Source organism: Agelaius phoeniceus, chromosome Z, assembly GCF_051311805.1.
Source record: "Agelaius phoeniceus isolate bAgePho1 chromosome Z, bAgePho1.hap1, whole genome shotgun sequence".
In the NCBI taxonomy this organism is placed as follows: Eukaryota; Metazoa; Chordata; class Aves; order Passeriformes; family Icteridae; genus Agelaius; species Agelaius phoeniceus.
The window spans coordinates 85,598,577-86,086,163 of record NC_135303.1 but is presented as its reverse complement, the minus strand read 5'-3'; the positions used below and the strand labels follow the sequence as shown (position 1 = coordinate 86,086,163).

Below are 487,587 nucleotides of genomic sequence, written 5' to 3'. Positions count from 1 at the left end.
AGATAGAGGTAGGGACGGGGACAGGAATAGAGATAGGGATAGGGACAGGGATGGGGACAGGAGCAGCAACAGGGGCAGGGAGAGGACAGGACAGGGGCGGGGATGGAACAGGCACGGACAGGGAAAAGTGCAGCGACAGGGGCTGGGACAGCGATGGAACTGGGCAGAGTGAGGGATGCAACACGGACAGCGGCTGGTAAGGGGATGGAACAGGGGCAGGGATGGGACAGGGACAGGGTCACGGCTGGCAAAAGCAGGCGACAGCGACAGGAACGGGGATACGGACACGGACACGGACACGGACGACGCACGGACACTCCCACCCCCGCCTCCGCCCCCAGGGGAGGCGTGGCTCTGACTTCGCCCCGCCCCTCCCTGTTGCGGTGACGTCACCGCCCACCGCTCCCGATTGGCCCGGCGGGCGCAGGTGACGCCACAGCGTGACGCCATCCCGCCGGCGGGGCCCAGACAAAATGGCGTCGCCCGGGTCCGGCGGTGCCGAGCGGGGCCCGTAGGGACGACGGGCGGTGACCGCGGCACGGCGGGACAGCGGGGCCGAGGGCCGCAGGTACCGAGCTAGAGTGGGGGCGCGCAGGTACTGGGTGGGGCAGCGAGTCTGGAGCGCCGCAGGTACGGGCGGGAACCGCGGGGGCCGCAGGTACCGGGCGGGGGTAGCTGGGGACGGACCGCGCCCCTTCTTCCTCTCCGGGGACAGGGCCCCTCCGCTCTCGCTCGGTAAAGCCGCCCTGGGGTGCCGGCACTCGGCCCAGGGCTGGGCTCGCGGAGCAAGGCGGGGTGACGCTCCTGCCCCACAGGCTTCTGCTTTCCAGCAGTTTCCGGGACCGCCGGAGTTCAGGCAATGTCTTTCTGCCGAGTAACCCCTGATGAGTTTGCCCTTGATGAGTTTGCTCAGTGGCTGTTAAAATCCGAGTAAGCTGCTGGTGTCCGTGATGTTCGGAAGTGCTTCCTCGCAGTAACTAAATCGGTGAAGAGCCAAAACAAACATCTGATTTTCTTTGGGGGTGTGGTGTGTGTCGAGTCTGCCTTCAGGTAACTTGTTAATTTCTGCGTCTTGTGCTGTGCAAATCACGGTGCTCATCTTTCCTATACTGCTTGTGACTTTAGAGTTCTGCTAAATCACGGGGCATTCACTCTTTGGCTGCGTCTCCTTGTAGGCTAAAGATCTTTATTTCGTGGGTTGTAGCCCTACACTTCTCTTTTTATGCTGATCACCAGTTTCTGGATCTTTTCCAGTTAGCTATTCTGCTTTTGACTACATCTTTCTCAGAGTATGAGACATCCCATGGCTGTATACTTTGGTGTAAGAATATTTCAGTTTAGTTGATTCAACTTCCTGATAATGCTTTGTGATTCCTTTAGTTCGGTGCTTACTAGAAATAAGAGATTCAGTGCATTTATTTATGTTTAGTATAATTCAAGGGCTGTCTTTCTGGGTTTTGACAGCTCAAAATTTATCCTACTAAAGGGATACATTTGTTCTGTTGTTTTTTTTTTAAATTAGTAAAATAAATGACAATAGATGGAAATGAATAGCTGCCCTGTTCACTGTTTTTATTCCCCACATCATTAAAAAATCCAAAGAAGTGAAAAACATATAGAAATGTTACGACACTGATGTTGTCTCATTAGAGTGGAGATAAGCAGATGGACTCTGGCACTTGGCTGTGGAACTATTATAGCTGCCATCCCAGACCCAGTAAAATGAATTTGTGTTGGATTTAAGCACTTTGAGGTCGATATTCCTACGTGACTCACTTTGGCAATTGAGTGTTGCCAAACTCAGGGGCAACTGGGTTGTGCTTGATGGTGTAACTTCAGTGGCTGTGCTGCTGATGCAAGGCTTGCTGCATCCCACAGCCTGTTAAGGGGCTAAGAGGTTTTTGTGGGAGCTTGGTGAGAGGGATCTTGTTCCTGCTCCAGCTGGGATCCAGGGTGTTGAGGAAAAAGAGGAGGTGCTGCAGCTAGCCAGATCTCTTCATCACCTTCCCTTATCAGCCTTGGAGCATGGGACCATCTGCTCCTGTGCCGGCACTCCTGGTTTTCTGGCATTTTTCAGGCAAGAGTGGGGAAAGCCTGTTTTGGCCTCCTTCCCTTTTCTGCACAGGAAGATCTGTGTAGCTGTCAGCAGGCACGGGCAGTAGGGTGGGTTGAGGTGCTGCCCGTGGCAGCAGCACGAGGAGCGTTTTGAGGCGTGTGCGGGGTGGTGTTGGGTTACAGCACCACGCAGAACTGCTGCTCAATGACTTCAGTTTCCTGTACACACAGAGCTACAATTCAGAAGTGTCAGTGGTTCTTAAGGTTACTGTTTCCACTGCGTAGCTTAAACCTTTTAGGGAAAAACCTTAATTCTAAGGGCAGGGAAACAAAAAAGTGTGTAATTTTTAAACAGCTTTTGCAAGTTTATGGGTTTAGTCTCAGAAAAAAAACTGAAAGTGATGGTCCTTTCCTTGCCTCACCATCTGTACTTGACCTGATATCTCCTTTTTTTTTTTTTAAATTTTTTTTTTCCTGTGCATGCCCTGTGACACAAAGGAGTCAGGGAAGAAGTTGCTGCTACTAAAGTGCTAATCAAGTGTGAGCTGAAAGAAACAGACATGAAACTCTAAAAGGGAAAACCAAAAATCTCTCATATTTAACATATGTGAATCAATAGGTGTTAGTTTCTCTTTAATGAAGAGAATTTAAAATTTCAGAATATTGAAGGAATGAGTATACTGGTCAGGTGTGAGATTTACTGTATAGTTTATGTTGATGGATAGAAAAATCGCAATGGCGAAAGATCATCAAAAACACGTGGAAGAGCTCCATCTCCATTATTCCATTATGATGTTTTGTTATCCTGGAGACAGAAACCTGTAACTGACAGAATGGAGTCAGGTTTCTGGACCAATCCAGCCTCATCTGTCACACTGTGACAGCTGGAGCTGCTTTGGCTGGTGCTGGGGGCAGAAGTGCTGTAATGACACAGAAGGTGTCACCTTACTCATCCTCCTTTTTAATTTGTGTAAGCTTATGGTTTCTTGTTGCTTTCATAAACTCTAGGGATTGATAATTTTGTTGTCCAGTTTAGTTAATTGATAATTGTTGTCCATATCCAGTCTCTGCATCATGAGTTTTTAACAGCAGTCCGTTCCTGCATTTTACAGTTGATGCTGGGTTGAATATTTTGATAAATTATCTGTGAGAAATTTAGTTTTCCTTATTACTTCTTTCCAACCTTCTCTGGTATTTTGTCTAGCATAATCACTCCCAGTCTCTTCAATCATGAATTCCAGAGTTTCAGCTGTCATTTTACAGGGATGTCTTCCTAAAGGCATGATTCTCTATTTAAAATTGATCAGTGCAATTCAGATCAATGTCAGCATAAGGAAGATCTAGTGGAGCCATAATTGGAAAGCTCTGAAGCTGTTTGTGAAAACAGTTCTTTGAAGGAAAGGCAAAGAAGGGTTGTTTACAATTTATAAATAGTTTTCTTGTTTGAAAAAGTAGGTCTTGTAGGATGCATCAAAGGTTGGTTTCTCATCCCTGCATTGTGTGTGCTGACGCTGCTAACTGGGAAGGCAAGGCTATTGATCTCGCAGCACACACCACTCTGCAATCGACTCTTGGGATTAGTGCACTGATCGATACAAGCCTGAGCTCACAGTTGTTGTGTGTTAACTACTTAGGTAGGTAATCTTCTCTGGTATGCAAGTGCGTTGCTTAATGCTTTGACCCTCTGACTTGGTTTGAATAAGCTCATGTTCTGTGTCCCTAATGACCTTTTGCAGTCAATGTAGTCTTGTGCTGAGGTCTCCATCAGAACCTGAGCACTGGGGGCTTTCCCTCTCTCAAGTCTTAGATTTATTTAAAATCCTTTCGTGCAAAGGCTTTTTTTCTTAACTGTTAAGAAATGCTGTCTTTCCTGTGGATGGGGAACTTTTAAAGGACTGATTGTATGCCCAGTCTCGGTTTGGTTTGTATTTTTTTTTGAAAGCTACAAGATCTTTCCAGAATCTCTTAAGCTTGTAATGTACTTGGTTCAGAATATACAGAATTATATCAGAAAGGGAACACAGTGGTTCAGAATATACAGAATTATATCAGAAAGGGAACACAGTATCATTGCTCTAATTTAGACTTAAATCTTCCCTTCTAGAAGGAAAGCAGATTGGTTCAAAATTCCATGCTGCAATAGTAGTATTACAGTTTATAACTGACTGAGCTTATTTATTCTCAGCTGCATTTTGTGTCAGAAACTCTTACGCAAGAGTAACGTTTTAAATCAGAAGAAGGTGAGTTCTATCCAAGATGTAGTCAGCTCTTCATCTGGAGGACTATCTGCATATGAGTACAATTAATGTATTTTGCTGGTGGGTATAGGGGAAATTAGTAGTAAAGAGTTGTGAGCTCTTGTCTGGTCTCTGTTACTGGAACTCGGTGTTTTTGGTAACTATATACTAGATTATGTGAAAGATTTTATTTTTAAGCCCCTTCCTTATGCATACGTTTGTGCTTGCACCATTTGTCATCTCTAGGCTAGCAGCAGAGGAAGCTATGACTGAAATGACTGATGAGATTTATTCCCTGAATTTCAGGAAGGTGTGTTTCAAAGGTGTGCCTGTTACCAGTTGTGCTGTGTCATGTTTTAGCCCTGTGCCTAATTCAGACACAGGGAAGTGCTTGTGTATTCAGTTTAGTACACTTCATCAACTGTGAGCACTAAAATAAAACTAGATTCCTAGTTTATTAACACTCTCCAAAGTACTTGCTTAAACTTTTAAGTGTTTCCTTCTGTGATACAGCAAAGCCACTCTGGGTTCCACCCTAATGACTAATACCCTCATGTGGTGTCCTTGCATAGTACTGTGTCATAATTTGACGTAGAAATATAGGCACATGTAGCACGGAAGGGACTCTTGAATTAAGTCACTATTCATCATCTGGAATAAAACTGTGTTTGGTGAAAAAGGCCGGAAAAGCTTTATGCTGCATAGCCTCCGAGAAAAGAATGTGTTCTTAATCTTTTAATTAAGTATTATGTCACCACAAGCAGTTTGTTGACAGTCTGACTTCTTGGTAGAAAACAGGTGAAGGATTATTGAGTTTCATTTTGCTTGCTGTGTTTGTAACAATATACAAAATAACTGTTTCCAGCAAGTACCTTGATATTCCTTACTAAGAAGAGGTGGGGAAAAAAAAGTACCTGTAGTTAGAGGTATTTTTATTCTTGCTTGTGGGAGGGAGCCTAAAACAGCCTGCTGTTTTCTGTTTACTTACCTGGAAGTGAGTGCTTAGTAATTTAATGTCTCTTTTGCAAAGAAAACCCAAGAAAAGACAGTAAGATGGCTTGTTGCTTTTAACTAACACTGTTGAATATTTCTGAATTTGTATGCAAAGAGAGAGCTATCGAATTCAAGTGTGAATATGAAAGTAATACTGTTACAGTCTGTAATCTCATCTGTATGAAGGTCTTCAACTGGAAAAGCCTTAATAAATGTACCTTAAAGAATCCACAGTTGTATTATAAGATGAAAAATAAGTGAAGGAAGGCAAAGGTGAAGAAGTTGGTTTTGGAACGAATGGTGAGGTGGTCTGAGCTGCTTTTGAAGTTGGAGGTGGACTCTGGGAACTCTGTTGGCAAAATGGCTGTGATGGCTGTTTTTGTGACACAGTAATGTCACCCTGTTCATACTGAGCTCCCATATTGCATACAAGGTTATTGTACAGTTCTGAAAGCCTGTCTCTGGGGATGTTCTGTATGTGTTCCGATATTGGAGATGAACACTTGAAATGTGACCTTGTTTAGTGCAGAGAATCTGGCTGTACTCTGGGTAAATCAGTTATACCAAGTAATGGAAAGGATTTCTCACTTTCCATTCATGCTGGGAGAGAAGCTGTGTATCCATTTTATGCTGGTCTTCACTGAAAGCAAATTTCTCCTGTAATTTGATGTTCTTGCAGGAATCTGAATATGATACTCATGTTCTGTTGTTAGGCAGCACTGGATTAATTTCCTAAAGTAAGCTGGATTGAACCAGACATATGGGTTATGAGAAGAGCAGGCTGGGACTGATTCTCAGGTGACAGTAGAAAATCTGATAGCTCAGAGGAGGAATGGTCCGCCCACAGTATTGCCACTTCTTAAAAAAAAAATCATCTTACTGCTCTGTCATGGTTATTATGGTGGTCCACTGAGAGAGGTCTCTGTGCTGTCAGCAGTCCTGTGTTCTTGCCAGCCTTAAATGTTTGGAGAGGAGAATCTGTGGGATGACTTTGGTGGTCATGGGGCAGCTTCATCCAGCAACCTAGTCTGGTCTAGTTATAAAATAAAGTAAGGCTAGATTGCTGAAACTGAGTCAGATCTGTCAAAATGTCCTGAGAAAATTAAGCTAATGCATCTCTGAAGGTTTCTTTTTGCACATAAAATGAGCCATTTCTGTTTAGTTATTCATTGCTTTAAGTGTTCTGAGACTTGCATTCATTACTGTATCTGCTGAAGAACTTTGTGATGTGCAGGGGAAAAGTTTGTACTACTGAGACAGGCTATATAGTATATAACAAAATTACAGACTTAAATTAATTGGAAATGGTAACTTAAAAATAAAGTTTGGACTACACCAAACTTCATATGCAAATCTGAAGCGTATCCTTGGGGCTTTTATAGTGAGATGAAAAAGACTGAATAGGAGCAATTTGGTAGGGAATAGATACTGTTCCAAACTTGAGAGACTGCAGTGAGATTCCTGGGGTAGCTGTGGGTTTGGGATTTGGGAAATGCAGTTGTGTTCTGACTTTGCTGCGGGCTGAGCTGGATGACTGTGAGGAAACTGCTTCAGCTTTGTGCATTATTCCTCAAACCTGCAAAGCAGGGACAGTTTGTCTGCTGGTTAAGTGCCTTGACAGGTATTCTGGAGTCTCCTGTAAGAGCTATGTGGTGCAGAGGGTGTAAGGGAATGTCAGCAAAACTACTTTGCCCTCAGGGGAAAAAAAAAAGAATGAGAAGTGTGTACTTCCTGGCATTATAAATATCCTGTAGGTATCTAGATTTCATCTGAAAGCAGTGTCTTTCCTTGTCTTTGGTTTCTTTTCTCTTTTCTATTCCACTTGAGCACTGGAAGTTCAGTATCCATATGCCCTGTTGGGAGGCTTGTAATTGTGTGTCTGTCCGTCTCTCCTACTGCCTTACAAGTCTATGGATTTTGTTCTGTGCTTTTGTGATAGAAAGTTCACTCTATAAGTGCAGACTTTTACACTACTCCTTAAACTTACCTGCTGAAACATTGGCAGGGTTTGCAAGTAGGGTTGCAGTGCTGGGAGGGCAGACTTGTTGTCTTAAACAGGAGGAAAGCACACCCCTTCAGTTTCTTTTAAGTGAGGAAATTTAAATCTTAAAGCTCATTTTAAGTGGAAACAGTAGGAATTAAGATAGGTGGGCAAGGAGATTATTTTATGAAGCTTGGGGATCTACCAAGTACCTTGTGTGAATGTGGCAGGGAGGGCGGAATGACACCTGTGGTACAGAAAGGCTTTCTGAAGCATTATGTGAAGGTGACTATAGCAGCTGGAGCATCCTTGAAAAGTACATCTCAAGGATTGAGTAGTTGCTTTGCTTTCCCTCTTGGAGGGTGGGCGTTGTTGGTCTGCATGTTTGTGTATCTTCACTGCTGGTAACCTCAGCTGTAGCAGTTGCACACACAGAGTAAACCATGTTTAACAGATCTGCAGTCTCTTTGGTTTTTCCTTGCTTCTGGCTTCCATTCCTGAATTTTTCAATCTGTAGTTGGTTTACAGGCTGAACCATATTTCAATTTAAGCAGCCCCTAATAGAGGGGCATTTGCTATTCAAGAAGTACAAAAGGAAGAGATTGCAAGGAATATGTTTGTGCTCAGGACTGAGTATGTTGCCCTCAGGTAGTGTAGGCCCATGAAGTTTTCTGATATAAAACACAGCAAGCAGTTTCTTTACTTATGATGCTCTTGTTTTGTAATAGATCCTCTATAGCTGAGGGCAATCTCAGTTTCACTTCACTATTCAGAGGCAAATTTTTATTTTTCTACACTAGACAAGCTTGCTCAAGGCAACTTAACTTCCTGTGTTCCAAATTAATTGTTTCAGAAGTATACTCAGTGTGGGTACCGCCAGTTTGCTGAGCTGTTCAAGTGTTCTGCTGCTGTTTTCATATACCGAGCATTTATATTTTTGATAGCTGGTAGTGATACTTCTGTTGCTGTGTGTTTTTAAAGGGCAGAACATCATCTTTATACCAGTTCCAGACGCTCCAGAGTTTACAAGCCATTGCAAGAAATAATGAAGAAATTACTCTTGATTTTAAATCAGTTTCCTGCTCTTAATGCTATTGTGCACCAGTTCCTTGTTAATTAAAACAAGTGAATTTTTTTTTCATTTGAAAACATGACTTCTGGTAGTGAAATTTAATTTGGTGCTATCTACCCATAGTATTTCCCATCTAGCTCATCTTTTTAATGCAGTCATTCAGTCCTGTTTGGACTGAGTAGGAAAACTTGAAAGCAGCATTGACTGATAGTATGCCTGGAGATGAAAAAAGATTGGTTTTAGGCATTACTGCAATGGGACCATCTTTTGACTTGCTTGATAAATTTTTTTGAATTTCAGTTTGACTCCTTTGTTCTTTTGAGTTGGTTAGGTAAGGAGTATGTCCCTGATGAGGCCTCAGCTCAGCAAACACATGCCAGTAGCTGAAGTGAGTATTCATGAACAGTGAGTGATAAGGGTTTGTTTTCTTCCTGGTCTTTTAATTTCATCCTTCAGTGCCACAAAACCTGGCATGTGATACGTGCTTCTGTCTATGCTTGTTTTCTTGCCTCAGTCTTGGTAAGATGGGTTAGATGAAGACAGATGCCTGTTGGCTAAACAGGAGTGACACATGAATTAAGGGCAAAATGAGTTTGCATTGAAAGCTAAGCCAGTACTAGTGATGATGTGTTGGAGAAATGCATAAACCCCAGAAAATGTCAAATAAGCTTATGAGGAATGTCACACCTGTGGCACCTAGGATGCAATTCAGGTTTCTCACAACAGCACTGTCATGGCAAAGGCAAACCAAGTCTCATGAGGCATGTTTTGAAAATCAGTGAGATTTAAGATGCTATGAGCTTATATTGTCACTTCACAAATGAGTGTTTTGGAAACCACACTTTTCCAGGTGTCCTATGACCAGCTCTTAGTTCCTTCAGGAGTATGAAGTGTTTAGGACTTTTCCTTCCATGTATCTCAAAGTGTGTATTTGGAGAAAGATTAATCTATGGTGAATTGGGATGTTTCCTGGAAAATGGCAACACTGAAATATGAAACTGAAAAGAGGGAAGATTGAGATTGAACATAAGGAAGAAATGAAGGTGGTGAGGAACTTAACAGGTTGCCCTGAGGAGCTGCGGATAACTCATCCCTGGAGCTGTTCCAGGACAGGTTGGATGGGGCTTTGAGCAGTCTGATTCAAGAAGAGGTACCCTTGCCTGTACAGAGTGTGTGGACTAGGTGATCTTTGAACATCCATTCCAAACTGAAATGTTCCATGATTGAATCAAGTGAGTTTGCAGGGAATTTATATTCTTAGAATGTGCCTCTTTTAGTTGAGAGAAATAAGATGTGTCAGTGTGAAACAGGGACATCAGATGGCAGAAATAGTTTAACAGTTTTAACCACGTGATGGGAGAGATCCTTTCAGGAATGGGAAAAGGCTGTTGTTGGCCTGATGTTTGTTGAAATTGCTTGGGCCGAGTGTGCAATCAGGGTCTGAAACAGTGGCTCCCATGCTGAGTATCAGTGTTTCAGCCTGCTTGCTGCAGGACGGGCAGGGTTGTTTGGAGGTGGAATAGTTAATGTTACAGGTTATTTTTTCCCTCAGTACCATGCCGAATTTTGCTGGGAAAATGTTAAATGTGTGGTAAGAGTGGGTAGTGCATGTGACCCAAGTATAAAAGGAAAAATTAATGCATCTATAGTAGTATAACACTGTTCTCATTATTCTTGTACTGTACAAGAGGCACATATTTTGGCTGAGATCCAATACATGAAATTGCAAGTGATGTTTGACCTGCTGGCAGATTTTATTTTTCCATTTAAAAACTTTGGCCAACTGCATTTCTTGATAGATTTTTGTCTGCTTCGTTAAATCAATTCCATAAGTGTTAATATTTCACCAAATTTATAACCAATACCATAATTATGAACAAATGTTAAAATTTCTCTTCTGAGCTTTTACAGGGAGAAGATGACAACCTTATGGCTTTCTTTGGAATGGACTTTTTACATAGCAGTTTAATTGTTGTAATGAATTGTTTAAATGAATTAAGTTATGGTTAATAAATAAATATTGAAAATGAATGACTACAAATTGCCTTATGTACCAAAATAGTTTGAGTTTTTGTGTTGGTATTGGTATTTGAGTTTTTGATTAGGTCCTGGTATGGTCAACAGAGTTGAATTTATTTCTAAGTATTACCAGGCCAGCTACCTGTTACCTCCCTTGGTTACAGAGTATAAGAACAAAAAGCTTGAAACTGCAGAGATTGTTATTTTTGAATTAAAAATAGTATATGTTGTGATTAATGGATTAAAAGCTGTTTTACTCTGTTGTGCATTTTGAGAGTGTCTGTCTAGCTCTCATTCATAAGTGGGACAAGTCTGAAATATTAATAATACTCAAGTACTTCAGAATCAGCTTGTTACATATTGAAGTACCACTGCAACAAACAGAGCAGCATTTTAATTAGTTTAGGATATTCTGGGTTGCAGGCATGCATTCTAAATGTTCAGGATATTCCATGCTTTTCCATGCATCGTTACCAAAAGAACAGTAAGTTGGCTATTTTGTTGTTGAAACTAGTAATCAGCAGTTTCCCTCAAGAAGGGTTATATTGAAATATTAACTTTCTTCTAAAGTGCTGTGATTAACGAGGGAAGTTAATGCACATTCTTGGCTCTAGCTAGTGCTAAGATGGCTTAGAAAAAATTGACTCTTTTGTAGTAGTATGAAATCTTATGATAATTAAGCTGAAGTAGCTACATTTGTTGATAGTTACCAGATGCTTACCATCTGACAGTTTCAAACTCTCAAAACTGGTAGGTATTTGCTATCCAAACTTTAGATATAGGAAAATAGCAGTTAAAAACAGTTGCTCTGCTCATCAAATTTGGGACTTGTTTCATTACTGTGTTGAGATTATTGCAGCCCTCATTGCTGGTATGAGTCCTGGGTCATCTTTTTCAACATGGCCAAATTTCTGTCTTGCTTCTTTTGTGCCTCAAGGAGGGGAAGTTAGTCCTCTATTTCTAGTTTACCATTCTTTTCCTCAGTGATATTGTAGTTTGTAGATTAGTGAAGCTGACCTTGTAAAAAAAAAGACCTATCTTTTCTCTCAGCTGTTCTGTTTATGTGATCTTTAAATGATTTGGGTAAAAATCACTAAATTGCATTCTGAAGTCCATATCTGTTCTTGGATGAACAGAACCTCCGCTACTGCCCAATTTTCTGGAGTCTGGAAATCAGTCCAGCCTTAGATGGTTGTTACAGATGGTTTTCTCTTGTGACAGGATTGAGTTTTCTGGAAAGAGTCCTTTTTAAAAAGGTAACTCATTTGCTGCCACAGTTAAATATGATAGGTGCATTTATAATAGGTGCATTTTCCATGCTGTTGTTTGGCATGTCACTGTCTGGCCAAAGGAAAAGCTTACCTTGATCTGCTTTGACCTCAGGGCTGCCTGTAATTACTTTTCTGTTTCCTTGTGCTGTTGCCTGTGAAACTTGTATTTGTAGAGGTTTGTGTGGTGTATAAACTTCAACTGTGTTGGGAACCTGTATGGCTGATAAGTCACAAAGTGACTAAAAAATTGGTATATTAGTGTGCTTCATTTGCACAGCCATTGTAGGGTTGTCCCTGATTTCTGGGTGAAGTGTATGGCAAATTACCTTATGTTTCAAACACATAGTCGGGATCTTACAGGAATGGAGCTGTCTGTTACCAGTTATGAACCTTAAATCCTTAACCAGCCAACCACTATGTGCTTGTAACAGGTCCAGTGTCTTTAATGAACAAAGTGGGACGTGATACGAGGTAACTGGAACTGCAGGTGTCTGATGTCAGTGCCATGAATCCATATGGAATGACAGAGAGCTGCCATGCCTCTCTGAGAGCGTGTGGAAGCTCCCAGCAGAGAGGTCCTGGAGCAAAAGGCTGATTACCCACTTTGTGACTTCAAATTGTGTCACATTAAGCAGTGGCATAATTTGAAGAATCAATGTCTCCTGATGTTTATCACTGCTAGGAAGATGCAATCAAACATCCCCATGAAAGACTCCATAATGGATGTTGTGACCATCGCTAGTGTTGTCTTGTAATCCAGTACTGTGATCTGCACAGTCCTGTTTGCCAGGGTCTTTTCTCCCTTTCTTTCCTACTCATGTATTTGAAAAATGAAAAATGCTTTAGAAAGTGCCATTTTATTTGTTCCTGTCCCTCTGCCCCTCAATCATTGCACTAGTTAATAGCAAGCTGCATTAGTTTGATGTAGGCTGCTCTTCAGATTTAGGTCTCTCATCACAGCTGCTTGGACTGTTGATCCATGGGATATGTATGCAGCAGGGACACCTCACACTTTCCTCCCTCAAGCCCCCTTTTGTCTGTGTGAGCCCTACTCTGAATGGTTAAATGTAGGATGATGGTCACTTGTATTTGTATCCCATAAGGTAAAGATATCATTAGATTTGTTTTAACTAGTGTCCCTTGAAAGTTGGATAGCAACTTTATGAGTGTTGTCTTCAAGGAGGGTTTGGTTTGTTTATGTCCATCTTAAAATTGACCAAGAAATTTAATTTCTTTTCTTTTTATTTCTTTATTTCTTCCTGTGGTAGCACTTAAGAGGAATTACTGTAGATCAAGTTAGAAGTTACTTTTCTGTTAAGACTAGTGAAAGAGATGGTTTTTCTTCTCTCTTTTTGTGGGTTCTTGGTTTGGGGGTCTTGGGGTTTTTTGGCTGTAGTTTTTGGTTTGTTTTTTATTGTTGTTTTGCTTGATTTGGGTTATTTTTTTGGTGGGGGAGCTGGGAGGGAGTGTTTTGGCCATGTTGCAGTACATGACATGTAGTTTTACAGCTTTATCCAGAGAGCTGTTACCAGTGGTTTAACATCATTTAACATCCCCTTGCAAAAACATCCGTTTTTGCAAGGGGAGTGCCTCCATGTGCTCTTGTTTGCAGAACTCTTAGAGGTACAAAGCAGAAGTGATTGCTGCAGGTTTTGGGGTGATGCCATCTCTTGGGATACTGCAGTAAAAGCATGGAATCTGTTTTGTACTGAAGTGAGCTTAGCAGCTTTTTGCTGAGAGAGGTCATAAGAGATCTGAGCTGTGTAGCAGTGGTTGAACACTTACATAGACAGGAAGCTTTGATGAGAACTTTTGTTTTGTCTTAGCAACATGCACTGTTGACTTCTGTTTTTGCTGTTTGAAGCTATAGATACAGAAGCCTGATGTTGGTTTTAGCCCTACACTTGCACTGAAACAAGTAGGTACAGTGAAAACTGAACAGTGTCTAAATTTTGAACACCTGTGATCATTAGAAATCAATCTCTTGAAACAAAGTGATTTTTGCTTTTTTTCTTTACTGTAAACCCAGTAGTTCGTTAAAGTAACATAGGCAGGAAATTTCTTTTTACATTTTCAGCCTTGTGTTTGTAGTTTTCAGACTGAATGGTGCATCCTTTGAAGTGTGTAGGCTACGCAATATCTATTAGCACGTGAAATGGGAGTTGCAAGATCAGGTCTCTTTCTCTGAAAATCATAGATGTGCTGATTTGATTATGGTTGATAACTTGAAGCATTTTCAAGTTTTCTATCACCCATAAGTTATTAATTTTTCATTTATCAAATTTTAGGTGGAAATTACTTCAGAGAATACACATGCCTGGAATGTAGACATGTTTGCACCCTATACTCAGAAATATAGCAGCAGGAGTCCAGTTCTTATTGTCAAATAGTTAAATTGGTTTAAGCTGTCATGAATAAAGTAAGTACAGGTATTATTAGTGGTAGGATACTTCCAACTTGCCTAGTCAGAACTCCTTCAGAAGAAAAGGAATGAAGAAACATTGAAATAATAGCAATAAACCACCCCTACTTCCCAGAAGCTCTTAATGAGTCGCTCTTCGTAATAATTTTTTTGTTCTCTTCTGTTGATGAGTCTCTCCCTTTGGCATTGCCTCTTGCACCAAGTCATGCTTTTCTCTGTTCTCCTTGTCTGGCAGCACACCTAAATGCCATTCAGGTTTAAGTGATGATGTGCCCAGTGAATTGCCTTGGTCACCTCTGTCTCTTCAAGCCATTCCAACTCATCACCTCTCTGTGCCAGTTGTCGCTGGCATCAGTTTTGCCTTGCCATTTCTGTTTCTGCATCTTTGTGTTGTTGGTTGTTGTTGTGGTTGTTTCCCTGTCCCCTCTCCCCTTCTGTTATGATCACTCTGAGGTCCTCTGCCCTCATCCTTGCTCTTGCTATGCTTTGGTACTCTCACTGGCTGGTTTTATGAATCCTGACCTGCTGCCTCAGTGTTACTAAGTAAAAAATTTTACAGATGAGTAGGGAAGAGTTCCCATGAGGTTGCTTCAGTTCCTTATAACTTTTAGGTTCTTGCAGCCCTGATCCTCTCCATGGAGAGTTGTCCAAAGCCAAGAATGTGGGAGTGAAGCTGGGGAGGTCTACATTTATAAAAGAGAGCTTGTAGGTGGCTGTAAGAGCACCCTGTAGTACTATGCAACTCACTGGTTCTTCTAGAGCAGGAAAAGTGGTGAAAAAGTTTTTTCTGTCCTCTGTCAGTTTACAATGTGCAGTAAGGTATCAGGCCAAATCTGTGCCACCATGTGCTGTTGTGGCAGTGCCCTTCAGCATCTTGTTCTGGAGTCTGGAGACCAAAGGAAACCGTGGTAGAGCTGCACTTGTCCATCATCTGATTTGGAATGAAGCTTTGGAAGCAGTCCAAATTTCAAATTAAAGTTCAAAATTAGTGGAAACAAAAATCAGCAAACCTTTACTGCACTGTGTAATTAATGTTAAGAGAGAGCCCAGAATCATAGTAACAAATGAGTCACTGCTAAGTGCATGCAGATACTATTTTCCCAGCTTGGACAACAGAGCAACAGCAATATGCTTGTAACAGTGGTCCCTGACTAGCCTGTCAAATCCAATCAGTCATAAGACACTATTTTAATTAAACCTCCTTTGGGAAGGGGGTGATGAAATGTGGCTGGCAGCCTGTTCTTGTGTTACAGTGTATAGTGCTTAACGGTTTTGTTTGCTGGCGAGTGCCTTCTGAAGTAACGTTGTCTTAATAAGTGCACACTCACAGTGCATCAGCAAGACCTGTGTGATATGAACTCAAATGCTGTGTGAATCTAAAGTGACTGGCTCTTGAAATGATCAATTTCATGACTAGCTTGCTGCTGATGTGCCTTAGCTAGTTCTGTGGTTAATTAAGGCGTTGCATATGGCAGAGGGATTATTTTTCTGTTGCATCTTGAAGGTAATGCAGACACTAGGTCGGTGTTAAGATACTACAGGCTCAGCAAAAGCAAGATACATGCATGTTATGTGGGATGACACTGAGACTTTATGCCTATCCAGAGTGATAGGCTACTGCAGAACTCCTTGGAAGCTGGATGTGCAGTTTTGGCTTGTTGGGGTTTATACGCATTGCCAGTTGTGTCCCTGGGGCAGTAACCTGTAGTAACTGGTGCTGCTTTGAGCAAACACCCTTATTAACTGAAGCTGGCAAAGTGAGGAAGTTACTTTCTCTAATCAGAATTTTTTGGAATCCTCTGAAAAAGTCTGAGGTAGTAACTAGAAAAAAAAGAGAGAAATCAAAAGAAGTGTTGGAGGTCCCAAGTTAAGTGGAGAGTAGGCAGTGTTTGCACACAGTCTCCAGTGACAAACAAGGGACTGGTGAGGATGTGAAAGCTGTATGATTCTACATGTCACCTGGCTTTTTCACTAAAAACAATGCCTAATTGCTACTCTCACACAGAGGAACTACCAAACTCAACAGCTTGTCTGGCAGCAAAACCTGGGTCTGAAAATGTTACTATTTTTTGTGGTGGTGTCTGCAGTCTGGGCACTTGGACCTGTAAGGCTTGTTCAGCTCCAGTGGTTGACATGCAGCTTTTCTGGGTAGTCTGGTGGCTTTGCCCTTGACATCCTTCCTTGGATGGCAGGCTTGGCACTGTTTCACCTTCTTTTCTTTCTGTCTTGGAAGCCTTAATGTTTTGTTTGTTTCTGAGAACAAGGTGCCAGAACCAGTTTCTGGCTTAGTGGAATAGTTTCAGACGTAATAGCACTGCTGACAGAGGTTGTTGAGTTCCTAAAAGAACCTGACAAACATTAAGCAGGATGACACACAGTTTTTATGTGCATCATGCACCTGGACTTGCCCAGCATGACTCACTTCCCCATGGCCCAGCATCTGCCCACTGTGTTTCACAAAGTCTGGTTGCACGTGGGTGATGTTCGTACAGCTTTGGCTTCAGCTTTGTGTAGGTTTCCCATTAGCCAGGGCTGCTTCACTTGTTGATTTCAATATAATGTTGGAAGGGATCTTTGCACTGCAAAAGGTATTTTCCTAAAGTACTTGAAACTGGCTCTTCTTGTCCCCAGTCCTGTCAGCAGCAGCAATAGCTAAGCTGTGTAATCCTCACCTTCCTTTAATATGTAATGTTGGCAGTTGGAATCTGCAATGGGAACAGTGCTCACAAGAGTCCTTGACAAGAGGAATGATGGGCATGAATGTTAGATCTGTCCCATGTTGTTGTGCTCTGCTGCCTGTGGGGATGTACCAGAGGTCTCCATGGTTTTGAAGAACAGCTATTGGGCATTTCAGTCAGAGATGGAGAACTTCAGAGACAAAGGGCAACTCTGTCTTTGTCATGCTACAAGGAACACTTAAAGATAAATTGAGTTATTCTAGAAATTATGCTGCAGTACTTTGTGATGTACTTCTAATCTAGCAAAAAACCCCATGTTATTTAGTATACCTTAAGCATCCTGGAGCAGAGTTTTAGCTGACAGCTAATTCTGTCTTGATCAAGTCTTTTGGTGAGCCAGGCCTAGTCTCCGTTAAAAGCTGGCTAGCCACTTCTGTATTTAACATCTTGGCCATGAATGATTCACATCCACATTTTTAAAGTTGTTGCGAACTGCTGTAGGCAGTGAATGGGGCCTGTTCTCATTGGTTTCTTGTGTGTATCCAAGGTGTCTTTCTCATGGTACCATTTATTTTACACCTGTTTTATGCATTTCCCAGTGTGTCTAGATGAGTGCCATGCTGCTAACTGGCTGCATACCCAGTGCAGTAGTATGCCTTTTTTAGAGCAGCAGGGATTAAACTGAAGAGGATCAGCGTGGTATTTCCAGTAGGAAGAGCTATTCTTAATGCCAAGGGAGGCAGGGTGTACTTCATGAGGCTGGGACAGAGTGGCCTCTGTGTGCTGTGATCTGTAACTCTGTCTTCCTGTTCACCCTGGTTGTGTCTTGCCTGTTTGGCCATTTTGGTTTTCTGGTTGAGGATTTTTTTTTCTTTATTTTGCTGTTTCAATTGGCAGACCCTGGTCTAAGTTATTTCTCTGCTCAATTCGTTTCAAGGCTAAAAAATGTTTGCTTATCTGTCTTAGGAGCAGGCACATGAGGTGTCTACTATGTATTCCATAACCTAGAGATAAGACTCTGGAACTGCATAGACACAATCTGTGCTACATATACAAAATTGTTCAAGCTGTTTTAAAATGTTTTTCAGGTTCTAGATGGCTTCTAAGAAGTTGGGATCCGACTCTCATGGTAAGTGAGATTTAGCATCCTTGTCTTTTCAATAGGATGAATCCTGCTATTGCTGCTGACTAATGTCCTAGCCTAGACAGTCCATAGAGACTAATCTGTTCAGCCTCTGAGTAGTTTTTTGTTAGGAATGAAGTGCCTTGGCTTTCTTGATGCATAGTTGCTTGCTGATGCTGTGTTTGCCTGTTCTCTGATTAAACTGAAAATCAGTCTCTGGCTGTTCCCTGTTCCTTCATGGTAGAATAACACGTTCTCCTTCCCCAACAAATTCCCCTTCAAAATTAAAGCTGAACTGCTCTGGTGCTTGCTTAAGTGGGCTCTAGATCTGGAGCATCTTCCTATGGAAGTCACATGAGAAGTTGAATTGAAAGTGAAGCTTTTAATACAACATTGAATTATGCTTCATTTTTGCTCAACCATGAATTTCTCTCCTAAATTGGACAAACTTGATTCAGAAGACAGATGAAGAAAAGACTATTTTTCTGTCTTCTGCATATGAGATGCATAAAGTCATGCAGGTGATTGGTATCATGAAAGTGATTTGCCTGTAATGTCCTTATTTTTAAGAAAACGGGGTGTAATTTCAGTGTAATTAATGTTGCTGTGGAACATTAAAGTTCAGTTTGTTGTATGCAATATGGATTCCTCAAATCAGTAATCATGACTTTTCAGGCTATCAGAACTAATGCTTTTAGAAATTCAACCTTGTCCTTCTGGATAATTTTTGCAATAAAGGGGTCCTGGGGAATTCAGTTTTTCCTGGAGCTTTTTATTTAGTCTTGCAAGTGTGAAGTTGAAGTAAAAATAGTACAAAATAAGAAATGTCTCACTTAAATACTGGGTTAAGGATAAATAGAAATGGTGTATCAAAACTTCTTTTTTTGATGGTCTCCTTCTTTGTTGTGGCCCAGTGACTTTGCTGCAAGACAACTGATTCTTTCATTTGGTACTTGACAGCAGTTGCTCCTGTGTCTGAAAACAGTTTCTATGAACACTCTGATCTGCTGGTCTTTTATGTCTGTTTTGATTTTTCTCCTCACCTAACCAGACTAATAAAGGCTGCTCAGGGCCAGAATTCAACATGTCTTAAATATTTCCCAGAAAAGTATGGTGTGGTGGAAGATGCTGCTGGCTTCAAAATAACAAGGTCCAAACAAATGGTGCTATGAGCTGCCTGGTTGACTTGTGTGCTCCTTTGTGTACCCTCTGTTCCTAATCACACTGTCACAGTCCTGTTTCTGAGGAGCAGTGGACCAACTTCCTTGTCTTAATTATGTCTTAAGAGATCAGCAGGGCAGTTGTTTAAGTCTACTCCAGGGTTATCTCACTGAGTGAATTCTGGTTTACTGTAGAGCATCCATCCCCATGGCTGCCTTCAGCTCAGTGTCTCTGGCAGGCTGATGAAATCAGTCAATATTGTTGATGTATCTCTTGTGATTATTGTTGAACTGCTTATTAGAGGTCAGAGGGCTGTCACTGAATCACAGAATGCTTGAGGCTGGCAGGGACATCTGCAGATTGTCATGTCCAAACCCTTGGCAGGGTCACCTAAAGCAGGTTGTTCAGGACCATGTTCAAATGGAGATGAAGATGGGAACACAAGGTATGAGTGGAGGGAAAGGAATCCCTTTTCCTACGTGGATTATGCCAAGTGTGATGCTTCAATATTTCAGTTGTATTTTTGCTGTTGCTATACAATTTCAAAGCTTTTAAACTCTGATTTCCAACAATTAAGTAAGTGGTTCATGTGACCACAGCAACTAAGTTCCTTTCACATGGTTTCAAAACTGTTCCTCATTCAGGCTGTTTTGGTTGTTTTGTTGTTGTTGGTTGTTTTTTTTCTGAAGTGTTTCCACTTTAGTGCCAAACTGGACACTTCTATGAGTTACACTGAAGTGGAGAGAAATCCTACTCCTACAGTAGTTTGTTGTGCCAGGAATGTAGTACAGAGGTCAGGCTGACAAGTACACTTTGGCCAGGCCTATTCTCAGAAATTACTCAGTATGTTTTTAACTGATACAAGGATGAAGTGGCTAACAGACTTACTAAATAACAGTTTGGTAAAGACTTGTTTCACTTAAACCTGTGACTGTGGTAACAATGTCTTTCATAATACCTTTTTTATATAGGTTTTTCTTACTGCTCTAAAATGTGGAATTTAAAACAATTTGCACCCTTTACTCCTCGGTGTGTGTACTTGATCTGCTTACAGAAAGAAAAGGATTCTTGGCTCTCTGGATAAGAGTTTAGCTTCACGAAGCTAGTACTGTTCTGATTGGGCTGAATTTTATGTGCATAGGTATTTTGCCTCAGACTTTTTGCCATCAAATGTCCTAAACCATTTGAAGTGTTTTTAATATGTGCTTATTGGCTTTTTCTCATATTCAGGATGAGGTTGTTAGCAAGGGTTGTTATTAAAAAAATCAGTATACTGGGGAAGAAAGTAGGAAGTTTTTATTCCTTAGTCAAGCTTCTGGGGTTAAGCTGGCAGCTTAATAATGCTAGTTGAATGTGCTTAGTATTTTTTATTTGCTGTGCAAAACAGTATTACTGGTATTAAAACAGCAAAGTTTGTGCCTGTACCCTCTGTGGCTGGTATTTGCTTCAGGCGTAGTTGTGTAAGGGGAAGTGCCTACTACATATTGTCAATGGGTCTAATAAGACAAGGATTTGCATGCTGAACAATTTGAGCTGGGAAATCCATATGGAGAAGTAATCTTGCTGCACTTGGATCATCTGGTATAGAGCAGGACTTGTGCCAGTGGGACTAACAGGCTGTGGTAGCAGCAGTTGGCAGATCTGATTGTCTCTGACCTGGCTGCAGAGGCTGCCACAGTTATTTCTGTATAAGCAAATGCTTTGGCATATCAGGCTCTCAAGTTGGCAGCCCAAGCACAACTTGAATCCAGTGTTGCAAAGAGTGGTAGTGTTGGCCAGGTGAGGTGCTGTCTGGATGCCATGCTGTGCAATGCTTGAATATGTGATTCTCAGTAAGGATCGCTGAAAACACTGTCATGTTCTACCTGGAGTATTTTTTTTCATCCTGGAGGTGCAGGAGGGATGTAGGTCGTTCATCTTGATAATTTCAAAGTGTCCTACCAGAACTCTGTGACCACCCAGTGTGTGCATAGTATGAGAGCTCAAGTAATGAGAGCATATAAGCCTTTAACTGCAAATTGACAGGATGTTCTTGTTTATGAAAGCTGCTCAGCCTCTGGGAGTCTGTGGCTGCCTTGTAGATGAATCAACATGAGGGAACACAAACAGTACTTATACTGCCATCTGAGTATGAAAATGGGTCAGATAAAAGCAGCAAGTCACAGTTCACTGAGTGAGGAGGGCTTGGTCACTGAACACCATCTTAGATGTTGCCTTTAATGTCTTTCTGTATCTGTGTCACTCAGGGAGAAGCTACAAGTGAGGCCTAGAGTCACTCTTCAGATTGTTATACGTGCCAGAAACCTTGCCTGTGATTCCAAAGTGATTAGATGAGTGATCCAAGAGACCACTTTCAGTTAATGGAAAAGCTGTTTTGTTTATATTTTGGGCTTTCTCATACTTTTTCACAGTTGCTCAAGTAAAGCACACAAATACTCTGGCTGTTTGGAGGTGGTAGAGCTCTAAGTGCTTTTTCCTTGGGAATTTGCTGGAGAAATGTCATCCTAGAAAAAAACAACAGATGTAGGGCCTGATAAAGTTAGATTGCCTTATTTCAAAAATTAGAGTTGCTGTGTTAATAGCCTTAGTATTTCACTGTGTTTTGTTTAAAGTGGAATGGCTTTGCTTCATTGCTTTGCATTTGTGACCACTTTCTGTCCAAATGCTACATACTATTTGTATGTCAAAACCTGGATTGTAGTTTGTCTTAGTTGTTCTAAAGCTGAGTAATTTTAAAATCTGCTTTGAATATGACAAAAAAATGATAGATCTTTTTATAGAGATAGAATACAGTGTTTGGGAGACGTTCAGCATCCAGTTGTGGAGGGATAGTGTTGTCACAAAGGAAACTAAGATACTGATTGCATTGATGTCAAAATCTGGTGGATTGTGGTTGTGAGGGGGTTTGCCTTTATTTTTTTTCTTTTTATTTTCTTAACAGTTATGGGCTAGAATTTAGGAATTAAACAAACTCTGACCCAGCTCCCTAAACTAAGAGACACTGAGGTCCAAACAGCTTCAAACTCCAATTGTGTTATATATCATATCTACATATATCATACATATATCTACATATATCATATCTGGTGTAGATGCTGCAGTGGAGATAAAATAGCTCCCAAACACAGCAATGTGAGCCTGAACTGAAAGCGTGAAATTCGTGAGTTGTGAGGGTTTTTCTTAATACAATTCCTGCTTCTGATTTCAGGGCCTTTCAGTTACCTTGATGATGTCCCATTTAAGATAGGAGACAAGTTCAAAACCCCAGCAAAGGTTGGATTACCCATTGGTTTCTGTCTGTCTGATTCTTCTCAGCTTGTCAGAGAAGCCCAGGTAAGTGATATTTTGCCTTCCTGCTCTCTCTCCCCTCATCCTGGCCTCAACCTGTGGCGCTGTACATTCCAAGCTGTCACAGTTTGCACACAGACAGTCTTGTATTTCTAGAAGATCTGTTGGGCTACACAGAAAAGTAAAATATGATGGGTCATGCAGAAAGCTTCTAATTTTTATTGCCTTGAAAACCATTAGGCCTTTATTTTTAAGCATTTGTTTTAGTCTATCTGTTTCAAAGAAGCACAGTGGTTTTGTGTGCTTTTAGTTAGTTCTGAATGTTACCTTGACAAAATATGAATATAGTTTTTAATAGGATAAATCCTAAGAACTGATACACCCAGACAATGACATAATTTTCCATTCTTATTTTCTGGATAGTTCTGAGTGAGAGTTCTTTCCAAGCTGTGGGGCACACAGGTTACAGCTGGGTACATGGATGGCTTTCCTGTCCTGAGGAGCATGTTTCTGCTAGTATTCTGCTAAAATAAATTGCTAGTAGCATAAAATCAATTCCTTTAGTGCAGCTGTTTGAAATCTAATCTGCAAATGCAGATTGTGATACAGGAGATCTGATTGAATTATACTTTCTCATTTGGATCCATGATTTTCCTTGACCAATCCCAATTGACGATTCTTTTTACCTTGTCTGTGACATATTGCCATAGATGGTTCTGCTTTTTGCTTGCTGTTTTTGTTCTCTCCCTGCCCTACATATTACCCTGTTATTCTACTTCATGGCTTCTCCCTCGTAACCATTGAACAATTACCTGATTTTCCTAGTACCCATATTTCCACTCAGTTAAGCTGGTGTGGGAGAGCCAAAGGAGATACTGATGTCCTGTTGCTGGCTTGATTGTGCTGTGTCTCCATTTTTCTGCCAAGCTGGGGCTCATCCAGCGTAGTGTGCCTGTTCACCCTGCACAGTGTGGACTGTGCATCTCACAGTGGAATTTTACTCTTGTTATAGCTGTTAAGAGCACTGTTTAAAAAAAAAAATGCAGGAAACTTAGCTTCCCACCCATATTTTTAGTATAAAAAAAAATATGTGGATATTTTAAGATGGAGTTAGGCTCCTCAGAATTATGCCCTTTACAGCTAAGCCACTCTGTGGTCAGTACAGTGGTAGTCAGTAGATGCCTCCCTGTGCTGATCTGGCCTTAAAAGACCTGATGTTCAATGGGAAAAGCTTTTGAGATCCTGTCACATCAGTAACTGCAGCAAAATCTGCTGCTGGCTGTATGTGTTGTCATTGGTGCAGCCACTGTATCCCCTTTGGCTGGTGAGGCACTGCACTGGAGTGAGAATGAAAATACTGCCTTAAACCAATGGGTGTAACACTCTAATATTAAATCCCTTAGGAATCTTTTAGGGGAAACTGAGTAATACTGTATTGGCCTTTGGATGCACAAATACTCTGCTGAATGACTTGTAGAACTTGTGGACTGGGGATAGTTCAGTGGTGCCAGATCAGAGTTTCATTGTTCATCTAATAACTCATTAGATTTCCCCTTGCTACCTCCCTTGTCCTGGGGGAAGAAGGTGGGAGGGCTGTGAAACTGATCTTGGGATGATGAGTAGTTCTAAAGCAAAGCTAAATGTAGGAAGGAGGCAAAATACAGTTCTCTAATCCAGGTTGCAGCCAAATTTTACTGTTAGAGGTAAAATTAAGTACTTCTGGTGTCTGCCAGCTTTGTCAATCTGCAGGCTGTTTAAAAATGTTGCTGTTCCTAGTAATTCATGTAGCTCTTATTCTCTTTGCATTAATTTATATTGCTGTTAGAAGTAGCAGCTATGATCCTTATAACTTTTTTTTGTTTTTTACTTCCCCTTCTCTCCTTTCCCCTCCACGTCCATTCAGTATGACTTCTCGCTGGAAAAGAAAACAATCGAGTGGGCTGAAGACATCAAAAAAATTCAGGCTGCCCAGAGAGAAGCTGAACGCAAGGCAGAAGAAGCTCTAGCAAACCCAAAAGCAGCTCCAGAGGACAGCACCAAGATGGGGTTCTCAGAGGGACCTTGCCCTGAAGCCATGCCTCCTCCTATTAACCCCATCCTTGCTAGCCTGCAGCACAATAATATTCTGACTCCTACTCCAGCCAACACCAGCTCTGTGAAGCAAAAGGTCCTCAGTCCACCTCGTCCAAAGGCAGATTTCAACCCAGCTGATTTTGAATGTGAAGAAGACCCGTTTGACAAACTGGAATTAAAAACTATCAATGATAAGGAGGAATTAAAAAATATCCTTGAAATTCATGTTGGTACTACTGGGCCGATTGTTGCCCAGCTGTTAGATAATACCTTGCCTAAAGGAGGGTCTGAGTCTGTGTTGCAAGATGAGGAAGTTTTGGCATCCATAGAAAAGGCCACGTTGGACTTCAAACCCCTTCACAAACCCAATGGCTTTATCACTTTGCCACAGTTGGGAAACTGTGAAAAGATGTCCTTGTCTTCCAAAGTGTCCCTTTCCCCCATCACTTCAGTGAGCAATATCAAATCCCTGTCATTCCCTAAGCTTGACTCCGATGAGGGGGATCAGAAATCATCAAAGCTCACGAGCACTTTCCACAGCACTACCTGTCTCCGCAACGGCACTTTGCTTAGCTCCTTGCAGACCTGTGCTCAGAGCAAAGCCAGTGAACTGAATGGACACCATATGCTTGGTCTTTCCGCTCTAAATGAGGACAGTGGCAGGGAGACATTATCCTCTTCATCCAGGCTGTCATCCCTGGCTGTTTCGACTGTTTGTACAGAAGAAGAATCATCTCAAAGCCCATCGACTACGGTAAACACAGAGTGGAGTGGAACTGGGGTGAGAGGTGGAGATGCAGAGGCAGCTCTTGCCTCTAAATTGCCCTGTTACTTCAGTTATAATTTCATTTGCTAGGAGTGAATTGTAGATCCTCTTAATGTACGTGGTAAATTGATCAGTCCAACAGGTCTCTGTGGCGGTAGTTCTAAACCTGAGATTATTACCCTGCATTTTGCCTCATATTTGACAGTTTTAGACCAAATCCAGTGATTGTTTTTTTTTAGCTATTCAGCTTTCATTTGTTGTTGATAATTGCACACATTTGAGCTAAGCATAAAAGGCATCTTCTGTGTACAGTCCTGCATTCTGTCCTATCCAGATGAGCTATATCAGATTCTGAAGTGTTGTTAGGCTTTGAATCAAATCTCTTCTGGTTTTCTTCCTTAGTTTGCTTATTTGCTGGAAACAATGGGAAATGCAGGCTTCTCAAGGAATAGAAGTAGTAGTAGGTTAAAACACCCAGATATGCTGCATCATTCAGGGAAGAAAAAAGTGCTTGCAGTTGACCTGCAGTGAAGTAAGCCTATTTTTTTTTTTTTTTTAGCTTCAAGCTTCAATTTTCTTCCTGACTTCCTTTAAAAATGTAATCTTTCAGAGGAAAAAAAAGATTATAGTGATGTGAAACCTTGTATTTGCCCTTTCTTGTGAAGGAGGGTAGTCATTGCTTGGTGGAGACCAAAACCAGTGTGAAGATAATCTTGTATTTTTAATGTTACAGTTATTCACCATACAGCTCTGAGATGCGAGATTAAGGAAATGAAGAGTCAATCTTGTTGCAAGCTCTAAAATTTGAGGACAGTAACTTCACATCAGGTGTTGTTTCTGTCTCTTTGTGACTAAGAACAGAGATTAGATTAAGCTTGTGGGGGTTTTTACGAAGAACTGCAGATCTGGACACCAGTACTCATGAAGCCTAGTGAAAGCTGTGTAGTCAAATCCTCTTGCTTGTTCTAAAATAATCTGGGTTTTTTCTCTGTCCAATAGAGGCAGTGTTTCAGTGATTCCGTGGTTTTAGTGTCGTGCTGTAGGTTTTTGTGTGACACCATGTGCTGTGAAACAAGTGATGCTGCTTCTCCCTTTTGTCCTCCCAGCTGTTTTTGGGGTTAGATAAATGCACTCATAATTGTGAAGTACAGTATTCTGGGAAGCAGTGTACCTGAGAGAGCAGAGCAGAACAGCTGATTGTTGATGACTGGAACAAATTCAATGCTGTTAACTTTGGCAGGAGCAGCAGTGTGCTGAGCACCTGCTCACTGCTGGAGGTCACAGGTGTGAGAGGGGCCTGTATGCCTCAGTTATGGAACACATGGCATCTCTGGGGATGAAAGATCACTTACAACTGGATACACTGGCGTTAAGATGCCTGAATTTACACTCAAACAATTAAAATCTCTCTGCTGAATTAAATTTTTTTAAAGACCAAGAGGGAGGGAGAGTGTATTCTTGACAGTGTTTTAAGGGAAGATGCAAAATGGGAAGAGAAAATACACTTATTAGGAGAACTAATAAGATTAATTCATTAATTTGAAACTATTTATGCTTTGGAAGTAGTGAACCAAGAAATAATTATGGTGACAGAATTTAGTTCTTCATGTTTAAATTCCAAGACTTCAGATTATACTTGTTTTATGTTTCCACAGTATAATTCCTCTGAAAAATGATGGCTGATATGCAAGAAATTTAAGTAAATGCAACAAAAGAATTGAAATAAATGTAACAAAAATCCTCAGAGTATGAAAACAGTACAACAAAATCACAGTCATCTCTGTGACTGGGAGCAGAAGGCTTATATCTAAATGTATTCCATAGTGATTTTTTTTTTCCCCTCACAAGATTAGAAATTTTAACTTTTTGAATTTGCAGTTACCATGGGAGTTTTTGCTTTACCACTGAATTGGATCTAGGAATCTTTGGATGGAAATAAATCTGGGGCTGCATAGGTCCTGTGGTGGTCCCCTCACTTTCACTTTTTCTTGAATCTCAGCATGTTGATTTTTGCAGCTTTAGCAGAGGTAGAAATGACTAATGAAGACAGGCGATTGCAATTAAGAAGATTGTGTAGGAGGAGTTGGCTTTCCCAGACTGTTGGATCTCTGGTGTCAGAAACAGTTTTGGTTTTCCTGGCTGCAGTGTCAATAACAAAGCATCATCCTTCCATTGATGATCCCTCCATCCTGGCTGACTTCAGGGCTCTTTTCCCTATTTCAGTGTAACCTATATTCCAGTACTGCCCTTGAAAAAGTGTCTGGAGAGAGGATGTGTCTGAAGAACACACCATGAGAATAGGTTCTTGGATACCCTAATGCATCAGAATGAATATGATGTCTCAGGGTTGGTTTTCTAGAAGAGAAATCCTTACCCTGGAAGATGTTTAGGAATGCAGAGCAAAACCTCCTTGGTGGTGCTTTGGGGTCTTTTGGAATAAATAAATGGAAATTGTCAAAATCCTAGTGGATCTTTTCAGAATTGGTCTTCTGCAGAGAGTTTTTTGTTGTTCAGTTTGGGCACTAAGAAGGCCTTTCTGAAGGATGTGGACAACCTTTCAAGCAATCTGTGCTGGCATAATAAGTATTAAGAAATGCTAAAAGCTGCATTTCTTGGCCCACAGTGATTTCTTGCAGTCTGTTCTAACTCTGTTTAAAACGCAGGAGTTCTGAATGTATTGAACTGAAATGTGTAGCTTTGGTGGGGCCAAGGCCTGGCTTTGCACTGCTGTTAACTTGGGCAAGGCTGTACAAAGTGGTGGGGTGGTTCTGCAGAAGCAGAGCAGGTGCACAGCAGGGAACATGACCCAGCCCTGCTGGTGTGCTGGGAATGGGACAAGTGCTAGGCAGAAAACTCACATGTTTTTTTGAGCCAGTGTGGCTTGTTGCTCCTGTGTGGTGTATAGAGTTCTGTGCTTTGGGAATAGAAAAGAGGTGTATTTTTCTCTGACCCCTTCACATAGTCAAAAAGTCCAGAGAAATTTTTAGGCAATGACTTCTAAATTATCACTGTTATGCAGGCAATGCAGACTTGGTGAGGAGCTGAACTGGGGCTGTGTGAACAAGCAGCTGTTACAGTGACAGAATAAACAGTTTTGTAATTATTGTGGGGGTGCACACATCCTTCTTGGAGTATAATCCAAGTATAGAGTGCTGAGAGGAGGAATGATCATTATGATGAGGATGATTCTATAGTTGCAGGCAATGGGTAATGCCAGCATCTTGTATGTGGAAGCCTTATCAGACCCTAAAATCTCCCATCCTGTGGTAGAATCGTCTATAAAACCTTCCTTGCCCAGCTCTGGCAAATTCTGCTGACCGGTACATGATGTTTATACTTGTTTCATTTGTGTGTTGTCCAGCAGGTACACCCAGACTACCAGGAAACAGAAAACCCTGTGGTAAGTTTCCAAATACACCTGTGTGCTTGCTTGCATTGGATCATGTTTATGGTAATCTTGGTAAGTGGTGTTCCTTTGAGTACAGAAAACCATAGGTCATGAGTAAACCTGAGGAGAAGGAAGCAATCTGTGCTTCCTTTGAGGTGCAGGGGTTGGCTATATCCCAGCCTTCACTGTTGCAGGGCTTGGGTGTTCAAAGGCTTTGGTCACACCAGTAGGAGGGGGTTCATTGTGGAGAATCTGGGTTGTTGATTGTTGCTTTGAGGGTTAAAAGAGTATGGTGGGAATCAGGCTACTTGTTTTCATCCTCACAGTGTGTAACTTCCTAAGGGCACTCTAGAAAACCTTTTGAATTAATTACATGGGGTATCCTGGTTCCAGCATTAGGCAGAAACAGGATGTGGGGATGCAGGAGATGACCATCACCTCAGCCTCTGGGTTTTCTCCCTTAGGTAACACACCAAAACTTTGCAGTGTCTCAAGTGCCCAATAATAGCAGCTGCACGAAGTGGCCGGGCGGTCTCGCGGCTGAGCTGCAGCAGGGCCTCTCCCCCAGCGAGAGGCACTGTGTGGAGACTGTGGTCAACATGGGCTACTCGCCTGAGAACGTCCTGAAAGCCATGAAGAAGAAGGGACAGAACATAGATCAGGTAAGAGCTCGTGCAGTGCAAAGAAATGCTTGATTGCATGCTGGTTCTCCTGGGAAGCTGTCTTGGGTTTGCAGAATGGGTGGGGTAAATACTGTTACCCCAATAGGGGGTTGCAACCTAGAGCTTGTGCTTATTTCTGGTGAGAGATTGCTAGAGTCAGCTCCACCTCTGTGTGCTGGGTTGGAGCCATGCTGAGTTTGGGATGGGCCCTTTGCTCTATGTGAAACTGGGGGGGAGTTTCTGTGTCTCCCCAAGAGCCACAAACACATCCAAAGGAAGCTTAGCATGGCTCTGTACTATGTTAAGAGCCACGTGACAGAAGTCCAGCCACCTTCTGTGTTCTGAGCATGAGGGTTTACAATGCTGACATCTCTCCTTGTGAAGAGATTGGCCCCTGCAGACCTAAGACAGCTCTGACAGGCTCCTGCAGGGCCCCACTGACCGACTTGTGTGTCCTGGTGCTGCTCCTTCCTGCTCGAGCGCTGCCTCCAATGCCTGCTCGAACCAGGTCACTGGGCACAAAGCGCTGCTGGGCAAAGCGTGGCTCTTGGATCTGCTTCAAATAAACACTTCAAAGTGGGAGAACATGGCCCAGCCTCCTGTGCTGGCCCTCAGCAGGCTGTGTGCTGCACAGAGCATGTCCCAGGGACTCCTACTTGTGGGACTGATCTGCTGGCCCTTTCCCTACACACAGAGAGTGGCTTAAGCTGTGCGCTGGAGTGAACTGAGCTATCAAGTGGAAAAATAAGGTCCCTTAGGAGGGTGATTTTAAATCCTGCTCTGCTTGCAAGCACTGGTTCTTTCACATACCTAGCATTGCCTACCTGACCCTTCCCCTTAAAGCTGACGATGCATAAGAAATTTGGCAGCAGTTTCTGTGTGCATGACCTGGGATTTGCAGCTCGCTTGCTGATATGCTGAGCTGATCTTCAAAGGCTGACTGCTCTCAGATTGCATCAGCTTTTGTGGCTGTCTGAGAGGAAGCTAAAAGTAGACATGTCCTGGCTGCTGGACCTACAGTTTCAGTTTTAAAACTTGTAGTATAAAAAACACAATGAAACTTCTGCTCTGCCATCGGAGGGCTAAAGATACACTTCTGAGGCTGCTCTGACTAGAACTGAGGGGATGGTCAGAGAGCACAGTAGGACAGAAGGGTTTGTCTTGCTTTCTCTGCACAAGCTCTTCTCTAAGGAGTGTCTCAACTCTGCTAGGAAGGACTGTATCTCTGTCCCTGGTGAAGTGCTGGGTAGAATCATGCTCAACCCCTCCGCATGTACCAAGGTGACATTCAGCTGCCTGCTGCAAGTGCCTCTCTGCAAACACAGTTTGTTTTCTTCATTCCCTACAGGTTTTAGATTACCTGTTTGCACATGGACAGCTTTGTGAGAAGGGCTTTGATCCACTTCTTGTTGAAGCAGCTTTGGAAATGCACCAGTGTTCAGAGGAGAAGGTGAGGGTGCGACGTGTGCAGGAATAGAAAAATATGCTGTGACAGGGAATTCCAGCAGCAGTTCCTCTGGCTGATTAATTCTGGTTTTCATGGTAATGCTGCCTTGTTTCCAAAACTGACTGTCAAAGGACATCTTTGTGTTGATAAGCTAAAAATTGTTAAAGCATTAGAATTTGTCTGTGCCATTCTATTAGTCTCATTTGCATCCATTTTTATGGGGACAGGATTTTTTTAAGACCCTGCTTATTGTGGTCGTATTGTTTTGAATACCCAGAGTTATCTTGTGGGCTAGGTGCTTGGTACAGATACAGTTAACTTCAGCAGCAGCAAATTGTCTTTCAAACCTTGCCAGCCTGCCCTGGCCATAAATTTTCTCTGTTGTGCAACTGCATCTGCCCAGCTGCTTAGCAAATTGGGGTAGGGCTTGCTCTGGAAGAAGCTAGAAAATGCATGTGTTGGGGTCTGGTTCATTGTCTGACTGCTTTACCAGCACCAAAGGTACAGCAGGAGCAAGTAGCAAGGGCAGAGGACAGGAGGATCTTTTAAAGTCTGCCATCCTATTGTGTGACAAGTTATTACATGAAGTCTTTTGAGGGGGTTGGGTTGCACCTCTAACCTAGATATATGCCTTCCTGCCTTCCTTGGACAAGTGATAATCTTATAAACAGAGCAATAGCAGTGCAAGGATGGAAAGTAACTGAGTTTGAGAAACCCATTTGCTATTGGCTCAGCCCCAGAATTGGAAATTGCTAATCTTCTGATTGCCCATTTCAAACTGCTTGCTTGTTTGGGATATTTCCTTCTCATGGAGTGGCTCAGATGCACTGTAAATGGCAGAGGGTTCATAAAAGTGATCAGCTGACTCACTTCTTGCCATCTTATTCTTCAAAGCTCAGGGAGGATTCACAGTTAGTGTTGTAAATATTGTATGCACACAGTAGAGTGTGCTAATCCCCCAGCTTTGCCCTAGATCTTAGAAGCCAATTGATGGCGAGGGCTACGGCGCTGTTCCTGAAGTCCAAGTGACTCTAAAAAAAATCAGGTGCAGCAGGAGCTGCTGGATGGGGCAGCTGGGTGCCATTAATCAGCATTTTTGGGATCCCACATTGGGCCAGGTTGATAAGTTAACTTCTAAGAGAGACAGAGACACACCATGGCAGGCTGAGCTTTGGCGCCCTGGTTGAAGAGGGGTTTGGAAGTTAAGGACAGCAAACAGGGGACTGAAGGTCCCTGTGGGCTGCTGTGCCTGGATCTCTGGTGGCTCAGGTGTGAGCAGACTTTCTCCCAACAGAGCTGGAATGGGCTGTGCTTGGGGAGGAGGAATCCACAATCATGGCATGCTCAGCTGCTGAAGACAGGCTCTGTGCTACACCTCCACCAAGCACTGAGCCATCTGCTTTTCTCTTGCAAATAACAGGCTGTCTGTCTTTCAGATCACAGAACTTCTCCAATTAATGAGTCAATTCAAAGAAATGGGCTTTGAACTCAAAGACATTAAGGAGGTCTTATTATTACACAACAACGACCAACACAATGCTTTGGAAGATCTAATGGCCCGTGCAGGAGCCAGCTGAAGACACATTCCTGGATTCTTGGCGTGCAACGGAGCAGGACGAGCCCCGCCACCTTCACATCCAGTGTGACTTGCTCTCAGCGGAAGGAGTCCAGCTTTTTGCATACAAGGGAGAGTGTCTGAGCAAGCCTGCCTGCGTGCATCACTCCAGCATTTCTCTTTCCACTGAGGGCCAACTTTCATTCTTAAATTAAATTTTAAAGTGTCCTTTCCTAAGTTTCCTTTTTCCAGCTTGGCCACGGAAAGTTGAGACTGCCCAGCCTCGACTGGAATTGTACATAGGTAGAGATGGAGTGGTTCCCCCCTCATTGTTGCACTGGAGTTGGACAGAAGAATATTAAGTTGGTTCTGAAATTAGGATGCTTTGGTTCTTTGAAGCTGCTTTCATGGTGTCTTGTCTGCTTGTACTGAATTACTTGACTGTGTCACAGTCCAGATTACCTGGTTAAATTTGACCTTTAGTGCAATGGAATTTTATTTTTTGGTTGAAAGTTAGTCTGTAACTTAGTAAAACACTGGTTCAGAAACTGTCACTATGCATAAAGAGAGAACCTTGGTTTTTTTTTGTCCTTTTGGTTTTTACCCATGCATCCAACACTTTTGCCAGACATGAGTGTCCAGTGCTGAGTGGTAGGTTCCCTTGAAGCAGGTAAGCTGTGAACTCAACCCAGACCTGCAACTTGTGTTGGTTCTTGAACCTGAAGGCAGAGAGCTGGGGCTCAGTATTGTAAATCCCCCAGGCTTGTAGGATATTTAAGACAATGCCCTCCTAGAAAGTCAGTTAATCTTTTTGTTTTAAATAATACACAGTGTGATGCAGGAGATTTCTTTCAAGCACTTTCTTTAAAACAAATATACTCACTGCATTAGTTCCATTTTTCACACTGCTATAGAATTACATAATAATATCTAGTACTACAAATCAGGTTTGGGGTTGTTTTTGTTAGTTCAAAGTATTACGTTGTACATTGATCAAGTCCTAAATACATGAAATATCAGCAGTCTTGAGGAATCTCTAATTTGCTAAATATTTTGATTCTGCAGAAGAATAACTAATAAAACCCTGAAATATAACTGCCAGTGTCATGGTTCCCATCTCTCATGCTCTTTGGCTTCAGCAAACGGGGACCTTGCTGAATCCTGCCCACCCAGGTGCTGCCAGCTCCTGTGGGCATGTGTGAACATTGTTGAGTGAACAACCAGAGGTCTCTGGGCTGCAGCTGCAGTGGTAGAAGGTGCTTTGCTTCTCTGTGGCTTATTTCTGTTTTGTGGCAAAACCCCAGCCTAGGGATCCAAACTCACGTTAGAGCCTGGAACTGGAGCATCAGCCTGCTGGAGGGCAAAATGTCTCAGCCCATTGCACCAGTGTAGGTTTTTCAGTAGGAGGTTTCACCTCACCAGGACTCCAAAGGGGATGGCATTTGTCTCCATTATGTTGTTAACTCTCTATGACCAAAACATCCAATTTAGGCCCAGTGTGCACTCATGGAATTCTCTGTGGGGTGCGCAACTGTGTGAATTAAATGTTTACTTAAAATGATGCAAGAGGGGGATCTGCTGGCAAGTATCTAGGAGATGTGGAGAGGGATGATGAGGAGGAGCAGGGCAGGTTGCCTTGCACATACCCCGTAGTGTTGACCTTCACCATTTTCTGGTGGTGGAGCTGAAATAAAGATTGTCTAAGAAGGACATTGAGCAGCTGGTGGGACAGCAGCTGCTGCCTCTGTGAGTGCAGGTAATGCACAGCTTTTCTTCTTTCCCAGGCGAGAAATGCAACAGTGAAGTGAGGAAATGGGGTTCCTGATTATTTGAAAAACCTTGAAAACAAAATTCAAACTGCTTTGCCATCACTGCTGAGAGCATTTGGTTGTGTTGCTCGTTCTGGTTTTCTCAGAATTGCTACCCCAGCGATCCCCATCTGGTACCAGACAGTCTGGAAGGGGCAAGAAGTCTTTGCCAGCAAAGAAACAGCTATTTAGACCAAACCTCTGAATAAAATTATCTCTGATTGTATTAGTGTGTGGGTTTGTTTTTTTTTTTCACAGTTCCCCTCCAAGGTCTGGCTCTTAACCCCACAGAATAATCACTCAGCTGTTTGAGCTCTTGGGGAGGTGAATACAGGAAGTGGCAGCTGTGAAGATGCAAGGTCTTATTTCAGAGACCCATGCCCACCCAAGTCTACCCTGGTCATGCTACTCTTGCTTTGGCAGTGATGTTTCTGCGTTTAAATCCTTGGGTGGCTGAAGGCATGAAGGGTATTGCTATGTTGGCATCTCAGAGAAGAAAATACCAGAGTGAGGGGTTAAGGGGGTGGCTTAGACAAGAGGAACTGCTGGATGAATGTGTAACAAGAGCCCCTGTGTGACCAGAGTTGAATGTTCAGGGTGCTGTGCAGCACTTGTTAATCTGGTACTGTCCAGGCACAGTTCATTGTGGCTGGGGGAGGTCCTGCTGGCTGGAGCAAGGCTGGGCTCTGCCCTGCTGCTGGCTGCTGAGAAGGTTGGCTGCATCCCCGGTCACACGACTTTGGAGCTTTTCCTTAGGCTGTCAGGTCACACTGATTTATGTCCCTGCTGTGCCTTTGTCAGAGTTCCGTCTGAGATCTGTGTGCCTGGGCGGGAAGGCTGGTAAGAAGTGTAGAGACAGTGCCTAAGCTGGTGGTTGTGCTTTCAAGGAGAGCATCTTTGAGCTGCCTCCTCCTGGTTCTGGACAGCAGCAGCCTAGAGATGGCTCTGGTACTGCAGAGCCACCCTTCACCCCCATGGCAGCCGAGGGCTCCTGATCCTGCAGTCGGGCTGCCCCAGTGCCCCAGGGCTTTTCTTGCCCGGCGTCGTGGCTCCTGCCGCGGATCTGCTGGAGCACAGAGCCCGTGTCAGCAGCGTTCTGTGGCTGCTCTCCAGGCCAGGAATGGTCAGTCCAGCTGTGGGTCAGGGCACCCGAAACTTTCCACACCAACAGGCCCTTTGAAAATCCCTGTACAGATTTCCAGCCCCACTTAATCTTTTGCAGTTGATCGAATGGACATTTTGATGATGTTTACCTAAAATGATTTTCACCAGAGTTCTGTAGCAAACTGAATTTTATTTTCAATTCTGTCAATTATTGAAATAAAGTATCAAGCGTTTGCTAATAAGCATTAATAGTCATTGTTGCATCTGAATACAAAAGTGAATCCATTTTAGTTCTGTGTTTATTTGATGGTACATGGCCAAGCTCTCTAAATCTCTTAGATTGCTTTTATGACACTTGAATGCATGTTCAAGTTGAAGTGAAAACCTTTTGTAGCAGTTGTCAGTGAAATATCAAACAGTAGGAAGGGGATGACACTTAAAATGTTCATTTAGCACATTTTCACACAAGAATTAAAGCAGCAACTAGGTAATAAACCTCAAAGGGGAGAGAAAAATGTTACCATTTCTGACAACAGCTGGATAGTTTCTGTTGCACATGAGGAACCCATTGTTGGTATCTTTGGGGCGTGCAGCAATGTCCCTGTTATTGCCAAGGATGGGCTGCTTTTCACAGCCAGATGCTTTATTTTATTTTTATCAAATCTCACCTTCAGTAGAGAAAATAAAATTTGGAGAACAGACATAATAAAATATTTAAGAAGGTATAGTCATGTGGATTGGCTGGATAACACATTTAAGAAAAAAAGATTGTATCAGACATTAGAAAATTGTGTGTGGTTGTTGTTTTGATTATTTGTTGTTTCTCAGTGTCCCTGGCTGTTCCTCGAGGGAGCAGATAGTTCCTGCTCTGGGAATTGCTGCTGGGGCTCAGATCTGCCAGATTTGCTTTTTTCACAGTAGATTAGATGGGATTCACAGGTGGCTCCAATCTGGCCGCTGACTTAACTCACATCTCCTCTGCTCACAGAAATTTTTGGCCACTCATCTGTCTTGTCACAACTGTGCCTGCAGATTCCGAGGTTAGGACATGGCACTGTGGGTTGTGCAAATGATTCTTGTGTGTTGCTTAGGAATAGCCAGCTTCTGTAAGACACACTAAATGCCTGTGAATATACTTTGCTCAGCTGCTTTTTAAAAACCTGAAAGAGTGATCAACCAACACTCATTTCCCAAATGTCAGATTACGTGGAGGGAAAATTTTCCTCCCTTGCACTGTTTCTGACTGGGCATCACATTTGCCTGTGACCTGTGCACACATCCTACAGTCTGACCTCTTCTTTGGTTTCAAATAGACTTGCCAAACTCCTCAGCTGCTCCCTGACAGCAGTGTTTGCTGCATGCTTGCTGAGAACATGCTGGGGAAACTAAGTGCCCACATTTATTTTATGCTATCAGGAGGACTGCCCAGCTGCCCTGTATTCCCCTCACCTTACTCACAGGAAAGCTCTCCCTGACCCCATGAAGTGGAGGGAATCGGTGGTTTTAAACACTTGTTCCTCCCTGAGTGGTTTTAGCAGAGTGCTGATCTCCCACTGCTCTACAGCTCTCTGGTGGCTGTCAGGCACCACTGCTCTGTGCCATGCAGAAATACCAAGAGTTTTGCTCCTGGATGCCTCACAGCCCTGGGTGAGTGAGGGAGGCTTCTGACCCAGGTTCAGGTGCCTTGCTGCTGTCTGTGACCAGGACACAGGAACCGTTTTGAGAGGCATAACCTCAGACCTCAGAGAAACTCTGCTCTCTTCTCCACAGAGGAATCCAGTCTCAGCTGCAAGATGGAGACTAACCAGGGCTAAAAACAACTCAACAGCTAGGGCAGTGACGAGGGATTTGCTTCTGCTCCCCAGGCCTACGCTGGGTGACATTCCTGGGAGTGTTTGCACCAAATATGCATCCCAGAGTGTCCCTGTGATTACTGTCCTGCTGCTCAGCCCAACCCGGGCTCCTCAGGGAGGCTGTGCAGGCAGGCAGCAAAACCCACAGCTGGTCAAACAGCAGTGTTCCATTCCCCTTGGCATTTCTGGCTACTGAGCAGGCTTTGAATGAGCTACCACAGGCGTTACTGAGGAGACACAGAGATGGATGAATGTGCTGCGACAGCCCTAATTTTGGAGTGGGAGTGCACACACAGCAAGTATGTCTCAAGGTCACTTGTGCCTTCAAAGCAAGTGGACTGGCTTTGTGGTTCAGATGCAATGCTTGCAGCACCAGGACTTCTGCAGGGCTCCAGCTGATGGCTCCATAGCCCTTGATTCAAATACCAGTTTCACATGACAGTGCTGTCAGCAGCTTCTGGAAGCCCAGTGCCTCCAAGCAGACCCTGTTTTCATGTAAGAAATCTGTTCAGCTCTGCTCAGAGCAGGCACTGGATGTGGTGTGCTGCAGGTACAGCTGCTGGCGTCTTCCTCTGGGCAGCAGCATGAAACCCATGTGCTTATTAACATGCCAGATGGAATCTTTGGTAGGAAGTCCCTGCTAAACCACTCGTTACCCATAAGTTAAAGCCACCTCTTTCAGGAGCTCTGGAGGGTTCATCCCAAGCATTAATTCAACTATAGGTTTCCTTCTTCTGAAACTGACAGCACTTCACATCCTGCCTTGACTTCCAAATACTTAAGGTCTAGACACCTTAGTGTAACAACCCCTGGCTCCTCTGTCTTTCCTGGCTTTTGTTTGCAAAGACTTTTCTGGGTAGCTTTTGAGCATTTCTGTTCTGACCTGTTTCTGGCTTCAAAGTTGTTTCCCTTACTTGGCATCACAGGATTGCCTTTAAGATGTGAGACGCTGCTATGATACATTAACACGACTTGACTGCTACTTGGTGAGATATTTAAAGGCTGCTGAATTGTTACTGTTTAGAATGTGGCTTACTGGTATTAATGAAATACAAAGCTTATGGTGCCAATTAGTCATCTCTCATTTACTCAGAATTCGCTCCACTCTTATATAAAACACATGCTAGTCGCAAACATCAAACCAAAAACTATCCCCTACCACCCACGCTCTGCAGCACCAGGTGTAGCAAAGTGCTGGCTGGCGTTTCCTGTAGCTGCTCCAGTGCATGTGCAGGCAAAGAAGGTCTAAACGGGTGGACGTGTTTGCAGTGATTTGTCAGTGCCAGGGGAGGCTGAACAGAGCTGAAGCTGGGCTCGCATTGTTTGGACACACTTTGACTTCAGCACCAAGATTTCATCCAGCATGGCCATGAAATTCTGAAAATCCTGGCAAGGAAGGCACAAGGAAACAGTAGGGAACAGTATCAGTAGGTTGAAAAAATCAGAGTATTTTTTACACCGCAGCAGAACATAAAAGCGTTCTGCATATTAGTAGATTAAATCAGCATTTCCTTATTAAGTCACAGCCTTCACAGACAAAGGTCAGTGCCTCTAAATACCAAGGTTCACTGACTCTGGTAGTTTTATCTGTTAGTGAAATTACAGCTCATGTGTTGCTTAAAAATAAAAATAAAGCAGCTGCTGTCTGTCTTCTACTCTGGTTAGCTTTTCAAAGGTTTGGTACCAGGACTGGTCATCTGGTTTTACCATGTACTGAACTCTGTTCCTGACACCTCTTATGTTGGATTTGTCAATTATGAAAATAAATGGTGAGTTAGGCCACTATGGATCAGACATTATAGCCCAATATTGAGAGATGCAAGGGATTTATGTCCCATCAGGTCATGGGGCCATGGCTGCAGGTCTGCCAGAGCAATACTAGCACCACACCCAGCCTCAGCCCAGGGAACTCTACCTTTCATAGCCACATGGATAAAAACCATTATGGGACCATGACAAAAACTGTAGTTTTCATCCTTTTTTAAGTAGGGCTTGTATTAGTAAGGGGGCACTTGGACATACTCTGCTCTCCAGCTGAGAGTAGTTTGGTGCCTTTGTTCGTAGGTCTGTGCCTGAGAAGCTGGGAGGTGTCAGCTTCCCCAGGGCTGGGAAATTCAGCTGCTGTGTATGAAAATCAATCACGCAAAAGCTTATTTGGCAGTACTCCAGCTGTATCTCCTGCACTGCATCTCTGTCCTGCAGGGAAATCAGGACAGCGATGAAGACTAGCCCAGCTGCTGTGGCATATTTTTCTTAAGCACTTTAAATATTGCTTTGTTCAGTGTGTGTCTGATCTTGGCAGGAGTTTCTCCTGCAGCCAAAGTTTCATGGCTGGAGAAGTTGAAACCATCTGCAAATGGAAGAAGAGAAGCTGATGCATGAAGCCCAAGCACATTTCATTACCCAAAAAAGGTCATGCTGTGAAATAAAACTACAGGGTATGTTATTCACACACTGCTGGGAAGGCCTGGCAAGCTTGTAAAAATTCTGCTAGCCAGAAAATTACTGCTTGCTGCAAGGGGCAAATAAATGCAGGGGGAGAGCTGGTGTCCAGTGACTAACAGATTTAAGAAGAACAATCTCAGAAGATTAAAAAAAATTAAGAAGATGAAAGATAGCTTTGTTTCACTGCATTGTCTGCCACAAAACTAATACAGTTTATGTCTCCTGTGCTGCTTGGTGAACTGTATGTTATCTGTAAAACAGCATATGCAGTTTGAAATCACAGTGAATAAGCCACATGGTGGCCTCACTCCAAAGTCCCTGAGGGAAGAGTCCCTGTACTTCAGATCTGAACTGTGACAGGAATTGAAATGGTTTGATAATGCAATGCACCAATGGAGCTTGGCTTTACTGAGAAGCTGAGGGAACTGGGAAGGCAGGAGTTCTCACTGGAAAATGTTCATAGTCTGGATTTTCACATAGGTGTGACAGGCATCTGTTGGGATACGGGAGAAACAGAGAACTGGGATTGCCTAGCTAGCAGTGGGGCCATGCAGGTGCCAGTTTTTATGTCTAGAGTACACCACTGTCATCTGAGGCAAAGACAAGCCAAGAAACACTTGAGTAATCAAAGCCAAGAGCATGTGAGGCACAAGCCACAGTGGTCAGAACACTGGAGTAAGCGAGGCCCAGGCTGTTGGCACACCTGCAGTGTGAGAGGCAAAGAGGCTCCCAGAGGGAAGAGCCAAATCCCACCAATGTCCTGCCCTAGGGGTGTGCTCTGTTCTGTGGGATTGCTTACTTGTCCCAGCCTGTAAGAACTAAAACATCACAGGGACAGATGGCCTGTCTGGTACAGTCTGCCCCTTGATGTGAGATAAGGGAAGGCTCTCTTATCAGAGACAAGGGCTTCAGGGTTGGCCATCCATCTCCTGCTCCCCAAGGTCCTCTGAGAGTGGAGACTGGCAAACACAGCAGGCACTGAAAATGAGAGGCTCTCCCAGGACTAAGACAGGCCTTGGAGAAGGGCTTGAACTGAAAAGTAACAGCCCATCACCAATTCAAGTCAATCATGTCTAAGATTAATTTATGCAGGCTCAACAGCCACCAAAACCATCATTTCAAACACTTACCATTGCTGACATCTGATTTATCAAGCACTCCTCTTTGAAGCACAGGTGTGCCAGTTCATCCAGCTGCTGCTGATGAGCACGAATTAGAGTCTTTCTGTTTAACAAAAAACACAGCCTGTTACTGGTTACACAGCCTGTAGTGTAATCATTGCTTGTAATCACAGCTGGCCTCAAGAAAGAGGAATACCCCAGAGGAAGCCTTGCTGTCCTGTGTCCCTGGCACTCAGGAAGGGCACACCAGTGCTCCATGAAGTGCAGTGGACTGCACTGGTGTGGGCTTCAGGATGAGCTGGGTGACTGAGGGCTGCTCACAGAGGAGTGACCACAGCCCTTCTTTAGCACAGGCAGCACACAACTGCTTTTCACTGTAGGAGAATCAAGGAGCACAACAATTGTCTAATCAATAGGTGAAATGGCTTATGGCCATGAGTCTGTAATTCCAGTGAGAAACAGGCTGAGCAGGAAGACAGTGCTGCTGTTGATTCCTCTGAGCAAGTTTCACTGACCAACAAGGTATTTTCAGTCAAGGGAATGCAGCCCAGTCCCTGGGAGCTGAAAATGGCAGCTCAGAGTACTCAGAAGCTTTGCATCTACATCTTCAGTGACTGTTTAGCTGCCCTAGCAGCTTTTCTTTTCATTGATGGAACAGCTATAACCTGATTCTTGATGGAAGGTTTTGATATGTTTTAGGTACTTTACAGCTTACAGTAAGCCATTTAATTACTGAGAACTGCAGTTTGTATTATAATATTTATTTGTCTAGCATTATCCTAGAACAATATAATAATTGGCTTCCTGTGAGATTTTAAAATATCACTAAATAAAAGCAACCATATATTTTAAAGATAATTACTATAAATTATGATGAATCTTATAATTATTTAATAGAATGATTAACCATTGTTTTTTTAAGTACATAGAAGTATGACATACAAAAAAAAGGCCAATGTATCACATGTCCAGATTTTCTAAGCTTCACTACAAATGATGAGCAAGACTTACTGTGCCTTTTCTAGGGCTTCCTTCTGCCACTTCCCCATCTCTGATGCAGCACTTGGAGAACAGCTGCTTGACACCTGTGAGGGGCATTTTGCATTTGCCATTGGCTTATTATCTTTGGTTGCAAATCCTGCATCTGCAGCAAAAGTCTCCTGTGTAAAAATACTCTGCTTTGGCTTGTTTTTTAGCAACCCTGTCTCCTCATTGCCGAACGATGACTTGGCAGGGTCTTCAAAATGGGTGAGATCCTCATTCCTCAGTCCTGGCTTGGGCTGCTGCAGCCGGCTGCTCTCCCGAGACGGGGTCTCTGGCCCGGGAACGGCAGATCCAGCTGTGGATCCAGCTGTGGATGTTTCTGCCAGGTCACGTTCAACAAACAAACTGCGCCGGACTCCCTGCTTGGATAAAACTGATCGCAGGTGGCAGCAGCACGGCTTCACACGACCACAGGTGGGTGGGAGCTTCTTGTTTGTGGCTTGAGAGGAGCCCAGCAGGGCACAGAGCCTTTCCCCATGGCCAGGCTGCTCTGCCAGCTCCAGCATGCTGTCGGTCATGGATCTGCTCCTGGTGCACTGCCAGTCCTCCTCCTCAAACCTGCTCTGGGCGTCACTGTCCGGCACCTGCTTCTCGCCGTGGGGCTGCTCTTGGTTGGAAGTCGCTTTCTCTGTTTCAGTTGTGTCCTCACCATCAAGAGGTGACACCCGGAGTGGGGTCATGAGCTCGGAGGTGAAGTCTGAGGAACTGGATGAAACGGAGTGGCTGACTCCATTTTTTTGAGCTTTCCAATTTACGCCTCCTCCTACAAGGGTAGCCTTTTTAGCCAAAGTGGATTCTTCCTTCTCCTCATGCTGAGGATCAAATTCTTTGCACTCCGGAGTTCCTGATTTCAATACAGGAGATACACACGGAGTTGAAGCATCCGTTTCTGGAGTTAAGGTGGCTTCACTGGAATAAACAATACGTCTGTGTTTGGACTTGAACTCTTTGTGATCAGCTAGGAAGTCCTTGCTATTTCTCCAGCTGCAAGCAGGATCTTCCTGCAGGCAGTAGGGTTTTTCTGCAGTATTGCTTGGAGGGAATTCAGCTAAGTCATAGTTCCAGTCTGCAGGAGTTTTGCTGCAGCCTGCATTTTTAAGGGGTTCCTCTACTGCTGAGCGACCCTCACTACAATCCCAGCTGTCATCTAATCCACGCTCTTCTGTGGGTATTGAATATTTAAAAAATAAATCCTGCCGCTTTTGGCCTTTTTGCTCTTCTTCGGTTCCTTGCTCTCTTTCATGAAGGAAAAATGAATGTTGACTGGATTTGCTGCTATTTCCTCTTTTCACACTCTTTTGACTACAGACAGGTGAGAAAGAATCTTCACTGAAATCACTGTCATCCAGATCTTCCTGCTGTATCCACTCTTTGCTCTGCCCTTCAGTTGGAGGTAGGCTCAGCTCCTGCTTCAATTGAATCTCCTCGGGCTTGTACTGTATTAAAAACCTCTCAAGGGGTTGATAGTTCAACTTTTGCTTTAGAATAGGGGGTTGCTGAAACTGCTGATGATAAAGACGTAAATGCTCTTCCCTTTCCTTCTGATAGGGAGGCAGATATGTCCACGCTTCAACAGACTGTTTAGGAAAAGTATTTCCCCATTCCTGTTCACTTTGGAGATTGCCATCTCCAGAGGAATTATTGTCATTAGGAACAAATTGTTTCTGAAGAGGTTGCACTGTCTGAACTTTCAGGCACTGGACAGGTGTTCTGTTTTGCATATACTTGTCTTGCTGGCCACTCTCTTCTGTGGAAATGAAATCCTCCACCGAGGAGCTCTTTTCAGGGAGGGGAGATAGATAACTTTTCTTCAGGGGATGTGTTATTTCTAGGACTCCCTTAACTGGGGTGGTGTGGTGGAAGCAGGGAGTGCTGGTTTCTTCTATGTAGGCATGTCCTTTGCCAGTTCCCTTGGGGGTAGAGGTAAGAGGGACACCAGGTGGCTGGAGTGTTGCAGGATATGCCTTTGGTTTTGCAGCACTTGAGGGATGCTGTAGGCCTAGCTTCACTTTCTTTGGAGAGCTCTTTTCCCCAGGTGGCAAAAAGGGAGAGCCTGGGATATGCCTTGGAGATACAGTTCCAGCTTTGCGACGCCTTTTTGTGACAGGGGCAGGGTATCTAATCCCTTTCTTCAGCTCTTTGACCCTGTAAAAAAGAGGCTGGATTTAGAAGATGTCATGCTTTCAGATAAATAACAGCATCTTCAAAACAAATTAATGCTTTCACATACTAAGACTAAATATTGAATTCAACATCGTGGTTTGTTTTCTGTCTGTGATCTTCACAGGTATCAAAACTCTTCTGCTAAAAGTCCTGGACTTTTCAAAAAATCTATAGCAGTCTTTTTAAGCTGTTCCTTGAGCAGTGCATAACAGGTCAAGTGAATGGAAATGGCCTCAGTTTCAGTGCAAGTGCATTTCCACACATTATAATGCAGCAGAACCAGCTGGTGTTCTCCACAGCACATCACAGAGTCCCACAAGGCTCAAAGCAGGACTTTTGAAGTAGTTGCAGTGGCTCAGGTGATGTGCACAGGGCTGCACTGCTCCTGGATCAGACTCAGCAGTACAGCTGGAAGAGATGATTGACTGGTATCACCCTTCCCCCTGACCCTCAGCTGCTCCCTCTGCTCCTCTTGCCCCTCAAGTTGTCCCTTGTCCTTTTAAGACCAGCACTGCACAGCTTGTAATTTACTTCCTGCTCTGTAGGAGGGAGGGCGAAGGCCTTGCACACATTCTAAGTAGAATCAAAATACAAAACTAAACTAAAACTTTTGATTGCTAAGGTCAGTAATCCTGCAGTTACAGGGCACACAGTGATGTTTTCATCACTGAAAGTGGCCATCAGAAAGTACTTACAAGACCCAAAAGAATTTAAGACAAAATATAAGAGTTGGAATAAGTAATGATTTTATTAGCTTTTTAAAGATTCTGTTTCTTGCCTAAATCGACATTTTCAATTCAACTATAACAAAATGCAATGGCAGACATCACACATTGCTTTTTACTTTGTGATTTTCACCCTGGCAAGAACTGAGTTTCACCTCCTACCTGTCAGCATATCTCAGAGTGTTCAGGGTGTGCTCTGCAGCTAGGTTGCTCGGTGAAACATTGGCTATCATACATGTCTTGGAATTGCCAATGAAAGAGTCTTTCAGCACCTAAGGTTTGAAGGAAAAAGAAATTGGGTTCTTAGCAGTTCATGCCTCCTGCACATCCTGTAAATTAACATCTACAGAAGAAATTCAACATGAGTTGAATTTTTGTAGTGGCTTTTTAATTTTTTTGATAAATGTAGTCCTCTTGTCTCAGTTTTTCTTGCCTTTATTTGTTTATAGTTTAAAATGAATGCAAGTATTAATTAGGGCTCTAAACAAGCCCTTGTTCCAGATGCTGCAAGGGTGCCAATATGGTTTGAGGAATAAAGCAAAAGTTACAGCTGAAGTAAAGAACTGTTGATGAAAGCTCCCAGGACAGTAACTGAATAGAAGATGCAAAATTGTTTTCAGACTATGGGGAGATGGATGGTGGTGAGTCTGAATGGTATGAGTCTGGATGGTGGTGTATGGGGTTTTGTTTGGTTTCAGCTCTTGGCTTGTTTCTTTTTTTCCCATGCCAGTCCCCATTGTTGGCTGAAGGAAATTTGCAGTTAACTTTAATTCTGTGATTACCTTTAAATTTAAAATTTACAAAAGCTATGCATTTCCTCTCTTCCTCAAGAGAGGAAGTAGTTACTGAACTATGCCATCTATTTATTCATTTATTTATTTGATTTTTTGTTTATTTTTGTCCTCAGCAGGGAAACCTCTCCTCTTGCCTTTCTGCTCATCTTACCAGAGTTAACTTGCTTTGCCGGAAAGGAGTATGCACTTGTTCCTGATCCAACGCCCGAATGCATTCCTTTAGCTACCAAAAGAAAGAAAAAGCAGAAGGGGAAAACAGATCAGTCGTGCACTGGCAAGGATCTGAACAACATCAAACCAAGCATACCCAGGTCCTGTGTCACTTTGTCTCTTACTATGTGTTGTCCCTTGCAAGGTCAATTTGTGCCCTGCCTGATGGCTCCATGGGCAGCACCAGATGCAAGGAGCAAGCACACACATTGAGCACACATGGAGCTACACAGAGCTGCTGCCTGCACTACATCTAGCTAGTCTGAAGCCAGACTGGGAGTAGCCTAGACTATGCTGCAGCTTGCAGAGCAGGTGTACCCAAAGGACAGAGCTTTTTGAGCTACCTCTCTTATTTTCTTTCTTCTCAAGATAGCAGATTACAGTATTGTCATGGTGATACTGCCATCAAGCATTTACAGCCTTTCTACATTTTACAAACTCCCACTGAAAATGACACTTATTCTCACTTTCCCCGTATTTTATTAAAAACTGCACCTGCAACAAGAAAGAGATTAAACTATTGTAATTCGTTATAGTGCTCTCATAGTTGCAGTGTCTGAAAGTTTTCCACTTGAAAACAACATGAATATTCAAACCAGCAGCAGGCTTGAGATTTCATGGGTTAAAAGGTCTGAAGAGAGTGTTATGATCATTGAGGCCAGAGCTAGGTTTTACAGGCTGCAGGTTACGAAGATTTACCCAAAGCTGCTTTTTATTTTTAATTCAGTCACAACTTGTAGATTTCCAGGTATCTTCTTAGTTTCACACAATACCAAAAATGTACAGACTCTGATTTTACTGTTTCTTTTAAAAGAATTTCATGGGCTTAGGATTCTTGGGAATCACAGAATTGTTTAGGCTGGAGCAGACCTTCAAGATCAGACTTCTTTCTATAGAGGTACCAACTCCCCATGACACTCAGCTATTCACCAGCAAATACTCAAGAAAGCATGAAGTACAGAAACACATTCACTTCACAGGCTACCTCCTCAACACAAATACTGATATTCCAGTACAGGAAGAGCCTCTGTGCAAAAGAGCATCTACATTCCCAAAGCAGAGCAAGCTACCTCCTATTTACAACATACTAAGAGGTACAAACTTCTGCACTGCTGGCTCCTACCCTGGAACCTGAATCACCTTCAGCCTGGCTCAGAGAAGCCCCCAGTCACCACTGAGCCCTGCTGGTTTGCATTAAAGGAGGTGCAAACCTTTCTGCAGCATTTACACTTACAGGCACTTCTGCTTTATCTTAGATGGCATTTTTCTGCTCCTTTGTCCCTCTTTGCCTGACTAAGGACACTTAAAAAGACAGTTTGCCTCAGGAGTGCATTTCTTCCCATTCCTTTCTCCCCACACATAAATTGATCGTTTTTATGCTCTTAAGTCCTTTATTCTTGATTTGAAAGAGAAGCCTAAGTGGCAAAAATAACTGGCAGGAACAGATGTGCTTTCATGAAACAAACATCACAATTCCAAGCCAGTATTCTTTAGAAGGGACAAAACATTCTATATTAAATGTGGGACACTTATACTACACCTAACATTGTCCATGCTATCTTTACCAGTCTGGCAGTAAGAATGGATTAAAAATACTTAATTTTTATAGGGATATCTGTTCCTTCTTAAATTGTTTTTTGGTCATGCAACATATTAAACTGAACACACTTAGTACCTTGGTTATTTTTTCCTCTCCGTGGAATACATGCATACATTATTCTGTAGTTCATTTTTATTCTAAAACACATGCTAGTAATTAAATACAAAACTTTCCCCAGACATAACAGTAGCTTACTGCCAAAAGACTTTGGTTTATTTCTGCTCCTTCCATTTTTGTTTGTCGATCCTTTTCTTTGGCATCAGCTGCTCTTTCACTGCCAGCCAAGTCAATGAATGATATCCTAGAAAAAACAAAGTTGCATTTATCTTAGGGGCTCTTGTCCCCTCTTCTTTTTTTCTTTATTAAACCAGCAGGCTGCAACACATGGCATTAGAAGAGTGATTAGAAATAACTACTTTTGAACAACAAGAAGCATCCATTGGAAATATCTGAGATACCAAAGTAAGCATAGGAGCAGGAACCGTGTCAGAGCATCTTAACATTAAATAATATAAAGTGTAGTTACATGTGATGACAGTGCTCCACAGTTTAATGGATAAGCTGTGTAAAGTACAACACATTCATCTTTCCAGGTAATCACTGTGTTTTTAGTTTCCTAAGAAGAGGGCTAAAAGAAATTGTAAATGTTTTGATTTCTCCTTCCAGGTAAAACAGACAACTGCCATGTCAAATGGAAAATCAGGACAACAGGAACAGAAATTTCCAGTGTAGCAAGTAATACACTGAGCTTTCAGTGATCCCTGCTGTTTCTTTCCACAGAACTCCAGTACTCCCTTTCACATTCCCTAGCTCTGGGTGCCAGCTGCTGTACTGACTGTGGCACTGTATCTTTGTCTTTGTCCTTCCTCTTTTTCTGCAACACCCCTGACTTTTTTTATTGGCACATCTTGGCACCCTTCCATCAGTTCAGCTCCACCTCCCTTTCAGACACACAAAACCCCCCCAGTTCAAATGCCACACCTACATAAACCTCTATACTTTTATTTCTAAGCCTGCCTGTTCTGTCTTTTGCTCTCTTTAGTGTTTGTGGCCCTCCCATTTTGCCTTGTGTTCAAAATTGGATCCTGGGAAAGAAGACAGTGTGGTAGCTAATGGAAGGAGGCGTTAGCAGGATTTTGTGATACTTGGCAGTAATGCAGATGCACAGACATTCTTCCTCAGACCTATTTCTTGAGGTTGTTTACTCTGGAGAAAAGATGACTGAAAGAGATACAATTCATTTTTGAATACATAAAGTGGATGCCACAAGCGTAAGTAAACTGCTCTTTCTGTCTGCTGCAGATAGCATCAGAGTCACACACTCAAATTATCATGGAGGTTTATGTGAGGTACTCTGATTCTTCTGGCCAAAGGCAAACATTTGTTGTGGAATCATCTCCACCTGGGCTGGTCAACCCACACTCCTTTTGTAGTTAATTACAGGACAGAAATGCTTTGAGGGGCAAATGCACCTGACATAATTTACTGCAAGGATCCCAGAAGTGGCAATTTCATTCTATTACTTCAAAGGTGGTTAGGTCACATGTGGATAAGTACACTGAAGGTGTCTATCTTTAGCCAAATTAAACACTGAAGATGAGGGGATGGATTTGATTGTCAAACTCCTTCACTGGAAATTTGTATGAACAATTTTGACAAAGCTCTTGCAGATGTGCCTAAAACATTCTCCTTGGAAACAGAGAAAGGACTGTGGAACTTTTCGTAGTCCCTTTTAACCCTGTCTTCTAATTTAACTGACACCTATGCACTAACACCTCCTCTTTGTCTCTTGGATGTCCCTGGGCTTGACATCAGCACTGAGCACTTCTGCTTCTGGTCTTACCTCCCAAATGCCCTGTTGCTTGTGTCTTTAATTTGAATTTGGATGATAGCATGAGACCGAGAGGAATCGGAGTTGACAGCAGTAACTCCTGTGCTACGTTCTTTTCCCCCCTTCAAAATCACCTGCAAAATAAGGGGACAAAATCCAAATGAATTGCAAATAAAACTACAATTTCACAGAAAGATATCTTGTCCTCACAAGGTGAGGAAACATTGTGAGGAAAGGTGCATTACAGCCTTAAGATTTGGTGCAAGGCAGTAGAGGTAGACTGGATCCCTTCCAATATTTCTTTCAGAGCTTTCTGCATGGACTTGCTCGTAGTGACACTACAGAGCTTAAAGAGCTACACTGCTTAAAGAGTTACACTGCTAGTAACAATCTGTTGCATCACACACTCACTCATATTTGCAAAATATTCAACTTATAAAATTAAATTCTTTCTTATATTGCTGGCATACTTTTCTAGTACTACAGATACAATCTAAGAGCCTTAAGAGATTGACCATTTTTTGTGTTCTTTTAAAATTTTACTTTCTCTTGTAGTAGATGAGTACAGTTATCCAGAAAGTCACACACAAATTCATGAACTGCCAAAACCTTTCTAAATTTCCAAAACTAAAAAAAAAAAAAAATTATGCCAGAGTAAGGAACAAATTTAAAAGATTAATTATACTCAATAAAACATTAAAATAAGAAAACAAGGAAGGAAGGCAAGGCAGAAGGATAAAGGCTCCTTCAAGATAAAAATCTGGATAATTCTTTTTTGAAAACTTTAAAGGACTGTTGCAGAAAGTCTAACTTGACTGCAGCAGGACATTCATAGAAAAGCCATTAATTTTGCTTCTGGCTGCAAGAACAAATCAAAATACTGCCTAGCAAAATCAATACATTCTCAGCTGATAGATGTGAATTATTCATGCTTTTCAGTGGCCAGTTCTCAACGAGTAACATAACCACCCACTGCAGCTTCTGAGCTTTATATCAGTGCTAAGTGAAGACAATTTCTGAATCAAAGCCAACATCAATGAGTAGTAACTAACCAGGGATGTGTTCAAAGCACCATAGAATATATTTCCATATAGCTGTTGCAGAATACTCAGAAGTTCTGAGTCAAGCCAGTGACATTTCTGTTTTCAAAAGGCACTGTGAACAATGTATTTTTTCCCCCCAGGATAGCAGTAAAAATTAAGTAATTTAATAGCTCTTCTGTGTGTGGAATGTGATAATACCAAGGAATTGCAAATCAACCATGTAACAAATTTGCACTCTAACTCACAGAGGCATCATCAGCTTGTCCTGAAGCTTGCAGTTAATGGGAAGATAAACAACTAAATTAAGTGCAATATCAGTGGACAACATTATGACAATTTTAATGAGCCAGTTACAGTATCAGGCACTTGTAATGACACTTCCTTACAAAAAAAAAAAAATTAAACTGTGCAAAGTCAGACTAAATAGAAAGTTGATTTAATCAGCTTGCTTGCTGCAGGACAATAAAGAAAATTTGCCAGTGTCCTTTTAGGGCTCAGCCAGGTAGGGAAGAAAACTGAAGCCTTGTTCTTGGTGAATGTTAGCTACTGTTTAAAGATCTTCATTTTACTTGGCTGTTATCATGCACACACATAAGCAGTATTTTAATCCTAATTCAGACAAAATATGTCAATCTTAAGTATTTTCTAATGTCTGTTTCTAATAATTTTCAAATTTATATATTCTGTGCAAAAACCACATATCTTTTATATACAAAAATCTAAGTTCATAGACCCACAAGACACCACACTGAGAGAAAATACATATCCAGCTTTCAAGGTCCCTTACTGGGATAATATTTAACTTCTGGAATCTTTCCCTATGGAATGGCAGCAGAAGTGACAGCTGTTAGCGTGTGGCTAACACAAGAAACAGCAATAAAGGCACTTTTAATAGAGCCCCTTGGTGCCTTGCTGGGGTTGTCAATTTCAGGGCCTTAAACAGGAACATACACTTGTGCTACACAGTAAATAATCTCTGTAAGTGACACACCTCACAAATAAGCAAATTGGGCTGCAGAAGACAAAGAACAAATCCCAAACATTACCTCCAACAGCTCATCTACAGAATCCACCTGAACCTCCCGCAGTCCAACGATCTGAACGACATGCTTGCCGTCTTCTCTTGCAAAAAGTCTGACAAGAGAACAGTGTAAAAAAGAAGATCTCTGAAATCTTAGAAAGCAGCAATGAAAACACACGTCCGTGCTGTGACACTGAGAAAAAGCAATCAAGGCTACTGACAAGGGAGAGGCCCTGCTGTCATTAATTTATTTTCAGAGCTGAAGAGATACTTAATTTATAACAAGTACCACTGACATTTCACTGCTCAAGAGACATTACTAGTGCACTTCTGCTAGTTCAAGAATATAATAAAGCAGGGAAGTAAATTACCACATTTACATGTTAAGAGTTCCTGTCTCCCTTTAAACTACATCTCAGGCTCCTCTAAGTCCTCATCAATCTGTAAATTTTGTTCTATTCATATTCCAATGTTTTTTGCACAGGATTTTAAAGCAGCTCCTACAGCCTTAGAGTCCTATTTCAGCATCACCTCCAGAGGCTTGCTGGGCTGAGTCACTGGGCTGCCAGGCAAAGGTGCCCAGGGAGAAGGTGAGCAGGCTCTGCAGAGTCCAGCACTTAGGAGATCAACAGGATCTTCAGAGACTGGACTGGCAAGAGCCAAATCCCCACTGGCACAGCAGGAGGGACAGCCAGAGTTACTCCCCAATGGCTGACACACAACAGGCTGTCCAAACAAGTTGTGGATGTCCCATGCCCAAAAATGTTCAAGGCCAGGCTGGATGGGGCTTGGAGCAACCTGGTCTAGTGGAAGTTGTCCCTGACCAGGGCAGCAGAAGTGGAACAAGATGATCTTTAAGGTTCCTTCTCAAAATGTTCTATGATTTTAAGACAGGAACTTCTGGCCACAAGAAGCTTGTTTCTCTTCCTATGGATGTCCAGCTATTATCTTATTACAGTGTAAGCAAGAGCCTGAGCTTGTATCTCAAACCAGTCCTTATTTTTGTCCCAAACAACAAACCAGGAGTCCCTATCAATGTCACAGTATCTACTGTCAGATCTTGCTATCCTCCTAAAGTATCTCCAGTGAACAACCCTAATTAAATATATAACATTTACTATAAATGCTAGTATGTTAAATGTAATCACATGAAAACAGTAATTGATTTCCAAACAGTAACCAACTGATTCACAACCACAGGCTTGTAGGAAATCATACCTTTGCCTTCCATTTAGCAGGTCATAAAGGTGTCCACAGTAGATCTCATAAAAACTGATCAGAACCACTAGCTCTTTCCTGGATGGTGATGCTTCCAGGTACCTAAAGATGTCCTGGGCAGCCAGGGCATAGAGTCCTGGGTTCCGGTGATTCCCTATCATGGTGTAAGTCTTGCCAGCACCAGTCTGCCCGTATGCAAAGCAAGTTGCATTGCCTCTGTGAAGACAGCATATGTGTTTAGTGACATATCTGATTCATTCATATCTATTAAATAATATTCTGTAATGCTGGTATCTATCTATAGCGGCCCCTTAGCAATGAGGTTTGGTCTGCTACCCTCTCTGGGAAAATGCAGGATGCTTAACAATGATTTCCAGGTATACCCTATGGAGATCTGACGTGGCACAAGGTACTGGCTCTCTTCCTTTCTTTCCTTTCCCTGCCCCTTTTAAAGAAAAGACTTTGTACCTGGCTCAGTACTCCTGGCAGAGGAATGGGTAAAAATGTAGGGCTGCAATAATCACAGTGAACAATTTCTTGCCAGTTTAGATTGCAGACTGGCCTCACCATGGTGTCAGATTAAATGAATGCTGGCAGGAGGAATGGAAAAGTAAGGGGAAGCTGGGAAAAAAATAGCATAATTTCTTCTGGTGGCATTACTGGACTAGCAGAATTGTGGCTTTAGTGATTATTACACAGCAAGGTACAAGCCTCATTCTCTGTTCTCACTTTCCTTTTCTCAAGAGCATGATACTCTGTCTCTGTTGATGACACTTGGAGATTTTCAGTAACAGAATGCTCCATTTTGTTAATTTTCAGTATGGCTATGTCATATTTTCCTTCAAAGACTCAAAGTAATTATATTCAAGTATATATTCCATATATATATATATATATATAAAACCTTGCATAGCAATAAGATGCCTCATGTAAAACCACCATAAATGTCCTATTAATCAGGAAGTATGTAATTACAATTAAAACTCTAAGCAAATATAAATCAATAGAAATAAATCACAAGGTTATTCATAATTTCTATTACCTTGTGAACTGTACAAATACATATAAAAATATCTCTCAGTAGTCTCAGGAAAGAGACTACTCTTTCCTGAGACATTATTATCTGTAGAGAAACATTATTTCTCTACAGATGAGTGTGCTCTTCCACACAGGAGCCTTTGTTAGAGTGAAGATGAGAGCTCAGAAATCCTGGGACACATGTTTTTATTCTAGGCTGACCATGCTGTCACTTTGTTGCAACTGAGTTCAATTTAACCTTCTTCTGTAATTGAGATTTGTCACTTAGCGTGAAGAAAGTTTTCCTTGATTTACTTTTGTCAAAATTGCAATCAAAGATATTCTGAAAGGGGGAAGGCATGTGGCAAACGTGAAATCAAGGTACGTGTCAAAAGATGAAAAGCATAAAGCAAAATTCAGGCATACACATAAAACTGGAAAACAAGAAAACATAAAATAACCAATGTAAGCACTGATGCCCTACCCGTTAAAAATATGCTGAATGAGAGGATAAGCTGTCTTCATGTACACATCCTGATTGGTACATGACTCCTCGAAGACTTCATCAAAACAAAAAACATGCTAAAAAACAAAGATAATCTTTACATGAGCATGAATATGTTTCACATCCCCTCCAACTCCATTCAAAGGTAAAATGAAATAATGAAAGTCTTTCGAGTGACTTCATATGGCTTTGGATTAGGTAGAGAGCGATCTAGCACACTTAATATGCAGCACAACTCATGTAGGAACACACCAGTCAAGAGATTCAGGGTAGGGGAAAAAAAAGAAAACAAAAATGCCTCAATTTCCCATCACTCTGAAGCATAACATGCCAGAGCCTTTTAACAAGAAACAAAAAAAAGCTAATTAAAGAAAACCTATTCATGAAATTAATCAGTCTACAGAAGTACTGTCAGACTGTAACAGAAAAAGAACTGAGAGTCAACTCTTGACTCTCTCAAAATTAGTTCTCACTTGTGACTTAGTTGTGATTAATTGCCTCTGTTCTTAAAAAGTTTTGTGCCAGAGAAGAAAGAAGCTGCTCCTAAGCAAAGCTACATTGTCTGAACTCAAAAGGGGGCAAGAAAATCAAAACTTCCCACACTCCAGATCAGACTCAAAGAAGCAGGGTCTGTGGAAATGATTCAGCATGTGTCCCACTGTAAAAGGTGGCACAAGAACAGGGCCTGAGAGAGATCTGAAATTTTACCAGATACTTTAAACAGTTGTTACCAGGGCCCAGATTGTAAAAATAACAGTCAGGAGAGCAAGAATAGCTTGCTGCCTCTACAAATCAGTTCTGTTCCTGGTGTTGTCAGTCACAAGTGAGAATTTGAACTATGACAGCACAAAATATTTGGGATTAAGAGACAAAGACAAACGGGAACTTAATTTTCAAAAGCATTTGAGAAAAATGGAAGGGACAGGACGAGGGTATGTATGATTCATTGAAACAGACCTCCTACAATGCTTAAACAGTGGAGAGGGAACTCACTGAAGTACCCTGAAAAGCCATCAGCAGGCACTTCTCCTGCAGCAATGGCATGTAGCAGAGGGCTTATTTTGCCACGTACAAAGTTCCAAGAGACATACTTCTAGACCTTAAAATTCAGGGCTCAGGTTTGCTGGTACAGTCTGGCATAAATCAGAAGCAACTCAAATACAGACAACTCTGAGCTAAATCAAAAGCCCACCACCTATTTCAGTATAAGAAATACTAATAGTCCTTTTCTGTTTTTCCTCATGGAAACTCCAGCTTTACCCTTCCACGCAAGTGACTGGCCCATAAACACAACCTTCAATGCAGGACGTTACCTGTAAAATGTATTGTGTAAGATCAACTGCCTCCTTCTTCTCGTGGAGAAGTAGGGTTTCCTGATCTTTCACTGTGATTATGTTTGCCTCCCCACGTCTCTCCTCCCTCACGCAGAGAGGACGTTTTCGGACACACACTCTGATTTTTTCACTCTCTGTCCATGGAGTCTCTTTGTCGAAAGTATTGGATCTACAATAATAATGGAGGTCCACATTTTAAAATTAAGTTACAACAGAATCTAGAATACGCCTGAATTTGTTACATTTACCACAGAATATTTCTGCTCTTAATGCCTATCAAAAAACTCCATAACACACCTCATTTTTACATGATGCAGTATCTAATGATTTTTCCTAAACAGACTGATGCTTCCTGTATGCTTCTGATAAAGGAATAGTTATGTTTGTACAGCTACACTCCTGAACTTGCTGCTGGACTGACATATTTTCAGTTGTACACAAACATGAGATGGAAGCTGACATAATATCCAAGATAATGTAATGAAATTTATTCTTGTGCAATTATTTGCACTCACAATTAGTCACTTAATCATGTACAATGAAAATATGAATAGATCTTGAAAAGGAAAATATACAATACTTAGCTGCTTTTCCTCTCACGCTGGACTTTTTTCTTCCCATTATAGATTGTTCCAACTGGTTACAAATAAATGATTCAAACTGGCAAACCAGATAGTATCACCATGTTCCTATTCAGCTCAAAAAAAAAAAACAACTGATCTCATCCTTGTCTCCCCTTTGGTCTTTTTTCATAAAAGGGTTATGTGGTTTTAGACCATAAACAAAGTTGTGCTCTTATGTTTCAGCAATTTTACTTCAGTCCCCTTCCAGACATCTCAGAAACAGGAGGTAATTTCATGTTTCATTGATTAACCTGCTGTGTACAGCATTTTGTGAATAGAATAGGCTTGAATTAACCAAAGTGTATTCAATATATCTCCCCCTTCTCCAAGCTGTCTTCAGCCAAATCGGTAACAATTTTCAGCCTGGATTTGCATTTCAAATAATCAAGCCCCAACTTGCCCAAAAGCAGTGTTTCTGCCACACTGTCCAGGTGCCAAAATCTCTTAGCATAGCAACTGAAAACTCATATATACCAGTTGTCTAACAAATTGTAACCACACAAGTAACTCAACATCTCATTAACATCCATATGCTTGTGGTATCATTGCTGTTGTGGTCCATGATTCCCCAGAAGCACATGAGATGAACATTTAAATCTCAAGATATGTCTTTGAAGACCACACATGAGCAATCTTCATTTGTCACTAGACTCCCTTTAATTTTAGTACAGCTTTCCCGTGCAGTCCAGGATCAGGCTGTGCATTTAGATGGAAAATTCTTTTGTTGGGAAAGAAAGGCAATGACACTTGAAATAAGATGCTTCGTAAGCTGGTGTGAGCTTATGCATATCACTAGGCACCAAATGTTGTCCAACAAATGATCAGAAGCTCTGAAGTTTAATTCTTGTGCCAGAGGGTGTAATTGGTGACCTGCAGCAAGAGCCTGTTGTGCTCTAAGAGCTTGAAGCAGAAAGGATTGCAGTATTTGGAGGAAAAAAAACCCTGAAAATTTAGAGACTGTTAATGAGAAAAAAGGAATATTTTTTTCTAGTACAGAGGAACAATTTTGTTGAGTATATTTTGTATGGGAACAGAATGCACATTAATTCTATATGCTGAACCCAAAGTTTGTATTTCTTACTAACTCTTTTAAAATATAAATTGTATTTTACAATAAAATATTTTTTCATTACTAGGCAAAAAAGTCAAACAACAGTCATGACACAGATCATCAGAAATCTAACTGAATAATAGGTCAGAAGGACAATTATGTCTTTGCATAATGAAGTTATTTGCTGTGGGCAAGTTCAAAATAAATTTGAACACATTAAAAGAGCTCTTTGTCCTTCTCCTATCTGAAATTGTATCTGTTTTCCAATATTTCTCATAGATGAGACTAGGTGAGCCTTCACAATGGTCAAATCACAAGGTGCCACGGGAATGGATGGATTCAGCAAAGCAGTTAAGCACTTGCAAAACAGGAATCAAACCTGAGTGTAAGCATGCTGCTCCAAGCCTGCCTGAAATGCACAACTCTCCAAACACGAGAAAATTAAGTGGAGGCATTTCAGGAGGAGGATGCAGAAAGCCCATGAGATGAGCCATTAATACTTAGTACAGAAGAATGTGCTTGCAAAAGAAGAGAACAAGGAAAGAGAGAACAATGAAGAACATGTCTCTATTGCAGGATTAAAAATCTTTAACTCCTTTACTTAAGGCATTAGGTTTAATAATGTATCATTTTTTAATTTGCCAACATTATAAATCCTGTCCTTTTAGCTGCACATTGGCTCATCTTCCTGAAGAGACAGAGAATACACCCAGATATCAATATATATTGGAAGTTAGTACACTTCTCCAGAAGGTGGGAATGATTTTTTTTCCAGCCAAGGAGAGTTATAAACCTGTCTTGCCTTTCACAGTTCAAGTGCTCTACTTATTATGTCACCTTAGTACTTTTCCACCGTGGCAGCAGCATCTATCCCTCCAGGCTACATGCACTCCAGGGGGGAGCTGTAACTGACACCTCAACTCCATGGATCTTTCCCTGTACCAAATCTTTCTCCACAACCTTCCCAGACCACACCTAACTTCATAAAGCTACCTCTTTTCATTGCATATTAACTACCATGACTGCATTGCAAAAGCTAGATACTGGTATTACATGGGCAGAGGCGTACATGATCTGCTGGTGAATCAGGAAAAAATATTTAGTGCTTTAAAAATGTTGCCAGGGTAGATTTACCAGTGGTTCATGATAACCCCAGCCCCTCCAGTACCAAACACTGGGAAAAGTATGGAAGTTACACATCACATGCCTAGGGAGCAGCTGCAAGGCATCCCTCTCACCACCAGGTCTGTAACCCTTCCCAGCTGCATTCATTTTGCTTCCTTTTAAAGCTTTAGTTCACAGATTTCTTTATAAACAAATATAGCCATCACAGCTTGTATCCTTTTTACCAAGAAAAGCTTGACAAATTTAACAATAGGCAATGCTATATTTTGGAAAAGTAATGTTTTAAAAAATAGTCCCATGGAAGGACAAAGATTGGCTCAAATACCAAGAAAAGAAAGCCTTAAATCCTGAAAGACAATAAAGACTATTCTTAGACAACCTTGGTGAGTAGCAGCTGGTCAAATTCAGATGATTCCTTCTATAAGACTCGGAGAGTTGGAAATGCCTATTAATATCTCTCTTGTCTGTAAGACTGCATTGCTCTGTAGTGCTTGGATTGCTTATTTGGAGGTGAGGAATACAGATTCTGCTCCACAATTAAGAAAGAATCAATTATGACTAACCTGAAGTATTAGCAAAATAAAGGTGAGTGATTTTTACCTGATACAGGAATGAGGTAGTCCATAATTATACCCTGAAATATGAGTTACTCTTTGTACAGGAGGAACTTCAGAATCACCCAGGAGAGGAGCAATATCATCAGAAACTGTTGGACAGCTCAGGTCATTTTTTGAACCTATTCCAGCAATATTTAGGTCTCTTCTAGTTAATCTGATCGGTTCTGGATTGTGTGGTGGGATGTGTCCCAGCATTTCCCCTACATTGTCCTTCTCTTCATCGGCACTGAAATCAGATGACTGATACAACTCCGGTTCAGAGTCTTTAACTGTTCCATCATTTTCTCCACAAAAGGACTCGAAACGCAGCTGTCTACGGGGTCCTGACTTGGTCACCTGAGGCTGAATGAAAAGGCCATGTGGTTGAAAATCCTGCTTGCTTAGGTTTGCAGTGCCTTCTTGTTGTGTAAATTTGATTATTCTAATGAGGTGGAAAAGATGTTTGCGGTCATTTATGTCATGGACCCCCAGTTTGGAAAAATCTTCCATGGAAACCTCGGCAAGCTCATCAATTGTCTGAACACCAAAGGCAGCAAAGTGGGGATAGTATTTTTCAAGTCCTGCTTCACAAAGGCATTCGTAAAGGCATGATGCCATCTTCAACCTAGAGCCTGCAAGAAATCAAACAAAATAAACATTAGAATAATATGAAACACCACATCTGACAAAGTTACTAATGAAGAAACTGCACGTTTACTGATGCCATTACTTGCAGTTAGGCTAGAAGCTTGTTTAACTCCAAGTTTACCATACACTAGACTGACAAACACAAAAAAAAAATAGCCATAACAACAATAAAGTAAAACATGAAACACATCTTTTATCCATGAAACTGTATTTTAAAATTATATACAATGTACAACATGTAAGAAATGCACAAGGCAATATTACTCACTGCCACAGAGTTCCTACACGCCTGATGTCTACTTGATGAATGCCACAGCTACTGAAACCCTGTCCTCAAGCTATAGAATGTAAAATGCCTAATTTTAGACAGTCAATTTAATATCAAGGCACATGGTCTAACATGGTTCAGCTACCCCTGGTTAACTAACCAGAGAAGAAAAAAATTGCATTTGTCCTCACCTCAAGCTGCCTAATTACGACCATTCATCTTACAGATGAACTATAGCAAAGCTGCAGTTTTGTTGTGTACCTTTCTCTTTTATGCCATGAATCCTCTGAGCATTTCTGAGTCTCATTGACAGAAAAACCAAAAAAACAATTCTGCAAAATCTGAAAGACAGCAATTCTCTAAATCTATATATGCCACTGGAATGCCATACTTGCATTCCTTGGAAACCCAAAAAAGAAACATGAATCACTGAAAAGTATACCCCAAATCCCCCAACTTCTTCACTTATGTCTTACTGGCAATGCATGGTGCAGCTGTCTGTATCCCGACGGACTAATATCTGCAGATATTTTTACTTCTTCCATAAAACACAAAAATGATAGCACTTCAAGTGTTTGCTGCCCACTGCCTTCTCATATCTTTGTTCAGTCTAGGACCTTAGCAAATACTGCTCTGACTCATGTTTGGAGGTCACAGTAAGACTCAACAAAAACAAGTCATTTAAGTTTTCCTCCCTGTAGTTCAGGGTAGAGTCTTTGTGAGGATTTTCAAGGCTCTCTACAATGACATTAGAGAAGAAAATAAGGTCATCCCCAAATTTGAGTCCATGTCATTAATTAATACATTATGTTGTAGTAATAATAACAATAAAATCATATGGATTAATATATAAAGTGCTGACTGTGTAAGATACTACAGAGGTCAAAATATACAGTAGAGAACATTTAAAATTACTTACAGTCCATGCTTTAGGTAAAATGATGAGATTCAACAACAATGAACTACATGACCAAAAAATTCACAAGTAAGTGAATTTATTTAATCTGTAGATAACGTGATTCTGAATCCTGAGGTAAAATTAGAGTCACTGCTGAGGCTGATAGATCCTGGAAGGTGGAAATCAAAACTGACAGAGGACAGCAAACACAGAGATCAGGGAGACTAAATACCACATGTGTGCAAGGGTTTCACAAGTATTCTCCACTTGCCAACTTCTCTAACGTATAAAAACACACAGGAACCTGAGACTTAAATTAAATACATTTTGGAAAAATTCCCTTTCTTACATAAGGTAGCTTTAGATGTAAAATCAGTGCAGGTGGTTTTACATACAGAGGTGCAACTCTCTGTATGCACTGCCATGAGAAGCTTCTGTTTGATGAAAGGAGCAACTAGAACTCAAGGCCAAGATACTAATCTCAAAAATGTTGAAAATCTGTTAAAGGCAAAAATAATCAAATAAATTTACTTTGTCTGCTCTCTATCTGTATCCTAGATTACACCTACATCTTCATATATCCTTATATTAAATACAGAGTGTCCAAAGACACTAATTCAGTCACAACCTCTGTTCAAATTATAATGGTGAACACAGGAAAGAGAAAAAAGAATAGAAAGGGAAACAATGGAGACACTTTCTAAAAAAAGAACAGCAGACAAGGGAAGAGAATTACAAATTTGAAGGTCAAGGTTCTAATTAAAAATGAAACAAAATATACTTAAACAGCTAGAAATAACAGGTTGTCATTATATGGAATGACAAGTCAGAAGAATTCTTGGCATTAGGAAAATCCAAGTAATGTAGGTACTGCAGAACCTAAAGAGCAATGTAAGCAGCTTCTGTGGCTAATTAGCTAAAGCTCTGTGCCATGTGAAAGCAACTAAATGGTTTCTTAATGAGACCTGGCCTCTTAATGAGACTTGAGATCTGCCTTTCCAGATAGAATAAATCTTACTGGATCTAAGTGGTTTCAGGGATAACTCCACCAACTCCTTTTTGACAGGACAGGAATTTCACAAGCTAGGGGAAAAAAAAAACCCATTCACTAATAAAGAAGGAATAAAATAATTAACCATAGGAAAAAAATTAGGCATTGGCATAATGAGAAAATCAGCATTTTTGATCACATTGAAACTCAAGAGTAGACAATTGCTAAAAGATTTTGTGTGGTTCAAACATGACAGAACTCAGGGAAAACTGCAATTGCCAGTGAAACTCTTCTCACCTTTCAATCACTGATGCTCAAAAAAAAGGATATCTTTCTCCTTATTGAGAGAACACTTTAATTCATCCAACCCTAGATGAGAGATCTTTGTGTCTGAGGATGCTTTTTGTAACAGATAAACAATTCATCAAAATAAACCGGCTTTGTGAAAACTAAGAGGAGGTTTTCAAGAATCCTAAATTGTTAATGCCATCTTCTGGCAAAAAAAAGGCAGAAGACTTTCACTCTTGCAACAGCCAGCATTTCCTCAGTTATTTGTTTGCTCACCCATAACATATCATGGGGCAGAAAAACGTACCATTCTTCAGGGTGGTATCTTCATATCAAAACCTAGGCCTTGTTCCCCACAAAGATATGGGTAGCTTCACTGAAAACAGGGTTGAGATGAAAGACTGGGACTTCTTGAAATAGTTGAATATAATATATTTTGAGAAAGAGGTGAGTGTGGAGGTATAATTCTCCACATGCACCCAGCCTGACACCTCTACGTGGCAAACATGAGTTCTCTATAACTTGTTTCATATACCAAGATGTTTTAAAAAGATCTTAAAAGGCTTCCAGATGCTGATAATGTGTGAGTGCTTATTGTAAAAAAGCATTAGAATTATATATAAAAGGGACCAGCTTAGCTACAGAATTAGATTGCAGTCTGTCATAAGAGAACTCTTCCTCAGCTTCAGTATTAGAGGATTTTCAATGGTCATAAAGCTGATGAAAAACAGAAAAGTCAGGTGTAAATAATAAAAAGGAGTGGTTACATTTTTCTGTCCTGTAGGAAATTAACTTACAACAAAATTATGCTCTAGGAGCTGACTCTCCATTTTAAAATGCTATTAATTATTAATTACCTCTTTCACAAGATCTTTTCCTTCTCAATGCACTTTTCAAGGTGGAGGAAAGGTCTTCAATGGTGCTTGGTGAGTGTCAATCACTGTGTATAAAATAAATGATGTTAAAGCCCCATAGAAATTATTTTAAGAATAAAGCAGCCTAGAACCACTATACCTTGATCATTATTAACTTCTGATTTATTAAAGATCTCAGCACCCCATTCATTTGAGTAACCCTCACATGTCCTGTAATCCCATTCATATTGACCTGACAATTTTAGATGATTTAGAGTGACAAGTTTAGATTGAGATGATTTCCTGAGTGTCACCACTGAGAGAGAGCACAAACGTCATTATATCTGTTCTTTAAATTAGGGAAATAAAGTGAAGAAATCTTACGTTACACCCCTTCAAATGCAAATTACATATTTTGTCCTGCATATAGGCTAAGGTAATCACTCTGAATCATAAAACCTGGCCTGATTATGAAATAATTTTATTAGTCAAGATTTTCAAGGGTATTTGATAGACATAGAAATTGTTAATAAGCATACAAACCATAAAAACCACCTTGTTTTCTGTGTAAACCATTGTCCTCCACAAGTACCTTATAAAAATAGAACTTAAGAGCTTTAAAAGTTTGTAAATGTGTATAGCAGGTGGGTGTTTTCCCCTGATAGCAGCTACAGCAGCACACTGTACTCACTACTTGCAACCATTTTACCCCAAAAAAGACTTCAGCACTTCATCACAGGTTCTGCTCATGCCAAAGAATTTGCAGGTTTCTTGAAATACAGAAGCAAAGAATAAATAGGGAAAAGGGAAAGGTATTAATTCTTGTCACTACCTATCCATCTTAATTCCTTATTCATTTGAACATTAAGCTCTTTTTTTTAAGGTGATCCAAAGCCAAATCTGATTTAACCCTCCAGAAGTGAATGGCTAATTTGCTTTCCCAGAGCACCACACAAAATGCTTTACCATTAATCATTCTGACCCCTTTCCCTGGGAATTAGGGCATTCCTGCGAAGAACAGGGAGCTGCACTTTTTTAAGACAAGCTCAACAACAAGAGATAATCTGTTTTGTAAAATGAGCCAAAAATTTTAGTTTAATGCAAAAGGTGGGGATCTGTGAAGCCGTGGTTGACATTGCAGCAGATCTCTTTGGAAGATCATAGGATTACTCCACCCTGCACGTAAACAACAGGGCATTAAACACTCCACTGCTCCTTGGAACAAGCGTTCAGCTGTTTTGAAGCTGGACACTGACAATAGATGACCACTTACAGCTTCAATACAGCAAAAATAACTGGAGAGGAGGGAATGGTTTTAATGCTAAATTTTTTAAAAGCTATTTTACAGCTGGAGCTTGACACAGGTCTGCTGCTTGCAGGAACAAGTAAGAAACAGGGGTTTCCTTTGCCACTGACATACCTTGAGGAAGTTAATAAAACAATGTCATTAAAACACCCTTACAAACAACTAAATACTGGGGATTCTTTTGTTTCTGCAGAAAGCACTTCAGAGTATTGTGGTGCTCTATCCATACTAATTAATGTCAATAGAACTGGCTGACAAAAAACCAAATATTGGAGATTTTTTTGCTTCCCCACAAAGCATGTCAGAGTATTTTATTCCCCTCTCCATACTATTTATAGCCCGGTGACCTCAGCAGAAGAGGCCCCATCCTGCAGCTAATCCCAACAGCTGCCAGGAACAGCTGCATGGGGAAGGGGAAGCGTCCAATATTGGGATACTGACTATTGGAAGCGTCCAATATTCAACCACGTGCCGAGAAAATAACCCACGAGTTATGGCAGGGTGCCAATTATTTGAAAACCGTGCCTGAGCTCATCCTCCCAGCAGGGTCCGCCAAATGCCCCTCACGGTTTCTTTTATAATTCCAAAGTTTAAAACATACAAACATAAAAAATATATTTCATAGATCTTATACAAAATATATTAAAATATATTTTAGGTAGTAATTAAGTATTTTACATATTTTACATAATGTATAAAAATATGTAATTTTAATTGCACTTACATATTTTTACGTGGTATATAAACCATGTGCTATCTGTAAAATATATAAAATACATAAATGAAAAATATTTTGTAATTATAAAAATGTAGCTAAACAAACCGCCACGCGTCCCGACTTGCACCGCGTGTCTGAAGGGGGGACATGTCTCAACCTTCCAGGAGCTGTCCCACCACAGCTTTTCCCCTGTCTAGAGCCCGGTGAGGCCGGTCAGAGTGATGTTCCTAGAGCCCTCCCTGACCCAGCTGTCCCCGTCCCCTCAGGGCTGGGGTCTCCCCTCACTCACCGGCCGCGGCGCCGCTCGGCGGCGGCCATTAAGCCGCGTCTCCATGGCAACAACGCTTTTCCCGCTTCAAACGCCCGCGCGCAGCCTCGCGCGCACAGCCAGCCAATAGCGAGAGGGGAGAGAGGCGGGTAGGGCACCTCCCGGCCGCGAGAGGCCAATCCGAGGCCTTCTCGGGTATGGGGGTGGGATCTAAGTGAAGGCTGGAGGGCGGGACGAGAAGGGAGTGGCTACCGGCTGAGGCGCTGCCGCTGCGATTGGCTAATGCTGACGCCAATCAGGCGCTGGTTCCCGCCCACTGCCGGACCCAGAAGCAGAGGTGAGGGCGGGGTCCATGGTGGCCGCTGTGGGGGTGACACGTGTCCCCGGTCCCGGTGTCCCCATCCCCGGCGTCCCGGTGTCCCCATCCCTGGGCACGGGGGGGACCCTCTGCGGGCGGCGAGGAGGGGGCAGGGCAGCGGGGCCAGGCGCCGGCGGAGGGGCCCCGCGGGGATTTGTCCTTGTCCTTCCAGGAGCGCACGGGAGGTGGTGCTGGTGCCGCGGGGGCCGCAGAGGGGTGTTGTCCTTGTGGTGGCTGAACCGAAGGAAGTAGGCAGGAGCTAAAGGAAGCGGTTGAAGTGGCTGACCAAAGGAGATGAGCGTCGTGCCGGGGCGGGGCTGGTGGTGGAGGGCTCCGTGCTCTGGTTTCCCGTGTTGGGAGCTGGAGGTCTCACAATGCCGCTCTTGGCGTCCCAGGAAAATCCAGTGCTCTGTAAAATTATTTACTGATCTATGCTTCTCTGTCGGAATGTAAAGCTTTTCCCGGAACTGGGAATCGGCCAGATTTGTAGCATGGCTTACTCATCTCCGTTGCTTCTTTTTCTCTATAGGACCACTCATGCTGGCTGCGTAGCTTATTGCTGACAATATTTATCACTTAAGAGGTGTGTTCCTTATTGTTTACATCAAACCAGTGCTTAACAGGCATGCTAAGAAACTTTTAGTTTTGTATGACAGCCTTCTGTCTAGGTGGGACAGCAGAGAGCCTGTCCTTTATCACTCATTTTCTCAGCTTTGCCCCGATATCCTGAGGAGTCCTGTGCTCCAGGAAACTGTCCAGAGCAATTATTTCCATATGCCAGTTCCAGTAATGGTGAGGTATTACCTCTGTGCAGGGCCTTTGCAGTTTTGCAGTGGAAAAGTTTCAGAGTGTTAATCTGTGGCTTTCCTTTTGCTTTGTAATTTTTTTCCCCTCCCTGCAATGTGGTTTGTAATTTATCAGCTGCAAAGACATGACATGCAGGTCATTTTTCATGTTTCTCAATAACAAAGGAAATTTTTTTACAATTCAAAGGTAGCTAATAATATACAATTTAATTCTGTAGTAACTTCGAAGGGGTGGACAACTTTTTTGCTGTGCTGAGATCTGCTTGCTGGCTAAATAGAGCTGGTCTGTTCAAGCCCCATGTTTTGTGCTGTTCCGCAGCTCCTGGTGCAGCTGGCAGAGGGGAATGGCTGTGAGAGCTTGTGGCTTGATCATCTTCAGGAGGCTGCAGCCAGCACCGTCCTCTAAGGTCACTGACAGCATTGAGTACCTCCTGCTGCAGACATCCTACGGGAGCCACCACTGGACCCCGCCCAAAGGTGATTTCTGTTCTGGTGACACTCCTGGCAGTCACTGGTGTCAGGCTGCTGAGAGGATTTTGGCTGAGGTCAGTTTAGAGGGGCAGTCACCACCTGGGAGAAGCTGCTGGCTGTGCTGTTTGTGTGATGGTGCCCCTGGCACAGCTGAGGGGGCAGTTCTGAGGCTGAAACCTCCTGATAGTTGTGGCTGTACCAAGTGTTGGGCATGACTGATTTGGGTTGGGGCAGGGATGTCACCCAGCCCAGCTCCTCAGGTGTCTGATGTTTCTGGCAAGGTGTGCACACGACTGAAGTGAGGCAATGAGGGGATGTTCTGCCTTCCTGTCTTGGGTCTCACCCTTTGTCAGGCACCTGCAGTGTGGCCAGTGAAGGATTGTTTGACCCATGTGTGGTCAGAGTCTGCAGGGCTGTGGTCACAGTCAGCAGGAAGGCAAACTGAAATCTGTAATTGAACACTTCAATACACCTTTCTTAGGAGATGTAGGAGATCATTAATAAAGATCACTTGCCTAATGCAATAGAGATGAGAGGGACAGATATGAGAATTAACCTTACCAGCCATTCTTGGTCATCAGTGAGGCCTCAGAGGAGAAAACAAGCCCTGTGTCCCAGGACAGAGCAGCACCTCCTCCATAAAGGCATGTCACAGAGTCAGTGTTTGGTAGTACACAGTCACAGCCCTGGTACCAGGAAAAGTGCAGCACAAAGGTACTTCAGGTTCCCTGGAGATCTTCTTGCTGTTTTTTCCCACCTGAGATTTTTTTCCCCAATAGTTTTTGCTTCTATTTTGTAAAATGTGTCACCTTCAAAGCATGGTGCAGCAGTTTATAAACAAGAACTTGCAGATTGGAGGGAAAAAATCTTTTTACAGTGTCAGTTAGGCTCTCCTATAGAGGGAAAGAACAAAACTTTCCAAACCTCCCCCTTTGTCTACTCCACCAAGAGCCTAAGGGAATTGAGTTTGCAGCCTAGTGGAAAGCTAAAAAAACATCTGCTGGGACATGATTGATTGTTGTGAGAAGAAATCCTTGTGGAAGGCTCCCTGGGAACACAGTAATTCTGGACAAGTGATTTAAATTACTTGTAGGAGTTTTGGTAGGGAGCTAATTGTCTCATAAGCATACATCTCACACACCTAATAGTGTAGGTTGGGAGGGACTCTTAAAGGTTGTCTAGTCCAAGCCCCCACCAGTGGGCAGGAGCATCCTCAACTAGAGCAAGTTGCTTGGAGTCCCATCCAACCTGGATGTTTCCAGGGATGAAGCACTCACTGCTTCTCTGGGAAACTTGTGCCAGTATTTCACCACCCTCATAGTGAAAACAAGTCTTCCTTGTCTGTAGTCTGCATCTGCCCTCTCCTAGATAAAAAGCAGGAGCCCTTCTCTTGTCATTCCAGGCCCTTTCCAAAAGTCTGTCCCAAATTTTCTCATAAACCACCACCCTTTAGGCACTGGAAGGGGCTCTGAGGTCTCCCCAGAGCCTTCTCTTCTCCAGACTGAGCAGCCCCAACTCTCTCATCCAGAGGTGCTCCACTCCCTGATCGTATTCATGGCTCCCTCTGAACTCAATCCAGCAGGTGAATGTCCTTCCCTTGCTGAGGACTCCAGATTGATGCAGCTTTGCAGGTGGGGTCACACCAGAGCAGAGGGGGAGAATCACCTCCCTCAACACACCACTTCAGATTTTAGAGATCAAAAACCACAATCTGATGGTGGCCTGTAATTGAAGCTTGGTATTGATTTGGGGGAATTTATTGAGGAGAAGCTATTCCATTTTATAATATCTGTGATAGGAGGGGTCTTCCAAGGTAACCCTGGGAGGTGCAGTGTGGTAACGTGTATGTGATGTTTACACAGATTCCATGGGGCTGGAGCCAGAAGGAGAAGTTGTAATAGTGTCTCAAACTCACACAAAAGGCAGTTTACTGCTACAGCTGTACTTTGTTATTTTAAAAGTTCTCTAAGCTGCTGCAACTCTTACGGGATTAAACTGGACTTGCTTGGATCCCCTCACATGAACCTCATCAGCCTTATCTCTGCCCCTAGGACTGTGACTTTGCACTAGCTGAGGCTGATGGGAAGGGGATGTAGAGTTCTTTTTCCTTCTCAGTCTATTAGAACTGCACCAGTGAGAACAGGTGGGAGGATCTGAAAGGATCTGAAAGCTGTGTTGTATGAGGTGCTGCCTGCAGTCCTTTTTCCTGCTCTGCAGGTAGGCTGTACTGCACAAATGTGGCAACTTACTGAGCTTAGACCTGAGGTTATCAACAGGTGTTGACATCAGATGCTATTTTCTGCACAGTGACTGCTTGAAAGAAAAGTGCATTTTATATCTGAGGTGATGTCTTGTTGTAAGAGGTGTTCACACTTTTGATGCACAGGCAGGGAAGTGAGTAGGACCTGTTGCAAAGGCAAAACAAACTTCCCATATACCCCAGTTGTGGTACTAAAAGGGCACTTTGAGTATCTCAGACCTGAGGAACAATTCATATCTACAATTAAATTATAGCTATTTGGAGCCAACTACATAGAAAATAGAGTGACACCAGGGACAAACAGAGCTTAAACTTTTTTACCTCCCAAAATGTTCCAGCTCCTGCTATGTTGCTTTTTTGAGGTCTTGCTTCGCTTGTTCTATTTATATTCTGTAGCTTTCATGAGAAAACCAAATCTGACATTTCTCAACAAAAGTACAAATGGCTGGGGATGTGTTATATTTATCCTTTGTTTGTAGTGGCACCTCTCATTCTGAGCAATGTGAAATAAATGGTGTGTCCTAGGAGAACTACCCAGCTGTTGAAAGGACTGGCTCTTAGACTTGTTGCTTGTTTCAGAGGGGAGTATAGAAGAGAAAAAAATCCCTGTCTGCCTAAAAATGAAATGCATCTTTTAAATGGTACACATCTGTACCTGGTCCCATTGTTTCTGGACTGTTGGCCCAAGTAAGAGTTTTGCAGAATTGAGCCTTAAGCTTATGTGAGAGAACATGTTTGAGAGAGGATTGAGACTCTCAGATGACCTGTCTCTGCTCTAACTGGATGAAGGAAAAATGAGGGACTCAGTCCTCAGTATAATCCAAGGTGGAGCTTTATGGGTGTAGGGTACTCCAGAAGTGGAAGGGAGGAGTGGGAAGAAAAGACTTCTGATGCTGAGAGGCTGATGGAAGTTTCAGGAGGTGAGGGATAAACAGTGATCCTAAAAGCCACAAGACAAAGACAAATCAAGACATAAGATCTGGAAAAGCAATCTCTCTTCTCCAATTTCCATTTCATCCCGTGTCAGCTACCATGTGCTCTCATCTCTGCCTCCCAGTGTTTTCCGATTAAAGCAGAACGTGAGTTTCCTTCCCAGAGATTTACTTTTCCACCCTCTTGGCAGGCCACGTGGACCCTGGGGAGGATGACCTGCAGACAGCCTTCCGGGAAACACAGGAGGAGGCAGGTCTGCAGGCCAGCCAGCTCACCCTCATCGAGGGCTACAAGAAGGAGCTGCACTACCCTGTCCATGGCAAGCCCAAGACCGTCGTGTACTGGCTGGCAGAAATGAAGGACTGCAACACAGAAATCAAGCTGTCAGAGGAGCACCAAGCTTTCCAGTGGCTGAAGCTGGAGGATGCCTGCAAATTTGCAGAATATGAGGACATGCAAGCAATGCTGAAAGAAGTGCATCAGTTTCTGTGCTCCAGAGAATAAGTGGTTTTGTGAAGCATAAGGGGATTTCTTGAGGAGACAGGTGTGCTTCTTATGTTTTAAACTGGAGGAAGAATTATATGGCTGCAGAAATGTAGATTTCCTTTTTTGTTTTTAATCTGTAGAAATTTAGTGAAGATACAAGGAGCTTTTAAAGAGAATGTGCTTTTGTCTCTCCTAGCTAGCACAAAAAAGCATAGTCTGATTGAACCCTAAGCCAGAGATGTCTGAATTGAACCCAGAGCTAACAAAAGACTTCCTCTGTCTCTGTCTCCTTTTCTTTTTCTTTTTTTTTTCCCTTTTTTTTTCTTCCTTGAAGTGCTGAACAACCACAGGTCTTTTTGAAAAATCAAACACTTGATACATCTTGACTTGCTGATGTAAAGCCAGAGAGTTGAGAAAATGAGCATATGGGTATTTTTAATAACAAAACGCTTACTGCAGAAGTCATACCTTGAATTTCAAATGAGGAAGCAGTAGTTCTATTCCCAATTCTTCCAGTGATATGCAGTGATAACTTGTCAGATCATTTCAGGTCTTTTTTTTTGTATCATGAATTTATGTACATCCATAATGTACTGTTGTGAGAATATTTTCCACCCAGACAGTCTTAGTAAATGGTTGAGGTACAGTATTTAAGTGGTAAATTGAAGTTCTTTTGCCTCTTTCTTTTAGTTTTTGATCTTTAACAGACACCTTAGCCATAGATTTTCCAGGGGGCTGGGAAAGGGTATTTAATCCACTTTTTGCACAGGATATCCAAGCTTGTGTGCAATCTATGTCTGTTTCATACTATCAGTACTTCTATAGCTGCACCCACTCATCTTTTGGGGTAGCAGACATTACTAATGTTGGTACTGGTGTGACAAGAATCTCTTGCATGTCACCCCATTATCTTCCAGTGGAGTTATTTAAAATAGCATATATTTATATTTTCAAAAAAGGGGATGCACTATAAGGAGGCTTTTATATGTAAATATGTATGTATCTATACACATAAAAAACTTCAGTGCTCGTCCACATTACATCAGGCTTTATTTTGATTATGAACACTTCCTCAGAAGTGTTCCACTCAGGAGGTGGCAGAGAGTGTAACAACCAGTGAAAGTGGGAGAGAAGAGTTAAAAGCCTGTGCAGCCTCAGTCTTGGTTTTTCATTATTGTTTGAGGTACCATTTAATCAGTGCTGTGTAAACAATGGTGTTGCTGCCTTCCTGTTTTGAGCAAGATTAGCATATTAAGCTGGAGTTAGAGAGTCATTAACAAGTCATCGGTTCTGCCCGTTCAGCAATAATGGACGCGGGCACTTGATGCTTTGGAAAACACATTAGCTCAGCTCCAAGCCAGTATTTCCTTTTTAATGGCACTGCTCACATAGTGCTCCCAAAGCCTGTCAAGGTTTCAGAGAGTGACCAGTGTTGTGGACTGTCGGGTGATGTGCTCCTTGGAAAAATTCCAAGGGGTGTAACTGTGATAATGGGTAAGGCACTGTGTGTGCATTTTAAGTGATTTACGTACAGAATGTATTCCCACAAATTTTGTGAGTAAAATGATTCTTAAACATATTTTGATCCCAGAGTCTTTGAGTTTCATTTAAAGTAGAAATGTTGGAAAGTCAGAATTTAACTGTGATTCTTGCTGCTCACTGGTGAAGAAAGAGTTCTTCCTCTGCCTATGTCTAATAGTAAAATATTTTCCCAAGGAGCATCTGGGAAACCCTCCAGTAAATAAATATGGAATAATCTGCCTGGCAAAGATATTTATTTCCAACCTCTATGATATTTATGCCCTAAACCAATAGGGCTTGGTTGTTTTGGGTTTTTTTTAAGACCATTAAAGTTTTTTGTTATAATAATATCTTATGACAGTGAACTTTTTACCATTTAAAAAGAAAAATAATAAAAAAAAACCCTCAAAAACAAACAACCAGAGATTTTAAGATGATTAAAAAACCCCAGAGATTTTAAATTCCCTGGAGAGACCTTACTTCTGCTGTAGGTTAAATAAAACCAAACTCAAGAGAAATCTAACCTACACTGAAATAGCAGAACAGCTTAATTTAGGTCAAGTGAAAGGCGTTGCTCAAGTAAGAGATGTGAGGATACTGTTTCCCTTGCTCTACTGAACAAATGCACTGACACAGCTCATACTTGTAATTTCCTGGTGTTATTGTTTCTTTCTCCACATAACTCTTGACTTATAGCCATGCTTACATCATCTCAGAATCAGAGAGAAAGAAAGCATACATTCATGAATATTAGGAAAGCACTAAGACATTACAGATTTCACTGAGAAAAGATCAGGATTGAGTGTGATAGTTGCAGGTAATTTTGCTTAAACAAGAAGTGTAAAGGCTGAAAACAATGTCTTACTCCTATCTAAAAGAAAAAGAACTGCATTACTGCTCTGGTGGAGCAGTGTATCTATTCATTGTCTATTCTATATGATTATAGGAAATCAGAGACTGAAGCTGGAACAAAGTGGCTCTATATGCAATATCCCCAACAAGCATGACCGACATTTCTTGCCAGTCTATATAATAAAAGAGGATGTGTGTTATAATAAGGTTTAGTACATCTTAAATATGGAAGAGTTCTGAGAGACACATGCTCTCTCAGCAGGGCTCTTGCAGTGATGCAGAAAGGACAGTGGAGTGCTACCTTTTAATGCTGTTACTTAACTGACAACTTAGTGGGAATGAATATTTTGGCAGATACATGGAAGAGATTTTATAGAAGGCAGTGCTTATTAATTACATTCTCACACTGACAATGTAACTGATGGCCTTCTGTGTCTCTTGGCAGCTAGTTTTATCTTAAAAAGAATTTAAGGATCATCAGGACTTTTGCTTTTTACCTTTTGCATTGTCTTCAAAGATTCACTTTTTCATATGCTCAGCAACTCTAATTTTGATTCAATGGGCAGTTGCATCTGGCAGAAGTCCCAGCTTCTTTAGGGAAACCTGGGGTTTCTTGTGGGTTAAGGCAGTTCTGAAATCGCTAAGCAGCATGTGCCTATACAAACCAAACAATCTACTCTGCTTACTTCAGCCCTTGTCCTGTGCAAGAGGATTGTACTCAAGTGTTTAGAAAAAAACCCCAAACTGTGCTTCCTGTCAAAACAGCAAGGGCAGGGAGGAGATAGCTGTGGTGGCAGCTTTCCTGGTGGGAGCAGTGACACGGGAGGGAACAAAAGACCTGTCATTCTGGAGCTAGTCCACTTGGTAATTGACGTTGTCAAAAAGAGGAGTGACAGTCCCATCTTTCCACTCGATGAGGATCTCTCCCCGCCTCAGGGAAGGGGAGCGGGATGGTGGCAGGTACGGCTGGGGGTGGACCCCTCTTCGCAGCGGGGTCGGCTCCCGTAAATCAACTCTGCTGCTGTGGGCTGGAGAGCTCTTCAGAGCAGAGAGGATTTTCTTCTTCCTAAGTGAAGAGAGAAGAGAGTAACTGCACCTGTCTGTCACTTGGTTGCTTCTCCATGTCAGCAACTGTAATGGCACTTCCTTCAGGGATGGCACGAGACGTGTAGGGGAGGAGGAGCCAACAGTAGTGGCTGCATTTGGGTGGGTCAGTGAGTGGAATGGATAAACTGGGTGGCAGAGAGGAGAAATCCCCAAGGGTGACACATTGGTGACCAGAGCCATCTGCTGAGAGCCAGTGACATCAGTTGTGGAATGGGGAAGGGTGCCAAGACCAAGACTTTTGTTTTGAGACGTTGGAGATTTTCTTTAAGATGCTATTCATGGCAAAGCCAATGAACCTGACTCTCACTTACTTGTTGTAGTGAACATTGAGTGTCAGTATTATTAATCCCAGTATGAAAGCCAGGGGGCTGAGGACCAGCATGGCTGTCTTCCAGTTCGTGCCTGAAAGGGTATCAGAGAAAGCATCACTAGTTTGCTGTACTTATGCAAACTGTTCCTAGCAATAGCTACAACTACCACAAAGAATTGCCTGTAATGTCCCTGGAAAATGCCAGATAACAGGAAAAGTGCACTGTCTACAAGATCAATGTCTTAGAGCTGTTTTTACACTGCATAGCATCCTTCTATTGAAAGTGGCCACAAAAGTTTTTCTTTCTTGCTATGAAGACAGGAATATCTCATCCTTCTCCACTCTGCATCTTTCTGATACAAAAGAAGAAGGGCTGGGATAAAGCAGTAGTGCTAGCAGCTGTCTGACTTTCATGTTTTTACTATTTTTTTTTTTATCGCAGGCCTGTGGAGATTTAAAAAGAGTCTTTCTGACAGGTAATTTTGTGCCCTCATTCCCTACTGAGCATCCTCAGCAGTACCCCAGGGAAATGTATCTCTGTCACAATGGGAAGGAGAGAGGCACTGACGAACCTTCATCTGCCTGGTCCCTTCCTCCTCTGGCTGATCCCTGAACCTACCTGCAAGCCTGGCCCCAGTGTTTTTCCCCCGATTTCCATGTTTCTTGGAGTGGTTGTGGGATGGGTCTAGTGGAAGAAGCAGAAAGACTCTGATTAGCAGCTTCCAGTTGGATCAGGGGTCCAGATTTCTCACGAGGCTTCACTGTAACCACAAAATCACTTTTGTATGGGACCCAGAAAGGAAAAGGAAACTTTACTGTCACTCGGTGTTCCCCAACGACAGATAATTTTTGCTCCTAAAACAGTGGGTGGCTGTGCCTCCAGGTTAAGCCTGTATCACTGCTTTGCTTTCCAAGGGAAACTCCTCAGCATGTTGGGTGAAAGCATTCAGTAGTACACATGGAAGTTCTTCAGAAATCCTCAGGTACTCTTCCACCACCGAAAATAGCTGAGTAACCTCAAAGTCTGCCCACACTTTCCTTCCTGCTGTTCTTATGTATGCATTCAGAAACGTGCTCACCCTCATTTGCTGGGAGCTGTGCCTGTTTGGTCTTTGCTGGAGACACTGTGCTGTTGAACTTGTTAGCCAGAGGGGGGTCAGTCAAGCTCACAGAAGACTCTCTGTCCACAGCATCGATCTTCGATGAATCAATGGTTTTAGCTTGGAAGGAAATAAAGCAAAGATCTGTGTGATTATCATTTACTTTTTGTACAGGAACCTGGATATGCTCATTGCCCAGCAAGGAAAAGGAGCCCAACCCTGCTGGTTTGGTTCTCTGGCCTGCAGGGTGAGAAGGATGTGGTGCAGTAGCAATCACCCCCTCCTGTGCATCAGGGGCTTTCAGCTGTCACAGATTTTAAAGGTGAAATGAACCTCTCAAGATGGAATCAACAATCAAAGCAGAGCCTGTTTTCTGGTGGTAGATGTGGTCATGGGTTTTAACAGTATGAGTGCAACACCAGCTGTTAAAGGATGATGTGTGAGGAAGAGGCAAGTGGAAGACTCATAGCTGTTAACAACACTGCAGATGTAAAATTGGGATCCAAAGGGTTTTAAGTAGGCCATACCTCCTGCAAGGCTCGATACCTTCCTTTGCAGAGTAGGGTGTGTGGGCAAGCACCTACTGCTAGAGGGGAGGCTGTGTGAAGTTTGGTGTCAGCAATTCACCCCTCTGCTGCAATGATGCACATGCCAAGACCAAGAACACTGTGACTTCAGGGCTCCCTGCTGCCTATCTAGACCCCATCCCATCCTGTGGAATAAGCATCCACAGCACAGCTACACAGGTGTAATTTACTGAGCAGATAATCCACCAAAGTATAAGTTGTCTGTTGAGCTCAGGTGGAAGTTAGATAAGAAATGCCTGAACAAATATATAGAATTTTGGTGGTGTTAGTGAGTAGTCAGAAGTTCCCTACAGTAGACTGAACCATGGGATTGATAGGAAAATTTTGACTTTGTGTGAGACACGCTGAGTGGCACAGCCTGATTCAAAAGCTGCTCTGTGTTTACCCTCACAGCCTTATTTAGGGATCCTGGCTCCAAGGCAGCCCTGGGCTGCCAGGAGCATTGCCTTGGGGAATGAAAACGCTCTTTTCACATGCCTTTTTCCCATATCTTAAATGTTCCACGCATTTCCTAGCCTATATTTAACTAGCCTATTATGGTATCTAATTTGTGTGGTCCATATTTAACTTAATGTTAAACAAACAGTACACTTGTAACTGTTGTGATAATTACATGATGACCTTCTAGTTGGCTAATTAAAAACCTTGAGGGGGAAAAAGGCCACCTTCTCTACACATGACAGCCAAAGCAGCTGATGTATCTCTTTTTATTTCAAATTAGATACAGTGTCTCTGTGTCAAAAGGTTATATTTATAATCCATCTGCTTACACCAAGCAGATACATCACATTTTCTCTTTACTCATTTCTACAGAGCTCAAAATCTCATTGGGTCCATCAACCTTAAGGTAAGGAATAGCCTCCTCTCAGGGAAATAATTTTCCCTGAGGAATGTTGGGAACTTCATCACCTACAGAGTGGACAAATACATAAAAAATCATTACAAACACCAGGTGGTTTTGGGTCTCTGGAGTGGGAGAAAGGAGGGGAGGGGAGGAGGAGAGGAGGAATGGAATGTGATTTTCAGGTCTCAGTTCTGTGCACAACTTTACAAGAAAAGTACCAAAAACCACATTTATTATTAAACCCGCAGAAAGGACTTAAATGAAAGTGGGAAACAGACTGGACCATGAACTATCAGTGATTAGCAGTGGGCTTCACTGGGCACACAACAAATGATCACAGCCACATCTTGGTAAAATGATCATGCCTGGAGTTTGGTAGCCTTATGTCAAACTCCTAAAATTGTGACAAGACCAGGGTTTTTGCCCTTTCTGTGTCCAGTCTAAGACAAAGGCCAGTGAATACTGGTGAAAGCAGTTTGGAATCTCTTCAGCAAAGGCCAAGGCCATAATTGGTCCCTATAAACCCCATTTCTAATGATTTTTGATGTCATCTGGAATTTCCTAATGCAAAGGGAGGGCAACACTTAAGCTCCCTCCCACTACTTACTATGTCCACCAGTGTCTTTATGGCTTCACTGGGCACCAGCAGCAAGGTTCACTGAGGCTAATGAGAACATTGAATGAAGGTTACAACTAGATTTCATTAATGAAAGGTGCACTGTTGGGGTGTGACAGAAGAGAACTTTAATTTCAGAAACTGAAGCAAGAATTTCTGATACAACTGCTTCTCAATAATATGTATAAGTTTAAAAGAAGTTTTCAGCTGCCTCCAGTTGTTTTACCAAAAAGAGACATTCCAAAATACCAAAAGCTCTTTCGAAGTCTAAAGTGCCTGACTTTGGGAGACTTCCTTGGGTGTTTTGTGCTTGGGAAAGCAATTTCCACTATTCTTAGCTGTGGGCACCAATTCAGAAATATTTTACCAAAATATTTGCCTGTCCTCAGAAATGCACCTGGGCTTTGGAGACCTGATCATGTAAGGTTTTGCATGCTCCTGGAAAACACTGTACAGCCACCACTGGAAACCAGTGGGACCAGTGGAGCCATTTGGTGTTTCTCCAGGTGGGGCCGAAGTGAACATGAGTTAGAATGACATGTGCAAGCCTGGTGTTAGATGGCTTGGATGACATGAAAGTTAGATGTTATCTCACACTAAATCTACCTCCTCTTACTTTCATAGATCCACACTTGTGTGTCTAGAGCTTGTTGTGTTGGTTTGCTGGGCCTCCCAGCTGCTGTCCGGGCAGCAGCACAGACGGTTTCATCCGCCAGCGTCTTCCACCTGCTGAACTTGTCCTTCTCCCTCGAGACAAAGACCTTGTGGCCTCCCTCCTTGGTGCCAAGGTGGAAGCCCAAGCTCTGCAGAGTCAAGTGTCCCTTCCTGCTGCAGAGCCATGCCTGGCGTTCCCAGTCCCCGCAGGGCTCCAGCTTGACCAGGGCGTTCTGACGCATCCTGTGTGCCGACAGGCAGCCCCCCGTGTGCAGGCTGACGATGGTGCCCGTGTCAGGGTCCCAGCCCCACCTCTGCTGCTGGGACTGCTCCTTGCAGCTGGCCAGGCTGATGCTGTTGGTCTCCTGGGAGGCACGGATGCACTTTTCCAGCCGGGTGTTCCTTATGAGGAAGCCTTGTCCCTCTGCTACTGCGGTACAATCAGAGCAGGGTTCAGTACTGTGCACTAACACATCCCTTTGTAAATACCCTGGGGGAGGCAAAAGGTAACCCACCAGTCCTTTCCTGGAAGGGCATGCCCAGATAAACTGTTCCCACAGCTTCCTAATTTCCTGGAATGACATTTCTTTGAAAAGCAGGAGCGTGCATATAGCCATGAGCAGCACTAGAGGAAAATAGCAGTTATGTAACTAATGAGGAAAAACATCCTTCCAACTTGAATGATTATATCAAATATCTGCCTGTATATATATATATATATGTATTTAATTCAGTACTTCAATTGTTTTAACTAGGTAGCCATCCTTCCCTCCCTCCAAACAAATTAGTTTGAGGGATCTTTTGCCCCTATCCAGGTAAAATCTTTCTCATAAAAGAGCAGTTTAAATCCCCCTTGTGCTGTTCATCTGGGGCCAATGAGGCTACCTTGGGCTACACTTTCTATTAAGTGGCTTCTGGAGGTATTAAAACAGTGCAGGGATAAAACCATATCCCACCAGAAATGTGTAAGTATTTGGCTGAGGCAGCTCATGTAAGTATTGAAATTATCTTGGATTTAGCACACCTGACATTGGTCTGTGCACCTTAGGAACAAAAGTACCACTTGTAAGAATCCTTTAGTAAGAGGGAGACTTTGCAGGTCCCACAACAAACACACAATTTGAAGCAATTTCTGTAATTGCTTGTTGCTTTTAAGAGCAACAGGTCCCAACATCTCAGAGGATTTAGGATGAATATCACATTAGCTGAAGGATTGCCACTGTTTTCAGTATAACTTCATCAGGTGTGGCCTGTGAATATCCTGAGCAAAATGTTAAGTGCTAAACCATCCACCAGTGTTTCAGGTGAACTTTCTGCTGTATATTTTATGCCTAAGATGGAGAGAAATAGAAGTTTCAAATTTCTGGACATTCTGAGAAATCTTTTAATAACAACACCTTGCAACTCCCAGATTTTACAGTGACTTTTTTTTCTCTCTTTTCCCCAGGAGACAGAATTATAAAAGCCCCATGGGCATATAGTACTGAGCAAGCATAAAGAGGACACAGAAAAGTGATGTTAGGCAAGAACACTGATTTTTATCTAAACTATTTCTGCAGAGTTTCCCCTCCCAAATGAAAAAACCACCACAGCAAACCAAAACAATACTGAGCCAATATAAGTATTTGGCTCAGTACCTGAAGAGATTTGTGACAGTATAAACAGAAGCTGGTACACAATAACAATGGTATAAACAATAGTTTAAAGGAGCTCTCATGTTTTTGTCTCAGGAAATTCTAGGGTTCTGCTAGATTAATAATGCCTTGGGGCTGTGTAAAGCAGAAACAGCTCAGGGCTTTTTGCTCAGCCTGAATGCCTGAGGAGAGGAGCCAGAAACCACAGTGCTTCTCCACCAGCTCTGGGATTGTCTGATCAATGTGTCTCTGCTGGGATATTGACTTGCATGGACCTGTGATAGCCACCAATCCAGACAATTCCTGCCAAGCCAATGTGCCTAAATGGAAATTAAATTCCTGGGCTATTTGTGGGCAACTTGTGAGTCCTGTTCTCTTTAACCCTTACTGAGGGCTGGGTGGAGGTAAGACATTCAATGCATTTTGGACTTGAGTTTCTGCCAGCCTCTAAAGGCAGGAGAAATGTCTCATAAGTAATTTCCCTTAAACTTTGGGAAATTGAAATTGATTAATACAGTCCCCCCAGCCCCACCCCACCCTCGCCACTTTTCCCTAGGATGTGGAATTCAAGATTCTCACATCTTTGCTTCAGGTTAACTGTGATAAACCCACTTCCAAAGTAATAATTTGAGACGAGCATTAGAATGTAACAGGGGAATATGACAACTGTGCTGGGTCAGATAAAACTGCTGAGCCCAGGATCCTGTCTGCAGCGCTGGGCCATTAACATCTGCCAATAGAGGAAGAGGGTAAGAATCAGACAAGTAAATAGCTCACTCAAGACAACAAGATGCCAGTACCTCCTTCCAAAAATCACAGAATCACAGATTTGTTGGGGTTGGAAGGGACCACTGAGATCAAACAGTCAAATCCAGCCAACACAGGATCACATGGAGCAGGTGACACAGAATCACATCCACGTGGGGTTTGAACATCTCCAGACAGGGAGATTCCACAGCCTCTCTGGGCAGCCATTCCAGTGCTCTGTATGAACTAACTCAGAGAGTATCAATGGGTATTTATGGGTAAAATGGTTTTGCCCACTACATTTTTCAGCTCTGAAGTTCAAAGCAAAATATCATTTTGTTGCTCCATCAGTATCAGAGCTCCTTCTCCAGTTTCACAATGTCAGCTTAAGTTTTGATTATTCTTAATTACTTTGTGGCATCAGGAAGCTGCCACAGGAAGCTGCAAGATCAGATCCCTTCTGATCTTTCTGAGCACCTTCTGATACTATCACTGCTGTGATCATGTCAACTTATTCCAGTCTTTGTTCCAGCCTGTGGGCTACGTCTGTCTCCTACTCCATGAGAATGTAGTTTCTTAAGGGCCTTGGTGGAAGATTCTTATCAAAAGCCTTTTGCAAACACTGGCACAAGACCTTGATCTGCTCAGCACATTTATGTTCTTACTGATACCATCATGGATGTCAGGCATTCCCATTACAAAAGCTGCATTGACTTTGCTCATGTTTATCTGTCTGTAAATACTCTTCTTTTCTTCCACTGACTTGCCCATGCTGAAATGGAGCCTAAGGACCTGTCTCCCTAGGCTATGCAAAGATCCCTCTTAAGAAGGGCATTATTTCAATGCAGCCCTTTGGTGTCAAGATTGCATTAAATAAGAATTTAATACACTCCTTAAACATTTTTTAATGTCATCTTTAGTTTTCTGTAACTCAAAAGATATTTGGGCTGGTCCTTTGCCATAGTTTATTTATCCTTTTTTTTTTCCCCTCCTTAAACTTCCTCTGTTCCCAATTCTGTTTGATAACCCTTCAAACTGCAGAGGGAGTGACTGCCACGTCCTCCCTGACCATGTCTGAAGGGAGCACTACAGCCAGTAATCCATTCAGCCTTTCTACACTGCCCTACTTTTGGTCACCCTTCTTGCATTTGTGCCAGTCATTTACTGACCTCCTGACCCCCACCAACTTCCTGCTTCAGATAATGTTTGAAAATTTCTGCTGGCAGTTTTTTGTATTCTCTCTCTAGGCTGCTCATCCAGGTATTTTTCTCATATGTTTTATTACAGGTTTTATTATTAAGCATGCCACAATCTTTGCTGTATTTTCTTTTCCTTTCTTGGCAATGACTCTCCATTTGAAAATTTTGGGTATTTTCACTACTTCACTTTGAAGAGTGCTGCTGTTTGACCCAGCAGGAAATACGTGTTTTGCTCTCTGTGGAGTGCCTGATGTTTTATGTTCCCCTCTAAACAATCACCATGTTTGTTACCTGCAAACATTGCAGTTACATGTGGCTGCCAGCAGCCATTGCTCGTGCCCCACAACTAAACCTGGAGGATGTTTACTTTGAGACACACATCAGGCATCAAGAATCTTTACTCAGGAGACAAAATGACATCCCAAGTCCTGCTGCCCAGTAGTCCTACAAATAAGGCCATGAGCTCTAGCATTTTAAAGAATGTTAACCTGGAGGAACCAGAGCATCCAGTGTACTCCCTGAGGATGGGATTTAGCGTTTCTGGAAAATGCCAGCCTTACCCACAGAGTTCAAGTAGATGCCTGCTTTGGGCTGCTCATACTTGAACACTTTGGCCTCTTCATATTTTTAGGAACAAAATAAACAATTTCTAGCAAGGCTTCTTGATGCCAGCTCATTTGTCCTATGATACTGACACTCTGTCTGGTTACAAGATAGAAAAGCAAGCAAATACAGGCCCCTGCTTTTCTGCAGCATGACCACCCTGGGGACATGCTGTTCCATGGAGGATTAGGGGCAAAATCCATGCAACGTTCCTAATTAAGGTAATGCCACTGAGAAAGCCTTGGTTACCAGTAATCCCAGTGTGACTGGGAAAGTTTCTGCTGTTTCTAAGCATTGCCTGTGATGTCTTGATCAAAGATATTTGCAAATAGTTTGGGATGGCTTGGCCCATATTTTTTTCCCAAACACTGCTGTTTTCTTAAGAATATCTTGATTTTGGTTTACCAACAGGGTTTCATATCTTTCCACATCACTGCAAGGTCCACTTTTGACCAAGTAGCTCAGCAAAGGTCTCCAAAGGACCAGAGCAGCCATAGGAAAAGGAGGAAGGTTTTGAATGAAAAAAAAAAATCTATAAATTATAGGAAGCAGGGGAGGTTGGTGAAGTCACCACAAAGCTGATGCAAGTGGGGAAAACCAGTCCCTGGGGTGGGGATATGATGGGTGTCTACAAAATCCAGAGAGGTCTGGAGGAGATGGAGAGGGGCTGACTGGCCAAGGACTGATCCTGGTTGGGACTAGGGGTGCCAAGGGAAGGCTTGCAGTGGGCAGGACGTACTTCTCCACCCAGGCATTGTTTGCTGCTGCTGGGGAGAACCTGCACAAGCCAAGGGAGAAGGTCTGGTAGCTACTGAAGAGTTAAATGCATCACAGACAGGAAATCCCCCAAGTGAAAAATAGTTGGAGGCTGAAAAGTCAATGTGGGAGCAGAAGAATTGTACAAGCTTGGCCTTTCTGCCTCCTCAGTGCAAAATGCTTAGGGCTGCCTTTTGAGGTCAGGGCATCAGGGATCAGGGCAAGCATTACCATGGATCTGAGGGAGAGGAGAGTGGCTCCCAAGATATGGGATCAGGCCAAGATGCCAAACACAGACACCACAGCCTAACACCCAGTGCATGGGGGTCCAGAGTCAGTGTTAAATGCAGTTTTATTTCAGCAGTTTTCTTTCTGTACATGTAGGCACAGATCCTGCTGGTGCCTGACTTCCCACTGCCCAGTGCACCTCATGGGGTCATCATTAGGTCTGGCTTTTTAACAAAACTTTTTACAGAATCACAGGGTGAACCAGGTTGGAAAAGACCTTTGAGACCATCAAGTCCAACCTGTGACCTAACCTAACACTTCCTTATCAACTAAACCATGGCACTGGGTGCCACATCCAGTCTTTTTCTAAACACCTCCAGGGATGGTGGCTCCACCACCTTCCTGGGCAGCCCATTCCATTGCCCAATCACTCTTTCCGTGAAGAATTTTTTTCTGACATCTAACTAATTTTTGCCTCCTCTCTGTTTGCAGGTACTTTCCAAAGGAACAACTGTCAGGACCAGCTTAGGAAATTCCAGGATTTCCAGTTTTCAGCAGGAAACCAAGCCCTCAGAGGTCTGTTAAGAGCAAGCATCTCTGTCCTGCCAGCAGCCTTAAAACTCAGGAGCTCCAGGCAGGAGGAGATGGGGAAAATCTGCCACAGGGGAATTTCAGCCCCAAGCATGAACATGTTTGTGCTCTGTGCTTTGAGCTTCATTGGGCATTGCCAGGCATTGGGAAGATGAATTCCTTTCTGCAAAACAGTGGTGGTTTTATTGTTTTATTACTGGTCTGGCTGAAATGCAGTGGCTGATCATGTTTGCACCAAAAGCATTACACTAGAAAGGAAATTAAATACCCTGTGATCCTCCATACTTTACTAATAAAACAAAACCATGTGGATTGTGTTGTATGGCAGCAGTAAAAAATCACTTTATTCTAACACTAGACAAAATCCTACCTTAGAGGCAAAGGAAGAGCAGCAACCTGAAGGCTGTTCTGCTCTCTTTGCATGCCATCGTGGTATAATCTCCAGATCCTAACCAAATCTCCTCTAACTTAAAAGATGCATGTGCATCAACACCCCTTACCACTACAGGGACATAGCCTCAGCCTGGGGCTTAACAAAGTGAGAGATTCAGTTCACTTTAATTGGCAACTTTTGAGGTGCAGAAAACAGCAGTAGATGGAGCAGAAGTCAAACCTGTAGGAGCACAAACCTCTCCTATTACCCAGCAGCAGAGCAAATTGAGAAGGTAACTTCTCAAAGCATCCCAGGGAACACTCACTTGTGCAGCAAGGAATGGAAAGTAGCTGGTCAGAGGTGCCAGTCTGAGGTTTGTCTTTAAAGAGTAAACATCCCTGCCGGGCAGCCCAAATAGTTGTGGTCCTCTGGTTGAGGGATTTTGAACAGCTCTGAGCATGTAACCTGTAAAACTGCAGGGCTGTTCTCCTTGCTGCTTTAGGGACTGAAGGAGCCTTGAAGAACTTCAGTGATTTATATCAATGAGTTGCTTTCAACCTGACGTCTCAGTCATAGCAGCAAAATAAAAAGGCTTATTAGCTCAGGGAGTTTTCCCATTTTTAAAGAAAATTGGTTCCTCCTGATGTCCATGATGAGATTAGTGAGACCACGGTAGCACCACTCCTGGGAAACTGTTCCTGGGTAGCACTGCCCCAGATCTCTGGGATCATGCTCAGCAGGGACTTCTGCTTTTTGCATCTACCCATGCACATCAAACCAGGGCTGCTTGGATTCAGAATACTTCTGTGCATGGGCAGGATACAGGACTGGAGCAACCCCAGAAAGCAGCTGAGTATCAACATGAGCTGCTACCAAGTTTGCTCCGTGGAGGTGAGCAATGCAGATTCTGCAGCTCCCCAGCACATCCCGCTCCCAGCCAACCACCACAGGAGCGGGACTAATACTTCTGCACTTCCCACTACCCTCTCCCATGCTGCTAGCATGCTCTGAGCTCATTCACTTCTTCTGGGAAGGAGCAGCTGGGACCGGGAGGAATATTAGTGCTTAGGAGGTCACTTAGTGGTTGTCTCCCTCCCTGAGCAGATTTATTCATCCACTACTCTCAGCAGCTTAAAAGCACTTTATAAAAGCTGCTGGCATGATGCCACAGTGTCCCTGGCCCAGCCATCCCAGCACCTTGCCAGTCTGTCCCTCACTCTTCTGTACCCCTGTGTTTAATCCCATTTAAATGCTGCCCTGAAATGTGCCTGTTGGCACTTGTTCTACAGCTGGTGGGTTCTTGAGCTTTGCAGCCCAAGCAACAGTTCAGCAGGAAAGCAGGTTAAAACCCAGGAGGCTGTTATCTTCCCGGTTTACAGCTACCCCAAAAGAGGAGAAACTTACCCTCAAGCCAGGGAAGGAGGCAAATGCAGCCCAGGCTCAGCCTGAAAAGCTCCATGATCTGCCGGCACAGCAGGGGACAAGGAGCCCCCAAAGCCTCTTGCCCACGAGAAGTGCCAGGCAGCTCACTTTTACCCCTTTCTCTGTCATTCACAGCAGAAAAGCCCTGCTGGGAAGAGAAAAACTCTTTTGTCTCAGCAGTGGAGGCTTGGCAGCTGGCTTATCAGCAAAGGATCAGCTCGGAGACACAGTCCTGCTCAGCGGTTGTCCCTTGGGAGAAATCATATGACGGCGAGCCAGGATGGGGGGGACGCTGGACCGGGATGCTCGCGGCTGCCAGGCTCGGCTGCCTAGCAGCAGGGATTGCTCCCAGCAGTGACAGATGCGTGCCAAGCAGGCTGGCCCTGCCTTTGCCAGGGCTGGGAGCAGAGGGGGATGCAGGGCTGGCCTGGCAAAAAAAAGCAAAGTTCAGCAGGAGTGCTCGGAGGGGCGTGGGATGTGTCTGCTGAAACCCTGCACTTGGCCCTGCTGTCACAGGGTGGTTCTCTCTTTAGAGAGAATGGTTCCTGCCAAGAGGATTTTAGGCAGAGTTATAGCTCATGGCAGAGATAAAGCCTCACAAACCAGCTGTGGCTGTCCTGGAGCCAGAGAGTGATGGAAGGGGGAGTTGAGCTCCTGGATGGGGGAGCAGGCTCCTGCTCTGGGTTTACCCCCGATCATCATCCTGAGGGTTGCTTGGGTTGAATTTGACTTTTCATGCATCACTTTGGGCTCTGCATAGGGAAGAAACCTCACATCCCTTCCAAAGGAGAAGCAGCAAAGGCTGACAGGTGAACAGTGGCAGGGCAAGTGAGAGTTACAATTTTGCTAGCAAGATGTTCCCATTCAGCCACATCCTCTCAGCTATTGTCTGTCTCATATGTGTGCTGAGGTCATTCTCACTTTAATAAACCATTAAGCCTTTTGCACAAAGACACTTAAAAAATGGTGGCTTCACTTTCACTTTTGGGGTCCAGTCCTAAATGGTGTCAATGTCACACCTCCCAGCTATGACCATGAGACCAGGAGTCAGCTGGAGGGCTGGGAGTTGCTTCCTTTAGTGGCCAAGCTGTCAAATGAAAGCAGTGCAGTACTGGGGTCCATGCAAGGGCATGGTCTCAGGTCAGGGCCTTGCAATGGTGCAGCTCCCTCTTTGTGCAGCCCTGGGAGGATGGCTCCCAGCTTTCCCACTATCAGAGGGGTAACCTGGCTTCAAATAAGATGTGGATATAGTAAAGGATATTCTACAACCAAACAAAGGGGAAGGCTGGGGTAAATTCTTGCTGTGGTGAGGTTGGTCTTGTCTGACTGTAGCACTGTGCATAAGAAAAATACCAGCTGGTTTCTTTGTGATTACTGTGGGTTTTTCCCCCACGGGAACAGGTGAAATTGTGATAAATTATAGGCAATTTAATTTAAAAAATGCAGATGTAAATTCTCCTCTACTTGACTGGGACTGAAAATGCAAACACTCTTCACTGCATTTCCTTGGCACCAGACTGAGGAGAGCCCACACCAGAAACCAGTGCCATATTTAGGCCCTGGAGAAGAGTGGTCAGTCCAAGAGCAACCTATCAGCACAAACCAAAAAAGAATCAGTTGAACATTAGCCACTGAGATTTTTAGGGTTTCAAGACACCACTTTGGCCTGGATTCTTATATGTGCAAGAAAGTACTTGCATATAAAATTGCTCTGTAGCCTTAGAGTCCATTCTTCCCCCCTACATTGGCTTTCTTAGGGAATGGCCTAGCCTCACACATGCAGAGGCTTTCTTCAAATTGTTTTCACGGCTTTTCCTGGGATGTCCCTAGGAGAGAGCAAGCTATTTTCCAGCTGTGGCCTCTCCCATGTGGAGCAGGAGAGTCCTGTAATCGCTGACCTTCGGTCACGTAATTCCCACATCAGTTAGTCCTTGCCAGCCCAAGTCCCATGGAGGAGCCTTGTTCTTGTCTCCATGGTCAGTTTGATGGGTGCATTGTTTTTTCTCATCATGTTGCAGCTCATGGTGAATTTAATCAGAGTGAAGTAATGATCAAGTGAAACTTAATCTCCAGATTGTGGTGTGGTGCTGGCCACCACACCTTCATGCACAGGGGTCACTCACTCACCACACACCAACTGCAGCCTTGTCTGGAGTGGGACAGGCATTGCTTTCCAGCACACAACAGCTGGCAGAGGTAGTGGAGACAAATATTTTTGCTAGCTCTGAACCTGTGGGGTGCTCAGGGACTGCCCAGCCTGTTACACTTTCACCCCAGCCTTGTAGCCTGAACAGTGTTTTTTGACACTGGAGACATCAGGAAGAGGCTTAAAATCTCAGCTCAATTCTTTACCTGTAGGGTTATCCCAGGAAAGAGATGGCAAAATTCACTCTGTATCTGTGTGAATACGGAGTGAGGAGCACTGGGGTTCTGGGGAGTTTTTTCAGTATTTTAGAGGTGAAATCTTCCACTCTTCAAAGGTAACATACTTTGGGCAAGGTGGAGATGCTCATTGGCTTTCTTTTCAGCTCTCTGGCCTTTGGCAGGTTTTCCCTGCATTGGAACCTTTGATCATAGAGATCAAATGGCATCAGATGTTTAGGAAAATAACTAGAGTAAAGATCCTGTATCTCCAAGAAGGAATGCAGGAGAAAAAAGAAATTTTTACATGCCAAAATACTCCCATGGCTGGGAAGTGGAGCTGGTCTGGGATAAAGTAAAACCGACTGTGAGCAGCAGACTGAGTCTGTGGGGAGCCCAGAGCAGATGCACTCAGCCTGTCTGAGAGCCTCATCTCCCACTGTGGGTGCATAAGTGCCACAAGAAGTCCCACAGGTGCAGGCAGGAGCTGCATTGCCCAGGACCCCTCACCCTGGCAGGCACTTGGCTTAACCCATGCAGAACCTGAAGCATCCCTCAAGGACCCACGTTGTCCTGCCCTCATGGCAGGTCTGACTCATTGTCACAAGAAAATAGCAAGCAAGATTAGTTCCCCTCCAAGAAAAACCTTCAAGAATTGAGCCTCTTTATCTCTTTTCTATTGCAGGCAGCTCCCAGGAGCTTTGTCTCTCAGAGGAGCTGCCAGCTGAGCCTGGGTGGGAGCCTTTGTCCCTAAGTGGGAGAAAGCCCATCTGGGCCCCAGGTGAGTACCTGGCTCATTCCTTCACCTGGCATGAGCTCAGCCTTCTGACTTCATTCAAAGAAGACTGAGATGACAGCACCCTTTTTTTCCCCCATTTTCCTGTATTTCCAGTGTCCCCCAGACTGCTCACATGGTTGCAGCTGTGGCACACAAGGACCTTTTCTGCCCTCACCTGTGCTTTGCTAACCCCTCCTTCTCTGGTTTGTTTGAGGGGAAAGCACCTCAAAATCCCCTTGGAGCTCCTCACAAGCATTGATCCTGGTAAATAGGGTCTGACGAGCTCGGTGTACCCAGGGGATGCCTGATGACCAGTCACCCCACAGCCTGGGACAGGTCTGGCAATGGTCCCTGGGTTTCAGCCTGGGTCACTGGCTCGGCAGATGGAGCTCCTTCCCAAGGATATGGGCAGAGCAGCTCCCAGGCTGCAGTGGGATGCTGTGGCCACTACCGGCAGCTTGGAGCAGTGCAAGGACACTGTGTGCATCTTGAGGAGTCAGAGAGAGACCTGAAACAGGGAAAAAAGTTGATTTTGCAAGGCTTTTTTTCTGCCAGCTCCAGAGGAGGAGTTTGAACAAGAAGACAGGAATGGATCTTCCAGATCCTGTTCCTATAGCAATTAGGAATGAAAGACCTGTGCAGTAAACTCTACCTTTTTTTCCCAGTACTGAGGGACTGGAATCCTCTGGATTAGGAAAAACCTCAGGTAATATTACTGCTCCAGATCTGAGCTGGCTTTGCGAGGTTCCAGGGGGTTTATGACACTGTCAGGCTTGCACAGGGTAATCAGCTTTGCAGCAGCACTCTGTACAGGCAGAAACCAGCAATGTCTGTGCAGCCACCTTCATGCTGAGGTGAGACAAAAACCCCCCAGGCATCAGGAACCATGGGGAGCAGGGCAGAGACCCCAAAATCAGGATGGCTTCCAGAAATAGGCCTGCTCAGAGTTGTCTGGTGGTGTGAGCTGGTGAAGGTCTCTCCATGTGCAGGGTACAGCCAAAGGCCTCCCAGCTGGTTGGGCTCTGTGGCTGGCATGGGGTTAATATGAACCAAACTGCTGCTCCAGCCCAAGGTGCTGGGTGAGATCCTCAGAGGCCAAGGGTTGAAGCAGTGAGGACAGTCATCCCATCCATCCCTGGAGCTATTGGGCACTTCTAAAAGCCCAGACCTAGGGTGAGGGGTGCACTCAGCATTAGGGCTGGTATCCTCCCTGCTCCAGGACACAAATGAGTGTATTTGCAGGTGGAGCAGGATCCTGCACCACTCTGAGGGACAGGCTCTGACTGTGTCCTTTCTCTCCACCTGCTCCTGCTGCTGCAGGTGTTCTGTAAGCACCGTGTGCTGCTGGCAGAGATTTTGTTGTCCCTACCTGCACCACATGGACTGCAGAGCAATGTCACTTTACCCTATGCAGCCACCCCCCAGCCACTTCCACCTTGTGTTAAGCCTTGTCGGGCTTGCAGCTAATCTGTGGCAGCTCATGCAATAACCTTGGCTCTCCCTCCTCAGCTGCAGAGGCAGCAGATGCCTCTTTCCTCACACCATCTATATGCACAGGAAAAAATGGTGAGCAAACCTCCCCTGAGTCCCTTTATTGTCAATAAATCCCCCATACACCACCCATATTTGTCAAGCTGCTGCAGGAAATGAGAGCTAATGGGAACTGCTTTCCACTTTGCATGACTTTTCTGCTAAAAAGGTCCATTTTAAACAGTCTAAAAGGGCTTGGTAAATGATTAATCAGTTCTTGCAGCATTTGACAGGGCAGTAGTTTGTTTATGGCTTATTATGTTTAGCTACCTATGGGTCTTTCTGCTAGGACATGTTGTATAATCTCGCTAAAAGCACCTGATAGTGACTAAGTGTTTGATAACCTATAAAGGGAACTTCAATATAGAAAACTGCCATTCTGTTTAAAGGAAGAATTGTTTCCTGATGGGTTCTTTAAAGATTGATGCTCTCCCTGAACCACCAGGAAGGTAAACATATGCAGAATCACAGAATATTCTGAGTTGGAGGTGACTCTCAGGGATCATCCTTTAGTCCAATTCTTAAGTGAGTGGCCCATCCAGGGATCAAAATCTTGACCTTGGTGCTCTTAGCAGCAACTGAGGCAGCCTCAGAGTTTTAGAATGCTGATAATCTGAGGATTCAGGAATCACATAGCTGTGATTCCTGAATAGAGGCCTGACAAACTTCGTGACACAAGTACCAGGAGACTGGGGGAGGTTCTAGGGATAAATTTGGTCTGGGGGAAGGAGACTCTGAGGGTAGGTGCATAAGGGGTTTAGGGGTGTAGTTGCCCTTTGAGCTGGCTGATTTGTGTTTCGTCACTTGAAACCCTTGAAGCTCCCGTTCAGCTATAAGAGGGTCTAAAGTCCTGGCTCATTTTTGGCTTATCACAGCTATGTCAATGTTTAATCTGTGCATGCTAAGTGCTGCTAAGATCCTTGGGGTGAGGAATCCTGGCTTCTTTCAGCCTGGGCGACAGACAGGCCCAGATCCATACCTGATTAGCACCTGATAAAGCAGCCCAAATATAACACAGCAGTGCTGGTGTCCAGGGTACATCTGGCTTCCAGGGCACTGTGGGAGAATTCAGCACAACCTGCCTTGGGTTGCACTCTTGGGGGGGGTTAACAAAGCACTCACCAGAGCACAGAGGCTCTGCAAGGACCAGTTAAGTATTCCCAGACAAGGGTCTCTGTGATGCCATAAACCCATGGATGGAGCAAGGATAGGGCTGGGTCTGGGCTCCGGATCACTTCTGTGCATCCCTTAGCAAAAGTCCTTCTCATCACCCCTGGGCATCACTCAGGCTGACAGCTAGGCCAGCAGATGTTTAATGCTTTCTGGAGACATAAGCTTTAAAGGATGGGAGTGCAGCTTCAGAAGCTCTTCTACCCTGGTGGAATCTATGCTAGGAATCCCAATTTCATCCTCTGCTGCCTCCAGAAGTACCAGTGCCTGCTGTCTCCACGGACCACTCACATCTCTCCTCTTCTCTGTGAGGGGAAGGGCTGGGGTATATATATGGCATCCCACAACATCATAGGAGTGAGGAAAACCCAAAAATCCCTGGAGACAGGACGGCTTGGCTCAGGAATTCCAGCTTGCTTGTATATGATTTTTCTGCCCCTGATCTTCTGCTCCTGGGGAAATCAAGGGATTTAAAGCAACTCTCTGGGAGTCAAATCACTGCATAGAAAGCTTGCAAACTTCCCTCACATCCTTTATTCTTCGACAGATTTTTGAGTCATGATGTCCATGTGTTCTGGGGTTTTTAATGTGTTGCTTAATATATAAGGAAAAAAAAAAAAAAAGAAAGAAGAAAAAACGAAAGAAGAAAACCTTCTCTTTCCATTTCTTAATTTTTCACCCTGGAAAATGGTGCAACTTGTCTTAAAGGGAAGTCCTGTCCCCAGGCTGCTGGGACGGTGAAAGGAGGAAGGAAGAAGAGGAAGAAAGCTCCTCAGTCAGCAACTGAGGACTGACCCAGCACACAATAACACCTTCAAAATGAAAATGTTGTTTTGCAAAAACACGAGGGTTTCGCTGGAAACCACCCGGGCCGGAGCTGCAAAGCCGTGTCAGGAGCCAGGCCAGCACTGGGAGGCTGCCAGCTCTGAGCCCTTTGGGGCTGGCAGAGTGCCCTGAGCATGTGTAATCCAACCTGCTCCCCAAAACCACCCATGTCCTGGATCACCATCTCTTTGGGGCAGCAATAACCTTCCTTTTCTTACCCTCCTGCCCTGGCCAGGGTTTGCCTGAGAAGACTTTTATCCACTCCAGCTCTTTTTCTCAGCTAAGTCTCTCTCATCCCAAGAATGCACTTCAAAAACTAACCAGGCAGTTAATTTGGGTGGTTTGGGATCTGCTGTGATCGATCCAAAATGTGTTGACCTCTGGCATTTTTAATGGCTCCCTGGGTGCCTTATCATCTCTGTATATTTAGACGCCGATGTCATAGTGACACGGGTAAATACACCCAGCCATTTATTGCTGGGCACAGATCAGATGAGCAAGCTGGCTCCTTTTCCCTCTCTCCATATAGGCTGCTCCTGCAAGTTTTCATCCTGTCAGATCATACAGACCCCAGGAAGGGGCCAGGGGAGCCACAAACATGGTTGCACAGAATGCATTGCCTCAAGCCTCCAGCCTCAGTTTCTCCTGCCTGTGTTTTTGTTGGCAGTAGATACTCAGCTGTGCTGCATTAGCTGGCTTGGTGATGCTTGATGCAGCTGGAACACGTCACCTTCTGTGCATTTCTCAGCAAAACAAGGTTTTGATGTAGTCCTGGTCTTGCAACAACTTCAATTTAATACACCTATCCTTATACTGTGAACCAAAACATCTTCCAGCTCCACTGCAGTGTAGCATCTTGCCTGGCATATGCCCAGCAGCTAACGAGTGGTAATAAATTAGGAGAACTGAATGATAATAAAAATACAGAGACAGAGATGTAGTGGAAGATTCCCTTTTCCCCCTGCAAGGGCCAGAGGGGCTTTCCTGGGGTGATGGCTTTGGAATAGGTAGCAGGGCAGGCAGTTGAAAGGAAAGAAAAACACATCCCCACAAACACACCCCCACATCCCCATGCAGTTCAGGAAGGAGCAAAGTGCATAGGGAGATAAAACATCTGTTGCCAGCTGCATCCCTGGGAGTGTGGTGGGGAGCAGCAGGTGGGGGCTGGAAACTTCAGCGCAGCATTTCTCTGCCTTTGTTTAATGCAGGGAGGTTGTGGGCAGGAGAGGAAATCCAGCAGGGCTCATAATTAATGTAAACACAGATCAGCCTGTGATGTCCAGTTTGTATGCTCAGGCAGCAGCCCCTTGCCCGGGCCCCATTCTCCTCCAGGCTCTAGTCTGACTTTTATCCCTTCATCCTTGCTCTGTGGGACAGAGCAAGGCTGCAGCCAAGAGAGGGTCATAGGAATCCTGGCACAGACATGCTCCAAAAAAGCTCAACACAGCTGCCAGTGAGCAGGCTGCCACTGCAGAGCGAAGTGAGCCAGAGACAGAGGGCAGGGAGGCTGGGCTGCGGATGGAGCAGAGGAGCTGCAGCCTTCAGCAAGATTTAATTGGCTTGTTTTGGTGTTTATGACTCTTGGTTTTATGAAAAACCATTGCAGGTGTGAGCAGACAAGCTTTGAAAAGGACATTGTGACAAAGCTTCATGCAGCATCTTGGATTTTCTCTTCACCAGCTGGAGTAAAAGAATTCAGCAGCAAAGTTGCTAACCAGGTGTTGAGGCTGCAAAGGGATAATGGACACTCGGATTACCCACCGCTCGGGAAAACATGGAAACTTTCCAAAGGAGGGTGCCAAAGAAGGGCACTTGACTGACATTGTAGCACCAGTGAAGCCCTCCAAGGAGCTGAGGCCGATGCTGGGTGCCATCCTGCTGGGCCTCATCCTGTTCATTGCAGCGGTGGTGGCCTGGTGCTACTACACGGTGTCCCTGAGGAAGGCGGAGCGGCTCAAGACGGAGCTGATGGACCTGCGGGCGGACGGCTTTGTCATCCGCAACCAGCACGGCGAGGTGGTGTTCCGGCTGGCCTTCCGCTCGGGCAGCCTGGACCTGGAGTCGTGCTCCAAGGAGGGCGAGATCCTGAGCTGCTCGCGCTCGAGCCGGGGCCCGCTCAACTTCTTCATCCAGACGGTGAAGCCCAAGGACACGGTGATGTGCTACCGCGTGCGCTGGGAGGAGCTGGCGGCCGGCCCGGCCGTGGAGCACACCATGTTCTGGGAGGACGCCCACTGGTACGGGGGCTCGGAGATGAGCATCCAGCACTGGCCCATCCGCCTGGCCGGCTACCAGGAGCCCGTGCCCTACGTGACCAGCGACGTCTACTCCTTCCGCGACAGCTTTGGCGGCATCCTCGAGCGCTACTGGCTCTCCTCCAAGGCGGCGGCCATCAAGATCAACGACTCCGTGCCCTTCCACCTGGGCTTCAACGCCACCGAGCGCGCCCTCTTCTTCCAGGCCCGCTACAAGGACTCGCCCTACAAGCCCCCACCAGGCCAGCAGCCCTTCCCCGAGCTCAGCTACCGCGTCTGCGTGGGCTCCGACATCACCTCCATCCACAAGTACATGGTGCGCAGGTACTTCAACAAGCCCTCCAAGATCCCTGCTGAGAACGCCTTCCGGTACCCCATATGGTCCACATGGGCCCTCTACAAGAATGATATCGACCAGGATAAACTCTTGCGGTTTGCTGAAAAGATCAAGAAATACCATTTTAACTGCAGCCACATAGAAATTGATGACATGTACACCCAGGCCTATGGAGATTTTGACTTTGACCCTGTCAAGTTCCCCAACGTAACAGAGATGTTTGCAAAGCTGAGAGAAGATGGCTTTAAGGTCACTCTGTGGACTCATCCTTTCATAAACTACAATTCCTCCAATTTTGGTGTGGGGATTGAGCGTCAGCTGTTCATCAAGGAGCCCTCGGGGCGGCTGCCGGCCATGGTGGAGTGGTGGAACGGCATTGGGGCCATCCTGGACTTCACCAACCCAGCAGCCCGTGACTGGTTCCAGAGCCACCTGCGCCAGCTGCGGCACAAGTACGGCATCTCGTCCTTCAAGTTTGACGCGGGCGAGACCAGCTACCTGCCCAAGCAGTTCAGCACCTTCCGCCCGCTGTCCGACCCCAGCATCTGGTCCCGGCGCTACACGGAGATGGCCATCCCCTTCTATGAGCTGGCCGAGGTGCGCGTGGGCTACCAGTCACAGAACATCTCCTGCTTCTTCCGCATCATTGACCGCGACTCTGTCTGGGGCTACGAGCTCGGCCTCAAGTCCCTCATCCCCACTGTCCTCACCATCAGCATGCTGGGCTACCCCTTTGTACTGCCAGATATGATTGGAGGAAACTTCCTCCCCAACAAGACGGAGGGGGCGGCTGAGATCCCCAACCGGGAGCTGTACGTGCGCTGGCTGGAGCTGTCGGCCTTCATGCCCTCCATGCAGTTCTCCATCCCACCCTGGCTCTATGACAAGGAGGTGGTGGAGATCGCCCAGAAGTTCACGCAGCTCCACGAGTCCCTGGTGGCCCCGCTGCTGCTGGAGCTGGCGGGGGAGGTCACCGACACGGGCGACCCCATCATCCGTCCCATCTGGTGGATCTCGCCCCGCGACGAGGCCACTCACCGCATCGACTCCCAGTTCCTCATTGGGGACACCCTGATGGTGGCTCCTGTGCTGGAGATGGGCAAGCAGGAGCGCGATGTCTACCTGCCAGCGGGCAAGTGGCGCAGCTACAAGGGGGAGCTGTTTGAGAAGACCCCGGTGCTGCTCACCGACTATCCCGTTGATCTGGACGAAGTTGCCTATTTCCTCTGGGTTTCCTAACATGCTCCTCTTCAGCTGTGCAACTGGTGATTAGTTTACTAGTGGCTTTAATAACCTGGGAATTTTCCTTATTTTTAATGCAGCAATATTTCAGAGTGCAATTTGAAGGAAACACTGAGGCTTCTCTTCTGTGTGGCAATTGTTCTACAAATAATTTATTAAAATGTATTGGATGGGTGTCTTTGTTACTGCATTGAGACAAGTGTAATGGACAGAAACACAGTCTCTGCTCATAATCTTTTCCCACCCAGAATTGCCATGCACGCTTCTTCTGTCTAAAGGCAATTACATGCTCTCCTTTGTTACCCAGTTTCACAGATGATCCCCATGGACATTGAAAATTTCATGTGCTTAGTGAAAGAGGCAGCTGCAGCAAAGTACTTTTTTTTTACAGATAGCAGTCTGTAGTTATCTTGAAGAGGAAAGCACCAAATTTGCAGCCTGCATATGAGATGGGAGCTGATGCAGGAGTTAGGAGTTTGCATTTCCCATGGCCTGAGCTATCCGAGCAGCAAGAAAGCTACAGCACTTGCTAGTGCTGTGGCAGCTGTTTTCTCCCTTTTATAAATTACTGAGAACCATGTCCATGGTCTGCATTCAGGTAAGCCTATAAAATGTGGTGATATCTCATGGCAGTCAATATTAAATCCTAGTAGCAAGTCATGCAGAAGTTTATACTTAGTAGGCTCCATGTGTGTTTTAGGACCATGTTTAGGACAAAGGACAAAGGTGTAATCTGTCAGGTGTCAGGAGAGAATATGGCCTCCTCAGAGAGTTCAGACAATTAACAAACCAGCCTGAGTACCAGGCTGCCTCAATTTCCCCACTGAGTATGTTTTCCCAGCCTGTGTTAATGGAGATCCTGTCCATGACAGGTGGATCCTTCTGTATCCTTTGGCCCACAGAGGTGATCTCTCCAGAATGGTGTCCCAGCAGCTCCTGAAGGCTTGGGGTGACCAGGCTGGCTGTGAACCACTTTCCACTCTTGGTCTAATGTTTCCTGCTCTTTTTAAGCAAAAAGAAATTTTAGGTTGACATGACTAAGCAGTTTAAGAGAGTCTAAGGATCTCTGGGCTGCAATGTGCCTTCCCAAAGTGGGAGACAGATCACTTTGCTGGCTCCAGCACACTTCCAGTGGGCACTTGGGAGGTAAAGCTGTTTGTAGCCCCGGGGCAAGAAAAAGCTTTGGTTTTTAGGGGTTTGCCCATGGGCTGCTCCATACAAAAAGTAAACAAAATGGGTCTGGGGAACATTGTACTCAGTCGAGAGCTTGTCTGGTGCCCAGAGGAAGCAGATCCAAAACTGGCTCAGACCTGTTATCCATCAGTAGGTCCATTGTTCCATGAGGACCCTGCATGGACACAACAGCAGTGCCAAGTGGGATGAGCCAGAACATCTTCTAGATGCCCCTGAAAGCAGCTGGAATTGCAGTAATGCTATCGCTGGTGTGGCAGTGGAGAGGGAAAACCAGCCTTAATGCAGGGATGTGAAAGGGAAAGCAATGTTCAGTCTGGCAGTTCAGCTCAGGGTTAACAGGACAGCACTGAATCCTTACCACGGGCTTTCTCCCATGCTAGGATGGTAGTTTCCAATGAGGCCTCTCCCTCAAGTCTGAGAAAGTGTTTCTACATTTGCTGCTTCGAAGCTCCAAATTGTTCCCCATATTGGTCTTGGGGAACCAGAGGATCCCAGGGCGTCCCAGCAAAATTCCTCTGGATGTTGTTCCTGCACTTAAAAAAACTTTTCTGCAAAGCTCATGCCCACAGTGCTGAGAGAGGAGAGAGCCAGACTCTATCACCCTCATACAGTACCTCTGCCCCTGTGATCCACGTGCTCTGCATGCACACAGCTCTGCCACCCACCTGCACCCCAGGCTGATGGGGAGAAAAATAGGCAACACTGAGCCTTCCTGCAAACCCTGGGGGTGATACGGGATGCCTGGTCCCATGGCTGCAAAAATCCCCCCATCCCCTTCCAATCTGTCCCTCAGTGCCTTTCCCTGCTGCCCAGCTGAACCACAGGAAGCCACAGGGGACAGGTGCTGGAGGCATCCTGTGAGCAGGTGGCTCCACAGACACCTCTCCACACCCCTGCCACACAGGGGCTGCGTCCTGTTGGAGGGACATCTTGTTTGCCTTGCTAAGCTTCAGTCCTGGTTGATTTTTTACACTCCCAGTGCTGTGCACGTGCTCTTTGCTGGAGGTGCTGGTGACATGAGACTCTCCTACAGAACCTGGCTCACCACAGGCTGCCTGTTTTTTGGCAGGGGAAGTTTACTGCCTTCTTTGATGACTGCTGAGCTGAAAAACACCCAGCCCTACAGGCAAAATAAAAAACCCAAACAAATAAAAATCTGTTTTTCTCTACTTGGCCTCTGGGGTTTTGTGTCAGCACAAACCATATTCATGGCTCTCCTGGCACAAGTGATCTGCAGGCTGGCAGCTCCTGCCTGGATTGAGGAGGCTGTGCTTTTTCCTGAGGCTACCAGCCTGGCCATGTGCCCAAAGGAGCTCTGCTGCTGTCAGTTTGTCCTTTCACCACAGTCACCCCCAGCCTTGGGCTCTGCCTGCCTCTTGGCTTTTTCTTACTTTTAATCAAAGCTGTGATTTCAGGCAGGCGTGGACACGCTCACAGCTCGGGTCTCCTGGGCCAGCAGCCACTGCTCTGCTATCACCCATAGGCACCTCCTTGAAATCCAGTTTGCAACAAATTGGGCTTCTGGTGTAGCTCCTCTGGGGTTTGGATTTTGCCATTAACACTCCTCCCTGTGCAATGCACAGCTGTGGATGTGTTTTCAAGCACTGCCATGTAGCTGAGACCCAGCATGGAGCTGATCCCACTCACTGCCCCCATGTCCATGGTGAGCCTCAGACACGCTGTCTACACACTGCACCAGGTTTTGTGAGGATGTAAACCAAACTCAAACCCAAAGCACCAATTCTAGGAGGACCTCTGTATCACTGAGGATCTCCTGCAAGGCTGTGAGGGCCCTAAGTTGTCAACTTACCCAAAGGTCTTCAGCAGCTCCAGCTTCATCCCCCATGTGATCATCAGCCAAGTGTATGGATGGCACTTACACCCAAGGAAGAAGTCAAAGGAACAGCATTGGGAAAATGTTTTTTATTGCAAAAGGAGTGAAGTGAAGTCTCTCTCAACCCTCAAGCCATGCTGTATGGTTTGGCCACTGCTAGTGATGCCCAATGGCATAAGGCAGCTATGGTTTGTGCGGTGACAATGGAAAGGGAAGGAAAACACTGTTTGGGGCAAAGGGGCTGATGTGGGGCAAGGCAGGCTCCTAAATGAGTCTCACATGCTCCATTCCTGGCCCTCCCATAGCCACAACATCTACTCCATCCACGTCTTTGCTGTCAATGCCATCTGGAAAAGGGAACCATGGGGACAGTGGGAACAGTGAGAAGGACCTTCTGGAGAGCCAAAGGGAAGCTAAGAAGAGGCTCCTCTTGCTCATCCCCTACAGTCTTGGTGTGTGTCCTTTGAGAGCAGCATGGACCAGCAAATCCCCAGACTCAGTGTTGATAAATCTTTTTTGCGGTGAATGTCAGTAGAAATAGGGCCACGACCCTAAAGGTGGGTGTGGTCCCCACTCCTGGGGGCTGACACAACATTGGGGTCCACCTGGACATGGCCAGCCCTAAGGCACAGCTAGTCTCTGCTGCCAGGACCTAGGGGAGGACAATCCTCAATCCAGTGGGATTGTCTGCCACCGCTGCAGACACAAGAGTGAGGTTACTGCCAATTTTTTCTTTTAAAACATACATAAAAGCTGCAAGCTTTAAATAAAACAACAATCTTCACCCTGATTTCAGTGAAGACTAGGGTAAGAAAAGCCCTAGATCTCCCTGAACCAGCCGACCCACCAACTTGGTACAGATGGACATAGTTAAACTTCTTTTTGTTTTCCAAAATTTTATCTCAATCAAGGTGATTCATGTTACAGTTCATACCAATTAGCAGTTAGAAAAGTGGTTAAAAACAGACCCACCAGCATTACAGTCTGACAGAGGACAGCATGTACAAACACAAGCATCCAGAAAACCTGATTCACAACAGTGCAAGCTTCAAAATTCAATCACATAAGCATCATGTGTGAAAAGGCTGAATCCAACTCCCAAACCTTGCCTGGGGCTTTTTCTTGGCTGAGACAAGCTAAACCCAGCTTTGGCCTGTGACCCATGGCATAAATAAGAGGAATACCCCTAGCAGCAGTTCCCAAGGTATCCATGCAGAGCTTCTGGTCTGCAAGGTCCGAAAGATCCTCAAATGCTACAGCATAGTGTTAGAAATAGTGGTTTTGGTAAAAAGTTGGAAAGGCCATCTAGAAGCCTGTGAGACAGCTTAAGGCAGCACTGCTGAGACTGTCCCCAACATCAGCTCATAGTCCTCTCAGCAGCTTTACCTTTTTCCTTGCTGGACCACTGAACAGCCATGTCCACTTGTGCCCTAATTACAGCATTTAGAAAAATAAGGATATTCTGTAATCTTACCCATTCATTGATATAGTTAAATAAAAGAAAATGATAACTTTGTTAATAAAATCCTTTCTTTTTCAGGGGAGGGGAAAGAAGACAGTGTGTCTAATGGAGAATTTCCTCCATGACCTTCCGGACAGTGCCTGAAACCACTGCAAGGAGATTGAAGGCACTCATCTGGCTACAACCATCATCTTAACAGTAGGAGGATACTAACAGAGATGCTGTGTTTCTCTTCACACAGCCTCATCCCTCATGAGTGATGCACACGGTGAGTGGCACAGAACCAGGGAAAGAGAAGACAGTGTCTCATGGTCATGCCAGGATCCTTCCCATGAAGTCCTGTGCCAAGAATTCCAATTCTGCACTGGCAGCTGAGCTGTGCAACATCTCCTCCACCTAACTGACGCCTTAAGTTTCATCTTTCATATTTTCCAGATTCTGTACTGCATTAGTATATAACTCTGAACTCCATATAAAGTGTTAGCAAGTTCTCCTCACAGTTTAGGCAGACAAAACAATCCTTTTCCAGCCTGAGAACCAAGGACACCGTTGCAGCTTCAGGCTCAAAAAGTACAAACAGCGAATTGAGGAGAACAAACTGGGAGGATGGGACTTCACAACCTGAAGCTGTAATGGGACAATTAACCCCAATATGGAAATGGATCAAAACTTATAAAAGTGTGAAAACTCGTGACCTGTCGTCCATCTTGGCTGGAGCCACAGACAGGCCCTTGTACTGCCCAAAGTGTATCCTTTGAAGGCCTTTCTAATAAATAACTATTCCTTTAATACTGTCTAGCCTCTGTTCTAGGTAGTCTCTTAAGGCATCATAATGACTCCCATGCCAAGGGATGACAAGTATTTATTTAATGAGCAAAGGTTGAAAGGGAAGAGCTGTAGCCCCTCAAAGCTTGGTCTTCATGCATTTCTAGGGCTGCAGAAGCTCCCTCCACACTTGGCCGTTCTTAAAGGCTTTGGCCAGACTCATCTCACCTGCAAGCCAGGGCCAAGTCCTGCCAGTGCCCTGATGAGTGACACTGAGGTTCCAGGATTAATTCCTTGCCAGAGGGTGTCTGTAACTTGTAACATCACCATTTTCTGCACCAGTAGCAGAGAAGAAACTTGAGTCCTTCAGAATTAAAAGCCTGAGAAACAAACAGGCTTCAGGAAATGCTTGTGCTCCAGCTGGCCAGGGACCTGTAAGGATTCCCTACATCTCACTTTGGGATTAAATTATACAGAGGAGATTCAGGTCTTCAGGGAGTCCATGAAACCAGACTTTCTCACTTCCTAGCTACAAAAGCACTTCAGATTTTACCCCTAACACTGAAATTTCTCCTCCTGCACCCCATCACAACCCTCAAGCTTAGTGCATCTCCTTTTCTGCCTCCTGAAAAGCTCTGTGGCTGGAGATGGGCTTTGAGAAAGACCCTCTTGGTACCCAACCCTACCAAAACATGCACCATCTCCCTGCATGGCCGACTCCTGCCAGACCCATGCCCAGCCCAGACACAATTCCAGGAGAAGCCCCACAGATGCTGAGCTGTCCTTGGCTGGCTGTAGCCTGGGCAAGGTGCCCAACCCTTCCCAGCCATCACAATTCAATTCTGCAGAAGCTCATTAAAAATTCAGGGGTTGACACATGTTCCAACTGGGACAGAGCTGGGAATTCTTGCCGTCGGGAAGACTTCAAACCTGTTGGCCCTGCCTCGGGTCTCTGTAAATGCGTTTTCCCATACAAAACCAAATGGGAAATCTGCTGAAGATGCAGATGCTGGGGACTTGGGGTACAGGATGACATCATCCCACATGCACCCCAGGAGCCTCTGACAGCAATCTCACCTCCAGCAACACCAACACTGCCTGAGAAAGCTCCCCAGGACTCTCCCAGGGAGAGACGAGGGCTGACTGAGGAAAAGCCTCAACAAAATCATCACCTCTAACGGCGACCTGAGATGGGTATTAGCTTAACTTTGCGTTAGATGAGAACATTTCCGTGGGTGCAGTGAGAACAGGCGCTGGCACGGACCCATCAGTTAGCAGAGCTGGTGTTTTCCACCCACAGGCTATCGGCAAACGGTGCTGTCAGTCCACGACACGTGCTGCTTGTGGGAACCAGCTGCTCCCACGCAGTGTCTGGGGACAGCTTTGCTCCAGGCAGCCCTTCTGCCAGCAACAAACCTCATCTGTCCTTAAAAACCAAAAAGGATGGAATCAGCGGGATAATCATGTAACCAAGTGGGGTCATAAGTGCTTTAAAAAATGGGACATGCTGGTAGAGGCGGTGCTGCTCCAGGAAAGGCAATGTTGATGCCCCGGGCAAAACACACGGGCAAGAGCCTTGTAGAGGAAGTCAAATGGGTGAGCAGGTGGGATGCAGCTGTCCCAGCAGGAAATAAGCGACCCATTCAGTTAAAACACATGGACATCACTTGAGTGACCTGGCCTGCCTGGCACCCAGGAAAGCAGGAGCATGGGCAACTGTTAGTCCAGTGCCATGCCAGGCAAAAAGGGGAAAAAATAGGTGTGTATATATATATATATTTTTATATATGTAACTCTATTTCCTTTATGCTCTTAAAAATATCCATTTGAATATATTTTCCATATTAAAAAACTTATGGCAGGCTGTGCTGTAGCAATCCTCCCACAGCACACACCCCCATACCCAGTGCCAGGTGCTCCCACAAGACTAGGAATGCTCCCCACTGGCACTAAGCAACTTCCAACACTTGAAATCCTTGAGAATTGAAAAGGTACTGGTTTACCATGTGTCTGCAGACAAACTGACAACTCCTTTCTGACCTATACAGATAAATTGCTGCCTACTGTAATCCAATCAGAGACTACCACCAGACCCAAATTTAAAAAATGAAGACCAATCCCCAAATAAAAAAAAAAAATTATCCCCAAGAACAGTGAAGTTGATTTAGTTCCCTTCCTCCAACCCAGTCTCAAATGACATGTGCAATTAGAGTTATTATTTGTTAGAAAGTCCTAGGTAAGGCATGGTTATTCCAAAGCTGATTAAGAAGCCTGTTAGGAAACCCAGAGGAAATAGGCAACTTCGTCCAGATCAACGGGATAGTCGGTGAGCAGCACCGGGGTCTTCTCAAACAGCTCCCCCTTGTAGCTGCGCCACTTGCCCGCTGGCAGGTAGACATCGCGCTCCTGCTTGCCCATCTCCAGCACAGGAGCCACCATCAGGGTGTCCCCAATGAGGAACTGGGAGTCGATGCGGTGCGTGGCTTCGTCGCGGGGCGAGATCCACCAGATGGGACGGATGATGGGGTCGCCCGTGTCGGTGACCTCCCCCGCCAGCTCCAGCAGCAGCGGGGCCACCAGGGACTCGTGGAGCTGTGTGAACTTCTGGGCGATCTCCACCACCTCCTTGTCATAGAGCCACGGCGGGATGGAGAACTGCATGGAGGGCATGAAGGCCGACAGCTCCAGCCAGCGCACGTACAGCTCCCGGTTGGGGATCTCCACTGCCCCATTAGTTTTATTGGGGAAGAAATTGCCTCCTATCATGTCTGCAGATATGAAGGGGTAGCCCAGCATGCTGATGGTGAGGACAGTGGGGATGAGGGACTTGAGGCCGAGCTCGTAGCCCCAGACAGAGTCGCGGTCAATGATGCGGAAGAAGCAGGAGATGTTCTGTGACTGGTAGCCCACGCGCACCTCGGCCAGCTCGTAGAAGGGGATGGCCATCTCCGTGTAGCGCCGGGACCAGATGCTGGGGTCGGACAGTGGGCGGAAGGTGCTGAACTGCTTGGGCAGGTAGCTGGTCTCGCCCGCGTCAAACTTGAAGGACGAGATGCCGTACTTGTGCCGCAGCTGGCGCAGGTGGCTCTGGAACCAGTCACGGGCTGCTGGGTTGGTGAAGTCCAGGATGGCCCCGATGCCGTTCCACCACTCCACCATGGCCGGCAGCCGCCCCGAGGGCTCCTTGATGAACAGCTGACGCTCAATCCCCACACCAAAATTGGAGGAATTGTAGTTTATGAAAGGATGAGTCCACAGAGTGACCTTAAAGCCATCTTCTCTCAGCTTTGCAAACATCTCTGTTACGTTGGGGAACTTGACAGGGTCAAAGTCAAAATCTCCATAGGCCTGGGTGTACATGTCATCAATTTCTATGTGGCTGCAGTTAAAATGGTATTTCTTGATCTTTTCAGCAAACCGCAAGAGTTTATCCTGGTCGATATCATTCTTGTAGAGGGCCCATGTGGACCATATGGGGTACCGGAAGGCGTTCTCAGCAGGGATCTTGGAGGGCTTGTTGAAGTACCTGCGCACCATGTACTTGTGGATGGAGGTGATGTCGGAGCCCACGCAGACGCGGTAGCTGAGCTCGGGGAAGGGCTGCTGGCCTGGTGGGGGCTTGTAGGGCGAGTCCTTGTAGCGGGCCTGGAAGAAGAGGGCGCGCTCGGTGGCGTTGAAGCCCAGGTGGAAGGGCACGGAGTCGTTGATCTTGATGGCCGCCGCCTTGGAGGAGAGCCAGTAGCGCTCGAGGATGCCGCCAAAGCTGTCGCGGAAGGAGTAGACGTCGCTGGTCACGTAGGGCACGGGCTCCTGGTAGCCGGCCAGGCGGATGGGCCAGTGCTGGATGCTCATCTCCGAGCCCCCGTACCAGTGGGCGTCCTCCCAGAACATGGTGTGCTCCACGGCCGGGCCGGCCGCCAGCTCCTCCCAGCGCACGCGGTAGCACATCACCGTGTCCTTGGGCTTCACCGTCTGGATGAAGAAGTTGAGTGGGCCCCGGCTCGAGCGCGAGCAGCTCAGGATCTCGCCCTCCTTGGAGCACGACTCCAGGTCCAGGCTGCCCGAGCGGAAGGCCAGCCGGAACACCACCTCGCCGTGCTGGTTGCGGATGACAAAGCCGTCCGCCCGCAGGTCCATCAGCTCCGTCTTGAGCCGCTCCGCCTTCCTCAGGGACACCGTGTAGTAGCACCAGGCCACCACCGCTGCAATGAACAGGATGAGGCCCAGCAGGATGGCACCCAGCATCGGCCTCAGCTCCTTGGAGGGCTTCTGCTTCACTGGCGTGAAGTTCTCTGGCAGGAAGGTGTACATGGTGCTGCGCTTTCCCTAGAGCTTTCTTCAGCAGAGTGGGAAGGAAGAACGCCTGGGGTTACCAGGAGAAGACCCCGGATTGTTAGGAGAGCTCCCACCTCCACCGCGTCCCAGAACACCCATCTCTGAAAAAGGAGAGGATATAATTAGTCTGAGAGAACCTCTGAATCAAGGGACAGCGTGTCATGCACTTGCTCCCCCCGGCCTCCTCTGCCCATCTGTGACTTGCCAGGAGCTGTGTTCCAAGTACCAGGCATCATCTCCAATTACTCCGGGCAAGACAACACATGCAGGGAACAGCCTGAGCCCGACATGGGGAACAACCCTAGGGCAACAAGGACCAAATCATTCCCATATTTAATGCTTTTTGTTGTTGGGAACACCTTCAGTGAGTCAGGAGTGGAGACTGAGTGGCAGTAGGAGGCTGAACAGGAGCCAGATCAGGAGCCCACTGAGAGTGTCTTTAAGAGAAAGGCATAACTGAGAGCTATAAAAGACACCACGTAATGAATTCCATGCAGCCAATCCTAATTTTAATCATGTTGCCTCCCTGGCAGATTTAATTCATCTGCAGCAACATCCCTTTCTTGTCCCAAGCATGTCCCAACTGCTTCACTTGGGTGATGCTTTGCACTGAAGGTGAGTAAATCCCTGCTTCTCCACAGCTCACAGAGAGCCAAATGGGGTTGGGGTACAAGTGGCTCATGTCTGGCTTTGGGGGGCACGTAGGGGATGCAGTAAGTAGCACAGAATGGCTGGCTCCTGCCATGTGCTCAGAGCTTTACAGCAGATCTGGGTGGAAAAGAACTTCCAGCTTTTCTGGAAGAAAAACTAACCTTGTAGGAAGTGAGCAGTGGGCCCAGAGGGCCCTCCCTCCACCCAGCAAGGCTCCAGGTCCAGTGTTTCAGCTCCATCCCACTCCCCCCTGCCCGGCCCCCGGGAAGTGGGCTGTGCCAAGAGCCTAATGGCTTTTCCTTGGCCAGGGCCTGGCTGGGCTCCGCCAAGCATAACGCCGGGATCCAGGGGGGAAAAGTAAAGTAAGGACATGGGAGAGCGAGAAACAAACACAGCTGCAGGAGGAGCAGGGGAGGGAGAGGAGCTGCAAAGCTGGAGAGCAGATGCCTGGTATCTGCCTGGTGCCAGCAAACACAGCCACCTCCTCCCCAAGCTCTGGGGCTGTAAACCTGCTGGCTGTGGGCAAACCAGAGGGGAAAAAACTCTTTTGGGGCACAAATGAAACCAGTTGCAGAGACTCCCTCTAATAAGGTTGTTTTTTTTCCTTAACAAAAAGGAAGAAAAAGATCCAAAATTAATTACAAAATCATCTCCCTGCCACAGGCATGGCAATCCAGAACAAGTGGATCCTGTGCCTCAATAGATCTTTCTCCCCAAGAAAGGAAAAGTAAAGCAGAAAGAGGTCCTGAATGCCACCTAAGCTTTGTTGCTCCACTACAGTGATGGCTACGTGTAAACCCACAGCAGCATCTGTGCACACGCTCAACAAAACATTCTGTGTTTATATCCATTTTGAAGCACGGATTGGACAAGACCTTGCAGTTGGGGGAACTTTTTGTGTGGCCAGATGGGTCATTCTAACCTTCCCCGGGGAGCCAGTAACTTTCTAGACAGCCAGTTGCTTTAAATGGGATTATAGAGGCATTAGGAAGTGATTAGCCTGAACAGGCGATAGGTTTAGTTAAACAACTTGTCCCACAGCCAACTCCCACAGAGCCCTCACTTGCCAGCAGGGAGCTCAGTCACGGGATGGGGACAGCTCCAGCCACTCCAACTGTGTCACCCAGCGCTGGATCCTGCCTCCCACGAGGGCAATGGGGCTCTCACCCACACAGTATTTGTGATGCAAGGCCAGCTGAGCCCAGCCAAAATTGGGCAATAAAGGCAGGGAGGAGGTGATGGTGGAATGAGGCTGTGTTTGGGATAAACCTTCATCCCTGCCTCAATTCTTCCTTGGCTTTAAGGTGAAGCAGAAGGACCTTGGCCAAAACTAGCAAAACTGAGTGAAGCCACAAAGCAGCAGGATGCTTCCGGAAATACAGACAGGTATGCTGAGCCCAAACAAGGCCTCACCCTCAACATTGGCAGGTTTGGGGATGCCAGAGAGAGAGAGAGAGATGGAAACAAATACCTGTGACTCTGGAGGCACGCCTGTGTCTCACTTGTGCCTTATCTAGGGACTGCAGAGCTCAAGGTGGGAAAAAATAAAATGCATCCTCCACCAAGCAGGACTTGCAAATTATTTTGGAAAATATATTTTTTGAAGTTTTCACATCTTCTTTACAAAAAAAGAGGGTTAAATAGTGTTTTCTTTGCCAATTCTCATTCAGGGTTTTAAGCCCAAGAAATATCTGATACTGCTGCTGTGGCTCCATCTAAAATTGACAGCAGCTCTGAGGGCTTCAAGGAGTTTCTGGATTTTTATCTCCCTTTCAGGAAGCTGGTTTATTATTTATGAACTTCTTCGAAGCTGCTCTATTTTTGGCTGTTTCTTTCTTTCCTTCCCCCCTCCCATGGACTGGAGCTCATGGCACACAGGAGGGAGCCATCACTGCCACTGTCAGTAGAGAAATAGTGTTTTTTAAGAAAGGTTTTGCAGCCTCTTGAGTCCCTTGGACACCGACCTGCCTCAGAGAGATGTGGAAGCTGGATGATTGAGCTGGTGGATTTAATTCTGCTCTGACTGCTGTGGCTGGGCCAGGGTCAAACCCTGTGGCTGCTGATGGACACTGCCCACTTGGACACCACTTCAACAAAGATGCTGAGACCAGTGTTTGCAGGCATCACTCAGCACAGTGATGGGCCAAGGAGGTCTCCAAAAACAATCTTGGTCTCTGCCCTGTGTTTTTTTTGCCTCGTTAACAGAGTGTACATCCTCCAGTGGGAGATTTGCTCCGTCCCAGGTGAGAGCTAAGTCTCCCAGGATCCCCGGAGATGCCTTCTGCCTTTCACTCACAAGCTGCAGCCTGCAGAGGTGCCTGCTCATGCACTGCCTGTTTCAACAAATATTTTTTCTTTTTGTGTAATGCTAACTTGTTATTTTGCTCCAAGATGACATTGTGGCGACCTTTAACTCCTCAAAAAAAAAAACAAACAAAAAAAAGAAAGCGAGAAGGGAGAGTGTCAAAGTCAAACAGCATGTTTGCAGCTTGCTGCGCCGCAGCTTCCCAGCTGACCCAAAACAAAGCTTTTTCTCTGTGTTCTGTGGAAGCAGTGAGTCGCCTTGCCTCAACTCGAGATGAAAGCAAAACATCTGAGCAGGACACACTTTATGGAGTAAAAATAAAAATCCATTTTTTGACCGCTTCTATTTTTACCAACACCACTGCTAACCGCAGGCTGCGAGACCCACAGCACCACTAACCCCAGCCACTTTGCAATTAGGACATTCATTTAAAGAGGGTCAATAACATATAACTGGTCTCTATTGCCCTGGCAGGGTCAGGTCTGAACCATGCTAGGGGCCAAGCTCCTGCTGGGGACACACACCCACTTCCCACGCTGGGATGCCAGGAAACCCTCCCTCTTCCACTGCAAGGTGCTGCCGCCTCCTCCCCAAACATCTTGGCAAGAGTTGAGCTCAGGAAATAGTACAGAAACACTGCAGATTTTACCAGGAGGCATCTCCAACCCCACACAAGTGCAGGGAATGAGGACAGCGAGTTAAGGGAGAAACGCCTTCTCTGCAAAAAAGCTGTGGGAGCAAAAAGAGCCTCCACGTGCCCCGTCTGGAACTGCCTGCAGGGAACCTGCCCTGACAAAGGGACTTTGCACACCCGACACAGGGGACAAACAAGCCCGTCCTGGAGGTTTAATTTCCCTTGGAGGGCTCTGCAGCAGAGCACTAGAGTTCTCTGGAGGGCTTTTTGGAGCCAAATAGGGTGAAATCACTGCTCCTCCTGCTTGGTGCTGATGGGAGCAGGTGGGACGAGTGGGGCACCTTGGTGACAACACTGGCACAGGGCACAGGGCTGCTCCTCACACACCCCAATTCCGCATGGATCAGAGGCACTGATTCCCCCTTAATCCTGTGGATTCACCCAAATACTAAGCTGGATCCCTCTGGGGGTCTGGGTTTACCCCTGCAGTACTCAAGCCACCTCGGGGGGCATGTGTGTGACACAGACACCCAGCCCATGAGCCAGGGCAGCAGCTCTGCCTTTGCAGGGACAGCCAGGAGAACACGGTGCCCCAGAGGACCCCTCACCTTCACTGTCCTTGCTGTGGGCAGAGCAGGGATGGACACACTGCCTGGCCTGAGGGGCTCCTGCACATGCGGCGTTGGGGGGACTCTCTGCACCTCCTGCAAAGTGACAGACCCTTGCTGCCAAGGGCTGCTGCAAATTTCCCCCCTGACTCAGCTGCTGGACACAGCCAGGCCCATGCAGGAGGCACCTCATCCCTCCGGGGCACGGTGCCCCAGTGCTTACCTGGCCATGGCTTCCTGGGGATCCCCGCCTGCCGCCTGGCTCCACCACAGATGTCTTTTTAAGCACATAAGAAAGGAGCAGCGCTACCTCTCCGCGTCCCCGGCAGCTCCATCCTCTCCATGGCGCGGGGCGTTCCGGTGCTCGGAGCCGGGCGCTCCGGGAGCAGTGGGTGCCCGCGGGCAGGAGGAGGGGACCAGCACGTCACCGTCACCGCCGTGTTTTCTCAGCTCCGTGACGGATGCGTGACCAGCCAACCCTCCGGCCGGGGTGTGCCAAGGCGAGCGGAGCCCGGCCGGGAGGGGCGGCCGCACACGGGCGCTGCTTCCACCAGCTCCGGCTCCCGGAGCGCCGGGACCAGGCTGGCATCTCACCTCCCTGCCAGGTGAGCGGGAAGGGCCGGCAAAGGCCATCCCCTCCCTGCACTCACAGGAGCGCCACAGTCAGAAAGCAAAACGAAAAAAAACCACCAAAAAACAAAAAACAAATCCAATAGAGGGTTTGGGGTGGTTTTTGCTTTCTCACCCAAATCTTGCGATTTTAAGCAGAGTCATGATCCAGAGGAGAGTAATGAGGCTGACTTGTGAAAAGAAACAAGCTGTGCCCCACTGCTACTGGCTGGTTTGTAAGATAGGATTAAACAGCACTGGGCACTTGGAGGATAAACCCCAAATCCAAGGTGGCCATGTGAATGAATAAAGAGCTCATCTGCAAAGTGCAGACAGGCTGCCAGCACCTTGCTCTGTCTGCAAGAAGAGTTGAAGCTGTGGCATCAGCCCTGCCCAGCCTTTAATACATTCACCTTTATTACAGGAATCGTGACTTTGCAGCCCAGTTTTGTCCTTTAAAGTTTCAGCGTCAAGTGATGCTCCAAACCCATTTAGTCACCTCATCCAGTGTTCAACCATGAATACAAAGCAGTCACTGGGATCCAATTCTGGCAGCGACAACTTAATATTTAACACCCCTGACAATTCCCCGTTTAAAAAATCCTCTTTCTTTGTTCTTCACCCCGTGCTAATTACCAAGATGAAGTTTAAGAGGATGGGTTTTCACTTTAACCCTGCACACAGCTCATGGTGATTTTGTCTCATGACTAAATCATGACCAGAGGCTTTTGCTTTTCCCTGCCTGGAGGCACATCAGGGAGCCTGAATTTATCTGAGCCACAAAAATAAGTGGAGACTTTAAAATAAAATTAGTCCTTCTGGCCCACTTGTATCAAAGAACATTGGGCACGAGAGAGAGAAAGCTCCAGGGCTCTCCCTTTAAGAACATGTCCTTGTCCACTTTGGAGAAGTCCCACAGGCTCTGGGGGAGCTGGAGGGAGGGAGCCTGGCTCTGAAATTGTGGCCTATGGAGTAACCCTGAGCCCAGCAATCAGCTCCTCGGCACCTGCAGGGCCATCAGATCTTGTGTCCAACAGTGGCAAAAGCAGAACACCAAATACTGGTGCTATTAGCTTATTTCATTTGCCACTTTTGTCATGTGAGATACACTGCCACAAAGATTTTGGTGTCTTTGCCACTCTCTGTTGCCCCCAGCCCATCTCTGGCTGGTACCGGATGTGTGCCATCTACCACACCATCACTCCAACAGCCTCTCCCCAAAATGCATGTCAATCTCACTGCTCATCTCTGTCCTCCCACCCCACAAGTGGGACTTAGTGCCCCATTTGGTCACACAGATTCTTTCTTCAAAGAGCTGACTCAGCCCTTTGGGAGCACTCAGCGTTTCGGATGCTGATGCAGGCTGAAACCTGAGCCCACCCAACATCCAATCGCTACAACACGATATGGGGGAGAAATGGAAACCTAAGTACATCCCTCTGGCACAGCCCTGCCGATTTTCCAGCCATCGAGCCACCATCAAACTCCAGGCACTGGCAGCGCCAGAGAGCTGTGGATGGCTCACGATGATGGGCTGTTTACGCAAGTCCCGGAATTTGCATCCGTATCCAACAGTTGGTGACGCTGGACAACCTTGGCCCAAACACAGTCACCAATCTCTTTAAGTGCTCCCTCGCAGCTCTTCCATGTGCAGATCCAGCCACGCAGACACAACCCCACAAGCGTCATTCTCCACTGGGATGTAGGTGTCTGCTTGCCAGGCATTTGCCCCTTGGACATCAAGAGTATCCCAAGGTGGTAAGGGAGGAAAAGGAGAAGAAGCTTTTGTGCTTTCTGACAGCTTTGGCTGCTCCTTGCCATGGCCAGTGACAGTGGAGCTGTCCCAAAACCCACTCCAAACCCAACCCAGCATAGAGCACAATGAGCTGCCTATACCCATCTGCAAAGTTTTCACTGCCAACATCTTACCAAGCGGCAAAAGTTGAAGCTACACTTTGTAAGTGGTGCCGGGGACGCGTCTCCCGGCTCCGCTCATCTTCTCTGGCTCCCACCCATCACGGAGCCCGCTCGGTCCCGGCACGGCGAGCTGCGCAGGGCTCGCTCCCCCGGTCCGGGCAAAGCTCAGCACCTGCACCCCGCTCCCCGCGGGCCTTCCCGAGCCATCGCCCATGCCGCAGCCCGGGGTCTGCGCTCGGGGGACCCCTCGCCCGCCTCCGCCCGCACCCCCCGAGCCGCGCTTGTGCCCCCCGCCCCGAGCGCAGCCCCGGGAGCCGCTCACTCACCGGCACCGCCGGGCCATGGCCGGGTCTGCCGGTCCGGGGGCTCCGGGCTCGGGGCTGAGCGCGGTTCCGGGGTTGGGCGCTGCCCGCCCCGCCCCGGCTCCCGCCCCGGACCGGCCCACGGGCCGGCGCTCCCCGATGGGAGATGTAGTTCGGCCCGGGAAGGGCAGCTCCGGGGCGGCGGGGCTGGACCTGCTGGGGGTGTCCGGGGCTGCGTGGGAATGGGGGTGCCCCCGGGACTGGGATGGATCGGGGTTGGGAGCTGGCAGGGCTGTGCCGGGATGCTTTCGGGTCGGGATGGGCTTTTCATGAGATGCTTTGGGACTGGGATGTGCTTTTCATGGAATGATTTGGGGCCGGGCCAGGTTTTTCAATGGGATGCTTTTAGGCCGGGGCGTGCTTTTCACGGGATGGTTTTAGTCTGGGATGGGGTTTCAGGGGGTTTCCCTGCTCCCAGGAGGATTGGGGTACTGCTTGGTGTGGGCACAGCACGGCAGGCTGCTGCCACACTGGAGTGGGGGTCCCCAGAGAGCTCTGTGCTGAAGGATCCCCCACTGTGAGTACCACAGTGCCATGGATTTATGATCAGCAGCACACATGGAGGGGCCCGGGTGGCGTTGCCCCTGGCACTGTGCTCTCAGATCGTAGTCAGACAAGGGCATTTCACACCCTCATTAATGATGTGCTGCTTTCAAAGTACCCCTCCTTATTTAGCCTGTGTCAGTGCTCAGCATCCCAGATGGATGGCAGCTCTTCCTGGACAACTTGCCAAAAGCAAGCACGTCCTCAGCAGCCCAGCATGAAGCTGACAAACACGGGTGTCAATGACAGCTTCTATTTTTGGCTGTGTTACTATGCTCCAAGAGCTTTCCCTTGCACGCTTTCTTGGTCTCCAGCTTGTGTGTGGTGGGAGAGCAGCAGCCTGCAAGGACTGTTAAAGTGCCCACCAAGCCAGCAGTCAGTGAAGGTTCTCCACCCTTCCCAGGAACTTCCCCAGACTGTGGCAGGGGGTCTGAGGGGAACAATTGCCCAAGCCAGTTTTGATGGAAGACCACCTTTGCCCTTCACCGGTGCCATGGGGCAAGGTAAGCCTCTGAGATAAATTAATGTACCCTGGCATTGCCATCTCAGTAGGCCATTTCCAGTGGGTCTTCCTGCTGACAAACACCACTCTCTCTTGCATGGTCAATTCCCTAAAATTCTCATTACCGGACCCATGCCAATTGAGGAAAATATTCCTGTTTCTCAGTGGAGAAGACCTTGAGAAAATTCTCTCTGAGGCTCAGGCATAGGGACATATATGGGGAATCCAGTGTTCACTGTTTATTCTTGTTGCTTGGTTTTTGTTTCTAAACTCAGTAATTTAAAGCAAATCACATGTTTTCTGCAAAGTCTCACACCTAATTTTGGCCCATGGGGATTTGATGCAGTAGCAGAATGATGACTGTGCTGGTTGAACAGCATCTTTTCTGCCCTCTGCCCAGGGATGAAAAAAGCTGCTTCAGCAACAGGGACATCCTAAAGGTAAACATGTGGGGATTAAAAATGTGCTGCCAGATCTGCAGTGGGTGAAGGACAGGGCTGATTACTGCATAACACACAGTGTGGCCAGGGAACATGTTCTTGGTAAGTAGAGCACACAATGATAACAGAAAATACAAGCAGCACAAGAAACACTGATGTGGCCCCAAAATCTGGGAGATGCTAAGGTATGTGCAGTCAGGCTCAGGGATGCCAGCAGGATTTTAGTTGTTGTACAGTCCCAAGCATGGCTGGAGGAGACCATGCATACAAACAATTGTCCAGGGTGTAAATCTGGCTTCCTTAAGGATCTCTCATAGAGGTCCCTCGGGACTATGGGGCACCAGGAGAGTACTCCCCAGGTAGCACTTACTACCAGGGGAAGTCAGAACCCTCAGGATGTGCAGACATCCCTGGGATAGGGATGGTCTCAGTCCAGGGAAAGAGATGGATGGCCATGGCAAAGCCACAAGCACATATACTGAGAGAGCATCCCTTTGGCACTGTCAGGAGGACACAAGATGCAAAGAGGGGCTGAACAGACCCAGTGGCAGCACCATCAGACCCCAGACCCCATGGACACGTGCTCTCTGTGACACAGAAGGACAGCTAGCACCCTGGCAGAACTTTTGGAGCTGGACAACCAGTTCATCTCAGGCCAATAGGCAGCGGGATTGATGGCTGATGGTGTTCCTGTAGTTCCCCTGCATTGCCAGGGAAACTACAGGGAATCCCCATCTCCTCAGTCAGCTGCTTGGGCTGACCTTGGCCCAATGGATTTTGTAATGGGGGCATTGTTAATCCCTACAGATAGTAGGGAGTGGGAAGAGACACCCATTCCCTGTGGCAGCATCTGCCTTCACAGCTGCTGGGACACACGGTGAAACGGGCTACTAGGCAGGATCTAGTGCTGGAAATGCAGCTGGAGATCTGAGCATCAAGCCTCCCTTGGGAGTTGTAGCAGCACTGTGATTCTCTCCCCAAGTTCCTCCCTCACCCAGAACCATGGGAGAGAGGATGGAATCACTGGCTCCTCTGCCCCTGCATCCAGGGTGTCCACAGACATTTGAGCACTTTGCCTAATGGGAGATGGGGTGAGTGCACTGGGGCTGCCAGGAATGGGGCAAGCAGAGGCTGGGAAGGGAGTTACAGGACTGTACCAATGTCCTACAGCTGGCAAGCCTGAGAGGGCTGTGTTTCATGGAGGAGAGGGGTGCCCTGGTCGGTAGCATGCACTATTTCTGTCCTGCACAGTGGTGACGTCCCTGTCCATGCCCTCTGCTTGCTCCCTCATTACAATGCACATGGTAACGAGGCTGCAGGAGATGAGCTGGTTTGTAGTGAGCTTTGCCTCAGTGCTGCTGACCTTCTTAGCCTGTGAGGGGAAAGCTGTGTCCCACAGATGCCCCCTTGAGTGGGGCCTCAGCTCAGGGATCGCTCCTCCTGCAGGACCAGGGCTGGAAGGGATTTTTCAGTGCTCAGAACTCTCCCCAGCCCTTCACATGGTCCCCTGGGATGGAAGACCCACCAGCTGGAACTCATTTGAGTCTGGGAATTGTGTTACAGCAGCTCTCAAAGCAACCCCATCATCACCAGGTCACCCCATCATCACCAGGTCACACTCATGCAGCCTGGCATGAGCCCTGTCACTGCCTCAGTTTCCCTAATTCAGCAGATCCTGTGCCTGGCGCTCTCTGAAACCTCCCCATGGACAGGGCTGACATGTCAGACCTTCTGCTCTGCCAGCTCTAAAAGACCAAAGCCACTGCAGGATGCAGCTCCAGCGGACAAGTCAGCAAGCACATGCCATGAGGTGTCAAACACTCTCTCCTGATCAGGGAGCATATGACAATGCCTCGCTACAGAGACACAGCAGGGCGGCCTCTGAGTGCCACCCTCCTGCATCTGCAACTGACGTGTGGGGCATCTACAACTGGGTAGGTGTAGAAACCCCAAAGTTTCCTCCTCCTGCAGCACTTACCTGTGTTATAAACTTTTTCTGCTTCCAGAGCTCCTGTGGAACCCACTCTTGGATGGTCTTTGACAGAGCAGAGCAAGCAGTAGGAGTTGGCGCAAGTGCTGTTGAGGGTCCTGTGTTTTTTAAAGAGGAACATGCAGCCTGCTGGGACTGGTGTGGATTGGCACTTGCAGCCCAGGGTGATGTTCATGGGATCAGTGACGCCATAGAATGGGAGCATTGGGATTTGGTGGCTTTCTCTCAGTCCCATAGCCATGCTCCCTGACTGCAATTCCTGCCTACATCCCTCTCGGGCCATACTCTCCTTGTTTTGTCTTGGCTCCCAGCTCCCTCCCCTCCTGCCAGCAGCTACCTTACAATGGTAGGAAATAGTTTCAGCTGGTCCTAGTCAAGATAATTTTATTTTGGGAGCTGCAAGAGCAGTGATTGTGGCTTTTCAAGCCCCTTTCTCCTGTATTGCCTAGGAAATCCTACAGCAATCCAGCTGCAGACAGAGACCCCCCACACCACTGCCACCAATGACTGTGTCACAGCACCAGCACAGCTGCCCCAGCCTGATGCCGTAGCCAGGGAAATTATTGGGTGATCCTGTGTTGAGCCTTGTTTGCTGTTCCATCCAAGAAATGGTCTCTGCAATCAGAGTGAGCAATCCTCACCCATCTCAGTGCAGAGGCAGCTGGGTCATGCCAGGGTGGGAGTGGCATGAACTAAGTTTGCTTTCTCCAGAGCTGGGGAGTTGAGCAGAGATGCCCCTGCAGGGATGGGGACAAGGCAAGCCTTGCTCTGCTCTAGCCTATGACACTGTGCCTACTCAGAGCCCTGCTGTGCTCTGTTCCAGCCCCTCTGCTGCTTCAGTTTGGCAGATTCATGGGAGCAGACCCACACCCATCTTGGCAGGGGAGATGCCAACCTGTGCCCCTGAAGGGCTGCAGAGCCCTGCCTAGTTTGCTGCTGGACAACCTGGAACACCTGAGTGGGTTCCAGCAAAAGTGAATTTTGTGTCCTTAGAGAAGAAGAAAACAAGCTGCCCTTGATTTTCACACTCTACTGGTCTCTGTTGAGCCAGGTTTAGGCTCTCCATCAGCCCCATTCCCTGCAGGGAGTCAGTGGGAGGCTGGGAGGGGAAGGTGGACACTGCAGTGCCTACCCCTGCCTCAGCTCCCTGGTCTTGGAGCAACCCAGGTCACAGGTCTGGGGAGCACCACTGTGCAGAGGTGGAATCCAAGCCTCTCAGCTGTGGGGGTACTAATCCTGCACCAGATTTGTTGCCAGCATGATCCACTGGCCTCCATGGCTGTCCTCTATTCCTGGTGGTCCACAGGTTTTCCAGCTGCTGGTATTGGACTTTAAAATCAGGGCTTGGCTCCTGTGCCAACAGCTTAGAAGGGCAGAACAGCTGCAGGGCTGGAGAAAAGGTTACTTCACCCATTGATGTCATACAGATGCAGCAGTTCTTTCTGCTTCTTGCTGACCAGATGCAGGAGCTGGGTCCAGCCTTGTGTGCCTTCCTGCTGCCCTGGAGACTCATTTTCCCAAACGTTGGTGGCCAGTCCTGGAATATTTACCTCTGCCATTCACACAGGTCACAGCAGCTGCTGTTTCTGGGACCAAGCAGGCCATGGAGTGAAGGCTGCACCCCTGGTTTCAGTATCTGCAACTGCTGGGGGCTCAGAGGAGCTGGTGCAGTCCACACTCCCTTGCCCTGGTTTGCTCCAATGAAATAAAAGGCTGTGAGGCTGGTTTTCATATGTATGCTTTTTAATATCATTAATTCCGTTACACTACACACAACCAGTAACAATGATAAATACTGCAATGGAAATGTTAAAAAAAAATACTATACACGTTTTTCATGTTTTTGAAAAAAACCCCCACATTTTAAAATAAATTAATGCATAAAACTGATGGTAGAAAAGAGAAAACCCAAAACAAACCATAACACAACTGATCTGTTTAAGGCAATACTCTACACAGACGGGAACAAAAGTACAACAGTGTGCTACATGATCTGAATGGGAAAAAAGGGAACAAAAGAAAACCCCTACAGGATGCAGACTGATGCTTTGGAAGTGAGAAAACTCCCAAAACCAGATAAAAAAAACAATGGCCAAGTTAAGTGCAGCATTAATACACTCTGCATGTCAAATGATTAGCAGGTTCCTAACAAGGACTAAGGTCAAGCTACAACAAATTTATCTTCCTAATTAAAAGGTTATTCAGGTCAAACCCTACATTTAACTCTATTTGTGATTAGCTGTTTCAGCTATATTTCACTATATGCAAGGACAGCCAGAAATTCATCTGCTCTTGAGATTAACACAAAGGTCGGGAGGTCTCCCGTCCTGAAATGTATTTCCATTAAATAAATCCAAAAAGGATCTTGCTTTTGGTGACCTTGAAATACCTCCCACCACCCCTTCCCCTGGGGCACCAGGCACCACACAGGGAATGGAGACCAGGAAGGCATTTGCTTAGGCTGATTTTTTTTCCCATGCTGAGGACACAAAATGGAAGTGCAGATTTGATCTGGACTTGGAAGAGTGCTGTTTTTCTGTCTGCCAGAAGTGTCCATCTGGAGCCTGCTGAAAGTACTTTGCCAGCATGGAAGAAACCCATCCTGTACACAGGCTCTGGCTACAGCCATGACATTTGCTATTAAGGTTGGTGCAGAGCTCCACACCTGCCTGGACAGCCACTGAACCCCAATTATTAATGCAGCCCAGAACTTGGCCACTGGAAGATGGACAATAATTGTAATGCCAAAAAAATCCCTCTTTCCCTCAAAAAAGAAAAGAAAAGGGACAGTAGCCACTTTCTGCCAACTTCCTTGGGTGGATCCCCATCAGCTGCCACCCATTCAAGATCGGCAGTGCCAGATCTCACCAGCATTGACCCAGTACATTCCCAGTAAGGTGCATGTCTGCAAGGTGCTGCTGGGGGCAAAGAAACTTCCTGGGACATGGTCAGAGCCTCCTGTACTGCCCTGCTAGAGTGCATGGGAAGGAAGCCATGAAACACAAGGAAAGAAACCCAACTGGAATTACTAGACTCGTGAAGGCCAACAACAGTCCGGGTTGCCTTGGGTTCGGGTGAGAAGGGGGGGATGCAGAACTGGGCTGAGAATCACTTTGGTGCAACTGCCTCTGATGCTCATCATTAGTGCATGGGGCAGGGGGAAGAAAGGCGACGGCTGCTTTGAGAAAAGGGGAGTGGAAGGAGGACGTGTGTGCAATATAACAAGGCTTGCAATTCTAGGACTAACCACTGGACACGGATACCGAAGATTACTTGTGACAACTAGCTATCCTTCTACTGCGGTTGCTCCTTCCCCCATTTTCTGGTCTGATTCTTCTTCAGTTTGGGAAGCCATGGCTGTTTGGCATGATGGCCAGTGCTGACCCTACCACCCCAGTCCTTGCCCAGCTCATGGGGTGACTCTGCTACAGGTTGGACAATGAGGCCTGGAAATCATGTCAGGCACAGACTGGCTCTGCAAGCCAGCCAGCACCTGCTTTCAGACCCTTCAGAAACTTATTTAATGGCAGCTCATCTCCCTTATTAAACTGAAGGTTCAATAACCTCTGTGGAAGGAGTAAAAAGGGTTTAAAAAGTGCAAAAAGGGGAGGGGAAAAACCCAACTTTCTGAATTGTCTCCCCTGCAAAGACTTCATCCTCCACCAGAGTCTCTCTCCTGGCGGAACTACAGCCCCACCAGTATCTCACAGCACCCTGCCCCAGTGCAGCAAAAGCAGAGCCAACAGGCTCCCCACTAAGGCCTCTGCTGCAGGACTCCAGCCCACACCAGGAGCACGTGGGCTGGCAGGTCTGGGACCTGGTCTGCAGACCTGGACCCACAGCACTAAGGCCAGGAGGGCGAAGGCATCCGGCTTGGGGGGCTGCATCTCACCAGGTTTTGCACGAACCTGGTGAATCCTCAGCCCCACAGCCTTCATGTGGGTGAAGAGAAATCCCAGCCTCCTGTCTGATTCGCACCCCATCTGTTCACTGACCTACAGCTGGCCTGACTTTTGCCTGGGGTTTGTCTTGGGACAGAGGCAGCCACAAGTTGAACACAGCTGCTACTGCAGCTTCTCCATGCAAAGAAATGGAACAAACAAATCTGTGAACTGGGGGTGGATATGAAGGTCTGTCATGAAGAGTGCTTGCCAAAGTTTTTCAGCTCTTTCCATTTGTCTATATTATATCTCTCAACAAACTGTGTCTCCCAGATCATGGAGGCTTGAGGAAGGTGGGTACCAAATGGAGTTGCAGCTTATTTAGATTGCAAAAGCAGAAAGGCAGCCTGGGTGAAGAGCAGTGCTTCCCAGGGAGCTCACCTGGGACAGCTGCATGGGCAGCTAGGGGAGAAATGCTGCTCTGGGAGGGTAAATATCTTAGCAGCTATGAGACTTAGGATGGCCTTTCAGTGGCCTTTTCCTGGTGCCTACTGCTTTCAAGTAGGCACCAGGGAAAGCTGCAACCTGTCCTGCTGCTGTCTGTGCTGCTCTGTGACATGGTTTGCTGCATGCTTGTGTGGGCCATGGGGCTGTGCTTTGTGTGATCTCAGTCAGTCCCAGCCTCTGCCTCCCCAGCAAGCTGTCAAAGATGTGCTCAGACAGGCAGTGTTCAGCTGCTGTCGTTCTGGGACTGCCAGCAATGTCAAGTGGGGCAAAGGAAGGGATGTAGCTGTAATTTTTGGGAAGCAATGCAGCAGCTCAGCTGCATAATACAGGAAGTTAAAATATGGACCACAACCCCTATTAGAAACCTCCACTGACCTCCTGCAGATAATCCCAGCCACAAAATCTCTCTTTATGCTAAATTCCTGGCCCTTCTGCTTCAAGTCTTGTGTGGTTCTGTAACAAAAGGTGGGTTTGTCTGATGAGGTGCAGTTTGGAGCAATCCCTCTCACAGCTGAGCCTTGAAAGGAATAGACAAGTATGCCTAGAGGTGAAAAGCAGCTTAAAATGAGGACCTTTCCACGCCTTCCCAGCTAGCCCTGTGGCACTGCTCCTCTATGCAAATGTTGCTTTTGATCATGCAGCCCAAGCTTGCTGAGCCAAGCAGCAGCCAGGTGCCAAAGCCTATGGCATTCTAGGTAAGAGTGGCAGTACCCCAGGTGGGTGTGAAGTGAGAATGGAACAGCAAAGGAGGAGCCCAGGCAGAACCACCAGCCTAAAGGCTAAGATGATCATATGGTTGCTAAAAGCAAGAGCATGAAACTGCCATGGGAATATCCCAAAAACGAGCCTTTCAATCCTCTGTTCCCCTTCGTGCCATCCCAAGCTTCACTCCTAAATTCCTTAATTCTGCTATCAGTGGATGGTGCTGTTGGGTCATCAAATCTTTGTACATGTTCCCTCTGGGAGCAGGCAAACTCAGAAGCCAGCTGTGAAGAGTCAGCTGCCAAGTAACTGGTTTACACATCCTTGACAAACATCTTTCTCCAAAGATGCTTAACCTCTGTACTAACCTCCACCCTGCTGCATTCTGGCATGCGTGAGGAACATCAGGAGATGGTAAAGAGAGGGAAAGCAGAATAGTACTTTGAAAATAGGAATTAAACTTCTAAAGCATTATATTTACATCCTTCTTGCAGAACTGTCCTATCAATGGTGCCTCTCACTTGACAGTATCCATGCAGGATGGTGGCAGCACTTTGGGAAGGCAGGTTTCTCCCATGTGCCCCAGAAGGGAATTGACATCAAGACCTGATGTGACTTGCCTGAGGTTAGAGCAAATACCTACAGCAGCAAGGACTCCATATCTCATTTTTCTGTGCTCTAACAGTCCAGCAGACACACCAGGGCTGTAGCTGGCTGCAGTGCCAGCTCAGGGACAGGATGTTTCTGGTGTGTACATCTGAAAGCAAGCTTTGCTCCCTGCTGGCATCAGCACTGCACTGAGACAGATCAACTCGGACAACTGGGATCTGCCTGAGGCCACGACAGCACTTGGCAATCTTTCCAGTTATTGCTTGTTTTCCTTTTCCTGTTTTCCATCTGTTGCCCAGCTGGGTCCTTCCTTTCTTCAAAAGCATCTTCATGTTTCTGTTGAATCACACACAGGGCGCTGCATTTTTCAAGCCTCCTGCATTCTCCTGCACAGCCTGCAGGCCAGCCCAGGATCAGACTGTGCATGGAAAGGGAAGGATCCTGCTCAGGATTGCAGACCTGTGTGTCAGCCAGTGAACCACTGAACATAGTGGGTGCCTCCTTTTGGGACAAGAGCTGATGAAACAAACCAGAAGGAGCTGAGTCCCTCTTGTCTGTGGGGGAAGTTGTCCTAAGTTCCTCTCTAAGTCCATGCAGCAGGAATGGTCACCCGGTTTTGCAGTTGCAAGGCACCTGCAGGCAGGACAGCCAGGAGAGCACAGCAGATCCAATGGCCAAGCACACATGTTAGGGACAGACATGCAGCAATGTCAGATATCCCCCAGTGGCTCTTCCAAGGGTACACTTCAAGATGTGTCTGGTAAGATATCAAATGAGCCTTCAGAATGGGCATCAGCCTCCTTTCAGCTGAGGTTTATATACAAACACATGAACACACTATCTATAGACCTTCCTCAAGACTAGGAGGATGTTCCTCCTCCCAAAGACATCTGGAAATGTGGCTTTTGCTGACAAGAGAGATGGAACAGAGTGCTGAGACCCTAGAGTTCAAATCCAGCTCACATTCAAGGATACTAGCTGATATTTTATCAGATTAACATCTGATAAAAGGATTTGCTGAAACTCACATAATTTGGTGACTGACATTACATAAAATCCTAACAAAAACCCAGTCTGGCTTTAGGAGACACCAAATGCAAATTCCTTTTTGGAGGAACCAGCATCAATATCCTTATATCCTGTTTGCATGGTAATTTAGGTATAGACAGCAGCGCAGCATTTCATACTCCATGGTGTTCCTCCCCTTGGTTTTCTGTACAACTTTGGATTGAAAATGTGGCCTGAGAGGGCCATCTTGTTTGGTGCAAAGACTGGAGGAAGGAACAATTTTCTTTCTTGCATGCCATCTGCATTTAGAGAGCACCCAGCAGCTCTGCAGATTTGTAGAAATGTTGTGACAGAGTCAGAGTCTGTGCTCTTGCCTTCTGCTTTTCTGGCTCTGGTGGCAGAGACAGGTCTAAGGAGAGCAGTGACAGGATAACCATCTATCTTCACACCTTCCCAGGAAATCACCTCAGCATAAACTCCAACAAGGTTTGCTTGAGCAGAGAGGCTGGATCAGATGACCCCACTGTGGCCCCTTCCAGCCTTACCCATTCTCTGACTCTGAGGGAATACAGAAAACCTGCTGGCTAAAGCAAAGGTCTGAACATGAGACCAGACAGGGGGAACCAGCCTCATCTGTCATTGATACATACCAATGGGCAGTCCTCAATATTCCACAATGAGCCAACAAACATGCTGCATGGTCATAATCTGCTGAAGGGGCTGCAGTTCAGAAGGGTTAGTGTTCAGTTTTCTATGACAGCCACATGTGCATTGCCTTAAGCCACTCAGCCTTTCTGGTAACGACCCTACACAGGTAACTACTTTTCCCCACCCTTTCTACATTATTCCCCTAATAAAATATATGAACACAAAGCATAGAGAGGAGAAGCCAAAAAATTGCCATTTTATGGTCCAGTACTGTCATGCCAAACCAACTATTTCTGCCACCAACTCCTTCTGTGCACAGGCAAAAATGCTTGAGTTGTGCTTCGGTTTGTATTTGGAGGAAGCACCAAGTGGAAGAACATCTGAATTAATCTCCCTCCCTCCCTAAAGGGCTGTGCTAGAAGCAGATGCACATCACAAAATGCAAAGTGCTGAAGGCAGTTGCAGGGTTGGGGAATGTCTCAGGGCACATGGCAGGCAAAAACTAGCAACAGGGGCAATAAAAGGACTTGGTAATGGTGCCATGGGACAGTGGGTGTCACAGAACCCCTCAGGTTGGAAAAAACCTTTAAGATCATAGAATCCAACTGTTAATCCAGCACTGCCAAGGCCACTAAGTCTGTCCCTCAGAGGAGAGGTGTTAACCCTGAGAGATAAGAGTAACAGCAAGCCTCATTCTATCCTAGACTGAACAGGACAGTGCTTGGCTATAGCTGGACTCAGTGATCTTAAGGGTGTTTTTGAACCTAGATGATGGCATGATTCTATGATGGCAGCATGATGGAGACCTGTGGGGCGTTCAGCCCTCAGTGGCTGGCCCAGGTGAAGAGATGGCTTGTTGCTCTAGCAGAAACTCTGAGATGCTCCAAGCTCCTGAGCAAGGGCTGTGGGAAAGGCTGAGGTGTGCAGCCTGGCTGGAAGGCACAGAGACTGACCCAGGAGGATGAATGTGATGAAGACGTTCCATGATACCAGTGCTGAACTGCAAAGTCCCTCTCCAGAAGAGTAAAGATTTAAAGAGCGTTGGTCATGTCCTATAGGATTTGGTTTGACCATGGTATTTCTATTAGGTTTTGACTACATTCCCCATTAAAAAAGACTCCTTAAGGAATGTTTTTCCCTTGAATCATTTCTGTACTCTCTACTGCCCTCACCTCTGGACAACCTCATACCTGAGTTGTATTTTGGAAATATTCCCCCTCAGCACTACCAGGTAGTGAGAAAAGGAGATGAATTCACTTGAGGAACACCATCCCCACAAGAGTTGGCAAGTTAACCATCACTTCTGTATGAAGAGGCAGGGATGCTCAGTAAACAGCACCATTCAAGTTCTCTTTCTATGGCCTAGAACCAGAGTGGCAGCATGTTTTTTAGGCAGAGGGGACAAGCACAGCTTTAAAAGTTGTCAACACCATCAAGTAAATAAGCCTGGGAATCTTGTGTGCCTGCTCTTTCACTCACACTGTGGCTGGTATCAAGTTTTGCACTGCACAAAGTAAATCTCCAGGATGTTAAAGAAATCTCCTGCTAATTAAGACTTCTTAAAGACTCCGCTCGCTTCACATAGATTTCAGATAGGGGATCCGTCTGTTGTGGTGCAGCTCAGGCTCTGCTTTGTGACTCAGGAATTCTCACGGGAAGCTCAGAACTGCCCTCATTTTTTCCTTTCCTAGGCTACAAAGCGGGTGATGACCCCAAGCAGGTGGTCCTTCCTCCTGAAAGGCCAGGAAAACACAAGAATTGTGCCTGTGGCAAAAGATTTCAACACCAAGAAAAATGCCAGCCCATCCCTTGCATATGCTGCAGTGAGTGAGAGGACATGTTTCCTAATTCCAGAAGTGATTCTGCATTCGAAAAAATAACAAAACAATCTGCTGGTGAGCTGGGAGCTCAGACCATCAACCTAATGTAACAGGTTTCCTAACTTTTGCAGCACCATCTGCTCCTGACCTGGGACCATGTCTGGCTCAAACTGGGCAGATAGGGGGTGAACAGTAGTTTCCTCTCATGGGCATCTTTCAGCTGAAGCTGTTCATAACTCTGCTGTTGCTGAAAATTCCTCTCAAGTCTGACCCTACCACACTGATGACTTCAGCATTAATGAGTTTCTCCCACAAGCACCCAGAGACACAGTGTCAAGAGAATATCAAGAGTCAAGCACTCTTAAAATGTGCTGTCTTCAACTAGCTTTTCCAGCACTGTTGTTCAGTATGTCTCTAGTCCTAACTCATGCAGGATTCATTTCTTCTCAGCTGAACAAAGTTTAAGATTTTTGGAAAGAGATGGTTTGCACAGGGATTAAATACAGGCTGAAGTCAGAATACGTGACTGAACTGAAGTCACAAGTATGGTTGGTATTCCTGGGCAATGAGCAAGTCCTTGAAGTGCATGAGTGGATTGCAGATCGAACCTGATGTGTTTGGTGGTAATTTAATGTGGCGCTAAGGGTAGATTGCATTGGCTATGTGACACAACAGCTCTAGCTAGTACTGACTCACAGTGAGATGTCAGCTACTTGTCCCTTTTGCAAGTGAATGAATTGTGTCATGCTAGTCCTGGCTAGCCTTGCCATAAGAAAGGATGCCCTGGTCCGTCCCCATTCCTGTGCCCCAGTTATAATATTGTTTTGGTTATGCAAATGAAACAGGTTTAGTGAATGAATTAAGAACTGACTTCCTCTCATTGGTAAAACACTTTGATACCTCCACCTTGCCCTAATCTTTCAAATGGATTGGTTTCAGTGGGCAGGATTACCTGAAGTCCCATCTGACCTTTCCCATTCTGGAAAAAGACACTTTACAAAATATCCCCAGTGCCTAAACAAACCAAGGAGGTATCTCTGGACCCCTCTGCATTCGCTCTCCAGACCAGTCAGCTCTGCCAGGCACTGCCTGGCACATTGAGCAACTTCTCTTTTGTTTTACCATAGTTTAAAATAAGTTATCAACCAATCATAAAATGAATTTTTTGGTTTCTCCTGGCTCCATGAACACAAAGAGGTGCACGTCCTACCATAGGAGGAAGCAATGGCTGTTAAGTTTTACAGTTATAGTGGAAAGCACTGATCACAGCCTGCCGGCCTCACTACTGGATGTGACAGGCAGTGGAGGAGGTGGCTTGGCAACACATGCAGGTGGGGTTGACAGATTTAGGGGGGATTAGGTCGAGGTCCTCATCATCCGGGATCTCATCTAACCGGTACCCATCCTTTAGCAGCTGGATGTTCAAGTCTTGGTTGATCTGCTACAGACAAAGAGACAAACAGTCAAACACTTGGGAGTTCTTACTTCTGGTGGTCAGAAGATGAAGGATTCATCCATCATTCCCTTATTTGGGAATGTATTTCTTCATCATTAACAACTGCCCTACAGTCCTAGATTTGACCTCAGTGAGGGGAGGGTACTAGCTTCTCCAGAGTAGGAATATCTAGAGTGAGATACGTTATTTTGTAATGGAATAATTTTTCCCTAAGGACAAGCCCTCAGTTAAATTAATACAATAATATTATTTACTAGCAGATGGGCAGTCCCCCCTCTCAGTCTGGGGCACACTATAGCAGTGAAAAGATGGTAAAATTTGGCTCTGTGATATCAGGTTCAAGTGCTGTCTAACTGGATCTATATAAACAACACTTAGGGCACAGAAAGAGCTCAGATCATCTGACATGGTCACTGCTCTTGGCTGTTTCCCAGGATTTCAGAGGTATTTTATCCAAGGAAGAGACACAAGGGGCAAGAGTTCTGAGCAGTTTGTGGGCAGAATGGCTGCTCAGCCCTTGGATACAAAATCCTGCAGAAGCAGTAGCCAGAGGCTTCTTACAAGAGGCTGAGCAACAAATTAATGAGAGAGTACAAGAATTTACTCAGAAACAATGCAGAGGGACTAACAAGCCTGAGCTTCCTGCCTTTTTTCTTTGAAAGGGCAAGAGTTCATATCTGCAAGTCCTCCCTGGAATTTCTGCTTGCTCCAAGTAAACACACACTGGGTGACCCTGACTACTCCAGTAACTGGAAATCACAGCACACCCTCAGATCCTGTATTTGTGTCCTTGGCATGCATACAGTTGCTGAGCTGCCATGGCAGTCAAGATGATGCTTTTGCACCTCATGGGTCACTGCAGGACTAGGCAGAATGAAGGAAAGTTTGAGTGAAACCAAAGGTAGCTGTGAAAACTGCTGATGGGCAGATCTCTGTGTCATCACCAGGGAAGAAAGCAACGTGACAGTTTCTGCCATGGCCCCTTCCAGACTCACGGAGTCTATACCACTACTAAATTTGTTGTGTGGCCATTTCTGCCTGTGCAAGGACTCTATAAGCCATTTCTGGCTGCTCTGTTACTTGTATTCATGGCAAGGATGGCAGGAGAGAGTATAACTCACCTCAGCTGATGAGTATCCCGAGGAGGAATATCTGGACATATCGAAGTCATCATCACTGCAGGGAAGTACAAGTACAGTGAAGAAGGAATTAGTTAGATGAGACCTGTATTCCCCACTTAGTTCTATCTTTCTTGTGCCATGAAACTGTTCTTGAGGCACAGAGAAGTTACATCAAGGGAGCCTGTAGAGCAGCTTTCATCTGTGACCCTCAGATCTCTCCATCACAGTGCTCTTTTCTCACAGCTCTTCTCCCTTGTTCTTACACAGAGACCCACCATGGCACAGGTCAGAGGGAACAGTGGAGGGAAGAATGTGAGTGCTGCCCTCTGGCATGAAAACCCACTTAAGCTGTCATGTATATCATGTTTTTAACCTCTTGCATACCTGTCTGTATCCAGGGCTACCAGGGGCTTTTCATCTGGACTCTGGTCTAGCGACGAGTAGCCCTTGTTGGGAACGACGAGCCTGAAATAATTAAATGTTGTCCATTAACCACACAGTAAACCTCAGAACCACACACTGCCTAGGGTAAAGCTGTATGATAGCTGCCTTTCCCCATTCCACTTCTTTGCAAGCCCCCACTCATTGGTGAAGATGTTTAAATGGGTGCAATTCAGAGGGAGCAAGATGTGTCTCTGGGGAGCCTACAGTGGTTTCACAGGGATTAACACTGGGCATGCCCTAGGAACATACCCTTTCCTGGAAGGAAAAAAAAAACATTGGGACATTCTGTACTTCATTCTGGTAAACCTGTTTGGCTAGCACTGCCTGTCATATCAGATTGCTCATTTTTTTGTTGCTTGTTTTTTTCCTGGCAAGGGTACCTGACACCAGCAGTAAGTACATAGGAGAAGGAGGCTAGGGGAAGCCAGAGGCCAGAGTGATCCCACTATTCTGCTGTTGGACATCAGGGATATTATGTGGTGCCTCTTTCTGAATCCCTATCCAGGCCTCTGGCAACACAACACTTCTGAGGTCTCAGTACTAAATTTAGTAATATTAGAAACCCAAGCTGGTGTGCCCAGCATAAGAAACCAGTCAGACCAGCACTTTTTAAATTCCATTTTTTTGCAATGACTTTCAGTTAATCAGAAATTTTACGAAGGCTGAGGATGACTCTGCACCTTTAACTGTCTGGGAGAGTTTGTGAAATGGAGTGCAGGCTTCAGAACTTCTAAGATAAGGAAAATGTGTTAATACAATGATATCTTATTCACAATGGAGTCCTTTCATCCAAAAAAATGCAAAAATAATTTGGTTCACAATTAAAAGATTAACTAAACCCAGCAAATGGAGTAGAATTCTTTGTTCAGCAAGTAAGAACCATAGGAGTGACAAAAATATTTTTTGATAAGTTAAGTCAGGTTTTCTCCAAAGTGGTCATTAACAACATGATACACAATGATGCTCCACTAAGAGTTTAAGAAATATAAATCTAAATATGATAATCCATCTCATCCATGCTCCAGCTACTCTCTAACTACCTGAAATGTTTTTCTGCTTCTGCACAGATAATTGCAGCAAGTCATTAACAATTTTAGAAATAAGAAGTCCTGGCAAGCACAGTCAGTGCTCAGGCTCAGGAAGAGTAAGAATAAGTAATATATCAAATCCTATAACAAAGCAGATATATAGGTTCACAATTAGTTATATTTTCTTACTGTGTTCACTGACACATAAATTAAATAAATTAATTTAAAACCTGACACAGAATTTCCAAACTGCTGCATCAGGGGGACTGGAGAAAATGGGATCCACTTGCAAAATTCAGTAGCCCTTCTCACAGAAGTAGGACTGTCCTGCTCCTGAGGTATGAAGACAGGAAGTCAAGAAACAAAGATGTCTGGAACTGAAGCTGAGATTTGGCAGCACAAGTTTGCCCATACAGATATCAGAAGTACTGACTCCCACTTTCACTCTCCAGTTTTCCAGTCCCTGCTCCATATATACCCACTGACAGTTGTTATTAAATCATCAGTGAACAAAGCACTCTCAGGTGATCTAGGAGGAGAACACTGTGGTGATATTTACTTGATGAAAAAACCCCCACTACATCTTCTTCTTGAGAAGTGTCTTTTTTTCTTAATAATAAAAAACTTTAATTTAACTGCCCAGACAAAAATTGTTATAGTGTCTCTGCCCCTGATTTAAGTATTTCCCTCACATCCGGATTGTCCTTATCTTCACTTCCCACTGTCCTTGGAATAAAGTCAGGTAGTGGTGGTAGCTGCTTTTGTCTGCAGCTGCCCTGGTATAAGCTTCTTTGTCTTTGTGTTTTTGCTCACTTGAAGCCACACAGGTTGGACCATAATGTCCAAGTTTAGGTTACCCTGAGTGGACTGTAGCACCCAGCTGTATTCAAGTGGTGTGGATGGTGTTGTGGGCTCTGTCTAAACTCATAGGAAGAGCATCACCCCTACCTCGTTTCACATTTAATTTGATTTTAGGGAGACTGAGGGTGTTATGGATCCAATTACTCTCATCTGTAAGGCTGGCTGCAACCTTGTCCCAGAAGAGGACTGAATGGTGAAGGCAACCTTGTACTAGAGGCTGGATGTCAGAAATCCACAGGGATAATACAAAATAACAGAGGCTTTGGGGAAGAAAAGAGAAGGTGGAGTAGAGAGTAGGAGAGGCAAAGCACAAAGGAAAACATATTTGATGAGAAGAGCAGAACTGTCAAAAAGGGGGAAATGGTTTTAGCTTAATTCTCCTGCAGAGACCTGAGGAAGCCAACAGTTCAGATTTTAAAAATAATCTGGAAATTTTGCAGTGTGTCCTCCTGGAATATATCCACTATACTGTTACCCTGTGAAAACCTGCTTGAACAAGCTTGTGGCATTTCTGCCTTGCTGGTGTTGCCCTGTCAGTGGCAAGACAGACTGAAGCATTCAGAGGTGCCCAGATGTCTTAAGTGAAATAAAACTGAGCCGGCAGTTTGAAATCTTTTGTCAATAGGTGTCACTGCTCCTCTCCTTCCATTGGCAGCTTGGAAACAACAATCTCTCCCTGGAAAATTTGCTCATGTTACAGGTAGATACCTCTATTTATCCCACCTTCTCTGTTTTATTATCTTCCTCCACTAATTTCAGTGTTTCTAAACCTTTCAAGCGGCAAATCTGCTACCATTCCTCTCAAAATGCTAGCTTGCAGCCTACTGCCAAAAGAAAACAAGTTTTTCCAGAATGTATTTGGAAGATAAGGAGGACCAGTGGGCATGGAAAACCCAGCTGAGCACAGTTCTTGAATTTTTTGCTGCCATGAAGGATCTGGCTCTTTTATATGACTTCAACACCTGAACACAGAGAGGAAGCAATGCAGCATATTCCCCATATGTATTTCAGGGGCTTACAACTAAAAGTTGGCAAGGTCCTTGTCAGGATTTATGACTAATATTTTGGGTCTGGGGAATTAGTGTGAACAAGAAATCTCATGTTTCAGATGCATTTCATATAGAGAGGCTCTGACCTGCAGATCCTATTCTACTTAATATGTGGTAATCCAGGCAACTTTCCCATTCACCAGTAAACATCCAGCATTCCCCAGATTCCTCCATCATTTCAAGTGAGGTCCTCCACTAAAACCTGCCACCTTTCTAGCAGCATGCAAAGCATGCAATCCTGTGGGCTCGTGGGGTTTCCTCCCTTCTGAACATAGGTAAGTAATACATTGGTGTACTGAAGTCTGCATGGACAAAAAATAAAAATACTCTAAAAGAAAATATTGAGCTCATAAGTATAAATGTCTTTGTTTACAGCACATTGTAGTACTGCCTAATGCTCTCTTACAGAGCTCTTCCAAAGCATCTCCAGCAAAGTGTGACTGTGCTGTTCCAAGGGTGGAGAAGCTGTATAGAAAATCACAGAGAGACTGATTATTTACAAGCCTTCATTATCTGTCAGTAGCAGAACAGGTCACCATCAAAAAGCAGCAGTGGAACTTACAGTGACAAAGGCAACCAAGGCAGAATTAAGCACTAAACTAGTCTGTGTTTCATGAAGGAACACAGCTCCTCTCCCACTGGCAGGATTAGGTGTTACCTGAGACTACTCAGATCCTGCAGGATGGCTCTATCAACCCCCTGATTTTAACCTGGCTGGGCTGCCTTTGCCTTCTACAGGCTGCACTACCCCTGGTCCTGGGCTCAAGTGTCCTTGCATCTTCCCAGGGGCTGGGATGCAACACAGCACAGAGCATTTGGGCCTGCCAGCTCCAGGAAGGGCCATCACTGCTCTTGGAGTGTGGCTGGCAGCAGGCAAATGCAATGAACACTGTCCCTGACCACTCCAGGACCATTAGGGACTGCAGCTCAGAGCACAACTGTGAGTACTCTTCCAGTCCTTTACCTTGTTCGTGCCATCACATTGTTCTTCTTGGGCTGCTGATTAACTGGGCTTCCCATGTTGCCATTCTTCAGGGACCCCTTCCGAGCCAGCTCCCTCTGCTTCTCTGCACAGGAGATAGGAATGGGAAAAGCAAAATTAGAGTAGCAGCCTAGCTGGCCAGCATAAGAAGAAACCCAGATCTGGTAGTGGCAAAAGGCACAGCAGAATTAACAGCAAAGGACATGAGCTCGCCACCTCTTATGAAGGGATGCTGCAAAGGCCAGATGAACCGTGTCCCACTTTCTCCAAGGTCACCAGGGACTAAAACTAATCTACCTTCAATCACAGCAGCCTTTTGACAGGAACACACTAAAATCTGGGTCTCCAAGACCCATAAGGTCTTGGAGCTTCTGGATGAAACCCAGCTGAGGCAGACAACAGGCACAGATCTTTTGCCTGTCTGCAGCTAGTTGCTGCATGGACCCCAATACCATGCTGTACTAATAAGATTCTGCTTCTAGCAGGGATGGGAACCCAGGCATGTATATAAACTGATATTAAATTTTCTGATTGAAAGTCCTTCCTTGTTTCTTGTGGAAGATCAGTTGTGTTGTGTTGTGTGACAGTATTCACAGGGGTTTTCAGATGAGGGAAGAGATGAGGATTTGACTCCATGTTTCTGAAGGCTTGATTTAATATTTTATTATATATACTACATTAAAACTATACTGAAAGAATAGAAGAAAAAGTTCTCATCAGAAGGCTAGGCTAAGAATAGAAAAGCAAGAATGATAACAAAGGTTTGTGGCTTGGACACCGTGTCCAAGCCAGCTGGGCTGTGATTGGCCATCAACTCCAAACATCCACATGAGACCAATCACAGACCCGCCTGTTGCATTCCACAGCAGCAGATAATCATTGTTTACATTCTGTCCCTGAGGCCTGCCAGCTTCTCAGGAAGAAAAAATCCCAAGAAAAGGATTTTCATAAAAGGATGTCTGCGACAGTGTTGAGTTACCAGCTAGTCACAAAAGTTGAGCTAACTGCCCCAGCCTCATTGTGCAACAGCAGGCAAGGCTTGTAGGAAAAGCTGAGCATGGGGCCAGTAAGGCAGGAATGAGAACAGCTAAAAAAAATTCTCCAGTGTGTGAGAAAATGCTGGAAACTACTTTTGTGGCATGCCTGAATAACAGGTGTACCAGACTGCTTGCTGAAGAATCTGAATAGTGAATTTGTTTTGCTTCGACGTCTCCTGCAATGTGAATTCTGTTGTTGGGTTGTGTTTTTTTCTGCAGATTTTATTTCCACTTGGAGAGAAGAGCAGCTTTTCTCACTTGTTGTGGAAAAACAGCATGCTTCTATAGTGTGCAAGTTCAAGGTGAGCCAACACTTTCCCTTCCTCACAAGTCAGAGCAGGGGGACACACATCCAAGGCTCTCTTTCTTGAGGGAGAAATAAACAGCAGGGATAGAGGTTGTTATGATGGGGAACATGGAGACAAGAATACATACACTTGCAAACCATACCCAGCTTGCTCCTGCTGACAGCAGAGGTGAATAAATGCACTTGGAACTTGGCAGGAAAAGGATTGGATTAATAACTCACTCTGGCTTGAGCAACTTGAGAGTCTGGTTCAGGATTGAAATCAAAACCTTAAATCAGAGTAATTTCTCAGTATGGAACTTGGAAATGCATTGTTTACCTCTGTCTCCAGAATAAAAGGCTGATATTTTGCACATGAATTTTGCTGTTCAGAGAGAGAAAAAGCAAGACTATGAAGGCAAATACCTACAACACGAAATAGAACCTGATTTCCACTCATCTCCATCAGAAGCTCCAGTGCTGACCACAAAGACACAGCACTGAGACAAGCTGCCAATGCTTTATGATGCTGATGAAATGGTTACAGGGGGCTGAATACACTGTGAGTGCAGGTGTGATGGCTCAGGGGCAATCATCAGCAGGGCTGAAACCTTCTGGCATTTCACTAATTTTCCAGACAGAAGGCTCCTTCAAGAAGCAGGATAGAGCAGAGAAGGTTGGGAAGGCATGAAGCAGTTTGTGTTTGCCTTTGACATTACAAAATATTTTCAATTAAGAGTCTGAAGATCCTGTCTGATGATTAGCAGGATCACTGTGTTGGGTGATGTATTTAGTTGATGTGCAAATTTTTGGTAATGGAGAGTTGAACAGGTGACCTAGTTCTGTGAGAAGCTTCTAGATGTTTCCCTGTGTCTAACAGAGCCAATGCTACCAGGCTCCAAGACAGACCTGCTGCTGGGCATGGCTGGGCTCATTAGCAACAGTGGTAGAGAGTCTGGGATAACACAATTAGGAAAGGGGGGAAAATCCTGCAAACTGCAGCCAGACAGAAGAGTGAGGGTGTGTCAGAAATAACCCTGCAGATACCCAGGTCAGTACAGAAGCAGGAAGAGGAGCTGCTCCAGGTACCAGAACAGATTCCCCTGCAGCCCATGGTGAGGAACCCCTGGAGCCCATAGAGGTCCATAAGGGAGCAGGTGGGTGCCTGAAAGAGGCTGTGACCCTGTGGAAAGACCATGTTGTTTCTGTGTTTTCACTCCTCTGTCCAGATGAGTAATATAAAAGCTTTGATTGGCTCCTGCTGTCCAGCCAGGATCACCCAACCACAGATAATCTACTCATCTCCATGCTTGAGTGAAGCAAAGCAGCAGTTTTCTGTTTCAGTGGAGAACTTGGAGAATACAGACAGCTGTGCTGTCAGTCTGACTCACGGGGGAATTTGGCTGCACTGGTTCCACTTCAGCTAATCCTGGATGTTGTGTCAGAAGAACACATGGAGCACGTGAGTGTGTGTGTGAGTGTGTGTGTGTGTGTGTATGTGAGGAGGGGGTCCAGGATCCTTCTGACACCCCTATACTGCTCTGAACAGCATGAGGAACAGCCTTTTGTCTGAATCTGCCAACCACATCACATCTTGCTCCTCCTTTATTGTTCACCTTGTCACTTCATCTTTGAGACACTCTGTCCCTTAAGACATAAAAATCATTTAAGAGAAGATGCATCTGCTTAAAGAATAAACCATTGCTTTCCTGCTAGCCCCACACTAGCCTGTGCTGCTCGTTGACTCCATCTGTGTCATTCAGCATCTGCTCCAAGTGCTGCTTCAAAGTAAGCTCTGCTGGTGACAAGACAACAGCCAAGCAGACTATGGAGCATTCAGTGAGGCAGGGATAACACCTAAGTAAAAAGTAGCAAAGGAAATGCATGCTGCAGACACAATCAGCACCACAAGTGGCCCAGCCTTGGTGTCCTGCCTGGCAGTGGTCTCCTATTATAGTTGCCTGCAAAATTAGTAAGAAGGTGCCCCAGCATGTCAAACACTCAGCAAACTGTCCCTGTCCCAGTATTCACTCACCTGATCCAGGATATGTCAGAGGGTGGATGGACAGACACCTGCATGCTCACAAGTGACATACATCCACACAGAGAGCCTCTTTAGGGAGAGTCAAGAGGGGGCTGAATTCTCCCCTTATCATGGGAACACCTACTTCCTTAATGAATGATTTCAAGCACTGCTTGAGATGATTTAGTGCAATCTAAAATGGTTACCTGTTCAACTGGCAGGGTGTGTCTAGCTGGTTTATGACGAGAGAAAATAGTAATGGAGCATGGGAAGCAGAACGAACTTAACATGAATGTGTCTAAACTAAAAATCAGACTTGAATGAATCCTTAAAATTATTTCTCTGGTTTCAGCATTTAAACAAAATCATAATCAGTTTTAATAATACTTCCAAGGTTTTTTAATAAATTAAATGCTGAACAGTTTGTTTGGAGCATGTTGCTATGTAGGGGTGGCGTTGGTTTTGCCTACTGTCTTCCCCAAACGAGAAATGCCAAAAGTAGTCATATGCTTGAGTCTCCTGCAGAACTGCTCCTTTTGTGACATGAGGCAAAGCAGACAATGCAGGAATCTGGTGAACATCACGCTGTACTATGCTGAGGAGATATTTGAAGAATCAGACACCCCAAATCCGCATTTTCCATTTGTCCCAAGATAGTGGGTGAGTCTGGCTATGATCAGACATGGTGGGTGGAGAGTGGTTTAGGATGCCATTGTCACACTGTCACTGTGCTTGACTACCTGCAGCCCCCTCAGCTGAGGCAGCCTGACTGGCACAAACACTCTTTTATGGCAGATGAGTCTGATTTGCCTCTTTTGCACTGCGGGGTGGAACAAGCAGATGCTGACTGCTCCAGTCTCTTTGCTGAGAGCTGCTGGCTGGACGTCAGTAACTCAACTGCTTGTGGACCTGCCTGACTAGGAGAAGTTGGAGCTATGGGGACAGTGCAGTGTGGACCCATGGGATTTGCTGAAGTGGCAAGACAAAGAGAAATTAATCCAGTGTGACAGAACTGTATTTTTTCATTTTCAAGGTTGATGAGATGGGATTTTGCGATGTATTTCTTTCTCTGTCCCCCACAGTCAGCTAAATTGTTTCTGAGGCTGAGGACTCTGATTCCCTGATGAATTCTAATTTCTCAAGTAAGCTGAGAATTTAAATTACACACTAAATGAAATTAATACGTCTGCTCAAATTCTGCTGAATGATGAACAGATTCATGAGCAAATTAAAGGAGAAAGAATGAAATGCTGTCTACAGCTTCTTCAAGCCCAAGTCTTGATTTCAGTTCACTTGCATCGCTTAGCTGAGGGACATTAGCATGAATCTAGGTAACACAGAAATCTTCTCTGTCTTTCACCTCTGACAGACAGTATTTGTCAGTGAAGACTGTGTCACTGCATGGAGAGGATTTCAGGGCACATACATAAATTTGGGCTTTGCCTGCAGGCTGCACGGAAAGGAAGGTGTAAGGAAGTTGTGTGCTAAGACCATGCTGATCCCAGTGCTCCCTGGTGTGTAAGTATGACCATGTGGCCATAACCATCAGCGTTAGTGCAGCTGATGGCTGTGCCTACCTGCACTGAAAAAAAAAGGCAAAAGAAAAGTGATTTTTACTAAACAGGTGTAGCAGAAACAAAAAGGACCTATCTGTGGCCAGCCCCCTATGGTGAACATGGGGACTAAAGTTTCAAGCTGATACAGGCCAGGCATCAGCACTGATTACTCAGGACAGGGCATCTAAATAAGGATATTGTTTCACTGGTTTCAGAAAAGACTGTTCAGATAGCAAGGGTCAGACAGCTATGTCACCCAACTTCCAACCTGGGTCAGACATGGTATTCTTAGCTGAAGCATATTATTTTTCTGACCCAGACAAACTTGGGGAAAATAGTGAACTATTTTCTAGTTTCTAACTTCAGCTGTGTAAACTGGTTAGAAAGAACCAGTGTATCAATCTGTCTTCCAAGGTCCCTCTAGGACCAGGTTTTAAAGATCAAATAGCAGCATTTCCATACGTTCTGTTTATCTGGCTGCTGCTGTGTGCCTTTGGCATGGCTGAGAACTGGCACAAACAGCAGTGGGATGGGAGTGGTTCTAAGCTCCCTTCAGCTCCCAAGAAGGCCTGATCTAGAACTGGTAAAGGACCTAGGGACTACAAAGCTAATGTCTGTATCTGCTGTTGAAGGATGCAGCCCTTAACTTCCTGCATGGGAGCTACTATCAGCAGCAGCCAGTGCACTGCATGCACAGCAGGGCAGAGCTCATTCTGAGGTAATGCTCAGGAGAATGCTCCCTGTGCAAGTTACTGAGAGGTTTCCGAGGGCCTGGGTGATGTTATTTTGTGCTTCCCTTCAGAAAACATGCACCAAAACATCACACTATTCTTTAGCACAGAGGACAACATATAAAGGAATGCTCCAGTCCCAGCCAAAGCTATCATCTGTGTAAACCACACATCTCCAAAAGTGGCTTTATGTTCCCAGCAGCATGTCCTCATTCCCTAGCCATGCTATCCCAGCCCCACATCTCATGTTTCTGACTCTGATTATGGGAAGGAATGGCTTCTCTGCTTCTACCCACCTGCTTTCTTCTGGCTTAGCCCCAGAAGAGAGCAGGTAATTTCCTGCAAGGAAAACCTCATGGCTGTACACTTTGTAAAAACAAAACAAAACAAACCAACGCTATTTTGAACACACAGAGCATTTTACCTCTTCATGGCTTAATACAATAGTGAATAATCTTTGTAAAATAGTAAATTGTGTTTTACTGCTGGTAGAAACGACATAACTGGTTTAGCTTAAAGCCATGTAGAGGATCTGTGGCAGCAGGGGAGCACAGAACCAGGATTCCTGCTCCCAGCCCTCTGCTCGTGCTGTCTCTGCAGCCATTTTATGCAGACAGGTTGCGAGTGCGTAGCAGCAGGCAGCAATTAATATCTCTTCATCTTTCAACACCTTTCTGTACTGATTTCTAAGGCATCTATTGTTGCAACTCCTACCTCACAAGGGCATTTATTTTCTCATTCAGCATGTGCCTTTTCACTTAATTTTAAAGGATTGAGATTTTTATTCTTAATGGCTGCAAAATATTGGATAGAAGGATTTCATTTATCACTGTCAAAACTGGAATATATGAACAGCACTGGCGATATTAAAATGTATTTTTTCCCCATTTTCCCCATTTACCTTCAGAGAGGGACTTATATGGTATTTTCATTTACTTTTCAAAGAATATTTTACCTGCCAGCCAGAAGAACAAAGTTAGACATCTGGGGAAGCATTTGCATCCTGACAAGCACAGCTAAAAATTTTCTGTTTACAAACTGATCTCTAAAAGACCTAATCCATAAAACTGAGCTATGCTCTCTTTTGAGGTATTTCAAAGGGACAAAGAGAATTAATTTACTTCACCTGGGGAGAACTTCTACAAATGCCCCCTCATTATTTTTACTCAACTGAACACATGTTTAAGTCAAAGCCATTTGCTTGACCTTGCTAAATGGCATGACAGACAAAAACAAAGGGGGAAAAAAACCAAAAAAGGGACACTTTTAAGAGCAATTTAGCACTCTTCATTTAAATAATTCAATTCATTTAAAACATCACTTATGCTATAGGCACAATCTACAGACACACAGAGGTAATATTAGTGCCTACATCACATTTATTATGAGTTCTGATGTTCTGTGAAGAAGCATTAAGGTTACTGGTGCATGTACTAAATGTGATGTGTATTCAGAAGAGTAGTAGTATAAACTTGCTTAGCTGAATATTCACAGCATTTGGTTACACAGGATGTCATCACACAGTGTCTGTTTGTATTAAAAAACACTTTTAATAGAGTCTGACATCAGTAGGCTTGAACTGCATAGATACTTAGTCAAATGTCCACCCTTTCATGCCAAAGATTGGTCTATGGGAGAGCACATGTGTTATACTGCCTACATAAACCACAGATTTAAAATAATAATTTAAAAAAATAATTAAAATTTTTAATATGTTGTCACTGTGAAAGCTTTCACTGACTGGCAGATAGCCCTGCTTGGAATGACTTATTGAATTCCATCAGTAGGCAAAACAAATAAAGCCCTAAGTGACAATGCCACAGGTAGCACAGGAGCTTAGAAGGGACTCACAGCCTGCTGATTCCAGCATTGTGCTTGGAAAGGACTCTTGGTCTTTTCTTTTACCAGGACTGAACTGCAGCTGACAGTACAAGCCATGTTTCTGGCTTTATTTAGCAGCAAAAATGTTGTGTATTTGATCCATTCTGCTTTATCGTCTGCGGCTTTTGGTTTCCATGAACCTATGTACTTCAAACAAAATTCTGTATTTTCTGTCTAGTAAGATGAAAGCAGATGGAGACAGGTAGCTAGGCTGGTTAACATAACTGTTTTCTTCCCTGGAAAAGGTAAAGAAAGAGAGTCAATAGTGAGCAGAGTATTGGCAGGGCATGTCACCCTCCAATTACTCTGCTCCCCAGAAGGGACTTTGAGGCATTGTTTCACTGGAAGAATTGTCTGTTTACTATGAAACTCTACAGGATAACAGGATATGCACAGCTCAGGGTGCCTCTTCCTGCTATTCAATTAGTGAACTGCAGTCCTGGGTACTTGGCTCAGCTGGAGCTGTCCCACACAGCAGCCTGCTCCCCTAACAGGATTACTGACCTGATCCCTCCTCCGAGGGACTGCCACAGTCTGGAAATTTGACACACGGCCTCAGAGCTCAATTAGTTATTTAATAAGTTTATGATTAACCAATCTGCTGATTAAGCTTTCATTAATTAGGCTGGTGGGAATTCTGTTTCAGAGGGATGGTGGACTCTATTGTCTCGGAGCAGGGTTGGAGAGCCCTTGTGTTTTTCATGCCCTGACATATCTCTTTACTGCTCCAGAAATAACTGCAAAAGCAGATGGAGACAGGTAACTAGGCTGGTTAACACGACTGTTTTCTTCCCTGGAAAAAGGTAAAGAGAGTCAATAGTCAGCAGAATATTGGCAGGGCATGTCACCTCCAATTACTCTGCTGCCCAGAGGGGGACTTGGGTGGCACCTGGGCCTGCTGCCAGATCACTGGGGCATGGTGACCCTTGGGGACAGCTCAGTATTGTGGCCTGGTTGTTACACCTGGAGCGGTTCAAAGGCTCCTGCTCCTCTCTTCTCCTCTCTTCTGAAGTCTTGCAGATGTAAGGAGGCAGGCAGGGTTTATGTAGGGCAGCTGGAGACCTTACAAGTACAGTTTCAAAGGGCCTGGTCTGTCATTTTGGTATTTTGATTGGGGTGGGTGGTTCACTTCAGAGAGGAGCCGGAACCCTTTCCTCTTTCTCTTTCTTTAGAGAGAGTTTAGAGAAAGCTCATGGCTTCATCTCTGGCTTTGTTCTGTGGTCTATACTGTGATGGATGGGGCTCAGTAGATGCTGCAACCTGCTCCCTGTAGGGTGCCTTGGCTGAGAGGGCAGGGTGCTGCCACCTTCCTTCTTCAGGCTGACCCCTGCTTTGGTACAGAAAACAGGACTGGGCTCAGGGATTATCCCAAACTATGATAAATTATTACATCTTTTCCCATCCGCAAGGGATGCTCTGTCTTCTTTCTTAGGCAGAGCTGGTATCTGTTGGTGTTAGACAGCAGAGGATGGCAAACGGGATGGCAATCAACTGTTTCATGTTCCTTAATGTCCTCATGTTACAGGTGCAAGGCTGAGGGTTTGGCAGCTGCTTTCTCCTTACACCACTCAAAAGGATTGGTGACAAAATACAGCCATGCTTCTAAGTGGCAGAGGGAAACAGGACTGGCCAGAGAAAACTCATGTCCCTGCTGAAATCCCTGAGAAAGAGTCTTGAAAGACAAGATGAAAGACAAAATTCTGGCTGTAGCAGCTTTAAGAGCTGCAGGAGAGGAAGCAGAGCAGGGGTGGGGGATGACAGATGCCACCCCTACTGCAGAGCCCTGCAGCTGGAAATCAGACATGTGCACTGCTGAGCTGCAGCCTCAGTCAAAGTGGCTTGGAGAGCTCAAAGGGGCTCAGGGAAAGCCTGACTCACGCTGAAGAAAGCAATAATGTGCTGGGAAAGATGATGACAATTTTTAACACAGATCTGCAACACGACAGAACAAACATTATGTCATGGTTTAGTATTTTAATGCTGATGTATTTCATGCTTTTGTTGCCCTTTTTTGGTGGGGCAGTAGTGCTCAGAAGAGGTTTGTTACCACAGGCTTCCAGCTGCTGGCATGTCCCTTCAGGCCTGAGGTTATGGCACTGCTACCCCAGCCCTGCTCACCACAGGCAGCCTCAAAGCAGAAAGGATGGGTGCTAAAGCACTGCTGGCTTGAGCAAGGTTTAACATTGCTTTTGGGGGCCTGTAAGTGGGAATTTAGGCAAAGGGGAGGCAGGTGTTAGCAAGACTGAATGTGAGCCCCCTTCTGTCATGCCACACACTACTGATCTTGCAAAGACTCATGCCTTTTGATTGGCAAATGGGCCCACCTCCTTCAAACAGCTGGCAGGGGAGGTTCCTGATTCTGCCTCCCAGCTGCCTGCTCTCAACACTGTGGCACTAAATGAGACTGCTGGCAAGGCTGCAGCTGCCACGTCCCTGCTATCTGACCCTCTCTCCTAAATGAACCACTGAGGCAGAAATTCTGGACATTTTTACCTGCCTCTTGAAAGGCCAGCTGTATGCACTGAAGGAAGGAAAAAAATCCCAGCTTGGATTTGCTTATCAAAAGACCATTAGCTAAGGACTTTCTAAAGCATTTCTAAAAGAAAAGGAAGGAGACATGCAAAAGCAATACAAGAATTATCATAATTTTTGTACTCCTTGCATGCCTGGGTCAGGTATATGTTGGGCCACAGCGAGCACATGTTCAGCTTCACTTGGCACACAAACATAAGGTTTATTGTTGTACAGCTATCTGTTTGGCTGCCTGACTGGAGCTGTGGTAAGATGAAAGGAACAACAGAGTTGTGAGAGTAGAAGAAAAGAGTAGAGAAACAGCCTGAGGGTGTCAGCAAGCAAGGCTTTATTGCAGTAGAGCTAAGGGACTAAGGAGTGTGCATAGAAGACACAGTTGCTTGCCCGAGGAAATTAAGACAAAAGAGATACTGTGCATAAGGACTACAGGCACCTAGAATGGTGGGTATTTCAGTGATGCAGAGTTCCTTTTAATTACAATTTCAGTTTGAATTATCTTTCAATAATTAAGATATACAACAGGCTTTAAACTTTTGTATATACAGAGACCTAAGCACAGTGAAAGTGGATTTAATTTAATGATGAAAAAGGGAAGTGAAGAGGGTCAAGATATAAAAAGGACATTTTAAGGGTCAGGGACCTTATTAGGGGCTTTATAAGAAATGACTTGCCTTCTCTTCAGTCAGATTGTGCCCCTGGGTGGACAGACAGATGAAGAAGAGATGATGGTGGGAAGATGCTGGCTGGTTGCTGATGGAGCAGCCAGAATGTGCAAGGAACAAAATCCTGCAGACTCCAATGTAAAGCAAAAGACATGACAGCAGGTGGTATAACCTCAAGGCCTCCTGAGATTTTAGAGAGTCTTTGCAAAGATACAAGCTTGCTCTGTGTTTCTTTTTGCTACTCACTCTCATAAAAGAATCTAATTTTCCATTCATAATCTGATTTGAATCAAGAACACAGGTTTCCATTGCCAATCAACTGTATGCAGGTTAACACCATCAACTGTTGTATTTTTTTGCCTCATTATTTCTCTCCACACAAGCATCAGGAACTTTTAGGTCATACTGTATCTCAAATTACCCTGGGGACAGAAAACAAAGGTGTCAGGTTTATCTGTCCTTAAGACAACTTCACTTGTGAAGTGACATCAGAAACTCTGAATTGGAATGTCTGCAGGAGAGATGTCTGCAGAGAGTGGGACTGAGACACTGGGTCCCCTGAGGGAAGAAGTTCAAGTGCAGGGAGGATGGAGGAGCTGTGGTCTCTACACACAGACACATGCATGTTCAGTGACTCAAGTTTGGAATCTCTTTCTCTCACACTGTGCTGGAAGGAGCCTGGTTTATGCCAAGACCCAGACAGAAACAGCATTAACACTCAGCTTTCCGGACAGCCTCCCCACCCCACTGATGCTGGCACAGTCAGTGCTGAAAAAGGAAAAGCTGTGAGCAGAGAGAAAGCAGGGCAGAAAATATTCTCTGCTTTCTTTGAGGCTTCTAACAGCTGCTTTTGTGAGGTGAATGGAGGGGTAATACCAGGCTTCAGGGAATAAAAAACCTTTAACTCCTCTTCAGCAGAGGTATGGAGGAAGCCCAGGGACTGACAGCCTTATCCTTTCCAGGGAAGGCACTTAAGCCAAAATCTGAGGGCACTGGGATCTGAGGAACTGGCTTAAACAGAGCTTCTCCTTGGGCAGTACGTGCACTGGGAGAAGGAGAGTAAGGATCATAATTTTCTGATCACTCAATAAACAATCCAGCAAAGCCATCTGATTGAGGAGACACGTCCTGACTTGGAACTCATAGGGATAAAAATGAGAACAAACAGAAAAGGAACTCAAAGTAGCAATTTTCTATCTCCTGCATCTGTTCCCTGGGCGCCTGAAGTCATATTGACTCAGCCTGATGACAGAAACAAGGTTTCTTCCTGCCAGGTCTCCAGGGTCCACTAAAATATAAAGGAAAGCAAGCTGCATCTCCTCCCCTGACCACACTATGACAAAGCTGTCAGAACAGCTCTGACAGTATCACGCCTGCAGCAATGTCTGGTGAAAAAGCCACAGAGAGCCATTGCTCTTCTACAGTCCTCTGGAGAGAACTGTACTGGAAACCGGAGCCAGAAAGTATTTTCTTCTGTGAATTTAATTTCTTTCATGCTTAAAAGCAGTGAATTGGAATAAACAAGACCTCCAACAAAGTGTCCCTGCTTTGTCTGTTCTGGAGAGGGTGCTTTGTAGTGGCAAATTCCAGTAACATGGAGAGGTAAATTTGGGGGTTAAATCTAACACACTTTGCTCACTGGAAAGGCCTCAGTGGTAAGGAAAGTGACTGTGGTTTTTGTACTTAACTTGCAGTGTTAAGTGCACTCTGCTAACTTTGGCTGACCTTGAGAAAAATAGTACTTAGGATTTACTGCTGACTTCATAACCTGATCATATGGAACAGACCTCATGAAGATCAACCAACATCTAACAACAGTGCAAGGATCTGGGGATGTGAGGGAAAAGTCAAAGAAAATAGCACACGTCAGTGGTAGATAGTGCCCAGGGGGCACTTTCTGGAAGTCTCTGGGGACTACTTGAAAACAATTGGGTAACTTCAACACTGCTGGACTGGCAGAGGGACCTGTATGTAGCAGACCTCAGAGGCTTTGAAGGACTGTCCTGAATAACCTTTTTTTTTTTAGTAATATTAGTTTACAAATCATGTACTCCAGAGTTTTAGTTTTTAGGACCTCAAATATTCTCTGTTTAATTTTTCACAATTCTGTGATCCTGCCTCTGAATTATAGAGCTGGTCTGTGAGGTCTGGCAAGTTCTTTTGTAGCATCCTGCCTTTGAAAAGTTTTAGTATTGTTCTGTAACCTTGGTAATGTTTTGTTTGAACAATCAACTTTGTTCTGAACTCTTGGACCATGAGGGAGTATTTATTTTTTCTGGACATCAGTTTGCTGCAGACCAACATCCACTTTTTCCCAAGGCAACCTCCATACATTTAACAGTCTTGAACACCTGCCCACTGCCTCCACTCCTGCCCTAAAATCTTCTCAAGAAGATCAAAATAGTGCTTTTCACATTAAAATAGTCAACCTCGCCCTCCAGGATGGATTTTAATCTTCTTTGATTCAAATCCATTCCCTCATTCTACAGGGAAAAAAACATGGAATTCATAAAGGAAGAAATGTGGGATGGGATGACTAATTTGCTTTTGTTTTATTCTGTGTCTTACATTATTTGTGGCATGCAGCAGGTAGGGATCTGTGTGTGACAACCAGCCTCTGGGTCATGATCTCTTTCTGCAAATCCTCTTAAAAACCCAAACTACAGATAAAAAGAATCCTTCTGACAATCTAAGATAAAAGTGTCTTTCCCAAAGGCTAGTTGAGACATGACCAACACCAAGAAGAGCTCAAATTGGTCTAAAAAATGGAGATGTTGCACAGCCACCTTGCTAGCTGCTTGACTGTCACCTCACACAAACACATGCACAAACACTTTAATTTGGTTCTGCTTTGTACACTCTGTTAGTGCCCTGTGCTAATGCCCCAATGTTTTGCTAGGACACAGTAGGTAGAAGAAATCAGCTGCTTGCTCATATTACAAAATCATTCAGCACTAAGGAATGCAAGTTAGGAAACATATCTGTAAAAGAACCAATCTCCTTGTCTCTGCACTGGAATTAGTAAGAGATACAAGCAAAAGAGAAAATTAGTTTTAACATCTTTTTAAAATCAATCAAGAAAGTTTGGTGAATTAAAGAGAAAGAAAAAGCAGTAATTAAAACTTAAAAAGAACATTCATAATGAAGTGAAAATCAAGCAGCAATTGTGTTTTGCTTGTTTACCAGGGGACATATCAGAGGACTGCTTTATGCCAGTTCATGCAAGTCACCTAAATCTACCTCTGCAAATCCAGCCGTGGTTATGCTAGGAATCCAAAGGTCTAACTAGACAAAATGTTTTTGGTTTTTTTTGTTTGTTGTTTGTTTTGTTTGTTCATTTTGGTAATGAACAGAAAGTATATGACATCTTAAAAAAACAACCTGGAGTCCTAACCAGAAGCAGGATCACCATTTTCTAGTCCTGCTCAAAGCAGCATCAGCCATGGGATCAGACTGGGCTGCTCAGAGCTTTATTCAGTCAGATTTTCAAAACCTTCAGGGTTGAAGATGGCACGATCTCCCCAGGACACATTTTTCATGCTTGACTGTCCTCATGGTGAAAAAGGATTTCTGTAAGGTGAGAAAAGTAACAGGCTGGGAATGAAGTACCCACTGATGCTCCAGACAATTTACTGCCAGCTCAGGCACGATGCTATCATTCCTCAATAGCACAGAGGACGTTTCACATGGAGCTTTTCCTCAGAACTCTGAAGTCCTGGTCATGTCCCATTGGATGGTCATAACCAGGTAAATGCAGACAACTGGCACAGTGCTTTGCTCTCTTTAGCCCTCCCCTTTTCCTGTTCTCTATCTGCCCTGCTTTGAAGCAGAGATTACAGCCTAGTTCTAGGTCAGATGAATGTGCTGTAGAGGGTTCAATTCATTTGGTCAAGACTCAGAGCAGTCACAGCCTTCTCTAATCATGACCCCAATTTCCAGGGAGATGGAACTCCCCAGTACCCAGGACTGTTTAACTGCAGATGGAAAAAAGCACAGTGCCAACAAAGGAGCTAAGATCATCTCCTTCGTTGATCTACCCGTTCCAATGAAGCACAGGAAACCCAAAGGACCCAAAGTCAAATTCAAGGACTGTGGTGTATTGTAGCTTTTCTGCACACAGGTAAATGTGAGTCAGCTATGTGAGCTTGGAGGAAACACGACATCTGCCTGCACAGAAATAACTATGTCAAAGTTTTGCTTTCACATTTTCCTTCAACCCCTGCCCTACAGATCAGAGGCTGCATAAAGCCACTCTTCAACCTGGGAGCTGAAGCATTCAGGCAGAAAAAGAAACTGAACTTGAGTCTTTCCTGTTCTGGCTGAAAATCAGTAGCTAAAAAAGGCATAGGTGCTTTGTGACATGAGTCTCCCAGACTTTTTACAGTCAAAACCACCTTGTGACTTAGACATGAATTTGTGAAGAATTCTGGAGTCATCAGTTATAAGTTCTTTTAGTCAACTTAAAAAAAAAAAGCGCTATGATTTACTAGGGAGTCTTAAGTCCAGGATATTTTTCTTCTAAAAAATGAAAGCAAACCTGAAAATCCAAATTTTAAAGGCAGCCTCCATCACGGACTCAAACTACCCATGCTTGACAGCATCACTTTAAATATTTAGTATGCTTGCCCTGTTCAAGACACACTTTTAGCAGTGTAATTTATTATGTCAAACATGGTTTCTCGGATGAACTTATACAAAGTACAATTGTCTCACTTGTACTTTTCATCTGTTCTCTCAATTTTCTAGTTCCAGAACCAGTATTTAAATTAATTAATAGAAAATATTTCCCTTTTTTTGAAAAACAGCTCTTACTTTCAGGCAGGGTAAGTGACTGGGAACAGAGAGGGGCTGTTTTCTGGCACCTGTGAGACTTGGGAGCTGAGTTGCAGCCAAGGGGCTGCCAGCAGCCCACAGCTCTGAAACACCTGGTGTGATTAAACCTTCTTCTCACAGCCAGCTCACAGTTTACTCATGGCAGAAAGCAGTTTAAAACTCATGAGCTTCAGACTAGTGAGCTAGACAGAACTGCATCATTCCTCCAGAACACATTAGCAACTGCTGACTTGATTGTACCGATTTTGCAGCTGTGATCAAGAAAAGACGGTATGTGGGTTCTGTGGAAAAAGCAGGGATTGCCTTCCATTTAGTGCAGAATGCAGAAAAGAAATCAAAGTTATATCAAAAAACGAGATGGTTTTGGGCTTACAGTAGAGTTGTCTTAAAGCCCTGTAAAGGATTTATTTTATTGTGCTATAAACAGTGTTACTTTATGAGACAAAGGGTTGGAACACTCACAAAGACTTAGGCTGAATCAATTCAAGTTCCTGTCATGGTAAGCAGCAAGAGGGATAAAAAAGGCAGAGAGCTAAGGAAAATAAAATTTGGTCAGAGTTCATAGATGAAAGGGACATGAAGAGGAAGGCAGGCAGGAGTCACTGAGAAAAATGGCTCAGCTGTGCAGTCTCTAAAAGTGAGATGTATGATTTCACTGATGCAGAAAGTGGGAGGAAGCCTGGGAGAGGAACAGTTTGCAAAGCAGTGTGGAGACAACAGGAGTCTACTACTAGTAGGAGGTAGACACAAACAGATCACAATTATTACACAGGTTGGAGACGATTATTTGACAAAGACTTGGATCCATCTGCCAAGAATGTATGTATTACCCCTCCTTTCCACTTGTAACTGGACCTGGAAAAAGCATTTTGTCTATGGGGCATGTTTTCCTAAAAGTCAGTTTAGAAAGAGGGTTTGGACAACGCTCAAACATTTTAAAATTTGATCAACAATTCCTGCTTTTCCTTCTGGAAGATGTTTCAAAAAGGATACCACAGCTATTTTGCACAGTACCAGGTTGCAAAGTCTCATTTCCATGAGTGATGCAGAAAAGCATACCCTCAGCACAAGCTACTCAGCCATGATGCAGGCACCACTTAAAGCTTTTTGAATGATAGTTGTGTTTAACAACTAGAGAAATGGGATCAGACTGTCCAATTACTGCTGTGACTTTTTTCTTAAATAAAATTTTATCATAGTAAATATATGGCATCTGTAAAAATAGGTTTATTTTTCTTCAGTGGTCCTGCTTTATAGAGCATGACTGCCAAGCGGAACAAGGAAAGAGCTGTGCGAAAAGACTGAGGTCTGAAAGAAACAGACAGATGCCAAATGACTTTCTACACATGGCAGAGCAGGAAGGCTGTGGTCATTCCTGGAGAGGTCACTGCCCTATTCCTGTCAGGAGTGAAGTGATTGTCAGGACTCTGAAGGTTCAGAGGCCTTTCTGCACAATTAGTCCTGCTATCCTCAGTACAGCTTAATTATCACTCCTAAAGATTCTCCATAAAGCAGTGGTGTTGGTTGGTGTAAGAGGCTGAGACACTGACAACAGCTGAAGCTGTTGAGTTGCTTCTACCAATCTAACCTAGAAAACATGTGTCCAGCACAGGCCCCTACTGCTCCATGTCTTCAACCAGCTCTCCTTCCATGAAGAAATACAGAGTGGTTTCTTCTGTGCTGCCTCCTGCCTTTGGGAATTACTCCTCCCTAGACCTCTAGACCAAAACTGATGGACATAATGAAATGTGGCTGTTGCTGACTGCCCAACAACTGTCCTTCGTTGCTGCTGCAACAAACATTTCTTGTGGCACATCTCCCTGCCTGCCACGTTAGAGCTGGGCCTTTCAGGTGGTGCTTTTGCTGCACCACGGCTGGGTCTGGAAAAATGGGGCTCTGCTGTGCACTGCTGGATGTAACACTGTCTGCTCTGCCTGGAACAAAGCCTGGGGTCAGAAGAAGGGTTCCTTGGGTGTACCTCTGCTCATGCTCAGGTGAGGTCTGCATCCAGGACCACCAGGGTACCCTCACCTAACAAGGATTCTACTACTGACAGGACACATGATATGGATGACATCCTTGTCTTTTCTGCTCTCCTGCTGTGGCACACCAAGGTTTCTGTGTTTTTATGATCTCCAAAGAATCCTTTAATATCTCAGAGAAGCAACATGAAGTTTTCAGGTTGCTATGAACATATCCTCTGTCCATAAGGATAGCAGCTAAAAACCAAGAATTGCAGTGAACTTACTGTACCAGGACATGCTCCTCTCCTTTGAGAAGTGTATGTTATCTCTGTTTCGTAGAGCTTGATCTGCTGATGGAGCATTTTAGTCCCCACATTCAATAAGCAGACAGTAACCTTTCCCTGTTAAGAGCTGAGAGTGCAGCACAGAGAAGACAAAATGGGAGCCCACATCACATGAAAATCAGAACAAATTCAATTAACCATCAAGCACAGTTTAAGGCTCATCATTAATCAATCAAACACATTAAATAAATGCATCACCCGACACTGTCTGTAGATGCTGTGGTCTCTTCTGGAGCCAATTTACATTAATTACACTGGGCTATACTTGCTTCTCTCAACTGCTAGGCAGGAACTCATCTACTTTTGGAGACATCAGAAGGAACTACAGAAATAGTAACACCTGTGTAATTCAGAACTGGGGAAATGTTACACTGTGGTGGAACAGGTGGAACCTACATTTAAGGACACAGGACTTTGAGGAGCCAGAATATAGTATTACTGCCCTTTTCTGAGTTGATTTTTTTGAAGATACCAACATCTGAGCAGGCAGCCTTATCATCTCAACTGCTGTTCATCTTTTTAATGTCAGGAACAAGCTGTAAATCACCTCTGGGGACCTCTTTCTTTTAAACCAGTTCTCTACATGCTTCACAGGAAACAGTGATGAGAGTAACATGTACTTGTGTAATGAGACCTCTGAACAGACCACTGTGTGGTGCTGCCTGCTGGGGTTAGGCTTTGCTAGACCAGGTACTTTTTACTGTCATCACTACTTACTTCTTTAACGGATTTTTTTTCTCATGTCCATCAGAGAATCTCAATAATTTGCTCAGTTTGGTTTTCTTCACAACCTTCTGAGCTGCTTCTCATATGAGATGATTTGACTGTGGTGGGTCAGACATGGAAGAGAACCTGTAATTTGCAGTTCTGGGTTTCCCCTTCAGGCATAAAACCCCCATTCAGACTTTGGATGTTTTGGCCCATTCTCAATACAAAATAAAATAATATCTTCAGGATTAGCTCTCCTTCCTATACGATCAGACTGCAGGTAGCATAAAAATATGGATTGGCTAAAGAATAGCCAGGTAACACCCCAAAATTATCCACTTACATTACAGCTTCCTTCTTCACGACTTTCTACCTGAAGGAGTATTAGCCAAGCATGGTCTGTGCAACACAAGATGTGAGTGGGTGTGAGTCTCTTGGCTCGTGATGTGTGTTGGTACCCAGGAATGTGTCATGGGAGAAGTGCACATACTGTGGAGGGCTAGGCAAGGCCAGCCAAGCCCTGGTGCAGTGGCATAACAAATCAAGCAAAATTACAGTGATACAAAAAGCCAGGTCATTTGGTGAATCTCATGCCACATCATTCCCATATGCATATGCTTGTGCTCTGCTCCTGGGGTTTGCTGTCTGGAACCTCTCTTCCCTCTGTCTCACTCTCTCACACATTCCCTCCTGCCTGGATGTCTCAGCTGAAATCCAGTGATTGCTTTGTTACAGTTTGTCAGAATGGCTTTACGACTTACCCAAGCTCGTCTCAGGCACCTCTTCCTTTCTGCCCCTCTACTTCTTTTCTAACTAATCTGCAATAATATGCCTGTCAGAATGGGTTTTCTGCCCTCATCTTTGCAGCTCTGTCAGTAGACAGCCCTACTAGCCTTAATGTGATGCAGCTGCTCACTCTCTCATCCTTTCCAGAAAGAGCCTGGAAATATCCTACAGGAAGGATGCTACCATAAATCTGTGTATTTCTCTTATAAATGGAAAGAGTAATAAGAGATGAAAAAATGTTTATTTAAATTCCTCCCAAGCTCCATGAGACTTCTGAGTAGTGGGCTGCACTACTGTCCTCATGGAGAAAATCAATAGCAGTGCTGCATTGCTCCTGCTTCTCTGGCTTCCACCTCGCCCTTCCCCCTGCACACTGCACAGACTGTGTTCAAGGAAATGGGTGCTCCCAGGGGAGCAAAATGGCTTTTTGCACTTAAGGTAATGATGTCACTTGAGGTCGCCATGCAAACAGTTATGGATATGAAAATCTGCAGTTCTGTCAACAGAGCTGGAACCTAGGGACCTAGCTTTACAGTTGGAGCCTTTTTATGAAATGTTTCCCTAATTTACCTACAGAGCATCTTCCCAGAAACAACAGCTGCTGTACCTAATTAGCATTAATCACCTTGTTACAGAAGAGCAACTGGGAATAGTACAGTACTTGAAATACTGACAAAATGATACACTAATGGCATTGATCTGTCCAGTCTACTTCAACTTCCCCTTTATTATTCTATTTTCTGTATGAAAAGCTTCAGAAGTCACAAGTTTTGGAGCAGACTGGGAAGTGATGATGCAGAAAAGGAGCCACAGATGGAGGCAGATACAGAGCCTTTTAGCCTACAGAAGATGCTCACTGCTGGCTCTGTCTGTGACTGCACTTCACAGCTCTGCATCTTGACCTGAGGCAAAAGTAGTCCTAGAAGGGGATCTCTGAGCACTGCATCCTTTTGGGCAGCACTAGGAGAGGTTGCTCTGCTGTGTGCTTTGTGGCTCTTCGATGGAGAGTTTTAAGACAAGCTCTGAACACACACCCCACCCCAGGGGAAGGGGTAAAACACCTACACCAATTGAAAGATTAATCTCAAAAGCCACATGGGGCAGTCTGTTGTTTACTAGGATCAGAGACCTTCTGTAAAATTTCAGCCGGAAATGCACCAATTTTGTTAAGTTGAACCCTGAGGGCTTTGTAGTTCTGACTGATACTCCTGGTACTATTCCTCTCTGACCACAGAGCAATTCAATATCTGTCATGAATACACTGCAGCAGGCTGGAAGGCAGGAGCTAACAATACAGACATGCCATCAGCCTCTGTCCCCTGATAGATTATATCCTCTGTTCACTTAAATCTCCACCAAGATGGGGCTCAGTCACAAATTAGTTTTGTCCAAGTCAGACACACCAGGGAACACCATTTTCTATGTCCTTGTGACAGTGTTTCTGCTGCTTTTTAACCCTATCAGTTCTGCTTGGTCTAAGTGAACAGCATTCCAGTAACATCCTTGAGGTGTGACTCAGTTTCTTTAGCATAGACATTCAATTTTCACAAACTTTTATGGGCCCTTTGAGGAACCTTCCAAAAACGGTGCCTTATTCCCTATCTAATCCAAGGAGGGGAGGTGCTTACACCTAAGGCCATAGGCACCTTGGAGGGCTGAAGGCTGCTGTCAGTGTCTCTGCCTCTCTCCTACATGTTCATCTGCAGACAGGCATGCAGGACATTTACTGCCAGGCTCCCAGCGTGGTGGATGTGCTGGTGAAGATGCCTCTGCCACAATCCCTCATCCACCTGTTGCCTGTTTTACAGCACTCCAACCAATTTCCACACTGCCCATTCTGTTTTAACACAAACTAATGCCATGACTGCTAGGAAAGACAGACACAGACTGTCTGGGTAGGGATTTCAGACCAGAAAAGGGAAATTAAAAATGCAAAATAGAAAAGCAGATGGCATAAGCTTCATTAAAATAATATCTCATCTCCTGGGAATGCTAGGAGGATCTGTTGCCTTCCAGTGGATGTGGTGCCCTGAGATTTACACTTGGGAATTATTCTATTCCTCTCTCTCTCCTTATCATAACTCTCCTCTGCTTTCAAAAGGCTTGTGGTATGTGCTCCATCTGGATATGGCTCCTAATAAGGATGTGCTGGAGACATCTCCTAAGCACTAATGTACACCCAGCCCCCAACCCTTGCTGTCAGGAGTCTCCTTATCAATGATCTGAAACAAAGAAAGAAGCAAGGCTGAGCATAGCAGCTCCGGATAGAAAGACACAGTGGGAGTGCTAGAAAAGTGACAAATACATAATTAATATGGATACAGTATCAATAAAGGTTGCAAATGATGACCTGTGTGAACTCAGAGATCTTATTTCCCCTTGCTGTGAGGTTCTTTCCTTGATGGCCCTAGCATCAAGCACTATTCCATTTATGAAGCAGGTGCAACCTTTAGGAAGTCACCAGAAATACAAGACACCCGTGAAGTTTTTCCTGTATCTAACTGACCCCCATCAATCAAACATGTAGCCAAACATATTTATTTAGAGGGGAAGAAACAACCAAGGAAAAGACCACTCAAGCAGCAGGTTAAATCTGCGTGCAGTATGTGCAGTTTTCATGCTCTTTCTGTCACACTTCAATCACTGCAGCGTCTGGAAGCAAAAGTTGTATTCATGCTGGGTTGGTATTTAATTGAGCTCACTTGAGCCAAGCTTCCAGCAAGCACATACGACAGATTTACACACGAATCTTTGCAAACTGAAAAATGACATTTATCAACCTTCCATCAGAACATTTGACATTTGAACAATTGATTCTGATTTAACAGTGAAAAATGCCACCATCCATATGGAAAACCTGCAATAGGATTAAGCCCCTAGTTGCTACCATCCCCAACAATGGCTTTGCCAGATAAGCTATTAAAAATTTATGTACTACCTTAACTTTTTCTAGCCTTAAAGAGATTAAAAACAACTCTGACAAGTTCAATCCAGAAGGAACAAAAAAATCTAGTCAGAGGAATGGGGGCCAGAGCTGGGAGATGCACTGATTAAGCTTCTAAAAAATCGAAGAGGCTGGGCAGATTTTTAGAATAAGAGCAGCAGGAGCTGATGTGGATTAAAGGCATGTTACACTGGCCATAGACAATACTGTTAGTCTCATTTTGCCTCAGATAACCTAGAGCTCATCTGAGTATGGCTAAGAGTAGAGAGCTGGTCCAAGTGCCACTAGGTATGTGTTCACTTCATTAAAGAGGAACACTGTTTTCACAGAGATGTGTTGGGACAGACTTCTCTCTGGAGAAAAGGCAGGAAGATGCTTGTCAGCCTTCAGGGCAATTTCTCTTCAGCAGGTACGTTTCACCCCATTATCTTCATGAGCGTACTGTGGTCAGCACTGAGTTCACTTGGCAGAAGCACCAAGGGGAAAGGAGGTCCTGGCAACAGTGTGCCTCTACTACAAAAACTGCTCAAACACTTCCAGTACCTCCCTTTGACTCTTCTTGCCACTCAGCACTGGCTAAATGAAAAAGAATACTTCCTATGTGGGAAAGCAGAAGTTCTGGCAGAAAGAGCTAATAATTCTCCTCTATCTGACTCCTGGAAAAAAGCTGGTAAGTTCTGCAGAAGTGTGACTGTGGCCTGTTTTCATGTATTAGTCCATTTCAATAATAGTAACCTTACAATCAACTGATGTAGTCATCCCCAGTTAATAAATGTCAGCTTACAGGACAGTGAGTTTCTCCTGTCCTATTCTTCTCATTTCTATTATTCCAGTTTTCATGTTTTTTTCCTCTATGCTATTTCAGAGTCTTTATCATACTTATTCCTCCCAAATATGCTCCACTAAATTTTCTCTGCTGACTCCTGCTTTTTATGTAAAAGTCATTAATGAACATATACACAAAATTACTGTTGGAGAACTTCATTAGTAATGTCCTTTCTTCTGATACTTTCTCCTTCAACACTACCTGATGTGTATTGACTTCTCAAGTTTCTCATTCTAACAGCTTTATTTATAATACCGAGATTGGTTAAAGATCTACCTCAAATTACTCTTCCATTTAATTTGTATGAATTGAACTTTACCTTGAATCCAAATCTATTTTCGATGATCCTAGAATGGTGTCATGACTTACCAAAGCCAAGTCTAAAAAAGCACCATTTCCTGTCAGATTAGTGAACCTCAGGAGGATATTTCATTGCGTAGAAAGTCAAAAATATTGCAGACTTACCAATAATAGCATCAATTGCTCTCTAACCTGTTCCCTGGTGTTAAATTATCCAAAACAACTACTGCAGTAGTAATTATCTGTCTAGTAACATTAAAGAACTATCTTGGCAGCAAAAAAGGATCCTGGTGGCATATGGCATGCTGGCAGTAATAATCTTTTACCAAACTATGAATTGCGCTGTCATTAACACACACTGCTGCTCCCTGCCTTTTCCTGAAAAGCAGCCACTGTTTCAGAGTATTCATAACTTGCATAACCACCCTCAATCAGCAGCATCCTCTCAACGTTACTTGCTCTGATGTGAAGGACAGCCAGGGGACTCCTTCCTGCTCCTACTGGGAAATTTTCCACATTTAGCTTTCCATTTTTTTTAGCAAAAAGCACACTGTTCCTTTGGCTTGTCTGTCATCAGGTTCTTGAAGCTGTGTGGCTAAATAGCTGCTCAGGTTTTGGAGGCAGACAGGCATGTGTGGATTGCTCTTGTAAGCATTAGCCTTGAAAGGAAGCAGGGTCTTGTAGTAACAGGACGATTCTGCTTCCAGAATTAAAAAATATTGCTCAGAAATAGGTGAGTATTTGCGTGGGAACCTTTATGGACTTAAAGGCCTTCATCTCGCAGTAAAGCAGCTCTTTTTCTGGTAGTGTCTCAACTCCCTGATCCTTTCCCTTTTGTTGCAACTATTCTGTCTTCTCTTCTTCTTACAGTCCCTCCATATTATCTTCATTCTTTATTTGGCCAAGCCTTGATCTCAGCTTAATAGAAAACCTGTAGGTTTAAAAGAACCATCCCTTGCTTTTAAGGCATTGCTTCCTTTCTTTACCACATCCACGGATACAGGGGCTTTACATGTTTGTAGGTCAGTTCCCTGAATCACAGCAGCAGAATTACAATGATAAAACTGCTCTGTGAACTGCTTGAGCCTTGATGGCCTGCTCAGCCACATGCACAGAGATCTGCATATGATCATGTCTTTCAGGCCTTGGATTCAGCCTTTTCACTCTCCATCAGCACAGACTCACCTAATTTCACTTGAAGTGGAGATGGCTTATAGTTCATGGCTACAGTCTCCCCCTCTCTCGTATCACAATCTCTGTCCGAAATAGCTGCAGCTGTTGGATCCTGTTAAGAAAGAACAGAAACAAAACAGAAAGGTTTAGCTGATAGTTCTGCAGCTTCTTCTGTGAGTGGCTATTAGGTGACTCCACTCCCTTCACATTCAGAGCGAGCAAAGAACATGCCAGTGTTTTGAACACTGATACCCAGGGGCAAAACACAGAACTTTGGAAGCACATTTATTATGTTAAAAGTAGGAAATGCCAAATTTCAACATCAGGCTTATATGATGGATGATACCAAGAATATAATGTGGATGGTGGGTCACTAGTTCAAATTCAGCCTGGGCTGGCAGTTGTCCCAAATAATTTTCACATGATGACTCCTTGGGGTGTTGTATGAAACATGTTTACAGTTTCAGATGAATTCCAAGTAGACCACTCAACTTCAAATGTCATGGCTGACAGGAAAGATCTGTCAGCACAGTACCTTTCACTGTCACTAAAATTTCCCCCCTGGAAAACCAATCTCCCCAAACACTTTCTGCTCCAGCCTACTGGCAGACAACATGTATTGAACTCTATGGTACAGCACATCAAAGAACTTGAGAGAAAAACAAACTACCAACTCAGACAGTTCTACTACTGATAAAAATAACAGAAGTCCTTTCACAGCAAACTGCAAACCTGTTGGAACTCTCTCACTTAGCACCATAGTGCAAATTAAAACTAGTTTTCAAACATGTTCTTACTTCCACCTAGAAGATAGAAATCAAACTGAACATGCAGATAGATAGATGTGTATTAAATTTTGGCATATCACAGTTAGAGATGCACAGGCAAAGCAAACATTCAGCATTAGGTCCAATACATGAACAAACCATCACTTGTGAGAAATCATACAAGGCATCATAAATTAAATACTAGAATACTATTTCAAACTATTGAATTGATATTGTCTCTCTCTCAGTTTCTGGAGTTTTTATTTGTACACAATTACATGTAAAATGCAACTCATCATTTGGCACTGACACCTGTACGCAAAGCAGAGTCACTGAGTTTCAAAGCAAGGTTACATCACTCTTCACTCTCAGTAAAAAAAACAATCACTTGTTGAGCTACTCAGTGCACATTAGCTCTTTTAATACACTGTGCTTAGGAGATAAAATGTAATTTTTGAATTAGGCTCTAGCTTGGTGGAACCTAGTTAAATATCATATGTAATGCTATAACATTTTATGAAAATCCTGCTCCTTTGCAGTACCTAGTAGACTTTGACAGTACTTAAAATGGATGGTGGGTACAAGATCTCACATTCAAGGACAATGCTGAACAAAGGACAATTTCTTCTGCTTTCCTCTAACGCAGACACTGCTGCAGTTTTCCTCTAATGTAGCAGTTTAGTGATTGGGTAAAAAGGTAAGAGCAGGTTGCAAACCAAAAAACCAGCCTCCAGGAGAACATTTAGGCATAAATCATAGACCAGTTCATGGTATCCTTGGAACATGAATCTGGTCTCAAACATGCCCAGAAGGGAATAGATCAGAATCCAAGCTGCAAGAAAGAATCTCAGAGCCTCTCACCCTCCAGGGGAAGGGAACACCCAAGATTTGTAGATGCTTGTGGACAAAAGGAATGTTGAAAGTTAGAGGGTCTACAAAATCTTATAAACTTCTGTTACTAAATGACACACTTGTCATGAAAATTGGTACATTAGTTCTTAGCCTCCTATTAAACACCCACCAGTGGCTTTAGGATAAAGGAGGGAGGTGAAAGGAAAGGGAGAAAGAGATAAATTAAAGAGGGGTAGAAAGAAAGAAAGGAAGAAAAAGAGAGAGAGAGAGAGAGATCAGCAGTCCTGGCTCCATTGCTGATGCAGATGATGGGGTGTTCAGGGTGCTGGGGTGCACACACAGGGCTTTGTGGGGGTATCTTTTTATAGATAAGTTTCCCTGCACTGGAGCTAAGTTTCTCCCTTTCTGTGTAATTTAGTTACTGTGGAAATGGGTTGGAGGCTTCAGGGTATTTGGTGGTCTCCATATCCTCCTACATGTCTGCAACTTGACCTCATTCCTACACCAGTGCTGTGTTGTGTTGTGCTAATCTCCAGGAGCCAGGATAAGGATGTTTGTCCCAGAAAAGTGCTGCTCTACCTCCATGTGGCCCCTTCTCCACCCTATTCTATTCAGTGTTCTATTACTAACAATCCTTAGCTGTTACTACCAACAATCCTTGGTCGGCTTCAAAGCCATCCAGCTATCAGTGTTTGAGACATTCACATGAGCTCCCTTATCTTTGAGCTTCTACACATGGGAACATCTAGATAGCACAAAGGACACGTCTGTCTGTCAGACATGCTAGAATCTCTCCAAGAGGGATGTCCAAATGGTGCTAAGTGGCACCATTTGAGTCCAGGCTTCCTGGATGAATACCTTTTCTCTGCCAATCTGGGAAAAGGCAGGACACAGCAATTTCTAAGGAACATGACTCCAAGACCTGCATGCTTCCTAGTTGCTACTGAACACAATAAGGAAGTCCTGTGAGCCCCAGTCTGCTGGCTGCAGGAAGGCACAGGAGTAGACATATTTATTATGGGAACTGACATAGTGTGATGACACTGTCTCCTGTGCTGGTGCAGTCCAGCAGAGAGTACACTGAGTTTAAAGCCAGAAGTCCACATAGCAGAGAAGGGGTCTGGCCATTCCTAGACTAGCCCAGGTTCACATTGTTAAAATCATGCTAAAACTCTAAATCCAAACCAGCCCTTCCCTTCTGTGGCAAACTGATGTGCCCACAGTAACATTACCTTTGTAGTCAACTTGACCATGACATGAGACATCCATTTGCATCAACAGAGGGAGGGAAGAAATGTTCTGAGGTGCCTTTGAAGATTTGAACTCTAAGCCTGGACCAGTGAACTCAGCTGGAGAAATCTCAAAAATGGGCTTTAGCCCAAACACACAGTAAAGGCTTCCTAGGCCTCCAGAGGAAACCAAGATGATTTTCAAAGAGTGATTATTCCCATTCTGTCGAAGACACTCATCTTAAAAGGACACAAATCTGTCCTTGGAGAAGTGTTTCCCTCTCCCCCCAGTCTAGAGAGAAGGCCTGGCAGCTGGTAGAGCTTCTGACACTGGAGGTGGAAATGATGCAGAACATGGTAGCAGAGTCAGCCCTAGGAATTCTTCCCAAAGGTTTGGCATGACAGTTTTCAGCCCCAGCAGCACATTACAGCTGCACAAGAGATCCACAGCTTGAGCAGAGGGATCACAAACACCATTACTGTGGGTGACCACCACTGCATGCATGGGCCAGGCCCACTCCCCCCAGAGAGTAAAACTGATTTGAGAGGAAACCCAGCTGGGCCAGGGACAGTGTCCCTAGCTCCAGTAGCTATCTATCCCTGGCCCAGGAGTGGCAAGACACTATCATATTTCCCATCCATCACTTCACAGACATTCTGCAGCAGCTCACAGGACTCCATAGTAACAATGCCCACTGTGAAAACAGCAGCATTCCCACGCCAGCTCGGCTGGAGCTGTCTCTGCACAAACACACTCTGCTTCTGTGCATACTGAATGGATGCAGTTCTCTCTCTACAGCTCAACTGTCCAGAGAAACGTTTACTTGACTGATTAGCCTTTTGCTAGTGAATGCCTAAGAGCACACTGAGATTCAACACAGGCTTTTGCTATTGGAATTCACTTGGCAATTTTTTTCTTTTTCACAAGCCTCCCTACAGCAATACAAACAGCTCCGTCCTCAACATCAAAATCTCAGTTACATGGTGTGACTGGTCCCAGGACAGATGATGTTACTTCTTTTTGCTCACTGAGGACAACACAATGCTCCCAAACAAAAAGCAAGTGCTGAGAAGTGCCTGCAGGGACTGTAGATGGCTAAAGATATTTAATATATTTAAGGATTTTTTTTTTTTTGTTCCTGAGGCTTCTGTATGTCTTCATTCCTAAGGAAAATATATATTTAATCAGGGCACTGCATGAACATTCGGCTGGGGCCAGAGTTTAATCAAAGTTTTCTCCCCACATGCTCACAGCTTAATTGGGCATGCACAAACACAGCATTTGAATGGTGGGGAGTTTTCTTACTAGATTGTTTGTTTCTATAGGCTCGACGCAAAGGATCTTGAAAACTGCCCTCCTGCTAAGAGCAGCCATGTCCCACAGTGTGTGTACCATGTGCCATTTCTGAACATCAGAAATTAGTTCCAGTGAACCTTTGTGGAGCAGGAGTGCTGTGAATCATCAGTATGCAGGAGCACAGAGAGAAGGTGAAAACACTTTAAACTGAAATCTGGGGTTTAAGGAAGATGGCATGCTTAGCAGGCTTTTTTATTTTTTCTCTTTTAAATAACTTTCCATTTTGCAGTACTTAAGAAAGCATCAGCTCAATAGCCTTTTACTCTTATTACCTACCCCTCCCAATAACCCACACCAACTGTGGGAGAGGGAATAGCCCCAAATGATGGAGTTGGGTGCTTGGTACAAACTCACCCTGGTAGCACCTGGGAAAACAGAGCTTTCTATGTCTTCCTTCACAGTCAACACTTCCAACCCCTTGCAAGCTTAACAAGGCCCCAGTGCATGTGGAAGGGAATGGGGACACACAATTTCTTTGGTCTTCAGCTGCACCTCAAAAACATATGTGTAACTTGAGAAGTCTTTATCTGCCCCTCCTTCTCAAAATCAGTCATATTTACACCTCTTATGAAAATGTTCTCCGCTTTGCTGTCTGTGGGAAATTGATCACCAATGCAGCTCTGCTGATTTTTTTCAATAAAAGCAGAGGGGCAGAACTGCCCTCATCCTCTAATCTCAAGGAAAGACCCAGTATAAAGGGCCTGACCATCACTTCTGTCCATAGTACACAGGCTTCTATCTGACCACCATTAGTTGTATCAGTATGAGCCAACTGATCAAGAATATCATCCAGCTAACTTTTCTCTCTGCAGTACCCATCAATGATGTCCTTGTCTTCTGTCCTACTTAAAAGATGCTGGAAGTCTCAGTACCAACACATGTGTGACAGCTTACAGTGAGGGCTTGCGGCTCAGCAGACATCTGTTTTCTGGAGCTGCCCATGTGGATTGCATACTGCACACAAATGCTAACAGGAAAGGACAAGTCCAAATGTTTTGTTTCTTTCCTACATCAAACATTGAGTCTGAAAAATGGATAGATGTTCTGTGCATGGGGGACTGACTTAGTGAGCAGAAAAACAAGTGAGAAACCACACACCCTGAATACAGGTGTTACATTTGGGTCAACGAGAAGTTTCTGTAATTCCAGTGCTGTCATTCAGACTCTTGGGCTAGAACATTGTGCTGCCAATAAATATTTATACCTTCAGTCTATGCCCTGGGGAACAGAAAGTGCTGTGCTGTTGGCAGATTCCCTCTGCCTCAAGCTCTACCATGCCAGGTACCCCTGAGAAATCTGGCTATAGAATGCTTCTGGGAAGGGGACTCTGATGTGCACAGGTAGGTATGTAAAATATCACACTGTGTTGGACAGCAGACCTCTGTAGCCTCTACATATCACTACAATATAGGCATAAAGTATCTATGAACGTAAAGTGCCAAAAAATCCTACCAGGAACAAAAAGATTGAAAACCAAGACGTGCAGAGTTTGGTATCTACGCAACAAACAGCATAAAGGAAAGGCTCAAATTTACAGGGGGTCAGATTTATATAGAGGATGAATCAAACCCAATGTATAGACAAACAATGGTCAGTAATAATGGCATGTTTGGCAAGAGAAAGGAAAGAGTCACAGGGCAATGTGCAGCAGGAATGTAACCAGAAAGCCTCACAAAAAACTCTCATGATTTCTTCCTCAGGCCTCAGCTTAACTGATTTCTTCAGTGGGCTTCAGCTCACTTAATGTGCTTCAGTTTTGGAGCCCATTTTTTCAAGGGAGATGTAATCCCCCCATCAGTCCTATGGAAAAAAACTAGAAGCTACAACCACCCCGGAACACTAGAAGAATAGGATTGCTCAGAGAAGAAAGGGGAAGACTAAGGAAGGATATTATAGCTGTCTTCAGTTACAGAAAGGGCCACCTGGGTGAAAAAGAGGAGTATTTTTTTTCATGTTTCATAATGAGAATAAGAAATTATTATCTTAAATTGCAGCAGGATTGCAAGGAAGTATCATAAAAAACTACAGAGTTAGGGCTAAGGAGATGTACATTTGCTAGATGAAGTTGTGGCATGTTGCTGCAAACCCAGGTTAGAAACTGATGTCACACAGAAATTCAACAGAGCTGATCTGGTTTTCAGGCTGACTGATCCTGATCTGGTGCAAACTGTGAAGATCCCTGGTCTTTTTAGGTCCCTTTCCCCATCTGTCTTAACAGAAGAAGAACTTCCTTCTACACCAGACTTAGAACACCACTTAACCCTGGAAGAGACGTTCTCCAAGTTCCCCTACCCACTGCCAAGGACCATGGCTGACCTCCACCTTCTCTCTGGGAGAGCTGAAGAAAACAGTCTTTTCCCTAAGTCTCACATGTTGAAGGATCTCCAGAATCACAAGGGGTCCAGAGCAGAAGGCTCTTGGGAAGACATGATTGTCACTCTTCATCAACATGTGCACTCTGCCAGATCCAGAGCAGTAACTGTTCATCTCAGCATCCCCACCCTCTCTGTACCAAAGTCAAAATAAATGACATTTTGGCAACACAGTGACTGATGTACTGAAAAACATTCTGATAGCTACTGACTCCATTTCAACAAAGCAATAAACAACAACTGTTTATTGACTTTCTACTAGCTCTGCCAATGCACCACTTACAACATTGCTGTTTTTCTTTTCTGAGCAACTACTGAACAGATCTTGTTTAACAAATTAGGCCTGCAATATCCACTACAAGATCCAGATTTTGAACCTGATTAGTTTATAATTGTAAGACAAGCTGGTGTTTGAAACCATTTTATATCAGCAGCTGAGAAGCCAGCAGTATTAATATTGCTGCAAGATTAAAACCTTTAGTCTTATTAATTACACTGAACCAGCATGTCACTAAAATGACTTTTTGCTGTGTACACCTGCAGTCGGGGTAGTTCAACTCATTGACAGGTAGCCAGGAGTTCAGACCATTGCTTCGCTTCAAATGGGGTCAGAAGAGAAGTGCCAGTCTCCCTGTGGGTGCTGCAGTGCCGGTGCTGAAATGCTGCCCTGGAACCCTGGCCACAATGGGTCTGCCTGACTGCCACATTCAGGCTGAACAAAATGCAGCAAACAGAAAGGCATAAGCTGTGGAAAGGGAACAAGATGTTTCAGTGATCTATTTTCCTAATCAAAAATGACATTTGCAGCACAGGGAAGAAACTTTTTTTTAGATGATGGTGTATGACTAATCCTGGGAGTCTACAGTAGGAGAGGAAGCACCAATGCAGTAACTAGACTAAATACTTTGGGAAAGCATTTGAGGGACAAACAAGAAAAATGGGAGTAATTACATGATTTCTGTTAGATTTCCCTCTGAGAAACCAGCAGCACAAGCAGCCCCCAGCCCTTTCCCTTCAATCATGATAGAATATATTTAACACCGTATTTCCCTCCAGGCTCTTTCACACACATAAGCCATCTCTATTATCACATGCGTTTATAAGTTTGGTATCTTGTGCTAGCTTTACATGACTTAAATTGGATCATTAACATTGCAAATTAGAGAAATGCCACACTGCACTCCACACTGCCTGCAGCACTTACCAAGTGGCATGCAATAGCTATTTAAAACCAGCTATTAATTGAGGTATATTTTCAGGGTGATTCAGTATCAAAATAATTCCTTCCTTGTAAAGAATATATACATGAAGATATAACACCTTTCCTTTTGTGCCTCTGATTATACAGCCACAGCTCTGAGGTGCAACATGAGTATTCAAGGCGCAAAAGTTTCACAGATTCCTTGGTAGCTATTGTAAGAGTCAGTTTAGCACTGGCATCTGGCCAAACCAGGATCATAAAAAACCCCATACAACTTTACAACTACTTTTTAAACCTCAACTCTTGAGGGGAGATACCCTTAAAATTATTAAAAAAATTGAGCCATGTGTCAGAGCCAAGGTCACAGTGTGTTTGGAGAACAGACACAGGAACAGGAGCCCAGGTCCTTGGCTGTATGTTGCAGTTGAATGCTATGGAAAACTGCACAGTCCCAGTGCAGTCTGCAAGGGACCATGGCAGGTTCTTGTAGTGACTGAATTTGTGCCCATCAGTTATTGTCAAGAGCTTATTTCAGGTCTGTGTCCCATCTTTACTTCTTCAAGTCTTTAACAGAGCCTCACCAAGAGGAACAGCCTGTTTTCAAAGGGAGAGCTGTTTTCCACCTCAAATGAAAAGTTTTAGAGACTCTCCTGCATAGTGAAGGGGAACTGTGTTTCCTTCCCATGGACAGCTCCAGGGAACTATGCTTCCTTCCCATGGACAAGTCTAACACCTAGAGAAACTGGCTGAGGAAGTGCAGGACAAGTGGAGCCTAGTACTGAAATACCATTATTGTCAGCATATACAGAGTGGTTTATGGATCCCCTCCATGCACAGGTAGGCTGCCCCAGCTGTACACGAAACATAAAATCTAAGTTTGGCTGAAAACACTAGAAATTTGGGTTGGTTCTAGCAGATACTGCAGAAGTGACATATTCTGACAAAAAAGACCTGGTGCAATACAAATGACACCAGGAGAGCCCTGTTGCAGTGACGTTAGTTCCCACCAATGTCCTGGAGACCGGATAATTGCTGCCACAGGCCATTGATTGGATCCAGCATGGCAAACACGATGTTATTAAGCTTTTACAGTCTCTGGCTGTAAGAACAATAGCTGGAAAAGCTGGGACGGCTCCACATCCACCCCTTTCAACAGACCAAGGGCTCTAATCAGTGGTTCAATGTCACAGCTATTACAAGCATAAATCTGGGCTCACCTGTTCTTTTCCAGTTGGTTTGGCTTTTGTATTTGAAAGGCAGCTGATTTTTACATGTTCAACTTCTGTACAAGTGTGATGAATGAGGTCTTGCTTTTCACTTCTGGAATACCCCTGGCACCTTTAATCCCTCAGATCCCCTTCTGAGCTATTTGATTGCTTCTTCTGTTCACTCCTTCTCCAAGAATTATTTTTCATCTGCCTGTTTCCTGCACTTAGTAAACCTCCCATCTTCCAGACAGCAAGGGTGTCTGGTTTTCCAGGCTCTCTGACTGTGGTCTCAACCCAGGAAAGGAGATAGGGTGTAACAGGACACAAACAAATCCCTGAAGAAGCACTGTGGGGCCGCACCACTCTGGAATGGAGGCTCTGCATGGAAGCAAGTACAGCGCCAAGCCTTTGAGAGTTCAAGAAGGATGTGGACAATGCTCTCAGGCACATGGTGTAACTTCTGGGGTTGTTTTGAGCAAATCCAGGAGTTGCGACTTCATGGTCCCTGTGGGTCCCTACCAACTCAGAATATTCTATGATTCAAGAGATTTATCAGGAACCATAATGGATACCCACTGGCATTTAAAGCCTGTAATAAATATAAAAATCACACACTCTTCCAACACAGCTCCAAAGATGTGCAGCTGCCCAGGGCTCCTGCCCCAAGCATATCTGCCACACTGAAGAAAGGTGAGGGTCTCAGTGGTGGACACCAGCTTAGCCTGGACAGAGCAGAGACTCTGACACAGCCCATGCTGTTGCTGGGCTCAGAGCTTTCCCAGGACAAAGTCCTGAGAGTTCACTTGTCCATACTGCAAAGGTGGATCCCAGCCATAAAAAATTGCCAGTTTCTCTCCACTAGTAGAGAAAACAAAGCCACTAAGCTCAGAGTTCAGCAGCCCTTTTCTCTTTAGCACCACGCTTTCAACTTGTCTCCAGAGACAGAAAGCTCAACCATCAGATTTCCATATTTATAAGGAGAGAGCTTCTGTTTAGCCAAGCTTGCGACAGAAATAACCTTGCAAACAGCAGCAGGAGCAGCAGCATGGCAAACAAATCTGAGGGGCAGGGATGTGAAAGCCAGGGGAGATCTCACGGCACTCCCTACCTTGGCATGGCTTTTCAGCCCTGCCTGAGAAATTCTGAGGGCACAAATCATTTTGGCTTCTAAAATAAGAGCTTGCCTCGCCCCCGCCCCACACTCCTGTATCTCCGTGACTAATTAGCATCCGGAGGGATACAGATTCTCTTCTGATAAAGCAATGTTTTGCTCCCTTCTCCCCTGACACATTTGTATTAGAAATATCCTCATTATGTGACTAATCAGGGAAGCTGAGACAAAGGCACAGAAGATGACTTAAAGGGAAATCACTGATTTTTATAGAAGCTGCTTATAAATTATTCTGTCTCCAAAGGGCAGGTAGATTTCCTCCCCTCCCAGTGCTGAAAAAAATGGAAAATTGAGGTTCCTGAAGAAAAAAATACATTTTTATTACCAGAAGTGGCTTTTATGATTCCCACTATTTACTGAGCTTGCTCCCATTTCCCTTGGTTACTGCAGGGTTGCAGTCAGTGCACTGCAAAGGTTCTGGAGAGCCTGCCAGCCCTGTGCTGCACACGGGCTGGGCTCAGCAAGGTGTCCGACAGCTGCAGTGCTGCCTGACACTGTGGACAGCAAGTGACAAGGCTGGTTAGCAGTTTACCACGCTGAGTTTAAAAGTCAGCAGCACATGAAAAGTCAGCCACATCACCAGCCATCCCTTGAGATGGTCTGAAGATATTTTAGCTACATCTTTCATGTAGCACAGCGGGCTGAGTGAAAACCAGAGCGTATTGAGGTAATCTGCGCTTGGCAGAAGGTCTCTGAAATAAAGACAAGCAGACACCATTTGGCAATAGCAGAAGAGCTTTTTAAAGGAATTTGTTTCCCTTCCATGCTCCCTGGAATGGAGCTGGTGTCCATCCAGCTCCAGCTTGTCTCCTTCACCTCCCGTTGACAGCACCAGAAAGAGATACCAGGCCAGACAGCTTCCGCCTCGCCTCTTTCAAGGCAGCCCCTTTATCAGCTGAAATCACGCCATCTGTCCCCGGCACCCTTTGAGGAGCCGCAGCAGATTGTGGAGCATGGGAGGATGCACTGCATGATGTGGGAACAGGAGGTCGAGGGAGCTCATGGCATGCACAAAAATCCCAACCAGATCCCTGTTTGAGCTGGGAATGGAGATGAAAAGGTGAGCACACCATCAGTGCTCCCTGGGACAGGCTCAGGCATGTGCACAGACTCCTGGTCTTTATTCAGGTCCCTCTGGGCTGCTGCTCCTTCTGCTGCTGATACATGGACCAGCCCCAAGGCCTTGTGCTGGTCCTCCCAAAGGCTTTGCTGGAAGGCAGACTGCTGTGAACAGTGACAGGGGTTTGCCTTCTTTGCTTTTTAAGTGTGACTGCCCAAATATTTGGATTTTGAGAGGTTTTTTTCAGATGCCAAATGTCTACTCTTTGGGGTGAAATTTTGCACTTTGGACATTTCTCTTAGTCTAATTTGAAATATATTCCATATTTGTATATAATTCTTAAAAAAAAACCCAACATTTTTCTTTTTCTTTTTATTTTGTTGAGGTGGGGTACTGGGAGCACATTTGGTCACCTGAGCCCCCCCCTCCAAGTGATATCCCTCTCTGCAGGTACAGCCTGAGGCTGAGGCTGATGAGGGCAGGAGGTAAGCAGGAAGGAAAAGCAGGATCTGGCAGTAGGACTAGAGCTGTCTGGAGAAGGTGATGGAAGAAAGAGACTGGATGGATAGCCAGATAGCCAGGAGGGGATAGCCAGTTGAGTTATGTTCCTAGAAGAACAGGTCCAAGAAGAGAAGGAAGACACACAACAGGGACAGCATAAGGTACCCATGGTTAAAAGCACTGGAGGACACAGCTGTCAGACATCAGTGATATGATGTACCCTCCCAGGCAGTGCTCTGCCAAGGCTCACAGACCTGAAGCACAACATCTGACCATTGCTGTTACTTCTCTAGGTGATCGTAGGCTACGTTTGAGTGAAGCTCCAGAAGCCTTCTGGCAATGAACAGATTTAGGAATCTGACTGTGACCTGAATACAGCTAAGGCTGGTGGCATGTAGCAATGTGTTCAGCCCAGAGACATGCTGGTGCCCAGAGACATGCTGATGATGCTGTGACAGGCCACGTTGGGGTTTCCTTATAGTACATTCTTCTGTTCTAAAACTGCAGGGAACTGACATTCAAAGAAAATAGCAGGGATAATTTTCCAAGCACTCAAATACAGCTACTGCAGCCTAATTTGAGGCCCTGCAGCCTATGTGCTACAACACAGCCTGTAATGACATATCCATGTAAACCCTTTCCCTTGGTAGTGCATCATGGACCTGTGCTGGAGATAAAACAGGGTTACACAACAAAAGAACAAAAGCCCAAGTCTGTGGTTTCTTGTAGATGCTGCAAGTGATGTAGGGAAAAGGGGAGAGACGATTTTGTGATTACACCTTGCGGAGCTCTCCTAGAGAATTGGGACTTGTGTGCTCTTACAAGAAATGTGCCAAGTCTCTAAAACAGATTTCCCAATGGGTCACCAATAAGGTCTCCCTTCTTTGCTGGAACACTGGATCAGAGCTCTGCAGTGTGATATGATGGGTGCTTACAAACGCTACCAAAATTGAGTGGGAGTTGTACTTGCTGCAGGTGAAAATATGTGAATTAGAAGCGAGGGAGTGGGAAAGACTCAGGCAATAGGTATCCTACACTGAAAACCCCAAATGAATTTCTGGCCTTACTCTGTCCGTCTCAAGCCCCTACCTGTGCAGTCACAAGACAGGGAAGGTATTTTGAAAAATCTAGGGGCATTTGGTAATTTCTGGAATTTCTAATACATCCCTTCACCTAGCAGTAGGGCTGCAGAGATAAACAAGGACCCTGTGAAGTGCTCAGATGTCTTCTGTCATGCTAAATGCCACAGAGCAGTCCATAAAATGTCTTTCTAGGCCATTAGGGGAGTTTTGCTCTTCTGCCCTTTCTTCACCTTGTGTGTGTGTGGCTCTAACACATCATTCTGTACCTGAACTGTTTTTCCAGAATTAGCTGTTAACGTCTTCATGCTCTTCGCTCAGTTAATTTTCTCACGAACTTACTCTTTTCCCATTATCATTCAAACTACTGCAATTCAGGGAAAGAGACAGTATTCAATTATGTCACACATCCCTGGTCAGTGTAAAGAGTCATATCTCTACCAATCTGTCCTTTCCTCTGTCTTGAAAGCCTATTTGCAAGCTTCCCTGCTGGCATCACCCTGCTGCCTGGTGCAGCCATCCTCCACCAAAACCTAGGAGAGTGGAAAACCTCAGTGAAGTAAGAGCTATTGAAGTAAGGAACTACTATAAGAAATGAGAGCAGCAGCCCCAACCCTTACCTTGATCTTACCAAAGACTTGCCCTCATCCCAAACAAGGGTGCATGCCCTGGGATGACCTGGCACTTGGGGAAGTTCCCTTTCCAGACCCAGTATTTAGAGGCCGGCCAGAGGTGATGAAAAAAGAATGCCCATTCATTCTCACACTGTTTATTTCTACTTCATTATAGATCCCTGCATCCAGTAAGGTGAGTCTTGTACCAGTGGGTCCACAAGCTGTAGGGATGGATTTGCAACTCAGCCTCTTGCCCCTCACCCCACTGACTCAGCTTTGGGATCAGTGTCATTCAGACTCACTAACTCCTTAATACTTTGTGTTTTGAAGCAGGAGTTCAAGTATCTATTAATCATTTACCTTTTTCTCTCACCTCTTTGATTGCTTTCTTCCTCACAGCATGCCACCAATGTGCTGCTTCAAGAAGAAACAATCTCAGTATTTTCACCATTTCTTTCTTCCTTGTTAGAGATACTCAAACTCTTTATGATTCTAAAATACTGTTTTTAGGATGGCTGAGCAGAAACACACACCATGTTCCAGGCAATGTACTACTGATTTAGGATGACTTTATAGTTTTTTGCCTGCATTTTAATCTCCCTGACTTTTGTTTGCCTTTATGTTGCTATCACCACACTGCACAGCTGGCTTCATTCCTGTTCCCTGCAGTGGTGCTGAGTTTTTTTCCCTGTGTCTCAGCTTTTCTACCTTCCTTTTAATCTTCCATAGTATTTTTGCAGGAGAAGTCTGAATCATTTTCCCCTCTTTGTATTTGGGAAAACTGAGATTCAGATAAGTGAAGCTGCTAAAGATAAGAGCAGGAGAATTGGGTCCTTCTCCAGAGTTCTGTCCCCTGCAAGAAAAGCATCTTCATATAGGCAGTTCTACCAAACACATTACAGAGGATGCACCAGAAAGCAGTGAGGACCAATATTACACCCCAAAGTACACTGCAGGAGGAAAAAAAGTGGTCAGGGGTTGCAGTTCCAGCACTATATTACAGTCTTGAAGCATTTTAAATGAAGAAGAGAGTTACATAAATCACCAGTCTCACACGTCAGACTGTTCATCAGAATTTTTAAATGTTGGTGTCAGTATACAGGCTTGCATGTTCATCCCATTATCTCCCTTTTCCAGCAAATTGTTTTTCCAGATTAGCTTGTGAATGTCTTCATACTCTTTGCTTAGTAATTTTCTCAGGAACTTACCCTCTCCTATTATCATCCAAACCACTGTAACTCACAGAGAGAGCTGATGTTCCAATTATGTCACATGTCCCTGATCAATGTGAAGAGCCACCTTGCTACCAATCTGTCACTTCTGACAATTTCTTCTCCTGATGAGTCTCACTCATATAAGGAGCTTGGAACTAAAAAGGGGAAGAGCAACAAGTGATCCTAAAAAGCAAATTAAAAATGTGCATCTTTTCTCTTGAGGTATGCTCTCAGTTTTAAGTTTTGAGCTGCGCACAGCATGTATAGTGTCCTGTCTATATGCTCCCCCAGGACATACAGAAAAACAGAGATTAGAGAAAGAAACAATGAAACATAAGAATGGGAACTTCTGGGGCTTCAATTCGGTTTCTAAGCTGCCAGTAGAATTAATAGAAGTGAAAGCATTAGGAAGACCTTTCACTATCAATGAAGCCTTTTAGCTTAATAAGGACAGCTTAGACAACACATTCAGATACAGGAAAGATGGTTCACATAAAATTTCTATAAGAAAGGTCCCCTGAGCCTGGTTCTATCTGCGTGTCATTGCAGTTTTCAATTAACACTGCAGGTAGGCATAGAAACACTTTCAGCTCATTATCCTCTTTTCAAATAGTGGTGGACATAAGATATTTAGCTGAAACAGCCCTTTGTAGATCTTTTAAATTCCATTATCATTAGGAAGACAGGCATCCAAAAGAGATATTGTTTTCCTTACTAATAGTTTTATCTTCTGCAGGGTAGAAGCAGCTTTGTGCATTAATTTAAGGTTTGCAATATCTGTGCGGCTGGAAAAATCTATCTGAAATGTAAATCTTCAGAGCAATGATGGATTGAAGCTGAACTCAGGCACTTGACTTATGGGGCATAAATAGGAACATTACTGGATCAAATATTCATCAGCCTCCCAGTGAAATGAAAAATGGTAAATAAATAGAAGTATCTCTGGATGATCATTCTCATTATCTGGCTATACAACACAACCAGAGAATCACTAAAGAAAGTTTGTCATTAGCTGTTAATTGAAGGCACTTTTAGAAAGTGCTGCTTAAGCCTTGAAAGATTGACTGTCTTTCCAACCACTACCTAATGTGTATGTTAGAGCTGTATTATAAAGCAGTCTCATTAGGACCCCGCCTCCAGCGCCACAGCTCAGAGAGAGCTTCTGATGCTTTAGATGAAATTCACATTTGAAACAGCTCATCTACATACAGCCTAACCCCTGGGCACATCTTCAGCATACTTAACTGCATACAGACCTATCTAAGCTGCTGCTCATGTTGTAGAAACACAACATACCTAAGTGCATTGTAATGACACTCAGAAGAGCAGCAGAGTCCTGGCCCATGGTGATGTACAATCACACAATGTGCCAACACTACACATCGTAATGATCAGCCTGTAAATGCTGAGAGCAGTTACCTCAGGGCATGATTTTAGGTTTGCTTGCTCTTTACTGCTCTTCCACATACCTTCTTTTGCTCTTACCATCTTTCTCTCCTTATTTCCAAACCTTTTATTTTCACTCACTAATGGGAGCCTGTTAGTGTTGAAGAGGATCTCCTGTCAAGATAATAATTCCTAAATGAGACACCATACTTCCCATGAAGCAGCCAGCTTCTACCTCTAACATGCTCTAACCTGATAAAATGTGAGGGCTTTCAATTTACTTTAAAGTGGATACACTTCCACTTAAACTTTTCTCTGCCTCTACAATTGTTGAAGTAAAAATCCATCTTGTATCTACTTTACCTCCAAAGCAGTGTTTTCAATCTAAGTTATAGGACCATCTATGGTAACTCAAAATTGGGCATCATCACAAGACCTGGTGCAAACTGCCTACAGAACCACTGCTTTTAATTGAGTGGTGTGATATGGGGTGATCCTGAGACAGCACACAGGGAGCCAGAGCCCAACAGAACAGGGTCACAGAAAATGAAACAGGGTCATGGCCAGGAAACACCAAAAACAACTCAACTGGCTCAGCTATACCAGAGAGATCAACAGTTTAATTGTAATATGTGCTCCATATAGGAAAGGCATTTAACTATCAGAAAGCACCCAAAGGAGGGCCATGAGGATGGTGAAAGTCTGGAGGGGAAAGCTTTATAAGCAGTGGCTGAGGTCACTTGGTCTGTTCAGCCTGGAGGAGATTGAAGGAGAAGAACTCATTGTAGTCTACAACTTCCTCATGAGGGGAAGCAGAGGGCAGACACTGGTCTCTTCTCTGTTGTGCTCAGGGACAAGACCTGAGCGAATGGCCTGAAGCTGTGTCATGGGAGGTTTAGGTTGGATATCAGGAAAAAAATTTTCACCCAGAGGGTGGCTGAGCACTGGAAAAGGCTCCCCAGGGAAGTGGTCATGGCCCCAAGCCTGAGTTCAAGAAGTGTTTGGACAGTGTTCTAAGGCACATGGGTGACTTTTGGGATGTCCTGTGAATGGCAGGAGTTGGATTCAATGATGCTTCTGGTTCTCTTCCAACTCAGCTTATTCTATGATTCAGTTTGTACAGCCACTAGAATAAATAACAGATGAGAAGAATGACACTGAGATTGTGTTATGTTTAATCACAGGGTAGCGGTGTGCATCTACCCTTTCTCTGTTTTTTATGCTTCCACTTCTGCAGGAGTTGCAAAAATTTGGAAGCAGAGCAATAGGCAGCACTGAGCAGACACCTGTGTTTACACAGAGACATGTAATTCACTCACATTTCCCACTTCACTAATTTTAGAGTTGTACAACTCCCACAGTATGTAAAATCCCAGCAGAATTTATTTGATCAGAAATTAATATTAAATAGCACAAACAGTACAGTTTAGAGCCATTTGCCTCAACTCCTTCAAGGGCTTTTCAGATACTACTCCCCCAACATTATTTAACGGGGCAGGGTTCAGGGAATTTGTGACTGACAGCTTTTGAAGCTTCCAAAACCACCTGTATGGCTGAACTCTAGTTTGAGCTGCTAGTTCTCAGGTCCAGCTTTTACATAAGACAAATTACAAGGCTGTGTCCATGCCTATAATAACCCTGAGCTGCTGACAGTGCTTCTGCACAAAGAAACGATGTGTGGCATCTTAATTACACATTAATTAATGCCAAACATCTTCATTTACAACCATGCCCAGCACCTTGTAACCCAGCACTCACATAAACCTTTTGGTTATCATTCTGTATTACCATTGCATAGGTAGCCAGTTGCATTACCACACCATGTTTTAACTCCAGACACAAAAAGTACACCAAGTAGAACAGGACCCTGTATTGTGGTTTGTGCAGAGCCAAGATGTATCTCACAAAAGCACGGCTGTGTGGAGAGCACAGATGCTGAAGTTGCATCCTTCCTTCACTTTAGTTTAACTCCTCACTGTCTCTACTCCCTGATATATCCAGCAACTGCTTCACAGCTTTTCCTGAGGCTGTACATTTCTTCGGAAATTAATATCATTTCCCAAAGGCTTCCAGAACTAGCCTTAGGTCTTACACCAGCAATACAGTTTTCAGGAGGCAATTATCACAGTGAAGGGAGAAGAATGCAGCCCACTAACAACCAACAATCAGGGCTTCTTACTGAGCCCCTGTCAGGAGGAACCCCTGCTCCTTCTGTCAGTGTGACCCCTTGAGACTCCAAACTGCAGGTGATGGACAAAAAGAAGAGTTTGGAAAATAATTTTTCAGTCACATCCCCACAGAGAGTATGAACTAATAGAGGCAGGTGAACATAGTCTACAACAGTGACTTGAGTCAAGACCTCAGCTATTCAGGTGAGACTACTGCTGCTAATACAAAGCATTCCCCCTTCCACCACAACCAACTGCCAGGCTGACAAATCTGACATTCACCCACAAATTGTGACATTTGCTTGCATAATGTTTTTGCATTTCTTCCATCAACAGCGTAGTTCAGCTGGCACGCTGATTTTTTCTTGAAATAGGAGGGATATGGCTTTTCTGGAAGCATAGGCTGCTTTACCATCTGATTACCTTCTCAAAGCCATGGTGCTCACCTGGCCAGAGAGTCTGAGCAGCAGCTGCACTCCCTGGAAGGAAAGAATAAAGTTGAGATCACACTACTCCTTGCACACACAAGCATCTCAATGCTTGCTGCTGTGACCACAACTGCATTGACCACCCAGCACCCAGCTTTGTGAAACTGCAGCTGGGCTGTGCTGATTCACAGATGCTGCTGGGCACAGCAAAGGGAGGGAGCTGGAGAATCTCACGTCATATTCAAGATGACTGTCACAAAAACACCACTGGTGAAAAAAATAGACATTGTAAGCACAAGACTCCTACATCTGTTTAAGTCTGTGAGGTAAGAGGCTACATGGCTCTGCCATGTGCAGATTCATCCCTGCTTCAGAAGCAGGAGTTTCAATGTTATCTGAGCAAGCTTTGTATTTTATATGCAAACAATTACATGGTCCAAACATCTGCTCTTCTTTCTGATAAACCCTCCTCACTTGGGGAAATGGAGGGAAGAAAATTTCAAAGTCTAGACAAAGTGTTTTTCACACAAATGCACTCAGTAGGTCCCTTGTACAATTGTTTCTAGATGGAGGAACTTAATATTTCAATTCAGATCTTTCTAGCTGAGAGTGTTGCACCAGCACTGAAAATTAGGAAATGCAAGTCATTACTACTGTTCTCCTTGTTTTCAGAAGAAAAAATTTTAAGAGGGGAGGGGCAACACTACACTTCACTGCAGAATTACTGGAGTGACACTATACTTACATGGGAATGAAAACAGCAGTCTTATTTAAACCCTCTCAAGATACCAGGATCTAATAACAGCAAAAAAGCCCCACCAGGATGGAGGAAGCGGCTTTCATCCCAGCCAGTGTGAGAACCATCTGTTAAGAGATTCACTTACGTTGTTGGAGTAACAATGCCACAGCTGTTCTCCATGAATTAAAAAGAAAGCCAAATCTAAAAGAATTGTGTCTTTCAGAAGACAGTTAAAGAGACTCTCTTCCTTTTTATTGCATTTCAAAATGATACAAGGAGGGAGATGCCACTGGCAAACTCCTGCTTTTTTTCTGGAGAAAAAAAGAAAGCACATGACTTTAACCCAAACCTCACCATTGGTTTTCTAAATTTCATAACCCAAGGAATTTCAGTTCATACACATTCTATCCAGTAACAGATAATTTGAGACCTGTATTAGGGCATTGGTCCCTGTGTGCTAAGTATACCTCCCAAACAAACTACAAATCCATTTGGTACTAAGCACCCTGCCAACAGAGATGGACATAAGCAAAACAAAGCATAAGGTCATAAGGTTCTTCAATCTCCTCTCAGTAAAAGAAGTGCTGACCTAGAGATCTTCTTTTAGCCAAGTGAAAGTTCCTCTACTGTCTTTGTTTATTTTAATGACTAGGACAAGCCTCATGCAAACTTGCATCCATTCAAATCTTGTATGAGGACAAGATGTCAGTTTTAAAATTGTCCTGTGCTCAAGCCAACTAATGTAATGTCCTGAAGACCCCACTCAAACCATCTCCACTGGCATCTGAAATGCCCCTGGCTCCCAGTGCAGCGAGCAGATGAAGAGTTTGCATTCAGACTGCTGGCACCAGATGTCAACCTCAGCCAGTGTGATGACTTCTTTACAGCAGCCATGACATGACAGATTTAGACAGTGAATCTAAAGAGACTCTAAGAGACATTTTCTGCTCTCTTTGCCTGGATGCACGTGGCCCTGACTCCTACCTGCTCCTTTTCTCCTGTGTCAGCCATGACTTTGCCACTCTTGTTTCTGCATGAACATTGTGATGAACCACTGATGGCTGCAGGTGTGCCCCACAGTCTTTAACTGGCACAGTCGGCAAAGAATTTTCATAAAGCAGCAAACCTGGACCATAAGGATGCTGCTCTGCATAAGGAAAGGCCTTAAAATGCAAGAATTCTAAATTATAATAACTATTTTCCTATCCTGTACAGAAATCTAATGCCTTTTTTTTTTTTTTTTTTGCCTTGAAGATATCAAAAGCATGGCCAAGACTAATTAAACCCTTTCAAGAATACTGCCTAATAGATATTGTAGATATTGGTAAAGCATAGATAAATTACTTTCCCTCGAAACCAGACTAATGTGGAAAAGTCTAGAAATGTTAAAAAATAATAAACATGAAAGCATGTAATAATTACTTTAATTAAAAAAAACCTCCTGAACTGTTCTGCTTTTAAGAAATTGTGCTCTCAACTTCATGGACTCACAGAAAGTTACTGGATGTACTGGCTGTGCAGCACCATAAACTGGAAAGATCAGGGTTACTGCTCCAGGCTAATGGTGTAATTTTCCACAGGGTGGTTTTCATTTACAATTCACTTATTGTATCTGGAAGTCTAATTGTAGCCAAGTACATTTTCGGGTTGTTCAAGGTATAATAAAGAACCAAATAGCTTAGAAAGGCAGCTTTAACTTTATAATTAGAAACATTTGCTATTTCAGGTGGCTTCTCCCTAGCATGTTTATAAGTTTCCCGATATACCTTTCAGCATGTTGTAAAAATAAATTATGACAACCACAGAGTGACTCATAGATACAATAAGAAAAAGGGGAGAGGGTTCTGGAGAAATCTGAGTGTTCATAAGCAAATCTGAATGTTCATAAGCAAAGCGCCTTCTAGTAGAAATAAAGATAGACAAGGGATATCTGCACTTGATTCCCAGAAGGCCCATTAAACACAAGGCAACAATGGCAATTGGTCCCCATTTCCCCACACATGAGATGAGAATAGTTTATCTGTCCATATCAGAGAAATGCTGTGCCTTGGCAGCCACCCTCCCAGTGTAAACTGGTAGCTACTACCCACTGGAACAGCTAGAGATGCTTCTCCAACCCTCCATGACCCCAGTTAACACTGACACTCCAGACCCTCCACTGCTGCTGGCAGCAACCCAACCTCCTCTGGCAGTCACTGGGAGCAGTCTGCAGCGATGGGGACAAGGCAGGCCATCCTGCAGACCCTCCAAGTTACACCAGCAAGTGGAACAAGAATTTCACCATGATGGGGGACAGCCAACACTGTTCCTTTCCAGCTAGTTTGGTGAGATAAAGAGCAAAATTAGTAGAAGGCATGTTTCATAACCTAATTTTTTATATGAGCTCTGGTATGGCAGAATTCAGTCTTTATGAAAATCTGTGGTTTTCTGTCCAAAAAGTATTCTAATGACTCTTGTCTATTATCTTCACTGAACCAGAAACAAACGTTTTCTACTGTCTCACAAGTTCTTCAACTCCCTAATTTGTCACTGTGTAAGAGAAATATGAAAATGATGTTAGACACAGAAAACAGCACCTTAAATTTAAAAGGCCCAGAGTCAGTTGTTCCAAGGTTAGTGGAATGGTTGTAAATAAATAGTTGACTAAAAAGATGAATTTTCTCTTCCTTCCAGGAATTTAAGAGTTAACCCTTTCCTACTGTTATCCCTAAAGTGGATATTAAGGAGCAATGCTGAGCAGCAAATATTTCTGATTGCTTTATTTTCTGCCCTGTATCATTGCAAGCTATTTTTTCTGTAAAACATACAAGGTTATAACTGCCATTGCAGAATATACAAGTAAACACCAAATATCAAGTGTTCTAAAGACTCTCCCTCTTTCCCTCTTTCTAGCATGTCTGGATGTTACTTCAATCATCCTAATGACATGGATGATACAGATAAACTCTCTTTAAGGACATTGGTCACAAATACCCTGTGAACAGTCAAAAAAAGGAGGTCAGGAGTCTACTTAAAAAAAGAAAGCAGAGCTGGATATAAGCACAGGACCAGACATCACCTCTTCCAAGTAGTTCTGTGTGTGGTTGCTGAATCCTCCTGTCCACCACAAATGCAGCTCTGCATGCCAGCACTGACTGCATGGGACATCCTGGTAATGCTGTATACAGGCTCAGTCAGCATGAAGACAGGGCTTGGGGAAGGGGAGACTTTCCTTCCCTTTTCATGCTATTTTTTGGCATTCTGTACAAGTAGATACATTGCTGATGGCTGTTTTTTCTATATTGTGATTTTATCAGTGCAGAGCTTCCACGCTTAAGAACAAGAATGCAAACCATTCTCTGCTTGCAGAGCACTAGAGAAACCTGAAGGAAAACCTTTTCTTTCAGTGGTATTGCTCAAACTTTACATTTAATGCACTTCTGCAGCCCACATAGCCTTGTTGAGGGCTCTCACCCTGCCAAAACATCGAGTAAGAAGAGAATGTAATACCTAAGTTTAAGCTCTTCTCCTTCCATAAATAACAATATGAACAACTCTATACTATCAACATTTAAAATATATGTTTGCATTTAACATCTTTTGTATTATTCCCATTAGGTTGCCTGTTTAAACCAACAGAATATTGCAGAGATCATGGAAACCAGCTATCTTGACTCTAACACTAAAAAAGTGAGAAATTCTGAACCCTAAAACTGTACTGAAAACATTTACTAAAAAGAAGAAAGAAAAATTCTGACTTTGCAACCTGATAAAATACTGGCTATAGCCTAATAAATCAAGCTAGGAGTTGAACAATTTCATAAATTCTGTCACTGTTAACGAGGAAAATTTTACAAGAGATTAAAATTCTTACACGCTTCACCATAAGCAAGGGAATTAAGAGAAGCTATCAAACATATTAGTGCCTGCCCCACTAAACAGGCCACAGCAGATGGAGAGACTGGAGAAAAAGCAAAGATGGCCAGATATTCTGCATGGAGCAGTGCTGCCAGCTCTCCCTCCTGTGGTGTCCATGTCCACAGTGCTCCCTGGATGCAGGGCATTCCAGAACACACTCACCACGGCTTTTAGAAATTAGTCTTTTATCTGTGATAAAATACTCACTTGTTATAACATGAACTGGCTGTGTGATGAAATGATGCCTTGCTGTTCTCATACCTGCTGTAGCTTAGCTTTGCTCTGCTCACTACTCAGCAGAGCACTGAAATCCACCTGCAGAACAGAGGAGCCTAAAGCTCACCTTAGGCTATCACTACACGACAGTCATACACAGAACAGCAACTGAGTGAGTATTCATCCGTCATCTGTGGCATATAAATGACTAATTAGCATCTCCCCAGTAATATTTTGCAGAGAAGACTTGGTTTATTGCAACCAGACAGCACAATGCTGGCTCTCAGTGCTTAAACTCACTTGAACCTAACATGTTTCTTCTGTGTAATTTCCTAGCTATGACATTTCTAAGGATCACCATCTCTGCCACACAAATTACCTCTGCAGGCAAAGAATCAGCCACATGGCCTAGGATAGGTACGTCTGCTCTGAAGTTGTTTATTTTATATAGCTGTTAGGTCAGCATGTCAGGAAACACTGCGTCCTCCTTTTCATCCAAGGCTCCATCCAGACTGGCCGTGGTGCTGCATCCTAACACCACTGGCTTCCAGCTAATCAGCAAAAAGAAAGTGAGGCTTTTATGAGGCCATTATTCTGGTTCTTCCTGAATTATCTTTGAGCCTGAATTTTTAGTCACTGTAAAATACTTGCAGATAACATTGTTGCTAGCAGACTCCAGCAGATAACTTTGAACAGCAAAGATCGGGTAACTGAACCTCTGGAAAGTTTTAGGGACATAATAATACCCTGGCCATAATGATAGGCAACAGACAGCTAGTTATCTCAACTGCAGCAGTTAACAGAAGTTTACAGAGAACAAATAAAAAAAAATATTTCTTTCAAGCTTCCAGTATCTTTAATTGGATTCCCAGGCTTAAGGTAGAGAACCAGAAATGCAGGGAAAAGAGATGGAAATGCTAGAGATTAACTAATTTTAGAACGAACCACATGCTGTTTGCTTGCAGCTGGTGAGTGACCTTTGCATTATTCTCAGCTAGCAGGAAATTCCAATCTACATTAATAAGCAGAATATTGTTCACTCTTAGAAGAGTGTTTACTTTAAAGGCTTTCTTGCACATATAGACCTCAGTCATTTTCTGTGCACTTCTTCACACTGTCTGCTCATCTCAGTGCATTTGAATCGGTGAAGTGGTTTGCAACAGTGGTAACAACCATGTGGCTGTTCTCTCAAAAAAACCACTCAGAAAGTTTTAAATGGGAATGGAGGAGGGATCCTTCACCCTTCACAGCTATTCTGCAACAGGCATTTCCAGATGGTCACTGCTAAGAGCCAGTTACTTTTAATCAGGGATTCACCCCAAATTTTCTGAGATTATTTCAGCAATGAAGGATTTAATGTACGATTAGATGAAGACAAATGGGGTGCCATTCGTTGCAGACATACAGTTCTCATTAAACTCAGTAATGCCTGTACACAGACGTGACTGGATTTCCAGATTTTGACTGCAACTTGCTAAAATATGCTTTCAGCTACAACCAAGCATTTAAAAAGGAAGCCGCAGCACAGTGACAAATCAGTGTCTTTAATATATAACTGGAAGGAGGTCTTAAATTAATTTTATAGAAATATTCTTCTGGTTGTTTTCTGTACTGCAGAAAGCCTGTCTGTGTGAGGTAGCAAAGTGTTCTCCGCTTGACTAGAAAAGTCCAATCCCATCTAACTGGAAGTGATGGCAATGATCCTGCCCACGCAGCGCCTTCTCCCTGCTTTGCCCCCACACCCACGTCATGCTGCTGTCTCCAAGAGTGGCTGCATTTCTGCAGCAGGGAAAGCAGGTGTCACTGTAAGAAGTGCTGAATGAGTTCTGTATGTACTTAACTACAAAGAAACAAGTGAAATTTAGCACAGCATCCATCACTTGGATGCCGGAATGCCAGTCCAAGTCACATGAAAACATTTCTGCTTGACAATGGACCCAAGCCCATGTTTTGGTTGCAAGCACAAACTCTTCATCTCATTTGGGAACATCAAGTGTCATCTTCCATACCTTGGGTACACCTCCTCCAAGAACAGGCTGGTGGTTGCAAATGGCTCATTCCTCTCTGTCCTGCTACACCTCTGCCAGCTCCTGACTCACAGAGAGGGGAGCATCCCTTCCCTCCTTTTGCTGGCTAAGAAGGATCACCAGCTGGCTCAGGTTTGCAGAGACCTCATGAGGTCACCTGGTCCAATTTCCCCTGCTGAAAAAAGACCACCTAGAGCTGGATGCCCAGGACAATGATGAGATGGTTTTTGAATATCCTCAGGTATGGATAATGCCTGTGTGGGAAATCTGGACCATGCTCCACCACTACCTGTATTCATCTCCAAGGGCAATTTGAGGCAGGCAAGCAATGCTCTGCTGCCCTAAAATGTACAGGCTTTCCTTAAAGAGGTCACCAGTGAAAATTCCTGCAGCAGTGTTGAACACAGGAACTTTGGCTTATGCTAGGTCTGAGGCATTCAAGTCCCATAAGTATACACCCTTCCTTCTTTCTAATAAGAAGACACTGAACCAGCTAGGGAAAACAGCCAATTAAACATTTCCCTGCAGGTCATAACCATAGCTAGAAATTCTTAATTAACAAGTTAAAATTCATTTACAAAAGGCTTCTTAACATTTTTAGGACTGGTATACTCAGCTTGCCAACCAGAAAATAGCCTGAAACACCATATGGGAGCCAACAGATTTTCCTTTTGTATTTGTCTCAGTTCATATACAGCAAGTTTCAGAAGGAAGCATCTAACCTGCTGAAAGTTTATTTATCTGAAGGTTTTAAAAAAAAAATACTGAAAAGATCTTTTAAAGCTGTAGTTTATAATTGGTTTTGGAAACTATGACAAGGTACTTACTGTCCAAGACAATGATTTGAAGGTTTTGACTCATTTAAGGATCAGTGGCTTTATTTGATCATCAAAAAGAAAGAGCAACTGGATTAAAAAAATGGACTTGTCAATCTGTCAATTGTAAGGCATGGATGAAGTACAATGCATCTTTTTACCTTGGTGTCCTGTGGTTTAAATTGTAGATTTTATGAGCTGTTGCTTATGTAAGCCAACACAAACAGAAAGAACAGGCCAGAACTCAGTCCCTAACAGAGAGATGACCACATCTACCAGAAAAGCAAATTTTTCATGTGAAAGCAATGAAGTGCTGACCCCTTTGCTTCCACACGTGAGGTAATGCAGTGCTGTCCTCCCTCTGCAGACAGACAGGACTTTCATAGCATCTTGAGCTCTGCCCACCAGCAAGCACAGTGAGAACAGATGTTCTGGGTACTTCTGTTAGAGTGAAGACAAGAACTGTGGGCAGTAAAAATAAATAACACCAGCTCTGCTTTACTCTGCTGATTTTGGAACAGTCTGAATAGCAGCTATCAGCTCTTGAAAAAGACACATCTAAAAGATGGTCAGCGAAAAAGACAATGGAAATTCTCTCTTGTTCACAACCCAGACAGCATGGCTTCAAAGACACAATGCTCCTTCTGTCAGGAATAAAACCAGCTAGAAGATCCAACTCAGATGTCTTATTTTCTGTAGACACTGACTAAATGGAGTTCCAGCATACTAAAGAGCAAGATCACTTTAGCAGGAATTGTGACATATTTTAATTCCAGCATGACCCATAGCAGACAATGAAACATCTCTCCCCTACTCTTTAGTATCAGAGCTCCAACTCTGAGATATCAGATGCATAAGTATGTTTCATGAGCTTTATATGAACTCCAAAATTCCTTTGCTGCTCCACCTCTCCATAACTCTGCCACACACAAAGCCTGTGTCTGAGTCGTCTTGTGCTTTTTTCCCAAAGTCAGACAGGTGTGCAATATTGGAGAAAGGGAAGAAATAGACTTCAGAGAGAATGAACATGCTCTGTTGGCCTCAAGCGCTGTACCTCCTCTCCTCTCCACTTCCCACCATCCTCAGCCAGCTCAGAAAATGCTGCTTCATCCTGGCTATGAACAGTCAGTAAAAAGGACCTCAGGAGGATGAAGGTTTACAGATTACAATGACTTACATTTCATAGCTCCATCTGACCAGAATGAGATGAGCTTCCCCTGCACTGCAGTGTTACAGAGGGTAGCTCTGAAATTAAAGATAATGGAATAAAAGCCACATCCACCAAGACCCTTCCTTCCCTGTTTGAATGAAACAAGCAATTAGTGGTTAGCACAACCACCCCCAGAACTGCAGGCTGGTGACAGAAATAGGAGAGGTGCCCTGGGCTGTGCAGAGAGAACAGCTTGTCTCCACAGGGATAAGCAGAGCGCAGTGAACTGCCTTCCCTGAGGTGGCCAAGCCAACAAAGCTCAGCGTGCCAGGGCTCAATCTGTAAGTGCTGTGTGGTGGAATGACCCTTTTTAGTCCACAGCATCGCCCTCTCTGCTGACTGTCAGCATCTGTCCCACCCCTGATTTGGCTCCTGCTTTCAGAGTCTCTCCACAGGCTGGAAATGTTTAGGACTTCCTTGTCATCCACCATACGAGAACATGTTTGCACCAAGTTCCCAGGGCGTGAAACACGCTGAGATCATTACCCAGCCCTGCTGTGAGAGGCAGATGGTTTGCACTGAATCTGGCTGGTAGGCTGCTAGTCACACCCTTCCCTGCTCATGCCAGGTGAGGGGCCTGAGGAGGGACTGCTCACAAAGCCAGACTGCCATGGCACTGCTCTTCCATGGAAGGGACAGACACAAGCAAGGACAGGTGACAGATCTGTGGGCACGGGCACAGTCACTGACCTTTGTAACAGAACATCAGAGCTGCAGAGGTGAATGAACTTTTATTTTGATTTAGATTTTGAAATTAATTCATACAATGAAAAGAAGGAACTCTGCTAATGACAATGGAGCACAGCAGGCCCCAAGGGGCTGTATTCTGTTATGATGTAGTGGTAGCTGACTCATTTAAAGGGTCTGAAACACTAGTGCAGGCTTCTCCAATACTGTTCTTCTCCTAAACAGATTTTCCATTCCATCCAAGTCTGTGTGAGAGAGGGAAGAGCCAGCACTATTGTAACTGGGCAATTTACTCTGTTGCTTAGATTTTTTTTTGACTCACCTTCCACCTGAAAGAAATTACAACCTATAATTAAAAAAAGAAACAAACCAACCCCCAAAGAGACACACTAGAAGAACCTTGACAACCATTATAGGGAGGAACATTGGGCTACAGGGGACAACAGGAGATGCATCAGAGCCGGGGACAAAGGAACTGAACCACAGGGTGAAAGGGATAAGCTTACAGCCTCAAAAACAAGATGAAAGTTAACAACACGTGATGCTCTCACAGAGGCCTTTTCTGAACCATTTCATACCATTCTGACTCCAAGTGCTGAGCTACCCTGTGGTCAAACTTCCCCCTTTGTTAACACGCTTTGTGCCTTGCAAGTTGTTATCTGGTGGTTGTTTAATGACACCAATTCATAGCCTGATTTTTTCTCTTAAGATCAACATCTCCTTATTTCCTTCTAAAATGTAACAGGCTGTTACATTTTAGGAACAGGAAAACTGTTCCTAGGAAAACTAGGAAAACTAAAGAAAACTTGGTTACATAACGATTTGTTTACTTGCCCCTCAATACTCCTCCTAGGACACCACTGTCCGGAAGGAGAAAGCATTGCTCAGACCCAGAGTGCATGGTCCAGTTTTTGCAAGCAGCTGCCATGCAAACCCCAGCTTGCCTGAATTCTGCTCATCCTTTCTACAGTGGGACACACATTTGGGCTTTTTCTACTTTAATGCTGTGTTTTTTAGTGAACCCTAAAATATGGCATCCTAGTTATCTTTCAAAAAGAGCTCTAAAATTGGCTTGTATCAGAAAACAAAAACTTATGTCAAGGGGAAATGGAGAGATTCACTGTCACACAACCCTCCTGTCCCTCTGCAACCAAACTGTGTCATGGAGGGAGGATCTGCACTCCAATCATTACCTCATGACACACTTCCATGTTTCCACACACTGCTGAAAAGATGCTGTCATTTTCCTGACACACAGGAAAATGAGGTGCTTCAAAGCAGTACTTACCCCACAGCTAAGTGGGACAAACCAGTGGCATTCTGGGCATTTACCTGCATTCCAATCAAGATGAGGAAAGACTGTAAGAGCATTTATCTGTAGAAATCTGAACAATACTAAACAATTGAAATTTCATGGGTTTTTGCGCACATGCCTAAAAAACTGGAAGATGTTAGTGAGAGGTTTCCCAGGGCCACGTTTTCTCTCTCCTTCCCCACCACATATACATCAAGACACAGCCTCTGTATTAAAGTCCTCTTCTACTCACCCAAAGCTATTAAAATGCAGGTTTTTAATTTCTAATTAGACTCATTAGATACAGATGTGCTCCTTTCAAGCCCAATCATGCATTTACAAGGGTCATCTGACCAGTACTCCATAGAAATTAAAGCATGGCTCTACATTTGGAAATTGGTTCTAAAAATATTATTGCAGAATCCACAATTCTTAATGGCCTAGATCAAACACACTCCACTTAAGTCCTTTAGGAACATCTTCCTGGTGAGCAGTGTGCAATGTAGCCCTGTGGCAGAATCCTTTCCCACACCCAGAACTGAACTGTTGAGTGCTTTTAAAGACCTGCAGCCACATTGTGGCAAACAGGGAACTGGCAGTGTCAGAGACTGCGTGATTTGACCTGCACCACTTCAACTAAAAGTCATGCTATATGAAGCAGGACGATGACCATCCAGGCCTGGGCTGAGCTGCTCTTTTTATCTCTTCCCACCACAGCAGGTGAAAGCTAATCCAGTCAGAAAACTGCAAGAATACCACTACCATGAGTCAGGACCATTCTCTGCTTGGAATTTTGGGAAGGCAAACTCACTCTTGGCAGTTTGGAATTCCAGCTCTTTACACCCAGCTCTCTTCCTTATTTCCTCTGTACTACCCACTCAAAGTATTTAATTCTTACAGAGAAAATCCAGAAAGGCTTCACTTCCTCAGATCAGTTGGCCTTTGAATCATAGATGTGTTACTGGTAGAAATTTGCTGACTCCACAAGAGAGGCTCCTTGGAAAAACATGCCTGCCCTATGCACAACTGTGACCCTTTCCCCCCAGTTTCACGCAGGACACTGTACTGTGTCTATGGTGATGCTAAGGGAAGGATTTTCAGGCCTCAGATTCCCCCCAAATTTCAGCCTCTCCTACTAGCACTGCATAAGCCAGGACTGAAAAATTTGATGGCTCAAGATTAGGATCGAAACTATTGAATGAAGACACTAGAATACAATGTAGACACTACTACAACAATACAATGATTGTTGGTCCATGGGCAGCTAATTCTAGAAGGAAAATTTATTCTCCTTTTTATAGTGATTTCATGAACAGACATTATTTTATGGTGAGAAAAAACACAGCCATGTTGGAACAGTTGAGTCTTTAGCAAAGAGCTTTATGAAACAGCAAGTAGTGCAAATACACATTTATTAATGAGAACAACACAAACTCAATCAAGAGAACATGATGAAATAGAATGCTCCATAAGCTTTACAGAACAATAGACTGGAGACTAACTGTACTGTACTGATCAGAAGAGCATGAAGGCACAAGGCTTCACCAGGGTAAATGACCTGTTACACAGAAATGGTAAGGGAAAACACATCTCTGCTCCCTCTAGTATATTCTTTGCAGCACTAGTTTTCATTGCTTTGAATTGCAAGGTAAAGATAGAAGGATGAGTTTAAGTGATTTATATCCCTATTAACATCAGTGGCTTAAAAATAAAATCAGAAAGCATAGAACATAAATTTAAGTCATTAATGTTCCATTTATGCATTAGTTTTTACTCTGATGACTGGCCTTTCATCATTTTTCAGACAAGGTTAACTTTCAGTTTTCCACTGAATCTAGACTTATAGTTACTATTTCTGCTACTGGTACCAGTCTGCAAAGGAAAGTAATCATCCATTGTTATGTTTTTCAGACTCTGGTGTCACAATAACATGAATATGATATCCTGCCCCCATAATTCCTACTCTGCTACTGAAACTGTGGAACAGAAATTGGAGGTATAGTGCAACAAATACAGCTTTTAAAAAGCAATAAAAAACAAGCCTTAAAAATCCTGCACATGTAAGATTATAAATCCATTTTGAAGCAATGTGTTGCAAAATTGATCCAATTTCTGACCACAAATCAACAAGATGTCAGAAACAGGTCTCTGTCTCAGTCCTCTTTCATGGGTTGATCTAAAAAAAAAAGCTTTCTTCCCTTCTCTCAACTTCCCAACTGTGAAATTATCATTAATAAACTGAAAATCTTTCTCATGCCCCTGAAGTGAATTACCAAAAAAGCTGGGGTTTTGCATGTCCAATCTAGGCACCATGCATTCAGCTAGTGATTTATGCAGTTTGCTAGTTGGACCATGAAGTGTGGATATCCCTGGTTCTCTGGACTCTTTTTTTATACAACAGAAAGTTTCTTTCACACAGGTTGAAATATTTGTCTCAAATCTTTAAAGTAGCTGATCACATATTTAAAATGGAATTCAATTATGTTAGCCAGCAAATTGGCTGTTGTTCCATGTGATTTTCCTGGCAAGTTCCATGTAATTACCTGTTACCTGACAGACATCACTGGGCAGAGACTGCAGCAATGAGCAACAATATCATAATCCAAATTTCAAATTCAAGCATCTCTCTCTCTCTCTTAAAAAGCGTGTGCAGAAACCACTACATTCCCCAATTTTGTAGCAGTATTCCCAGAAACCTTCTCTGCACTTTGATATCAAAGTGTTTCTCTGCTCAACTGTCTTTCACACAAGAACTCCAGAAGTGGCTGGTTTAACAAAAAAGAAAAGTCGGAAACTGTCAAGAAAACAGGCTAACAACTAATCAGACACTTTTGAAGCCTCTCTCTTTGTTTCCAGGGAGCAGAAGTGTGTGTTCAGACTGGTAGAGGACACTTCTATATACAACTAACCAGATCCTGCTTTTCTCAAGAAGCAGAAGTAATACTGTTTATTCAAAGAAGAGGGAAAAACAATTTGCAGTCTTCAGTGTTTGTACAAAAACCAACACTTTCTGCTTTTGAATTCTGTTTTGCTGACAACCAGGTGTTTGGAAATGCACTGCAGAACAGGCAAGACTCAGGAAACCAGAGTCTTTAATGCTTTAAGTGATTGAATGAGAGACTTTTCTCCCCATGAATGTGTCAACAAGAATTTCTCAAAGTGTAATTTAAAATAAGGTAGCCAATAAAGCTGGAAGTTGCTCAAATTTGAAGGCATTTTTTTATGGTGCAATGGCTTTTGGTTTCTAACGTGTTGATTTCTATACCTGTACTGTGAAGGGGCCAGCCTGGACTGTGTAACCCAGCTTACAGGGACAGGAAAATCACAGCAGAATGCAGAGGCCTCTCTCTGAAAATTCTGAAAAGGGAGGTGAATTTATGTTAATTTGTATAGAAAAAGAATTTCGTGCTGAGAGGACCATCTGAAGTGTTGTATTTATTATTCCCTAAAATGCTCACTCCATTTCACCAGATTTTAGTGGCAGATTTATGTCTACCAAGGTTTCAGAAACTCTGACCTTGGAAAGGTTTGACTTTTATGGGCTGTGGCTTTCTATCAGAAGCCTTGTTAGAAGTCAATGGCCTCTGGCACTTCTTTATCAGTGCTACTGCTGCCTAATTACAGCCTAATTGCTGTTTCCCATCCCACTGAACACCCAAGAAGCCTGTGGCTCCCTCTTCTGTGTGTGCCTGATGGATGGGTTGTTGATTCGCAGTTCTCCAGGGTCCCTTTCCCTCTGCTCTGCTGCACAAGTAGCCTGTGTCACATCTCAGGTAGTCCCATGGCCTGTGTGCCAGGACCTGCTGTCACCAGGTACACCCTGTCTCACAAAAACACCCTCACAAGCCTCTGCTGGGAAACTGCAATCTTGCCTGAGCTGCTTCATCTCCAGTCTCTTGCAGACACACACAAGGCCTGGTGGCTCTCACACCAAGGACAAAAGCCTAGAATTGCACACAAGCACACCTGGATTTATCCCAGTATTTGAAGTAAGATCAGGCCCCATGGCAACCTGAAGTAAAGTAGGGGAACAGCAGCAGAAGGACTGGAAAGCAAGAAGGCAGCTTAGGACAGGCATCTTTGGTGATACACTTGAAAGCAAACTAGCTGATCTGCAGAACCATCATGCAAAATAGTGGCATCTTAATCAATCTTAATCTCAACCAAACCCACTCCCAGGGCAGGAAAATCTCAACTGCTGAGCACAGTTGCATGGATGTCCAGGAATAAAAAGGCTGCGTCATGGAGAAGAGCCTTACAGACTGGCCAGGAAATGACACTGCATGTTCAGTCCTTTGGGGCTACTTGTCCTGAGAAACAAAACCCTGCATTGCAGCTCTAAACCAGCACTAAGGCACATCTACACTACAATGAATTGGCACCAACTTTTCAGATACTTTTTTTCCATATAACATTTTTTCCCATATAACCATACAGCAATGGTCTGGTAGAGACTTGTATTTTAGCTCACATATTTACTACATTTGATATTTCTGTCCTGAAACAAATACTTATTAGAAAAAAGGACCCATGTAGTTTCTCCTGTGAACATAGTCCTCCACAATCATCTGGCAAAATCTTAGATCACTGTTTGCCTTCCCACCGACTTACTTATTTTATAGGCACAGTCAAGGCATATAGGTAATGCTTTCATGGGGGCCTTGCTGAACTCTTCCATGGTTTTCAGTTTTTTTCAGAGCCCAAAGCACCATGGCTGCACAGGAGCCACAGAAAACACCAAAGTTATCTGAAAAATGTTTATTGAGTAAAATTATTTCAAGAAAAAACAGGACAAATACCAGAGGCCAATCCACATAGCTCATTTTCCCTACAGCTGCAGGATGCAAAAAATCCTCCTCCAAAAACACCTTTCAGATAGTTTTTAAGAGGAAACATGGCAGCATAGCTAGCAATCCTGTTAATCTGCAAAAAATCTACAGACTGCCCCCTGTAATCACTGCCATAAACAAGTAAGAAAGATGCACAACTCTATACAATATGCAGTAGCACTTAGAATTTGCTTGAAAATTTAATTACACTTTAGTTCAGCAAGTAACTGTAAAGGGAAATCACTTTTTCTCCCCTATTTCTTAAGCAAAGCCACTTGTAGTCAGGTTTCCATGCTGCAACCCCCATAGTTACCTACAAAACACATCCTTTAGGACACATAAAACTGCAGCCAGATAAGTGAACATCAAGTAATCTCCCTCCTGGCTCTCTCTCCACAAGTAACCTGTACAGAAGCAGCTGGAATTTGTTAGAAAATGAAGACACAAGTCCAAGAGGCAATACAACCTCTTCATGACCAGCATGCAACTCTTGCATAGCTTAGAGGCAAATCTCTTTCAAGTGGTTAAAACATTTTCAGTGCTCTGAAGGTACTATCTGAGTTAGTGTAGTGCAACTGAAAGACAAGTCCACTTAGCTTTAAACAAGTTACCTGAGGTATATTTTCATCAAAAAAAGCACAAAGCTCACCGAAAGCTAAATGACCCAACTTTTGGGGTGGTAAATGCAGTTCTGGAAGGCTTCATGCTGGCATGTCTGGACTGAGATGCTCAGCCTAACATTAATTCAGGCATCTCTACTTGATGCTGGAGTCTTCTTGTGGTGACAGGACGGATGCACTCAGATATTCCTGGAAGTGGAGAAGAGCATCATATCCCCATTCACTTTCTCATGTGGTTGTAACAGCCACCACCAGAAACCAACAGATCACATCATACTGCATACTGGGTAGGAGGTTTCTTCTAGGAAGGAAATTCACTACAATAAAATGATACATAGCTCATAATGAAAGAAGTTGTTCCATCCTAGCTAGCTAAAGGACATGGACAAATAATTCAATTTTAAGAGAGAAATTGTTATAGAAATAATTTTCGTTTCTGATGAAGGCATATTAATTTACTTCTTGCCTATATAAAGGTTAAAGAATTTCAGAACTGTAGGTCCTGTAACAAGCTAGCTTGTAACAACACCCCGTCAGGAGGAACAAGAGGACTGCTGCTCAGGGAGAACAGAGGATGTGGACCTCACACTTGCAAAGGGATCTTTCTAGCCCATGCTGGCGGCTGCCCACCATGATTTCAGCAAGAACAACCAGAGGCTAGAAAGACAAAAATCAATACTGCATGATTACATTAGAGATCACCTCTGGAACACAAGTGTCTACCTCTCGAGAGCTGTAAGGCTGCCTACACTGTTTCATTGTCAGGATAGAAATAATTTTTCTTTGAGTTGTTTTCATTGGAGAATTCCCACTGCTTCTAGGAGAGTCATCAGCTGCCCAGCTCCAGTGGCAAGTTCACATGAACAGTTTATTAATTTAGTCTTGTTTTGCCCTCATCTGCATTAATTTCTTAGGAGATGACCAATACCTCCACAAGGAGACCTGCCAGAACCTCAGAGAAGCTGCTGAAATGTGAAACCCAAATCCATGTTTCACCCTTAAAAACAGAAGATGGGCATTTTGTGATTCCAATGTGTTTGTCCCTGACCACCCCAGGAAGCAAAGAAAAGACAGACTTAAACAGAAAACTTCTTCCACAATGGAAAGACATTTAAAAAATAATCAATTGAGAACAGACATCAAAATCCCTGATCTTGTTAGCATTGCTTCAGTGTCCTCAAAGGGCTGTCAGAACTCTCTTCATCTATGGGAAGAAACCTTGTTTGTACCAGAAAGACAATGGATACATTAAATATAAATCTAATATTCAGTGAGTTTATAACAGGTTGGTTGCCCATAGCAATAAAAGGGCAGTATTGCCAGACTCTGCTTAAATGAGACTGCAATTTTAATAAATATTAACCAAGTGCACATCCAAGCAGATGTTTATTCTTGATACAGAGCTGACATTTATGTACAACTATCAGGTTCAAAAGCTATTTTCTAACATCCAAACCTGAGAATACTTAAAGATACAGTGGTACAGCACCACAAAATTATTCTGTTCTTAATCCACACTGCATATAGAAAGTTTAAACCTTACAAAGAACAATCTAGAGGAGCAGAAGACTCTTTCCTGTAAGTCTGGGCAAAAAGTCTCTTGTCTTGACCAGAATTTTTACTGATTTTGGCTCATCAGGATGTTTCTGTGACTCTTACCCACATTCCGCACATTTTGAGACAGAACTGAACCCCTTCAGCACCAGTTGTCCAGGTTGATGCTTTTTTCAGTAGCTCTTTAGTAGAGACAGGTTCACAGATAGAACAGACTCAAACAATTTGGAGAATAAGGATTTTTGCACTGATTTTATAACTCATCCCTTCAGCAGACCATAGTGGATGGAGCTTTGGCAAAATTTTTAGCTTAAGTAGGGAACCACAGAATATTCTGCGTTGGAAGGAACCTGTAGGGATCATTTAGTCCGACTCTAACTGCTACGTGTGTACCTGCTATGCCAAAAGAGCAGAACAACAGCTTGCAGGAAGGCTCTGCCTTGCATGCCCTCAAGTACTTGAAGTACTCCAGCGTACCCAAACTTGTCAGAGGCCTGCAGGCAGCAAAGGAACCACCACACAGGCCTCCCACCATCCGCTGGATAATGAGCCAGATGGCAAGCCTGCAACAAAGCCACCATGAGGCAGTCCATGTTCCTGTTCACTGAACCTTGTAATGCAGCTTAATTTCTCCAATCTAAATACCAAGCCCTGAAAGCTGCTGTATCTCTAGCCCATTTTCTAGTTAACATTAGGTATCCAGAAGGGAGCTGTTTGCATTAAAAATAGGATGTGTCACATTAAGCCACTGGCACATTCTATAAAATCCAGGGAAAGTATTTTTAAGAAAGCACGCTAAACAAGACTGGTGTTGTTCTTGCTACTTCTGTAATTCAAGGGGCATTCAGCACAGTAAAGGCTGCCCTGTGGCTGAGTTCTAGTGAGAAAAGTCCAAGCTCAGCACCATAAACATTGCTAAATCTATAGAAATCCTTGTCCAGATTATGAGATGGAGATAAGGACTTTTAAGAGCAACTCCCCTGGCAAATAGAAGGACTCCTTGCCAGTTGCTTCACCAGCAACTTTTAACCCAGCTTTAAACAGGTTTGTTATCAAAAGCTTTAGCTCAAGAGTCCCACAATGTGCAGTATTAATTCAGCTGATGCTGGGGCTGGTTGGTGCCCTGTCCTGTGATGTCTCCTGGCATGTATGTTCACAAAGTCACCTCTAACTGTAACATTCAAGACTGTGACCATACAACTTGGTGTGGAACAAGTGACAGAAGCACACAGCAATGCTGCAACAGGGGCAAGGCAGCTAAGTTTACATATTTGTGTAAACTGAGCTTAAACACATGCTGAAGATGTTACAAACCAGCCACTGTAGTGTACACATACAAACTGGTTTTCCTTAAATTGAAATGTCTGGGTGTAATTACTGCCAGCCAATGCACTGTGAAACCCTTTCTGTTTCACCAGAGCAATGTCATACAGCATTACTTTTAGATACTTTCATTAACACTTGGAGCTCTAATATTTCACTCGCTACAAGTACTTGTGGAAGAGAAACATCTAGTAGCCAACAAAAGCTTGTTGCAGTACCAAAGCCACCATCTGAGGAAAAACCAGAGCGATGACCAGCATCTCAAGTAGGACTAGGTATATCCTTCTAACCAGAAGAAGTTATTGCAATAACTCAAAGCAACATAAAAGATTAATTTTCTCTGCACTGGCAACTGTAAGAATCTCAATCATTCCATCATACCAACCTGATAATAATAAGAAGGCAGATTTCAAGGAAAGGTATTGCTTTTCTCATAAACCTAACTCCAAACCAGCTGAGGTTTGGAACAAAACAAAAAGGTAAAGGCTTCTCATTTATTTTTTATTTCTTGGCTTCAGATGCATGAGGGAAAGAAAACCAGAGAGAAAAGTTGAAAGAAAAACATCTATTCAACATCAAAACATTCTAGCTGGTGGTAGAATTCTATCAACACCATAGAGGAGAGACCTCTGTTAAAAAATAGTGATAAAGGCAGGAGTTACTCAGAGTAACATAAAACAATACCAAGACCAGGAGAGTTGGTTAATCATATTTTTTACCCCTTCACAGAGCACAACTTAGTGATGCAAGACAGGACAGAGACCAATCTCAATAACAAGTAAAATGCCTTCCACCTCCTTATTCAAAGGTATGAAATGGCTTGGGATTTAGGCTGTTTGGTTTGGGTTTTTCAAGGTATATAGAGAGTGATACAGATCTTCAGTGTACTGGGGGATGTGCAGGTTTATCAGCAGCTCACTAGCTTTGTGAAACTGAAATCATGCTGTATTTCTGCCAGGTCTGAAGAAAGATCTGCACCTGTGGCTGAGTAAAGCAACACCGAGACATCCACTGACCTGGAGGTACCAGCTCGTTAAGAATCCTTAAGATGTTTTTCTCTCTCCTCCCCTCCATCACTGATCCTGAGATTTCAGGCACCAATCCTTCTATCCCAGATGATACCTCTATTCTCAATTTAGAGCTTTTTGATGTGCATTCATCGCTTAGCACACGTCTCTGCCCTAAATAAAGTTTTTGCTCTTTTTTGATACAAATCCAGTTGAGCTTCAGAGCAGAAACTCTAATCAGAAAACATTAATTAGGCTGAAATAGCTAGACATAGCTGGTGGTTTTCCAGGTGATCTGCCAAACTGAAGGAGGGCCAGGTTTACAGAGCCACTTATTTCACTCCAGCAAGCAGTAGAAGAATTTTTAAATAAGCCTCACTGGCTTTTAAATCCTTTCCCCATCCTAATTTAGAGGAATTACCAAGATATGTGTAAATATTAACAAGTAGAAACTGGACATACTCAGGAACTGCTAAATCACAGAGTCATCATAGGATCATAGAATGGCCTAGGTTGGAAGGGACCTTAAAGATCATCTTGTTCCATCTTGTTCCCCCTGCCCTGGGCAGGGAAACCTTCCATAAGACCAGGCTGCTCAGAGCCCCATCCAGCCTGGTCTTGAACACTTCAGGGATGGGACATTCACAATTTCTCCAGACAACCTGTTCTAGTATCTCACCACCTTCACAGCAAAGAATTTCTTCTTAGTATCTAATCCAAACCTACTCTTTCAGTTTGAAGCCATTCATCCTTGTCCTGTCACCACATGCCCCTTGTAAGAAGTTCCTCTCCATCCTCCTTGACAGTTCCTTTTACGTACTGGAAGGCTACAATTAGGTCACCTCAAAGCCTTCTCCTCTCCAGGCTGAACAATACCAATCCTCATAGTCTGTTTTTGTATGAGAGATGCAACAATTCCTCTTTTTAAACTTTTATACTTCCAGGTTTATTTTTAAAAAAGTTTCTGCAAGACAAAAGCAAGTAGTTTTAAAATAACTTCAGGAGATATCCATCTTGTCCTTCCAGCCTTTAAGAAGTGTCTAACGTCAACTGTTGACACCATTTAGGAGAGGTCCAACCCACACACAGTTTCTACCCCATCAAGTCTATGTCTGTTAGGTGGCCCCTGCCCTCTGAAGGTCATTATACATTCCACCACGACTCTAGTGACCATGGCACAGTCCCATCTTTCAGACAGGAACCTTCCAAAATTAACCAAGCAGCTCTGGTTTAGTGCTGTGTGTGCTCCCCATCCAAGCACTGCCTGCACCATCTGATGCACAGTGAGACTCTAGTTCAGGCAGTGTTTGCTTACAATAGATTTTGGCTGTGGGCAAACACTTGAGGTCATGCTGACAAATACAGCAAAACTTGGAAACTCAGGGAAGGATGACAATAGATTTTGAAAAATCTGACCCAGCAATACAAAATGGCAACTGACAGAACTAATGGAGGATGGATTGAGTAAAGGATAGTATTTTCACATGCGTAAAAATATTTTGAAGTTGATTCTGGTGACAGTGACAGATCCATAAGGACATTCACTATGCACTGCAATACACGATGGGCAGCACTACAATGTGCCAGGAATCAGCCCCGTCTTTGAAGAACAGGCACAGATCCATCTAAAAACTGATTAGACACATCATGTTTTTTAACCCAGAAAATAAAAGGCTGAATGAGGACTGCTGAAATTTCCAAGGTACTCATTTGGAAGTGACCACCATTAAATTTTATACGATTTACCAGTTAAGCTGAATGTTATGCTTTTATTATCACTGGCAATCAGCAGAATTAAATCCCATGCCCTAGTAATGTCCCAGGAAGAGTGCTTCTACTTTTGCATAATAAAAAGAACGAACTGACTTCAGCCCTGAAAAATTAAAGGATTTGTCATGTTTATCAATTAAGACGACAGCCTGAAGTACACCTTCAGACTACTAAGAGAAAGTTCTTCAGTCCTGCTATACCAAAAGAACAAGTTTGCAATATCAAGGGGATAAAAACTCAGCAAGGGTCTAATACACTTCAGAATGTCAAGCTTGGAGTGGTATTTAGCAGACCTGCTTCATCCACACCTCCTGGCTCTCTGTTTGTCAGCATGAACACGTTATCACTGTTGCAACTGACTGCTGGCAATTCCCTGTGATGTTAATGAGTTCTGAATTTATGCAAAGTCTCCCAGTTGGTGCTTCCGCAAAATCTAGCAATAGAGAGATGCCAAGGCAGGATACCTGTGGTAGAAGCATCTAGCTTTCTCCCAATTATTAATTAATATAGCAAACCAGACTTCAGTGGCCATTTGAAAATCTTTCAAAACACGTAATTGACTGGCCTAGGAAAAAAGAGTTGACAAAGATGCATCACAACCCTGTTTTGAGGTCCTACATATCTATTGAAAAAATTATGACATATTCCTATAATCTGATGAATCTTTCACAAAAGACAAATCAGAAGCCAGAAATAAAATGTTTGATCCTCAAAGCAATTAGGATTTGCAAAAAGCTGTTAGGACCTTGTGCAATCAAGTAAATCTGCAATGACAGAAGAACGTCACAGCTTTTTTACAGAATTATCCACGGTCATTCAGAATCACAGCCACTGTCAAATATCCATGGCTTAATAAGAAGGAGGAAATTAAGTGAGCCAGCATCAAACACACACCTCTTATGCCAGTAAAAGAACCTTGTGCTCCCTCAGCAAGGTCCTTGGACATTAGCTACCGTGCTTCCCGAAAACCAGCACTGCTGTGCACATTCCACTAAATATGGATTCAAGGGTAAATCATTTGGATAAGCAAGGGGAAACTTTGGGACTACTGGAGTTGATATCATGAAATACTGGTTTCCAGATCATCGTTGAAGAGAGAGATGGCAAATGCATTCTCCATCTCATGTGCGGATCCAACAACCAGGGTCCCACTCACTGAAAAGAGTCGAAGTGTGCACCTAATTCACCCATTTGTTGAATCGAGCACTACTTATGGTCACAAACTAAGCAGAAAGCACTGCTCCTCTAAAAGTCAGTACAGAAGCACCTCTAATCTTGTAAGTGCTAGCGGTTAACCTTGTGGGACAAAGGTTCTTCTCTTACTGGGTTGGACTCTATGTGAAATAATTTTTTCCCAAAATTCAGTGATTAATCTTTAGAATTCAGTGTTGCAAATACAGAACCTTAGAGTTAATAAAAGCTCATATCTGACATTTCCCATTGCAGCACAGGGGAACTTCTTTTCTGCAGAAAGCATGAATTATAAATTCTATGTAGCTACATAATCCAAATAAAACATTCCTCCATAACCAGATAATCGCTTTATAATAATTCTTACATGCACAGCATGGATCATCTCAGCTATTTTCACAATCACTTTGCCCTAATTTTTGCAAGAAGTACAAGAAATTCTTTTCACAGAACTGCTTTTGTGATATGCTTTCTAAGGTACATCCACCAAAGGGTTTGGCTCTGCTGGAAATGATGAAAACGAGGAGCAGTATGACATTCTATTTCATCAGAGCAGCAGAGGAATGGCTAATGTTTTGCAGAATTCTAGACTATTTCTTCAGGTTTTATATTAGCATCCTGAATGCTGTAAGTGGCAACTCCTGCTGCTTAAATCTCAGTACAGATGTGTCACAACATATTTTCAAGAAGAGCTGGACATGCTCTAACTCCTTTAACAACACCCATTTCCCCCTAATTGCAGTGATCAAAACTGGAAGCTGATCTGACTTTTGACACACACATTAACAGAAATGGAATCACAACCCAGCAGTTTCTCCTTGGCTTATCAACTGCCAAGAAGCCAACGTGAAGTGCAGCTTTTACACGCTCCAGTGGGCTGGGTGACCTCCATCCTCAGAGCCTGAGAACATGCTGCTCCTGTTACTATTCTCAGAACTGCAATTCCCTTTTTTCCCCCTTAAATAAAGGGAAATTAAGATTAGAGATCTAGAAAGACCCACAGGCCCAAAAGAGATTGGTAGGAGCAGAGAGGAATGGTTAAGTCTTTCCCTGGCCTACAACACAATTTTCCTGCAAGATCTTTTGAAGTTTTAGAATTCTAGGCTTAGAAAAGAAAGCTTTTTCTGCTGTTTTCATATCACATGGATCCTGTGAAAGACCTATTACACACTTTCATTCCCATCTTATCCACATATATTCCATTCCCATATATATCCACATATAGGGGATCCTAGCTTTTCTCAAGGGATACCATGCTAGGCTTTCTCTTGTTCCACATATATTCCAGAGACAGATGCTGTGAGAAACAAGGTTCAGGTATGGTGCATTGCCTTGTGCTTTCAAAATAATTCCACATTCACTACCACTAGGGCTCAATGCCACAACTAGAAGGCACCAGATAATTTTGATGATGCAGGCTGTACTTATGCTAATCTATTTTGCCTCTGGAACAAAGATGTCCCACAGCAGCATTAGTGGAAGTGCTGCTGCAGAGGGGAGGCTGTGCAGTAAGAGCTGGTTCCTGCACTGACACTGGAGCACTGCACATTCCTCTGCACACCTCAGGCCCTTGGTCCAAACTAGTGAAGTCTGGAAGGTTGAACCTTCACTAGTTCTGTTCCATCACCATGAGTGCCCCTTTCCATGCACTGACTGACAAAGCAGCGACTGCACAATCTGTATGTGGTGTTCAGCTGGAGAGTCTGCTCCGGCCATCACAGACAGTGTATTTTTCATTTGCATCACATGCATGTTGCTGGGAAAAAAGTAATGTTTTCATACAAAGAAGTATATTGTTTTTAGACATGCCAATCACAAGATTCTGCCAGGCAAAAGCTTTGCAATGCCATCTCTGGTTAGGAACATTCCTATTCATTTTTTCGTTTCAATTAACAACATGCACCCCAAGCAATGCATACCTCCTTGCCTCCCTCTCTCATTTTTCAGGTCAGTCTGCTCAAACAGCTCCTTGCATGTTTAGGTTCTGCAAACTTCAGAAATTTTAAAATTTGTCTTTTATTACACATCAAGCTACTTACAACAAATGACAACAAAACAAGTTTGATATTAGAAATTAGGCCCTACAATTGAGTCACTACCAATGAGGATAAGATCCATAAGTATTAAAATTATAAGTACTTTCCTCTACTATATTAAACACCACAAGTAAAAGCCTTTTAAATCAGAGATTTCTAACCAAGTCCCCCCAGGCACTTTCCTGAAGTTCAACCCTTAACTTGTATTGGTGCATATTCCTCACTAGGTGCAAGACTCTACACTTAGCTTTGTTGAACTTCGTTATTTGATTTGAATCCCCTTACCTTCTCTTCTCTAACAGATATTAGACCTTCTGCTTCAACCCCAAGAAACTGCTTTCCTAGAACTAGCTGGCTCAGAACATGGGAAGTCCCATCTGCCTCCCTTGCCCTATCATTAATCTGCTGTAAGGCTGGTACATCAGCCAAAGAGTGAAACGTGAACAGTTCACTGTCTGGGGACATGGCCTAAGCCAGAAGAGCTTAGGCAAGTGTAAACAAATTTACTCTTCTGAATTTACAAATGTGGGTTTAACCAACAGGTCCTTTTCAATACTGCAATACACTGCCAGTGTGCCCTTCTGCAGGGACTACAGTTACTTCCTCGCTTAAAGGGAAAAAGCAACAGTTTCTTAAGTCTGAGACACCATCACAGAGGTGAGCACAGAAACTCAAAAAATGTCAAATCACCATAGTTAATAATGCAAAAAAAGTGAAATGATGAACTGATAAAGACACAGATTTAATTGCATTTAAGGGAGCTAAAAATGCTTGGTCAACCAGGTAAAAAAGATCTACTGGCCAGCTGTAAGACATCTGTTTGAAAGAAAGGAGCATGAGGGTCCACCACCAAAGCAGGCTATCTCATGCCAGCTAAAAAGCACCTCCAATGCCTCTGGCAAACTTGCTGAAAAAACAGAAACCACCATGCCCCAAATTCAGTAGGGAATAGGGAAGGAAACAATAATTAGATCAGCATAAGCAACTCTGACATTGATGCAAGAGCCAAGATTGGTTTTCACCCAGGGCCACATACAAACAAAAAAATGAAACAAGAAATAACCTAGGTAAACATTTTGCTTGGGTATGGGTGTAGTCAATCACTAACTGACATTCCCATGCGATCAGTAAAGCACGCAAGAGAGAAATGATCATTAGAATATTGCTGCTCTGCCTGGCTTAGGAGAAGGATTATTAGACTGAACGCTGCAGAGCCCAAAAGACAGGTGCTTGTACAAATAGGACTTGGCTCAGAAAGGAAACTGAAAAGAAACTAAGAAAAAGCCGTGTCAGACAAGCATGAGTCAAGACACCATACCATGTCCAAAGAGGAACAATCCATGTCTGATGGTTCTGGATCTGAACAAAATAGCAGCTCCTCAGATAAGCTCTAACACAGACTATTCTGGAAATGTGCTGAGGAGAGAGCTGAGGTATGTTTGTTCTACCTGCTTCAGCACTGCACACAGAGTCTAAACAATGTACTCTGGTAGGCAGATGGTGCTGGGTTACAGGAGTCACTTGGTGGCCAGTTATTTGATAGCCAAAGACTTTGTTCTATGCAGTAGAAATTAGCTGGCTCAGGAAGAATTTAAATATGTTCTAACAATGTAACTTATTCACAGCAGAGGCTGCATCCCCAGTAGAGAGCTTGCCACTACAGCTGGAATACCTTTTTAAGATTAAACAAACAGTACCCTCCCTTTTCCCTTCTGTACAGGAAATAAGGTCTTATCCATCTTTAGAGAGCCAGGGCTCTTCTCAACAAAATCAATATGTGCTACCTTGAACTTTACTAAAACTACACTTTTCTCAGTCCCCAACTAAGATGACTGCGACTCGCCCAGTAAAAGCAGTTGGGATGCAGCCTGAATACTCTGCACATATTTAGGAGAGCACTTCTTTGTAAAGAAATTTCCTGCTGTGATAAAACCTTGCTATCCTGTGAATTGGTGATGGATGTGTCCAAAAGTTCAGCAGATTTGCTAGCAGTTACTCTTCAAAATCAAGCAAATTTCCACCTACAATTTCACTCACTCTTGACTCAGTAATACTCAGAGACAAACCAATGAAACAAATGTTTGCTTCTGACTGCTTACCACAAAATGGACACTAATCCATTGCACAAGATGGCACTAAAATTCAAAGAATAATGGTTCAGACTACAAAGGCTTTGAGCTGAACTGATGGATTTAGAAGTGGCAACTGGCTGCATCACTACAATGTCAATTTTATAGTGCCAGATACAGAATAACCTTGGAGGAACCTTATACTCAAAACCGCACAAGACCTCACTGAAGATGTATGGCATATGTGAGTGTGAGGGGAAACACATTTCTACAGACTGCCTATGGAAAGTGACAAATAACTGATCTACGTAGAAGCTGAAAGGCAACTACTCCAGCCAAGATCTTAAAATGTCTAAAAAAACAGGTACACCATTGTCACTGACTGACTAGAAGTCCTGCTGTTAGCCAACTTTTAATCATCTAGCCCACAGACCAAACTGGTACTGGGTCTCCTTCTCTATCCTTACTAAGTTCAGGCTTCAATTTCACCAAAAGTAAAATGTACCTCCAGACAGGTCACAGCCCTGTTGGTAAGCTGAGGGCTTTCCTGGAATGAAGTCCTGCAGAAATTAAGGCATGCCTTGTTCTTCTCTCTCACCCTGGAATTTTCCTCATCTTGTCTCTTTACAGACCTGCCACTACCTACTGGCAGAGAAAGGACACAGCTATATCAGGAGCAGAAATTGCTGTCTGAGTAGGTATTAACATCACGCTACAGATAAAAAGCTCTTGGGAATGATGGTAGAATCCCAAGAGTGGACTGTGCAGATTTAATTGTTCATAGAGTTCACTGCCCCCTATTAAATACCTTTCTTCACTCAGAAGAAGATTTCCAAATATGACTGACAGAACAACTGTAGTCAGAACTTATACAAAGAAGTAGAGAAGAAGGAGCAATGTTCCTGCAGAGACAGTGCCAGCCAGAACACACTCCCATATCCTGACAGGCCATCCTCCAGACACAACAGCACATCCCTCACTGCCTTCCTTTGGGAGCATGTGCTGGATTACTGCTGGAGTTTTAGCCTGGCCTGGGATGGTAACAAAAATGTTCCTGTACCTCTGCACCTCAGGCCTGACATAGGACAGAATCCCAACTAACTGCAGTATTCAGGGAGGCCATCTTTAGGCCACTGTTACAGATGACATGACAGCACATCAAAAAAAGCTGTATAACTAAAAGCAGCATTATCTGAAATCAATTTTTTCAGGACCCATAGTCCTGCAACATTACAAATCTCATGTACTGTAAGCATTTACAAAATAGTAGCTGTGTAAGCCCTGGGCTACATTATAATGAATATATATAAGAATGACATTTTCATTTTAGAGCTTTTTCCTTCTAGAAAAGTGAGGGATTTCTGTACCTGCACGATAGAACTAATGTTATATTAACATGCTATTTATAAGCCCTACAGGTAGAGCATTTCATTTTGCTTTAGTTACTTTTGGTTTTCTGTTCTTCATTTTCCTCATTTTACAGAGAGATCTTAGTATGCAGCACAACTTTCTTAAGGTGACATAGGCAGTATTTTGCAGAAATAAAGAATGCAGATTTTATAAGCATGCCAAGCACTCATACACTCTGCTGACTAAAATTACAGTTTTTTAAAAAAAACGAAGTATCTGGTAGATAATATAATTTATTTTTATTCTCTTTTGATGTTAAAAAACAAAGCTGTACATAAATGCATCTTCTGTACCTTCAAAATTTCTGAAAATTTTACACTTTCAGAACTGGTGCAGATTTGGCATCTCAGCTGAAGAGCCAGCAGTATCACTGTAGGATTTGGCTGAACAAAACCCTTACTTTGGCTGTCATCATCATAACTAGAGCTACAAGCCTGAGGCCCCTGCTGGCAAGGAACCAGGCCAGGCACAATGATTCAGATTGAGATATAGGAACCACCAGCCCAATTTCTCTGGAAAGAGCTCCCATTTTTCATGTGGGCTGAAAACCAGGAAACTGAAATACTGCATTCCTGCTGTTTTCAGAAAGTGAGCCAAAGTCTTAGAAGTTTGTGTCAAAGCTCCACTGAAGCTGCTGCACTTCGACAGATGCGTTCTTGCGAAAAGTGGTACTGATGCCATGTAAGCAAAAGCTCTTTTACTCTGCTTTCATTTTAGTGCTAAGAACAGAAACTGCCTGTGTTGATCTATAGGAGCAACGTGTGATCCAACACTGTCACCTGTCACTCTGCCATCACATGCCATCCAGGGCTTGGTGCATGCAAGAGACACAGGCTTGGGAGGCATCCATGTTCCAACAGACTCAAGATACAACCCCACTGCACTGTGCTCAGTATGTTTCATTTTAACAAAAATTCTAAGGGTTTGGCAAGAGTTTAGGTAACAGTCCAAAACACAGATTTAAAAATCACAGGGAGAGTGTGCAGTGAGACACCAGTGCTGAAGAAAAGATGTCTCTACACACAACTACAGGGCCAGCCATTCTTATTTCAAAGGAAATTTTACTTCTTTTTTGTCTGCAGAATCCTCACTGTGCAAGTTTCCCTTCATCTATCTCTCCCTTTAATATCCACCACTGTAATAAGAATTTTAAGTTAGGAAACATTCCCAGCAAAAAACTTGCTAGAAAACAAATTATCATAACAAATGCATCACCACCAACAGACCAGGAAAAATGGACTAGTTGGAAGTTAAGACATCAAATACCAACTCCATCAGCCAAGAAAGCTATCTACCAAGTGTAAGTGTCCCAGAAATAATGAATTTCAGGCCTCATCACATCCCTGCAAACCCTGAATTGATTTTATCTGGAAATAACCGTCTACCCAGCAGCTACAGCAGAGAGATCTTTCTGTGAGTGCAGAAGGATCACAACAGGTCGAGTTGGAAATGAACAGAATCTTAGCAAAACAGAATTCCTGCAGTTGAGCTTGTATGATGTTTATAAGGATGACGTGACACAAAACATTAGGAGTAAACAGAACACCCTGTAAATTAGTTGATTTTTAATTTGATTTTGATTAATTAATTTGAAAAGGCAGACATTTTTAGAATAGAAGCCAAATGTGACCAATATACAAGAACAGAAATGTGGATCAGAACAAATAGTTCAATTTTCATGGACAGGCATGACATGAATGTGACCAAGTGCCAGTTACCAGTCTGTCTTCTTTTCCAGAATGAAAATGTACAGAATTGTACCACAACATCAAAATATGCAGTGTAACGTGTCTCTCCAAGATTTGAAACACTGGGCCTCATCCCATCTGACAACTGGATGATATTTAACCAGGTTTATCCAGGTTACCAGGTACTGTATGCCATCTTCTCCATCTGCACATAGCAACTCTGTCTCATTAAGTCTTGTGCTGAACCTCCCCTTTGGGTGCACATTGGTTACCCAGCAGTTCTCAAAACACATTTGCAGAGGTCACACAGAGTCAAGCCAGCTTGCCTGACTTCACAATGCTTATCCAAACAAGCTGAAAAGAGGAAGAAAATGACTACCCACCTCATTAATTTCACATCACTGCATCCAATGTGAAGTGTTGGAGGGCACATATGACAGACCTGGCCAACATGCAACCTGCAGGCCAAATGCCTCTCAGCCCTGCAACAAGCCCTACCTGACTTGTTATCAGCAGAGAGAAACTTGCAGCAACCAGAGATCTTGGTAGGCTTTGTCCAGCCTGTACTAGTTGGGTGCTGCCCTTAGCCTTGCAATGGGAAGCCAATACAGACCTTGGTGGGACAAGGCTGTCAAAGAGACAATGTTCCCCAACCAGACATATTTTAGCTTTAAAGAACTTAGTTTTGCAAAAAGCCATGTCAGGTTCTCTGTCCCTGCTCTGTAAATAAAGCACTGGTTACTGTCAGGATGTGCTGCCAGCAGACACCAGACATTAGTGTACTATCACCCCTGACAGACAGCTGATCAATAAATAGTGCAAGTGGCAGTGGCAGGTCTGGAGGGCGGAAGGGTTCAGAAAGGTTTCAGACTGTGTTCTAAGAAAGATATAGCTGCTAAATGCCAAAGAGAAGCCAATCTTTTAATTTTGAAGATGGGCAGACCAGGAGGCCTGTCAGACGGTTTCCAGGCAGACCAGCAGCAGCTGTCCTGGAGTTCAGTATAAGGACATCAAAGGCTAAGATGACACTTTATCCATGCAGATGAACAGACATTCAAAAGCATGCATGCAGGTCAACAACACAAAGTTCAGGATTTTGAGCAAACCCTACCTTCACAAACCTCATTTCAGAACCTGTCACACACTGGCCAGCACTCAGAGGGAACAGTGCTTTCCTGGGACACCCTGTTCCCGTTGGAACAGGATGAAAAAATATTTCATCTAGTGTTTACTCTATAAATCAAGCAAGGGACCTTCTTTGTTTGCTTTTAGCAGGGAATAACGTTTAAAAACATTTATTTTTATACACAGATTCAGTGGCAAGTCATGGTGACTTTTAGGTAGCACGTGAAAAACAAACTTTTACTTCAGCTTTCTGGATGTGGAAAAGAGTGACAGATGCATCTCTCCCTGAGACCATTGGAAATGAAATCTTTTAACTGGGAAGCAGACAGTAAGTCCAGAGATTATAAGGTTATTCTGTACTTTTGTACTGATTTTGACAGGGATAAAGTTCATTTTCTTCACAGTGGCTACTGTGGGGCTGTGTTTTGGGTTTGTGCTGAAAACAGAATTGATAACACAGGGATGTTTTGGTTATTGCTGGGCAGCACTTTCAGAATCAAGGCCTTTTCTGTTTCTCACCCCACCCCACCAGCCAAGAGTCTGGGGGTGCACAAGAGGTTGGGCAGGTACACAGATGGGACAGCTGACCCCAACTGACCACAGGGATACTCCATACCGTATGCTCAGCATACAAAGCTAGGAAGAAGGACAAGGGGGGGTGTTTTGGGGATGATATTTTGGAGGCATTTGTTCTCCCAAGTATTCATCAGGTGTAATGGAGCCCTCCCTTCTTCTCTGCGCATGGCTGAACACCTGCCTGCCCAAAGGAAATGGTGGATAGATTCCTTGTTTTGCTTTGCTTGTGTGCATGGCTTTAGCTTTACTTATTAAACTGTCTTCATCTCAACCCACAAGTTTTCTCACTTTTACTTGTCTGATTCTCTCCCCCATCCTGATGTGGGAGGGAAGTGAGCAAGTGGCTGTGAGTGATTTATTTATTTTTATTTGTTAACTGCGTTTAAACCGCAACCTTAAAAGTACAGAATGGGAGGGAGAGTGACAGACACACAGTAATTGTAATGGCACAAAGCAGTAGCATTGGCCAGAACTGCATCACCCAAACAAGCTAATATGAGAAATCCCAGACTGGCAAGGATTCTTGCAAGTATCCAGTCCCTATCTGCAAAGTACAGACCAGGAACTACAAAGCAGAGGAAACCACCAGAAATGCTGTACCAGACTTGCTACATCCCACTTCTGAGACCATTTTCAACATTTCCATGCCTGTGGAAAATGCCTATACACCCAATCACAACAACTGTGTGTGTAGACACCTGAACACTCAAGACCCCCAAAACCACAAGGTTTCACTATGAGCTCCAGTAGTTAAGAACTGAAGACCTGAAGCACAGATTCAGAGTATTTTTAATGCAAGTGTTAAAGCTCTTTGTGAATTTTTTCTAATTTTAAAGTTGAAGGAAACTGTCTCCTAAGCTTACTATCACTGCTGCCCAATCCACCATCATATTCTGGGACAAATGGGTTGGAACAGAGAAGCTGTTTGGATTCTGCCTGGTTCATGTCCATGCAAACATACATGTATCTGCAAATTCCACTCTTCCACTATTATCACAGACTTTCTAGAAAACACTTATTGTTTTGTCTGGCAACAGCTTTTTCAAACTTGCTACTTTGACTACTATGCCTTCAATTAAACAAATAAAGATGGTCACTCCTGTCACATTTGTTGAGTCTCCTATATAAAAACACCAACAATAAGTAGGGAAGGCAACAAGCCTGTATCAGCTTGTACGGACAGTTCTTTGTCCACCACAAGGTTTGAAGCCAAAGAAACAAGCAACAAAAAACAAAACAAAACAAAAACAACCAAACCCAGAATGCAACCCAAACTAAGCATATTTTCAGAATTTATCAACACTCCCACAATAAGAGAAATGTATTTCTTGCCACTGAGAGATAATTTGAGTCTGTAGACCTTGAAGAGCTTTTCTGTTCACAAGACACTTATGGTGCTCTCAAGTTCTTACAAACACTAACTGCAACAAGGAACCGAGGTTGTGTTTACACCAACTCTAAATAACATATGGTTTGATATATTAGAAATCTCAAAAGTGCTTCAGTGCTGGCACAAACCTAGCAACAACCTATCCTCACCTGCTGCCAAAAGGAACAGTGCAAGTATTTCATTGAACTACTTTCCACCTTCCCAACAATTCATATGGCAGAGACTGAGGAAGATGGGAGAGTAAGGGGAGGGGAACACACAAGAGAACCTTTTCCAGGTAGAAAACAGAAATGGGCAAACATATTCAAGAGTTCTGTGGCAGGCAGATGGGGCACAACACATACACAAACAAGCCCGTGGCATTGGAGCAATGCAGCTACAAGCTCATAGAAGTCTTGCATTACTTGATGATGGTCTAGCATCTCCCCTGGCTGCCAGCCAGCTGGCCCTCCTTTATAACCCATTTCAAAAGCTATCAAAAGCCCAGGACCACTCTACCTGCCCACTTACACATCTGCAAAGTCCTCTGAGCCTGCAGACTTCCTTCTCTGAAAGATTCCCCAGGGTCCCATGTAGTATTGTAACCATTATGTCAGGCTCTTCAGAGCTCATTAATTGAATATAATTGTGTCTATGACGTGAAAAAAACATCCTGGTATGAAAAACACATGCGGTGGCACGGCATCAAACCCTCACAGATTGCTTTCCTTATACAAATCATTTAATGTGAGCAAAGCTAATTTGACGGCGATGTTTCTTTCTAATTGTTTCATGTTGAAGGAAACTGTTTCCTAAGCTTACTATCACTGCTGCCCAATCCACCATCATATCCCGAAACAACTGGGTTGGCCCAGAGAAGCTGATGTTTCTTTGCAGAACACCTGGACTTTACACAAGATGAGCATCTCCTCGCTGCAGCTTGGTGTCGAGAGCAGGCTGTAAAACCATCCTCGGAGAAGGTCCTGCGGCTTCACAGCGCGTGTAACTTCAGACCGACCCCGTACAGCTCCGCTATCCCCGGGGAGCATCGCTCCGCGCAGCTCCCAGCCCGGGCTGGGCACAAACACCGCCCGATTCCTACACAGACCTCACCTAGCTTGTAAAAGTGAATTAAAAGCCCAACCGTCCTCAGCGCCTACAACCGGGCTCCCCGGTCCTTCTCCCTCGTCCCCGGGCCATTCCCGTGCCCGGCGGCGGGAGAACACCCCGGGATGCCCCGGGAGGAGCGGCGTTTCCATCGCGGTAGGAGCGGAGCCGCCCGCCTGCCCCCGCCCGCTTCTGCTACCGGCGGCGCTCGGGGACACACCGGGGGAGGAGGAGGAGGACGAGGAGGAGGAGGACGAGAAGAGGACGGGGCGGGGGGCAGGATAAGAGGATGGCCCGGGATGACACAGCAGCGGCCCCGGGCCGGCGAGGATGGCGGCAGCGCCCAGGACACCCCGTTATATAACGGCGGCACGGCCGCGCCCGCAGCGCCGACACCCGGGGGCGTGTGCGCGACCCCCTCGGCACCGGGGTCATTTCAACCCGGGCACAGCGCGGCCCCGCCCGCCCGCCCCTCACCAGCGGCTGCATCTCGGCGCGCACGGCGGGCACCTGGAACCGGTCTATCTCCTCCATCATCTTGGCGGCGGCGCCGAGCGCGGCGGGCGGAGCACGGGGAGCAGGGCGGGCGGGCGCGGTCGGCTCCTCAGGCGCCGAGAGGGGACAGCGACAGCGACAATGACAACGACACCGCCCGCGGCTGCGGCTGCCTCATCCCCGCCGCCGCCGCCGTGACTCAGCCGCGCCGCTTCCGGGTCCGGCCGCCGCCCCGCCCCTTCTGAATATTCATAAAGGGCGGGGCCACTGTCCCGCGCTCGGGGCCCGGATGCTGGGCTTCAGTGCCCCGCCATATATGAATATTCATGACGGGCGGGAGCGCTGTCATTGGTGACCGAATGGTGGTCTCCTTGCGGCCCCGCCTTCTTTTGAATAGTCATTCGAGGGCGCGACCACTATAACCAGTTTTGTGCCCGGTCACTCCGTTCCCCAAGGCCTGCCCCCCTCATTGAATATTCATAAAGCGGGAGGGGCTCGGTCACCAGGTCGTGGCCCAGCAACTCCGTTTCCCGTGGCACCGCCCTTATTTGAATATTCATCAAGGGGCGGGGCCTGCTGTCAGTCTCTCTGGGCCGCGGCGCTGTTTGCAGCGACAGCTGGGATGTACCATTTCCTCCCTCGAGGGGAGAGAGGGGGGAGTTGAGGGAATGGCCGGGTCCAGCCACCGCTTCCGGCGCGTTGCCATGGCTGCCGCCATCAACTTCCGGCGTGCCCGGCGGGCGCGGGATTGCGGCGACGGCTGTCCGCTGCACTGAGGGACAGCCATGCCTCCCAAGGCGGCCGACAAGCGCCGGCAGGTAAGGGCTTGCCGCACTCATGTGGTGGCAGCGCCGTAGTGGCGTCACCACATGCGCCGTGACGTCACACCCACATGGCGTCACCGCGGCGCCTCGCGGGAGGCGGCAGCCCAGCAGCGGGAAGGTCGATGTGTAGCCCCGGTGTGACCCTGTTGCCCTCGGTTCCTCCTCTGAGCTCTATCAGTGGTGTGACACTAGCAGTGACGTCACCGTTCTCCAAACCGCCACCCGTGACGTCACTGCGTGCAGCACAGATCTTTCCCTCCGGGTTCACAGAACCATCAGGGCTGGAAGGGACCCCCGGAGATCACCCAGTCCAACCCCCGTGCCAAGGCAGGGCCACCTGGAGCTGGTGACACAGGAACACATCCAGGTGGGGTTTGGATGTCTCCAGAGAGGAGACTCCATGACCTCCCTGTACAGCTGTTCCAGTGCTCTGCCACCCTCAGCATAAAGAAGTTCTTCCTCAGGTTGAGGTAGAGCTTCTTGTGTTTTAGTTTATGGACACTGTTCCTTGTCCTGTCACTGGGTACCACTGAAAAGAGTCTGGCACCATCCCTTTGTCATCCACCTTTAATATATTTATATGCATTAATAAAATCCCCTCTCAGTCTTCTCCAGACTGAACAGGGCCAGCAGTGCATGAGGACATGCAGTCTCTCCTTGTAAAAGAGATGTTTCAGACGCCGGATCATCTTTGTGGCCTCTGCTGGATCCTCTCCAGTAGCTCCTTGTGCTGAGGAGCCCAGAAGGGGACAGAGCACGCCCGATGTGCCCTCACCAGGGCTGAGTAGGGGGCCAGGGTCACCTCCCTTGACCTGCTGCCCACCTGAGGTACCACAGGATATCACGGGCAGCAGGAGCACATTGTGGGCTCATGGTCACCTCATCATCTGCCAATGCACCCAGGTGCTACTAAGCAGAGCTGAGGGGCTGAAGTGACAGCTTAGGTTGCCCCACAGAGCTGTGGCAGTGGAATCAGCACAGCCTCTCTTGGCCTTCTTGAGTCCTGGCTGCATCATATTGTGTCATGCTGTGTCATGCTGTCCCTTCAGCTGCCCGTGACACCCTGAGAGTTCTGTGGCATTACACAGCTCTTCAGACCAGCCTGTCCCAAAGCTGCAGCCCTCCTCACTCTGTCACCTTGCTGTTCAGCCCTGTGAGACTACAAAGTCCTCAGAGATTGTCAGGCCATTTCATCACACTTCCAGTATGCAGCACCCCTTCCAAGGCAGGTCCTAATGCGCTCAAGGTGTCTCCAGCCTGCCCACGGATCTCCCAGAGACACTGAGCAGGCAAGATAAAATCCTTTTTCTTACAAAATTTTTAAAAATTATTTTAGTTATACCCAGCTGTGAGTTTTGTCTCTTTCCTTTTGCTTTGCTATTTGGTCTTTGCTCAGCTCCAACAATGAAGAGGAGTCATTTGCTACCCTTCCTGGCCCTAAACCTAGACTGCTGTGGGGTCCCTGTTTGTGAGAACTCACTGTAATCCTTTGGTCTCTGTGCAGACATGTCTGCATGCATCCTCTTTTAGGATAAAAATCTCAGGTTAATTTGAGTAATTCCTGGGTCTTGTCTGCTACTGGAGTATTAAAGTGTTCAATTTAAAAGTGGATGGTGGCCTGGCTGATAAAACCCTTTTGTTAACATTTTTAGATCAATCCCAACACACTTGATGTTCGGGTTGGTGGGAGGAAGGTTAGCAGGCATGGAAGCAAGAGTGAGAGGATCACTCTGACATTCCTAGTCCCCTAGTAAGTACTAATGAGTATCAAGATACAAAGGGCTTTATAAAGTTTTCAAAGGGCACAAACTCAGAATCAAAACCACATCCAGTCCTAGACAACAAAGATGTTTATGCTAAAATTGCAAAAAACCCATTAATCATGATGTGAACTAAACTGGGAATGAAATTCTTGCTCTGAATTTCAGTTTCTTTTATTGTCAGAATTTCCACATAAATATTTTCAATAATTTTCAGTAGCCATTATCACAATACTCTGAAATGGAGAGGCTTTGATTGGCATGTTTGAAAAACTTAATATGCTGTAAAGGCATTGCTTTTATTTTAAAGCTCTTGAAACATCATAAACTGTTTAAACTCTGAGGATGTTTGGCTTTTCACATAATTTTCATCACAATAACCTAAAAGGCATTAATTTTAACTTGTCCTATATTACATTTCCTATATTTGCCTTAAGCTTGTTAAATTTGATTGCTGTTTCACATCCTTTTATCTGCTAGAATATTCTTGCAGTGGAGGAATTGTGTGGTTGACTACCTCTGAGTCCAGAGGTAACCAACCACACAATTTTCCCTCATTTTCCCTGACTCAGAGTACAGATGACATCTCAGTGGCTTTGGGAGTGTGGGGAGTGAATGCCTTTGTGCTTGAGGGCCTGATGTTTGGTATCTACTTGGCCATAGTGGCCACTGTAAAACTAATTGGTGGGTCAAGGTTTAGATTCCAATTCTTGACAAGAATTCTTCTGTAGTATTATGCTCTTTCCCCCTGTCCCTCTGCTTTTTTTTCCTCTCTTTTTTGTAATTGCTTTATTCTTTATTAGGTTTTTCACTGCTGACTGCTTTCACTTTGAAAATTTTCTTCCTAAGATTGTTCTCAAAGCTGGGATACTTACCTGTACACCTGTTTCCTTTTACCATATATCACTTCCAGCTCCTTCTCTGCTTTCATGACTCTATGTTCTTCACATACTTAGTGATAAATTCTTGTTTTGTTTCTTCTTCTCCGTATGTGGGGGTTGTCTGCTCTTCTTCTGTGCCTGTCTTGTATCTGCATTCTCCTCTAACATCAGTTTCTTGCTTTGTTTCACTCTTTTTTTTTCTTTATCCAGATGATTTCTACCTCCAGCTCAGTCTCCATCCCCCTGATGGGTGAAAATATGTCAAAGCTGGGCTGATCATAAGAATTAACGTCCGTGGTGTTCTGGATGAATTATTTGAGTTGACCAAGCCTTATTTATAAATGCCTGTAGGCTTTCATGTATTTCTGTACATTATTGAGAAACTTTAGTTTTCAATGTTCAAAGTCTTAAAATAGTGCTGTATGTCTGGATCTTTGTGCTTCCAATGCACAGCTTTGGAAATAAGATATATGTATGTTCTGTACTTCAATAACACCATTCCTTTCATATGAAATATGTTATGCAAAATTGAGCTCAACAATTTTTGTATGGATGTGGAATTATGGAAAGGCATAAGCCAACTTTCCTGCATCAGACTGAAGGGAATGAGTGCATCAGATTCTCAGCTTTCCTGAAAAATTAGGTCTTGAGCATGGCAAGCAGGACACTCAGAGGTGTGGTACTAACAGCAGAGATGTGTGGCATGTGCATGGGCTTGCCAAAAGTGTTAGGGCATGGAACAGCACCCTGTTGGTCTTGTGTCAGTCCTGTGTGTGGTCCTGGGTGAGGAGAGAAAGTGGGCAGTGATTTTGAGAATGTTATTTTGAACATGTTTGACAGGTTGGAAGTGTTTGTTTCAGATTTCCATGCCTTTGCCGTGCAGCTCAAGGAAAATCCTTGAGCCAGCTGTGTTGAGCACCCTGTGCTAGTGTGTACCTCAGTGCCTGCACCCACCTCAAGGAGAAGCAAGATCTTGTTATGGCTCCATAGCAGATCTTGCATACATTTAGCATTTAAAATACAAAATCAGACTGTTCAATCTTACCAGTTAGGGTTAACCCCACTGCAGGAACAGATCACTTAAGCAGTGCTAAGAAAGGGTCTGAATTAGGACAGAGAGGCATTTCTTTTTACCCTTGTGGTCTTCCACCCACTGACATTGAAATAGCTTCTTTGCTGTTCAGCAAGTCACAAAAGAAACAAATAGACCTCTTCCCCAAATACAGAAAACAATGAGGCACAGTTTACTTTTTTTGTATTTTCTTATTTTCTATATTTTTTTCTTCCCCTGAGAAGGCTTTTAAAGGTGCTTACTTGTTCTTACACATGCATTAAAATATCCATGGAGTATAAAGCAAACATTCCATTTAGTGTTGCTCAGAAAGCATTAGAGAATGTATTGGCAAATAGCTCTTAAATTGGCATCCCTAGTGTGTGCAAATAAATATCTGGTACAGGGCAGGCTTCAAGTGACTTTGTTTCCATGCTGTGATTTCTTGCTCCTTGTGCCAGCTGGTGGTTTACTAAGGAGTTTGTTAATATTCAAAACAGGAATAAAAAGCTAAAACTAATAGCTAATATTTATTAACTAAAGCTAATAAATAAAACTTACAAAATTGTTTTACAGAAGTGCGAGGCTTAGCTCTCATAATGTCTCTACCTCTTTCTTTTAGAATCCAACAAGTGCATTACATTTTACCTTACAAGTACATTACATTTTCCCCACAATTCTAGTTAATCTCTGTGCTGTGCTGTAGAGGAAGTGGAAATTACTGTCTCTGCTCAGGAAGATGAACTAAACTTAACAGGAGTGTTCTGTGATTGCTCAGCCTTGTAGCCTGATTGTATTATGGTGACAGTAGCATGGGGAGCAGAAGGGCTGCAGGAATGTCTCTTTAATTATATTTAAAAAATATAGTCTAAGTTTGTCATTTGCCCTAATAAGTGTTTCATTAATATGTAATCAATTTTCAGCTCTTGGAAAATTACCTTAATATGAACTGACACTTTAGCTTGTCAGAGTGACCAACATGCATCATCACTGCTACTGAGCTCTCTGGTATTTTAGGCTGGATCTGTGAGTCCAGGTCTGCTTGTCCACCCTTATGTTTTAAGCATAAGGACAAATTTTACATTCCTCAAGGAGTCACTGAATAGTGGTGTCTGGCTCCTCACCATACAGTGACCCATTACAAGATCTAGTCTGAAAGGGGCAGTTCAATCTGGCAGTATGGGAGAAAGATGTACTGTGGGAATCCTTAAAATCAGAGGGTTTTGGGAAAGCTGCAAAAGGCAGGCCTCAGAGACAGCAGAACTGTGATTAGAGCTAAGCAGTAGCCATAAGATAAGTCAGCAGAAAAGTTATGTAAGAAGTAGAAAAGTAAGGACAAGTAGAACAATGGTCTGTGTGTTAATGCTTGTCTAGAATAACTCCCTAAGCTGCAGAAAAGTATATCTAGTGAGACATTAGGAAGTTCTAAGCTTAATAATGGAGCTCTGTGCATTGTGTTTTAAAGCTTACAAGCAGGTATTGTATTCAAAATAAGCAAGCTTTGTTTTAACCAAAGGTATGTGTACTTATGGTGGGTGGATAGAACTACTGTCAATGTGCTTTTGCTTTGTGTGATTGGTCAAAAAACTTTTAAAGTAGTAACGTAAAGTTCTTGGTCTGCTGCCTGGGATGTGAGCTGATGGCATCTTCCCATTGTCATAACCATGTAATGAGACTGATGCTGGAAACCAAAACAGCTCAAGATGTGTTCCTAGCAGTCCTGTCCTGTTTGTGATTTGTACATAGACCCCTGGCCAGCGATATGTACCAGTCAGCAAAGGCTGCAGTGACAACCCTTATCCTGGATGGCAGCACAGCACATGTGGGAACGATCATTGCATCTCCTGTTTGGATAGACAGGGCTGGCCTTGGGACTGAACCTGAGGAATAGACACATTTTTCCAGGAGGATTTCTATGCTCACCAATTCAGGATTCAATCTGGTTTTAAATGAACACTGGCTCTTGAGAGTGAATCTCTGCTTCCTAGGTCACCAGGATGATTTAGTTACCACCAGAATTGCCACTGCCAAGTCAGAGGATTTGTGCAGCAAATGATAAAACATTTGAAAAGCAAGGCTCTAGGAAAAGCAGTCAGAAGGAAACAGACTTGAAAAAACTTCAGAGCTTTTGATATTCAGTCAAGAATAGCAATAGGTACTGGTAGTCCTGTCTCTTTTGTATAAATTCGGTTAATGATTCTCAGATCAGCAATTAGTGATTGTCATGTCACCAGCAAAACAGAGAGCAATGTGAAAAAAATGTAGATACAGTAAACAAGAAGAACAAGACCTGAATGTATGGTTGAGTGTGATTTTTTTATTTTCTTCATTGCAGGGTAATCAGGTAATATTACTAGGGAGTTGAGGGCAAAACTTCTATTAAACATTGCAACCATCTTTGATGGTTCCTCTCACTATCTTTTTCTTTTAGGATGCAGAAATATGATACCTCTTATGAAATGCCAGCCTGGTAGGGCTTTCTTTTAAAACTTCTTTCTCATTTACAGCAATGGTCTTTAGAAAGTCACCAGTAGTTTCTTCTCATTTTTGTTTTCCTGTTTTATGACTACAGAAAAATTAAATATATATTATCCAGACATCCTACCCAAAATACAATTGGAAGTTCTTGTTGAATAGCTGAACAGCAGAAAGACTCCCTGCTGAAGGACTGGATTTTGCAGCTATTTGTACCTCTTGGTGGCTTCTCTGTGATCGAGGGAACTGTGAGAAGGGAAAGGAATATTAAATAGCATTTAAAACATCACTTGTCATCTGTTTCCTCTTTTCACTTTTATTATCCTGCTGGATTATGGTATCTTTGCTGTATTCTATAGTCAATTCGTCTTGTAGCAGTAGACATCTGGCCGAGGGAAGAATTCCTATGTGCTGATATCATATACGCCCTGGAAGAAAGATCCAGAAAGAAACAGTAACTTGGGTCTTCTGCAGTCTTTATCTAAGTACGGTGACTGTCGCAGGCTTCTAATATCTTTTTGCTGTTGGAAGTGTGGCAATCTGTTAATTTATTTAATGTAAGATAGTCGTCAGAGTAAACATTATTAGCCTCCATTAATTCTGACTCTGGCATTTTTCTCTGGAGCGCTTGAGCATCTCCTGGAGTGGTCAGAGTCACAATGGTGACCTGGAGGTGAGAAACTCCTTAATGCCTCCTGCCTGTTCCTTAGTTCCCTAGCAACCATATCTGTTCTTTTTTCCCTAATATAAATTCCTCATGATTATTCACACTCCTCTTATTCTCGTTAATTAATATTATTATTAAAGGCAGGGATAGGAGCACATTTATTAGGAAGATTTAGGAAGACAGTTGATTTTTTTTTCTGTAGCAAAACCATCTTTAGTTTATCTAGAATTTGCTAAAATGTAACTATTTGGATTGATTAGTTCTTTTTTGGATGTCTGATTTAGGCTTTGGATTGCAAAACCCCCCCACCACTCTAGATGCTGAACCAATAATCTATAGCAACATAACCTGGGAGGACTGAAGTGAGGCAGGAAACCTACAAAAAACAAAGTGTGTGACTGTGGAATTAAGCTGTGTATCATAATGCCTGTGCCCAATGGAATGAAATGAATGTTTCCCCAGCAACCTTAATTCTCACATTTTCTAAGTTCTGAATGCTTCTCTTTGAGATGTTAATAATAGCTAACTTTTTTTTTTCCCCTATAGCTAATGTGAGACGCAAAAATGTGGTTGAATTTTAAACATGCATATGAAGGGAAGTAAACATCTTACTAGTGAATATTGAATATACAATCATTATGTTGATTCATAGTTATAATTTATTTTTTATTTGTATTGTAGATGTGGTTGTGAATTCTTCCCCATTGTATGAACACTGTGTGATATATTTAGGTAGCTGTCAGAGCAAAAGGATTACATTTTTAATCATAGTTTATGGGTAATACATTGTTACAGTAAAAAGAAAAATGGGGAAGCCATGGTTACAGGACACAAACTACCTAGATGATATTAAGGATTCTTTATAACCAATGTGGCAGAGAGAACTTTTAAGAAAAGGTATTAAAAAGGAAAGTGTTCTGGCTTTGGAAAGATTTACAGAGAGCAGGAGCTTGCAAAAAAAGCCAGCAAAAGAACAAAGCACAGATACACAAATAACCAATAAAAAGGAATGTCAGGACTGCCCTTTTCATCAAGCAGCACAGCAGTATTGTCTGTGCTATTATCAGAATTAGGAAACAGTAAAAGATTGTGTATTTTTGACTGACTTGTGTTTGCTTGCCAGCTTCTTGTAATAGTTTTAAACAGATCTACTAGTTTTGATGACCTTCACGTACTGCTAATATTGCCAAAATACTAGGAACTCATCTTTCCTCGTCTTATTTTTTCATCTTTGTGCCACCTTCCAGCTGGGTTCCAAAAGTCTGAGATACTTTGGGATGAACCTTCTGCAGCATAGCTTTCAGGAACAGGAATGATGCTTGCAGAGCAAAGTATGTCTTTGCTTTTTATACTGACTTCAATAGAGTACTGAGTCAAGTGGAGCTAGAGTCTGTGCCTTCACTTGTGAGAGTACAGAATATCCAACAAAAAAGTCATTCAACTTTTGTTGTTGAAGTAGGCCTCTGCATTGTGAGGGATGTTTTATCTGGGCAGGAGACAAGAGTTTTGCTGAACAACCCCAGAATAAGCTAAGGACCAACTCCTTCTTAGACAGCTCCAGGTATGGCTCTCCTACCTTTGTGGAGCACACAGGGAAGAAAGCCCCAGACCCACACTGATCTCTGTCTTCTGGCTCCCATCCTCCCACTTCAGGTTTATCGTGTCTTTGGCATGGGCTATGTCCATACAGTGCAGCATTTGACCAAGGATCTGTGTCATAACAAAGTAGTTCTAAAGCATAACTGTTCAGGTTGGATGGAGTGGTTGGAGTTTCTTCAGTTCAAAATACCAGACATAATAATTTTATGTCTTGTCAGTCATGTGTTTGGTCCCTGCTGTAGGGAACTACTTGGCTTAGTTCCAGGGAGCCCCAAAGCAAGCTGTCACAGTCAGCAAGTAGAGGCTGGTAGGAAAGCAGGCATGAAGCATGGAGAAGGATGGTATATCTCACTGACAGACGCACTGAAACCTCCTCCTAGAGTACCCTCTCCCAGTCATACACAAACAGCCATCCTTTGATAAAGGTTAAAAACATTCATAGGGTCAAAGCTAAGACTTTCAGAGCCTGGTTCTGTATTTTGCAATTGTTTGTAAACTTTGTTGCACTCGAAATCTTCTTTATGGGCAAAGAGAAGCCACAAATTATAAAACTAAAAATTTCATGTCAGTGTGACTGAAATTTTAGTCTAAACATTATTGTCTGTCCAGATGTATTCATTAAGGAAAATAAGAAATACTTCTGTGCAAAAAAAAAAAAAAATCATTAATTGTGATACTGCTGTTGAAGTTGTTGAGGAAAAAAAACCAGCTTCCCAGTTTCTACCTCTTTTCTTGTATTTGCTCTTCCAGTGCTCTGATTCCTAAAGTTCAGTTTGATTTTTTTGATTTTGCTGTTGGTGGTGGTGTTGTTGGGGATGTTATGATAAATTGTCAGCAGCTGGAGACCTTCTTTGGGGAGGATTGAGATGTCCATTTTGATAGTTTCTTCTTTACCTGGAGTTTCTTTTATATGCTAACTAATATATTTCCCTTTTTCCATTGGTCTGGTGCTCCACATTACACCTGATATTACTACATATGGTGCTTTTTCAGTGTGCTAGATACTATTTTTTTTCCTTCTTTGCTACACCTAAACCAGATTTTCTTCAGTTCCCCTGTTTGCAGACCTGCAATTCTCTAACTGGCCAGTGGTTAGATGCTTGCAGCTGTGGGGTCTGTCATGCCAAGTACGTGCTCCATGTCTTATTATGCCCTGCCTGTACTCCTCTGTGCCGTATCCTGAGTCTCCTCAGAGTCTCTCTATCATACCAGGCCTGTACTGCATCATTAAATTCCAGTTGTAAAACCATAGTAGTTGTGTACAAAGACGAGGGAAATAGAGTCAATTAGCCACCGGTCCCTGGTTGATTAGAAAAACTGTTCATGTTCTACTCTACAAACTCTTTATGGTAGGGGAAGCAGGGCAGGGTTTGTGTTGCTTCCTTAGAATGCACTCATAGCTGTAGCTTTTTTTTAGTCTCACTTTGAGATTTCAATACTGCTGCAGATATTTATACACAGGTGGCTCTTTGAGTTATGTTAATTGAAATCTGTGCAACTGCTAAAACCAATTATCCAGAGATCGCCTTGGCAATGCCTTTGCTAATGGATAAATGTTTTTGTAGACCCACTTACAAAGGATAATAGTAAGTGGACTTCGTTTCATGTTTAAAATTAAGAATCTGATTTTGATTTGGATCTGAATAAAACTCTGCTCTGAAAATCTGTTTAAGTCACATCAATTCACACATAACAAGGTCCTTGTTAGAGAGAGCTCTTTTTTGGCCATTGCCAAGCAATCACATGGGGGAGACAGGCCAGCTGCATGATCCAGTCATCTCAGTAGTGGTTGTGACACAGGACCTCTTAGCCTCTGCTCTGCAGTCATGGGGGGACTATAAGGAAATGTTATAACTTTTATCTTCTCCACCTGCATCACAAAAATTTGTATTTTGAAGTGAGGCATATTTTCTAAGCATAGAAATGTGTTGTTGTGCTCTTTTTTCATGGCTTTTAATATGTATCTTCTGGAATAAAGATAATCCCTAATGCCTCATTAGTAACAGCAGTTTTATGTGTCTTAGCTTGTACAAAGAGAAATAACACAGAGACACTGTCTCACATTTTTGTTGAACTTTGTTCTCCTCTGAAAATATTTCTTTTCTGAGTTCTTATTGTCAAGACTTAACAAGTGATGGGGCTTGATGAGCAATGCTTTGGGATTCTGGGTCAAAGTCTTTCTGGCTTCTTAATTGTTTAATACCTAGAAAGTAGGTGGTGGAAATGAATATTCAGTTTTCATAATGAGGAGGAATCATGAGGGGAGTGTACGAATCTCTGTGGAGGCTTGTGTTCCTGAAAATGTTCTTAAGACGTATGGAAGACAAGAGGAAGAATAGATGTTGTGATAAAGTGGGGCTTTCCAGAAGAAGAAGGAGGAAAACCAGGTGAGAGAAACAATGGCAGACTTAAAAAGCAAGCTGTGGTTCTTTGCATTACCATGTAGTTGTACTGTGGGAGTCCTTGCTGTGGAACTTGTGCATGCTAAAAATGTGCATGGATTCCAAAATCAGAGAATAAATTTGTGGAGAAAAAGATTCACTGATATGGAATAAAAAGGATAGCATTTCTGGTTCAAGTCCCTGTGGCAAGCTAAGAGGTCATCCTGGAGAGAACAGAATAGATACTTTCTTTTGAACAGTGTTGGTGAGAGATACTTGGCTAGGTGGACCTTTGATCTGAGTTGAAAGGAACACTCTGATGTTCTTCTGAAGAAAATCAATCAGCCCTTGGGAGCTTGCTCTCCCACCCCTTCGTTTTCCTTCCCTCTTGTCTCATACCCCCTTCTTTTCTGTCACAAAGTCAAACATTTTTTTTCTGAGTAACTCCTCTGCTTTTTTCATCCATACCATCAAATGTTGTGATCCTACCTGAAACTGTTCTTGCCAAGGTTTCTAATGTTGTTTCCTTTGCTCGATTTACCAGTGCTCTCTCTTCCTTCACGGTTCAAGGTCCTGTCTGTTGCTCAGCATCTCCTCAGAAGGATCCTCTTCATTTCCCCTCCTACTTTCTGTTAAATTTTCACAAATCTTGGTCAGTGGTGCCCTTCTGTTTTCCCTTGACTCTGGGTAGGGTAGTGTCCCTCTGTAAGGCACCCTATAAACAACTGTTTAATTGTTTTCCTTAAAGCCTATCATAATAATTTTTCTGTGCTTTCATGTGTGCAGGGGGGTTGACCGTGGTTCATTTCCCAGCTGTTCATCAGTATTTTCCATATTTTCTCAATGCTCATGATTTTGTGGGTGTGGATCTATTGTCTTTGGGCTCCCTGTGCCATGCAAGCACTTAAAACAGGGGCAGCCTTTTAGTGTGTTTGACCAAGGCACTAAAATGTGTGTATGACATTTGGAGTGCATCACAGACTAGGACAGACTGGTAGTGTTGTACTAGGACAGAGCCTGGCATTTTTTCATGCTGAAAAATCACTGTCTTGTGTTGTGAAAGTGACTGTTTTTCCTTCAAATGATTTATACACAGACTGCTGGCATACTCAACTTTTAAAACATACCATTGGAGCAAGCATCAAACTTTTATTCTGATTTTGTTAAATCCAGAAAGAAAGTTCTTTGAAAGTTTACATTGGATGTGTTCTTACTTTAGGGCCAAGGTGGACCTTCAGGAGGAAAGGCAGGAAAAGCTGGTAAAGGTAAAAAAAGGGTAAGATTCTCAAGTCTTAAAAAATGTTTTTTCCTTTTTTCAGCTATGACATGCAAACAAGATTTAGTCTGAACAGTGGGGTGTTTTTTTATGAAGTTGGTAAAATATCAATTGATTTAGCAGTAAGAGGTTGCTGTAGGTTTCCACTGAGAAGGGAAATACACCAGCAAGTTAGGACAAAAGTATCACCTGGAACAAAGGTGATACTTTTGGTGTTAAGTGATAATTTGGGTAAAATGCAATATGAAAAGGTTTATTTAAATTAAGATGTTTGGGATATGAATTCCAAAACACTAGCTGACTCAGACAGTGAGAAATCTGCCTGCTCAGTTTAGAAAATTCAAAGTATAGTCCATATTCACTTAACAAAGAAGTACAAGCTGATAATAACTCATGATAATGTTTTTACTATTGGGAAAATAAATTATTTGAATACCTTGATTTAATCTGCCTTCCTCTTACTTAGCTCCACTGGAAGGGTGGAGGATCCACGACAGGGATGGAAGAACAGTCTACATGCCTTTAAATAGACATATTGATAAACAGCTTTTCACTTTCTTGGGACAAATCACAGTCTCATTGAATGTTCCTCTTTTCACCATTTAAAAATGGAAAGTTATTTGCTGTTAAAATTAAAATTACATATAAATATGTTAAAACCATAATACTTCTTATCTGAATCACTTGGGAAAACAGCCACTGAACTAACTGGCATCAGTTGTGTATGATAAATGTCCTACAAGCAGGTGTTCATGTGGGGAGCATTAAATCACAAACAACTGTTCTGCAGCCAGTCTCCTGTGCATCAGAGCGCCTGACCTTCCTTACAGCTTGCCTCATTTCAGCTCCCTTTGGGGAAAGAAATAAGGCTGCAGACTGTGACTTTCCCTGGGCTCTTGAAATATGCAAAATTCTCAGTTACTTTCAGCCAGTGCACATTTTAACACAGCGTTGTGCTTTTTACCTTTGTGGTACTCTGCAGGTAGCAAAGCATTGCTGGGTCCAGCCTCTATAGCTTCAGCCATAAGCTGTACTTACACCTTGGACTCATCCTCAGCTTTGTATGGCTGTAAAGTCAGCAGGCCTGAGAGAACTTTATTTACAAGAATGATTGATTTATTTTAAATCAGCTCATTACACAATTTGAACTGAGGGAGAAATTTTGCCTGGAGCAGTTAAGCACTTTAATCAGCAGTTTTGTGTTCTGACAGTTTTTTCTGTAAGGACAATTAATTGAAATTCATTCCTGCAGTGATTCATTTTCTTTTTAATGACCTTATATCATGACATGAGTCCAGTGCTAGCCCAGGGAGAGCAGCAGTCTGTTGTTTGGAGAATGGAGACATGCTGGCCTTTGCAAGAAATTGGTTAACATTCCTTCAGGAGCCACATCCCTGCAGCTTTGTATTTCAAACTAAATTCTAAGAGTAGCCTATAGAATAATAAGTCAGGAGTAATTGCAGGTTCTTGTCTTGTGCCCTTGAGTAGTCCTCAAGTCCTATAATACCAATGGGTATTATGTGGCAAGGGAAACAGAATTGCCAACTTTTAAACTGAGATTGAAGTGGAATCACTTGAGTTTTGTTATTGGAGTTAATCCAGTTTTGTGCCAGGGCAGGAATTATCTTCAGAGTGCAGCTCCTCCAACTCACTGAACTCCTGCTGGCAAGTGTAGCCATATGAAAATCTTCAGATTTTGGCCTGCCATTTGTGTTCTTCTGCTCTGCTCAAAGCAAAGATGGGTGTGAGAATATTCTTTTTATCTCTCTGCTCTGTGCTTCAAGAGGTGCTGCTTTGGCAAGAAGCAAAACTGTCAGAGTCTTGTTGCATTTCTGAGCTTGTCATTCCTGTTCTAGGATGAAGATGACTTTCCTGAAACGGGAGAGGACGGGTCGACAGCAAGGGCTACAGTCAGATCCCCGGATCAGCTGGAGCTGACTGAAGCTGTGAGTAAAGCAGTGCCTGTCTTGTCATGAAGTGTGTATGAAACTCCATAAGCAGAAGCCTACCCATCAGTTTTGGAGGAAATTCTGCAAGAGTGAAACTTCAGTACTTGGTGAAGTACAGTGTCTGCAGTAACATATGAAATGGCTTCAACAAGAAAACAGGGAGAATGTGCTGTGAAACCCAGTTCTGGGCTTAAAGCACTGTAACTGCCTGGAGGTAATCCAAAAACAAAAAGGGGGCTGGGGCTTTGCTCAGTTAAGGAGGACCCAGAGCCAGCCCTGAGCTTTTCAGGTGCCTGTGTGCAATACACAGGACAGGGAAGTGTCCTACAATTTTATTGCTATTTCTTCTGTTGGTTCAGTAGCATTGCAATTGGTCACCCTTCCAACTGCAGTTGTTTCTCTCTGCTCACTGCCTTATAAAACTCTAGCATTGTTCCCTGTCCTTAAACTACCACTGTGACAGGGAAGCTTTATGTATGTCCTCCAACTCAGGCACTAAAAATAGTTAGCAATATTTTTTTTTGTTTGTTCAGAGTGGTCAATCCTAAAAGTACTGCTACTGAGCTTATTGTTTATTTTTGGACAATGTAAATTTTAAAGACATGAGTTGTCTGTCTCACCCTATAGAATGCAGTTAGCATTTTTCAAGTGATACCGTATCTTAGATAAGAATTAAAATCAAGAAAGCCCATTGAAATACTGTAGTAGGAAGCAGGATGACTGTTCTGGATTCCACTGTGAGCCAGGTTGTCCCCAAGCACTGTTCTTTTGGTGGCATTAGCTGTATATGCGTTATCTGCAGTGAACTGAGCATAAACATGGTGATTTTATTGCTGTACATTGTATTAGTAGTGAAGTTTTATTTACAGTACTATTTTGTTTCATTCCAAAGGAATTAAAACAGGAAATTATACGTACCTTGACAGCTGATAATCCCCATGTTCCACGTGATATTGTCAGATTCAACTTTAAAGTAAGTGTGACATGACGTATAAAACCGGAATTTTTCACAATTAATTGGTTTTGTGTTTTCCTTTGGTTTATAACCAGGTAAATTTTCTTTTAATGCAGTTACATCTTATTACATATTTACTGCCAATGGTTCTTAAAGGGTTTTTGTAGAGCGTAAAAGTCTAAAAACATTGATTCATTTATTTAGAAGTAGGATTTCATAATTATGGTACAAGATCTGTCAGTAAAGGTAATAATTGTACCTAATCTCATGTAGTTACTTTTCCCATTCTTTGGTGGTTAAAGGACAAAAGGCAAAGTTTTTCTCAGTCTGTACAAATTATGTCTCAGTATCCACACTTGAAGATTGAATTGTAGGAGAGCTCAGAAATTTGTTTTGTGAAATCAATGACCAGCTTTATTCATGATGAGTAGGAGTGAGCAACAGACAGCCAGAAAATATCCAAGAGTCTCACCTTCACTTTTATAGGTGCAGGGCACACACTGTGTTACTATGTAGCAGCCTTCTGCCGGACCATATACAGCCACCAACACAGTAGGGACATAGGGAGGGTGGGTGATGGCTTTGCCCTGAATGAAAGGGCATGGAGACAGCTCCTCTAACTCTGGCATTGAATTATTCCCAGATTTAGAGGGGTGTCGTGGTTTAATCCCAGCTGGCTACTAAGCCCCACCATTCACTCAGTCTCCCATGGTAGGACAGAGAAGAGAATCAGAGGAGTAGAAGTGAGAAAACTCATGGGTTGAGTTGGAGACAGTTTAATAGGGAAAGCAAAAGCTGTACAAAGCTAAACAAGGAATTAGTTCACCACTTGAAGCAGATGTTCAGCAATCTCTAGGAAAGCAGGGCTCCATGTCACTTAATGGTTACTTGGTAAGATACACACCGTCATTCCAAACATTCCCTCCCCTCATTCTTATTCTTCCACCCAGCATTCTTTTTCCCCCAGATTTATATGCTAAGCATTCCATATGGTATGGAATATCCTTGGAGTCAGATGGGTGAGTTAATGATGAGATGGGTTGGGGAACAGAACTGTGCAAATGCTGCTTAGCAATAACCAAAACATCCCTGTGATATCAGCACTGTTTTCAGCACAAATCCAAAATACAGTCCCAAAGTACAGTAGCTACTGTAAAGAATATTATCCCTGTCAAAACCAACACCTAAGAGAAGAGAAAACCAAGTAAAATATTCCCATGTCTGTCTCACTTCTGTGCTACTGTACTTGTTCGACCAACCATCGCAAGATTCCAGAGAAAGGAAATCAGTCTTGTGGAATAATAAAAAAAAGCCCTTCTCTTCCATTTGGAGCTGAAGCTTTCCTTATTTATGGTATATAGACAGGTGATCAGTAATCCGTATCTTCAAATTCTCCACAATGACTGAAGTGAGCTCAGTGGTATGCTGTGATTGACATGGTAAGCAAATCAAAGTAATTGAACTGTTGAAACATCTGTGTTCTTTGGTGGCTTGTGTTTGCTTTTAGGTGCAGCTAAAAACTAAATTATACAGATTAAGCTGTTCTTTACTGTGAAGATAGTGAGGCACTGGAACAGGTTGTCCAGAAAAATTATGGATTCTGCAACCCTGAGAGTGTTCAAAGCCAGGTTGGATGGGGCTTTAAGCAACCTGGGCTAGGGGAAGGTGTCCTTGCCCAAGGCAGGGAGGTTTCAACAAGATGTTCTTTAAGATTCCTTCCAGCCTAAACCATTCCATTCCATTCCAGGATTCTATGATTCTATGATTTTGTTGGGTTTTACTTTTGTAGGAACGAGCATACAAGCTAGTGGACGATATGGATCATACAGCCGTTCACTTCACTTTGAATGGATATTTGATACACAAAGATTCAGATGAAGGCAGACGCCAGAGTATCAGATCATGCACTGAAGCAGGTAGCTTTATTGTCTGATACCACGATAATTTTCAGATAGGCACTAGTTCCTCTTATTCAACACGATGGAATGATCATGCTGCATTACCACAGAATTAAACTGCTCCTACTTGGGCTTGCCTGCCTGTTGGCAATCAAAATTAGAAAAATAAGCAGCCAGATGTTTGCTGCAGTCTAGAAAATAGCGTGTGTTTTTTGAGCCATTTGAATGCTAACACTGAAATTTTCCAAGTTATTTAGTGCCTTTTAAACATCTTTAACTACCACTAGTTGGACATACATGTCTAAACTACCTAGCCTATTTTGAAAGTTTCAGACATGATTTAAAGTATTAAAGCAGAAATGTTTGGAATCTGGGTGATTTTTCAGGAAACTATCACATGCATGACCAATTCTTCAATTCTCACCAAGACATATACTTTCAGACAATGTGATATACAAAACCCTGAACTACTTGGACCTTTGATCTGAGCTACTATCAACACACTTAGTGTTCAGACAAAAAGATGCGTTAACCAGATACTGAAAGCTCTGTTGTTAGTAAAGAGTTCTAGGTTTGAATTTTCAGCAGGGAATGATGTACTGTCTAGTGATTTTGTTGTATTTCTGCTGTTTGTGATGGGAGAATTTCTGTCACAATGAGTGTTCTGTCAAAATGGTAACTGCAGGCACAATGATAACACTGGGTAAACTCCTGAGAATAGTTTTTGCTTGGAGTTTCTGAGGGTCTGTGCCTCCTTTATTTTACAATTAACAAACTATGTATGATGATTTGAAGTAGGGCAAAGTGTTTAATGGGATCTTCAATGCCATGAAATCATGGATTTTTGGCAGTGCTTTTCATAGATTCCAAACCAATTAGTTTCAAGTGGCTCTATGCTAGCATGGCTACACAGTCAAGGCTAAGATTGGAATGTAGATATCCATCATTGTCAAACAAGACTAGTATATTAATTTTTATCCATATAAATAAGAACAACCACGTTATAACTTCTGTGTGCTTTGAAAACATTCTTAGTAGTTGTACAAACTGCAGAAAATTCTGGAGGATAGAAAGGTCTGGAGCTGAAGTGATACCCAGAAACAGAGTTACTCAGATCAGAAGGGTTACAGAAATTTGCTCTGAGTTAAAACATTTATTTTTTTATTCCAGTTAATCCAGGAGTACTGCAGATGAATTCTAGAAATACCCTTGTGACCTTTTGGGGCTTTGAGCAAACAATTGATCTCCAAAGTGGGGATTTGTTACTGTGTTGTCTAGTGATACAGAATTACAAAAGGGTACATACGTACATCTATGCTCCAGAAGACAGAGGATCTGTAGAATATTGGATATGATGTCCTGTTATTCTGGGCTCATTCATTTATCCTTTCTGTCATCAGAAGAGACTCCTGCTGAGGAGGAAAAGGCTCCTGTGGAGGCTGCTGCTGAGCCAACTGAAGAGGCAGAGACTAAAGATGAGGAACCCACAGAAGAAGCTGAGGTAATTCTCTATAGCCAGCTAAGAGCTGTCCATTTTATTTTTAGCATTAGCTTTTAAATTACATTACTATAAAATGGGTTTGCTTCTGTGATTGATTATTTTATGTCTGAGATGTCAGTACTGTAGGTGAGAACTTCCATGTTCTCCTGGGCCGCTGTGGTCCTGCTGCCATTTTTCAGATATAGAAGGTAAACAAGGAGATGATACCAGATATCTGTCCTTATCCAGATATTATATAAAAATAAAGTATAATGTGCTGGGATCTAGAATCTTCCTGGACAGTATGTCCATTGGTGAAAAACAAAAATCTGGAGAGGTGATTAAGACTTAACTGAATGAATGAAGTAGTGGCTCGATTTAAAGGCTGATAGGAAAGGAGTAGCCTGTGAATGTCTGTTCTTATCCACATGGTGTCAGAACCCACAGTGTCAGAGTTTCAGGTGAAACTCGTTGTCTTGCAAGGAAATGAAAACACAGGGTAATGGGACTCTAACAAAATCTTGGGGTCCCTGAGTCCATTTTACCAAAGGCAACTGTGCTATATTATCTCTCTCATGTCAGGTATCTCTCTTATGTCAGGTTTTAAAGTAATTTCAGTCCCTGAATGTATATTTTCCCATTCAGATATAATTTCAGAATCTCATTGATCTGAGTGCTGGAAGTCTCCTAATTTGCATCTTAAATATTTAATCTTCAGTTACAGTCTCCTTCACTAGGCAGCAGAAACCAGCAGTCTGAGAAGAAGGAAGGAGATGACTGATTCTCTCAGGGTGAAGTCACTGCTGTTTTTTCTTGCAGGCTAAAGGAGAGGGAGAGGGAGAGGGAGGAGGAGAAGGAGGGGGAGAAGGGGAACAAGAAGCTGAAACAGCTGAGGCAGCAGAGGAAGAGCCTCCTCCCCAAAAACCACCAGAAAGGAAGCTTGCAAACCAGTTCAACTTCATTGAGAGAGGTTCAACTACATACCACTATCCTCTGCGGGTATGTTGCTGTTTCCTTCAGTGACTTGGAGGATCTTTCCTTTGAGAGGGCATGTAGATCACCTGTGTTTGTATCATATCCTGTGATCTATCGATACTATTAGGAAAAAAGGTATAGTGGTTGTACTGTTGTAAAACGTTTGGTCTAGTGACAATGGTGACAGAAAATTTCTTGCCTCATGAACTCTTGAACAGCCTACAAAAAGTTTTGATGCTACTGTAAAACCTTAAGCCTCTACTTGGATATATTTCTCAAGTCTATTTTCTCATCTGAAAATGTACGGAGCAACGTTAGGGTAGCAGCTGAGTACTTGGAATGTGTGAAAGCAATTTCTGTTTGTCACTGTATATTGTATAGTTTTGTACTTCAATTCTTGTTAATGGAGCAGAGATATAATAGATAAGATATAATCTCAAGGACAAATGTGTTTGGGCTTGTATTAAGCATGGGTACTAGAGTAACAAACTTATGTAAGTGTGACAAATCTGTACTTTTTGTACATGGTACATCTCCCTCCCACTCTGCATGCACTTTCCAATAAGTAGAGACCCAAATCCTTATGTTCCTTCCCTAAGCTTTTTGCTGAACCTACAGCCATTCCCTGTGAGCATGTTTTCATGGGGCCTTCTGACTGGGCAATCCTGGTGATGTTGGCTCCTGACAGAGTGCTCAAAAAGGAGTTTCCTACACCAGGTATACAAGTTTCAGAGATAAAATTATTTTGTTTTCCTTGCTACAATTGGAGTGTATATTTCCCCAAAGAGCCTGTCTGTTGTCTTACAGCCATTACACCTAGGGTTAGATGTCTTTACATATGAAGGACTCAGAGAGATATATGAGTTACTGTGCTGCTGGAGACAGATCTCAGGAGAGCTTGTCCAGCAGTGGGGTGCTTGCTATGAAGTTTGAGCTTAGATTCTGCATCTTTCAAAAATCTCAGTGGAAGCTGTGGAATTTCTTATTTCTTTTTCCCAGATCTGAATATTCTCTTCTTCCCAATGATTTTATTGGAAGAAGCTTGTGTGTCTCTGTAGGATTCTGCTTTGAGAGCAGAATATAGACCTTAAATAGCTGCATAATACTTTTATGTGCTGTACTAGATGTGCAGTTTCCACCTCTGAGATGTCTTAATTTCGGAGGTCAGTGAAATGCTACAGGCAGCTTCTTAAAATTTTTCTGATACAACAGTTTTTTGAAAGAAGATGCGGTTCTTTTAATGGAACGTTTCATAGAAATATATTGATTTATTTCAGAATGTTGATGTAAGAATGGTAAAAATATTATTTCAGTAGCATCAGAAGGATTGACTGTGTTCAATTCTTTTGTTCTGATTGTTGTATCCAACTGGCTTTTTAATATATAGAACAAAACTTCTCAAATTTGGTAGGATGTCATAACTGATACCAGAATTGGTACCAGAACATTTCAAATTATAGAGGTGAAAAAAGCCCATTTGAATTCCTTCAAAATTAACTGCTGAAATATTTGAAGTATGTGGGAAAAAATCAAAAGCTCTTGTGAACATTCTTTTGGCTCACAACAAAATCTTTTTATAGTTGCACAATCACCAACAATGTTGTACATTGCCCTAGGAGTCATTTGGATATCAAGTTATTCATACAGATTGTTTCCACAACTAGACTGTGGTACTGCAGAGAGCTTCAATGCTGAGATTATGCTTCTTCAAGCTTTTTCTTTTTTCAGGAAAAAGGATTGCAAACTGACCCTGCACCTTTTGAAACTTTCTCAGAAAATGTTAACCAGGTAAATGTATATCTATATCTATCTCCTTTTTATCTTTAAAGTTATTTTAGACTATATTTTGGAAATTGAGGTGTGAGACAGTTAAAACCGAATTATTGTGTTTACATTCCTTGCAGTGGAATGAATTCCTTTACTGTGGCTTTGGTCTCCCATTTGACTTTGACAGCAAACTAGTATGACGCTCTCTTCTGCCTTAATGGGTGAACTTGCTCATGGTTTATATTTCTAAGGTTCAGTGTCTCAGTTTAGATGCTTTTCACTGGTTTATTTTTTGCCAGCCACCCTGACCTGTCTGCTTTAGACAGTCTTAAGTGAGTGGGAATGAGGAAACCACAGGGTGAGAAGAGTTTTGGATTCAAGAAGAGGTGGGCTGCAGCCTGCAGGGTACTGGCTCCTCTAGGGATATAGCTCTCTCTTGGAGTATTGTTAGGAATTTGGCATATGCAGCACTTGGGTTTTTACTCTAAGTTTAGCAGTATGCAAAAGCAGGTTTCTAAAGCCTGAAGCTGAACCAAGTGAGAACTACAGCAAAAGGGACTGTTGCAAGAGTCTTAACTCTGCTTTATGTAGCAGAAATGTGCCTATCTATTCATGATGAAAGGCTCTGTAGCTTTTTCTGCATCCCTTAAAAATGTAAAATAAACTATTTTGGATGAAATTTCACACAAGAAATATGTTGTGTCTTTCAGTGGAAAGGGAATCAGCCAAGTCTTCTGATTAATTCTCAGATATTTGTGAAATGTAATTGTGCTTGTCACAGATATAAACATTGTTTCAAACTAGTGTATCAAACTGGTATTGAAAACACCGTTTGAGTACCAGTGAGTAGAGGAACGGGAGAAGACACTGTAACATAATGGCAGCAATTTAAAAAATGCTGGTATAGGAAAATGATAGGAAGGGAATGGAAGTATCTCTGTCAGGTTAAAAACTGTAATCTATTCTATTCCTGAGCCTGAAATTACAGAGTAATTGGCTTGAGATCTTCCTTCCCTCCAGCTGGAGTTTTCTTCCAATTTTTTCCTTATAGTGAGATGCCCCGAGACTTAGAACACAGATCTTTAAGATAATTAGCCCCTGACTAAGATTTTGCATTAAATGTTTGAAAGCTTAGAGGAAAGGTTTTCCTTTGATTTCTTTTTGTATTGTTGAAATTTTCAGTGGGTCTAAAATAGTGTTTTTATAGAAACTCTTTTTTCCCCTCAGCTCTTTTTCCTTTATGTTCTTCCTTATGTTCACAATCTCATATTCCAAACTTTTCTGTTCTACCCCTTCTCATACTTGTCTCATCTTCTTTGTCCTTTCCCCGATGTTTGGAACATCTTTCCATTTTATTTCTGCAAATTTACAACACAATACAGTTTGGGTTTTTTTTTTTTTCCTAAAGAGTTCTGCTATCTTTATTTCAATGTTCTAGTCTATAGTCTATATTTGAATCATACTCCCTATCCTAAGCTAATATGTCAGATTGCCTTTTGTTTTGTCCTGAAAGAAAAATACTGGCCTCAGATACAATACTAGGATTTCAATACTAATGAATAATCCTTAAGAGAAGTTACTTTTGGATTACTCAAGTAAGACATGTGTGGCATGTGGCATAGCAGAAGATGTAAAACTGCTCTCAGTTTCCATTTGATCATATGCTGCAGAGTTGGAGTCCAAATTTAAATTGTGTTAAGCTTCTACAATTTAATTTTCCAACACCACATGAGAAATGTCATAAAGCAAATGTTTAATGCATGTTTCCTGTTAAACACTGGTGAATTAGCCAAACACAAAGTCCTGCAAAAATAAAGGTACAGACAGAGTCAAATAAGCAAGTAGAGTGTTGGAGGAAAAAAATTATTAAGAATGATGTAATGTTCTTAAAATAAGACATGCTCCATCATTCTTGAAAAATCCTGGACCTTCAGTCTTCACTTTTTGTGTAAGAAGACAGATGTTCAGCTAATTCCAGGAGCAGTTGAACTGTTGTGATGACTCTCATATTTTTTGTGTTGGTGTAGTTGGCTGTTCTCAGGAATATGATCAGGTCTTGGTAAATCCTGCCTCTGTCTGTCCCTCAGTGGTTTATCTATGATTCCTATATGGAGGAACTTGAGAGAATGGAAAAGGCAAAAGAGAAAGAAAAAGCAAAACCTGCGGCAGTAAAGAAAGAAGATCAGAAAACTGGAAGAAAGTTATCCGTTGTGGAGCCACCGGTATGTTTCACAATGTGGGGAAAAGGTTGTTCAAAGTGCTGGTGGGTGCATCTGTAGAGCAAGTCAGGTCAAAGTAAATCATGTTGGCTGTGTAGCTTGTTGTCTTAGGAGGCAAAAAACACCTTTAGGAAATGCAAAAGTTAGTTTTTGCTAGAAATTGAATTCCCAAAACAGGATTTCTGTTGTGCTGTATAAAACAGGATTTTGATTTTGCATAATCTTATTTTCAAACCAGATTTCCAAGTGAGATATATAGCTCTTGGGTTTTGTGCACTGTGTTTGTTTCACATTTTTGATTATTATGTGAGAGATAAAAGAATGAACTAGGTAGAAACAGCCTGTGATTTTTCAAAGAGTTGTAAGGGATGATGGTTTTACATACAATGTTTCAATCTGAAAAGCACTGAAATTTATGAATATTTCAAAATACAGCACTGTAGTAAAACACTTCTCACTATTTTTTAATTTTAATTTTGAATAATTTTATTGAATTACAATTTATACATTTTCTAATTATAGATACCTAAGTGGCATGCTTCTCAGAATATCAGGTGTACTAACACATGCCATGCCCTGACCTGATGCTGTGACCTTGCTGTGAGAGTGATACTGACTCCTAATCCAGATTCAGGAGTAACCTAGGAGTACCTTGTGTGAACGACAGTTCATTCTATCAAAGTGACAGTATCCCTGTCTTAAAAATATTATCCCACTTCAAACACCAAGTGTACAATGTATAGGACAATATGGCAACCCTGAAAGATCTTCTTCATGTTCCAAAATGTTTTCAAGGGGTTCAGGAAGTTTCTATTATGGTTTAATTGGCTGGTTCTTTCTTCCCCAGTCTAAGGTAAACAATTTAGAAGGCAAACTGAAATAATTTCTTTAATGACTGGAGCAAGATACCCTGAGAATTATAATACAGAATCATGGAAATCAGTTCATAACTTTCTCCTAGAATAGGTGTAGACATATCAACATAAGATAAAGATATAGATAGATAGATAGATAGATAGATAGATAGATAGATAGATAGATAGATAGATAGATAGATAGATAGATAATGTGTGTGTGTGTGTGTGTGTGTTTAATAAGAGCTGACTCCTGAAACTGGCTTTAGCTCTTTCCTACCATATGGCCAATACAACTGCAGAGGATTTGGCTGGTTTAGCCACAAGGCAGCACTGTGCCAGCATAAACCTTACAGTATAAACAGACCAGGAACATGTTCTGATAGGCTTCTTCCTGTGAATTGTGCCTTGGAAATTCACTGTCCTTTTGAAAACCAGTAAACCTTTCACCTGTGTATGTTTTGGAGAATTAAGCCTCAAGTCAACATTGCAATTACAGGCTTAAAGGGTGGACTGCTAAAAGCTAAATGAAAATAAAGTGAAACCATATTGTAAAGCACCTGCTGCCCACTCTGCTGACAACAGTGGGAAATTGAAATCCAGTCACTCATGCTATCTGTCCCTTTGGTGTTTTGTTTTTCACACTTAACACATTCCAGGGGACTTGAAGGGAAACCAAAAAGTTGATGCACTGAATAAGTGAAAGGAAATGCTTCTTTATGCAGAGCTAAAGGGACCTCAGACCCAAACTGAGGTCCTCTGTAAGGCTGATCAATCAACCTGAAGTGTATGAAAAACCTGATGAATTCTTCTCTCATTAACTGGGAAAAATGCAACTTGAAGAACTCCAAGGCTCAAATCAGACTTAAAACAGTTAATATATCTGTTCAGATATAGATGTATGGAAATTAAAGGCTGATGGCATCAGAATCTGTATTTCTGGCCTCAAGTCAGCAAATGGAGAAGTAAGATTTGTAGAGCTGCTAACTCACACATTACATATGTTACACTATGCTAATTAAAGCAGAGCTTTTCCAGCTGAGTGCTTTTTAAGGCCAAACTGTGCTTGGTCATTGCTGAAGGGAACTGTGGAACATCAAGCAGGAGACATGGCTGATCTGGATCAAGCTGCAATGGCTAGAAGCCACAATTAATTTCTAACATTGTTTTGGTCAGGCTAAGTATTAGCAAGAAAAAACTATGATAGCTACTGAGATAGCACCAGATTTAACCCAAGGGAAAGAAGAAGATGAAATTGGCTATTACCACAGGTGGGTCTCTCATGGAAGCTGTTGCTATGGTAGGAGGCCATGAAAGAGAAGATCCAAGAACTAGAGCCACAGCTGGAGATGATGGTAGGAGTTAAATGAGGATTTAAAAATGTAGTGAATGAAAAGAGAGAGAAAACAGTACTGGTACTGAATAAGAGGTCAAAGGAGTGCATGACTGGAAAAGCAGAGAAGAAAAGAGGGGAGGGGAAGGAAAGAGAGGAGAACCTTGGCAGTTCTTGACAGAAGTTTCTTGCTGGGGGAAGAGAAGTAAAATGAAGCTAAGCATTGCAGCTTTCTTGCTAGGAAAAGCAAGAAAGACATGGTTTAGCAAAACAGACAATAGAGGCAGCCAACAGGAAAGGAAGGGAGATAACCAAGAATTTCAACAGAAGGGAGGGTGAGAATTTTATAAAGATGTGTGGGGGAATAGAAGTTGGAATAATAGAAAATATTTGACTGGAGGCTGTAATGGGGAACTCCTAGAAATCTCTCCATGTGCCTCTCACTCAAATGGAACTAGAGGGGAAAGGGTGTGCTACATCTAATAGCAGTGATACAACTTTTGGAACTTTTCCTCAGTATTTAATCAAGGCAGTACACATTCCATGGATAACACAGAATACCAAAGTGGAATGATATTAAATTTTCTGAGCTGAAAATATCTGGAAGCAGAGATAACTAGACAGAAGTGTTGTATCTGCCTGTCCTGCTCTTTCTGTTCCTGTACCATCTGTTTATGACTCTGATTACAGGGAGGATACTCGATCTTAAAAGTCTTTTTCAACCCAAATGATTCTGTGATTCCACAGTTCTGACCCAGAGATGCTTGGTCAGATCCATAACCCTCCTTATGTTCTTGAATGAACTTAGAAATGACAGTATTTGAGGGAGAAGCAAAATGCAAAGAGCTTGATGCAATTGGTGCAGGCTTGCTCCTCTCACCCTTAAATGGCAAGGTATGAAAACACAAGTCTGGCATTAAGGATTTTGAATGTATCTATGCAAAGAGTGGTGGAGCAATGTGATTAGACCATAACAAAGACATGTATGCAAGAGAGGTAAAAACAATACCATCAGTCTGACCTTTACCAGCACACAAGGCAACAGAGTTAATGAGGAGGAAAAAAATACAGAACAGGGATTAAATATGAAATGGAATAAAATAGCACATATTTACTAAAGGCAGGCTGTGTCCAAATAATCTCATCTCTTTCTTTAATGAAAAGCAAGTTGTGTTTTCCTTGAACAAGCAAAGTAGAGGAAAGGTAATCTAGCTGGAATTCTGTTTAGCAATAGCAAAACTATTGCTATAGTGCCATTAGGCAATTATTAGATAGACCAGAAAGGTTGTGAGAGGGACTGGTGGAGTGGAAGACTTCATATTGGAGTATCAAAACAATCTTTGGTAAGGAGCAGGTTTATAGTCTGTAATGAGAGAGACAAACATGAGTGTGTTTCTCCAGCAACTCCATGTTGGTTGGGGAGCTGTAATGAGAGACAAGTCCACTGTTGGAATTTACCCTGTGATGAATAGTAGAGAAGATATTTATGTTATGTAAGGTGAGCTGATACCTTTTCAGGCAGGGATATGTGATTTTGATCATCACTTTTCAATGATTGCAAAACTACATAGATATGTAAAATATCATAAGAAATCGAAAGCTTGAATTCACAACACTAGAAAATTTTAGTATATTTATCTGTTATTGCAAAGGTAGGTAGGGACTCTGATTTGGATAACAGAGAGAGAAAGAGGGTTACTAAGGAAGAGGAGAGTGTCAACAGAAATACTGATGATGTCAACCAATTAGAAAAATAAAAATTAAAATAGAAATTAAATTAATTAAAATAGGAAATCAAAGCAGGAATTTTCTGCAGTGAGAGGTGGTTGATCATTGTCATAAGAAGTCCAAACAAAATTTATATTTAACGGAGAAACGTGCATTTCTGAATCATGTGAGGTTCTGTCTCACTTGTTTATCTCATAATAGCATTATACCTGTCTGAGATGTGCCTGGTGAGACAGGCCACAGGGTCACAAATATCACTTGGAAGCTCTTGGATGATGGCTACTATAATTTTTCATGTAACAGGTGAATTTAGAATGCAATTAACTTTCACATTATTGTTCACCTGTTCCTGGTCATCCTAAAGAGTGCAAGAATTGTTATCGACTCCCCGGTCTTCAATTTTCTGTTTGCAGTTTATCAGAATTAAAAGCAAAGAGTGAAAATGAAGAGATGAGTACACTTATGGAATTAATAATTGCTTGACATGATTTGAGCTGGGGGCCTTTATTTGGAATTTACAGTTGGTGTTTGTATTCAGGTGTTGGCTGGGCAACAATGACAGTAGCCCCGTACTGTGCTTCTTTCTTTGCAAACAAGGGGCTCTTCTAGTCATAGCACATACATTGCTAGAGGTATGAGTGGATATTGCACTGATTTCAGGGTGGGGTTTGCCTCCTGGATATGCAGTTACACACCAGTAGAAGCTTTTTTTCATGCTTCAGTTTATGGGAGCCACACGTTGCAACTGGCCAGCGGCTGAGAGGCAAGTATGAGGCAGCTAGTGATAAGGAATTACAGAGCAAGACCCAGACATTTTTTTCTGAAGTATTAGCCCATTATCCATTTTACATATGATTCAACTAACATTATTGCTGTTCTAAAAATAAGTTATGCACAGAAATAAAAAAAGCAAACCTGGTATCCTATGAGCTCTCCTTGCATTTGGCTAGCTAGCTCAGAATTGGCCTAAGGTGGAAAAGTGTGTTTCAAAAAGAATTTTTTTTAAAGAAGGAGAAATTAGGCCTAGCACTTCCTCTGAAGATTTATTTCAGCAGCATACAGAATAAATAAAATCTGAAACAGGACAGGATACAAAGAGAAAATAACTTACTCTTATCCACTTATAATGTCAAAAATGTAGTCATAGATGTGTTGTTAACAGGATAGCTACCTGACAGAAAAGCTGACTTAAAACTTTTTGGATTCATGAGTTTCCTGAGATTTTCATGAGAGTTTCCTGCTTTGCAGAAAAAAAACCCAGTTGAATAATATATTGTTTCTGCATTTACAAGGTTGTTTTGTTTTTTGTTTTATTTCTTTTTAATTTTTAGTCTGCTTTCCGCTGACACTCCCCAAAAATAAAATTTGTGGAATCATATAATAAATTAATAGAATGATTTGGGGTTGGAAGGGACCTTAAAGATCATCTCATTCTGAGCACTGTACCACTGTCAGGAACACCTTCCTCTAGACCAGGTTGCACAAAGCCCTGTCCAATCTGGCCTTGAACACTTCCAGGGCTGGGACATCCACAGCTTCTCTGGACAACCTGTGCCAGTGCCTCAACACACTCACAGTAGAGAATTTTTTCCTAATATTTGATCCAAATCTACCCTCTTTCATTTTAAAACAGGTGTTCCTCACCCTGTCACTATACTTCCTGATGAATAGTCCTTCCCGGTATTTTGTGTAGGTTCTTTTTAGGGACTGGAAGGTGCTTTAGGGTCTCCTCAGAGCCTTCTCTTCTCCAGGCTGAACAACCCCAATTCTCTCAGCCCGTCTCCATAGAAGAGGGGCTCCAGGCCCTGATCAAATTCATGGCCTCTTCTGGACTCACTCCAGCAGTTCCATGTCATTCCTGTGCTGGGAACCCAGAGCTGGATGCTCCAGGTGGGTCTCACCAGAGTGGAGCTGAGGGGAAGAATCTCCTGCCTTGATCTGCTGCCTTTCTCTGAACTTGGTTTCAAGTTCTACTTAATTTTTTTCTAGGAAAAGAGGACTGCACACATTACTGGAGGTGTAAGCAAACCATGGATTTATAAAAAATGTAACAGTTTATAGAATTCTTTTTTCTCTTTTGTCCTCTCATCTCTGTGTATCCCTATTAATTTTGTGCTGTTTGAATGAGACTCAATCTCCCTTGAGTCTCTGCAGAGCCCAGGAAAGAAGCAGAGGGACAGGCAAAATCTGAAGTCACGTTCCTGGTTCTGACTGTGACTGTGTGGTGTAGTTTGGTCAACCCATTTCACTTTTTCTTTCCATATTCAGGGCACTCTCTGAGCTGTGTCAAGGATGGCATGTTTCTTCCCAATGTTGTCACTATGAAGGGAATCTTACTGTGCTGGCTGCCATCAGTTCATAGCTGGGGCTTGAAGATTAAAGGCTTTGAAACACTGGTGGGGCTTTGGGGCAGCAGTAGTGGATGGGGATTCAGGTACTTGGAGCAGCAAGCTCTCAGAGCACTTTGTATATGCCTTGGCATTGCACAGAGCTGTGATGACTTACTTATATAGTTCAGCACTGTGGACTTCCAAGCTTTGTCCTTCCCACTGCTAGCACCCAGGCTTCTTGTCCTTCTTTTTAGTTAGTCCAGTTTGGATTTCACTAGTGGTCACACATACACACAGAGTATAGAGAGCACACTCACAAAAAATAGTTGAGAATGGAGTTCAGTAAGGTATGCTGATCATCCAGAGGGCTCTATGAGATAAGCATATGAACCACCCACCTGCTGACAGACAAACAGCCCCTGCTGGGCTCTCTTTTCTCTACTTGTCCATGGATGTGTGAATGGATCAGGTTGGAATCACCCAGTGATTGACTGAAGGACTCCTAAATCCTGTGACATTTCCTTAATGCATGAGACCTTAGAGCTCTCCAGGTAGAGATGAGAGAGTGCTCATGCATGACCAAACCCCTCTGATTTCATCACCAAATCTGATGAACTGTTACACAGTGAGATGGGGTAGGAATCATCTGTGTCCTTTTAGGTCATCCTGTCAGGAGTTACATTGAAAGACAAGACTCTTATCTACCTTTAGAGGTAATTACCTGTATTGAGCTAAATCAGGAACAAACACTGAAGTTACTGCAGCTCAGCTGTGGATGGTATCTTGCTAAATTTATAATAAAGCCATTACATTTTTTCAAGTGCTTGTATCATTAGGTTATTGTATGACATATTTAAAATTAATCTGTATTCAAGATCAAAGGATTCAGGTTTTTCAGTCACATGAGGTCTGAGGCACCTGTAAACAGACAGGAAATATGTTTTCCTTTCTTTTCTCTTCAGCACGTCGATTCTCTAAGCATGGTTGCAAAGGCTGCTAAAATAGCGGAACGGATGGTGAACCTGAACACATATGATGACATTGCACAAGGTATGGCCCACTGAGAGGTGCTTCTAACTCAAGTCTCAAGTGTCAGTCCTGCAGACAAGTACCTACAGCCACAGCAAGGACAGGACAGGACAGAACAGAGTAGAAAAACAGAAGTAAAACGAGCAGGTCTAGGAACCTGCTGACTCACACAAGGCAAATAGCACATCAGACCATGGGCAAGCAAAGACCATGGCACATTAGCCCTGCTCTGAGCTGGCTGGGGACAGCAGGTCTGGTGAGCACTGCCCCCCCTGCAGCACTTCCCTCCCTCAGCAGGTACTTCACTCCTGGATGCAGGTGCTATGACAGCAGCCACAGCAGAGCTGATCCCTGCTCACATACCAGCCATGGCAATGTGCTCAGTCTTGATGTCATTTTACAAAAGTAATTTTGCTGCATCCGCTCAGCTTCCTCCTGAAGAGCCATGTCCAGCTCTGGGAGTGGCCTGAGGTCACACCTTGCTCAGAGCTTCTATTTTCTTGTTAATTTTTGTCTGCTGATTATCAGTTTGATTTTTATTTTTCCTATGTGTGAGAGGGCTTGTTAAAATGCATTTAAAGGGCTGAGTTGCTGGTTTGGAGTCAGGACTTAAGAATTGAGACAGATTTTACACTGACAATTTGGTTGTGCAGAGGCTGTGAGGATAACAGATTGTCTTTTAAAGCTTCCCTGACATTGAACTGTGCTGATTTATTTCTGATTTATGTACTGGGACCTTTCCTTGATTTTTTTTTTGTTTAGATTTTAAATATTTTGAGGATGCATCAGATGAATACAGAGGCCAGAAAGGAACCCTCCTCCCACTCTGGAAGTTCCAGTATCAAAAAACCAAGAAACTTGCAGTTACTGCCCTCTCCTGGTAAGTCTCTTCATTCCAAACTTAATCTCGACTGTTGCACTGGGGAGTGGACTGGAATGGAATGTAAAGGGATCTTATGAGGCAGGGCTGATTTCTCTGGGAACACGGGTTTGATTTGTTACAGTCAGCTGCTTGGGCAGCACTGAAACGTGCCCGGTGCTTTTGGTTGCAGAGAAGATTGTGTAAGGCTGAATGTGACTGGCTTGTGCCCTTCAGCAGAAACTGAAGGCAGAGGAGACTCTGTGCATCATTGGGGAAAAGTGAGCATGGTTGACAGGGCAAAGAAAAGTCCTTTCTTGGAAAAGCTGGGATAGATGTGTCATATCTCTGAACAGTATGCTGTAGGAATCAGCCCTGCATAGGACAGCCCCAAAATTCCAGCTATGTACTTGAGTGCTGACCAAACACTTCTTGAGCTCTGTCAGACTTGGTGCTGTGACCACTTCCCTGGGGAGCCTGTTCTTGTGCCCATCCACCCTCTGGGTGAAGAACCTTTTTATAAGATTGAATGTAGCTCTCTCCTGATGCAGTTTTTGATGCCATTCCCTTGGCTTCTGTCACTGCTCATCATGGAGAAGAGATCAGTGTCTGCCCCTCCTCCTCACAATGACATTTTGAGTGCAGTGAGGTCTCCCCTCAGTCTCGGGTTCTCCAGGCTGAGCAGACCAAGTGACCTGAGCCACACCCCACGCAAGGGCTTCCCCTCCAGACAAGACAGGTATTTTTGTACTGGGATCTTGCACAGTTCACTGCAGTAGGCATTTGCCCTGCAGTCCACTTTCACATATTTTGATCAATCCAGAAATGATCACTGATACTTGCAAATCTACTCTCTTTTGTTCTGTGATATTATTGCTATGGTTATTACTGTGAAAAAAACCCCACTTATCACCAGCACAAATGAGTCCTTTCACTTTTTAACACGCTTGATGCTCCTCAGAACTGGCTTGGTTCATGCACTGAGCATGAGACATACCTAGTCAGACCCTGCCCTGTGCTCCCCCGCAGTTAGGCCTCTTCTTACTTGTTTGTGTGAGCATGTTTGTGCCTTGATAAGGAGAATCTGTGGAGAGACAGAGCAGGATTGCCATCTTCTGCCTTTCAAGCCACTGTGGTATTATGTAAGAGAGTATCACGCATGCAGTTGTGTGAGAATTACAGATAACAGTAAAAATGGGAAGCAAAATTGGGAGAAAAGGCATCTTTAATAGGTAGTTTATACTGCTATTAAATTTGCCTCCAGAAAATGATAAGAGAAAGATGACTCTGAAATTGGAAGAATTACTCCAAATTGCTTTATGGAATAAGCTTTTCTAATTCAATTTTTATTCTCTCATTTTTAGCCGTGATGATGCATTTAGTGAAAAGAACAAGAGCGTTAGGATGCCTAGGTACTAGCCCAAATGAAAAAGGAGAAATTAAAAGAGAAGTGGGTTTATTTTATCAATTCACAGTAGCAATTCAGAGAAAATACTCATAGATAATTTCCACATATGTTCATTTCATGGAATTGTTCCCCACTGGTTGTGCTGTGTGAGCTCAGGGATAAACAACAGTACTGATCTTTGTCCCATGGAAATCCTACCTGCAGCAATCTACCACCCACAGCAGAGGTTGTAGAGAGAGTTGATGTTTTTCAAGTAAAGGGACTTTTGAAGACATAGTAGATGGCTAATTGCTCATTGCCAGTATTTACCACAGGAAATACAATGTTCACCAGCTGGGTCAGAAGGGAATTTCCCTTCCTGATTTGTGGTTGTGATCATGAATTTATGAACTGATAGCTGTCTCTGGAAGCATCTTTCATAATTTAATAACAGGTAGGGAAAGTGAGTTTATTGATTTAGAAATCCTTTAATTCTTTCCACTGAAAGATGGAAACCTATATATTCCTGCCTTTTTGCTTTCCTCAAAGATCTAATTTTTAAAAGTAAACTTCCTGAAATTATGAAATGGATAGCCAAGAAATGCTGGAGATTGACACGTCTGTCTTTTTATCCTTTTCATCTACTGTTTTGGTCTTCTAATGTTCTGCTTTTTTGTGCATCATGAGTTTGGATGAGTTACTCACAAACTTTATTAGTGCATATGGTCAAAGGGCAGAACCCTCAGACTGAGTGGAGTCCTGTGAGAATGAACTCTGAAGTTAATGTGTGAAACACTGTGTATTGCTGTGGAACTACATGGTTAATAATAAATGCCATTTTATATATGTTTTCTCATTACAGGAATCCAAAGTACAAGGACCTATTTGCAGTGGGGTATGGTTCTTGTAAGTATTAAATGCAAAAGAATCACTGAAAGATTTAAAATATTTAACAAGTGCTCTGAGATCAATTCAGACAATCCTCTGAGGCATGGATTGCATCTCATAGCAAGAACTCAATTTCATAGCAATAAATTGAGATTTGACTCAATACAGGGATTAGGCCTTTCCATTCCATGACATGAACATTCAGAAATACATAGGCATAGACAGCAATTACTGTAGGACTATACCAAATTTAAAACAGGATAACGTGATACATAATGGAATTGCTAAACTATTCTTTTTTCCTTTGTGGTCTGCAGAACAGAAATATACATGATTTCAAAAGAGTTTAGATAGATTCATGGAGGACCAGTTTGATGTTGGAGGGATAAATCACCTGATTCAGTAAGTTGATAGCTGTGAGTTGCAGGGAGCTGAGTACATACAACGGGACAGACCTGTATTTGCTGACCTTCTCAATTTAAACAATTGCTACATGTTGGTGTAAGATACTTGACTAGATTAGCAACAGGAACCGTTGGTATCATCCCAAATATGTCTTTATTCTTATGTCTTTTTCTGTTCTCTGACAATGGAACCAGGTGGGTTGTCTTCATTTATACTGGTAAGGACTGTGCTCTGCTTGCAATATTGTAAAATTTCATTTTCCTTTTAAATTTACATTTTTCTTTTGACTTTCACTCCATCTGAGTCTGGAAATGTTCTTGTTAGTTTGCCAAGATGCTTAAATTGGCCTGACACTCTTTTTAATTCAGCAGGCAGCAGCTATTCTGAAAAGCAGATTAAAATCAGCTTTTGGAAAAAAAAAGCATGGTGTGAAGTGCTCAGGATGTCCTTGCCTTGTACAGCACAGCAAAATCTTATTGTTCTTAAATCTCTTTGCTGAGAGAGTGCAGGAATTTAGCAATGCCTCCCACTGCCCTGCCAGCCAGGTGGCAGAGGAGGGATACAAGCTCAAAGAAGGTCATCTCCCTGTTTAACCTCTTCCATAACCTGTTCATTTAATTGGTTTAATTTCATACACTTTGTACACTAGGCAAGACCAGTATGCTTTCTGGGTTGTGCAAAAGTGTTAGTTGGTTCTACCAGGGCCCACTGTGCCAAAGGCAATACAGAGATGCGAAGGGAGGGAGACTCTTAACTCAGTGGTTTGCCGTGTAGGTGACAAGAGAGCCAGAAATCTTCTTACCTCATTTTTATAGAGGACAGAGGGCATAGCTTGTCTCTACCTGCTGAAGGCAACTAACAGCTGAGTTTCTGCTCTCGACTCCCCCTTTAGTCAGCATGGAGAGGTCAGCACATCCAGAGGCCCTCCATCCTTATGCTCAAGGGAGGAGCTAAGTGGCTCTCTGGAAGGAGTGATCCCTCCTGACGAGTGAGCTGAGGCAGAGCACCTAGCTGGATTCATCTCACCACTTTAGTTGTCTCTTAAATGACTAAAGTGAGGTGAGATAAATCCAGCCCAGAGGAAATGATCCTATAGTCACACAATGACTGGGATATCTTTGGGTCTGCTGTGGCCATAATTACATCAACAGTCTTCTGAGCAGCAGGCATTTGGGAGTGCTGCCAAAATACAAGTAACACATTTGTCCTGCTGCCTAAAATGTACTTTTTGAAACTAAAGATCCCTTGTTTACTATGGGATCTTTAGTTTCAAAAAGTACTCCAGAGTGGTGGGTGCTTTCTTTACAGAGAGGGCCCTAGCCTCTCCCTTGCTTTTGTACTCTATTTCTGCAGTCTTCTCCAGTGATTTATTTGGATGGGGTTTCTGATGCTAACGGTGTTTCTTTGGCATGAGACAGGCTCTTCTGAACAAAAATATTGTCATCATAATTTGCAATTCAGGGTTTATGCTGCCTGGCTAGAACTAATTTTTATTCCCGTGAGGAGGAGCTGTCTTTCTGTTTTTATTTTTGCATAAATGAGATTGCTGGGTTTCTGGGTACCCTGACAGCTTGCAGTGCAGGGTTCAGAGCCACTAGTGGGTGTTGGGCTTGTGTTCTGCCTTTCTGATGGGAACACTATGAATACAAGCTCAGGTCTTTGCCATCACCTCAGTTCATGTTCCAAAAGCAATTGTGCCTCTGACAGGCTTCAGAGGTGGCTTTTTATGTGCAGCTCCAACTGTCAGCACATGAACTGAGTAGGGAAAAACATTTTCTCCATGGCCAATGTATTTTATCCCACAGTTTCTTTGGATTTAAGGGATGTAACTTTCCACTCAAGGATGTTTGAAGAGTACAGACTCAAATACCACTGGCAACCTGAGGTACTTGGCAAAGATGTCTACTCAGTTCTTCTCAGTCTGAAGTAGGGCTTTATGTAGGCAGAAGAAAAGCACATAAAGATACGTATACTGTTCTAACTTTCTAGTGTAAAATCAGCATAAGCAGTGCTGGCACAAGGTCCCTGCACTGATGTGACTGCATCCAAAGTAAGAGTTGCTGCAACTTTGTGATCAAACTAAATTGGTGTCAAATCCAGACCAGAGCTTTCATGGAGGTGAGCTGTCTCTTAGTAGATGTCCTGAGGCTCCCCAAAGCTGAAGAGGGATCGTGGAACACAGAAGATGGAGCAGCTCTGGTTGCACTCTCCTAAAACATAGAAACAGGTAAATACAGGGAGATAGGGCATACTTGCTGGGCAGTCTTGTATTTTCCCATTTCTCAAATGAACTGCCCAATGACCATGGATATTATTTTATTTACTGCCTTGCACTGAGTGAGGCTGATGGATGGTTGGTCACTGCAATAAGGGTATTCCCAAAAAGGACATGCTTAGGATGCTTCAGAAGAAATAGCGAGAGGAGAAAATGAATCAAGTGGCTTTTACAGCGAGGTACTGCCTCTTCCTGTTTGCCTCTCTACTTTATAGCCATTTTCAGAATCAGGCACTTTAATTAGAGATTAGAATCAAGGAAATGAAAAGTAAAACTGGTGCACTCACAGAGGGAAAAGTCATTCTGCAGGGACTGAGAGGAGATATGCATAGAGATATGCTATTTGCCTCCTCCTTTTCTTCACGATGCCTTATTTCCCTCTATCTAGAAAACAAATAGTGGAAAAAAAAATTAGGAGTGAATTCCCAATCCACTACTCACTCAAAAGATTGAATAAAAACAAAGATGAGCTTCATGTTACACCACTTAGGTTTGTACACAGCCTGTTTCAAGCCCCAGAGATTTATTCTAGGCCAAATACTTTGTTCTCTAGCAAAATATCTTTCAGCCAAATACAAATTTGAGGGACACAAGTAAGGTGTCATAGAATCATAGTGTGGTTTGGATTGGAAGGAACATTAAAGATTGTTCAATTCAAATCCCCCTGCCACTGGCAGGAATCCCACTCACTAGATCATGTTGCTTAGGATATCAAACCAGTCCTTGAACACTTCCAGGGATGGGACATCCACAACTTCCCTGGACAACCTGTTCCAGCCTGTCCCTGTCTCACCTTCTTCATAGTAAAGAATTTATTCCCAATATCAAATCTAAACTCTCAGTTTAAGGAGGTTATCCCTTGTTCTGTCACTATCTGCCTATGTAAAAAGGTATCTCCATCTCTTTTATAAGCCTGCTTTAAGTACTGGAGGGCCACAGTGAGATTTTCCCAGAGCCTTCTTTTCTCCAGGTTGAGCAACCCCAACTCTCTCAGCCTGTCTTCATAGTGGGGGTGCTCCAGCCCTCCGATCATGCCTGTGATCTCCTCTGAACTCACTCCAACAGGTCCATGTCTTCCTTGGCCTCCAGAGCTGATCATCAGGCAGTGTAAAATGGGATGGAAAGTGCTAAACATTGAGGAGACAAGGGCTGAAGAGATTATTGTGATGATGATGGCTAAGCCTTGGCTCCCTTACCCAAATTCTTGAGTATCAGGATTGAGAGCTCTTGCACCCTAAGAAAAATGTATCTAAATGTCTCCCAGCTCTTATTCACTCCTTGATCTCTGAGAGTCTTTTCCCAAAGGGTGGCACATGCTAATGCTTTAAACAGCCAAGATTTAGGCTCTGGCAGTGAGATACTTTTTAATCCAGTTAGTGTATGCTCTGCTGATTCAATGCCATATAAGTTAAAATCGAATCTTATTATATACTTAACTGGATGCTGACTGATTGCATTCATACTTTTGCTAGTACGGTTATCCTGTCAGTCATCCTGACAAGAGGGATGGTAGTTTTGACAAGACATTTACCCTCTCCTTAGGTCTAGGGATCCAGATAATAGGTGAGATAATTCAGCAGGATTGGAGTCCTACACTGAAAGAAGCCCACTGCATACAAATAAGGTCTGTGATCATTAATAAATGTTAACTACTTGTTAGCTGTTCCTGAAATATAGATAAATCCTTCAAGTTTTCAATGAGATCTCAGTCAAATTATGGAAATAAAAATTGAGAACCATAGAATCATAAAATGTCCTGAAACAGAAGGGACCCACAAGGATCATGGAAGTCCAACTCATGTCTACACAGGATGATCCCCAAGAACACCACCATGTGCTTGTGAGTGTTTCCAAATGCTTCTTGAACTCTGTCAGGCTTGGTGCTGTGACCTATTCCAGTGCCCAGCCACTCTCTGGGGGAAGAACCTTTTGCTGATATCCAACCTAAACCTCCCTGGCACAACTTCAAGCCATTCTCTCAGGTCCTGTCACTGGTCACAGAGCAGAGATCAGTGCCTGTCCCTCCTCTTCCCCCATGAGGAAGTTGTAACTACAATGAGGTCTGCCCTCAGTCTCCTCCAGGCTGAGCAGACCAGGTGACCTCAGCCCCTCCTCACTTGGCTTCCTCTCAAGGCCCTTCATCATCCTTGTTGCCCTCCTTTGGATGCTCTCTGGTAGCTTTATGTCCTTCTTTTATTGTGGCACCCAAAACTGCACCCAGAGCAGAGCAGGACAATTTGCTTCCTTGCCCAGCTGGCCCGATGTCCCCAGGACAGGGATGTCCCTTCTGGCTGCCAGGGCACTGCTGACTCATGTTCAGCTTCTCATCAACCAGGATCCCCAGGGTCCCTTTCCCTGGCACTGCTTTCCACCTCTCATTCCCCTGTCTGTCTGTACAACCAGGGTTGCCCCATCCCAGAAACAGAATCCATCACTTGTCTCTGTTAAACTTCATGCAGTTGCTGATTGCACATTTCTCTAATATGTCAAGGTCTCTCAGCACAGCCTCTCTGCCTTTGAGGGAAACATCAGCTCCTTCCAATTTAGTATCATGGACAAACTTGCTTAACAGTCCTTTGAGACCTATGTATAAGTTGTTTGTGCAGATGCTGAAGAGCACTGGGCCCAAGATGAAGAACCCCACCACAGACCAGCTGTCAGCCTGAGGTAATCCCATTTACCATAACCCTTTGTGTTCTATGCATCACCCAGTGTTTACCTACTGCATGATGTAATTATCTATCTGCAGACTGGACATTTTGTCCAAAAAGGATATTTAGGGAGTCCAGCTCTTTGATACATTAGAAAATCATAAAAAAATAGAACTGAAAATAATTTTAGAAAGTTATTAGATATATTATCTCCATGCAAGATAATACTTTATTTAAAACATGGTTTGAGGTCTCAACTTAGTCCACCTAATGATGGTTGTATGCCCTATAATTCCTGTCATCATTGACAGCATACCCCTGTAGATGACAGGCAAGCTTTGTGACAAGGACAGAAATGTATGTTTGAGAAGCAGAACATTAGAAAGCCTGAAAACTTTGATTTAACAGTGTGGGCTGTGGGCTTAAGAAGGTTCAGTGTTACAAAATGTGCCAGATGTTTGCTTGTGTTTTCTTCTCTACAGTGGTAGATTTAAAGGTTGTGATGCAAAATGTGGAGCAGAATCTGGAATGGATTTACATAACAAGCTGCAGTTAAATTTGGTATTTTCTGATGAATGACCGAAGAGCTTCAACTAAAAGCACCAAGTGGATTGAATACTGCCTAAAAAATTCACATCTTTGAAGCAGCTCTCAGAAAGTCTCTTCCAATATGTTTATGTATTTAAATTATGTTCCCAGAACAGGCAGAGAAGACTCCTGGGAGCAGAAATCCCTACTAATCTTTCTCTAAGCTACATAGTTTGTTTTCATATTGGGAATAGAGATTTAAGACCTTGCCAGACAGAGAAAAAACATTTTATATTGCTGTGATGAAGTTCTTTGCCTAGTATGAGGCTGTGTGTACATGCAATTCATGTGAGGGGAGTGCTCTGGAGAGGAGGGGCTGGCATGTCCCCAGTCACATAATGGCCTGTGTGCTGGACCAGGTACAGCACTGACTGTCAGACTTTTAGACCCCACAGTGAAGCTATTGAAGTTTTCTGAGTCAAATGCTACAAGAGGCTGATAGAGATTCATGTGGCCCACACATCTCACTCAGAGAGAAGTTCATGTTGCAGTCTGGATTCTCTTTGCTCTTTGGCATACGTTTGTATGCTGTAACAGATTCCAGCCTTTGGAAAAACTGGAATTTTTTTCATTCAGTCACATTCCCAGCATGCAAGTTGATAAATGCATCTTCAGTGGTAAAAGATCCATGAGGCTCACTCTCTGTTTTGGTTACAGGATTGAGAACTGCATTGTACCACCATAGAGTCTGAGTTTCCTTTTAGTTATGAATGTATTTTTTATTGATATTTTGGTATTTGTACTGTAAATTGAAAGAGTGTCCCCTTTTTCAAATGCTTGTGATGCCAGTTATTAATGGTAGTTGGTACAAGAGTTAGTGGTATCAAAATATCAGCAGTGAAATTACGTTGAGGAAAAAAAGAATACAATCACAGAAATAAAACATAGTGATTGTATAGTCACCAGTGATTTTAACTGACTATATTTAAGTTGCTACTGTAGGGGTATATTACAATACAGAAAAAAAGCATCAGAAGAATAAGGAGAGAGAAGAATTAAGAGAGAATTTGTAAGTTTTATTTGTGAATTGCTGTAGAACATTTGTATGGGCACTGAGTATACCCACAATCAAACAGGAACACCCTGGAGGACTTGGGCTTGCTATGTACTAATTTAAGAGTGCTGTTTGTACTATGTGATTTTTAAAAGCTGAAAGGAATTTTCCATTAATACATTGTATTAATTAGAAGAGGCTGCTGGGGAATGAAATAGGAAATAAAATGTAGCAATCAGGTGCCTCTTAGGCAAGCATATCAAAAGCCATTAGTAACTAGGTCTAATGCTAATCTATTATTTTATCCATGAAATCACTGCTGACAAAAAGTTTTGATGAGACTAATATCTGTGAGGTGTCAAGAAATGGAACAACCATTCAAGGAGCAATATACATCCCATTTGTAGCAGAATACAAGGCATCACTCTGTGTTACGGTGTTCAAAAAAATTCAAGCTGTGTACACATACAGAGAGAAGCTGTATTTTCAGGAGCAATCATTTTTAAAAAGTTTTGTGTAGAAACTCCATGCTGAACTTCATCAGAGTTCCTTGGATCTATTGAGAGGAAGAGTTGCAAAGGAATTGAGGAGCTGAGAGAAATTTTAAATGCAGTCTTTAATTTAATGCTGAAATGACTACCCTGGAAAGGCATGCTCATCACTGGTGACATGCCAAGGAGAAGGGTGACAAATTGGGAAGGGTTCAAAAAAGAAAGAATGATCTAAGAGCAGGGCAACTGACCTGGGAAACAAATTTAAGGAATTGGGTTTGTTCAGCTTGTCAGAGAAAAGCTTATTAAGTCATTGGATTGTGGACTGTTAACTCCCTGTATTGGGAAAGGAGATCATGTAACAAAGGGATCTTTAATCTGGCAGACAAATGATGTAACAAGATCAAAGAAAAGCTGGAGCTGCATGAATCAGGCCAGACAATGTGTGGCTCTTAATAGCAGATGAGCAATTGAGAACAATTAATTTTGGCACGTGGTAAATTACCATCTTCTGGAAAATGTAAAATTTGGAAATTTTAAAGATTTGATATTTGTTCTCTGAAGTTTTGGTCTGTTGAAGATACGATTTCTTCATTTAAAGATTTAAAGTAGTGAAATCTTGTGTCCCTGATATCTTATATTTTTCGGGAGTCTGATTTATTCACTCTTCTAACCTTTTATGGGCTTCTTTCTGTACTGTCTGCCGTTTGAAACTTCAAAGTTCATTTGCAAAACATCTATACCCTCCCCCGTGGTCTGACAGTCTTTGAAAAATCTCCCTAGTGGAATCAGTGTTAGAAATTTAAGCCATCATACATCCGGTTTATTGAGATAACCAATTGTGGTCAATTAAACATAATTGCACTGAAAATAACACTTTAGAATCTGTTTTCCAAATACTGAATATCGTTTACCACATATTTAGGGAGAGAAAGGACCTATTAAACTATCAACTCTGTTAATAAATATAACCATAATACATCAAGTGTATCATATGAAAGATGAATTTAATTTGGAGACTTAATTACTGATTTGTAATATAACTTCTGTGAGCTTTGCCTGGTTTTCCTGAGCCTTAACCTTTTAATACATGTAATTTTCAATTAACTCACAATATTAACTTTTGGTGTAGCATTTTGTTATGCTAGAGATGGTAAAGAGCTCCATTGGCATGTTTGGGAAAAAATATATTAACAAATTTTCTAGAGCCTGGGGATCAAAGGAGCTGCTGAGACATCCTGTTGTGTCTCCAGTGCATTGCAGGCCATTAAATTCCACCCACCTACCTCTCTGTGTAGACTAGTTAGTTTGATAAGTGCATTTTTATCCACAGGATAAAAATGCACTAATTTGTGTACTGTAGAGTCTTAATCTGTTCAATAAAACTAGTCTGACCCCTTTCCTTTCTTAGCTTTGTCTCTGGAAATGGCTCCACTTAAGCTATTGTGGGAATTCTTTTCTTAGCATTTGGACAGCAGAATTCAAGGACAGACAGGTTAGCTCTCTTTGTCGTCAATGTCAAGGGGAGGGTCTTGTAATGAAAATCTGCCAAAAGATTTTCTAACCATCCATATTGAGACAACTCTTGACTCACTAGGAGAAGACAATCTGCAGGTATTGAGGACAGGCAAAACAGTTCTAAACACTCTTTCTTAAAAGGATCACTGTTTTCTTTATTTTAAATATTAGTTTCCCCACACACAGGTGGTGTTATGCCTGTGTTCTATCACATAAAACTATATACTTTTATTTTGCATTCCCTCCAAATACTAAGGTTACATTTTCACCACGGCTTGACTTTTCTGTAGCAAAAGTTCTTGAATCAATTCTATTTCTCACACTCTAGTCTAAGTAGCAAAAAATTTGCCAGGCCCTGATGCTATAGTGGTCCTGACCATCTTCACCATCATATCTTCTCAAGGACAGTGGGATGAATCCTGACTTCCCACAGAGCCCCTCTACTGCTGGCTGTGTTATTGTGCTTGGGTATCAGCTCCCTATCTCTTACCTGCATAGAACCCTGACACATGACCTGTTTTCCTGATAGTCCAATGCTTAGGTCAATAAATAGCAAAGCAAAATCTGGATAAAACACAAGCCAGTGTTACTTAACTGTAATGTATTTACTCCTGCCAGATATTTAACTATTCTTCCATTTCACTTTGTATTTTAAAGGGCTTGGTTTCCTTCTGTTTGCTCTATATTTCATAGTTGAAACCTTGATAGAGGTACAAAGTAGATTTCTTAATCTGAGTGCTTTGACTTGTATCTGAGAGATAACAGTAGTAAGACCAAAGGTTCAGCCTTCATTTTACTCTTTGCATTAGAACTTTGAGGATGAGGTTTGGTAACTTGGGTAGATTCACAAAAAATAATAATTAAAAATTTTTTTTTCCTTACAATAGTTCAGATTTGTATGTCACTTTCTTCAGAAGAATTTCAGAGAGTCCATGTAAGGGAAAACAAAATTAATTGATTCGTTTGGCCTCCATAGTGCTCCGTAAGTGAACCAGGGCTGATGAATGCCAGGAGGCATAAGATCTATTTAGGGCTTGTGTAGGCAGATGCATTAGTTTAAGGGAGAATTTGGTACACTACGGATTTGTTCTGGTTGCCTCCCAAGAAAAGGCTCTGAATCCAGTGACCTTGAGAGGTTTCTCCATTTTCTCTGTTTGTCAGATGCAACCATGCTTGTGAAATCAGCCACACAGATAAGAAATGCCGTTGGCTCTGTAAGGTTTATTTATCAGTGAATGCATACTTTCTTGTGATTAATCAGCTATTAAAGCTCAAAAGTTTTTAAATCCTTGTTAAGAAGATAGAACTATTGTTAATCTGTCATGACTACAGGAGTGCAGCCTCTGCAGTGAAGCATTGCTGTTGAAAAACTCGATCATATAAATAATTTGTACAGAATTCTGTTATGATTTTTTAAAAGGTTATTGTTGCAGGCTTAGATACGACTGGGTGATCTGCATTGTTCAGTTGCATTCAGAGTCTTTCAAGCTAAGGATGTACTTCAGTGGTGAATCCCTGTGTGGTGGCTGCAATTTGGCAAGTGGTTCCCTGGGAGTAAGATGGGGATTTCAGGAGTCTTCTTGGAAGAATTACATGGAAACAGGTCCTGCAGGCAAGATGAGTCTGAGAGAGTTGGTTAATATTCAAAGATCACTTCTTCTCAGGCTTAGGAACAGTGCGTCCCGATGAGCAAGAAATCAGGCAAAGCAGATGAGAGGCCCTGTGTGGATCATTAAAGAGCTCCATTAATCAGGCATAAGAAGGAAACACACAGGAGATGGAAGTGGGGATGGGCCACTTGGACTGAATATAGAAATGTTAACAGAACAAGTAGAAATGAGACAAGGAGGGTCAAAGCCAATCTGGAATTAATTTTAGCCAAGGATGTCAAGAACAAGAAGGTCTTCTTCAAATACACCAATAACAACACGAAAACAAAGGATAATGTGGGCCTATTATTTAATTGAGGGGGAAGTTGGTAAGAGAGAATTCAGGCAAGGCAAAGTTACTGAACACCTTCTCGCATTGGTCTTCATTGGCTAGAAGAACCCTCAGGGATTTCTGACCCAAAAAATCAGTGTAAAGGAATGCTGGAAGCAAGACTTTCCTTTGATCATGTTAGAGAACACTTAGGTGACCTTGACATGCACAAGTCCCTGGGCCCTGATGGAATGCATCAGCACTGAGGGAAATGAGGGACACTGTGGTGAGGCTGCTCATCCTCATCTTTGGCAGGTCATGGCAATCATGAAAGGTGCCTGGGGATTGGAATGTCACCTCAGTTTTCAGGAGGGGCAAGAAGGAGGACCCAGGGAACTACCAGCCACTCAGTCTCACCTCAATCCTTGGAAAGATGGTGGAGCTCCTTGTTCTGGAGGCCATCTCTTACCACATGGGTCACAAGACGGTGGTCACGAGTGCTCAGCATGGATTGACAAAGGATAAATAATGCTTGATCAACCTGATTGCCTTCTGTGATGAAATAGCTACCTGAATAGATGAGGGAAGAGTAGTGAATATTGTCTACCTCGACTTCAGCAAGACTTTTGCCAGTAACACTCCAGTGTCATGCTATAGTGCAGAAAATAATCAATAAGGACGCATATAATAAAGCATGCAAAATATCCCCTGTGCATCTTCTCTATATGCCTTGATCTGCCCCTTGTTAAACGGGACACATTAGCTACCCTTAAAAGCAAGACTGTGTATGTAAATAGACATACACAGTCTTGTGTTACAAACCACTATAGGCAAAATATCTCTATATTTTTATGTAGTAACTTTACAAGTAATTAACTACTAGTTGTTTCTTTTCATAGATGCCCTTAAAACAGTCACTGGGACAGAAATTAAAGACACGGGGAGTGATGGAATGCTATCTTCTTGTCTATGATAAAAATAATATATTTAAGATTGTTTTGCAAATGACATAAGGATTTATGATGTCTTCAGCAGAGTTATTTAACATATGAAAGTGAGAAAACAGGAAGAACTACAAGTGGAAAAGGTAATACTGAAAAGCATTGGGAGTTTGTCTCTCAGGGAGTAGATAAATTTTGTTTGGTAGCTAGGAAATTTTTCCCTGAGTGTGGCATGATATTGCCAGGTCTGATCATTCAGAGATGACATGGCATTATGAGATTAGTGATTAATTGAAAGACGTGGAATCTGTTTGTTTTAAGGCCTTCCTTTATTGCCATGAGGGCTAGCAGTGCTTTGGTCTGAAACAAAGCAGAAGCAGAACTTTGTTTAAATAATAAAGCTGAGACTTCAAAAGAAAACTTCCTGCTATTGCGGCATGCTGGATTTCAGGAAATTGGCAGCCCTGTTGCAACTTTTGTGTCTCTCCTCGTGTGACCCTCTAAGCAGTGTTGCTTCATGAAGGTAGAGGCAGTGATTCTCAAAAAAATGGGGTTCTGTGACCTTAGTAAAATCCCAGTGGGCTTGGGTCTTTGCAAGTCCCAGTGGGCTGGGAACTTGCAACTTTTATATTTCATGTATCTTGAGAGACCAGCTCACAGCTCCCCTTTGATCCCTAGAGTACAAAAGGAAATCCCCCGTAAGTCATGGGTCTGGTCTACCTTTGCTAGTTTGTTGCTCCTTGCTTTTCATTTGCTTCTTTTAAAGCACCTCAGTTTGTCTGTAATGAGATTAAATTGCTCTTGTGGCTGAATTATTTATGGCTTTTAATGTAATTTTCCAAATTTGTATTCCCACTGAGAAAAGTTAATTAAGTTTTGCAAAGGCAAGTTTGAAATACATTTCAGATTTGCAGAAGAGTTTTCAAGATTTCCACTGAAACCCCAAGCCCCAGTGAGATCTTCCATATTTTAAAGGCATCAGAGTTTAGCTTCTTCCTAAACACCCCTTGTACTGCAGGATCTCTGACAGCCTCTAATCCTTCCAGGCTTCACAGCATGCTCTGAAAATTGCAATTTCCTTTTCTTCTTCGAAACAAATTCTTATCATTTCTTGCATATGGTGTTACAGCTGACAGCATGAAGTCTCAGCCTGAATATTAAGACTGTAATTCTATTTCTTGAGTTGTGGTGCAGTGTATAAATTCATTCAACTGGACTTCCAAGGTGGGTGCCACTAAAATGAAATCTCAATTAATTTACTAATGACAGTCAGTTGGGACCTTGTTCTATGTTGAGCAGCAGCTGATTCATATTTTAACAAGCTATTGTTTTCCCAATTTAAATTCTATAATTTCTTGAATCATCAGCTTTTCTCCAAGATGCACTGGGTGGTATTTGCATGATTAATCATGCAGTTTGACTTTTACTTAGCACACATATTTACATAACTGCAAGATTAAGAGAAAAGGCAGAATGTGTCTTCCAGATGAAGTGGAAAAAAGTTTGGCAGTGGAAAGAAGTTTCAGCAAACAGCTGCAGGTCAGGAATTCTGAAAACCACATGTCTGAGACAACTGGGCAGTGAAAGCTTTCTGCCAGAGGGGATGATGAGGGTAATACCACTTCTTACTGGCATTTTCTGTGTTGGAGTAGGAGCGGTCATTTGGACAATGTTTATAAAATACTGCCGGATTGTATTCTGATTTCATGCCTAGGTTTACTAGAATGTCTGGCTATGAAATTGTATCTAATTTCTGTTCATTTGGAAGGTGTTTGATGGTGTCTGTCTTCTGCATTACATGATAAAATTTCTCCTTGTTTGTTGAAAATAACTTTTTATTAGAATGTTGGTTTGATTTTAGCCTTTGGCTATTGCAGTGTTGGTTTCATACAGTAAATGTGAATTTTAAGAATTATATAAGGTCAGGCTGATATGGGGCTCTAATTATATCTGGAGAGGCTTAATTCTGCTTAATGGCTTCTGATAAATGTGTGACACTTTTAAAATCGGTGTCTTAAAGCTTAAGAGGATAGGGCCTCATCTCCTCTTAAGCAACTTGTCTCAGCATTCTCAGACTCACTTGCTGGAGCAAAAACCTGCACAAGTGCACCTGGCACACCTTCCCTGAGGGCTTGTTACAGCTCCAAAGCTGAAATTCAGAAGTACAGGGACAGACACTGGACTGGGAATTGGATGAGGGATTTCCCACTCCAGCCAGGAAGGCAAGTAAGGATGCATTTTCCTAGAGAACAACCTCCTTCCCCGTGGCTCTTCTGCAGAGTTATTTTAATTCCTTGTGTGGATGTGCATGTACAGCAGCTTGAAGCTCATCACAGCCCTACTGATGCCTCTCTATTAGGAGAGAGAGTCCTGGAAGGGAACACCTCTTCAAAATAGGGTTCTGTTGCATTAAAATAACCACAGAGGAGCATGCGTGGGATAATGACCCATCGAGTATTTTGCTACCCCTTGGGAAAATTTCAAAGGACACTGAGTATCGAGAAAGGAGGATTCTTTCTGACCTTGAGAACTATCCCCTGTTTTCACTGGAAAAATTAGGGCTGAGGGTTTACATAAAGACTCTGAAGATGCTTCAGCACTCTCCCTTTTGTGTGCTGTGCAGAGATGGAATAGAGGAAAGGATACACCCAGTGTATCCTTTGAAAACTGTGGTAGCTGCTGTCGATCAGCTGTCTACAGATTGGATCTGTCTGAATCCTGATATTGTATGAGCAGAGTCACTCATGAGGTGTTTGGTGTAGTACTACCTGTGTTAATGGTTGCTGGCATCACCTCTGTACTGTAAATATCCCACTGGATAGTCACACAGTGTTAATTCTTGCATGTGTTCATACCATTTTTACTTGCTTTTTCTAACCAAATATTTACAAACAATTCCATTGTACTCTCTGGCATCGTGAGGCAGCTCCCTAAAGGAAACCATTAATTTTCTGCTGTACAGCATTGGTTGATTAGATGCTTTGTGGAGGAGGAACAGATATGAAAGCGTAGAAATGAAAACAGCAACACTCCTGCCAAGCACTGTAGCCTGTTGCTTTCATTCATCAGCCGGTTTTATTCATTCATCTGAAGGAATGCTAGTGAATGAATCTCATTGGAGAGCTACACAGACTGAGGCAGCGCTCAGGAGCACAGCAGCCTCCCTTCCTTGCTGTCTTCTATCAGTATCCCTGTTCCCAACACCAGGGGTCAGCTTTCTACTGTTAATATGAAGCCCTTTCTGCTCTAGCTATGGCATCTAGCTGTTACACGATATAAGGAAAGCAACGAGAAGCTCCAGCCCTCCTCTAGAGCAAGCATACTTTACAGGAATGGTTAAGCTAGAAATACTTATGTGTTGGGTAACTTGTATCGCACTTCTCCCAGCAGAGCTATTTTCTAATTGGCTTTCTCTTCCATCCAGGAGATGCAGTTGTCTGTTTGCTGTTTAGACTGACTTTGGAGCCAATGGATGTGACAGCTCCTTCACGGTGACCTGGGATTGCAGAGTGGGCAGGATCTCTGCCTGTCTGTTTTAGTTACTTACATGGTCTTCATTGCTGTCATGTCTGAGGTTCCTGTCTGCCTTGAGAGTTTGTGTCTTTCCAGATGAGGTCATGCAATGCTGCTTTACTTCTTAATTATGAAAAAACTATGCCAAGGGGCTCACAGCAAAGAGCAAATACCCAGATCAGCATTCATCTCACATCCTGTAGAGCAGTCCTAGAGCAGCAGGCTCTATTCCAGCAATTCCCATAGAAGGGAAGTGACTCTAGAGGCACTTTTTTTCAAATATGTTATTCAACCCTGATTGCCACTTCCCCGGGCCTGTGCCATCACACTGTGATTCTGTTCTGGACAGCCCCTAACTTTTCCCAACCATCCCATGTGAAGAGCAGGAAGCTTTCCAACTCAGCTGTCTTTGCTGGCTAGCATTCAATCTGACAGCTGGGTCACCAGGCAGCTTTAAAGACCTAGTACTTCTTAGATGTATTTTAGGAATTGCTAGTTATATAGATTGAGTGTTACATAAGTGTAATGTCGCTATCAGTACCCGAAGATGGCAGTGTCATTTAAAATTATTATTTTTCAATCATGTCAACAACCACAGGGCCACTGGGGTGAGAACAGAGGAGGGAAATCAAAAATGGCAGAGGGAAAGAGAGATCAGCATTTTTAGCAGCTGCCCATAGTTAGATTGGTTTGTGTCAGTCATGAAACTGGACTTAAAAATATTTTCCTATCTTGATGTCCACTCTGAGAAAGAAAACTCCCAGCTAAACCTGGAAAAGCAGTTGCAGAAACATGTGTAAGGGCGTCTGACATGGAATATCCTATGCATTCTCTTACTTGAGAGTAGCAGGGAGAAGAGGTGCTACTTCTGTGTATGATGCTGATGAGATCTTCCCTGGAAGGTTGTATCCAGCTATTATTAGTTCAGTCTTCAAAATGGGTGTTAAAATTGAAAAAGGTTCAGAGATGAAGCACATTATGACTTACGTTTGAAAACTCTGCCTTACAGTTAAATTCTTAAACAATTCAACTTGGCTTGTTAAGGAGAAGATTAAGTAGTGATTTGATTGCTGTCCATTAATTACTTGAAGGGAAAGGAAGGAGATATCTTATAGAAAAGAACTCTTTCATCTTACTTTTTCATCTAGGACAGAATCTAGCAACTGGAAGTAGAATTCAGAGATCTCAGAAAGCTGGAAATGAATTTTTAATGGTGGAAGTGATTAAGCATAGGAACAAATAAAGGATTTATTCATCACAACTATCTTCTTTAGTCTTGGAATTTACAAATCTGCATTGAACACATTCCATCATTAATTCTAGCAATATGTAAGTTACTTTGCAAGCTCCTGAAGTTAGATGGCTTGTCATTATTCCTAGGGCAGAATGGTACAAAGAAAATGTAAAAGGCCCCATTAAAGACTTTTTCTCCAAAGACTTTTCTGTCTTTTGTCCTGAGGATGAGTGTGGATCATTTTTCAGCAGAATGCATTAGTAAAAACCTGAAGGAAATCTATCTAATTTAATGTTTTCACTAGTTGAAACTTGTAAGATGTTCAGACTCTTCTTAGCTTGCCTTTGGTTTCTTGCTGCTGTAAAGCAAAACCACATTTTTTGCAATGTAAAATCTTCCTCTGTTTGTCCATGCTTAGGGAACTCAATGATACTTTTTCAGTTCTTCTCTTCATGCTTGGTAATACTTATGAGGCTGCCAAAGTGTAGAATATAACCAGAAATATTTGGATGCTAACCTCCACTGATTCGTGCAATAGGCCACTTTAGGATAAGATTCTATCAGGAATACTTTGAAAATTCTGGCCATTGAAAAATAAGGGCAGATCAAATTTGCATTTTTTTGAAATCTCTTACCATCAGAACAATGTGAAAAACAACTAATTTTGTGTGTGTGTGTTTTTTTTTTAAAAATTATTTTGCATTGTGTGTTCTCATGGGTATCACTTTGCTGTAGTGTATGTGAGAAATGATAAAACTGAATATTTTTTAGGGTAAAATGAAGTCAACTAGGGAAGGTAGAAAGAAAAGGTATTCACAGATGCTTAACTGTATCGGTGAGGGATCAAAGTGGTGAATCATGTAAGTAGATTTGAGTTGTTTGATCCTTACACTTCTGTTTTTCTGGCTATGAGACAAGCAGAACACAACTTTGCTATGTGAAGAACTTGAGGCTTACTCTGTTAGTATGACTGTACAATCTATGCATCCTTAATTTTTCAACATTATAATGCTGGATTTAAATAATTGATGATATTTAGCAAGTGGCATCCCTTGGGAAAAAGGTTCACCTGCAAAAAAAGAAAGGCGACAGCAGGTATTGCTCCAAGAGCTATTGCAAAATCTTTCAGTTCTGAGTTATTCTTATCAGATTCCTCCAGGTATGAGAGAACTGGCTGGGATTCACTGGCATTCTCCAGCTTCTCCCATCAAATAGTGTGTGATGAAGTGGTTTCCACTACTGTATAAGAGATCTTCGTAGAGAGACAGTTGCATTGGCTCTTGTATTGTTTGGTGAGTCCTCAAAAGAGTAGCTGGCACAGCAGATTCTCAAGATGCTCATACTGGTCCCCACCTTGGCTCCTGCTGAACAGGAGAGGAATTTCATGGAGCAGAACATGCTTTCTAGATGCTATGGAGTCCCAGGCTTCTTCCTGTGCTGCAGAGATGCTGATTGTCCAACAGCAGCCTGGCTGGTGGAGATGGGAGATAATGGGGACATAACTTCCCCTTTAACTTCCACAGCAGATCCATGTGTTGGCCAGAGCCTGGTTTAGGTAGTGGTTGACTTCTCACAGCTACAGCTCTACCAAGTTGGCTGTCCCTAGAGAAAAGTGGAAGTTTCTAATGTGGATAAACACCTGGTGGAGGGAAATGACAAAGACAGAGACGGACTCTTCTCAGTGGTATCAAATGAAAGGCCAAAGTCAATTGAAGTGAAATGAGATAGAAATAAAGTCCTTTAAAATGTAAAATAGAACTTTTTTACTGTGGGGGTGGTTGAGCAGAAGAGCAGTATTTCCACATTCTAGAGAGGCTGATTTAAAAAATCTGACAGCATAGTCCTGGACACTGTGCTCTGACTGAGACTGCTTTAAAAAGGCAGAATTGGACTAGAGGTACCTTAAAATCTCAGCTATCTTGTGGTTCTGTGGTTTTTTTTCTTTCTTTTTCATCCTTTATCCATCATATATAAGCGTAAGCCAAAATTTGTCCTGTGTTTTGCATAGATACTTGATGCTTTATATGAAATTTTTGGATCTGTTCCATTCCCTAGTAGCAGCTTGTTGTTCTTTGGAAATTTCACTCTGAAGGACCCTCTGTCCTTTTACCTCAACTATATTTTTCCCCCAGCCTTCATACTTGGTCAAAGGATTGAAAGCTATTGGTTTGTTGCAGTATACAGTGCAAACTGATGTTATTTAGGCAATTGGGGATGAGGAAGGACAAGGTAAAGCTGGAACTAAACCTGGCAAGGGACACAAAAAAGCTTCTATAGATACATTATCAGAAAAGGAAGGTCAAATGAGGTGCAAACCCCCCCCCCCCCCCCCATAAAAAATAAATTATGGAAAAGTGGTAACAACAAATGAGGAAAAGGCTGAGGTACTCAATAACTTTTTTCCCTCCGTCTTCAATGGCAACCTCTCTTCCTACACCTCTCAAGTGGACAAACATCAGGATAGGGACTAGGGGAGCAAAGTCCCTTCCACTTAAAGAGAAGGTCAGATTCCCCACCTGAGGGATCTTAATGTACATAAGTCTTGGGAGCCAATGAAATTATGTGGTTGCCAAGCCACTCTCCATGATATTTGAAAAGTCATCGTAGTTAGATGAAGTCCCAGGTGACTGAAAAAGGGAAACCATTGTATTGGTCTCGAGAAGTGGTAGAAAGGAGGACTCCAGGAACTACTGACCTGCCAGCCTCCCTTCTGTGCCTGAGAAGATCATGGGATCTAGTTTCCTCCTAGAAACTCTGCTAAGGCACGTGGAGGACAGGGGGTGAATTGAGGCAATCAGCATGGCTTTACCAAGGGTAAATCCTACCTGACAAACCAGAGGCCTTCTGTGATGCAGTGATGGCAGGAGTGGACAAGGAAAGGGTTACAGATGTCATTTATCTGGACTTTTGTACAGCCTTTGACATGGTCCCCCACAACATCCTTCTGTCTAAATTGGAGGGAGATGGATTTGATGGACGGACTGTTGGGTGGTGAGGCGTTGGTTGGATAATCACATCCAGAGGTGGTTGGTTGGTGGGACAAGTGGAGTCCTTCATGGATCCGTACTGGGCCCAGTTCTTTAATATCTTCATTAAGGGCATAGAAGAGGGATCCAGTGCACTCTCAGCAAGTTTGATGGCAGCACCAAGCTGAGTGGTGCTTTGACACACCTGAAGGATGGGATGCCATCCAGAGACAAGCTTGAGGAGTGGGTCCATGGGAACATCATAAAGTTCAAGGCCAAGTGCTGGTGCTGCACCTGGGCTGGGACAAGCCCTGGTACCAGCACAGGCTGGGCATGAACAGCCCCAGAGCAGCCCTGCCCAGAAGGGCTTGGGGGTGCTGTGGGTGAGAGGCTGCACATGGCCCAGCCATGGCACTCACAGCCCAGAGAGCCAAACGTGTCCTGGGCTGCATCCAGAGCCCCGTGGGCAGCAGGGCAGGGAGGGGATTCTGCCCCTCTGCTCTGCTCTGCTGAGACCCACCTGGAGCACTGCATCCAGCCCTGGGCTCCCAGCACAGGAGGGACAGGGACCTGCTGGAGCCAGCCCAGAGGAGCCACCAAGGTGATCAGAGGAGATGGAAGATCTCTCCTATGAAAAAAGGCTGAGATAACTTAGGTTGTTCAGCCTAGAAAGGAGAGAGCTTCAGAGTTTTTTCTGGCCTTCCAGTATCTGAAGGGAGCCTACAAGGACTATTTACAAGAACATACTGTGACAGGACAAGGGTGGATGATTTTAAACTGAAAGAGCGTAGATGTAGAATAAATATTGGGAAGAGATTCTTTACTCTGAAGGTGCTGAGGCACTGACACAGGTTGACCAGAGAGGCTGTGGATGCCCTGTCCTTGTAAGTGTTCTAGGCCAGGTTGGATGGGGCTTGAAGGAAGCTGGTCTAGTGGAAGGTGCTCCTGCCTGTGTCAGGGGAGTTGGAACAAGATGATCTTTAAGGTCCCTTCCAACTCAGGCCATTTCATGATTCTGTGATTTTGTCTGAGACTAACAAATGTTTAGGTATTTCTGTTTTCTTTCTTTTTTCTTTTTTTTTTTTTTTACTATTTTTTTCCTCTGGAATCTACTTTTAGTAGCTCTTTTGTACTAAACCCCAATTATACACTTAACATACCTGCTAAGATACATAATATTTCATGTACTAAAAAGAAAAGCAAGCAAAACCCCCCACAATTTCTGTCAAAGAAGTGAATATCTGGTTAATATCTCAGCCTTATACAAAGAGGAATGCTGAAAAATATTGTCCAAATTTAATGTTCAGTAGCTGGCTGCACTGAAAAATGGGAAGAGATCCATTAGGGACCTGGGAGATGCTTAACTACAAATTAGTAGGGGCTTAGGCAGTCCTCTAGAAGAAATATTACTGGTTTTATGTCCTGTTTTTATACTTTTCCCTAAACATTTGATGTTAACCACTGCTGAAAATGGGTTAGGGGCAGGTGTTGGATTTGTAATGACTACTCTTAATTTTCATGGTGCATGCTAGTGCAAAATTGACTGCATGCCCATATGTATGACTCTGCTTCTTCCTTGTTCCTCTATCAAATCTGGGTCTTCCGCCAAATGTCTTCAAAAATGTTCTCAGAGCTGCTCTATCATTTCTCATTGTCTCCTCAATGGCCTGAGCTGCACATGTCCATCTCATCAGGCATCATCTGTCTGCTTCCAAGAGACCACAGCACTGCCATAAAACAGTAACTTTCCTGTCTCTTAATTATGGAATACATAAGCATCTCCTGCAGTGTATGCATCCCCCTCAGAGCTGTTCTGGTCAGGAATACTAAAGTGCTGTCAGCCTAGCTTGTTTGCAGGCTGATGTGATTATCCAGAGGCAGCACATTTGTAGATATCCATTTGTGGCACGATCCTGGGGATTTCTAATCATTGCGTGCCACCTGGAAGCCCCTCTCTTGGCCACTTGATGGCACTCTTAAATATTTAATTGGTTGCAAATGTTCTCAAATGTGCCGGTTTCGTAGGACAGGGATAGAGGAAACAGAGCCTGAGGTATTAAAGAGTTAAATACAATAAAAATTGGAGCTTATATCAATGAAAACAGGAGAGGCAGGAGCAAAAGTTGAGGTGATGGTGGCAAATTCTGCCTGGTGTGTAAGGAGAGGATTAGCACCCATGTGGCTTCCCAGCTCCAGGGTGCTCTGCAGAGACAAGAGCTGCCTCAGCCTTTCCTCATAGGAGAGGTGCTCCCTGCTTTTGATCATCTTGGTGGCTTTCTCTGGACTTGCTCCAAGAGGCTGAGGTCTGATGTGCTGAGGACAGCAGTGCTAGATGCAGCACTCCAGGTGGGGTCTCATGGCAGCAGAGCAGAGGGCCAGAATCCGCAACCTGATGTTAGCTTTCATAACATACAGGCAGCTGCACCATTATTGTTTCCATTGTAAAATCATGCCCTTATGAGCATTTATTTAAAAAAGAAAATTTAAGGAAGAATTATAGGGTGTGCTAGACCCATGATGAAAAAGCCTGTCTGATCAGAATGAGAAAACTCTGGTTTTATATAGAGCATTGCAAACTCAGCCAAGTTACATATTCCTCTTTTTGCACTGCTCACCTGCTCACCTCACTCTCAGGGGAGCTCAGATGAAAGCCAGATCTGCTTTTTTCAGGAAAACTGTTACATCTTTTCATCCCCTTCTCCCCTGTTTTTGTTTGCTTTTGAGCCTGTGCTTTCACAGGCTCTGACAAACAGTGCATGGTTCCAGTAGTTCCTAAGTACTCATTTTTGTTGGCCTGGCTGACTGTGTTTTCTCTTGTATTACTCTGCCAGACTGTATTTTAGAGTAAGAAAGGCTATCTCTATCTATCCATCTCTGCTTCTGAGGTGTGTCTTGCCTCTGACATGTGCAGAGCCCACAGCACATATTAGGACTGCAACAAGGCCTTGGGCCACATATAAATTACAACTTGCTTCGTCATCTGTCAATTTTGTCTTCTCTAAAATATCCAGAAGACTTTGAAATTCTGGTTTTGTACCTCTCTTATCCAAACTGCAAGTTCCTAGGAGCCCCAGCTAAAAATGTTAACTGGATCAGGAGTAATAGGGATTAGTCAAGCAGCTGGTGAAAGATGTCAAGCAGAATGTTAAATTTGACATTGAAGCATCTAAATCAGCATAAGCCAAAATGATCTATCACTTGCCTCCTCTGCTCTGGTGGACTTGCTCAGCATTTGCAGATCTTGCAGTACCAACACTGCTAATTGGAAGGTACATATTTCCCTGTGATAGGAAATGCAGTGCTCACAGAGTTCAGGCCAATGCAGGTGGTCTCAACAGGAGTGTCCAACTTCCACTGATGAATCTCAGAAAATAAATGCTGGTGGAATTATCATCTGAGGTAGTGTCTCAGAGGGGGTGCTGTAGTAGCCCTGGATCTAGGCATTGTTTTCATTGGTCCTGTGGGTGGGAATATAAACTCACAGCAGATGAAATGTGTGACTGTTGAGAAAGCAGGTGAAGTTGTAAATCATGCTGGGAACCGAGCTGTCACACAGTGATTAACGTTGTGGTAAACCAGAATTATTCAAAGCAAATGCATTTTAGTGCAATCAAATATAATATAATACCTCTCTAGACAAAAAGGAGTGTTGTATTTTGGAAGGCAGCAACTCTTATAAAAAAAAAGGAGGAAAACCCCACTTCTGTGTACAAGTGAGAAATTTGAGTCCCCAGTGTGGTAGCTTGGCAAGGAGGCTGAACATGATTCTAGTGTGCAAACAGGGAATCCTGAGTAGCAGTAGAGATATTATTTAAACATTAGTGAGACTAATACTGGAATATTATGTTTGATTCCAGAGCCAACATTTTTCAAAGCATGCAGAAAAATTGTAGGTAGTTCAGAAGGAGCCCCAGGTTGATTCAAGAGTTGGAGAGCATGCCCCAAATATGGAGAGAGAACAATATCCAGTTGAAATTTGGACTCAAAATGAATTATGTCTGGCCCTTGCACAAATCCTAGCCATGTGATATCCTCCACTTGTCTCTAGAAAATTTCTTAATATTCTACTGCTCTCCATGTCTGCTGAGAAGTGGCTCTCTTTGCAGCTGTGGAGGCAGTGCCATTCACTGGAGGTGGCAAAGTTAATGTTGGTTCCTGGCTTTTTGCTAAGCACCACTGTGCAAATAAATAAATGGGATTTTTTGAGTTCAGGCTGTGATGGTTATCAGAAGTATGCTAAAATGTGACTAGTGTTCAGTTTTTAAAGTATCTTAATTAAGAGAAGCACCAGATATGAAAGAAGTCCTTTATCCAGTCAAGGTAGGCATAATAAGAATTAGCAGTGGCAAGCCAGGTAAGTCAAGTAAGGAATTAGATGCAGCTTTTTAATCACTCAAAGTGATTAAATGTTGAAGCAAACTGCAAAAGGAAACAGTGGTTTCTCTGTTTTTTGAGATCTTAATATGAAGTATGCATTTACTTGCCAAAACCAAGTTATCAGGCTCAAAACAGGATATGCCAGTAACATTTTTGGATCTGTGAAAAAGAGGAGGCCAGGCTTTCTGGCCTTGAGTTACAAAGTAATGAGTTCTCAAAACATTTTCTTTTCTGGGAAGGGACTGTTTTGAAAGTCCAATACTCATATTTTCATTGCCCGCAATATGGTTCACAGCCTGATGCATAGTGATGTGGGATATATCAACACAGCATTGTGTTGTACACAAGTACAGTGTACCCAAGTGCTCTGAGCATTTGAAGGAATAGGAACAGATTGAGCACCAGTGATCCTAGTTTAAATTTCTCAGGGATCCTGGGATGATCAGCTGCTTGAGCAGAGCCCTCTGAAGTCCCAGCTCTGTTCCCTGTTCTAGCTTGCTGTAGTGTCTTTGGCAGTCCCCTCTGCTGCCCTTTCTCATTCTGTAAAAAGGAATGCTGCATATACAAGCTTAAAGCACTCTCAAGTGCTATAAAACTTTGAGATGTTATTGTTATTCCTGAAGAGCTTTGAAAACACATTCGGCCCATGCCCAAACTCTCTGAGCTCTTGGAAAGATTTGTTCTTTCCCGATTTTTTGGAACTACTGGCATACAGTTTAGCCTGAAGTGCCAGCTGTTTCCTTTCTTACAGCACACCAGTTCTGCGACTGCAGCAAAGTGTGGAATTGGCACAGCTTTTTAAAATAAGCCAGGAGAGAGTCTTGCTGGAGCAGTGCAAGGTCATTCAACTTGTTTCACAGCGGGTTAGATTAGCCTGTGCTCAGTGCTCTGCTGCACAGGATTTGCTCAGTGATAAAAAATAAATTGTATTGAAAATTCAGTAATTTGTGACTTGCTCAGTCATCATGTCTATGCCATGCAGATGGAAGCACAGGAATATTCTTAGATTGTGCTCGGGGTTTTGAAGATTTCCAGTTTCCTAGGGAAAATGTGCTGGTTTATTTTTTTTGTCCTCTACACTTTAAATATTGGAAAGACAAATAAATAGCTGAGATATATCTTTGGCTACCAACAATTTTGTGAAACCAATATCTCCTCCAAAGAGGAGATTACCTCACCAAGTGCAGAGCACAGCCAGCCCCTTCCCTTGGCTTCTTAGTAAACCAGCCCTAAAGGATAGAGCCCTAGCTAGCCAGCTCAAAGCATGAGTGTATCTGGGAGAGTAGAAGTGCTTGGGTAGCTGTGATGCTCAGAAACAATCGTCTATTCACAAATGTACTTAATTTTGCTTTTTTTTTTTTTTTCCCAGATGGGTTCTTAGAGGACACAAGACAGATTTTAGGTACCAGTAGTTCTTTTTAGCATGATGATATCTTGGCCCAAGCCATGTCAGTGAGACAGCTTGCAGATTTGATTTTTAGAAAACCATCACAGGATCACAGGATCTAAGACATAAGGCTACATTTTTTTGGGTTTCAAATCCTTTAAAGAGAAAGTAATTTGCCAGTTTATCACACAAGAAGCTGTAGCACTGGGTCCTTCTGTAGTAAAAATACCAGCTTTAATTCATGCCTGTGGAGGGTCCCCACATTGATGTTTATTATGTGGATGCAGGATTTACCTGAAGCATTGTGCTTTCTACCTTGAGGATGATGTTGCTTTGAGCATAGTTGTTCAGCCCTAAGCATTTTGGAGGAAATGGAAGAAAACCATGTATGTCTCATGGCTTTGTTCATGAATAAAGAGGGAGAGATACCAATAATATTTTCTTTTTTAATCTGTCCAGCAAACAAAAGACTTTGACCTGACATTGGACATTTGCTGATTCTTTTAAATTCAGCTAAGGAATAATATAAGTGAAAAATCTGTTGAACCAGATACTTAGTAAGCATCAGAATAAAAGATGCAGATGCTTTTAAGATTATTACTTTGCATAAGCTATTTGGTGATATCACAATGATATTCTGGGTTACTTTTCTACCACTACAGTATTTTTCTGAAAAGGATTTGGGGTGAATCTGTTCAGCTTTAAAGGCATATTCAGAGGCATATTTTAGACAGTGGTCATAGTTGGTTTGAAACATATTTCTGTTTGCATGTGATGTTTACAGGCTCAGTTCTCCATGTTGAGACCAGTAATCATGCTATCTGCATCTTTCCTTAGCAAAACTTGTCTTCCTACATACACTTGTTACATGTCAGGGTCTAAAATTTAGCCTCTGCTCAGGTGAACACTGAGGGCTCCTCATGGCAGCAAGAATCTGTTCATTCTCTGCTTCTTGTGTGCTGCCTTGTGTCTTCCTGTAAAGAACAAGTTCTGCTGGCACTGATTATCAGAAAAACTGTCCAATATCTCTAATATCTCCAGCCCTTGTATCTCAGGAAAAAAAAAAACAAAAACCACCATGTTGCACTTAGTGGATCCACATGGGGCAGATATTCTTTATTCTTCCAGTCCATACTGCTGCATCCATGAGGTGCAGAGCATCTGTCTCAGGTCTGAAGCTGCTGCCTTCACTTCCAACAATAGTTCACCATTGCCAGATCTTGGTCTGTGCCTTTTGCACCTTTTGGCTGTGCTCTGTGATCTTCTAGCATTGATTCACCCTGCATCCTGAGAGCCTGTTTCCCCAGTGTTTTGGAGCAAAGTGCAGTACTCTGCTCGTTTTTACTGAAAACCTAAAAACCTTTTCCTTGAAAATGCTGCTCTTCAGAGCTATAGCACAGATGCGTTGCTGTGGGTATGTGCTGTGCTTGCCATTCTGGAACACTGAATATCACTAATGAAATAAGCCCTTTTTAAAAACTATTCATTAAAGAATATGTTGGTATGTCCCAGGTTAGTCCTCTGAATGAGAATTCACCGTACATTAAAATGGATTGATATGCCTATGCTCAGCAGGTTAATGTTTTGCTGAGGTTTATGTGTCATGCTTCAGTGTTAATTGTGGGTTATTCTCATCATATTACCTTTCATCAAGAATAGGCTGTACTTTAGCAATCATATTATTCAGCCTTACGTGTAGTATTCACACATCTGTGATTTAACCCACATTCCTGGTATTTGATAACATAAAGGAGACAATATGAGTAGGATTCAGCTCTTAGATTAAGCTGGGTTTAACATTCTGTAGCAGCCACTGCAGTCAGTGGAGCCTAGAGACTAAAGCAACACTCACAGAAAACTCCCCTTTAAGGTGCTGCTGGTACTGATGGTAGCAGAGCTTGGACTCTAAGAGCACAGCCAGCATTCACAGACCTACATTTCGGTGTCATGAGCTGGAAACTGGACTCTGCATTTCACTCTGCCAGAGCTTCTTCCCAAGGCTTTGCTTTCCTCCTGCCAGACTAACCCTCAGGTGGAATTGCTGAGGCTGCTGAGCCATTTCACCTGATGAAGGCCTGCTCTATCACCTCTCACTGGGGAATGTGGGTGGACTGTTCCTGTTGGGTCACTGGGAAGAGAACCACCTCTAAAACCCCACTTAGATCTCTGGCTGAATCACCCCATGTAGAGGTGTCTCATGTGCTGTCTGTGCAAGGAGCATGGGGGCAGCTCTCTGAGGCTCCTCAGCACAGTGCTAACACATAGAAAATTAATGTACCCCATAGACCTTTTGGGAATATGCCTGGCTGGTCAGCCCACTCCAAGAGAAATAAGAGCATGAAATAGGTTAAATTCAAAGGCTATCCAACCAATTTGACTTCATTCTGCTCTGAGTCACTCCTGGTGGTCGTTTCCACAGCCTTCCCAAGTGTTTTTGCTTCTGAGGAGAGCACAGATGCATCCTTATCATGCATGGACCTCAACTAAATATCAGTTCAATGACATTATTTAGCCAAGAACAAAGACAATTCTGTGAATTAAAAGAACTGGAAAATCTCGACTGGAGAAAATAAGTTCACTTCCTTTTCAGCAAGAATTCTAAGAATAAGGTTCGCCTTCATAAAAAAAAAAAAGAAAAAGTTAGAAATATTATTTGGGGTCAGATATGTTTCATGCTAGTTTTGGAATCTCGCCTTTCTGCAAAATAAAGAAGCCATTTTCCTCTTCTACCCCCAGTACAGAGAGACCTGTGAAAATATTCTATTTTGATAATCTAGTACAAAGCAGCAGTAATAGTTTTGTTAATGTGTGTTTCTTTACTGGTTCTTTGAATGCTTTTATGTGGCCCTGCTAAACATGGAGTACACAATGTCTGTACCTGCATGCTGACTTGGAATCAGTTTGCTACAAACTCTCTAAAGTTAGTGTTATCACTGGAGTACACATTTACCAAGACCTGATCCTGCAGGTTGGACAAAATGTTAAGAAAGGTAGGTGGCAGTTTTGAAAGGAGAAGACTGTTCTAGAAACAGAATGTGTAGTGAGTACTTGAAGCACAGAAAGCAGTAAATTTATTTCCCATATACTGTGTGCCTGAAGGCATTGGCAGTAATAAAAAGCACTGGATGGCTAGAAAGCTCTCAGAGGCAGCATTGTCTTCATAGATTAGCAAAGTTCCTTCTTTGTTTCTGGAGAGCTTATCTACATCAACAGCTTTTCTTTCCCTTTCAGAGAATTTGGAAATTGTTTTTTTACATGATCGAAATACCCTAAGAATTGCAGAGACAGTCAGGGCATGATAACAAAAAAACACAAAAGAAAGATGATTCTACTGAGAAAAGGGAGAACTAATTTCAGGCAGCACAAAGAAAAGGTGAAAGTAAATAGAAAAAAAGATTGGAAAGTCTAGGCAAAAAAAGAGCTTCTGTGCCAAGCAGGGAGATGTTGAACATAAATAGAAAATAAAGCTGTAGTGACTTTTACATTCATGAGTAATGGCAATTGATAAAATGCTTTACAGATACATTAATGAATTGGTTTTTTTGGAAAAAGTAGTGGAGACTGAAATATCAAATATTGCCAATACAGAAATTGAAATGGTGCTATCCTTGGTTCAGCCTTTATGTCTGCAGTGTAGTGAAGTCTTAGCCCACAGAAAGAAGTGTAATCCTAGCCCAAGGAAAGAAGTGTCCACAAAATTCTTCCTTTCCTCCACACTTCTCCTCCAAGGCTTCACAGCTCTCTCTCCTAGGAGAAAAAGCACACTAAAATAGTAGCTCTTCTGTATAAATACATTGTGCCTATGTCCTGGAGGTGGCAAGGATGTTCAGATGTGGGCATACCAAAATGACCATTTGGTCCTGTGGCTGGTAACTTTGCATTCAGGTAGGTGTCAGGCACAGGTGAGAGATGTCTGTTTCTACATTTCTGAGGGTCCTGGAAGCTGATCTGGCATCTCCTTATTTAGATGACTTCATGAAGCAGGGCCACGGGATGCTCGTGCTCTACACGCTGAAGAACCCCTCCTTCCCAGAGTACTCCTTCAGCAGTGAGAGCGGTGTCATGTGCCTGGACTTCCACGGTGACCACCCCCACCTCCTGGCAGTGGGCTTCTACAACGGCAACGTGGCCATCTACAACCTGAAGAGGGCAAGCCCCCAGCCCAGCTACAAGAGCAGTGCTAAGTCAGGAAAGCACACAGAGCCAGTGTGGCAGGTAAGGGTGCTTTTCCTGTCCTGTGACTGGGCTTTGAGTTGCGTGGAGCTTGGGCACAGCAGGAAAAGTCCTGCATGGGGAAAGGTGCTGTTTTAGTACCTGTGATTGATTAAGTTGTATTTCAAGCTTGTATTTCAATATTCAAGTTGTATTTCAATTTTTAAATATGCACAAAGGCATAGCGACTGCATGAGTCCTTGGTCCTCCCACTGAACGTGTGAGCAGAAGTTTGCTGTAAACAATTATTTCTCCTTAGTTTTCATTATAATAATTGACTTCTCTTTGGAGAAGAACTGGTATCTTCTGTATGTACCAGCATGTAACACTATTTATGTTCCAAACAGAACATCACAGGATGAGCAGTGCATAAAAACAAGTAAAACAAGTAAAACAAGTATTTCAGCCTAAAAGAGAGCTCTGTTGGATGCAGTAGGTTCAGGGGCAGCTGCCTGTGGAACTGGCTGCCACCAGGATTCAAGACATGCTACCTTGTAGCTGATTTTTAGTTGACCTTGAAGTACTCTAGTGAATTCAGAACTGTGATGTGCAGGTAATGTTCTTAAACTACTGCCACTCTGGCATCTGTCACAAAGAGCCACCAGATGGGTGGTGCTGTGAAGGGTAAATAGGTTGCTACATCCAGCTAACCATCTGTGTCTGCAAGGTAAGCTGAGCTCAGATTGAAGTGCTGGCACATGTGCTTTTGATCTTGTCCTTAGCAGTAGAAGTGTGGCAGCACAAATTTCAGCATGGTCTGTTTGAGACAGAGGAATGTCTGTGGTTTGCTGGCCTGGGCTAAAGATGCTGCTGCAGTCACTATGGCTGGCACCTGACTTAGTCTCACGCCAGTGTTCCTTGAACTTTGGCACATGCCTTGCATGGATTGTCCCCCAGCCGTGGCTCCATCTTCCAGTAAATTCCAGGAGATCAAGGGAACCCAATGGGACTACAGATGAATGTGGAATATGCCAAAGAGCAAGACCTCTGCTTGCTAGAAACAGAGAGTTTGTGCAAATGTAACATTTCAGAGAAGACATTAATTTTATATTTCCTGCCTCTCTGCCCAAAGCTTTTCCTCTAGCAGATATTTATAGCTCTTCTATAAGAGGTTAACAGAGTAGCCTGGGCGTGCACACACACACCCACACACACCCACACCCACACTCATACACAGCCATACCCACACACACAAAGAAAACTTCTGAGCTTTTCCCATTGCCATTTAGGCTTCTAGTAAAAAAGCCTGGAAAAATAATAAGTCCTATGTGAAGTTTCTTTATGGTCTTGCTGCAGCATGCTATGGGAAGTTGCAGCTGTTACATTAGAGACACAAAAATCCCAGATCCCTTGTGCCCCAGATGATGTTGGGAAGGACTGTGTGCTGAAGGGGTGTTATTAGCAGCCTGTTCCCAGACCAGGAGCAGGTACATACAGCAGTGGAGGCATTTGGTATGGGGTTTGTAGGGGTAGTTTTACGTGTACCACTTGGCAGCAGTGGTAACAATCATTAGACACTCTAGGAAGATAGCTCTGAAAAGGAAAGAAACTACTCCATGGATATGAATAGATGTATAAAGAAGTATCTGCTTCTTTATTTCCACAGGTTGAGTGCTGAGAATCATAATGGTTACTTTTCTTTGGCAATAAGAAAATTTCTCTGAGCAACCTGTTCTAGTGGAAGGTGTCCCTGTCCATGGCAAAGAGGCTGGAACACAATGTTCCAACTTTTCATCCCAAACCATTCTGTGCTTCTGTGATTAAAGTAACAATATTTTTACTAAACTTTAGAATTTTTAACTTCTACAAAACTAGCAAGCAAAGTTAGTAGTTAAGTGGTTGTATAGCAATCCAAAGAGCTTGTGCCTCTGTTGGAAAGATCTGAAGTGTAAGAATTTGTCAATATCAGCCAAAAGGTTTAGAAAAGATTTGTACTCCATTCAGTGTGATGAAAAGCAGCATGGACTATCTGTTAGGTTGAGACATTGGATTGTTATTCCTCATTCAGCATTAAATGATTCTAGAAAGTGATGCCTTTTTTCTCATATTTTGCTCAAAGATTCCCTATTCTACCCCACCACCACCCCACTAATCTGAGGGCCAGTCTTTGTCTAGATACTAGACCTCAAAAAAATCCCCCTTTTTTTGTAGGAAAAGTGAACAAAGCAGAAAAGTAACAATGTTATCCTGAACAATTAAGAGCCTTTGTTCTCTGGACTGCCTGGCTTTTTTCTTTTAAAACAATGCAGCCCTTTCACAATGGAAACAAAATGGGAAGTGGGTAAAGCAGACTGACAGATCTTTTCTTGTGCTGTTTCATTTTCCGTGACTTAGTAATGTCTCAGTACGTTTGCATAAAACAAAGCTGATGTAATGTTCCCATTGTTAAGAGCAAAATAAAATAATACAAATTTTCTACTTCTGTTACCTAAGAAAGAGTTTGTCTACCTTATACCACTCCCTATTTTTTAAAAGAGCATAGCCATTGTTTCTTATAGATCTGGCAATTATCTCCCATGTATTAAGTGCTACTGCATTGTAAAAATGGAAAATTCTAGCCTGTTTTAAATTACACATTTCTGATTGCTTATTACTAATTGGTGAGAATCCAAATCCTCAGAGGGGAATAAGCAGAGAGGAATAAACATGTACATAGACATACGAATGGATATGCATGCAGTGCATTGTAGCTACTACCATCAAAACTCAGGTGTCACAGGATCATAGAACTAGAAATTATCTCCCATGTCAGTGAATTCAGGCCTCTAGCTTTGAATGTAAACACCAGCTTAAAAGGAGTCACCTCCTAAAAAACTGTGTCAAACCTGTCATGTTCTGCTGGGGAAAAAAACCTGTGTGGCATTAACCTGAACTCCTCTTTAATAAAAACAATTCTCAGTCAGTCAGCAAAATCCTCACACTCCCATCATCTCTGAGTAGGCCTACAAAGCAAGTCCCTGAGCAGTGTGTATGTTTTTGAACCAATGGCTCAGTCCCAGGGCTTGTTTCTGGAGGTTAATGAGGTTGGCCCATGTGGAACTACTGGGCTAGACTTTGGCAGCCACAGGAGCTGTGCTCTCTGGGAAGAAGGGACACCTGGCTGGGAAGGGGGGCTCAGTATAGAGCCTCTCCTTTTTCTAGCTTTAATTTTTTTCCTTTCTCCTTTCTTTTAAAAAGTTTATGCTTAGGGTTTATTTACAGCTGAGAAGAGTGATTTTTCTCTTACCTTTTTCACTGGGATAGACCAAATATTTTAGGTTTCAACTATTTGGAAGCTCGAGTAGTTCAGAATCAGGAATTGAAAACTGAAACTATGTGTCAGGGTTTGTTTCTGTTGTTCAATCTCCTTCCTAAAACACATCTTATTTGACAGATTTGTTTTCACTGTGAGCTTCTATTTTACTTTCACAAAAAGCCAAAAGGATGTTATTTCTGCTGGGATTAGTGCAGAGCCAATCCTGCTGCAGAGGGTTGAAAATAATTTTTTATTTTCCTTGCTCACTATCAGAGTTACTGATGAAATTCCCGTTGCAGAGTGTTGACCCTAGGATCTGCAAATGGAACATTTCTTTTAGTTGTGCTTCAAGCAAATCTTGTCTGTCACAAGCATACCCGTGTGGACAATGTGGTTTGGAATTGCTGTGGAGACCTCACTGGTTAGAAACACAGCTTTGTTCAGTGTTGATTTACTGAAGCTGATCTGGCCTCCCTGAGGAGCTGATACCATGGAGCTTCAGATGGCATCCTGAGGGAATTATTATCTGCCCTGTATTTGTACATGGGAAGAGAAAGGGCTGGTTATTGCAGGCTAATTCTTCACCAAATCCCAGTCAGGTTAGATGTGGTGCTCATGGTTTGGACAAAGAAGTCAAGGCAAGATGGTAATAGCCTGCAAACTGCCAAAGGAAACTAAAAGGAGTGTCAGCTTGCAGAATAGTTTTCCAGGAGAACTTGTGGAAGTCCCATCTCAAGTGTCAACCTGACAAAACACACCTGAAATTGCTCACTGGAGTTTGTCACATAATTGTGTGATCCCTTCTATTTGTCTATTTTCTGTGTTCCAATCTAAGTTCTTAAATAAATCTACGCTGAACTTTTGCAGTTTGTGAAGCCATCGCTGAATTCTTGTTTTGTTGATAGAAGTAAATGAAAATCCCTTTAAAGTAAGCATAGCCTGCTGTTCTTTATCCCATTCAGTGCTTCCAAACACAGCTCCACAAAGAAAGGTCTTTATGAGAAGCTGACCATACTTTCTGCACTTAGGAGGAAAAAAAAAGAAAGGATTTTGTTCATAATCCACTGTCACACCAGCACATTGTTTCATTCTGATGGTGAGCATTCTCCTAAATCTGTCATCGGCAGTCAGACAAACAGATTTTGCTGCTCGCATTGCCTCTGAGATGTTACTGCTTCACATAATATTTTGTTCCTTTGGCTTCAGGCACACAAATTTTTTAATGCAAAGGAAATACAAGAAAAATATAAGACAGAGGGTTGCTATCAAGGCTAGAATAAAGATCAGCTGTATCAGAACAGCCTCAACACCCCTCCTGTTGCCTTCACTAAGAAGCAAAAAATAGATGTTTGCTGAGGAGAGTTCAGTGAAAAAAAATCTCATTCAATTCTGTGATGATAGTGCTAGGGGATAACTCTAGAGGAGAAGCAGAAATCTGAAGAAAGGAAAGCAACAGAGACCTGAAGCCAAGGAATCTGAAACCAAGAGAGGGTGAAGAATGTAGCCTGAAAGCAAAATGGAGCACAAACCTAATTGTGAGGGTCATTTAGCATCAAACCTCTTCAGTAATGCAAGACAACTGTGTTTCTCATATTGGGTCAGTTCAGTGTTTGCACTGAGGACCTTCCTCCTCACCTCCAGCTTCCTACTACGTTTTTTGTGCCACCAGCTGTTCCTTGCATACCTGGCCCAGTGCAAACATGACAGAAAGTTGAATTAACTTCTGACATCCCAGAAGTAAAAGAGACCAGAGAAGTCACTCATTCTGCACTTGCACAGAAGTAGGAGGCAGTAGGAGGAACATCCATGGACCAGAGAGCATGCATTTGGGGTCCAGAGATCTCAGTCTGTCCGAGGCTTCCTTGCTGAAAGTCATTTTCACTCCCTGCAGTCCTTAGCTGCAGTCCTGCTGCCTACACGGAATTCTGTGTCCAGTAACAGGCTGTTGCAGCAGCAGCTGTCCTGTCTGCTGAGTACCTGACACTGGGCTCCTCACTGCAGCACCTGAGGCATTTAGTGACTGACTAGCATCAGTTGTGTCCCTGTCCTCTCCTGGAGGGAGCTGGAGGGGAAGGGCTGTGCTTGTTGCCATATGCTTGCTGTAGAAATCAGGGTCAAGATCAGCAGCTTTCTGGTTGTCCTCAGTTGCTGTGAGAGCTCACTATAGGCGCAGCCCTAATGGAGGAAATCCTGTCTCCCACAGAGTTAACTTCTACCACTTTTTGGAAAGGCTGTGCTGAGCCACAGAAATTCATCTGGAAGCTTTGGGGTCATTTATGTGTGGTAGAAGTGGTGGAAATTGCAAGATAGTCCTGTGGGAGAAATGCTGGATAAAATTTTTGCTGTGTGCTTATACCTTGTCCAAAACTGTTGGACATTTTTTAAGTCACTATAGGTTAGGAGAGGTAAACATCCAAATGCTTATTCCTACATGTCTTTGACAATAAGGAACAAAATCTCTGATAGTTTAACTTAGCATTGTACTTTTTGAGATGGTATCTGTGTCTTCTGGAGATTCAGAAATTATTCATGGTTATTTTTAAATTGCGCCTTGGGCATGGATTCTTTTGGGTTAGAAATTGTCTAGCAAAGTGTCCATTGCAGATCATGTAATGTTTGGCTAAAAATGAGCTCTTTTTGCTTTGATGCTGCATTTCCCTCTGTACTTCATTCAGATGCTGAACTTATTTTCTACCTTCTACTCTCATTGTTTCTTGCTAAATAGATTCTTACTCTTACCCTCTTCCCTTTACTTAAGATCCAAAACCATCCTTCTGTAGGTTTTCAGGCTGATTATTTCTTTTCTGGTCTCTCCAAGCAACATACAAGAAACTTTCTTTGCCTGTTAGTTGCACTGGGGCTAATTTGTAGATAAAATTTCACTTATAAAATTTAGAGGTCCCTTTAAGCCTTGGGATGTTGGAAGATGTTAGCCTGAGGTTTAAAATACCAGAGAGGTAGTAATGCATTTGTTTGGTTCCTTGGGTCTTTGCATTCTGCTCTGCTGCTTTATAGTGTAGATATAAATACACTGATGGGTCTTAATGGCTCTTATACAGCCTGTGAAACAACAGAATGCTGCTCTGAAAAGGATAAAATAAAAGCAAGGGAATGATAATGGCAGAGTTAGAGGCAAGTTGGGCAGGGATGCTGCAGGCAAGGTCACATTGATACAGAGTGAGATACAGGGAGCTGGGGCTGGCCATGAATCCCACCCTGCTCTCACCTTGATAGCCACAGCTTGATGTCGTGTCAGGGCTCTCAGCATCCAGCGGGCCCCAGGAGGGTCTCTCCCCATCCCTGCTGCAATCCACTTGATCCTGTGGTGATGGGAACCGTCTGTCAGGCATATTGCAGTCACTCTCTCTGATGTAGCAACATCAGGCAGCTTGGGGGTTTGAGTGTGAATCTGCCAGCCCTGTGTGTCTGCTTTTCCTGCACACGGAGTGGGAAACCTTGTATTTTGTCTTTTGTAAACTGGGAATCTTGCACCATTAGCACAGTCAGAATTGAAACCAAGAGCTGTGAACTGCAGCTGGTGAAATGCCCTGGAGCTTTGTTGGCCTCTGGCATGCATTGCTCAGCTGCATGCTGTGTCTGACATGGGAACACAGCCACTGACAGGACAAACAGGTGACAGTCTAATGTCTGGTTCCTCCCTCCTCTGTTAACATACCAGCCTAATAAATTCACTGGGCGGTGCTGTGAGGGGAACAAGCACATAGATTCCTGGTGAAACACTGTACAAAACACAGCATCCAAATCCCAGCAGGAAGAAAACAAACTGAAAGTAGGGCCAGCCTTATCCAGTGCTATTTATAACTGAGCTCTGCTTCCTTCAGATAAATCTGAGTCTCTGAAGCATGAGTAATGCTCAGCCTCGGGCTGGGCCTTTGCCCTGCTTCAGTGGCACTCCTATGTCCGTGCTCTCTGCTTACTGCTGAGTCCCTTCCACCACCACCACCACCACATATGCTCTTTAGTAGGAAAGGTTTTGCTACCCTTTTTCTGTACCCCAGATTTGTGGATGGTCTGATGCAGTAGGCCTAATTCCATGCTCCTCTTGGCTGACCTTGCACCCTTGAGTTCATTTGTGCTGAAGAGATGGAGCCTGGTCCTCTGAACCCCAGGGAGATCTCATCAAGGTGGAGGGCACTTGATCTAGGTGTAGGAGAGGAGTGTTTTTCTAAAGAGCAGTTTTTATGGGACAAAATGTGATATGAGAGTTTATCTTAGACTGTTTCCTCATTGCTGTTGAGCTCATCTAGTTGTTTTCCCTCAGCTATTAGGGATCTTTCAAGGACTTTGGAGGAGAAAACGCTGAGAATGCTTGTAGTAAAACTTGTAAGTAGCCATATGCTGGTAGAAGGAGAGAAATAATTTGCAAAATTATTAGATGGGAAGTTCCTGGTATTGCCTGTAGCCAGAACAGCTATATTCCACCAGATTGGCCCAGTATTTGGTGGTACCCATAAATAAAGTCATCATCCAGCCTCATGCCCATGACAAGGGGGCCTGACAGCTGGAGCAGCTCCATGGCTGCTCCTGGAGCATCCAGGCAGTGCTGGGCTGTGTCTTCTATTCCAGGGGGTTTTGAGATGCTTTTCATTATCATAGGCATTCTGAAAGAATTCTTCCTCCTGCATCTTTGCTTGGTGACATATGGTCCTGCCAAGCTGGCTGCCTTGGTTGCTGCCTGATTTCTTTGTAGATGAAGCACCTGACTTTGTTTCAATACCTATTTACTGTTACCAAGCCTGTTACTGTCAGCCACCCTGACTCTCCTAACTGCTGTGTTCATCATCACAAACGTACAGTGGGTAAAGGAGACATCTGAGTAAATCCCTGCCTCTGCTGCAGATAGGATGGCAGGGAGTCCTGTAGGTCAGAGCTGCTCATTAAAGATGTAAGAGAAATGCAGAAAGCCCAAACTGACTGAGAGACACTGGAATCTTTGAACACTTTGATATTCATCAGATGTCTAAACCATTTCCTCTCTAAGGCAAACACTATAGCCAAATATTTAAATATTACTGACTCACCTCAGAAGGAGTTATTCCTTATAGACCTTACCTCTTCAATGGTTTCTGTCATGGAGGCACGTTTACTTCCTCAGCAAATTGAACTGATCCATTTTGTCTTGTTGCATGATTTAATGGTAAAATGTCAACAAATTTTTCTACAAATGACTAAACAGCACTGAAAACCCTTCTTTGCTTAGCAGCTCCCTTATCTGCAGATTCCTGTCATAGCTGAAACATTTGCATTTAAAAGAAAATCCAGATTTTAAGATAGAAACATTTTTCAATGGATTTATTTTTAAGTAACAAGTAATTTTCATTTATCTCTCCCCATCAGCTTTTACTCACACTGGAAAGACTTGTTTGCTATACAAAGCAGTCTCATCTTTTGCAGGGAACAAAACAGTCACAATGTGATTGAACATGACACACAGTAAACATGTGAGAGGTGAGTCTGAATTTAAAATAAAACTGAACTTTCTGGAACTGGGAAACTGTGAACGACAGAAATGAGAAGTGGCAGAGGCCTTGAGTGTCCTCTTCCCGTCATGGCTTCACAGACATTGTGTTATCATTCTTGAAGTATTTTCTTCAAAATGACACAGGGCAGTCTACTGTCTTCACCAGTACTAACAGACTGGAGTCATTGCCTCCTGTGTCTTACATGGTACACACTTCTTAATACAAGTGAAAATATTTCTGTGCCACTCCAGCAATATCACTTTGCTGATTCCCTCACCAGCCACTAATGCTTTCCTGCACTACAGTTGCTTATCCAGAAATTCTCTAATTTCTACAATTTTTAATGCTTTCTTATTCCTGTCAGCGTCCCTCTGCCCTTGTCTTTATCACATCACCTTATTATATTCAGATTACGTCTCCAGCTTTTCAAGATAACTTAGAGTCCTTATCCTAATGAAATTCATTGTCTTTCAACTGCATCATCTGTAAATGTTCTGTGTATTTTGCAATTCAGTATGTAACTTACTAATGAAAATATTGTATAAAACTGAGCCTGATGCCTTGGAGAGGTTTTCTAGAACAGAGTCTAGACAAAGTTTAAAGAATAAAGCTAAAAAAGTTAAAAGGAACAAGGATAGTCCCTCATGGGAACCATCTAGAGATGTTCTCCCATCTGGTCAAGACATTGCTGTCTAAATTCTTGGGAATTCATTTTCAAGCACTCAGCCACTTTGCAGTAATTTCTTATCTTTCTTCCCTGTGAAGACATCACAGGGAGTATGCCAAAAGCCTTATAAAATTAAAGATAACAAATCTACTCTTTCTTTTAGACTTGTTACCCTGATAAAGAAGGAAATAAATTCTCTTTGACAAGGTCTTTTTTTGAGGAGACCATATTCACTGATTCTCATTTTCTTATCCTGTACATATGTACAGATGACTTAATAATTGTTCCAGGTCTCAAAGTTCAGCATTAGGCTGACTCATCCACTGTCCTTTAACCTATCTTTCAAGACAGGTTTGTTTTGTGTTTCCTGGGGGCATTTTTCTCTGTTCCTGTCCCCCAGGACTTCTCTCTTCTAGTTTTTGTAGCTAATTGCTATGAAATTCAGAGATTGCTTCAGCTGCTCCCTTAAGTACCCTAGATGGAATTTCATCAGGCCTTACAGAGTCAGATATACCTGCCTGTGCTCCTTAGAGTTAGTTTTGTTAAATATCTAGTTACAGTTTATTTTTTTATATGTCACTGAAAGAAAGGCAGCCTCAATACAGCCTTCTGTTTTACTTGTAGTTTGATGTGGAACCTACCTTCCTTTAAACAATGAATGGATTCTAGGAGGGAGAGGCTCAGATGAGCCTTTCTGGGATATCTGATTTTGTTCTCATGCAGGCGTTAGCCTCCTGGCCTAAAAAGTCATTTTTGCCACAAAACAGTCTGCAGCATCTTCCCCATGGAGATATCTCAGGCAGTGGCAGAGGGGTGACCCCAACTCAGGGACTCTTTTTACCGTGAAGTTCCTGGATGTGCAAAGACTCCTGGGTGTGACAGTGACAGCCCAGCTCTCACCATATGGCAGGCCTGATTCTTCACCTCTGGGATGGTTTCTCCTCTTTTGTTGTGGCTTGATTCACTGTGTTTATACCAGTATTTTTCTAGAGCCCAGGGATGCAGGTGTGGACAGGGACTGTGCTTTCACAGCAGGGTTTCTGAGGAAAAAAAAAAATCAAGCGGTAATACCTTCTATGACATTGTTGACCAAAGCACACCTTTTTAAAAAATTTTTGAGATCTTTCATTCTTTCTAGAAATTCCACAGCAGAAATGCTGTCTGTTTCCCAGGTAATACACAGGAATGCAAGAAGTGCAGATAGAGACCAGCAATCTCTTTTGCTCAGGGTGCATCACAGGACAGGAGCCCTTTATGCTGCACACTGCCATGCTGGCTCCAGCATGGGCATGCTGGTGATTCCATGGTGCCCCTCACTGAAAGACCAGCTGGAACCATACTAAGGTTCCTGCCTGCCTGCCCACATTTACCTTTGGCAGGAACTCCACACCTACAGATAACCAGAGCACAGCTGAATCTTCTCCACAGTCATATTATATGCTCCAAATGCAAGCAGGACCCAGGAGCTCTTTCTTCACCAAATATAGGCTTAGCCAAAGAGTCTGACTGGGCTGCTTTGACCTTTGACCAGGCTGCACTCAGTTATCCCAGCCCTTTAAAATCTTCATTACTGCCTTGAGTCAAAATGAGTCATCTGGACTAAGCTCAGTTTTTGCTTTTACCTCAAATAACCATGGTGAGGAATGAAGTTTTCTGTCTTCCTTCCTCCCACCTCTACATAGGATAACTTATACTGCTGTCTAAGTTGGCACTAGGGAAGGACTCTGGACACTGCACTGTTCCTCACCTCTAAGCCTTGATATGTAGAAACTGATGATGGAGTTACTTTGCTTGTGAGTTAAGTACTCTACTTTCTAGATGGCCAAGTGATTAATTTTGGGGTGTCTCTTGTGACTGATTGCAGGAGAGCAGCCTTGCATTTTGCTTACACTCCTCAGGGTGCCTGCCCTTGGCTTGTGGTTACTGGAAGAGGATCCTCTTGGACGTGTTAAGGTCCACTTATTGTGTCAGACATGATAAGCGACAAATGCAGAATAGCTGGCAATGTCCTTGATGGAGGACATTTGGGAACTTTGTTGTAGATGCACTGCTTTGTCTCAGCAGCAAGGAAGGACAAATTATTTGCTTTAGCAAAACAAAAAGTCGGTGGACTCTGGATAAGCTGAGTGTAGAAGCAGACTTTCACACCAGCAGATCCCTTGGCAAACAGCACAGATAAGTGACCCAGAGAGGAGAATAAACAAAAAAATTGTGATTTGTCATTGGCAGGAAAAGAAAGTGAAAGATTTCTTCTCTGCTGGTAATGACTTGATGTTTCTGGATGCTGTTTTGCTGAAAGTTGCTGTCAGGAACCAACAAGAAACACATTTGAGGGTGACAGCATGAAGAAACAGAACTGCTTCTAAGTTCAAATCAAAAACTCCTGTAAGGTAGTCCAGGAGAATATTTGCACTAGAGCACAGGGCAAATGAAACTGGCTTCAGAAGATGTGATCTGTGGAGCAATTTATTGTAGATCCTCACTTCAGCATGAGCCCTCAGCATGATGCTGAGGCAGAATAAAAGGCAGGCTAGCTGCAAAATGGAGAAAGTGTCCACTACACAGATCAAAGGTGCCCACTGGACTAGCGTGCCCAGGTTCAGATGGGTATTCCCAGTTGGAGTTTGGTCTGTCTGACTCTCTCTGCAAGAATCCATCAGGTTTTCATCTGCCAGCTGGTGAGCTGGGCCATTGTGCAATAGATGCAGCCAAACTGCATCCATGAGAGTTTGTGCTCTTGCTAAATCCCAGCACATGTTCAGCTTGTCCACCTCGAGAGAGCCCCAGAGCTCTTTTGGCACTTTGCTTTGGCCCAGGCTTGTGCATTCTGACACAGGAAATGTGGTTTGGACAGCGGGTTTGTGTTTGTGCTTGGCTGCCAGGTCAGGCACAGCAAGAGAGAACTGAGGCTGGTTCCCTTGCTCAAGGAGCAGATGTTTCCCAGTGAGAAGCCTGGAGTAAAAGTCTTTAGCCTGTGTGAATATAAGGAGAAGTGTCCTATCCCGCTGCTTACCTTGTGTGACCAAGGTGTGGGCAAAAGAGGGTGGCTGGAAGAGCACAGCAGGGCTGGGAAGCACTTGTGCTTCTCTGGTGCTCACATGGACTTCTGCAAGTCTGTGTCTCTCTTCAGCTAAGGAGGCAGATGAGTGAAATCCCTGAGCTACTGGGCTGGGCAGAATGAGAGGGGCCTTTACATCTGCATCTACAACACAACAGTGACTTACAAAGAAATGCTCGAGGCACAGAAACAAAGACATGTCTAAAGCTGAGTATTAGGGAAAAGCACAAACATGAATTAATAAAAATAAGTGAATGTGTTAAGTTAGCTGTTGTTATCCTGGGTCATAAAAGGGAAAGGGAAGCATTTGGAAAGCATCTAAGTAGTTAAAGGAATGAAGAAATAGACTTATTACTAATGCAGGCTTTCAGCTGCTACTGAGTGTTATGAATAAGGATGAAATATTTGATGCCGTATTGTTTAATCTTACAGTGAGTGTCTGAGATTGTCTGCTTAATGTAACAAGAGGATAAAAGCACAGGTCAGAATAAAGAAAGAGCATATTAAAGAGTATTTAGATAAGTTCTTGCTCATCAGCAAAATCAGATTAAACATACCCTGGAGCACTTAAAGAAATAACCAGACCAATTTCTTGCCATTATATGCATTTCAGAGAGTTTTTGGGCTACATCTGTCCTGCGTTTTAGGCAGAGACTGGAGTTTATGTGCAAGCCCACTTACAGCATGTGAGCTGAGTGAGTACCTTGACTCAGAGGCAGGGTTGGCATGTGCTCTGCAGCATGGATGAGGGGAAGCATGTCTCTGCTGTCCCATATGGACTCACACTCATTTGTGTACCTGTGACATGGGCAGACTGAAGTACGATAGCCTACTGTCATCAGTCCCCACACACTTTTCAGTGATGCTCTAGAACCAATATTTGGCTGAAAGGTATCTGCAGGTTCTTTCTTCAAAGGACCTGTCCTTAAATGCAGGAGGGGAAGTGGCACAGACAGAGTACCAGAGCCCAGAAAACAGTGTCTGGACAATTCACCCAGCTAGAGGCATCCATGGGCAGCCACAGGGGGTTGAAAAGTGCGGGTAATAGCACAGCAGTGCATCAGGCTGCATGCTGGTGCCCTGTAGCACCAGCATGGCCAGGGAAAGGAGGAAAGTGCTCAAAGGGCCGGAAGGAGTGGAAAAATGTCTGGAGGAAAATGATAGGATTGGACCCAGGGAATTACTGGCCAGTCAGACCAATTTCAAAGACTGGAAAAGCACTTGAATAAATGGCAACACTACTGTTAAATGTCTGGCTAATAAGGTGATTTAGAGAAGCTGACATGGATTTGTCCAGAATAGATTATCAAGCCAATTTCTTTTCCTTTTTTTCCACAGAAACGGGCCTCATAAATAAGGCAGAGGCAATCAAGGTTATCATCTCAATCCATCTTGACCTGACTAAAGCTTTTGATCCAGGCTTACACAGTGACATACATATAACCAAAGCAAAGAAATGTGAATTAGGTAAAATGGCCATAAAGAGGCTGCTCAGGTGGCTCAGGCAGTGTGCTCAAAGAGCAGTTATACAGAGCTCACTGTCAGACTCTGAAAGTGCTACAAGTGAGACTCTCCAGCTGTCACTTCTGGTCTTTTTTTGATCAATACTTTCATTAACAACTCAAATTACAGAATAGGGAAGCCCCCCTGGGAGGACAAGGTACTTTGCAGGACATGATTATGTTCAAAATGATCTTGATAAATTGGAAGAAAGGCCCAAAATCAATGTGATGAAATTCAATAAAGACAAGAGCAAATGCTGCATTTAGAGAGGGGAAATTAAATGCACAGATACGAAATAGGAGATGGCTGGTTAGGCAGCAGGCTGCCCAAGGGGAAGCATGGCAGATCACCACCAGTGATCAGCAATGGAATACTCTTGTATAAAGATATGTGTCATTCTAATTAATTAGCAAGAATGTAAGAGAGGGGGGTTTGTAACTCAGGGTAGTCCTGTGCTATGTGTTTGCAGCAGCAGAGCCAGGCTGAAGAGGAAGAACAAGAATGGTGAAAGCTTGGGTCCTGAAGACAGGACCTGGAAGCAACAGTTGAGGCAGTTGCTTTGATTTGGAGAGAGGCTAAAAGGGAAGGGAACAGTGGCACAAACTTTTCTTGCCCTTTTGAAGACTGTTACAGAAAGGGGAATAAGCTGTTGTTCTTTGCATCCACTGGGGAGATGGTAAGGGGTAATTGGCTTGACTCATGGTGAAGGGAATCTTCTGTATAAGGGCAATTAAGCACAGTTGTATATGCAGGGAGGTTGTTGAGTTTCTGTTGTTGAAGACTTGTGAGAGCAACCTATGTGAATTGTTACCAGTGTCAGGGGATTGCCTGATTTCACCTCAGAAGAGAATAAATATGTTTTTTGGGTCCCTCCAAACCCTGCATTGCCATGATGGCTTTGCCTAGGAGTCTACTGATAGCCAGGTTGGCACTGGAATGAATTTGTCCTTAGGTCAAAATAGCCTGAACTTTCCTCAGCAGCCCAAGGAGATGTTTGCATGCCAAAGTCATTTGAGTGTCTTACTTGGCCAGTTCATGTAAGGGTGAATTGGGGGACAGGAGGGACTGATAATGCCCTTGTCTTTCCTCTTCTCTAGCTGAGGCAGATTTTATTAGTTTTTTTCAGGCCCTAAATGACAAAAAATCTGCCTTATTTCACTTAAGGCAGGTATCAGCAGGGCTGTGGTACTGCATGCTGACAAAGGCCTCCTTGAAGGATAATTATAGGGAAGGAAAGGGAAGGAATTGCTCATCAGTTAATGTGCATGTGTTGGATGTGGCACCCCATTCTTGAGTTTTGGCAAGCCAAGAGCTAGCCAGATCTGTGTTTGTAGTAGCTGGTGCCTGCACCACACTCCAGACTCCGGGACAGGGTGGTTTTGACCAATTGTATTGTGTCAGTGCAAGTGACTTACAGCCTGTGTCCCATGAAAACGGATAAAGCATTATTTATTTCATAGGAATGACATCAGAAACATGAGCGTTTTCAAATCAGATTGGATAAATGGTCTAATCTCCTGCTGGACAGGAGCCATTACCAGCTGCCACAGATAAAAATGATAGTATTCTCTTGCTAGAATTAATGGATTATCACCCTCCTAACCTGCTGTACATAGTAATGAACATGAGTTCTTAATATTTATATTTCTGTGTATTAAATAAGGTTTTGAATTGTCTCAACTTCTTTATAAATAAACGAACTTGAAGAAATCAAAAGAAAAAGTGGTAAGCTGTTCTTACAGCAATGAGTTTCACACACTAATTTTGCACTGCAATAATAGTCAGGTTAAAGATCACTGAAAAAATTGCTTGTTTTTGTTACAGTTCTCATCATGATCAGGGACAGAAAATGCTTGCTGCTTTTTGCTTGCTTGTCTCCTCTTTGCTGTTTACACACGCTTTTCTTTCTCATGTGCTTCTTTACTCTGACTGTATCATAGTTGAACTTTTGATCTAAATAGTTTCACACAGCCAAAATCCTTGGCTGATTATCACATGCTTCAGGGGAAAAATTAACTTCAAGCCACCGTGCAGACAGTTGCTTGGTTTTCTCCTCAAATGCTCCACCCCTCACAGCACGGATACTGCTAATGGTGGGAGGTTGTGCCATGTTGACAAGCCTCTGGGAGCAAGGAAAAGGCCAGTTCTGAGCAGATGCCTGATTTGATTGCAGTATCATGAGGGCTAATTACTCTAATAAGCATTTGTGGGATTCAGAGATCAGGAGGAAAAGGATCACAAACACGATTAAGGTGTCAGAGGTGTTGAATGAAAATTGAAAGGATTAAGTGCCAATTTCTGTTTTCTGAAATTCAAGCTACCATCACTGAAAGCAGCTAATAGTCATCTGAGGGCAGAGCCTGGTGTCCCTGAGAGGCTGTTTTTCAAGCTGCCTACAAAGAGAACCAACTCAAGTACTGTTGACTGCTTTGAATAGAGAAGCAAGAGTACCCCAAGCAATTCAGCCTACTTGATTTTTGGGGCTGGTGGTCCCACCTACCCATGTAATGGATTAAGAGCTGTGGCACCTAACTAATAGGAGAAAACTTGAATAGATGTCCATCAGAGAGAGGTTATTTGGAGCAGGCAAACCCTGGGGTAAAAACTCTTTGCTTTGGGAATGCTGAAAGGAATTAGCTTGGGAAAATCCCCCATGAGCTCATGACAGCTCTTATGCTGTTTGGTCACCTCTGGACAAGATTCTTGCAACACTCTGTGTTAGTGTAGACATCAGGACTCAGAAGTTGTGTCTGCACAGAATGGTGGGGATGGACTACAGCCGCTGAACCTTCATCCACGCATTTACCAGTGGTCTGGTGGTCTGCAAAGTTTTCCCCAAATATTTGGGACAGCAAGCTGGACAGAAAGAACATGAGTTAGAGGAGAACTATGTTGGACATACACATAAAACATCTTACTGTCAGACCATTTTAGAGTGACATTTAAAAAACTTTTGATTCAAAATATGACCTTTTTTCTGTGCTCAGTGTGAGGCAGATTGGACGTCTTTGTAACCAATGTCCCTGAGTTCTGCATTTCTCACCTTGAATTAAAACTTCTCACTACACCAGCTCCTTCATCTGAAGCAGCTGCTGGTGACTATCACTGTCAGCAGTAGCTCAAGCTCACAGGGAGATGTTCTTGGAATAGATATACCCAGCACATTTTGTCCACAATGGGTCAACCTTAGCAATCATTGTCCTGTTGAACCTGCTTTTTAATCATTAATCATTTTATTCTGGGTCATACTGAATTATGGTATTCCTTTAATACCATATAACAGAAGTAGTTCCACACAGAGACTTACAATTTCACCTGTGCAGGGATACTCAAAAGTGTATGCCACTCAAAGCTCTTCAGTTGTGTCTTATAGGTATGAAACTGGCTTTTTGAGGTATTCTCAGATGGATTCCTTTTACATTCTATTTTTCTTTCCTCAGAAAAGGAAGAAAGCGTTCAGTGGAGGGTTAACTACTCTCTGCCGAGTCTCTTGCTTAATTTTCATGCTCCACAGAACTTCACAGTATAAACAATTTTACAAAAGAGAATTAACAGTTTTTCGCAAGGACCTGTCACAGGAATACCCAATCTGTGTAATTAAAGTATTGAGAAGGCTGTTTGTTTTCTGAGCTAGGTATGAGTTACATAAGTGGTCATGGATAGAGTATTTGTTAAGTTCTGAGATGATCAAACTCATTTATCATGTTTATGGGATGATGTTTAGGGAACATTATCTGCTCCACTGCTTGGACAGGAACAGATACACCTTTGAAAAGCTTCTCAGAACCTTCTAAAGTGCTTGTCCCCATCCTGATCTGACAGATGCCAACAGGAGTGTGTGCTGACAGACCCAGTGACAAGTCATTCTTTTCCCTTCAGTCTGATTGAATTCCCAGATCTGAAAATCGAGTGTTCTTAATGCTTTTGGTCTAACTGAAATGTCTCTTCTAAACTGTAAGCCATTTATCTGAGTTCTAATCTCTCCTGCTGAGCTGTCACAGTCGAAAGGCAAATCTCCTTACGAGGCAGACAGATGCTCTGAAGGTGTAGGGAGGATTTCAGATTTAATGGAGAAGTTTTCATCTCCCTGAAACAGAAGTGCCCCAAGGACCTTTGTCACATGTTGCTTGCAAGGTCTTGCCTGCACCCCACACAGGGGCAAAAAGCTAGTTTGAGGTTGTCTGGCTAAAGGGCAGCCATATGGCTCTGCAGTAATGTAATGAGTAATGTAATTAGTCAAATGTGAAAGGCAAGGCTAGTGCTTGGGGACCTTGGTGTGGCACCAGTGGTGGTGTTTGGAGATATCTCAGGGGTCTCTGGGATGGTGCTGTGCCAGGGTGTAGAGGTCTGCTGCACAGCTCAGACACCTCATAAGGCCTGTCCTTGATGTCAATGCTCCAGTGGCTGTGGGTGGGTGCAGAGCTTACAAGCAAGGGGCTTTAGTCCTGTGCAGGAGCATCCTGCAGGAAAGGGACTGACCAGAGTGCTCAGGACAGTTCTAAACCTGCTGGTGGAGATAAGTGTTCACACCAGCAAGCCTCCAGGGTGCAAAGCAGCTGCTCTTTAGGAAGGATTTCAGAAGACTTTGCTGAGGCCATGGGACTCTGTCCTGCTAATGCTGAATGCCTTGTGCTGACTGGGACTGTCTTCTTTCTTCTTGTTTTAAGGTCAAGTGGCAGAAGGATGACATGGACAGCAATCGCAACTTCTTCTCTGTCTCCTCGGATGGGCGGATTGTTTCATGGACTTTAGTTAAGGTAAACAGTAGGTGGCAATTTCTTTTCCCAGTGAAATTATAACAAATTGCCTCAAAAGTTCAGTGATTCATTAGTGTTATTTTTATTTCTAATGAGCTTGAAAAGAAATGTTCGCAATAGCAGCTGGTGCAGTCACAGCTGGACCTGGGGCTGCACATTAAACTGAAATGAAGCAGGGTCAGCCTACTCATTGTCAGGACCTAACCTTCATCCTGCCTGCACCTGTAGCACCCCATGGGCCTGAAAATGAGAGCTCATTTTCCTGCTTGGCAGCAGCAGGGATTCAACCCTGGTCTTTGTTCTCACACTATCTTTGTCCCAGAAGGGTCAACTAGACACAGAACAGAATAATCTGCTTTTTTTCACAGCTTCCAGATTCTCATCCCCCAAATGCTCCCCTACAGATTGCAATTTGAATTGGGAGACAGTCAATTTAAATTTCTCCCCATGTGGGACAGAGTCAGTAGTACAAAGTTTGCGTTTGCAGTGGGATGGCAGCATGGTATCAGACAGGCAGAGGGCTTCTCCCTGCCATGACATTGCCTACTCCAATACACATCCAATAAAACTTTTTAAAACTAGTTTGCATGCCCTGCCTTTGTTGGCTTTTCCTTTTGGAGTATGTTGAAATATGTTGATAGAAACCTAGAATTAATGTCCCCAAATGACCCTTAGATTCATGTCTCTGAATCCCAATGTGTGGGTATTTCTGTTGGCTATTTCATTTTACATTTAAAGATTTCAAATCTCTTGCTAAAAAATAATTGCATTGCCCTAAATATGAGTTTGAAGCAGCTGTCCCATTATTCCCCAACAAAACAAGAAATTTCTTTACATCATAGGATGCTCATTTTTCAATCTGTTTTACCAAAGCTTTCCAGTTTTGAAGTTTTTAGGCCTTGCTGCCATGGCAGGGATTAATTTCTAGTATTACTTGTAAATCTTAACCTCATGTCCAGTTCAGAAACAGGACCATCTCCTAATGAACAGCGTAAGCACAGGCAGATGGCGCAGGTTATGAAGTTATTTTTTATAGACTTTTCCATGTTCATACATGCAGCTTCAGAATCAAAAATCCCTTCTGCAAATGTATCCCAAGTCCTTCTCCCAAAAGAGCTCCCTAGACAGGGACATACTAAGAGTGTCTCAGCACTCAGCTCCTGTGTTATCCCCTGAATAGGAATGCCCAAAAGATTTGCGTTGAAGTGGGCAATACAGGCACATCCAGATGAGGTGATCTGGCAGGATACACTTAGCAACTGAGCCCCAGTAACTGAGTGTGCTCAGCATGGCCCCCTTAGGAGGCACAGAACACTGGCTGAAGTCTCTTACTTAATAGAAATGCCACAACTGGGACAACCTAAGTGTTTGCAGACGGACTCTGATAGCAGCTCACCCAGCAGAAGGTCTTTTGCACCAGTGCATAACTGTTTCCACATAATAATCTGTGGTTTTGCTGTCCCTTGAGCACATAGATATTTCCTTCTATGTATCCTTAGTATGACTTCTAAGATATGCATCCACTTAGCCCACTGTAATTTCTACTTATTCCTTACATTACTGTAATGAACTTTGCCTTACTCATGTGAAAAGTCTTGGGGTTTTGGGTTTTTTTAGATGAAATTACTTCTGAAATTGCCAGAACTAGTATTTACTTAGTAGGCAGGGGTGGAAAACAGCAATGTTTTAGGTGCTGTCTGCTTTGGACATTTTTGGGGGGACAGATATTCAACAGAGAAAACAAAAACCAGGATGAAAATAATGGTTTTTTATAATTTGTGGGGTTTTTATACAGAAAAGAGAAATGGAAAATCTGCTTGAATTCCAGTTTCATAAGAGCTTTTTCTGGGTTTCATTTGGAGTAAAACTGAAAATACTCCAGAGGTTTTCTATTCTACAAAACCATGGTGCAAACAGGGAATAAATGAAAGAGTGCTTCGTTAATCTTTTTGAGAGGGCAGTCCAGAAATAAAGCTCCTTCAAACACTGTTAGCTGTTTGAACACTTCCAAAGCTGAGAGCACAAAGTGAATAATTTCTTTATTTCTTCCAGACAAATATTTGGCAAACCACACTCAAGATTTGGATAGAAGAGTTGTCAAACGTTAGCCAGGGACAGTTGATCTGCCTTGACCATAGTGGTTGTCTCTGTTAGAAATGGGCACAATCACTTTGGACAAATTTCATTATAAAACACATGAGTTCTGTCGGCTTAGACTGTCTTGACTTTGGGTCCTCATAAAGGTGTAAAACATCAAGGAAGGATGCTGCTGGATGATTCTCTGCCCCCCTTGGGGTGTACACATTGCCTGTCAAAAGGGAGAAATGTCTCAGCCATTTCAAAGAATTGTTTGGGATGCAGCATGGTACTGCTTCTCAGTCTGATGCTCAGCAATCCCATGTTTGATTAGTGGTTGTAGTTCACCCCCTCCTGTGTGACCTACAGCTAAATTACTGAACAGCTCTGGGCCTGCTTCATCACTTAAGGCTAATAAGAAGTAAGGGGAAAGCAGCAGCTGTAAGGCCTGATTCACTAATGCTTACAAAGTACTCTGCAATTATTAGGCAGAAGCAACGTATTATTGCTTGGTATTCCTGGAAGGCCAAATTGTCAGCAGGCTGTTTACCCAGAGGTATATGTGAATGGCTCTGGTGACAAAAAGCCCCAGGAACAGAAATGTTTTTTATGCTGTGAAACTGGCTGCAAGATAAAACCAGCACAGCAGGGAAGTCTGCACAAGCAGGGTCCTTTGTGAAGGAGAGGGGCTGCAGAAATTGTCCACAGGGGCCTCTGCCAGGTGAAGGTACTGGGAGAAACCTTCAGAGGAAGGCTGCAGAAAATTGTGTGATTAGAAAGAAGGTCTCTTGAGGTTTGCCCTTCTACCAGAACACAGAGATAGTGTGCTAGCACATCTCTGGGCCTGCACAAATCACACAGCTGTTGCACTGGGTGTATCAACGTGACCTGCTGCAGGCAGCTCCAAAGCTGCACTTCAGACCAGGCTCGTGTCTAGGACAGGACACATGCTTTCTGGAGAACAGGCAGACCTGGGAGCCTGAGCAGAGGCAAGTGCCTGCTTAGCTTGTCCTATCTGCACTCCCAACAACCCACCAGCACTCCTATTTGGGTGTGCAGTGGAACATGCTCTGCTCCTGATCCCTCTGGGCACTGCTCTTTCCAGTTCATGCACATGTACACCAGCACGTGTGGCCTCTCTCTCAGCATCTCTCCTGCCTTTACCCATTGAATCAGACTTGTAACCCAACGTGCTGTAGGAGCTGCTAAGGTGGAACTCCGCAGGAGTCTGTCCTGCTTCTTGCTGCTTTCTTGGAGGAAAACTTACTGCCATCAATAGGCCAGCGCATGTGGGTGTGCAGCAGTGAGAATTAGTGAGAAGGAAGAACATTTTGGAGTTTTGACCTTTGCTGAATCTTCTGTAACTTTGTACCCCCAGAGTATGATAGAAATGCGCTCTAGAACATGGTCCTCTCTCAACTGCAGTACTGAACAAGATCTTCTGCCACATTCCCCAACATGCAAATTCCTGGGGTTGACTCTGCCAGGCAGAATTCTTTTTCCACCTGAGCTCTGCTCTGGGCTAAGAGAAGCTTCAACTACAGTTTAATTCACTGAGCTTAGTAGTGGTGCTTCAGTGGGATATTTGCATATTATACCATCCAGTCCACAGCCCATACTGCTCACTAATCATTAGTAGTTTGTTCTTTTTATCACATAATCAGAGAATCACAGAATGGTTGGGGTTTGCAGAGACCTCTGGGGCCCCAGGGTGTTCTTACAGTCACAACTAACTCCATTCTGCAGTGGTATTCCAACTCCCAAAGCCAGTCTGAGAATGTAACTTTCCCTCCGGTAGTTTCTTTATATTTACCTACATTATGTCTATTTACATCTGTCTTTGTCTCCCACCTTGACTGTAAACTCTTTGGGACCCAACCTTTTGGCCCTGTGTTCACCACCTTGCACAGCAGTGTCATGATAGTTCTTTAAAACTCTGCTGAGAACAGAAACATGGGGCAGTTTTCTCTTGGAGCAAACTGCTTGCTAGATGTTGCTGGCATCTCAGAGCTCATGAAATTGAGAGTATTTTGAACTGAGGCTGCTCTGGGGATAACAAGATGTTAAGAAGCCAGAACTGGAAAGATGAGAAGTTACTATTAATTAATGTGGGGCTTTAGTTAGCTCCCTGAGAATATGAAATATCCATCTTAAATCACACAGGGTGATTTAACTAAACACTATCATTTAAGCTGACTGTGCCAACTTTCACTAAAAAACACTGGCCCTGAAACCCAAAATTTTCCAGGTCAAGTGCAAATGTCAAGGTAATGTACCAGTGGCTCTCAGTTCCAGCGCACCAAAGCATCAGTTTCCTGATGGTTTTGTGGAAAACACCATGTTAGCAAGCTGCCAAATGTGAAACATTAAGCAACTTCTGGGCAGCTTTTTAAAATTCCTCCATAAAATTTGCCATTTCAAAGTACTGAATGTCTCTGTATTGTTGCTGCAAAGCATGCTATTCATGTGGAATATCCTCTGCCTGCAGAATGAGCTGGTTCACATGGATGTCATCAAGCTGTCAGCAGATGAAACAACGATGCAGGGGCCAGAGGGGCTGCAGCTGCAAACGCTTGGTAAGAGCCCAAGTCCTTGCCATGCTGATTAATTACTGACACAAAGCCTCTAATCAGTCATTCTGGGAAATTAAATTTGGAACAGGGTGTTGAGATGGAAAGGAGCTAAAGGAGGGTTACGCCTCCTTGCTTTCATCATGCAGTAGGGCAAAGTCTGTCTGGAGCAATGGCCACTGAGTCAAGTTTTGCTGGTTACATTTTGCCTTTACTTACATAAAAAGATGAATTGAACATTAATTCAAGAAATGTCCATTTTACTGGGCTATCTCTTTGTGGATAAAGCACATATCTGTTTATGTCAAAACTCAGTTTTGTTCTTATTGTCAGACATTGATCTGGACTGGCAAAATCAAGGTGAAAAGCAACCTCTGCCCTTTCCTGGGTGCACAGTTCACCCAGCCAGCTTTGGGATGTGCCTCATTGTGTTTGGGCTCTGTAAAAACACAGTGTCTATTCTGAGCTACTATGTTAGGCTCCCTCCATACAAAGTGGAGTCAGTGCAGTCCTTCTAGGCTGAATCCTCTCATCCTGATCATCCTGCGCTTGAGACAGGATGGGATGAGTCAGCTCTGGAGGTCCTAAGCCCAAGTCCTTGAGGAATCCTCTTATCATCCTTCTACACCTGCTTTTGGCTGAGAAGATGAGACCTCTGTTTGGAGGAGAGCCTTGCTCTGCTTTTAAGGATTGCTGTGTTTCTAGGCTAGTAACTGCTGAACAGGCTGTGGGAAGCTTTGTGGTGCCACAATAGGTTGCAAGAAACCAGCTAAAGCAGCACACTGCAGAACTCTCAGGGCTTTGGGATTATTTGTTACTCTTACTGGGAAATGGATTTTCAAAGACTTGTCTTGAATATTAAACAATCTATTTGAATGTTAAAAATGCAGATGGTATTAGAGAGTTGAAATTACCCTAACAATTCCTTTGAGAACTACATTTTGTTAATGTTAAAGACATAATGCTTGAGACAACTGCCTGTGCAGAAAGTTTCTGTAACTGTGTGCCTCTGAGCCTTGTCTGCTCGTTCCTGTTTCTCATCTGATGGTTGCTGTGGGTATCCGTGCTGGTAGGGACAGCCTCAACAGACATCCCATCTTCTATTCAAGAACCCTGCTGAAATTTTCTTTCACCAGCATGTGAAATGGCTTTCTTGGATGGTGATGCATCTGCCTCAGGAGCAGAAGCCACAAAATCTCAATGAGTCACATCCTGTTTGTGGTTGACACCTGTTTTAAACATAGTTCACAATGTTGCACAATTCAGGGCTTTTGACATTAACAGGATCCTTCTGTCCCTAGCAAAGAATTTCTTCCCAAATCACATTCTTTGTTATTGGCTCTGCTGAAGTGAGCCTGCTAAATGGATTCTGAATTAAGGGAAAAAAGAGCACTGGAAGGTATGGTTGGGTATTTTCTCACTGGGCTCTTTTATGCATAGGAAACCACTTACATTTTTGTGGATACTAAACAAACAGAAAAGATCTGTTCTTCCCCAAGAGGAGGTGCCAGATCCTTACAATATTTATGTTTGCACCAGGTATTTTTGACTCTTAGTAAAATGAATCCTAGGCTAAAGTGGTTTCTGGTTACCTTTTGGTTCTTTCAGTACCCTTTTACATGTCTCTGGGGTGGCTGTTCAAATTGCAGGTCTTGGGGACATGGACAGCTTGGAAAGTTTAGCAGAGGGGGTGTCTGATTTATTTTGGGAGCTTCTGGCTAAGAAATCACTTCTGAAAACACAGGCAGTGTGTGTTTACCATAGGCAGGAAGCATGTTTTGGCCGGCTGAACCAATTCTCTATGTGACAGACCTTTTTTTTTTTTTTGCTAACAGGCAGTGGGATATCCTTTGATTTTCACAAAAAGATAGACTATTTGTTTCTCGTTGGTACTGAAGAGGGCAAGATCTATAAGGTAAAAAATATTTCTTTATCCTTTGTTTTACATCCCCTGACCCATGTGTGTCTTTCAGGCTCATCATCTGAACTGTTTGCTCAGGTGGCAGCAAAGTACAGCTTCAGAGCCTGGTCCTGCCCTGGGATGCCTGTGGTGAGCCTGAGACCAGAGCAGCACTGCAGAGGGTCACAGGGAGCTCTCTGCACAGACCCAATTAAGACCCTATTTTTTTCATGCAAACTGCATCCCAGAAAATGCTTGGCAGACTGCAGCTGTGCAAGTGAAGTGCTAAGTAGGATCAGAGCAGAAGTTAAAAGGCGTTGATCCTCTGTCCCCATGACTGTGGGGAAATGGCAGGAAAAATATCATCTCTTTTCCTTTTTAGACTTGTTATCCTGTGAGCAGTCAGGCTAATGAAGCTGTATTTCCTACGGAGTAGCATCCTGCAGCCCTTCCCTTCCACAATCACATAGAGTCATAGAATCATTTAGGATGGAAAAGACATCTAAGATCTTTCTAGATCCTTTCCCAGTCCCACTTTCTTCTTGCTTTCTTCCTGGTAGGAACCTCCGGTCCATCGCTACGTACCCAAACCTTCCTCCAGATCACCCCACGCTGTTCCCAGCTCAGTGATCCCACCTCCAGCTATAACCCTTGTTTCCTGCAGGCAGTGCTGGCCACCTCCCCTGCAGTGCCCTCCTGGTGCCTTGGTTCCCAGTGCCAGGCAGGAGCTGTCAGCCAGCCAGCTCCAGCCGTGTGCTGAGTGCAGCAGCCACACTGGGCTTGCCCTTCCCACTCTGGGGACGCTGCCCAGATGTTTTGTCCTCTCTGGCCATTGCTTTTCACAGAATGTGTTAGACCTTAATGTTACCACATCCCACATGCTGCCAGCTTTGGCTGAAAATGCCAGTGAGGGCAAAAGTTGTTTGTGAAGAGAGATGAGCACACAGAAGGACACAGGCATCATGTTTTCTTGAGAAATTGAATTAAAAATAGGAAGTTTTGATTTCTGCTGTATTTAGCCTCGAAAATAAAGCCAGTAGTGCCTTCCTAATACAAGTGTTATTTGTACAGCATTCCTCTGAACTGGCTCTGGGGCTCTGTTAAGCCTGTAGCCCCAGCCCTCATCATGGGGGATGGACAGTCAGGAGGCTGACCTGCAGAGCAGATGCATCCAGCCATCCCTAGAGGATGATCTGAACTCCTTCCCACATATCCCACCTGCATAATGAACCTGAAACAGAATAATGACCCAAAGGAAATCATATCCTGAAATCAGTATCGATCATTTAGGCAAGATATGCTAACAAATATGTATCCCTTGCAGAGGGAGATTGAAATCTCTCCCTCTGCCAGGCAGTATCTAGGGAGGATTTCTGAGTAGTGCTCACTTGCTTTGGACAAGATAGGTACAGAAGGGAGGTGGGAGGAGTGGGCAGCTGAGCTGTTGGCAGTGGGCAGTGGGTAGGTGCACTGTTTTTTTGTTGGTTTCATAGCACAAAATGTCCATACAGTCATGGGCAGATGTTCTGGCTTGTCTGGTCACCCACAAGAGTTGGTACCCTGGGTATTGAACTCTAAATTGATGGGTACTGTTGTGTTTAGTCTGATCAAAAGGCAGTAAGGAACCACAGGTTTTAAATTCATCTGTGTTTGGGTGAGTGATGGATGTAGGTCAGTGTGGCAGTGGGTGTCAGTGTGAGAGCCATCAGGAGAAATATTCAGAATTGTGTCCTGGCTGAGTTACACAGGAAAGGAAACTCTTCATGGAGGAGCACTGGTCAGGGGACAGTTTGGCATTGAAAAAGCTGTAGGTGTTTCTGCCTTAGATAATTTTCAGTGAAACTAGAACTAGCATGGGGTTTTAACATAAGAAGTGATCTCAGCCATGAAGCCATGCAGATATTTTAGCATTCTTGTGTGGACAAATGTGGAGAGATACTGATACGTAGCATCTCCCTTTCATTGTCAGGGTTATTGCTAAGCAACATTCTTGCATTGATGAACCTCAGTGAAAAGTGACCATTCTCACATCGTGCAACCCATCCCTATAAAACCTTGCTGTTCCCACAGGCAGGAAGAGCCTATGAGCCTACCTTCAATCTGACAGTCAGGGTCAACACAGGGAAGAGAAATCTTGTGTGTAGCATGAACAGGCTTTCACAGTATCTACAAAAAACATGGGGAAAGTTCACCCTTAGCATCCCCCAAGAGCTTGCTACAAGCAGTTTCAAAAGCTTTGGGGTCAGCTGCTGCTCCAGACATTTTTCAAGGAATACCACACACCTTCATCACATACTTTACTGAAATACTGCACATCTGAACCCCTTACTGGAGCTGCCCATGGACTGTCTCCTGCAGCCTTGCTCCACCTGGATACTGGGAACAGGGACAGTCCCACAGCAGCCTGAGCAGCTCTCAGGTCCTGTGGCTGCACTGAGCAGGAGTGAGCTGCTCAGATCTCTGTGCTGCTCTTGCATCTTGAGTGAGATGGACAGACTGCTCACGTGCTGTCTGAGTCAGGGATCAAACACGGGCTGCTCTCCCCACGGGCTAAATTTTAGATTATTTATTAAATAAATTGGAAAGTGAATTCCAGAGAAACTTTTTTTTTATTTCCCCAGAAAGCAGGCATGCCCACAAATAGTGTGATAATATGTTAATTCTTTAGCTGCAGAACAATTATGATCAAGTTCTGAAAAAGGCTTCGTTAATAGTGTTTCTGAAGCCAAGAAATCATTATCTAAATTACACACAGACTAATCTATTGCCCTTTTTTGTAGAGGAGAAACTGTTTCTGAATTAATATGATTCTGTAACGCAATTCTGAATGCTTTTTTGCATATCTTTCTTGCTGTTTAGGAATTGTTCGGCTTGACATCAAAAAGTATGGTCTCTGAGATTCATGTTGAAACATTGTGACTCTAAGTCTCTGGTCAGAATAACTTCCAATAAACAGACCTTCAATAGAAAAATTGTGAAAAAATTTGAATACACTCATGTAAGAAAGGCTTTGGGTTTTTTTCAGTGTTAGGCAGTTTTCTTGAGAGTAACAAATGAATATAATAAAACCTAGTGCAAGACTGACTAGAAGAAAAGGTTATTCTAATTTTAAAGAAAACTAATTTCACTCATACTCATTCTCTTATACTGTGTACCAGAACATTTGTATCTTTCTGTTTGGGACAGGATTATTATTATTATTATTATTATTATTATTATTATTATTATTATTATTATTATTATTATTATTATTATTATTATTATTATTATTATTACAGATGACAAAGGATGGTGGTTGTTGAATCCTTATCACATCACTTGAGATTTCCCTAAAACAGGATGACAAACTGTTTTCTGGACAGGCTCTGACTTCCAGTGACCCTTTAGTAATAGAGAGATCATTTGCCTCAGTGTTCAGCCTTGCTTTGTATTAGGCAAAGTTGTTTTCATTGTCTGAATATTTTATGGTTTGAGTTCTGTTCTTTCTATTCTTCATCTTCTCACCACCTTATCTTTGGGGCTTCTGTCTGTGTTTTGTCTGGTTGTCTAGTCCCTGGACTGACTGAATTTTTCATCAATTACCAGAGGTTATTTCTCTTATCATTTCCTACTGTTCTTCCCTCTGTTCATGTGCCTTGGTTTCTACTTGTGAGCCTTTCTGCAAATCTCAGCATTTCTGTTACAGATCTGTACAAGCAGTCACTGAGCTAAAACCAGGAGAGCATCTGGTGTAGCTTGTGACAGCTTGTCCACCACAACATGGGACACGTTTGTGTCTGGTTTCTAACGAGCATCTGGGTGTCCTGAGAAAGTGCCAGTGTTGGGCAGTACTGCCTTTCTCTTGCCATCTACAAACCTTCTCTGAAAAAACATTGCTCTTGGATTTCTGCATTGCGTAGATTCTCTGTGTTCCTGTTAGTGAACTGAAGAAACTCTCTGCCTTATAAGGACAGTAATAACCACCAATTCACCAGGTATGTGGGAGAGTTTTGTGTCAGACTAACGTCTAGCGTAAACTGAAGTGCTGTTGATGAAGATTATTCATAAGTTTTGTGTCCTCAGAGTTCTCCTTTTCTCACAGTATTCCTCCCCCATGTTTTGTAGCCTTGTCAAGAGTCATCTTTGACTGGTTTCCTGTATTCCCATAGACGTATTTTTGCATTTCTGTCTCATCATAAAAATACTGTTTACCATTCAAACACATCTACCATCATTTAAGTAGGAGAAAAACACTCCCAGCAAATTTGAACAGTGCTCTAGAAGATCAGAGAGGCTGCACAAATTCCTTCTCTCTGAATCTAGTCATCCTCTTTAGAGCTCTCCTGTCAGGACTGAGGTGTCACATATTCCAATGGCTCTGTTTTCATACTGACATATCTAATAATTGTAGGTTCTTTAACTGAATAGTAGGGAAAGACTTCCCCAGCAGTTCTAGTTAGCTCAGAAACTGTTTTTATTTGTTAAAGTCATATTTCTTTTCTGAGCTTTTTCTCGAGTTTGTGGTGTTTCTTCAAAATGCATCTTGGGAAGAAAGCAACCCTGTCTTGCACTCAGAGAAGGGTTGTGGTTAATGTGGTGTGGGGCTAGCAGGCACTGCCAGAGCACAGTGGATGCCTTTAGGCTAAAGCACACATGCAAGGTTCATTTCTCACAAGGGACACAGGTGGGAGTCTGCCCTACACAAATCTTTTTGCTGCTGATTTCATAGAAAAAAATTCAGATCCCTTTCATATCATGGAGATTGCAAAGGCAGTTCTGTAGATCAGCACATCCCAGAGCATGATGGATCTCCTGCACCAGTGCCCAGAGAGCTACACTGATCAAGGGCTTAGCCCCCACAAGCCTTTGAAAACAGGGCACTGAGCATTACAGTTCTGTTGGAGGCAGACAAATCTGGTTAACATCTCACTCTTCAAAGTTCTCAGGTATTAGGGACATTCAATCCACACACTTGAAAGGACAGATGGACAAAGCAGCTTCTCTCTTGTGTTAATTACTTGTGACCCATCCTGTCTGTTTCCAGCAAAGTGACTTTCAAAACAAGCCAAGTACCGATTTTCCTGGTGGCTGAACATTAGGAATTTTGAAGTAATGTTATGAAACATGGCATTAAAGGAGATTTCTGCCCCACGATTAAATGCAGGGGAAGCAACACAGTGCAATAAACTATTAGCAAGCTATAGATACTGTCAGTAAATCTCAATGGGACAGGAGCCACTTTCTTGTTTCCATTTCCTTTCACAACAAGCCTCTCAGGGATGTAGGAGCTGCTACTGTGGAACGGTTTAGCAGCCTTATTCCAGTGCCTGCATCAGTGAACAGTACCCAGACAGTAAGTGTCACTTGTGATAAACAGTTAAGCCTTAAGATTAGTTAGATCTTTGCTTTGCAAGGGTTAAAGTCATGTAACACTTCAGCAATCCTGCTGCTTGTGCAGATGATGTGGTGCTGCATTCAGTAGGGAGTAAAGAAAAGTCATTGCTGTGACAGTAGTGAGGGAAACCAACAGAAAATCCTGAAACTAACTCCAAGCTGCTTTATGAATACAGCTTGTGTGAGAACACAAGCAAAAGGACATTTCATTTGAGATGGAGTCTCTGTTGCTAGTAAAGGAAGCCTCTAACGTGCTTGGAGGGAAGGAGGTTTGGGGAGGATAACCTAAAATTTCCATGTACACAGAACTGACAGGATCTGGATCAAGTCCCCTTGCAGCCAATTAGATTGTAACTTCTCCCTGCTTCATAAGCTCACACGCAAAGTGACTTTTCCAAGGGTCCCAAATGTTTTCCTTTTCCATCTCTTAAAGACATCCTTCATTTTGCAGTTCAGCAGCACCCACAGCTGTGATGCTGCTGGTCTGACCCTTGCATGTCTGTGTAGGCATTGTCCAGCTCACAGGCTGCTGTTGGCTGCTATTCAGTGGGGCCCCCTGGCCTGTCAGGGACATGCCTGAGTCCTGGACAGCCTCTGTGGTTCTCACACTGCTCTGGGAAGTCTCAAGTGGCACAACAGAAAGAGCTGCAGAGTCGTACAATGGGGCAGGTTCTCTGAGCAGGCTGTCCAGGGTGGTGACAGGAGAGGACTTGGAGCATCTTTCCAAAGTATTTAGAGTCAAAGGGACTGGTAAGACATTCTTGTGCTGAGAGCATTGTTCCTGGAGGCTTTAACTGTGACACTTCAGATGCACACAACGCTGTGGGCATTTGTGCTTCTGAGCAGAACACAGTGCTGTGAGCACACAGTGCTCCTGAGCAGCACAGGGACATTCTCCCCTGCCTTTCTTGTGAACCTTCTATGCAGGAGAAGCACAGCAGGAGCCCAGGCTGGCAGGAAGGCAATATAGCTCCCACAGTGGAGAATGGTCTCGGGGGCCTGGCTGTTTAAATCCAAACAGACAACTTCAGTGCCTATCTCTGTGTGTTGCAGGGGGGAGCAGGATGTTGCCTGCAAGTGGGGTGAAACAGCATGTGCTAAATTATTGATTTTCTGTAGCACCTCTGGGCACCAGCTGCCTCTTCCCAGCCAGCCCAGAAGATCCTGAGAGGCCATACAAATAATCAGAGGCATCTTCCTACATGAATTTAAGCTTCAGGAGGTCTAGCTCTGATTACTGAGTAGTTCTTTCCATTGCAGTGTTCAAAAAGTTATTCAAGCCAGTTTCTGGATGTGTTTGAAGCCCATCACATGGCTGTGGACACAGTCAGCTGGAATCCCTTCCATCTGAAAGTCTTCATTTCCTGCAGCTCTGACTGGACAGTCAAGATCTGGGATCACACCATCAAGTAAGTCCTGCTGGGTCCTGGTGTGGGTGAGGAGGTCCAGCCTGACATGCCGGCAGCACACGTTGACTCTGTCCATACTTTAGTCTCAGTTTCCTTCCCAGGTGTTGATAACGCTAATTGCTTTTTTATTTTTTGTACTCAGATTTGTACCCCCCAGGTGTGAGATATAAGATACAGCATTGGCTGCTCCAGTAACTTGCCAAGCAGCATGGTCAACCCAGAGCCTGACTGCTTTACTTCAGATCTGGCTTCCTTCAGGCAGGACCTACTGTGGCAGAAAAATGCTACAGAGAAATGTCAGGGAGTGGTTTCTAGCTTCAGGGACCAGAAACCTCCTAAGAGCCAGAGAAGAAAAAAACCAAATTTGGAACATTTTGAAATATGGAATGAAGTTCAGGGTTAGTGGTTAAGGAATGTCTGGTTTCAATCAGGAAATTGATTTTGTTGTAAATCAGTCAGAGTCACATACTTCTGTTGCCAATACTCCTCTAATATTCAATGTTGTTGTCAGAAGTCCAGATAATTTTTTCCCATATGATTATTAATATTAACCAGACAGACTCCATCTTGCTGTGTGTGTTGGGAAGAAATTTTCAAAATGCTTTCAAAAAGAGAGAAAGAGAGAAAGGAAGAGAGAAAGAGAGAGAGAGAGAGAGAGAGAGAAAGAAAGAAAGAAAGAAAGAAAGAAAGAAAGAAAGAAAGAAAGAAAGAAAGAAAGAAAGAAAGAAAGAAAGAAAGAAAGAAAGAAAGAAAGAAAGAAAGAAAGAAAGAAAGAAAGAAAGAAAGAAAGAAAGAAAGAAAGAAAGAAAGAAAGAAAGAAAGAAAGAAAGAAAGAAAGAAAGAAAGAAAGAAAGAAAGAAAGAAAGAAAGAAAGAAAGAAAGAAAGCTACAGATGCTACCTCTCTTCTCATTGCAGCAGGTCAAATCCTGACCCATTTGTATTGGTGCTCAGCTTTGCCTTTGGCTCACACCCTGGCTCTTATCTGACATAGAGAAATACCCCATCTCCCGCTTCTGCAACAGCCGGGTGTTCATGGCTCAGTGTTACACTTCCAGAGTAGCATGTATTTATATTAATTCTTCTCTCTGTGTCTTTTTTTATAGGACTCCACTGTTTGTTTATGACTTGGCTACTGCTGTAGGGGATGTTGCGTGGTCTCCTTACTCCTCCACGGTGTTTGCTGCAGTCACCATTGATGGCCAGGTGAGAGGCTGGGAGCAACACTGCTCTGATTCGAGCTGAGAGGAAGTCAAAGGAGATTAGGGCTGAGCATGGGATGGGGCCAGCCCAGTCCTGGCCAGGCGTATCAGGGAGCCACCAGCAGAAACCCACCCTTTCCTATGCTTTCCTGCCTTTGGCACAAACATCCCTGGGCATTAATCTCTCAGTCCTTCTCAAAGTGGGTGTTGCAAATTCTTTCAAATACAAGTCTTTCCCTGCTCTCCTGTTAACCATGTGAGTGCAGGTGTGCAGCTTGCACATGGTTATGCATGACTAAAACACTGAATTTCCTCAATATTAAATCCCCAGTACATCCCTGGGGATGGAGAGATAATGTTCCAGATCAGAGCTCCCCTATACAGGCTGACATCAGGGAATTGATTCTGAGCTTTAAAGGTGTAGAGCAACAATAGAATAAAGTGGTTATATACTTACACTGATATTTAAAAATCATTTATAGTAATATGCCCAGGGTCAGCCCATAGAACTTTGTTCCAGTTAGATAAAATCAGCATTTTTCCACCATGTGAGGCTGTCTCTAAGAGTAATAGTTTGGTAATGAACTCTGTAGATCAGTCCTAATACTGGCATGATGGCAGTTATATTTTTGCCTCTAGCCATGTCTTGCAGTAGCTCAGATGGTTAATTTGGGCTTGGCAAGTAGCCAGGACATGTAGCTATCCATCAATACTTGTTGAATACTGTAAGAGTGCATTGCTCTAATACCATGAGCTTTATGTTTAGCTGCTATAAATTAGAAAGACTGTGCAGTTTGGCCAGAATTGCTCTAGCAAAAGGATAGCCTTTATGAATCCCTATCATTGAATTGATGCCTTGGCTACTTTATTGTAGTTTAACCTTTATAGCAAGAAAATAATTTCACTGATACGCTGGCTCAGGCTGTGAATTTGTCTTTCCTAAGCAATAGAAATCTCTTCACTGGGTCACCTGTTCTCCCTGGAAAGCTCAGGATGCCACAGCCTAGGGAATGTTGATGCTCTTCCTTCCCAGTCAGGGTCAGGATTGGGTCCTTCTTTTGTGAGTCTGTCTGTCCCCAGTCTCCCATACACCAAATGAAGGGCCTGCATGAGGGCAATGAGTGTGTTCAGTGCATCAGTCACATCCTCAGACTTGTTTTCCACAAGTGACATGTGTGTGCAGGGGTTCTGCTGGCAGTCACAGCTTTAGTTGAGTGCTAGGGTAAGCAGAGCTGAGAGCTGTGGGTACCCCAGCTGAGTCCTGGTGCCTGTGGGGAAAAGGATGGAGATGTCTGCAGGCAGAGATATGTGCTGGGCAGCATGAACAGATGGAGGGTAAACACTGTGTGTACTTGGATCTCATAGTTACGTGGTCAAGTTTTGGCAGTGAGTTCATCTCTAGAGATGCCTCATGCCACTTGTGCTCTTTCTCAGAGCTTTACCTACTGCAGAGAAACTGTTGTGGTCCTGGCAAGAGTTGGCACTGTGGGGTCCTCCCATCCCACTCTCAGCTTGTCTTAGCCACATTAGCCACAGCTTCCATGGACCTGGAGTCTCTATGAGGCTGCTGATAAGGCAAAAGCCTGTTTGAGTTGGCAGCACTGCACTATGGCATCTCACTTGGCTATCCTTGGATCTAATTCAGTAATCCTAAACAGAACCTAATTTAACAGGATCTAATTCTGCTTCATGCCTTCTATCCCAAACTCTGAGGAGAGTGGCCAGCAACCAGGATCAGCCCAAAACTGGGCTGGGTAGCAGGACAGGTCCAGGCAGGAGCTGCTTTCCTACTGCAGTAGGCTTGCCAGGGCTGATGCTGTCAGGAATCTTGGGTCTCTGTAATAGCTGCCAACCATGCTGACTGCAGGAGGGTGTGTCTGAGACATAGCTTAGTTGCTATGATTGAACAGAACCTTCTAGATCTGCAGTGGAAGTGGAATAAATAGTTGTTTACAGCCTTTTCTATTCTGGACATATTCCACTTTGTAGCAGAGTGCACTTGTGAATAACTCAGTGCTTTGCAAAGGGCAGGCTCCATTAATGCCGGGGAAAAAATCTGCATTAACAGGATGTTCTATGATTCTCCAGAACAGAAAAATACAGAACATGAAGCCAGAAAATAAAACATTAAAGGCCTCCTGTTTGTGAACAGCCTCTGTCTTGGCATCTGCACATAATCATGCCTGCAAAATTTGAAGGTTGCCTGGAGGTGGTTTTAAAATCAGGGCCTAATTGCAGTCTTCAAGAGATACCTGGCACATTTTGTAATACACTTTTCCTTATTCGAGCTGATACTGTATGTCCAAAACGTGTATGAGCCCCTTAAGATTGACTTGGAAATTGGGGCATTTTAGTATATAAAAATCTCTTAATCCCCATGAATCCAGGAGGTAGGGATTTAATAAAAGCTGTAAATATCAGGGTCATTATGATAAAATGTGTTTGTTGGCAGCTGGGCATCTGCTTTGGACAGCACTGCTCTTCATAAATAACCCAAGTGTGCACATTCCACTGCTGGTGCAGTGGATAATAGCTGCTACTATTGCTCTCCATCATGTTCTGGTTAATTTCCTTAGTTTCCTGCTCTGCTTGCTGATCATTTTATTTCAGAAAGATCATTAACAGAGATTCATAAAAGAGAGCACCTTGTGTTGTAGATGTTAAAATGCCTGTCAGGAAGAAATGCTGGGATGAGAGACCCACTTTGGAAATAAAAAAAATGGAGGTGGATTTGAATACCTGGACATTTCCATTTAGGGTACAGGAAATGTGGAGATATTGGTCAGCTTATTGTAAGGACAGAGGGCAGAGAAATGGAAGGGATTTAATTCAATCCTGCAGCATTTAGAAGTATTTGCTTTTGGGAGTTTGCTGTAGGTCCATCTTAAACTTACATTTAAAGTATAAAAAAAAAATTGAAACATGTAAAACTGGGATTCATTCCTGAAATCTCGTCTTGGTCTTCTTTTACTTTACTTTCATTAAAGAAGGAAATGATGTTGACATTTCGTCGGCTTCTGTGTGTGCAGAATTCATGCATGAATTGGCACACCTCTTAAAAAAGCCAAAGACTCATATCACAAGTGTGCCCCTGGCTGGATCCCAGGCTGTGGGCCATAGCTGCCATAAGCAATGGGTGTGATGGTGTGGTCAAGCTGGGCTTTTTCAGCCTGGAGAAGGAGCCCTGCCAGTACCTTCAAGGAGGTCACTGAGACGTTTGAGCCAAGATCTTCACAGCAGCACATGAACCGATGATGACACACAGCAGCTCAAGTGAGTTGAAATGAGGGGTTTGGGCTGGATATATGGGAAAAACTTTAGCTCTCAAGGCAGTCAGGTAGTGAAATAGCTTGCTCAGAGAGGCTGTGCTGTTTCTGCCTGTGGAAGGCTTCAAGATCAGATTAGACAGAGCCCTTAAAACCACATCTGTCCTCAGGCTTGACCCTTCTTTAAGCAGAAGGTTAGGGACTTCTGTGAGTCTCTTTCAACCTGAATTGCCTTCTAATCCTATGACCCTATGAAATGTCCTGTGTGAAAAGGAGGATCCCAGGGGTTTTACCACAGGCTTGTACACAGTACAAGTGCATTCTCTCTCGTGTTTTTGTGGGCTGTGTTATTCATTACTAATGCAGCAAGAGGAGGGTCCTGTTATAACCATCTGTAGTAAATATTGATAGCCTCAAGATAAATGCCATTCCCAGTGTTCACTCTGCAGAGAAAACTGGTCAGACATTTGCTCCATTTTCCCCATTAGTGAAACTGTTGACCTTTCAAGATGTGAAATACTTTAAACAACCCAAACCTTCAGGAAGTTAGTTAATGGTTTGTGCTGCTGCTCAGGAAGCAAGTGTGCTCTTTCCTGCTTATATAAACCTATTATACTGTTTGTACAACTGTTTTGAATGTGGAGCCTTGAAGACCAGCTTTCTGTTGAATCTAACTCGCAGGATAACATGCCAATGTTATTCTGCCAGCTGGTCTTGATGCCATCCTTTCTCAGTGAAGAGAGAAGCATTTGCTTAGTGCTGGCACATGTGTGAGTGTACACAGAGCAATTTGCAGAAACTTGCTGCCCATTTAACATGGACTTGAAGCAAAAGCCAAACTTTATCTTTAAAGCATGAATGGTTTTGCAGACAAGAGGGTTGTTAAACCTTTCAGGCTTGCAAATATTTCCCTGAGCATTGTTGACTTAGTCCTGCCTCTCCTTGTGGGACATGAATCAGGGGTGCCAGCAGGCCTCTCATCTGCTTATACTTTTGCCCAGAGATGTCAGGGCAGTGAACACAACTACAAATGCCCTTGCTGCATTTGAATCTTTCCTCCTCCCCTTCTGCAGTAGCCCAGGGGGATTATCCTTACCTTGTGGGGCTACCACTAGCTCTGCAGGGCTGGGACAGGGTCTTTCCTGGCTCTTGGCACCGTGACCAGGGCAATTGCAGGGGTGTGAAGACACTGAATGAGCATAAGTCTCTTTGCCATCACCCAAAAGGACCTTTGAGCAGGCTGAAGCAGGTGGGAGCTTTCTTAAAATGGCCTTGAAATTGTATTTGCAGCATAAGTGGCTGTTTCTTGTAAAACTGTTCATTTTCTTCTGCTGCAAAACCTAAAAGGCTCATTCTTATTCCCTGCTGAATCTTTGAGATTGATGTGGACTGCTGGAGAGTCAGCTTTAGAACAAGGGCTGGTGGCATGTCAGTGCTCAATGAGATAGATGGTCAGAGTCCCAAAATTAATGCTGCCTTCACTTTGTGCCAATTAGACTGTTCCCCATTCTCCTCCCTCTGCCACCAGACTCTTTGTACATCAGCATTTCTCTCCACTAGCAGCTATTTTTAGGGAATAAAACTGGCCTGGAAGACTTTGGTTTACTCTGGCAGGCTCTGAGCCCTCACCTCTGTACTGATGCAGCCCCCCTCCCATCATAGCGTGCTCTAGTGGTCTCCAAGCCTCAAAATGAGCATCAGGCATCTCAGGACGCTACTGCTCACTCACATCCATTAGCTGCTGATTGCAGGTGAGGTGACTTTATCAGCATTGTAGTTGGTTTCAGCACAAAGTCAAATTTAAGCCCCTTTTGTTGATGGCTTTACAGGAATTGTTTTTTTTGCAGAGAGGCTCACAGGCCAATTTTTCATTACTAAAGCCATTGCTCTTTCAGATTATGAAATATGGCATTTTGACAAAACTGATCTGCTGAGATTAACTAGTTCACTCAGGCACACAGGATCCAAGTTTGCCTTTTTCTGCTTCATGGGTGTGTAAATCAAAAAAATTACTTCGACAGCATCTCAAAAGATTTTGTGTATTGATTAATCTGTTAGACTTTGCATAAAGACCTACTGGGGGCTCAGAGTCCATCAGGAGAATCTGCAAGAGTTTATAAAGCTGCCCCTCTCTGCTCTTAATTAATTAATTAATTCACTGCTAGGAATGGCTCCTCACTTAGGTTTGAATTTGCAAGTTTGGACTTCTGTTGTTTTGGCCACTGAGAGCCTCCAGCTGTCTGTCAAATCCTTCTGTACAGAGACAGCAGCTCCTGAACCTTGATCTTTATTCCTTGGCATTTTGTAATGACCTGCAATCTGTGCAGGTTCGCTTTAAATGCCAGTCTCCAAACCGTGGCAGTTCAGTGTCTGCCCTGAGAGCAGCTTTGCTGGGCTGCCATGGGGTGCAGGTGGCAGAGACCAGTGAGTGCCTCTCCCATCAGATGTGGTGCTGCCCTTTCTTGTGCCACTGCCTGCCCTTGCCCCAGGCTGCAGTGCTGACTCTCTCTGGCATGGCCAGGACCCTGCCAGCATGAGAAACGATGAAGCTTCAGCCTGGCATCAGGGACTGAATGACTGTGGGTCACAGCAGGGAGAGCACAGGAGGACTGGCACGGCTGGGGGGTGTATTCAGGCAGCTCAGCCTTGGGAGATGTGCCCTGGGGCTCTTAAAGGACTGGTTGAAACCATCTCCCTGTTCTTTATCAGGTATTTGTGGTGGATGTAAGAATAGGGAAGTGTCAGCGGAGTGGAAAGAAAGACTCTTTGCCCAGTATTCAGTACTGTGACAGTGCAGAAGAGATTAGCCAGCCTAAACAAGGTACCCAGAAAGATCTGGGACAAATCATTGGTTGTTCTGTTTGTGAGCACTGGTAGATCAAGGAGCAGGCAGTCTAGTAAGGTTTCACTAAGGCTGTATCACATAAAACCAATCAAATGCTGTTCTTAAGAGTAACAGGGCTGGTAGGTCAGAGGAAGGGGATGTAGGCCATGCTTACAGGTTAACTTCAGGAACACTGCTTTATCCTAATCACTGAGGCATTCAGGGGAGAGCCAGGCTGGCAGAACTGGTGACTGACAAGGAATTCAGCTTGGATAAACAAGCACTTTCTTGCAAAACAATGTCTTGGGGTTTCCAGAAGAGGCCAAATGGTCCTCAGCTTGTCTGAATGAATAGCAGCTCTTCTACATGCTGAGGCTTTGATTTCTTACTGATTTGTGGGAGCTGAGTCAAATCACCTAAGGCTGATGCTGTTTTCCTACCATGTCAAATTGGGAATGACCCAGTTCTTACTGAATGAGGAAAAGATAAGAGATGCAGCCCTACAGTTAGGTCAGGTGACAGGCATTCTTTTCCCTGCTGTGTCATGTGCCCTGAAGCACATGAGGCTGGGATGCTGCAGGACAGAGAGATGTGCTTAGCCCTCTCCCATACCTCAGAACATGCAGCTGGCTCAGCCCAAGAAGTGGATTTCACACATGCCTGCCCATCCTCCAAGCAGAAAGCTGCCTCTGAACATACCTGTAACAGAGCTGGAGCCTGATCTTTCACCAGTAGCATGAAAGTGCTGTGAAATTTATGAATTTCATGAATTTTATGATTAGGACCACTGAGGTTCAGGATTCCTGTGTTGTCATTGCAGAAGGCAATGAATGTTTTCTGAGTCAGGTCTCCTTTACTCCTGCCAGGACCCAGACTGCCCTGTGTGTCAGAGGGACCAAGAACTGTCTTGCAACATTCATTTGTAAATGAAAAATGTCCTGTTTGGGAAAATTAACTGTATTGCAACCTGTTCTTGCTACAGTGGCATTATAGAAATCAAGCAAACTTAGGTCTCCAGTGCAGAGCAGGCTGGGCTGCCCTGCCTGCCCCGTGCCTTTGGCATGCTCCAGTAGCTGCCATGGTGCTAGACAGAGTCTGGAGGTGGCCTGCCCACTTGTTAAATGTATTACCTGAGAGTTTGAAACAAATCATCTGTGGAGCTTGCGAATGGATGAGGGATCATGATTCAGTCAAGAAAATGAGGTAAATCGATCAAAAGGACAGTGAAAGCCAAGCTCTGAAAGAGATGTCAACTGGTAAAGGGCAGCATGGTATTAAATTATCCCCCACCTTTTGCTCTTACACTGATTTTATTCTTTGTTGCCAAGTTACCAGGCATATCTGCCTTGTTCTTACACATATATATATATATATATATATATTTCCCCCCAGTCTTGTTTCTGGATGCCATCAGGGTGTTTTTGAACATGCTAGCCCACTGCTGGGGAAGGAAGGCTTGTAAGAGTGGAATAAAAATACAGGAAAGGCTCCAGCCATGGCAAATTCAGTTTGAGGACAAAATAAAGACAGTGTCAGTCAAAGCAGCCCTTCAGCTCTCTTCTTCATGAGCCACAAAAATTAAGTATTTGTTTTACTGGTAGAGAAGTTCTGCCAAGTGTTCTTCTTCCCCCCACATCCCCTTGCATTTCCCTTCCTGTTGCCTCAGGGCAGGGAGCAAAAGGGCGTAAGGACAGAGGGGCCCAAGTCACCCCAGAGGCACCAAGCAGATGAGAGCCAAGGCTGGCTTTCAAGCTATAAGTGCAGTTGGTAGAGCAGGTGGGGGAAAATAAGTCCAAAACTCCGAATATGGTTTGTTGCTGGAGCTGTGGTACTTGCCTTGGACATGCACTGTGCCATGCTTGCAGAGGAGCTGTGTGGAGTTGCAGTGGGGAACAGCTGGATTTTAGGAAGTGGAATTCATTAGCGTGATTTATAGACAGAGGAGCTGTTGGTCTGGATAAGACTGAGCTGGATTTCTTCTCTGGCTGTTGGGAAGTCAAGCATCAAAGCAGCTCGTTTATGTCAAACATTTTCTGCAACAGTGACACAATAGACTTAGATCCATTATTGCCTGTACATCAAGCATGAAGAGGAACTCTGTTGTTACTGTGATGGCAGTTTAAAATTGTTCTAATTGGATAAAAAGCATCAGAAACTGCTGAATTCACTTGGTCCCACCTCAGAGGAAAATGGGCTCAGTGCTTGTTTTCAGGGAATTAGCAGAATTGCTGCCCTTCCATCAAGAAATTTACTTTGAACATCTGCCTGGCTTATCTACTACCAGCCTGTCCAGCACTTCAGTACTGTGGGTCTAGGTTTCTTTTGATTGTGGTTGATACCAGCTCATAAATCCCCATGCTGCAAGGAGCTGCTTAACTCAGCAGCTTGGGCTTCATTTGGAAGATGCTACATCTTCTCCTCTGCTTTCCTGGAACAGGCACAGAGGTTTACGAGGATCATAAATAAAATTGCTGTCAGAGTAATTGGTTACTGTCCAGAGTTTTATTCTCCTGTAGTTATGGGTGAAACAGAAGGGAATTCTTGCACTTTCCTATTTCAGACATTTTCAGATTTTTTTTACATCTCTCTTTGTGCCTTTTTCCATGTTTCTTGTTCTTGGAGTCTGATTTATGCTCCTTTAAGCAAGTGACCACATATTGTTCCTAAGTAATCTGTTAAAATGAACTGAAATGCCCTTACTCACTGTTTTTTTAGCTCATTAGCAGAAAAAAATAAGGTGTCTGCTGTGGTCTGCAAGCAGCAGGTGCTCCAGATTCCTCACTTGTTTTACAGAGTCTGCAGAAGGTATTGAAATGAGCTTGTCAGGAGGCTTTTGCCTCCTTCCCTGCTGATGTACACCAAAATGGAAACATTATTGAGGTCTGAAAACCAGAGGTTTGAAACCTTCACTCTTTAGTTTCTAAATTGCTCCTGGATGAACAAATGTGGGTGAGCAAATGTGATGGCCCCAGGTCTCGGCACCTGCAGTGAGGGACCAGCCTCAACAGCATGAGAAGAGGCATGCACAGCTGGCAGAAAAGGACTCTCACTGGTTTGTAAACTCTGAAAGGATAATGACACAAGTAACATTTTATAAAAATGCCCTTTTGTACCGGCTGCCTGACAGTGTCTGAGTATCAGTTCTTGTCTGGGTGCTGCTGGATGGGTACCTGCCCTGGAACCTGTGCTCCATGAGGGAGGGTTTGGATGTTGTTCTGGCTCTGGTCATCCTGGCTCCCCATGAATTTGGTACTTGAGTCACACCTGGGGTTGGGTAGCACTTGTGTGGGTCATGGTTGCTCTTCTCTGGGTCACAGACTCTGAGAGGGCTCATCTGGCAAGAGCTGAGAGGCCTTGTGTGTGCAGGCAGTGGTCTTGGGGCTGGGGCCACCCTGGCAGTGGGATGGAGAGAAAACTGTGTGTTGTTAGTGATTCTCTGTGATGGGAGATCCAGCTGGATCCCACTCCATAGTCCTTAATCTCTGAGCCAGCAGAGCAGGGATCTAGGGACTCTGTGGCTAGGGGACTGAGTCTCAAGGAGAGCTGCAGGTTTTCAGTCTCCATTCTTTGAGCAAAAAGGCAGCTCTACAGATGGTGCTGGCCACATGCAGCTCTGCTGCTTTGCAGCACTATTAACCTGCCTCAAGTACTGTGGGAAGCCCTGTACTCCTTTTAGGCTACTCCCAAAGGGTCAAAAGCAGTGTTGCTCTGACCCCATTTCCCTTTCTCCTAAGAGTAGCTGTGAGTGTTTAAGTCAGAGCCTCTGAAGTCCTCCTCAGTGCCTGTGGCCCACCCCTCCATCTGGTGTGTCTGACAGCTGATAGGAGGCTGATGTTTCCAGCTGAAGAACTGAAATAGTTTGTTCTTTTCCACTATTCCCTTGGCAAAGGAAAACAAGCCCATTTGTTTAGAAGCTCATAAAAGAGGAGCTTTATAGTAGGAACATTCATAAACTTGTTTGCTTTTGACCTTCTCCACATTGCTGATGGTTTCAAGTTCTTGTCCCAGGCATTGTGCTTGTCTGGGCTGTTCGTGACATTTTTGAGAAACAGCCTCACCCAGAGTAATTTAAATTGCTCAGCACTCCAGCACTGAGCCTTTGGCCATGCCATCTTTCTCCAGTGCAGGGCTGGGCAGGATGTGTGAGGGGGGTACATTGACAGCCTTACAGAGAGCAGTGCAGACCTGGCTGCCAAGAAGAAACCTAGCCACAATTCCCTGCCACTTTTTTTTTTTCCCCCTAGATTAAATGGTGCTACTCAATCAGTGAGCATTTCCCAGGCTCTTAGATTACTAAATTAATAAGAATGTATTCTATGAAGGCAAGAAATCAGATCTTTAATGAGTGTGGCTTGTGGGATACTGATATGCTTGAAAGAGTGCTTGTTTATTTTCTGAGAAAGTAAGACAGCAGGTGTAAAATACAAGCCAGAAGAGCCACCTTGATTTGTGTTGAGAGGCAGGATATTGAAGTTACCTTTGCTGGACTTTGAGACCTCAAGTGTCAGGTCAAAATTCACAATGTAATGCTGGCATCTAGTAATTTGAACAGATAAAAATGCTGCTGTGCTTTCACCTATGCTTCTGCTGACTAGGGAAGGGCTCTCCAAACTGCAAATCCTTGTCTGTGGCTGATGCTTTTTATTCCCTTCTACTGTCATGGATTTCTTCGAAATATGTCTTGACACAAGCTCTTTCCCATTTTATTTTACTTCAGTCTGGAAGCAGTGTTCCTTTTCTTATTTTTTGCATCTGTAAGACTTTTGTTCTCCTGCTCAGACCAAGGACATCACAAATTCCTAGACTTTTACTCCTATGAAGACACAGCAGCTCATGAGACTGCCTGGGACATGTGCTTGCACTTGGTCCAGCTCTATGCTATAAATGGATTCAGATAAAATTCACTGACTCATTGGTGCATAATGGGAAAGTACATGTAGTGATTTGATACCTTCCACACTCTTTGGAATAAGCTTTTATAGAGCAGCATTGTCTGATTTCAGATAATTCCTAGATTCAAATTGTCAGCATGGCATACTGTTGAAATTACATGTTTCCTTTGTCTCTTAAGTGCTGGTAAACAAGACACAGCTGGAAGGAGGTTTTCAAGTAGTTCAGTTCTAATTTCCTCTATATTCCCACTGTACTTGTTAGCATAAAGCATTCTCTTCCTAATTTTTCTGAAGACAGAAAAGGGAAGAAAAGCATAAGGCTGAAAGTCTTCATGGTGGATACCAGGTGGAAATTCAGGATGCTGGAAATGGCTCACCTCAGCCCTGGGTGAGAGAGGCACATCATGTTTTATTAGCCTCTGCAGCCTGTATCAGTAAGTGGAGCTAATTGCAATTATTGGGAGATAATGTAAAGTTAATTCATTCTCTCAAGTAACTACCCCTCTTTCCTCTGCGCAATGAAATATGCATTATTGTGCAGCTGGGGATGTGGCAGGTCTGTGTCACTGGGCCAGAGGTCTGAAGTCCCTGCCAGTGGGACTCCTGCCTGAGTGGGTCCTGGGGCCTCTCTCCCTCCATCCTCATCTTTCCTGTTTGCTAATTTCCTGGCACTTTTCCTAATGCTGTGGGAGAAGGACATATGTGCAGGTGTAGTGTCTGGGCTAGAGTGAGCTGCCAAGCTGTCCTGTTCTTCTCTGGCATTACCCCAGGGTACACTCTAATCATACTATGGCTGTCCTCATCACTTCCCCATAACTTACTGGTTTGTGTCTTTATCATTGTTATTATTGAGCTGAAAATGTTAGAGAGTTCTGTAATAAGCAGTAATGAGAATTTCTGACAGCATTCCCCATTTTGGGCATCAGTCTGTGTTAGACTCTGATTTAATGCCTGTTTGTCTCATTACTCACACTGAGAAGGGAGATTAGGGTCTGTGGGGTTAGCAGTGCTGGCTCTGAGCCTTCTCCAGCCCAGATCAGCTGGAAACTTGCCAAGGCTTGCACCCACAGCAGGGAAGTGGTCCTTGTCTGTGAGCCCCTGCAGGAGAGGGGCACTTCTCACAAGCAGCAGCTGACTTCTGCACACTGGTTACTTAAAAGAAGACCCTGAGCACAGATGGTAATTGTGTGCTGTGGCTGGGACGTTTTATCAGCAGGACCTTTTCTTTCTGATTTCTCCAGCCATCATTCTGTCACCGAGAGATGCTCTTGCCTAATTAATCCCTTTTGCGGTCTTTGTTTTTTTTTTTTCCCCAGGCCCATGTGTTTGATCTGAACGTTAATAAGCTTGAGCCTCTCTGCTCCCAGCTAGTGGTGACCCAGAAGAAAAATAAAACAACACATGTGCAGTTTAATCCTGCTGACCCTGTAATCATTGTTGGAGATGAACGAGGCCTCATCACCTGCTTGAAGCTCTCTCCCAACCTGCGCAAGAAGCCCAAGGTAAGGATGAGCTGCGTTCCCCCAGCCACAGAAGGTCTCTTCAGGCCTTGTCACTGTCCCCTCTCCTTCCGTGCAAGGGTGTTGGCAAAGCTTCTCTCTCTAGCAAGGTACTCACAATTACCTCAAGCCTTTTGTGTAGGATGACTGAGATGTTAAATCCTTGTGTCTGTTCCTGTTTGAGCAAGAAGACTCAGTTTGCTTCTGGTAAGGAGTGGGGACTGGTGGGAAGGGGGTTTCCTGCCCCCAGTCATCACTATGGTCCAGACAAGCTCTGGTCCAAAAGCTCTGCAGATGTTCATTTGTTTCCCAAAGTTCACACATTTTCTGAGTTTTGGGTTTTATTTGCAAAACTCCTTGAAATCAAGTAAAGGAGTGCCCAACTCTTGCCCAAGTCCTCCCACACAAACCATGCTGCCTGTTTTCTTGTGCTCCTGCATCAGAGCCTGTCCCTGACCACCCTGTCAACTTTCCCGTAAATGAGCAAGCATATCTAACATGTAAGGAGACTTGGAGTCTTTGTCTCAAGTGACAGCAAGGAGATACATTTGCCTCTCTGGGTTGGTGAAGTGTTTTTTCACCCATCCATGAGGGCCAATTGTGAAGGATGATAGCATCTCTTACATGGATCTATTACTGGATTTTCTTTCTGGTCTTCATCCAGCTATGAGTTGAATGGCTGTAAATGCAATGTCCTTTTACGCCCTTGCAATTCTCATATCCAGTTGTCTTGTGTTAAGTGAAGTCTTTCAGTTTCAGGCTTTTTAGAACTGATCCAAGAAAGCAATCTCTCAAGATGATCATCTTTTATTTATGTACTCCCAAATGTTTTATATACTCTACTAGTCTGCTGTATTAGGCAGGGTCTTTGGCCAGGAACTAATCACACAAGTGTCACTCCAGAGTCTTCAAAATTATTTTAAAAAGGTTCCTGCAGCTGGCTGCTGCTGGAAATGTGAATCTTCCCTGTGCAGAGAGGGCATAGAAAACATGGCGCTTTGTTTGGGGCTGAGGTGTGGAAGCTGGGGAGAAGAATCTCTCATATGCTTCACACTTTTCTATTTCCTGCAAAACTTCAGACTGAGACTGTCGAAGCTCTCTGGGTTGTCGTCAGGTTGACTCAGGATAAGTTTCCTTGGTGATTTATGAGTCCTTCCTGGGCATGGATGAACAGAGTGTCTGCCATGGACCCTGCCCACACAGGACTTGAGCAGGGGAGAGGAGTCACACACACATAAATGTGGCTGCTCTCCTCTTCACCCCAGCTGTGGACTGATCAGTCCCCAGCAACACTGCACTGTGGGCCAGTCACAGAAGGGTTTGGTCTGGGAGAGACCTAGAAGACCCTCTAGTTCCAAACCCCTGCCCTGGGCAGGGATACCTTCCCCTAGACCAGGTTGCTCAGAACTCCTGAGAACTCTCAGCAGAGCAGAGCAGAGGGGCAGAATCCCCTCCCTGCCCTGCTGCCCACGGGGCTCTGGATGCAGCCCAGGACACGTTTGGCTCTCTGGGCTGTGAGTGCCATGGCTGGGCCATGTGCAGCCTCTCACCCACAGCACCCCCAAGCCCTTCTGGGCAGGGCTGCTCTGGGGCTGTTCATGCCCAGCCTGTGCTGGTACCAGGGGCTGCCCTGACCCAAATGCAGCAGCTTCCACATGGCCTGGAACTTTATGTTGTTCCCATTGGCCACCTCTTGGGCTTGTCTGGGTCCCTCTGGGTGGCATCCTGTCCTTCAGGTGTGAATTCAAATATCTCCTTCTGCTCCTGGTGGCCAGCAGCTGCCCTCCATGCAGTTATGGATGTTGTCATTTCTCTTTGCTGACCTTCTTTAAAGGCAAATTGCATGTTGTTGACAAAGCAATCTAAACTGTGAGTTTAGGAGTAACTCCAGTGCTTACTGCTGACCATAAACCAACATGTAACTACATCGCACACAAGGTATAAATGGGATGGAAATGGACTCTGCTGCTCTGATGTTATTAAACCATCTGTCTTCTGCTGGCCTGGTTAGGTTTGGAGATAGAGTGAACACTGAACTAAAACTTCCCCACACGTGTGGAGAGGAAGGAGGGATGTTCAGGCATGACTGGTTGTGTGTGGGGGTTTCTTGACTGCAGCCACCCTGAAAGATATAGAAGAGAATGTTTTAGCAGAGGGACATCAAGCCCTGTCAGAACAGGCTGTGCCATCCAGTGTGTGCTCCTATCTCCTTCCTTTGCCAGCACCAGCCTTTGTGTCCTTAGCAGCAAGCCTTCAGCTGTGTTTGCAAGCATATAATCTCATGGTAGGAAGTCAGATACATTCCCAGAGTATTGATCCAGGTTCCTCCAAAGATTAGCTCAGTGTGCTCTTTACACCCTTATCCTGTGCAACCAGCTTTCCTCTGTAAAATGACTCAACTTTTCCCTCTTTTCTGGGATTCCCCAGGCTGGAGTTGACAGTCGCAGAACTTCCAGAGCTTTTTGTAAGTTAAGAGGGTCCAAAACTGTGCAGAGGAGTCCTGACATCCCAGCTGCCTCCTTGCAGATAGAAAAACCTGTCCATGCCTGGCTCAGTACCTGGGTTTCCCAGGCTGTTCTGGCAGAACCCAGGATGCCAAAGGGACAGGGCAGTCAGGGGCCCATCCAGGTCCCACTACCCCTCTGTTTCACACTGAGGCCACAAGGGTTGCCTTCTCAAACAGCTGGGACAATTGCTTTTGACAAGTAAAACTCTCAGACAAATCAACCTGTTTTGGGAGAACTCTAATTAGCCACATCATTCCAAACCCCAAACTTGCCCTAAAAATAGATACAGTGCTGTCTGCTTCATGTTCTGCATATTCCTTAGCTATTGCAAGATAGAGCTTACAAAAGGGACTGAATTAATGTCATCCTGGTGAAATTTCAGCCATTCTGAGTTTATTGGGTTTTGGTTGTTAGTTAAAGCTGGTGTGGTGGATAAGTGGAAATGGGAATGATAAGGATGCTTTGGTTCTCATCAGAACTTGGTCCCTTCCTCTCTTCATGTCCTTGAGCAAGGAAGGAAGGTTCCAGATCTCTTTAAATAATTTGCAGGGTTGGCCTGCAGCTTAATTAATTCATGTTCGTAAAACACTTGGGGATCTTTAAGAAGTGTTATTTAATAGTCTGAGTTTTGCTGTCAGCTATATTAGCACAGTCTCATTTATGAACACTTGGCAGAACAAATATGCCAAGGGGGGAACTTCTCGAAAGCACTCAGGTGGTGTTTTCAGAAGTAACTTTTACCAAGACACGTAGTAAAATCTTTAAAAAAGGTCTAAAATTCCTTATGAGTTTTGGCATCCTAAACTCATAATGGCTCATGGGAAAAGGTGCATTTCTTGTTGAGAGGAAGCTGGGGACAGAGTCTGTGCCACCCATCAGGCATTTGTGTCAAGGGCACACAGCGAGCACAGGGGTCCTGTGTACAAGAGATGTCAAACACAGTGGGTGTCCATGTGTCTGTGCCATGGGGAACTGAGTCCTGGATATCACCCTATCCCCACAGACTGAAGTCTCTGGGGCAGGACAGAGAGATCCCCTTGCCCCAAGCTGTATTTATTTCCATGAGGTGAAACTAGTTTGGGTGTTTCTGCCCAGAAGTGGGGGGACAGAAATGCCTGCAGTATTTTGAGATGCAGCAGTAGGAGCAAGTGACTCTCTGCTGTCATCCAAGCCACTTTTAGACTCCGAGCGCTCTTTAAATATTGCAGCGGATGTCAGGCAGGAATTGTTTAACTAATAAAGTATCATTTCTAATTTGTAACGACCTTGGTGGTTGAGTTCACCCAAGGGAAGCATTGCTGTAAGAAGAATCAGTTTGGGGCAGAGCTGTTTAATTAGTGAGCCTTCCGGGTTTCGTTCGAGGGTTGGAAGAAATTAAAGCATTTTGTCATCACAGTCAGAAGAATGTATGCTCATAGGCTTTGGTTTATTTTTTAAAACTGCTAAAGTAGCCTGGCTTAACCTCTGCCAATGCCAAAAGTAAACGGAATATAGTGAAAAAACAGTGTGCAATGTTTTTTAGAAATTTTAGGAGGGCACAGCAGAGTAGGAATAGAAGAGAAAGCAGATCAAATAAAAGTTGCAATACAGAATTTGCTGAGGCTAAGGCAAATTTCTTGGCCAGTACCCAGGATGAATGCCAGGGAGGCAGACAACTTCTTGGCCTGATGCTTGTCTTGGATATTTATCTTGGATTATTTAGGATGTTAATCTCTGTTCTTGCTACTGGTTTCTTCACATGCAAAGCATCTCTTTTTCTGTTTCTTGGTAACAACTGAATTTCTTCCCAGGCAGTAAATCCTAATTGACTGGGTCTAGCTGGGCGGGAGTGGAGTGGGAAGGGGAACGCAGCTGTTTGCCCACACCAAGACACAGTGCCAGGACTATGCATGTTCAGGAGCTGCAGGCACACACCTGTGGGTCTGATGCTGTGTGGCTGTGACCAGCTTGTAATGTGGGGATGGCCTTCAGATCCATGTGCACGTGCTGGGCAGCTGCTCTGCTCTCTCTGTGCCTTATCACACCAGCCAGTGTCACCTCTGGACTCTGACTTGTTGCATCTTTGCAGCCCTGACAATTTTGCCCTCAGCCAGATCCAGCCCTAGGCTGTTCAGCTAAAGAAGGAGCATTGAGTTTTGCTTCCTGAAGCACAGTGGCTTTTTGGCCATAGCTGATGGCAGGGTCTGGGAGGGATTTGGGAACTGTGATGGACCATGGGAGGATGTTGGGGTTTTAAGGAGATGAAAGAGGGAAGAGGATTTGGAGAAAGTTGGTGTAAGTGTCTTTACACAAGTTTTAAAGGATAGGAGAGTGATTGAAATCTCCTCCTCAACCTCTTCAGTCCCCCTCCCCAGCACTGTGTCCCAGCACAGAAATCTCCTGCGGCCTGAGGTTTCTTCCTCCTTCACACTCCCCAGAAGCACCCACTGCACACAAGTGGTCTCAGGAAGGGACCCTGGGTTCATGCCTGTTTCCAGTTTCACTGAGATGCCACTGATGTCCAGAGCAGGTTCTAGCCTGGAACACTGTGAACAGAGAGTGGGGTGCTTCATCATGAACTGCTTTGTAGCCTTTTGTTTATATTACCTAGGGTGACAGGGAGTAACTTGAAGGAGTAAAGGATCAGGAGATTTTTTCTGTCCTTAGTGTTCTTCTGTAGCTGTGGGAGGTGTAAGGGATCAACCAACCAGCATGTAAATACAGAAATACAAACTTGAGCTCCCTCCTTCTGTCGCAACATGTGCAGTCTGTCTGCACATCTGACTGTGTTTAAGGAAGGAAGCTATGGATTAGATCCATTCTCCAAGGTCATGTCAGTCCTGGATTGGTGAGCTGTTTAGTACTGAGGGAAGATTTTTTGTCCCTAAATTTCCTATCCCAGCAGTTCTCATTCTGTCTGAGAGAAAAGCACTTGTCTCTCCTCTCCAAACAGGTCAAGTTTTGCGCTCCTAGCAGTGTAATTCTTAGTCCCTCTGTTTTCATGCAAATACTTCTCTCTCAATGCCTTCTGTGCTGCTCAAGCCATGGCCAATTTTCTCAGTGTCTCTTCAGAACTGGCTAATTGCTCAGTGACCCAGAAGCACAAAGCACAAGCAGTGCTGGAGGAATTTGGTGTGCTGCTGTGCCCTGCCTTCATGAGGATTGCCTCCTCCCGAGCCAGTTTGGCCTCTGGATAAGGAAGCGCATTACAAATGAGCTTGGGTCTCATAAAAACTGACCTGCAGCTTGATGGCTTACTCTGAAATTTGAAAATGCTTTTTGGTTTCTTTTCAGTCCCTCCCCTGTTATTTAGTCTAGTTGCAGGTAGCTGCTCTCTGTACTGTTAGGGGGAGAGCTGAGGAACATGGGGTGCATCCAGGGACTTGTGAAACCCTGTGTCTGACTGCTCACAGCTTTCTGTGCCACTTTTGTAGGCCATGTAGGGATATATGCACAGGTGTTTATTCTTTGGTGTGGGAAGGAAACCCAGTGCTGAGGCCTTCAAGAAGAGGAGGTTGGAGACGTCTGCAGACAGGTGGCTCTGAGGCTGCCTTGGAGCAGGAAGGTCTGGAGGTGGCTGCTGTGGCAGTCCCTGGATTTGGGGCCTACAGGTCCCAGCAGGAGGCTGTGCCACTGGTGTGGAGCTCATCAGGGTGTGAGCAGCATTGCTTGTGGCCTGAGGCTGTTTTGCTGCATGGACCTATGACTCATAACTGTAAATCAGCAACCTCCAAAGGGAGCACAGCAAACACAGCTCCTGTGCCCCTTCTGCCTTCTCCTTGCCCTCCATGAGTTCCTGCCCTGACACTGTGCTAGGAAAGCCATTAGCAGGAGGACCTTTGCATCCCCATAGGATCTCTTCTCCCTCCACTGTCCCACATCAGGTTCCTCCCAGTCTAGCATAGCCTGAGATAAAATGAAGGGACTGTCTAAGCCTGGGAAGCTGTTACTTGGGAAATGAGATGGTCCATGTGCCAGCAGGCTACAGCTCCTGGGCAAAATGGAAGCCTTTGGATATTTACCTGGACACCCTGGGCATAGTCACTGTGCACAAATCCAGGTGTCCAAGAGTGTTGCCTCACAGTTGCAAAGGGTTCTGGATCCTGAACAGAGGTTTGGCAGCCTCAGATACTCAGCATGTTTGGAGAGCTAACCCAAACAAGCAGGGGTAGTTCAACAGGACTTGAATACTCCCATTAAATTTGTTTTCTTTGCTTTTGGTGCAATAACTTTTGGGTTGTATCAATGTATGTGAAGGGGGAAGACAGCTCCATGTAGCAGAAGCATTGTTGAACCCCAAGGTCAAGAGCTGGAATTTTTCTTGCTTTTGCTGTTGCTGGCCACATCTTCAACCTTTTTTTGTTATGTAATGTCCCTTTCTGTGGCTGCTGTGTTTGGCAGTTGTTGGAGAGAGAACATCAGCATATTTACAAGTTATTTTAAGTCAATTCCCAGTGGTCAGGGTGAAATGTGTTTAGTACGTTAAATGGAAACACTGGCAACTGAAGCAAGAAAAGGTCCCATTTTACAAAAAATCCATAGTACTTATGAATAATTTCTAAAGTGCAAGTCTCATTCTGTGAGGTGCTGTGTGCTGTCAAGGGGATACTGACAAAGACAAGAAGACTGACTTTGACTTTTTAGTTTTTTTCTTTGAACGTCTGTATAATAAAAAGAGTTACCTGTTTGAAAGTGGTGTGAGACTGCTCCATTTTGCAATACTAGTGGTTTGGAGAAAAATACTAGGGGGATTTGGTATTGTGATCAGTAATAGTCAAGACTGCCTGGGCATAAATCTGGTGTGTGTCCTTGGATTTGCTGCCCTTAGTAACTGAGATCTCAATTTGGCTGAGCAAAATTGGTTTCTAGTTGTGCTTTGTTTACACCTTCCCTTTCATTTCCTTCCCCATTGGTGCTGTTGTGTTGCTACAAGCACTGTTTTATCTGCAGGCTTTGTATCCCTTTCCTTTGTGCACAGATTGTGTCTGTTCTTTGGTGTCTGCCATCCTAGTGCTCCCCAAGTCCCACCAGTCTGGACTTTGCTCCTCTGCCGCCTGAAGAGCCCAATGCTGCCTGTCCTGGGAAATGCCTAATGCATGAGAAGGAGCCTTGCCGTATGTTTTCAAAGGACTTTCATTTTGGTTAGATCTGAAATTGCCTGAATATGTCTGTTCAGCTTGCACAGTTCCTCTTTGAGCCAGAGCCTCAGCTTTCTTCAGTGCCTTGGCAGAAAGCACAGGCCAATATTATGGCAAGTGAGGCACTGCTCAACCTCACAGCAGCTGCTTGGCTCACCTGTTCTTCCTGTTTCTTTATTTGTCCTCTGTGCATTTGTTTCTCTGCAGATGACTTAAATCCCATCCTGGAAATTGGGGTATCCTGAGAAATCACCAGTTCTTTGCCTGGATAACAGCCCCAATACAAGGGCAGAGGGACCCCCAGGGGAACAAGCTGTTTTCAAAGCATGGCTTTGGCAGAGCCAGCAGTGGAGGCTTTTTGGGAGGCTCTCATTCTTCCAGCAATGGCTGGGTGTGAGTGTAGGACTGCCAGCCATCAACCTGCTCTGCAGAGACAGTTCAGTGTTCAGCCCCCCTGCCAGAACTGATTAGAGTGGCCTGATGAAGGATATAACATGGGTGCTTATCCTCCAGGTCATCTGAGGGTGAGCTGATTTTATGCCAGAGATCCCCAAGCCACTCTCAGGAGTGCAGCTATTCCTGAGTACTGGCTCTGCACAGGGGAATGAAGGAGGAAAGCTTGTTAGCTCAGCCCCTAAGCCCCAGGGTGTGTTTGAAGGACAAGGTGATGGCTTGTCATGAGAACAAGGTGCAAAGCAATGCCTGGGGCCTCGGAGACCCCGCCATGGTCCTGGACTCTGTATGTCCTTGGATGAGATACAGCTCCTCTCCATGTTGAGTAGGATGAGGACAGCCATCTCCCTTGGAGCCACAGCAGCCAAGTGACATTTGTCCATAGGCACCATGGATCTGCTCTCCTACAGCCTCTTCCCTCCTGCTGATACATCCAATACAGTCATACCTGAGGAATGGAGCTGCAGTTGGGGTGCAGTGATGGACAGCCCTGTCCCATCAGGGCCCAGATCCTGGAAGGCTCTCCTGCCATCTTCCTGCACAATGTCACAGATTGTTGAGCCCAAGGTTCCAAGCTGAGCCAGCCAGGTCACTGAAAAACTGAAGAAAATTAGGAAGTGGAGCCAGGGGCAGAGGGAAGAGATGGCAGTGGTATGAGCAAAGGGATGAGAAGCTGGATCATAGTACAAGTGGGAAGGAGCAGGCACCCCATGGGGGACCTGGCCAAAAAAGCACACAAAATCCTGGAATGTAGGTCAGCAGCTCCTTGTTGGCTCTCTACCTCCACAGTGTAGGCTTGGCCTCTGTTTGCCGTGGTGTCCACTGGTCATGCAGTTAAGGTGGAGAAATGTAACTGATTCCCTCCAGCTCATGGTTGTGTAGTGTTTTGAGCACCTAAGAACTCACTCGGCAGGGATGAAGAACAGGACACTGGTCTTCATTTGCAAGACCCTTTCCCATCATGTTTTTGCCTTGCCTTACAGAATCCAGTAATGCCCCAGAGCTTGGAGAAGGTGGGCTTTTACTCTTCTTGGAGCTCTACAAGGAGAATAGATACAAATTGAGAGGGGAAATTAGGAAGAATTATTTTCCTGTGAGATTGGTTAGACCACAGGACAGGTTGCTCAGGGGGGCTGTGGGTACCACAACCCAGGCAGTGTTCAAAGCCAGGTTGGATAACACCTTGAGCAGCCCCATCTAGTGGGATGTGTGCTTGCCCATGGAAGGGTGGGGGTTGAGACTGGATGGTCTTTGAGGTCCTTTCCAACCCCTTAAGGTTCTGTGATTCTGTGATACCTTGTCCCTGGGCATTGACTGGGAGCTCTGGGACAGCATTCCTCATTGCACAGCCTGGTGGTATTTGCTACAGTGACAAATGCAGGAAATTTGTCATGACATGGAATAGGAAGAAATGCAGCTATGAGGGCCAAAGGAACAGCTTGATATCTGGCACATTCCTGCAACTCCTTCTGAGCCTGTGCCAGAGCCTGACACAGCCTTCCCCAAACAGCCGGCCTGGGCTGGAAAGGGCTGAGGCTGCCTGTGGAGACACAGAGGGCAGCTCCCTGCCTGGGAGATTGTGTCTGTGCCATTGTAAAACACACCCCAAATGCATTGCTGTAAAAAGCCCTTTGCTTGCAGATTTCACCTGTGGGTTTTGTGACTCTGGGTGGATCCATCTGAAGCCCTTCCTGCCCCTGCATGCCCTGATCGAAACCATCGCACTGCTTCCAGCCCTTCCTGAGCCTCTCCCCAGCTCATGCTTGGGCCACCTCCCAGCCTTCTCCAAAAGAAAAGAAACGGAGACACCTACACCTGCAGGCAGGGCAAATAAATGTCCCTTGCACAAATTGATTTGATGGGGTCAATGCAGAAATGTTTAAATGAGAGAAGGGAAGGGATCGCCGATGAATAAAATGTCTCACTGCTCACAGAGATGGAACTGACGCAGGAGGATTATTTTTATCCTGTGGAGAAAAGGAAGAGCCCTGTGAAGCAGAGGAGAAGAGGGTCTGACTTACAGTCCTGCTGGCTGTGTGAGATGCAGTGATGGCTACAATCAAAGCAGCTCTGAGGTTCTCCTGGAGGGAAACTGTTATGCTCCAATTCACTGACTGATTTTGTGAGAAGGGATGCCAGGACTATGTGAAGCCGTTTTAGGGCAAACCTCCCCTGGTCGCCTCTACTCCCATATCTCACCAGGGAGCTGCCAGTAATCCCACTGCTCTCAATCTAAGGTGTGCCTGACCTCCTCCCCCCTCATGGGGTCTGGTCAGTGCAGAGATTTCTTCTACCAGGATAATGTCATGTTTTCCAATCTCCCACCTGTTGGGCTGAAATCTTGTTATCCCCCAGAGCACCTTCCATGAGCTGTGCCCTTGCTGCACCATGTCCTGTGGGTGCTGCCCTCCCCAGCACAAAGAGATCCCTTCACGTGCCTGCCCATGATGCTCCCATTCCTCTGCAGTGGCTGAGCTGGCTCTTTTACTGTTCCACAGGAGTGCCAGGTCCCATCCAGGTGATTATCCCTCTAACTCCAACCCTGATGGCAGAACATCCCCACAGTCCTGTATTTGTGCTGGGGATTGTCCCTGCTCTCTTCAAGTATCTTGTGTCTGTCCTTGCTAATTCACATGCAGGTTTTCCAGATCGTATCTCTGGTCCAGCAAAGTAATTTCAAATTCCAGTCCTGCCTTCCTGGACACCTACAGCCTTCCCGTCTGTCCCACTATCCAAGCACTTACAGAAACTCTGACCAGATCCCCACCAGAGCTGTGAGAGTTACACACATCTCAGTGCTGACAGCTCTGGGTACAAATATTCAGCTGGGTCTTACCAGTTTCTACTCATTTATGTAGATCTATTGTCTCACTTCAGGATCAGAATATCAAGGGAGACAATGGCAAAGTCTTCCCGAGGTCATGGTTAATGACTTCCACGCCTTTCCAGTCCACAAGGTGCTGTTGCAAAAAGAAATCAGATTGGTGCAGCATGATTTCTTTGGTAAATTCATGTTAGGAATGATGCATTTCAGGCACTTATAGGTTGTTGACTTGTTCCATTCATCTTCTGAAAAGTGAGATTAAACGGAATTATTTTCTTTTCTGGATAGTTGCTGCATTTACCTTTTTCAGCTTCCTGATCCCTATCATCTCCTGAAATTCCCCCAGGAAATGCATCAGATTAAGGCTGTTAGGTTGATCAGGTGTAGTAACTGCTGCCCTTCCCAGGGGGCTGGGGCTGTTGTGGTCAGGATGCTCTCAAACACAGTAATCAAAACAAAGTATGTGGGTACAGATAGCACTTTCCATTACACAAATAATTATTCCTGGGAAGGAAGGAGAAGTGCTTTTGCCCTAAAGCTGGTATTTCATTCTCCAGATATGTATTATTTGAGTTAATAAAAGTCATTGCCTTTCCCTGCAAGCCTGTGCTGTCTGGGTACATGCTAACCTTGCTCAACTAGACCAGAAATCTCCCCACGTGGTTACTGGTGTTGTTTCTTATATCCTGAGGAGAGGGGAAAGGATCCTTCCCAGAAGCACAGGAGGGAGCATGAATATCAGCACTGCTCAGTTACTGCTTTCTTATTTTTTTGCCTCATCTGACTTTTTGATGATTATATAGACTTGCTGTCAGAAGTAAGATGCCGAAACAGTTAGACACCAGAATGACCAGAAACAACTTTGCAAATGCAGCTGTGAGACTGGAGGATGCTCATCCCTCTCCAGGATTAGTTTTCCTGCTTTGATCTGCACTGAAGCAACATGCTAAGCCAGGGCAATGAACTTAAAGGCTCTCCTTTTATCTGGCCTGGCCAACCAATGGATATTCAGTGGGAGTGCAGGAAATTAATGGTTTTGTTTATTTCATGTCAATAACAACAACAACAACAAGAGCATGCCAGGGTTTGCCTCTTGGTTTGAGTTCATAACAGCTGAGCAAAAAGCTGATGGATTTGGTTTCAATTAGAACTTCCTGCTCAAGAAGAAAAGCTGTGCTTTAAAACCTGTGCTGTAAAAACACTGCAGCCCAAATGACTCCTGCAACCTGAGGGCTGAAAAAATTAGGCTGCACAAGTGAAATGGAAGCCCACCCTGACAAACCTCTTCTTGTCTGCTGCTATGAGGCTAAAGGCAGGGCTGTGGAGGTGCTGTCTCACTCAGCTCAACCTCATGGGGTTTTCCAGCCTAAAGCACCAGCAAAAGAGAGTGATGTGAGTCCTGCTTCTGCAACCAGGAGAGCCTGGGGTAGCTTGGACCTGAAGTGCAGTGCCTTGGGATGGAAATCCTGACTGGCTGTGGGGTGTAAAGACTTGCAGAAGGATCTGCCATCCCTTCTGCAGTGACAGGGAAAACTCCAAGTTGCTTGTGCCTTGCTGTGTGGGGAAATTTCATTTTTAAGAGTGCTTTTACCCTGCTCATAGCCAGGGATGTGCTGCCAGCCATGATTTTTCAGATGCCTGTGTGATAGGCAAAGCCTTCTGCAATCAGACCTGCATTTCAAGTCAAGGTTAGTCTGAGCTCTGACTTAGAAAAGCAGCAAGAAAATGGGACAGCACTACTGCCTGGAATGGAAGAAGGAGGTATGGCTTGGCAGAGGGAGCTCCAGTCCTCAGTTTCCTTATCTCTGAAATCCTCAGTGGTGGTGGCAGGCTGAGCAGGGGTTAACAAGACAAGGCAATTGGTATTTCCAATCCGTATCTTCTCTCTAGGGATTCACTGGAGAGGTACAGCCTTTGTGCCTGTGCTTCACAGCCTGTGCTTTTGGCTTTCTGCAGGCTTTAGTGAAACCCCTGAGTGCACCTTGCCCCTGCCGCTCCCTGAGTGAGTAAGCCCAGGTTTTTGAAAAGCTTGTGTGGATTGGGCTGGGAAGAGCTACAGAAATGCCACACATTATGTGAAGGACTCAGGGGAAACTTCAAACATTGCAATTGACCTGTTTCCCCTGCTTCAGAAAGAATCACTTGTCTATCAACATGAGATCTCTTAAACACCACCACGCTCCCTTTTACACATGGTACCCCATGGGCTTTCAGCCTTATTTACAATTAGTGTTTGGCTCAGACCTGTGGTAAACCCTTGTCAAGATACTACTTGTGCCTCAAAGAATGGTTGAACATGGACTTTCGCTGGAAATAATCACCCTGCTTAAAATAAGAAGCACTACAAAACACCTGTGTGGATTCTGTTAAAGAGAGCTGGGAGCAGCAGAACTTTAAATGTAACTAGGAAGGGGTCTCTGCACACATCCAAGGTTGACTCTGTAGTGGAGGGGATTGACTGATTGATTGATTGACCCATTGATTGACTGATTGATGGGAAGTAGAAATGGAAAATAAGTCTTGAAAGACCAAGATGGTTGACCTAAGGCCTAGGAAACATAATTTCAAGGAGGTTTTGAGGACATTGCCAGTAAATTAAGCTTTATAACTTATCACTTAAAATGTGTACTTTAAGATTGTACATGTAATACAATTGTATTCTATATTGTATGCACGTATCAAATATTATGTAATATATAGTATGTAGTGCAATACCATATAATATCTAAATATATTTTAACAAAATATAATTTGATTTCATCCTAAAGGCACCTACATGGGGAGGGATTTGCAATGAGGGAAAACTCTTTAAAATCAGCAGACAGAGATATAATGGGATTTGGCAGCTGACCAAATTAAACAAGGGCTTGAGCACACCTATTTAGCATGGCACTAGCTTGTCTGCATCCCTCAAACTCCTTCAGGTCAAAACACCTTGTCTTTTAGTGAAAGCTCTGTTTTAGCTCCAGGAAGCGTCATTGTTGTGTTCAGGTTACTGGCTGAAGCTGTGTGAATTGTAATCATTATTTCTGGGTTTAAAAAGATATAAAATCTACTTCCACTTTTTGATCTTAACTGACATGAGAGGGGAATTGTCAGGCAGCATTACAGAGAGAGATTCACAGCTTTTACAAAGGGGTAATGACAGCTTAGAAGAGGCCACAGAGCTGCATTTACAGACTCCTGAACTCCTCACTTTTGTTGATTATGGCTTGGTTCTTAGCCTGTGTGTTAAGCAATCAAACTGCAAGCACTCAGAAACAACAAGGTGCTACAGTAACAGTGGGAATTTATTGACACTAAACCCATGTTATAATTTTTTCTGCCACTGGTTTAAGCATAGTGGGATAACATATGCCTGTCCTACATGTCTGGGATTATATAAACTCCCCTCTTATGTCAGCTTTTCAACTTGTGGGTAGGCATGGGGAAACAATGTCATCCCTGTCGTGCCAGCTCTCACAGACTCCTAGTCCAGCTTCCTCCTTGGTCCTGTCACTATCTGCCTCAGGCTTCTGCTCTCCATGGGTTTTCTCCAGAGCTTCCTGGTTGTCATTTTTCACTGAAGGACTTTTTTCTTCTCTTTACCCCTTTGATACCAACATTCAAATTGGTGTGTGTAGCTTCCACAGCATCTAGATACTCTGGGAGCAGGGTGCTGAGGAACTGGTTCCCTCTGTGTCAGTGTTCTCCAGGAGCTGGGAATTGAGGGCTGTGTTGGTCTGCACTGCTCCTGACATTATGAGCTATACAAGGTTTAAGAGGATATTTGCTTAGAAATGCTGTCTGCAATAAGATAGCAGAGTAGGGTGGAGCTGAAAGACTCATCTTCCACTTTACACTTGGTGATGAAGAACATAATGAGAATAGCATCTTCCAGTTCACATTTGGTGATGAAGAACATCCTGGGATTGCAAAGCCACAGGCACTGTCAGCTGGAGGTGGTGTTGGGATATCTCTAGTCCAGCCTCCAGCTCAGAGCAAATACAGCCCTGAGATCAGACAAGGTTGCTCAGGGCTTAGACTTCTCTTGAAAAAACCCAGGGCTGGAGATCTCACAGCCACTCTGGAGTCTTGTTCCAATGACTAAGTGTCAGAGTGGAGAAAAACTTTCTTATGTCATGTTGAATCTTTCCCTGTTTCAGTTTATGGCTGTTGTGACTCATTCTCCTGCTGTGCACTCCTACAGATAGTCCATTTCTGTCTTCTTAATATCCTCCACTTGGGTGCAGGCAGGTGCCTGTTAGGTCACCCAGAACTACATCTGCTATGGGCTGAGCAAGCCCAGCACTCTTAGAATCTGGTCAGTGCAAATCCTCCAGCCATCAACAGTCTTGGTAGTCTCTGTTGGGCTCAGTCTGGAATATCAACACCTCTGTTCACCCCTTAAACTACCTTCTGCCTCTCTTTCTGTAGGTGAAACCATTACCTGAAAATGAAGACCTTTCAGAGGCTGTTTTTCATCACCAGGGCAAGGAACAGACACACCAATCCAGCACAGTTGTCATCTCCTTATTTCTTTCCTTCCTAGAAAGCTTCTTTCCCTTTTTTTTCAGTGACTAAGAACATGGCACACAGGACCAGGGACAGGAGGTGAGAAGGGTTCATCTTCTTTGCTTTCTCTCACCTCTCAAAATTTCTTTCATTAACACTCACCTAGCGTTTCTTAATTAACACCTTCTGTCTTGGAACTGCCTGCCTGTGTTGCAGAAAATCCACACAAACTCTTGTCTGTTGTGTGACAGGAAATATCAAACATTTGGGCTGTTTGATAGACTGACAGCTGCTCTTACACCATGGATTACACAGGGGCTGAGTGTTGTTCTCACACTCTGTAGCCATCCTTGGCTTTACCTGTCCCTCCTGAGGGAACCTTCTGTGGTTCTGGTGCCAAGCCAAATGGCAAGCGCATGTCTGAGCTAAACCAGGAGAGTGCAAAGAGTGCAGAAGTTAAGCCAGAAACAGGAAGAGTAACCAGCTGAAAAATCACCACAAAAGAGCAGTTTTCAGTGAAAAAACTGGGATGAAATCTCAGGTTTATTTGGGAGGATGGATTGGTGTCCTCACTGGCATTTCAAACTTAGTCATTCCTCAGCTGATCTAGCAGAGTTCACTTATAAAGTCTTGGGAGGACCTGGCAGCTTGGAGGTCACAAGGACTTTGAAAGGCTCAGTACCAGATCTGCACATGGGGATATGGACTGAAATTGAGGAAGTGGTTTCAGTGAAGACCAAAGTACCAACAACATCTGCCAGGGCTGGTCTCCACTGTGCTTGATTCTGCATAGGTACAGAACATGAATCAAGTTTCTGTGATGCAAAGACTCAGAATTATGCTAATGAGCCCTGTTTAGTCAGTAATCCCATGCCTCCAACAGGATGATTTAATCATGGAGTGAGGTGAGAATTTGTCTCATATTATGTACACCACAATAGAATACAAACCCCAGATTGTCATATAGAAAACAATGCCTTCCTTTATGGTTAAATCATGGATTGCTGGAATAAATCAGCTCTGTTGCAGGTTCTCTGTTGCTGTTGCTGGATTGCTGACTCATTTACAGGTGGTTGCTGGGGAATTTAAATTGCAAACAACCATTCATGATGATCCAGACTTCTTACGGATTTTACAAGCTAGGGAGAAGCTGGCACTCTTTCTCCAGTTACCTTCTTCTCACCTTCAGGACAGTTACAGCTCTCACCTAAGGATGTTATGCATCTTTATGGCAAAGAGGCCGTTAATGCAAGTATAATTACTGTAATTTGGATTTCATTTTCTGAGCACAAGTGCCTCCTTTCTGTCTTCCTTTTATTTCCTGCTTGGTTGCCAGCTGTGAAAACGTCTCTTTCCAGGATTGTTCTTGATGCCAGGCATGCAGCAGTGTAATGGGCTCATCCCCTGCTGGGCTGTGTCTCACCCAGCTCTCAAGTGATGGTGACTCTTCCCTCACAGAGGAGGGAAGAGTTGGATCAGCAAAGGGCCAGGAGAAACCACCATGCCTTGGCATTTCCGCCTGCATCTCCCAGCACTTTACATGCAGGATCCACAGGATTAACTGTTTTGTGGGAGAAGCAGTGGGATATAGAGGGTTGAGGCAACATTATTCTGCTAACCAATTGCTTCCACCGCTCCTCTAAGCAAGTTTAGGCATCTCCTTTGTGCCTATGGAGAGGAACAACTCTGGTTGTCACCTTGAAGCACTCTGAAAACATCACCAGGTTCTTGTTCAGTCCTTACCAGCTCCCCCCAGACCTGCAGCCTGACAACACATCTGACTTTCAGGGATTTCCTCACACCAGGGTGATACCAAGAGTGAGTGCCTGGGCTCAGATCAGAATGGAAACAGAGAGCCTGGGGAGAAGTGACCCCTCCTGAGATGATGATCTGACTATGCCATTGGAATCTGCAGCCAGAAGTGGTACCCAGATGTACCAAGATCTCTGCCATCTCCATCAAGGAAGTTCCTCCTTAAGGAGGATATCTCCTTTAAGGATCCCCCCTTTATGGGCCCCCAGGAGGAATGGTGGCTGTTTGCCTGGCAGCACTGCCCCAGCCATGTCCATCTGTCCCAGCTCCAGCAATACAAAGAGTGAGGCAAGGATCAGGCCGTGTTTGCTGGTGTTTTGAGGCTTTCACTGACACTGTGGTGACCAGCTTTGTGTCATAGTTCCAGTTGTTCACCCAGCACTGCCAAGCCCATCACTAAACCATGTCCCTGAGTGTCAGTGTATCTTTTAAATACCTCCAGCACTGGTGACACCACAACTTCCCTGCGCAGCATCCTCCAGTGCTTGACCAGCCTTTTTGGTGAAGGATTTTTCTGTAGTGCACCTATCCACTCAGTGTTAAGGATGTGCATCAATGTCGGTCAGCCTCTGTCAACAGGTCCCCTCTAGTCCTTACATCTGCAATTATTTGTCAGATAGTTTATTTTGCCACTGTTTTGCTGAAACTGCCAGCTGCTGGTTAACCTTGTTCCGTCTTTGGTACTTGAGGGACTCGCTTGGCAGTGGAGAGATTACTTTGGGAAGTGCTTGCCTTAAGGACCTTGATGACTTCCACGTAATTTTCTTTCCAGCATGCCTCTATTTTGCAATACTTTGTTTCAAAGAATATCCATTAGTTTCAGCAGCCAGCTGAGCAGATGGGTTTAACTGGTCTATGGCTCTGAAGTAATTACATTTTGGTACAACAGAGACACAGCAGCAAACATATAAAATTAATTCAGGTGCAGCATCCCAGTCAGTGTCTCAAAGCAAAGATGACTTTAGGGAGGCCACTCCTGGCCACGCTGAGATTGTGCTGTTGGCAGTGTGGACAATCACTAGGAATATCTCCCTCTGGTTTCCACAGATGATCTTGGATTTGCTTTTCCCATGGCCAGTTCCTTCTTCAAAAATGTATTAGTATCAGAGAGATGGATTACTGCTCCCATTTCTCTCTCCTCCTTCTGTTATAATTAAAACAGCAATATATGCATGAAGCAATTAGATTTTAATAATGCTTTTCTAAACAGGATGTCAAGGAGCTTAGTACAAAGACTTGGGCTGGAGCCAGATCAGCGTCTTAAGACTGGATTGTGGTTAAAACTGGCTGTCTCCTGCTTTAACAGCTTACACGAACACAGAATCCAGATTTGCTTTTTATTCAGAGTGTACCTCATCTTTGTCTCCAGACAGGACCCAGAAGACCCCCCCTGTTGCTGGGTGGCAGGGTCAGGGTGAGGCATGGGCAGGGACACATCACCAGTGCATGTGGTAATCTGTGTCTGCTGGTGGGACAGATGCATCCCCACCTCCAGCCCTGCTGCCATCCCCATCACTGTGTGCCAGGGAGCCCAAACCCAGGTCTGTCCTGGGCTCCTTCCTGCAGAGCAGCTTTTGGCCAGGTCAGGCCATATCAGCTGGCAGTGTCTCCCAGAAGGAAATGAGTGCTTCTGTGTGTGCCTGTGCCCCAGGGGAGCACTCCCTGAGCTGCTTCCCAGCATGTTGCTGGAATTCTCCTGCACTGTTTTATCCTGTCTGCTTCTGCCTGATACGCAGTGCTTGGGCCCTGCACTTCCAGTCAGATGAGCAGGAATGCTGTTCCCTGCACAGCCCTTGCTCAGACCCTCATGGACAGTCCAATGCAGCTGGGCCAGTGAGCATGGATGGGGAGTGTGTAACACAACCCCAGCATCACTGCAGGATATGTGGGCTCAGAGGGCAGATGTCTCAACAGGCAGCAGAAAACATGGACCACAGTATGCCAAGCCCACTCCAGGAGAGGACTGACACCCGCATCCCTCAGGAGCTCCCTGTGGTGGGATACAGCTGTCTGTCTGTCTGTCTGTCTGTCTGTGGGGCAGGGAGGGATTTCTCAGCTGCCATAACTGTGTGAAATCCCAGGGAAGAACAACAGCTCTAGCTGCAGGATTTCCTGTGCTTGTCCTGCGTCCAGCTCCTCGCTGACCTCTTTTAAGCCCTGATTTGCATGCTGCAGTGTAACTCAGTCGTGGCTGATGTGATTTAGTGTGACGTCCCACGCTGCCCAGGCTAACAGTGTATCTGCTTCCCAGGCCTGGGAGTGTTTGTGTGGCATTCATCATTTGCCTGGCGGTTTCCTGTGCAGCAGGTGGAGAGAAGCTGTGCAAGTCATTTAATCTGAGGCAAATGGGGAGACTCGGTCTGAAGTAAACAGGATGCAGTTCGGTGAGGATGGAGGGAAGCAGAGGGAAAGGAGGTTGGAATAACTGGCTGAGAAGGTGAACAGAGAAAGGTCTCACTTGCCTGAGCAGAGAGCACAGGCGGCAGGTGAGTGAGCAGGAAACATCATCTGATCCTGCTGCACTGCTTTGCACTGCAAAGGCCTCTGCTCCAGTTCTGGGTACTGGGGTTGAGGGACATGAGGAGCAGGAAAGCAGCAAGGACAGTTGTCCTGGTTCAGAGCAAATTTGGGAGAGAACCTCCAAAGGGCTCCTCTAGGAAAGCAGATTCAATCGGCCCCTCCCCTCAACCAGTCCGGGAGAAAATACCTCCTTGGAGAAAAGTGGAAAAAACCTGTTTATTAACAATAAAACCTAAACAATATTAAACAATAAAACCCCTTGCTGCTCCAAAAGAGATGACAAACTGAGAAACCCCCTCCCCGGGCTGCAGCTGACCTCACTCAGTCTCTGATCAGTCCCTCAGTGCTGGAAATGTTGCAGGCCAGGCCCAGCCTGGTGGGCCACAGGTGGAGCTGCTGATGCTCCCCTGGGTGTTCAGGCCAGAGCAGGTTTGAACAGGGCCAAAGAAAAGGGAAAAAAAAGGAAAAAACCACAGTCCAGGGAACTTCTTTGCATCAGCTAGCTAGAACTAACTAAAAACAAAGGAGAGCTTGGTCCCACTATCTGTCCATCCACAGACAACACAGTCAGGAGCAGGAATGTGGAGGAGTGCGAGCAGTGTCTGAAAACAAACTGCTGCTACTTCTCTCCCCCTTTCACTCTCTGGAACACGTTTTAAAGGTGCAAAACTTATTATTCAACATAAACAGAACAGATGATTGGGGATAAAAGCATCATATAGTCAACCCAGGACTGGTTCAGCAGCAGCTGAGAGGCTGAAAGAAGGGAGATGAGAGAGGTGAGCACTGCCAAAGAGATCCTGGGCTGGCAGGGTAAGGAAGGCAGTGCTCTGAGGTAACAAGACAGCAGGAAAAGACTGAGGGAGAAGGTTTCAGTGCGCGTAAGAGGGACATGATGACAGACATCTCCAAAAGATGGGTTGGCAGCACCATTCCTGGGGGGTTTCAAAAGAAATGGCTGTGCAGGTGTTGGGAGCCGAGTGGGACAGTCCACTGAGTGGGGCCTCTTGTGCTGGGCACCCCAAGGACTGGACAAGCATCTGTCTGAAGCAGTTTAAGAGGAGCTGCTCCTACCACGGGCAAGAGTGCACTAGTGAACTAGCCCCTCCTAGCTCTGCCCCAGGTGACTCTGTGATTTAAATTAAAAATACACTAGGAGAATGCATTGTTGAGATGACAAAATTGTTCACATGCCTGAAATACCTAGTGCAATTTCTGAAGCATCCCTGAGTTCAGTCATGGAGAGTGGGAAAGAGAAAGAGGAATGTGGCTTGACATTAAATTGCAGACTGAGTTTTTTCATAAGCAGAAGAGTATCAGTCATAATACATCTTTCATGCCATTGGCATTTAATGTTATTACATATGAGACTTCTTTGAGCAAGGACATTTATTTTTACTTCTAATAATAACAAAATCCAGTTTCCGGTGTACTTGTATTTATCCAAAATGAAGTATATTCACATGCTCCCATGTAAGTAGCAACCAAGAATATATTTCCTATACAAATACTTTTATGAACTGTATTAAAAAAAATAAAGAAGGTGCTGTGTTAAAAGAAAAACAGCAACTGGGCTTTCTTAAGGCAATTAAAAGGTGATCAAGGTGGATGTGTATATGTTAACAATTGTGGCCAGATAAAAAGGCATTGGAAAAGCTCCAGCTTTTTGAAATATACTATTCATACAACTGCAAATGTTGTCTCATGAGATGCTGTGCTTTATGATATAAAAGCAGCACCCAAGAGTTGCAGGAGCTGCATATTCACATTTGTGTTTGATTGCTTTTATTAAACTCTAATCCATAACAGCTTACTGAGCTGGCATGCCAAAATGCTAAAGTAAAGCTGAAGTAATAAAAATAAAAAAAAAAGGAGATGCTGAGTGATAAGGAAATGTTGCTGGGTGGCTGACTGTGCTGCCTGGCAGGAATCAAGGGCTGCAGCTTAAGAATGCTGGGGTCACTGCACTCTGCAGGGCATATCCTTGATTTTATCCCTCTGGATGGGTTTGCTGTACGTGCCTGTGGGTGCTGTGTGCCCGAGCCTTTCACGTCAGGTTTGCCAACCCAAGTGAAGAGGTGCTGCAGATGTGGCCCCTCATGGCAGGTGCAGGAGTTAGGGAAGCCTGCTGAGCTTTTGGATTGTCTAGGTTACACTGAGGTTTGGTGTCGGGTGTCTCTGGAATCCAGCAATATTTGAAGTCAAGCTAGAACACTAGGTATTGCCTGTCTAGTGGGTTTTGTGGACAATATCAATTAAAATCCACTTCTCCTTCCCTTCCTTTCTCAGCTGTGGGTCTGAGAGATCCCACAGCTAAAACACTGTGCACTAATGCCCCCACCAGCCTTTGCATCCCATGCCTTTATAACACCTGACATGTAGACAGGCTTTGAGTATTGGGGCTTCCCAAAATGTTCAAAGCTACTTGAAATAATTTATCCCATCCTTATGAGCCAAATGGCACGGCAGAAAATCTGAATCCAGTAGGGCTGGATCCAGGGTTTGAGTGGGTGATGCACTGCCTGTCCCCACAGTGAGGTGAAGGAAAGGGCATCCCATTCCCTCTGTCCTTATCCCAGTGATGGTTTGCACCACCAGGACTCCCTGGGCTTGAGGAAAAAGCTTTTAGGGGTTTTATTCCACTCTGACTCCTTCAGGAGGTCTCAGTGTACCAGGACAGGATAATTGCCTGGCACAATGAGCACACAATGGTTTTTCTCAGTGCTTAGTACAAGTCACTTAAGCGATAGGACTGAAAATCTTTTCCATGTACCTTGTGAAGAGTTTTTTTTTCTCACCAGGCTGCTCTGTTTGAGTAGAGTCTATAGATGTTGGCTCATCTCAGTGACTAAGGCTGATGACACCCAAAAGAAAGCTGTTGTTCATCTCACACACCCAGAGCTCACAGTCAGAGTTTAGCTAAATTGTCCTCAAGGCGGACAAAACACAGTGTGACCTCCTGGGACCCTGTTGCTGATGTTTCCTAGTCACAGCATCTGTGCAGGGTAGAGTTCATGGCACTGGCTCATTTCAGACCCATAATGTATTAAGATGACTTTAAAACTTATCTTTCTCTTCAAAGCTATTTATTTGGTGATTAATGAACTGTGGGTCATGACAACATCCCTCTTTTGAACTTCTGTCAGACAATGGAAAAGACAGAAGACGGAGAGTTTAAAATGGTTTTGGTGGGTTTCTGCAGCTGGTACAGGGATAAATTCGGAAGGAGGCAACAAATCATTGTAATGCCCAGTTCAGAGGAGCTGTGGGGACTGCCATGAGACAAATCTGCACTCAGCTTGGCCTTGTTCACTGAAGTTTTCATGCTAAATGTGGTCTTTTTATGGCTAAATTTAGGTGCCTAAATTAGTGGTCTGTAAGAGACATTGCTCGAGGCTCTGGAGTTAGCAAGAATAGGGAACATTCTTCAGGGAACAGCTCCTGCTGTATGCACAACTTCTGCTTGGCCAGAGGACACTGCAGGGAGGGTGAGCAGGGAGGTGGAGTCCCAGCCACCCCCTGGCAGGGCAGACACAGAGCAGTGAGGATGCACAGGCTGTGCTCCCCGATGGCCATGGATCTGAGCAGGCTGTTAGCTCCCTGCTGCTGCTGCTGCAGAGCCCGTCCATTCCATCAGGCATTGCCTCCCCTTTCCCATGAATGTTTGTGGACAGGCCAGCTCTGTGGTGTGCTGTGGGAAGCTACCCACTATTTGGGGACAAGTGACCCCTGCCCACATGCCCTGCCCAATTCCTTCTGGTTTATTTCCAGTGACAATCCCATCCGCTTCCAGGTCTGATCCAATTTTGTTTGCACTTCCTGCCTGCTAGATGTCCTGACCTTTGCTCCCATGCCTTTCCTGGCAGATGTGTGCTGCTGAGCCACAGGCTGGTCCCAGCACTGTGACCCAATTTAAATGGTGACTTCCAACAAGCAAAGGCAGGCAGCTGGGGCCCTGAGACCCCTGTGCCCTGCTGTGCTTTGGCGTGGGCCAGTGCAGATTCCAGGGAAAGTCTCTGAGTCAGGATGTGAGTTTGAGCAAGGTGGAGGTGCTTGCCCTAAGCTGCACAGGTTGTACCTGAAGCTGGAGGTAAGAGCATCGTTGAGGCCAGTGATCCTGTGTGGCTGCTGTCACCTGAATGACCCAGCCATCCCCTGGGCTTTTCTGCTGGTTTCATTCCCTGCAAAAAATGTTTACTGTGTCATTTATTTCCAAACAGTAGTGGAATAAGCCTAAATCCTTATCTCCAGTCTGTCAGCTAATCCTTCCACGGGCCAGGAGTGATGCTGTCAGATCAGGCTGTGAGTGTACCTCAAGGCTTTCTGTGGTTGAAAAGCATGTTGCTGTTCATGTAAATGGACTTCTGGAGAGCCCAGAAGTGGTTCTGGCACAGACATCATCCCCAGCTCAGCATAACTCCAGCTTCATTTGCAGCACTGGGTTGCAATAGGACCATGATGAGGTAGATCTGGGAGGTTTCAGGGCTGAAGCTCTTATCATATTCCTGTTGATCTTATTAATGTCTGGTTAGTGGCCAGGGAGATGATGAGGAAAATTTTTCTGTGTTCATGAAGGAGTTTGGCTTTCCTTGGCCTTCCTGACAGAAATGCTCCAGGGAAGCTTCACCTTTGCTTTCATTTGTTGAGTTCACCAGGCCAGTCACTAGTGTGTTTTGGTAGTGGAGGAGCCCTTACCCTGAAACAGTCACCTTAACCTGAGCAGAAGGAACAAGAAAAGATCTTCTCTCAAAGAAATACTCCTCTGAACAGCTGCCAGTCTGTGTGCCCCTTTCCACTGAGGATAATAAGAATAAGCAGTTTTAGGTATCTTCTTGAGGTTTCTCACCACCCTCGTGCACAGGAGGCCAGTTCTTAGCTCTGGTCTGCTTTATAAAATGTTTAGATCCTGTTCCAGCACAACTGTATCCAGAAGTCCCATGGTGTAAGGAATGACATCAGTGTCATGACAGCAGCAGGGCAGGGACAGGCCTGTGCCCCTTGGCCAAGCTCAGCAGGGTAAAGGGTCACCTCTGCTTCCAAGGAAGTTGTGGAGACTTTCCTGACTCATGTCAGCATGGTTGACTTCCTTGCTGCTTTAAAACATAAACATGTTTGGCCTTGTTTAATCAAAACTTTGGAGCAGATGTTTCATGATTATTCCACCAATGGGAAAAAGACATGGAAGCTGAGAAGTTCCAGCATCACAGCTTTTATGGGAGTTTTATTAACTCAGTGGCATACTGTTCAACTAGGGAATGAAGGCATTAGCCAAGACTCCAGTTCAAATGAGTCCCTTAACCGGAATACAGAGTTCAGCATGTGCCAGTGTGGGCATGGGTGGGGCTGAGGTTCCCAAGGGTCAAGGGATCTTCAAGCAGCCAGGCCTCATCCTCATTTTTGTCCTAGTTCTCATTCCACCCTTCCCCTTGAGGCTTCACCTCAGTGATCTGTCACCTCCTGCTTCACTTCCAGTGCCAGTGCTCACCCTGGGGCTGAGAGGACCATCAAGGGTCCTGCACACTGCCTGTAAGCCTGAGCTCTGTGCCTCAGTTTCCCTGCTTGACAAGCCAGGGACGACCCCAGACAAGAGGTAAAGGGAGCATAAGGGCCGTGAGAAACCTGGCAACAAATACAGCAGCATGGACACAAACAGGGGGTCTCTTCCCCATCTCTCCTCCCTGAGGTCACATTCTGTAAGCAGGGCAGAGTCCATCCCCACACAGCACCTTTCCTGGCCATGCCCTGAGCTTTCCTGCTGTGTCCCTCATCACCATTTCAACAGGAACACTTTGCTCTCCAGTTGGAAGCAGTTAACAGTAAAGTCAATGCAAATGCTGCTCTGAGCAGCTCCAATACCCACCCCATGAGCTGCTCAGGGACAGACCTCCCATGTAATCTCTGCATCCAGCAGCTTCATGGGGAAGATATGCCCTGGCTCACTCCCAGCTCCTGAGGAGCCCTATGGATGTGGTGTAAGCAGGGATGTAGGTGGAGGACAGGCTCAGCTGCACACATGGTGGCAGAGCCTCACGAGTGCCCTTTCCACACCTGGCTGTGGCAGCTGCTGGAGGCAGAGCCTCTTGGCAGCCGTGCATGGAAGTGACGCTTCCCCACCTTGTGTGTGCCCTGGGACATCACAACAGCTCTGCTCCAAGGACTGCTCCTCAGAGGTCTGATGCAGCCAGAGTCCCTGGATTTGCAGGAAGCTGCCACGTGCATCCAAGCAGATCCCACCGTGCTGTGCTGGTGCCATCAGCGGCCTAGCCAGCTCACAAGCACAAGTGCCCTGGGAGAAGCAGATGACAGAATAAAGGGAAACTTTCCATTCCAGTGCCCCCAAAAGGACATTGTAATTTCCATTCCCTGTGTCATCTTGCTTGCTTGGTTATGTGGCGTTAAATTAGGGCTCTGGTTCAGTTACGGCTCATTACAGGCCTGCGTGTGGCTTTGTTACTGCGTGCTCACAAGCACCAAAGGAGCTGAGCCAGTGTGAAAGTCAAAGTTTTAGGGACAGTTTGGTGACCAGGAGCTGAGCCTTGCCTGAGGCAGGTGAATTCAGCAAGGCTTAGACACAGTTCCCATGGGCCTGCAGGACGTCAGGCAGGGTCTCTTCCTGACCCTGCCAGTAGAGAGGTCAAAGGGCTTGGGCTGGAGATGGATTGGTGGCCAGTGGCTTCAGCATCTTCTCTTCCCGTTTGAGCAAAGCAGGTGCCTCTTTTGCCTCTCCCAAGGGCCTTTGTGTGGTGCTGTATGTGACAGAGAGTGCCAAAGGGAGGAGTTTGAATGCTGTCAGACAGCAAAACAGCTTTTCTGCAGAAATATCTAGGTCCTGAAATACCTCGAGAAGCTGTGTTTATGCCAAGGCTCTCACTCAGAGAGATGCTCTGCTGTGGTGTGGGCCATTGTTACAAACATCTCTCGCAGTGCCCACACCAGAGCCCCAAAGGGTGCTGCTCACCTGTTGGCATTAACACAAACCAGCACTGTCCCACCATGCAGACAATGGACTCTGTAACTAAAAGAACCTGGGCTCATCCCAGTGCTCAGAACAGCAGTGGGGCTCTGCTCTCTTCTTGGGGGCAGAGGGGTTTCCAAATATCCCTGTCCCCATCCTCCTCCCAGGACTGCTTTCATCTCAGCAGTGTCCTCTGGCAGCTTAGGAAACCTCTGCTCCACCGAGGTTGCGCTGGGCTGGGAGGAGGGAGGACACAGGGAGGGATTCCCCGGGGACTTTCCCCGTTGTCATCACTCAGCAGTGCCCGCGTTTGCTGGAGACACGCAGTGAGATCCATGCGGGATAACAACTTTCCCGGTGCTGTGCGCTGAAGGGAGGGTGTGTGTTTGTAATTGCTGCGCCCGCGGCCATTAGCGGGGCTGGAGAATCGATCTGCTCTAAGTGGAGAGAGAGGAAAGCCGACAGTCTCCTTCCTCCGGTGCTGAGTGCTGCCCCTCTGGCCTTGTGAGAGCGCGGAGAGCAGAGGCTGTGCTTTGGGGATGCCAAGAAGAGCCAGAACAGCAGCTTCCTGCAGGCTGCCTCCAAGCGTGGTCAGGGACGTTCCCTTGGCTTTGCTCTGCTGCAGTGCTGGGGCCCATTGCCACCTCTCCTGAGCCCAGCTGCCAGGCTGTGCCAGCCCTCAGGCTCACCTGTACTAGGCAGCTGCTTCCTGGGGTGCCCAGAGCCATGCTGCACACAGAGGAGCTCCCCAGCCCCAAAGCAGGGGTGTCCCACCAAATCCAGAGGCAAGGCAAGATCCAGCAGGCTGGCAAAGGGGAAGGCTGTGATTGAAAGGCAGCACTGCATGATGGAAGTGGTGACTGTGGGGATGCTGCTTTGGAGAAATCCCATGGCATAGATTCTCAGCTGCAGGAGGGCTGGGTCGGCTCAGTGTAGCTTGGAAAATTCCTCTGCTGCAGCTATGTCTTAGATGATGTGAACCCGGAGAGCCTAAGCCCGGTTAATCACTTTCCTAAAGTGCCAGAACTCTGTTGAGAGCAATGCTGCAGCCCACAGCACAGCAGAAACATGTTCTGCCCAAAGCACTGAGTGGAATTTGTGCCTTCAGCAGGGACAGCATCCTCTGCCAGGCCTGGAAAGCTCCTGCTGCACCCAAACAAGCAAGGGCTGAACTGGGCAAGCTCTTTCCCTTGTGCTATGTGATTTTTCTCAAGATGCTGGCAGTTTGCTTTAGCACACAGGCAGGGAGCCCCTGGGATGCTTGGGAGAGGTGCTGGGGGAATGTGGGAAGTGCTTGTCCTCCTTGCCCATGCTGAGGTGTGCATCAGGGTTGGCACAGAATTGTGTCCAGTCACAGGAGAGCCTCAGTGAGGAGTTAACAGCACACCTGGGAGCTCTGACTCACTTCTCCCCACCAGGTTAGGGGCTCTCAACACCCAGCTGCTCTCCTGGGAGAAGCCATTTGGGTGCAAAAGGGATGATCCCTGCTCCTCTGGCTCCCTCTGCCCAGGAGCACCTGCACAGGATGGGCATGGTGGGGCTGTTTTGGGACGTCTGGAAACCTGCACTGCTGTCACTGCTGTAGCAGTCCTGCATAGCTGGCACCTCCTGGGGGCACAGCTTGGAGGGTGGTCCAGTCCCGTGGGGCTAAGAAGTTCTAGGAAGAGAGAGGCAGAAAAGGCTTTGAGTCACTGTGGATCAATAGATCCACTATTATTCCCATCCAAACACTTCATTAGTGTCCTTTCCCAGCTCATAGGAGCTTTCACACATCTCATGGCACCTTGGGCTTGAAAAATGAGGATAAGCAGGTGCATCCCCTTGTGGATCAGCCTCCAGTGAGGGGTGAGAGCTCACACACAGCACTCCACCAGCCCTCCCTGCGTTGGACACCCCTCCTCTTCCCTGCTTTCCTCCCTGCTCACAGTTCTATCCTGCTTGGTCTCTTTGCAGGAGAAGAAAGGCCAGGAGGTGAAGAAAGGTCCCGAGGAGGAAATAGCAAAACTGGAGAAGCTGCTTAGCCTGGTGAGACAGCCAGGGAAAAAAGAAGAGCAGTGAGAGGGGGGAATGATGACTCTGTGGGCAGCCTCTGACCAAACAAGCTCGGCTTTGATCAGTGGCTGCTTGGCATGCAAGCCACGGGCCCCTGCTGCCCACTTTTTGCAAAGCAGGAACACTTTTCCTCTATGCCCGGACAAATAAACCGAGGTGCTGGGAGAGCTGTGGTATGCAGTCATGTCTGGGTTGGGCAAATCTCACCATGCTTGGCCCTTCAGAGCCACAAGGCCCTTGGCTTTCCCAAGCCTTGACTGGGCTTGCACCAGATGAGAGCCCTATGGAGGGGCAGGAGGGGGCCTAGGAAAACTTCAGGGCTGCAGCTTCATGGGAGCCAGTCCCACTGTGTGAGTGGTGGCCAGAGAGACTGAGCTCTGAGCTGTAAACCCCCCCCCGTCCTCCAGGCATTTGTGCGAGTCTAATGGAATGGCACTCCTGGATTTTGGGGTGGGGCGTGGCAACCTAAGCCAGAGGGTGCCTGGAAACCGGGCCTGGTGCCCCAGGACTGTGGGAGAGACATTCCATGCCTCCAGACAGCACATGGCAGCAAGTGCCAGTCCCCAGCTGCGGGAGGCTCACAGCCCCCCTCTCCCCCGGGGCCTCAGCGTGGGGCTGGGGTGCCTCTGCCCAGCTGGTGCCCATGGAACTGCTGGGCAGCAGGGTTTGCAGAGCCTGCCACCACTCTGTGTGCAGCAGAGGATCAGCTGCTGCAGTGGCAGCAGGAGCAGCAGTGGCCTCACAGCATGCTGATGAGCGGTGGCTGTCACCACCAGATCTCTGTGCACAGCTCCCAGGCCTGGGGAGCAAAGCCACCAGACAGGTGTGGTGGCAGGTGTCCTCCATATGCTCAGCTGGCCCGTCTCCCACAAACATCCTTGGAAAGTGAGGCCACAGCTTGGAAACTCTGCGTGCCTCTGGCACAAAGGTTGGGGAATGCTCTCTGCTGGCTCCCACATGCCCCAGGCAGGAAATAGCCAGTCAGGTTTCACCCAGCATTAAAAAGCCACAGACTGATGTGGATGGGAGCCCTTCCTTATCACCATCCCTGAGCAAACCACCCACAGTCTTCTGGACACATCAGTCCCCAGCCCTGGGACAGCCACTCCTCAGCCCTCCAGGATGTTCCACCTCCCCCCAAATTTTCCAGGCACTGGGTAGAGCTCAGAGACACAAGGTGGGTCCTACAATCGGTTTATTAGTCTAGTAAAAACAAGGCTGCAAAGGGATGTGTTTGCTACACCTGACACAGGGAGGAGCCGCAGGCCCTGCCAGGCCCGGCCAAGCCTCTGCATGACCCCGGGCTGGCATCCCTCCCACCCCACCCTTCTGTCCCCTTATTGCAGTGGCCATGCCAGCGGTGACTGTGGCTATTGCTCGGCTCTAGGAAAGGCAAGGCAGAGCCCTCCAAAACCCACAGCACTCACTGGCAGGGCGGGGGATGCAGCTGTCAGGCTTGCAGACAAGCCAGATGACAGCATCCCTCCCCACAGAGCCACTGTGATCCCCAGGGAACAGGCAGGGTCAAAGAACCTTCAGAGCTATTTGTCCAGGCACCCTCATCTCCCCAGGAAAAAGCCACACCAGGCTGCTCTCAGCGGGATCAGGGATGCCTGCAGGGGCACGTCTGCTGCCCATGGGCAGGGTGAGTACCACGGCTGACCTCGGCTGGGAGCAGGCAGGGGGAGGGCAGGGACACGCACCCAGCAAGGAGGAGGAGGGTGGTTTGCCTAGCAGCGTTGGTGCTGATGCTGGAGGGGACTGACAGACAGGCCGGGGATGATCAGGCAGAGCGTGCAGGCCCTCTTGTGCCTCATTAAACCCGCTGCTCGGGCAGACATCTGCCAAATGCCCACCTGAGGCTGGGGGCACATGGCACCCAGGGCCACCCCCAAGCATCTGGGCTGGTAACACCCTGCTCTGCCAGCAGGGCTGGGGCTGCTCAGGTTTCCCTGGGCACACCCTGCCAGCCTGCACTTGTGCCAGCCCTGCTGCCTCCCCTCTCCAGGCCCCCAGCCCGCTTTGCTCAGGTCTGTGACGTTGTTGCCACTGTCCCAGGCCATGAGCACCAGAGAAGAGCCCACAAGCTCTTCCCAAACGAGGGGTGCACTTGAAGGCAGAGCTCCTGGTGTGCTCACTGGCTGCTGGGACAGGCATGGCTGTCCCTGCAGCATATCCCCATCAGTTGTCTCTCTATCCCCATCATCACTGTGGGCACTCGCAGGAACTTCACACACCAAAACCACAAAGGCAAAGGACTGTGCCCCCTGTCACAGCCCCTGCAAGCAGCTGGGTGTCCCCTCAGCTTTCATCGTGCCTGGTCCAGCACTCAAGTCCCAGCACAGGCATCCAGTCTGGCACAGCTCCTTCGGCACCCCAGCCAGATACCCCAGTCCCCAGGCAGATCAGGGCTGCAGCAGGTACTTCTCTTCATTCCTTGACTCATCCACATCAGAAGCCGGGGTCTTCTTGGGACATGAGGGGGTCCTGCAGGCTTTGCAGAGGATGAGGAAGAGGATGAGGATGAGCAGCGCAATGACACAGTTAAAAGAAATTGCCACGATGGCTCCGGTGGAGAGAGCAGCCGCCATGGCCACGGTCCCGCGGGGATCGGCAGCGCCCACAGCCCGGTCTCACGCTCGGGATGCCAGGGCAGTGATGGAGTGTGCAGCCTCCACCTGCTGGCATTGGCAGGGGACAAGGGGGACGGCCGTGGTGCTGGCGGTGGGACGGGGATGGGGCCAGGCCGGCAGCAGGACAGTGTCACCCTGTCACTTCGGCCGCTCACAGCTGTGTCCCGGGCTGCACCACACCACCGGGAAGCTTTCTCTCGGCTTCCCCTCCTCCGGCAGGGCAGTGAGGACACAGGGATCACTGCCTCCAGCACCTGGAAGAGAGAAAGTCACAGTCACCGTGGCAGGAAGGGACAGGATCTGTGACCCCCTCGGGTTGGGCTGGGGCGTGCCAGGGGACAGCTGCCCCAGGGCCCACGGGGCTCCGCTGGAGTTCGAGACCTGCAGCGGCTCCCAGGTCAGATGCTCTTTGAGGGACATTTCCAGCACCCCATTCCAGCCCTGGCTCTGCCCCTCATCCCCCGCACGGGCCACCAAGCTGGAGGTGTCCCCAGCGGGAGATCCTTCGCCTCATCCCGGCCCAGACGCTCCTTCCCGCGCACTCCTGGGTAACTCCGGACAGCCCTGGCCCCGCTCCGATCCCCTCTCCATCCTCCTTTTCCTCCATCAACTCCTTTTCCTGCCGGCGGGACGCCGCTGCCAGGTCCCGCATCCAGACCGGGGCCGGGTCGCAGCAGGTAGGGGGACAGGGCAGCCCCGTTGTGCTCTTTACCGGGGTCGGGCAGAGCCCCGGCTGCGCCTCTGACCCCCTGGACCTCTGACTCCCGCCCGCCGCGGAGCGGGACAACCACGGAGCCCCTGGAACCGGACAGCAACAGGTCCCACCAACTCCGCCCTCCCACCGCGGAGCCCCGGCATTACCCACCTGCCTCCGCTTCTCCCCCGGGGTCGGACCCCGGTGCCGGCGGGAGGGCGGGCGGCGCTGCCGGGGCCGGGGCCCCGCTGGGAGCGGGCTGGCGGCGCGGGGTGCCGGCGCGGAGCGGCCCCGGCGCGGCCCCGGGAGCGCTCGGAGCCGGCGCGGTCCCGCCGCGGCCGCCCGTGGGTGCCGCAGCCCCGCGCGCCGCCCGCGCCCTCCCGCCGGCACCGGGGGCGGGTCCTGCTGCCGCCCCGCCCCCTTCCTGCCATTGGTCAGCTCCTCCGCCCGCCGCCTATCATTGGCCGAACGCCTCCCTCGGGACACGCCCCCTCGCCCGGCTCCCACGTGAGCGGCGGGGGGAGAACGCCGGGTAGCGCGCGCTCTGCCGGCCCGGCCCGGGACCCGGCGCAGTACTGCCCCGCTACTGTCCCGGTACTGCCAGCTGTACAACCCAGCTGTACAACCCGGTACTGCCCCGCTACTGCCAGCTGTACAACCCGGTACTGCCCCGGTACTGCCCCGCTACTGCCAGCGGTACTGCCCCGCTACTGCCAGCTGTACAACCCGGTACTCACCCGCTACTGCCCCGCTACTGCCAGCGGTACTGCCAGCGGTACTGCCCCGGTATTGCCAGCAGTACAACCCGGTACTGCCAGCTGTACAACCCCGTACTGCCCCGGTACTGACAGCGGTATTGCCCTGGTACTGCCAGCAGTACAACCCGGTACTACCAGCGTTACTGCCCCATTACTGCCCCGGTACTGCCAACGGTACTGCCCGGGTACTGCCAAGGGTACTGCCGACGGTACAACCCGCTACTGTCCCGGTCCTGCCCCCGCTACTGCCCCAGTACTGCCAACGCTACTGCCAGCGGTACTGCCCCGGTACTACTGTCCGTGGTACTGCCCCCGGTACTGCCGGCGGTACAACCCAGTACTGTCCCAGTACTGCTAACGGTACTGCCCCGGTACTGCCCCCAGTACTGCCCCAGTCCTGCCCCCAGTACTGCCCCGGTACTGCCAGCGGTACTGCCAGCGGTACTGCCCCAGTACTGAGAGCACAACTGTCCTCGCTAGTGCCACCGGTGCTGCCCGGACTGGCCCCGGTGCTGCCCTCCCGCAGCTGCTGGCGCAGCCCTGCCTCTGTCCCGCTGCACTGCCCTCATGTGCTGCCTGCCTGCCCTGCTCTCCGTGCCCGGGGCCACCGGCTGGCTCTCCGCGCTGCTGCCTGCCCCTGCACACACACACACACACACACGAACACACACACACACGCAGAAACAAACATATAAACACACACACACACACACACACACACGCACGCACGCAAGCACGCACCTGGTCCCACACACATCGGGGCTTGAGGGTGCTGAGGACGGACTTGCCAGGGCAGGGCTGGGGGTCCTTCCCGGGTCACAAGGGGCTACAGGCAGGCAGGGGTGGGCTTAGACCCCACGATAGCCCAGGGAGAGGAAGGAACAAGACATTAAGGGAAAATAACTACCTGGGAATATGAGCAAGATCAGCCTCACCAGCACAGCCAGCTTCCCCCTGTCCTGTCAGACAGTGGGGAAACTGAGGTACAGGGAAGCCTGACCCCATGCACAGCTGCCAGCTTTCACATGGGCATTGGAGCCAAAGAAGCCTCCGTGTGGGGCTTCACCCAAAGGGGGGGCACTCCTCCTGAAGGGCACAGGTGTGGCACCCAAAGGAGATGGCTGGGAGACAGGAGGAGGGGCTGGAGGGGCCCTTGGGAAGCTCCCTGGAGACCCGCAGGGATCAGCACCTGCAAATGCTCTGAAAAACCACATCCAAGCGCCACATATGCCTGGTGACACAGATGCACAGCAGTGACACCGGGGTCTGTGGCAGCCAGGCATGGTGTCACATGGTACGGCTCTGTGGGAGAAGAGGCAGCCGGATGAAGGATGGGTGAAGGGCAGAGCTGGAAGGGAGCTGGGACATCTCTCTGCTGACCCGAACCCACGGGCTTGATGGTTGGGTAAAGCTCAGTCCTGAAGGGAGAGCCACCAAGTCAGCTGAAGATAACTTCCAGTGAAACAACAATCACTGCAGCTTTGATGAGGTGGCTTTAAACGTGCCACGGCCATGAGGGAGGGCTACACAGGCTGCCTGAGGATCTGGCTCTCGGCTCTCTACTAAGGGGGTGTTTTGAGTAAACATAGACACATTGCCAGTTGAAATGTCAGAAGCCATCTGATCAGACACTCGAGCATCTTCCTTGGCATTTATGGCTAATCTGCTAATTAGTCGAGAAAAGCGGTCTCCTCCTTAGAGGAGCAGTAAGGGAGCAGCAGCTGGGAACAGCACAAAGATAAAACAGATTAACTCTGCCCCATCCGTGGGACTCACATCTGCCAGCACAGCAGACAGGTCCAAGCATTTCCCTGACTCCCTGCAGGTGGTGGGGCAGGAAGCAGTGAGCCCTCCAGAGGGGGGAGGAGGCGTGCAAGCCTGGCACAGTCCTGGCTCCTGGGCGCTCGTTTGGATGCGAGGCAGGTGTCTGTGCGCCAGGCAGGCTGCTGGAGTCTTGTCTGGTTGCACGGGCAACACACTGCACCTCTCCTGCTCCCCCTCACTTGGGTAAAATCTCTTCTTTTGATGTTTGTGCTGTTACCCTTAAACTGACAGTGCAGAGCGCTGGGTCCAGCTGGAGCTCACTGCACAAGCAGCGACACAGGAAGGGCCCAGGACAGGGAGTGCTCAGGACACGTGTGAGCTCACGATGCGAGAGCTCAGCCTGTCACAGAACAGCCCTTCTCTCCGGCCCAGAGAGACCAGACCTGCTCCAGGAGAGAAACTACTGCACAAGAGAAGACGATCCATCCTTTGCCTCAATCAGCAGAGTTCAGGATGAGTCTTTTTGAGGCTGCAGTTCCAGCCAGTTTATTAAAGGAGGGGAAAAAAAATTAGCAAAAAAATTCACAGAAAAGAAATAGAACCTTGATCTATTTTGGATGTGAAAGGAGGTTAGCATTTGGATAATAACGTCCTCTTGGATCAGGGTCCATTTACAGCTACAAAAGGAAGAAACAGCAGCAGGAGAGCTGGAAGAGCAGAGTTTCAGCCAGCAGCCGCAACCCCACCACCAATGCTTACAGGGTGACCTCCAGTGGGATGAGTAAGACATGACAAATTTCGAAGTTACATGAAGTTAAATCTTTATTTTAAAGCCATCTTTGTGCATTATCAAGGAGCAGAAAGGGGAAAGAACAGGATCCTTTGGAGCTTCCCATTACCACCACCCCAGGACAGCTGCAGAGCCACAGGATTTCAGGCTGGTTACAACATGAGTCGACTGCTGCCTGTTTGGAGAGAGAACCATGACTGCCAGTTCTGCTGAACCAAGGAGCTACGTGCACATGATGCCAGACAGAGCTGCATCCTGGCAGTCCTACATTCCACCCCCCCCACAGGCTCAGCAGAAGGACTCTTCAGGCACAGAAATGGCTGGCCCAGCCCTGTGCCCTGCTGTCTGTACACTCATGAGCGGTGACGCTGGCAGCTTCCCCAGGTTCTGTCTCCCCTTTGCACTAGTCAGAGCAACCTGCACCTGGCACACAGACAGGTGTCTGTCCCACTGCCTGGGCTGCTGCACGCCCAGGCACCTGAAACCTCACAGGGCTAGCAGCCCTTCGCTGGGGCTGGCAGCACACCAACAGTTCTTGCTCAAGAAGAGGCAATTCCCATCTTCCGTGATCCCCTAAGGAGTACAGCCCGGCAGCCTCTGGCACGGGAACTTGTCAAAACCCATTTTCAGATAACCAAGATCACACCCAGTTGTAACAGTCCGCTCCTCCTGCCCTCCCCTCACACCTCTGTGAGCCCCGTGTTCAGTGGCAGCTGTGCAGCCACAGCCCCGGGCTGGTTTCTGCAGCTCCCCTGAACCACGCGCGGAGCTGCCGCCTCAGGGCCCGCCCGGCACTCCCCCGGTGGAGCGAGGGTGCTTCCCCGTGCTGGCAGCTCCCCGGCCTCCGCCCTGCTTCCTCTTCATCTGGCCCTGCGATTCTGCTTTCAGTGTCTCAGTCCAGAAGGCATCGAAAGATCCCGGGGCCTGGTATCCCGGCTCCTGAGGATCCAGGGCATCTTTGCTCAGCAGGACACAAATGGCAGGAATGTTCCTCTTCACTGTCAAGGCATCGAGGCCTGCCTCAGGCACAATGGGCTCCCAGATTTCTTCGATCTGTCTGAAGAGCACTTTGGTGATCTGGTGCAGCTCCTTCAGCCTTCGTTTCATGATTTCCACGCAGGTGATGGTCTTGCTGACGGCCTTGCCTGAGCCAGTGAAAAGAATCTGCCTCACAGAGTCCTGCTCCATCTTGCTCATGGCATAGCCCATCAGATTCCTAATTTTGCTCCCGTCCTTCACCTTCATTTCAATAATATCAGCGGGCAGGTCAGTGAAAGGAAGAGGACAAGGTTTCTCCACAATTTTGGTCTTCTTATAGTTCTCCATTCTGCAATGCTGAAAAGGAAAAGAGACCCATGAACACCCAGCCCACGGTAATTGCTGCACAAAGAAACTCTCACCACAGTTAGCTACAATCTTTCCTCTGAGGGGCACTCTGAACTGTCAGGGTTGGGAATCCTGGAAAGGCACAACCAAAAGATTAGCCCAGTCCCAGTCCTCATAAGGACATACCTACAGTACAAATGTTACCACAGGGCAGCCTGAGCCTAGGCAGGCAGGCTGTGAAAAAGACAGCTCTAGTGTTGTGGGCTAAGCAGGGTGACGTGAAAAACACTGCTGTATCTCAAGAGAAGACAGAACAAACAAGTGAGATGGGGTGACTAAGAAAAGAACTCGGGGATGCTGGCCACAGCTGCATCAGAACATGCACAGGATGAATTCAAGCACAGTTTACGTGCAGCACCTCGTGTACAAATACAGGCTCATGGGGACCTGGCCGGCCCAGCTCAGGGGAAAACACTACATGTCACAAGGGAGATGGCAAGCCAAGGATTGCAGGAATAAAAAAAGCTTTCCTCGAGTAAAAGACAGAAAGGCCAGGTCTCACAGCTGCCGTCTCTGCCAAGGCAGATGCCATCCTGACCTAAGTCTGCTTGACCCTGTGCAGGGCACTCCACGTCCCCAGAGCACAGCTCAAGGTGCAGAAGGTCGCAGTACTTTGTTACCAGCAGGCTCCTGAGTCCCACTGCACCCAGACCCTGCACCCGCACCCCATCCTCAGGGACACGGCAGCGCGGAGACCCCGCTCCGAACCCTGGGAGCACACGAGGCCCTCACTCCCACACGGCCACCCCCGCCATCGGTGCCGGGGGGCCCGGGGGGAGCCGGGCCGCCGCGGCGGGATGCGGGAATGCCGGGGTGGGAGTGAGGGATGCCCCGGTGTGAACCCCCGCTCACCTGTGGCCGCCTCAGCGCGCCCTTCGACACAAGATGGCGGCCGACGCCGGGAGCGCGCAAGCGCGAGGCGGATGGGCGGGGCTCGGCATCGGGGCCACGCCCACCAGTCGCACGACGGGGTGTGTCGGTAGTGGGCGGGGCGAAAGGCGGCCCCGCCCACTGGGCGGTCCCCGGGCATCCCCGCTCCCACGGGCGCGTCCCGCTCTTCCGGCACCGGGCACGGACACGGGTGTCCCTGTGCGCGCCCACGGAAGGCCGAGTGTCAGCTCCCAGCCTTACCTGAGCTCCCCAGGCAGCTGCAGGGAGCGGGGGTTTTCCGCAGGCCTGCAGCCCCACTGTGGTTTGACAACCAGCAAGGTTGCTGATCAGGGACAGTTCAGGGACCAGCGAGCTCTTCTGGGATTCCTATGGGGATTCTGCCCCGGTCCTGCAGGACTCCTAGGTCTCACTCACCAACCTGAAGCGTTTGAGACCCTTGCAAAAGCATGGCCTTAGAAACTCCATGTTAAGCCAGACCAAGCAAGGCATGGCTTGTGCCTCTATGGAAAGAGCCAGCACGGGCCTTGGCTTGCAGCAGCCTCAGAAAGCAGAGGCAGGATAAAGGCAAAAGCTGCTGCCTTCTCTCGGCACAGAGATGGGAGAACAGCAAGGCAGAAAAGTTCCATAAGACCAGACTCCCCTGGGCACAGGCAACTCACAGGAACAGAAGGAGTGTGGGGCACAGTCTACAAAAGTGTGGGACTGGAAGGAATTTACCCACCCCTGGCCCAAGGCTGAAAGGAACCACTGGCCATCTCCTGGAAGCTGCCAAGAGATCACTGCCTGGGGAAAAATCCCCAGTCTCTGCCAGGAATAGTCCTCACACCCAGAGAGAGACAGACAACCCAGTTAGCATTTCAGAACTTTACTATGGCCCACAGGAAGCACAGAAATCGGAGGAAGCTTCGGTTTTTAAATATGTTAAAACTGAGATGCATTTCAGAGAAGTGCAATATTTGCAAACAGTGGCAGATTAAGGAGCAGTGTGGCTTCAACTGGGGGCTGGGAAGGCTCTGTACGGAGCTGGAAGGATCCTTCCTTGTCACTTCAGCATGCTCGTGCCAAGCGGGAAGGAGCTGGGACCAGCAGGATGCAAGCAGTGCCACAGGAGCCCTGGGCACGCTGCGCTCCCAGCTCTGCCATCACTCTGCGCTCCCAGCTCTGCCATCACTCTGCCACAGGTTTTGCTTGCTTGGCCACTTCCAGACGTGTCAGGATTTCATTCCATTGCACAAACTGCTTGGAGAGAAGCAGGGTCTGGACATGACACTTAAGGAAAGTAATGTGGAAACTGAGAGGAAGAAACCCAGGTCAGAGCATTCTGACAGCACCACTACAATCCTGATTCCTTCAGAGAGCCCAGGGCACCAGGCTGTTGAAAGCCTACATGGATTCACTGCACAGCACCTGCACAGCACCAAACACCCACAGAAGGTCCAGGAGGCACTTGTGAACACCACATACCACTGCCATGCAAGGGCTTTCTACACAGTTTCCCTACCCACTGTGGCTTTGGGATGTGCCTCAGCACTGGGATCCTAGGCAGCCAGAACAGGGACACAGGTGTCACCACATCAGAAGGGCTGTTAAACCCCAGGCTGGAGATGCAACAGGATCTGCCAGGGGAAGGGGTCAGTTCAGGTGTTCCAAGCCCAGAGTTCAAAGGATACCATTTTGTTGTAATCCTCAAGGAGTGTCTTGACACTGTCAGTGAGATCGTGACGCTTCTCCTGTGAAGAGGGGAGACATGGTGCATGAGCAATAAATAAGGTGAAGGACATTTCTCCCTTCCCAGTCCATGACAGCAGGGCAGGAGACTCATCCAAGGCCAGCACCGAGATCAGTGCTCAGGCCCTGGCTGTGGGTGCTCACTGCAGCTGGATAGGTTTCCAGAATCAAGAGAGAGGTGACAAACACTGGTCCCATGAAGCAGCAAAGCCCCCAGGCTTGCACTGCTGCCTGCCTCTCCTCAGTATCCAGGCTTTGCTTGCCCCAGAACAGAAACTCACAGCAAAATGCTGAAAGAGACCATTAGGAACTGCCCAGGCTACTCACTGCCAGCTCCAAGAGTGCTCATACAGGGAGGGAAAGGGTGAAGGGACAGGGTGACAGTGTCAACAACATTCTAGAGAGTAGGACACTGGAGGAGAGCAATGCCTCACCTCAGTGTCTCTGTAAAAGGGGGAATTCAAGATGGTTGAACCCACTGTCACTTACTACGTGTCACTTACTACGTGAAAGCTGTTTTGAGCGGGGTTATGGTGGGCAAATTTCCAGCTTGGACTCAATTCACAGAAATCCTTTTCCCCTTAGAGTACTTAAACTTCTTTAAGACCATGGTATGAAAATTCAGATTGCAAAAAACTTCCATAAATGAGCAACTCAAGCAATTACAAATGCAGGGGGTATCAGTACAGGCACTGGCAAAAGGTTCCTAGGCCCTTCTAGTCAGTACTGATAGGAATATTGACAGTACCTGCTGCTGTATGTGGATCTGTGAGAGCCGCTGCAGTTTGGCTGCATGGTCAGGAACCGCTGGAAACACAAAGGAGAAATTACTTTGGGTTGTTTTACAGCACATGGGAACAGCTCCCAAACTACAGCCCAGTCCTCCGCCATGAGCACAGCGTGGCAGAACTCCACTCACTGAGTGCAAGTGTCACACACTATAGATAAAACTCACACAGGATTTTAAAAAAAAAAAGTTAATTACTCTGCACATGGCACGAGCTCAGGGATTGCCAAAGTGAGGGCTACTCAAGAGCTACATCAGAGTAAACCACCTGCCAGGAACAGAGATGTGCTGGATGTGATAGAGCTCACAGGAAGGAATGACCTGCCAGGCTCCACTCTCTCTGCCATGGTGCTCTCCCTAGCTTGCTTCACAAACTCTATCACCTCCTTGACCCTGCAAGGGAGGCTGGAGCAGCATGAGGCAGGAGCAGACCAAGTTTGTACTCAGTTTACTCTCACACCACTAAGCTGTCCTCTTCTCCAGTCCCAGGCTGAAGACAAAAGAAACAAAGCAGGACAGGCCACAGCTCAGCAGGTGGCATTTGCAGCTCCAGTTTGCAGAGAAACATGCATACCTTGGATACTGGTGCTGTCCAAGATGGGCTGGAGGTTCTTCACCTGCTCCAGAAGGGCTGCACGGGCAGGAATGGCCTGTTCCTCTGGATGGGGGGGACAAGGAGCAACATCAGTAAACACAAAACACTGCTCTGGCTTTTTACAAATAATGGTAATTTTTCCAGCTGATCTGTCTTTACAGAAAGGAGCTAGTTCATGATTTTATTTACACTTTTTTGCTGCTCATCCCTGGGTATTGATTCACACCAATTTCATGCAGGAGAATCTCCACCAAGTTTTAATGAGAGGACAAGGAGTATGGGTACAAATTGAAACAGAAGAAATTTAGGCTAGATATTAGGAAGAAATTCTTTACTGTGAGGGTGGTGAGACACTGGCACAAGTTGCTCAGGAAGCTGTGGATGCTCCATCCCTGGCAGTGCTCAGGGCCAGGCTGGATGGGGCCCTGAGCAACCTGGGATAGCTGGGGAGGTGTCCCTGTCTACGGCAGGGTGGGTTGGGACTGGATGGTCCTTAAGTTCCCTTCCAGCCCCTTAATATTTCATGACTCTATGGAATTCCATTTACAGATTATACCATTGCAGATTGATCAAATTCCTTGGGTCAAGAGAGGACAAGGCTAGGGGATGTCAGAATACACCCAAATGTCTTCTGTTTTTGTCCCAGCCTGGAGAATATTGGAAGTGGGGTGAGGAAACCATTCTAGCTCCAGCTTTTCTTACTGGCCTTTGATTAATTTGGGGCTACAGTGAGTGACCAATACGGGAGAGATCAGAGCTGATAAAAGTACAACATGGCTGTGCACAAGGGAGCACTGAGGGTGGCAGACATCCCTGTACAAACCTCTCTCTGACACCTCCATGGGGCATGCCGTGCCACATCTTTACAACTGAAGAAAATAAATCCATACTGACCCATCTTAGGTAAAGAACACTTTTTTAGCAGTGCTACAAAAGCCTCCTGTTTCCCCTCATTGTTTCATGCCATACCTGCCAAGATGAACTGCAGCTTCATAGTGTCTGGAACAGCCATCCTGTCAATGTACTGGGGGTCAAGGTATTTTATTACATCTTCAACTGGAGGGATAAACAGGTTTGGAGACAAAAAGTAGGGGAAATGTTATGGCATTCACAAGAGCAGCTTCCCCTCAGATAACTTTGCAAACACTGCTTACATAACCACCTTTTTTTTCCCCCCCAAATTAATTAATTTCTATGTGACTTTGGAGCTCTGTATGAAGAATGACAAATGGCTTAAGCCAAGAAACACTGCTTCAGGGACAACTGGAAATCTTGCTTTTTGTCTGGATAACAGTTATCAAAGGTGAGTGAAATCTGCTTTCTCCCACCCTCTGGACAAAACCAGCCAACAGCCCCCCATCTTGGTCCTTAAAATCATCCATAAATACATGGTTTATTCTTTAATACTGAGCAGCCACTGAAGACTTGGACCACAACGACCCTCTCTGCCCCTCCTGTGACAAAACAGGGCAAAACCTGGCCAACATGCAGCTCTGCATGTTGGATAAAGCACCCCCCAGTTTGCAGGCAGCTCCCCAGTTCTGCCCACTGAGTGTGAACTTTATTGCTCCCACGACACACAGAAGGCAGAGCTACTTCAGCATGCCCAAGAACTCCAAGTGTGCAGGAATTCATTTAAAAAGCTCATGCTCCAAGAGCCTTCAGGGGCTGCACTTCAGGCAGAGCACATCCTGGCACTGACACGGGCAGATGGAAATTGACCAAATAACAGGCACCAGCCGCCCGTTTCCCACCTCCGACTGCTGACCTGCAGGATCGCGAGCACAAAAACCTCTCCCAATTACTTATTTCTGTGCCAAACAAACTGAGATAAAGGCCCAAAACAAACAGATGGGCGGATGGTACTTTTGTTTAGAGCAGCGAAAAGCTTTGGAGCTCCCCCCTCCCGCCCTCTGCGATCCTTCCCGTTCCGCAAGAGCCGCTCACTTTTCTTAAACAGGATTTTGATCCTCTCCCTCTTGCCAGCGATATTGTTCAGCGCCACCTGCACCTTCACCAGCTCGTCCGCCACCTGCAGAGGCACAGAGGGAGGAGGGCACGACGGTGTCAGGCCCCCCCGGGCAGCGGCACCCCAGGCCGCGCCGGCCCGCACCAAACGGCCCCGGGCCGCCCTCCGCAGCTCCCCCTGGCACCTTTCGCGGCGCGCAGCCCCCGCCGCTGAGGCCGACGCGCTGCTCCAGCTCCTCCAGCCGCCACTGCAGCCTCCGCAGCTCCGCAGCGCCCGCCGCCATCTTCGTGTCGGGCGGAAGCGGCCGCGCCTCACTTCCGGCGCGCCCGGCGGTTGCCATGGCGGCGTGTTGCTAAGGACCGCGGTTGCCATGGAGACGGGAGGAGAGGCCGCGTCTGGCGGAGCGGCCTCTCTCAGAGGACGCGGCGCGGTCGATGGCGATTTGCACTGCAGAAGGAGGCGTGCAGCCCTCCCGCCGCCTGGGAGGGCAGTCGATGGCCGCTTCATTCCTGCATGGTCCTCCAGGAAAGAGGCCCTGGGATGTATTAAAAGGAATTGATGTAGCGATCCGTGTGGATGCGGGCCCTTTGAAATCCGGGAGGCTGCTGCCAGCTTTCCCCCAGGCCTCTGTCTGCCCGCGTTCACCTTTCTCTTATCGACTGCCACAGGTGACACTCGCGAAGAAGAGAAGCACTAATGAATGGTGCAGCCAACCCCAGCCGCGCCACTGCCTTCAGCTGGCACTCACAATTACACGGATTCCTGACAGGGATGATACTAATTCATAGTAGCAGCATCTGCCACAGAAAAAGTTCAGAGGCTTTCCCAACCACAGAGCAAGAAGTATCCTAGGGAAGACTGTGGGCAGCAGGTCAAGGGAGGTGATCCTGCCCTCTACTCAGCCCTGGTAAGGGGGCACATCGGGAGTGCTCTGTCCCCTTCTGGGCTTCTCAGGACAGGGAAAACAAGGAGATACCAGAGAGGATCCAGCAGAGGCCACAAGGATGATTTGGGGTCTGGAGCATCTCTCTTCTGAGGAGAGACTGTGGGAGCTGGTCCTGTTCAGTCTGGAGAAAAGACTGAGGGGATCTCATAAGTGCATATAAATATATCAAAGGCTGGTGTCAGAGGGGATGGTGCCAGGCTCTCTCAGTGGTGCTCTGTGACAGGATGAGGAGCAATGGCCATAAGCTAAAAGAGAAGGAAGGACTTCATTATCCTGAGGGTGTTAGGGCACTGGAATGGCTGCCTAGGGAGGTTGTAGAGTTTTCCTCTCTGGAGACATTCCAACACCATCTGGATTTGTTCCTTTGTCACCTGCTCCAGGTGACCCTGCCTTGGCAGGGGGGTGATCTCCAGGTGTCCCTTCCAGGCCTGATGATTCTGTGATTCCATGAATTTTCAAAGCACGTTCTGTCATTCTCTGTATCCCAGGCCTCAGCCCCATCATGTACAAATTTCCTCAGAATTGCCAGGATGAACATGGGCCTGGGTATTGCACTGCCATAGCCCAGGCACCAGGGAACACCACGTCAAGGTTCCAGGCCACTCTTTAGATAAAAACTATCTGCTTACAGCAGGTATTTGCTAACATCACTGATAATGTGGGCTGCATGGCTTTGGGGAACCCTCCCATTGCCCTCTGCTGAAAGCTAAACCCACTGTGCCCTGAAAAATCGTTGTCCTTACAGGTACATTCCAACTGAGCATCGTACAGGATGCAGGAGGGAGCTGTGGGGTGGCCTAGTGCCCCAGCAGCCCTCATGCCCCCCAGATCCCCTGCAGGAGCTGTGCAGAGCACTCAGGCAGCAGGAGAAGGCTGAGGCTTCGTGTGCGCTGCCTTTTCTTCCCAGGGATCGATACCTGGGATCTTCAGAGGGCGAAGAGCTGAGCTTTGTTCCACAAAGGCAACAAATAGAAACGGCTTCATTAGCAGGAGTGCCCGGGGGCTGCAGCAGGGGCCGGGGGCTGCAGGGGGGCAGGGCTGGGCACACGGCCATGGCCTCTGCTTCTCTAAGCCATGGCCTGTGCTCAGAGGGAACCAGCCCTACCATGGACTGGGCCCAGCGTGATGGGCAATGCCCCAAACACACAAATGCCTGTACTAGAGGGTCCCAGACCACCCAGTACCCTGAGCTGAGGAACTCAGGCAGCACTGAGGTGGGCTTTGGGACTGTCCCCATCCACCCTTCAGAGTTCCATCCAGTTTGCAAGCCTTGGAAGGGTGTGACGGTGTTTGCAGGGGTCTTAGGATGAGGGAAGAGACAAGAATGATGACTCTATGTTTCAGAAGGCTTGATTTATTATTTTATGGTATATATTATATTAAAACTATACTAAAGGAATAGAAGAAAGTATTTAATCAGAAGGCCAGCTAAGAATAGAAAAAGAATGGAATGATAACAAAAGCTTATGTCTTGGACAGAGAGTCAGAGCCAGCTGACTGTGATTGGCCGTTAATTAGAAACTACTACATGAGACCAATCACAGATGCACCTCTTGCGTTCCACAGCAGCTGATAATCATTGTTTACATTTTGTTCTTGAGGCTTCTCAGCTTCTCAGGAGAAAGAAATCCTTAGGAGAGGATTTTTCAGAAAACATCATAGCTACAGAAGGGGGCTGCAGCTGCAGCACTGGTTGCCCACAGCCCAGCACATGGAGCCTGCTCCCTGCTCCTGCGGAATGAGAGCAGGCCTTTGGCCACGTCCCCATCCCTGGAGCCTGCAGGGGCACACTGGTTCAACCACTTGGCCCCGGCCCAGTGCTGCAGCTGGATTCAATGTTCCATCGGCTGGGCTGGATTGTCCCCTCATCCTCCACCTTCTCTCTCCTGCTCAATTACAGTCCCTGCGGGACATGGGGAAGCAGGCATCAATCACGGCTGGTTACTCAGGTGACAGCAGCTGTGTCCCCGAGCTCCCCAGGGAGCACGGATGCACACATCACCCTCCGAGCCCGGTAATGAGTGGGGACGCGGGCCCGCATGTGCCCTTGCCGGCTCCCTGGGGCTGCGCTGCTCAATGAGCCGCGGCCAGCATTTCACAGCAGTGCAAAGGGACACGAGACCCCAATTAAGGCTGCATCAATCCCACTCCCAGCTCTGCTTGGTACACTCACAAACAACCCCCACACACATGCACACACCCCTTGTTGTTCATGAACCTTTCTCCATCCCCTGTGGCCAGAAGACAGGGGTGGACCCGCCAGACCACCAGTCCTCTGCAGGGGTTCTGTGTCACCCCCATGCCCTCCCAGCGTGACACCCCCACCCTCCGCGTCACCCCCGTGTCCCGAGGCTGGGTCCGGGGCGGGCAGCGTTGCTGCAGCACCCTGGACAGCGACACCGCTCCCCCGGGTGGGCTCGGGGTCCGGGCTGGGGTGCCCCTTTGCCCTGGGAATGTCGGCGGGACTCTGGGTTGTGGGTGCTCCTGAGGGGCTGGGGCTGTTCCCGGAGGAATGGGGCCTGTCCTCGAAGGGCTGAGCTGGGGCTGTACCTGAGGAACTGCGGCTGTCCCCGGGGAAGCTGTGTGTCCCCAGGGGTCCGAGTCTGGCCTCAGTGATGGGGGACTCAGACAGGAGTTTCTGTCCCCACGGGGGTCCCCTGTGCCTCTTCAAATGTACAGGTGGCTGCACACGTGTGGAAGCCCATGTGCGAGCCTGAGTGTGACAGTCTGAGTGTACATGCCACTGAGTTTGTACAAGGGAGCACAAGCCACCACCCACATGTATGTGCGCCTCCCAGCTCCACCATGGTCACCTGTGTCCTCTGTGGGCACTGCTTAGGTGCCAGGCTGGTGCATTACTGCTGGCATCTCACCAGGTCCAACCTGACAGCCCCATGGACATGGTCTCAGCAGCTCCAGTGTCATGTTTCCTTCCCTGGCACAGGGCAGCCTAACAGGATCCCCACCCATGGGTGAGCTGCCACTGGAGGCTCATGGGGACAAGCCCCACAGCCTGGCTGGCACACCAGGAGCTGGTGCCCTGTCTGATCCAGCCCATGTCTGTGAGCTCTGGTGGGCATAGGGCACCCGTTTGCAACTTGAGAGTTCCCAGAAGCTGAGCTGGAGGCAAGCATGAGGTGGGCTGTGAAACCTCAGGCACCACAGGTGTTACCCCAGCATGTTGGGGTGTCCTGCACCTCCAAATTGGGCCCTGGAGCTCGGTGGGTGGCACCATGCCCTGCACATAATCGTCAGCACCGGTTTGGTTCAGGAGTTTGTTTCCTTTAATAGACAGACGGAGTCACGGCCACAGTGGGAGCGCAGGGAGCAGCCGGCGCCGCCGAGCCCCCGCGCTGAGGTAGAGGAGAGCACCACTCCACGCTCCCCTGCTTTGGCACTGTGGGGCACACACGAGGAGGAGGAGGCGCCTGCCCAGCCCCAACGAGGTAGTTCGGAGTGCCCTCTTCTCCCCCTGTCACCCATCTGGGGACCCTTGCACCCAGGCAGTCTCTTTGGTGGTGGGGGGCTCTGCTGGGCAACCCTGCCCTCCCCGACATAAACCCCCAACCCCAGCCACACCCCAATAAGCTTCACCCCCACCATTCCCACCAATATCCCCATTATTTGCCCCCCCCACGGTGATCCCCCTGAGCTGAGGACCTGGGGGGCTGAGATGCCACCACCCTGGGGGTGTCTCAGGGCAGGGACAGCAAGCCCAGGCAGTGCAGGAGGACTGGGTAGGGGCGTCTGCAGTGGGTAGGGGGTGCAGTATGTGTATCAGGGCTGCAGCGTATAGGGGCTACAATTTATAGGGGCATATCGTGCCTGCAGTGTTTGCACGGAGGGTGTGTATGGAGAGGCAGCGTGGGCACCAAGGGTGTGTGCAGGGGATACAGTGTATGCATTGAGGCGTGTACAGGGGCAGCAGTGCGTGCAGCGAGGTGGGTTAGGGGCTGCAGGATGTAGGGGATGCAGCATGCAGGTCCCGGGGGTCCCCCAGGCATCAGGGCAGCAGGAGATGTATGGGAGGGTCACCTGGGGGTGGTGCCTTGGGAAAGAATATGGGTGGGTGTGTGGGTGTGTGTGTGTGTGTGTCAGAGGGCACGCGTGGGGATAAGGGACGAAAGGGCCCGCGTGGGTGTTCACAGCCTTGCATGGACACAGCTCAGTATTGCAGCAAGAGACACCTTTGGGTCCCCCATCCCACCCTGGTGGTCCAGCTGGGTCCCACAGCTCAGCCCCCGGACTCTGGGCACTCCCAGCTGTTTTCAGGGTGGGGGCACATCTGCCTTACAGAGAGGTGCTAGTGGGAGTGTGGCTTTGAGAGGAGGCTGGGAGCAGGGGGTTTGGGGCTGGCATGGGGTTTGGACGGGTCTGGGTGCTCCCTCCACCAGGTGCCAGGGTGGCTGAGGGCCGGCGAGCAAACAGGACACCTGGGGGACAAGAACAAGCAGGTTAGGGCAGCCCAGGGTTGGAGAATCGACTCACCTGGCTCCACGCACCCAGGCTGGGGAGAGCGGGATGAAGACTCATAGGGGCTTCAGCCCCCTTTCATCACTTGTGGTGTCTCCTCCAACCCAGTCATCCTTGCCTGTGTGGGACAGCCCGTGGGATGGCCCAGGGCCCATTTGGCTGGCAGCCCCTCATGAGGCTTAGCCCTGACTTTTCCTGCTCATTAAATATTTAAGTTCTGAAGGCAAAGCCATTGATTTTAATTGTGGGGTGTCTCAGCAGGACAGGCATGGATCTGGGGAGCATGGGATGGGGATCTGGGGTGCACACTGGCACCACAAAGGATCCTCTGCTCCACCAAAACACCCCAACATCTTTCCCTGCACCATGTTCTGCAATCAGCCAAGTCCCACACCCAGCCAGAGACCCTCTGAGCACAAAAGCTTTGGGCTGACCACAAATCCAAGCCCTGCCTTTGGGACCCTGGGGTGTGGAATGACCTTAGGTGCGGGGTCACTTCTCAGAGTCTGTCCATCTGTCCATCTATTCACCCCCCACTTTAGCCCTTCATCACTAGCACCTGCTTTGGGCCAATTTCCATCCTTGTCAACCCCCTCCTCCTCCTGCCCCCTCTCCCCAAGCCCTGCCACTTCATTACGATGGATTTTATAGTAAAGACATCAGATTGAAGGAAGGACTTGCTGGCCAGGCAGTGGCTATAAGTTATTGGATTTCCCGGCCGCAATTACACGGGCCAAGCGGCCCTTCTATTTACCTGTGTAGACAACTCCATTTATTTCTATTGACATGTTGATACTGCTAATGCTGTTGGTGGACAGGTTCAATGCGGTCTCCTGTCTGTCATCTGGGGAAAGGAAATACCAATATGAGAGTTAAGCGAAACAGAAACAAGAACCTGTCCGAGACAGATAAGCCAGGACGCAGTCCCTATGGGCATCCACACTCCTCTCCAGTGGATGCTGCTGCTGCCACCTTGGGTGCCAGAGAAAGGGATGGCCAAGGCTGGGGTGTTGCATCTCTTTACCTCGGTTGGAGATCTTGATGTTCATGGGGAACTGGGAGGCCATGGCCAGGAGGTTGTGCTGAAGTGCATGTTGCACCAGCCGCTGCTGCTCCTCTGCTGTCAGGGCCACCCTCTTCTCTGGGGGCTCCCCTGTCTCCAGCTTCTCCCGCAGCTGCTCCAGCACCACTGCCTGTGAGGCAGCTGCTGCTTGGGCTGCTGTGAGATGGTGGCTGGCCAGTCCCACCGGGATAGCGATGCGCCCCGGCACTGATGCTGCCAGCATTCCATCCTCTGCAATGACCAAGAGAGCTCAGTGGGCCCCTCATCACCACCCCACCTCACCATCCCCAGCGGTGCCAACTCCACCCCACCAGCAATGGGGCAGGGCAGGCCACCCCTCCCAACATCTGAGCTTGCTCCTTCTCCAAAGCCAGGGAAAATACACTGGTTTCACTCTCTGAAAGGGACTAAAAGAACAACATTGTTCCTATTTTCCCTCAGCAAAAAAAGGTCAAGAGCAGACAGGGAAACATCCCTGCTGCTGCAGCAGTGTCCATCTCTGGGAAGATGGGATCCTCACCCACCTTTCTTAACGCTGTGCACTTGGCTGAGCTGGCCACAGCTGTGAGTGGAGATGCTAAGAGCTGGCAGAGGCATTTTGGGGGTGCCCAGCAGGGTTGGGGTGCTGGCTGGCGAGTAGTTGAAGAGTGCTGTGCCAAAAGTCTGCCTGCGCCCCTCCCGACGGTTGCTGTCGATGGCAGCTTGGAGCTCTCCGGGAGAGCTGAGTGCCCGCTTCTCACATTCGTAGGGATACAGGTACTTCATGTATCTGCACAGGGAGAGAGCCAGGGGGAGATCCACAGCCGTGCACCTCCCAGCCAGCCCCGTGCTGAGCAAAGAGCCCTTGGGAAGGAGCAGAGCCCTCCAACCACCTTTGTGGTACTCCATGTCCGACCCCATCCAGGGCTCTGGGACATCTGAGCAGGTGTCCCGGGAGCAATGTTCCCCACCTGCCATGCCGCCAGGCACTCACTGTGTGCGGAGGGTGAAGGCAGCACTGGTGATGGAGGTAGGTAGGTTGAGACCCTTGGTGATCTCCCGCCAGATCTTCTTGTTGATGACTTCGACCAGGCCACCCTTGTCTGTCACCAGCTGGTACAGTGTGTACAGGTCCAGCACTTGCTTGGCCATGATGGGGATGCGGTTCACTGGTGTTCCTTCCAGAGGCACACAGGGGACACAAGAGGGTGTGGGGGGCTGCCCACAAGGCCCTTTGCACCTGGGATCACAGCCCCCACCCTCTCCCCACTGCCACTGCAGGTATCCACAATGGGAAGCGCATCTCTCCATGCCCAGGTGAGCACCCATGGGCACCTGGGGTGCAGGTAGGACTCCAGGGTGCCTGGGAGAGTGGCACCCCAGCATGCTGGCACAGGGTCACCTTTGATGGAGCTGTCAGTGCATCTGGGTATGCTCTCTGGGATATGGAGCCTCAGTGGGATGGGCAAAGTACCCCCTCCAGATACCCTTAGATAAGATTGTCTCCCTACAATTCTCAGAGCTATCTGTACAGCACCAATCTATGAAATCTCTCAGAGCATCCTAGAATGATTCACTCTGTAATGCTCTTTCAGAGCTCCATAAAGAGAGACTCCATCTACACTTTAAAAAGTAACCCATCCTGTAACCTTTCTGTAGAGGGATGACCCTCACAACCCTTCTGGGAGGACTCACCCTACTATTTATCTAAGGAGAGGTTTTCTCTTCCAGCTCCAGACTCTTTCAAAGAGTTCCTGAAAAACCTCTTAACCCTACAGATGGCCCCAGAAATTTCCTCTGCTTAAAGGACTTTAGTGCCCTGCTTCAAGAAACCTGACCCCAAATCCTCTTCAACTGCTCTCATCAGAGACCCTGACCCCTGGTGCCCCACCATCATCCTCCTTTACAAGTCAATGGGGCAAGGGAACGTGGGTTCACCAGGGTTCTGTGAGCCCAGTATAGATCAGCATGGTCTCCACAGCCACCAAGTCTGGCTAAAATCCCTCCCCACCTTCTCAGCACCCCCAAAAAACCTCACAGCCTTGCTGTGCTCCATGCCTCCTTGGGATGATGGTCTGGGCATTTGCTGGAAGCTGGACAGAGGAGGGTCTGGGTATTTGCTGGAAGTGGGCAGAGGAGGGACAAGCATCACATCCCGTTCCACCCTGTCCCATCCTGTGCCATTCCACCCCCTATTTATTCCTCCTGCGAGGTGGCGGGGCACAGGCAGTATTGGAAAGCCATCCATTTGGCCGAGGGAGGCTGTCAGGACTGCGCTTTGCCCCTCAAACGAAGCCGTCATTCACCGCCAGCCTCCAGCATCCCTAATTTATGGCCCTGATATTGGCTTGGCTTCTTCACATAAGCCTGAAAAATGAGCTCTTTTTATTCTTTTACTGAGTTCATTTAACTTTTTTTTTTGTGTGTGTCTGTGTTGTTCACCAGGTCGGGAAGGGGGAGAGGAGTTTATCCTCTTGGGAGAAAGGCAGAGATATTGACTTGACATCTGCTGTCAGCAGCTCGCCAGCTCTGCTCAGGGCTGCTGGCACAAGACCCATCACCTCGGGGGGCCAGTTTGAGGACTCTTCCTCACCCCCAAACAGTGAGTTTTCAGGGTCTCAGCCCCCAGCCAATGGCCTATAGATTTCTCTTCTCCCATCTCCAGCCTTATGAACGTGCCTCACCATTAATCTCAGGGCTGTGTGGGGCGTGCAGCCAATGCCTGTCCCACTGACAAAGGCACCTGTCTGCATCCCCACAGAGTGATGGCTCTAGCCACAGCCAGGGCGAAGGGCACAAAAGCCTAGGGAGGTGTTGCAGCAATTGTGGGGCTGCAATTAGCACCTTGACTGATTAATAGCCCCGTATTATCAGCAGGGCACTCAGCTTGGTGGTGAAACGGGGGGCGGCCGGCAGACCCCAGTAAGCAAATGCAGAAATAGCCCCCTTCTGTCCCTGATTACTGCCTTTGAGATGCCATAGAAATTGCGGCATGGCCATGAGCTGCCCCACTGCCTGTGTCTGATGGTGGTGGTGGCACAGCCTCCATGAGCCACCAGGGCCAGCTGTGCCCTTGTGCCATGGGGTGGCCTCAGAAGGTCTGCCCCCCAACCCATTCTTCAGCCCTACAAATCTCCCACTCTGCTGACAAATGTCAGTGCTGATACTGTCCTGACAGACAGCTGGCGGGATGCAGTCTCTTTCAGCACGGCTCACTCTGTGAACATCAATCCCTCCTGGAGACCTTGCGGACACAGCCTGGGTGTCACAGTCCCTTGCCCATGCACCTCTGGGTGCCCCAGCTGCACCTGCACCTGCAGTGGTTCTCAGGTGCTGCTTCTTACCCAGCTCTTGATAACCCCTGGGATGCTGTCCTTGCCCCTCGGTCCTTCTGTCCCCTTTCTCTTGGGTATCCCAGTCCAAAATCCCTGTCTCCTCCAAAAGGTTCATGGACACCAATCCCTGCACACCTGCACCTATGCACCCACACCCTGCCTCCCCTCCGAGTGGATGGCACCCACTCAGGGGGAGGCAGGACAGAAGGGATGGAGGGCACAGGAGTGGGACATCCAGACACAGAGGGATGTGGAGCAGCACTGTCAGGGAAGCATTAGGCTCCCTCCCTCATCCCCACACCAGCAGGCACTTACTTAATTAGCCCCGGCCCCAATAGCGAGGGAGTTAATTAGCTCTGGAGAGAGAGATAATGAAGCTGCAGAACAGCCCATGAATCTTGTAGCTGATGGATGCTGGAGGGCCGAGGTAGTGCTGATGCTCCCACTCACTCCCCACAGCTGTGCACCAGGGCCAGGGGGCACCCATGGGGCAGTACCCAGCCCACCCACAGCCTACAGCAGGCCCCAGCATAGGCTGGGGGGCTGCAGCCCTCCGGCCGTGCCAGCCACTCACCACACACCCGTGACTGCAACAAGTATGTGGTGTCCCAGCCCAACCCAGAACTCAATCTCTGCAGCCCCACAGCCAGGTGGGGACCCTCACCACCCTTCCAATGGTCAGGGCATGCAGGCGACTGCCCCCTCTGCCCTCTCTCGCCCCATGCACAGCCAGCCCCAAAGCTCCTGCACCCCCCTCAGCCTTTCCCCGTTAATTAGCTCGGCATTAACCTCTGCCTGGGGTTTACTGGCTATCGAGCGGCTTGTTCATTAATCCACACACCAGCAAAAGGCTCTAATTAATACGGCCGGCCACACGCCCGCGCTCGGCAACTTTTAATTGTCGCAGGCCCGGCCGGGGAGGGCGAAGGTTAAAGCATTTATCGAGTCCCCGGGAGCCGGCTCGGCTCCCCATGCCGATAGCAAAGATTTCCGATGAGGATGGGTTGGCTGGCGAGCCCTTAACCCCTGGGTGCCCGGCGCTGCCCGGAGTGCTGGCCCCACTCCCGCAAATCACAGGCATCGCTGAGAGATGCTGATGGTGGGCATCCTCACCAGGCGCTGCTAACAGGGAGCCCTAAAGGCACTGCCAAGGGCATTCCCACCGGGCATCCCTAAAACGTCCTGAAAACTGCTAATGGGCTTCATTAAGGGTTGTTGCTAATGCTTGTCACCAGGGGGTATGTCCCCCACCAGGTGTTTCCAGCGGGCATCCCTGCTGGGCATTGATAATGGGATATCTGGGACAGCTGCCCCAGCTTGGGGTTTGGGGGGAGGCCCAGGGGGAGCACCACAACACCTGCCTGAGGGATTTGCAGAGACCTGGAGCAGCTCAGAGCCAGAGAGCAACACACCATGACCCCCCACCAGCAGCCGAGGCAGGGGTGGCAGTGGCACCCACCCCAGCCACCCACCTTTACCTCTCTTCTGCATGAAGCCAAAGAGGTCATCCAAGAATTCCTTGCGTTTCGGGTCCTCATCCAGTTCATAGAGCTGGAGGCAGGAGAGAGAGAGGGGTCAGTGCTTCCAGCACATGCAGGTGAGAATGGGGAGGGTAGCAGTGCCTGGGGCTGAGCACTGCCTGTGCCAGAACCTGGCATCACCCCTGGCCCCACCTGCCTGCCCTGCCAGCAACAAGAGGCTCTCTGTGCACCCCTAACAGAATCCCCTGACACATCCTCTGCCTGGGTGCGGGCTCTCCCTGTGCCTTGGGTCTGGCACGGGCTCCCCACAAACCAATGACTATTCTGAATCTTTGCTGCAGAGATGCTGGGTCTGTGCCTCAGTTTGTCCTGCCCCTCACCCTCTTACATGCAAGAATCACAGCCCAGAGGCATCAGCAAACCCCAAGCCCCAGAGAGGAGCCCGGGATCACCATGCTCAGCTCTGCTCTGGCACTGCCAAGTGTTGGTGTTCCCCAAGTCCCAGCATGGGATCAGCATCCTCATTCCCCACAGGGACACAGGCCCACCTGAACAGTGGGGGATGATCCCATCCTGGGGAAGGAAAAGTTGGCTCGACCATACCACTGGGTACCATCAAGAGAGGTGCAAGTGCCAGGGCTGCCATGTGCCCAGGATTGCACAGACAGAAACATGTGGCTGTGAGGACACTTATGGTGGATGGTCTGGACACACAGACACAGCCTGAGCTGAGGGACAGCACTGGGAAGGTGAGTGGAGCCCCTACATCAGGGACACCAAGTGCTGGCTCCCTGTGAGAGTCCGGGCTCGCCTGATTCCAGCACAGCGCCTGAGTGACCATGACAAATTGGAGCCTGCCAGATCGATGGCCCAGCAGTAAAAGTCAGAGCACATGAAGGAAAAATTAGCACCAATCGAAGACACTATAGACACCAATTCCTCCCAGCAAGCCCGGCAAGAATTTAAAGCCATTGAAAAGAAACAAAACTCAGCAGTCCAGAATGGATTTCCAAAACGTATACAAAGAAATGCAAGCTGGAAAACAAAGTCAGGCACAAAATAGAGTCGTTTAAAAAACAATTGTGCTGGGAAAGGCCGTTAAAAAACAATAGAAAGGGAGCACACCCCCGCTCCACACAGAACATCATTCACCAGACAGATAAAGGGAGCTGCGCTTAAGGGTCGTCAGGCTGCAGGCACACGGGGATGCGGGGATGGGGGTGGATGCCACGGGGACACATGAATTCAGAGATACAGGAATGTACGGATGTGGGTCTGCAGGGATTCAGGGGACACGGGGATGGGGTGATGCAGGGATGGAATCAGAAAACATGAATACAGGGATATGAGAATGTAGGGATGTGGGGTGTAGAGACTTTGAGGACATGGAGATGTAGGATGTAGGGATGGGGGAATGTGGGGACCTACAGGGATGTGAGGATGCTTCTACAGACCCCACGGTTCCCACCACTGAATAGACACACCTAACTCAGTCCCTAGTCGAACTCAGGTGCCTGTCCCTTGTCAGACAGAGCGGTGTTAACTGACTGTCCCTAACTTGTCTAGGGGTACAACTCCCAGACTCTCACCCTGCTCACAGGTGCTGACTGCCTGGCTCCATGGAGCTCCTTCTGCACTGCTTCCCCACTCTCTGGATCCCACTTACCTATCCCCTCCTTGCAGCTGGGTGCTCTTGGAGTGCCCTGACCCCAGTACTGTGTCCCTCTTCACCGCAGTCTTCCCTTCCTCACTCCCTATCGCCTGCTCTTTTCCAGGAGGTCCCTGAACCATTGATTGCACTAACTAGGTCAGGCTCCGAGCAGAGCTCCAGGGGGCTGCTTTGATTTCTGCCCCAGGAAGGCTGTGTCAGCCAAGCTTTGCTGGCATTTTTCTGCCCGTCCCTGCCTCTGGAAGGCCTCCACACCAAGCGCTTTGACATCCCCTGACATCTGGCTTGTCAAGGCAGGGGCAAACCCCCAGAATTGGCAACTACCCACTGCAAGGTGAAGCCACGGCCCTCCTGAGGGTCGCCTAGTGCATGGGCTTCAGCACCCACACACCTCTTCCCTGGGTGCCACTCATGTTTTTCCTCCCATGGATGCAGGCGGGATCCCCCCTAGAGCGGGCTGCTACTGACTCCAGGCCCCAAAACAGGTGTGACCACCAAGGGCCAGGTTCTATTTTTCCACTGTTTATTAACCTCTAACCTTTTATCTGTGGGACACTGAGATGCAAAAACACATTACATCAAACGGGGAGCAAAGGTCAGCTTTTAAGTGGAGATGAGAGCAGAGCTGAGTAACTGGGGACAAGCTGGCATGACCCCTGGGTACGCCTGGGATGCATGGGGTGTTCCATGGGGTTTGGGGATGCCCAGGCTGGAGAAGAGGTCTCCTGGGTCACACATAGTTGCTGTGCAGGGACACATGCCTCACCTGGGTGTGCATAACCCCACAAGGGCTGCCACAATCCCACATGGGGGTGCACAAGCCCATGTGAGTGTAGACAACCCTACACAACAACACCTGAGCTTGCACAACCCCACAGGTGTGCACAGCCTTGTGTGGGTCCACACAACCCCACAGGAGTGTGCACAGCCCCTTGTGGGCATTGCACAGCTCCACATAAGCAAAAGCACAACCCTGTACAGGGACACAGATCCCTCTAGTGCCACACAGAAGGTGGAATGGGTATGTACAATCCTGTACAACCTTGCATTGGTGCGCACAGCCCTTCAGGGACACACAGAACATCACAGGAGCGTGCAAAAGCCTGTGGTGCACATGCACACACAACACACAGGGGCAAAAATCCCTACACAGGCACACACAGCCACATCTGGAAGTGCACAGCCTCCCACGGGCAGGTGCAGCAGTCTGGTGTGTGCCCAGACTTCCATGGGCACACTCCAGACTGCAGGAGCATCCACAACCCCATACACACATCATGGGCACGCAATCCAAATGTGCACGCACAGCCCAGATGGAACATGCACGTTGCTGTACGTGCACCCACAACCCAAGACTGGAACACACAACACCAGACAGGCATTCACAACCCCATGTATACATGCACAATTCTGGACAGGCACTCACAACCCCGGAGGGGAATGTACAACCCCAGAACAGAACACATGACTCTAGACAGGCATGCACAACCCTGACAGCACACACAAATCCCAGCTGGGCATGCACAGCCTCAAATGGGCAAACAGAGTCCCATACATGCGTGCACAACCCCAAACAGACACACACAACCCCATATATGCACACACAAACCCTGTAGCATCCATGTGGACAGGCACTCCACATGGATGGGCACCCCTGACCCTGCAAGGCACATGCTGCCCCAGAGCATCCCCCTGCCACACGCCTTGGAGCAGTGGTCTGAGCCTTGCCCAGGGGCAGTTGTGCAACACAAGCAGCGGCTCCTGCTTGTGGTGACCTATGAGCAAGGACCCTTTTAATCGTGTTTGTATTGATATAATTAGTAACTCATTTAACGCCATCGATGTAACTATATTCCTCTATAAACGGAAGTATTAAACTGTCAAGCCCTGGGATCAATATGCCGCCGGTGTGCAGCGCAGCCCTGCTCTGCCAGCCTCGGGGACCCATCCATGCTTGGCCACCCCACTGGCCTTGGGACCCCACCCGCACCCCAGCTCCACCTGGCCCTACTGGCCTGGGCGCTGGTGCAGGACTAGCTCAGTGTGTCCTCATCCCACACCCCACGCTGGGCGCTGGGTGTAGCTCTGAGACCTGCTCCCTCCTGTCATCCCATTGCCATGGCGACATCTATATTCCTTAAGGGATGGGGATAACGGGGCTTGTCAGGCAGGTTAAAGGTCAGTGGGTCGAACATGGTTTATTAACAGGACGTGAATAGGCCTTGTGCTTCCTCCTCCTCCTCCTCCCCACGATTAAGTAACATTGTTAACACCACTCATTCACCCAGGACATGACTTTCCTGGAGCCAGGAGGGCTTCTAGAGATGAAGCTTGGGTCCCTGAGACCCCTTAGCCTAGCTGACACACTAGACAAGAGGATCAGGATCCACCATCACATCAGGATGTGATGAGGTGCTAAGCCACCTGCCAGGCACTTCAGCTTTCCCTGTGTGAGTCCCCACACACCTGCCAAGCACTTCAGCTTGCCCTGGTGAGTCCCCCCCACCCTGGGCCCTGCTGGCAAGAGAAATGATCTCAGTGAGACCCCCACAGTCCCCGCCCAGCTGCCACCTCCTGCTGGCAGCGAGGGCTCAGATCAGCAGCCCGGATTTAATCCACTTAATATGAGCTGTATCGATCCTAGACCCTGCTCAGCTCCCCCCCACCATGCAAACCCCCCAACCCTGAGCTGCTTAATATCCACTACATTGATTAGCCACACTGCTAATTTTTCCATCTGGCCACTGTTCACGCAGCACACCCAGGTAATGCTCACCTCCCTGCACCCCCCAGCCACACACCACGGGTGGCTGACTGCTGATGCACTGTTTTGGAGTCACTGCACCTCTCCAGAGCTCGACTGCTGCCTCTGAGATCCTTCCCGAGGAGGATGGTTGGTGCAGAACTAAGCACCCAGACACTGGTGTGTCCTCCCCTGTGCCCTGCTGGCATGCCTCAGTTTACCCTGCAGATAATCATTCCCAGTCAAGGCACAGCCCTGAGCACACCGGGGTTCAGGGATCCCAACAGTATCCACAGTTGGAGTCTTCCCTGCCATAGGGCACACACAACAAACTAAGGGTTTGCGGCTCCCTCCCCCCATCCCCATAGCCAGAGCTGGGGGGCAATTCACTCCCCGCCAGGCACAAACCACCCCCTGACCTTGCAAGCCACCACTCGCCTCTTCCACCGGTTGTTAATAAGTTAATGGTTACGGGACGGCTGTGCCGGGACGGCCGGCTGCATTCGCAGGCAGCGCTGGCTCGTGGGGGCACGCTGCTCCCCTGACGCCACAGCCCCGAGGGGTGCGGGGTGCTCATCATCCCAACATCCCACCAACCTCAGCAGCCACCCCACTAGCGTGGCCGGACACCTCTGTGTGGAGACCTCTCCCAGCGCTGTGGCTCCCCTCAAAGCTGTCATCACGCTTAATATTTAACGGCGCTTTATAGAGCAGGCAGGTTTAATCAGCGCTGATAATGCGGCGGATCCGGCAGGTCATTAGAACCCCCCTTCCCGCCGCTGCAGCCGCTCCCGGGAGGGCTGCCTGCCTGCTGCAAACATTAACCCAGCCCCGTGCAAGCTCGGCTGGCAAGCGCTGGCCTTGGGACAGAGCCCCCCACCCACAGCCTGGCCCTGGCGTGATGTGGGGCACTCTGTGTAAGCCTTCTGCTTAACACACGCTGCAGGAGGGGAAACTGAGGCAGGGGGCGCTGGCATGGCTCCCCCACAGGCTGGAGCCAGAGCAAGCACACGGTTGTGGGGAGCCACCATGGGCACCGTTCAAGGCCTCTTGTCCCATCCGGGGCTGCCCCTTGCCCCATCCGCTCCCGGCTCCCGGCTGTCCCCCACGGTCAGCCCCTTGTTACTCGTTCATGGCTGAGCAGGCAGGGAGTCAATGAGCGGATTTGTTCGGGTTAACCTCCCTGACCCATCGGCGCTTGCTCCGCCACTGCCTCCCCCTCCATCCTTGCTTTCCTCTCCATGTCTGCCTCCCCCTCCATTCTTGTCCCCCTCCCCGCCCCTGATCCCTCCATGGGTGACTGAAGTCGTGATTCACCCTACAATCCCTTCAATCCCTTACTAGATGACTGGAGCCATGGCACCCTGTCCATGACCAGCACCACCCCAGGTGTCCCCAGGGGACACACACAGGCACCCCCATAGTACTTGTATGGATGAGCACATAGGGCATGCTCTAGCACCAGGTCTGTGCATGCACACAGCTGCTGTGGGGCTGTCTGAGTATGGGGTGCACCCACGGGGGGCTGTGTGCATACCTGGGATGTGCATGGGCTGTTCAATCCCCCTCCCCACCATGCACCTCTCGGCCCAGCCCCTTCCTGCAACTTCTTTGACGGGACAATGCAGAAGGAAAGGCTGGTGCCCGCCCCAAACCACACCCTGTGAAAGCAACACCAGCCCCCACCTCAGCTATGTAAGAGCTGTGTGCCTGAGCAGAAAGAGCATCTGGGCCTGGTTCTCCCTCATGCCCCCCCACAGACATGGGATGTAAGCTCTGGAGCATGATGGAGCTCTGTAGGCATGATGGAGAACACAGCCTCACCAACAGAGGCAACTTCAGTGGGTGCCCAGGGGACAGGCTTCCAGAGCCCCCACATAGAGTCTGCTCAGCCTCTGCACATTCGTGCACACTGCAGCTTGCTCTGCAGATGCACACGCGTGTGCATGCTCTCCTTGTGCACCCTCACCCTGGACAAACAGCCCCAGCAAGCACACTCACACAGCCCCTGTATGTGCTCCCCCTCTGCATAGACCCTGTCCATGCTTATGCATCCCTACACACTCTTCACACACACAATCCTTGTGCACATCCATCCATCCATCCATCCATCCATCCATCCATCCATCCATCCATCCATCCATCCATCCATCCATCCCCTTGAGGCCACACTGCACCACCTGAGATCCGACCTCCCCGCTGCAGACCTGCCCAGCCGGCTGGCAGCACAGGAGATTTACCTCCATTATTAACCCACTTAGTGGATTATTGGAGGCCCAAGTTGATGAGGGGGTGCATCCTCCCCAAAGACTCAACTGGTATCTGCTTTCAGGGAGGCAGCTGGGGAGGGAGCTGGAAGTAGCCTCAGTGTGAGCTCCTGATGGTGCTCCTCTCCCCTCCACAGTGAGGGTATTCTCACAGCCTCAGCTAGTTTTTACACCTCCTCCTTGGAGCCCCATTCCCATTCCCTTTGGACCTCCCATTCCCAAACCCTTTGGACCTCCCTCTGGAAGATAGTGTTGTGACAGCTTCTGAGGCTCTGAGCATCCCATAGGCTCCAGTGGGGCCAGGAAGTGCCCTGGGGGGCAGCAATGGGAGCAGGTGCCTGGCACCACCACCACTGCTCAGCACTGTGGGCTGGGCAAGAGGTGGCCTTGGAGGGGGCTTAGCCCTCAAACCCTGCCTCAAGGGTCCATGCAATTCCAAGATTGTGACACTGGTACGGGCATGCAGATGCCTAAACACACTGGGACACCCCATGTGTGCCTGTACATGGTGTACATGGGTGTGTTCAGACTCATGTGGGCACACACACACACACACACACACACACACCCCCACAGCCATATGGATCCATGCACACCTGCATGCTCATATGGACCCATAAACACATTCCAGCACTTCCATGGGTTCACACAAGCTCTGCATGCTCCTGTGCATCCACACAGACACACTGGGCCTCCCAAGGATTGCTACACACAGGGGCACGCAGGTGGGTCCACATACACACACGTACCTCCACACTTACATGTGGACTTATACAGCTGCATACACTCAGTTTGGTCTGTGGGCACGCAAACCCCCAGAACACCTCTGTTTGCCCTTCCAGCCACACCCCAGCAGCACCCTTGTCCTGTCCTATGCCCTCCACTGCTGCTGGGTTGCCAGAGCTGTTGGAGTTCCAGGGATTGGCACACTGACCCTTGCTGCTGATGCCACCTCCTCGCTGCAGGTGATCCCAGATTAGGGGCACAGCTCTGCTCACAGGTTTGCTGGAGAAAAGCCTCCAGGCAGACATGGATGGGGCAATGTGTCCACTTTTCCCTCCCTGATTCTGCAGTGTAACCAGAGACCCTCTAATTTAGCCCTGGGAGCCCTTGGTCCTGCCCATAGGTTGAAGATACACTGACGGTGAGGAGGGGACTGTGGCATGGAGACCACTACCCTCTCCTCAGTGTCCCCCTCTTCAGCCACCTCCATTCCCTGAACATTCCTGACTCTATTTCTCCATCCTCAGGGACAGCACCACAGGAGAAAGCAATAGGGACAGAGATAGGAGGGAGCACACCATTCATTTTGGGATGACCCTCTGTGTCACGAGGAGGTCCTTGCCTACAGGGGCACACACACCTCCATGCTCTGAGATGTGAATGCGCACATCACAGCTGGCAAGCCTTCCCTAAATGCATGTTAAGGACAGGTGGGTGGGTGCAAGAGGCAACTCCTGGCATCAGGGACAGGCAAGGCAGGAGGAACAGCCACTCCAGGGTTAGGCTGAGGATAATGGCAAACAGCTGCTGGCAAAACCAGCCACCCCCAAATTAACCACTGAGGCTACCAGACACTCTGGAGTTCCTAAAGGGCTGGCTGGGGCTCACCCCTGCAGCTGCTCCTGGGAAGGGAGGAAGGAGCTTCAGAGGATCCTGATCCCCCCACTCACAGATGGGTGTGAACATGCCAGAGGGGCCCTGGCAGGGAGGGCATCCTCCTGCCAGCAAACACTCTGCTAACAGAGAGCTGGATGCAAAGCCCAGATGTTTGAGTCCCTCCCACCCCAGGGAATGGAGAAGAAAGCCCTGGGTTCTGGTGCTGTTCTTCTATCACTGGAGGAAACCAGCACACCCATCCCTGTCTATATGCATGGTTTCCCTAGGGGGAAAGCTGAATTCATGGAGCTGAACTTGGCACCTGAAATACCAGGCTCTTACCCGTGCCCTCCAAGTCAAACATAATGCAGCACCACAGAATCAAAACCTGGAGGCACCCCAGCCCTTGGGGAAGCTGGGGTTCGTGGCTAATGCATAATCACACCCCACTTGGTACCCCCGACCTCAGGGCTGGGTCTGCCTGACAGCCCTGGGTGTGGAGACCTCCCAGACCTTTGCCCAGGTCTCTACCTATGTTGTCCTTATCAATGTACATAAACCGGCGCCGGGGGCTGATGCAAGAGGCAGGGGTGAGGGGGTCTCTCAGCCTCCTAACACTGCAGCAGCCCTCCCAGTCAGAGCAAAGGTCTCATCAGCCCCCCCTCCCCAAACCAGCACCTCAGGAAGCTCATAAAACTACAGCATACATGTGGGATATTTCCCCAAAAAGCTCCTCTGCGCAAAGCAGCATTTGCCTGTTAACTCGGTGGGTTTTGCCATAACCACCTCGTCCTCTGCTCCCATTTTTAGCACCACTGTGCTGTGTGGAAACCCTTCCCTGGCTGGTCCTGCACCAACCTCCCACCCCATCCCCATCAAGACATCCTCCCCACTGCAGAGAGATGGGGGAAGTCTCTCTCTGCCCACCTTCTGCCAAACAGCCTGGATTTGGTGGTCTCTGTTCACTTAGCTGTGCCCCCATCCAGGAGGATGAGAGCAGGGACAAGCCCTGAATCCCACCCTGGGTGACAGCATGATGGTTTGGGCAGTTTCAAGCAGAGAGTCCTGGTGGGAAATACAGTTCTGGCCACTACAAGGGTCTCTCTCCACCTGCAGGACCCTCACAACCACACTGCCACTACCCCAGAGCTTTCCAGCAGACAGACACACACACTGCCCCCTCACCTCCCCCACAGCATCACAGCCCAATCCCTGGGAAACCTCCAAAAGCTGAAGCACAGCCACCCTCCCTACTGAGTCCCTGCAGAGAGTGGAGAACCTGTTCCCCAGGCTGGGTGAGGCACAGCCCTGCAGCCTGGGGAAGACCCAGCAGGGACATGTCCCTCCCCGGCAGGGGTATGTCCCCTCCTGCATGATCCCAGGGGAGGGACAGGAGTGACAGCCACCCTGCAGACCCCAAAGCAAGCTGGCACTGCAGCCTGCTCCTAACTGCAGAAGGACATCCCGTTGTTCCCTGGGCTGGCTGGGACATTCCACAAGGTGGGAAACACAGGCGTGGGTCTCTGGATGAGGGGTCCATCACTTTTCCAAACAGGGTTGAAAAAACCCAAAGAGAGTAAACAAGGAACGAGCCAGGTCTCACCCTGGGAAGCTGTGGCAGGATTTATCCTGCACCCCAACCTCTCCTGTCATCCCTCTCCCACTGTTCACAACATTCCTGCCCTGCACAAGGAGCGCGGGCAGCCCCAGACAGGGGCAGGGCGGGAGGCTGAAGGACGAGAAATGCCGGGGATGCTTTCCTAGCCTCCCTGGGAGGGAGGAGCTGCTTCCCACCTCCCGGCTGACCCCGGGAACCGGACAGTCAGCCTTTTTCTGTGCAGCGGGGTGTAATGTAACACTTCCCGGACGAGCTGTTTGGCCTGTGCAGCTCACCCACCCCGGCCCTCCCCGGGCGGCTCCAAGGCAGCGCCAGGCTCTGGCGGCATCCCCGGGCACAGCCGGGGGGAATGTGCTGCCCGTGCCCTGTCTGCACCTCTGCCTGCTGCCTTGTAGGCAGGGGATGAGCCCCGGTCCCCCAAAATAACAAGGTGTTGAGCAATTTGAAACAGAAAAGGCAGCAGCACGCCCCCAAAGCAGCCAAAAGTTGGGTCCCTGCTGCTGTTCCCTTGCTCTCCTGCCAGAATCGGATGAGACCAAAGTGCCCTCGTCCTCCTGTTCCTGAACAGCACCGTCCTAAAAAGCCACACAACAGCTGTATGACAACATTTCTGTCTGTTCTATCCCCTCACCACATCTTCCCTGTCACCCACTGTGCCTCTCTCTCCCCCACAAGGAAGCTGAGCACAAACCTGCCCTGGCGCTGTGCACGCTGTGCCCACACCCTTGCATGCAGAGGCACCCTGCATGCTGTGTGCAAACCAGAGCTTGCACAACACGGCTCAGATGAGATCCACACGCATTAAATACAGGGGGACTTTTCTTCCATCCTTTACTAAAGCTCCTGAAGCCCTTTCCGCATGTCCTCAGCTGCAGAAGGGTCTCCCCTACGCCCACCAGGAATGAGGGGACAGGGTGTATGTGCTACTTCCTCCATCTGTAATACACCCTGGCCCTTGCAGAGACACAAGAACTCAGCTCCATGGCTCGCCAGCTCCTTGGGGTGACCACACACCAGAGCCCTTGCCCTTTTTCATCTCTGCAAAACCCTGTGGACAGGGGTCAGCCTGTTTTACTCGTTATAGAAGGCAGCAGGATGGAGCACAGATCAGGGTGGGCACAGGGAGATGCCTGGACACTGGACACCCTATCATGATGCAGGGCCTGGGGACAGGCACAGGGGACACCGAGGTGGGGTCATGAAGCAGGGCTGAAATGGGGTTTAGTAGCAGTGAGATGGGGAGCACATAGGATGACGACAATGCCTATAAGGTGGGACAGGGCTCAGGGATAGGAGAAGTGAGGAGCATTCAGGGGGTACCCATTTAGGAAAGGATGAGGTTTGGGGGCAGTGGGTGAATACTGGCAGAGTTTCATTTAGAGCGGGATTGCAATAATGTCTGGGGGTTAATGGGAATATGGGGGATGTCCACTCAGGGTGGGTCTGGGCTGGGGCGTGGTGTTGCTCATTTAGGGTGAGATACAGACAAGGTTTGGGAGCAGTGGGGGGCATAAGGGTTGTCCACTCAGGGAAAGCTGAACCCGAGTTTGGGGGGACACCGGGGATGCCTGCGGGGAGCAGCCGGTGCCGGGGCAGCGATGCCTCCTTACCTGCTTGAACTGCTCCTCGTAGGTCCATTCGTGGTGCGGTGGTGGCGGTGGGTCGCGGGGCTCCCCTTCTTCCTCCTCTTCCTCCTCCTCCTCCTCGTCCTCCTCCTCCTCCCCCGCAGCGGCGAGCGGCGGGCGCGGGCCGGAGGCCGGGCGGCGGCGGGGAGCGGCGGGCGGCGGCCCGGGGCCGGGGCCGGGCTCCACCGGGGGCCGTCGGGGAGCGCCGTCGGGGCCGCGGGCCAGGCGGGCCGCCTGCTGCCGCTGCAGGCTCTCCATCACCGCCGCCAAGCGCAGCCCCCCCGCCGGCCCCGGCCCCCGCGGCGGGGCGGCCGGCTGCGGGCACAGGGCACGGCCTCAGCGCTGCCTCCGGAGCCGGAGGAGGAGGAGGGAAGGGAGGAAGCATCCCCCACCCCACCCGCTCTCCCCGCCACTCCCGGGGGCCTTGCCCAAAAGTTGCCCGCGGAGCCGTCGCCGCGCCGGGCACGGCTCCCGCCGCCGGAGGGGCTTCGTCCCCCGCCGGGACCCCCCGCACCCTGCCCCGCGGGGGACCCGGCCCTCCGGTGCCACATCCCCGCTCCTCCGGGCGACGCCGTCCCCGCTCCTGCCGGACACGGGTCCGACCCCAGGAGTCTCCTTCCTCCATCCCACCCGTGTCGTGCTGGGACTCCCGCCCCAGTTCCACTGCGAACCGCGTCCTACCGAGGACCCCTTTCCTCCCCGGTCCCGACGGAGACATCCGCCCCGACGAGGAACCCTCTCCTGCAGAACCCCCACCGCCCGTCCCCGCCGGGGACCCTGTCCCGATCCCGCCGGAAGGTCTCGTCGGGCGCCCTGTCCTCTCGGGACGCTCCTCCCGCTCCCACCGGGATCGCCGATCCCGATCCCGCTCCCTGTCCAACGCGGTGTCCCTACCCCGCTCCCGCCATGCACCCCCGCGTCGCCGGAGCCCCTCCGGCCGCTCCGTCCCTCACCAGGGCGGGTTTGGCCGCCAGGCTGGGGTTTTCCACCATGCCGCCGGCTCCGAGCGCCGCCCGGGGCTCGCCCCGCCGTCCCGGGGGGCACGGCCGGCTGCTCCGCCCGGTCCCGGCCCCGGCCCGGCGCTCACATGGCGCCGCGCCCGCCGATATTTCTTTTATTCCGCAGCAGATGAGGGTGGGTGGGATTTTTCCCTCTTTTCTTTCTTTCTCTCTTTCTTCTTTTTTTTTTTTTTTTTTTTTTTTTTTTTTTTTTTTTTTTTTTTTTTTTGCAACAAGTGGCAGTCAGACAGCAACACCCCTCCCCGCTCCCATTTGCTAGCGCACGTCTAGGGAGTCACCCGGGGAGGGCTGGGCTTACGGCAGCCCCGCGGGATCGCCCCGCACCGGCCCGCCGAGAGCCGGCCCGCGGCCGCGGGAGGCAGCGGGACCCGGGCCGGGGGCGCGGCGGGCTGGGAGACCCCCCAGTCTGTGTCCATGTGCTGGACGAGGGGAGTGCGTGGGGGTGTGTGCAGGCTGTGCACACACAGACTTGTGAGGAGAAGGGAGTGTGAAGGAGGGAGGGTGTGTGAGGGGTCTGTGCACACGTGTGTAGGAGGGTGCTGCATCCATCGCGCACCTTTTAGAGCGTCTGTCTGTGTGTGTGGATAGCTGTGTGTGCTGGGAGAAGGTGAGTGTGTGTGTGTGCTCATTGCCTGCCTGCAGTGGGATGGATGAGCCTCCCCCACACGTGTGTAAGCAGGGTGTCGAGCACCCCTGTGCCTCTGCACAGTGGGAGAAGTGAGTGCATTAAACGTGTGGGAGCCTCCACACACCAACGGGAGTGTGCCCGCGGTTTAAGGGGTGTGAACACCCTGGTGGTGCGTGTGGAAGATGTGTGTCCATCACCTGGAGCAGTGACCATGCACACCATGTGAGAAGCAGCGTGCACTGTCAGAGGGGCTGAGTGCCTGCAGTGTGCACACACGTGTGTTTGCTCTTATAGGACAATAATAAAAGCCCTCTATGTGTTTGTGGGGAACTTGGGGGTGTGTGTTTCATGTGTTCACCAGTTGGTGTGTGCAATCTCTCTTGGAAGGGGCAGGAGTGCACACATGTGCCTTTTTGGGGGAGGTGGGTGTGTGTGCTCATGGTACCAATCCATGTGCAGGCACAAAGGGGTGTCTGGGGCAAGCTCCAAATGCTGAATCCTGAGCTCCATCCTCAAGGGCTGGGGTATCACAGCAATGTGATCCATGACCCCCAGCCTGGGACTTCGAAGGGATCTTTGTGGCAGGTGCTGTGGGTGCCTGGCCCCTGGCTGGAGGGGTCAGATTGTAATGTGGCCTGGATGCCCAAAGAGGCTTTCTGGCACAGGTAGAACAAGGGCATATGTCTCTGTCACTGGAGTGGCTCAATGCTCCTGGCTTGCCCTGTGTCCCTGCTTGCAGTGGGGTAAACTGTGGCACCAGGGTATCATCAAGTGTGTCTGCAGATCCAGACAAGGATGTAAGACGAGGTGAGAGCACGGCGCCTCTCTGCCTTGGCTGCTGCCCACTGGCAGCATCCCCTGACTGTTTCCTCCACCTGCCTGTCTGCCAGATTTTCCTGACTTCTTTATGGAGGAAGCTTTGCCAGGGGGCAAAGGAAGCACCTCCCTTCCTTGGGCTTTTTTTGGCCAGGGCAGCTTAGGATTTACATGGATGCCTGGGGAGCAGCATTGCCCCACAACACTGGGACACAAGGGACAGTGGCTTTGATTCCATCCCACAGCCAGAGCAGTTTGCCACTGAGACTTCCCACTGCTGCACTGGGTTTTGGTGGCATGGGATGACAGGAAGCTGGGTGGCAAGGGCTGGTGGCTCTGTCCCCTCCATGGCCATCTGTGTGCTCCAGGGGCCAGGGGCAGCCAGCATGAGCCAATCCTCCCTTTTCCTTGAAGCGTCTTGAGGAAAAACAACCAGTGGCCATGCTGATTGCAGGAGCTGACTTCGCTCTCAGGCTCCACGACCCAGCTCTCTCCTTTTCACCACTTCCCTCAGTGGGGAAAAGCTGCTGCTTCTGTGCTCTCCAGTTTCCCTATGAACATCTCCTGAGAAGCTACCCCATGTCCTGCCATGGCTCTGGTGATTCTCAGGGCTCCTTCAGCTCCTGGCACCTCAGTGCATGTGACACAGTGCGCCATGCTCACCAGGGAGGCTGTCCTGGAAAAATCAGACCATTCCCTGGGAGCACAGGGCAGCTCCCGACCCTGCAGGGCCCCCAGGCACTGTTTATCTTTGCACAGGAGATAAATTAGCTGTCGGCCATCCTATTTCAGGGCTGGACAGCTGTAGCTTGCACTGGCCCATCCCATCCCGCTGCGGCAGAGGCAGGGACCTCCTGGTGCTTGCCAGCCCCTCTGAGTGCTAGTCAGTGTGGCACTCTTGTTGACTTGCCATGGGAAGATGAGACCTGGCCCTATTTCAGACAGATCCACAGGGCCAGATGACCCTCAGGACTCATTGCACAGGACCCCATGGTTCCAGCTTCCCCTCCCAGTGCTGCTGCCTTGCACCCCAGTGTGGTGCACCCTCTGCTCTGGGCTGTGCCTTATCCCCTGCACACTGAAAGCTGGGCTGGGTGGGGTGAGACAGACATGGTGACTTCTCCATGGCCCAACAGGAACCCAAGTGTTTGGGGAAGCTCCCCCTCTGCAAGGCAGAGGGGTTGGGGTGCTTGGGTCAGTTTAGCACCCAGGCCAGCTAGTGGCAGCACAAGGTCTCCAGAGGGTGCAGCGTGTCCCATTGCCTTGGGCATGGCCACCAAGAGACCTGTCCTACTCAGCTCCTCTCTAGAACCTCCACAGTGATAGCAGCTCTGGGGTTCTGCACGTGTGTCATGAAGTATGTCAGGCTCTCGTTGGGGCAAGCAAGCAGGACCGTGTTCTCTTTGCCCCACTGCTCAGCATCCGCACCCATGGGGTCTGGTGATGCTTCCAGCTGGAGAGAAATTCCCCAAATGGCTATTGACAGCTGCAGCTGAGGCGGCACAGATGGATAGTGGGGGTATAGATGGGCACAGCAGACAGCAGAGCAGAGTGAGAGATACTTGGAGCAGAGAGATACTGCAGGAGGAATCAAGAGATAGATCCTGAGGGCTGATCAATACCCACTGCATGTGGAGGGACAGCAAGATAAAGCAAGTTGCAGGGGGAAGGTGTTAGGAGGGCAGTGATCTGCATTTGTCCTGGTGACAGCTCTGGGGAGATGCCCCTCATGGTTGCTTCAGCTGGGACAGGGGTAGAGTCAGACCTGGGGTGCAGGTGCCCGTGGCTGACTCTCCTTGCCCATCTCCAGCCACTCAATAAGGGTTTGGTGCCCTTTGAGGTGCCCTTTGGGGTCCCATGTGGCCTCTGGACACCAGAGGGTGTGTATTTCCTGTGTGTCCTGGTCACATCTGTCTCTCCAAGGACTACCTGCTGCCTTTGGGCGTTTTGAAGGATGCTGTCTCCCTGGGCAGCTAAGGGGGAAAGGGGCAAGCCCTGGCCCTGTGCTGCAGCTGGGTGATTGAAGATGAGTTTCCAACCTGTTCCTCAATTTCTCTGTGAGAACCAAATGCTGCAGGCAGCTGGGTCAGTCCAGCATGGATTTGGAGGAGGCATGGGAAGAAGCAGAGGTACCAGCTGCCTGCAGAACTTGATGTGTCCAGAACTCATCTCTTCTCTGCTGGTCATTGGAGACACTTACCTGATTAAGAGGTTGCAACTACGAAAGGGATGCTTTCTGTGACCCTTTAATGAATGCCTGGCACTCAGTGCTTCGTGCTGGGGTGGGGACAACTCCTCCTGCTGCAGCAGAGCAGCCAGGGTGCCTGGGTCTAAGCCCAGCTCCACCCTGCTGGCATTTGCCTGAGCTACCCCATGCTACGTGGTTTCTCTGCTTGTCATGGTTTCTTTCTTCATGCTGGCTGAGCTGGGAATGCTGAGGGAGGAACCCCCAGAGCAGCCTTTTGCATGGACAGGGCTGCTGGCCCTGCAGCCAGGCTGGGGGGGATCCCCCGCCCGGTGTGGAGTTATTGACACGGGCGCTACAGAAAACACTGCTGAGATTGTTCACACTAATGTTATTTAGCAGCAATATTTCCGTAATAAAAGAAATCAATGGGCAAGAGAAAAGACCTGTCCAGAGCTTTGATTTTCTTATTTTAATGGCATACTTATTTACTCCCACCAGCGTGCCCATCGGATTTTCATTACGCGGCCTTCGCTGTAAGTGGAGCGGTATTGATACGAGCTGCTGAGTTAGCGCCTTGCCGCGCGGGCCAGCTCGGGTGGGACTGCTCGTGTGCCCCAACGGGGCCCTGCCAAACCCCGGGGAACAGCCTGGTGGGGGCCAGAGAGCCTGGCAGCCACAGGAACACACATATGTGTACACAGAGAGCCTGCCCATGCGTGCACACACACACAAACACAGCCCGCCTGTCCATGAGCACACAGGGCTGCACACCTGCTGCCATGTGCACTGCAGGCTGTGCACACGCACAGGTGTGACACACGTGTGTCACCTGCATGGGCACGCACACACAGAGGAGCAAAACTCTTCTGGCTACACCCACGCACACACATGTCCTACCCACATGTGCCCCAGCACTCACACACCTGCAGTTGCTCTGTACAGACAGATGCCTGTTTATTAATGTGTGATAAATGCCTGTTTATAAATGTGATGCCATTTTTAAATGTGTGCCAGCCCCACCTGAAAACTGTTCTACCTATATGCACATACAATCTGTGAACACAGCCATGCGTGATGTGTCTGACAGCATACGTGTGCACCTGTGTGTGTGTGTGTGTGTGCAAACCTCTCAAAACCACCCGCTGTGCGTGGGTCCAAACATTCTCAGGGGGCCACACTCAGCACTGCCACTCAGCACTATCCCTCAAAAGGATGGAGCTCCCTGAGCTCCGGGATTGCCTATGGAAGCAGGGACCTGGCACCAGCCCAGGCCTTTGGTCACCAGTGACTGCAGTGGCGAGAGGAGTAACAGCACCATCTTCTGCCAATCCCGGGAGCTGAGGCAGGGCTGATCCTGCCCAGCGACATATTCCCAGCTCCCAGGACCTTGAGTGGGATGATACCAGCTTCCCCGGGGACACCCAGCTGTCAGCAGTACTGCTGTGGAGGCTGCAGCTGGCCTGCAGCTGCCCTGCTGCAACTGTGCCAGGGCTCAGCAGAGACTCACCCAGAAACCCAAGTATGTGGGATGAACAACTTTATTACTGTTATCTCTTTTCAGGTAGCAAATTAAGAACTAGCCCATGTGTAGGGCTGCTGGTCAGCAGAACAGGGACAGTCCGGGGAGCAGGAGAATCAACATGCTACAGGCCTACGTGGCCAGGAACACACTCATGTGTTTGGCAGCAGAATGGAGGTGAAAGCCCTCCACCAAGCAGTGAGCTCACACGGATCTGACCACAGGGGTGCAAGCAGGGTGCACATCTGGGTTTGGCTGGAGGATTACAGCACTCTCTTGGCAGCCGGGATCCCATGCCGGGAGCCGAGCAGAGTGGCTGTCCCCAGGGGGTCTCACAGCCAGGGGAAGCGTTTTGAGGGGCGAGATCCCATCCTGAGCTAGTACAGACATTTGGGCACTCGAGGACACTAGGTGTGTGCATAGCCAAGAGGCCACGCAGAACGGGGTCTCCATTAAGGCGACAGACGGTGGGTTTCCCCCTTGGGGGGCACTGCCTGGAGAGCACTGGGGGGAAGTGACCCTTTTCCAGCCCCAGCCATCCCCGAGGGCAGGTGACACACAGGGGAACAGGGGGCCCTCCAGCACAGAAGCTGGGCTGTGGGGAAGTGACCCTCTTCCAGCCCCAGCCACCCCTGAGGGCAAGTGACACACAGGGGAGCAGGGGCCCTCCAGCACAGAAGCTGGGCATCCCCCCACTGCTGGGGGTCTCAGCGCAGATCCTGCCCTGTGCCAGGGTGACACTGTGTGCTGCCAACCCTCATCAGCAGGGATGGAGCCATGGGAGATGCTGCCAGCTGGACACAGCGCTTTGCGCTGCCCGCAGTCCGGCAGGCTGCCAGAGACAGGGGGGACTCACTGGCCGACCTCTGCAACGGGTGCTCTGATCTGGTCTACCCTGTGCACCCTGCCCCAAGGGCAGCATCATTCCCCTGATGTCTCAGGAGCTGAGGAAATCTTTTGGGGCCCGGGGACAGCCAGCTCCAGCTTCTCTCCCACTGCATGCTGAGGGCAGGCAGGGGTGTTTGTACACTGCAAGGCCACTCCAGCCCCGAGGGATGGAAAAGCAGGACGTGACTCCGATAGAAAGGAGGGACAGGCAGGTAGTAAAGAGAACTGACGTTCTGTGTTGCTGTGACTGCCAAGGTCCCTCTGTCCTGGCACCCTGCTAGCCTGTGGGGAAAGGACAGAACAATTTGGGGAAGGCACAGGGGGGATCTCCTGCTGCCTCTGCTAGAACCTGGGGAGGAAGAGAGAACGGCTGGGAGGAAAGGAGCCAACTGGGCTCAGCAGGGTGCCCTGGTGAGACGGGCTCAGCACCCAAAGGTGCTGAAGAAGGCATTTGCTTCCAGGAGCAGCCCCTTTGCGTAGACACGCAGGGTGTAGAAGAGGGTGACGAAGTCCTGAGTGCTGAAGAGGGTGTCAGCCAGGGCGAAGGCGAGTGTGGAGGGGATGAAGCCCCGGCCGTACTCCACCATCCAGGTGCCTGCACTCCACTGCACTGACGTGGCCTCTCCCGCCTGGTGCACGATGGTGTCGCCTGCCGAAACACACAACCAGCACAGCTCCCAGGTGCTGCCCCACATCACACCCAAATGGGAGACATGGGATTAGGGCCTGCAGGGTTGAGCCTTCCAAACCCACCCAAGCCTTGCTCCCTTTTCTCTTACTGCCACCCACAGAGATGCTGGGACGTGCTACTGGGGACCCAAACTGCTCTACCCTGAGCTCTTGGCTTCTGTCAGCTCTATGACAGCAAGCGGCTGTGCCCCAAAGACATGGATGCAGCCCACAGGTCACCATAGTGCTGCACTTACCTGGATAGTAGATCTCACTTCTGGTGGTCCCCTCCTTCCATTGCCGGAATGTCCCCGAGATGACAGTGTCAGAAATATCTGCCCAGTAGCGACCTGTGGGAGGACAGACAACACTGCCTCAGTGTCTCCCTGCCAGGGACAGCACAGGAGCCCAGGTCTGAATCGTGGAGCAGGAGGGTCAGCATGGCAACCCCACTGCCTCAATACACCAAGAAGTGCCAATAGCTCTGGTACCCTCACTGTCTGTATGAAGAGCCATATACCACCAGCCAGGGCTGCTCAGTATCCTTAAGCCCCATTATTTCAAACTTCTTTGGCATTTGCTGCCTCCTGAAGTACTGGGAGATGAGATGTCTGCTGTCGCCTGCCAGCTGGATGCAGAGAGTCCTGGCCACACAGCATGTGGCACGGGCAAATGCTGCAGGACACCATGGGGGCTGGTCCCCTTGCAGGGAGGGTTTGGCCAGCATCATTCACCCCATACAAGTAGTGAAGCAGTGGGCTCCCTGAGCTGGGCACATCATGGCCAGCTGCACCTGAAGAATGGAGTAGAAATAGCTTGGAGAACTCCCCTACCAGCAGCCTGGTCCCCCTGCTCACCTGAGTGTCCCCCGGTGTCGACAGCTGTCCCGAAGAGCAGCACGTACTCGGTGAGCGAGGCATGGAGCAGGCACATGGAGCCCATCCACCCGCCCGCATTCACAAACACCCACTGCAGGTCCTCGTCTGGCAGGATGTGGCCTGGGTGCTTCTTTCGCAGCTCCACAATGATCTTGGAGAAAGCCAGCTCATGGTCCAGCCCTGCAGTACCCACGGTCACTGTAAGTCCCTGGCACAGAAAAAGCTCAGCGAACCAACCCCCCGAATCCCCTGCATAGCCACAGGGTTTCAGTGCACCCTTGGAGAGGTCTGCCTAGGGAAGATATCTCCTCTCTCCAGCCCTCAGCTCCCGCTGACCCAGCTCCACCGCCTGCCTGGATGGTGATGGAGGATAAGCAGCACCGAGTGCTCCAGTCCTACAGCCCATCCCAGGTGCTGGGCAATATGGAAGATCTAAATAACGTGACAGTTCCCCTGTCCTGGTGAAATGCAGCCCTGACCAAACTCCCTGTGCCCTATGGGGACAGCCCTCTTCTGAAGCTCCGGGCCTGACCCACCTGGGGCTTCAGCCCCAATCAGGTTGGATGATGCCGCTACCCTGGTCCCCTTTGCTCCAATCCCATTTTCCACCCCGCTTTCCCTGCGTTCCCTGTTGCTATTCCCCAGTACCGATCCCTTCCCTCTCCCAGTCTCCCTGCCCAGGTCCAGCTCCCTGCCTCTCCCTGACCCTAGCCCCATTCCCCCCATGATCCCGGCCCCCCTGTACCGAATTCTCCTCGGTCCTTCGTCCCCGCTACGCCTCCCCCCTCCAGCCCAGGCCGCCGCTCCCCGCTACGTCCCCGGCTCCTCTCTCCATCCCCAACCCCTTGCCTGTCCCCATCCCCACCGCCATCCCTCCTCGGCCCCGCTCCCCGCCGCCCCTCCGCGTCCCCACGGGCGGCGCGTACCCGCGTGGTGCCGGGCGAGCTGTGCGATCTCGGCGGAGCTGAACTCGTACCGCTTGGCCGCCAGCCACCCGCGCAGCCCCTGCAGCACCAGCGCCAGCGCGCCCAGCGCCAGCCCGGCCCGCAGCGCCCGCCGCCCCCACACTGCGCCCATGCCGCGCTCCGCTGCCCCCGGCACCGGGAGCGGGACCCGGGCCGGGACCGCCCCCGCCGCGGCCACGCCACGCACGGCCCGGGCGGCTGCGCCGGCGCGGCGGGGCGGGGCGGGAGCCTGAGGGGGCCGAGCCCGCCGAGTTTCCGGGAGTGGGGAGGCATGGAGCCATCGCTGGCAGGGGCGGTGGAGGCGGGCGATCGCTTCCGCGCCAGCGGTACGGATGGGGTTGCCTTCCTCCGTCCTTCCCCTCAGACCCCCAGCGGGGCCCAGCACGACCCCGGGAAGCAGGAGCTGCGGGGACCTTCCCTGCCCAGAGCCGCGGGGCTCCCGGGCTGGGAGGAAGGGGTGAAGCTGAGGGAGGGGTGAAGCTGAGGGAGGGCATCAAGTGGCGTGTATAAGGCAGACCGTCCTGCTTGCCCCGTGAGGAGGCCTGGCGGGTGGGGTGCGTGTACCCCCATTGCAGGGGGTCTGCCACTGCTCTCCCTGCCCACAGAGCACCAGCACGTTCGGTACAACCCGCTGCGGGACGACTGGGTGCTGGTATCGGCCCACCGGGTAAAGCGCCCTTGGCAGGGTCAGCTTGAGAAGCCGCCCCCCGAGGATGTGCCCCGCTGGGACCCCAAGAACCCCCTCTGCCCTGGGGCCACCCGGGCCAACGGCGAGGTACCAACAGGGGCACAGGGACCCGGGCTGCCCCTGCCACCCCCTCCTGCCTTCATGCCATCTCTCACCCCGGCAGGTGAACCCCAAGTACGAGGGTACTTTTGTCTTCCCAAATGACTTCCCTGCACTGCAGCCCGATGCTCCAGAGCCTGGTAACTTTGGGGAGCAGAGCAGGCTGATGGGGACCCCCCAACTTGGGGCCTAGGGCTGCTGCAAGGCGGCCTGGAGAGGCTTGGGTTCTGCCTCAGTGCCTTCTCCCTGTCCCCTCTCTGTTCTTCCCCAGATGACAATGATCACCCCTTGTTTCGAGCTGCCCCAGCCCAGGGTGTGTGGTAAGTACCTACATGGCTCCAGCGGGTTTGGGACACAATTTGTCAAAAACCTGTGGAATGGTGCTGGGCTGGCTCTGCTCCCCTCATAAAGTGCCTGTACTGTACGCACCTGCTCAGTTTTGGGGTCATTCTGGGGGTTTTGGCCCTGTCCCTTGTCCCACATCCCACTGCACCCAGCAAAACTGTGAGGGTCTCTGGAGACACCTGCAGTCACAGCTAAGCGTGTTTCCCCTACAGCAAGGTGATGTGTTTCCACCCCTGGTCGGACCTGACGCTGCCCCTCATGTCCCTGCCAGAGATCCGGGCTGTCATCGATGCGTGGGCAGAGCTGGCGACGGAGCTGGGTGCTTCCTACCCCTGGGTGCAGGTGTGGGGCTGCCGGGGGCTGCTCTTTTGTGGGTGAAGGTGGGAGGCCAGCACTGGGTACTCTGGCAGTACTTGGGGTTGGGAGCATCCTAGTTGTGTGTGGGTCTCTTGCTTTGTGTCCTTTGTGCTCTTTGAGCCCTGCTGAGCCTTTCCACACCCTTGAGTGTGAGGCTCTGTCCTCCTGCAGGTTGCTTCCCTGCTGTGCTGGGGACACCATGACAGCCTGCAGCGGGGGCCCTGTGGCTGGGGCCTGCTGGCTGTACCTCTTCCTCTTCTCACAGATCTTCGAGAACAAGGGAGCCGTGATGGGCTGCTCCAACCCGCATCCCCACTGCCAGGTGAGGCTGTCCCACCTCTGACCTGGCTAAACTATAAGTCCCTGTGGTGACCCTACAACAAACCCTGAGGACACATGTGAACGGCAGTCGCTCTGCCCTGGTCCCGAAGCTTTTTACAGTGAGGATACCCCTGTGTCTGTCCTGTCACCCTCCCTCTGGGGACTGTCCCCTGTGGCTGTCGCATGCCAGACTCTCCACCTGGTGGCAGTAGGGACCTCCAGATGAGCAGCATGACTGGGGATACCCCTGCAAATGAGGAGTAGGAGCACCTCAGTCCTGTGCCCTAATGTCTCTCCCAGGTGTGGGCCAGCAGCTTCCTTCCAAACGAGGCGAGCCTGGAGGACCGGAGCCAGCGCCAGCATCTGAGCCAGCACGGCGTGCCCATGCTGCTGGAGTATGCTGAGCAGGAGGCTCGCCGAAAGGTGAAGGCATGGATGTTGTCTGTATCCCCTCCCTGGGAGCTGGCTGTGTGCTGGGCTGGGCTCCCCAGCCCTCAGGAGATGGACCCTAGGAGTGCCCTAGGGAGGTGGGACTTTGTGTGTCCCCATCAAGCACCGCGTGTAACACCCCCCAGGCTGAGGACAGAGTGGCTGGACAGTGGCCAGGCAGAAGGGGATGTGGGGGTGCTGGTTGGCAGCTGACTAAACATGAGCCTGCAGTGTGCCAGGTGGCCAAGAAGGCCAATGGCTTCTGGCCCATATCAGGAATAGTGTGGCCAGCAGGACAAGGGAAGCCATTCTTTCCCTGTACTTGACACTGGTGAGGCTCCACCTTAAATGCTGTGTCTAGTTTTGGGTCCCCAGTTTAGGAAGGACGTTTTGATGCTCAAATTCATCTGGTCAAAGGCAGCAAGGCTGGTGAAAGATCTGGAACAGAAGCCCTATGAAGAAGCTGAGTGAGCTGTGTGTTTAACTTGGAATGAAAGGAGGCTTAGGGGAGACCTTATCACTCTCTGCTACTCCCTGAAAGGAGGTTTTAGTCAGTGGAAGTTGGTCTCTTCTGCCAGGCAAGCAGTGGCAGGACAAGATGACACAGTCTTAATCTGTGCCAGGGAAGTTTAGGCTAGACATTAGGAAAAAATTCTTCACTGAAAGAGTGATTGGGTGTCGGAATGGGCTGCCCAGGGAGGTGGTGGAGTCAAAAAGACTGAGTGTGGCATTCAGGGCTATGGTTTAATTGATAAGGTGGTGTTATATCATAGGTTGGACTTGGTGATCCCAGAAGTCTTTTCCAACCTGGCTGATTCTGTGATTCTGTGCCCTGCAGGAACGGCTGGTGGTGGATAATGCAGACTGGCTGGTCGTGGTGCCATACTGGGCCACCTGGCCCTACGAGACCCTGCTGCTGCCCCGCCGCCATGTCTGTCGCCTCCAGGACCTCAGTGACAGTGAGAGGGACAGTGAGTGGCCCTGAGCTTTGTTGTACCCCATCCCACATCCTTTGGGCTTGACCTTTGTTGTGAGGCAGCCGTGCTGGTGCTGGAGGGCTTGTGTCCTTGGGATGGGAGCTGCCAAGCGTAGCTGGGGAGGGGAATGGCACCTCTGTTATGTTAGGATAAGAACTAGTTGTTAGGATAAGAACTAGCACTTCTCGTGGCACTTGTGTCTTTTTGGGGTGGTGAAGCACGTGGTGCTCCCTGTTTTGGTGGGAGGCTTCTCCTGCTGCATTGCTCTGGCTCCCTGTGTGAGTGGGGAGGGGTGAGAATTCCCAAGTGCATCCCTCCTGCCTGTCCCTGATGTCCACCCAGGGACAGGTGCTGCGGGTGACCCCACTGCACACCTGGCAAGCTGCTGGCCTGCTCGGGGTGTGAATCACTGTCACTTTCCTGCAGGCCTGGCCTCCATCATGCAGAGGCTGCTCATCAAGTACGACAACCTCTTCGAAGTCTCCTTCCCCTACTCCATGGGCTGGCACGGTGAGTGGCGTGGCTCTGCAATCCTCTCATCCACATCCCTGTCTCCTCCCTGTGGTCATGTGGTGCCTCTACCTCTCAGAACCTCTGCTGGTCAGAGTGACCCCAAGATGTGTTAGAAAGTCTCTTTTCCCAGCCAGGCAGTCAAAGAAGGAGTCAGAACTCTTCAGTTCTTGGTCGCAAAGTTGTTTATTGTTTCTTATCTATAAAATTCTTTCTCTGGCCTGCCAAGGTCCTCTCAGCAAGACAGTCAGAGGCACTCTGCCTCCCCTGGGGTGGTGTTATCTTTTTATACTAAAAACCACGTGTACAATATTTACAATTACTTTCCAATACCTATCACCTGTGTTAGACAGTGAGCTTCTACTCTAAACCAATCTAAAAGTGCCAACATCATAGCAGAAGATGGAGACCAAGAAGGAAAAGGAGAAAGGCTGGACACACCCAGATTCCTCCATCTTGCCCCCTGAACTTCCATTCTAAAAACCCCCAAAAATCTATTTTTCACCCTGTGACAAACTGATTATTATTCTACTTACACTTTTGTGGCTTGCAGATCCTCCTATAAGGTTGTTAACTTTTTCCATGGATCATAATCAAGGTCTTGGGCTCTCTGAGGGTCTCTGAGCCCCCTAGCAGGGGTCCTGGCAATCCAGGACAGCCAAAGGGATGTCCTGAATTCCGACATCTACCCCCTGCAGGAGCCCCCACAGGCTCCTACCTGGAGGAGGATTGCAGGCACTGGCAGCTCCATGCCCACTACTACCCCCCTCTGCTGCGCTCCGCCACCGTCCGCAAGTTCATGGTGGGGTACGAGATGCTGGCCCAGGCGCAGAGGGACCTCACCCCGGAGCAGGTGAGTGCAGCTCAGGGGGATTGGGGCACCCAGGACGCTGTGTGCCAGGACTGTTCCTGCAAGCAGCCCCTGGCTGTCCCTTGTGCTGTGCCCTGCAGGCAGCCGAGCGCCTGAGGAGCCTCCCTGAGGTGCACTACAAGAAGAGGGCTGAGGAGATGTGATGCGAGCAGCAGAACATCCAGTCCTTGGATGTGAGTGTGAGAGGGGGTCTTATTGCTTCCCACCACTACCTGAAAGGAGGTCATAGCCATGTGGGGGTTGGTCTTTTCTCCCAGATAACTAGTGATAAGACAAGAGGGAGCAGCCTGAAGTTGTGCTAGGGGAGGTTTAGATTGGATGTTGGGGAATATTTCTTCACCGAAAGGGTGGTCAGACATGGGAACAGGCTGCCCACAGAAGTGGTGGAATCACTGTTGCCTGGAAGTATTAAAAAAAACCCAAACGTGTAAATGTGGCACTTAGGGACGTGGTTTAGTGGTGGGCTTCACAGTGCTGCACTAAGAGTAGAGGTTTCAGATTTTATCATTTGGTGTGCTCAGTGAGGCCACGAGTCAGCTGGGAGTGGTGACAACTGAAGTCTGGGAATTCATGTCGGTTGTGAGCCCTCTGAACTCCCAGATTCTGTCATGGCTTGGCTGGTTTTTGGGACTGGTTTTGCCTGTTTGGGGACTCAGGGTCTAATCCTGTGGCATCCTTGTGTAGGTGGTGTTTCTTGTCTCTTTCACCATCCCAGGCTCTGTGTCTGCCCCCATGCTCCTTCCACCACTAAAGGACTTACCCTCCTTACCAGTCCGGTCTCACTGGTGGGGCTGGAATTTCTTCTGCCCCGTGGAGGGGCACAACCCCCCTGGACAATAAAACCTGGAAGCAAAGTAACTCTGCCCGTGCTTTCGTGGCTCTCAGTCCTAGGTGGGAGGTTTGGGGTCTCTGGTGAAGACCCCAGCTGCTGCCGGGGGAAACACGGGGCTCAGGGGTTGTGCTGGCAGCCCAATACTTGTTGCTTGTGTCCCTGCCTCTGCGCTGCCTCCTCTTCCTCCCTGGGGGGAGCTCTGAGTCTGTCTCTGAGCGCTGCAGGCTTGTGGAAGAGTGGAAAATAGAGGAAGAATGGGTGCAGCCCAAGGCCTAGCTAGCTGCTGGGAGAGGGCTGAGCCCTGGCAGACTTGCTGCACGGAGGCTGCTGGCTGAGATGCTCAGCCCTGGAGCTGTTCCTCCTCATCCTCTCTGGCTGGGACTGCTGGGTGGCAGCCCTCATGCTGCCTGCTGCAGGTACAGGGGCTGCTGGGATGCAGCCAGGGGATGGTTCATCACTCACCTGGGGGCTGCCAGGGAGCCCAGCTCTCTTCCTGGTACTGCTCCCCCCTTCACTGTGCCCACCCATGGGGTGGGATAGTGGCAGCCTGGACCCTGGGCCGAGCTGGGGGATATTCTATTCACCTCTCTCTTTGCTCCCTTCCCTTTCCCTCCAGGAAGGCCCTGGGACTCTTCAGGGGTAGGTGATAGACAGTGATGCCACCACAGCTGATGTGGGGGGATGCCAAGCACTATGAACCCTCACACCTTCACAAATAGTTTTTATTTGTCACTAATGAGCCGTTCTCACAGCTCTCTAATGAAACCCCTCTCCTTGTCCAGTCTGTGAGTGTGCTCCTGGGGTCTAGAAATACCTCGCAAGGAGAGAAATGTTCTCCTCCTGCCTCCAAGACAACAGTCCATGGGGAGGGCTGTGTTCCCTGTGCCCCATCCATGTGTTGCTCCCCATGGAGCTAGGCCAGATGGAAGGGCCTCCTGCTTGTGTGATGCTGGACGCCCTCCTACCTGCTGGTCCTATCTTTGTGTCAGATTGCCTCATCCCAGAGCCCACAAATGCCCTCACCTGACCTCAGCAGTGCCCAGGTGCTCCGGGGCTATGGGGAGGAGCTGGTGCCTGACCCTTGAGCTTGGAGCTGTCGTTGTACACAGCATCCCTCACCAGGGCATCAGGGCTGCCCAGCTGGGAGTCTGGTCTCTTGCAAAACTGATTTCTCCCCTCCTGGGACAAACAGAGTCCTTTTTTTCTCCACCACCATCTCGACCATGAGCCTTTTCCATTGCAACAAGTGCCTCTGCTCCAACTTCCCAACTTCCCCGCTTATTCTCCAGGGTCCTGGGGAAGTGGCAACAAATTGCCTTAAGTGTGGCAATCCAGCTCGGGGTAATTAGCCGCTGAACCGGTTGTAACGAAGCTAGTCATCTCCCGGCACGGGCAGTTAGCTGTGATTTAATGGCCCGGCGGCTCCCAGCCCCGGGCTGCCGCGCCTCGGCCCGCGGCCGTAAATGAAACTCGCAGTTAAGTCAAGCAGTATTAAACTTTACAGTCGCCGTCTCTGAAAACGGGACTCTCTCCAATAAATCAGGGCAAGTGGGATTGTAAATATCGAGGCAGGATCCATATTGCTTAATTAAACAGCACCTAATGAACAGCCTGTTTGTTGTGTTGTGATTTAGGATGGAGGCTGGGGAGGCAGTGTGTGCTCAGGGGGGCTGGTGCCCGTGCCACGGTGCCCTCTGCTGCAGGTACCAGCTGCTCAAGTTTATCTGCTGCTAAAAAATCTCAGAGGTGGCCTGAGAATTAGTTTGGGGTTTTTTTTAGTTAAAACGAAATCCCCCCCCTCTGAAATCTGAAACAGGCTGAAAGCAGCAGTTAGAGGAGGAAGAGGAGGGGGTACACCCAGGTGTGAGAGCTTGACCCTGGTTATGCTGAGCTCCCCACTTCCTCACAACAGCTCCAACCTCCTCTTGCCCTCATACTTTTGGCTTGTGCACGGGGGTGTGTAAGGATGGAAAGGGGCAATGAGCCTTTCCGGTGGCACAGGGAGGCATCAGGGTGGTGCAAATGGAGCTGCTGGGGGTGCAAAGGCACTGCAATTCATAGGAACTATCGCTGGTGTGCTGTAAAGCCCCAGGCCTTTTATATTTTGGTAGTTGCAGTCCACTTGTAATTAAAAAGTGATTTATTGCAGGAGATTAAAAAAGTCCAGCTGGTGAGGGATGCGGGAGTGGAGGGCCTGCGGGGTACCCAGCTGTTGTTCTTGACCCAGGAGCATCAAAGGGGAGCTGAGGCCCATTGGGATTCCCCATAAGGACGTTCCTTGATGCTGTTTCATTTCTCCAGGGGAGCTGCTGGAAATCCTGGGAGAAGTATCTCTGTGACTGGGTCATCCTTGTCCTGAGTCTCCATCTCCCAGCATGAGGGCAGAAACGTCCTCTGCAATCACTGCCCTGAGCTGCTCTGAAAGGATGAACAGGGCAGGTGGTGGGGAGAGTGAGAGGAACTCAAGCATGGAATTAATGGGTTAAAAATCCACTGGGGTCCCATAGGGGTGTTTGCACCCTCTGTGGTGCACTAATGGGTCTGTGAGGGATTAGGAAAGGGACAGAATGCTGCTGTGCCAGGCTGGCACAAGCTGTGCTCTGCCAGGAGAAAGGGATACACCCAGTGTGGGATCCAGATATACAGAGACGCTTGACAGGGTGTGGCCAGGAATTTATTTTCATTTTTGTCCCATTTTCGGATGTCACTGAAAGAAATTGGTCAATCTGCCAAGGGATGTGGCTTCCCCAAAGCTCCTGGAGCTTTGTCTCTACAGAAATGAGCCAATGTCCTTGCCCAGGTTGTAGCAGTGGCTGTGTCCCACACTGTGCAAGTTTGGGAGACCCAGAGCACCCCCAGCTCTGACACTGACTCCGTCTGTGGCCATGGTTGAGCCCTGGGGTGCCATTCTGGGAGGCACCTGGTGGACAGACACCATTTGGCACGAGCACTTCATGGTGGAGGGCAACTGCTGGGGACAGGTTTATGCCCTTTGGTTGAGTGTCCATGTCCTTGGCAGCTGCCAGAGGCTGCAGAGCTGCAGACAAGCTGCAGATCCTGAGTCCTACCCACCCCTCCATCTCTTCCCCCTGCCTTCCAGTGCAGGTGAGACAATAAAATGTTGAGCAAAGGAAGGTAATCTGTGACCAGTGTGTTTTAATCAGAAGGAAAGGTTATGAGTTGAGGCCTGCTGGCTCCTGCCATGCTGCAGTTTTACTGTCCTTCCTGATACCAGGTTAATGGCTGTCATTTCATTCCAGTTTTACTATTGGATTTGCCCTTATTGTTGAGTTTCTTCTTGTCTGCTGCTGCCTGCAACCCCACTTCCAGAAGAACTTGAGTTGCAAGGATTCCTGCTGTCACTGACTGGGGGTTTTGGCAATGGAATTAGAAGAAATTAGTAAAATTTTAGGGAGGAAGAGAGGAAGGATGAAGGGAAGAAATGGAGGAAAAGAGAGAGAAAGGAAGGAGAGGAGGGTGGGAAACAGGGAGGGAGAGAAAGCTAAATCCCTCACATTTCCATTTAAAAGACATCATCAGGCACTTACCATGAAAACAATTAATAATTTTAAGCAGATGCTAAACACTCTGGTGCCCTGAAGCAGGCAGGCTCTGTGCAGTGGGGAGATTTTGTGTGCCAGGAGAATGCAAATCAAAACCCAGACCCCTTTTAGATCTTGTCTTAGTTGGCCACGCAAGAGCAGCTGGGGCAGCAAAGAGCACTCACTTTGTCCTGGGCCACGTGGTGCACCTTCCCTGGGTTTGGCAGCTTCCTTGGCAGGAGTTCAGACTAGCAGGAAACAATTTTGGAGGTGTTTTGCCCCTGTTTCAGACAGCTGGCAGTTTTCCTCTGCTGATGGTCCCTGAGTCCTTCCTGGAAGCCATTTTCAGAGCCCTTGGGCACCATGAGTTGTGGGATGGCTGTTGGTCCCAGGTGGACACAGTGGGATGTCTGGATGCTGCCTAGCAAGCTCTGCATGGACTTCAGGATGGCAGCCCCAAGGCTGGAATTTAGTTGGTTAATCATCTGATAATACAGGTAATTTAATACTGTCACATTACAACATCCATGTGGTCAGTAAGCACTGGCCCCCCAAATTTCCTGCATGCCTGGTGTTGGGGAGGTACCTTGGGGCTTCAGCTCTTGGCAGTGAGTCCTGTCATTGCATGAGGTTTGAGCCTTTCCCATCCTGGGACCCCATCCCAGAATCAGCAGCCTCTGTTTGGAGCAAGAGAAACACCAGGAGCATCCAGCATTCCAGCTGGATTCAACCCAAACAAAACTGTCTGGGGACAGAGGGGAGCAGGTGTGGGTGGGAGAGCAGGGGACTGCTCAGGGATAGGGGCAGCCAAAGGGAAGGTGATCTTTGCAAAAGGGAGTTATCCACCAGCAGTGCAGCTGCTGGGAGAAGGCTGGAGCCCTTGCAGCACCCAGGATCTGGCATGGCTGGGATTGGGCACCCACTGCTGCTGGAGCCAGCTGTGAAAGCTCACAGACATCTGTGCCTGCCCATGGGGAGGGATCTGCCTTCATCCTGATGTTCCAGAGAAGAAATCTCTATATATTTGCTAATTATCGTGAGTGATACTGAAAAGTCTGCTACAAAGCCGCAGGAGCAGCAAGATGCCAGGATGGCAGCAATGCCAGGATGGATCCGAGGTGGAAAATCATCCCCTGGGGTGTGCCTGGGCATGAGGTGACTCCTGCCAGAAGCAGAGCCCTTGGGAGAGAAGAGGAAGTGGAGAGATAATAATTAGATGCTAATAAGTGAGTAATTAATCCTTGGTGCCCCTGGGGCTCCCTTGCCCAGCTCCAAGCCAAACCACTTGCTTCAACGTACCTAAGGTGGTTTGAGCCCCACAGGATATGGCTGGAGCAGGGATGAACCAGCTGCTGCTCCCCACACATAACAACAGGCTCAATCTCACAAAATAGCCTCATAAATTGCCCTTGTGAAACAAAGCTCGACAAATAAAAGCTGAAAGTCCATTTGCAGCCTGTTAGCTTTTAGTGTTTAATCCCTCACTTATTTTGCCTGCATTTATCTCAATATCAGGGCAGGTCCTCCACTCCTTCATGCCTTTGTGCTTGGGCAGGGAGACAGGACTCCTGGGTGCCTGTGCTGTCCCTGTGGAAAAGGCACTGCCCCCCCTCTTGTGCCTCAGTTTCCCCATGGCTCAAACAGGATCAATTGCACAGAGGCCAGACCCCATCGGCTGAGCAGGCAGTGGGAGCCCCTGTGACAGCCTTGCAGGGGCTTTTGTAGGATCCTTGGGACATCCTCAGTGTGACACCCTTGAGTTCCTCTGGCTTGGATGGCTCTGTCCCATCTGGCACAGATATGAGGAAAAAGGTTTCCCATCCCTGGGACTGGCTGCTGCCCCAAAACAGCGCTGTGCAACAAACCCCTGGGTTAGCACACCCGGACTGCTGGCTCAATATTTAATTTCGGACAATAAAAATACCTAGTTTTAATTTAATTTTTAAAATCAAATTCTTAATTCTCACATGGGAAAGAAACAGAGTGAGAGCGAAGCTAGGATGGGTCCCCAGGATGCCAGCTTGCTTTTTAACCCTTCCCATCCCGCTTTCAAATTCCTCTTGGGATCAGAGATGCTCAAAAAGTATCTGTCTGGTTCCAGCTGCTTCCAATGTGCTTCAGTAGCAGCAGGACCCTGCTCCATCACAGCCCGTCAGGTCACTTCAGAAGTGGCAGATCCATTGGCACAGGAGAAAAGGAATGACCCCCAGCCTCTGCTGGGGTCTGAAATTCCCTCCGCCCTGGAAAGGACTAGCCGACACATCAGGAACTCAGAATGATTATGATAAAACCTGTGGGACACCAAGGGCATCACTATGATTTGTGCTGTCTAAATGTTAATCAGAATAATAATGCCTATTGAGACAGCTGTTTTAAAAGGCTGTGATGTTGGAGTAAAAATTCCAATAAAACTCTATTAGCCCTTCCTCGTTACACTAATGGTGCCTGCTGCTAAAAGCCCCCTGCTATAGACACCCGTATTAATGGGCTTATTACAGGAAATAAAATCTGAGGCTGAACATTACAGAGAAGCCTGATTAATTCAGCAAGGTAATCTTTTTTTTCTTCCCCCTCCTCTCTGCCTGTTCTTATTCTCCCCCTCTTTATTTAATGAATGTACTTCTTGAACTGCCAACTTTTGAGCTTTTCATGGAGTTTGGGGATGATTTTAAACTGATCTCGTTCACAAAGAGATGAATCTTTCAGCTGGCACCTGGTGCAAATGGGGGGGAAGGCTTGTCAGATATCTCCATCAAACCAGGGGAGAGGAAAAGCAGCCAGGCTAGAAGTGAAGAGGTTAGAGAGGGGGAACAATGGTTGTTCCAGGGATATCCACCTGGAGTAGTGGCTTGTGGGCTGGAACAGCCCATTGCTTGTCACCAGGCAGGTGCATGTGACATTGGCCAAGGTGAAGCTACTGGGGGTAAGCAACATCTGCCCTCAGATTCTGCTTCCCATCCTTTCTTGTCCTGGTTTATCCTCTTTTGCCATCACCTCTGTCCCTGGAAGAAGGTTTGCTGGGGTGTCCCGTTTGCAGGTGCCATCCCAAAGCCCACTGGCTTCACCGGGCGAGGCTGGCACCCTGGGCTCATGCTGAGAGGCAGAAACACTCTGACAGACACACCACTATTCATCCAGGCTATAAATAACTCCCATAAAAATCCTCTTCTTAGCCTTTTGTGTTCAGCCAAACCCTGCCAATGGGAAAGGAGACGGCATCTATTTTATGGGCGGCTGGAAGCCGGCTTTGCATTTTTCTGGCTCACGTAATCCCACAGGTACCCTCTCTTCTTTCCTTTTTTAACAGACTTTTGATTCACGTTCCTCTCAGCCAAGTTTAAGTATGGCTTCGCTTCCTGCTGCCCAGGGAGGGGAAGGGAAGAGGGCAGCTCTGCTGGTGTGTGCAAGGACAGGGAACGTGGGACAAGAAGAAGGGAGGGAAAGGAGAGAAAAGGAGGGAAGGAGGAAAGTGAGAAGGAGGGAAAGCAGGAAGGAGCAGACAGGCTGTAAAGAAAGAAGAGGAAGAGGCAAAGGGAAAAAAGGAAGGAAAGTGGACCCTAGGTGTGTGCCCATCCTGGAAAGCTGAGAAGGGTCTCTAGGTCCCAGACTGCATAATGACTGTGTTTATAATTAACCACAGCAAGAATCTGTGAACACTGTGAGCTTTTGGAGTAGTCTGGACATACTGGGTGATGGGCTATCAAAGTCTGGAATTCCTTGATCCTAATTCCACACGGGTATGTTGCAGTCATGCACGGGGCCAACATGCTACAGGAGTCAATGATTTAATGATAATGTAGGGAAGTTGAATTGCACTGGGAAGGAGAAGATGGTGGGATTGCACAGACCCTGTCAAGCAATCCTTAGGGGTCTGCAGGTGGGGCTGGAGTTGAGGTTTCCCTCTGGGGATCTGTGACCACCTTACCTTGGGAAATATGGTGGTCTTGGTTTGGGGATGGCTGGAGATTTTTTTCCTGTGTTCATCATGCCTGTGTCCATCCTGCTGTCAAGGCAAACACCCCATTAACAGCAGGGGTCCCTTCTGCCCTATACAATAACACAGCCAATGCTCCCTTACTTACATGTCTACCCTAAATAAGAATGCCTTCCATGTCATTAGTCCCTCAGATCTTGATAGAGGGGTTCTTGCTGTGATCTCCTCACCACCACACCTTTGTCAGTGCCATCTGGAAGTGCAGGTGAGGATCAGCATGGGAAACCCTGTGATGAGGGAGAACACTCTAGGGAGTGGGAAGAGGGGACAAAAGCCCCCAGAAGGAAGGGGAAAAAAAAAAAAGATGAAATCAATTTAGTTACAATAAAGCCTCTTACTGTATTAACTGCTAATCCACAAATACACAAACACACAGAGGGAGTCCTTGGAATAAAGGCATTTAATTAGGCTATTTGCTTGAAGCTGGCTCTGAAAGGTCTGGCATGATGGAGGAACAGGCACAGTGGGAACCTTGTGGGATACACTTGTCAGGACCACTGGTGACCTTCCCCTTTGGTTCCAGGCCATGGAGCAGTGCTGTCCCCTCCATGGGGATCTGGCCCACCCTCCAACCATATCTGGATCTCTCTGGACTCCCCTTTGCTGGCTGGGGAGACTGTCTCCCGGCCCCCCATGGATGCTGGGGAGCTGACTTTTCATGATGTTTCCCATCCAGCTGGGGTGTGAACTGTTGGCATCATGGGGCCATTTGCTTTTTCCTCCTCTCCTTTTCCTTGAAGGGAGGAGGCCACAGTCAGGGGGGTTATAACTCTTCTCTCCTTTCATTTGATCTGCCAGAGGGCTCAGCAGGGGGAAGACCCTGTCTCGGCAGGCTGCCCATGAGATAAAAGGCAGAGAGGGCCAAGCCAAGACATTTTTTCCACTGTTCCCCCCACCCCTTCGCCCCTTCCTCCATCCCCCGGTTTTCTTGGCAAAGGACGAAACAGGGAAATGAGCGTACTCCTTTCAAAGCCCTTCCTCTTTCAATATTGAACTGGGCCTGGATTCCCTTCTGGATGCCTGATTGCTGGCATTCCCGCTCCCCATGCAGCCTAAACTGTAACAGCTGAGGGCTGGGGATGCTGTTGGGGCACTGCAAGCACGTGTGGGGAGGCTGTAAGGGAAGCACCAGCCTCCTGCTTCCCATTCCAGTACTGGGGCTGTGCTGCATCCCACAGACACCTGGCCCCTTGGGGTCCCTCAGCACCATTGCCATTTTTGCCCCCGGAACTCTGCTGCTCTGGGGTGTCACGAGGTGTGGGGTCTCTGCTCCTGGCAACCTTGTGGGTTGGAAGATGTTTGGCTGTGTCACCGTGCCCTGCAAAGCTTGTGCTAGTGTGGGTCATGGGAACCAGCTGCACTGTCCTGGGATTCTTGTTAAGGCTTGGGAATGCTGTCCTGCCCCGAACTGGGATGAAAGCCACACCAGGGAACCTGGCAGAATGCAGCCCAACTCCCACTTGCTGCATTGGACTCAGTGGAGTGTTTCATTTTAACTTTTTCCAGAGGTTTTCTTTTGATTTCACCCTTTTCTATTTGATTTTTTTTGAAGGAGGATAATGATCTTGCATTTCCAAATGAAATCATTTGGCACCTGAGTGGGGTGAGGGAGAAAATATTTATTTTTCATTTAAAGCTGTTGAAACAGGATAGCTGAAATGTTACATGTCTTTTTTTTTTTCCCCAGAAGGTTTTTGGAAAGAGAAATTTGTTTGAAGTGACCTTTTCTTAGGAAGTGTTTTGATGAACTGGCATTTTCTGGATGAAAAAGCATTTCTGCCCAAAGTGCCTGGCCCTTCCCAAAAGAAAGGGCAGGAGCAGAGGGGCCATGTGAGCTGCAGAAGGACAGAGCTTGGTTTTGGGATTTCTCCAGTGTTCTGGGGAGGATGCTTGGACTGGTGTGGCAAATTTGGTGCCAGAACCTGGGGCATAAAGACCGAGGTGGTGGGGGTAGCTGTGGTGTTGTGGCTCTCTGGGGCTGCTGGTGAGAAGACTCCAGTGGTGCAAGGCAGCAGGGAAGGGGAACTTAGATGGGACAGCCCAGACCTCCAGCACAGCACTCCCCAGTTTGTCCTTATCACCCCTTTAGCATCTCTCATGCCTTTATCATGCTCGTGTAACTTCCCGAGGAAGGAGGGCAGCCCACTGGTGAGGCCTTAGTGTAAACCTTCAATTAGCAACCACTTCTAGTTATGTTTCGAGGCAGGAAGATTTGGATTTGTGAGGGCACAGCAGGGATGGGGATCTGCTGGGTGTGATCCACAGTTCTCTTCCTGGAAGAGTCTCCCTTGGCAGGTTCCCCAGACCCAGATCCTGGCAATGCACATTCCCTGGGGCTGGAGAAACACAGCGTGCCTCTGTGCTGGCACGGTCCTGCCTTACATCCAGGGCTGCAAAAGCTGAGCAGGGTTGCATGAGCTGGACATCCCACGGGGCAGCACCCACATACTCTGCAGAGCTGCTGCCCCCAACCAGGGACCCACATGGTCAGTGCAGCCCACTCCCAGGAGGGCTACGTCTCCTCTCCTGCATTCCATGTGCATGAGAGAGGGATGGCAGTTGGGGATGCCCCAGGAGACACTCTCTTGGAGGCTGTTTCCCTCCTTTAATCCCTTTTGGCTGTCCTCATTTGCTGCTTTCCTGCACATCTCGTGCGGTATGTCGATTCGCTGTCGCTCTGGTTTATTAATCAGAGTGTCAGGCAGGGGCAGATCAAATGGCTTACAAGAGCCTAAGTACGTTACAGCAATGCTATTATCTCTCTCCACTAAAATTTGTAATCTCCATGAAAAATTAGAGCAAGCTGCTCTGACAAGCCCCATTCTCCATATGCCCCACGAGCAGGACCCTAATTATTTTACCTTTTTTTAACTCTTTATTAATCCCATCCTCCACCAGCTGCCTGTTATTTTGCCTGCGATTTGTGCGTTGACAAAAGAGATTGGCTTCACAAATGCTTTTAAACCCCTGGTGCTCACAGACTGCCAGTGTGAGACTGCTCTACTTGCATTGAGATCCCTGCCAGAGAGGCAAGCAGCTGCTTTTGTGGAGTCCCTCATACTTTTTGGGGTGACCTTGCCTGGGGGGTGGCAGTGTCTGAGGCTCCTTCCTGAGGTACCCAGCAGGTGGTGGTGATGTATAAGTAATTCCTCACAGTGTTTTCTTATCGGAGGATTTTAATGTTTTATTCAGGTTCATGTTGATGTTGTCCATCTCTTGGGCTTCCAGTGGGGGCTCACCACATCTTTTCCTATTTGCCAGGGTGGACACAGTCAGGATTTGGTTCTTGTTCCCCTTTTTGTGCTCTCCGGACTGCGTCATGTGCAGACTTTCATGTGGATGGAAAACAAGCAAAACCTCTTATCACTCCTGCAAGTCTAGTTGACACAGTCTTTCCACTCTTTGACTGCATTTAATACCTTTTATTTCACATCTTTCAGCACTTTACATTAGAACCAATATAATACCTGTAACAATTTGAAGGGATGGTGTCTGGAGGGAGAGAACTGATTGGCCTGGGATAGGGATGATGCTGTGGGTGTACCTGGGCAGAGAGAAACATTGATGGGCTGGGAAGGTGGGGTGCTCTTGTCCACTCTCTGGGGGTGAGAAGCAATGCCATGGTTGTCACTCAGTCCCTTCCTGGTGGCTGTTGGGACAGCTGTTGTCCTCTGGGGAAGGCACTGGGACAGATCCTGGAAAAACTCACATGTTCTCCCAAGAGCTGCAACCAAGCTGAACCAGAGGAACGTGCTGGGGCTGGAAGTGGAGAATTCAGGAATATGCCTGTGAAAATCTTTGGCCAGGGGAGGGGCAGAGGGGAGCTGAGGGTGTGCAGATTGGTTGTGCTGGGCTGCAGCCTGTCTGGGTATCAGTGAAGGGCTGGGGCTGCAAGGGCTGGGCCCAGCTTGGCACTGCTGGGTTTGCAGCTCCATTTCATCCCAGGGATGCTCAGTCTGCCAGCTGAACCCCATGGGCATCAGTACAGAACAGGCAAGGGGCACAGTGCTCCATCTCACTGCCCTTCTGCATGGAAATACCCACAGGTACAGAGGGAATTTTTAATTCTAGGAGCCACCTACTTTCCTGGAGAGGCCAGAGGTGTTCTCAGATTCTCCACCTTGAATGTCTGACCCCAATGCCACTGCTTTGCGTGGGAAGTAACTGGTTCCTCTCTGCTTTTTACTCTCTGCCACATTTATGTCCAGGTGTTTAACTCCGATCTTGGATCAATTTAAACTTATCCATTTTTTCTATGACCAAGGGCCTCTGAGATGGTGAAAAATTGACATGGTGTAATAGCAGAGAAATGGCTTTGGATCTGCAGCCAATCTCTCCTGCAGCGTAGAAATGAAGCCCTCCAAACACTACAGAACATCTGAGCAAATTCAATAGTTTCTCATTTTTATATAGGTGTATATATATGTGTGTGTATGTACATGTGCATAGCTCCATAATACTCGTATTAATATTCTCCACCCATTTCATTGCAGCATCTGGCCATCAGAAATGCAGCTCCTAATGCCGTGGGCTAATGGGATATGTTTTTATTTGTCCTTGTTATAAAATAGGTACCTCCATATTAACTTTGCAGGGCATTATATTGATGTAGGGCAGTAAACTTTATGGCAGATTTCACAACCCTGTTAAGTGCATCATCTTAGGCTGTAATATCTATCTGGGAAGACAAGTGAAACCCTTGCCAGCAATACACGCCTGGGAAGGTGGTGTGAGGCTGGGGAAGGAGAGGAGAAGTGGTGCTGATACCTGCAGGATCCTGGGGTGTGCAGAAATCTCTCCAGATGCTGGGAAAGGGGTTTGCTCACTGTTTTTTGGCTGCTCACAAAGTCTCTGTGAGCAGTGTCCGTGCCAGCAGCGATTGCATCCCTGGGGGTTCTGGCTGGCTGCTCCAGAGGCTGTTTGCTCTCCTGCACCTCCACCCTTCACATCCCCAGTAAATCTGACGCTATGCACACTGTGGCCGCTGGTCACAGATAACTGCTTAGCTTAAATCCTGCTTGAATTCCCTTGGCTTATCTGCTAAATGGGATCTCGGTTATAAATAGAGTCCTGCAGACATGAAGGTCTATTTGGGCAGGGGCTTGTTTGGCAAGGAGTTTTACACAAGTTTGAGCAAATTGCTGGGGAAAAGCTGAGAGATAATAACAAGGAAAATGATATTAAACTGGCTGCTCTGCCTCCTCCTTATCCCTTAGCTGTTAGCAACTCACCAGGAGAGTACAGCTCTCAAGCAGACAAAGCGTTGCAGGTCTCCAAACTCCAGTCCAGCAATTGCAGCTGTGAAATGCTGTCTCAAAGCAAGGAAAAGGAGAGAAAGTCATCCTCACATGTGCCCCCACGGCTGCCCTCAGAGAGGAATGGGTCTGTGCAGGGTGAAGAAGAGCTCTGTGGCCATTGAGGCACAGAAGCTGCAGGGATGCTGGCCCTCCTTCCCCAGCTCCTGATGGCTGGCTGCCATCACTGTCAGCTAATTGGGATGCTGATAATTATTAGTGTTTCATGATTTAATTTTCTCCTCATTACAGTCTCTGCCTCAGCCTTACTGGCGCTGAGCAGATCCCTACAGAAGACCGCAGGAGGTGGTGGGGGTGATCCCCACCTTGCAGGACACTGGTGAAACCAGATCAGATGCAAACTGTGCCCAGGGGGAACCAGGTCAAAACCCCATAGCTTTGGGACACAGTGAAAACCAGGCTGGGCAGTGGGTCAGCAAGGCTGGGCCTGCAACAAGTCAGAAGAATCCTAATTCTTCTGAAAGGTTCTGGGAGATGAGTTCAGCACCTGAGAAAGACAACCATCTGGGGGAGGTAGGGGGGTCTGTGTGCAGGAGAAAAGCTTTGTTGGTGTGTGTATCAAAAATTGCACAGCAACTCAGCTGAAAAACAGCCAACAAATTAATTTATGTGGGTTGGCACAGGATAAACATTGCGTGGGGAAATCAGTCTGCTGGACAGGTTGGTTGGTCAGTGCCTGGTGGTGATGGGAGCCTCCATCACAAGGGTTCTTGCTGTTGTGTCCTCAGCTGGGCCAGGAAAATCTGCCAAACTTTATCTTGCTCAATTCTCACAGCCTAGCCAGGCATGATCCTACCTGAGCCCCCAGAGCATGCATAATTCAGTACCACTGGCACCTCAAGTACATGAGGAACATCTCTGAAATCCCTGAACTGCATGCAGAGGACAATCCTACATGACCATTCCTACTGATGACCTGCAAACCTCTTGTCTCGACACAGGGAGGTCACTCCTGCAGCAGGGATGCTTCAAGACTTTCCTCCAGGGTGGAGATCATTCCTTTCAGGTACACAGGGCAGGACTGAAATTCCCTCCTGGAAGGCTCCTGTAAAAATTAGTCAGACACTTAATTGTGAAATTGTCCTAAGGGTGTTTGCAGCCAACATGAATTTTCAGGATTTATTCCATCCTTTTGCTTGTAAAGCCTTTTAATTTCTTTCCTTTGTCTGGTCATCCCCATCAGGAAAGAGTCAGGTTTCCCTGAATCCTGGGGTGCTGCAGGGAAAGGACATTTGAGCAGACATTGCTGGCTGGAATTCAGCACCAAGACCCTTCCCTGTGCACAATCCAGGACTCAGTTGCCAAATAAGCTTTGGCTTGGGCCAGATTTTCCCCAAGGGCAGAGAGGTGGGTAGGAGAGGGAGCTGGTGGTAGGGAGCCTTGCAGTAACCTCTGTCTGGGTCAGTGCAAGCCCAGACTGATGCCAGCACTGCCTGGCACTGGGCTTGAACCAGGAGCATGGTGTGGTACAAATGGGAAACGAGAGAAGCAGCTTGACAGAGGGCAATTTGGGTAAAACAGCATCAGAAGTGTCAAAATAGATTTGTTTCCAATATAGAAAACACCTCCCCAGGGAGCATGAGGGAGACTTAGGAGTTGTTGGTTTTGGACGAGAGAGGCAGTGAATTTGATCTGCGAACAAAGGGGAACTGGCAAAGCTGACAGCTTTTGCTCTGATTGCTTTGCTTCCTCTGTGCTGGGCTATGTCTTCTTTTTTTTTTTTATCCTTTAATTTTTTTCCCTTTTAGTTTATTGAAATGCTCTGGATCTCAATTCACTTTCTTTGCTGTTTACTTCTTATTGCTTTGGCTGAAACTTTAAATCCCCAGTATGACTGGGATCAGGGCAAGAATAAAAATATCCCATGGAAAAACAAACCAGCCCAAGGACATGAAAACAAGCTGCAGCATTTCTGATGTTCAGTTTTGGTAGGAGAGGGTGGATGTCTCTTGGGAGCAGGACAGGGACATGGGGATGGAGGGCTGTTGGCAATCCCTGCACCACAGGGTGGTCAGAGTGAATTGGTGGGCTGCACTCTGACTCCTAAAGATCAGAGTCTCTGCTAAAATCGTCTCCCTGACTTGAAGGGCAGGATAAAGGAGAAATCTCCCTGCCAAGGGGTGAGGCTAGAGGCTTTTCCTGAAGCTAAGAAAGTGCCAAGAAGGAAGCTTTGCCTTGTGAAATGTCCTCTGAGAGCTGAAGGGACATGAAAAAGTAGCTGCCAAACCACCTTCTTGCGTGATGCTGTTTTTTTCAGAAAAGAAAATCCTTTTTCACAGGGGCAAACTGAGGCCCAGGACAATGGTGTGGTATCAATAGGTGGGGAAGGCTTGGAGCAGCACCCCACATTTCTGGGCATCAGCTGTTTTCCCTCTGTGCAGACAGCTTGTGTAGTCAATGTGTCGTTACTCTCCTTTCATCAGCCTGAAATTACCATTTGTAAAAAGGGGAAAGAAATCCAAATCTTCAAGAAGCCACTCAGGCTGTTATCTGAGGCTTGTTTCTTTTTTTGTTGGTTTGGGGGTTTTTTTGGTTGGCTTTTTTTTTTTTTTCCTTTTTTTTTAAATCAAAGGAACAGATGTTTCTTTTTGATATTAAATGGGCTGCAGGGCTGGATCCTGCTGTTGTTTCCAGGACTGTGTATCTGGAGTGAAGCAGCAGTCCCTCCAGTTGGAGAGAGGTACTTATTTGCAGTGCCTGACCCCTGGAAATTTTAGGAAAGGGGCTTTCCCCTTTTTGTGGCACCTTGCTGTTGATGAATTAGTAACAGATGCATTCACAGCCTGCCACCTTTGGAATAGCTCTGGGAATATTTCTCCTTCCTGATTGCTCTTTTGTCTACCTCAAAACAGGGCAGGTTTAGTTTTTCTGCAGCCTCCCCGTGTGCCTTTGGCTCAACTTTTCTTTCAGTGGTGCTTTTCAGTGGCTGCCACTCAAAGAGACCCAGGGTGGACCAGTGCAGCTCATCTCCAGAATTTCCTGGGGAAAACCATTTCCCACTGGGATCCCAGAGCCCTGCTCAACCTTACCCTTTCTGTCAGTGTTGGCAGGTGCAGACCAGCCTCCTGCAGCACCTTGTGTGCAGGGCCTGGCTTGTAGGATGTTTTTCTGCAGCAGTTGGGCCGTTGTCACCTGTCCTGACCCTTCTTGCGTTTCTACTCCAAAAGATGTGGTGAGTAACATTTGCCCTGCCAATGACCTTGAAGCACAGGGCCAGGGGCTTGTGTCCAGATGAATCCTCCTGCACACCCTGCTTGGACATGGCCTGCTGTCAGGGTCTGATTCTGCATCTCTGGTCTGTGTCACAGCTGGATTTAGCTCCTGGTAAAAAAGATGAGAAAGCTGGAGCTCAAGTGATGTGCAAGGTTGGATCCTCAGGGCTGAATTTTGTCATTGCCTTCCCCAAAACAGGTGATTCTCTACAGGTCATAGTTGGCATCTGCTTGCAGGGTATTTGAGCAGAGACTCAGGAAGGAGCTCAGCAATGCACAGTGCTGAACCTCACCATCATCATCCTCACCGTCAGATTGGCAATGGGGCACAGCAGGGCCAGGAGCTGCAGTGCATGGACAGATGCCTGGTGGAGGGGACAGTTTGTCAGTCCTGTCTCCTCAGGGCTCCCTGCCCTGGAAAGAGAGTGGGGTCCACCCCAGAAATGCCTCATCCTGGGCCCAAGAGAGTAAACTTCATGATCACCCTGCTTCTTTGAGAAGCAGCATCTCAGGGGTCCCTGCTGCATTTCCACCAATTTAAACACCTAATCTGAAAGAGAAGAACCCTAATTTGAGAGAGATGTGCTGGCCTGGAAAGTGCATGAGCACTATTCCTGGCTACACTGCAAAGAATGGTCTCCATGCCTCCAGCACCACAGATGTCCTGACAAAGCCCCAGCTGCTCTCTGAGGACAGTGGCCACTTTTCAGAAAAGGTTATGGGCTCCCTGATCAATAGCTGAGGACTCTCACTGCTCCACATTAGGGCTGAGGTATGGGGGCTGTGGCTGGTTAGGTACAGAAAATAGCTCTGGACTGCATCAGAAGCATCTAAAATGTCAGATTGTCTTTAATCATGAAAATACAAAAGCAAGAATCCAGTCTGACTGCTTGGCTGTGCTGAAATAATAGCTCATTTAGAAGGCGGAATTTAAGCCTAAAAGCTAACATTTTTGGTGTGTATTTATAACAGGCAGGCACAGAGAACCTATCTACACTGCATTTAATTTCTTTCACAAGCTCCTTTGATCCAGACATTACTGTCCAGGCAAAACTGGCACAAGTTCCTTCACAGGCATGACCAACCATGCTGCTGTGAGCTGCCCAGCACTGGAACTGAGAGTGGATTCATTTTAATTGAGTGTTTGGGCTAGCTACACCAGCCAGAAATCTTGCTTCAGCTTGTCACCGTGAGCTCATTGCCTCCAAAATCCAAAGCCTTGCCTACCTCACAGGGGTGGAAAAATGGGGCACTTGCCAGGTGCCTGCAGCAGGTCTCATCTGCAGTGTGTTGGGTGATGTAGAGGAGATGCTGGGACGGGGATGCTGGGATCCCAGTTTAGCTGGGATGAAGCCAGGGAGGTGTTTGTGCAGCCTCTTGAATGCCCATGGGATGTGTGGAGTAAAATCCCTGGAGAGAAGGGTCTGAATTCTGGGTTTTCAGCACATTATCACTCTGTCTGCCCCAGGGCGAGCAGGGGGACTGTGAGCTCTGAGAAAATCAGGCATCCCTTTCCTTTGAAGGCAGGGATATGACAGCTGGAGTTCTGCTCCAAACTCCTCTTGCCCTGCCCTCCAGGGTACACCTATTTTTGCTAAGGAGAGGCACTTTTAAAGTGTGGCCCCTTTTGAACACGTCAGAGCCAAGCTGGACCACAGATCCATCTGGGAGGGAAGACAAACACACTGCCTGGGCTCCTCCAGTAGCACATGCCTAGCACATGCCCAGTAAAGCCTGCTCCTTCTCCCAAATAATATTTCAGCCTACCACAAGCTCTGGGATTGCTGGAGCATGGCAGCTTCAGTTGCTGGCCACTCCTTGTACCAAGAGACAGTGAAGAATTTAAGTAATCCCTCTGCACCTTCTCCATGCCTTTAAAGCGCTTCTGTTGTCCCTGGCTGTACAAAATCACTTTTCCAGGCAACAGTGTCCCACTTGACCAATTCCTCCAGAAGCTTTCCCTGACCTTGGATTGTCTCCATCTGGGGATCTGGGAGAGCAGGAGCACCCACACTGTCCATGTCTACAGATGTACGTTGTTCCATGGTGATGTTTGTGTTTTGCTATTATTTCCTGACAACTGGTACCATGCTCTGGCACAGCAGCACCTAGCTCATGAGCTTGGCAGTGCCCCAAACAGTTTATTTCCATTGTGTAAATCAACCCCGTATCTCATTTGTCATCTCGTTGATAAGCAGTTTTGGCAGGTCTTTTGGCATCTTTTAGAAATCAGATTACCCTGAACACGTGGTGCTAGCAGAAGATGTCACCTCAGTGTCCACACCCTTCCCTAATTCATTCTTGCACAGACTGAGCAGGGCAGGTGCCTGTGCACCCTGCCTCAAGAGAGACTGCCCATGCATCCCAGCCTGTTTGTCCATTTCTAACTGGGAGAAAACCTCCCTGCTCTTCTGCCACCTTTAGGGGTTGTTTTGCTGCTTGCCTTCAGGTTTGTTTGGAGATCAGCCATAAAAAACCTTGTGGGATGGGAACGCTTCCAAACCTGCTTGCAGTGTGTTTGAATAATAATGGTCCTCTGCTTTGTTCTGCTGTGGGATTGTCCTCAGCTCATCATCTCCTGCATCTGGGAAGGAATAACCCCTTACACCAGCACAGAATGGGGGCTGACCAGCTGGAAAGCAGAAGGACAAGGAACCTGGGCCACGTGCTAGGCAACAAGCTGTCCATGGGCCAGCAGTGCCCTGGTGGCCGGGAGGGCCAAAGGTGTCCTGGGGTGCATTAGGAGGAGAATTGCAGCAGGCTGGGGAGGTGAATCTGCCCTCTACTCATCTGGAGTGCTGTGTCCAGATGTGGGCTTCTTAGGAGAGGAGAGGCTGCTCCTGGAGTGGACCCAGCAGAGGGTGGTGAGGGAATGGAGCATCTCTCTTATGGGGAAAGGCTGAGGGAGCTGGGCCTGTTCAGCCTGGAGGAGAGATGACTGAGAGGGGTCCTCATCAGTGCATAAAGTGTCTGAAGGGTGGCAGAGGATGGACCAGGCTCTGCTCAGTGGTTTTGCACAATAGAGCACGAGGTACCGGGCAGAAACTGATCCACAGGAAGTTCCATCTGAGCATGAGGAGGAATTTCTTTACTATGCAGGTGACCACACACTGGAACAGATTTTCCAGAGAGGATGTGGAGTCTCCCTCACTGGTGGCACTCTTGAGCTGTCTGGATGCATTCCTGTGCCACGTGCTCTAGGATGGTCAGGGTGGTGGGACCAGGTGGTCCCTCTGTTCTACCTTCCAGCATTCTGGAATTCTGTGATTCTGTGAGCTCATGGTCCTGCAGACTCTGCTGCACCTGAAACAGGGACCCTGAGGCACCCTTGAAGGAGGGATTGTTCATTTTTATGGTAATGGCAAATTGATCTTCATACTCTTTTCTGGCTGTCTTATTGTGTATTTACATTTAACCTGCCGGAGGCTGTGCTTTTTAAAAATTCCTTAGTTGAACAAGCCTTCAATATGTGAAATCTGCCCCCTTTCCTTCCTTGCTCTGCAGTTTTACCCAGCTGGCCTTTCAAAAGGCTTTTTCTGTGAGGAGGAATGTGCCCATGCTGAGCCTCCAAAAGGCTATTTTTATCCAGTCCCTATGTTTCCTGCACAGGATTCATCTCCTTGGTTCTTTTTCTAGTTTTGATTCCTTTTAATGAGTGTCCTCATGGCAATGTCATTCCCTTTTCCCAAGGAAAGACTGACAAGGGGGATTTTGCCATCCATACATGTATGTGATGGGCACCTCACGTGTGGGTTGTGGGCACTGCTGGCTCGGAGGACAGAGCAGTTCCATGGCTTCTTTGGTGAGCTCAGGGACCAAGTGCTTTGTGCAAAATCCTCCCTAGAAACAAAAATATCATATCAGCATCACACAGGGAAATGGTTGAGAAATGCTAATTTGGTTTCAGAGACCTCCTGAAGCCATAGTAAGAAGGGAGCCTGGAGCTGTTCTTCTAGAAATTGACAACGGAGTTGTTTTCATTAATTTATTCATGGAAAGTGTTGTCAATCCTTTGAACAGACTGCCCAGGGAAGTGGTGGAGTTACCATCCTTGGAGGTGTCTGAGAAACCAATTGACATGGTGCTTGTGCTGTGCTCTAGTTGACACGGTGGGGATTGGTCAAAGGTTGCACTCATTGATCTTGGAGGTCATTCCTGACCTAAAAGATTCTGTGATTCCTCACTGCCTCCCTCAGGAGGGGTCTGTTTTTCTCCCTGGACCCACAGCAGTGAGGGTTGGCTGGTCCTGCACTGCAGCAGGGTGCAGCAGACACCCCTATCAGCCTTGCAATGCTGCTCTGTCAGAAGAGGAATGTCAGGAATGTCATATCCAGCTGGATCCCTGAGGTCTCCCTCATCTTTTGGAGGGACGTGGCACTCCAGGTGGCAGAAATTGCTGGGTACCTGTGGAGGAAATGTGCATAGGACCTTCTTTTAATTTTCTTGTTACAGTCTTAGCTTGTGCAGCAGCCAAGTTTTCTTCTCTAGGAGCTTTGCAGCTTGCAATATTTGAGCCTGTTTTCCTTCCCTGGGCAGTCCCCCATGACCAGCCTGCTGTGCCAGGGATTTTCCCCCAGCGCTGCTCGTGCTCTCGTGCACTTGCAGCAGACCCAGAGCAGAGAGGTGAGATGTTTTCATGGCAAGCTCTGTGCTGACTGTCAGGATTTACCAGATTTCTCCGTGAGACAGCACTGGTTTGCTCACAGCAGTGTTTCCTGCATGCTGCTGGTCCTCAGGGCTCCTTTGGAAACCAGAGTGAGTGCAGTGAGCAGGTGAGGGTAGAGCCTCCCAAGGACTGGGTTTGGCTCTGCTGTGGCTCCCTTGGGGCCTGCATGGTGAGGTTTGTATCCCACTCTTCCTCAGCTGGATACCCAGATCAGGCGAGGGCAGAAAGGCCAGCAGAAAGAGCTGTGGGCCCAGCAGCTCCGTGGCTGCCTTCATCCCATCACAAAAGCAAGCTGAGGCTGAGCTGGGGAGCCTTCTGCGCTGGGATCAGCCTGATGAGCAGCGGTCTTACTGTATTAATTAGACATCTGGAGAATCTGGCAGGAAGCCCACTTAATTATCCTTGGTGATCAAGGATGCTCTCAGGAGTCCTTCCCTTTTTGCCTTCTCTCAGAGCTTCTTCCTTCCAGTGTGTCACCCTGGAGAGACCCTCACTCTTGGCCCAGGTGGGGAAATTACTCTCCCAGACTTTAAGAGCCCAGGAGTGTCCATCAGTCATCAGATACAATACGGGCACCACAAGGTGGTGGGGAGGGCAAGATGGAGCAGAAAAGTCAGGCTGTGGAGCATTGTCCTTCTTGTGGGTCTGTGCTGCATTGCCTGAAGCTGCATTTTGGAGTGTCCTGAAGGTAAGTTTCACATCTCTGGCTACCAGCAGTGTTTGCAGTGCTTTGTCCCTGGTGTTTGGCACAGCCTGTGAAATACCCTCAGGGTTTGCCTTGCAGCACCTCCCAGACCCAGAATAGAGCTGAGATTCATTTCCAGCCCTGTGCCCCAGGCTGCTGTGAGGGTGGTGAGGCCCTGGCACAGGTTGCCCAGAGAAGCTGTGGATGCCATTTCCATCCCTGGGAGTGTTCAAGATGAGGTTGGATGGGGCTCTGAGCAACCTAGTCTAGTGGAAATGTCCCTGCCTGTGGCAGGATGGCAGGAATGAGATGGTCTTTAAGGTCCTTCCAGTTCAGGCCACTCTGTGTTTTTGTGATTAGCAGCTGTGCCCAGGGCAGGGTGTTCAGATGCCCTGTAAACACAGTAACCTGCAATCCACTGGGCAAAGAGGTCCTTGCTGCCTGCACTCACTGCTCGGCAGCTGCTTGCAGCCTGGAGCCCCTTAGCTCGGCCACCAGCCCCTGGAGCCTGGCTTTGCATCAGACCCCTAAATTGTCCAAAGGGGCGCTGACACCATCCCCTGATCCCCTGATGGAGCTAAATAGCTGCAAACTCCTCTCTGAACATCTAGTGCCATTAGCAAAAATGGAGAAGAGCCACCTCCTTGATACTGCAACTGGAACTCCAAGGGTAGGTACAGAAGCATGACAAGCACTGGAGGAACAGATCTGCTGCCTTGATCCTTCCTAAAGCTTAAATGGTACTGGTGGGCCATAGGAAACAGTTTGCAATTAGCACATGGGAGGCACAGTGAGATAATTAGCCACCAGTTAAGAGGATGAATGTGAAGACCATTCCCTGCTTACTGATGTTTGGCTAATTTGACATCAGAGGCTTTGTTAAGTGATTGTGAATTGCACGGGAGGTGCAGCGAGCTGGATCTTGCTAACAAGGGTGCAATGATGTGTGACTTGCACCGGGGACATTACCTGCTCCTGTCCTGCATGGTTGTAATGGCTCCTAGATTCTCCTGCTGCTGTGAGGGCCCTGCCAGAGCTGTCTGCTGGCCTTGTCCCCTGTGGGGAGGGAAGGCACAGAGCCCAGCTTGGCAATGGCTCCTTGCACCTCCTGGACTATCATGGCCAGCCTGGCAAGACCACTCTGACATCCTCTGGTCTGCTTGACCAGCAGCAGGGTTGGATATTAGGGGACGGGGAACTCAGCATGGAAAGGATGAGGAGGCCTGGCAGGATACATACCAGGTACAGGGAGGTGGCTTTTGCAGACAAAAAAAATCAATGTAATGAGGAGTAAGAAAGTACCACAGTGGATGATATTAAGGGGAAGGGGCAGATAGCACCAAGTTGGGCACAAAGGAGGAAAGAGGGGAAGGAAAACTTTTGTGGGATGGCCCGAGGGAAACCTGTGGGATGGAACTTGCCAGACAAGGAAGTCTGAGCTCCCTTGTGGTCCTGAGGGACTCTGACATGCCAGTTCTGTCCTAGGCAGAGGGAATGGCATGGAGACACCAAGAACATCCTTGGAAACCTGGGATGTTGTGGGGCTATTCCTGGGGGGTTACAGCCTCAACACCAGGAGACATGAAGTCTTGGTCTGGACAGGTGTCCATCTCCACAGTGGTTGTCTTGCTACCCCCACATCTGGGCACAGCAAGGAATGGGAGGGGAGCAGGAATGCCCAGCTGGTGCCTGCCCAGGTTTGAGACAGGCAGGCCCAGATGTGCCTGTGGAGGCAGTCCTGCGGCTGGGTCAGCACTGTGTGCTGGACTGAGCCAATTGCCCAGCTGGGAGATGGGGCTAATTAGCTGGAGCCCAGCGTGGCGCTGATGGTACTTTTGAAAAATGCTGCCTTAGATATTTCAAGGGCGTGCAGCTAAGCAACCTGTTAAATGCTCTTACAAATCTAACAAGATAACCAGCCCCCTGAGAAGCTGAACAAACACTTGCATTTCCACTCAGAGGAGGTGAGCAATCTTTGACAACGTCAAGCCGTTCTCTAGGAGGCTTGGGGGCAGTGCAAGAAGAATCCCCAGGGGCCACAAAATGGGAATAGAAACCCTTGTAAAGTGGCTTGTCTTCAGCGATTTGTCTCTTTGCTCCCTGACTTGAATGAGAAGCTGCAGAGACAGCATGAAAATGAAATATAACCAGGAGGAAAACTCCATTTCAGCTCTCCTGCATCTCTTACTGCTCCCTCCGGTCCCTGCCGCTCATCTGCTGAAGTCCAAGGCAAAGTGTTATTGAGCTGCTGGATCTGATTGAATTTTTTTTCGCATCCCTGAAGGGCCACAGTGACTGGAGTGCAGCTTTGAGCAGGAGAGGACATGGTTAGCCAGTTGGCAGGACCAGTCCTCGTGAGACCCAGGCAGTGTCTGGCCCTGAGTGCTGAATGAAGGGGTGGCAAGGCCACCTCTCTGTTGCTGTGTGGAGACTGCAGCAGATATTTGAAGCAAGGATAGAGGCTGAAAGCAAACCTGCCTTGGTAACACACTCAGAGAATAGTCATATCCTGACATGTGTCTGTGGAGAGGAGCTCTCTGCTGCCCCATTGCTGCGATTCCTCCTAGTGGGGGTTGATGGGCTGCAGGTAACACCCCTGGGATTAAACTGTGTTGGGAGACAGACCTTCCTGTCCCTGGATTGAATGTCTATCTTAGGATGCCCTGGAATTTGACTCAGCTCTGAGCTGCTCACCTGCTGGTAAGCCCTGGAGTGCTGCCAGCCTTTTGGAGAGGAAGAGAGAAGCACCTCATGGCTTCAGAGAGGGCTCTGAGCCACTCCCAAAGCAAATCAGAGAGTGAGCATGGACCCAGAGGCATCTGAACCATCCTTCCTCTGCAGAGTACAGTGTGGGGATATGGTAGACAGCCCCTGCCACTACACAGTGGTGAAATGAGGAAGGCAAAATTTCAAAATTTCAGAGCCTGTGGGGGTGCTCCTCTCCTGAAAGCCCTGGGCTGTAGGTGGCCACTGTGGTGACTGAAGGAGCTCATATGGAAATGCAAGGCTGTGCTGGGGTGGAGAAGATGAGGATGAAAATGCTGCTGCTCTGCACTGTCCATTGTTAAGGAAGGACTGGCAGAGGAGTCATCCTACTTTTCAGGGTGTGCTCTGCTGCCCCTTCAAAGCTGTTCAGCCAGACCCAGGACACTCAGTGTGGTGCAGCTCAGGGAGTGAGGATGCAGCCCCTGTTCCCTGGCTGAGCTACAGGCAGGAAGCACAAGGGCTCCTGCACCTTTGGGATGGGGGAAGAAGTGTTGTGAGCTCTTGCAGCTATTTGCACAGAACAAGTCCGTCCATAGTTTTCAGGATCTCTGTGATGTTCAAATGCTGAGCTGGGGTCTTTGGTCTCATCCCTCCCTGGGGACCCCCAGCTGTGTCTCTTTAGCCTTGGGGTGAGGGTGCTGCCTGTCTGAGCACAGCTGGGGCTCCCAGATGGGGTGTGCATCAGCTGCCAAGCCAACCCTGCTCTAGCCTGGAGAGGAGATGGCTCCTGCTGGCTTCAGTGACATCAGGCTGAGCTGGCTGGGGATGATACAGCAACATGTGTTTGTTGTCCAGCTGTCCCCACCAAAGGCAGGAGCAGAGACCTGGCTGTGGTACCTGTTTCCAGCTCCCTGGTGCAGGGGGAGAGCAAACCCAGCCCAGCAGGGACAAGGGATGAATTGAGATGAGGTGAGATGGCCAAGGAGGCTGGTGGGGCTGGGCTGAGCACACAGGAGCTGGGCCACGATGAAACCCCTCAAAGGGCAGCGTAGTCTCATGGATCCCCATTCCTTGGGAGTGGAGAGAGACCTTGGCTTCACATTTCTGTGGTTTCTTTGCTCATTATAGGAAAAATGAAGGGTGAAGACAGGTCCATGAATCATTACTGTTTGGTTTGGCTGCATTACTGCTCTGTGTTTAGGAATGGCTGATTCTTTTTCTTCTTGTGAGTTGCTCTCTCTTCCCTCACTCCTTCGGGTTCTGGGGTTGTTTTCTGGTTTTTGTCCCTCCAATTGTCCTGAATTATTGCAAGATGGTGAAACAGAAGATCTCTTCCTTTCCTTGCATTGGCTTCTCTTGCAGCAGATGTCAAGTAAAAGAGTCCGGGTTTTGAATAACTCATCCCAGAAGGGGATATTTCACCCGTTCCATGATGAGACATTGCAGGAAGCCACTGGCGTGGCCTTCAGGCTCATGAGAGCACTTTCCAGGGAAAAAAAAAAAAAACAAAGTAAAAAGGAACAGGATTTCTCTATCTATTTCTTAATTATGTATTATTATTTTTTTTTTTGGTTCTTGCTGGAACATCTGTTCTGAATTTGTGCACAACGTTAGTATCCCTAGATTCGTTCATTCCTGTGCTGCTGGGACGCTGGGGTTGCACAGTGAGAGGGTGCACACACCACCACACCCTTGTAACTCAGCAGGGTGGGCTTGACAGAGGACAAACACAGCAGCAGAATGGCTGCTTCCATCTCATGCTCCACAGGAGAACTGGGGCTGCTGCCTTCCCCTCTCACTGCTGCACCTCAGGGGTGGCTGTGCCATGTGCTTTGGGCATGCACGAGGTCAGTGTCCAGTTTGTATCTCGTGGCAGGCACATGTGCCTCGGTGCCTGGTGAAGGTGTTTCCAGACCCACTTCCCTTCTGCTGTTCCAGGCTGAGGCTGGGAGGGGAGGCAGCATTCCTGTGTTTGCAGTGATGAGGGTCCTGGAAAGACAGGGTGCAATTTTCTCATTTGATTCTGTGCTGGGTTATAATTTTTCCTAATTCGTCACCTGTCATGACACAGGAGTGAGGAATGAGAGCTCCCTCTTACATATCACTGCTTGATTACATGGTGTCAGAAGAGGCTTTCACAAATTATTCCACATAGGTGGAACAGTCTGGAAGGGGACTTGGTAGCAAGGCATGCACAGGGGCTGCAGTCTTTGCAGCTCAGCCAGCTGTGCTGAGGAGGCCAAGGGGTGGACATCCTGATCTCTCAGGTAGATGGCCACCCTCAGGAGCCAAAAATCGATTTTAGGTTGAACTGGAAGGAAAAAAGCAAATCTCCCTCGGAAATCTGAGTGTGGCTGTCATCCTGATGGCACTGTCCCTTGGCAGGGCCTGCTCCTGCCCTGCCCTCCCAGGCTGGGTAGGGATTGTTATGGAGCACACTGGCATCCTGATGGAGATCAGGTGGGATGCTGCTCACCACCCACAACTGTGCAGTGGGATTGTTCTGGGGATGGCAGCAGGAGGGCTAATCAGGGAGCAAACTGCCAGTGATATAATCAAATCAGGGAGAGGCTGCTGTGAGAATTGGAGGTGACATTGCAAAGTGTGTGTGTGTGTGTGTGTGTGTGTTGGGGGCTGTTTGCAAAATGGCCTGTGATCACTGAGGGAAGGCAAGCAGGTGGCCAAGGAGTAACAGTGAGTCTGGCTAAGAGAACCCAGCTCAAATATGTGCATGGACAGGGATTGAGACGTTTCTTCCAATTTTTTCTGCCTTAGTTTTCATGGGATCTTTAGGGAAGGCAGGTTTGTGTTCCTTTGTGCCCTACAGAGACAGTGAGGGGGCAGGATTTGTTGAATGACCATGTGGGTTGTGGCTGTTGGAAGCAGTGGGACAATGTCACAGACTGAGAAAGGATTGTGAGGTACTGCCCTTCTGCCAAAACCAATTCTACTCCATTGCATACTTCATCACCAGTGCTCTTGTGACTGCATAGCGAGCCAAGAAGTGGCACTGACCTGGCAAAAAACCTATTTTGGGTGGTGTGGGGCATGCCAGGTTCATTTCAGATGGATCAGCTGTGTGAATGGGCTCACTGTGCCATGGTGTGACTCGTGGGGTCAAGCAGAGGGGGATGAAGGGTGCAGGGAAGGACTGGGTGGGAATAGCGCCAAAGCTGAAACCTGCTGCTGCTGCTGCTCTCAGTCAGGCCAGGAGCTCCCCCAGAGCTCTCTCTCTGAGAGGGAGCTGTTACCAGCAGCAGCACAAGTATCAGAGAGCCTGAGCTGCCCAGCCTGCTGTTACACTGTCCCCAGTGGCTCAAGCATCTGTGCTCATGCGGGCTTGGATTCCCCACCCCACATCTTGGGCTTGGGCTTTCCTGACTGAGCCTGGAACGGAGGCTGGCTGTGGGACTGTGGTGAGAGCTGCCTGTGAGGGCCTGCAGTGGGCTGAGAAATGCTCAGAAAAGGTCTCTGGCACATGTGCTGGCCTTGTCCACCCCTGCTATGCCCAGGGCAGCTGCAGGACAGATCCTGACATGGGGAGTCCCAGGAGAAAGACGGGGTACAGATCATGGTGACAGCCTCCAGTGTCTATCCAGGGGCTTGTACTAAAGTGGTGACTTCAGCCCAGTTTTGAGGAACAGGTGCCCAGCCCTAGCCCCAAAGGGTGTGTGGCCCTTTCCCTTTTTCCCTGTGAAGTTTGTGTGTTGCTGTAGCCCTTTGCTGCCACTGACTCTGGCCTAGAGACCTGGGGTTGCCTAAAATGCAGCTGACCTGGTCTCATAAAATCATAGGATCAGAGAATGGTTTTAGTTGGCAAGGGACCCTGCAGATCATCTTGTTCCAACCCTCCTGCCATGGGCAGGAACTCTTTCCACTAGACCAGATTGCCCAGAGCCCTATCCAACCTGGCCTTGAGCATTTCCAGGGATGGAGCATCCACAACTTCCCTGGGCAAGTTTTCAGTGCCTTACCAACGTCATGGTGAAGATTTCTTTTTCCTAATATCTATTCTAAATCTACTCCCAACATCTCCTTGCACCATAACAGCTCTGGTTGAAGAGATGCTGAAATGCTGCTGGCCATCTCAGGGGGCTTGGCATGGCAGCACATGCCATGCCTTGTCAGGAGAATTGCAGGGCTGTGCTTGAGCTGATTGAAGATGCCCCAAGGAGACGCTTGAGCTGCTCTTCAAGCTGGCAGAAAGGGATATTTAATGATCCCTGATCCATGCTGGCCAGGGAGGCCACCTTCCATGTTCTCAAGGACCAGGGAGAATCTGACAATGGGTGTTGTGGGAGAGCGTGCACAGATAGCAGGAATCAGGAATAAATGAGCAATGGGCACTGCCTTACTCAGCTCCCTCTAGTCCAACTCTCCTGCAGCACAAATGTTTTCCCTGTTTGCATCCCTGGATCCACCATTTAATCTAGTTTCAAATGCCCCAGGCTTTCCTTGGAAAAAGCTTCTCCTCAGCCTCATAAATCTTCCTGTCAGGATGGTTTTTTTTTTTTCTTGCTACAGACCTGAGAATTTCCCTTTCTTAATTTCATGCTGCTTATCCTCCCTTTCCCATGCCGAGCCCTCCCCTGGAAAGTCTCTGAACCAGGACAGGAGCAGCATATCTTTCTCTCAGTCTGCTCTCTTAAGGGTTATTTCTCACTTAGGACTTGTTCCTTTCCTCCTGTCTCTTTCTGCCTGCTCCAAGGTTATGCCATGAGAGCCTTGGGCTGTGCTGGTAGTGCTGGAAGAGGCACAGGATAAACCTCAAGGGGAGGCAGATGAGCTGGAAAGGCTCTCTGAAGCCTCTGGTCCCATGATCACCTCTCCTTAGTTTGCCCTCTTCCTAAAATCCCCCTCACTTCTCACCTCTGACACAGGAATGAGCAGTTTCTCTATTTTTCCTGCTGTCCAGCTTAAACTTTCTTTGCTGCAGCTTCAGTCCCTCCTGTATGGCTTTGCCCAGCACAGCCATGGAGTAGAGGTCATTGCTGTGACTTTTGTCACAGCTTTTCCTCCCCTGGAATCCTGCTCATCTCCTACTCACACCACTGCTTGAGGTGACAAGAAACACTGGTTCTGAAAGTCCTTTGTGCTCTCCTGGGAAAGGGTTTCAGGCTGCTGCCTTTGCTGCCTACGTACTGAAAACAGATGAGCCCAGAGAAGCACCTTGCAGGTTAATCTTGAGCCTCTAAATGTGGTCAGGTTGGGTTGCAGATGTTGATGCCAGAGTGTATTTATTCATTTCACAGTTTTGCTTATTTATCAGATCCTGTGATCATTAAATTGTGCATTATCATTTGGCATGTGGCAGGTTTTAATTCCTATGGCTGGTTTATGCCCTCTGCAGGTATTAGCCTAAATGCATTTCCTGACAAGTGATGGATGCTCCAAAAAGCTGTGGCAACATATTTATTGATCAGAGCTCTCCATAACCCCAGCTCACTAATGCAAGCTCTCGCAGTGCTAGGAACTATTGTCTCCTCAGACTGTTTCATTAACTCAGATGTGAGGGTTTGGTCTTTCCTTTCACGCAGGATGGAGTAAATCTTGCTCAGTGTCAACTCTGACAGCAGCTCCAGCTCTCTAAGTAGGGTAGACCTGGCCTGTGCTCGGCAAGGGGCCCTCTGAGGGACATTTAGGGACAGAGAAGCCCTTCAATGACTTCCCAGAGAATGCAGAGGCAAACATGAACCTCCCAGGTGTATTTGGGGCTGGAAGGTGCCTCTGCAGTTGCCTTTCTTGCAGATATGCCTGAGGTACCTGTGTTCTGGGTTGTGCAGCAGCGGGGGGAGCACAGCAGCTGGGTGCTGCCGCAGGCTCTCCCTGGAGCAGATGGAGTTGGTTTGGGAAGAGCCACCCCGAGGCTCCCTGCAGGGTCTGCACTGCAGAGCTGCCCAGGTGCTCCAGGGAATGGGATGTGTCTGCTGCTGCTGCCAGGGCTCTGCTTGGGAAAAACTGGTGGGGAAAGTTCTGCTGAGAAAGGTCTGTCAAGGGAAAAAAGCTTCTGCTAACCCTTGAAGAGGTGGAGGACCAGAGAGGCATCTTGAGTTACCCCCTGTTTCATGGAGGTGTGTCTGGACTCTGACACACTTGGGAACTTGAGAGACTACCACAGCTGAGGAGTGGATAAAAGTGTGGCCCAGCTGGTCAAAAATTGATCAGCAAACAAATTCAGGCCAAAGGTGAATTAGGGAGGTGTGAAGGAGTGACAGGCTGCTGTGTAGTGGAGACAGGGCTGCCTGCCCTGGCACATGGCACGAAATCCTTTCCCTCTCTGCAGCTGCAAAGCTTTGCTCCTGCCTGCTTTTCCCAAACACACCCTGAATGAGTGTACCTTCTTCAGAAACAAAAACCAGAAGCCTTGAGAATTTCCCCATTCTTCTGGGAGAGAGCAGGGTAGACAAATGCAGGATGTGCTGCCTTATCCAGCATGCCGGTAGAGCTGGGGCTCCCTGAGGTGGAATGACCTTGCAAGATCATGCCCAGGACTCTGCATGGTCATCCCCCCTCTCCTGAGAGCAGGAAGGTGGGATGGCATCACCTGGCAGCTTATTGGAGCCCTGTGCCTTGCAGGATGAAGTGGGGAGCTCAGGCAGTGACAGTGGCTTTGCAGAGCCACACCTGGACACGGGCACTGGGGGTGGAGAACACAGAATGAAGCTGCCAAACCCATGGCTGGAGAGGGAAAAGGTGAGAGGGCAGAAAGAGCTGTTGGGAGGGTGATGTGGGATCCTGTTGGCTCCTCAGCTGTGGGAAACTCCAGCTGATCCAAGCCTGCTGGTGGGCTGTCCACTGGAGAAGCTGCTCTCTGCTCATGCTGGAGGGGAGTGACATCCCACATGCTGTAAATATTTCTAGAAAACAGCTCCTCACCCCTTCTCCTGCAGTTTTCATGGCCTGCTCACTTGTAGTAAGACTAGATGAGGCTGTGAGGAGAGAGAACTCTGGCCTCAGTGTGACACCAGAGCACTCCACACGGATGTGACCCCCATGGCCAGCACTGACCTCAGCTCTGCCAGTCCTCACCACCTGGGCTTGGGTTATTTGTGTGCCCCATGGACACTGGCCCATCTCCTTGGACCTCTCTTGCACAGAGCCCCTGATCTGGGGCTGGAAACTGGAAATGGAGCCCCTGAGGAGGTCCTGAGGCCATTAAAAAATGAGGTGCATGCTCACACCTCACTCACACCAACACTCACAGCTGCCTGGCATGAGCAGCTCTGGGTCTGATTTAACCTCCAAGGGGCAAATCCACCACCGAGCAAATTCAGTGCTGAACTAGAGTTTCCCTGCAGTCTTCTGCAATCCTCCCAAAATGCCAGTGGTGTCATGAATGCTGATCCAGGTTCCCTCCACCTGGAGGGAAATACTGCTTGGTTTGCCTGCATAGGCACCCCCGTCTCTCCTCAGCTGAAGGTCCTTGGGCCTGTTAGCAGATGACCAATAGGTCTGAAAGCTCTCAGTTGTCCTCACAGCTGGATCACTAGTGATAATGAACAGTGTTTTCAGGGGGCTGCAGCAGGGTATGAGCTGGAGCCAGGGCTCCTTGTCAAGGGCACCTGGCACAGATGGGTGCAAAAGACCTTTGGGAAGAGCAGGAGAGCAGGGTTGACCCTCCTGTCATTGCATGGGCAGCCAAATTCCTGGGGGAAAAGAGTAGGACAAGGATATTTTCACCTGGGGCAACACAGACAAAAGGACTCTTTCCATCTTCAATTTCCCATGCTGGAGACTGGTGAAGAGAAACAGTTGTTTTATAGAAAGAAACTGGGTCTTACATTGAAAGAGAGAGATTGCAGCCTTATGTGAGAAGAAGAAAGAAGCTAAATGAGGTGCTGATGCAGTGAGGATCTTTATTGTTAATCACTCTTAATAATGCATAGAGTTGTACTCATCTTTCAGTAACTTTATTCCACTATTGTAAATCTCATTTTAGTGATCCCATCATTTCAGCCTTAATTCTAGCTGGCATGGTGGAGCCATCTGCCAGCCAGAAGAAATTCTTACCTTCCCCTCCTTGTACCAAACACTGGGGAATGCCCTGCTCCCTCAAATACAGCTCCCACATAGCTGGGGGCAGCACAGGAACCATCTGGAGCAGATGGACCTCCCAGACACCACAGTGAGGAGAAGTGTCTGGCATCCAGTGGGAAACCAGAAATTGGGCAGGGAGAAGTCCTGGGGGGCATAGAAATACAGCTTGAGAGCAAAACTTGACAATGCTAAATCAGAGTGAGCAGTTAGAAATACCATCCCTTTCACAGAGGCTTTCCAAACAGCTCTCTTATCAGAGGAAAACCCCCAACCAAATAAATTAAATATATTTTGGTTTGTAAATCACTAGAATGGGACAGAAGCCAGCAGGTTTCCTCATGCATCCTGCTGACACCTGTGTCCCTTTGCTGGTCCTGTGAGGCTGGAGACAAACTTTGGGAGCTGTTCTTGGGACCAGGCGGCAGCGCCCAAGCTGAGCTTTAATTAACAGAAAGTGGTTGCTGTTCTGCTCAGCACAGCAATCTCAGACTTCAATTGCTGATTGAGGCAAGAGCCATTTCTCACCAGGTAGAGAAAATAAGGCTTGCATCAGAACATAAAAGATTGTTTTAATTAAACCTGGTATTTCTAACCCTGTTGCTGGCTGCAGCCGAATGGGGGAGGCAGCTAGAGCCGGTCAGAAAATTCCCAGAAAAAAGGCACTTTTTTTTTCCCCCCACTTTTTAGGCTGGAAATGGAGCATGATAGAAAAATAAAAGGCTTTTGTTTTTTTTCAGAGTTTTATTTGCCTCTTGGTCATGCAGGCTGGGGGCATCACAGAATTGCCTGTGTGGTGTCACAAAGGAGGAAAGGACCAGTCCTGCATCCAGCTCCAGGGGCTGCATTTGGTCCCAGGACTGACTGCAGCCCAGGACAGCCTGATGAGATCAAACCCCAGCCCCAGCCATCACTGTCTCTTTCTCTGCACCTTGGTTCTCCCCTCCTTTCCCCAGCTCACTTTTATCTCCACAATGGCCTTTGCAGAAAGGTCAGTATCCAGATAAATTTCTGCCTCAGCACTGTAAAAATCTTGAGGTGCTCTACACTTAAGTCTGGGGGCCTTTATTTTCCCTAGCAGTTGTGTGTCAAGCCTGTGACTCTCCCCATCAGGCTGAATTTTTGGGTGGTTTAGTCTTGCAACACAAGAGCAAAGCCAAGCAGACAACAAGCCCCAAGCTCACCAAACACTCTGAGCAGGCTGTAGAAAGGACCCCAGCCTCAGCTCAGCTCTCTGCTGCATTTTATAAATCTGTGAGGATTTCGAAATCCTCAGATGGAGCAGCAAATCCCTCCAGCTGTTCCCTTTCCCACTGTGCTCACCCAGCCCAGGAACAAACACTGATCACTGAGCATCTTCTCCAAGCTGCAGCAACCTGCTCCCTGGGCAGAGGCAGCCATCCAGGCAAAAACACATTTTTGAGTGCATGTCACCTTTGGGGTTTTCCTGCTGAAGGAGGTAAAATTCAGAGCTCCCAAAAATCATGACTGCCCTGGAAGTCAAACTGGATTTAGGCTTGGGCTTCACAGGCAAGGGACAACCAGAGTCAGTATGGCAGCACAAACCACCCAGATGGGACACATGGGGTGGACCATGCTTTTCTGTAGCCACAGGCCACCTCCCACCCATACACCCCTACAGGATGAAGAATATCTCCAGGTGGGTTTAGAATGATAAAATATGTTGAGTTGGAAGGGACCCAAAAGGAATCACTGAAATAGAACTCCTAGCCCTGCACAGGACAACCCCAGTAACCCCACCACGTGCCTGAGAGTATTGTCCAGACACTTCTTTAGCTCTGTCAGACTTGGTACTGTGCCCCCTTCCCTGGGGAGCTGTTCCAGGGCCCAGCCACCCTCTGGGTCTGCTGAGGTGCTGCTCTGCATCATGTATGGATGCCTGCCCTTTTCCTGCATTTGTTTTGCCTTTTTTTTTTTGGACCAACCCAGTAGCTCGTTCTTCAGGAGTCCCAAGCTGGTTGTGACATGTTTTGGGTGAAGTGACCAGGGCACTGGCCTGCATCTGGTGAAAAGGGCCTCCTTCTGAGCCCTTGGAGGTGCTCAGGGACCCCAGCATCTCCCAGGCCACCACTGCAAGCCAGGGGAGAGGCTGAGCCACAGTGGTGGGAGTGTGGAATGCTAGCAGCACCATCAGACCATAGCATCCAAAACGGAAACTTCCCAGCTTGCTATGTGCAACTAGTTGACATTAAATCCTCAATTTCTTGCCTAAAATAAACACAATTGAGCAAACACATAAAAATATGTCTGTATTCACAGACAGAAATACACTTACACGCCACATATCTGGAGTTTCAAATGTTTCATTTGCCCAGAATGCTGCTTCAGCAAAACCAAAACTATTTGCAGAACAAAGTCAGTCACAAAAACCCAACTTTCCCAGCTCAGAAATTTCTGGGGGCAAAAGCAACAATGGCTATTAAAATGAAACTGCCTGCCAAAGTATTTCCAAACCAGAGAGCTGCAGATGAATCCAAATGGTCCCATTTCAACACTGGAATAAATTTAGACAGACAAACAAGTAAATTGAGACTAGCATGAAACTACTGGAAGTTATCAAACCAATCTACTGTTCTTCCCTTCCTTCTTCCTTGGAATTACCAGCTTCTCACTACCAGTAAGAAGGCAAAAGAGCTCAAATTTTTGTCTCAGCACAAGTCAGAAAATAGTCCTGAAATCTCAAATATTTCCATAGATTAGATTTTTCAAAGTTTTATTACTTATTTACAGTGTTTCATGGTGCTTCTGAAATACCTCCTGCTAATGGCTGAACTAAAATAACTTCACCTGATTGAGCAGAGGAGCCAAGATGTTTTGGTTGTGCATCAGGGATGTTTTTCAGCTCTCTGGGTCCTGTCAGGGAGGGGCTGCAGCCAGCTGAATTAAACTGCATATGCAAATCTTAATTAATTAGCAATTAGGTATGGCAGCTTGTCAAACTGCAAAGCCTGGCACTCTGTGGCCACATCTTTTTGGAGTGTCAGCCCTTAAGCAGGGCAGCATTAAAGCTTCAGTGACAGGGATGTGTTGCTAAGCTGTGGGCTTTGGGAACATCCAGCTCACTTCCAAGGGGCACAAAATGGATGGAAATGTATTGGAGATGGATGGAAATGTACTGGAGATGGTCTGCCCCGGATTGCTCTGTGTAGGCATAGAAGAGGGGGTGTGGGGTCGTGGGCTCTTTTCTCTCCTCACAGGTCAGGTGTGTTTGGGACTCTCCAGCCAGACATCCCCTGGCTGGGGACACCAGGTGGATATCCCAGCTTGCAGAGGCAGAGGTCTTGTCTCTCTGGAGGTCTTATTAGCCTGTACCAGAGCTCACCTCTCATCTGTGCCACTGCTGGGACTAGCTCAATCCATGCCAACAGACAAATTTCCTTAAAGCCAAATTTAATTTTGGCTTGTGCTGGCAGGAGTCCGTGGGTGTTTGTGAGGCTGTGTGCACCAGGACAGGCTGTTGGGCAGCTGGGCCAGGGCTCTGGTGGTGGTGCAGCACACAGGGACCACAGAGCACGTTTCTCCCCACAGCCTCTGCCCCGCGGGAGGAATCGCTGCCCTGCATGGCCACAGGCACTGCCCACATCCAGCTGCTCTGCAGCATCCATGGATCCACCATTTCCAAGCCTGTGTGGTGGGTGCTGGGCAGAGGAGATGGGACAGCAGGCCAACCAGGGCCTGGGCACCCCTGCGAGCACCAGGTTCTGCTGGAATTGCCCTCCCAGGGCTTGTCTCTCTCAGCTTGTGGCTCACGTCCTGCTGCTGCTGGTAGCCAGCCTGGCCAGATTCAAACCATTTACTTCCCACACAGCCTGAAAAAAACCCCACATTTCGAACCAATTTATTCTGGGGACCTTTACACATTTTCTAGCAGATTTTCCATCAGATTTCTGGTGCATTAAAACCCACTGACCATTGCCATGGCTGCTCCTGTGGGTCCCTCAAGCTGCCCTTATGTTTCTCAACAGGAAAACACGCAGGAAAAATACTGACCTACATTTCCCCATGAAAAGTTTGAAGCACCACAGAGGAGTGGCACCACAGCTTTGGGCCATATGACACGAATGGCTGCCCACATTCACCTGCCCTTTAAGTCATCACCAACACATGAGTCAAGGAGCAATGGTGGGAGCCAGACAAGGCACATTAGAGACCCCTATGGGGATGTTACTGTGCTGCTGTGACTTTAATATCATTGGACAGGAGATAACCTATCTCCACAGATAAAAACAGGAACCCCACATGAAAAATGCAGCCATTATCCAATAAGACACAGGTTCTTTGGGAAGCTCTAAGTGGAGGTAAATGCATCTAGGATTGAAATTTCAGTTTGTTCCAGCTTCCTCCTGGGGCCAGATCTATGTATAGAGAAAGGAAAAGATTTGTTTCTTTCAGAAGAGGTGTAAAGCTCTTTACATATCACCAGGTGCCTCGGGCAACATGCTGACCAGATCCACTCATTCTGTCTCATTTTGTTAGAGCTGTAATCATGTTAATGACAGTTCTAACATTTTGCAATGGCTCTGGATCAACAGCTGAGCTCTGAGCATTTACTGCAAATAAGAGGATTCCAAAAGTTAGACTCCACTCTTAGGTGTCCTGGCACCCTCTCTGCTCAGCACAGCATCCTGGGGACATCTCCTGAAGAGATGGAGAGATTGTCCTGGCTGGAAGTCATCTTCTCAGCCCCCTCCTGCACATTTCCTGTTACAGCTCTTTGCATCGAGCAGAAGTCTTATTTGGGGATCCACGACTCAAGCAATATTTGCAAAAATAAAGACAGCTTAATCCAGAGCCTCCAGGAGGAGGCAGAGGGGAGAGGATAAATGTGTCCAGACACACAGAGAGGAGCTGCAGAGGGGACTGGAATAAGAGAGATCAGCTCCACTGAGCACAGGCAAAACCAACTGCAGGCTCTCAGCAGGGAAGGTTTAGGTAAGACATTGGGGGACATTTCCCAGTTATGTGGGCATCACGGCACAGGAATCAGGTGCCAGGAGAAGGCAGCAGGTCTCACCAGCCCTGTACCCTGTTGGGCAGTGCTGGGCTCAGCTCAGGCAGGAGCGTGGGGCTGTGGCTGCCCACGACCACTCACAGCGTGGTGACCTCCACAAAACACAGAGGAGACAGCCCTGCCTCGGTATCCACGCCTCGGAGCAGGCAGGGAACAGCTGATGTTGTGTCTGCAGTGGCATCCTACAGGTCCTGTTAATCACACTGAAATAATCAAGCCCGGAGGAGGAAAGTCAAACGCATTAACTGCTAATTACAGGCGCTGCTAACCCCGCAGGCGCTCCGTGCCCCCATCACCGGGCTCGGCACCAAGACAGGGAGCCTGGCACTGTGAAGGGGATGTGACAGCCCCGGGCAGGACCTGCTGGCCTCACCATCCCATCGCCAGCACCTCTCTTCTTCCTCACTCGAGGGAACTCGCAGCTTCCTGGGCACATGCACAGTGCACTAATTAAAGGATGTGTTAATATTCCTCAAATAACCTCCCTGTTGACTCATTCCATGACCTTGGGCGACAATTATTTTCCTCCTTGCAGGGAGGACAGTGCTCGGCCAAAGCCTGGCGTGGGGCAGAGGGGAGGCTGAGAGCCAGAGCTGCAGTGCTCTGATCCAACATGGCACTGCGTGTCCATGCGGTGAAAATGCACGAGAAGCTCCAATCCTGCTGGCATTTCTCTTCTGCCTGCCCATTTCAGCTCTGCTTGTCTCCTCTCAGCACTCAGCAATGCAGCAGATGTGGAGAATCTTGAAATAACAGGACAGTCTTTAGCACAACTGGAAGCTCTAACAAGAGGAGATTAAATGCTGGAAATCAGACCTCTGAGCTGCACCAAGCACCTCCTGAAATGCAGGGAGCCCTCCCTAAGAAGCAGCAAATCTCTGTCAATTTTCTTCCATGGTCTCAGTCCTGCATCAGTACCAGGGCAGGTTTCCATTTCAAACCCAACCTTTCTCTCAGCAGAAGCAGGGCTAATCTGGCTCTCAAAACTGAGGGCACAAAACCAGGAATAGCAAATTGTGCTTCAAAGCAGCAACTGTGCCCGGGTGTCTCCTTGCTGCAGCCAGACACCCACCTCCTGGGCAGCCTCTAATCCACAATCACCACGCAGACCTCATTTCAACCAGCACGCCTCAAACTACCTATTTAATTGCCCAATATTCATCTCTTTATGAATCTATAATTACTATGATCTTATTTGTGTTTGCACTGAATAGATGCCCAGGCAGCATCAGGCTCGTTCTGCCACATTACTTGCCAGGTCTCTTACTGAGCTGTGGATGCAGATCTCCTTTTCCAAGCGAATTTTATTCCTTGCATTAACTTGGCTTTACAGACAAGGCTCTAAACATGGAACAAATTAACTCATTAGCCTCAAATAATCCAGTGACCAAAACAGGCCATGTTTCATGGTCTGTTTTCCAGCCCATACTCTCCTGGCAGCAACTGCAATTGAGAGGGTGGGATATTTTCTCAGTGACTGCCCTGGGGATCTCCCCACAGGTGCACCAACTCTAGCATTCACAAAAAGCACCAGCAAATTTAGAGTAAAAGTTGGACCCACATTTCTCCAGCCAAAACTTTCTGACTGGAAAACTAAACATTTTCACCAGAAAGAGAACAACTGGAAGAAAAACACTGCAGTTCAGGCCAGGCAAAATGGGACTGCCTGCAGTGTGGTGATGGCTTATGAGAAAGCATTTCTGAGCCTCTCCTGCCACAGTTTGTGTGTGTAATGTAGGGTCTGTCCTGTCACCTGGGGGATGCATTTTATCCCCTCCTGCAGGTCACATATCCCAGTGCTTTAGGGAAGCCTGGTGCCCGAGGCCATTTCCCAAGACTCTTCTAAGTCTCTTTTCAATGAAACACCACGGATACCCACATAATTTCTCCTCTTTTACATTCAGCTCCAAAGCAAGCTGGCTGGTAAGTGCAGGAACTCAGCCCGTGGGCAGCCAGCTCTCAGCCTGACCTCCAGCCAGGGCTCCATACCAATTGCTCTGCACAGGCTTTTATGGCTCTTTCAGCTGCACTCAGCTTTGATTGTGCCTGATCAAAATGCACATGGCCAGCGTTGATAATCGCTGATGATCAGGAGCTTTTAGGAAGCAAATGACGGGGGCCAGTGCTCGCTTGATGGATCAGGTCATTAGGAGCAGCTGTTTCCCTCCTTGACTTGCTTTTTGAAGGGAATTTGTGTTGACATTTTTTCTCCTGCCCCTCTGGGAAACTGTGTGAAGGTATTTTGGGGGTCTCTGGCTATCGCACCCACTTGAAAACATAAAAGTTTTGGTGGGTGTAAGGGGGGAGGTCAGCATAGCCCTGCTGTGTCCCGGCTGGCATGCACAGCAGTGGGTTTGAGCAGTAATTTCTGCATCAATCAGCTGCTGATCCTGCCGGTGCTCAAATAGTTCTGGCTGCAAATGGAGCATCTTTTATCATCACAGACCCCCTGGTGGGGGCAGAGGCACAGGCGTGGTGCTGAGGGATTCAGAGGCAGTTTCCAAGGCAGGGTTTGTGTTGCCAAGCTTTGCCTGCTTAGCTGGGTGGGCTGAAGGTGTGAAGGGCTCCTCTGTGCTGGCCCAGCTGTGAGCATCACCTGGGGATTTGGGGGTGAGGGGCTGCTTGGGAGGCAGTGAGGCAGCCCCATCCTGCTTGGTCAAACCCTGGTGGGACACTGTGCCAGATCAGGTTCCTTCCTCAGTGAGGAGCTGTGATTTTCCAGATGAGACTTCAGCCCCCGAGGACAGAGAAGTGGCTGTAACTACCACCCACCAATGCAAGGGTGTAAATATGGGGGCCCACAAATACCCTCATGCCCTGGAGGAGCTGAGCTGCTGCTGCCAGAAATTTGGGAGTTGGTGACAAACTCCAGGGTGTGTTCCAGCCCACCTGATGCTTCCTTTCCCTGTCCTTCTTGGGACCTGAACCCAACCCTCAGTGGCCCCTCTGGAGCAGGTTCCCACTGTACAGATGGAGACAGGGACCTGCTGCAGTAGCTGAAAGGGTTCAGAAAGGTTCAGCAAACTGGCACCCAGATCCTGCTGGGCTGCAAGCCCCAGGCAAGGAAGAGTGAAGCAGTATTTAGAGGAACCCATCAGAGATGGAATGACAGCTCTCTCTGCCTGCAGAGATTTGGCAGCCCTGGACTACTGGAGCCAGGCTGAACTGCTTTATGCAGCCACAGCAGGTATTTCTGCCATAGTAGGGCTGAAAGCATCCTGAGGAGAGGCTCATCCTTGGATGTTTCACTGGTCTCTGGGGATGGGTGTGCACACAAGGTTAATTGTAGGCACTGAGTATCTGCTCCCCTGAGGATACCCAGTTCAGCCCTCCTTGCTGTGGTGAGACATTGTGTGTTTAGGAATTAATTACGAACATGAGTTACAAAAAAATATAATTCTGTTTAATAATAATAAAAAAAAAGGCGGGGGGAAGAAGAGAAAATTTGCCAGAGCCATATATTAAAAACAAATTATGTTCAGCAGGCAGGTGAGTCAAGGCCCGCCAGGCAATTGGGAAGGCAGCGTGCAGGTGGTAATTGAAAAGAGTGAGACGCAAGTGAGCAGCCAAAGCTCTGGCATAATAACTCCCAGCACACACACAATCACAAAGTTAGCAACAGGCAATCCCTGGCTGGGGTGGGAGCTTCCCTGTGCTGTGTTCTGGGGACCCCTGGCACCCCCAGCACTGGGATGGGGTCTCTGTGCCTGGAGCAGGGCAGGGATCTCAGCGGTGATTCCTCACAGTGTTTCCTCACCGTGCTGCTCTCTTGGGCCTGATGAACCTCAGATCACCCCCAGGCGTTTATTGGATCTGAGTTAGTGCCAGGGATCCCTTTACAGCTCAAATTATGGGTTATTGCAGAGCAGGAGCACTAAATACCTGCTGCAGGAGGGATGCAGTTGTCCCTTGTCAATCGTCTGCTTCTCCTTCTAGCTCTCTCCCTGGGAAAAGCCTTGGCATCCCATCCTTCTCCACTGCTCCTGACATCCCTGCTGGGTCCAGCCTTTGTCCCCAGGAAGCCATCAATGCCCCCCTGGACACCTGGGAGCAGCTCTGGCCAGGGCTCTCCTGAGGCCGCCAGCCCTGCTAGCAGCTGAACTGGATGTGTGCCAGAAGGTGTTTTTTGGGTTTTTTTGGGGCTGTGTGTCTGGGAGGCACTCCTCCTGTGGGGTGAGGTATTTCCTTGCTTTGTGAGCTCATGAAGTGTGATGAGGGTCCCTCTCTTCAGGGGGAGCAGACCATCTTGCCTGCTGCAGAGTCCCTCTCACTCACACCGTGATGGCTCCCTGTTCCTGGGGGAGAACTGGGGATACTGGGCAGCCTTTGGGTCTCCTCCTCTTCACCACCCAATCACCAGGAGTCTTGAGAAACAAAGAGGTGGTGGCGATGGAGTGGAGGCTGGGAGAGCTGTCTATCCCACTGCTTTGCTTGGCTCCTGTCTGCACACTGGCAACTGGCACACAGTCAGGCCCTGAGTTTGCACCAGTGAGAATCTGAAGAGCATATGCATCTCAAGGAGTGCAGCAACTCCTCCACTTAATGGCCCAATTGCCATCCTAGCCCCTCTCACCAGGACTCTTGCCCTCAGGAGAGGTTATATATAACATCTGCTGCTGCTGTGGCTGCTGATCCCTTCTCTAACCCCATTCCCTCCTCCTCCCTCACAGCTCCTCTGTTATCATGTCATGGCTTGGGCTCTGTTGCTTCGATTGCTTCACATCCAATGGGTCAACCAAGACCAGCACTCATTTTTGAGAGATGCTGTATATGCAGAGACTATCCCTGCCCTGGGAGCTCATGGATAGCTCAGAAAGCCACAGTTTACCCAGGGGTGGCAGGGAATAGAGGCACAGAGAGTGGAGGTAACTTGCCCCATGCTGCACAGAGGACTCTACACGAGGAGCAGTCCCAGCCCAGGTGCAGCCATGGCCCCACATAAGGCATGTGGAGTGCTAAAAACAAGACAAACTAAGCGCAGCTGGCATAAAATCCATGCAGTACATTGAACTGTAATGATTCTGACAATAAAGCAACCCAATAAATATTATGAAATGAAAACAGCCCTCCGGGAGCGTTTGCAATCGATTGCTGAGAGCTGGCATTTGTGCAGCAGATTACGTGCGAGACAGGTTTGCTCTGCCTTTTCTTCTTTCCCTTCTAAATGCAGAATGAAAAGAGCTCTCGGGTGGATGCTGGGGGGAGACCCCTCCCTCCTGCGCTTGGGCGCTGTCAGAAAGGGAGAAAAAGGTGAGTGAGATAGGAGAGGATGCGAAGCCAGTGGGGTGAGAGTTTAGGGGTACAACTCCAACTCCCATCCATGGAACCAGTGACAAGGGGGGCAAGTCAGTGTCCCCCTCATCCCAGCCTGCAGAATTAGGTTTCCCTTTCCTACCCTGAGACATTCATTTCCCAGCAGTTGATGCATGATGTGGATCTCCTGCCCCAATATGGGGTGAGGGGAACTGGGTGGTGTGTGGGGCTGGGATCTGGAGTGGGTTTGTCTGTGCTGGGATGGACTGGTGGTGGGAGGAGGTTGTTTGCCATTGGTGCCTTGCTAGGACACAGCTCTGCCCCTCCTGCCTCCCTATCCCTTACCTGAGCATGGGTGGCTACAGATGCTCCTTGGCTGGCCTGGCACACAGACCAGTGCTCAGCTGGGAGTGCTGTGGAGATGGGAGTGCTGTGTATTCAGGATCACAGGGACCTCACCCAGTTTCTCTGGTCTTTGCCTGCTGTGGGCTAACCACAGTGTGATTTTACCACCACAGCCTGGATTTTCCTTTTGTACATCCCCTGTCCCCTTGGTGCCCCATGAGATGCTCAGCTGAGCCAGCCCTTATTCAGTTTCAGCTCCCTGGGTGGATTTTCCAATGCTGTGTGCCCCCCATGGAGCACAGGGAGGTCCCTGCTCCTGCTTCCTGGCACCTGGGCATCCCAGGCAGCTAAACCAGGCTCAGACCTCCCTCACACACAGCCTGGGCATGCACTCCCCTTGATTTTCCTGGCTCCTGCTTGCTCCCTCTTGAATCCTCTCCACTGGGCTAATTAATCCTGTTCCGAGTGATGGCCTTTTTACTGCTGCTAATTACAGGAACATCAGCCTGTGAGATAAGTGTGATGGGCTGGAAACCTGTGGTTTGCATCAAGTTTGGTCAAACTCACAGGATGTGAGAGGGGTAAGGGAATTCCTCATAAATTCAAGACATGAACTAGGCGGGCAAGGTGTGAGGAGTAGGATCCACTGGATGAAGCAAAGTGGAGACAGGCTCCAGAGTAAATAAGAAATACTTCCAGCAATAAGTAGTGGATGTTCAGCAACCTGGTCACGGATGCTAAATGCTTACCTGGATGTCAGGAAAGGCTGGGCAGCTTTATAGAAAAGAGAAGTTTGTAGTTACATGGGAATTCTGTCTTGCTCAGGAATTCCCTGAGTTGTGCGTCTGCTGCATCTTCAGCAAACACTCAGACACTGGCAAAAGAGGGCCCATGCCAGCAAACCTCAGTGCTGGGGAGGGCTTCTCCAGCACACAAACCCTCCTCAGCCAGCACCTCTCCCTCTCTGCTTTCCTCCACCTCCATTTCATCAAAATCCTCTCTTGTGCAGACTTTAGGCAGGGCACCGAACACAGAAACGCTGCTCAGGCACTGCTGGCGTGTTTGCCACAAATAGCTCTGTATCAAAAGAAATACATTTTAAAGCTGCTGCAACATAGCAAAAGCTGTCTTAGAGAGTGTGTTATCTCATCAAGCGTGCCCAGAGTGAGCTCAGCTCTTTCACCAGCCTCATTTTTCTGAACAGCAGCTGATTGCGATTTACCAAGTGACACCTCTAGAGCTATGGGTTCTTTTTTTTTTTTTTGTTTGTTTGGTTTTTTTTAAGTTATTAAGTTGTTTGATTTGGTGGTGGGTTTTTTCTTTGTTTTGTTGTTGTTGTTGTTATTGTTGTTTTTCATTTTAGGCAGCTCTTCTGTGAACAGCTTAGACAGGAACAAGAAAAAGAAAAAAAGAGGAATAACAATTATCCCTCATTGGGGAGTGAGGATAAATAACCCCACCTACTGCGGGTGTTTCACAAACTGATGGTATGGCCAGCTGCTGGGTAGATGACAAGAATGGGCCCAACTCTGCTCTCAAATACTAACCAGAATAAATTTGAAGTATCTTTGCTACAGTCAATAGTTATTGCACTGGATTTTTATCAGTGTGAGTGATGGCAATTGAAGGATTTTTCAAGGCATTTATAAATAAAAACGTTCCTGCTGGCTAAATAGATACACTTCTTTGCTAACTGGGAGTAATCATATGCATTTTGATATCAGCATCTGCTAAATAAGTCCAGGGCTGTGTATTAATGAGGGTGCTGCAAGAACTTTGTAGTACAGGCTCAGAATTCAAAACAACCGGGATGGATGGGAGAGAGTGTCTGGAATCAGCCAGATGAAATTTAGTACAGAGAGCACAGGGTACCACATTTGGGAGGGATAAATGAATGCATGAATGCATAGACAGGAGAGCCTGGAGAGGCAGCAGGATGGCAGGCAAGGATCAGGGGGTTCAGATGGATGACTAACTTAGCATGAGTCAATAGCGGGATGGTTTAGTAAAAAGGGCAGCTCACCTCCTGGGATGCATTAATGCTGGATGTTGGATGTAAGCCATTGAAATCTGCAATTCTGCTTTGTCTGAGCTGTGTCCAGGTCTGGACACTGCAGCTGAGGGCACCTGCAGATGAACTGGAGAAAAACAGCAGCATGTTTGAATGGAGAGCTGCTAGAGTGGGCCAGGAATCAATGTTTCCTTCCTGTGAAAATGTCTGCTTTTCAGGGGCAGGAAAGGAAGGGCATTGGCTCAGTTCATTTCTGAAAATGAACCTCAGACTCCTCTGAGTCTGACCCTATGGGGCAACAGTGCCTGCTTTTTGCTATTTCTGTCCCTCAGACCCTCCTCCCAGGTAATTTGGCCCTGCCCTAATGCGATCCCATATTTTGACACAGCGGCTTTCTTTTAGCATTCATTACAGTACAGAGCAAACCATTCTCACTTCCTGTTTTTCAGGTTATCTCCATTCCAACTCACATTCCTTGGGTTTGATAAGAAACGAGCTCCTTGACTGACTTCTGGACAGGAAGTCTGGCTTCAGCATTCATGCTCTGGGCTTTCCCTTTGTGTTATTTCCTTAAAAGCTAAAAAAGGGGCTTTCTGGGCCAAAAATATGTCTCATCCTTGTGATATGAACTGTAGGTCCGAGCAATGTTTGGGGAAGAAGTAACTAGGAGAGCCAAGACTCCCTCTCACCTACTGCTCGCGATGCCTGTGCTCAGGATCCCAGGAACACGGAGCAGAAAACCAGAAAGCAGCTGCTTACCCATGGAAGTGCGGCTGCTTCGGGGCCGGCCCTCCCTGGCTGGGAAATAACCGGCTCCTTCGGCCCGGGGGCAGCCTGTGAGGTTGCGGGGAGGCTGCAGGAGCAGTTCATTATCCAGGGCTCGGTGGAAGAAGCAGGAGGCAGAGTTTTCCAGGCGGGCTCCTGCCTCTTTGCAATGCGCAGTGCATAGCGGCTCCCGGGTGACATTAGCGCTCCGGCAGGCGTGCGGACACCGCAGGAATGCAGGAATGCCGAGAGAATTCCAGAGCGCCAGCGCGGCCTGGGGATTCAGCTCCTCTTTCAGCGATATCAGGGCACACCTGCAGGAGGTCTCTTGAAATCAGAGGGATAGATTATCTTGATAATAAAAGCAATCAGAATCCGTCCTGCCCAGGATATTTAAATGGCACTGCAGGAGTGTCAGGGATGTGCCTGGCACTGGTGCGGGCAGTGTTTTTCACAGGGTTTGTGGCAGTGCCTGTGGATCTGGCAGGGCACAGGGAGGATGAGAAGGATGCCCAGGGCCTCCAACCACCCTGAGCCCGCACTGCCTCTGTGTGGGATGGGCAGGGGAATGGGGCAGCAGGGCAGGGTGACACTGAATGCCTACATTGGGAAAACAACAGCCTAGAGAGTGATCCATCTCTACCAGAGAAGGCTGAAAGGAGTTGGATGAGCCTCAAAGGACTTAATTTCTCCTTCCCTTAATCTTGCTCTTCTCCCTGCTCCTGCCTGGAGGGCACCCAGGCATGCTGCTCTTCTCCATGGTCCCACCACCCCAGATACAGACCCGTGCCCCATATTGGCCTTGGCAAGGATGGATCCTTGTTACACCTCCTTCTCCCCTTGCCCATGTCCATGCATGCCTAATGCAGCCCTGCTGGACATGCCTCTGGCTGGCAGACAAACCTGCTGTCCTCCACAGGCATGTGTCACCTGCGGAAGCTGCAGGGTCCCTTTCAGACCATTTGAGGGGCTGTCAGGGCACACCATCAGGTAAGTCCGTGCCCTGGGAGCTCTCCTAACACTGCCTTGACATCCAGGACACGGTCCCGCTATATGTGGCCCACCTGTGTGACACCAGTCAGCTTGGTGTTGGATGCTGAGTGACTCACTGTGCTCTCCAGCAGTTCAGTGACACCCCCTTGGTCTCCAGCTGTGCAGGATGCCAGGATGGGGTTGTGTTATTTGTCTGCCTCTCCTAAAGTGTTTTGTGCTTAGCTGGATTCTACCAGAATCTGGCTGGGCTGGGGAGAGGAGCCTGAGGTGAGGTGCAGAGCCCTGACTTGCCAGCAGTCCCGTGTCCCATCCCACCAGACCCAGAGGAGGGTTCTTAGGGCCAGGGGCTTGCTCTCAGGAATGTGGTGGGAGCTGATAGAAATCACACAGCCAGGGCACTCAGATGTGCCCTGCTTAGCAGGGCTCGAGAGCTGCTGCGTCTGAAGTGCTGTGCTCAGATGAGATGTGTCCTCTTCAGAGGGCTGCACTTCCCTGTCAGCTTTGCCTTTTGATTCCTCATGGCCTTTTTTCTGTCCGTCTTTTTTTTTTTTTTTTTTTTTTTTAATAGGGTTTTAGAAATGAGGCCAGTGCTTGAATATAAAACACCACTTATTTTGAAGGATTAGCAGACAGGTCACCTCGTTCAGTAGTTGAGCAGTGATGTCTCTGGTTTAGCCCATCCTGTCTGCCAAAGCTTTTGGGGGTAAAGCCTATCCCATGTGTTGCTGTAGGGGTGCAAAGGCACAATTGCTACATACACACACACCAAAGCATGAACAGACACACGACAAAAGCCTTTCACACCACACCCCACACCAACTGTGCATGCAAAGCTGTCACCACATTCCCTGTCATACAGCCCTCCTGCCTAAACGCATTGTCAGTGCATCTCTTTGCACCCAAACACACATCTCCAGCCTACACAGCCTGTTGTTTGAATGTTTTGCTCCACTTATCACACACACACACACACATCACCTCTCTCATGCATTTCTTGAAACGTTCAGAGGAGCAAACAGAGCCACAGCTCCCCACACGCCGTCACCTCAGCACAGTGATCCTTCCTGGTGCTGCTCTGCACCCATCACAGTGCACACAGTACCATCCTACCCCACATCTCAGGCTCCCAGCCGAGCACAGCCTGTGCACACAGTACCATCCCACCCCACATCTCCCAGCTGAGCACAGCCTGTGCACACTGTGCCATCCCACTCCACATCATCTCCCAGCTGAGCACAGCCTGTGCACACTGTGCCATCCCACCCCACATCTCCTCCCAGCTGAGCACAGCCTGTGCACACTGTGCCATCCCACCCCACATCTCCTCCCAGCTGAGCACAGCCTGTGCAGGCAGTGCCATCCCACCCCACATCTCCCAGCTGAGCACAGCCTGTGCAGGCAGTGCCATCCCACCCCACATCTCCCAGCTGAGCACAGCCTGTGCACACTGTGCCATCCCACCCCACATCTCCCAGCTGAGCACAGTCTGTGCACACTGTGCCATCCCACCCCACATCTCCTCCTAGCTGAGCACAGCCTGTGCACACTGTGCCATCCCACCCCACATCTCCCAGCTGAGCACAGCCTGTGCACACTGTGCCACCCCACCCCACATCTCCCAGCTGAGCACAGCCTGTGCACACTGTGCCATCCCACCCCACATCTCCCAGCTGAGCACAGCCTGTGCACACTGTGCCACCCCACCCCACATCTCATCCCAGCTGAGCACAGCCTGTGCACACTGTGCCACCCCACCCCACATCTCCTCCTAGCTGAGCACAGCCTGTGCACACTGTGCCATCCCACCCCACATCTCCCAGCTGAGCACAGCCTGTGCACACTGTGCCATCCCACCCCACATCTCATCCCAGCCGAGCACAGCCTGTGCACACTGTGCCATCCCACCCCACATCTCAGGCTCCCAGCTGAGCACAGCCTGTGCACACTGTGCCATCCCACCCCACATCTCCTCCCAGCTGCACTCTGCTGACCCACGGACTCATTGGCTCTCCAGCACCCCTGCCGACCACACGGCTGCTGTGAGAGATCGCTGCTCGGTCCCTTATTAGCAAGAAAAACAAATCTAATCAGGAGCAGCAGCGGCCGCAGGTCTCTCCTGGGCAAACAGAAGGGCTGATCAAGCCCCGGGTGCTGCGTGCAGACAGGTCCCGTGGCCCCGGAGATGTCACTTCCACAGCTGAAATGAGAATTGCCACAGATCCGTGTGACATTTTGAGTCATAAGGCTGCGTGCACAAGGGTGTCAAAGGCCTGGCTGAGAGCAAAGTGCAAGGCAGAGATAAGCCCCTGTTTATTACCAGTGGAGAGATGTCAGACCTTGCTTTTCTCCTCTGAAAAACAGACCCGGTGATTGCACACAGCTCAGAGTGCTCAGAGAGGGCAGGCTCCAGGGGGCAGGCTCTGATCCCAAGGATCCATGGCTAGCTTGCCATCTCTGGGATGGAATTTCCTCCAAGAGACACCTGAAGCATATTTCCCCATCCTCTCTGTTCCCACAGGCTCTCTGGAGGTACAACAGGTTGCTGCTGCCAGCTGCCAGCCCTGGCAGGCATGATGTCTCTGTCTCCTGCACCTTTTGGCATCTCTGTCTCCCTGCAGCTCCCCATCCCCGCTCCCCATCCCTCGTGGTCTCAGGCACTCAAGCAGGGACAGCCAAGCATGAGACACTACGTGCTGCAGGGAAAGAAGCCCTGCAACCAGGTGAAGCATAAACGAGGCTTTTGAGTGATCTGATTATTGCTGTTTCCTCTTGTCCCATTTTTCCGACAGCAAAGGCACCCCTGACCTCGGCACTGTGCTATGTTTCAGCTGCTGCCTTTGATTTCCTGTACCAGGGATGCAGCCAGCTCCACACCCAGGTTTGCTGGCAGACGGATTTCTGGGAGTGTGTGTGCCTGAGGTTTGATCTCCTTAGCTTTGTGCCTCTGCAGAAAGAAAAACTGAGCCGTGCTGTGAGAAATTCCTCAAAGGAAAGGAGGGGAAGCATTACCCAGCAGGGCAAGTCACACAGCTCAGGAACCTCAAGCAAAGACAGGGACCTCTTGTCTTTCCCATAGATGGGTCTAAAGGAATGGAAATTAGGAGGAAACTGGACACTGGGGTTAGGACAGGGCATTGAAACTGGAGCTCCTGCTGAGACCTGGGGATGCTCCTCTTGCCCCTGGGGTGACTGAGCAGGAGGTGAGTGCTGTAACCTGCCTGCAAACGGCAGAGGCACGGGTGTGATGTGAGGACAAAATCGTCTCCCTGGGAGTGGAGAGGATGCAGGATCTGCTGTGGGTGCTGTGTACAAGCCCTGAGTTCCAGGACGTGGTGTCATCTGGGTTTGGGATGGGAAAATGAACCAAGCTGAGGCAGGAGGAGGGAACGCTGCAGCACTGAGTCCCCCAGCCTGGCAGTGACAGGTAATGCCCCTCCATCTGCTCTGTCCTGGGGGGAACTTGGCTCTGCACTTCAGCTACTCAGCCCCCAACTCTTGTTTAGCTCAGATGCCTGGTGCAGCTGCAGTCAGCTCCCCGAGCACACCCTGGCATCGTGGTGTGCTGCCTGCTGCTTGCTTGCAGGCACAAAATGCCATTTTCCATGGCTCCATGTGCCTACAAGACAGGTGTTGTCTAGCCACTGGGGGAGATTTACAACAGCTTATCTCTGCTTCTAGATGGGTGAGACAGCTGTGATTCGGTTTGGGCATTGTTTCTCCCACCATCATCAGAGAAACTGGAGTCAGGATGCCTGTGCTCTCATCTGGGATTCAGCAGCACTGATGAGACAGGAGGCTGGGCCTGGAGAACTGGAAAAAGATGTCTCCAAAGTCCATCAGCACCAGGAGGAAAGCTGCTGAGAGCTGACATGAGTGGCTTTCAGCCTGAATACATGTAGCTGCAGCTTAACTGGCCTGACCCTGGATCCCAGGGTCCATCTCCTGCCAGGAAGGACAAAGCTGCTTGGCACAACAACCCACACGGCTGCAGCCACTGTGGGGATGGTACAGAGCAGTTGGAGGGTGGCAGGTGCAGTAGCCTTACAGGGTTTAGGCAAGTGGAGAGAGGCAGGAGAGGGGGAGAGGGTAGGGGAGGTGGGCAGGCACACAGGAGAGGGGAGAGAATTCCAGAGGAGCAGCGATATATGGAACAGACAATTAAGACAAGAAAAAAGTGGGAAGCAAGACCTAAAAGGTAACTGACTAGAAAATTAAAATTATTCAGCTACAGAAAATAGGTCTAATGGGCTTCAATGTGGTGCAGACTCCAGCAGATCACACAAACAACATGTGAGGGGGAGTATCCTGAAAGAGGCTGGGGACCAAGAGGAGCCTCAAGTCCTCTGGGGTCTCTAGAAACCACTTTCCTTCCTGCTCACAGAAGCAAGCCCCTTCCAGGCTCTCCTTTCAGGCTCCTGTCTATGCCTTGGTTTCCTGTTGCAGATGCTGCCAAACTAATCTCCCCAGGGTGGATGAGGCACATTTGTCCCCATGTCTCAGCTGGTGGCTTCAGCACAGGATGGCAAGGTTGTGCAGGTGCAGCAGCCCACATGGGTCCTTTGCCTGCAGGGCAAAATGCCTCCCCTGGGGCTTGGGGAATTAGCTGCTCCACCCTTCAACCTGGATTTTTTGGGATGGTTCCTCCAGCTTGCTGAAATTGTTCTAAATTCTAAAATTCTGCCTTCCCCAGTCCTTGAAACCCCTCACAGCTTGCTGATGTCTGTGGATGGAAGATGTATCCTTCACTTTCCATCACCTCAGCCAAAACTTACAACATCAGCAGCCCATGCCCACCCTGTTCACCAGGCCCAGCAGGAGACTGATGGAAAAGACCATTGGGTGTCCCTGCTAAAATGAGAGGTGATGGGGACTGAGGCTGTGGAGGACAGGAGGACAGGGATTGTGAGCTGCTGGGATCTGGGTCCCAGCTTTGCTGGGGCTGAGCAAGGCTCTGCAGGGTGCTGGAAGGGTAAAACTTGTGCAGAGGGGGAATGCAAAGGTGCACACTTGATGGAGGTGCTGAGTCAGCCTCTTGGTGAGGAGACCCACTCTGGAGAGGATCCAGGAGGATCCTCCATGGAGAGCCCAGCCCAGCTGCAAGGTAAGGGAAGCCCAAACCATGTCCATTGAGTTGGAAAGGGATGAGAGACAATCCCAGAGAGAGAGCAAACAGCCTGGCTATCCCAGCTCCATCCCTCCTGACATCTCTGCTAAAAGAGGGAGGTGGGAAGATGGTTTGTGCTCAGGCACCAGCAGCACCACACACCCCAGTGCCTTTGAGAGCAGCCACTGTAAGGGTGGATATGGGAACAGCTTCTCCTCCTGCCAGGGTGAGCAGCACAGGGTGCTGCATGGTGGCTACAAAGGGACACCTTACTCCCCCCAGCTCCCCAGATTTATTGCCTAACACCTTATTCTTTCTCCCTTTTCATCCAGCCTGGGCTCCCAGCTGCTTGTCTCCTGGAAACGTGCTGAGAAAACATGGCATGTTATACAATGAGAAAGAGTAAACAGTGTTCTTGCTAGTTTCCCACTTGTTTTTATTCTGTGAGCATCAGCTGAAGCCACAGGGATAGGGTATTTAATTAGAGTATTGTCTTTCACCTGCCTTCAGTCTCTGCAGGGTCTTTTCAGGGGGATCCCATTCCAGTGTGGTTCAGAAATTACTTTACTGGGGAAGTGACAGGGGCACATCCCTACAGTGTTTTAACTTTGCTTAGCACAGCTTGCTCCTTGGAATTCTCCCAGCCCTCTGGGATGCCAGGCAGAGGACAGGGAAGTCCCAAACAGATTCCAGGCCTGTTCCTGGGCAGGGATTAGATCCTGGGATAGATCCTGATGGGGTCCATCAGATCCCAGTGGATTCTCTCTCAGAGACAATACTGGCACAGAATTCTATTCTTCTTTAATATCATGTCCCTGCAAAAAAAAAAAAAAAAAAAAGCCTATGATTTGCACTCAGTGCATTGCAGCATATTCCCCTGGAGGGTTCTCAGGCTCTTTATGCACTCTGATTAACAATGATCTCCTTTTCCATCACAGTAATTTATTTATTCAGCACCAAGGGGCAGGCACACTGCCTCACAGACAAAAATACCCCACCTCCCTTCAGTGGTATTGGTGGAAGTACAATGGAAGATGGAAGTCTTGCTTTGAGACCAAACCCATGGCCCAAAGTTTGAGCAAAGGCACCAGCTGGTGCTGAGGCTGCAGCCAAAGTCTCATCCTGCAGCTGGACTGTGCAGGGCAGAGTAAACACTCCTAAACACCTCTGCAGCATCTTCTCTGCCCCTGCTTTCCATCAGCTTGGGTCAATTCCCAATTTTTCAGCTACCTGGATGAAGGGATAGAATGTACCCTCAGCAAGTTTGCTGATGATAAGAAATTGGGGGGGGTGTGGCTGATAGAGCTGATGGCTGTGCTGCCATTCAGGCACATCTCCATGGCCTGAGAGCTGAGCTGAGGGAAACCAAATGAGGCTCAGCAAGGGCAAGTGCAGGGTCCTGCATCTGGGGAGGAATAACCCCAAGCAGCAGCAGAGGCTGGGGGCTGAGCTACTAAAGAGTAGCTCTGTGGAGAAGCACCTGGGAGTCTTGGTGGGTGGCAAGTTGACCATGAGTTATCGGTGTGTCCCTGTGGCCAGGAAGACCAATGACAGCCTGGCATGGATCAGGAAGAGGGCAGCCAGCAGGCTGAGGAAGGAAATCCCCCTCTCTACTCAGCCCTGGTGAGGGCACATCAGAAGTGGTGTGTCCTGTTCTGGGCTCCTCAGCACAAGGAAAACAAGGAGCTGCTGGAGAGGGTCCAGTGAAAGCCACAAAGGTGATTTGGGGTCTGGAGCATCTCTCTTCTGAGGAGAGACTGCAGGAGCTGGGCCTGTTCAGTGTGGAGAAAAGACTGAGGGGATCTCATAAATGCATATAAATATATCAAAGGTGGGTGACAAGGGGATGGTGCCAGACTCTTTTCAGTGGTAGCCAGTGACAGGACAAGGAGCAGTGTCCATAAACTAAAACACAAGAAGCTCTACCTCAACCTGAGGAAGAACTTCTTTATGCTGAGGATGGTGGAACAGCTGTGCAGGGAGGTCCTGGATTCTCCTGTCTGAGACATTCAAATCCACCTGGATGTGTTTCTTTGTCACCTGCTCCAGGTGATGCTGTCTTGGCACGGGGTTTGGACTGGATAATCTCCAGAGGTCCATTCCAGCTCTAATGATTCTGTGACTCCGTGAATTATGGCAAGGATAATCCCACCAGGGATATCCTCAGACTCTTTCCTGAAGCCTGCAGGCTGATGGGACCAGGGCTGTGTGCAGCCAGTCATGCTCAGGCACATTCTGACTTTTGGATGGATGAGCTGTGGCCTAAAAATTATTTTATGTTAACCCTACCGCAGGCTTGTGCAAGGCATAATTTATGAATTCACATCCTGCAACATTCCTTCCCTTGCCATGTACAGAAGCAAGCAGCTGTGCCTGGGAGGGGTGGTGGGCACACACACACCCTGAGGATGGCCCTGATGTGGGACCAAGTCCTGCCAAAAAGCAAACTTTTGTGGCAAACCACTTCTGAAACTTATGCCCCCGTGTGACTCTTCTTTGGGAGAAGAAGAATCATCCTGCAAGAGCAACCACCAGGCTGCAGAGCAGGAGGGGCTCTGAGTTTTTAACCCCAGCAGAGGTGATACAGGCTAGCTCCAGGTTGAACATGGCTGCAGAGCAGTGGCTCGAGTCCTCCAGGCTGTTTGGAAGCAGAGAGGTGGGAGGAGGGTGCCTGATAAGCTGAGGGGTACAGGATGCCTGGCAAGATATATTGTGTTGTGTTTTCAATTTGCACATTGACACAAGACAAACAGATGAGATTTCAGTACAGCAAGCTCAATTAATCAGGGCTTTGACAGCTGTGAGGCTGGACATTATTAATCCCTTTTTGCAGACAGTCCAAAGGGGCAATAATTACATTTTTTCCCAATAATAATAAGGAAAGATGTTCCTTATGCTACCCCCCTGCCCCTTCCCTGAAAGTTCATTTCCTGATCACAGTAGTAAATACTACACTAACTGCAAAAATACTTCAGCTCACCCAATCCCTGCAAAACAGGACACAAAATGCGTAAGTGTAAAATCCTGAGAATATCCTTCTTGGGGCTCTAAGGTTCATAGGAATGGGGCACTCAAAGCCAGGGCTCTGTGAGGTGAGAGCTGGCACATTTCCCTGTGCACTTGGAGCCACAAGTGTGTGCTGCAGCATGGGACACCCCGGATCCATTCCCAGCTGGGAGGCTGCCTGTTTGTGAAGCAGGGCAAGGATCAGTGGGATGGATCCAGCACCTGTGTGAGCACAGGGGAGTGGAAATGCTGGCTGTCCACAGCAGCTCTAGGACCTGGGGATGCTGGAGGCTGAACTTTCAGCCCAGTGCTAATGGGATGCTGTGCTGGGCTGGGGCAGCTCCAGCCATCAGAGCATGTCCTACCTTTCCCCTTCATTATTCCCCCTCCAGGGAAGGCAGATGCAGTCAAGGCAGCTGCAACCCCCAGGAATGGGGAGGAGGAACTCCTCCAAGGGCAGGGAAAGGGGCATGTGCTAACTTCCAGCTCAAACCCAGCTTTTTATAGCTGTGCAGCAAAAAGTGATCCTGCCTGACCCTGTCTTCACCCTGTCTGAAGGCAGACAGGCAGACCAGCCCATTGCTCCCATGCACTGCACCTTGCAGACACCACCCCGATCCATCCGCCTCCAGACAATGTCATCTTCGAAGCGGGAGACATTTAAACAGTGAAATGCCAAAGGAGCAGCATGGTATTTAAAGGCAAAGAAGCAATTATGAAAGTTCTCGGGAGAGCAAGCACACAAATGAGGGAGGATCAGGGAGAGGTTGTTTATCCCGCTTCTAAATGTGCCATGTGTTCACTGGGAAGCGGCTGTGCAAGCACAGGGCCGAGTGGAGCATCTCCAGAGGGGACAGGTTTGTTTGACAGTTCTCCATTACAGCATCTGAAAATCCTGATGCTGCGTGCAGCCACGGGGAAGGTGAGGAGCTGCAGTTCCTGCAGTCCTGTGCCTGACTGAAGCCTGGTCACAGGCATTAGTGGCAGAGGGATGGAGTATCAGGGGCTTGGTTTGTTTCTGCACTCAGCCAGCAGGAGATGCAGCCAGGAAGGGAAACAGCCAGGTGTAGTTACTAGTGCTAGGGAAGATTCTGGGACGGGCCTCAGACCCGGTCCTAATCCTCTGCCTGCTGCTCCCTGCTTTCCCCAGTTCTCTTCCCAACACATTTTGCATCCTCACCCTTCTCCTCACGACCCATAGAAGTCAGTAGCCTCGGGAGTTCTGGAGGTATCTGGCATAAAGATGGTGGCATCTCCATGCTGATGCTGGTGTGTGAGCTGCTGGGTGGTGCAGCAATGGAGGAGGAAATAGATGTGGGAATAATGCTGTCAGCATGAGCCATGGTTCACCTGCAGCTCCTGACACCCCAAGAACTGCTCATTTAGTTTTCTGATGAGGCTGGTCAATCCCCCACAGGGGAATTGCCAGCATGAAAATGGGACTGCAGGTGTGGACAGCCTGCCCGTGGCTGCGCATCTCCCCAGGGAAGGAGGGCTCAGCCTCCTCCCCTCTCTTTGTTGGGCACAGTAGAAAGCTTTCTCCCAACATCCAGCCCAAATCTTTGTTCAAATCTGTCAAGTGCCTTTGGTGCTAGGTAATGCTAAATAATGCTAATTTTATTCCAGCTGCCTTGCTTGTGCTTAAAAACACTGTTGGAGAGATAGAAAAATCAACATCAGCTGGAAGTGCCATCTTTGAGAGAGAAATGCTAGAGAAGCAGTGGGAGGCAGGATTGAAAATCTGTGGGGGGTGAGAGGCTGAGAAGGAGACAATGAGGGTGTCTGGGGGCTCAAACCCTCGGCAGCACCCAGGCCTCAGCATCCCCCGCTGAAGCAGAAAATCTTCCCAGCCCGGGTAAATTTCCCTGCAGTTGTGGCTGTGGTTTATCAGCCGATAAAATACAGCCCCAGGGCACCTCGGGCGGCCACATGGTGTGGGCAGGTGCCCTGGTGTAAGCTGCACCTCTTTGTTCTGGGATGTGAAGTACTTCCATGCATTCCCTTTGCACCTCCAGCCCCTTGCAAAGGGCAGAACATCAATCCGGGCCACTCTCTGCCTTTACAGCTGGTTAAATACACCATTACCTCCATCAAAACAAATATCCGAGGTTGTCTGCTGCTGCCTGCGGAGGGATGCTTTTTGTGTGCTGCTGTGGTGCTGAGAGCAGCCTTGGAGGGCTGGCTGGCTAAAGAACACTGACTTTGCAGGGAGGAGTGCAGGGAGAGTCCCCAAGCAGCTGAGGGAACACGGTGGCAGCTTCTCCTGCTGCAGACAGGTGGGGGAGAGCCCACCCTGGGACAAGATGTGGAGAAAGGCTGAGCCTCAGCTCCCCTCCCCTCCTCTCCAAGGCTTTGCCTTCCGTCCCAAGCAGCTAGACAGGGTGTTCCTGCCTCTCCCAGACACCTCTGGATGCTCACAGGGAATTTCCACATTGGCTTTAGGTCAGCCCAAGGCGTTATTTTATTTGACCCTAATTTTATTTTTAAGAGCTACACTAAATGGAGGGAAAGGTAAAAGCATTTCCCCTCTGCCCTGCCCTCCCTGCTGAAGGTTAACACATTGGCCATTTCCTGCCTGTGCAGATGGGATATGCCTGGAGTTTGTCAACTCAAATTCAAATTAACTCTCAATTCAGTGGCTTCGTGTGAGGCCCCGGGGGCAGGTGGGGTGAGCAGCAGCTACAGATGTGGGCAGGCAGGGGACACGAAAGGGGCAGAGGGGAGCTGCCAGCTGGCCCTGGGGACCCTGTCCTGTAAACCTTGGGGTTTTCAAGAACAGAGGGGGGAAAGAAAGGAAAGAAAGCAAAAAAAAAAAAAAGGAGAGGAGAGGAGAGGAGAGGAGAGGAGAGGAGAGGAGAGGAGAGGAGAGGAGAGGAGAGGAGAGGAGAGGAGAGGAGAGGAGAGGAGAGGAGAGGAGAGGAGAGGAGAGGAGAGGAGAGGAGAGGAGAGGAGAGGAGAGGAGAGGAGAGGAGAGATAACTTGGGCTTCTAAGGCTAGAAGGAACTCTTCTAAGGAGCTAATTTGACCTCCCATGTGCTCTAAATCATTGAAATAGAAATAAGCAAATACAGGTGAAAAAAACTCCCCTTAATATTTGCTTGCCTAGGGGAATAAATTTGCTGGGTTTGAGTTATGTCCCCCCCCGCCCCCATGTTTGCTTTCTGCAAATACTCAGTCATTGAGTTTTACCTGAATAGGCATTTGGGGGAAGCCAGTCACAATCTTGTGCACACAAATTAGTGCAGAGATGAATTGGCTATTTCCAAATGCCAGGCATGGAGCAGGACCCATCAAAACGCCCTGAGCAGTCACCCTGTCAGCCCAGACTGCCAGGAACCAGCCTCTTAGTGACTGTTTTCAGAAAAATTACAGATTTTAACAGCATGTTAAATAGCTGTGGCTTGTTATCCACATCTGAGGAGTCTGCAACCCACTTCCAGACATGTCCTAGGCAGAAAAACAGGATAGGATTTCTTTGTGTGGAGCTTTGACTTTGTTTCTCTACAGAGGAGTGTGAAAAGTGGCTGATGTAGAGATCTGTGCTTGTGTAAAGTTGTGTTTGGAGTGGGACAGCTCTGGGTGTTTGCACAGCTCATACATGTGGCTGTGGCCTGACATGTGGTTTTAAAAGATCAGCAGGATCCTTTGTAGCCCTCCAGGCTGCTCTAAAGGGAAAACTCTTCCAAGCTGTGGCCAGATGTAGAGGCCAGGTGATGTCGTGTTCTGCTCTGCCCTCCCTGCTCTGCTCCCGAAGTGTCCTTGCTGATTCTGTTTGCACACCCCACAGATCCCAGCCCTGCAAAACTCCTGCCCAGGTGCTGTAGTCATTCTCCTGTCTCCTTCAAGCCCAGTGGCTTGCTGAGGGTATCTTGTTGTGGGTGTCTCACCGGGCAAAACCAGGAGTTGTAGCTCAGCCTCACACGGCTGTGGCTGTCCTGCTGGGACATGGCACATCCCCTGGTGCTCCCGAATGTCTGTGGGGGCAGAGCTATCTCCCTCCCAGCCGTACTTCTCCCAGTTCCCCATAGATGGGAGCAGAGGTCTCCTTTTCCTCCAGTCCCAGTTTGGTGGGACGGAGCAGATCCTCTCCAAGCAGGGGATTTCTGTCTGGAGGAAGGGACGCAGCAACTTTTAGTGCCCTTTTCACTCACTGGTTTTGAGATGTATGAAGAAAACAAAAATATCAGTTCTGGATGGCCAGCCCCTCTGTGGAGGGGGATGCTGTGTGTGGGTGGGGCTTGAGGCAGCCCCACACTGTGATGGAGAGAGGATACTGAGAAATTTGTGATCTGTTCCCAGAGCAAAGGGAGCCCACAGGGAACAGGGACATGTTCTGGGCATGGGACAATGAGCACGGTGTGTCCAGTGGGTCCAAGGTGCCTCTGTAGGGTGGTTGAGTGCTCACTTCCCGTGGTGGTCCAAAAATCTTGGGCCCTTCCTTACCCCCGTCAATGCCAGCAGAAATGGTGAGGGGTCAGGATGACCTATTCCCATGCTCCCTATCCCTATCAAAGCCACAGGGTGATTTATTTCTTCCACTCACCACCCCCTCATATTTTCTGCAATTTTTCTATGTAAATCATGACACTGATTAATAACACTTAGCGCTTTCCAGTTCCACAGCACACTGCAAGTATTTCCTAATTAATCTGCGCGAGGCTCCCATCAGGGAAGGCACGGTGCCACCGTCCCGACTTCCCAGGCTCGCAGCCTTCTGGCGGACAGAGATGGAAGTGCTCATCTGCACATCGTTAGCCCCACGCTGCTGACGCTTAATGAGTTTCCTCGCAGCAGAAGGGAGCGGCGCGCGGAGCAGATGGGGCTCGCCTGCATGCCACGCCGAGAGGATGGAGAGCCGTGCAGCCTCCCAGCTTGCTGTCCCTCCGCGGGGCTTCTGCCCTGGGGCAGGTGGATGCTGACTGTGGGGTGCTCTCCCACTCTCCGAGCAGGGGTTCTGCCAGCTGAGGATACAGGGGACTTAAAGAACCAACTCTGGCTCCAAGTCTATTTCTGCTGGCAAGAAGTAGAAACCACTCAGGCAGAAGAGCCAGCCAGAAGAGGGTTAACAACCTTCTCATGGAGACACCTGAATTGTCACTTCCTGCTGGATGCTGCAATGGCCTATGCCATGGGTGCTGGTGTATCCCATGGAAGATGGAGCCTGGGAAGGGGTTAAAATGAAGAGTTTCCTAGTTGCAAACCAGGAGCAAGGAACAGATCATTTTTACCCAAAGCAATTTCCCTGGCAGATCATTTTCCCACCTCCCCTCTGCTATTACGGCAGGTAATTGTGTCTGAATGACAAGCTCATCGTTTCTCTCTCCCTCCTGCTTTTCCTCCTGCTCTATCTTACAGCCAAGTCATGCAACTGGTTGCTGCAGGTGTCAGGCCCCAGGATGCAGCCCTCAGCCTCCCTGCAGGTAGCAGCAGCCCAAGGCAGGCAGGATGGCTCCTTGGGACACTGGCTGGCGTGCCCTGGCTGGCTTCTCACACCTCCTGCAGCAAGCCCATGAGCTTTACACCTGGCTCCCACAGCCTCAGCCCTGGCCAAGGGCCATTTAGCTCCAGTTTTCTGTAGAATCACGGGATGGAAGGGACCTTAAAGTCTTGGGGAGCTGGTTGATAATTGCTGCCCCAAGATGCGTAGGATGTCTCTGCTTCGGCCCGCGCGGCTGAAGAACAAGTCTGGACTCTTCGCTTTTCCGTCCTGAGGTTGTTTATTAATTCTTATCTATAAAATTTTCTTTCTGCCCAGCCGAGGTCTGCTCAGCAGGGCAGCCATGAGCACTCTGACCGCCCCCAAGGCAGTGTTGTCTTTTTATACTACAAACTACATATAACATATTTACACTTAATTCGCAATACCTATCACCTGTGTTAGACAGTGCACCTCTACTCCAAACCAATCCCAAAGTGCCAACATCACTGCAGAAAATGGAGAACAGAAGAAGAAGAAGAAAGGCTAGACATGCCCTGATTCCTCCATCTTGTCCCCATAACCCCCATACCAAAAATCCTAAAATCTACATTTTCACCCTGTGATAATTTTATTATTATACTATTCAAACCTCTGTGACTTTCAGGTCCTCATACAAAGCTGGTAACTTGCTCCAGGGGTCAAAATCAAATAAATCCCCAGGTGTTCTGGGCAGCATGCCAGGGTCTCCGAGCCCCCCAGCGGGGTCCTTGGCAACTCTGGACACCCAGAGAGATGTACTGAGTTCCAACATTAAAGATCACCAGGTTTCCACACTAGGCTGGGACACCTTCCACCAGACATTTTTCAGGAGGAGCAGGGCTGTGTGGTGGCTGCTCTCGGTGGCAGCTGGCAGGGATGGAGACCCTGCTGCCAACTCTGCTGCTCTGCTGTGTGTCTCCACGTGCTGAGCCCCTTGCTGTGCAGCTTCGGCATCCCTGGCTCTGCAATCCCTCCAGTGCTTCCCGGAGAGGTGGGACAGCCTCCTCCCGCCGCTGCTCCCGGGGCTCATTAGAGAGGCTCATGCGGTGCCCTCTTGACACTTGTAACACGGGAGCACATGTCTTCAAAAAGCCAGGCCCTGGCCATATCCCCTGGGCCTGCCCCTGGCTTTCCTTCCCCTGCTCTCACGGCGCTCCCCAGGAGGGCTGTAAATTTGGCAGGAGCTGCATTATTTCCAGACCAACCCTGTCTCACGTTTCCCCTGCCACCAGCTTAAGTGTCACCCCTTCCTGCCGGCCCCACGGCCTCCCCCCGCCCCACCTGCCCCTCCTGCTGCTGCTGCTGCCCATCCTGCTGGCTTTCTGGACAGGCCCAGCACCCCCAGCTGGCACGGGCACGCCTGGAAATGGATTTGTGGGTGGCCCTGCATGCCCACTGCACACATGCTGTGAATGGGGAGCTGTGTGTGCATGGGTATGCACACACACCTACCCTGGAGGCTCCTACAGCACAGGGATCGTGGCTTCACATGGTCATGCATGGGGTTGGGATCCTCTGGGGCCCCTGTGCCAGGGTGTCTTGTCTCCCTCATTGCCCTCATGGAGACTTCAGGGCTGCTCTATGTCCGAGGCGGTGTCACAGGCCTTGTAGCATCCCTTGACTCCTCTCAAAAATGGCCAGAAAAATTATTGCAGGTCACTGTTTGGGGTGTGGCTTGAAATCTCTGTGACCCTTCCCTGTGTCACCCAGATTCCCTTCATCCGAGGCTGAATAGAGATACAAAGGTTGAATATCTTCTCTTACTCATCATTGCATGGGCATCAGCTTCAGGGAGCCTTTTGTTCTGGGAGACCTGGTGCAAGCAGGGTCTTTTTCATCTTGCCCCCTTTCTGGAAGCTTTCTGTCAGAAAGCAGAAGAGTGGCTTCCTTTCTGCACCCACCAGGTCCTCGGTGTCTCGGGAACGCTGGCCTTGTTTGGAGGATCTCAAAGGCTTGTTATTCATTAACCCCACCAGAGAGTTTCCTGGCAATTAATTTTTAATGGATTGAAAAATTCTCTGCCTAACCCTGCTTTCTTCAAACCAGCCTCCAAAGCCGTCGCTCACCCTCTTGATGTTTCTAATCATTATCTCCTACATTCCTTTAGCTGTTTTAGAAACCAAAGCTGGGGAAGAAATTGGAAAGCGTTATTATTTCATTTGGGTTAAACTGTATCGCTTCAAGTTTCGCTCCCCCTGGGCACGATCATCAGCATATCTGATCAGCAAACATCTGCCTAAGCCACCCGCTCACGCCTCCCGGGAAATTTGGGGAATAAAAAAAAAAAAACAGAGACGAAGCCACTGACGTCACCTCCCGGCTTTTGCTCTTTCCCCCTGAGTTTTATTTCTAAGGGACATTTGCATAGAAAGAGCATCTTTGTTTCTGAAGGTTTTGCCAGCTCCCGCTGCCGACTCCCCCCATCTGGAAGCTTAATCCCTTCCCTGTGGTGGCTGCGGAAAGCGGAGCTGCTCGCCGGATGGTCCTAGCCTGCTCCAGCCCCCTCCCACCTCCCAAAGGTCCGGCAGCCTCACGGGTGAGTCCTGTCACCCCAAAAATACGGCAGCACCGATTTGGGATGTCTGCGGTGGCGGGGCTCTCGGCACGCCGCCTTACCCATGCCGTGCCTCAGTTTCCCTGTGCAGAGCTGCTCCGCTACGCGCGGGCTCCAGAGAGGGTTAATGCGGATTAATTGCCACCCGTGAAGTTCTTGCAACACCCGGAGAGGGACACTGGCACATAAACAACCCGAGTAATTTGTGCCGTGCTCGCAGGGAATGAAGTGCTAATTTAGTCGTACAACGGGCACGGCCACCACCGCAACACCGGGAGCCGCTGGCGCTGGGACCAGCTCGGCTGGAGCGTGGAAAGCCCCTGGACACCCATCCACCCTTCCCACTGCCTCCTCTGCCTGCCCCCGCAACAGACCCGCTGCCTTTATTGGCTAAAACGAGGTTTTTACAACTCAGCTGCTCAAAGCATGTCTGGGTTTTCTTGTGGGCATTTCCCCCTTCTGCCAAAATCATGTGTGAATTTCCTTTTTTATATTTTTTTCCTCGAGATGAGAAAGAAGGAGATGGGGCACAGACTTTCAAAAAAAAGAAAAAAACCAAAAAAACCAAAAAAACCCACCACAAAACCAAACCAAAACAAAAACCCCAACCAAACAAAAAAACACAAAACCCCAAACCAAACCAAACCAAACCAAAACCAATAAAACCAAACAAACTTCTTCCATAAAAATATCTGTTTCACTAAAAAAAAGAAGAAAAAAAAATAGGCTTTTTTACATTTAGCTCCCCTCTGATGGAAATTTTTAAACAAAACAAAATTTTCCCAGGGAAATAATTTTCTTTTCCCCATCACTTGTCAAAAAAGGCATATTTTATCCCTTCTGCTCCTAAAAATAATATTGAGATGAAAAACATCTTGAGGAGCTGCAAGAGCTCTCAACCTCTGTGGTCAGTACCATGTGGAGGGAGGAAAGCAACAAGAGCATCTTTCCCCAAGGAAGAGAATGCTGCTGCAAGGCAGATAAATGCTAGAGTAAATCCTAAGGAATGGACTTTTTTTTTTCTTCCTTTAGATCTAGAGCCTGCAATGTCACCTCCTTTAAATCAGCACAGGTAGCAGATGCTTAGTGGAGTTTATGTTTTGTGGTGTATTTTGTCAGCAGGGTGAGGGCTCAAAACAAAACCTGCCCTGTCACTCAAAATCTAAACTCAGGGCAGCCCCGTGGGCTCAACCATCCAAACCCACCCCACCACCTCTGAAAGTCATGCTCTGGAAATTAGGAAGAATGTTTTTGGCTCCTGGCATTTGCAGCATTACCTGGGAAGGAAAAACACCTCTGGTCTCGATCTGTGGGCAAGCCTCCAGAACAGGAGGCTTGGAAGAGCAGTGCAGCTCCTTTACAGAGCTTTATAATTGATTTGAAGTCACAGGGAAGCAATTAATATGGAGCCCCATAGCACTGCTTCAAAGCATGGCTGGATTTTTGACCCCATAGCAGCTAAAGCCTAGGAAAGGGAGCCAATGGAAATTGTGTTTTGAATGAATGAAGCTCCTCCTGCAGCATTTGCAAGTGCAGCTGGTTTTCAGATAGATTTTTTTTTTGTTCTTTCTGTTGAAAATGCCAAACTGTTGAAAGCAAAACAGCTTGTGAAAATGCGTGGATTGTAAGGAAACTTCATTCTCACAGAGAGAAAAAGGGAGGAAGTGGTCAAAACATCAAAATGCTTGTGCATAATACACTGTAATGTATATAAAATAATTTAATAGTAATGGGTAATTAAAATCAGGACAAAACATTTTGATTTTATCCAACTGTGCTGAGTTGAGTGACTCAAAATCATTAAATTCCAGTTCACAGGCAAAGCTCTGCCTTTGTTTTTTTCCACTTTGGAATGAGGATTGTTTTGAAACACTGGTCTCTCCTGAGAAGCAGTCTCTGAATTTCCTCCCAGCAATAGCTGCTGAGGGAGATGGGCGGGTCTGCTGGAGGAGGGGAACAGGGGTTTCTACCAGGGAGCTGGGCAGGAGCTGGAGTGAATTCCTGTGGGTAAACCAGGCTTGGGACTGACCTGCAGCACAGCAGGAACCCATCCTGGGGAAGGAGCAAGGAGGTGGACTGGGCTCTGGGGATGACTTTGGTGGTGTGCACTGAACATCCATCTTCCTTGGAGCTGTGTGCCACAGCTGGGCCAGTGACGTCTCCATGAGCTCTGGTTCCCAGTGGGAAACCAGTTGGTTGAGAGCACATGTGCAGTTTTGGGAGGGTAACACATGCCAGGGTGTTCCAGCAGGGCAAAACCAGCCCGAGCATCGCCTCCCTGAGCGGGTGCTCTGCTCCCCTCCGTGCACAGCCTGCCCCTGGCCCACAGTCTCCTCTCAAACCCACATGGCATCCTTGCTCTTCAGGGGCTGTTTTGTGGCAGCAAAGAAACCTGTGGTGCTGATGACACAAGTGATGATGAGGAATTAAAACCATTTCCAGCCTCTTTTCTCATGTTCTGCTGGCAAGTCAGGAGTAGATTGGAGATATAGAGCAACTGTCTTTGTCAGAGCAGAGCTAAAGGAAGATAGGCCTGTTTTTATGATTAATTGCAGATTAATTAATTTTATATTAAAAGAAGTACTATTTGTTTCCTTGTTGTGGGCTTTTTTTTTCCTGTTTGCTGCTTGAGAAAGGCAATAAATACCACTAGGCAAATGGGTTTCAAAGTGTCATGTGAAATGGAAACCTATGTCTTCAAATGTGACTTTCATTTGGGTTGTATGAGGGCTTTTTTTAATTAGGTGGGGTTTTGTTCTTGTTTAGTTTTTGCTTTTGCCTCAGCCCCATTAAACATGCAGATCAAAAAGAGGGATGCAGACACAGAAACCTGGATGCTCAAGCAGTGCTACAAAATGGGGTGTTGGATGCTGCAGCTGTGGCTTCACACCACACTCACTGGGGCAATTTTGTTATCACACACTGGATGACACGGTACGGGGAGGTGAGGAGGGGCTGTTATTTTTCCCATGTGTTTTAAGAGCAATTTTGAGATTCTTGCATTCTGAAAGCACCCTTGTGCTATGGAAAGGAGGGTAGTCTCCTTTCAACCAGGGAGCTGGAAAAGCCTGCAAACTTTCAAAAGCACAATCATATTTGCAGCAGCTAAACAATCATTTAAGGGGTGAAAGTTCCTTCTTTCAGAAGAAGGAGGTGTTTTGGCTGTGCTGTGATTTAATTGCAACCTGCAACTACAGTACTTGGCTGAGGCTCCTCATACCTGCTCTTCCCCCTGTGGGATGGGGAGTAATTCAGAATTCAGAGTAATTCAGAGAGATTCAGAGAGATTCAGAAAAAGGTAAAACCCACATGCTGAGGTAAGAAAAGGTTAATAATGGAAATAAAGTAATATATTAATAATAACTGTGGAGAGGGGTAGAGAGGTATAAACCTAAGACAGACAATTGATGCACAGCACAATTGCTCACACCCATGGGCCAATGCCCAGCCTGTTCCCCATCAGAAATTGGTGTCTTCCAGCCAACTGTCCCCAGTTTATGCACTGGGCATGATGTTCTGTGGTGTGGAATATCTCTTTGGCCAGTTTGGGTCAGCTCTCCTGGACACACTCCCTCTTGTGCACCTGCTTCTTGTGCATCTGCTCACTGGCTCTGAAAAGTCATTAATTTAGGGTAAGCCATACTGAGGAACATCTAAACCATCAGTGTGCCATCAACATTATTCTCATACTAAATGCAAATCAGAGCACTATACCAGGTACTTAGAAGGAAATTAGTTCTATCCCAGCAAACACAGGATAGGCTGGTGCTCCCTCTGCCAAGCCTCTTATGACTAAATGGCATCTCAAAGCCCTCCTCCATCAGCAGTTTCACTTACAAGGCCAGTTTGGATGAGTTTTCCTTTTGTGGTTAGAGTATGGGGTACGTATGTCCAAATTCTAAAGTCTTCAGCCCAGCTGGTGGTTATGGACTTTCCTTATTGCTGGTGAGATAACTCTGCTTTTTCCCAGGGCAGGATTTCTCTCCTGCTCCATCTCCAAGAATGCACAGTCCAGGAGGAGCCGTACTCTCCCCAGGTCTTGCATGGCAGGACTGACAGGGAGAAGGTGGGGATCTCAAATGAGCTGGTGACACCCCCCAGACCATGACAGAGCTGCTCCCAGCTTTGTCTCTCCCTCACTCCCACCCTCCCAAGCCCCACTCACACCCTGTGCTTCCCCTCCTGTGGTCGGCAGTGCCCACCCTTGGTGCCCCTTTGTTTTGTTCTCCCGTTACTTTTTATTGCTCTTCACATCCACTGTAGTTTATTTGGGTCTGAATGTGATAAACTCCACATTTGGGCTTTTTTTAAAAGCCAAATATTTGTGGAAAGTAATACTTAGCCAGACTCATATTCCATCCTTAGCACAAATCTAATCCAGATACAAGCCAAACAGCAGGACGACAACTGCTCTTAATACTCACCGTGTTTTCAGCATAATAGTTTTCATTAAAGGGAGAAGACATCAGCTTTTAAATTGCTTCAGAATTATTCCCCATAATAATTCAGGGCCAGGCCCACCCTAGGCTCTCTAGCTGCCTTGCCTGTTACAGGGGTAACTCTGACCCTTAAACCCCCAAATTTCCCCCTTGCTGCTCCAGCCTGGTCTTTCTTAACCCACTTTGCTGAAGAAGCTGAACTGTCTGTCTTCGTGGGTGTGTTAAAAGATGATCAGTGATTGAGGTGGCCACATTTGCAAAGAGGATTTGATTTAGTCTATTAATTGGATTTAGTCCATTAATTAATTTTGATTTGGTCTATTAATTTTCAGGCTTGGTTCTGATAATCTCTTTGTTATCCCCCTTGTTCTCTCTAAAGGTTTGCTTTTATATCTGTCTACCAAGCCCCAGAGATCCTCCCGGGCTAAGTGGTGAAAATGCAATTTATGATTCCGAATGCTTCCTTGTGGAGCTCATAAACCCGTGCTAATCCACAGATATGATTAACAAAGCAGCTCTGCTTTACCAAGGGAGCCAGCAGGGCATTGATGAGGAGGTCTTGTCTTCATGTCTGAACCATTCCCAAATCTCCCCCATCCAGCTCAAACCTCTGAGGGAGAGCAGGGTTAGAGCAGGTGGTCAATCCAGCATCCCTGACAGATGGGGGGGACACGAGGTCTTCTGCTACACAGCAAAGGTGAAGGAAGGGGTTACAGAGGTGTTGCAATGCCAAGGAGCTTCCCTGGCTTCCAACTACCCTCCTCAACAACCCTTTCTATCTCCAAGGAGACTCACCATATGAATAAGCCTTCTTTTCAGCTGAAAGACTACCAGGAAGCTCTCTCAGCTCCTTTCCCTTCTGGCCATGTTCTGGTCTTACTCTGACTTGTAGCTGAGCTCTTCTCCAAAGTCAGGACCACTCACTACAAAAACCTGTTGTTTGCTCACCGTTTTGGTACCACATAGGGCGCTGATCCCTCACCTTAGAGGAATGCTGCAGCACAGCAAAACACTCATGAAGGATGATGAATGGTGTGGAGCAGTCCCCCTTCTGACAAGCTCATGAGTGACTTTGCTCAGGCAGGTCCAGGGCAGAGGTAGCCAGAGATATGTGGTAAAAGGCACAGTAAAGGGAATAAGGGGCACTGTGAGAAGCAGAGGACAGAACAGACTGCTAGCAGTTGTTAAAAACAAGACAAAGGAACATGTGATAGACCCGTGGAACTAGTTGCTGCATAATGGTGTTGAACTTAGAGGTTTGCAGGAGTTTAAGAAGACAATAAAGAAAGTGTTTTTCTGGGACGCTGGGGAAATGGGTGTCTGGTCCTACCTGACATGGCCCCTCCCCTTTCTGGGCTGTGTCCCCTCTACTGAAGCAGGCAGATGGAACCACAGTGGTGTTGAAACCTTGCAGCTGAGCCAACATCCACCAAGCACAGATTCTCTCTGCACACACTGCAGAGTGTGAGAGCCATACTTAGGGAGCCCAGGTGGGAGCATCTACTCGTCCTGGGCTCCAGCACTGTGATCCCTCCCATGTCTGATCCCTGCAGGCTGTGTGATCAGGATCCAGGGTGCACAAGGCCCTGCAGGAGCTCATGGAGGGTCTGCAGGGTCCCAGAGTGTGCTGTGCAGGGACAGACCCTGCAGTGTGCTCCTGCACGGGTGTGGGCTCAGGGATGCAGTGGGATCTGCTCCCACTGGAGTCTGGATCTGCTCTGGAGTGCCTGTCACTGGGTGCAGACTGGCACTCAGCTATGTTTGTCATCTGCCTTTCCTGTAGGTAAGAGGGAAGGAAAGGCAACCTCAACGGCCCTTTTTTCTGCATGGCTTTCCTAGTCTGAGGCTTCACCAGCTTGTCCATTCAGTGGATCACAGCCTCTCATGAGCTTGTGTGCCCCCACACTTTCTCCCTGAAAACTCTTTCTTCTCACTCCTGTGTTTTCCAGGCAGCATCTTGCAGCCACTCCTGCCTTCCTATCCTACATCTTCCTTTGTTGCCAGCCTCTTGAGTGATCCAATTCAGCCACTGCCAAACCCTAAAACATTGGTGTGCTCTGTGATTTACAAAGCACATTGCCTCCAGTGAATTCCTTGCCTGATGTTTTCAGAGCCCTTTTGGGTAGCAAAGCAGCTATACATCACAGAGCAGTTGTGTTTTTTCTCCTTTTTATGTTTCAGGGGATTGAGGGATTTCTGAGTATTCCTTGAAGCAGCTACAAGAGCTCAGAGCTGAGAAGATGAGCTGGACTCAGTCACCTGAACATGAGGTCTGTGAGTATTCGCAGAAGTTAAATCCTGGCTCCAAGGGCTTTTCTCATATTTTTTGCGACTGTCATCAGTGAGCCAGCACAGAAAGACAATAAGGTTTAATATCCTGAGCAGCACCAAAACAGGCTGTCCTCTGTGTGTGCCCAGAAACCCACGAGGGAGCCTGCAGACATCTCTTTGAGAGTCTCTGAGGACAGATGAGCTTTCTCAGCTTGTGAGGATCCAGCTGCAGTTGTGTAGTACCTTCTCTTCCTCCTTGTGATGTGTGTGACCTGGAGCTGGGTGCACATGTGCAGATAGCCACGCTGCAGCAGCTCCTTGGCTGAGACCTGGCACACTCATTTCCTGAGAGGAGAACTGGCAGCCAGAGAGGCTGCAGCCTGGAGGGCAGCTCAGCATCAGCATCTGCCTACTCTTGTCCTCCCCTGATCTTGGGGAGATAAGGGATAAGGACAGCATTTTCTGATTTCTTTGGGTTTGGATGGGAAAAGTTAAAAGCATAGCTCCTGCTATACAGGAGGTCTGTGTGGTGGGCTGTGGAGGAGGAAAAGTCTTGTATCCGGGTGGATCCCTCTCTTTTCCTTGCAATAGAAGGGAAGGACAGAGGTTTTTCCTCTGCACCACAGCTCTGTCTCCCTCCAAGCCTCATTCTGGAGCTGACTGTGGGGAAATGCCTGTTCAGGGATGATAACCAGGGTTGCAAGGGGATGGTGGGACCAGGCAGACCCTTCCAGTGGCTGAAATCTCAGTGCACACCCCAAGCTTTGAGAAGAACTCTGCAGGCTCCTAAAAATTCAGCCATCCAGACTTTGCACAGCAGGAAGCTCAATGCACCTCTCTGGGGTGGTGAGCTGAAATTTTGGCAGCTGGGGCTCCCAGGGTGATGCTGTGTTCCTGTTCTCCCGCAGTCAGAGTGGGAGGCCTCAGTGCCCAGCTCCATCTCTCCTGCATGGATGCTCTTGGAGGAGCCATCCAGCCCCTGGGGTTCCCCTGTCTGACACATTGTGCTGCCCTGAGCTGTCAGTACTGCTGGAGATGCCCCGTGGGGAAGCAAAGGTGCTGGAAGGATGTGCTCATCATACCAATTTCCACAGGCTTGCTCAGCTAGGTGCAGGTCTAGGGGACACAGAACATCATACCTGGGAGTCTGAACAATCTGGGTAGCTGGTAAAGTCCAGAAATCAGAGGCTGGAGGCATCCTGGCATTAATGCTGCAGGAGTGAGGGGGAGTATGCCACCCTGAAAAGGGCTGGTGACAATTAGTTCCAAACACAGCAAACTGTAATCACCGAATTATTCAAGAATAATTATGCCTTGATAACAACATTACACTTTCTATTTCCCTTATTGCTGTTCTTGTTAAATATAATTACCATGCAAATTGCACAGCATAAGCAAGCCCAGGTGATTAAAAGGGCCATGGAGGCCTTGGGAACAGAAACTGAGGTGACTATAAGTACATATCTCTCTCCTTGCTTTGTTGTTTGTCCAGATTTTCACTTGGGAGATCATAGAATCATGGCTGGAAAACACCTCTAGGATTATCAAGTCCATATTCCCAAGTGCCACATCCACAAGTCCTTTAAACACCTCCAGGCATGGTGACACCACCACTGCCCTGGACAGCCTGTTCTAGCGCTTGGTAACCCTTTCAGTGAAGGAATTTTTTTTATAGTATCTAATTTAAAGCTCCCCTGGTGGAACTTGAGGTTATTTCCTCCTGTCTTAGCTCTTGTTATATGGCAGAGGGGATTGACCCCCACCTGCCTACACGCTCCTGTCAGAGAGTTGTTGAGAGTGAAAAGGTCTTCCCTGAACCTGCTTCTTCTCCAGGCTGAGCTCCCCCACCTCCCTCAGCTGCTCCTCATATGACTCACTCTACAGACCCTTCCCCAGCTCTGTTTCCTTCTCTGGACACACTCCAGCCCCCTCAGTGTCCTTCTTGCTGTGAGCAAACAAAGCTGAGCACACATTCCAGGTGTGGCCTCAGCCGTGCCCCCAGCCCAGGGGGACGGGCCCTGCCCTGCTCCTGCCGGCCCCTCCATGGCTGACACAGGCCCGGGGCCTTTGGCCTCCTTGGCCCCCTGGGCACACCCAGCTCCTGTCCAGCCACTGGAAACCAGCACCTCCAGGGCCTTTCCCACTCAGCAGCTTTCCAGCCACTGTCCCAGCCTGGAGCTGCAGGGGGTTGTTGTGACCCAGGGACAGGACCCAGCACTTGGCCTGGTTGAACCTCACACAATTGGCCCCAGCCCATGGATCCAGCCCGTGCAGATCCCTCTCCCTGAAATCTCCTCTCTCTCCTGTGTCTTCCAGGCAGCACTTTGCAAGCCCTCCTGCCTTCCTATCCTACATCTTTCTTTGTTGCCAGCCTCTTGAGTGATCCAGTTCAGCCAGTTTACCAAACCCTAAAACATTGGTGTGCTCTGTGATTTACAAAGCACATTGTCCTCCAGCAGATCAGCACTCACACCCAGCTTGGCCTTGTCCTCAGACTGACTGAGGGTGCTCTCAGGTCCCTCATCAGATCATCAGTAATGCTATCAAACAGGGCTGGCCCCAGAACTGAACCCTGGGGAACATCACTGGCCAGCCAAGGTGGGTTAAGTCCATTCACCACCACTCCTCCGGGGCATGACAGTTTCTACCTACCAAAGAGTGCACCTGCATAAGCCATGGGCTGCCAGTTTCTCCAGGAGAATCCTGTTGGAGACAGTGTCCTCACATAATTATAGAATGAGTTCAGCTCAGAGAAGTGAGGAAGGACTGAAAGATGTGGCTCCAAGCTGACCAGACATCTGCCAGCAGGCCCTGGATGGGCTCTGCTGCAAAGACCTCCAGGTGCAGTGTGTGCAAACTGGGCTGTGACTTCTCACTGCTGACCTTCAGGAATTGTCCTGCACAAAAGAGGGAGATGTTTTCCCACCTCCAGTGTTCCTGGCCAGTGCAGCACCCACCCCACACCCTTCTTCGTGGTGACTGGGCACCTGCCAATCTTTCTGTGTTCCTGTGGCTTTGTGGTACATCAGCATTGCTCTTCCAGCTCTCACTGTGCAGCTGCATTCATGGGTAGGAACTAGAAGATGCTTTTTTTGCTCCTTCCTTCCCCTCTCATCAGAGTATAGGCATCTGAAGGACATGAACAGGAAGGCAGAGGAGGATCTGTTAAGCATAATGAAGTGGAGGAGTGTGACAGAAACTGCTGAACGGAGTTCCCTGGGGAGGGCTGGGAGCATTAACACCTGAGTCAGTGAAAAAGCTGCTGAACAAACCCACAGCAGGGAAGGACAGTCTCATGGATGCCCTATGGGACAAGGACAGCTCTTTGCAGCAAGGGCTGGGAGCTGGGATGCTCAGCCTTGGTGGCCTGTGTGGGATTAGCTCTCCACACAGTCTCCTGCCACCGCCTCTTTGCCCTGTTTTGAGGTCAGAGGAGACCTGTTTCCCATACACCTCTCATTTCTGACTGACTCCAAGGCCTCTACCCCTCGTACCTCACCTGTGTCTCATAGCTGCAAAACAGCCTCTCCAGTCTGGCCATCATGTCTCTGCTGGGCTGGGACCTGGCAGACACTTGCTGCCACAAGTCCTCTTGATTCCACTGCAAATAGGGTCTGAAAAAAAGACCCCATACCCAGCAGCCATCTCAGGCTGCTGGGACAAAGATAGAGTGGGAGGCAAACCTTGCTTTTCTCCTTCTCCTCTGGACCAACCCTTTTCTCTGCCTTCACCAAGCTGAGAACTGCAGGTCAAAGGCACTTAACCTAATGTTCTTCCTGGTGCAGCCATGGGATCACTAATTAACAGACACTCATTATAGGGCTCTCAGCTCCTCAGATGAAATTCTCCTTCTGTACATACATACATACATACATACATGTGTGCACAGAGTTTATTATCATTACCGTGCCAGACAATCCTTCTTCATTAGGGCTTGGAATTTGCTTTCGATGCTCTCAGTCAGATCTTTAGCATTATTTAAACACAATGGGTTTGAGTGAGTTTTTGTTATTTTTAATGCAGACCAGATTTTGCTGGGATCAGAGAATTAAATTGTTCTTCATCTAGACCTACGAGCTGCCTCCCAGCCTGCAGGAACCAGGAGGGTCCTCAGCGACAAATTCAGCCCAGAATGCTTTTGAAATCACAGCCAGGTGTCCAAGGAGGGGGAAAGGAGGGTGAATGCCTCTTGCCACCTGTGCCACAACTCCGAGGACCGTGGTGCACACCCAAGGTTCTCCTGAGCGTGGGGTGAGCCCCAAGCAGGCACTGGCAGCTCCATCCCTTCCCCGTGCGTCACAACACTCAGGGACGTCAGGAGCACATCTGGTGTGGCAGGGAGGGAGTCCCCTGCTCGGCACAGCTGGGGCTGGGTGTCTGCCCACAGGCAGAGCGCCTCGTCCTGCTGTGTGGCAGCTCCTCAGCTGGGACTGCTGGCTCCCCAGGGCCCCACGTATCAGAAGCAATGCACCCCACCTCTCATCACCCATCTGGGTCTGGTGTGTGGGTCCTGGAGAAGGGAGAGGCCTTTTGCGGGGAATGTGGGAGATCCAGGCAAAGGGGGAAGGGAGCTGTCTGAGATTTACATGTTGCAGGGGTGCGGCTGTGCCCAAGCGGTCCTGGCTGTGCAGTTGTGGGAAAAACAGACACAGACTGCTTCTATGCACCTAAAATGTGTTTAGTGGCAAAAAAATAATTCAGAGAAGCTGGTTCTGTTGATGATGTTCTTTTAAATGTTGTTTTCCTGAAGATTGAAAGGAAGGAGCCGTATTGAATCAGTGGTACCCAAACATGTCCTGGGCTGCATCCAGAGCCCCGTGGGCAGCAGGGCAGGGAGGGGATTCTGCCCCTCTGCTCTGCTCTGCTGAGACCCACCTGGAGCACTGCATCCAGCCCTGGGCTCCCAGCACAGGAGGGACAGGGACCTGCTGGAGCCAGCCCAGAGGAGGCACCAAGGTGATCAGAGGGATAGAGCAGCTCTTCTACAAGGAAAGGCTGAGGGAGTTTTAGTTGCTCAGCCTGGAGGAGAGGAGGCTCTGGGGAGAACTTATAGCACCTTCCAGTACCTAAAGAGGCAACAAGAGAGCTTGAGAAGGATTCTTCAACAGGAACTGTTGAACAGTTCAACAGACCAAGGGGAAATAACTTCAAACAGAAAGACAGTAGGTTTAGATTAGATATTGGGAAAAATTATTTACTGTGAGGATAGTGAGGCACTGGCAGAGGTTGCCCAGAGAAGCTGTGGATGTCCCATCAAGGTCAGGCTGAATGGGGCTTTGGGCAACCTGGTCTAGTGAAAGGTGTCCCTGCCCAGGGCCGGGGCATTGGAATGAGATGATCTTTAGGGTCTCTTCCAACCTAAACCAGTCTCTGATTCTGTGATTCTATAAGAAAAGAGAGAGATAAAGAAAAAGAAAGAGATAGACAGTCTTCAAATTTTGCTCAGCAACTAAAAACAGCCACAAGTTGGGTATCAGAATAGCATTTTTTCTGAAAAGTGGAAAAAAATTCCTGTGTGAGATAACCCTGGTGTAGAAGCAGCTGGTGGAAGAGATGGGACCAAACCATTATCTTGCAGAGGAGTCCAGGTGGTAAAGGGAGTGACTGGAGCTGAAATAAAATATTGACACTGGAACGGACATGTGTGAATGGGCCATGAATAAATAGAACCTGGAGATGAGGAGAAATCACCCAACCAACAAGAATCCTGGAACTGCCTTCCACAAAGCAGCAGTGGGGGCAGGGAGATTAAAGAAGCACAGAGTGGGCCCTGAGATAAACCACCACTTTGCCTTATTTTTTGATAAGGCCAGGGCTGCTTCCCATGGGACCAAAATCATGAAATGTAATTAGAAATGAGGGTATGGGAGTTATCATGGACAGTCTGGAAGCAAAGCCTGGTGAGCCCAGAGCTCTGAGCTTGGTGGGACTGGATAGCCTCCATCCCAGTGAGCTGGCAGGTTGGCCAGAGGGAATTTAAGCATCTCCCAGGGCTTGGTGTGATGTGATGGAACTGCACTGGCTGTAACTGAGCTGGGACTGGAAACTCGAAGCTTCTTCCTTCCCATGAATGCAGAAGGCTTCAAGGAGCTACTACTGCTGTGGGCCAAGCAGGAGATGCTGGCCGGGCTGGAGGTGCAGTCCTGGGAAGCTGAATGGACTCCCAGCAGGACTTTTTCTTTTTTGCAGAATAAACAGATCCAATGCTGTACCCTGGAATCTGCAGAGTGAGGTGTCCTCAGCAGTCCCCTGCAGCACGGTGGAGGGGGAGCTGCTTCTCCACCTTCACTTTCCAAATCACTGCCTCCCTTGGCATCATCAGTTGAGAGAGCTGCCATCCACTTGAGGCTCTCTCCTTCTTCTTGTCCTGATTATTATGATCATTACTGTCTCATTTCAAGCTGTAAATCAGAAATATTGTGCCTCGTATTTTTCCTCCCCGGGGAACGCATAACTAGGGGTGAGATTGGCTCTGAAGTTCAGTGCTGTTCTGTTGAAAAACTGCCTCGACAAATCGAAACTGTCTCACTTTTTAGAAGAAGTTTTGATTGGAATCAATCTTTCTTTTTTTTATGAGCATAAAAAGGGAGTAGTTAAAAGTAAGATTTATTCCAAATTCATCTTATCAGCTCTGAGACATTCAATTTTGTAATCAATTCCCACAGGGGCTCCACCAAGAAGCCCATATTCAGAATCAATCTTGTATTTCATTAGGTTATTTCTGGTGTTAAAAAATAAGATTGATTCTTACTTTATGTTATAGCGCTACAGCAATTTATTTTTTAATGATATGAGGTAAGAATCAATCTCTGGCTTCTTTTTCCTTTTTTATTTTTTTTTTCCCTTTTTTAATCCTGCTTTTCCTGCATTGGTTTTGTTAGAGCCAAGAGAAGTTAGCAAGCTCTGAAGGATTTTCAAATTACTCTTGTGCAAATTTAGCTCATGTTGGTGCCAGGCTGCTGCTCACAGGATCTGCATAGCACCACGAGGTCTGATGAAAGGCGCAGTCTGCCCTGTCCTGGGATTTTGGGAACACGCTACACAAAACTGCTCTGATCTCCAGTCCTTGGCAGCAGCATCCTGATCTCCATGGACTCCCACGTAACCCCCATCTTCCCCAGGAGCAGATATCCCAATGACACTGGTTGCTAGCTGCTCCCATAATCACAATGACAATGAAATTACAGAATTAATCCCTAATACTTCATGAGTTGTGTGTGATTCATAAGTGGTTCAGAAGTTACTCAGGCAAGCACAAGTGCTTTTCAGTTGGGAAATTACCTTGCTTGCAGCACTGGGGTTTGGTTACTGTGTTGGTATTTCCCTGCTATTCTAAAGGTATTTTGATTTAGGTAGTGGTACCTTCTTGTTCCTTCCTTCTTTTGCCTTTTGAGCAACAGAGAAAACACAACACAGGTTTTCAGCAATGAGGGGGGTAAGCTGCCAGAGTAACTGACCCAGGAGGGAGCCATGAATTGAAGCTCCCTAAAACTCAGGATAATGAACCTCATGGGGTCTTTCTGGCCCTGGTGGGTTGTGGCACTCCCAGGGCAGTCAGCCTTTCCCTTCCTGGGCTGCAGAGGCTGTTCCTTTGTGGTGCTGATGTGATGCACAGCAACAAGGACCAGTCTCTCTCTCTGCCCTGAATTTAGAGTTACTAGGACATGGTCTCCAAATTTTGCTTATGATGCTGGGATGCTGGCTGCTCTTTAGTGCACCACTGCCCTGCTGGTCTTGGAGGAGTGACATTTACCAGATCTGCCCTCTGTTTGCAACCTGGTCACCCCAGACACTACAGGGTTTGGAGGCAAAGCTGAAAAGTGACAGCCAGAGTAGCAGAATTTTCCTGCCCAAATATCACTGGAGCTTTCTGAAATCCCTGCCAGAGTTCTCATTCATGAGATGTGATCCAAATCTCAATATCCAGCAGAAGTGAAATACTGTCTCCGGGTTTATCTTACAACCAGTTCTCACTCCAGACTAAGGTCCACATCCTTAGGTGGGCAGGTGAGGCTGGTTGTCCTCCATGTCCCAGGCTCACTCTTGTCCTCAGTGGAGGGCTGAACCTGTTTTCCTTCAAGCAGGTGACTAAGAAGCACCTGAGTTTACTGGAAAATTTCCCCTTCCTCTCTCCCAGAACGACTCATCCCCAGGTCAGACCATGCAGTGGGCACATCCTCCCAACGTGCTGAGCTCCATGGCTTGGCGGCACTGGGAAGGATAGACTTGTGAAGTGAAGATTGCAAAAGGTCCTTCCCCTTGGGGAAAACGGTGCTGGGTTTCATCACACACCCTTGGGACTTCTGAAGCAGGACTTGGACACACAGGGAAAACCAGCAGCAGGAGCCTCCTGTGAGTTGTACACCCCAGAACCACGGCTCTGAAGATCTGTGTGGAGCAGAGATCCTTCCAGGATCACTCACATGTTGTATCCTTGTGCATGATGGGTGCAAATCTCCAATTTTGTCTCTCTCTATCAACCTTCTGCTCTTGCTGTCTCCTCATGCATGCCTCTTGCTTGTCTATCTTTGTCACTGTGTACATATCTGTCTGTCTGTGGCTCTGGTAGCCTTCAAAGGCCCTGAGTTCATTTGATTTCATTATCATTTCCCATCTCTTGAGCTCTATCTCTTTGTTTTTCCCCCTTTTCTCATTATAATTTACATGCGGCTTGGGTGCATGCTGGAAATGAAATGCGAATTTGATAAAACAGCCACAGCTCTTGCTTCCAACCGTGGCCTGAAAGCCCTGAACCCCTTGGAGAAAAGCAGGCTGTCTTTTTTTTTTTTTTTCCATAAAAGGGGAAAAAACATAATTTTTTTTTTTCCTTTGCACTGGCATAGAATGAAATTCCTCCAGCAATTACCAGGAGATAATGGCCTGAAATTAAACAGTCCTATCTCATTCTCTAACTATAGGACTTTTTATTTTTTCAAACTATTGAATACCAGGCGAACAATAATCAGGCAGGCATTAGGCATTCACACGCAGGCTACCTGGGATATGAAAGTCCATACACACAGCAGAGCTCCTTTTATTTTTTGTTATTAGTAAGGCACGCAGAGCCCTATGCAGATGGAGAGAAGCATTAGCCTGGTGCCCGGCAATGCTAATTCAGGTGCAGGCACCACTGCTGCCTTGCTCCTGGAAGCACCTAATTGATGATGGAGGGGGTGGGGGAACTTCGCTGTGCTCTTCCCTTGTCCATCTGTGCCATCCACGTTTCCCACAGTGCTATTCCTGGCAGCCCTGTCCTCCCTTTTGTGACACAGTGAATGTACAGAAAGAGTTTGAAGGAGGATGGGGGTCAGGTCAGGTCCTGGTGCACTGCATGGAAGCTTTCTGGGCTTTGCAGCCCCACACACTCCCACAGGTGATCACATCCTGCTTTTCCCTGCTCTGCTGGTCTCTCCAGGGGCAGCTGCAGGGCTGTGCCATGGCCTTGGAGTTGGCACACTGTGTTGAAGCTGGCTGGCACAGACAGAGCCAGCACACTGCTTCTTGCTGAGCCAATCTCACTCAAATTACCCAGGAGATTTCAGCAAAAGAGTAATTGACCTGCTCTGACTTAGACACAGCTTGATGTACAAGTGGAAGGGAAAAATTCCAGGAGGAAGGAGCTTGACTCCTAAAGCTGGTGGGAGGTAAAAAGAGGTGAGGAGACAGCTGGGACTGAACAGTGTGCTCTGGGGGGATTAAATACACCATCAACAGACTCCACAAAAGGTTTGAAAAGGTGGAGTCACTAGGGGTGGGGAGAGATGGTTGCTTGCAGTGACAGGGACACACATCCTACTGGAGCCTGGGACTTGCAGGGGGTGCCTGCACGTCTTGTTGAACTGTGAAAGACATTTTGAATCCAGGTGCTGAATTCCAGAAAAAGCAGAGGGCAGGGACACGTTGGAGAGAGGAGGCACTCCCCATTGTGTCTCATCCTGGAGAAGGTGGTAAAAGGCTGGGGATGTTCTCCTCCCAGTTGGGTGTGACAGTGACCTGCCACTGTCCTGCCACACACACTGGGGGCTGCAGCTCACGGGAATGCACCCCCAGCTTGGGAGCTGTTCTATCCAGTAGCAGAGGTGCCTTCTTCATCTGTGACTTGTGCCAAGCTAAAATTTAAAGGGTTGGAGTGGCACATGGAGCTCGGGGAAGAATATAATGTTCCAAGTTCCCAAAATGGCTTTTCCACCAGAAACTTGGATCCACCTCGTGGATTCCTCCTGCTTCAAAATGATTTATAAAAAGAACTTTTAAAAGTTGTTGAAACAACCTCCTTCAATATCTGCATGGCACAGTATCTTTTCTTTGCTTGGAAATACCTTTACTGTCTAATACTTGTCTGTGTATAGTCACGAGTTAAAATTAAAACAGAAATCATATGAAGTACTCCCAAATCCACCAAACAGCACAACATATTTTTAAGTGAGGGGGATTGATGGGTGGCTTTTCAGTTCCCCAGAGCAGCTTTTTCTCCTGAAGTGAAACTGGAAAATTCAGCATCACAAATACCATGTCCTCTTGAACCAGGCAGGAGACACGAGAGAGCCCTGGAGGCTTTCTGCAGAGCTGGCCATGATCCTGTGTAGGCAGGCAGGGGCTCTGCTTTCTCAGCCCAGCTGGGAATGCTCCAGAGGGGTTAACAAGATAACAGGGACTGGCAGAGTCGTGCCTATAATTTATTAAGGCTTTCAAAAGGCTTTTGATAAAGTCCCTCATAGGAGACTATTAAGGAAACCTGGTAACCACAGGATGAGAGGAAAAGCCAAGGCATGGATTAAAACCAAGATAAGGCAGGGAAGGAAGGGAAGGAACAAATGGCCAATTCTCAGCAGGCAGAAAGGTTAATAGTGGAGAGCCTGAGGTCACCCCAGGCCCTGAGTGGCTGAATATATTTATTAACACAAGCACAGAGGGAAAGGGAGCAGCGTGGCTGTGGAGCTTGCTGGGGGCTGCTGCAGCAAGGCAGATGGGGGTGAGATGTGGCAGCAGCCCCGTGGTGGGATGGCATGGGATGGGATGGGATGGGATGGGATGGGATGGGATGGGATGGGATGGGATGGGATGGGATGGGATGGACAGACAGCTGGTGATAGTGCATCTGGGGTTGTGCCTGGGGCCGGTGTGGGAGCTCTGGTTAACCCCCAGAGGGTTGTAGCTGCTGGTGGGGTGAACAGGGGGATTGTGAAAGACACTGCCCTGGGCTCTACCAGAGGAGCCAGGGCAGAGTGAGGCAGCTCACATCTAACTCAGAGGCAGAATGGTCAGATTCAGTTGGGAACAAGCCCCAGACAGAGCCAAGAGGATTCCCTTTACATCAATGGGACAGATTTGATTCTGTCTATCATTGGGTCTTGTCTAAGACCCAATGATATTGGGTCTTAGACAAGTATTTGTCACTTTTCACATCAGAAACAAGGACATCATCTCTTTATCCCTAGCAAGGCAGGATGGCAGCCCTCTGGACTCAAGGGAAATGCAAAAGCCAAGTTAGTGAATTTAAATATTAATCTTAGTGATGAGCAGGATCCAAAGGAGCAGTCTGGAAAAACTGCCTGATGAGCATGAGGAGCAATACTGGGTATTGACTTGGTGAATATTATCCATCCTGTGCAAACACCCCAGTGGAGCAAACAGCCTGGTGGAACAAACAGCCTGTGGACACCTGATTAAACAGTGTTTGTGATAACTAGTGGAGAATGCCTTTTTAATTACTTTTGTGTGGGGGAATGCAGATTTGTGTGGAAAGTCTCTTCTGTTTTGTTTTTATGGACACAACAGCTTGAAATACTGACTTGAGAAATGGCTCCAATGAAAAGTTTGGAAGATGGGAGAAAACTTTTGGTCTTTATAAGAGAGGAAGAAATGTAAAGCTTTCCTCATTTTAAAAAATGACCTGACTGGAAGAAACCATAAAGGAAAAGCCTGAACTATCACAAAGCATTTTGAAACTGTTAAAATACAGAACATCCAAAATTATTAACATGAGGTATTCCTCAAGAATTCCATTAATTCAAACAATTTTAATTAATTTTCGTTTCCAATTTTGATATTTTTTTTCCTTAGAAGAGTAAAATTTAGAAAATTGATGAAACTTTTGGTGACAAAGCCTCGCAGAGAAAATTGCTTGTCTGAAATCCATGCAGGGATGAGCTGTGTAAGGAGGAATTAGATCTCAGCAGTAATCTCAGTCATGGGGTTTCATAATTGTGTGCTCCATGTTTTGAACATCCGCACCCTTTTAATGGATTTTCCTAGGTTAATTATACCATTATTTCACCCTGCGTGTATAAAACTGGCTGTTCAAAGTCAACTGTAAATGAAAATTGCAGCTGTTAAATCGCTGGGGTGGCTGACTTGCTGGCTGCAAAACAAACACGGCACCCACTAATTGGCCCGTAAACAAGGGTGGTGGGGAAGGGCTGGGGCGAGTCTCTGGCATCCATCGGGCACCATCCAATAGGAAACTGAGCATCGGGACTGCCAAAGTCTCTGGAAAGACCCTCTGGATGCCAAGGTCAGCAGATGGCCCGGGGCGACAATCCGGGAGGCTGAGCGGTGTGCACGCTTTCTCTTTTCTCCCAGGTCACTTGCTGCCTGCAGTGTTAATTGTCCATTAGGAGAAACAAGCAAACAAACCCATGTGCCTGCCCAAGGTGACTCCAGAGGGTAGGAACGCTGGAAGAGCACTTCTCACCTGCTCTGCTGGCAGAGGGAAGGAGACAGACGCCTGACTCGTGTCCATACCACCACTGACAGCAGTTGGACAATAGACTCGAATAAAGAAGGAAAAATCATCCAAAGGATCAACTTTCTGGAGTTTCTGTACATAGCTTAAGTTGATACCATTTGAGGCTTTTCGGGCTTTCTGGATCCTTCTATTTCTCTTTTTGCCCTCTTCTTCTTCCTCCTCATCCTCGTTGGAAACTGATAGGAAAATAGGATGCTGAGGAAACATCCTTCAGCTGAATTTGCCACCTTGTGGATGTCGCAGCGTTTTGCAGAGATCCTTCCACAGTGGCAGAGAGCAGCAGGAGGCAGGCTGTGTCTGCTGGGTCCTCCTCAGTTTTGCTGCTTGTGCCCCTCAGCTGCCCCTCAGCTCTCACTGGACAGGCATCCCCCAGGATGTGCAGCCTGAGCAGAGAACATCACCTCAGGCCCTTGGAGCTGCTTGGGACTTGGCAGACCACCAAATTAGTTTCCCCAGGATGCACCTTCTCCCTTGGAGCATCGTCAAATAGCTTTTCCCCTCCCCGCTTCTGAAAGATCAAAGTATTAAAGTCTGCTGGTGAGCCTTACCATCCTCCACCAGGCAAGCATTATTTTAAGTGGAAACCAGTGTTTCAGCTAATTTTAGTTCTATCTCTGGAACTTGTGATGGCAGTCCCTGAGAAACCTGAGGGCTCTGTCAGACCAGAAGGCATTTTTCCTCGGGGGCCCAGAGAGCAGTCCCTGCAGTCTGCCTCCAGCAGGAAAGGCAATTACAAAGCTGTGCAGCTGTGATAAAAGCAGGTAACACTGACTGCAGCTTTCTTGGCTGATCCTGGAAAGACTGTTCTATGAGCATCAAGTAACCAGGGAACTGGAAGGCCCCATAAGACTCTTTTCAGGCTGTTCCCTGTCTTGAGGCAGAAGCAGCTCTAGTGAAACCAAGCACATGCTTCTCTCACCATCCTTACAGACCTTGGGCAACAGAGCCTTAACTCTGCACAAAGCTCTTTTTTTTGTGTCTCTCTATAATCTCCCTTGCTGGTGTAGGCAAGTGTTAGGGAAAGTTTTTAAAATAAGCTAAAAAGTTAAGTTTACCAAAACATTTGTCTCCTCTGAGCTTCTGCTTGCTGTAGCACCTCTTTGGTGCTGAACATGCGTGAGGAGCAAGGAAACACAGATTGGAATGAGGGACAGTAAAGTTTGGGACAGGAGTTGCTCAAGAACAGTACTAGGGAGTGGTGGTGTTCGAGGTCCTGCAGGTGGGGTGTCACAGTTTGTGGCAGGGAAATGGGTTCTGCAGTGAGACACAGGTCCTGTGTCATGCGAAGGTCACCCAGCCAGCTGTCCCTCCTTCAGCTGGCGTCTCATCACCAGGCTCACAAGACCTGGGGTGAAAGGGTGCACATGCAACAGGTTAAGGGGGAATGAATTCCTGTTCAGATGCAGTTCTGGAAGGAGCTTGCCCTGAAAGAGTCTCACTGTCACCAGCGTGGGTTGAAAACCATAAAGCAGCCTGTGTGCCTCATCAAGTTTTTGCATTGCTCAGCAAGGTAGCGGTCTTGTTTAACGTATTTATTAATGATCTGGAAGTAGAGGTAAACAGCTTGTTAATTACATTCTCCTGCCTCAGTTGGGAGGCATTGTGAATGCCAGTGCAGATTGGGTAATAATAGAGACATCAGAGACATTAGGAAGACATGCAGGAAAGAAAATGAACTCCCTCTTGGCTCAGGGAAGTCGCAAAATAATCCAGGACTGGGTTTTTGAGCAGCAACAGTGATTCAGGTTGGGAAAAGACCAGTGAACAGCAAGGAAGAGAGGGATTTTAGAGCAGGCAAACGTGTTTAAGGTACTCTTAGGAGGGGTGGCACTGGAGAGAACTGAGTGTGAGTGTGGGAAACAATCCTCCCCCTCCTCCCCTCTCAGGCTGCCATGCTCCTTGCTGTATTTTCAGAGCAGCAATGACTAACGGATGCTGTCTCAAGGAAGAGTTACAAATATGATCAGAGGCCCTGGGAAGGGCAAAATTGCTTCATGAGGAAAGATTAAAAGTGCTTGCATACGTCAAGCTCAGTTAAATGATGTTCAGGGAAGGTGGGATAACAGCTGACAAATATTTGAGCGGCATAAATCTGAGCAGTGACAGTGGGCTATAAATACAGCACAGGACCTCTTGTGGGGTGCAGGTGTCATTTTGAATATACCTAACATCTGTCATGGTGCAGGTTGGGGAAGCAGCAGTGCCTGTGTGGCTGCTCCTGAGCACCGAGATTTGAGATACAGAAGGGAAGGGTGGAAGGTGAAATACCTGCGTTTATCACTGTGACTTACCACTCCTGGGCAACAGCACAGCCAGCTGCTGCAAGAACTGTGAGCAGGGGAGCAGCCTGCTCCTTATCAAGACCGAGCTACCTGCTTGTGAAGCAATGGGGAGGGGAAAAAGTTCTAAGTCTCTTTTAGCAGCTGGGAGATAGAAAGGGAGCTGGGAGAAAGGTGACCTGCATGATTTTGGCACTGGGACCTCCTGGCACAGCTAAGCTCTAATGTGCCTCTGATGTCCCAAGGAGATGAGATTATGAAAGTCAATGTGTGACTGCAAACAGTGGTTGGATCAACAACACATCCACACAGACCTGTCTGGAACCTCCCTCCCTGTAAAATACAGGTTTTAAAACTGGGGTTGAAAAATGTAGTCTGGGCATGAAGAAAAGATCTGACATAGGGACTTATGTGTGAAGGAACATCTGTGCAAAACTGCAAAGAGTCCATTTTGTCAAAGAGAGTTTCAAGCAGTGAGGATACAAGAATATGCCTGTCATTGGGAAAGGGCAATATTTGTTATCAATACCTGTCCACAGCCTCAGCTGGCCTTAGGCCTCTCTGCTTTGACAAAGGTGTCTCAGAAAGCTCCTCAGGGCTGTCAGTGGGAATGCTGCAGATCTATTTATGGATTCACCAGAAAAAAAAAAAAATGCTCTTTTCTGTAGTTTGTCAGCCAGAATCACTAGAGGAGGGGTCTGGAGCTGGGATTACAGCAATGTAAAGAGAAGATTCATCTTGGCTTTCTTTGGGAAGTCACTGTCTTAGTGAAACAATGGTACTGAGAACAAAGTGTCTAGAACCAAAATCCTGTCTCTGAGCAGTGGAATTATCTCACCAACAGCCTGAGACCACATAAACTTGTCCGGTGCTGATCAGGAGTGATAGGTCTTCTAGAAGATCTCCAGTATTTCTTTCCTTATCCTTCCTGGGTCAGGATTTCCCCTCCCTTACAGGAGTTTCCTAAACAACACAAGGGAGCTCACTTATCCAACAGGCTTTTAAAGAAAGTTTAACTAAAGTAGGTGCCTTGCAGAGAACACTCCTCTGTTGGCTTCAGAGAAATGAGCCAGCAAATCTGATGGCTTTTTCTCATCCTTGAAGTATTAAGTGGCTTCTTTTTTGGATGCATGACACAGGAGCCTTCCTTGCACCCTGCAGGGTTCTTATGCCCTCCTCATAGTGGTTTTTGAACAACTTGCCTGCCACTTCAGACTGCATCCGACTGTGGAATCCTCTCAAAAACACAAGCTCTCTGTGCACTGATAACTGAGAAGTGTCTTTTCAGACTTAAGTTCCTCTTCTGCAGCTCCTACTAAATACAGCACTTAGAGCTTTTATGGTGTTTTTCATTTCCAAAGTGCTTTACAAACATTAATAATACAAAACACATGAACTCCATTGCCACAGTAATACCCTAATCCTTTCTCTTATCTCCTCTTAGGGCTCAGAACTTCCAGCCCAGCAAAAGCCCACAAGCTCTGGAGTTCTCTGACAAATAAACACCATTAAAAATAATCTCTGGATGTTTTTTACTTCCTCTTTTAAAAGTGCCTTTCTACATCCCTTCATGCCAATAATCCATTAATCCAGTCAGTGGCAGGGTTATGAACTGTGTATGGTAATTGGCTTGAAGAGTACTGCATTTCTGGGCTACAGCTCTCTGGACTACATTTGCAGCAGCTTTATAGGAGGACTGCACACAGGCACCACATCCTTGTGAACCTGAGACTCAGTGTAGGCACTGGATTTTCCACCCTTGGAGCTAAACCCAGCTCTAGTTGGAGGCTGCAGCCTGAGACTCAGCAAGCTCTTCTTTGCCATCCCTGAGTGGTGAGACTTGATAAAAAGTGCACCTGATACAAAACTGTGAGGATGTGTTCCCTAATCCTTCTGCCTGCTCCCTGCGTGCCCTGCAGAGCAGGAAGCAGCTCAGTGAGCAGGGCTGATCCAACACAAATTGATCACATTGTATATTATGGAAAAATAAAATTGGAGGTGACTTGCCCAAATGTGCCGGGCTGCAAAGTGCAGCAGTTTGGTGGCTGTTTCATGAGCACCCTGGAGACTCCAGCAGCATGGCTGGAAAACCCAGGGACTGAGCAGGACTATTATTTCATTCATCCAAAGCTACTCTGTCCCTGAGTCAGAGGCAAACATGAAGTTGTGTGTCATGGAGGGATTTCAGTCTTGTTCCTTTAAGACAGGGGTTGGGCTTGCCTTCCATTCCCTACAACATCCCTGCCTGATGCTCTGGGTGCTTTATGGATACACGTGAAGTGATACCAGTTAAAATCCACAAACCATACAGTAGAAGAAATGTCAGCCACAACTTTCAGGTAAAGATGACAAGGTAAATGAGTCAGCCTTGGTGTGTCTCTCCCCCGACTGCCCTGGGATCCTGACCCTTGTAACTCTTCCAGTGACAAACCAGGTCATTGCTAAGTGCTTTGAAGCAGTTGTGGGTCAAGCAGAAGGTCTGTGGCAGCAATGTGGCTTGATGCCCACTCAGCACTGATCTGGTGCCCTCACCAGAAAGCTCTGCTTTCCGGGGTCATGCCTTGCTTTCAGCTTGCTGCAGTTAGTAACCATCTTTGCAGACACCTCAACAGCATCTGTCTCTAATGCTTGCCTGCACATTTTTTTTCTCTTTGCCCCTGCTCCGATTTTACCAGCCTTAAATCATAATTTCCATTTCTACCCTTGATTTTGTATTCAGATTTAGCAACCTGCATCTCAAATTTATGCTTAATAATTCTCCTTATCAAG

The 487,587-nt window shown here is 46.5% G+C and overlaps 13 protein-coding genes across 27 annotated transcripts; 5 read left to right on the top strand and 8 right to left on the bottom strand.

The window, feature by feature from the left end:
* The first annotated feature begins 411 nt into the window (after window positions 1-411).
* Window positions 412-34,225, top strand: UBAP1 (ubiquitin associated protein 1). 5 transcript variants are annotated; one of them, XM_054651528.2, is made up of 8 exons: window positions 412-568; window positions 17,817-17,857; window positions 22,221-22,345; window positions 24,204-25,127; window positions 28,504-28,539; window positions 28,992-29,189; window positions 30,538-30,639; window positions 32,073-34,225. In XM_054651528.2, the coding sequence occupies exons 2-8, from the start codon at window positions 17,824-17,826 to the stop codon at window positions 32,211-32,213; spliced, it is 1,560 nt and encodes a 519-aa protein (XP_054507503.2). In that variant the 5' UTR covers window positions 412-568; window positions 17,817-17,823; the 3' UTR covers window positions 32,214-34,225. The 5 variants fall into 5 exon arrangements, with proteins under 5 accessions (XP_054507503.2, XP_077027182.1, XP_054507500.2 ...); XM_077171067.1 differs by having other exon boundaries at window positions 24,204-25,154; XM_054651525.2 differs by having other exon boundaries at window positions 24,204-25,154; window positions 28,501-28,539.
* Window positions 34,226-35,059: 834 nt separating this feature from the next.
* Window positions 35,060-64,750, bottom strand: KIF24 (kinesin family member 24). The gene is made up of 14 exons (XM_054652640.2): window positions 64,683-64,750; window positions 62,373-62,455; window positions 58,427-59,054; window positions 55,007-55,196; window positions 53,673-53,770; window positions 52,172-52,387; window positions 50,979-51,066; window positions 48,902-49,023; window positions 47,254-47,359; window positions 45,400-45,471; window positions 44,617-44,726; window positions 41,534-43,711; window positions 40,532-40,625; window positions 35,060-38,342 (listed from the first exon to the last, which is right to left on the bottom strand). Exons 3-14 carry the CDS (start codon window positions 59,038-59,040, stop codon window positions 38,202-38,204), a joined length of 4,029 nt encoding a protein of 1,342 aa, XP_054508615.2. The 5' UTR covers window positions 59,041-59,054; window positions 62,373-62,455; window positions 64,683-64,750; the 3' UTR covers window positions 35,060-38,201.
* Window positions 64,751-64,907: 157 nt separating this feature from the next.
* NUDT2 (nudix hydrolase 2) lies at window positions 64,908-71,554 on the top strand. Of its 5 annotated transcripts, none has more exons than XM_054652136.2 (4): window positions 64,924-64,998; window positions 65,549-65,602; window positions 66,145-66,302; window positions 69,680-71,554. In XM_054652136.2, exons 3-4 carry the CDS (start codon window positions 66,170-66,172, stop codon window positions 69,991-69,993), a joined length of 447 nt encoding a protein of 148 aa, XP_054508111.1. In that variant the 5' UTR covers window positions 64,924-64,998; window positions 65,549-65,602; window positions 66,145-66,169; the 3' UTR covers window positions 69,994-71,554. The 5 variants fall into 5 exon arrangements, with proteins under 5 accessions (XP_077027477.1, XP_054508111.1, XP_077027476.1 ...); XM_077171361.1 differs by lacking the exon at window positions 64,924-64,998 and adding an exon at window positions 65,020-65,267; XM_077171360.1 differs by lacking the exon at window positions 64,924-64,998 and adding an exon at window positions 65,020-65,430.
* Window positions 71,555-72,136: 582 nt separating this feature from the next.
* On the bottom strand, window positions 72,137-85,466 carry LOC129132728 (uncharacterized). Of its 3 annotated transcripts, none has more exons than XM_077171356.1 (6): window positions 85,102-85,466; window positions 77,529-78,056; window positions 74,845-74,985; window positions 74,385-74,450; window positions 73,767-73,857; window positions 72,137-73,414 (listed from the first exon to the last, which is right to left on the bottom strand). In XM_077171356.1, exons 1-6 carry the CDS (start codon window positions 85,154-85,156, stop codon window positions 73,201-73,203), a joined length of 1,095 nt encoding a protein of 364 aa, XP_077027471.1. In that variant the 5' UTR covers window positions 85,157-85,466; the 3' UTR covers window positions 72,137-73,200. The 3 variants fall into 3 exon arrangements, with proteins under 3 accessions (XP_077027471.1, XP_077027473.1, XP_054508110.2); XM_077171358.1 differs by having other exon boundaries at window positions 77,529-77,993; window positions 85,102-85,464; XM_054652135.2 differs by having other exon boundaries at window positions 77,529-77,996; window positions 85,102-85,462.
* Window positions 83,241-95,807, top strand: LOC129133095 (myogenesis-regulating glycosidase-like). The gene is made up of 2 exons (XM_054652704.2): window positions 83,241-83,309; window positions 93,390-95,807. Exon 2 carries the CDS (start codon window positions 93,524-93,526, stop codon window positions 95,612-95,614), a length of 2,091 nt encoding a protein of 696 aa, XP_054508679.2. The 5' UTR covers window positions 83,241-83,309; window positions 93,390-93,523; the 3' UTR covers window positions 95,615-95,807.
* A 2,912-nt stretch (window positions 95,808-98,719) lies between these two features.
* LOC129133128 (myogenesis-regulating glycosidase-like) lies at window positions 98,720-112,357 on the bottom strand. Of its 2 annotated transcripts, none has more exons than XM_054652749.2 (2): window positions 112,258-112,357; window positions 98,720-105,308 (listed from the first exon to the last, which is right to left on the bottom strand). In XM_054652749.2, the coding sequence occupies exon 2, from the start codon at window positions 105,181-105,183 to the stop codon at window positions 103,147-103,149; it is 2,037 nt and encodes a 678-aa protein (XP_054508724.1). In that variant the 5' UTR covers window positions 105,184-105,308; window positions 112,258-112,357; the 3' UTR covers window positions 98,720-103,146. The 2 variants fall into 2 exon arrangements, with proteins under 2 accessions (XP_054508724.1, XP_077027558.1); XM_077171443.1 differs by lacking the exon at window positions 112,258-112,357 and adding an exon at window positions 109,629-109,926.
* A 5,133-nt stretch (window positions 112,358-117,490) lies between these two features.
* Window positions 117,491-210,380, bottom strand: FAM219A (family with sequence similarity 219 member A). Of its 3 annotated transcripts, none has more exons than XM_054651854.2 (6): window positions 210,114-210,380; window positions 156,483-156,582; window positions 131,867-131,969; window positions 127,905-127,985; window positions 127,521-127,575; window positions 117,491-126,381 (listed from the first exon to the last, which is right to left on the bottom strand). In XM_054651854.2, the coding sequence occupies exons 1-6, from the start codon at window positions 210,171-210,173 to the stop codon at window positions 126,226-126,228; spliced, it is 555 nt and encodes a 184-aa protein (XP_054507829.1). In that variant the 5' UTR covers window positions 210,174-210,380; the 3' UTR covers window positions 117,491-126,225. The 3 variants fall into 3 exon arrangements, with proteins under 3 accessions (XP_054507829.1, XP_054507830.1, XP_054507828.1); XM_054651855.2 differs by having other exon boundaries at window positions 117,491-126,384; window positions 210,147-210,380; XM_054651853.2 differs by having other exon boundaries at window positions 117,491-126,384; window positions 210,114-210,379.
* A 436-nt stretch (window positions 210,381-210,816) lies between these two features.
* On the top strand, window positions 210,817-348,779 carry DNAI1 (dynein axonemal intermediate chain 1). Its single transcript, XM_077171822.1, has 20 exons — window positions 210,817-210,949; window positions 222,989-223,045; window positions 224,902-224,991; window positions 225,887-225,967; window positions 227,739-227,865; window positions 229,248-229,348; window positions 230,147-230,326; window positions 232,031-232,090; window positions 234,157-234,291; window positions 241,496-241,583; window positions 242,325-242,442; window positions 244,671-244,714; window positions 273,924-274,171; window positions 292,782-292,871; window positions 297,436-297,523; window positions 299,353-299,432; window positions 306,051-306,199; window positions 307,304-307,403; window positions 319,698-319,883; window positions 348,516-348,779. The coding sequence occupies exons 1-20, from the start codon at window positions 210,917-210,919 to the stop codon at window positions 348,618-348,620; spliced, it is 2,160 nt and encodes a 719-aa protein (XP_077027937.1). The 5' UTR covers window positions 210,817-210,916; the 3' UTR covers window positions 348,621-348,779.
* A 6,480-nt stretch (window positions 348,780-355,259) lies between these two features.
* Window positions 355,260-357,618, bottom strand: RPP25L (ribonuclease P/MRP subunit p25 like). The gene is made up of 2 exons (XM_054651933.2): window positions 357,492-357,618; window positions 355,260-356,588 (listed from the first exon to the last, which is right to left on the bottom strand). The coding sequence occupies exon 2, from the start codon at window positions 356,577-356,579 to the stop codon at window positions 356,031-356,033; it is 549 nt and encodes a 182-aa protein (XP_054507908.2). The 5' UTR covers window positions 356,580-356,588; window positions 357,492-357,618; the 3' UTR covers window positions 355,260-356,030.
* Window positions 357,619-358,379: 761 nt separating this feature from the next.
* Window positions 358,380-362,964, bottom strand: DCTN3 (dynactin subunit 3). The gene is made up of 7 exons (XM_054652220.2): window positions 362,794-362,964; window positions 362,588-362,672; window positions 361,610-361,696; window positions 360,620-360,703; window positions 360,007-360,065; window positions 359,201-359,260; window positions 358,380-358,787 (listed from the first exon to the last, which is right to left on the bottom strand). The coding sequence occupies exons 1-7, from the start codon at window positions 362,947-362,949 to the stop codon at window positions 358,698-358,700; spliced, it is 621 nt and encodes a 206-aa protein (XP_054508195.2). The 5' UTR covers window positions 362,950-362,964; the 3' UTR covers window positions 358,380-358,697.
* A 4,342-nt stretch (window positions 362,965-367,306) lies between these two features.
* Window positions 367,307-386,399, bottom strand: ARID3C (AT-rich interaction domain 3C). Its single transcript, XM_077171651.1, has 8 exons — window positions 386,361-386,399; window positions 385,393-385,722; window positions 373,878-373,956; window positions 370,065-370,248; window positions 369,616-369,860; window positions 369,053-369,322; window positions 368,783-368,872; window positions 367,307-367,988 (listed from the first exon to the last, which is right to left on the bottom strand). Exons 1-8 carry the CDS (start codon window positions 386,397-386,399, stop codon window positions 367,846-367,848), a joined length of 1,380 nt encoding a protein of 459 aa, XP_077027766.1. The 3' UTR covers window positions 367,307-367,845.
* Window positions 386,400-392,754: 6,355 nt separating this feature from the next.
* On the bottom strand, window positions 392,755-395,181 carry SIGMAR1 (sigma non-opioid intracellular receptor 1). Its single transcript, XM_054652305.2, has 4 exons — window positions 394,939-395,181; window positions 393,992-394,192; window positions 393,392-393,484; window positions 392,755-393,114 (listed from the first exon to the last, which is right to left on the bottom strand). Exons 1-4 carry the CDS (start codon window positions 395,087-395,089, stop codon window positions 392,888-392,890), a joined length of 672 nt encoding a protein of 223 aa, XP_054508280.1. The 5' UTR covers window positions 395,090-395,181; the 3' UTR covers window positions 392,755-392,887.
* Window positions 395,182-395,200: 19 nt separating this feature from the next.
* GALT (galactose-1-phosphate uridylyltransferase) lies at window positions 395,201-400,426 on the top strand. Of its 2 annotated transcripts, none has more exons than XM_054652463.2 (12): window positions 395,201-395,303; window positions 395,583-395,752; window positions 395,829-395,904; window positions 396,036-396,084; window positions 396,322-396,451; window positions 396,732-396,788; window positions 397,088-397,210; window positions 398,055-398,187; window positions 398,620-398,703; window positions 399,402-399,556; window positions 399,655-399,747; window positions 400,290-400,426. In XM_054652463.2, the coding sequence occupies exons 1-11, from the start codon at window positions 395,249-395,251 to the stop codon at window positions 399,715-399,717; spliced, it is 1,095 nt and encodes a 364-aa protein (XP_054508438.2). In that variant the 5' UTR covers window positions 395,201-395,248; the 3' UTR covers window positions 399,718-399,747; window positions 400,290-400,426. The 2 variants fall into 2 exon arrangements, with proteins under 2 accessions (XP_054508438.2, XP_077027699.1); XM_077171584.1 differs by having other exon boundaries at window positions 400,259-400,426.
* The last annotated feature ends 87,161 nt before the right edge of the window (window positions 400,427-487,587 follow it).

Excerpts from the sequence above, each read along its gene's own strand:
- GALT (XM_054652463.2), top strand. The coding sequence starts at position 395,249 with ATGGAGCCATCGCTGGCAGGGGCGGTGGAGGCGGGCGATCGCTTCCGC. Across the intron at positions 396,452-396,731 it reads CTTCCTACCCCTGGGTGCAG|ATCTTCGAGAACAAGGGAGC; the intron begins GTGTGGGGCTGC and ends CTCTTCTCACAG. Across the intron at positions 399,557-399,654 it reads GGGACCTCACCCCGGAGCAG|GCAGCCGAGCGCCTGAGGAG; the intron begins GTGAGTGCAGCT and ends TGTGCCCTGCAG.
- ARID3C (XM_077171651.1), bottom strand. The coding sequence starts at position 386,399 with ATGGTGGAAAACCCCAGCCTGGCGGCCAAACCCGCCCTG. Across the intron at positions 385,723-386,360 it reads TGGCGGCCAAACCCGCCCTG|CCGGCCGCCCCGCCGCGGGG; the intron begins GTGAGGGACGGA and ends CTGTGCCCGCAG. Across the intron at positions 369,323-369,615 it reads AGTGCACAGCGTTAAGAAAG|AGGATGGAATGCTGGCAGCA; the intron begins GTGGGTGAGGAT and ends TGGTCATTGCAG.
- UBAP1 (XM_054651525.2), top strand. The coding sequence starts at position 17,824 with ATGGCTTCTAAGAAGTTGGGATCCGACTCTCATG. Across the intron at positions 17,858-22,220 it reads GTTGGGATCCGACTCTCATG|GGCCTTTCAGTTACCTTGAT; the intron begins GTAAGTGAGATT and ends TTCTGATTTCAG. Across the intron at positions 25,155-28,500 it reads CAGAGTGGAGTGGAACTGGG|CAGGTACACCCAGACTACCA; the intron begins GTGAGAGGTGGA and ends TGTGTTGTCCAG.
- FAM219A (XM_054651853.2), bottom strand. The coding sequence starts at position 210,173 with ATGATGGAGGAGATAGACCGGTTCCAGGTGCCCGCCGTGCGCGCCGAG. Across the intron at positions 131,970-156,482 it reads TCCACTTCAAGTGAAATTAG|AGAAGCAGAGGGAGCTGGCT; the intron begins GTGAGTCTGTGC and ends TCTCCTGTGCAG. Across the intron at positions 126,385-127,520 it reads CGGGATACTCATCAGCTGAG|CAGATCAACCAAGACTTGAA; the intron begins GTGAGTTATACT and ends CTTTGTCTGTAG.
- LOC129133128 (XM_054652749.2), bottom strand. The coding sequence starts at position 105,183 with ATGTACACCTTCCTGCCAGAGAACTTCACGCCAGTGAAGCAGAAGCCC.
- NUDT2 (XM_077171362.1), top strand. The coding sequence starts at position 66,170 with ATGGCTGTGAGAGCTTGTGGCTTGATCATCTTCAGGAGGCTGCAGCCA. Across the intron at positions 66,303-69,679 it reads CCACTGGACCCCGCCCAAAG|GCCACGTGGACCCTGGGGAG; the intron begins GTGATTTCTGTT and ends CCCTCTTGGCAG.
- KIF24 (XM_054652640.2), bottom strand. The coding sequence starts at position 59,040 with ATGGCATCATGCCTTTACGAATGCCTTTGTGAAGCAGGACTTGAAAAA. Across the intron at positions 47,360-48,901 it reads AGCAACAGGGCATTTGGGAG|GATATCATTCATTGACTTGG; the intron begins GTAAGACCAGAA and ends TGTTTTTTCTAG. Across the intron at positions 40,626-41,533 it reads GAAGCCCTAGAAAAGGCACA|AAAGACTCTAATTCGTGCTC; the intron begins GTAAGTCTTGCT and ends TTTGTTAAACAG.
- SIGMAR1 (XM_054652305.2), bottom strand. The coding sequence starts at position 395,089 with ATGGGCGCAGTGTGGGGGCGGCGGGCGCTGCGGGCCGGGCTGGCGCTG. Across the intron at positions 394,193-394,938 it reads GCTCGCCCGGCACCACGCGG|GGCTGGACCATGAGCTGGCT; the intron begins GTACGCGCCGCC and ends TGGGTACTGCAG. Across the intron at positions 393,485-393,991 it reads CGACACCGGGGGACACTCAG|GTCGCTACTGGGCAGATATT; the intron begins GTGAGCAGGGGG and ends GTCCTCCCACAG.
- LOC129132728 (XM_077171356.1), bottom strand. The coding sequence starts at position 85,156 with ATGGAGCTTTTCAGGCTGAGCCTGGGCTGCATTTGCCTCCTTCCCTGG. Across the intron at positions 74,451-74,844 it reads ACAGCTCCCAGCAAATGAGG|ACCCATCCCACAACCACTCC; the intron begins GTGAGCACGTTT and ends TTCTTCCACTAG. Across the intron at positions 73,858-74,384 it reads CACTGGGGCCAGGCTTGCAG|GCACGAACTGGAAGACAGCC; the intron begins GTAGGTTCAGGG and ends ATACCCTTTCAG.
- DNAI1 (XM_077171822.1), top strand. The coding sequence starts at position 210,917 with ATGCCTCCCAAGGCGGCCGACAAGCGCCGGCAG. Across the intron at positions 297,524-299,352 it reads GCTGCAGCTGCAAACGCTTG|GCAGTGGGATATCCTTTGAT; the intron begins GTAAGAGCCCAA and ends TTTTGCTAACAG. Across the intron at positions 299,433-306,050 it reads AAGAGGGCAAGATCTATAAG|TGTTCAAAAAGTTATTCAAG; the intron begins GTAAAAAATATT and ends TTTCCATTGCAG.
- DCTN3 (XM_054652220.2), bottom strand. The coding sequence starts at position 362,949 with ATGGCAACCGCCGGGCGCGCCGGAAGTGAGGCGCGGCCGCTTCCGCCC. Across the intron at positions 362,673-362,793 it reads GGGGCTGCGCGCCGCGAAAG|GTGGCGGACGAGCTGGTGAA; the intron begins GTGCCAGGGGGA and ends GTGCCTCTGCAG. Across the intron at positions 359,261-360,006 it reads AGATCCACATACAGCAGCAG|GAGAAGCGTCACGATCTCAC; the intron begins GTACTGTCAATA and ends CCCTCTTCACAG.
- LOC129133095 (XM_054652704.2), top strand. The coding sequence starts at position 93,524 with ATGGACACTCGGATTACCCACCGCTCGGGAAAACATGGAAACTTTCCA.
- RPP25L (XM_054651933.2), bottom strand. The coding sequence starts at position 356,579 with ATGGAGAACTATAAGAAGACCAAAATTGTGGAGAAACCTTGTCCTCTT.